The sequence below is a fragment of the Homalodisca vitripennis genome, chromosome X, assembly GCF_021130785.1.
Source record: "Homalodisca vitripennis isolate AUS2020 chromosome X, UT_GWSS_2.1, whole genome shotgun sequence".
In the NCBI taxonomy this organism is placed as follows: domain Eukaryota; kingdom Metazoa; phylum Arthropoda; class Insecta; order Hemiptera; family Cicadellidae; genus Homalodisca; species Homalodisca vitripennis.
In genome coordinates this window covers 51,514,814-52,091,529 of record NC_060215.1, presented here as the reverse complement: position 1 = coordinate 52,091,529, position 576,716 = coordinate 51,514,814, and the positions used below count along the sequence as shown (strand labels likewise).

Below are 576,716 nucleotides of genomic sequence, written 5' to 3'. Positions count from 1 at the left end.
CTGAGAGTTAATTAATATCTTAAAACTTTTTAATCTTATGCTGTACTTTATTATAATGAAATTAGTTTATATTTCTTTAATAATCTTAAATTTTCTTTCTTAAATTCTTTAATAAAATTTATATAAAATTTAAAGCAGTTTACCATGGTTGAAAACGTTATGTAAGGTTTTAAAACCTGCAGAACTTATTTCGTTATTTTTTTAAAGGAAGGTTTTAAAATTTATTCACATTTATAATATCTATTATGATCAGTGAAAGAAAATGTCAATAATATGCCTTTATCAAGTTAAACTGCCAACACAAGTTTTGAAATCGTATTGGAAATGACACGGCTGTCAGATAATGTCAACTCCAATTCCTTAATAAAGATCCAAGTCGAGCGATAAAGCATCGATACCGAGAAATGGACATTCTGTGCTCAAGTCTCATTGGATGTTACCTTTTTGTACAACAACGTACAGCAACATTTAAGGTACTACAGGTACTATATTTAAGTAGGTGTGGTAGGTATCGCTATTATCTTTGCACAATATCAACAAGAACAAAAGATAGTTTGTCTATATTTTATTATACTTTAGTTTAAAGAATTTGGTTTAAAGAACATATCCATCAATGCTGGGCAGCACTCCCGGTCGTAGGCATTAGTGTCAACCCGTTATGCAACTATAGGTACTTCCTAATCTTATTGAAATATTAATATACACTAGTTTTCTTGTTTTGAATGTATATTTCAATATTTATTATAATAGCATAGACCAATGTTTAAGTAGGGGACCAACAATAGAATTCAACTTACCTTTGGGCCATAAGTTGTTAAAAACAAATTGAATAAGTGAAAAACATTCATTGTTCAAATTACATACACATTATACTTATATAATACTATACATACATTATACATATAATATACATTATAATTGATTCCAATTAAAATGTCATCCCAAGGTAAGATTTGACTTTAACGACAGTTTTCCTGAAGATAATTTTTATTGATTCTATATTTAAAGAGGCATGTTTTTACAGAAGCAATTAAATATTGAGTTTGAGATTTTTCTCGACATAATATAATGTTTTTAACAACAAATGCAAAACCAAATTCATGTCTTAAAATAGCCTAGTTTTAAAATTCTATAAAAACATGATTTTTATAGCAAAACAATGTATGGTTTATTATATAATAATGCTTGAAAAGGTTTATAAAATATTGTGCTGAAGTTTCAAACATGTAGCACTTATTCTTTTTTAGAAAACTCATCGAAACCCGCTTAATCTAATACGGGCCGATACAATAGTTACACGTTCCGGGTTACGCAGGCAAAGGACCTACCGAATCGGGAGACGGGGTGGTAGTTCACGACTAATCCGATTAAAAGTTCCCACTCACCAAAAGCTCGCATAAAAACATCATTGATAGAGGAAGCTTTTAAATCACAGACAAGTTGTTAGCTCACGATTGTGATTGGCTAACCGGCCTAGGTACTAACTAAGGCTTAATAGTGGTGAGTGAGATTCTATGAATGGAAACTGTGCATAAGAAAGAGTACGATGTGTAATGTATACATAGAAAATGTTAGAAATGTCAAGTATTACAATACAAGAACGATATTTTTATCAATTAAAATATTTAAACATTATTACTCTATAATATTATAAAACTCATATAAAGTACCAACAATCTAAAAACATTACTTTGTTAGTTACTACTACCAAGCTCATGCAACCTCTAAGTTATGCAATAACTTAATAAACGTATTGGTTGCGTTTTCGTTCTTGAAATCTCATGAACAGCTCTACTATAAATCGTGTACACGTATAAACCTATATTCAAATGTTTTATAAGAAATTAAATTGGTAAAGGACCTGAGTTGCACGAAGTTTTAAAAGTTTACAGTAAATAAATAAAAACAATTTAACGATCGGTTTGCCGTAATATAATTTCGTGACGTAAATATAGATGAGCTGCTATCGTTATTTTCCGTAAGGTGAAAATAATTTTGCGTTTTATAATACTAATTTGTTGGGAAATTTGGTTATCCGGAAAAAGTTCCGGTCCACCAGATGATTCCAACATAACAGTTCTTGGAGATTGATCGTTTGTCTCTGATTTCTCTGTTGTGTATATAACTTAGTGTAATATTTGATATAAGGAAAGACTAAAATTAAAAATAAATCGAATAGAAATATTAGAATTATAGATGCAGAATGCAAGGTATTACGAAATACAAATTTTTCAGAATAGATCTTATAACTAACCGAATGAACGTATATCCAGTAAATGGAACCCATAAGGAACCTTGCCATGAGCTTGTGACACAGCTAAATGCAGTATGTAGAACACATATATTTAGGTATGTATATAAATGCAGGTAACATGTGTATTGTGTATAGTACATGTTAGAGGTTGCCAATAAAGTGACCAATTTTAATAATTATTAGATTTTTTTTAGAGATTCTAGCCACTATTTCGTTATTTATGGTTTTATAAGGTGAATTAATTATCAACGTAAACACACACACACACACAAACATTTATATATGTATATATATATATATATATATATAATATATTATATATAATATATTATATATTTTATATATATATATATATATATATATATATATATATATATATATATATATATATATATAGAGAGAGAGAAAAACTCCAATATAATCTTGTGTAAGAACCTTATTAGTAGCAGAAAATGGTATTTTTTTATGCTTTGACTATGAGAAAGAATTCCTATTTGCCGACCTTTTTATATTTTATTTTATTTTATTTTCCACATTCCTTTCACACGTCAATCACGCTTATCACCAGATTAATTCGCTCTTCTTTGTTCAATCATTAACGTGACCAGTCGTATTCACTTTTACTCCATTCTTTTCATCGAAAAATTTCAATAATTTACTATCTTCTGTTTTCAAAACTAATTAATAACTCATTTTAAAATATGTTATTCAAAAACAATATATTAAACATCTTCAAGACTGAAAACCATCTTATTGGACCATTTCTTCCAGACTTAGTGAATAATTTCTTTAAGACATTTTAAATTCAACAACTGCAAATTTAAAAATTGTTATTCTACAAATTAATTTATTAACAGTGTACTACATAGAACGCCAAGGACAAAGAAGTTGGTCAAGAGTTTTATCATTCGTAATCACAAAACCACAAACTGCACCCTGCTAACAAACATATATGTGTATACGACGTTACTCTGGTCTGGTTAATCCGTGCCTTCTATTTCATCACCCTACTCAGCTGACTGTTCATCGCTTTTCTTCAAGAATTATGAGCTTCAATACTTCACCTTCAAGAATAAAGACACCGCCAGATGAGTTCTTGTACAATTGAAATTAAATTTATAATTATTTATCTTATATTTACCTTTCAGAATTAATTACAAGAACTTTTTTAAAAACGATGAAAAATCCAACTTCAAAATTCAATCAGATGACAAAAATCGGCTTACAATTGGAATTCAAACGTCAATTACAATCAGAAACAAACTCTTTAGACAAAAGAAATTTGAACTTTCAAAATGTTATAAATCTAAAATCAAACATTATAGTAATATTTTAACAGAAAATTACTATAGAACTGATTGAAAAAGTCATCTGATACTAAAACAAAATGGAATATTTTAAAAAAAAAATTTTTTAACAAATTCTAAAAAAACTTGTGGATACAGTGGTGATTTAAACACAATGAACAAGTTTTTTGCAAATATTGGTTCAGAATTGGCTTCAAAGATTCCAGATCTAGAATATGAAAAACTTAATCCAAATCCGAATTTTATATATCTCTCTGAAATTACGAAATTAGAAATTGAGAACAAAATCAAACTTTTGAAAAATGACAAAGCATCTGGATCAGATAAAATTCCAATAAATCTAATTAAACACCTTGTATATGTATTAAGTGAGCCACTAGCATACATTTTTAATTTGAGTATACAAACTGGCATTTTTCCAAATAAGCTTAAAATAGCTACAATCAGTCCGATTTGTAAAAAATGAAGGAATATTATCTGATCCATCCAATTTTTGGTCAATCAGTTTATTTCCAATGATTGGCAAGATATTTGAGAAATGTTTATATGAGAGATTGTATAGTTTTTTTTTTGAAAAATACAACCTGTTATCAAGACAACAATTTGGTTTTATAATTAACAAAACTACAGAAGAAGCAATAAGATTAGTTGTAAACAGTATTGATCAAAATACACTAATTACATTTCTAGACCTTAAGAAAGTGTTTGACACTGTAGATTTTACGATATTGCTATACAGATTAGAACAATTAGGAAATTAGAGGCAAATGTTTAGACTTATTTGCTAGTTATATTGATAACAGGTTCTGTACCACAAAAATTGGCAACAAAATTTCAAATTTAGAAAAAATCACCTGTTGAGTTCCTCAAGGAAGTTGTCTTGGTCATCTTTTGTTTTTAATATATATATATCTATAGTCTTACAAATCTAAATTTACATGGTGAACTAGTACTATTTGCAGATGATACGGCAATAATAGTTAAAGCTAATGAATTATATAAAAAAACAAACGAGGACCTGACAAAATTAATAATTGGCTACAACAAAATAAATTAACTTTAAACGTACAAAAAGCAGAATATATAGATTTTTCAAAAACTAATGACCAATTATATATTAAAAATATGAATCTTATAAATGCCTAGGCTGTATCATAGATTTAGACTTTAATTTTAATCAATACATTAACCATATAGAAAACAAACTAAAAAAGCTTACAAACCGTTATATGTATGTAAGAAAACTTTAAAAAATTAGTATTTTCAGCATTTTTCATGTCTTTTCTAAATTATGCAATAACCATTTTGGGGTAGTAAAAATATGTCAAACCTTTCTAAAATTCAAAAAAATATTCTGACTAGATTTAAGATAAAAAATGAATATCTTTAGATTCTTTATATACATATAACAGGATAATATTAGCTCGTAAAAATAAGTTAGATGTAAGTAGTTTAAGTAAACTTGAATTATGTATTTTCAATAAAAATTTAAGTAATATCAAATTTAAAGAATATTTTATTTAACATAGAATACATACCAATAAAAAAAAATTATTTCAATTTGTAATTCAAAATTATTTAGGATCAATTGAGATCACTTATCCATTACTTTACAACAGAATTGATTGTAGAAAGTATGGTTTTAAGTGGTCTCACTGCACCTCTCTTATATCATTCTTAATTATGTCATATTCAAGCAATTTTTCAGAGAAACCAACATAACAGATCGCATTTGAAACAGCATTTTGAAAACCCATATTAATAATTATATCGTTATTTGAACCAGAAATATTTGTCAAACTTTTTTGTACCAATGACTTAAAAGGGTCTATTTGCTTCACATTCTTTGGGATTGTAATAGATCTCCATACTTTTGTAGTAAACTTTCTTAAAGTCTTGATACATCTGATACATAATTCTGAAAAGACGTCCGGAAATGTTTAAATTTTGTAATTCATCTGGATAATAAGAACCATTCAATTTTAACCTGATATTTTTTACATTCAAACTATCGAATTTTGAAGGATTTTTTCTTGATTATTCTGTCTATCTGTTTGAAAACCAACAATAATGAACTTGGGATTGAAAATTTTTCATTAAATAGTTGTGATATCGAATGAATAACTTGTTCAGGAAATACCTTTTTGCTCAATACATTGCCAATCTAGAAAATTAAACATAATGTTTTTACTTTGTGTAATTTCATCAATCAACCGAATTTAACTCGTGGTTTTGTAATCAATCATCGGAACTCTAATGAAAAACTCGTTAATTGTAATTTTTCCATCAACTGGCATATCATTTCTAGTTTTTGTTTTTAATATCGCATCATCATCTTTAGCTCTTATGAAAATAATTTAAAATCCACCTTTATAGATTGGAAAATTTACCATTTTCAAAGAATCCTAAGCCGAAATGTGCTATATCACCGACCGCTTAAAATTGTCCAAATTTAAAAGTTGATTCAAAAACTATTTCAAAATACTTTCTAAATCACTTAAGATAAGGTTCCTTTAATAGTACTTACTTGACCACAATTTTCAATTTCTTCTATCAATTTATTGCGTTTTCTTACTTCGATTTTAGAGAGTAAAAATGGTATAAAATTATCAATTAATCTGACATCATTTGTTCCAAGATATGCTTGACCATCTTGTTTTGTTAAAGTTCCAGAAATACACAACTGAAATTTAGACGAGGAAAAAATGTCTCCAAAATCAATATTAAACTCAGTTCTTTTATTCGGTTCATTCAAATGTTGTTTACTACTTGGATACAAATTTTTAAACTCCGCCCTCTCAATATCGCCTAAACACTTTTTGGATTCGGTCCGCCATTTAATAAGAAAAAATTTCAAATTTCAATGTCATTTTTTCATCAATTTAATGTACGTTTTTAAAAGAAAAGATATACATTTTACTAAAATAATATGCTAAGTCATATTATTGATTGATATTAAAATAATATCAATTTCAAGAGTTATCTTTTTTTTTTCTTTTTAAATTTCTTTCGCACTGGCGTATGAATTTCTTTAGCTTCAATCTCTATCTCTTCTTTATTCTTCAATTCTTTCTTAACAAAGACTTGTTTTGGATTCTTTATAAATTTACTCTTATTTGCCTTACATTTTGAACATTTTGCAGCATTTCTATACAATCCACTTTGAGTTTGAACAATTTTAGAATCGATATTTTTAGTTTTTTTTCTTACATTTGTGACAGTAAATTAAATCATCTTCCATTTATACGTCAAAGTTTCCAAGTTTATTTAATTCATCTAACATATAAGATTTTGCTTCATTTTTTATAGCCATACGGTACTGTTTTGATCTTATTTTTTAGGATAATTCTCTTATCACCTTCCGAGCTTAGTGCTAGTTTGTTGGTTGTTATCGTATAAAATTCATGTTTGTAACTTTTTATTACAGTCATCGCACGAAATTCTTCCCAATTTTCGAACAAACATATCTTTAAATTATCGACATTTATTGATTTATTTACAACGCTTCTCTTAATTCCTTTATACCTAATTAGATTTTTGTCTAGATATTTGTACGAGTACATTTTCGATCTCAATCCACAAAATTATTTTAATATTTCACCATTTAACTCATATTTAAATTTTCCTATTACTTTCTTGTTTTTGCTAGTGAAGCATTCATGATCTTTTGGATAATCACTCGTATCAAACGCACCTATATTTTCTTTAATAATTTTATAAGGATCACGTTTCATATCTAGGAAATAACTGTCTGTATCTATATATAACACAGATTCGAATTTGGAACATATTTCTTAAGTTTGTCGTAATAAAACTCGTACATTAACAATTTTGATACGTCAAGAACAGAAAATCCTATGTAGATCGGCTTGTTAAATTTTACTTTCCGTTTGTATATATGACTCGCTATACAGTTGTCGTCAAAGATATTAAAGCATTTGAAATTTGTTTTCTTAGCTTGTTTCATTAAAAATTCTTCATTTCCAAGTTTAATATCGCATCTATTTTGTACATTTTCTATACTTTTTTCCAAAAATTGAGTTGTTCATCAGCTTGTAAAAGTCCTTCTCAAAGTGACTTGTAGCTTTAGTTCGCATATTTGTATTGAAATAAATGTATTTTTTCATAAAAGTCTTCTGATCAAATGCATTAACTATATTAACATGTTTAAACACCATTCCATGTTCTAGATAGAATTTCTAATTTCACGAATGAACAACGTATTCAGTTTTATCCACTAAAGTTGTGCACATTTTCTTGTTAAAATGTTCAGGAGAAAGTGGCAATTCTTTTCTAGTTTCATGTAAATTCGTTGGATATCCTAGATCAACTTCGAGAATATAACCATAATCTTCTTCTCCTGTAAGTTCTAAAATTGTTTCTTGCTATTGTTCCTTTGTATATGTTTTTGGATCCATCCACTTGATATCACTATATGGAAAATTCTGCGACAGAGCCCAGCCATTATTTTGTCAGGTTATTTAGCAGGTTATTTGCATCAACATAAAGTAAATAATTTTATGGCTTTGTCTTATCGAAATCTTTCAAGTATTTTTCATTTACATTCACATATCGCTTAATACATTGAGAAATGCCTCCACGAATGCCTTTTTCAATCATCAAATACACATTATAATCGTGTATTACTTGAATATCGATTTTCGTTCATTTTAGCATAGCATCCCAAGCTAAACTTGGAGCTGTTAGATAATGAGCCGGATCAAGTTTATAGCAATTTAATCAAATCTTTCTAAAATTTTTCAATATATCAGAAAGCAATAAAACATCTTGGATGTTATATAAATCAGAGTAATTTCCTAGATTTTTTTGTTTTAATTTGTTCCAACGCTCAAGTAATATTGATAATCTTTCACAGATATGCTCTCATCTGTCAAAAGTGAATATAAATCTTCAAGTTTTCAGCTTTTCTGTGTAATCAAGTTTTTCAATACTATCGATAAATTCATAAGGAAATATGCCTTTCCCAGACAATATTTTAAAACTCTCGTCATCGTCATTTGGATCTCTTTCTATAATTTCATTTAATATTCTTCCATCCTGTATAAAATGATTTGTATGTTTGAAGTCTTCTTTCTTTAGAATTTTTCAATATATGACGCCATGAATATGAACGTATCTACAAACAAAAACTTAATGAACTTTCTTAGCTTATCATTGTCAACTCATATCCATACCCAGAATTTATTGAATAATTTATGTATCGCTCGTCAGTGTTTGCGATCAAATCAACACTTCCATATTTTTTAGCCAAATATTTTATGTACAAATGAGTATCGTAATTTGACATATTGTGGCAGTAAACTGGAATATTCTGGGGGAATTTCAAATTTAGATTACAACATCTATGAGCTGCACCTCGAAATTTGCCGGTAAAATGACAATGATCTCTTACATTATTATTATAATTTTTATCTTTCCAATTATCAGGAGTAAAACCATACTGAATTTACCCAACATCATAAGCAGACCATTCACAAATATGACAAACGTTTGAATTTCGATATGACATTTTTTCTTCTTCAGTAAATTTCATAGGTTTCATATTCTTTGAATTATATTTTTTCACTTTGTATTTAGATAATTTATTGAGCTTTTCAAATAGTTTTGTCGGAACATTTGGCAAATCTTCTTCATTTTTGGCTCGATAACATATCGGTTTGTACATGCGATTAGTCACATTATACACTAAATATAGATTAAATCCATAAGGAATGTGTTTCTGAATCTTGATTGTGGTCGATTTTTGTGGATTGATCTTGCATGTCGGAATTTTCTCTAATATACTCTCAAAATCCATGTAAATAACGTACGGATGATTACACTTCTTTTGACAATTAGTAAATGATGTAGTTTGACCAGGTAACAGCATAACTGGTTTGCAAACTTCATGATTTTTACTAATTTCTAAATGATAAGCTAAATCTCCTAATTTGTATAAATGGCTTAAACATCTTCTACACAAAAATTGTTTTTCTTTATTTTTAGATAACTGAGAACTAACTAATCTATTTAAATCTGTTATCACAATATAATAAGATTTATCTTCTTGTTTTTAATACAATAAATCAATTTCTAACTCAGCGTCATATATTTTGAAATTTGTAACGGAACAGTAAGTAGTTTCTCGTCATAAGTATAGATGTTTATAGACCTTTTTGGATATTTATACTTGGAATTTTAACTTCGTGTTTCAAATAATTGTATATCTTTTAAAGACATTGGATACTCAAAACCCGAAAATGTCTCGTCATTTACAAATTTTTCATATAGCTTTGCTCTTTCACAGTCTCTTTTTGGTTTATCTATTGCGCACCTGATTGAGTATATAAAACAGAAATTATCTTTATTTTTTTATATTCACACAAGCTTTTTTACCTTTATCTCTTGTGGTAAATCGATATACGATCCAGCGTTCATCACTTCGTGTTTGTTAAGGCTTAAAATTAATTGTTTACAACTTTTAAATGTCAAACCGGAACCCCTATTTGGATGATTCGTTTGTTCCCGATGTGATAATTTATAAAATTTCTTAGTAATAAAATCGTTTACGTCAAAGATTTCGTGAGCTTTTATAGTAAAATGCATAGGACATGTTTGTGGTTCACAGTTCACTAAAGTTCTTTCATATTCGCATTCCAAAGAGTTCGCATCCTTTCATATTTTTAACATTTTCTTGAAATTTTTCGATGAAACTTTTAATTTCTTGGCGTATAATTGAAAGATAATTGTAAATTGGCATGAAATTATCATTCAAATTCGTTAAAATTTATTGTTTGAAAAGGCCATGTAAAGAGAATAAAACTTCAACATCAATAATATTTCCAGCAGGTTTTTTCGTTTAGCGTTTTATCTATTTGCTCCTTGATTTCAGACTTAGTTCTATCGTTAGTTTTAATATATAATTTTTCGGCTATTGAATGAATTTTTTCATTATTAAATAGATTTAAATCTTTCTTTTCCACTTTTAAATTGTTCTTTAATTCACGCAATCTTTCTATATTATACATCTTTTCGTGATCGGAAATTTGATTATCTTTAGCCCATTTCCTTAAATAAATTCAGTTAATTTTTGTAGAGTTGTTTGTTTTTGGCATGAATTTTAGAATTATAGTGTCAATTATAGTTTTTTTTCTTAAAGTTTACTTTTTGCAGAACGGACATGATATTTGTTTCAAGCCATTTATATGGAAAAAAAATTTAAATAGCGATTTTCTCAATTTCAATTTCATAGTGAATTTTGAAAATTTCGTTCATATTATCAAATTTTAAGCTAAAAAAAATTCGCCATAATGAGAGATAATTTGGTAGATTTTTAGGACTTTTCTAGAGAGATGTGGTGGCAGCTTAAGAATATTGACAGCAAAACGTTATGCATATACACCTAAGGAATATCTGTTTATTTTCAATGAGTCTTGAAGATGACATAATATATAGTTTTTTAATAAAATATTTAAAAATGCGTTAATAATTAGTTTTGAAAACAGAAGATAGTCAATTACTTAAAATTTTGGATAAAAAGAATGGATTAAAAGTGAATACTACTGGTCACGTTAATGATTGAACAAAGAAGAGCGAATTAATCTGGTTTTCCTCCTAGTTCAGTGCAACCAACACGTAGCACAAAAATTTACCACTCTAATATTGCCAACATAAATTCCATGGAAAATTCCACATTCTATTTCAATGCTGTATGTTGATACATTGACCTGAAAAGTTGCTTGAATACAGAATTATCATAGTTATTGATATATATATATATATATATATATATATATATATATATATATATATATATATATATATATAAAATAGAAGGAACAGAAATAAAATATTAGGCACAAATTAATATTAGACTGTCATTGGTATTTTAACTCAATATTACCGATTAAGTGTCTTTCAAAACTCTAAGCTCAGAGTTAAACAGGCTTGTGTCAACTCACGAACAACGTCTGTAACGCATATTCTGAAATAAATTTGTTATATATTTATAGAATGAAATTTGAAAAAATATCCCTTGCCGTGTCAAACTACCAGTGTGAAAATAGTCTATAGTAACTGCTTAATCAGTCTTCACCTTTAACCTATCTAGCAGAAACAAGTAGTTTCGATCAAAAATATGGGAGAGTAAAACCTTCACAGTGGTGAAACCACATAAATTTACTCAGGTTATACAGGCATTGTGGATTTAAATAAAACTTAAACATTATTTAAATGACATTTATTATCTCTGAACAGAAATTCGAAATGGTTAAATGAATCACTTTCAAGCTGAATATCATGTTATGCATTCAAGAAAAACTATATAATATAACAATTACTTTTGTATCCCTTAAGAAAACTAATAACAGTAAAATCAAAGAAAACTTTTTATGTTAACCAAGTTTTGCATTCTAACAACTTAAAAAGATCCATTGATATATAAATAACAGATTTTTCTCAAATGGTTCCTTTCAGTACTAAGCGGTAGTGGCATTTCCTTCACTGGCTATAAAAATTGCAAAACACCTGAATTAAACCATAATTATTCATTTTAGTTTGCAGTAAACAGGTACTTCAAAGAATATTTGTTTGCCAGTCAAGTGAGCAATATCAGTCAAGGAAATTCCTTGGGATTCCTGCATACATTAATTTCAACTTTTCTTTGACGTGACGCAACAAATAACTGCGCTATCTATTTTCACTGTGGAAGTTTGACATACCAAGCGAACCATTCTTTGAATATCATTCTATTTCAACCATTCTCTGAATTCATTATTTAGAGAATACGTATTGAAAACTGTTCTGAAAATGCTAGCCACTGCCTATCTTTATCTTGTACGATATCGCACTACACTTATTTAATTTACATAAGTTTTAACAAAAAATAAATTTTTGTAGCAACGTGTTTTAGTTACACCATATACTTATAAAGAATAAAAAATTTAATTTAAAATATATTTATTTTGGCCGTTTCTTTTTGTATACACTAAACGTATTTTTTTACTGAGTCGAACCTAATTTTTTAATAATCATAGAAAGCTTTTAGAACGAAACATCTAATACTTTTTATTTTGAACTTGTATTTCAGTATATATTAGTATTGCCACTGGTTCTGAGTGTAATAATTCACGTGTTTGAAAGTAAGCAATATTTAGTACAATGTAATATTATCCCTTACTCGTGGTTTTGAACGCCATTTTTTTTAATAACAGAGCCGCCATTAGCACATACTTTTTAAATAGCATCACAGAAACTTGAAGACAAGTTATAGTGACTGAAAAATATTCCTATCTTTATAATTCGAGCAGTAAAAATATATATGAAAAAGTTTATATGAAAAAAACCACAGTAAAAATATGACAATATAAACAAAACAAAGGTATGGAACAATGCAAAGCTAACTTCGTTTGCCGCTATTAAACATTATTCTTATCTTAAAATTAATTATTACTAATGGTTAAAATCAAATATCATTTGGCTCTTCATCTCGTATTAACAAGCCTATTCAGATTGGTAAAAGTAATATGACCTTTAAAGTAAATATATACCTACTTGTGCGCCACCCAGCTTGCTGTTCATATTTGTACTGTTCGTATGTGTTCTTCTAAAGTGTGGATATCTGTAAAACTGATACAGTTCGGTTTGTCCTAATATTTTTGTTTCAGTCAGAATTTATATCTATTATTATGGCTATCTATGTATTATATAGTTTGTATTATATATATATATACAAACACACAGACAAACATAAAATATAATACAGTTTATAGTATTTTAATCAGGAATGAATTTCCTATAGTTGAATGAGAAAATAATAAATAATTGCAAAATTGTTTTAATACATTATACATAAATTTATAAAGTCATTCCTCCTATCCATTTTTTTTACCTATTCAAACTTTACCTCAGGCAATACTTTTTATAGTAATTGGTTTCAGTTACTGGTTAATAGTTGCGTTTCGTGAGTAAACTTAGAATCTAAAATTATTAATGTGAAATAAATTTTGTTAAAACTTTTACAGTAATATATTAATATTTTGCATAAAGAGAGAGGCGAGGTCGAGTGGTCTAAGGCGTAGTTTTAAAAGCCTGTCAGTGGTTAGTACACTGTATATTAGTACTGTCAACCTTGTTCTGAACGATTCACCTCCTTATAATGCTTGATATAACTCTCCTACAAATCCATGAATGCGGGCAGAATAAGGTCAAAAAAGTGAATGGACAATCTTTTATTTATATTGTAAAATCAATAACTAACATTTTATAAAAGATAGAAGATATAACAAGATATAAAAACCAAAGTACTGTGTTTATCCCATATCTGCTTCTTTAACTTGGTTAAACTTACCCTCTTTTGCAAGGTATTTTGCAGATTTGGAATTTTATTTCTGGGAATAGACTACATATTCATTTTCAGCGGTGGAGTAAATTACCTATTTATTTCTTCACTTCTTTTTGGAGAAATTTTTTCATGAAGTTATATTAATGAATAGTAGCAAGTAAATTACCTATTTATTTCTTCACTTCTGTTTGGAGAAATTCTACATGCGGATATATTAATGAATAGTAGCAAGTACCTTAGTTATGAACATAGCAAGAAAAAATGTAAATAGTTTGTAATGATTGTATTTCCAAACTAACATATTTCTAATTCCAATTGTAGGGCTTGTCAGGCGATTGTTTGTCTTAGTCACCCTTACTCTGGGGTCAAATTTACGCTATAGCTATACAATTCAGCAAATACCTTGTATTAAGATTACTTATAATGCCTACTTGTCTAACACACAAAGCACAAAAGAGAAAAACTGCTGCAAATAGGCAAAAGGTGTGGATGTCCAAGTATCAAACATACCTTGATCTAAGGAACACATTCTCACGCTATTGCAGTGGTTCGTATTGGATCTTGCCAATTCTTGGGAAAACACTTTAGAGCAACTACTTTACTTTCCTTATAAAAATAATATAAATATAACAAAGCTAGATATGTATAAAATTATATCTTATTATCTAAAATTAAAACAATCAAATCACTAAAACAAATGATATGTGATCTCATGTAATTATGTATATATCATGGTGCATTTAAAATCCAATTCTAAAATGAACTATTGAAAGTTTTAATTTATCGGTCATAAGTGATGTTTGCCGTGAATGTAAATATTTCAGGAGACAAACATTTTAGTTGTAAAACATTAAAAAAAATACAGACGTATATTTTATTCATTACAAGTATTTACAACATATTAAAATTCTATAAAAGATTAAAATGTTTTTGTATTTGAGTTTTTATCTATCTTGCGTTTTTTCTAATAATAGCGCTTAAAATTTATTTACTATATTTAGCATTGAGAACGTTATTACACCAAGTATCATACCATAAACAATTAAAGAAAATTTGTGTTAAAAAAGAAATAAAACACTGAAGAACACCTTATTGCAATTATTTACACTTATGGATTAAACTTTAGGATTTAACTTCATATCATAATTATATGTATATGAAATAGTTAACAATAATTTAGTGGGTGTAGCATAATTAGTTATTAGCAAATTAACGATATTCCTGATAGTAAAATTCACTGTGATAAAATTATAATTTCACTCGAAACAAGTAAAAACTTTTGCAATGAATAAATTTCTCTCCACCGCTCTGAACTCTTGTGTACAATAAACATCAAATATATCATCCCATCCGCCAATGCATCACAACCCTTGCTGCCTGAGCACATTTTAACCTACTTACACTTAAACTTGTAACGTTCTGTTTACTAGATTAAAAACAAATAAATAGCAGATATTTCACATGTCAGTTTATTCAGAAAACCAAGGTTAGTTTTTTGAACATATACCTACTGATTGAGACTTAAATGAATTCAATGTTATTTTGTTACTTTGATTAATTGTAGTGATCAAGTAATAAACAGCGATGAAATGTGGAAATAATAGAATGTGTAAGAAGGTTGATTTTCAAGGTAGTTTCGTTAACAATGCTAGTATTGTGACAATAATGTAGTTTTGCTTGGTTCCCAATTTAATATCTACTGACATAGATTAAACAATACAATTTTGAAAACCTTCCTCCATCTACCCAATAGATACGTTTCTAACTTGATATAAAAAGTAATAATATTTATATATCGTAATTCAGTTCCAATGATATGAACTCTCGTTTTTTATGATAAAGTAACCGGATTTGAAACTGATTTTTAGTAATTTATTTCATAACAAATATTCCATTTACCTCTTCAATAAACTTTCCCTAAGTAACCCTTAACGTAAAACGGGTTTGCTCTACTTCGTGTAATACTAGTAATATACACCATATGTTGACCTCTAATCCAGGCGAGATGTTAGATGAACAAATACTGCATCAATGCTAATATATCAGATGGCGCTAAGAGTAAGGAAGGGGTGGCGTGTGATGGTCGTTATCTAGTTATGTGAGGCGTCTTTTACTTTACTGATTGCTCTGTGTATTCAATTACGCTGAGTATAAAAATAATTTTTGATTTATTTAGACGGCCATGGAATAAAATGGTTTATCTACATACCCTTACTTTCGAAAAAAAGGGTTAATATTTGTTGTAGTAGGTAAATAAATAGCTGGGGCACTATAGAGATTAACACACTAAACAGTAATTTCGAGGATCAATCGAGCTATAATAGAGTGCTGGCAAAAATATCTTAGGTTAGGCTGTCTCTATTAGGTATGTATACATATTTGCGTTACACACATATACAGATTATTTAAAAAAGTGAATGATAAACTTCTATGGCTGATAATAATTATGATTTTTTAACGTTTGTAAACAAAAGTCTAGACATGTGACGTTTATCCGCGAGGAGACGTTTTGTATTTTTATGACAACATTTGTCTCTAGATCTAGCAAAGTAACAGATACTAAGCTTTTCATAAAGCTTATGACATACAAGATAAAAACTAATAATTGTTTGATTTGCTTTGCTATTTACAAAATTGTGCCCGTTAAAAGTTTTTAATTTCGGATAAAAAACAAACAATTTAGTTGTTTAACTTTTACAGGATAGCAAATATTTTTTATTTTTATAAGAATACCAACAGCACTTTTTTTAACGACATCCGTTAACGCATATTCGAGCACAATACTTTAAAGGTACGCTTGCAACCAGAGAGCAATAAACATAGTATAGTTAAATAGTTGAGAAGCATCGGCTATCAGGCATCAGTTACATTTAGGTAGTGCGTATATATATCGTTTTATAAAACCAATTATTAAAAAAACTATTTATTTTTTTATAAACAGATGACAGAAATATTTATATATTGATTTACTAATTCGCATTTCAAATTTTTTATACTTCTTTGACAACACTTTTGTTAACAGCTTTGGATTGTGAGGAATTTAAAATCCTTGAAAACACTTTTTAAATTTATCAATATTACATTTAAAATCCTATGGAATATACAAACCTTTTTAAAAACAGCTGACGATGACGTAGGCGTTCCTCGAGGAACACGTCCATGAATGAAGCTGAAAAGAAGTTGGGAATGGGAGAAGAAGAAATTAATCATACGTTTTATTAAATCAACGATAGATTTATGACGTAGACGTTCCTCGAGGAACGCGTCCTTGAACTTGGCTGAAACTCATCAATAATGCCGCGCTAACATATGTTTTCATTCAACTCTAAACTTGTGACGTAGGCGTTTCTCCAAGAAAGCGTCCTTGAACTTGATTAAACATCGTATTTGCTTACACTCAACCTGAAATTTTCAACAAACTATCAGACTTTATAAAACTGAAAACATTTCACTAATAAAATTGAACTTCACAATAATATTGTTACTTTATAATGTCCATATATTCTTTCGTTAACTCACAGATGCACTTAAATCTTCTAAATAATAATATTTCTTGTTAAATTTGGTTATACTAGAGGAGTTTTAACGTGTGGATGCTATACGAGCCAAAGCCCAGCAAGAAAGAACATCTTTTCAGTTTAACTTACGATAATTATTATCGAAGTTTTCGATTAATAGTGAATATCGTAAGATTGCGATTATCGAAAGAATCTGGAACTTCAAAAACAAGCTAGTTCTACTTAAAATTTCATGAAAGTAACATTTTTTTTCAAAATCCACCGTAATAATTTCATATATTAAAACTATTATATTTTAATAAATATTGAGATTTTTAGATAAAATCTTTTATACATAATAAGTAAATATTACAGTATTATTTAAAATCATCACTTCCAATCCAACCCTTAAGATAATCTTGAAATGAATTTTTCTTGAATTAATCTTGATTTTGTAGATATTCTTTTAAAATTAAAAACCATTACTTTTACCAGTGTCTTTTGACATGTGTACAAAATATAAAATATATTTAACAAGTAGTTTTTAACTATTTCAAAAACGTTACTGAATTTATTGAAAAAAATTCTTAATTACATCATATGATAAAAATCTATCAGAAACAACAACATAAAAAATCGTATATGTAACGGAATTTTGATAATTACATCGTTCTTTGAACCACAAATATTTGTCGAAACACTTCTTTGTATCAATGACATAAACTGGCATATTTGCCATACATTCTTTGGGACTGTAATACATTTCCATGTTTCTTAGTAAACTTTATTAAAAATCTTGATACATAACTCTGAAAAGACATTCACAAATATTTGAATCTTGTAATTTATCTTAATCATAGGAACCATTCAATTTTACTCTAATATTGTTTACATTATAACTATCAAACTTTGAAGGATGTTTTTCTTGTTTATTCTGTCTATCTGATTGCAACCCAACAATAAGTTGAACACTGCACTTGATTACTTTACTCTAGTTATTCATGTATTCTATTTAAATATAATGTTTTTTTTTCCCTTTTCTAAGATTAAAAGTTTACATCTAAATATATAACTAAACTGTTTATTTTACGTACAAATACAGTGAGTGACAGAGAGTGTATTGCCAGTCCAATCAACAAGTACATGGCTCTACAGACCCAGGCTTCACACTAATGAGGATGTATTGGACTGTGAACACTGCACTTCATTACTTTACTCTAGTTGTTCATCTCATCTATTCAATATAAATATAATTTCTGTCCCTTCCAAAGATTTCAGTTGGTCACTATTAAGTTTTAAATATAATTAACGTTGTTTCACAGTTGATTAACAAGTTTTATTTACAAGCTATTCAGTTGCTTTGCCGTCGTTTTCAGCATATACAACATGTTCGACCGCTTGCTTGGATATTTATTTTTTGTTTGTAACTTTTATTTTCATTTGTGGGACTGATTGTGTGAGGTGAATTTTGCTTAATGTATAGTTTCATAAAAAAAAGTCTTTTCTATTATAATTGTTTTAAATAAGAGCTCGCCGTCACGCAGAGACCTCGGCCCATGGGACGGTATTTTCATAATAATAAACTTGAAATTGTAATTATTGTATATTTGAAAATAAAGAGTAATTTGATTTGATTTGATCTGTAAACAGTCAATTAAATCGTTATGATTTACAAAATAACGACTGCATTTGAATTTAAAAAACCTTTTAAAATAATGTTTTATTTTTTCTTTAAAATTAACACTCCGAGCAGCCTTTTTTCTTTCAATCATTTGTAAAAAGTTTATTCATCAAGTTCTTCTTTAAGTAACAAATTAAACACTTTTGCAGAATCAAATCACACTTGTTAAATTTTCCACGCCTCTTCACTAGAAACTTATTGATCCATCTAACATAAATATTTGCGTAGTATACTTGTAGCATTACTCATCAATTGAACATGTATGATACTATATAAGGATTATTACCTTAGAAAATCACAAAATGGTGGCTTTTGGCTTCATCATGGATCGCTGAGACTTGCACATCCTTGGAGTATATTAACAATCTGTGCCCTCTGCATTAATTCCATCTTTGACTTAAGACCCCAGGTTTTATTCTCTGTTACAATCTTGTTTTAAATAGTACCATCTTCTTCTGCTATTATCTTCCAAAAGGCATCTGCTATATATTTGAAGCATTTTGACCAATCTGTCATCATTTTCGGAATCCAACTCGCACAGACCATAACTCTGTAAATGTTTATGGAAGATGTTGCTCACTCTAACATCTATTATCCTTAAAGTTGCTACGATCTGCCTTTTCATGATAATTGTGTATTATAATGTTACGTATTAGCGTAGTTAGTAGCTAACAGTTGTATTCGTGTACTATGGGATAAAGTAGTTTGTTTATTAGATCAGTAGTTTAGTTGAACTACATGTAAGTAACCTCCATATATTGTATATTTATCTGATCATAGCCTTATAACTAGTAGCAGAGAGAATAAAAGCAAAAAAGGAAAAAACCCCTGATAAAAATATGTATTAGGCAGGCCAAAGTTTAATTTGAAATACATTGGATTTACAGTGGTAATTTCTTACTGATGGTTAAGTGTATATACAAAGGGCAATTTTAAGTGTAACGTTAAGGGTTACTTAGGGAAAGTTTATTGAAGAGGTAAATGGTATATTTGTTATGAAATAAATTACTAAAATCAGTTTCAAATCCGGTTACTTCATCATAATAACGAGAGTTCATATCATTGGTACTGAATTACGACATATAAATATTATAACTTTTTATATCAAGTTAGAAACGTATCTATTGGGTAGATGGAGGAGGGTTTTCAAAATTGTATTGTTATCTATGTCAGTAGATATTAAATTGGGAACCAAGCAAAACTACATTATAGTCACAGTACTAGCATTGTTAACGAAACTGCCTTTGAAAATCAGCCTTCATACACATTCTATTATTTCCACATTTCATCACTGTTATTACTAGATCACTGCAATTAATTAAAGGAATAAAATAACATTGAATTCATTTAAGTCTCAATCAGTAAGTGTATGTTCAAAAAATAAAGCTTGGAATTCTGAATAAACTGACATGCGAAATATCTGCTATTTATTTGTTTTTAATCTAGTAAACAGAACGTTACAAGTTTAAGTGTAAGTAGGTTAAACTGTGCTCAGGCAGCAAGGGTTGTGATGCATTGGTGGATGGGGTGATATATTTGGTGTTTATTGTACACATGAGTTCAGAGCGGTGGAGAGAAATTTATTCATTGCAAAATGTTTTAATTGTTTGGAGTGAAATTATAATTTTATCATACTGAATTTTACTATCAGAATATCGTTAATTTGCTAAAAACTAAAATTATTCTACATCCACTGAATTATTGTTACTATTTCATATACATTTAATTATGATATGAAGTTAAATCCTAAAGTTTGATCCATAACTGTAAATACTTGTAATGAATAAAATATACGTCTGTATTTTTTTTAATGTTTTACAACTAAAATGTTTGTCTCCTGAAATATTTACATTCACGGCAAACATCACTTATGACCGATAAATTAAAACTTTCAATAGTTCATTTTAGAATTGGATTTTAAATGCACCATGATATATACATAATTACATGAGATCACATATCATTTGTTTAGTGATTTGATTGTTTTAATTTTAGATAATAAGATATAAATATTTTATAAATATCTTGCTTTGTTATATTTATATTATTTTTATAAGGAAGTAAAGTAGTTGCTCTAAAGTGTTTTCCCAAGAATTGGCAAGATCCAATACGAACCACTGCAATAGCGTGAGAATGTGTTCCTTAGATCAAGGTATGTTTGATACTTGGACATCCACACCTTTTGCCTATTTGCAGCAGTTTTTTCTCTTTTGTGCTTTGTGTGTTAGAGAAGTAGGCATTATAAGTAATCTTAATACAAGGTCTTTGCTAAATTGTATAGCTATAGCGTAAATTTGACCCCAGAGTAAGGGTGACTAAGACAAACAATCGCCTGACAAGCCCTACAATTGGAATTAGAAATGTGTTAGTTTGGAAATACAATCATTACAAACTATTTAGATTTTTTCTTGCTATGTTCATAACTAAAGTACTTGCTACTATTCATTAATATAACTTCATGAAGAATTTCTCCAAACAGAAGTGAAGAAATAAATAGGTAATTTACTTGCTACTATTCATTAATATAACTTCATGAAGAATTTCTCCAAACAGAAGTGAAGAAATAAATAGGTAATTTACCTGCTACTATTCATTATAACTTCATGAAGAATTTCTCCAAACAGAAGTGAAGAAATAAATAGGTAAATTACTCCACCGCTGAAAATTTAATATGTAGTCTATTCCCAGAAATAAAATTCCAAATCTGCAAAATAACTTGCAAAAAAGGGTAAGTTTAACCAAGTTAAAGAAGCAGATATGGGATAAACACAGTACTTTGGTTTTTATATCTTATATCTTTTATAAAATGTTAGTTATTGCTTTTACAATATAAATAAAAGATTGTACATTCAATTTTTTGACCTTATTCTGCCCGCATTCATATATTTGTAGGAGAATCCTATCAAGCATTGTAAGGAGGTGAATTGTTCAGTACAAGGTTGACAGTACTAATATAAAGTGTATTAACCATTGACAGGCTTTTAAAGTACGCCTTAGACCACTCGACCTCGCCTCTCTCTTTATGCAAAATATTAATATATTATTGTAAAAGTTTTAACAAAATTTATTTCACATTCATAATTTTAGATTCTAAGTTTACTCACGAAACGCAACTATTAACCAGTAACTGAAATCAATTACTATCAAAAGTATTGCTTGAGGTAAAGTTTGAATATTTAATAAAACTGAATAGGAAGAATAACTTTATAAATTTATGTATAAGGTATTAAAACAATTTATTATTTTCTCATTCAACTTTAGGAAATTCATTCCTGACTAAAATACTATAAACTGTATTATATTTTATGTGTGTCTGTGTGTTATATATATATATATATATATATATATATATATATATATATATATATATATATATATAATACAAACTATATAATACATAGATAGCCATAATAATAGATATAAATTCTTCAATATAAAATGCTATGTCCTACTTAATTTAGTACAAATGTTTTGCAAGAGCTTAATTAGTTGTATAGCCACAGACATTCGTCTAAAAGTTGTATGAACAAGATTTGAAGTACAGATTTTCTAAATACAATAAAATATTTTGATCATTTTAATTATGCTTGTAATAAATCCAAAGTGGTTAAAAGTTTTTCTTGCTTGATACCAATCTTACATGCCTTATATATAAAGCCAATAAATTTATATTTAGGCTTTATAATTAAGATCTAAATTGTATGTACTCTTTTTACTAAGCTATTCCTGATGATTTCAATACAGAATTTAGATCTGGTAAACTAACATAAATAGCTACCAGAGGTTTTGTAAATAATTGTAAGTTATATACAATATTATTTAGAGGAAACAAAGGGGAATATTTAAGTTAGAGTGTTGGTCAAGAAAATGAAGAGGCTTAGATCACCTTAGATTATATTGAAGTAGTGCTATTATAAGCCAGACGAAAGCGTTTCTGTTTGAAACATACATTCGACCGCCTGCTGTTATAAATGAAACGTTTAAGAGTAGACAACAGAAACAGATGAGTTTGTTTGGTCTACGTTTGTTGTCTGTCAGACTATAAGATCAAGAGAAAACAATACCGCCATTGACAGGATTGGAAGTATATAATGTTAATATATTGCACTCTTTGCTGATTTTCATTAATATTTTGTGATTTAAAACGAGAATTTATATTCTTCAAGGGGTGTCACCGCATTTCCGTGCAGGATTGATTTTTTGCGTTCCAATTTTAAAATGAATTATACCTTCTGGGTTTATTATATATGTTTTTTTGTAGAAAATGTTTAAATGTAAATCCTTTACGGAAAAAGAAGTTTCTAATTGAAGTATTAGTAAATTTTATTTAGTTTGCGTTAAATAAAAGGGTTTTAATTAAAACAATTTTTATTCTTTTAATTTAAACCACACAATAAATACCGATGTTTTTTAGTTTTATTTATTGTGTTATAAATTTATGACATAATTTGCTAATTAATAAAAGTAAGTAAAAACACATTGGGTAGTAGAGTGAAACGCCGCCTACCTCATCAGAATACGACGATCCAGTCAGAAATGGCAGCGCATAATGTACTTCACAATGTGTACCTAAAACAACCCGCCATTTCTGATTGGATAAACCTTTTGAGATGCGGTTTGCGGCATTCAACTCTACTAAGTGAGCTATTTCAAATGAGGTATCACTCGACCCATGCTTCAATTTAAGATTTCCATGTTTTCCTCTGTGGGCCGTCCCCCCATGGTTGGCATGTCATGGTAATAGCAAGGAAAAATAGTTTACATAGCCATATGAAATGAAATGAAATATGCCTTTATTTAAGAGGCGGAGTTAGGGCTATTTAGCCCTCTCTACCACTCAACCTCACATAATATACAGATATATGTACTGTGAAAGGTCTTAACTAATAACAAATTTTAAATTAAAATAAATGCTTAAAAATTAACCAAAATATATACATACTATTTAATAATTAAAAATAAAATTTATCAGCTTAATATGTAGAAAAATGCAAACAAAGTTAAATTAAAACTTAAATTAACAGATTACTTTTTAAAGAATTTCTCGTTATTACTACATTCATTCTCTCAAACACACAGCCCGACCACAAGCACGCCACGAGCACCGCCACCCGTCACCCCCACAAACCGGCCAGCAACAAGTCCTTGACCTTTGCCCCAAAACGAGCTCGGCCCTCTATAATACGTATATCATCAGGAAGAGAGTTCCAGAGGCGACATGCCTGAACAGTGAACGACTTACTGAAGAAGTTCGATCGATGAACAGGAATTGACAGTAAGGTGGATCCCCTTCTCGTAGGTCGCTCACTTATATCGGAAATAAATTTGAAATGTTCGGACAGGTAAACAGGTGACTTGTTTTTTGATAACTGAATGTAGAGTTGAAAGAATGTGAAGTTGGCGAAGTTGTTGAAGTTTCAGAAGCGATAGCTGTTTGAAAAATGGAGTCACATGCTCATAACGTCTGAGATTGAAAATAAATCTGATACAATAGTTTTGAGCACGTTGAAGCCTGTCCGAAAGCTCAACAGTCATGTCACTGATCACAGCGTCACAGTAGTTGAAGTGTGGCAGTATGAGAGTTTTAACCAGCATAACCTTGACACTGAACGGTAGATATAAAGCAAAACGCTTTAAACTGTGAATGCCAGCAAATATTCTATTACACGTTACCGTAACCTGGTCACTCCACTTAAGACTTGAGCTCATAGTAAGACCAAGGTTTTTCAGTTTGTTTTGAAAATTTAGTACGTGGTTATTGAGTTTCAGTTTTGGTGCAACGTTGAAGTCCAAACGGTCGATCAGTCTTGGGTTTCCCAATACCATTGCTTGCGTTTTGTCTTCATTTAATTTCAGCCCATGTTTATTTGCCCAACAAGCAATTGATTCAATGTCGTGATTGAGCAGAACCATAAACGTGTTCAGTTCATCAGGCGAACAGTGTACGTAAATTTGTAAATCATCGGCATAAAGATGAAACTTAGAGTGCCTTATAATAGATGTGACGTCATTAATGTAAAGTGAGAACAATAGGGGCCCAAGAACAGAGCCCTGTGGAACACCCCGTGTTACGGTTTTCCATTCCGATATTGTTTCCCCTTCTTTGACACATTGCTGTCGCCCAGTAAGATACGATTTGACCCAGTTAACACACCCATCGGAGAAACCATACTTCTTCAATTTGATGAGGAGAAGGGGGTAATAAACACAGTCAAAGGCTTTGGAAAAGTCAAAAAGCAGTAAAATGGTGATTAGTCTCTTGTCCATTGCCAATCTGATATCATCAGTAATTTTAATTAGGGTTGTGGTATATGACACTGTGCAAAGTTTATAGATGTTATATCCTATGGTTTTTAAAATAATAAGCCGTACCCATACTTTTCAAACACCCTGTATAGAAAATAATGTAAAACGTATGTAATATTAAAACTGCTAAAGGATGCATGTCTTTTCGATTTAATATTAGGAAAAACATTAATTAAACTTTTTTTTCATCTATATATTGCTCTTTTGCATTGAATTAAGATAGACATCTACTTTTAGAAATCCTTACTGTTGATTAGCATTCAAATATCTTCATTTTGAGTAGCATTATAATTCTTGGTGGAATAATTATATTTGTACCCATCTTAATGTTCATGCTAAGTGTAAGGTAACTTTCAACAAAATAGTGTATAAGATATACGATTTCATGATGACTGAGATAATCTGTCAAGTTTAGCTATAAAGGTACGAGAGAACAGGTGTGTTTTGGGTCTGTTCATATATTCATGTATTACTGTCGTTGCCCTCCTCGCTCCATCCCCTTCTACCTTTATTGATATTGAGTAATTCTTTTACTGCTTACCTCAGTGTATATTAGCAGCATTCAGTTTTGATAGTGTTTAGTTGGTGTGTCACCACATCAAGGTCGTTTTACTTTTAAAATTAATTGTTAAATTATTTATCCTCTACTATTTCTTGGGTTTTAATTAGTTAACATCTTTTTTATCACAGCCTCAATAAAATCTCTTAAGAGGATGGAGTTGTAGAAATATTTGCAACTTAATCCATTGTTTATGCATAAGAATACATGCCACGATCAGTATGTTATTTATTGTATCTAAATTCAAATATAAAATAGCCCAGTTGAATATTGATTAATCTTAAATTTAATCTTGGAATTAACATTCATGTAAAATTAATTATCTAAGTACTAATCAGCAGAGTTACCTTGCAGCGAGTACCACTATAAATTTGAATTTAACGCGTAATCTATCAGTGGCCGTGAACACCATAGCCAGCTGCACTGACCTTTAGGTCATAGCTTTACTACTAGCCTCCTACTATTTTGAATCCTACTGCACTGGTTCTGGTAGGATCATTCCTGCCTAGGATAGCAAGCGGAGAGCGGAGGTTGTGTCAGAGTCGTTGTGCGGCTATCTTGTAGAGTAGGCCGGGTAGAAGTGATTTTGGATCGTCTAGGCTTAAGTGTCATAGTTTGGGAACTTTCAGAATCATATTTAAATTATTAATTTATTATAATATCAAAGCTGGAAAGGATTAGATAGGTGAAATCTAGTAGCGAATCCACGGGAGATAATTAGTCCTCTTGAAAGGAGATTTTTAATAAGTGGTAATTTTTATAAACTCTTTACTTTGTAGGTACAGTACAATCATATTGTACAATGAAACAAGTTTATTGTAGTAAATAGATAAAGATAGCATATTTCAATAACAATATTCCTGCCAATAAATATAATTTTTAGTTACGAAACATTATTTCATAACTTCAAAAATCAAAAACACGTGATAAAAACGTTTCAAGTTGAAAATGAAACGCACAGCAGAGTTTTGAAGTCTCTGAATACGTTCTACGTCCCCCGCGAGATGCTGTTACCATAGGCTGGATAGCAGTAGTAAATGACGGAAAAAAAATCATCGACTGCATAAGCTGAAGCTTTGCAAATTCCGGCAGTAGAGATCTGAATCTGTATAGACCTCTTAATCTGCCAAGTGCACGTTGTATGACATAAGAGCCGTGTTCAGAGAATGTTAGATCGCTATCAAGCATGATGCCGAGCGTTTTCACCCTGTCACACAAGGTCAAAAACTCCCCATCAAGAGCAATCCCCACACCACTGTCTGTTAAGGCCTGTATTGTGTTGTGTGGTATAGTATGAAGGACAGTGCACTTGCCTACATTCAACTTTAACCCATTGTCTACAGACCATTTACTGATGTTTCAAGATCAGACTTTATATGGGCAAAAGCCACCTGAACTGAGCTAGGGTCATAGGACAAATGCAACTGGCAGTCATCAGCATACATATGAGCCGTACAGTGTTTAATACACTTTGGGAAGTCAGAGGTGTTCAGGTTAAACAGTACAGGACCAAGACAACTTCCCTGAGGCACACCTCGCTCCTTACTTAGAGAGGCAGACGTCTCGCCCTCAACCCTTGTCACCTGGCTTCTTCCTTCAAGATAAGACTTCACCCACTCAATAGCGTTTTCTCCAAAGCTGTAATAGTGCATCTTGGCCAACAACATTTTGGGACTAATTGAGTCAAATGCCTACGAATAATCCAACATAACAATGGAGTTGTATTTTCCACTTTCTTTAGAGTCAATCAAATCTGAAAATGAGTTCATCAGAAAATAAGTCATTTAGTCCTGTCTTGTGTATGTAGACATCCATAAAACCTGTAAGCTAATTCTACTGCAAATTTATAGCCGATTTATATTGCTTATTACACTGCTTTGTACGTCCACTACATTGTTTTATTAATGAAATTATGTCATTACTCTGGTGGTTTTTTCGAATAAACTCTTTTATAATTTTATTTCTTTAACGTTTTGATCGAAAAATGTTCTACTGAGTTCATGTATTGTTTTTATTTCTTGTTCCTAAAAAGGAAATTTTGTAGTTAAGAAAAACTAAAAACCTTTGTTCCATCAGAACCATCCAGAGGGAAGCAGATCTGGTTCCGGGCACGACAATCATCCCTTTGTAACTAACATCAGGAATGTTTGGCAGTGCATTATCCTCTATATGAATTTTCCAGGTGATATTGAAATATTCAATGTAGAAGTCACGAACTCGACTCTAGATCAGCCATAAGGAAAAGAGTTAGAAGAAGAAATATTCTCATATTCATGTACCTTTAAAATAGTCATGACTACTCAGCGGTTCAAGCAAGACTAAAATATTAGCCCTTTTGACCTTCAATAATTGTAACCCTATTCAAGCAATTCAATTGTATTCAAGTAATTGTGTATGGAGCTCAGGGTTTTGTGCATAATGCTGAAGCTGCTTGGACCAAGTATTATAGTTGTAATTTTCCTACTTATACTAACGGGAGCAGAACTGTACTCCATTATCATGAAATTAGGTGCAGATAAAAAGATCTAAATTTAAATTAGAATTATTATTTGAATGTGCATAACGCCGTTTCAGTAGGAATATCATTATTCATTATTATTACAAAGAATATTAGTTGAAAGTATAACTATTTATTTTGGAAATATAAATAATTGTGTCATTATTGTATCGTATTGTAATACGTAATTCGAGCACCCTATTGGTTACAAACTTTTTAAAGTTTAGACATGTTTAGTTTCATCTCGTTTGTAAATTCAATCGAAGTTAAACTCGTGCAATTTTTTGATAATATTTGAGGTGGGAAACTTAAATAAATGTAAAAAATATGTTTTGGTGTAAGTGAGGACAGTATAAAAGGACTAACTAGTTTGGAATATACACAATTGAAAGAAATATTTACTGAAATTTATTTATGCTGTATCATATAAGAATCTAAATTAAAGACCGATATATTTGTATATATATATATATATATATATATATATATATATATATATATATATATATATATATATATATTATATGATAGATATTTGAAGTATTGCATCAACAATTTTATATTTATTCAATCAATTAATAATATTGAACTAGAATACACTATTTGTTGGGCATCAACTCAAAAAGTATTTGCGGCATGAAATAGACTTTGATGACGACAAATAGTTTCTTTTTAACTGCAACCGTTCAAGTTTAGCTGCTGGTGGACATTTATATTTAATTAATTACCTCAGTAAACGTTCATAGAAAATAAATAGAACACTAGGAAGTTGTTAAATAAATTGTTCCGATAAATTGGACTTCAAATATACGGAAAATTTATCTTTTATGTAGTCGTAACCAATTCTGTATACATAAACATCAGGATCTATATATAATATTTATGACAGTCCTAAAGAGAGAAAATAAAAAATAAGGAACGAATGAGAGTTTTATACAAACGTCCTTGAATGTAACGTGAATAAGATTAACTTTCAATCTGACCGGTAAACTCACTTACGTTTATTTTATATATATATATATATATATATATATATATACCACGGCAATACAAACATATATGTATATATATACGCCAATGGCGAAGTGTAGCGGGTACAGCGGTATTCGCAATGATCAAGCAACATCGAGCGTGGTTGCTGCTTAAATAGGTGACCGCTGAGTGATACTGTACTAGCAAGCAGCCCGCCTGCCCTGCCATTTGTTCTCAGTTTAAGTATAAGAGAGGGCTTCTTAGCTCAAAATTCGCCTGGTAAAATAAGACATCTTTACTTAATTTTCTTTACTTTGAACATATACATTATATATATATATATATATATATATATATATATATATATATATATATATATATATATGCCTAAACTGCTGCCGTTCCGTTTGTAATTAGTAATTTTAAAGCTAATTAAGTGTCTTAGCTTACTAATCTGAACCAAAAATACACTTATGTAACGCACACAAGTATGCCATGATAATGTACAGGTTTAAGGCTTTAATAGTATCGTTGAACTATTTATAAATAATGACCATCCATTTGTATTTCCATCTATTTCATTACATGTATTTCCATTTATATTACATCTAGTTTTAGAAAGGATCCAATATATAATTGTGTAAATATACATAAAATACGTAAAGTTTTGTGCTAAGTAATATTACAAGTCTTAATAGTATTTTGCTTATTACAATACTCACGAAGCGTAAGTGCATGAGCATAATTTTAATGTAGTAACAGCATTTTGATAGTTATGAAAGCTGGATGTATCGTTTCAATGAGATTTATATTTTTTTATTGCATTGGAAATATTATTGGATATATTAAAACACATATGAAGTTCTACATAGCCCACAATCCATGTACATAATCTGAGATTCAGGAGAGAAAGTAACTTAAATCCGGTCTAATCCGTGTGGATCTACTTAATGTTGCCATCAAATTCTATTCAATAAAGAGCATGCTTATCGTAAGTCTTAAACAGTTCTTTATGTATCCTTAATCGTACATTTTGCAGTGGACAAGTACATTAAAGAGACATATAAACTTCTGCAAAGCTCTGAGGCCATGTGCAAAAGCCGAGTTTCTGGAGAGAAAGTAACGTAAAGCCGGTCTAATCCGGGTGGATCTTACCCGTAATGACTTTTCAACCATGGGAAGTCCATACTTCTTAATCAATATCTTGACATATGTCTTAAATATTCCTTATATATCCGCAGTAGTGAATACCAAAGCTATTTACTTGAAAATAACCATAATCTATTAATAATAGACTCTAATACTCTTCTTATAGTTTTTTGTCCACTATATTAGGATAAAAGCAACGATTATAGTAGATTAATTTAAACAGAAGCATTGGATACTGAATGAATAGCGGATATTACACTTTTGACACACGTTATATGTGATATGTAGTAGGAAAAGAGGAAACAAACTTCAACATTATCATTGGAAAATAAATATTATTAATTATTTTACTTATAATACTACAGAGGTTATAGATTTATGCCACCTTTATATGCAAAAATCTCTAATACATTTTTACGAGACAAAAGTAACGTTCCACTTCTTCAGGTTCCCATACATGAAACAAAATTAATTATTTGTAACTAAAACTAAGTTAAGTTTACCCCAATGGTTGGTACACTCGTATTGACATAACTTCTTTTTTATACATTTACATTTACATTGAAAATAAAGAAAACTTAAAAAACTATTACATTGCCTGTGGTCTGAAATATTCTTACTTAAGGTTTAGATGTCAAACCTTACAATATAACGGCATCCGTGTGCTTTTTATAAATACTAATTCTATATCCACATTTATCATGAGACTCAAGAAATCCCTTATGTTGTACTTATAACTTTGAGAACCCTTTACTCTATTAGTTGTGCTTGAAATTCTTCATTCTCTACCCGAATTGACAGTAAAAAATTTCCGTAGTGATAAAATTAACCCTTTCCGGGCCAGGCGACAATATATTGCCGCCATAGATCGTTTCTGAAAAGTGCCAGGCGGAAATATATTGCCGTCGGTGACGTACGCGAAAAGCGCCAGGCGGCAATATATAGTCGCCTTGATATTCCTAGTTTTCAATAAATACAACGTCAAATGATTAAAGTTTTATGTTTTTTTATTCCCTGGTATATTTGTAAATAATTAATATGAATATAATTTTTATTTTGTAATAATTGTCACGCGACATTATCAGCTGACTCGATCTATTGTTGTTAATTCTTTATGCTTTAGTGTAATCGTACTATTGTATGCTGGATTCTTCTTCATTATTTTATTTTGTAGTTGTAAATATTAGTAGTGTTAGTAGTTACGTGCTTAACTATTGTGTGTAGTAGTTACAATGACTGACAGTTTGCGATATCACGGGAGTGAAATTGTAAGTAGCATATTTGTAAATAGAAAAAGTGTAAATAAATTTCAAATAAAATTGTGTGAATATTTCTTGGTAAATAGTGTTTTTAACTGTATTGAAACTGTTTATGGATCCTACAATCATCTGTTTACCGGTACATCCATAATGTGAATATTTATTTTAAGTTTCTTTGCAGTGTAAGAGTCAGTTGCTTTATCACTTGTTGCGAAGTACAATTATGCATATTTGTACAAAATGTGTCATAAAACATTTATTTTTGAGAGAAATAACACAAAATTTTGTATGGTTGTTCCTTTCTAAATGTAAAATATAATAAAATAGCTTCTCACGGTAAAATTATTTTTCATTTTTTAATTATTTACAAAAAAAATTTAAAACTAAAATTTTTTTATTTAATCTATTAAAACATTATTTTTTTTAAATTTTAAATTACTTAAAACTTCATCTATATATTTTGTTGTTGATAGTATATATCTATACGAGTAATTTTGTGCAACTCTTAGGTCATTCTCTAATTTTTATGAAAAGTTATACATTTTAATCTACAATTTTAGCCTGGCACTTTTGACTAGTCACAAGCGGATATGATATGTGAAAAAATTTTGCAACATCTCATATTTGGTCCTGGCCCTGAAAGGGTTAAAAGTGTTACATTCCGAAGAAACCTTTTCAAACAAAATTAATAATTGTATGACAACAACTGTACTCACTTTGGACATATTTCACTTAGGTGTTCTTCAGTGTTTTATTTCTTTTTTAACACAAATTTTCTTTAATTGTTTATGGTATGATACTTGGTGTAATAACGTTCTCAATGCAAAATATAGTAAATAAATTTTAAGCGCTATTATTAGAAAAAACGCAAGATAGATAAAAACTCAAATACAAAACATTTTAATCTTTTATAGCATTTTAATATGTTGTAAATACTTGTAATGAATAAAATATACGTCTGTATTTTTTTTAATGTTTTACAACTAAAATGTTTGTCTCCTGAAATATTTACATTCACGGCAAACATCACTTATGACCGATAAATTAAAACTTTCAATAGTTCATTTTAGAATTGGATTTTAAATGCACCATGATATATACATAATTACATGAGATCACATATCATTTGTTTAGTGATTTGATTGTTTTAATTTTAGATAATAAGATATAAATATTTTATAAATATCTTGCTTTGTTATATTTATATTATTTTTATAAGGAAATAAAGTAGTTGCTCTAAAGCGTTTTCCCAAGAATTGGCAAGATCCAATACGAACCACTGCAATAGCGTGAGAATGTGTTCCTTAGATCAAGGTATGTTTGATACTTGGACATCCACACCTTTTGCCTATTTGCAGCAGTTTCTCTCTTTTGTGCTTTGTGTGTTAGAGAAATAGGCATTATAAGTAATCTTAATACAAGGCATTTGCTGAATTGTATAGCTATAGCGTAAATTTGACCCCAGAGTAAGGGTGACTAAGACAAACAATCGCCTGACAAGCCCTACAATTGGAATTAGAAATATGTTAGTTTGGAAATACAATCATTACAAACTATTTACATTTTTTCTTGCTATGTTCATAACTAAGGTACTTGCTACTATTCATTAATATATCCGCATGAAGAATTTCTCCAAACAGAAGTGAAGAAATAAATAGGTAATTTACTTGCTACTATTCATTAATATAACTTCATGAAAAATTTCTCCAAAAAGAAGTGAAGAAATAAATAGGTAATTTACTCCACCGCTGAAAATGAATATGTAGTCTATTCCCAGAAATAAAATTCCAAATCTGCAAAATACCTTGCAAAAGAGGGTAAGTTTAACCAAGTTAAAGAAGCAGATATGGGATAAACACAGTACTTTGGTTTTTATATCTTGTTATATCTTCTATCTTTTATAAAATGTTAGTTATTGATTTTACAATATAAATAAAAGATTGTCCATTCACTTTTTTGACCTTATTCTGCCCGCATTCATGGATTTGTAGGAGAGTTATATCAAGCATTATAAGGAGGCGAATCGTTCAGAACAAGGTTGACAGTACTAATATACAGTGTACTAACCACTGACAGGCTTTTAAACTACGCCTTAGACCACTCGACCTCGCCTCTCTCTTTATGCAAAATATTAATATATTACTGTAAAAGTTTTAACAAAATTTATTTCACATTAATAATTTTAGATTCTAAGTTTACTCACGAAACGCAACTATTAACCAGTAACTGAAACCAATTACTATAAAAAGTATTGCCTGAGGTAAAGTTTGAATAGGTAAAAAAATGGATAGGAGGAATGACTTTATAAATTTATGTATAAGGTATTAAAACAATTTTGCAATTATTTATTATTTTCTCATTCAACTATAGGAAATTCATTCCTGATTAAAATACTATAAACTGTATTATATTTTATGTTTGTCTGTGTGTTTGTATATATATATATAATACAAACTATATAATACATAGATAGCCATAATAATAGATATAAATTCTGACTGAAACAAAAATATTAGGACAAACCGAACTGTATCAGTTTTACAGATATCCACACTTTAGAAGAACACATACGAACAGTACAAATATGAACAGCAAGCTGGGTGGCGCACAAGTAGGTATATATTTACTTTAAAGGTCATATTACTTTTACCAATCTGAACTGGCTTGTTAATACGAGATGAAGAGCCAAATGATATTTGATTTTAACCATTAGTAATAATTAATTTAAGATAAGAATAATGTTTAATAGCGGCAAACGAAGTTAGCTTTGCATTGTTCCATACCTTTGTTTTGTTTATTTGTCATATTTTTACTGCGGTTTTTTTCATATAAACTTTTGGGCCTTCATATATATTACTGCTCGAATTATAGAGATAGGAATATTTTTCAGTCACTATAACTTGTCTTCAAGTTTCTGTGATGCTATTTAAAAAGTATGTGCTAATGGCGGCTCTGTTATTAAAAAAAATGGCGTTCAAAACCACGAGTAAGGGATAATATTACATTGTACTAAAATATTGCTTACTTTCAAACACGTGAATTATTACACTCAGAACCAGTGGCAATACTAATATATACTGAAATACAAGTTCAGAATAAAAAGTATTAGATGTTTCGTTCTAAAAGCTTTCTATGATTATTAAAAAATTAGGTTCGACTCAGTAAAAAAATACGTTTAGTGTATACAAAAAGAAACGGCCAAAATAAATATATTTTAAATTAAATTTTTTATTCTTTATAAGTATATGGTGTAACTACACACGTTGCTACAAAAATTTATTTTTTAATAAAACTTATGTAAATTAAATAAGTGTAGTGCGATATCGTACAAGATAAAGATAGGCAGTGGCTAGCATTTTCAGAACAGTTTTCAATACGTATTCTCTAAATAATGAATTCAGAGAATGGTTGAAATAGAATGATATTCAAAGAATGGTTCGCTTGGTATGTCAAACTTCCACAGTGAAAATAGATAGCGCAGTTATTTGTTGCGTCACGTCAAAGAAAAGTTGAAATTAATGTATGCAGGAATCCCAAGGAATTTCCTTGACTGATATTGCTCACTTGACTGGCAAACAAATATTCTTTGAAGTACCTGTTTACTGCAAACTAAAATGAATAATTATGGTTTAATTCAGGTGTTTTGCAATTTTTATAGCCAGTGAAGGAAATGCCACTACCGCTTAGTACTGAAAGGAACCATTTGAGAAAAATCTGTTATTTATATATCAATGGATCTTTTTAAGTTGTTAGAATGCAAAACTTGGTTAACATAAAAAGTTTTCTTTGATTTTACTGTTATTAGTTTTCTTAAGGAATCCAAAGTAATTGTTATATTATATAGTTTTTCTTGAATGCATAACATGATATTCAGCTTGAGAGTGATTCATTTAACCATTTCGCATTTCTGTTCAGAGATAATAAATGTCATTTAAATAATGTTTAAGTTTTATTTAAATCCACAATGCCTGTATAACCTGAGTAAATTGTATGTGGTTTCACCACTGTGAAGGTTTTACTCTCCCATATTTTTGATCGAAACTACTTGTTTCTGCTAGATAGGTTAAAGGTGAAGACTGATTAAGCAGTTACTATAGACTATTTTCACACTGGTAGTTTGACACGGCAAGGGATATTTTTTCAAATTTCATTCTATAAATATATAACAAATTTATTTCAGAATATGCGTTACAGACGTTGTTCGTGAGTTGACACAAGCCTGTTTAACTCTGAGCTTAGAGTTTTGAAAGACACTTAATCGGTAATATTGAGTTAAAATACCAATGACAGTCTAATATTAATTTGTGCCTAATATTTTATTTCTGTTCCTTCTATATATATATATATATATATATATATATATATATATATATATATATATATATATATATATATATGTAGATAGTAATGTGGCGGTCCTAGACCACTTTTGGGACAGTCAGAAAATTAATAGAAAATACTGTTTAAAGGACAATAAACGAATCTGTAAAATCAAACAGTAACTCACGAATGAAAAATTAACCGAATCCGTTCCAAAAGCGACCCAGAATCCCCTACTGACCAAAAATGAAAAATCACGAATGAAACCGAATCTATAGCTGTTTGCTTCTACTTTCTTAAGCTGTTTTAATGTTAAATTCCCTTAGAATCAATCTATTGGAAATGTAGTAAAAATCTGCTACGAATAAACTATAAATTAAAACTTATAAACGGAAATGATGGAATTTGCTAACAATCACTCGAGAAGTCGGGGAGAATATGAGTAAAACCACATTCTTTTCACGAGGTTCATTATTTATCTTTTCCAAGTGTACTATAAAATCATCGAGGATTTCTGGCTTAAAATCGTAGACAAATTCAACATTCAAATAATGAAAAAATACAGGTAATATCTTTTCATAATAAACGTGTGTATCGATACCCACAAACCTAATGTATTCTTTGAAAAGGAAAATAATTTTTTCAATGGTTCTAAGAGATAAGTAAAAATTTTTATTCTGTTTTCTAAATTCTGTAACAAATTGTGTTTGCTTCTTGTCTCCATATTGTAATTTTTGAAGCAGATTATTCAAATGTGTTAATTTGTTTTTTCATTTTTTAGGTTTAGGTCTTTCGTACAAAATTAAATTACAATCTCTACAAACTAAATATCTTTTATCAATAATTTCTCCTCTATTGTAACACTTGTAACAGTTGGCATTATACTCTTCATTCATTTATATAGAAAAATTTTTTGTTATAAATGGAGATTATGGAACTAAGTCTGCCGAGATATAAATTTTTCAGCGCAAATGTTTATGTTTATATTTCAACTACCGAGATAAAAAGAAATGATTTTATTATTCAACTATTTAGGATATTTTGTCTATGATTACAAAGATTATTACGGAAGAAATCGAGATTTTTCATCAGCGAAAGAGTATATTTTTGAAGTTTTAGAAGGAATGAAAGAGAACAAATGAACACCATCAATTATTGTTAAAGACAAAATGAATGATTGTGTCTTTGGTGTAGTGTTGTTAGTGTGCGTGTTGGCGCTATGGGGAATCACATCACATTCAACTTCTACGTTGTCTATTGTTTAGAGACTTGGCCCTGCACTGCTACTGTCCAACCAAGTTAATGGCTAGGAGCTGTAATTCGGGTCTTAGACTCTGGATTTTTTTGTTCCCAAGTCTCAATTTTCTTTGGTAACTACTGTGGAGAAGTTGATGGAGAGATACAATAAGGGAATTTGTGTCGGGTGTTTTGTAAGTGTAATGTTGTATTAATGAACGATGTGAATGATGAATGTAATGAACGAATTAAGGAATAGAAGGAATTAAGGAAAGAAGTGGAAAGGTGAGGAAGCAAATGGCGCGCCAACCACAGTTGTCATTACTCGGCTTGTTCTATAGTCATTACACTATGGCCACTCGTGTAAAGACTTGTCCCCAACCACTGAACGACAACCATGTCTTCCTCAATAAAAAGCGCGCCTGAAGCTCTAGGATTTGAACCCAGAACCTCAGGCTTAGAAGGCAAGCGTCTTACCAACTGAGCTACGGAGAGTCTCGAAAGTTATAAGCTATATCTCTGCTATATAAGTTGTTCAATTAGGAGTGCTAGTTTACAAGTTTAATAATAATTTTATATTTCAAAAACCACTCAACCGATTTTAATGAAATTTGGTACACACATAGTAAATACTTAACTCTTTCGACTTAACTTATCCATAAGGATGAAATCATCCCCTACTTCTTAATATTCATAAAAAAATAAAAAAAAATATCAGAAAAATCTGAAACTTCAAAAACAAGCGAGTTCAACTTAAAATTTCATGAAAATAACAAAATTTTCAAAATCTACCCCAATCATCCCTTATGTTAAAACTCTTATATCTCGAGAACTTTTGGAGCTTTTTTTGATGAAATTTGGTATATACAGTAGGATCAGTAAATATTAAAGTAAATATTAAAGTAAATATTTTTTTAATCATCACTTCCGGTCCATGACCTTGGAATAGTTTTTTCCTAATATCATCCCTATTATTCAAAGTTTTTTTATGCAATTTAAAATGTACACTTTTTTCAATGTCTTTACCAATTCTGTAAAGTTTTAAAATTATCCGATGAATAATAGCGAAAATAACGCGATTTTTACTGAATTTCTCTAATATCGTTCTTAATCACATCATAGGCTAAAAATTCTCAGAAACCACAACAACATAACAAATCGCGTTTGTAACAGCATTTTGAAAATCCATAGTGATAATTATATCGTTCTTTGAACCAGAAATATTTGTCAAACTCTTTGTTGTATCAATGACATAAATAGGTCTATTCGCTAAAAAATTCTTTAGGATTGTAATACATTTCCTTATTATTACAGTAAACTTTCTTAAAATCTTGATACATCTGATACATGATTCTGAAAAGACCTCCTGAAATGTTCAAATTTTGTAATTCATTTGGATAATAAGAACCGATCAGTTTTACTCTAATATTCTTTACATTCAGACTATCAAACTTTGAAGGTTTTTTTCTTGATTATTTTGCCTATCTGTTTGAAAACCAATGATAACGAACTTGGGATTGAAAATATTTCTATAAATATTTGTAATATCGAACGAATAAGTTGTTCCAGTAATACCTTTTTGTTCAATACATTGCCAATCTAGAAAATTAAACATAACGTTTTGACTTTTTGTAATTTCATCAATCAACCTAATTTTACTCGAGGTTTTATAATCAATCATTGGAACTCTAATAAAAAAATCTGTAATTGTTATTTTTCCATCAACAGGCATAACATTTCCAGTTGTAGTCTTCAGAATCACATCATCGTCTTCTGCTCTTAAAAAACTTAGATAAAATCCTCCTTTATAGATTGGAAAATTTACATTTTCAAAGAATCCTAAGCCGAAATTTGCTAAATCACCGACCGCTTCAAATTGTTCAAATTTAAATGTTGATTCAAAACAATTTGAAAATACATCACTTTTGGAATAAGATATGGTTCCTTTAATAGTATTTAATTGGCCACAATTTTCAATTTCTTCTATCAATTTATTGTGTTTTCTTACTTTAATCTTCGAAAATAAAAACGGTATAAAATTATTGATTAATCTAACATTACCAGTTCCAAGATATGCTTGACCATCTTGTTTTGTTAAAGTTCCAGAAATATAAAACTGGAAGTTAGACGAGCAAAAATTATCTCCAAAATCAATATTAAACTCAGTTCTTTTATTCGGTTCATTCAAATGTTGTTTACTAATTGGATAGAAATTTTTAAACTCCGCCCTTTCAATATCGCCTGAATACATTTTGTAGTCCACCATTTAATAAGAGAAAATTTCAAGATTTTTTCACGAAAATTTTAAACATCATATAAAAGTCGATAGGAAAAGATATAAATTTTAGTCATTTATTAATGATCTACTTCGTCATATTCAGGATTTTCTGCTTTAAATTTTGCGATCTCGGTCACATAATTTAATTATGATTTCCCGATCTCTGGCGGGACTTTCATCAGTATGAAACTAGAGCCAGGGACAACTTTAGAGTCCATAGTCATAGACTGGCGGTATCTCAGCATTTACCGCATCAGGTTGGCGTCGGCTTAATCAACAAGCTCCCTGAAAGTGTAAAAAATGCAACTAATCAAATCCAATTCAAAACTCGTCTCAAATGCCTGTTAATGTCAAAAGCATTTTATTCGCTAGAGGAGTTTATGATGAGTCGCTGGGATATCTAAAAATATCTTAAATTACCAAAATTTAAAATCTGGATCCAAAGATAGTGTGAATTAGTGTGAATGAGTGAAATGTAAGTCTGACTGTGTGTGAGTGTGTAGAGCATTTGCTGTTTGAATATATGACGACTGCTATACAATGTTATATATTGTCTAAAAGCAATAAAGAAATGATTTGATTTGATATTTCAATAAAATCTGCACAGGATAGTTATTTTCATCCAAAAACTTTATACTCAAGTGTTGATAGAGACAAAGAACAGACATATGATCTATTAATTGATAATGTATATTTTCTTGAATGAACTCTGATGATACAGTTTGATATTTAGCAATGTTATACAATTCAATTTGTTTACGTATAATCTCATCATATCTTCGGATAATTCATATTTTTGAGAAATATCATCCCAATGTTCTTTTTTCAAATCTCTTTCGTGTTGCATTATATAAAAAGATCGAAAGCACTGAAATGTCCCGCCATCTCTATTTATTAGGAAAAAATTTCAAGTTTTTATAAATTGGCTCTTTTTAGTGTTACATTCAGCACATTTTCCATATATTCTCTTAACTCCATTGATGTTTGCATAGTATTTTATATCATTTGTTGCAGTTTTTGCCTTACACCTCACACAATATATGAGCGCCATTTATTTAGGGAAAAATTAAAATGAATCATCATAACCGCCTAGTCTAATTAAATCTGTTATCAATGTTTTCAAAAGATTTATTAACATCTTCTTTAAATTTATTAAAGTTTTCTTCTAGTTTATTTACATTATCAAGTAATTCACCAACATCGTCTACTGATCTTCTATTTCTGGCTTCTAACTTGTCATAGACTCCTCTTGTAAAATCTTTAACATGCTGTTTATGATTCTCATAATTTTGTTTTAGTTCATTAAACATTTTAATATGATCTTCGAATTGATCTTTTACGATAACATCAAACGGATAAATTCCTTTAATAACGCTGCTAATTATTTTTCCTTTAAATCTAAGGCATTTTTAACATTCGGATCATGTAAATCAACAATATCGATGTTTTCTGATAATTTTAGAGGTTTTAAAATTTGTTCTTTAACAACAACATCATGTTTGTCAATACCAAATCGAACACCGACAATTCTTTTTTTATTAGCCAAATTAACATAATTCTTTTCAACTTGGATCGCTTCAGTAATTTTATCAGCTTTTTCGATATGAGACATTAAATTGGTAAATATTTTTTTTTGCACCATCTTCAAATTCTTTTTTCAATGTTTTTATTTTATCAGCAACTTCACTAGAAATCATGAAATTTGCAAGTTTGTTATCATATTCCGCTTTAAAATCTTCAATCTCGACAGCAAACATATCTGAATCTGGAAGGTTTTGTAATACATTTTCTAACTTGTTGTCAAACTTATTTCTCAAACTATCTAAATTCAAACTATTATCTACATTTTGAATACTTTCTGTTTTAATTTGAGTTCCAAATACGTCAAAAATATTTTGTGAATCCATATTTATTAAGTAATAATTTGTTAACAACTTCTTTAAATTTATTAAAGTTTTCTTCTAGTTTATTTACATTATCAAGTAATTCACCAACATCGTCTACTGATCTTCTATTTCTGGCTTCTAACTTGTCATAGACTCCTCTTGTAAAATCTTTAACATGCTGTTTATGATTCTCATAATTTTGTTTTAGTTCATTAAACATTTTAATATGATCTTCGAATTGATCTTTTACGATAACATCAAACGGATAAATTCCTTTAATAACGCTGCTAATTATTTTTCCTTTAAATCTAAGGCATTTTTAACATTCGGATCATGTAAATCAACAATATCGATGTTTTCTGATAATTTTAGAGGTTTTAAAATTTGTTCTTTAACAACAACATCATGTTTGTCAATACCAAATCGAACACCGACAATTCTTTTTTTATTAGCCAAATTAACATAATTCTTTTCAACTTGGATCGCTTCAGTAATTTTATCAGCTTTTTCGATATGAGACATTAAATTGGTAAATATTTTTTTTTGCACCATCTTCAAATTCTTTTTTCAATGTTTTTATTTTATCAGCAACTTCACTAGAAATCATGAAATTTGCAAGTTTGTTATCATATTCCGCTTTAAAATCTTCAATCTCGACAGCAAACATATCTGAATCTGGAAGGTTTTGTAATACATTTTCTAACTTGTTGTCAAACTTATTTCTCAAACTATCAAAATTCAAACTATTATCTACATTTTGAATACTTTCTGTTTTAATTTGAGTTCCAAATACGTCAAAAATATTTTGTGAATCCATATTTATTAAGTAATAATTTGTTAACAACTTCTTTAAAATCTTTACCAGTCAATCCATTCAAAACAAAAACACATAAATGACCACAAATTTGGGGATCTCTATAATCTTAAATCTGAGAATCTTTGTAGTAGACGTTTGATTTTTTCAAATATTGGATCAATTCTATAGGTGGTTTGTCCTCAATTCTTCCATACGAATCAAAATAACATGCATTCTTATCATTTTTGTAATAACAAACCCAATGCGTTCCACTTCCCATAATCGAGTCTAAATTCACAATTCCACACTCAAATTTCTTAACTTTTTCAGGTAATGTATCTCTCATGAAGATTCCTCTAAAATGTTTAATATTTTTGCAGATTTCTTCCAACTCCCCGAATGTTAAAGGTTTGTTTCAATTTTTTTTTTAATGTTTGATTTCACGTAATTCAAAGTTTTTTCATCTAATCCAGATCCTGTAACATCTTCTAACTCTTTATCTAACCAATGTAAAATGTTTAGAACAATAGGAATCACGTCTGTTTTAACGATTGGAGCAGCTTTACGAACATAAGGAACAACATTTTTAACAACTGGAATATTTTCTCCAAAATCTAATAAATCTTTCAAAAGCCCACCATTTTTAAGTTCTTTCAACTGATTATAAGAAAATTCTATTCTGGTTCCTTTATTGTTTTTCTTATGTTTTTCGAGTTTATTGTATTGTCTATTTGTTAAAAATATCTTACCTTCACCATTTTTTAGTTGATCTATTTTAAATTGAATATTAACGGGTATTTTTTTCTTAAAAGCGGATTTTATTTTTTCTTTCTGATTTTTGCTGAAATTTACATTCACCTCCATTTATATAGTTAAAATTTCAAGTTCACTTCGATTCCCATTCTTAGTTTTCTCTTCAAAAACATTGCTCCAGCTGTTGGAAGTGCAACAAATCTTTCCCCTAAACTAGCATCTTTTGATAAAAATCTATCCATTGCTTTATCTTGCAAAATTTTATCTGCTATATGTCTGGAATTTGTGTCTCTATGTTTTGCATAAAAATATCGTGCTCCATTGCAGCTTGATCTAATTTATTCACACCAGGATCTCCTCTTTTTAGTCTTTTTTGAGTTTTGTGCCAGGCCCCAGATACTGATAAGTTGGTACGTGTAATTCAAAAGGTAAATTGTTGATACAATCATTCAATCTTATTATCACTGTATTTTCTCACACCTGATCCTTCGATTCGTTTTTCCCAAATTCCTTTAATTAAATTTATATATTTTTTACCTCTACTTGACTTAGGCTTCTTAGTGGATGGATCATTATGTTTGTAAATTGAATCAGATTTCCATAAAATTTAAGTATAATTTTGTAAATTTTCTTCAGAATATAAATCTTCTTTTGGAACACCCTTGTCTGTTATTAATCTCCATAAACCTTGAGTTCCTTCATATTTTACACTATCAATAATTATATCATTATGTTCAAAACTAAAGGGTAAATTTCCAATCATAAAACTTTTCTTTTTTATATCCCAATACAAACCAAATTTATTATCTTCTGCTCTAGGAAGGAATTTTTTACCAATTATTATATTCGTTGTTCCAGGACTTATTGGTTCAACTATACTAAAGTCTTCAATGATTCGAGGTCTAAATGGTGTTGAAGATGGTAATTTTGGCAATTCAAACTCTTCTACTTCAGATTCTGGAATTGAAATATCGGCAAATTGTCGTACAACTGGAACCAAATTCATCAAATTTTGATTATCACTTATAATGTTTTCAATTTTATCCTCAACATTTTTTATTGCAGAAGTTACAGGTTGCTTAATTTTTTGAATAAATTCTTGTTCTTTTTCATCAATTCTAATCTGTTCTTTAAATTCTTTGATTAATTTTTTTCGATTTGATCAAGTTTTTTCGCTTCTTCAGAAGTTACGTTCGCCATTTATTTAGGAAAATTTTGAAACGTGGAACGTGAAAACTTGAACGTGGAACGTGAAAACGTGAACGTGGAACGTGAAAACGTGAACGTAGAACGTAAAACGTGAACGTGGAACGTAAAAACGTGAACGTGGAACGTAAAAAACGTGAACAGATTTACCATTTTTCAGTTGTTTTCATAATGTAAATAAAAAGTAAAGATAATGTAAAAATAATTGTAACAAATATTTTATCGAGTAAATTTGTCACACCACTGAGCAGCATTTATATTAGCAAATTTATTTAAATATTTACCATTTTTAGGCTTCAAAGTTAGATTAATAGTTAAAAATCCATAGTCTGCTTTCCAAATTTTATCACATAATTCATTAAAGTGGTTAAAACTCATATCAGATCCCACATAATTGTTGTAAATTTTTCTCGAATAGTGATCATCTTGCTTAAAAACACACAACATATTCAAATTATTTCTTATAACTTGTTTATCAACCTTTGAAAAGCATTGGGAAAGATAGATGCAAGATATGTTTTTGTGACGAGACATTACGAAATATTCCTTAATAACGTCCTGATTTTCCAAAATACAATCATCAAAAACGATTAACGAATCGGGTTTACATTCGCTTAACGGAACTATGTCCTCAGAAGCATTATAAAAATGTGATATTTCTTTGCTTAAGTTCTTCTCAATATTTTTGAATCTTTGTTGTAATTTTTTGTATGCGTCTTGTTCTAAAGATTTACTAAAAACATACAAATTGGAATAAGGAATCAACCTATTGTAGATAAAATTCAATAATAAAGTTGTTTTTTCACATCCACTTGAACCAACAATTAACAATCTGATTGGTTGATCTTTCTTATTTTCTTCAAACGTTTCAAGTTTTATCTGATCTTTTTGCTTTAAAAATTTCTCCATTTAAATAGCGAAAATGAAGCTGTTCAAGTTGACTTTAGAAAGTTCTAAATTAGTTTTAAACTTAGAACATCCTATTCATTTAGAGGAAGGATCAAATTATTTTAATGGTTTAAGCGGTTTTTATTCTGACAATTTTGTAATAAATATTAGTGAAAGTTCTCCTTATTGTATAGGATTTAGTGAGAAGAACATAACAAAATACTATGGTTTAAACAAAGGATATTATACCTTCGATCAAATAAAAAATTCCTTTAAAAATTATCTGAAAACATTCAAACAATCAGATAAATCTTTAAACTTTGACGAAAACAAGTTTGAAATGCAAAAAAATTATCTCTCTAATAAAATTCAAATAAAATCACCAGTAAGAATAATGTTTTCACCAATTATAGTAGATTTATTAGTGTTTTTTCAAGAAACTATTGAGCCAAATCAGGTATATTTAGGAAATAAAACGCCAAAATTTAGACCGTTTGATGTAATTGAATTACATTGTAATCTCGTTGAACCTAGTTTTGAAAATCATACCGAACATTTACACAAAGAATCTGAAATTTTGTACAAATTTTTTCCCAAATGTTGCTTATGGATCAAAAATCAGTGAAAAACCGAATGAAATAGACTATATTCCAATTAGAAAAAATATTAAAAGAATTCAAAAAATCGTCTTAACTGTTCAAGACTCTGAAGGAAATTTATTGAAAAATGAGAGTAAAACAACAATATATTTAAGATTGTCGAAAGAATGATGAAGCAACGGACATGAATCAAGGGGGGAACGAATCGTTCTTACCTTCAAACTTTCAAAAACGCTATTTTCATTAATGAATCTGGCCTTTATTCTCGAAATAAAAATTACTAGTTAAATTTCTTTTCTATCTAAATGGAGTCAGTTGTAGACCTACTCAATAATCAACTTACATTCAATAATAAAGACATTGTAACGATTGTAGACGAAAACAATGTAATCTGGTTTAAGGCTAAAGATGTTTGTGAAATATTAGGTTATGAAAAAACAAAAAACGCAATTAAATTAAATGTTGATGATGAGGAAAAAATTCAATATTTTTACTTAAAAAACAAGGGGCTATTCGAATGGCCCCTTAACAATCTTCATCCTGACACTGTTTTTATCAGTGAATCTGGACTTTATTCTTTAATTTTGAGATCACATAAAAAAGAGGCAAAAATCTTCAAAAATTGGGTTACAAAAGAAGTTTTGCCAAGTATTCGTAAATTTGGTGAGTACAAACTTGAAAACAAGATTAAATATTTAGAGGACGAAGTTAAACACTTGCAAATTAAAGATGAAATAAAAAAGGAAATAATCGCAAAACAAAGTGTAAAAATTGACTTAATGAAACCAGACCTTGTTTGTAAAGATTTTGATAAGAAAAAAACGATGTTTTTGTGTTAATTAAAAAGAATCACATGTGGGAATATCCTTATTACGTTATCAGAGCTCAAAAGAGAGAAATACCGAAGAGATTGAAAGAACTTGAAATTGATTTCCCAGAAATGGAAATTCTATTAAGACATGGTGATCCAAATAGTATAAATCTTTATAATCAAATGAAAGAATCTTTAAATATTTTATACAACGGAAATCATTTTATCACAAATATGACAGAATCTCGAATGATTTATAAGATATCTAAATTGCACAATGAAAATGTTAATAAATTTTACTAAACATTCGAATTATGATATTTTGTTTGTAAATGTCTTTTAAGACTATAGAATTGTTGAATTTCTCTTCCGCATACGCTATGAACTGGTCTAGCAAAGATTTCTCTAATACATTCTTTACAATATGCTTGTTTTTTGTCTTTACTATAATGGTGATTATAACATTCTGAAATATTCTTAACTTTTTTACACCGTGTGCATTCTTTCTCTTCTAAAGTTAATTTTTCCATTTTATTAAATAATTCTTTTCTATATTTCTTATTACAATCCTTACAATAATAGTATAATCCATCTTTTCTAGTCTTATCTTGACAAAACTTCGATAACTCTTTAAATCCTTGACACATGGAACATTTCTTTTGGGCCTCCATTTATATAGAAAAAATTATAGCTTTGACTTTCTCAAGTCATATTCATAAAACTTTCCGGTTATTTCTTTATTATTTAAATCTTTTATACAATAAGTTACAGGATCTGTGTTATTAATTTGATAAATCACAAAGATTTCTCTTGACCAATTGTTCTTATATTTGTTCGAAAATGTAGTTTTTTTACTAACAATTCTTACATGATCATTGATTAAATTTAGTTTTCGTGTGAATTTCTGGTGGAATATACTTGAAAACGGTCTCTAATAACTCCTTTTCTGCATCCTTATCTACGTATTTGGGCTTCATTTTGATCGTGCTGTGAACTGTATCGTTATAATTTTTGACTATTTTTTGAAGAATATCGATCCATTTAAAGTTTTTATTAATCTCAAAAATTACTTTCATTCTTTCATTTTGAGTTCTGTTATATCTCTCTACAATACTTGATTTCTCTTCGTTTTCAGTATGATAAATCTTAATGTTATATTTCCTCAAAACATTATTAAATTCTTTATTCTTGAACTCTAAACCCTTATCTTTATGATGTAAATTTGGAGGTTTATGCCTGATTTTTATCGCATCTTTTACTATATCTTCGAAAGCTTTTGAAAACATCCTTGCCGTTTTTTCTTTTGATAGCTCTTGACCAAGCATATTTTGAAAAGGTATCAATAACATTTAACATATATTTGAAGCCATCATTTTGATCCGAATAGTTAGACATTATTACTAAATCTGCTGCCCATAAATCGTCAATTCCTAAAGTTATAATTTTTCTCTTTTTAAACTTTTTTCGTACTGGTGCATGAATTTCTCTAGCTTCAATCTCTATTTCCTCTTTGTTCTTCAATTCTTTCTTTACTTGTTTTTCATAAGGATTCTTTATAAATTTACTCTTATTTGTCCTGCATGTTGAACATTTTGCTGCAATTCTATACAATCCGTTTTGAGTTTGAACAATATTAAAATCTATATTTTTCGTTTTCTTTTTACATTTGTGACAGTGAATCAAAACATCTTCCATTTATATATCAAAGTTTCCAAGTTTATTTAATTCGTCTAATACATAAGATTTTGCTTCATTTTTATAGCCATACGGTACTGTATCGATCTTATTTTCTAGGACAATTATTCTCTTATCATCTTTAGCGTTCAGTGCCAGCTTGTTTATGGTAACTGTGTACAACTCATGTTTGTAGCTTTTGATTACTGTCATCTCCTTAAATTCTTCTTTATCTTCGAACAAACATTTCTTCAAGTTTTCGATATTTATTGTTTTATTTACAACGCTTCTCTTAATTCCTTTACATCTTACTGGATTTTTGTCTAGATATTTGTACGAGTACATTTTCGATCTCAATCCACAAAATTCTTCTAATACTTCACCATTTAACTCATCTTTGAATTTCCCTATTACCTTCTTATTTTTAGTAGTGAAACATTCGTGATCTTTTGGATAATCACTTGTATCAAAGTCATCTATATTTTCTTTAATAATTTTAAAAGGATCTCGTTTCAATTCTAGGAAATAACTGTCTGTATCCATGTAACACAGATTCAAATCTGGGTAAAACTTCTTTAATTTGTCGTAATAAAACTCATACATTAACAATTTTGATAGGTCAAGAACTGAAAATCCTATGTATATCGGTTTGTTAAATTTCACCTTTTGTTTGTACATGTGACTCGCTATACAGTTATCGTCAAAGATATTAAAACATTTGAAGTTCGTTTTCTTGGCCTGTTTAATTGAAAATTCTTCATTTCCTAGTTTGATATCACATCTATTTCTAACATTTTCCATAGATTTTCCAAAAACTGAGTTGTTCATCAGCTTATAAAAATCTTTCTCAAAGTCACTTGTAGCTTTGGTTCTCATGTTTGTGTTAAAATCAATGTACTTTTTCATAAAAGGCTTCTGATCGAATGCAATAACCCTATTCACATGTTTCAACACCATCCCTTGTTCGAGGTAAAATTTCAAATTTCTTGAATGAACAACGTATTCAGTTTTATCCAGTAAAGTTGTGCAAAGTTTGTTTTTATAATGTTCGGGAGCAAGAGGTAAATCCTTGTGATGTTCATGTAAATTTGTTGGATATCCTAGATCAACTTCGAGAATATAGCCATAATCTTCGTCGCCAGTGAGTTCCAAAATTGTTTCTTGCCGCTCTTCTTTTGTGTAAGTTTTAGGATTCATCCACTTAATATCACCATATAGTAATTTTTGCATAAGACCATAACCATAAAGATTATTGGCATCGACGTACAACAGATAATTTTCAGGTTTTGTCTTATCGAAATCTTTCAAATATCTGTTATTTGCTTTCACATATCGCTTAATACATTGAGAAATACCTCCACGAATACCTTTTTCAATCATTAAATACATATTATAATCACTAATCAATTGTAATTCTATTTTCGTTAATTTTAACATAGCGTCCCATGCGAGACTTGGAGCAGTTAGATAATGAGCTGGATCAAGTTTGTAACAATTTAGAAAAATGTTTCTGAAATTTTCAAATATATCAGCGAGCAATAGTACATCTTAGATATTGTACAAATCAGAGTAATTTCCAAGATTTTTCTCTTTTAATTTGTTCCAAACGCTCAAGTAGTGTTGATAATCTTTCTCAGATATGCTCACATCTGTCAAAAGTGAATAGAAATCTTGAAGTTTTCAGCTCTTCTGTGTAATCAAGTTTTTCAATACTATCGATAAATTCGTAAGGAAATATGCCTTTTCCAGATAGAATTTTAAAGATTTCTTCTTCGTCATTTGGTTGTTTTTCTAGAATTGCGTTCAATATTCGTCCATCTTGTATAAAATGATTTATATGTTTGAAGTCTTCTTTCTTGAGGTTTTTAGCTAACTTTTCAATAGACGATGCCATGAATCTAAATGTGTCTACGAAAGAAAACTTGATAAATTTTCTAGGTTTATCATTGTCAAACTCATATCCATATCCAGAATTTACTGAATAATTTATATATTTTTCATCTGTGTTTGCGATCAAATCAACATTTCCATATTGTTTAGCCAATTCTTTTATGTACAAATGAGAATCGTAGTTACTCATATTGTGACAGAAAACTGGAATATTTTGTGGAAATTTCAAATTCAGATTACAACATGAATGAGCTGCGCCTCGAAATTTACCTGTTAAATGACAATTATCTCTTACTTTTAATCTTTTTTCACAATCAAAACCTTCTGTTTCACAGATATGACAAACTTTTGAGTTTTGATAGGAAATTTCTTCTTCTTCAGTTAATTTCATAGGCTTTATGTTCCTTGAATTATATTTTTGTAGCTATGTATTTCGATAATTTATTAAGCTCTTTAAACAATTTTGCAGGAACATTAGGCAAATCGTCTTCATTTTTGGCTCGATAACATATCGGTTTATACATGCGATTGGTCACATTCGACACTAAATATAGAGTAAAACCATAAGGAATGTGCTTCTGAATCTTGGTTGTAGTCGATCTTTGTGGATTGTTCTTGCATGTCGGAATTTTTTCTTATATGCTCTCAAAGTCCATATAAATTATGTACGGATGGCTAAACTTCTTTTGATATTTAGTAAATTTTTTTGTTTGACCTGGAAACGACATAATTTGTTTACAAACTTCATGTTGCTTGCAAATTTCTAAATGATCAGCTAAAGCACTATATTTGTAGAAATGGCTTAAACATCTTCTACATAGCAATTTTTTATGTTTGTGTTTAGATAACTGAGAACTCACTAATCTATTTAAATCTGTTATCAACACATAATGAGATTTGTCTTATTGTTTAACATACAATAAATCGATTTCTAACTCGGCATTATAAACTTCGGAAATTTGCAACGGTACATTGTTGAGTTTTTTGTCATAAGTATATATATTTATAGACATTTATGGATATTTGTACTTGGAATTGTGACTTCGTTTTTCAAATAATTGTATATCTTTTAAAGACATTGGATACTCAAAGCCCGAAAATATCTCGTCATTTAAACATTTTTCATATTGTTTTGCTCTGTCAACATGAGTCTCGGGTTTTTCAATAGCACATCGGATAGAATAAATAAAGCAATAGTCATCTTTATTTTTGATATTTATACAAGCTTTTTTATCTTTGATTTTCTTTGGTAAATCGATATATGATCCTGCGTTCATTATTTCGTGTTTATTAATGCTCAAAACTAGTTGTTTGCAGCTTTTAAATGTCCATCCAGAACCTCTATTTGGATGATTTGTCTGTTCTCGATGTGTTAATTTATTAAATTCTTTTAATGATAAAATCGTTTACATCGAAGATTTCGTCTGCTTTTATAGTAAAATACATTGGACACGTTTGTGTTTCACCGTTCACTAAAGTTCTTTCATATTCACATTCCAAAGAGAGATAACCCTTCATATTTTTAACATTCTCTTGAAATTTTTCTATTAAACTTTTAATTTCTGGCCTCATAATTGATAGATATTTGTAAATTGACATGGAATTGTCGTTCAAGTTTGTTAAAATGTATTGCTTGAAAAGACCGTGTATTGAGGATAAAACTTCTACATCAATGATATTTTTAGGTTTTTCATTAAGAGTTTTGTCAATTTCTTCGATCATTTCAGACTTAGTTTTATCGTTTGTTTCAATGGACAATTTTTCAGCTATTGATTGAATTTTTTCATCATTAAATAGATTGAGATCTTTTTTATCTTCCTTAAAGCTTTTCTTTAATTCACGCAATTTTTCTATGTTATACATTTTTTCATGATCGACAATTTGATTTTCTTTAGCCCAACTCCTCAAATAATTTAGTTCTTTTTCATAAACATCTTTATTTTTCAGATGATTCTTTGAATTATAATGCCTGGTGTAATGATGTTCAAAAACATCTTTTTTGCAGTAGGGGCATGATACCTTTTTGCGGTCCATATAAGGTAAAAATTTCTTAACTAAGAATTTGAAAAAGTAATGATTTTTACTTGAATTTTACAGAAATCAGCACAATTTCTGGTGAAACAGTGATAGATTCTTCTATTTATTATAGAAAAATCTGTAAACTAAGACTTAAAATTATTGATAAAATAGTATAGTTATAGGACAAAATAGTACTTTTATTACTATATTGGTTTGTAGGAGGCAATTTAAATTCTTTATACTATTTTTAATAATTTTTTCTTTAACTTTTCTAAGATTTTTCATTAAGATTTTAATATATTTACAACAGAATTTTCGTTGATTCGAAGCAGATATGAGATCATTTCCAATAGCTTGATTCGAAGCAGATTTCACTAAGTTTCCAATAGACACCTTAAGAAAGTAGAAGCAAACAGCTATAGATTCGGTTATTTTTCATTCGTGATTTACAGATTCGTTTATGGTTCAATGAACAGTATTTTCTATTGATTTTCTGACTGTCCCAAAAGTGGTCTAGGACCGCCACATTACTATCTACTTATATATATATATATATATATATATATATATATATATATATATATATATATATATAAGTATATATGAATATGGGGTTTCTAGTGCACTTTTGGAGCCACTAATAAATCAATTTAAATAGTGTGAAAAAACAATTTTCAATACAATTCTACCAATAAATACAAGAAAATCAATTTACTATATAATTTACATAAATTTATATCAATAACTATGATAATAAATTCTGTATTCAAGCAACTTTTCAGGTCAATGTATCAACATACAGCATTGAAATAGAATGTGGAATTTTCCATGGAATTTATGTTGGCAATATTAGAATGGTAAATTTTGTGCTACGTGTTGGCTGCACTGATCTATGAGGAAAACCACATTAATTCGCTCTACTTTGTTCAATCATTAACTTGACCAGTCGTATTCACTTTTAATCCATTCTTTTTATCGAAAATTTTAAATAATTGACTATCTTCTGTTTTCAAAACTAATTAATAACGCATTTTTAAATATTTTATTCAAAAACTATATATTATGTCATATAATTTTTAGCTTAAAATTTGATAATTTGAACGAAATTTTACAAAATTCACTATTAAATTGAAATTGAGAAAATCACTATTTAAATTTTTTTCCATATAAATGGCACTTGAAAAAAAATATCATGTCCGTTCTGCAAAAAAGAAACTTTAAGAGAAACACTATAATTCTAAAATTCATGCCAAAAACAAACAACTCTAAGATAATTAACTGAATTATTTTAGGAAATGGGCGAAAAATAATCCACTTTCCGATCAAGAAAAGATGTATAATATAGAAAGATTGCGTGAATTAAAGAAAAATTTCAAAGTGGAAAAGAAAGACTTAAATCTATTTAATAATGAAAAAATTCATTTAATCGCCGAAAAAATTATCAAGTGAAACTAACGATAGAACTGTCTGAAATCAAGGAGCAAATAGTTAAAATGCTAAACGAAAAACCTGCTGAAAATATTATTGATGTTGAAGTTTTATCCTCTTTACATGGCCTTTTCAAGCAATAAATTTTAACGAATTTGAACGATAATTTCATGCCAATTTACAATTATCTTTCAATTATGCGCCCAGAAATTAAAAGTTTAATCAAAAAATTTCAAGAAAATGTTAAAAATATGAAAGGATGCGAACTCTTTGGAATACGAATATGAAAGAACTTTAGTGAACTGTGAACCACAAACATGTCTTATGCATTTTACTATAAAAGCTCACGAGATCTTTGTCGTAAACGATTTTACTACTAAGCAATTTAATAAATTATCACATCGAGGACAAACGAATCATCCAAATAGGAGTTCCGGTTTGACATTTAAAAGTTGTTAACAATTAATTTTAATCCTTAACAAACGCGAAGTGATGAATGCTGGATCATATATCGATTTACCACAAGAGATAAAGGTAAAAAAGCTTGTGTGAATATAAAAAAATAAAGATAATTTCTGTTTTATATACTCAATCAGGTGCGCAATTGATAAACCAAAAAGAGGCTGTGAAAGAGCAAAGCAATATGAAAAATTTGTAAATGACGAGATATCTTCGAGTTTTGAGTATCCAATGTCTTTAAAAGATATACAATTATTTGAAAAACGAAGCTACAATTCCAAGTATAAATATCCAAAAATATCTATAAACATCTATACATATGACGAGAAACTACATACCGTTCCGTTACAAATTTCAAAATATATGACGCTGAGTTAGAAATTGATTTATTGTATGTAAAACAAGAAGATAAATATAATTATGTTTTGATAACAGATTTAAATAGATTAGTTAGTTCTCAGTTATCTAAGAATAAAGAAAGACAATTTTTGTGTAGAAGATGTTTAAGCCATTTCTACAAATCAGGAGATTCAGCTGATCATTTAGAAATTTGTAAAAATCATGAAGTTTGCAAACCAGTTAGGCCGTTACCTGGTCAAACGATCAAACGACATCATTTATTAATTGTCAAAAGAAGTGTAATCATCCGTACGTTATTTATATGGATTTTGAGAGTATATTAGAGAAAATTCCGTTATGCAAGATCAATCCACAAAGATCGACCACAACCAAGATTCAGAAACACATTCCTTATGGATTTACTCTATATTTAGTGTAGAATGTGAGTAATCGCATGTACAAACCGATATGTTATCGAGCCAAAAATGAAGAAGATTTGCCAAATGTTCCGACAAAACTGTTTGAAAAGCTCAATAAATTATCTAAATACAAAGTGAAAAAATATAATTCAAAGAATATGAAACCTATGATATTTACTGAAGAAGAAAAAATGTCATATCGAAATTCAAACGTTTGTCTTATTTGTGAATGGTCTGCTTATGATGTTGGGTCAATTCAGTATGGTTTTACTCCTGATAATTGGAAAGATAAAAATTATAATAATAATGTAAGAGATCATTGTCATTTTACCGGCAAATTTCGAGGTGCAGCTCATAGATGTTGTAATCTAAATTTGAAATTCCCCCAGAATATTCCAGTTTACTGCCACAATATGTCAAATTACGATACTCATTTGTACATAAAAGACTTGGCTAAACAATATGGAAATGTTGATTTGATCGCAAACACTAACGAGCGATACATAAATTATTCAATAAATTCAAGGTATGGATATGAGTTTGACAATGATAAGCTAAGAAAGTTCATTAAGTTTTTGTTTGTAGATACGTTCATATTCATGGCGTCATCTATTGAAAAATTAGCTAAAAATTTAAAGAAAGAAGACTTCAAACATACAAATCATTTTATACAGGATGGAAGAATATTGAATGAAATTATAGAAAGAGAGCCAAATGACGATGACGAGAGTTTTAAAATATTGTCTGGAAAAGGTATGTTTCCTTATGAATTTATCGATAGTATTGAAAAACTTGATTACACAGAAAAGCTGAAAACTTGAAGATTTATATTCACTTTTGACGGATGAGAGCATATCTGTGAAAGATTATCAATATTACTTGAGCGTTGGAACAAATTAAAACAAAAAATCTAGGAAATTACTCTCATTTATATAACATCCAAGATGGTTTATTGCTTTCTGATATATTTGAAAATTTCAGAAAGATTTGCTTAAATTGCTATAAACTTGATCCGGCTCATTATCAAACAGTTCCAAGTTTAGCTTGGGATGCTACGCTAAAATTAACGAAAATCGATATTCAACTAATACACGATTAAAATATGTATTTGATGATTGAAAAATGCATTCGTGGAGGCATTTCTCAGTGTATTAGGCGATATGTGAATGTAAATAACAAATACTTGAAAGATTTCGATGAGACAAAGCCAGAAAATTATTTACTTTATGTTGATGCAAATAATCTGCTAAATAACCTGACCAAATAATTGCTGGGCTCTTTCGCAGAATTTTCCATATAGTGATATCAAGTAGATGAATCCAAAAACATGTACAAAGGAACAATAACAAGAAACAATATTAGAACTTACAGGAGAAGAAGATTATGGTTATATTCTCGAAGTTGATCTAGGATCTAGGATCACGTAAATTGTATCCAACGAATTTACATGAAAATAGCAAAGGTTTGCCACTTGCTCCTGAACATTTTAACAAGAAACTGTGCACAACTTTACTGGATAAAACTGAATACGTTGTTCATTCGAGAAATTTGAAATTCTATCTAGAACATGGAATGGTGTTTAAACATGTGAATTGAGTTAATGCATTTGATCAGAAGACTTTTATGAAAAAATACATTTATTTCAATACAAATATGCGAACTAAAGCTACAAGTGACTTTTAGAAGGACTTTTACAAGCTAATGAACAACTCAGTTTTTGGAAAAAGTATGGAAAATGTTAAAATAGATTCGATATTAAACTTGGAAATGAAGAATTTTTAATGAAACAAGCTATGAAAACAAATTTAAAATGCTTTATCTTTCACGACAACTGTATAGCGAGTCATATATATATATATATATATATATATATATATATATATATGTATATATATAAACGGAAATTAAAATGTAACAAGCCGATCTACATAGGATTTTCTGTTCTTGACTTATCAAAATTGTTAATGTACGAGTTTTATTACGACAAACTTAAAAACTATGATCCAGATTCGAATCTGAGTTATATGGATACAGACAGTTATTTCCTAGATATGAAACGCGATCCTTATAAAATTATTAAAGAAAATATAGATGCGTTTGATACGAGTGATTATCCAAAAGATCATGAATGCTTCACTAGCAAAAACAAGAAAGTAATAGGAAAATTTAAAGATGAGTTAAATGGTGAAATATTAAAAGAATTTTGTGGATTGAGATCGAAAATGTACTCGTACAAATATCTAGACAAAATTCCAGTTAGGTATAAAGGAATTAAGAGAAGCGTTGTAAATAAATCAATAAATGTCGATAATTTAAAGATATGTTTGTTCGAAAATTGGGAAGAATTTCGTGAGATGACTGTAATAAAAAGTTACAAACATGAATTGTATACGATAACAATAAAAAAACTAGCACTGAGCTCGAAAGATGATAAGAGAATTGTCCTAAAAAATAAGATCAAAACAGTACCGCATGGCTATAAAAATGAAGCAAAATCTGATATATTAGATGAATTAAATAAACTTGGAAACTTTAACGTATAAATGGAAGATGATTTAATTCACTGTCACAAATGTAAGGAAAAAACTAAAAATATCGATTCTAAAATTGTTCAAATTCAAAATGGATTGTATAGAATTGCTGCAAAATGTTCAAAATGTAAGACAAATAAGAATAAATTTATAAAGAATCCAAAACAAGTCATTGTTAAGAAAGAATTATTGAAGAATAAAGAAGATGGAGATAGAGATTGAAGCTTGAGTTAGGTTTTACCTTTGCCTTTGTAGGAAGCTTTTGTGTTTCGCAGTCTTGATCCCATACGCTTTGCTACATGGTTTATGCACTCTAACTTAGACACTACTAAATCAGGATAAGGATTACTATCTACAACAGCTAAATAAGCCTTGGAGTCTCCATCACTCAACATCTCCTTATACCTAACACCTCGCTTGTTGATAGAACGGTTGAAGAGTGCAACAGCAGACACAGGTTCCATCCCTACACTTGAACCTTGATAATTTTTTAAGCAATTTGGCTTGTGTGCTTCTATTTTTATTGGGTCATTGCCACTCTTGGTACAACCACTACAAAACTTAGTTAAAACTTTCACATCTAAGACTTTACCAGTGTCTACACTTGTAACAGTACAAAATCCGTTTTTTGATTTGAAACCCAGTTTCGGCCAGGTTCCATCGAACGCAATACTTATATCTATATCACCAGCATTTTCATGTACAGCTTCTTTTGTAGCATCAATCATTGATCTTTCTGATACTGTACTTACACATTCTCTCAGTATTTTAGTATACTTAGTGTAGGAAGTACTAGGCTTAGGTAAATATAGTACTCCGCAAAGGACCTTACCGCCTTCCCCTCCCTTACCGATACATCTCAACCCATAAAACATTCTCAAGTTGACTTCATATAACTTATTGTTACATTGTTTAGAGTTCCAAAATAGATTCTCCTTGTTACATACCAAACATAACAATGAAAGCTTGCATGCTAAACCATTTCTTTGCTCCTCTAGTTCGGTCAAACTAAGATTTCCCCCACATAACCTGCAAACTGTAAACTGTAAGAAAGCTTCTGATAGTAAATTCAAACTAATTATAATGTTGGTATCCTTGCCTTCAAACGTTTTGTAAGCTTCAGATTGTCCATCTAATTTAATCTTAGATGAACTAGGTGATGGAGTAGGTGTAGGCCTAATGTTTGTTACATTAGAGTTTGAAGCTAAATCTAGGTTAGTGTAATGTATGCGGGTCGACACTGTACTCTCTATGGGTCGGGAAGAATAATTAAAACTACACATTTAGAGTAACTTTGCTCTAGGACCGCTCGTAAAGGAACGGACGGGACGCGGAGGTTACATGACGGTGTCTGGTGGTGGACTCCGGTGGACTGCTGGCTGGCCAGCTTGGGACCGTTGGTTGTAGGGTAGTGGCGTGATGGACGTCACAGGAGAGCAGCCTATGAGCATTCTTTATTCTTTTAGACCACATCGTATGTTACATCGCCTGACAATACATACTGCCAAACATCACTGGTGCAGACATTTAAATATCACTATGGATACCTACCAACTTAGTACTTCTCACACTAAATACACTACAATCCTCCCCCTTAAATACATAAGTCCCCTACAATTTTAGAAATTTATCAATTACAATTTGTTTTACAATTCTCCAATTTTAAATCAATTACAATGAATAATAAAATTGACATTATACTCTTTTTATAATTTTGTAAGTATAGATTATAGAGAACAAAATACAAACTCAATATAATCATTTAACACAAATCACAAACACTTCAATCAAAACCAATAAATCAGAATATAGCAATTAATAACACATTGAATGAACACAATTAACAAATCGATAATAATAATGCTTAAACAATATTAATTATATACAAGTCACAATTGGGTTGTATTTACAAGTCCATTTTGACTAAAGGTTTACGATCCCTTAGTGGGTATCGTCTAACAGGTGTCATTTGTTTTGGGTGAAACGCTGGAAACTGTTATTGTTTACATTTGTACGTGGGCTGGGGCTTTGCCCCTGAGCGTTATCTGTTATTGTTATGGTTTTGCGGAGAGGGGGGCAAGGTCGTTGCTAAAAGTACTGGCGACCTTGCGCTCGCTCTGTCCCGCGACTGTATATCGATCGTTTCCTGCGTGTGCTCTGTTGCCACGCTTGCGTCTGGGAGTCTAGGCATTGTTGTCAACTCAGACATTTCCGGACTACACTGTAAACCTACCAACTGGTCGATATGTCGTTTCCACCTCATGCCCGTATCAGTTCAACTAAATACGTGACTGGTCCTAATCGTGAAACTACCACACCTGGTATCCACCTTATTTCTACCTCTGTAATCTCTGGCTATGATTGGTTGTCCAATAGCTAACTGTCTAGTTTTTACTACCCCTATAGTACAAATCGTTGTTTTTTCTTGATTATCTGACATTATTGCTTTAACATTTGGGCGAATTAAATCTAACCTAGACTTTAGCGATCTGCCCAACATTAATTGAGCTGGCGATAGATTGGTAGTAGAATGCACTGTATTTCTATAAGTGAACAGGAAGTTACTCAAAGCTAATTCTAAATCCTTGGAATTATGAAGAGCTGTTTTCAATTTATTTTTAATAGTTCTGACTGACCGTTCTGGCCAAACCATTGGTTTCTGGGTGGTTATGGTGGTGAAAACGTTGTGTTTGATACCATTTGACATCAAAAATTCTTTAAAACTCTTGACTGGTAAAAGGTGGTCCGTTGTCGGACACTATGTGGTCTACAATACCATACCTACTAAATAATTCCCTTAATTTCACAATCGTGTGAACAGCTGCCGTTGAAGCAAACGGGCAACACCTCTGGCCACTTAGAGTACGCATCTTTTACCACCAAAAATAACTTGGACTGAAAAGGTCCAAAAAAAATCAATATGAATTCGAGACCAAACTCGTTCCGGAACATTCCAATGATGCAGGAAAGCCTTGGGCGGTTTTGCTCGTTCCTCCAAACAGGCTGCACAGCTGTTAGCTAGTTGTTCTATGTCCCGGTCGATATTAGGCCACCATACATATGCACGGGCTAATGCCTTCATGCGAACAATACCTATGTGTGAAGTATGCAATTCGTTCAGGAATGTTTATTCTGAACCTTTTAGGTATTACCACCCTGTACCCCCACATTAGGAATTCCTTGCTCCAAGGTTAATTCCGACTGTCTAATTTCAAATGGCTTTAGATCTGGTTTCAGTTACAATAGGCCAACCTAATTCCTACATAGGATATTACCTTTTTTAATTTCACTATCTACCATTGATTCTCTTTTTTATGTCTACATAGCTTAATGGTATGTCATTTTCAGCTAAACACTGCAAATAGGTACCTATGACATTAATATTAAGGTCATCATCCGAGATTTCATCTTTAATCTCACTATTTACAGGTAATCTAGATAAACCATCGGCATTGCCATGGTTTTGGGACTTAACATACACAATCTCATATTGGAAACCACTTAAAAACAAAGCGTATCGTTGTAACCTACTGGCTGCGAAAGCAGGTAACCCTTTCTTTGGTCCAAAAATAGCCACTAAAGGCTTATGATCAGTCTTTAACAAAAACTGTGTACCATATAAATATTGACTAAAATTTCTTAACACCAAATACAATGCTTAATGCTTTCCTTATCTATTTGTGAATAGTTTTTCTCAGCGCTATTTAACACTCTACTTGCGAATGATAGAGGTCTTTCTGTACCGTCGTATTGAATCTGACTCAAAACTGATGCAATGCCATATGGACTAGCATCACTGGCTACCACTAGTGGTAATGCAGGATCATAATGCGCTAAAACTTCAGCAGAGATTAACTTTTGCTTAATCTCTTGTAGTGCCTTCTTACATGCTAAATTAAATACAAAATCGGTATCCTTTCTTAACAACTGATACATTGGGGTTAAAATAGTGGATATCCTAGGAATGAAACGTGAATAGTAATTAACAAGACCAAGGAAGGCTTTAAGCTGTGTCACATTTTGAGGTTCAGGTGCCTTGACAATTGCTTCAACCTTACTAGGTGCGGTATGCAACCCTTGTTTACTGATAACAAAACCTAAATATTCTAAACTGTCACAGAAAAAATTTACATTTGTTCTTGCTCACTGTGAACCCATTGTCTTCAAGTCTTTGACACACTAGTCTAAGTCTATGCATGTGTTCCTCATTGTTTTTACCTGTTACTAGAATGTCATCTAAAAAATACAGTTACCCCCGGGATACCTTGTAATGTTCGTTCTATTATTCTCTGGAATATTCCCGGTGCTGAACTGATACCAAAACATAGGCGATTGTAAGCATACAATCCTTTGTGTGTGCTAATTGTACAATACGTTTGACTATCTACATCTAGTTTAAGCTGCTGATAAGCTGAAGATAAATCTATTTTAGAGAATTTTTCTCCGTTTTGTAGGCTGGCAAATATTTCTTCAATTTCGGTAACGGGTGTCGGTCTACCTCCAAGGAAGGATTTACAGTTATTTTATAATCCCCACAAATTCTTATTTTCCCATTAGCCTTAATAATTGGTACAATGGAGTGTCCCCCATTCACTGGTATCTACTGGTGAAATAACGTTCTCTTGTTCTAGTCTAGTCAGCTCGGCTTCTACTTTTTCTTTAAGTGTAAAAGGTAACGTCCTAGGTTTAAAGTATTTTGGTACTACATTTTCTTTTAACTTTAATTTAAACTGGTGCACCCTTGAAACATCCCAAACTTATATCCGTAAATACATTTGGAAACTCATTGTACAGTAATTCTACTTGTTTGTTGTTGTTGACAACAGACGGATTGACAGATGTTTGTTTGTTTACCTCTACAGGTGTGTTGTGGCTTCCACTGACAGGGCTTGCATGCGTCTGCCGCGCTGCCGCCTGCAGTTGGCACAACCCCCACCATGCTCGTGCGATCGGCTGACTGTACATTGTTTACATTACTAGGCACTCTAACTGTTAAATCTAATGCTTGCATCCAATCACGCCCTAACAAGGGATTAGCCCCATTAGCTACGATGTATAAAGCTCATTGTTTCTCTTTACCTTTATGTTGTACATTGACCATAACCTTACCTAAAGGCCTGATCTTTTCATGTGTATATGAACTTAATACTAAGCTAGTTGGATACATGTTTATATTTCCTAACTTAGTCTTACAATCTTTTTCTGACATAACTGAAACACAAGCTCCACTATCGACTTCAAATACAAATTTCCTTACTTTCCACTAATAACTGTACCGTTATTGGCTCAATTTTATTAATCTTAGTTTCTATTTCTTTAACCGTAAATAGATTGGAAATGTCATACACATCGTCATTGTCTTTATGTTTCCAGTGATTAATCTGAACCGGACTCTGCTGATTCTTTACTTTCCTCTACATAGTGCTGCCTACCTTTATAAACATATTGCTTTTTATCGCTGTAAAACTGTTTCCCTTTAGCTGAAAGCTCCTTAGACCTATTTGTAAAAACATTTGGTTTGTTCTCATTAGGTTTGTTAACATAATTTTTCGATCTACAAAACTCTTTCAAGGTGTCCCTTCTTTTTACAATGATTACACGTGTACTCACGAAACCGACATTGCGATGCTGTGTGTGGATCCTCGCTTGCCGCAACAATAGCAGGTGATGTCTCCCAGCGCCTTCCCGCCGTCCGATGACCGTTCTCGCTGCGATGCTCGCCGCCTGTGTCCTTTTCGGTATCGACCCGCTGCTCTGCATCCGGTGAATACGTCCTCCTGCAGTTGTCATCTGGGCCGCCCCCCTTCTCAGCAAATTCCATTGCAGTAGCTAGTTGCACGGCTTTTTCATAAGTGAGGTTCTCCTCCCCGAGAAGTCTTTTCTGTATCTGTTGGTCTCGCAGACCCCGCGACTAATCTGTCCCTTAAGTAGTCTGGCAATTTATCACCAAATTCACAATACTTAGATAACTGTTTTTAAATGCACAATATAATCGCTAACACGTTTCATGATCCAATTGATTCCGCCTACTAAATTTAAATCTTTCCGTGATAAAAAGAAGGCTTGGGATGCAGATGATTCGCTATAGTGTCCACAATTTCCTTGTACGACTTGTCAGACGGTTTGTCTGGTGTAATTAAGTCTTTCAGTAACGTATAGGTCCTTACACCCATAACTGTCAACAAAGTGCTTAGTTTCTTTGAATTATCGATATCATTACAATCAATAAAAAACTCAAATCTCTCTATATAAGACTGCCACGATTCTTCCGCACTATCAAAATAACCCATAGACCCGATAGTTGCCATTTTGTTTTCTTGTACACTCCGTAATAAACTGTTTTAAAAATGTCCCCGGTAAAAATAATCGTCTAACGGCATTAATTGCAACGATTAAAATCAGCTTGGTGCGCTGCTTACACCAAGAATAGTTTATATCGATCGGCGTACCTTACTACTCCCGACCGTTGGAATGTCCGGAATGTCCTTGCACATTCGCGGTTATTTGCACGTGTTCATTACGCTTGTTGCCCTTCCGCACTAAATCACTGTAATTCACTGTTGCAGTTGTTTTTCCTCGTCGCCACTGTAATGTATGCGGGTCGACACTGTACTCTCTATGGGTCGGGAAGAATAATTAAACTACACATTTAGAGTAACTTTGCTCTAGGACCGCTCGTAAAGGAACGGACGGGACGCGGAGGTTACATGACGGTGTCTGGTGGTGGACTCCGGGTGGACTGCTGGCTGGCCAGCTTGGACCGTTGGTTGTAGGGTAGTGGCGTGATGGACGTCACAGGAGAGCAGCCTAATGAGCATTCTTTATTCTTTTAGACCACATCGTATGTTACATCGCCTGACCATAATATATTAGTAATAGTACTATTTGAGATACCTGTGCTTCCTTGGTTTATAACCTTTATGGTATGCCTATTACCACCAAATTTACGTTTTTTAAACACTGATTTAGATTTGGTCATTTTTCTGGATAAAAGAATACACACAAAATAAGAACTACACAAAAGTCGCAAATTCCAACAAATACACAAGTAATAATATAATAAACACTATTATGACAGCTGAGCTAATGTCAACAAATATCAACTCTGACTTAACTCTGAATAGCAGATGAACCAACACTCAGCTGCAGACAAAAAAGGTTATGGTCAAAGGCATGTAAACAAATCAGTTTGACAGCTCCAATAGTGACTACAAAATATGTGCGGCAATATATCAGAAAATGTCGTGCAAACATTTTTTCAAAAATTAAAAAAAATACTTTTAATTGTCAGAACATTATGATTGACCCATCAAAAGTTTCGTAAAGGAATTTAGAATAATAATTCACCATAAAATAAAATAAATATTTTTTTTTTGCATATTTTACCGTTTAACTCACCTTAAGAAAGAATTGAAGAATAAAGAAGAGATGGAGATTGAATCTAAAGAAATGCATGCGCCAGTGTGAAAGAAATTTAAAAAGAGAAAAATATAACTCTTGAAATTGATATTATTTTAAAATATCAATCAATAATATGACTTAGCATATTATTTTACTAAAATGTATATCTTTTCTTTTAAAAACGTACATTAAATTGTTGAAAAAATGACATTGAAATTTGAAATTTTTTCTTATTAAATGACGGACCGAATCCAAAAAGTGTTTAGGCGATATTGAGAGGGCGGAGTTTAAAAATGTGCATCCAAGTAGTAAACAACATTTGAATGAACCGAATAAAAGAACTGAGTTTAATATTGATTTTGGAGAAATTTGTTCCTCGTCTAAATTTCATTTTTATATTTCTGGAACTTTAACAAAACAAGATGGTCAGGCATATCTTGGAACAAATTATGTCAGATTAATTGATAATTTTATACCATTTTTACTCTCTAAAATTGAAGTAAGAAAACACAATAAATTGATAGAAGAAATTGAAAATTGTGGTCAATTAAGTACTATTAAAGGAACCTTATCTTAAGTGATGTATTTTGAAATAGTTTTGAATCAACTTTTAAATTTGGACAATTTTAAGCGGTCGGTGATATAGCACATTTCGGCTTAGGATTCTTTGAAAATGTAAATTTTCCAATCTATAAAGGTGGATTTTACATTAGTTTCATGAGAGCTAAAGATGATGATGCGATATTAAAAACAAAAACTAGAAATGATATGCCAGTTGATGGAAAAATTACAATTAACGAGTTTTTCATTAGAGTTCCGATGATTGATTACAAAACCACATGTAAAATTCGGTTGATTGATGAAATTACACAAAGTAAAAACATTATGTATAATTTTCTAGATTGGCAATGTATTGAGCAAAAAGGTATTTCCTGAACAAGTTATTCATTGGATATCACAAATATTTAAAGAAATATTTTCAATCCCAAGTTCATTATTGTTGGTTTTCAAACAGATAGACAGAATAATCAAGAAAAAATCCTGCAAAGTTCGATAGTTTGAATGTAAAAAATATCAGATTAAAATTGAATGGTTCTTATCATCCAGATGAATTACAAAATTTAAACATTTCCGGAGTTCTTTTCAGAATTATGTATCAAATGTATCAATACTTTAAGAAAGTTTACTACAAAAGTATGGAAATCTATTACAATCCCAAAGAATGTGAAGCAAATAGACCCTTTTAAGTCATTGGTACAAAAAAGTTTGACAAATATTTCTGGTTCAAAGAACGATATAATTATTAATATGGGTTTTCAAAATGCTGTTGCAAATGCGATTTGTTATGTTGTTTTCTTTGAAAAATTGCTTGAATATGACATAATTAAGAATGATATAAGAGAGGTGCAGTGAGACCACTTAAAACCATACTTTCCACAATCAATTCTGTTGTAAAGTAATGGATAAGTGATCTCAATTGATCCTAAATAATTTTGAATTACAAATTGAAATAATTTTTTATTTGTATGTATTCTATGTTAAATAAAATATTCTTTAAATTTGATATTACTTAATTTTTTATTGAAAATACATAATTCAAGTTTACTTAAACTACTTACATCTAACTTATTTTTACGAGCTAATATTATCTTGTTATACGTATATAAAGAATCTAAAGATATTCATTTTTTATCTTAAATCTAGTCATAATATTTTTTTGAATTTTAGAAAGGTTTGAAATATTTTTACTACCCCAAAATGGTTATTGCATAATTTAGAAGAGACATGAAAAATGCTGAAAATACTGATTTTTTTAAGCTTTCTTTACATACATATAACGGTTTGTAAGCTTTTTTAGTTTGTTTTTCAATATGGCTAATATGTTGATTAAAATTTAATTATAAATGTATGATACAGCGTAGGTATTTATAAGATTTATATTTTTTAATATATAATTGGTCATCAATTCTTGAAAAATCTATATATTCTGTTTTTTGTACGTTTAAAGTTAATTTATTTTGTTGTAGCCAATCATTAATTTTTGTTAGGTCCTCTATGTCAGATAACTATTATTGCCGTATCATCTGCTAATAGTACTAGTTCACCATGTAAATTTAGATTTGTATTACTATAGATACATATTAAAAACAAAAGAGGACCAAGACAACTTCTTTGAGGAACTCAACAGGTGATTTTTTCTTAATTTGAAATTTTGTTGCCAATTTTTGTGGTACAGAACCTTTTATCAATATAACTAGCAAATAAGTCTAAACATTTGCCTCTAATTCCTAATTGTTCTAATCTGTATAACAATATCGTAAAATCTACAGTGTCAAACGCTTTCTTAAGGTCTAGAAATGTAATTAGTGTATTTTGATAAATACTGTTTACAACTAATCTTATTGCTTCTTCTGTAGTTTTGTTAATTATAAAACCAAATTGTTGTCTTTATAACAGGTTGTATTTTTTCAAAAAAAAACTATACAATCTCTCATATAAACATTTCTCAAATATCTTGCCAGTTATTGGAAATAAACTGATTGGCCTAAAATTGGATGGATCAGATAATATTCCTTCATTTTTTTTTAAATCAGACTGATTGTAGCTATTTTAAGCTTATTTGGAAAAATGCCAGTTTGTATACTTAAATTAAAAATTGTATGCTAGTGGCTCACTTAATACATATACAAGGTGTTTAATTAGATTTATTGGAATTTTATCTAATCCAGATGCTTTGTCATTTTTCAAAAGTTTGATTTTGTTCTCAATTTCTAATTTCGTAATTTCAGAGAGATATATAAAATTCGGATTTGTATTAAGTTTTTCATATTCTAGATCTGGAATCTTTGAAGCCAATTCTGAACCAATATTTGCAAAAAACTTGTTCATTGTGTTTAAATCACCACTGTATCCACAAGTTTTTTTAGATTTGTTCAAAAATTTGTTTAAAATATTCGATTTTGTTTTAGTATCAGATGACTTTTCAATCAGTTCTTTATAGTAATTTTCTGTTAAAATATTACTATAAAGTTTGATTTTAGATTTATAACATTTTGAAAGTTCAAATTTCTTTTGTCTAAAGAGTTTATTTCTGATTTTAATTGACGTTTTAATTCCAATTGTAAGCCAATTTTTGTCATCTGATTGAATTTTGAAGTTGGATTTTTCATTGTTTTTAAAAAAGTTCTTGTAATTAATTCTGAAAGGTAAATATAAGATAAATAATTATAAATTTAATTTCAATTGTACAAGAACTCATCTGGCGGTGTCTTTATTCTTGAAGGTGAAGTATGAAGCTCATAATTCTTGAAGAAAAGCGATGAACAGTCAGCTGAGTAGGGTGATGAAATAGAAGGCACGGATTAACCAGACCAGAGTAACGTCGTAGATGTTGTAGCAGGTGCAGTTTGTGGTTTTGTGATTACGAATGATAAAACTCTTGACCAACTTCTTTGTCCTTGGCGTTCTATGTAGAAAACTGTTAATAAATTAATTTGTAGAATAACAATTTTTAAATGTGCAGTTGTTGAATTTATATATATATAATATATTATAATATATTAATATATAATATATACACATATATAAGGGTTTGCGTGTGTGTGTGTGTGTGTGTGTGTGTGTGTGTGTGTGTGTGTGTGTGTGTGTGTGTGTGTGTGTGTGTGTGTGTGTGTGTGTGTGTGTGTGTGTGTGTGTGTGTGTGTGTGTGTGTGTTTACGTTGATAATTAATTCACCTTATAAAACCATAAATAACGAAATAGTGGTAGAATCTCAACAAAAAAAAAAAACTAATAATTATTAAAATTGGTCACTTTATTGGCAACCTCTAACATGTACTAAACACAATACACATGTTACCTGCATTTATATACATACGTAAATATATGTGTTCTACATACTGCATTTAGCTGTGTCACAAGCTCATGGCAAGGTTCCTTATGGGTTCCATTTACTGGATATACGTTCATTAGATTAGTTACAAGATCTATTCTGAGAAATTTGTATTTCGTAATACCTTGCATTCTGCATCTATAATTCTAATATTTCTATACGATTTTTTTTATTTTAGTCTTTCGTTATATCAAATATTACATAAGTTATACACACAACATAGAAATTAGAGACAAACGACCAATCTCCAAGAACTGTTATGTTGGAATCATCTGGTGGACCGGAACTTTTTCCGGATAACCAAATTTCCCAACAATATAGTATTATAAAACGCAAAATTATTTTCACCTTACGGAAAATAACGATAGCAGCTCATCTATATTTACGTCACGAAATTATATTACGGCAAACCGATCGTAAATTGTTTTTATTTATTTACTGTAAACTTTTAAAACTTCGTGCAACTCAGGTCCTTTACCAGTTTAATTTCTTATAAAACATTTGAATATAGGTTTATATGTGTTCAGGATTTATAATGGAGCTGTTCATGAGATTTCAAGAACGAAAACGCAATCAATACGTTAATTAAGTTATTGCATAACTTAGAGGTTGCACGAGCTGGTAGTAACTAACAAAGTAATGTTTTTAGATTGTTGGTACTTTATATGAGTTTTATAATATTATAGAGTAATAATGTTTAAATATTTTAATTGATCAAAATAGCGTTTTTTATATTGTAATACTTGACATTTCTAACATTTGCTATGTATACATTACACATCGTACTCTTTCTTATGCACAGTTTCCATTCATAGAATCTCACTCACCACTATTAAGCCTTAGTTAGTACCTAGGCCGGTTAGCCAATCACAATCGTCAGCTAACAACTTGTCTGTGATTTAAAAGCTTCCTCCATCAATGATGTTTTTATGCGAGCTTTTGGTGAGTGGGAACTTTTAATCGGATTAGTCGTGAACTACCACCCCGTCTCCCGATTCGGTAGGTCCTTTGCCTGCGTAACCCGGAACGTGTAACTATTGTATCGGCCCGTATTAGATTAAGCGGGTTTCGATGAGTTTTCTAAAAAAGAATAAGTGCTACATGTTTGAAACTTCAGCACAGTATTTTATAAACCTTTTTAAGCATTATTATATAATAAACCATACATTGTTTTTACTATAAAAATAAGGTCTTTATAGAATTTTAAAACTAGGCTATTTTAAGACATGACTTTGGATTTGCATATGTTGATATAAACATTATATTGTGTCGGGAAAAATCTCAAACCCAATATTTAATTGCTTCTGCAAAAACATACCTCTTTAAATATAGAATCAATAAAAATTATCTTCAGGAAACTGTCGTTAAAGTCAAATCTTACCTTGGGATGACATTTTAATTGGAATCAATTATAATGTATACCAGATAATTTGAACAATGAGTGTTTTTCTCTTATTCAATTTGTTTTTAACAACTTATGGCCCAAAGCTAAGTTGGATTCTATTGTTGTTCCCCTACTTAAACATAGGTCTATGCTATTATAATAAATATTGAAATATACATTCAAAACAAGAAAACTAGTGTATATTAATATTTCAATAAGATTAGGAAATACCTATAGTTGCATAACGGGTTGACACTAATGCCTACGACCGGGAGTGCTGCCCGGCATTGATGGATATGTTCTTTAAACCAAATTCTTTAAACTAAAGTATAATAAAATATAGACAAACTATCTTTTGTTCTTGTTGATATTGTGCAAAGATAATAGCGATACCTACCACACCTACTTAAATATAGTACCTTATGTTGCTGTACGTTATTGTACAAAAAGGTAACATCCAATGAGACTTGAGCACAGAATGTCCATTTCTCAGTATCGATGCTTTATCGCTCGACTTGGATCTTTATTAAGGAATTGGAGTTGACATTATCTGACATCCGTGTCATTTCCAATACGATTTCAAAACTTGTGTTGGCAGTTTAACTTGATAAGGCATATTATTGACATTTTCTTTCACTGATCATAATAGATATTATAAATGTGAATAAATTTTAAAACCTTCCTTTAAAAAGTAACGAAATAAGTTCTGCAGGTTTTAAAACCTTACATAACGTTTTCAACTATTTGAAACTGCTTTAAATTTTATACAAATTTTTTTGTTAAAACTGATTTTTAATATCATGGAAAAAAAAAGAGTTTTAAACCATAAATAAAACCCATGATTATTAAAGAAATATAAACTAATCTCATTATAATAAAGTACAGTATAAAATTATAAACTTTTAAGATATTAATTAAGTCTCAGTAATGACAAATTTAAATATTCTAATTATTTCCTATATTATAGATTCTTAATATCTTGAAATCATATAAGATATAAAAGTTTAATGGAAATCGGTTAACCATTATGGGATTTATTGTTTTCAATCTTGTTACATTTAACATATCAATACTTATACGTTCATAAATATTATGTATATATTATGTTGCCTTTTGTAATTTTTTTTAGAATATTTTTAGAATTATAATATGTATACATATTTTGAGAAATAGGTATCGAACTAGGCCAGTAAGAGTGCGCGAGTGCGGGTTCTGTTTCAAGAGATGCATAGATTCAGTTTGCAGAGATGCAGTTTCAACGCAACAAGAGATGCATACCATGCCTGGGTTCTGTTACTGAGGTGTGATAGCCCTCACCAAGGCCTCCAACACCACCTTCACGATGTTGCTTTCCACGCAACAAGAGATGCATACCATGCCTGGGTTCTGTTAGTGAGACATGATCGCCCTCACCAAGGCCTCCAACACCACCTCCACGAAGATGTTGCTTCCCACGCATTAAGAGATGCATACTATGCCTAGAGGTCTGTCACAGGTTTGAAATCATAGAATACAATTTCTAGCAATTGGTAGGACAAATTTAATAAATTTGTAGTTGCAAAATTTAAAATAAATCTTGGAAAATTTAATCTTGGACCCTAAGGTACCTCAGTCCATAGAAGGCTGAGTGAGCGGAAAATACTTACTTTACCTATGGGATCCCTACTTTATTTAGTTTTAGTTTTGGTTTTATGTTATAATTTGTAAAAATGTTGTATATTTTTGTAAAACTGTATATATTTTTTTGCCGAAATAAATAGTTTTTTGAATTGAATTTGAATTGAATTTTTATTCCTTATGGGGTTAGATGTCTTTTGTCCCGGATTTACTGTCCCGTTGGGTGGTTGTAAAAGCTACAACTCGTTAAGTGGTGAAGGAGATCCGAATTCGTACCTGAAAACTTTTTAAAATATGCGGTGATAGGTTTGTGACTAATGCAACTGTGTTATGGCAAAGTTTGAGAAATATTTAGTTTACATACATTCCTTCGATAACCAGTTGCGCGTGGAGACCTATATGTTTACTATTTGTGATTTTTATGTTAGATATTATTTCTCTCGTATTGGTTCGATCAATATTGACTGTACGTTCTGCTACAGTGGCACAAATAGCCTAAAGAAATTAAATTTTAATTCAATAAGAAATTTAATTAAACCTTTTCGCAATTTATATATTAAAGAACGAACATTTGCCTGAAACACATGCAGTCACTTTTCCAGTAGCGTAACAGCGGTATAAACAGATAGCGATTTATGGCTTTTATAATACAATTTGTATAATATATTTCTACAGTACTGTAGAAGGTTGAGTGCTCTTTCTAATATATCTACACGAATATGGTTTCCTTCTAAGCAGTTTTGGTGACCCTAAGTTGTCTTCATTTCTAGCTATGATTGGTCTATAATTAAACCTCCATAGTCTATTTGGACCTTTAAAAAGCTTTCACCAAGCTTCTGTATCGCCTTGTATGAAATAGAAACACAAGTCTATCATCCAACGTGTTTAGAAAACAATACCTTCTAGTTTCTTTTGCACAACTTCTCCAACCAGCTCAGTTAACTCAGGCAGACCATCAATTAAGGCATAAGTTTGGTTGCTGTATCTAAATAACATCCGTCCCTATTCCAGGCACTGGTGGCGTACCCTCAAGATGGCTTTGGATCGAGCAAAACTCCACATAGCTTTCGAAATACTGCTGACGCGTTTAGAAAAGATGAGCTAGTTTACTGTAAGAATAACTAAATCTTGCACATTATACTTTTTCACGATTCTATTGCACATACCCCAAAAATAACTATCACCGACTCCGTGATGTTCGAAGGCATGTGGTTGAATCTGCTTGCTATCTAGCAGAACACTAATTCCTGTAATTTATCTTGATTGCCGTTATTTAAAATCATAAAAAAGAACAAGGGATTAATTTTAAGAAAATAAAACCGTTTGTAAAAATAACTGCCATATTTTTGTTGTTTTGATTGTGTTGACCATAATACACTTCTTGACAAACTTGGATTTCATTGCATTCGAGGTGTGCCCCTGCTGTGGATTAAAACATTTCTAAGCCATAGAACACAGACTGTCCAAATTACAAATCACCTTTCAAGTCCATTGGGTTTGAGATATGGAGTTCCCCAAGGCTCCATCCTCAGCCCAATCCTTTTTCTGGTCTATGTCAATGACATCGAGTCATCACTTCTGTACGGGAATCTCGTGCAGTATGCTGATGACACGACTCTCTGTTTTAACGAAAAATCAAAAGAAGTTTTGGAACAAAAAGCTTTTGTTGACCTTAACAACTGTGTCCAACACTTTCACAGCCTCAACCTCAAAACAAATTCCAAAAAATCTAATTTTCTGAATTTCGCCCTGCGGCCAATGGACGTTGGGTGTGGGCCTTCCATCATGCTGGGAGAGTCCACATTAGAAGAATTTTACTCCTCCAAATGCCTTGGAATATACCTTGATCGAGGTTTGACGTGGAATGTTCACATTGATTCAGTTTGTTCAAAATTAGCATCTGGCGTTTATGTTTTAAGATCTTTAGCCAAATACTGCCCAAATCAAGTGCTGATGGCGGTATTACGGCCTGATTTACACACATCTTTCCTACGGAGTGATTTTGTGGGGAGCTTGTTCAAACAATCAAATTTTGAGAGTTTTCAGGCTTCAAAAGAAAGCGATCAGAACAATCGCCAACATGAACTTCAGAGAGTCGTGCAGACCAGATTTCAAAAAATTGCAGCTGTTAACTCTGCCATGTCTCTATATCTTGGAGGCATTTTTATTCTGTAAGTCAAAATGTGCCCTGACTAGGGGCCATGATGTGCATGAATATGAAACGAGAGGCAGAGACAACTACCGTACTGGGCGACACAGAATGGTGGTTTATGAACACCTGCCCTCGCAGGCAGGTGTCCGTTTCATCAACAGTTGCGGCGAGTGCCGCTATAGATTGCCTGATTCCATGAAAAACGTACAAACGCCCAAGGCGTTAAAAACTCGTCTGAAGCGCTTTTTAGCATCTAAAGCATTCTATAGCGTCGACGAGTTTTTGAATTATAGTTGGGAGACCTCCAATCTAGAAGACTGACACTGGCGGTGGAGAGAATTGGCGAGTAAGTGGTATGGATGAATGTAACGATTGTAGGTCTGAATGTGGTATTGTGAACGAATGTAAAAATTATAGATTTATTCGGTGTGACTTTCGCCACATAATTGTATTATTATCAACGCCAATAAAAGACTTGACGTTTACTTTGTTGAGGTTTAAAAACATTTCATCCTACCCTACAGCAGAATGAGTGGGTGATTTCAGAGATAAATTTTTTGTCCCTCCGGCTTAGAAGATAAATCTTGACAGGAGTCTCGAAACACATATAAATCTTCAAGAAACCCTTAAAATTAAAGAAGAAAAATTGTACTCTATCTGCCTATTCTAAAAGGTAAAATTTAGAAAATGAAATACATCTAAGAAACACTCAGTGTTGCGACTGTAACTGGCGGAATATTACACTTATACCACAGCAGGCAACAGGCCAGTCCGGTAGGGAGAGAGTTGACACTCCAGTTGTATTGTTATGTTGGTTGTTAAAAAGAGCTTTCTATAGTCTTAAATCGGATGAAGATTAATAAATACTAACAATGAAAGTTTTCATTTATGGCTGCTGTTTTCCCAAAACGGTGTTTTATTTACTTATATTTTAGGTTTTCAGTAGGCTCTAAAAGGTTATTCACAATAAATAGTGTTACATATAAAAATGTTAGGAGTCTAATTATTCCCTTGTGCCCAGTTTTTGATAAGCTTGAATTTATGATAGTTTCATATTGTATGCATTTATATTGTATTTAATACCCTGCTTCTATTTGATTTAATAGCTATTATATTAGTAGCAAATGTAATAAATTCGTATTTATAACACTTATATTATATAGACAGCTATTTTTCATAAAATATGCTAACATTTACTCTGCAATGCTGACAATCAACATTTTATTAAAGCACAAGAGGAACGGCAGATGTAGTAGAGTAATTGCCGAGCGGGTTAATCGACCGCTTCATCAATGGTTTTATTCAACCGGGTCGTTGGGTCCACAAACAATAGTGTAGTCTTACCTCGCATTGGAATTTTGTATTTAAGCGGGTTGTTGGACCAATTGTCAGTAGTATGTTGGGTCCTATACACTAACAGTTTACAAGTTAATCATGATTACCTTGTATTCACGATAAATGCTAATAAAATACAGGATTAAGTGCATTAATACAGTTTGAAATAAAATTGAATATATTAACCAACAGGATACTACTTAACATGTCAGTGTATATGATTGGCAATATATTCACATTTGCATTGTTATTTACTTAGTTTGAATTTAAAGAATTTTTTATAGGGAGACGTAAAACTAAAGTTAATCCTAATTTAAACAATGATTTAGAAGCCAAACAATTATGAACGTATGCAAATAAACTAAAAGTCGTGCCTTTTTGTAGAAATATTATAAAACTTTACTGATGCCAATGATGCTACTATTTCAAATAACAAAAACGAATAAAAAATCTGTTTTATAATATGTATTTAGTAATAATCGATTTCTTAAACATCATAGGTTTCAAGTATTAACGGGAAGAGGTTTCTTTTCAATGTGGTCGAGGTACATATCGTTTTCTTAAATGGTAGTCACTAAGTAAAAATTTCACTCTTCGCAGGTTGTCCTCATGATTTCCTTCAACTGTTTACTAAGGTCCTTAGTGACTTGAAGGTTACTTCAAAGCATCTCTCACACCGGTCGGGCGTCTGTATTTGTCGGTTCTTAAGCAATATGTATGGAGAAACAAATTCCTCTTGGAAAAGACAGGTTTCACATATATTCTGATTATATATCTTGTAGTGTAGAGGATGAAGAACCCAACTTTCTTTCGACAATAAAGACACTTTTCTGTGATTTTGTAGACAATGTTAGAGCAAAAGAGGTTAAAAGTAGATCCTCAACCTCGGAGTTATGGTTGGCTTCAGACACTTGGTAGTCTGAATAGTCTACAATGACACTCGTAGTAGCGGTGTACACAACTAAAATGACTAACTTCGTCAGTAGCACTATTGTAAAAATTATGGTATTTTCACTTAAAAAGCCTGACCGATGTACACAGAGACCTACATAAAACTATCTTGTAGACTTAGAATGCATATCTCCATGTGACGGCGCCGGCAGCATTATCTTTCATAGTCATAGGCCCTACTGTAAAAAAATACAATACCTACTTTCAGGCATTTATTTACATATATGTGAGCTTGGTGGCCCCAATACTAATTTAAATACCTACTAGTATACTATATTATAATATACTAATATAATCCTTTTAGAAACATCACAAACTTTTACAGATTTCCTGTCTTCAAGAAAGATGTCTTAAATGTACGTGACTTAAATAAATGACTTAAACAAATTTAAACGAGATTAACTGAACTAGGCACGGATTGCACAATCTTAACCGAGAGATAACTTCCATAGAGCTTTCATAGAGCATTATGATCAGATGTAGCATTTCGAAAGATATTAATCACACTTTTTTGGCTGGGAGAAAGTCCCACTAAAGGTAAGTTTGCGGTAGTATGGAAAATTAACATTTTGTTAGTGGTCTGATTAAATTATGTGGAGGCTTCAGCTTTATACTAATTACTCGCCTTCGGCTCGGCTGGGGGCTACGCCCCCAGGCCCCCAAAGTAAAACGCTTGCAAATTCGGGGATAAGCGGAATTCGGTGACTGGTTAAGTCCGGACATTAAGTAAATGACAAGGGATTTAAAAATTGACCTTTTTCATAGATTTTTTTCCGGATTCGTAAAAACTTTTTGACTTTGAGGGCATTTTGCGGTTTTAAACCGTTAGAGATACGACAAAACGTGACTAGACCTTTCTTGTTGGAAATTTAATTTCGTCTTTCGATTGTGCCCTCAGATCTGATCTACGACCTATGGTTTAGCCAGAAATGAGCTCGGGAGGAGAAAAGTCTGCACGGGTCAGCTATCTTGAATTGTTTAGTATAAACATAATAAAAACCGACCTCAAGGCAGTATTTTAAGTCGAACAGGGGGTTTAATATCACCAGGAGACTATCTAGTCAAGGCGAGAAATTCCCTGGGTGGGTGATTAATGTAAGGAGGTTAAGACAAGAGGGGGTTTAATTTCGTCAGGATATTGTCTGGTCATATGAAACAAATTTCCCAGGGGGGGTTAACGTTACCGGGGGATAAGTCTCCAGGGGGTTATCTGGTCATACCAGGATCTTCCCAGGGGGGGGGGGGGTTTTTAAGAGATTTGGTGACTGGTTAAAATTCGGACATGAGGTAATGGCAGGAAATTCCCTGGGGGGGTTTAATGTTACCAGGGGGGTTAACACATCAGGGGGTTGAATGTAAAGGAGGTTATCAGGTCATACCAGGAAATCCCGGGGGGGGGGGGTTAATATTACCGGGGGTTAATGACACACTTGGGCCTTTTTTAGAGGGTATTGTGTCTGTGTGAACATAATAAATATTCCTCTGTCCCTATCTACTATTGACGCTTAGCTAACGCTCAGCCAACTCCCGAAGTCACTGAACCTTTTCTGTAGATCACGTGATTTCCTAAATCCCGTTTTAAAATTTGTTTTGAGTTACGACCAACCGTTTAGCCGCTATCAAGGCTGATTAATGTTAAGGAGGTTAAGACAAGAGGGGGTTTAATTTCGTCAGGGTATTGTCTGGGTCATATGAACAAATTCCCAGGGGGGGTTAACGTTACCGGGGGATAAGTCTCCAGGGGGTTATCTGGTCATACCAGGATCTTCCCAGGGGGGGGGGTTAAGAGATTTGGTGACTGGTAAAATTCGGACATGAGGTCATGGCAGGAAATTCCCTGGGGGGGTTTAATGTTACCAGGGGGGTTAACACATCAGGGGGGTTTGAATGTACAGGAGGTTATCAGGTCATACCAGGAAATCCCCGGGGGGGGTTAATATTACCGGGGGTTAATGACACACTTGGGCCTTTTTTAGAGGGTATTGTGTCTGTGAACATAATAAATATTCCTCTGTCCCTATCTACTATTGACGCTTAGCTAACGCTCAGCCAACTCCCGAAGTCACTGAACCTTTTCTGTAGATCACGTGATTTCCTAAATCCCATTTAAAATTTGTTTTGAGTTACGACCAACCGTTTTAGCCGCTATCAAGCCCGGAATGTAAATTTTTAGGCGAAAATGTCCAATATTTTCACTTAATCGCGTTTTTGCGGTCAAAATAAGGGAAATATAGTAAAAAGTCACTGGACCTTTTTTGTAGGTCATCTTATTTCCTAAATAAAACGTTAGTCTTATTTTGACCTCCGACCATGGTTTCGCCGCTATCGACCCCAAAAACAAAAGTTTCGCGTTAAAAGTTACAACAAAAATTGTACATAATCACGTTTTTCGGCCAAACCAATCGAGATAGGGCAAAAGATTACTGGACCTTTTCTGTAGATCGCGCAATTTGCTAATTTGATGAGTCAATCAGATTTGAGCTACGACCAACGGTTCGGCGCTATCGGGCTTGAAACATTATTTTTGTCGAAAAAATCTCTGGAAATTTCAAATGTTCGAGCGTTTTGTCGCTTAACCATGGAAGATAGAGCAAAAAAAGTCATTAGACCTTTTTTGTAGTAGTTCACTTCATTCCTGACCATGAATTTTCCGTCAGATCCGAGCTAGCTCCAACGGTTCGCCCGCTATCGGGCTTACAAAAAATGCCTGCAGGGGGTGAAGAATGCGCGATTTTTTGGGAATTTTTTTGAGGGGTTTGAAAATGAAAAATTCTCACTTTTCGGGATTTTCTGGTGGTTACACGTGGGAAAGCTATCTGTGTACCAAATTTCAAGTCTCTAACTCATCTGGAAGTAGGTTAGAATTAGTATACGTGAGTGAGTGAGTCAGTCAGTCAGTCAGTTACACATGCGGTTGTATATATATTAGACTTACAACTTTGAATATATTTAGGCCTCCACTGAATTGCAGTAATTGGGACAAAAACTTTAGATTTTAATGATAAGTTTTGAAAAATAGCATTTACAATATATTCACTAACTGTTTATATTCATAAAATAGTATTAACATTATACTTCAATCTTACTATAAATTTAGGCCTAACAGACTTCTATTATATTAATTTTGTGCATAATTCCCAAACAGACAGTTATACGTTTAATGTCTTTCCTCATTTCCATGTGAGAATTCACAATTAATTCTAAATCCCAAAATATTTAGAATTGAACGTTATAATTAAAATCTGTTAAAATGTAGTAAATGGATCTTTTGGCCACATGGTGTTTGTGTCCTATTATTTACCTTTATAAATATTTAAGCTTAATTTTATATAGAAGTTATTTGTTTTCGTTAATAGTTTAAGGTATTGATTTTTATTATTGTAACTAAGGGTCCTTATGGGTAACAAGCCATATAAACAAATAAAATTACAAAGGAATGATAAATTACTACGGCCACGAAATTTGAGTATACATTAATTTACTTTTGAAATAATAAAAACGTTGAACTCTTTTATCATCATCTTTTACTTTTTAAATAAATCGCATAAATGTAAAACTAATCATTAATTCAACGACCCTCCTTTGTTAAAACAATATTCGTTGTTTAGGGCATTAGACAAATGACTATCGAAGTATTCAAAATAAAACTTATCAACGAGTGGAACCAAAAGTTTAGTCTCTGCTGTTAGTGAATAAAATAATTTTAAAAACAGAATTTTTTTGTTTTTGGCTTTACTTGTAAACTCTAAATACCATGTACTTATAAATTAAGATAAATTGTAATATATTTTAACCGATTGATTGAAATAGGATAGTTTATAGAAGCTTCAGCACAACATATAATTAGACTATAAATAGTATAATGGTTAATAAACACTATTTTTAGTTTTAGTTGGGATTGCGTCAAATTGCACTTTAGGTTATAAATAGAGATCCATGTCGTAGAAAGTAATTGATATACCTTGTATCATATAGACGTGCATGAGGTACAGGGGATTGCAGAGTATCACTAATTAATTACAACACAAAGTGAGAGTCAGTGACTAGGAAGGGTCGAGTGGAGGGCTGGAAGCCTCTGGGTCTCTGATGTCATGGAGCTTAACAGATCCCAGTGTTTATCGAACCCTGTGCATGATCACTGCTATGTAAAGAGGAAATTGGAGTAAAGTTTATGAGTATATATATTTCAAACGTCAATCGGTCGAAATAAATAAATTCCACCTGTTAAAAAGAATAAATAACAAGGTGTTTGACTTCAGTTAGTACAGGAAGGAGAAACCTGAAGTGAAAAATGTTACCCAGATTGAATATTTATTAATTTCTCCACAGATTTTACCAATTCATCTAGTTGCATGAACTTGGGTAAATTATTCAAAGAGAAACGTAATTTAACTTGTGGTATTGTGAACAACTCCTGTTTTTGGTTTTACAACATTGTTCTCTTTAAAAACTAGCGCTAAAATTATTTAACGAAACGAACTTTATTGCGGTATGAACAATAGTATATGGTGGTTGTAAAGTAACCACCATAAGCATTGATAAGGAATTGTTGCAATGAAATTTACTGTGAAGAAACGAGTTTTATAAGCGCTGTAAATTTAAACGTCGTTTTACTAAAATACATAAAGTTAGGAATTTTGGTGGAAATGGACTCCCTGTTTTGAAAAATGGGTTTCGTAAATGCCCGCTTGTCCATTCTCCCACGGACTGTCCAGAGAAACACAGATTTTTCCGACTATTGTGTAATTCGTCATGCAAGTGTACATGTAAATGTATCCAAAATATTATTATCAATGACGTTTTTGGTTTAAATCATTTTTTTGCTAACACATGAGTTTCATAAAACATGGATCTAATAATTTTGACTAAATCCTTACCGTTGAAAAGCCAATAAATGGTAGAAACTACAACTTAAAAAATATTACACCTTGAGAGATCAGTCAGATTTTACGATTTGAATTAAGTTCAGTAAGATGGAGAATTGTTTTTTCATTTTACCTACGGTAAGTCTGACGACATAGCCAATATATTTCACCATTGCCTTTGACAGCAGTACAATTATGAGAAATCATTTAGTAAAGACACTGTAGGGTTATCTATGGATTAAACTATTCCCCCACATCTGAAAAAGAGGCCCAGAAATCCACTCCCGGAAAATCTTAGGTAACATGCGGTTTTAAAGCAATTTATTAACAAATTAATTAGTACAAAACATTTTGTAGTCAAATTAAAACGCGTAAATTGCTTGATAAATTATTTTCTCTCTTGTAAATGTTTTAAACTTATGAAAATTAGATATTTTTTAAAATATATTTTGAGATCTAATTTCTAATCTATTTTGATCATTTTCGTAAAAACGATTTTTGTTGTTTCTAACTACAATCACAATTAATAATAATACAAATTAATAAAGCTGTGAAAATGTCATTGCATAGAAAAGTTGTGCTACATTTTCACTAAAACATTAAGAAAACTAAATATGAGGCGTGGCTGGCATTGTAATGTAAAGAGAATATGTTAAAAAATCACAAATACAAACATTAGGTTGAAAAAGGAAAAACAATAAACACGCATATACAAGGCAGGGTGTCTTAATCTATAATTAACGATAGGATTTCTATTGTGGAATATTTATGACGCTTGACGAAATATTGCCTTTGTAGTTTTGCATTCAAGTCAATTGGTTTCTGTTTCGGTTTATGATTTTAATATGCTTCGTTCTCGCTCTAATAATTTCAATAAAAGTTACAGGTTTATCATGAGAGTTGTTTGAGGTTTAAAATTCAAAGTAAATCTCAATAACAGAGTCCAGAATCGATTCAAAAACTGAAATACGATCACATATTAAAGGACTCGGTTTCTAAAATTTCCAATAAAAATCACATTCGTATTTATGTTTGCATAAAACAAATTACTACATTACAGTTTACATCTGAACGCAATAAGTTGAAAATAATATTTTAATGTTTATTTTAGGTACAAATTTAATTATTATATCTATTTCAACTCTAAGTTATATTTATTTAAGTTATGATAATGTCCTAGTTATTACGCTTACAGTGATATAATATATAATAATATATGATTGTATAACATGTATTCAAAGACATTTTTAAAAGAAGCCAACATGTATTAAAAGTTATTTTACATCTGGATTTTCAAAATCGTAATTAGAACTGTTTTATTTTTAAAATCGAAAATTTTTAGCTTCGATATTTTGAATACAATGATGTTTAAATACAGCCAATATAAAAAAATGTAATAAAATCAGATCAGGGGAGCAAGCAGGACACTTGTGTTTTCCATTTGGTCCAATCTAGTTTAATTGCAAATGGGGTTCATATAGTTTGAAACGTTTGCCAAAAGTTATTACATTAAATAGGGTAGTACATGATAAAAATTTAATTTTTATGAAATAAATATTCGTTCCTTATTTAATATTTAAGATTAATTAATTAATTATATTACCTATGTTATTACTTTCACACTTATATAACACAATGATTTTAACTAAAACACGACTTTTAATTAAATTACAAATTTATAAAGATTCATCTTGTTTATTTAATGGGTAAGGCATTTATTATTCTTCAAAATTGCATTAAACAGGAGATTTGGTTGGTTTAGGTACCTAAATATAAGTCCTGTAAGATATGCTTTATGAAGTAGTGTCATAGAATATAAGTTTGTAAATTATTTGTACAATAATTTCTGCTGCTTCCAACAAATGTGATGAGTTCGATGTGGATTTATACAGTCCATTCGATTCAGTGTTTAATACTTAAGATTCAAGATTTATTTGAAGGTAAAGATAACCCTAGGGGAGGTAATCTGGGTTCTTGTGTTCTTAGTTAGTCTTATTCAACACATTTTCATGTGTAAATGTGAGTGTTGTGCAAAATTTCAACTCGTTTCTTTAATTCATTGTAGATTTATTGTATTAGAAAGTTATTGGTTCTTAATTCAGGAAAATCTTATATAAAAATCTCTATTATAAAAGGTCTAAAGTATTATAACCAACTAAGCCCTCAGGGATGGTCTTACTTTCGAGGCCGTACGGGTAGTGGCGACCCCGAGGTACCCTAGCTAATGCTCCGGATCCCTTCTCTTCTTGTTCTGGACGCCTATGGCTGGCACACTTTTCTATGTGTCAGCCTATCTTTCTTCTTCACTCTCTTCTATCTGAGGTAAACTTCATCAACCCTTCGATTTAGTTTTCCTTTCATTTCTCCCACTAGGGGCCAAGCCACGGTGGAAACAGCATAGGCCAGGGCTGAATGGCTGGTGGCAAACCAGTTTGTACTATGCGGACTCTGGACACCGGCGACCCTCCAGTTTAAAGCAGCTTACCCAGTCATGCGGGGCTCTGTCTGGGTCGACCTTCAATTCCCTAGCTACTCGTGGGAACAACATGATAAAAAACAAAAACAAAAACCAAAACCAACCAACCCTTGAAACAGTTCCTGAAGCTGTTTCTAACCTACCTCTTCCTGCTGAGGTAGCTCCTGAAGCTACCTCGCACACACCATCACCTGGTAACACAACTCAAGAGGTTGTTATGCCAACATCCCTACCTTCTCCTCAACAAAGTGCCCTAGGAACACAGGAGGTTCCATTGCACACTGAAGCTCCCATACATGGCAAGGCTTTATCTGAGGAAGGTAGTACAAGCGCTGAGGAAGCAAAAGCCCTTCAAGATATAGAAGATCAGCTCCTCAACAGCCCAAGCACTCCCATGTCTACAGGTACGCTGGATGATGCCACAGAGCAACTCGGCAACCTCAGAATGAAGAGGCCTAATCTCACCACTGCTCAAAGGAGAGAAGCACTAAAGGCTAAACTTCTTGAAAAGGGTGAAGCTTTTGACCCTTCCAAGTGGAGGAGGGGGAAAAAGAAGAAAAAAGAACCAGAAAGGCAGGAGGTCTCAACTCCGGGCCCAACTGCGGGTACCAAGGCGGGGGAGGGGTGGGCCAAACGCCCCAGAGGCACCTTGGTCACCCCACCCTCCGCTGAGGGGCCCGCAAAGAAGGCTAGGAGGGAAACCCAAAAGCCGGAAGCCCACGATCCCGAGGCCTCTGGTAGCACACCCAAGGCTACCTACAGAGAGGTCGCGGCGATCAAAATGGCAATAGCCCTCGAAGGCTACCCGGAGGCGAAGCTTAGTGCAGAGCAAGGAGAAGCCATCGAGGACGCAATTATGGAAGAAATCCAACCCCTGGAGGATGGTTCCGTTCCATCGTTTGCGGGCACCTACCTAGAGAAAGGTGTTTTAATTGCTTCCTGCATCAACGAGCACACCAAACGTTGGTTGGAAGAAGTTATTCAAAGAATAAAACCTCTGGGAGACGACATCTCTCTGAGAGTGGGTCTGCGTAAGGACATCTTGAGGTCCACTAGGGTGTTTTTCAGAGCTCACCCGAAGCTTCTGAAGAAGACACCTGAAAAGGTACTTGAATTGTTCAAAAAGCAGAACCCCAACCTAAATGTAAACAAGTGGAAAATCCTTCCATCCAAGCCAGATCCGAAAGGTTACGGATTCGTCTGTTTCTTGTACGAGGTCTGCTACAAGGCTGTAAAGGCTTCCAACTGTAGAGCCAACCTAGGACTCTGGCATGTCTCAATTGTCTCCTCGACAGTCAAGGACAATGCCACGAGTTCTACAAATCAACCTCCAGCACAGTAGGGCTGCTTCGGCAGCCTTCTGCCAGTTCTTCCTCCAGGAGGGATTTGATCTGGCATTGATTCAAGAACCATGGTTTCACCAAGGGAGAGTGGCGGGCCTAAATGAAACCAAAGGTAAGTTAATTTACTGTACCTCTCTAAGGAATGTCAGGACCTGCATCCTGTTGAAGAGAGGCTTGGATTTTCTAACCCTCAACGAATTCTGCTCCAGAGATCTCACTGTGGGCATACTGACCTGGAAGAATGGAGGCATAGTACAGAGCACAATTGTAGGCTCCGTATATACTTGCCATATGATGCCAGTGAACTCCCTCCATCAAGAGACCTAGAGCTCCTGGTGGAAGAAGCACAAGCCAGACATCAACAACTTCTTCTAGGTTGTGACGCCAACGCCCATCACTCTGCTGGATGGGGCAGCACCAACACTAACCCCAGAGGTGAGGCACTTTTACAATTTCTTCTAAGTAGGGACCTATTTATATGTAATAAAGGTAACCGCCCTACGTTCGCAACACGAATTAGACAAGAAGTTATTGATATCACAATCTGCACACAAGGTATACTTGGAATGGTTGATAAGTGGCACGTAAGCGAAGAGGCCTCATTATCGGATCACAGGTATATCCGCTTCAACTTGCAAGATGAGGCTGCAGAGGTCCTCTATCACAATCCCAGGAGGACTGACTGGTTGGGATATAAGTCTGACCTTCAGTCACAGTTGGGATCGGTAGGCGGAAGGGTGCGATGCTTCACAGACATAGATCAGATAGCTTCTGACCTGCAGAATGATATAATCAATAGCTTCCACGACAACTGTCCATTGCGACGGGGGAAGAGTCGAACCAATACTAAGTGGTGGACTGCGGACCTCGCTCGCAAAAGGGCTAATGTTAGGAAGCTGCACAATCAATGCAAAAGGAGCCGTATATCTGGGAGTCCTATCATAGAGCTCTAACAGAATACAGCCTAGCAATTAAAAAGGCAAAACAAAGTTCCTGGAGGCAGTTTACACGGAAGGTAAATGAATTAAGCGCGGCAGCTAGACTGCAACGTTTACTAGCCTCAGGTCCAACCGGTCACTTGGGATCTATAAGGTCCCAGGGAGATCAACACATTTCCGGGTCTAGTGATAGCCTCAAACTTCTCCTTGAGACTCACTTCCCTGATTGTAGCTTTGAGAATGACGACACCGAAACGTCTGGTAACCACGAGGCAGGCTCATGGCCAAGAGCTTATCGTGGTAGCTGGGCCATTGCCAGAAGGATTGTCACTCTCTCTAAAGACAAATGGGCAATTTCTACATTTGCCCCTTTCAAATCTGCAGGAGGGGATGGAATATTTCCGGCCCTGCTTCAACAAGGGCCGGAGAATCTCCTTACCCTTCTATGTGAACTATTCAGGGCGAGCCTAGCTTATGGGTACATACCACAAGTCTGGCGTCTCAACAGGGTGGTCTTCATCCCTAAAAAAGGGAGAGCGGACTATTCTGTCCCTAAATCTTTTCGTCCCATCAGTTTATCTTCGTTTCTACTGAAAACATTAGAAAGACTGGTGGAGATGCACCTGAGAAAGGGAGTTCTCTCAGACACTCCCCTTCATCGCAACCAACATGCATACCAGCAAGGCAAATCCTGTGAATCAGCACTGCACCAACTAGTCAGTAGGATTGAGGATAGCCTGTCCGCCAAGGAATTGGCATTGTGCACCTTCATAGATATTGAGGAGGAGCTTTTGACAATGCTAAATTCACTGCGATGGTAAGTGGAGCACAGCGACGTGGCCTCGAGCCAGCTCTGTGCCGGTGGCTTAGGGCCATGCTGTGCTCCAGACGGATCAGGGCCGATCTCAATGAAGAGTCGCTTGTGATCGCACCCACAAGGGGATGTCCTCAAGGAGGCATCCTGTCACCTCTACTGTGGAATCTAGTAGTAGATGGTCTACTTGAGGACCTTACTAACAATGGAATCTATGTCCAAGGATGTGCAGACGACAAAGTCCTTATGGTACAGGGAAAATATACAAATGTTGTTGTTGATATCATGAATACCAACCTTCAACATGTACACAACTGGTGTCATGGAGAAGGACTGAAAGTAAATCCCTCTAAGACAGTAGTTGTACCATTCACTAGGAAAAAGAACCTAGAGTCTATTTCTAGGCTGAAACTCGCATCCACACAGCTTCAGTGGTCAAAGACAGTCAAATATTTAGGACTGACTCTAGACCATACGCTTACGTGGAACGATCATCTTAACAATATCCTGCATAAAGCAAAGTGGGCGCTCATGACGTCCAGGAGACTTGCAGGAATCTCATGGGGCGTAAAACCCCATATAGCACTATGGCTTTACAAATCAGTTGTAAGGCCTCAAATCACTTATGGTTCATTAGTCTGGTGGACAAAGGTGAATCAAGTAACTGCTAAAGCCAAGCTCGAAAGCTTACAAAGGCTTGGCACAATCTTTGCAACCGGAGCATTTAGGAGCAGTCCCTCAGTGACCCTCGAGGTGGCTTTAGGACTTCTACCTCTTGATGTCCATATAAAAGCTGAAGCGCGTAAGTCAGCCTATCGGCTGATGGTTGCTGGCTTGTGGAGGAATGGCGCGTCTAACGCGCCATGGCACCATCACTGAAGCTGTAAACCCAAGCGCTATTCTCGAATTGGTCTCCGACATAATGAGAACGGAGTTCGTTTTCAATAAGCCATTCTCTGTTGACTTCTACTCCAGAGATGAGTGGAAATCGCAAAATAACATCCCAACAATAAAAAGGAGCTTTGTCTGGTACACGGATGGCTCGCTTATTAAGGGCAGAACTGGATATGGAGTGTTTAGTCAATCCCCTAGAACTGCCCTTTGCGGCAGTTTGGGACGGAACTGCTCCATATTTCAAGCCGAAATCTATGGTATCCTGGCCTGTGCCAACCTAGGCCTTACCAGAGGGTACCAAGGAAAGAACATCTGTATAATGTCAGACAGTCAGGCAGCTCTTAAAGCTCTTGACTCCAACAGCATTACATCCAAGCTTGTGTGGGAGTGCTTTAACACTCTCTGCAAACTTGGATCACGCAACTTTGTGCGTCTTGGTTGGGTACCGGGCCACACATGCATAGGTGGCAACGAATGCGCTGATAGGCTTGCCAAAAGCGGAGCAAGCATGCCATACACCGGTCCAGAACCGAGTTGTGGTATAAGCAAGTCAGCCGCTTACCAAAGTATAAACAAATGGTCCAGGAAGACACACCGCTTGCGGTGGCAGAGTCACCAAGGACAAGCACTCGGCAAAAGACTGCTTGCTGATTCTAGCTCCGGCTTCACCAGATGGCTGATGGGGCTGGGCAGGGATCGGGTTAAGCAAGTGATTGCCTTGATCACTGGACACGGCCACTTCAGGAAAACACCTTAACACTCTAGGTTTACGAAATGAGGACTCGGAGTGTAGACTCTGCAATAAGTCTGAAGAGACTGCAAAACACATAATACTGGACTGTGAGAGACTGGGAGCAAGGAGAAGGGCTCTTTTCGGTGATAAACAACCAGGCGACGAACCAGATGCTAGTATCGGGGAAAAGCTTCTTAGCCTAATTAAGGGCACAAAGATAGGCTTACCCCTCTAACATCAAAGGGGCACACAATAAGCTCAGGTTGACGTGTGAGGATCTGTGAATCCACCCCAATACCCCAACGCTAAAAAAAAAAAAAAAAAATAAAAAAAATAACCCACTAAAGCTAATATAATATGTTCTCATTGTTATACTGCAGGATATAGCATGAGGTACACAGAGGATAACATCCAAGATTTACTTGCTTCCGTATCTTTGGAATGAACAACTTGGACTTTCAACTTTTATCTGTGTAAGTAGTAAGGAAGGCGCAGATTTATTTAAATGAACTCTTTACAGGGTGACTTACGGTTTTAATGTTATAAAGAAACTGGGAATTGTGAGAGTTTGTTGAACACTCATGATTTATTGGATTTGAAGTCAATAATGGAATCCGAGTACTCAATGTTTTTGACTCCGGTACTGTACTTATCAACGTATCTTTAGAACACCATCAATGTATACCTTAAAATTTTAAGAAATATATCTGAAGGTACAGGAATGTTACGTGGAGCTGGAGAATTAAACAAAGTAACTGAGATTATCATATGGATTAGAAAGTGTCTTATTTCACCATGCGAAGTTAGAGCTAAATATCCCTCTTTGACACTTAACCGGAGGACTAAAGACAAAATGTGACTTCCGAACCACCACCAATGGCCGAGCAGGCGAGAGGCTTGCCAGGACAAGATAGCTAAGTAGCCACGCTTGACGTTACTTGGCTCGGTTATCTTGTGTCGTACCCGCTACACTGCGCTATTGGAAAATGTGCTATTATGTTGAAATAATAAATTAAATATTTGAAATAAAAATAAAAAATTGCCAACACATATTTTTTGAAGCCCAAGTAAACATTTCACAATTGAAAACAAACAGAATACTTTGCAACTTATTACAAAAAGTAAGACATTAAAGACATTACATGACAATAACGGTTTATAAATCAACTCAACCACTAGCCTATATTTTCTAAAAATTGGTTAATTCATATTCTGACTCAATAGTTAACTGTTGGAAATAATCTTAAATTAATAATTTTTCTCGAAAATAAAACATTAAATTATAGTAAAAGAATAAAGAAAAAATTAAAAATAATATGTGCATCGAAAAATAAAATCCAAAGGTGTAATAATAAACAGCAGTACTAAGTAGAAAAATATCATTGCATAACTGTCCGTCAGTAGGAGAAAAGGCAATGTGTTTACTGGTATTGGGAACTTCCCAAACACGTTTTAAATGACCTTTTAGGTTACCCCAGTTGCTTGATAAATGCAGTCGGTTACGTTATCATCGATATCCAAGTTAAAAATCACGCAAAATAGATCCGTTGTGCTGCACGAGTTGAAACTTTTATAATTCCCCATGCATTTAGATATTTTAGAAGTTAAATCATTGATTGAGTACATTTCCTAATGTTGCTCATAAAACTCGTCAGCGCCAGCAAATACCAAGTATTAAAATAATCACGAATCATTTCTGTTTCGTGTTTTTTTTACAAATACAATTTTTTTTATATTTAAGACTCCGGCAAGTGAAAAACCGATTCGGATCGATTTGGATTGCACAGAGAACTCTCACATTTTGATTTTGATACAACATGGTTATATAATCTTTGTAAAGTAGATTATCCAGTTGTGCTCTGCATTTGATTGCCAACAATATAATTATAGACGTCTTAGCTAACGGTGTAAATGAAGCTCCTCTTTGAGGAAAAAGTCAGGTTCCAAGATGAATTTGGAACCAAGTTCAAAATATAGGTGCTATTTTGATTGGTCACTTTTAAAATTGTACAATTTTTCTAACTATTAGCCAATATTTGAAGGCCAGTGGGGTGGATAAAAATTCAATATAATTGTTTTATTATTTCAATTTTTTTCACAGTGGTATTTGAATATTAACTCGCAGATCGAGTTGTCATATTTGTAGTTTGGTTAGTTTAACATTGCATTTTTCACAGTTGTGATAACGTAGATGTAACTAATGTCATTTGGGCAAGTCTGGAATACCAAAACTCTGACAAAGAAAATTAGCGCATGAAATTCATTAAAGTTTGGTTGGCGGCCTTTCTTCTTTATTATATATAAAGCAATAATATTTAAGAGAGGATAGAGTAAGCGCGGTACCAGCGCAGGGTTTAGTCTACAATTTGGATATAAATGTACCGTTTGTTTCAGGAAATACAATTAAGAATAATCTCCTAATATAGGGTTCACCCCTGAAGGAGAATCTGAATACGGGCGGAAAGCAGCAGGAGTCGGTGCCCTCGGCGGCTAACGGCTGGCTGGGGACGACTTCACTATAGAAGTTAAATGTATATTAACAATATTTTGCGTAATAACCAGCATTGTTTGTACATTGGAAAGATAGTTATGTCTCAATATGTTTCACTAGTATAAAAACAATAGCAATGAAATTTAATTTTCCGTAAGAAACTGCGATAAGTTTGAAAAACCTTAATATACTCGTACAATTAAAATACGTGAAGACCGTGTATTTTTGGGATGAAACATATGTTAAGGAATATTAAGCTAATGGTCGCGATAATGTATAAAGTATTTATTTATAGTCTGTCATAATTATTTCTTTTTTACTCCTGAAGATCGCTAGGAACGCTTCTACTAATCTGCCTAGAAGATTATAGTAGATTGGGTTCTAAGATAATGTATTAAAGCCAAGTTTTGGTAGAATTTCGGTTCATAATAATCTCAAACAAACAATTGTGGTTCCCTTACATGACTAATTTATGGCAAGGAGAATCATATTCCCGAAATAATTTTCCTTAGGAGAGAATGGTTAGTTACGAGGAGCGCGTTGTGTACATACGCTATTCAAAACATAAATAGTTCATATAGGTTATTTCCCGGATATTATCATTTGAAATGCCATTCCATTGCTACTAATAGTAATTTTATTTTGTGTTCACACTGGACCTAACTACATGTAGAAGTAGTTAGCGGTGTAACTGATAATGAATGACACGAAATAATTGGCTCCAACTGAGTTATTGTTAGAGCTACCGTTAGTCGCAATCAGCTGCGACCAGATAAGTACTCTTATGTATACTCGGGTTACCATCGTTTAATTAACTGTTACAACGTTACCCTGTCCTGTTCCCGAGTTAGCTGCCACCAGATAAGTACTCTTATGTATACTCGGGTGAATGTGTAACACTACGAGAGTAATTATACCATCGTTTAATTAACTGTTACAACGTTACCCTGTGCTCTCTCTCTCTTTCCCTGTCTCGTGGTTTACCTGTTAGCTGCCACCAGATAAGTACTCTTATGTATACGGGTGAATGTGTAACACTACGAGAGTAATTATACCGTCGTTTAATTAACTGTTACAACGACGTAGTTAGCTGCCACCAGATAAGTACTCTTATGTATACTGTGTAACACTACGAGAGTAATTATACCGTCGTTTAATTAACTGTTACAACGTTACCTTGTGCTCTCTCTCTCTTTCCCTGTCTCGTGGTTTACCTGTTCCCGAGTTAGCTGCCACCAGATAAGTACTCTTATGTATACTCGGGTGAATGTGTAACACTACGAGAGTAATTATACCGTCGTTTAATTAACTGTTACAACGTTACCTTGTGCTCTCTCTCTCTTTCCCTGTCTCGTGGTTTACCTGTTCCCGAGTTAGCTGCCACCAGATAAGTACTCTTATGTATACTCGGGTGAATGTGTAACACTACGAGAGTAATTATACCGTCGTTTAATTAACTGTTACAACGTTACCTTGTGCTCTCTCTCTCTTTCCCTGTCTCGTGGTTTACCTGTTCCCGAGTTAGCTGCCACCAGATAAGTACTCTTATGTATACTCGGGTGAATGTGTAACACTACGAGAGTAATTATACCGTCGTTTAATTAACTGTTACAACGTTACCTTGTGCTCTCTCTCTCTTTCCCTGTCTCGTGGTTTACCTGTTCCCGAGTTAGCTGCCACCAGATAAGTACTCTTATGTATACTCGGGTGAATGTGTAACACTACGAGAGTAATTATACCGTCGTTTAATTAACTGTTACAACGTTACGTTGTGCTCTCTCTCTTTTCCCTGTCTCGTGGTTTACCTGTTCCCGAGTTAGCTGCCACCAGATAAGTACTCTTATGTATACTCGGGTGAATGTGTAACACTACGAGAGTAATTATACCGTCGTTTAATTAACTGTTACAACGTTAACTTGTGCTCTCTCTCTTTCCCTGCCTCGTGGTTTACCTGTTCCCGTGTTACTGTACACATCTGTATTGCAATGTCGGTTTGCTTAGTTGCATCACACTGAACATTGTGACTTTCATCATAATGCATAATTACGGATTAAATCATTATTTCCTATTTTATAATTAAACTGGAATCTCTTGAAACGTTTCCTATTTGTTTTTCTCTTAAATTGATAATCACAAAAATTTTTTTGTGGAACCAAAGCTAATGATGCCAACTAAATTGTATATAAGGAATCCATGAAATATTAAGCTGTTCCTGTTCTAACACCGAGTATGCCCTGCGCTAAAGGTTATGGGTTCCAATGAAAGTGTTTTTAAAATATATTTAAAAACATATTTTATCAAAAATAAAAGAATTGAAGAAACCACTACTAACTATGAAGTTTTCTATGGCACTTTTGGAGAGACATGATGTCCAAGGGGAGCGATTTTGGGCACCTCATGTCAAGATACCATGGTGCAACTATCCCAGATAATGGACATTAAGCCATCTTGAAAGAAGGGCAGTCTTCCTCTGTTTCAGTCTCTACCGGCTAAAGCGGCCACTGAAAGGTCCTTCATTACGTTTTGGTTTGCTGACTGCTTTAACACGAAGAGAGCTCTACCCATTCTCTCCCACAGATCTCGAATCGTAGTGTTACTGATTTTTTGTTTCACTGAACAATGGAAAATGTCCGGAAAACCCGTTTTTCCTCCATAATCCTTCCATCAACAAAATAAATTTCAAACAAAGAGTCTTCAATGAGTAGTTACACACAGCATAATTATGTAACATGGAAATGTTTTTATTTTGAAACGTTTCTAACAATCCCCAGATCTAATTACATTTAAAAAAATCATAAAATACCTATTAGAATGAGAATCTGAAAGTATTCTTGATAATTTCGTGTTTACGTATAATATGTTATAAGGATTAAATTGAGCGGCTCATGGCCAACCATCGCAACATACCTATGGCCGCCATTGACGATAAGGATATTTACGTTGCAAGTGTAACAATAACAGTAATAAAAGTAAATTAACTTAAGAGTTGATACACGAGTTGATGAGTTGTTACATTAACTCTTCCACATTTCACTCATCTCAATCTATCAAATTTTCCCACTGCAGCATCCATTCAGTCTCCTAATTCTGCGGTCTCCTATTGATGAAATCATCTGTAATGTAAAATGCTTTTGCAATTAACGTCGTTTTCAGGCGAGTTTCAAATGCTATAAGCATTGAGAAACTTTAACTCGAATTTTGATAATACGTTCACAAATTGAAATTCTGCCTGTTCATGTTCTAACGTCACAAAGAAACTCTACCCGTTAAAGCTAAGCTGAGCCAAGGTACCGTTAAGTGGTACCAATATGATATTAAATATCTCCTCGTCACCTAAAAAACAGTTTCTACTATTAACATTAAAATAAATTATATTTCAAAGTATAACGAGATAGACAGTGAAGTCTGTGGCGTATGCACCGCAAGATATAGAGATATCAGTAATGTACCATAACTGTAACTGACGCTGACTGACCTTTGTCATCGCTAACTGTTATTTCTCATCTAGTACTTCTGTACTTAGTAACATTCAACGATGGTGAAAATATGCAATAAAAAACCATTTTAACCTCTTAAGCAATTAAGCAAATTTTAAACCAGAATTAATTAAAGAAAATAAACTAAAGCACAGTATTAAACTCCTATGGTAAGTAAATATCTAGGGATAATTTTAAAGAAACGCTGCAGTAAAATTGAGACGGAATTTTCAGTCCCCGTCACCAGTAATGACACAAACACTCCGAGTCAGAGTGTTCCCCACAACCTAATTATTCAGCAGCTCAAGTGAAAGCATTTTACCTCCATTGCAAGGATAACAAAGCTATTATCAATTTGGCTGCGTCCTGCTCACTAAAAGCTTTTACCTGTTGCCAAAGCTATTTCTTTCAACAAATACCTATTTCTTTTGATGAAATAAACAAGTACTTAATATTTTTACTTCTAACAGTGTATATGTATATTTTAATTATCATTCCATTTATAACAACAGGAAGTTATCATTTTAGTGTATATCGGTTCTTGAATGCATTTTTGTTCCTTCAGTTCTTTCTTTGAGCTCAAGTATTTTACTTTCTCTTAAATAAAAACCAAATTCAAGTTTCACCCCTTGGGAAAAGTGTTAAATTTCAAACATTTTTACTTTTATATTTTTGGTCATAGAATTTATGGGATGTGTCTCATCTTAAAGGTTTAATATGCATCCAAACAAATTTTAGTGTTTTGAATTTTGTATTTTTTTTCATAAATATCCGAAACTTTTTTTAAATCTCCGTAGTTTAAATATACAAACCGTATAAAATGTGTAACCAAAGTTTTTGGATGAATGTCAACAACATTTTTACAATGGGACTATAATTCTACGAATAAAATAAAAACGTACGTAGTTTTGAGTTTTATATTGTTCTTCTGGGCATAAAACTAAATGAGTAAGTGGGTAAATGAAATATCATTGGAAATATTTGCTATCGTTATTTATTACAAAGTGGATAAGAAATGTTATGTTTCATGAGACATTCGTAAGTGAACAAAAACATCCGTACAAATTTTGTTAAACACCGAATCCTTATTTCGAAATGTAAACCTAAAACATATCTCATTGAAGGAACGAATCTATCGTAACTTACTTTAATAATGTATGAGTATTTTATAGTTGATGCTTTGTCTGTGTTATAAATGCAATTCAGTGTATTTATTCAATTCAAAAATAAATTAATGATTGTATTTACATTCGTGTTAAAAACAGCTAAAAGAGTTTCAAGGCTCGCAGTATTATTCACGAACCATCGATGAACTTTTAAAAGCTGCTTCACCAAACTCAAATCATGTTTGCTCGTAGAGGCTATAAAGGTAAACTACAAACTAGAAACAGTGTTTCAAACATATTTTATATATTAAATTACAAAAAAGAACAAACTACATACACTATAATATACACGAAATGACAAAAATGTCATGGATATCGTTTTCATGACCTACGACCTAGGGGCACTGACCTTTTAATTTAAAAGGTTGAGTAGTAACTATATATATATATATATATATATATATATATATATATATATATATATATATATACATCATGTTACACATTGGCCTTCAAATTCATTGATTCAAATTTATATGTAGTTCTGAAGAGGAAGTGTCATCCACTTACAAAAACAAATATAACGAGCAAATATTCCACTCTTCAAAAAGATGGATAAATATATTTTCGACCTCCTTGGGTTACCGCATTCTGCATTAGCGAATAAAACTATGAAATTGTACCGTATTCTGAATTTATTACGATACACAGCAAATTTTGATTAAAGAGTATCTTATTTAATTGCAATGGACTGAATTGAAAGTTTTTTTTATTTTTTATTAACATAATTATTCTATATTCTGATTTTTTCAACTAATTTACGAAGAGATACAATGCTTCGTGTTTTGAATACAAAATTCATTTACACACAAAAACTATATAGTCTGGCATCTTCCAAAGTAAACGTTACGTTTCTGCAACAAAAAAGCAACTAAAAATTTTTTAAGAAATACTTTTCAGCCTTCTTTACAAATCTTGATCAAATTGCTATTTAATTTTACCTCAAAAAGTTGAACATAAAATTAAAATAGCTTGGAAATAAAATTTGTGAAAATTGCAACAAATATTTATTTATGTCAAAATTATATAACTTACTAAAAATCTAAAATTTAAAAAATCCCAAAGGTTACAAATAAAAAAGTTTGAAACATCCCAGAAACTTCTTTCTTTAATACATACAATTCTCCAGACTCTCAAATTACCAGGAAACTATTTTAAATTTAAGTTACAATGCAAATATTGAAATAAATCATAGAATCAGAAGGCGACTTACAATTGGTGACTATTGGGAGTTTCACTGGCCTACTAATTACTTATATAAGATACTTCAAAGATCTTTCATAAACTGAAACTAGTAGATCAGCTTGAGCAGTGAGCTAGAAGTGAGTGGTGTAGGAAGAGTTAAGTGATTTGGTCAGGCCTCCACTAATTAAACAAAATAATCAAGCCGGTCCGTGGTTCCGATCCAGTGTGGGCAGCGGAAGAATGTATGCTCCGCATCATCGGGAACACCCGGGCAATAAATGCAGTCCGGTGAACCGGTCTTTCGCATCAAGAAAAGGTAGGACTGAAAATATCCATGACCGGTGAGAAACTGGGTGAGGTAATAGTCCACCTCACCATGTCGCCGTTTCACCCAAAGCTGGACCATCGGTATCAGCCGTGCTGTCCAACGTCCTCGGGTCTCTTGATCCCACAACTCCTGCCATTGCCGGTCGGTGCGGGTGCGCTCTCTTGATGTGGCACGTTCCTTGCCGATCTCGACTTTTCGCTGGTATACTGCTTTCCTCTCCTCAGCCAGAAGTTCGACCGGGATGACTCCAGCAATCACCAGGACAGCAGGTTCATAAACTGTACGATATGCTAATGCGACTCTGAGAGCGGCTTGTCGCTGCACCCGAGCAAGCCGCATCCGATGCACCTCCTTATTTATTGCATCTGCCCACACCTCAGCTCCGTACAGGAGGACGGACTGGACTGCAGACATGAGGAGCCGTCTTCGGCTAGACCTGGGACCACCGACGTTGGCCATTAGCCTACTAAGGGATTGCACTCCCTTAGCGGCCTTGTCCGCAGTACGGAAGATTTGGTCTCTCCAGGTCAGCTTATTGTCCACCATAACCCCAAGGTACTTGGCGGCACGAGTAGATTAGATAGTCACCCCACCCACGCGAAGTGGAACGACAGTGTCAATCCTCTTCTTAGTCAAGATTACAATCTCTGTCTTAGCCAAAGCAAGAGATAGCCCGTGATCCTCCATCCAGTTGTTCACGACGCGCATGACTTGGTTCAGCTTCATCTGGGCCAGCTCAAAGTTGCGTGCGGCAATCAGTGCTGCGACGTCATCGGCGTACTCAACTAAAACTGTCTCATCCGGCATCTCGGACCTCAGAAGGCTGTCATAGGAGACATTCGAGATCCGGACCCAGGATTGAGCCCTGCGCGGCGCCGGAGGTCACATTCATTGTCCGCGTCCCTTCTTTAGTGTCGTATATAAGGAGTCGGGCCCGAAGATAGTCTTCGATGAGCCTGAGCAGGTACGCTGGCAGGTCAGGGTCACCTTTCCTCTTGCTAATTAGTACAAGCCTGGCTCTTTTCCATCGGGACGGGAACACCCCTTCAGAAAGGCAGGCATTGTACCTATTTAATAGAATCCCTGGATTGACTTGGAAAACTTGTTTAAGAGCTTCACTCGGAATCCCATCTGGACCAGGAGCCTTGTTGTTCTTCAGGGAGAGGACAGCTGTCTCCAGCTCCTCATTACTGAAAAGCGGGATGTCCTCCACCCTTTCGAATATGACTTCTTGCCTCGGCGGATGGGTTGGAAACAGGGACTGGACGACCTTCTCCATGGTGGCGCCGTCCATGACGGATGGAGGTGATCGTGCGCCAATCTTTCGGGTTACAATCTTGTACCCCAGACCCCATGGATCGGAATCGACGTCCTCCCTGAGTTTCCGCCAGCAGTCATGCTTGCTCCGGTTGATAGCCCGGCGGAGACTCTTACAGCCTTATAGGCCTCCGTCTTACGACCTCGGTCTGCGGGATTTCTAGCTCTCATGGCAACTCTTCTGGTTCTGAAACAGGCTCTGCGGAGATCCGCAATCTCGTCTGTCCACCAATAAACGGGTTGCTTGTTGCACCTTATTCTCCTGCGCGGCATGGACTTATCGCAGGCCGAGGTTATTAGTCCCATCACTGACGAAACCAATGTCTCGGTGCAAGCCCTACCGTGCACCGCAGGTTCCCGCGTTGTTGCCCGTAAGATGACATCGGTGAACTTTCCCGCGTCCAGCTTCTTAGTATTCCACTGGAGCGGTACTTCTCGAGGTGCAGAGGTTCTTCGCAGGCCGTCCGTTACATCAAACAAGATATACTGATGATCACTGGCAGTGTAATCATCAAGCACCATCCAGTGTGAGATCCGCGACAAGAGTGACTCAGACGCAAGGGTTATGACGGGGATCGTGCCTCTTTGCCCGGGGCGCTGGAAAGTAGGCGTATTGCCCTCGTTGATAACAACGAGTCCAGCCCTGGCAGCAAAGTCCAGGATGTACTTCCCTCGGGAATTGGTGAGAGACATTCCCCACTCGACAGCCCTTGCGTTGAAGTCCCCACCAACGATGACATGTCCACTGGTGCCAATCACGCACTCTTCCAAGCAGTCGATCTTATCGCGGAAGTCCTGGATGGCCTCGTTGGGGGTGAGGTAGCAACTAAAAATTGTAACGTCCCTACACCTTGCCCAGACGAATCCTCGGCCTTGTCCATGGCTCCGCATCAAAACTTCTTGTGGATTCCGCACCCAGAAAGCAGCAGTATGGAGTGTGTCAGGAAACCACACCGAAGGGTCCTTAACTCGATACTGCTCGCTCACTAAGAGCGCGTCGGCACCATGTTCTTGGGCCAGCTGGTCAAGCAGACTATCAGCTGTCCTGGATCTCTCTAGATTGCACTGGAGGAGCCGAATTACTGAGCTTTCCCCTTTGCCCGTTCAAGTGCGGCCTTAAACACACCGCACCGTCCTGAGCCCGGTATGTGCTCCAGGGCGTTACCCTTACTGCCAGCTTCTTTACAAATGAAACAGGAGTTCTGGTTACAATCCTGCCTCTTATGTCCGATCTGACCACACTGAAAACAGTGATTGGTGCGGTCAGGCCCCTTACAGGCACGAGAGGAGTGGCCGAACCCAAGGCAGCGGAAGCATCGTGGGACGACAACTCTTCGTTTAACCCGGCCACTCACCCAGCCAACTCGCAGATGTTGGAGAGCCAACAGCTTATTGGCGTGTCTCTCGCCTAATTCGGCGACCGCCATTCGCTGCTGGCTGCGGTTCGGCTTTGTGAGCCATACTTTAAATTTAGATTCTATTAATTCGGGAATAACCCGCTTTATAGCCTCTGTTACCTCGCTATCATTGGTGAGTCCGTCAAGGTCACGAATTTCAATCGATACCTTTGGGTCGAGTGACCGCACGGACCCCTTGTCTCCGAGTGTTTTTTTTAAGCTCTCAGCAAAAGCGGCTTTATCTTTCGACTTCCCCAGCTCGAGCAATACATCCCCGTTTTGGGTCCGTCGAATTGCCTTAATGACAGTCTCTGACTCCGGCTTGGCTTTCGCCCGGAGTTCCCCCAAGACTTCAGCAAACGATCGCCCCCCGGAGGGCTAGATCAATATTGCTTCCAACCTAGGCCTACTCGGTTTGGGTTTTAGCGCTGCGGGATTTTTTGACGCTGCCCTGGCCGGAGTAGACTTAGTCACTTTTGGCGTCTTCCCGTCACCTAATTTCTTTGTAGCGACCTCCGCCCGCTTCTTCTGCCTCTTCTCCCTTCTCGTCAACTTTTTCTCCCACTGCCTCTCAGGTGACAGTTGGACATCACCCTCCTCGTAAGTAGTACGCGGGCTATCAGTTGGGTGTTGCTCAGGGGGGCTTATCCTGTATTCGGTGGAATTTTTGGACACCACAGGGGAAGTCTGCGTTGCCGTCGCTATCACCACAGGTGTCGCATCGGGGCTAGAAGGTAATGAGGTTCTTACCTTCCGCTTTTTGTTAGCATTACCAGCCTTTGGAGAAGCTAAGGTATACTCTTGGGCTCTTGCCTTGTGCCTGATCTTTCGGCATTGCATTACTGTGGCCAACAAATCCTTAATCTTTGGCAGGCCATCTTTGATGGTACGGTTAACGTTAGGCTGCTGCCTAACAGCTGTCTCCATCTTCTTGATAAAAACTTCGATCTCTAAAAGGTGCTTTTCCTCCTCCTTCTCGGCATCAGCTTGTTGCTGCTGCAACAGGCCTAGCTCGAAAGTTGTAGAAAGAGTACTTAAGGTGTTATTTTTCTCAACCATTTGGGGGATTTTGGGATCTGGGTCCTTGGGTAACCCAGTAGTTTTAACTGCACCTTTCCCTGCATTTCGGGGATGTGAAAACATACCGGAGGGGGTGATGTCTTCATTCCCGTTCCAGGCACCTTCGGTGTTGCTTCGGTCTTGCCACTCACTTTCGTTGCCGAGGCTTCCGCTAATGGGACTACTGCCTTAGGCGGCGTCCTAGCTATCTTGGAGCTTCGAGTGAAAGGTTGAAGCTCTTCTCCGCTTTTGATTTCAGTTGTGTTTTTTTGTGATAAAGAGTCCATGGGTGTTCAGAACCAGCGCATCGTGCGGCAAGGGACGGCCCGGAATAGCCAGGAGCGGGTATACCCTCGGAAACAATGTCCCTACCCCAGTTCCTTGAGGCCTGGCCTCCGTTTTCCCAGCACCAGAAACAAGACGTGCTGGGGGTCGCCCGTGGCAGTGCAGAGTCCGACCTCTGCACTCATGCCGCACTCCCCGACCACGGCCCGAAGGGGCTGGCCCCTGACGCACACTGGGGATTAACCTATCGGCGGTCGAGTCACACGCAGCCCCTGCAACACAACAGTGCTACGGGATCAGCAACTCCCTGGCCTCCCAATGTGCGCCGGTCAGAAAGAAGAAGAAAGAAAAGACATCAAAGAGGGGTCGAAAAAATAAGGGTTAGGCAAGGATTGCCTGGAAAGAGGAAAGGCTGTGAGCACGAAGACGCTCACAGTTGGCTCAGGTAACCCCGGGGTCGCCAGCTCCCTCTCCAGAGAGGAAAGCCTCCCGTGTAGCAGAAAGGCTCGACTACCCCTGAGGGATTACTCACGTTGACGAGATTATATGTCGCTTCTGAGCAATTACTAATAAAGCTTCTTTTTTGATGTTGGGAGTAAGGTGTACGAAGTCGCGGGTATCAGTAAGATATCAAGTAATCGTATTGTATCTGCCCTGTTATTCATTACTCATTACTCCGATGTTCTTGGAACTAAACTCTTGGCGGAATAATAACCCAATTGGCACGCGTATTAATTTTTTCCTCTCTTGAACTTTGTAGCTGAAGACCTTGCTGCCGAGCAACTCCTCGCGCACCTTGTCCGCAAGTAAAATTTACATTTTCGTTTTATAAATGAGCCCTTTCATGCGAGACATCTATTTTGAATGTAATTTAAAGTGAATTTGTAAATAGTAAAGTGACTTACCTATGATCATGTTTTATTTCCCATATTAATACAAATATTAATTGTGGTGATATCTATCTCACAAGCCCGCGTTGTCATGATTATAAGTTATATTGATAAATAGCTAATACCGTCACAATTTTGTTTTAGGCGAGTTCTTGTTCAACTTCGAGTACTTCGAGTATTCATCTTCTAGACTTCTAGTCTTCTTTTCTCCCTTTTTATGATTACAGCTACAATGTCGAGCCAAGATGCTGACGCTGCGCTCTGTGTGTTGACATCAGCGTGAAGGGAAGTCGTTTTAACCCTTTGAGTGCCACAGCGTCGCTAATTTTGACGGTACGAAAAGTGCATAAAGTGCCAGCGTCGCCAATTTTGACGTATCGCATTTCTATAATATTTTATATAGTACAAGATTATTTTGGACAAATAATCAAACGGCTGTATTCAATAGGTTCCAAACTATCAATAAATACGAGTTTTATGTTCTTTCTCTACTATTTTATCTGCGAAACTTACGTTGTTTGGGTACTTATCAAGAAGCCACTATTTTTGGACGAGTTTTCCTTATCGGGGACAAAATAAATTACAGTATTAAAAACAACAGACTTTATTTTACCTATTTTGGAATTTACAAGTTATTACGACAATCAATTAAATTAAAACTATAAGAACAACGTTTCATTATTCGAAAATGTCAGGTCATTCGTGTGTCTATTTGGAAACGATTTGGAGATAGGAAGTATGACTCATCGAGTATTTGTCGATTCATTATGGAAGAAGGAATGTATAATGAAGTTTATTTTTATCTCTGATAGGGAAAACTCGTCCAAAAATAGTGGGCTGTGATAAGTACCTGTACGATGATTCTGTCTTCCAGTCACGCGACGTAGCGGACGAGTACCGTGTTGCGTAACGGCCTTTCTTGTTGTTTATGTGCCGATAACCAAGCATTTGAGTAAATACAAAATAAAATAGTAACTTATACAGTATTTTACTGTATTTCTTTACAAAATTAATGTATGATTTGATTTGTTTTCAAGCGAAAAAACGTGAATTTTCAGTGTAAATATTATTAGGGTTATTATTTAGTAAATGTAAACTTTTATGTAAATATTTTAGCAAGTATTTGTTTCTAAATCTACTAATCATATTTATTTGTGTTGTATTAATGTTTTATTAGATTTATTGGGAAAACTACATCATTACTAAGTAATTTCTAAACTCTGACAAATGAAGTACAGTTTATAAAATGTCGGTACCGGGTAGCATTTTGTTAATACATATAATGCCATGTTTTTAAAATTCTAGAATAAGATATTACACATGGGTTTTATTTAGAATCATATGGCCTTTATCATGGTATAAAGATAAAAAATCTTAAAAATACCGTATACACACAAATTAGGTCAAAACTTAACTTGTTATACAAAAGTAAAAAACTTTTTTTATAAATACTAAAATTTTTATAATCCAAATTTTATTTGTAACGATATGTATCATATTCTGAATTTAATAAGAAAAAGAAAACAACAACAAAATGATGGAAATCTGTTTGGTAGTTATTTTACAACAGCCTTTTTCCCAAAAGCTTACAAATATGCGAAAAACAGCGTGGTACTTTATGCATATGCCTTCGGAAAATACCCGTGGCACTCAAAGGGTTAAGGTTTTATTGAGTGATTAAGTTCGTAGGCAAAAATCCAAAGAAAATTGGATCCACCAGGCCCACCCCCAAGATATTATTTAGTTTATTACTTCTCTATTTTGGCAGCGACAAGGCTAAGTCTAATTTGGTATGTAACATCTAAAAGTAGTGCTTGTAAGTTTTATTTGGTACAATTAAACTTATAAGTAATCTTATCAATACTTATTATTAATTACTACAACCTCAGAGATCAAGTATATAATATGTATATAGTATATATATATATTTAACCAGTTAAAGCCCCCAATGTTTCCTAATTTTATTAAATTGCTTTATAATTGTAAAAAATAATGTCATAATACAAGTAAATATCTTTTTCAATAATTTTATGATGTTTCTTGATTTTATACCATGGGTCGTTAACGAACCACTGAGGTAAGGCAAAGAAATATTCTATGTAATAGACAAACTCATTTATTGACATTAAGAATGGTAAAATGGTTTACACATTACTGAAAAACACGGAGTAGTCTCCTTTTAATACAAGTAAATTTGAACAACACTATTGGCTTTCCAAACTACGACACACATATTGTTTTTTTTTATCTATGTAGCTTTCATAGGTGAAAAGTTTATTTAACACAATAATTTTCTTGTCAGAATCATTAAACCCATCAATTTGATTTGGGCGCACACCGTACCTGAACATTTAAAAATTTCTCAAGTGAAATCTTCCTTCATGAAGGAGTCTAATGTGTTCCTTCCCTAAAGAAGTAATTTGAGGCAAAATAGTATTTTCTAGACTTGTAGATTGTAAATCCCTTGTTTTCCCAAGTTTCCTTATTTTTGTTTTTGAATTTTGGACGATGTGGCAATAATTTCAAATTGATGGATATTAGTCATAGTTTTATTTTTTATTAGTAGTAGTGTCTGCTTTCTTGGCGAATTGCAGTATCTGCCGAACCTGTTCAGTGTGACATATCTTTCGTCGTTTCGGAGGGTTAGAGTTTTCATAATCTTCGTCTTGTGATGCAGAACCAGCAAAACCTTGCTGAGCAGAATCCTGTAGTTGCTCTGGAATTTCAATGCGACCACTATAATGCGGCTGGTTATTTGCATCTAAGTGGTCTCTAGACGTTATACTCAGTGATTCGTTAGGTTGGTTCGAAGCCTGTTCTATTCCTTGGTTCGATTCCCGATAATCATTCTCATAGATCATACACAAAAATTGAATTTCTTCTTCTGTCATACCTTGAACCAATCGCGCAATAAAACGTTCTGGATCTTCAGAATCGTCAGCCTCCTGTGCTTGTGGATCATCAATTTGTGGTGGAAAATTATAAGTGTCGGCTTCTCTAGATTCATTAGTCCCGTCATGATCAAAATCGATTAACATTGTTTCCGGCGGTAGAGGTTCATCATTACTGAAAAGGAAGGAAAACATTAGACCTATATTATAAGAACCATAACAGTACTACATATAAATATTGTATTACACTTTATATTTACAAAACTGTCAAATAATACAAAAAACTATATGAACAATTTTGCCAAACTGTTTTGGATTCGTCCCAATAGAACGTTAGCGACCCGCGTAAAATAATGGGAGTAGTCAATATGCGCCGATGTCAGAGCTTCTCTCCATATTACATATAATTTGCTCCGATGGTCAATTTTCAGGGACAGTCAATATGCACCAGTAGTCGCCTTTCTGTTACCCAAGACCCAAGTTCTCCGTCTCAACAGTCGATTTAGATTTTTGTTATTATGAATGAACAATTAATTTACGTACCAACATTAATAGTAGTGAAAAAGGTACAACTGTAAAACTCTAGCTACGTTTAAACACTTCAATATATGGTGTCCCTGAAAAATGATTCTGCACAGGAAAAAAATACTTGGGTAGAAATTTTGAAGAAAACTTCTTCTTTTTATGTATGTAAATCAGAATACTTTTACAAATACGAAATGTAGACATGATTTTTAGTATTATATAATAATCAAAATTGACAACAAATAGCACAACTATTTATTTAACTTTTCCCCTTTTATATGAGGTAATTAAATAAATAAAGATGTGCTTGGATTTAAACCCATTATTTTATACAATGGGTACACTTTTGAGACTGTGGAGACGTTAGTTATGAATTATAATACAAAATACAAATAAATATGTCCAACATAAATAGATATATTTTTAATACATCCAAACTACCTATACTGCCCTCCTAAGCCTGAAGGTCGTATCTAAAGTTTTTGTTGTTATTAAGATTTTGTTCCTATAGGATAGTTAAGTATCTCCCCTACCTATATTCTAAGTAAGAGAGAAGTATCTCGCATAAAAATAGTAGAGAATTACTAAAAAAATAAGTCGCGTCTCAAAAAATATGTAATACTAAGCAATTTTAACATATCTCAATTTCCTTAGTAATAAAGTCTTAGCTCAGAGATACGCTCTTTTGCTTACTTAATGCTGCAGTAAAAATCCGGCTTTTACTAAGGAACAAAGTCATAATCAAACACTATATTGTTAAGGAAATCAGCTGTTACTGTTTAGTGAGGAAGGGTATGTTTGAACTTAACTGTCGCCTTAAAATGAAGAAAAAATTACATGCTATGCCTCATCAGAGTTATATCACTACATTGTTATTATTTTTCATTCAGGAATAGCTCAGTAATAGTATCATCACCTCTTCACTTGTATTGTCCTACTAAATATTAACTTTTACAATATTTAAATTATAATTACAACAATTTGATACGTTTTTGTCCATTTTGGAGCCAACATAATCTCATTCTGAAGCCTGTTTTTTTTCTTTATACAAATATTTAAGTTAAAGTTTATGACTATGTACGTATTTACGGAAAAAAGGTAACATAAGAAAGAAAAAGAAACATGAATTGCTCCTTGAAGAACGCAAAAATATTAAGTTCAACACAGTCATTCAAAAACACAGTGTTAACAAGTGTCAAAATAAGTTTTCTTCAAAGATCTCTGAAGAAAGGTGGCTCATCATAAATGCTGAGTTTTGGAACATTCAAAATCCCAATGATAGAAAATCGTTTATGTTCCATAATGTATCAGCTATGCTAGTAAAGTAAAGGGCAGTGGCAAATGATACAGAATTTAGAAGTTATCATTCTTGTCACTGAAAGATGTAAATGGTACTTTAAAAATAGGGTATACATTTTTTTGGCTCTCTGGGATATGATAAGACCAAAACAAGAAGATTTTGCCAACAATCCTGAAAAATTGTGTAGAAAAAGTATTTGCAGAAAAAGACAAACGAGGATCAATCACATGAACCACACAAGATCGATGAAGAGCTTGTACATAATAATATAAATTTATTTAAGGCGAAAATTCTCATAATTGAAGAGAGCATGCTCCTCAAAGAATATACCTACCTACTGATTTAAAATTTACAAAAATGCACAATGGTTTTGAAACAAAAATTGAAACCTTTATTCCTACGAAAAGTATCGAACTGTTGCTCGGGTCAATGAGTGTGTCAATTTTAAAACTGGGCCATAAAGAATGCGAAAGTTGTTAAGAGTTCAATGTACACAGCAATTCTCACACAAAAGAAATATCTTGATAAATCATGTAAAGTTTGTAAAAAAAATAAAAGTTAATAATAACAAAGCAATAAAATCAAGAACAAAATATTGAGAAGATAAAGAATGGATTCAATAATTTTCTGTGCTGACGTGGAAAACATCATCATGCTGCCAATGCTAGATGTTGTCCAAAGTGCGATATTCATACACAGAATAGCTGTCAACAACGAAAGTTTGTTTTCCAATTGGCACATGGCAAAAGCCACCAAATACTTTTGCAGCCCTACGGAATGCGGGTTTATTTTGAAGATTGAAAGATGAACTTATCTGTTTTTTATACCAGTTAATTAAAAAAAGGCAAGTAAAGCCCATTACTTTATGGCTAGATAACTGCTCGGCACAAAATATACGCTGATCATTATTTAGTTTTTTCACAATTATTGTTCACTCGGGCGAAATTAATGTTTAGGATATAATATATCATTATAAAAACTATATGATCTTGAGGATTTTGTCGATGCTGTTAGAAAGACTGCACTGAAGACAGAAGTGTACTCAACGGATTTAATGGACTTTTTTATCTGGAATGACTACTATTCTCAATAAAAACTTAGCCACTTAACACCCAGACCATGCCTGCATGATATGGTGGAAGTTGTTTTTTACAAGAGACACTAAAATCTCTAAATACAAGAATGACTTAAACGATGAAAATTACACAGAGGTCAACTTTATGAAAACAGAGTTCACGAAAGCCGATGCCTTATCTACACCAAAACATCCTAAAAACCCTAGGTGGAACTATCGACAAAACAAGACAGATATTCTGGGAAAATCTTCCAGAATCTTAGGAACAATGCAGTGAAGTAAATAACAAACGTTTAATAAACAAATTGAATTAATTGAAAATTATTTAAAACATTTAATTTAATGTCAAGTGAATAAAATATTATTTTAATTTCTTAACAATTTTTTCTCCATGAAACCATTCAAAACTCTTTCTTTTCAATGTAGAAGAAAGGTATATTGTATTAAATAAACTCTTATAACTAATTTTGTACTATAGACATCATCGTAAATTAGATTATGATATAATTTTTGAGATAGGTACAAATGACACATCTCACCTAAAAAACTTGCTAAGGTAAAAGGCGTATCTCATTTAAATCATTAAAAAATTAGTAACTATTAATCAATGAACACATATATAAATACAAAGTATTACAATTTGTGTGTTTTAGTAAAAATGTACATAATATTAGATTTTTAAATTTGTGCGATAATACATTTAATAATTTCTTTCTCAAGAACATTTAGAAAATACTGAGATACGCCATTTAGGCTTAGGAGGCAGTATATTGTACATACCTTAGCTTAGCGTACATATTGTACAGGACTTAGCTGTATGCTCAAAAGCTTATCTCTTAAAACATACAGCATAGAATAATTGCCAATAATCCTAGTTGCTCAGAGCTGTATTATCAATCCTAGTGTGTCACACCGACTGTGGTCAGGTCGGGAGAAGCGAGTTCTCGACCTATTGTGTCGACAACAATAGGAACTGACTATCGGCGCACATCGCTATATCGGTTGACTCGGCCATAAAACTCATTAAAATTTTGATCGTCAGCGCAAAAGTTCCCAGCACTGAGTGCCATGTTCTCTGAGCGCCGAAGTAATAAATCCTACCTGTAAAGCAAATTGACGTGGGTTTCAGCGCAACAGTGATCAGCTAGGCTCTAGGTTCAAGTACATATATAACATGTATTCCTCATATTTTTAAGACAAATCAAGTAATAACGGTTTATTTAGAATTCTTTATTTTTCATAAGTAATCATCTTGCGCTATATTCTGAACTCCTTCAACCTAAATTGGTCTGTGAATTCACCAACACGGGTGACCGCTACGACGAGCACCGCCATCGACAATGTGAACACCAACATTCATGGCACCACGGTCTCTGTTTTAAACACTGCGATCTCTGACCACTTTGCGCAGGAGGTCCTGGTTCATGGATGCAAGCTGGAAAATCAAAACCCAAAATATAAAATTGCAAGATCTGTCAATTTTCAAAACTTTTTCCGACTGAATAAATTGCTGGAGCGCGAGTCTTGGGCATTTTTAAATGATTTTGAGAATGTTGAGAAGACAGGTTTCAAGCTTTCAGTAATGGTTTCAATTATTATTTGGATGTTGCTTGTCCGTTTAAAAAAACGAAACAAAATAAAAAAACCCCGGAAAAATGGCTGGTTGACTAAAGGAATTCTTATATCTCGAGACAAGCTTAAATTATACCACAACATTTTTATTCGAACCCAAAACGAAGATTTAAAAACTTTCTTTAGAACATACCGCAGGATCTATAGAAAAGTCATACGAGCCGCCAAAGCCTATGACATCAATAGAGCCTTAGATAATTGTGAAGATTTCTCTAAAACTGCTTGGAAAATTATTAACAACCTTTCTCGAGATATAAATTCAAAAAAGCCCAACCGATTGCAATCAAAATTGAAAACAAAATTTACGAAGATCAATTTCAAGTGGCTAACCAATTCATTAAATACTTCTCTACCATGGCTACAATGAACTCATTTAAAGAATCTCAGTCACACGGAAGAGAAGTCAGTAATCCGGTTGCATCCATGGCCTTGGCCCCTGTGTGGGAGGGGGAGGTAGCAAATGTCATACAGAGGCTGAACTCAAAAAAAAAAAAAAAAAACCAGTGACGCCAATGGGATGTCAATGTGGCTACTCAAACGTTGCTACAAGCACATTTTGAGACCGCTCACAAAATTGATCAATTTCTCATTTGAAACTGGAGATTTTCCATCTTCTTTGAAAACTGCCAAAGTCATTCCGATTTTCAAAAAAGACGATCCTTGCCTCGCAAGCAACTATCGTCCAGTCTCAATTCTTCCCGTGTTCAGCAAAGGTTTTGAAACATTATTCTATGAAAGACTGGAAAGCTTTCTAAAAAAAAAAACAAAATTCTGAATCCAGAACAATTTGGATTCCGTAAAAACAAATCCACAATTGACGCGGTGAACAGCCTTCTGGACAATGTTGACGATGGACTGGAAGGTCGTGAACATGTGCTAAGCATATTCCTCGATCTTTCCAAAGCCTTTGACTGTGTGCATCACGGGACACTGCTGCAACAGTTAGACAAATGTGGCATCCGGGGTCTCCAAAACTTATGGCTCACTTCTTATCTAAAAGATCGAGATCAGCGTGTGATGATCTCGAGCGTCGTTTACAGCAAAATCAAAATGGCTCATGGTGTCCCTCTGGGATCTATCCTTGGACCTCTCCTTTTCCTGATTTACGTCTGTAGATTGAACTCAGTAATCCAACTTGGGGCACTGGTTAAATATGCTGACGACACGACTCTCTGTTTCAAAAGCAATTCAAAACAAGACCTGGAAATCAAATCTTTTGTGGGATTGAACGCATGCATTCAATATTTCACAGAATTAAACTTGACAACAAACCAGTCAAAATCAAGTGTCATCAATTTTTGTCTTCGTCAGCATGATCATGCGATTTGACCTCCTGTCTTTGCGGATGATGTCCTTTTAGAGGATACAGATTCCACAAAGTTTCTGGGGATGTTCCTTGACAGAGGACTGACCTGGAATGATCATGTTGATAGCATCTGTGCTAGAGTTACCACAGGCATATTTGCCCTACGGCACCTAGCAAAGTTCTGTACTCTAGAAGTTCTAAAAACGGCCTAATCCATCCACATCTTGTGTATGGATTAAGACTCTGGGGAGGATGTGCCAAAAACAAAATGGAGCGGGTTTTCATTCTCCAAAAAAAGTAGTCAGAATAATTTTAAAACGTGCAGGGCATCTTTCGGGGAGCTGGGATTGATGACATTGCCCTGCCTTTACGTTTTTGAGGTGATCGTGTACTGCAGATCGAGATATGCCTTGATAAGTGGCAGGGACGTTCACCAATATGAAACTAGAGGCAGGGACAACTTGCGAACTCATCAAAGCAGACTGACATTATCGCAACACCTCCCTCAGCAGGTGGGTGTCAGACTAATCAACAAGTTCCCTGAGGATATCAAAAACTCCAATAACCTCAATCAATTCAAAACTCGTCTCAGACGCCGGTTGGTGTCTAAAGCGTTTTACTCGATTGATAAATTCATGACGAGCCGTTGGGATGATTGAAAATCATGGATCCGAAGTCTTTGTGATTGTGTCGTGAGAATGCTGAGATGTAAGTATGGCTGTGAGTGAATGTGTAGTTAGGATATATTTTATGATGCATTTCACTATTGCAATACAATGTTATATATTGTCAAACACGCAATAAAGAGATTATGATTATGATTATGATCTGAGTATGGTATTGTTTGATGTGGTTGGGGGAAGGGTGGCTTATATTTCAGGTATATAAAATCTGCTCGTCAATCAAAATTATTTAATGAGAATTGAAATGAAGAACAATAACAGATGCATTATGTTTATATAAGTATACTGCAAATGTTTGTGTAGATCAATAACTTGATACATTTATATAAATCAACCCTATGCGGTTCCTAAATCGGGAACTCATGCTAAATACGATAGTATAAGACTCCTCGAATGCTAGATTTCCGTTCTCCAGATCTCCCGGATAAACACAAAAAAACACACCTTACTATTTTATAGATTTAGTGTTAAATATTCTTTAATTAACATTAGTCATGTTAAAACTATACTTCAGATAAATATTTGGTTAAGTGATAAATAGCACAGATTTCAATGTAATTTCCTTTGAAAAATAAATGTATTTTTTTCTTTCTTAGATTTATTAATCTAACAACGTGTGAGAAATGTAATTTACTAATCATAGTATGAAAAATCAAATAAGTTTTGTTCGCTTTTGTAAGTTGTACAGTTATAACTGGACACTGGTGTGTGGAATGCTAAGTCAAGTAATGAATACATATCCTGGTTATTATTAAAACCAGGTGCAAAAGCATCCTTGGCTATTATGAGTGCGATTTATTTGCTAATTTTTCTTTCAAGAGATTTGGAATTACGTAAGAAGGCGCTGCAATATTATTTAAGCTGCTTTAAGTTAGTTTCGCCAATGTTCCACTTCTATGAGCTTATCTTCGCTTTTTCATTTTTCTAAGCAGTTTATTTTTAATAACGAGTCATGTTAAAAAAAACATTCTCAAAAGCTTGCAGCTGTGTTTTTTTTTTAATTGTAATTGTGGTGACAAACTCCAAAAGTGCAACTAATGCCTTTTGTGCAAAGCATTCAAGCTTTTATTTACGTAGAAAATAACAACACAGTCATACATAACAATTTTCACCGTTGGGATTAAAAATAATTATTAATACTAATAATTACAAAATATCATTAAAACACAATCGTAAAATATATATTACCGTCATCCTTGTGTTTTACCAATGGCAATCTCAACAGAAAAATAAAGCAACACCCTATTACCCTATTATTAAATTTATCGCAGGCACAAGCGTATGGATCTATTGACAAGTTTATTTTTTCCCAAATAGTTATCAGAAATGTACAATGCACTTATCCCTACAAATATCTGTGTTAAAAGGCAATTTGAGAATTTGATTTGATCTTGAAAGGGACACTCTTGGTCGCTTCGCGGGCTAATTTCGTTGTGTCCTCAGTCTGCAGCCTAGGTTAATAAGTGACAAAACTTAATTAAAGGAAAAGGCACAAAAAGTAAAACTGAGAAATGAAACTTCATTTGCTCTGCATGATTGAGTTTTTAGGGTGAGTTGAGTTTTGGGTCAAAATGTGATTATTCTAATATTTAAGAGAATAAGATTCACGAAAACACATCATTCGATTCGGCTGAGTAGTAAGTAACATTTCTTTTAAATAATTAAGTTTTAGCCATGAAATTTGTCAAACGTTTGGGGTAATATGAATGAAAGTTCCTGTAAGCAGATATCTTAGTTTAATATTGTACGAAAAACTTCGGAAAAGATTTTATACTATGGGACAATATATATCATATTTCCTACGAAATAAGTCTTTGGAGGGACAATGTGTTATAAAAATAATAATTGTACAGTTTTTACATTTCAAAAATGAAATGTTATTATCATTGAAAACATTAAATTACTGCACTAGTACGATTCTAGATGTGAAGTTATTAGGGAGGTGACTTTATTAACACAATAAATTTATCGTTGTCAAAGAATGATTTTGTTTATATTACTAAATACGTGGTCCAAGATAGTGTGGCCACTTGTACTCAGCTGACTCAGTACGTTGCAGTGAATAATAATTACAAGTATATACAAGCCAATTGGACATTGTGGCCAAATAATATTTCTGTATTGTACTCCTTATTTGTAACATACTTGAAACTATTTAATAAAGAACCGTTGGAACTAATTCTATAATATTCTTTATAATATCTATTTTATTGTACCTATTTTAAACTACGTAGTCGTCTTCAATTCAAGAATATTAATTTTTCCGAGTTTTTCTCTCTAGAGGGGTTCCTTCACACTTAGGGTACTAATGCTCGACTATCTAGTCGAGTCAGTCAGGGCTGTACAAAATGTCACTCTTCCCAGTAATCCCTGCGGTGCTCATAGCGCAAAAACCGGTGCAAGCGGTATACACCCAATTTAGTTTGGATTATGTAGTGGTATTACCAAACCAATAAACTAACTGTATATTTATTTTGAAACTAAATATCCTAAACTATAGTTTTTACTAGAGTTTGAACAATCACTCTAAACTAACCTGTTGTTAAAAGGCGTATCCATGACTCAGTTCTATTCACTGACTTTGGCAGAGCGTGACAGGAAGAGAAGAGGCGACAACCCAATGTCACGTTATATGAAGGTCTTTTGGTCTGTCTAGAGCAAGATCAGGATGTTAAAGTTAAAGATCAAAAATATTGTTTACCTTACAATGCTATATATAATTTGGGTCTATAATGGCTCTTTGGTCTAAAGATTTTTACATTTTAGCCTTGATTTTAATCCTTCCAAAACTAACTTTACATGGTGTAAAAGACTTTAAAGATACGATTAACATAACAATTTATTTAAAAATACAGTTAGATGTTTCATAGAGAACTAGCAATTGAACTTTCTCTATATACAATTTTATATCATGTTCGTATTTTATTTGAAAGCATACCTTCTGTGCACGATAATAGGCTGTAGGCTGTTTTTATTATTCGTTAAGATAATATAAACACAACAAACTATATTGTCAAGTTCCATCATTTTTCTACCCAGTACGCTTGTATTTAGAAGTAAAAGTGTATTATCAACATAAATAAATACGATGTAAATACAGAAATTACAAAATTTCTTTAAAAATTATAATTTCGTTAGGGTTTAAAAATAGTATTAGTCTTTTTAGTACAGCACATTGTTACTCATAAATTATGTTGTTAGTGATTGAATATAGTCCCAAATAAAGTAATCATACAATTTACATTATTAAAAACACATGCTTTTTTATTTTTTCACTGTGAAATATGGTACGATAAAATCATAAATTTTAATGTAATAAATTAAAAAATTAAAATAGTAGTTTAAATGATAACACAAATAAAATTATAGATATATTTACAACTTTATTATTCCATAGGCCAGAAGTTAGAAATTTGTACTGTAAACAACTGATCTTTCTTTATAGAATATAGTTTTTTAAAATACTGCAAAGTTTCTTATGCTTAGAGCAAAAGTACCTCTAGCTGAGATGATATTTAGTTGTCAGCAATCAAATCTAAACACTCCTTTTTTATATGTTTCCTTCAATGTTACAAACAGCAAATATACTTTTTTTTATATTCTAATCATAATACTAAATATATTTTACAGATACTTTGACAAAAATAACAACTGTAACATAAAACGGTCCTAATAGAGCTAATAGAGTTTTAAAAAGTGCTACTAATTATAAGTTTAGAACAGCTTATTGTTAATGTTAAATACGAACCTCCTATCTTCAAGACGCGCAAGATGATTATGAAATGTCAGGTATTGGCGTTAGTTCTTATATCACCTCAATCTCTATGTATTTTTTAATTAACCAGTTGTCTCCGGAGATAACACAGCTTGATTTACGAACCATTCTTCTCAGATATTACTATCTGTAACGCTACGAACTTGCATGCATAAAGTTAGTGGACCGGTAAATAATAAAATCACTAGATAATTATCTGATAAAGCAGAGAACAATCATCCTAATGTTTTACTAGCGAGGTTTCGTTTACCAGAAAAGTTGACAAGGAAAACGGTTAAGTGAAATTTATTTACAAAAACACAGTTAATCAGCATCTAGTCACACGAAAAATTAAAAGGAAAATAATAGGAAAAGTGTTTAAGTTATGCACTTTATAGTTTAAATGGTCCTGGAGAAAATGTTCCTTAAATTGGTGAAACATTCATTGCCACCGGGTGTGAGCTCTATATCAATTTATTATTTATTCTTAAACAAATCAGCTATTGTAGTTGCAATACATTTAGGATAGTTGATCTTGTTGCTTGGTCTAAGAAAGTTTGATCGCGAAGACAGTCAAACTAAATACAACACGCCAGAGACGTAACTAGTTGAACAGGGAAGGGGGGTGTTCGGGGCTCTTACCCCGGGCGCTAAATATAAAGGCCGTCAAATTGTAAAAATGAGCAAAAACTAAAATGATAATAATCAAGAAAATACAAGGCAAATGCAAAATTTCAGAATCAAAGTAACAACTGCAGTTGTAAGCTACGCAAAATGATACCTTGGAAAATATTAGATATAAAATTAGTATTCATTTATTTACAGGCGAGGGTAACTGCTACCACACCAGCCCACAGTCGTATCACAATCCTCCCTCCCACAACTCTAAAGACCATTAGTTAGTCTGACTTTGTACTTTTGTAAGAATTTCCCAATTCAAGTAGGTTCCGATAAGTCAAAAGGGAGAACAACTAACTAAATAGAAGTGTGTTTAGACTATTGGTGACCATGCAAATGCAATTAATTAATATTTGTTGCTTCATCTCGATTTGTAGTATAATGCTTATATTAGTGAAATTTTTCAATCTTAAATATTAATCTTTACTAAAATAATAAAACTATTACATTCGTATTTTAAATTAAATATTAACTAGAGCAATCACAATACGGTACAATATATGCGACGTAACAATAATGCTGAGTAATCTGGGCCGTTTGTTTCCAGAGTACTGGGAGTGTTTAGGTTAGATTGAGAACAGAGCACCTACACTATAGTGCTCCACGCATTATAATGACCACGTTGTACAAAATCAGAATAATTATAAAATTGTATGCGCCATGCCCTGAAAAACGGGCTTAAACCTTCCCGGCTCGCGGTAGTCGACAACACAACTCATCAAACTCAGCAAGCTATTACAAAACCGTTCCAACGTCGAAAATATTTTTCGGTGTAGGGACGATTTTTCATTTTCGGAGCTGGAGCATTCGGTGTATGAACATTCGAAGTAAAACAATGCGTCAAAACGTCCTAGATGATTACCATCTATCTCATTCACGAATTCTTTGCTTCACGTTGGTTGATTTAATATTTTGCCCACCGCACATCTCAACCAGTTGATCATTTTCTTCTTACTATTCTTTGGTAAAACATTTAGCTGGCCGGCTTAATTTTTTCCACTTAGCAACCAGACTTTTCTACTTTAATAAATATATTATATAAAAGAAACAAAGCTCTAAAACAGCTCTGTAACAGTTATCTCTAATATAGGAGAGGTATTAAGATTCTAGTTTCCTTAAAAGAAACACTTTATTTACGTACCAAATAAAGATTGATTTACGTATGCGAGTACTTTATATAGTTTGTCTTAACTGAACTAAATCAACAGAAATACAGGTCTTCTTACTATACAAGAAATAATTATATGAAACATTGAAGTGTAAATTTGAATTCAGTATATGCTAGTATGAACACTTTATAAGACGCGTTATATACCGTCAGTTGAATAATAGTTGTAATAGTTAATTAGCGCATTGTAAAGTACATAAATTATGAAAATATACTTGTAAAATGTGCAAGCAGTGTGTTATATAACATTAACTCATAAGCGGTGTAATGGATAGATGCATTACGAAGTATATATTATTAAAAAATATTTAACTGAGAAAATGTTAAGATTTATTTGTTGTGAAATATTTTAAGGTTCTTCGTTAGTGTTAGAGTTTTAAAGAAATCTTTTAATCATTAAAAAATTTACAAGACATTTGATATGGTATATTCCGAATTTATGAACAACTTGATAAATATTATACTGAATAAATAAATATTTATACTCAATATAAGGTAATACAGTTTTTGTACACAAGTTTAACAATGTAAGAAGAGTTTTAATATACAAAATTAAAACCAATTGTTTCAGCTATGAATATTATTTTATGTACATTTTGGTTTTATCATACTAGATTGTCCACATTGAAGTTATATCTTATATTTTAAATAATTTCCTATAGGTTCTATTTTGTTATTTAAAATTTTGTATTACAATATATTACAATATATTTGCCTAATTGAATAACACTTAAGATATAAAATGGGAGTTGAATATTTAAGTAATAAACTGAAGTGAATTCTATTTAGAAAAGAATATAATAAGTAAACCACTTCTACTCCAAGTGACGCGCAGTGACTATAATATTATGTGTGGTCACTCTCAAAGGTCAAGGCCATGTTATCGCCTCTGATATGAATTATTACATCCCTGCTCTCAAAATCCTGACCAACGATGACAATCGCCATTTCACTGCACGTGGTTGCATTGAAACTACCTCGGTTTTTGTAGTTGATGTACCAGTTCAGATGATATATCCGGGTAGATATCATAAACGATGTTCTCCTTATTTGTGTCACCAACAAAGCATACCTCAATGAATGCCGATATCATGCATAAGCCTTGAGGCTTCTTAATCTATGATATATCTATCTCAGAACACTGAAAGTTGGCAAGGGGTTGCCTTCTTTCACCCCTCTAGCTCCAAACAACGACATTGCAGTATGCATTATATTTTATGGGAACAGAACAAATTATCTTGCAATGGATTTTTATAAGTGAGGATGCTATGGATTGAAGGGTAGGTAGTTGGATTCTGCCAATACCACAACACATTCCAGAGGCCTCATAATTTCACTTTATTGCACCGAATCAGAGACCGAAAATCAAGATCAACAACCTAGTCCTTTGAATAATAAATCTGACTTTCATTTTTAAAACCTGATCAAGATTTATAAATTCGAGGTAGTGATATATTTTCCTTATAATTAGCCGTAGTTGTTTTCACTGGGGTTGTTTTCATTATTTTTAAAAAAATATTTCCTGTGTACCTGTGGGTATAATATTTATAAATAAATTTTTGATGCGCTTCAGAAAATAGTTCTAAATGTATATTTTAAATTAGCATCGCTTACTTGTTTTGTTCATTATTAAGCCTGAAAATTTCTACTTAGTGTTTATCTTTTCTCACTATAACCGGTACTGCAGAAGGAACAGGTTAATAGCGTTTAGGCTGTGATATGATATGGAAGGAATTGTTTTCAATTTCCAAAGAAACTGGGGAGGCGAGTGTATTCGTAAAGTAAAAAGTATCTCGGTTTATTACAATAAGGGCACCAACATGAAAAATTCCCGAAAGTTCCAATAAAAATGCCACATTTATATACCAGTTCATGAGGAAATATCTCTTCCGCTGCCAAATTTACCCGTAGGTGTAAGATTTTTGCCATATTTAAGATATTATATATATATATATTTGCTAAATATAATCACTTAATCATTATTATCATATATATTATTTAATCATTATAAGCATTTGCTAAATAAATGTTTTCCACTTGAACCCTTAGATTCTGATCTACAAAGTTAACGTAAATAAAAATTATGTTAACGTTATATTATTATCAAGTTCACTAAAACACTGAAAGCTGGATAATTTTAAGTACTTTAATGAATGGCGTATACATTTTGTGGAACTTATTTTGACCGGTGGGCAATTAAAAATAATTTTTTATTTCAGACCCTAACATAAATTAAAGATCCATCAAAATTGGTTTCAGATGAGTGTTATACTTGATTATATAAGTGTTATAATCTTTGTCTGCATTTTCCTGTTTCATTAAATTGGTGTTTAGTAAACGTGAAATGCGCTATTTTTGTAAGAAAACAACAATCATTTATTAGAAATAATTTACAATTGTGTGAGATTATTTTGGTAATTATAGTTTGAGATTTTATTCTTTCAATGAGTCATTGACAGAAAACTATACATATATAGAACTTCAAAAATTATAGCATGGCAGTTTTTGTAAACACTTACACAGACAATTGCGTTTTACTATTATTACCAAAATAGATAAAGTAAGAGTATTTTTACACTAATTGCAGTTTATTTTTAAAATTTCTGAAACTAAAATGTTTTCATAAAATATTACAGTGAAACTCTTAAACCTCATTTTCATTTAACATCAAAAATTGTAAAGGTATAACCATAGGGGTTTTTTAGAAAATGGTAAGTAATGGAAGAATATCAGCAAGAAACATTCACATTAAATTTTCGCCATTATTTTCGTGATAACGAAGTTTTGTTTCACTATCATGTTTTGTTATGATTCTGAATTTTATTTATAATATGAATTCAAGTGATGAATTGAATACCAAATAAATAATTAAACCAGTTTTCAATGTTTAGTAGTTGACGTCAAAATACGTATAATTATTATAAAAACCATAACATTATTAATTATTATCGATGGCATTGAAAATTAATTGCATTGCTTCCTGCAGTAAAAATTTGATAGATTTCTTATCACACTCACAATGTCCTGCTACTTGACTATAACATCGAGGAATGTGCCAGGTAAATAGTAAGAATATATTCAGAGCTTCCTTAATGGATTGTAAATTTTTGAAGCACTACAGTATACCTAACGTTAGAGTTCCAACCCAACGGAGTGTTAAACACGTATCCATAATAACTGAATTCACTGAATTTGTGGGGATACACATTTACCTACTTTCAGAAAAATTATTAGTATGACTGTAAAGGTTTATGATTTACCTTAGTTAGTTTAACGTAGTAATGAATTTCATAGTTCCTTTTTCCACTTAAAATAACCGATATTTTAGAAACAGTGTGAACTTTTAAGAGAAAACTCCATCCATTATTTAAGGATAACATCTAATCATTTTGTATTTTAATTTCTCCGAAGTTACATTTTTTTAAAATGAAATAACAGAGATAATTAGCTGAGAGCGAGTCTTCTTATACACAATTTCATAACTTGACAGGATGAATGTCGTGTCTGCCCCAGGTGTACAGGTCAGACATTATTCCTGGTTAAACTTTCACATTTGTTAAGAGAAACCGAAGCCAGTTTTCTCATTTTCATTTTATTTCTTTAATTTTCTCGCCTCTTACGATTGAACCCGTGGCCTGCAATAAATGCTTCCTGCGCCTAATTTGTTAACCGACCTTTTTATGTCTAGTACATATACAATTCAATAAAGTCCAGCAGAATTGGTTTTATAGGAAATATTCTAAATAAATTTATTGCTGTTTTATTGCCTATTAAACTCAACCAACCCTTATTGCAGTGTATGTCAGTTCGAAAGACTACTTTACTTGTATGGTAAGGGCCAATGTTCCTTTATAAACATTTACTATGATTATCAACGTCGCGATGATTGTAATAGCAGTGCAATTTTAGAAAGCAACTTTCAGCAACAGAACAAGATGAATAGCATAAATGCATATAACTGAATTTAGTGAAATTTTCCTCGTATTGATTGTGTGAAATTATTCTTAAATACAGGGACAGGCTGTTATTCTTAAATAAGAATTCTAGTAGACCGAGTTGTAGTCATTTTTGTTAACAGTCCTTATCTCCGTATTTCATCTTAAGGTATGTTTTAATACTTTGTTTACCTTTATATATTTTTACATTGAATGTATAATTATTATTGAAGCCTCATAATATAAGGAACCCCATTCAGATCGAGCTTACAGATTTTTCATATAAGCTTAGGTGAGAATTAAGATACATGCAAGAATAACAGCTTTAACATAAGTAGAATTTATCATAATATGATTTATGACTTTAAATCTTTAAAATGGAGTCATCGCTTTTTACAAGATAATTAATTGACTATGGCAAGAATATTTTAGTTCTCTCTCCTAATCATTACTGTGTTAAAACGTACTATGCGTATTTATATTATTGTTAAAAAAAGTTTATAGCCGTGACTACTATTGCTTTTTGCATAGCTTGGTAGGTCCACTAGATTGTTTTATAGATGCAAGGATGTTCTGTTGGTCTGTAGGTTTTTACAAAGAAACTTACATTTAGAAATTTTAATTCCTTAAAAATTTAGATGGAAAACACTTTATACTGAGCTAATTTATTGTGTGTTTTGTTGGCCCCCATAATGTCAGTTTGCCGAGAAGAAATTAATTATAAAATATCCTTATATTGTCGAGCGATTTTCAGATACATCCGGTTTTCAAAAGAAGTAAACATTTCTTAAGGGGGGTCGGCATGTCCTATCTTCCCTATGTAAAATACCATATATTTAGGTACACATATCTCAATAACTAATAAAGATATCCAGTTAATTCTTTTTTTGTTGTGTTCCCCACACCTTAATCTTTAATTAGAGCGATTGGTTTTTTATTTCTCAAAATGTTTTCCCAAAAAAAATCTTTTTTTTAATTAGTCATTAAATATTTGCGGATGTTATTTTGTATATTTTTTTAATGACAAATTTAAAAATAGGAATATCATAAAAACCCATCGCTTAAAAACAAAGATATAAGTGTGGGGAACACAACAAAAAAAGAATTAACTGGATATCTTTAGTAGTTTTTGATATATGTGTACCTAAATGTAAAAAAAATCTACTTTTCGGAAAACGCCAAAAAACCAACTTTATTATGAAAAAACGGAAAAAAAAACCTACCTTAGTGCATGCCTGCTCCATAGGAAGGGTTGTCAGGGTCTTCCATATCTTCATAAACATCTTCTAACCTCTTATTGGCAATGCTGAGCTGTTTACGGCACCGTTTTTCAATTTCTTGCATAGCTTTATCCGATTTTTTTTATCCGCACCTCGTCAAGCTCCTTCATGACACGGATGCAGTTTGACCCAGGATTGATTCCAAGTTTGTGTAAAATTTTACACTTTATAATATTACCACGGTTGTAAGTAGCTATTGCTTCACACACTCCTAGTTCCCAAGGTATTCTTCATTACAAAAACTGCTTTAGGAACCCGAGACCAGATGACACTGTTCAGGGATTCGCTAGGATTCTGCGTGCCCCCCCGTGCAGACACTTACGCAGCAGATGCTCTTGAGAGAGATCCCTGAAAATAGGCTTTATTTCATCCATAACAATTGGAGGCAGATGGGTGTGGTCCTTATGATTGTATTGTTTTTCCTCAGCTATAGCTTTCTTGAATTTGCACCATGTATCAGGGTCCATTGGGGCATAGTGCATGAGCAGGTTCAGCGTTAGATGAAACAAGATGAAAGTAAGTCTGCCCAGACTGCTGCTTTCATTTTCCTGCAAACTATCTGTATTCCTCATAATTGCCAGACCATAATATGTCTGTATTTTATCTATAACAGAGTTAGTTCAAGCGACCACGGCCTCCTATCTTTTTACCATCGGAAAGATCTTTTTTCCCTATTTTAGTCTTTAGAGTTCGGAGCCTGGTGCCCCATACGTTTTTCTAACATGAGCTATACACTCTAACTTTTCTGTTACATACTCTGGGCCATAAGGGGCTTCCTTTTGAATGGTTGGGAATGCAGCACTGTCGCCGTCAAACCTAAGTAATATCTGTATTTGATACCCCTAGTAGCCTCTGATTTTCCTGAACATGTCAACAACACCGGCCACCTCCATTCCACCACTTGTCCCGGCATAGTTAGCAGCACAATTACCTTCATGTTGTTGATTTAGTCTGTTTTTGCACCTAAAAAATCTGCTAAATACCCTAACATCTACTACTTTCCCGGTATTAGCGGCAATAGCAGTAATAACACCGTTGTGTGAGACATGGCCGCGGCGCTGCCAGGTTCCGTCAAAAATACCAGTTATATTCATATCGCCATCATTTTCAACCACAGCTTCTGTGGCTGCTTGTTTCATTTCTTCTTCACAAATTTCTTTTGCTGTTGCTGCAAGGGTTTTGTTGTATACCTTGAAAGAAGGAGGCTTTGGTAAGTTCATAACTGAACAAAATGTCTTCGCTGCCTGCTCCCCCTTCCCAATACAGCGAAAAGCATAAAACTGCTCGAACATTTACTTCTGATCTACGTTTCCTAATTTTTCACTGTTACTAGACGATACAGAAAATCCACACTCATTACACTTTATTTCAATTGTCACAGATAGGCCTACTCTGTTACTTGTTTGAAGTGAAAGTGAACCATTGCATTGAGAGCAAACCGCTATGTCTAAAAGCAACTTCTCAAAAACTCAGCAAGTTTACAATATCATTACTACAATTGTTACTCATACTTATGTATTGCTCATACTCATCTAAACTACTAACTAACTTTTTCCCTGATGTGCTCTGTTTATTTAGATTACAATCATCACTTGGTCCAGGAGTAGGTTGTAAGTTCAGTGACATTGGAGCTAACACTAGGCCTAGCAGAAGTATCACCACCACTTCCATTGTTTGTCTTCCAAGCTGGTACCCCACTGAATAAACTTTTACGTTTTTTAAATGTCTTACTAGGTACGCGAGGCATTTCGAATAAAAATATAAACTACAACCACTTTCAATAACTTTGGTAACTAAATTTCACCATTGAAGCATAAAACAATCACTGTCACAATATTACAAACACAAACATAACCAACAAGTCAGACAAACAATAAACAGAACATCTGACTGACACAACCAAAGTGTATCACGTGATGAAGTGTTGCCAACACAGCTATAATAACAAAAAAAATCTTTCGTAACAGTTTTAGAGTGAGTACTATATTGAAGCCCAGTCGGCGTGGTGGAGCCACGAAAAAAACTACGGTGCATACTGTAATAAAATGTCTCATAAAAAAATAAATATAATAATAATAACAGTAATTTTGGTATCAAATTAAAGCTAAAAAGTAGAGGAATTTAGATAGCTAAAAATCTAAAAAATCGATAATTTTTGACGAAAATTTCGTTCCGACCCCCCTTAAATTAACTAACTAAATTAAACAAATTAACAAAAATAACCTATTACAATAAATATTACAGCATATACACTATATATAATTTAAAATTTTTAAATGCAGTACAGGATAAGTGAACGAGATTACTGTTTATACAGAAGGAGGTATTTGTACAGTTTTGGGCCGATAAACCTAAACCCTTTTCTCCATATCTCTAATGTGCAGAACGATTGGCAAATGAGGCATCCCGCTCTGCCGGGTGAAGCGCCGAGAGACCTCCACCCGGTGTGAGAGCTTCTCATTCAGTATAAGAACCTTTTCCACTGATCCTTGCACCAAACAGCATGTCTGTATAATCATTGTTTCCTTTGGTATCATATGTATAACTTCACAGTAAGCAGAAATATGATAGAATTTCCTCTGATTAGAGACAAACCGCAATGCGACGTTTTGCATTCTTTGAATTCGGTTTGCATCCTATTTTGAGACGCGGTTGCCATATGCCGCGAAACAACCTCAATCTACCTAGAGCCCGTTGGCAAGCATATATCACAAGATCAGAAAATGACAAGTCACTGTCCAGTACCACTCCAGGAGATTTCACTGTCTCACACACGACCAGAGTCTGACCTTCAAGCTTAACTTGCACAGGACTCTCTTTCACACATATCATCACGTGATGTGCTGCTGAGTCACTGGGCATTTACAAAGATTAAGCTTGAGGACATGATTGGATACACCACTTTTATATACTGTTAATATCGGTGCTTATGTTCGAAATGGCTACTCCCACTAATTCGGTTCATACGGAAGATTGACTAACAAACCGTCAGCATATGCACGAAGAGTGCAGTGCAACAATCACTCTGACTGCTATGCAGTGTAAAAAGAAAACAACAAAGGCCCGAATTACTTTTCTTACGGGACACTTCTGGTTTTTAAAAGAGGAGGTGTACTACTGGTGCCAATTTTCGTTATCTGAAATCTCTCCCCAAGATAAGATTTGAACCAGTCCACTGCACTGTTGCCAAACCCGAAATAGTGCATACTTGCCAGCAGCATATTGTGGCTCAAGGAGTCAAAAGTCAGTGGAAAGTCAAGCATAACAAGCGTGCTGTTTCTGCCTTTGTTCCTAGCCCCAAAAAAGTCACTGAACAAGTTCAACAATGCTGTGCACCTACTACGGTTCTTTATGAACCATATAATAATATTTTTCATTAATAACCAAGAATTGTTGTTCGATCAGGACCATCCAGGGGGAATAAGGTGCTGAAAATAAAATTAAAATTTAATTTTAATTTATTACTCGAATTTAATAACGCCTTTGCATTAAGAACATCATTATTTATTTTTATTACGAGGACAATGACGTTATTTGTTAATACATTAACTATTTATTTTGGAAATGTAATTAATTGTTTTGGATTAGATCAGTAACATAACAGCATAAACAAACTACCTAGCTTTGAACATACACAATTGAAAGAATCCTTACATAACGTCAATATATAAATCGTTGATTACCTAAATTTATTCATAATGTTTCATATAAGGCGTCTAATTCAATTGTGAGAGAACGAAATTTTGTAGTTAAATGGTTTTCACGAAGAACTAATCATGATTTAAAAGTTTTCACGAATTTTTAAGTACAGACTGTACTAAAATACGTAAGTATGGGGTTCAAATCTTTAGATTTTTCGAGTGTAAACATTTATTAAGATATACATAACTACCATTTTTCATTATAAAATGGCGGCCGAAAACTTGCGATATTTAAGGCTTTATGTATTACATCAAAATTGTTGTTATATATTTTTACTCCTGGTTTTTATGTTGTGGAACATGATCATTTTCTCATAATATTTCCCTTCTACACCATACCAAAATTTAGGAAAATTCACCATCGTCATATTTCAAATTTTTCTAAATTTTAAACTTTTTTAAAGATTTAATAGTATTCTTGTTATAATAACTTGTTTTCAGCATCGTTTTCACGAGTTTTTAATTTTATAGTAAAATATTAAGGAGACTAAATTGTATAACATTAAAACGAAATAGTTCAAAATTAACACAAAAATGATTTAAAGTAAAATATATTACCCTTTTATACGGTTAAAATGTATTTCAATACATATACCCTGATTCGAGTTTATATACAATATGTTTTATCAGTACAAAAAATCAAAATAATGAAAATGTGTTGACAGACTCGTCATTATTAGAATAATACTTCTCGAATAATCACCAAGAAGCGTTTATTCTGATAATGTTAATGCAAATAATCCTATCTACACTTGCTATAGTTCTCTGTTTAGAGGCATTATGAAATGATTAAAATAGATGACAACAGGAGGGATCCTATATCAATTTTGGAATTACCAGAATTTTGGATAATCTAGATATGAGTACTGACTGTATTGCGTAAGTAATAAAAGAAAATATTGTAATGGCAAATTGTTAATTTGTTATAAAAATATAGAAGTCAAGGTCACGCTTGAATAATATTTTCTACTGATACGATCTTAAAAATTAAATTAAACATGAAAACTTATTTTGAGACGTATTCAGATAATTACCATAATACTTAAAACTATTTTCCGGAAGTGGTCAACCACGTGGTGATTCTAACACCAAACCAAAATTACATTCCCCCCAAAGGCCCGGATCGGTCATTATGCTGGGACACTCCTCTAGCCAGCATTGATTTAGAATTTGATATCAATATTCCCCCATAATTAAATCCCCCTAAAAATTAAAGCACGGAGTGACCCTCGATACCCGAACCATGCTGCCCGTATTTCCCGATCCCCACAACCCCCAAGATCCCCCGTCTAACCTGCCTAGCCCGACATAATTTATTGGCACCTAAATCGCAATAAAAATATGTATTACACTTGAGACTTAATTTAAAACTACGACCAACTCACGGATACCCGTCCAGTCTGCAACGTCGGTCGGCGTACACGTCCGCTCACTCCTCTCCCACAAGTGCGTTCTCGACCAAACCCGTTCACCGATAATCGGCCTGATTGTGCCCGTTCCGATATTCGGTCAAAGGTCGCCCGTTTAGCTCCTGCACACTGACCGACCCGATCACCGTGGCGGTTACATGCCACAACCTCCCCCTCCGGCGGGGCCGACCAAAAAAATTATTTCTATACGGATACGACGAAAGGGTGGGTAGGAAGGGATAGGAGAACCCTACTCTCAGTATAGCAAATTTCCCCATAACCCCATCCACAATCTGGACTACTCACGGAATTTTGGGTAACTCCCCCCCTATTTGAGGGAGTTGTCAGCTCCCATGGGATACGCCTATAATCCGGGAAGATCCACAGGGCAATGTATACCATGTTGGAGCTGCTGACATTAAAGCATTCGAGCTTAATTGGGGAGCCATGATATGCTGATGTAAAAAAAGTAGGAAAGAAGGATGGGTTTGGCAAATATATGTAAATATTATATTACAATTTTTCTCCACATCGCGCGACAGCATCCTCCCCCGGTGAACAAAATTTTGATATGAGGCCTCACATGAGAATGGTAGCATTAGCACTTTGCTATTATAGTATTAAGACAGCCGTGATTGTGCACTGGGTAAATTAACAAACGTCTGCATTAAGGGCCCATGGTTGTAGGTTTTATAGTTGCGCGCTTAATCAATGGGTACCCACATGGAGTCACTTCAGGAGTTCCACTTTTATGCTAATAGTGGTTTGTTATGCTGTACAAGAAAAATGTATTATTAGACACCAACTTGTGGGTGCTGTGGACTCCATAATTCATTATTTTGCTGAACCCATGAACAACCATTTAATTGATAATTCAATCCTGCAACCAAGCAAGTATGATACTGCGTGCACGATTTCGAGATTATGTTATCAAATATGGTATATGCCGTCTACCATTCTCATGTTTAAAAGTAATACTACTCTGCCAAGTAAGGAGCTATTGCGGCGCACGATGGGGAGAAGAGTTCCACTTTCATATCCGAAATCGGATATCATGCCAATAGTAAGGATGGGACATGGGGACCGGGATATCAGCAAATGCATGCAAGGGTTGTTTGAAACCATTCCACCGATCTAAAACAAAAGGAATACTTAAAACTGCCCAATTATAACAACACATAACCTAACATGCATAAAACCATATATATAAAACTGTACAAGGTTACACTTACATAGATAGGAATAGAACAGGAATTGGAGGACATTTTCGTAAGACGAAAGAAACAGCAATAATTGGCAAACCGACGCAAATCCTACACAGATCATACGCAGTCGATGTTTCGTGTCCGGTACATTAGCTTATATAACTGATTCCCTATTGTGACGGCGCCTGAGAGTTCGATTTTTGTACACGTCTATTCTATTCTATACCCACCTAAACAAACATGCGAGTATAATACCGAGTAGATCAAATCCTAACCCTTATACTAAAAATGAAATTAATAACGTACGCATGCTTATTCAAACAACTAACGTAACTAAACTACGTTTGGATAACCCAAGATCTGGCCAGACCTATACATATATACATTTCTGTGTAACTTTTAATTTTTGTGTGAGTACTTTCAGTGCAGCCAAGCCTAAATGTTGAAAGACATGACATTCCAACAAGTAGGATCCTGGGCCCTGGTTACTGTTGAGTGTCTTGCTCAAAGAGAGTAATTAAAAAATACATACAAAAAGTCACTCTCCTTGACCAAGGTTAATTAATTAGCAGTACTGCTTTCTAAAAAAAAAATCAAACTCAACCTGGTTCCCAGTGCCCGATGACCACACCGAAAAGTTTAATGTTTAGGGGCACTGCTTCCCTAAGACAACCCGTCCGTTCTAGGCGGACCTCGAAAAGCCATACCTCAGACCAAACGAACCACAATCGTCTATGGGAGCAGATGTTATCCCTGTGTTTAAGTGAAGGAGTACACATTGAAACTTAAAACTAATATCACTACAGAGAAGTGTCCCCTACCGACCGGCGCCCCAGGAGTTAATGAGTTGGTGAAAAGAATCTCTTTAAGTGGGATACGTGTGCCTTGCGCACAAATTTTCCGGTCGATGGGTTAAGTAGCTTAACAGTCACCGGTGATGTGAAACATTCTATCACGCAAGGTTTAGACCAAAGTGGTAGTAACTTCTGATTTATGCTATCCGCTGCTCTGCTCATAGGATTGCTCTTATACATGACCCAATCTCCCGGCTTAAATACAACGGGCATCCGTCTAGCATTATACAACTTCTCTCTACGTCTTCTGGCCTGTTGTAAGTTTTGTAAGGCCTGATGCCATTTTTGATCATTTGGGACTATATGCTTTTGATTAGGTACCAATGAATCCAGATTCCAAGCCAATTCCAATGAATGAGAAATTTCGTGACCCAAAAACAAACTGGCTGGTGAAGCTTTGGTGCTGTCATGCAATGCAGAATTAAATGCCGATTGAAACCAATGAATGTTTCTGTCCCATGACTTGTGATCCTGTTGATGAAATATCCTGATAGCGACCTTCAGATTTTTGTTCACCCTTTCCGCGTGCGAGGGGATTGGCATAATAGGGCGAAGTATAAATGTGTTGAATTCCATACTCTAAACACATGTCTGTAAATTTTTGGGAGCGAAATTGACTTGCATTGTCGGACACGAGATATTTAGGAAAACCGAAATACGAAAAAACATGTTTAGTGAGAAGTTTCACTGTTGAAGACGCAGTGGTATTTTTAACCGGTAAAAGAATGGTAAACTTTGAAAATGCATCCACTACAGTTAAAAGGTACCGATTTCCCTGACCTGATCTTGGTAAAGGTCCTATGTGATCAATAACATTTTTTTTCCATACTTGATCTACTATTTCTGAAGATAGATGACCTATTTTAGATGTAGGAGCTTGCTTTGATATCTGGCATAAATAACACGACCTAACTCTGTCAGCAATGAGATTGGTTAGATTGTACGCCCAAAAGTAACGAGTAATACGTGCTGATGTCTTCTTGATTCCTAAATGAGCAGAAGTTGGTGCCTCATGATAGTACCTAAAAACCAGATCTATTAATCTTTGAGGTAAAACGACTCGTGGTTTAGTTTTTCCTGGTGGCTTATATAGAAGGACACCGTGCTCTACGCTGTAGTTCTGATACTTAACCGGAGTTTTGATAATCTTTGCTAGCTCAGGATCCTCTTTTTGATGTTGTGCAATATCTTTAAACGCTTCGGGTATGGCAAATAAGGTCATAGTAACATCCTTCTGACCATCTGACACCCAACTACCCTCCGTGGAGCAGCTACTAGTTACCCTTGTGTCCTCATTAACATTGGTTTTTTTCCGTATTCCCAAAAAGTCTACACAAACAGTCTGCGACCATATTTTCCCTGCCTTTAATATGCTGGACCACGAGTTTGAAAGAATTAATTAACGATACCCATCTTGCGATCTTACCCGTTTGCTGACGAGGATGGTTCAGGAGCCATGATAGTGCTGAACAGTCTGTGTGCAACTGGAATTGAGAAATGAGAAATGAAACTTTATTTCACACAGAAAGAAATCATTAAATATATACATGTTTGTAAGTGAAATATGTTCCCAGCAAAGGCATATGCCTGTGTGCTGGGAACGAGCTCTAAAAGTCTACTAAACAAATATAGCAAACATAAAGTATAAATAAAAATATAAGATAGCTGAATTAATTCTAAGAAACAAAAAATTAACTCTTGTAATCAATTTATGACTAGGTTTTATATAACTTAAATTAGCGAATTAGAGATTAGATGAGAAAAGAAAGGTAATAGAATTCGAGACTACTTATTTTGATAAGCTAATTACAATGACCTAATTTGTAAAATTTGTAACACTATAAAATTTCGGCATCCTTTCGTCCTGCATGTGAAACTATCAAACAAATACAAGACAAATCAGCAATGTCTTCTCTCTATATATCTTTCTCACTCAGTCAATCTCCCTCACAATATCTTTTACATTCACTCACACTCTCTCCTCCCCAATTTCTCACTCATTCTCTCTCACACACACCACCCAGCCGCTCTCGTACACACACACACACACACACACACAACACACACACACACACACACACACACACACACACACACCACACACAAACACACACCCCCATACACCACACCACTCGTTAGGAATATATAGAAACCATAAACCGTTTCAAACACCTTCTCTCCCAACTTCAACTAACCATTTGTTTACTAATTTTTTTGTAACTATTTATTCTTAGGACATAGTTTAACTTTAAGGTAAGCTGGTAATTTGAATACAACATGTTAATTATGTAAAACGAACAGGTTTTGTTAATAGATTTCGATAATCTAGGAATCACAATTCCAATATTTTCCACTGAACGAGTAAGGTAGTGGTGGACTATAGGTGTGAAAAGGGATAGACTTGTTGACAAAAATATATAAAATAAGGGTTCTTACATAGAGTTGATTTATATTGAAAACTTTAAATTCATCGAAAATTAAAGTTTGTCGGGTATCTTCTGTCTTTCTGTAAGATAGATTTAATAATAGCCTTCTGTACTATTTCTAATGGATTAATTACATTTTTATTTGCTCCACCCCAGGCGATTATTCCAAACTGTAAAACCGATTGAACATAAGCATAATACACACATTTAACAACGTTCAGATTAACCACCCAGCGTAAATTAGCTAAAACAAATATGAATTTCCTAAGCTTGTTCCTTATTGTAATGATGTGAGGGGCCCAACTCATTCTCTTATCAAATGTCACTCCTAAATACTTATATTTCGTCCACACTCTCAACACACTCACACGTTGTGCAACCATTCATTGTGCCACAAGTATGTAACCTGAGTTGTAAATCCCACAGGATCAGAAGAAGATCTAAGAGAGATGGCCATGTACTTAGTTTTTTGCGAATTGACAGTAAGCTTATTTTGGTCAAACCACCCCTTAACCGTACGGAGACCCTGTTCACCATAATCATAAGCTTCAATCCAGGTCGAACCCTCGAATATAAGAGCAGTATCGTCAGCATAAAGAAATATCTTGCCATTATTCTAAACTAACCCTACCTAGATTGTTCATATATATTAAAAATAGAATTGGACCAAGGGTACTCCCTTGTATAACCCCGTAATCAATTTCTGCTAATCTACTAATAATACCCATTATCGACACCAACTGACGCCTATCACTTAAGTAGCTTTTAAACCAATCAAGTGCTAAGTCCCTTATACCAGCATTAACCACTTTTGTTAATAAAATACCACGATCAACAGAATCAAAAGCTTTCGCCAAGTCAATAAACACCATAATACATTTATTATTATTAGGGCCAATTGTTTTCATGAATTTCTTTTGTAACCATAAATAAATTATCATTAATATTTTTATCTCTTCTAAAACCAAATTGATTTGAAAACAAGAAATTGTTCCGGGTTAAATAATCAACAAGCTGTAATTTAACACACTTATCAATGAGTTTTGCCAGGACACAAGCGAGAGTAATAGGCCTATAGTTAATGATCAAATTTTTTTTGCCACTTTTATAAATTGGAATTACTTTATCAATCTTAAAAATATCTGGATATCTTCCCTGAGACAAACTAACATTAATAACATGAGTAATAGGCCATTTTTAAATTTTGAAAATTACTTTTAATAACTTTTGTATGGATCCCCATCGACGCCTGGAGCTGATCCCCCCTTTCAGTTCTAAAACACTTTTCTCTAATTGTTCAAGAGAAACTGGAGAAAAATTGGAATACGGAGTCTATCTGATAATCCTCGTCATTGACAACCACCTCCGTGACAGGAGGGATTGCATTCGCCAAATTACTACCCACATTGGCGTAGTACTCATTAAAACTGATCAGCAGCTTCTAAAATATTATCAGTTTCACTTCTAGTGTTTCCAGACAACAAATGTTCAACAGGAAACGTTCTTTGGATTTAGAAGTTCCCATAAATTCTCCCAAGTTCTTCCAAAGTTCCCTTGCGTTACCTTTTGCCAATATAATTTTATTTCTATAGTAATTTTCCTTAGCACTTTTCGCGGTGCTCAAGATACTGCTGAAACTTAGTGAATGCAAAAACTACGGCAAGGCATTCCAATTGTAAAGTAGTGTAGTTTAGTTCATGTCTATTTAGGGCCCTAGATGCAAATGCTATTGGAAGGAGAGACCCGTTGTGCTCTTGAGACAAGACCGCGCCGACCGCCGAACCCGATGCATCGGTGTGCAAGATGAATGGCTCAGAGAAATCTGGGGTTTTAAGCACTGGTCCGGATACCAAACATCCCTTAAGACTCTCTAATGCCTTTTGCTGTTCAGAACCCCAGACAAACTTCACTCCCTTTCGCTTTAACTGATTCAAAGGTTGTGAAATCTCAGCAAACGATTTAATGAAGCGAGCATAAAAAGCACACATGCCTAGAAATCGGGACAACTGTTTAACATTTTTTGGTATTGGGAATCCCTCTATTGGTTTTGCTCGATCAGAGTGGATGGAAATTGTCTGGTTGCTGAAAGTGTGACCCAAAAACTGAATGCGGTTTGAGGCAATAGTGATTTTTTCTGGGTTGACGGTAAGACCTGCCTTGTGAAGTCGTGATAATACCTCCCTCAGATGTTCTATGTGTTCTTCAAAGGTCCCCGATGAGTACACACACAAATCATCAAAAAAATTGTAAACATATCTAAACTTAATATCACCAAAAATTGTGTCGATCAGGTTAGTCAAAACCATACTTCCCGACGCCAGACCAAAAGGCAAGAAATTAAACTCATACTGTTGCCATGGAACTACAAATGCCGTATACCTCTTTGAGTCGTCCTCCAAGGGGATTTGTAAATACGCTTGATTTAAGTCTAATAAAGAGTACCAACGACTGTGACCGAGATGCTGAAAAGCAGATTCTATTGTTGGCATAGGACCTTCCTCACACTCCACCTCCACAACCTGCGGCGTCGATTTGCATTTATCAGAAAAGGGGACTGACACTCGCCGATTGAATTTGAAATAAGACTGGCCCGCCTGAAGATCCAGCACCAAACCAGTCTTTTGAATAAAATCCGCCCCAAAATACAATCCATACTCAGGTCCTGGGCCACAAGGAAGCTCCACACCCATACAAGTTGGCTCCTCCAAAGATGGAGGTTATGCGTGGTATCATCAAGGATCTCTTGGATCAAGGAGTTATTGAGCCCTCAAACTCATCGTATGCCAGTCCAGCGTTCTTGGTTCCAAAGCCTAATGGAAAAACATCGTATGGTGGTTGACCTAAGAAAACTTAATGCCAAAATTGAAATAGACTCAGTGCCTCTCCCCGATCTCCATTCTGCTTTTGATTGGTTCGGTAAGGCCAAATTTTTCACTATATTTGATTTGAACCAAGCATATCATCAGATTCCGTTGAAGAAGGAATCACGTCCTCTCACGCCTTCTGTGTTCCGTGGAATTTGTATCAGTACCGATCTGCACCTATGGGGCTAGCTGTGGGGGCCCAAACGTTAACTAGGTTGCTTGACTCCATCTTCCACGATGTGAAGTTCAAGTATGTCTTTTAATTATCTTGACGACCTTCTGGTCTACAGTGAGTCTTTCACGGAACACGTTTTAAACATCTTGAGGCGGGTCTTGGTTAGGTTGGGTAGGGCTGGCCTTACAGTCAATCCGGAGAAGGTGTCTTACGCCAAATCTGAAAATATCGTTTCCTCGGTCACCTCGTGTCGTCTAGGGGTGTATCTATAGACCCTGCCAGGACCCAAGGCATTCGGGATTTCCCTCCTCCGAAGGATGCCAAGGGTGTTGCCAGATTCATCGGCATGGTTAATTTCTACAGTAGGTTTTATTCCTGACTTTGCCGAGGTGGCCGCCCCTCTGGAACGCCTTAAGAAGGAAAGACGCAAAGTTCGTTTGGGGTGAAGATCAAGAACGTGCTTTTCAACTGCTTAGGGAGGCCATTATCCAACCTCCTGTGCTGCGAATACCGGACTTTAGTAGGCCCTTCATCTTGCAGACTGACTCCTCATCCTGTGCTGTAGGAGCTGTGCTTTCTCAAGAATTCGACGGCGCTCGGCAACCTATAGCTTTTGCATCTAGGAACTTTGGACCCTTCAGGAAAAAGAAATCTTCTATTTATGAGCTGGAGTGTCTGGCGGTCGTTTTTCGGCATGGATAAGTTTTCGGAGGTTCCTAGAGCATTCCGAATTTCTGCTGGAAACTGACAATCAGGCTCTTTCCTGGCTATTGGCCCATCCTCGACAACTCGGGAAGATTGGTCGCTGGGGTTGTCAAAATTGCGGCCTTTAAAATTCAGGGTGCAGCACATTCGCGGCACCCAAAACGTCGTCGCCGATGCTCTTTCTAGAATGTATCATCTACCCAGCGATCCTGTTGATTCTCAAGCACCGTTGTGTGGGACTGTGATGTTGGATTTCCCTGCTGCCTTTGAGAGTTTTTGGCTCTCAACCAACTTCAAGACCCCGAGTTGTCAAACATCATTGGTGAGGCTCCAGGAGGGAGAAGCCCACTCTCCTTACTTCTTGTCCAAGGGTGTCCTCTGCTGTCGTGCCCGACGCGGAGGTGGTCCCAAGATTGTTCTGCCGAGTGCCCTCATACCGATGGTCTTTTCCTACTTTCATGTTTTCTCCCGTGGGCGGTCATTTAGGTATTCACAAGACCATCGCTAAAATCAGAGATAAGTTTATCTGGAAAGAGTATGGACAGAGACATTGCTGGTAGAGTACGAGCTTGTCATCTTTGCTCGGTCAGTAAACCAGCACAAAATACCAAATTAGGACTTCTTTCCTCCGAGGTGGCGGAGCGGCCTCTTGAAAAGGTGTTCATTGACTATGTGGGACCCTTTTCCCCCGTAGCAAGTCAGGGAACACCTCCCTGCTTGTCGCTGTGGATGCTTTCTCTAAGTTTGCTGGTTGTTGATTCCTCTTAGGAGTGCCACGGCGTCGCTCACCGTCAAGGCACTCAAGTCCCGCCTTCTACAGAATTTTGGAGTGCCCGCCACCTTCGTCTCGGATAACGGCACACAATTCGTGTCGAGGGAGTTTCATCGCTTCTGTTTTTGGGCATGGAATCAAACATGTTACTACATCTCCTTACTACCCCCAGCCTTCTCATGCTGAGCGGTTCAACCGCAATCTCAGAGCCGCCGCCCTCATCGCTTATCACGCTGAGAAACAAACTACCTGGGATGAAAACCTGAGCTGGCTTCAGTTAGCCTTCAATTCTGCTCTTCACGAAAGTCATGATTCCACGCCTTTTCAGGTCATGTTTAGTCGTCCTCCATCTGATCCCTTGTCTAATCTCTGGAGTCTGGATGGTCTTCTTCCAGTGCCTGGTACTCCCAATGTGAGTGACACTTGGGAGGCAGTCAGGGTTAAGCTCCTACAGTCTAGGGAAAGGGTGAGGAGAAAATTCAATAAGGGACGTATTGCTAACCCCTTCCAGGTGGGGGATCTTGTCTTTTGTAAGGCCCATCCGGTCAGTTCGGCCGTTGATAAACGGGCCAGCCAAACTTTGCTATCGGTGGACAGGTCCTCACCGGATTCTTCGTTTTTCTCTCCCCAGTTACTGCTGAGTTGGTTGATCCCGTATCGGGGAGGAGGTTGTGGCGGAAGGCCCACGTATTCTCATCTGAAGGCCTTCCGTGGTGATACCTCTGGTCATGCTCTGGATTACTGGTGCGGCTGCGGGGGGTGTCACGGGGACTGATCACCCCTGGTTTTCCCCTGTGGTGTCGTTTTACTCTCTTTTCTGTTTTCTTCTTTCTCCAAGAGAGGCGCCTCTCAAAATTTCAGGAGCATCGTGTTTTGTCTGCCTCCTGCTCAGGACTTCGTTTCCTGTTAGGGTTCTCGACTTCCCGTTTCCTGTGCCAGAGCTTGTTGGTACTTCTTTCAGTGGGGGAGAGGTTTTGTTTGGGTTGCACCCTTTTTAGTGGGGGAGGTTGAGCCGGGGCTCAGTTTGGACAATTTATTTTTGTCTTTTATTTTGCCCGCCTCGGCCACTCTTGTCAGTCGGTGGGGGAGTCACTCCGTCAAGTATTGATTTTCTGCCTGGTTGAGGTCAGCTGGTTGACCTTGGACTAGTTTACCGACCAGCTGTTCACCGGCACCGGCACTGGCTCTGGCTAACTCGGAACAGTGCTCTCTCATCTGCTCCAACTTTGGTGGAGCATACTGATATGGACGTGCCCTGACGATCTTCGGTGAGTTGGCTCTAATAGTATATTTAAGGAGGTTGGTACGGCCTAACCTCTTAGTTATGGTGTTGGGAAACTCCGCAATAAGTTCCAAAGCCTGCTGCGTTTGAATTGGGTTGAGGTTCTCACCCAATGTCACTGGATAATCACGGCTACTCTCTACAACGGGAGACAATAACAGACACTGCGGTGTTCCGTATGGAAAGGACAACGTACGACTAGACATATTAACCATTGCTCTAGTTTTGGATAAAAAGTCCGAACCCAATATAATAGGCACTGGTAATTTATCATTAATCAGGAAAGGTATATTCCATGATAAGTTTTTAACCTTAATATGCAACTGTGCCCCACTACAAAATTCAAGGATATCCCCATTAGCCGCTAGAGCCGTCTGTCGAACACAAAATACCGATTTGACGATTCTAGGAATATTCCTAACAGTTTCAAAACACTCCCGCGACATTAGTGTGAAAGAGGACCCAGTATCAACAAGTGCTCTCTGTGCCAATTTACCAAAAGATATATTTATAAAACAAAGATTTGATTTTGCAACCGACGGAGCCATTTTTGACCCTGGTGAAGACCTTACACTTGATAACGGTGTGTAGAGTGAAATCCAGGAGGGGCGGCACAACAAATTGGAGAATCATTTGCGCCCATTAATGACCTCCCTTGGCTTTTAAATTGCTAGATGTAAAATGTATATTATTTTGGTTAGACGACCCATGGTTGCTTGATCGGTAACGAGAATTGGTGAATGAACGTTGACCACGACCCTGAAAATTTTCATGATTATGGTCAATGCCGTGATTATTTCTACTCTGATTGCCGTCTACCGAGCGGTTATGAAAGGATCGTTCATTCCTTCCTGAATATTGTGCATAATACAAGGTTGAACCAGTATCGTATTGCCGATTATAGTTCATATTCCCGTGCCGTCCCTGGTATTGATTGGGTTGTTTACTCGCGAAAGCGGTGCGACTGTTGTTTTGGCCCCTAAACCGATTGTGAACATCCTGAATATGCCGGTTGGAATATCCCGTGGGCGTGCCACCACTCGCTCCGCTGGATATAGCATATTCCCTATGAAATTGCATTTCAGTTGTCCTAATAACGTCTATTCGAGGGGAGAGTGCGTATAGATCGTCAACTGTCGTTGGCGGTGGGAAACCTGCAAGACGAGCACGCGTAGCCGGATTGAGACCGGTCAGGATAGTATCAAGCAGATCCTGCTCACCAAATTCAGCCAACAAAATATCGGCGAGTGACTGAAGATCAGTTACGAAATCAGCCAATGTCTCTTTAGGTTTTTGCACCCGGTATAGCATTTCCGATACACACTGCTGCCTCACTCGACCAGGAAGAAACGTCTCTAAGACCGAGCATAATACTTGACTCGATGAGTATTTTTCAACTATGGCTCTATTCCAAAGCGCCCTCAGCTGACCCTCGGTTTTAGGTAAAACATTTAGAATCACATTATTCGATGGGACAAGATCGAGCTTAATTACTTGCTTGAAGCTAATAAGGAAACGTACTAAACGTCTTGGATCAGTTCCTGACACCAAAGGAAAGCTATCAATCATATCAGCCAAAATCTTGGGTAAATTAAAGTTTGAGTTATCATTTCTGGAAATTGGCCCAGATCTAGCGTCCCCCAAAGCTGCTGCCACCTCCATGCCTACCGCTGCCGCAGTGGTCTTAACCAAATATGACCATTGGTCCTCCGTGGCTATATTTTTTTGTGCCTCCTTAAGATTTGGGGTAGTTCTCGCCTCATCTTCCAATTCCTGTATTTCCTCCGATTTATTGTGAATTGGGCCTAGTAACTTTTCGACCTTATGATTTATGAAATCTTTAAGAAGAGTTCTGTTGGCTTCCAAGGTGGCTGCTGGCGTGATATGCCAGGCCAGGCATTGATCTTTTGCCTGACTTGACCTTAGTTTGTCCACCCAAGAAGTTCCTTTTGGTCGCGATTCCCATTGATATGGTGGTTGTGCTTGTTCCTCTACCTCATGTTGTCCTATCGAATTCTCAGCCATGATAGCGGGACAAAATTACAATTATTCAGAAATTAAATCCCCTCTGTAGACTCAAAATAGTACACTAACCGTACACAATGTATGAAACGTATTTGAATTGTGGGGGGGGGGTGAGATGGTCACGGTAATACGGGTTCTTTTCCCTCTTTGAATAAATGTTGAACCCCTAAAAAATTATTTTGACATCTAAAACTTTTCTTTTAACAAACCAACCAGTATTTCATAACCTTTCTTATTAAGATGAATTCCATCCAAATTTTTTGACCTAGGATAAAACGTATGGAAGTATTCCTCCGAATCCAGATAACCGCTTAAAGATATAATTTTAGTCGACTGATCTCGCAGAGTTCCTAATAAAACATTAAAAGAATTTATGAGCCCGATTTGGAATTTATTGGTCGCGCATTTTGGAAACATTGGCAATTTCACAAGTAACAGAACAATCCCTGGATACCTTCTTCTAAGTAACCTTATTAAGGACAAGTATTGATCTTTTATAAAATCAAATGATTCACTACTGAAAACATTATTAGCCCCTATGAACAACACAACTGGTACTGATGGGTCTATATGGGGTGCGTGTTCTTTAATATGTCTTTTAATATCAGCTATTTTAGCTCCAGAAAAGGCAAAGTTAAATGTGCTTACCATACCCAAGGTTTGTGAGCTACTGTGTTGCAGATGGTAACCTAAACGTTTAGCAAGCGAATCGCCACATATTTGAATGCTGTGTATGTCAAAATTAATATTACCTTGTGACTCAGCCATATATACTTTATATCATTAACCCTATGGAAACAAAATATTAATAATTATGGCAAAGGTTCTCGGCAAACTAAAAAAAAATTCTATACATATACCTAAACTTTACGATTAAGTTACACGATTTAAAATACGCGTAATTAAGTGACACCTATATTTATTTTCCTTGGGAGGCTTGGGGGTGTGTTCTATTAATGGATCGATGGCTAACATGGTCATTTTGGTTATTTTAACGCTTTTATAATAATAATATAAACATTCTGCAATTAAATAAACTTTCAGATAATATTATATCTTGTTGATATTCTTGATTTTGTCGCATAAAAATTGAGTATAAAATTAACAACATAATTATAACTATGAAATATAACAAATAGCAATATAAATATATCTATGAAATATAACAAATAACAATATAAATATCTCTATGAAATTATAACAAATAACAATATAAATTTATCTATGAAATATAACATTAATAGAGGTAAAAATCTGTACAATAACAATTAATAACTATGTAAATATTACGATAACAAATAACATTTATAGGTGGAGCGCTGAATACCCAGTTATCAACTATCGCCATTATGGAGGGGTTTGACCTTACACTACGGAGACTAGCGCAAAATAAGATACGCCAACTATTCTCCTAATTTTCTTACAAGAATGTCGTAAGAAATTAATTCACTAAAGCTACTTTAGTACTGGCAACTGTGCAAAAGAGGGCATCATGTTATTGACAAATTATCGTGAGCCGTTTGAACGGGTTTGATAATTATAGTTTTTATATATATAATTTATAAATAATAATGATAAATAAAGTTAAACGCGGATTTTGATAATTTTTTTTTAATCCTAAAACCAATTAAAAATTGTGAGCAGGCTAATTTGGGAGTTTCCGGAATAGTCTTATAACGTCCGTGCCGAATATCCAACAATAATGTACTAATTCTAACTATACGCCCCTTGCCAATAAATCTACGATATAGAAAAATACATTGTTAAACATTTAGTTCTTTCCCGCCAGCTATAACTCATCAAGTACCTATTACTTTTGTGGTAAACAAACGCGGTAAATTAGTTATTATTTGGCTCAGTACCCTTTATTCAATGTTACAATTAATCCTTACAACTATTAAGTAGGTAAGAAATAAAAAATCTTAATTCTAAATCGTGTTTTCTACAATCTAAAGAAAAGTTCACTGAGAAGCGTTAGTGTTAAAAGTAGCAAGGTTTGAAATGGCGTGACAATAAGTATTAAGGTTTTGACTTTTTCGAAAATGAAGCGTTGCAAAAATTTGCGTTCCTTAACCAGAAATAAAATATTGAACTAAGTCAAATCCGTAATATTATTCGTTTCTATGAGTTGGGAAGAAGGTAATAAAATAATTCCGTGCCAGGTCAAGCTAACCCTCCTAGTGATAAGATCTTTATTTACAATCCAATTAGGTTATCGTTCAGTGGTGAGATATTAATTTAACCAAGGAATTGCGTACCACAGCTTTATATGAGTCTTTTAAACTAATGTCTCTTTTAAATAACTGTAAATAATAAGGTGAACAATTAATTTTGAATTTATTTAATTCCGTATTGTATTCTAATCGAATTGGCGAAATTATACACTAAATTGCATTGCATACCATTAAAATTACCTACTGTCTGTGGCCCGTTCAAATCAATGATGTAACTAAGACTAAAAATACCAATCGTACATACCTTACTGACCCCGTTAGGTTAGCCGGTCATCCTGAGATAAGCGCTGTCTTAATGCACTTATTTAAATAGTGTACTATTTGTGAACACAAACCATTATCTGTTACCTTGCAACCAAGAATAAGTGCAAATTTGGCTTTAAAATAGAATTGTCAAGGCCCTAATTAGACGGTTAACTGTTTGCCATAAACAAATTCTTATATGAAATAAACTTAAAATAATTGGTTAAAACTCAAGCAGTGATCTCTGAAAAGAATAGAATACATAACAGTGGTACCCCAATAATATTTATTGAATCATCCCTATATAACAAGTGTGAAAGTTGTTTTGTTTTATAGTTAATCCCCACATAAAGGCAATAAAATATGATTTAATTCTTCTTTATTGTGAATTAAGCTTTCAGGGCTCCGACAAATTATGGCTATCTTTAAAATAAAAGAAAAAACTACTCAATAATCTCTGCGAGACATTACGACGGTTTTATAATGACTGTACGATAAATTTTGAATATAGATGAAAACAAGTGAAAATTTTAAATCTGGTTATATGACTCATTAAATTATTCGGAATAATGCTGGCTAGAGGAGAAGTAATTAAGAATAGAAACTTTGCCAATATTTAATTCTTAAAATAAGCTGCTACCATTACTGAGACGTATTCAGATAATTACCATAATACTTAAAACTATTTTCCGGAAGTGGTCAACCACGTGGTGATTCTAACACCAAACCAAAATTACATTCCCCCAAAGGCCCGGATCGGTCATTATGCTGGGACACTCCTCTAGCCAGCATTGATTTAGAATTTGATATCAATATTCCCCCATAATTAAATCCCCCTAAAAATTAAAGTACGGAGTGACCCTCGATACCCGAACCATGCTGCCCGTATTTCCCGATCCCCACAACCCCCACGATCCCCCGTCTAACCTGCCTAGCCCGACATAATTTATTGGCACTTAAATCGCAATAAAAATATGTATTACACTTGAGACTTAATTTAAAACTACGACCAACTCACGGATACCCGTCCAGTCTGCAACGTCGGTCGGCGTACACGTCCGCTCACTCCTCTCCCACAAGTGCGTTCTCGACCAAACCCGTTCACCGATAATCGGCCTGATTGTGCCCGTTCCGATATTCGGTCAAAGGTCGCCCGTTTAGCTCCTGCACACTGACCGACCCGATCACCGTGGTGGTTACATGCCACAATTTTTATTTTATAATTCTGCTTATTTATTTGTCCAAGCCCGCTTATTTTCATACACCAGACCTTTTAATAACAAAGGTCTAGAAAACCAAGATTTTATAAATAATATGTTGTTCCTATAAATTTTAACTAGCGAATTCTTATGCTGCTATGAAACTTGCTTTACAGAATGCTCCAAAGCTGATAATCTTCATATTGCAATAATATATTCTATATAACTTTGAGAGTTGGAAATAGAGTTCCCAGTATAGTCATTATGTTCGATTTGTCCTTCAAATGACGACATTATGTTACTAGTCACACTAATTTATTCAATATGCCACTTAGATGACGTTTAGAAGGTTTTTTTAACGAAGTCATAATATTTTATATCCCATCTTAGGGTAATGTTCTATATTGCTAACATTGAAAAATATATCTAGACGAGCAAGAGTACTAAACATTTTATTTTCGTACTAAACAGAGATAGATTGTTATGAAGTTAGAACATTCGCCATACCTTAAAGCCTAGGGTCCTAAGGTTGGTGAGGTAGCGTTGCCCTTCTTTGTTTCGCAAACTAGCGTTGTCACTAATCAAGAGTATTCGGAATACTACCTGTTGATATAAACTGCAAACCGTATAAGCAACTACCTGTCAATCTTAACTTGCAAACCGTTAAAGTACTGAGTAAAAGATGTCTGCTTATATCGTGATACCTCATAACAAATCTGTTCTCACGTCCTATGTTGTTTTTCACGGCTACATATTAATTAATAAACTATTAAAACTAAAGTGTTAAATAAATTAATGAAAATGGGTTAATAGATAGATACCGGAATCATCGATAACAAGTGATAAATAATGTACACAGTACAGCCCATGATGATGTCAAATTGGGTACTCGGGGCGTAATTGTGGCCTCTAGTACCATCCTTGTTCACAACTTGCTCCTACATCAGTTCACCGGTTGCATAAAATGATGAACTCTGATCAAAAGATGTATAAAAATGTGGAAAAACACAAAGTAACTAAAAATACAATAACGGGAGTTGTATTAAACATTAACTCGAATATTTCTGCATTTAATTATATAAGTAAAATTATTTAATAACAATAGCTATCAGTTTTTATGTTAATAGCAATGGAAAATGTTTCGTTTTTGACGGAGCCCTGACAACACTGATTTCACCTTTCCGATTCTAGGTTTTACTTTTCATTCAACTATACAGGGTAGGACACCAGTCACAGCTCTTTTACAGTCTAGGTGTCTCTGAGATTGAAACGATGCAAAGAATTAGGTTTGAAGGTCTTCATCGCCTAAGGTTTTTGGATATCTTCAGACGGACGTAGAATCCATTTTCCAGGAGTAATTTCTGTCCCAGTATCAAAAGTTCAGACGCTGCATTGAGCGGAAAGTGAACTGGAGCTAAACTCAACATTCGCATTGAATAAACACTTCCCACCACAGCTACGTTGCGGGCAAAAAGGCAAAGAACGTCTTATTTCACCAGGTGAAGTTAGGACTAAGTGTTCGTTGACAGATTATATCCGAATCACCACGAATGGCGTAGTAGGCGGAGTGCTTGCAAGGACAGCATCGCTCGGCAGTCACCCATCAAGCAGCAGCAACGCTCGACTTGTCCGCGTTGCTTGATTTGGTTATCTCGCGATAACCGCTGTACCCGCTACACTGCACCATTTGACATTTATAGACACACTGTTCAGCTCATGGCAACGAGATAGTGGAGATTTTTACAATTTGGAATGAAACCCAATACAAGGAGTTAGGAAGACAACCTAAAAATGTATCTAAAGAGTTTGTAAATCTTGCTTAGAGAAATCGAAGTATTCAAATCAAACGTAAATGAATTAAAAAGAGAGCTAATTCTATGGATATTTCAAAATAGGACGTGGCGTTAGCTCACGTACATTATATGGTAGAACCTTTTCCAAACTTAGCATTAGTTGGATGTCTTAGTTACGGTACCACAAGCAAAGAATGAGAAGCTGAGCTGTTAATGCCTGTGTTATGCAGAATATTCAACTTCTATTGTTCCAGAATAAGTGTTATACATCGCGTATGATATACATATACCAAACCTCTGTAAGGCCTGAACTACTTACGCATATAATTGTTATGCATGTCGAAAATTAACGATAATTAAGTAAGCTCATATAGAGGTTAAATGAAACATAGCAATCACATAACTTAAAGTTAACAACGGCAAAAGTCACATTACTTCATAGGAAAGAAGTTGAAGTGTTACATTATAAGGTCCAACTTAGTTTCCAAGATGAGAGAACGGATCTCATGATCTCCATTTCTAACTTTAGTAATAAAGAGCCATGTGTTTGTCAAACTATTAACAATTTAGTTTCATCACATTTTAACATAGTAATACATACAGGTTGAATAAAGAGTTAGGACCTCCCACCCTCGATTTTGTTCTAAAGATTATATAAGGAAATGACCCTTGGGTAGTGGTATAATGTAGAAAAGGGAGTTTCTGTTAGTAATTTTGTTTTTCTGACCTCAAAAAATGCGGGGTTTAGGAGGAAACTAAAACATTTCAAATGAAAACCTCTCTCAAGTGATCCCTCATTTTGAAGAGCATAAAACACGTGGCATATAATGAGTAATATTTATTAATAATTCATTTGAATTCACATAAATATTTTCATTTGTTGTGCTATGTAAAGCATTACGCATTCCCAGATATTCATACGATAATTACGTTGAATAAGAAAACTATGAAGCACATTAATAGCGTTTCTAATGGGTTAAAATAGTTACTTTTGATTATATAATTATTAATTTGTGTTCTGAATGATAAATGTTAGTGAATGGATTAAATATTATCTTTGATTAATGGAACACATTAAACTAATACTAATATAATAAAGACAGTGTTATTATTATTATAAATTAAATAAAGCCGCATGTAGAAACAGTTCAAGATAAACGAACAATACAAATAAAATAATTAACCCCTCTTTTTTCGAGAGCTTGGACCAGTATAACTGGAGGAGGTCATCATGAAATTGCTTTTAATTTTTGCCCATATATTCCTTCTCATGCCTTGTACTCCAGTGTTATCCGACACTGCTCGTCTAATGGCTAATCCATAATATGTCTGCAACTTGTCAATATCTAGATCAGTGAGCCTATTTTTACCTCCAATCTTTTTACCGTCATCCAACATTTTTGCCTTTATAATCCCTTTTTAGCTGCCGAAGTCTCGTCCCCATTCGTTTTTGTATGTGGCCGATACACTCAAGCTTTTCTATCTTTACATCTTTACCATACGGCTGTTCAGAAACAACTGTCTGATAGCCCTTACTATCACCGTCTCCTAAATACTTTACGTATCGCACACCGTGATCAACAGAGTCGTAAAACAGCTTTACCGCACCACTAACCTCCATTGTACCACTTGAACCTTGGAAATTTTTTGTACATACATGAGCCTTAGGAACTTGCTTAGTATTTTCAGCCATAGTGCAAGTATGGCAAAACTTAGACATAACATGCATGTCAAGAACTTTGGTAGTGTCTACACTAGTAACAGACATAATTCCATTTTTAGATGTGTGGCCGCGCTTCTGCCACGACCCATCCAACGCTACTGCCAAGTCAGAATTACCACCATTTTCTGTGACTGCTTCTTCTCGTGCTAGGGCCATACTATCTTTAGCACATGCTTCTACAGCTGTATTTAGTGTTTGTGCGTATACAGAATACTTTTGAGGTGGAGATGGTAGATCAAGAAGTGAACAAAGAATATTGCCTGTGCTAAGACCCCGGCCAATAGTTCTCATACCATAAATAAATCGTAGGTTTATGTCATATTTATTGTTTTCACAGAGGTCTGAGTTCCTGAAACGAACTCCAGTGGAACATTTTGAACATTCAATGTCAACATTTACAGACAGTCCATGTCGTTCTTCCTGTGACACAGCCAATTCGACACAGTCATAGCCACCGCAATGTTTACATCGCACAAAACCTTTTATAACCTCACTTAGTTTTTCTACATTAAAAATACAGTTACCATTACCTTTGGGCTCAAACCTGTCATAAACAGAGAAGTTCAGTTTTTTTGAAGATGAACTTGGTCTTTGTGAAGTACTGAGGCCTTCAGGAGTAGTGATAGAGCTAGGCCTAGGCTCCGAGGCAACACTCGGTGTATGTGATTCCACTAATTCAACTGATTGAAATTTTGTGTACCTATTCCCTTTGAAAGTACTTTTCTTCTTATAAGATACATTTAAACGAGGCATTGTTATAAACACAACACAACACAATGACTTGAACTCACAAGGAATAAAACTCACAACGAAACAAACTCAGAAACACTAATTTTGTTTATGTTGACTAGAACAGTTGTAATATAAACAAACAATTCAGAAAAACAACAGATGTTAGCAGTAGACAGTACTGGCTGGTACTACCAACATAACAAAATCAAAACACACCAAATGTTTTGTGTAAGTAGTACTATACAAAGTGAGGCCTACTCTGGCCTACCAAGCCTACCAAAGTGAGGGCTACCATAAAGCAAAAAACTTAAAACATACTATGTTGTTATATTTAAAAAAGTATATTTAGAGTTATCGTATTTAATTTCTAAAAGCAGATACTTAAAGAAAAAGTTTTCATTCTACAAAACTGCATTAAAATAGAAAATCTAAAAAAAAATTTTCTTTTACCCTTCCCACTCCCCTTAAAGTTAAATTTAATCTAAAAACAGATGTCGTTAAGTTACTGTTAATTTCTTTCAAAGAACTTTTGCTCACTGAAAACGTATTGGATAATAATTTGAAACGGCTTATTTATAGTTAATACTTGTTCTAATTACGATAAAATACAGTTAGTTCGCATTTTGTACACGAGGAATAACATGTAATGTGTTAAAAATGCAATTTCAATAAAGTTAAATATAAATGGTTTTATTTTATATATTTTAACTGTATGTTTCGAATAAAATTTAACTTTAAAGCATTGAAAGTTATTTTGAATTTTCAATAGCATTTTGATGAACAAAAGTATGCAAATAACAGTATTCATATTTTTATTACCAAAGGGAAACATTAATAGCTCTCCCAACAAACAAACGCTTTGTCTCTACTCAGATCAAAATAGAGGTAAAACATCAATATATGCATAGAAAATCTGATTACCATCTAGTAAAATATAAGGAGTAAAGGATTACTGTCCTAAAAAATATCACATAAATTAGTTTTACGCTATCCATGTAAAACTAACACAACACCTATCGCCATAACGCCTAACTATGGCGTTTGGTTATAGCTAACATTTAAGTTACTTTGTAAAAAAACAGATGTCTAACATAGGCTTATCATTTATTTAAATTACTTCATAGACATTAAGAGTAATAACTCTTGTTAAACGAGTTCAGAATACAAAATTTAACTTTGCTTTAACTCGCACATCTTGTCTACGATAAGTCGAGCAAGTAATTTCATTTAACTTTGTAAATTAACAACTCAATCTGCAGTTAGTTAAAAGTGATCAAATGTTTTTTAGCGTTTAGAAGTCTTATTACCAACGTTCCCCTTGAGTTCCCCATTTGTAATAAACCTACAAAAACATTTGCAAAGCTAACAGTATGTTCCTAATATATATATATATATATATATATATATATATATATATATATATATATATATATAAAGTATACAATATCTTATCGTAATTTTGTGTACACCAAATGAGCGCCATTAATACCAATTGTCCAGAGCGTACGGATTTAATTCCTTCATAAATGAATCTATTGAGTTACAGAGTAAGGTGAGTCAAAACACAATATAGTTCAACTTTATGGAAGCGTACTGAATACTGAACTACAATGGCTTCTTCCGAAACTAAATTTCTGAGTTTCCGTTCGAAGATATGTCAATAAAGAAACTTAATCATTGATAACAGAATTATTATATATAAAACTATAATACATGACATTCATGAGGTAATGAAGAAGTTGCAGCAAGCAGAGGTTTCCATATTTGGAGGATTAGGACTAGTTGATAAATGTTGACATGAGTGAAAACTTTAAAAATGTATCTCCCCAACACTTTTCTTCTAGCTTTAATATACATCAGGATATTGACATCGAGATTAGATGCTTGTTGGCGGAGAACTCTGTGGAAATATATGTAATGCTAATCATAATTATTTAATTTTCTCCTTATTCTCTTTGATAAGATCCCCGCACATGTCGGTGGCTCTTGAGAAAGGGCACAGTCAGACTTAAAATGAGCTTCTTCTTGATAAATTTCACATTTAATGTTGTCATAAATATATTTGCTTTAGCATTTCTGTATTTAATGAAATAAGTGAGACAAAGGAATAATGTAGTTTTCGCCAGGAGAAAATGCCAACTAAATAACCCCGTAGATGAGTACAGCATAGACATGATTTCCTCATGAGGCGCAGGCAGTTACATGTATAAGAAGTTTTAAATTACTAAATTTGTTATTCTATTCAAATTCTAGAATGACACTTTTTCAACTCAAGCAGCTATACTAAATTTTATAAAAGTTGTTAAACTAGCGGATATTTATATAGCTATTTTACTATTAGACATTATTCACTGTTATTCTCCAAAGTTTAAAAATTATATTATTACACACATCTGATACGGATTAAATACTTCGCACCAAATAATGAAAGTCATTTTCTCTGCTGAAGTTCTAGAAACCTAGCTTTTATTCTTAAACGGCACCTCTAGTTAATGAAACATATCTAACGAAACAAAGTATTGAAATATTAATTAAGAGAAAATATTTTTTTGGGTTGGTAAATTGCTTTAAAGATTTTTACTTTGATAATTATTTAACATTTACAAAAACATAAATTCTAAAAGAGATATTATTTAGCTTTTGGACATTAGTTTAACTAAAGGCAAATGAAAATTAATGCTACATCTGTGTCACAAATCAAAGATATTTTCACCAAATCATTTCAATTGGGATTGTATTTAAAACTATAACAGATAGAATGATTTTAAATAAGAATTTCATGTTCGTTTAGTATAAACCATAGTAGTTTAAAAACATACATTCCATCCAAATAAATTAAGTCTTTTGAAACACTGATAGTATTAAAACATTATCTACCATATCTGTATTCAAATCAGAAACAAAAAACGGGGAAAGTTTGAAGTAGAGCAGATGTTAGCCTGAGGAAGTAGGGTGATTACACTCCCTGTAATGGCATGACATCACATGGCACTTTAATTGACATACGTGCCAGACATGTCACTGAATGGTTGAGTGTATTAAAAACACATAAATACACATATATTATATATAAAACACATAATATTTACATTTATATTCATACTAGTCTAATATATGAACTCCAGGAGATGTTAGATTGAAATGTTTGTGAAAGACTGTGCCAGTTTTAGATTTTAGATTCTAGACTAAACGGAGGGTGAAATGAGGTTAAACTCACAATTCGCATTGTATCGACACTTACCATCATAGTTATGTAAAGTGAAGACAAGGAAAAATATTACTCTCCTTTTTTGTATACATGACAGATGGAGGTAATTATAATAGATATGACAAATTGACCAAGTTGTCCCAAACAGTGTAACCTTAAATATATCATTATATTTTAATGATATGAAAAGGCCTGTAAGATTGGTTGTACTACACGTGATAGCAGGAGTATGTATAAAATGGTAGGTATTGCAGAGCATATATATTATGTTGTCCTGTACATAACAGCAAAGGTAAGTATAATAACGATATGATTGATTTCATATGTTGAGTTGTACCTTACGTGATAGCAGGAGTAAGTATAATTATGGTATGATAGAGCAGATAAGCTTTGATGGCGTTGGATGAAGCATTCATTAAGTTTATTTTAATGCATCTTCATTGAGGGTTGATCAAAATCTCAACTAAAACATAATAGAGCAAGAAGAGAATTTACCTTTGATGATGGTGGAGGACTTAGCTGTATACTGTATACTTAGCTTTATAGAGGCATGCAAGCATGCTTTCAGAGGAATAGAACACTATTGAATTGATCCTATTTATGTTCTAAAAATCTTCCGGAACATTGAATAAATAAAATACCAATTCGTCCGAAACAGGGGTGTGCACCAATAAAAGACTCAATGAAAGAAATATTTTCACACTAGTAGCACATAACAGTAGTATTTAATTACTTATATATCAAGTTATTGTCCGTCTAATCTATGGCCTCTTTGAAAGTAACATGACCCCAAAGATCTAAATCTCGAAGAAATCATAAGCCTTGTGTCAAGGCACTATACTTCGTTATAGGTTCAGAATGAACGTTGTAAAGAAAATTTTTTTAAATAGATAAACGTAAATATGTTTATTTATATAAAAATAAGTATATATATATAGACATAAATGCAACAGCAGCAGTTGTAATACTAGCACCAGCAACTAGAGCTGCTGTACCAGCAGAAGTAGCGGCAGAAGCAGCAGTAGAAGTGGTAGTAGCTGTAGTAGTATAAGTAGTAGTAGTAGTAGTAGTAGTAGTAGTAGTAGTAGTTTTTGTTTACGATAGGAAAATGCATTATGCACCGTCAGGGAAAGATGTTCGCCCTGGTGTGTGGGACTCTCACCCACTAAAAACCTACCGGTCCAGGCATTGGAACCCTTCTCGGGAACGCATCTCTGCAACTACTTCAAGAGCGTGCCATCGTTCGCCCAATGGGCATTACTTCATTCTAAAATCCACCGACATGAGCTATTCTGGTGCTTTCTAGCTGCTCTCTTCTTTTTTTGACTTATCACCCTCTTGCAGAACGCAGCGACAGCGCTCCACAATTCGGGACTGGACAACGTCTCTTCCATAACGGTCTCCGGCGAAACACGCCCGATAGCTGCCTCAAGCTCCATTCTCTCCGTTTCCCATCTTCTACATTTGAAGAAGGTGTGCAGGGCATCGTCCCAATACGAATCCCCGTACTGGCATTCCGGACTCGGGATCTTCCCCATTCTGTTGAGGTAGAAGCCGAAACAACCGTGCCCAGTGAGAAGCTGGGTAGGGTAGAAGTCTACCTCTCTATGCTCTCTTTCGGTCCATCCCCTCAGATCACCTATGAGCCTAAAAGACCAACGTCCTCGACTCTCCGTCTCCCATCGAGTTTGCCACTCATCCACTGTGTGCGAACGGGCAGCAGCACGGCTGACAGTGCCATTCCCATCGTAGACACGCTTCCGCTCAAGAGCTAGAAGATCTATGGGAATTACCCCCGCAATCACATGGACGGCCGGCTCCGAAACGGTACGATAGGCAGATGAAATCCGGAGAGCTCCTTTCCTCTGCACCGCCACGACCTTCCTCCTGTAGCGCTTCTGCCGCATGACATCCGCCCAGATCTCGCAACCGTAGAGGATAACCGAGTTCGTCACGGACATGAGGACTCGGCACTTACCCTCATGAGCCTACTAAGATTGGCCACAATCCTTTCAGCTTTCTCGGCCGCATAAGTGATCTGGTCCCAGAATGTCATACGGGAATCCATTCTCACTCCTAGATACTTGACGCAGCGTTTGGTATCGATGAGCTCCGTGTTGACGTTTAGCTGCACGTCATCTATCCTCCTTAGGGATCTATCCTCCTCCTGGTGAGAAGCACGATCTCTGTCTTCTCGGTGGCCAAAGGCAGTCCATGCTCACCCATCCAGCAGAGTATTCGCCTCAGAGCTAGACTTAGCAATCTCTGCGCCTCATCCAACTCTCTCGCGGTTATGACTACGGCAATGTCATCTGCATAACCAACGAGGAAGGTATCGTGCGGCATCTCCATATGACGAACCCCGTCGTACATGATGTTCCACAGGTCTGGGCCAAGAAGCGTGCCTTTGGCAGCACCTGCCGTCACTTCCCTACCACTAGGTCCGTCCAACGTTCCCAAGACCAGTTTCCGATCCCTAAGGTAGTTATTTAGCAGCCTCAAGAGATACGGTGGAATCAAAAACGTGAACTGTAGGGCACCGAGTATGTCAGCCCAACTAGCCGAGTTAAAGGCGTTCCTTACGTCCAGTGTTACCAGCAGTACCAGTTTGCGGTACCGATGGTCTCCCTGCTGTACTGACTCGAAGGCTCTGACAACCTCGCCGACAGCACCAATCGTAGATCGACCTTCGCGGAAACCGAACTGGCGGTCAGATAGTCCTTCCGCCGCTTCAACAGCCTGGTTCAGCCTAGGTTTGAGCAAACGCTCCAGGAGTTTCCCTGCTGTGACCAGCATGCAGAGGGGTCTGTATGTGGACGGGCTTGTGGGGTCTCCTTTTCCCTTGCTGACCAACACCAGGCGTTGAATCTTCCAACGAGGAGGGAACAAGCCTTCCAGCAGGCAGCGGTATACATATCATTAACAATAAATCAAATCCTTCAAAAATAGCACAGATCAAAATTGGGGATCGGCTTTTGGATGATAAAACTGAGGTGGCTAACGAGTTTAACAAGTTTTTTGCAACTGTGGCTTGTGACCAAGGCCCTCGACCATCGGCTCCTGTAGCAAACTCCACGAGAAGACAATTTCCATCAGCCTCTATGTGCTTGGCACCGGTCGACGAGAAAGAACTCGTCAGTATTATTCAGCAGCTCCCAGCCAAAAAATCGAATGATCTTAATTCAAACTCAATGTGGCTCATACAAAAATGCTCGAAGCATATTGTGAGGCCTCTGACCGCCTTGATAAATTCCTCATTTCAATTGGGAGTTTTTCCCTCACTCCTGAAGATGTCAAAAGTAACCCCTATCTTTAAAAAAGACGACCCTACACTCATGAATAACTATCGGCCTGTCTCTATTTTGCCTATTTTAAGCAAAATATTTGAAAATTTGTTTTTAGTGCGAATGCTTCAGTTTCTGAATAAACACAATCAGCTCTCAAATGACCAATTTGGCTTCAGAAAGGGCAAATCGACAATAGATGCAATTTTGGGTCTTGTCGATATGATTGTAGAGGGATTGGAAAGTCGAAATCACACTTTAAGTGTGTTTCTCGATTTATCTAAAGCTTTCGATTGTGTTGACCATATTACTCTGCTTGACAGACTGGAATCGCATGGCATTCGAGGCGTGCCTCTCACATGGCTTAGTTCATTCCTAAGTCATAGAACTCAAGTTGTCCAAATTTCTAATCATATTTCAAATTCTGTAAATATGAGTTATGGAGTTCCTCATGGATCCATTCTCAGTCCAATTCTCTTCCTGCTTTATGTTAATGACATAAAATCATCACTACCACACGGGAAAATCGTGCAGTATGCTGATGATACGACTCTTTGTTTTAACGAATCTTCGAAATCAGATTTGGAACAAAACGCATTTGTTGGAATGAACAATTGTGTCCAACATTTTCATAGCCTCAATCTAAATACAAATTCATCTAAATCTAACGTTTTAAATTTCACTTTAAACCCAGTAGACTTTGAGTATGGACCTAGCGTTATGTTAGCGGATACAATACTAGAAGAAGTCTATTCCTCAAAATTCCTTGGGATTTACCTTGATCAAGGTTTGACATGGAATGTTCACATCGATCACGTTTGCTCAAAATTAGCCTCAGGCATTTATGTTCTGAGGTCTCTAGCCAAATACTGCCCAAGTCAAGTTCTGATAACGGCGTATTATGGCTTGATTTATCCACACCTCACTTACGGATTGGTACTATGGGGTGCCTGTGCAAGGAACCAATTTTCAAGAGTGTTTAAATTACAGAAGCGAGCGATCCGCACCATTGCAAAATTAAAGTTTAGAGAGTCGTGCAGGTCAACTTTCAAAAGGTTGCAACTGTTAACTCTGCCTAGCCTCTACATTTTACAAACAACGTTGTATTGTATGTCTAAATGTGCCTTGATTACGGGCCGAGACATTCACTCGTACGGGACTAGAGGCAGAGACAATTGTACGAAACTGGGAGACACAGGACGGTGGTTTATGAACGCTTGCCTTCACAGGCAGGGGTTCATTTTATTAACAGATTGCCTAATGAATTAAGAAAAGCCTCGACGCTCAAGGCGTTAAAACTCGTTTAAAACGCTGTTTAGCGTCAAATGCATTTTACAATATAAAAGAGTTTCTGGAGTATGACTGGGAGACTGGTGATCGGAACCGGTACAATCCTCGATCACCCTCCAGTCCGTGATTCTTCCTGCGAGTCCTTCCGAAGAAAAAGTGACATCGGGGATGGTCTGTCCGTAACCTGGTCGTCTGAAAGTGGGTGCACTCCCCACATTAGAGACCACTAGACCGGTCCGGGCTGCCATCTCCAAAATAGGGAAACCCCCCACATCCGTCGCAGGCATGCCCCACTCTACAGACTTGGCGTTAAAGTCTCCAGCTAAGATTATCCTACTGTTACCTAGGGTCGAGATAATATCCTCTAGGTCATCCAGCTGATTCTGGAAATCTGCTATGTTAACATTAGGTGAGAAATAGCAGCTCACAAAGATTGCGTCGCTGGCATTCACCCATACAATTCCTCTGCTCCTACCGTGACCTTTAACCAACACGTTGGTATTCGGGACCCAGATGGCAGTGGTCCCCAGATAGTCCGAAAACCAGTTGGGTCCATCCCGGTCACGATAGTGCTCGGTTAAGATGAGCAGATCGATCTGTTTTTCCAGAATAAGCTGGGAAAAAAGATCGTTAGCTGCTCGACTACGCATAGGACACGCATAACTTTTTTTTGTTTTAGAAGCCTCAAGAGCTGTCTTAAACGTGAGCCAGGAGTTGTTGGGGGGGGGGGGGGGTGGGGGGGGGGGGGGGTGGGGGGGGGGGGGGGTGGGGGGGGGGGGGGGTGGGGGGGGGGGGGGGTGGGGGGGGGGGGGGGTGGGACATTCTACCACGTTCTCGTAACAGTATTAATGTATTAGTGGTTGATGAAGGTAATTTTTTTTTTTTCATAATTACCTGAATTGTTATTTTTAAGTAGAACTTGATATGCAAAACAATACAGCGGCTGAGATGAAAGTGTAAAAAACCAAAATTTCTTGGATGTCTTCTGCAAGCTTTGTTCAATAGAAAATACATCTATTTTATACAAGCTAGACAAGCCATTTGAAAATTCTCAAATTAGGTTAAAACAAATCAAGGTTTAGATGTAGCAAGTCTAGAAAACTATGGTTACACGAACGAAAATTTGGACTGAAGTATATTATTTTACTACCAACTTACATACTGATCTATAAAGTAATATATATTTAACTTTTTATATTAAAAGTACTTCCCAGTTAGTTGAAAAGCTTTACACTAGCTAGGTTGTTCACGTACTTAAAACAAATATCTTAACGCCGCCTACAGCATCAGAATACGACGATCCAGTCAGAAATGGCAGCGCATAATGTACTTCACAATGTGTTCCTAAAGCAACCCGCCATTTCTGATTGGATAAACCTTTTGAGATGCGGTTTGCGGCATTCAACTCTACTAAGTGAGCTCTTTCAAATGACGTATCACTCGACCCATGCTATTATTTAAGATTTCAGTGTTTTCCTCTGTGTGCCATCCCCCCATGGTGTGCATGTCATGGTAATAGCAAGGAAAAATAGTTTACATAGCCGTATGACACTGTGCAAAGTTTATAGATGTTATCTGCTATGGTTTATAAAATATTAAGCCGTACCCAGACTTTTCAAACACCTTGTATACAAAAATAATACGTGTAGTTCCTCCTAAAATACTGCTCTCATATAATTTCGATGAAAGCTGTTCTAGGGGATGAAATTTACAACCCATACCAAGATCTGCCCTCCATCAAGAAGACATCTATGTACTAACCTACATGACCTTTACATAGCCTTATTCTTTCACATTAAAAGATGATATTGACTTGCAATGCCCTCGCTATTATAATGCGATATGTATTTGTTCACATTACTGGCTAACGAGGAATGACGCTCTACTAAGGCGAACAAATAAAATTGGAATATTGATATGAATTGATTAATATGCAACTGCAAAATAAGAAGTTTTGTCCAATTATATTCCCAATTTCTTAAATTAAATTTCGTATCAAACATAGTTTTCAACATGTTGGTTCCATGCCACAACCAAGACATCGGTTATTATTTCGGGCTACCATTCCCCAATTTAATAAATAAAGTTATTCATTCAGACTCATTGAGAGACATTCCAATCACTCAATTACTCGGATTAAGAGGTGAGAAAATGCAAATTAGTAAACCTTTAAAATCTTTCATGGAACTCACAAAAGTTTGTTGGCCTCAAGCTCAAGAGGAAAATAAGGCATCTGCCTGAAAATTGTATTCTAAGAATGAAAGTAAATATTAGTGATGTAAACTCAAGATTAACAGGAATTCACCATATTTGTTGGAATTTCTGCAGGGCTCTCAACAACTTTCATCAAATTTCAAATGGTATGCACGATTTGAAGGCTGATATAAAATCCATTTAATAATTAGAGCATTGTTTTTTTTAGGTTGTTTTCGTTTGATTTTATTTCCTTCGCGTAATTAAAAAGAAACCGTATAAACGCTACCATTTTTCTGAGAATAGTCTAGGAAATAAATTTAGAAAGAAATAAAAACAACTTGTTTTATTATTTAAGAATAAAACTGAGAAAATAAAAAATATATTAAAAATTATACCAATACACAGTAATACTACACAATTTCAGAACATTAGGATTAAAAAAGAGCATCCTTTAAGAAGGCGGGAAATGGTTTATGTCGAGATTCGCTGTAAAAAATAATATAAACAAAAGATAATTTCTTTAATATCAATTTCCAAACTACAGGTAGAGTAACCTTTTTTTCACCCAGATGTGTACACGGTTATATATTTTTTTAAAGATTTTAAGATGCAGTTTTTCATATCTTAGTTCTTATATGGTAATCTCCGTTTCTATCAATGCCATTCCTTACAATGCTCATTATCTGCCCATGTGGGTAGGTGAAAAATTACTCAAGTTGAAAACACGACTAATCTTTACTGGTACATTTGTTATATTAAATTATATCCATATACAGTACTGAAATTAATGTCAGAAAGGTCCATGAATTATAGACAGTTTTATGTGGTATATCTTCATTTTTATTGTTCTTGATTGATTGTATAAGGTAATAACATAGTATAAATGCATACGCACAAATACCGAATTGATTCTCATATTCTGTAAAAAATGATATCATATAATCAAGGGAAATTTTTACTTTTAATCATTAAACAGTTTAAAAAAAAAAGTTATGTTTATAACAAGAAATAAAATAAACACTGTCAGCTAATTTAAAAAGTTACCTAAACAGTGACTACAGATAGTTGATTTTATAGTTTAATGGCTAAGGAAAGGATTTAAAGTACTTGTTTCCTTATTGCCAGCAGCCTTTACCCAAACAGTGTTACCTGAAATGAAAAAAGTTTGAACATACGGTACTGGAACTTTTAGATTGCTGTACCACCTTGTTGTCATTTGATAAAGGTACGTCAGCGGCAACGACAGCTGATGATATTGCTGACTCATAAAACCTCTTTGAATACTTGAAGTAGAATTTTTAAAACTTTAACTTACGCTTGAATATTAATTTACTTACTTTCCTTTTAAATACTATATTTATACAATATTTTCAGTAAGGTAGTATCAGACTATTAAATATAAATTATATACTATAAATATTTTTATTTGTGTACGGCTTAGGCTACAGTGCTGAAACGTGGTACAGATGGTAGGAGTATACTTAGTTATAATAATGAGTAAATACACATATATGGCCGTTTAAATAATAAATAAATAAATAAAAAAAAATAAATTATAATGGTGACAGTTTTTTCTTTAAAATCTAGAATAATTAATAAATTGTTTTAAATCTACTAGAATAATACAGTATGCTGGAAGGGACGACCCTATCTGATTACAACACTGGTTGATTTAGTTTTACTAAACCTTCTAAATGTTCTACGTAACATATTAATTACGCTTACTTAAGCAAATATAACAGTAAGTTTGTAAAGTGACTTATGAAAGGGAAGCCAGGTAACACCCAAAGGGGGAGAGGGTAGTCCGGGGGTAACGTATACGCTGTATATTTACTACTGCACACAGGAAAACACCTGCAAAATTAAGAAAAAGAAATTGGATCACGGTATCGTAAGTTTTATGTCTACATTTCACATGTCTTACTAACATCATTATGTGTTAGTTATATCCTTAGGTTTCCATCAAAAGAGTAGAAAACTGTCTGCTAATTAGTAATGATAAGTATTTTATTTACTTATAATTTCTAAATAAACTCACAATATTTCGTATAGTAGTTTTAATTTAAATAAAAGGTTTTTCTTTCGAACCCACATGTACGGATAAAACAAACAAGCGTGTTTATAAACATATGTTTTAAGATATTTGTCTTGTTATTATGTCCTCAACCAATCCTATCCCTGTATTTAAGGTTATCCATTACAGATACTCCAAATAAATTCAATATTGATAAGCAAGGTAAATTTGATTTATTTAACTGCTTAGTATTATTGACCTATTAATGGATATTAAATTGACATATTTAACACAAACAATTCTGCAATCAATGTGTATGTTTATTTATTTATTAACTGATTTGAAATAAATTATGCAAATAATATTGTACGTGTTATCCATATTTTTAAGCTAATACCATTTTAAGTGAAATCTAAAAGTAAAATATAAAAAGTGAATATATGTGTAGTCATTGATAATAAAATATGTATACATCTAAGACACGGTGTTGGGAGGACGAGTCGTGATGAAACATAATTAACTACAACACTCGAGTAACTAAAGGAATGGAGTTAAAGGTACATAAGACATACCACACCACACCTCAGCCACAAAGTAGTGTCAGATTAGAAGCCACGAGTAAGTTGCTCTGTAATCACAACAATCTAGTCTCTCGTGTTTGCTGCTAGTTTCTTGCAATTGAAGGTCTCATACGTTCTAATAATTAATAATTTGTGGTATTTTTATTGTAGGTATAAAATGAACTCCTTGAGTTAAAATATGCAGGGAATAATTGTAAAACGTACATAAATCTAAAAGGTGTTATTGTAATCATGGGTTGTATTGATACACAACTGACCACAACACACGTGTGCGTAATGAAATTTTACAAGTACATAAGAAACACCAGACCACAGCCCAGCCACCAAAGAGTGTCAGATTATAAGCCACGAGTAAGTTGCTGCTAGTTTTATTGAAATCAGAAGGTCTTGTGCTTAGTGTAGTAATATTTGGTGGAAATTTATAATGTATAAAGATATCTCCTAGAGTTAAAATGTGTAGGAAATAATTATAAAACATAAATAAAGCTAAAAGGTGGTATAGTAATGGTAGGTTGTGGTAATACACAACTGACCACAACACGCGTGTACATAATGGAATTACACGTCACACCACACCTCAGCCACCAAGTAGTGAGAGACTAGAAGCCACTGGGTGAGCCAAGTGTCTAGGTTACTGTATAAATACTAACACTAATACAAGTAGATTATTTATTGTTTATTAATGTTTGTCATCGCCCATTGTTATACAATCAGAAGGTTTCATGCTTATATATAAAAAAAGTCACAAAGTACTCTCTGGTAAATTGGAAAGTTTTTAAAATGTTCAAAGTTTTATGAAAACTCATTTCCATATTAACCTGTAAGTAATTTTATTCATTTGTTATTAGTAAAAGATGCGTACTATAACAGTTAACAGTCTGTAAGTTAAAGACACTTAATGTTGCTTTAAGCACAAATAGCTGCTTTTCCTGCGGACCAGACACAACCCAGTCTTGACTAAACATTTTCATTCCTCTACTTCCTTATTAGTGGACGCTTCTAATTAAATATTAACACAGCCAATAAGCTAAAAGCAAGTATTCTTCTAAGATCTTAATTACAATATATAAAATTGATGGCGAGTAAAATGACAATATTAGGTTTACTGGTTTAGAGAAGAGTGAAATAAGTAATTATAAAGATATTCTAATTTTTAATTAGAAATTTATTGCGATCGTTTATGTCTAACTCAATTCTTGTTATCAACCACTCGTTAAGAAAAAAATAGGACCTGACTACAGCGGTTAGTGTGACTAATATAGCATACGCCACTTACTGTAGACCCCCTTGGTATCTAAAATTAATGCCTTATTTAACAGATTTGCTGTATTATTTTATTTATTTTCCTATATCCAGTTAAATATATTTGGTCTTCATTATAAATAATGTTTTATTTGGATATTTTCTTTGTATTTGTAACTTTAATACATTTTTGTTATCATTATTTTAATAATTTTCATCCGAGAAGTTAATGTTATATGCACAGTTATGTTATAAATAATGTATTATTGACTGATCAAGTTAGATTACTTAATTAAAGGCTAGTAGTTTACACCTCATGCTAATTTTAAACTAAAAGATGAAAGTTCATATCTTAAAGTATTTACATCTACAATTAAACTTCTGATAATCTACTTCGCCACATTAATATACGAATAGAACGGTAACGGTAAGTTCAATGTCTAAGCTTTCTGAGGTTTTATTTAAACTTATTTGGTAGCAATATTACGTTTATATTTAAATAAGTTTGCAGAAAAAAACTTGTTTTTATTATAAAACTATAATTATGAATTCCAAATCCTTTACAAAAGATTGTGTCAGTACACACAATAATTCAGAAATACAGTATATTTAAAATATATAGTAAAATTCATAATTTACAATATTCAATAGAATAATTACCAGAACAAGTATTTTTTTTGCATTGCATGCTAATGAAATAAATATTTATTTGCTTCATATGCAAAACTTCAAATATACAAATAAAAGTGACACGCTATTATAGAAAAATGAGTTTAATGCATAAATAAATGTAAGAGAGATCTCCCAACCAATATTTCCCACTTAAGTATAAATAAATCCCTTTTCAAGTAACTGTTTGCTACAATTTGCTACAAAAACTACATTCTGCTTAGAGTCAACACCCATCTCTGTTATTTATTATTGCTAGGGAAAACAGCTACTACCATCCATTACTCACAAGATAATGCAAAGACAAATATGTAAACAAATAAAAGGAATATGTTAGGTTGTAAGACCTATCTAACATATTTGTTTTGCTTGAACCACACGCGTGATAATACTAGATGAAGACTGATTGTGTACATTCTGTTCCCTTAATGGTGTTCGGCGGTTACGTCACTTAAGCGGATAGTTTCCCCGTATCTTGTTTAATAATAACGCTGTCTCTGTATTCACTTTATTTATGAATTATAGTTAAATAAAAATTTTCGGAGACAAGGATGTGATAGTAATTCATTCCTTCATGGCCTCTCTGCTCCATTATATTTATTCATTGAGCAAAAATACATGTGTGAATCTCTCTCAAACTCAATATCCAGCACGTAGATGTTATGGGATGGTCTAATAAAATAAATCTGAATATAACCTATCAGCAGTTTGCATCTTTTAAGATGTAACCGAAATATATGTTTCCCAAAATTGAAATAACCATATCTGTCAGATAAAATCTCAAATATTGAAGTCTAAAGGGGCTAAATAAGCCTTTTAAAAACACATAACTATAGGAGTAGTTAAATTACTGGCCAGGAGCATTTTTGTTTTTTTTGTGTGTTCTTTTTTAAAAATATGTAATAGTCAACAACCATATTGTTTTCCTTTTTAATCATAGACAATTATGCATTCTAAAAAACATCTGATATTCTAAATATTTTATGGCATACAGATTTTACAACTTGTGATGTGACTTCTAAAACGTTATATTTTAAACTTGTTCCTTATTTTGTTAAGGCCTATAAATTTAAATTTTGTCTACAATATAACACGGGGACGGGATTCTGGTTAGAAAAATATTTTACCAATAGAATGGTGTGCCTTTAAAAAGTAAAAAAGCTATTGCAAGGTATATTAATATTGTTTTAAAGAAGCTTAATAAGCTTATACTGAACAAAGCACTAGATATTGAATGATGTGAGAATCGATACACGAATAACTCAACATAGTAGTGTTGTGGTTTTTACCCTTTAGTGATCATACAATAGCTTGAATTAGAGGGCTCATAATGCTGAGCTATCCTTGAAAAAGGATTATAAAAAGATGGAATATAACATGACATACGATTTTCAAAAATGTTTCTGTTTCAAATCTAGTTTAAATAATTGCTGCAACAGTCTGCCGGGTTGATGTTTTCCCCACGATAATGTACATGCATTTAACAGTAAACTACTGACTGGACTGCATGTATGAATAAACGTCGAGAATACTCATTTATTCAATTCGCCAGATGTTTTAAGTTACGTAATACAAAGATCATCGCGCTCCTCTGTAAATTTGATACCAAATATTTTACCAATAGAATGGTGTGCCTTTAAAAAGTAAAAAAGCTATTGCAAGGTATATTAATATTGTTTTAAAGAAGCTTAATAAGCTTATACTGAACAAAGCACTAGATATTGAATGATGTGAGAATCGATACACGAATAACTCAACATAGTAGTGTTGTGGTTTTTACCCTTTAGTGATCATACAATAGCTTGAATTAGAGGGCTCATAATGCTGAGCTATCCTTGAAAAAGGATTATAAAAAGATGGAATATAACATGACATACGATTTTCAAAAATGTTTCTGTTTCAAATCTAGTTTAAATAATTGCTGCAACAGTCTGCCGGGTTGATGTTTTCCCCCACGATAATGTACATGCATTTAACAGTAAACTACTGACTGGACTGCATGTATGAATAAACGTCGAGAATACTCATTTATTCAATTCGCCAGATGTTTTAAGTTACGTAAGACAAAGATCATCGCGCTCCTCTGTAAATTTGATACCCTATACACTGACATAGCTTTGTCAGTCTAAATACAACTGCAAGCGCTTTCAAATAACACACTGTGGGTATGTAAGTGATATTACTGTGATGCGACTGTAGCAGATTATCCAGTTTATTTGAGATGGTCCTTTCGTCGAGTCTGTACATTGGATAAATGAGATTATTACTATCCAAGTAAAGAATATATTTGAAGATGATTGAGTTTCGGTACAGGAAGGCCAGTAATAGAGGAAGGCCTGGTTAGGAATCCTCAGATGAAGTAAATTTTAATTCTATTTGTAGGGGCAAAATAGTTATTTTAAAGTATGTTATATTTTTTATTTATTTTTTTGTTTTTTTAAAGGAGAGGCCGATCCCCTTTTAAGCCTTATTCTGTCCGCCCTCATGGGCCACTGGCCTGTGCGAGGATCTTATCAAAACAGAAATAAGGGGGAGAGTCGATACAGTACAAGGTCAATGGTACTGATAAAAAGTGCAATGGTCACAGACAGGATTTGAACCTGCGTTATCTCTAACACAGACCCAAAGTCCAACGACTTAGACCGCTCGGCCATCGGCACTCCCATCGGTTATTTTAAGTAGTGTAATTTAGAATGTGACCATAGATAGTGTAAACAATGCAAACATAATAAATAAAACTTTATTTTGTAGGCCACCTACTTTTACCAACCGTTACAAATAAAAGCAGTTTCCATAACCTGTATATTAAACAGATAAATCTGAAATAAAATTAACAGGCTACTAATATTAATTAGGTATTTACATTAAATACTACTGACTGTATTTCAAAACGAAATTGGTAATGATTTACAGTTGAAAATCCTGTAATGCAATACTAAACGGTGGCTACAGCCAATAACAGTATCTACTTATTCAATAATTGTACTGACGTTTGATAGTTTTTATCTCACCACATTAATACGAGTAAATCTAAAGGCGAATTTTCTTTGTTAAATTCCAGCATTACTCTCTCATAGTCTATAGAGACAGCAACAGTGTGTGTAGTATGTGTTTTATAGCGGAAAATAAATTCATTTATTTAATTTGTTTATGTCTACTCGTTTATCAGAGTGCTTACAGTGTACGAGTATGTGATAATTACAGTTTACATGTGAAAACAAGCGTAAGTATTATGAAAAGGAAAATGAAACATTTAATCAGTGAAATGCAGTGACCTAAATTTGTATCGCTTCCGGCTCTTGGCTGATTGTATGGAAATTGAGTCTTAAAGTCTAATGATCGTAAATTAGGTATCATTTCTTGAAAAATAATTTTCTTTGTTTGAAACGTTTTATAAACACAAAACATTTATTTTTTTAACATGTTTTAGAATGAGAAATTTATAAGGAGTCAATTTATTCCTTTTAATAATTAAATAATAAATTTATACGTCAGTGTTAGTGTAAAACTTGAGACGTTTTTGTAAATCCAATTACCCATGTTGCTCTTAAATTATTCCTGAATAACGTAAACCTAATTTTGTTAAAAGGATACTATCAAATTTTACAAATACCATATTTTTCCTTGTTCCACACAATACATGGAAAGCCGCCATCTTATTATACATTCACTGTCTATACAACATTAAGTGTAATTACCTCTAATGAGGAGACAAAGGGCATTCAAGCTCGGTTTGTTACTACCTAGAAAGACGCTTTTATCAATTAAACGTGCATTACAAGCACAGAGTTTCCGATCTCAAAGGGGATTGCCAATTACCGAAACTATATAAATTCCATACTTTTATAACCCAATTTATCAACAAAAATTATTAGTTCAGAAAGTTTTGTTGTGTTTTACTTTTTAAAACATGAATATTTTTTTTTATTTTTCTGATATTTAAAATAGACTCTAATGCTGTAAATACTTGTTTATTTCATTCTTTAAAACGATTATATTTTCTCGTTCAGGTGTATTTTTGTTTTATAGATCTAATTTTTAAAATTTAAATTCAAACACTATTCTAACTGACATAAATATATGCCAGCAAAGTTTAACAAATTAATTGATAGTGCAATAATCGAAGACATTTCTACTCTTGGCACGTTTTTTGACATTCAATAATCAACATATGAGAGCTCAAAGTGTTGAGATTCCATATGGAGTTGAAAACAATGAGAAAACACCTTTATTATACGTTTGAAGGTTATTTTTGACGATGGAAGGATTGTGAAGGAAACAGGATTTTTCTGGACATTTGCCATCGTTCAGTGAAACAAGAAAACAGTAACACTACGTTTCGAGATCTGCAATCTGATCTCTTCTTCAGGCAAAGAACTAACCTAATACATAATTACAAACTAGGTTAAAATAAACAAATCTTACTAAAGCGTTGTGGCACGCCTAAGTCAGGAATCACAACCTACGTGTTGTTTGTCAACTTCACTAACTCTATAGACATGCACTTAATACAAAACTATACAAAACACTAATCATTAAAACTAAACTACGGAATACAGGTCACAATACGTCTTCACTCGTCTACTAACCACCTACGACTGACCAGAGGGACTAGCCAATGGTAATCGTGACGGCTGGCTAAAACAAGATGGCGGAAATACAAGGGAAGGGGGACAGGAATGGGCCCTTTCGTTATTATTGGTTCATGCGAGATGAACTTCTTAAAACCATATTGTGACTCCGCATTGGTTTATTACAAATATCCGATCCGTTTGATACTTTTGGTTTTCTCTTTAGTTCATTTTTTAGAATTGGCAAACCGTGTTTTGACTTCTCTTGACTCTCTCTCTCAGAGAAGTCAAAATCCCTAAAGTTGACTGAAACTGACAAACTGGTAAGTTTTGATGTCGAAAGTCTATTTACAAATGTACCAGTTCCAGAAACTCTCGGAATTATTAAATCACGTCTCAAAGAAGACCAAACATTAAAGGATAGAACTAAACTTCCCGTGCCAGTAATTAATTATGGAACTGTTAGAACTATGCACTCAATGCAATTATTTTGAGTTAGAGGGTAACATTTACCGTCAAGATGAGGGGATGGCAATGGGTTCTCCACTGTCTCCTATTTTCGCCAATATCTTTATGGAGGAATTCGAGCGAAAAGCTTTAGCTTCAGCTCAGTTCAAACCGAAGATTTGGTGGAGGTATGTGGATGATACCTTTGTTATTTTTTCTCATGGAGACATTGAATTAAATAATTTTTTGAATCACATTAATAGTATTTCTCCTTCCATCCGCCTCACAATGGAAGTGGAAGTCCAAAACAAGCTTCCCTTTTTGGATGTGTGTGTATTAAGAGATAGGGATGTCCTTAAGACAACTGTTTTTTGAAACATAACACACACAGGAAAATATTTAAATTATCAATCCAACCATCAAAAATCTGTCAAAGAAGGAGTAGCCTACTTGTTGTTTGATAGAGCAAAGAGCTTGTGCTCAGATAAAGATGGACTAAAAGAAGAATTTAAGAAAATTGAATCGGATCTCAGAAGCAATGGATACCCTCAATTAGTAATTAATAAGTGCAAACGAACCTGAAGAATCATTCCTGACTCAGAAAAACAGAATTGTGATAAATTTGCGTTTATATTAATCCCTCATGTGCCGGGATTATCGGAGAAAATTAGAAGAGTAGGTAGAAAGTACAACATTAGAACCGCGTTTAAAACACACAACACTCTTAGACAAAGTCTCGTAAAAACAAAACAAAAAAATTGCACACAGGATTCCAAAAACTGTGTTTACAGTATAAAATGTAGCTGCAATAGGGAATACATAGGCGAGACAAAAAGACCACTAAACGTAAGGATAAAAGAACACAAAGAAAACACGAGAAAGGGTCTCACAGAAAAGTCAAAAATTGCACACCATTGTTGGTCCGAAGACCATCATATGAATTGGGATGAAGCCCACATAATACATCGGGAACCACATTTCTTCAAAAGGAAATTAATTGAGGCAACATACATTAAATTGGCAGACCAACCAATCAGTCAACCATCAGTCGAGATTAGGCCGCTTTGTTTGCCAATTCTAAAAAATGAACTAAAGAGAAAACCAAAAGTATCAAACGGATCGGATATTTGTAATAAACCAATGCGGAGTCACAATATGCTTTTAAGAAATTCATCTCGCATGAACCAATAATAACGAAAGGGCCCATTCCTGTCCCCCTTCCCTTGTATTTCCGCCATCTTTTTTTAGCCAGCCGTCACGATTACCATTGGCTAGTCCCTCTGGTCAGTCGTAGGTGGTTAGTAGACGAGTGTGAAGACGTATTGTGACCTGTATTCCGTAGTTTAGTTTTAATGATTAGTGTTTTGTATAGTTTTGTATTAAGTGCATGTCTATAGAGTTAGTGAAGTTGACAAACAACACGTAGGTTGTGATTCCTGACTTAGGCGTGCCACAACGCTTTAGTAAGATTTGTTTATTTTAGCCTAGTTTGTAATTATGTATTAGGTTAGTTCTTTACCTGAAGAAGAGATCAGATTGCAGATCTCGAAACGTAGTGTTACTGTTTTCTTGTTTCACTGAACGATAGCAAATGTCCGGAAAAATCCTGTTTCCTTCATCTTTATTATAGGCGTCCATTTTAATAATCTTTCTTATTTGTTAAATTTAGCATTTTACTTTAAGATAGTTATGAATGTTAATACGAGAAAGGAGATATTCGTTTCAAAATCGTTTTCTGTCGATGAAAGTCTCTGAATAAAAAACTACGCAAACAGTAAGAAGACAATATATTATATTAATAATCGGTGTGTGTGTTGGATGTTTTAATAGGAGGAATATTCATATCGTGAAAAACAACAGTTTTCTTTCTTTACTTACTTCTAATAAGGAGGAATGATCATAAAGAAAAGGATTGACTGAGTGTGCATGATGCAATGGATATGTCACAATGTAAACAATAGTCAAGGTAGGTGATAAGATGACATTGACATTGACCGAGTCAGCTGTTAGTATGATAAGCTCGCAGACGTGCTCTGACGACCACGTACACCTTCCGCTACTCTAGTACTACATATAACATACTTATAGGAACCTTCTTTGTTATACAAATCTACTTAAAATTCATTTGTACAAAATTTTGGGAGAATTATAACAGAGGGCTTAATCTCTAAATTACTTGCTGTTAATAAAGAGTATTAAAAATTTGCACTTTAACTACTCATATTCTTATGTATTATACAGATATCACAATTTATAAAACTATTTACAAGATTTAATACAAATTTTCTATAAATTTATTATTAAATAAATAATCATTATACTTTACCATGGCTTAGGTTAAAGCAAATATTTTTACTGAAGGAGGAGTTCTTCTTATTGGTAAACAAATTATTTCATTTAAAAGAAACACACAATTCTTTAATAATTTTGAATTTCTTTCACAAGGACTTTCGACATCCAAGATGCCATCTTCAAGTGTGGAGAACCACATGCTACCTGACCAAACCAGGAATTTCAATTGATTATACAGGTAAACGGATGTTTACATAGGGATATAATTTTTTACATAGGAAAAATAATGTTTAGGAGAGGAAAAACCAGCTGACCAATAAGATGTAATGTAAAATGTGAATTGTCAAACGCATACATTTCAAACAACTACTAATTGAACTCAAATAATTTGAAGGTGATCAAAATGCAAACTTGCACTCATGATTGCGTCTCACTATACCACTGGGGTCGTTGCGTAGCGCCGAAGCCCTCACGAATGCGACCAGTACACTTTGCAGAATTCCCGGTCCATTCATTGTTCTCCATCATCCAACATCCCCCAAGGCTACATATCTTGTCTACACTTACACTCCCAGAACCAAGCTACTCTCATTTGTGGTTTATTTAATTCTGCAATATAATTGAATGCTAAGAGGGTATGCCATGCAGACAGCTATAAAGGGGGGCAAAATCACAATAAATCTGTGATTGTTTGTAATTATAATGCATTTTGAAGTTAATTTACATGCAATAATGAGCCTGAAAAACTTTATACTTTCAGTGTGTAAGATATTTTATGACTGTGGAATGTGCATGATCAGAAGACAAGGTTACTCTGTAGGGTTCTAGTAAGGGTAAGATGAAATAGCACATAATTGTCTGTAGTACATACGTTTTGCTGTACACAATGTTTTTCTTAGTTTTTGAAAAAAATGTGCTTCAATTAGACAAATGACCGACACAGAGAAGCTTGGACTTAACTCTGACTTACAAGAGAAATAAAAAGAGCAAAACTCTTTGGAATGTTAAATGTTTTTAATTATTAGCAGATTTTGGAAACAGCATAGTAAGAAGGTTTCCAAATATAATAGTTCCAAAATTTCATGAATATATGGTGACATTAAGTGCCTTAACACCAACACATTAAATAATAGTGATAACTAGTACAAAGGATAAATTAAGGAACTTTTAAATGTAAAAGTAAAGACGATGTCTACAACGACTTGAGGTTGGTGACGAGGAGGAATTACCGTGGCTTCTGGTAAATATTCAATGCCACATTCAAACAGTAAATGATTATGACAATGAATAAGATTGCTTTCAGTAAAAATATGTATTCCCATTCTGTGTTTAGAATATGCATGTATGCATGTAAACTATTTATGTAAGTTGTTTATATCAAGCCTCTTGTATTTTCACAATACCTATAACAAATGTGAAATGGTGTATACCGTATGTAAATAAATACATAAATAAATACCGATGGAAATTTGTCAGAAAAACCTGTTCTGTTAATAACAGTTTTCACTGAGTAACATTTGTGAAGCTGGGCCCCTTGTCGCGATTTGAAGTTGTAGTAGTGTCAGCATTGATTCAATAATGTCTCTAGGCTGGTTGGCAAAAGTTACGATACTGGACGCCTTAAAGCTTTCAAGATATATTTAAATCTTGTGATTTTCTATAGCAAAATTCACAGGTTCTGATTGCAGTTTATTATTCACGTATACTGGAAGAATATGTCTAATATTCGGGTAATATAATTGATTATAAACACTATACATATATTGCTTAATTGAATTACTTTCGTGAATATGTGCAATTACTTTACATCAATGTATCAAAAAATGTACTATTTAGTTTTGGGTAATAGAAATGAGATCACGAAACTTACACATTACTTGTATTCCTACTAGGATGAAAGAGTATTCAAAAGTGATGTTAAAATAATTAGTTCCTGATGGTTATCAGCCAATATAGTATTAATACTAGACAATTTAAGTATTAAACTCCTTGAAGCTATATACAATAATGCTAATTTTTATAAGTGTTCAGGTGGAATCTTGAAATGCATTCAGTTGAAACTGTTGGGGGCAAGTTGTTATGTAAAGTAATTAGTTGTAACACAATAACTTATACTACCCTACCTCTACTTGACCCTAGTTATAAACTGCAGCCTGACACTAGCACTGGAGTAGAGAGACGCTGAGAATGAAACAGATTTATCACAGACTCTCACACATTTGTCCTCGTTACTTCTGACAACCATGCCTTATGATTCATTTCATATACTTCAATAATTTACACAATAGTACGAGGCATATGATTGCAAACCTGGGATACGGCAAAAGACTGTTGTTTAATGTACGTACTTAGCCTGAGATTGTATAAACTTTGCACAGGTATAGAAGATGAGAATTTCGTGATAAAACTGGTATTAAAATGATCATTATGATCCCTTTATATCATTAAAATGATGAAGTAAAACGTCTATAATGAAATGGCATTCTCGCACCATAGATACGAAGTGGTTTACTTCTAAGATATTGGAACTGTAGAGAAGTAAGTGATTATATAAAGTAATCAGCTGTAAAAAGCAATAAGCTATACAACTACGAGTTGGCTCTAGCTCCATTCTGTAGCTTGAAAACAGCACGTGTTACATGTTAGAGTAGAGAGAAGATGGGAATGAAACAATTTGTCTTCGTTGTTTCTGACAACCACGCCTCACGATTAATTTTACATATTTCAATAATGTACATTAGAAGCATAGTGGTTTACCGTTACGATATAATAAAGCATGGACAATGTTTATACGATTATATACTTCGATTATATACTCGTATTATATACTTAAATGAGATAATACCAGTAAGTGGCGTGTTAATACAAATAACCTTGACCCTCATTTGTGATTTTAAACAATATTATACTCTGATCCACAGCAGCGAGCAGAAATACTTTCCTTGGTTGACATAATATTGTTTTAAACTTTTATTTAAACTACGGTAATTTTAGTTAGGTTGCAACACTTGACTTCCTTTTAATTATATTCATTTAAAAACTGACTAATTGAAATGAGATAAACCCATAAGCTAGCTTCAAACTTGGTATTAGTTAATACTATATGTATATTAATTGTTCTATAAGGGAGCCCCACCAACTCCATCGGTCATCCCCGCAGTAGGCTAAACCTATATATCCACCCTTTTACTCGTATATCTCGGCATAATGATGTACCGTTCCTGGATATTCATACGGTTGCCCAGATTTAATTGAAACGTTAGTCTTTTGGAGTAATAATTTATGACTAAATAGAGTCAAAATATAGGTATATGTCTTAATAACTCCTAATCATAGGCCAACTTTCTCAAACGTATCGCAGCCCTAGGCTGTATCCTACGTCTTATATCTCATATCTTCAACTGTATCACTATCTAGTTTTAGTTACGAAACTCCAGCTCTTCGATAAGTGTGGTGAGATACACGGAATCGTCGGATTAACTGGTTATTGGAATTATCTTTACGTCCATGTTCTCAATTTTTAATGTATAACTGTGATGAGACATTTTCAGTTTAATTTATTAATTAATTTATTAAATACATGTTGAGAAGAGCTTGCATTTTACTTAATATTTTATGAAAAACCTAGTTGAGATTCTTCAGAAATGAATTTAATATACGCATTTTAACAGTATGTTTTGCATTCCCCTTACTAAATGAGAATAAATTATATTTGATTTGCCTGTTTTATAGTTTGTTCCAGGCTTAACATACTAGGTTTAGCCAATAGTGTTAAATTTAACCTATTAAAGAGTTGCTTTTTTCGCAATAAATTTTTACAAAATAACAGATTATCTTTATCTGCCTATTCTTTTAGCTCCCGTTTTAATACCTGTGTATGGCCAACATGACATGCTTATAGTACTACATATTTTTTAAATCTTCATTTAATTTAAGAGTGTCTTCTTATGTTTTTAAACAATTTATAAAACATTATTTACGCTGTAAAAACGGTCAATGTGAGTCAAACTCCCCTCTTGTGTGATGTGTGATTGTTATCCTCGTACTTTTGATTTGTGTTCGGGCCTTGCATCCTGTGCTTGACAATTCCTGGACAGGACTCCATGCAGCTTTTGGGTATTTTGAACCCTTTTCTTTTCTTTCTTTACTTCTTTCTGTTCGTTAATTTAGTATATATTAATATCTCCCCTACCTGAAGAAGAGGAAAGATTTAAATCCTCGAAATGTTGTGATATACCTTTCATAACCTATAAAGATGGCAAATATCCGAAATCCTGTCATCCTATCCGAGGTAATTTGTTATGTACAACTTTAAAACATTGAGAAACACATACTGGAAATTAAGTAATCTTTCAACAACAAAGAATATAAAAGTTACTCAAAGGCACCCGAAATACATTTTTAACTGGCGTATGATTGATTATCCACCTGGCACAGATTTAGGGCCGTGAAACCCCTTATTTGCCGTATACAAAATCACACGTAATTAATTGTAAGAACCAGTTGCTGATATCGAGCGAATACATTTAGAATTTTCTGTACGTTTCTGAACTTAAGTACAACAGTTGTTCATACAGAAACGAGATTGCCTATCAACCCAAAACAGCTGGTGTGTAACTGACGGCAAAGTAATGACCTAACCAATACTAATGAATGGTCTCTAACATATGAGTCACGCAAATACATATCGATTAGCAAAAACTGTGTTTAGTAAACTAAATAATTGTGTTTATAAATGTAAGCAGCGGTGATTCAGTACTATTAGAGGTTAATATATCAAGTGTGTGTGTGTGTGTGTGTGTGTGTGTGTGTGTGTGTGTGTTGTGTGTGTGTGTGTGTGTGTGTGTGTGTGTGTGTGTGTGTGTGTGTGTGTGTGTGTGTGTGTGTGTGTGTGTGTGTGTGTGTGTGTGTGTGTGTGTGTGTGTGTGTGTGTGTGTGTGTGTGTGTGTGTGTGTGTGTGTGTGTGTGTGTGTGTGTGTGTGTGTGTGTGTGTGTGTGTGTGTGTGTGTGTGTGTGTGTGTGTGTGTGTGAATCATGTATTATAGATTTAATGCCTTATTAAGGTAGCTGGACTCTTTCCTCATAAGTACTACAAATTTTTCGTCCATCTGTATCATTTTTATAAACTTACAATGTACAATGATACGCATATACTACGTGTTTCATCCTTATTAGTATTTATATTTATGTTTAGACCTAAGTATAAATAAACTTAAATATTGAACTAATTCAGTGTATACAAGATTTTCTGAAGAGAAACTAACATAAAGCTGGTATATGGAATTTCTTGGCTATTCTATTTTATATCCTCAATCGCAAACGTACAGTAATTTATTCAAAACAAGTAAAACCAAAAATAGTTATAGACTGTGAGCACGATTTTCAGTCTTGTTTTGTTTCCAATTATTAACTGTTGTGAACAGAACACACGTTTTAGTTGTTTAAAGTTATGGTGCTTATTACGTGAAAATTTTTGTCTTCCAATTTATATTGCTAAACGTAACAAGCGTTATTACCGTGCTATGCCTGATTTTACAACTTTAACACGAGTCGAATCCTTTTTATATAGTTTATAGTTTTACTTTCCAATTTTATCAATACATAGATAGTATCTACTTTACGTTTGCTGTGTCATTATTTACCTCATCGTTTCATTTTGAAAATTTCTTCATCAGTAGGTCAATATAAAGTAAAATATTGTTAAACAGAAAATAAAGTACTCACTGAGTAAATAAAACTGAGTAAATAACAGGCTTCGCTGAGGCTGCATGCAAAATTCCGAGTCCAAGACTCATTCAGCCTACTGAGTGACAGATTTCAATAAAACTCCACCAAATTCTATGGCTTGACATGCACCATCATAGAACTAATTCTTGTCTATGAAGACATGCAGTTTCATGCGAAATTTAATGTCTACACATGAAATCTTACTAAAGATATCGTGTCACACGATACATTCACATTAGGATGAAGAGTTTTAAAAGATTGTTTAAATAGAACACACTTTTACTTTTAGTCTATGCTATGCACCAAGTTGAAAAAGACTTTGGTCTACATATTTTGCTATTTATCTGTTTGGAGACTGGTGGTTCAGGGTTTATCGCACATTTCTAGCGTGGATGGCGACATCTTGGAGAATTCACATTCCCTCCTTTACCTCTCAAGGAACACTTCTTTAGCAGTATAGGGAGTATAGTTTGTAGGAAAAGTCTCCAGGAAGCGTTCACTCACAGAAAGTTAGCGTACTTTCCGTATTAGAAGAATAACAATGTCTATAACTGAACAAAACCATTATGTGTAAAATAAACCTAGAGCTGGGTATCATTGAGTTTTGGTACACATTAATAGCTGATAATCTAGTCTTATAACCGCTGATAATAATTGCTCTGTTACTTTTGGTTTTGATTTTTGAAGGCTAAGAATGTAGCCAGGCTCGAGCGCATGATTAAAGTGATATTTATAAACATACTGAATCCATCATTTTAAATATTTATTTAATTATCTGGCCTATTAATTGTCGTCATACATGTAAGAGACTATGCAAAATTCCCTTTAATACCCATGAATACAGTTTATTTGCTACAGTTTATAAAATAACTTTAAATGTGAAAGTTATTTAGTTTTGAGATTTGAAAATGGAGCCCACTACTTTTGGAATAATCTGTATTTTTACTACTTAAATTATTAGAAATAAGTTACTTATAGTCCTTTGGAAAAGTAATTATTGTTTATTACCTGCAATTGTGTAGTGTAAATATAGGGGGACTGAACTTTTTTATTATTAAATAATATACAGGGTGTACATAAAGTCCTGCACGTGTATAATATTTTCTGAACGTTAACAGATAAATCAACAAGATTTGGTACATCAATACTACACCTAAAAATCTACTTTTTGAAGGAACTATCAGTTTTCTGTAATATCATGGGGACGTCCCGCAAGGAGTCAGAAGGGAATCTTAAATAGAAGCATAGGTCAATATGCACATCATTTTAAAGGGCTTATCTAGCAGAGTTTAATGCCGCAAACCGCACTCAAAAAGATTGATCCAGTACAAAATGGCGCCTGTTCAAAGGTTTTACTTGGTTACATTTTATTAGTAGCCATAACCCCAGTACAACTGACAAACATGATGTAGTATTTAGCTGCAGTATTCGTTTGGTTGCAGTTTTGCTTTACTGGGGTTATGGCTACTAATAAAATGTAACCAAGTCAAACCTTTGAACAGCTGCCATTTTGTACTGGATCAATCTTTTTGAGTGCGGTTTGCGGCATTAAACTCTGCTAGATAAGTCCTTTAAAATGATGTGCATATTTACCTATGCTCCTATTTAAGATTTCCTTCTGACTCCTTGCGGGACGTCCCCATGATATTACAGAAAACTGATAGTTCCTTCAAAAAGTAGATTTTTAGGTGTAGTGTTGATGTACCAAATCTTGTTGATTTATCTGTTAACGTTCAGAAAATATTATACCCGTGCAGGACTTTATATACACCCTGTATATGATCTAATTAAAGTTTTGAAGTTAAAACTGAATGTTTGCCTCGTCTCTGGACCGAGCTGTTTCTGTGAATTGCAAATTGAATTATATATTTTGGGAGCGGGGCTTGTCTAGAAAGACATGGTAGCACTAATTCCGCAGTTGGAAAACATGGGTTTAACGTTAAATAATTTACATGATGCGCGTGTGATTTAGGAGGATCATACACGCCATTCCAATTTAAACTAATTTATAAATGTTAAAAAATTGTAAGTATCCAAAACATTTTAGACAAAATAAGAATTTACTTTTCACTTCAACTTTTTAATAAAGATTGTGTAACCTCAATAAAGCATGTTAAAATCAAATTCATGTAATATTGTATTAGTTATAACAATTTTTATTTTAAACAATAAGAATTTACAGAAATGAATTTCCATTTTATTCACAGACATGTTACAGTAACATGAGTGTACAATGTTTCGATACATCATAATTGTTGTAGAATTGTGTTCAAAAATATATGTCTGTACCTAATCTATATTTGTCAGAATTTAATTGAAATTTGATGATATTTATTTTAGTTTGCTTTTTTAATTTACGTAAATCAGTATCTATATAATTATTATTCTTCGGTTTTTAATAAATTTTGAAGATACAGTACATTATTTTATTTTTATTTTATTTCTTGGATTAGGATAGAGGAAGTAACTACTTTAGAATTGTTTGTTGAGGAGTAAGTTGTTAGTTTAGCATTTTTTAACTTATTTTATGAATTGCTACCCAATGTTGAGTTGAATGGATGTTTCGTTTTTGTAATATAAATTTACTTGAAATTCTTAATTAATTAATTAAAACCTAGACCATTAAACTGACATTAGAACATTTAGTTTTAAAAACTTTCAATATTAGTGGCTTAGCAGAAGTAACATTAAATAATTCTAATAATTGAAATACTGAATCTTGAACAGCTATACACAAATCAAGGTCTTTATGATCGTTATAAATCACTAGTTCCCAAGCAACAAACGAAATAAATGCTTATATACTTCCGTTCTACAAATGCATGAATTGGTTCACAGTAAATCCACCTAAATATTGTGTTACAAGAAGTTAATACAGGTACATTATAATTCCATAACCCTAGTTTACGATGGAAAACTATTGAGTTAAAAAGTTTTTAGATACAACAATATTATATTTAAATATGCTTGTATTCGTCCTCGTCTTGCTATAACAATGTGCAGTAGTAAACAAAATTGTTTTTTTTTTACTTAAAATAAGTCTTGTGTTGTTTTTATTAAACCAATTTAATTTAATAAAAACTGTTTTTATATCATTCACGTTAAAATCACGAAGTTATATTTTAGTTTCTAAAAACAATATTCCACTGTATCTAAACTGTAGTATATTGTTATATCTATTTGATGAACCAGATAATTTTATGCTCTTTGGTGACGGAAGAAACATCTTTACAAATTCTACGAAAATTATTAATAATGTAATACACAAAAACGACTAAACAGATGGGGTTTTATACAACCCACCTCCGCCTCGATCGAAACGTCAATAAGATTAACTTTCAATCTGATCGGTAAACTCTCTCACGTGTATTTTCATCCGGGGGATCCATGTTTTTATGTATTGAATGTTTAATATCAAACTTTTAAACCGTAAAACGTTTTTGTTTACGTACCAATAACGGTATTACAGAATGAAATGTTGAGCTAGATCTTTTTTAGTTCTTTTATATCACATGAAATATATTTTGTTAAGTTTAATTTGAATTATGAATAATGAAAACTACAAATATAAGTTAACAAATGAGAGTTTTATAAAAATGATCCTGACTACAACCTAGGTTAAAGTAAACAAAAGATAACAGAGCGTTGTTACATTCATAGTAAATCAGGAACCATAACAGCCATGTTGTTTATCTATTCTATGTACTCTAACTTTACACATTTTTTATTTACAACTGAAAACCAGTTTACAAGTGATGGAAAAATTACAATCAATATGGACATTAATTATTTACTCGTACGCACAATAATATATAAGCACAATGAACCTTACGTTCAATTACAACTGCCGAAGACTAAGTGCTGAATAAAACTCAATAATAGATACGACAGTAGGCCTAATCAGTATAATTAAAATAAACTATACCACAAAATAAATTTAAAGAGACCATAGAAGAAGAGTGAAAATAAAGTATCTAATAATAAATACAGTATATTAATACTAATAGGTAACTTGCGAACAAAAACTAGTATGTCCTATATACAATCGAATAATTAACAACAATAAAAGAAAGAAAGAAAACAAAATAAAAAATTCTATAAATATAATACAATATAACTATATTACAAATATAACGGAAATAAACTATGAAATGATCAACAACCATAAACATCAATAAATAAATTACAACTCACACGCAGCAAACCACAGCAAAGACCACTAACTAGATGTTCCTTCGGAACGAATGAATTCTACATCAACAAACACTCCATTTCCTTCCTGCATTAAACGAGGAATTGTGCTGCGTTGGCCATAGTGCGATGGCAACGCAAGCTTTCAAAAACGTCTTGAGAACAAGTGAAAAAGGGTGTGCGAAACTCTAGAGAAGACAAAAGTTCACAACAGTTCATGACGCTATTCCATAGTGCGATGACAACACACGCTTTCAGAAGAGGTCTATTTACCATCTTAAACAGGAACATCAGATTGGCCACCTTTCTTCTTGTTGACAGATTTGGAAGTCCGAGAGAGGCTCGAAGATAATCCTCCGGCACGTCAAAATACTGGTAACAAAGACGTAATCCTATGTGCCTAATAAGTCATATTTGCAGCCGCTCCAGAGATGAAATGTGCCCGGTTAGATAAGGACATCAGACAACTAATGAGTAGACTGGGGAGGTACTTTCCCAGTTGATTGGTGATCAACCCGGTCAGCCCATCCCCTAGAATCCCTGAAACACTTACTGTACATGTTCACCAGCAATGTATTCTCATTATAACTATAAATATTTTATAAAAATGTTCGTTTAAGGATATTTGATAAAAGTAGGTCAATAAATGTTATATAAGGAATTACGATTTTATATAGATCATCGCTACTGTAATATTGGCAAATTAAAACTCAGTAGGCTTTAAAATAAAATAAATATTAATTTATGAAATTAAGACCTAATCTTTTAAACAATTCCATACTCAGTGAAAAAAATATGCTAGTAATGTTTAGGAGGGTTGACTTGAAATCGAATAGCCAACGTTTGTTACAGAAGAGGAACTCAAATTCTAGCTAAGATCTGAGAAGTGTATATCTGGAGTACTGACTTTGACTAACAGAAATGACTAGTCAAACCAATTCAGATTTATTGAATATATTCTAAAAATGACAAGTTCAAATTCTATAATTCTATACCTTCCCCCAAACCTTCTCAATAACTGGTATTATCACCAGTTAATGGTTGTATGCATTAGATATTTAATGTAGTAGATCGCACTCACTCTCCGTCATATGATCAGTGGGTAAATGTAGATTGCCGTACTTGATATCAAATAATAATTGAAATAAAAAATGACATGAGATGAAATATAAAGTAGATATTCTTTAATTAATTTGGTGATCATGGACAGTATAAGCAAAAATATGACCACAATTTAAACTGAATCGTGCGTTCACAAATCCTTTGTAAAAATCCTCAATTTCAGTGAATACATATAAATCCAAAATGGTACGCTTATTAACTCGTGTAAGTGGTAAGCATAATTATAATATATGTCTTCTTGGGATTAATAAGTAGATTTTTTAGTTTTAAGGTTTTTGATCCTACAATTACTTGATTTTGAGAGAAGGTTTTAATCTTGGTCTTGTAGTTTCATTTCACTAACCTCTAAAATCTAACGATATTAATTTGTGATACGAAACAGCACCAACATAAATTATGTTTATATAACCTACAATGATATCACAAACACTTAAAGTATGATATTAATATAAAACTAAGAAATGAACAGCGGCATTGATGATTTAAATGCGTTTTGTATTAAGACAATTAAGTTAATAAATACTATAGTAAATTATTCTCTGAACTGTTGGAAAATTTGATATTCCAAAATGGACAAATATATTACTGATGTGTTAATGGGGGTTTAATTAATTTTTTGAGATACTTATTCTTGCATACTTACTGTTTCAATAAGAACCACTATTAAGGTCAACCAATTATCAGTCACTACTTGTAAAGAGAGTAATAGCTTAAAATAGAGATAAATAAATAAATGTAAATCAGGACAACTGGTTTGCTTCTGTAAACGAATCTGACAGTTTATACAAGAATAATGTCTGACCTGTACACCTGGAACAGTATAACAACATTCATTCTTTAAAGGTCTTGATCGATGGAGTTAAAAATAAAATACGGAGTCATAAAAAACAAGACAATGAAATACAACTTTGTTGTCACACGAATATTGTACGGAAACGTGATGTGAATGTTTGTTGCTCATATTCTTGCTTGTTTATAGTTTTCCATTCACTACCAAGCATACGGAGATAACCAGAAATTGTTGTTATAACATTAAAATAAGTATGTAGCTTTCCCTCAAATACTTAATAACAACTTATAAATGTTTACTCAAAGACCCGTTATTATTCTCGAAAAATATACTCACAACCTTCGATGAAAATGGTATTAAAACGTGAATATTTCCAAAATTTTCAAGATGTTTATTTTTAGGGTATAAGACAGCAAATATTTCATGTTTATTGAATTGCAATAATGAAACCATACTGTGCAATGTACCGTCTAATTTTGTAGAACAAAGGATTACGTATTTTTATTTATTAGCAACTAATATTACACAGTAATTTCTAATTTTCAGTATGTGGTTGCTGTTACTGTTATATAAAAATAGAGCTAAATTAAATTATAGATAGTGACAATTCCATAAAGTGCGATCGCTGAAAAAGATTATTTAAATTATCCTTGAATTTTCTTTGTTTTAGTGTATTATGATGGTACTTATCAACAATAGTTTAAACAGATGTTTAGTATTCCGAATTATAGTCTGAAGACTATCGCAATAAACCGGAAAACCATAATAAGGTTACATTTACCCATGGCCTCGATTATGATCACAAAAAATACTGATGCAAAAATCATGATGATACCAGGTTTCATGCTTACAATCGGTGAGGATGGGGGATTGACAGCTGACCCCCCTGGAAGCAGAATTTTAACAAATAGTTACTAAATTTTCTTGTTGGAATTGAGTTGGATTTGGATTTGACGGATTTGGTCCTACGATGGCTGGAAAATAATGTGGTATACAGAGCATTTCGATGAAAAAGTGTAATAAATCAGTATGTTTAAGTTAAAAGCTAAATCTTGGTGTCAGAGATGCTATTTAACTACTCGAAATAAGAAAGTTAATTTCGTGAGTCACCAGCTCGCAGGAATTCGGTTTCTAATCTATCAAGACTCAGTAAGACCAGATGGTCTGAGAAATACAGGATTAGAAATGTTTAAGACAGCTTCCTTGAAATAGTCAATGCACTGCATCTTTAAGTCTTAGGAAACGATGTTAGAGGCAAATTTGCCTGCCAATTGCCGTCTAAAGTTACCAAATCAATTTTAGTAGGTTTAGTCATTATTTCAAAGTACTATGCAGTTTTTGAACCCGGTGTGATCTTTCTAAAAAAGTAAAAATATGAATTATATTATGGTGTAGAAATATATTAGTGAAATCTCTGTTGTGAAGTCTCTGTATTAGGAAGGATGGACAAGAAATGGAACATGTTTCCGATGAATTACTTAAAAAACAACATGATATTGCGGAGAAAGTCGGTGTTAAGTTAACAGTTCCACGAAATTGTCAAACAGAAAATACCCAGAAGTCAACTACCTTCTGACACTGTGATTATTTAAACACTGAAGACGATCCTTAACTCTTATATTTACTTATTAACTTTATCATTGAATGTTAGATTGTCGCACGAAAATGCAACTGCTTTTGTTTTATATTCTATTCTATCTTCATTCTTCAATCATTACAAAAATTACTTCAAAACATTAGGGAAAAAGTGCAAAGTCTTAATGGAGTTTTATGTGTGATATCCCTACAGAATTAGTTTTTTGGTATAGTCTATGGAAAAGAAAGATGAAGCACAAAACATTTTCAACGATATTGAAGTTGCTGCACTAGGAGGCTAATATCTTGTTTTTCCTGTAAAAATCCATGCACTCCTCATTTTAAGTGCTTTCTCATCCACTATGGCTACTTTTGAACACCCTACAAAGGATAAAGACCGGTCTGAGAAATACAAAGGGAGAGGTCAAATTGGCTGGGATATGTTTGATGAGCGTCCATCGGTAATTTTTACAATTCTTTAAAAAAATAGGGACTGAAACAAGAATGTGTGATGTTCGTGGCCGGTGGTAATAAAACTGGGTAATAAAATTACACCAATTAAGGAAAACTATTGGACTACATCTTGGTCGGGAGGACGCGGGTTTCACGGACCGTGGGTAAAACTGGACTGGGGGAGAACACTCGCTGCTGGAACGGTAAGTAACGTTGGCGGGGAGAAGTGGCGTAACCTCAGTAGCCAATAGGATCTATTTCAAAAAGTATGGTCTCATATGACGTCACATACATGTAACCGCCAACGGCCAGATTGACAATCAACATTCCTATCTCAACAAATATATTTTAGATAGCTGACTATTTATATTGGATTCAGATATGTACACCACAGAATGTTTCTACAAATCCAAGAAAAATGATACTAGTATAAGACATGTAACTAGAAAAAAATATTGTTTCAAGCAAATAATTGTAAGAAAATATTTGATATAGCACTGTTATAACTTTACATGATTGTCTTAAAATGTTAGTTTTATTCACCTTTTCCTTGCTAAAATGTTACAACATGTACAAAAATGGCTAGTCCCTCCCCCCTCCTAATTTTGATCCTGGCCCTTAGATGTTTCATAAGTGAATTATCTACATAAATATATACACACAAAACCAGGGAGTAGTTAATATACTATTCTCCACATTAACAATGCAGATGTTGGCATCTTGTATTAGCATATCCACTAGTCAATTTGCCAGTGGCGATTAGGCAAATCAACACTAGTGAGCAAGCTCTTAATTGTTTTGTCAGTGGGCCGTGGGGTCTAACTTAATTCCAGTACATGTATTTTGTTGAATGTAAGTATTTTTGGTTTCGTGTAGACAAATATAAATTAACTAAAATGTATGTATTGATTATAAAAGAGTTCTCCAATATCTGTAATAGTTTACAAATATAAGAATTTGAAATTAATTTATAAACTTTGATGTATTTATGTATAAGTGGATACATTGTTGTTTTATTCAGTAAATCACGGTTATTTTTTGACGCAATAATAAATTTCATAAAAAATGTGTATACTTAATTCGTTTTAACGTTTTTATAACTGGAGTTTTTTTAAAATATTTACTTTTTAAAATGTCTACCATTTATATTATTAGAGAAATAAGTTTTAAAGAATTTGAATTTTTTACATTAAGAGGTAAAGAGGGAATCGCATTGTGTCCAACATTGTATGGCTATTTGTAAATGAAATTTAAGAATTCAATAAGTAATTTTTCGTGGAAGAAACGGCACATAATTATCTAGGTTTAACGCATTTTATGGGGGCGTATGTTTGCAGTTAAACAATAGGTTTACAGATTACATATATTTTTGGGTTATAATATCAGTAGTACAGAACACAAAGCTTAGGTTGTTCCTATTTCTATGAAACTTTAGTTTTAGCCTAATTTTAGGTTTTTTCTGTTCACTCACGAGAAGGTGCTTAGGAAACCTCTCACTGCAATTAGTCCTAAAAGGTCCTTTGCCCTGCTGCCGGAGTGACAGAATGCTCAGGATGGGAACGGATTGGGGTCAGGAGTCGTCTTAGGAGGGATAACGAGCACTATATAGATATATATATATATATAATTTGTTTGAAGGTTATTTTTGACGATGGAAGGATTTTGAAGGAAACAGGATTTTTTCCGGACATTTTCCATCGTTCAGTGAAACAAGAAATCAGTAATACTACGTTTCTATATCTATAATCTGATCTCTTATTCAGGTAAAGAACTAACCTAATACATAATTACAAACTAGGTTAAAATAAAAAAAAACATACCAAAGCGTTGTGGCACGCCTAAGTCAGGATTCACAACCACCATGTTGTTTGTCAACTTCACTAACTCTAAAAACATGCACTTATTAAAAAAACTATACACAACACTAATCATTAAAACTGAACTACAGAATACAGGTAACAATACGTCTGAATTCGTCTACCAACAACCTACGACTGACCACAGGGCACTAGCCAATGGCAATCGTCACGGCAGACAAAAACAAGATGGCGGAAATAAAAAGGAAGGTGGACAGGAACTGGCCCTTTTGTTATTATTGGTTCATGCTAGATGAACTTCTTAAAACAATATTGTGACTCCGCATTGGTTTATTACAAATATCTGATCCGTTTGATACTTTTAGTTTTCTTTTTAGTACATTTTTTAGAATTGGCCACCAAAGCGGCCTAATCTCGACAAATGTTTGACTGATTGGTTGGTATACCAATTTAATGTATGTTGCCTCGATCTATTTCCTTTTGAAAATTGTGGTTCCCGATGTATTATGTTGGCTTCATCCCAATTCATATGATGGTCTTCGGACCAACAATGGTGTGCAATTTTTGCCTTTTATGTGAGACCCTTTCTTGTGTTTTCTTTGTGTTCTTTTATCCTTACGTTTAGTGGTCTTTTTGTCTCGCCTATGTATTCCCTATTCCAACTACATTTTATACGGTAGACACAGTTTTTGGAATCCTGTGTGCCATTTTTTGGTTTTGTCTAAGAGTATTGTGTGTTTTAAACGCGGTTCTAATGTTGTACTTTCTACCTACTCTTCAAACTTTCTCCGATAATCCCGGCACATAAGGGATTGACATAAACGCAAATTTATCACAATTCTGTTTTTCTGACTCAGCAATGATTCTTCTGGTTCGTTTACACTTATTTATTACTAATTGAGGGTATCCATTGCTTCTGAGATCCGATTCAACTTTCTTAAATTCCTCTTTTATTCCACCTTTATCTGAGCACCAGCTCTTTGCTCTATCAAACAACGAGTAGGCTACTCCTTCTTTGACAGAATTTTGATGGTTGGATTGATAATTTTAATATATTCCTGAGTGTGTTTTCTTTCGAAAAACAGTTGTCTTAAGGACATCCCTATCTCTTAATACACACACATCCAAAAAGGGAAGCTTTTTTGGACTTCCACTTCTATTTTGAGGCGGATGGAAGGAGAAATACTATTAATGTGATTCAAAAAATTATTTAATTCAATGTCTCTATGAGAAAAAATAACAAAGGTATCATCCACAATCCACATACCTCCACCAAATCTTCGGTTTGAACTGAGCTGAAGCCAAAGCTTTTCGCTCAAATTCCTCTATAAAAATATTGGCAAAAATAGGAGGCAGAGGAGAACCCATTGCCCATTGCATTGGGTACATAGTTCTAACAGTTCCATAATTACTGGCACGGGAAGTTTAGTTCCATCCTTTAATGTTTGGTCTTCTTTGAGACGTGATTTAATAATTCCGAGAGGTTCTGGAACTGGTACATTTGTAAATAGACTTTCAACGTCAAAACTTACTAGTTTGTCAGTTTCAGTCAACTTCAGGGATTCTCTACAAAATCCCTGGAATTTTTTATAAATGAGTCAGTTTTTCCTACCAATGGTATTAAGATGTCCAAAAGGACTCTAGACAATTCCCCGCAACGTGAATATATATCTTCTCATGTAACTTTGAAAGAAGAAGACCCAAAATCTCTTCTTTTACCTCCCAAAATAACAGGTTAAGAACGGTAATACCTTATGTTTAGCCTTTTAAATAATACTAAGAGAACCTCACTTTTCTTCTAAAGTCATCCTCAGGAATAAATGAGCTCGACCAGTCGATCAGTCTTTTACCCAAATACTTCGACATTTGCTATTGGTTACGTATAGGTTTTACTGCACTCAGTTTATGCTGAACTAACAAGTGTAAGCGAGCCAGAAGTGAAAACTTCTTAGAATACTTATTTAACGGGCGAATTTTAATTTCATAGGATTAGGTAGTAATTAACGAATAGCTATTCTATTTGTAAAAATGTGTAAGAAGCAAATACTTAAGTTATATGTCATAACGAGGCATTTTTGGGTATCAAGCGAAAAACTCCTCTTTTGATCTAGTGCTTTAGGAAAACAGTGTTTGGTAACGTCAAAACCTATTCTACAGGCAAGACGCCTGCCGCCCTACAACAAGCTCACTAAACCAGCTTCAAGTGTTCTACTTATTGTTTATTGTGAGAAGGTGTTACGTAGCTGTGATGGGATACATTTACATTTCCTGAGGTGTGAAAGAAACAAAACTGAAATTGTTATTCTTTCTAACCGCGAATAAGCAGTTCAAAACCTGAAGAAAACTTGACAATAAATTAATGCATAAATGATATTCACAGATAAAATTATTAGTCTGGGAAGCACTCTGTTGTTTAAATCAAATATTTTGAAGAAACGTATTTTTTTTTTCGAAGTCGACGCCTTTGGTGAAATAGTTTGAGGTGCCTGACTGACCAGTTTTAACCGTTTAATTAATAAACGGAGTATAATTAATTTCACTTCTGACGAAAGTCCAACCATATTTAAAGACCAGTATATGTATATATACGAACCTTATGTTCTCATCTACTCTTGTAAACAAAATTCTGGCTCCTAAATTTCGCTTTTCCAAGCTGATTATATAAGCTTTAAACTGCTAAGCTACAATGCCCCATTCAAATTACTTAAAAGCAAAATATTTACAAATTCAAGTTAGAGATGAACAGTTGTGATACAGAATTTTATATTTAAAAAGTCAAATTTAAACTAAAAAGAAAAAATGATTGTTTACTTATTAATTGATAACAAGCCTAAAATGTTATAAAATATTATTGTTAATGACGTTTCTCATACTCAACCTGCGACTAATATAGTTTGCATTCATGGTGTTAAAATAAAAAAAAGAACTTATAGTCCAACATGTTTGTGATATATTACAATTTACAAGTGTTGGGAAATTGAGCCGTTTCCAACAAGTTAAACACTAGTAAGGAAGGTATATTTTCCGTACTTATTGTTTAGAGTACATTCATCAACCATCCCGGCTGATGTGCGTTTAAGCGAAAATGAAATTTACTTTGATTTTTTTGACTATAAAGTAGTATTTAGACAGAGCAAGACCTTTCATCATGTCATGGTCATAGGTGAGAAGATATATTACGTTTCTCTGACTTAGTAAGTAGTCTTTATTTGGTTAATATCTGTTACAAAAACTACGACACGACGCCACAAATTTTGGTATTAGATTACGTTAATACTTGGCAATAATTCAAGGTGACGTTAGAAGCAATTCAGCTACCCTCTCTAATCAGTTTAATAACAGCTTTTAGAATATACTGCCCTCAAATCCCAATTCATTTCTCCTCACACATTAGTAAGATACATCTTTTGTGTTCGTTCATGTCATAAATGAGGATATGAAATAGTCATTAAAATGTGAGTATTAACCCCATATTCAAATGATTTCAAGAGTTGCATTAAAAGTAAACAGGCTTTATGGATAGATGATATATTTACTCTGTATTAAGTACTGTTAAAATTAAAAAGGGATTTATAGCAGATAGCAGGTAGTTAAACTATTTAAACACAAATCAAAGAAGTAATTTTTGTGTTAAAATTGTTTTGTATTTTGAACTTCTGTTCTTCTAGTATTTAGACGTGACATAGCGTTTTAAGCAAATTATGGTACAAACTAAATCAACACAGTAATTAATATCAATAAAAGTGAATTGGAGTCCGTGTGGCCATAAAATTGGGGTAAACCTCCCTTTAAATTTTACTACTGACAATTCCCAAGGCCTTCTTCTACAGAAAATTCTTTTGTTTAAAATTTAAAAAATCCCTATAAAATATGCCACATGTCACCCTAGACTCACTGTTATAAACTAAGTTTTAGTCTTTCCAAATCTAAACGTTTTTAAACGTTTCACTATCACCCTGGGTAATTTAGTGCTAGATAAACACTCAATATATCCACCCCCAGATAAAAAAACAAATTCTATACCTTTTAGTTCTTATTATTATACTTCCTCGTATTTTAACAAACTAAATTAAACTTACTAAAATTATTTTAATTCGCACAAGAAACATACTTTAACAACACAATTCTTACACTTTGAAAATAAATGTATTATTATTATCATTATTAATTTTTGAAAGAACGACTGTAACTTATTAAGTGCCTCATAGAAATTACTAGGAGGAGTATAGGAGGGAAGAACAAGGGGCATTGGCCTTCATTTGTTTAGCAGCTGACCTAATTTCTTTTGCAGAATTAATAATTTGTTCACAAACACTCTTATGCGACACCAGAATATATTTTTTCACTTTAATTAGGATGATAGATGAATACGTGAAAGCTCCACATAGATTAACAATTGTAGCGCGAGGGTTTATCTAAACTATTGTTTTATAAATTTAACCAGTAACTTAGTGAAAAGGATCTGAGGATGGTGTTGGAAATAAATTTGTTTTTACGATAATTTTAGCTCTTCTGTTTTAACGCGCAATGCAGTGTTTTCCCAGTATCATATACTGCTACCCTCAATGCGGTAAGCATTGTTTTAGATATTACTCCAACCCAAAAAGAGGGGATTTATTTGGCTTGATTAAATGATTTTTATAAGTAACTTCTTGGTATATTGCTTTGAAGATGACAATTTATATTATATATAATTTAAATACATATATAACACAATTTTCTAAGCTTTTAATTAGTTTCCATGGGCTACAGTATTCTAAGCTTTTAATTAGTTTCTATGGGCTATAAGACTATTGAATACAACCTAATTCTACCGATTAAAATGCTATTTAAGCATTGTATTTCTTATAATATTACTTCATTGAAATTTAGTTCGTGCTATAGTAATTTTAATATTTGTTTCAAATGGGCTTAACATTGTAGTTTATATTATAATATTGATTTTATATACATTTTGAGTTTGTAGAAAATGCGTTATTTTGTTAATCATAGGACATATTTATAGATGTTTTAATAATTTGAAATAGGTATCATTAATATTTTGAAAACAAGCATTTTTCCAAACATTAAACCTCATTACATGCGTAAGAAATCTCAGGATTCTGTAACATGCTATATTCATCACAATGGTAGTCTAGTATTATAATTACGTTTACATCTAAGGGTATTTCCTCTCAAATCTGAGGTAGGTGCCTTAATTCACAGAGAGGATCCTTAGAGACTTGATTGTATTTAGCTTTTACACAGGTACTTTGTTTTTTAAAAGTCAAAATGTTACCGTTTATATTACTGAAAGATCTGGACTTTTCCAACACACATTATTTCCTATAGTTTCCTATAGGACCATACTGTGTTATAAGCGCATAGATACCTAACCTGAAATGAGCTTTGAAACTTGTGAGATTATTAAGCTGGCAACCATTAATTGTTTACTATGAGCCAGAAGCAGAATTTCGACATATATGGTTAATGGTGCATCCTATAAGGAACATCTAACTTAATTATTTAAAGAAAATTAACTGGTAAGGATGGCTACTCCAATTTACTCTTGAACATTATCGTTTGAGCCCCTAAATTCGTTCAATTATACTAATAACAATCTAGACAAAGGCAGTGATCAAACAGAATTTTGGCTGATAAATAAATTTTACGAAGTTTAAAGAGTACATCAGCAAGTTACTTAGGTTTTCACAGGCTGCATGCATGGCCTATGTTCTGTTTCCCAATCCATGACAGATATCCACCCATTTTGCATACGGCATTGTACTTTGCGGCAAGTTCACAAAAAATATATTTTAATTATGGCATTTTCAACACAAATGCAAAGTCTCCCAAAATAAGTGTAATGATTCTATTAAGTGTGCAAAACAAACAATAATGCTCGAGTTCTTATCCACATAGCAGTCCGATTTCTGTATTACAAAAGCACTTTATTTTTTACACCGAATAGTAGGCTAAGGATAATGAACATTAATCAGATTCTTTAGACTAATTTATATTTATTCTACGTCGTTATGAAATTTATTGTACTAGCAAAATAAGCATTCTTCTGAATTATTCTATTCCAAAATTATCAATGAGAATTTGATTCTCACGATGATCTGCGCATACGAGACAAATTCTGCTGAATTGTAAATAATGAAATACCTAATTTTGTGTCGCAAACAACTTAAACCCAAGCCACCGTCAGGGCCGACTGTTAGTTAAAAGATAAAACTCGATTCTGGGTTTTACGATGGACTCGTCCTCGAACTGACTGAGAGTCGGGCAGTAATCTACTTCAGTTCATGATATGTCTTTCTCTACATTTTATCCTTATGACTGTCCAAGTCTCCTGGCAATATTCTAGTATTATAGAAATGTCATAGTACAAAAGGCATTTATTGCATCAACTGGTTATGAAATTACTATTTATAATCAGATCAAATAGTGGTAAGTTTGTTTTGAAATGTATACATAAGGAAGCAAAGGTATAACTAGCCTTAATCTTTCTTATTATTTGTTCAAGCTAGGGTAGCTATTGAAGAATCAAGGAAAATAAGCATTCACAGTTTCTGTTGATATTTAAAGTTTTTCAGATTATAAAACAAACTATAAAACTGCATGAAAAATGTAGAATTATTAAAAGCAGCTAAATACTAGTTTGCTTTGAATTATTGCTTTGAATTATTGGTCTATTAATGGTGCTTCAAACCTCAAGAGGATTTGGAAGTTCTAATTCTGCTAAATCCATGGTTATAATTTCAAATCCCAGATTTGTTTACAATGACTGATACCTGAATTGTATCCTACAGTCAATCAATTCAGTGGTTAAATGTGTTCCTGCGGTGACATGTTTTGAAGGCTTTCCTTTATTTTCAGACCTTAGTAGCCGTTGTAATGGCCAGCTTCATTATAATTATAAAATAACAAAGCACTACACGTACACAAATAAATGAATATACCTTGCACAAAAAGATATACAATACGATCGCGGGCAATTCCTAATTTTAGCCATATGTATATTGCTTTCATACTTAAGTGTAAATTACATTGTTAAACTGCTTTTATTTGCGAGAAGAAGTAAACCAATGTGTACATTCAACATAAATGTATAACAATAAATATACAAATACCGTACTATACCGACTGATGTAACTGTAGGTACTATTTGTTATGTATATCAACTATCGATATATGTGAACTGGTAACCGATATTACTGTAACGCTGACTCCCGGGTAAAAAATTTTACCCAGTGAACATTTTACCTTAGGGTTATATGTTTCTAAGACATAATTTGTTGTTGTATTAGCATCTTAAAGTTTCAAGACCGACTTGTAGAGTCACAGAGTAGCGATTTACGCTGCTTCATAGCCTCATACTTATTTTTTTAGTGTGCGACCAATTTAATATGTACAACGCGATTGTAAGTTATATAAAATATCTAAAAGCATGGGATAGGATATTTTAATGAATTAAATAACTGCAAAGCGCAAAAATGTTTAAGTTCATAATAATGAATTATTTGGCAGGAATAATTATTAGTTTTTTTGTTTGATCGATTACACCTATTTCCCTCTGGAAATTGATCAACCTGGACTAGGTTGTATGTTTTATAAAATTGCTATAGCTGTTAATAATAGGTTACCCATTATATTATGTTGACAACACTATGTTTTCAATTCACATATTTTGTATATTAGGACAAAATTAAATTTTAAAGTTATTTAAGTATTTACTTTCGAGTAATAATTTTTTTAAATTTTCGAAGCGTATTACATTTTAACCCTTTCTTACTATCTCGGGACGAAATACTACAAACCAGACAGAAAAGACAATTATACAGTTACGGCTTTTCACTATCGACTTACTTATGGTAGTAGTTACTAAATAAGTAAATAGACTCGTAGAACATAAAGATTAGTTGACATTTAATTCCAAATGGACATTTGTAGAATGTGGAGACAATACTGTTGCCTACTAGAGCCACATTACTTACCTAAAAACCACTTAATGGACCTAAACTGCTTGATGCGTGTCTTTTATAACGCTGGTAAGAATGCTGTAACTGTAACTGTAACATGTTTATAACTGTTCAGTAAACCCTAATTCCATAAAAAATAATTCCCCTTTTTGGAAAAAAATAATATTGGTCTAAAGCTTAAGTGCCTTAAATAATTAATTCAACTCAGCAATTTTACAAACCAAACCAATTTCTTCATAACTAATAAAGCCAAAATTTTCATACAAAATAATAAATGCTTAACATTTATTATACTTTGAAAATTCCAAATTTCGTGTATACTCACGTTTAATTTAAAAAAATTCAGAAATTCACTTTTAATACTATGCTTATGTATTCTTTTTTTTACAATATCTCTTAAAATTTTCTGTTTTATGATCATTTTGATCAGTGTGGATAAGGTAGCTAGCAACAAAATGTAACAGAAGATAATTTCTGTACATTATACATCCATAGGAAATTTATTTTCAGTTGACAATGATCAGTTGAACACACAGTGAAGGTACATATCAACACCCACTGATATGACCTTTGTTGGTGTTTATTCTTGCCATTTCATATTTCTAATCAATTAGATATTGATGTACCTTAAATAGATATTGAGTTGTTTTTGGATTGTAATATAGTTGCATTTTGATTGATAAGTTTGGTGCAATACATCCGATGGAATATAACAAAAACATACTTTTGGCACTTCGTCTCTCGAGTGAAATTGTAGAAGGAAATACCGAAAATTTTACAGTGATCTAAACCGACATCATTCCGACAATTAAACTAAACTCAGCTATTCTGGGGCACGAGCTTTGGTATAAAACAACATGCCTACGTAGCTCAGCTGTAACACGTAGTCCCCTTCCCCCTCACAACTGTTTATCTCAATTCTCCCTTTGACACCCACGATCTGCTTGATATAGCCAGATTTACGCCTCTCCACTGGCACTTACGTAAACAGCTTCAAACTTCGTAATCAATGCTTAATAACTCGGGATTACCATGAACGATATTAGATCTATATTTAGGACTCAACACTTTGACGTACTATGAGTTGAATCGTGGTGAACAAATGGTTTCGTAAATTAAATATTAATTTTATAATGATATTCTTTGTAGGATTGACAGTTCTGAACATTTTGAGGGAGGCGCTATAATTTTTATTAAAGTGTCTTAAGAAGTTAAGCAATTACAGACAAACTTATGTGTACACTCAGTAAATCCCGGAGTTCATAGTTATAGAATTTAACTTGTCTGTATTGGATGTTCACCATGCAAGGGTGTGTTGTTTAACTCCACGGCGAAAAGCCTATGGCTATTCTTTGTTTGAAGTTTATTTTTAACGATGGAAGGATTGTGAAGGAAACAGGATATTTCTGGACATTTGCCATCGTTCAGTGAAACAAAAAATCATTAGTAACACTACGTTTCGAGATCTGCAATCTGATCTCTTCTTCAGGTAAATAACTACCCTAATACATAATTATAATTACAAACTAGGTTAAATTTATTAACTAGGTTTTATTATTAAGTGCATGTTTTAGAGTTATTGAAGTTGACACACAACATGGTGGTTGTGATTCCTGACTTAGGCGTGCCACAACGCTTTGGTATGATTTGTTTATTTTAATCTAGTTTGTAATTATGTATTGGGTTAGTTATTTACCTGAATAAGAGATTAGATCTCGAACCGTAGTGTTACTGATTTTTTGTTTCACTGAACGATGGCAAATGTCCGGAAAAAATCCTTTTTCCTCCTATAGCTATTAAAGCTTTCACTTTTCTTTCCATCTTCTACAGAGTAAACAAGTTGTATTCAGTGTCGTCGTGCTCAGAGTCCGTTAATTGCTATCTAAGTTTTCGTTCTTGTCCATCTATGACAGGGTATACAGGAATTGCCATGACCTATGAGTAACTGCACCAGGTAACAGTTCACCTCCTCGAGGTCTCACTACTCCTACTCCCATAGGGCTTGAACTAACTTGGCTGCCCAGTCATAGTCATCTCTATAAACCTGCTCTATCCATAGTGCAGAAAGGGATCCCTCCTACTATTTCATCCATAGGACCATTTTGCATTAATAATTCTACGAGTTCGGTTTAATGTTCAAGTTTTGAGCTACATTTCCTGTGATCTCTTAGCGCGGTTAATAACCTGTGATAAATTTTCGATGGCTGTTATGGAGGTAACTTTAAAGCATTCTCAAGAGGTAGGGAAAGGCGTTCTTATTGTTCTTGAAGGTGATCAGTTTGTCATCTCATCTGGCTGAAAATGAAAGTCATCGCACCTCCATTCCGGCCTGATTGACCAACCGATGATTCCCAATTCCCATGTTGAATCTCTAAGAAGGTACTCACGACTTGTGCCGCTGCCGCCACTATAATTCAGTTAAATAGAAGCTCAAAATCTATATCGAATGTCAGAAATTCCGCCACCAATATTCATTGCTGCAACCTCGGTTTTGATATCCTTTTGAAAGGTTGTATGAAATGATTGTTTTTTCGAGTTAGTAGTAATATACACATATGTATAACTCAAAGTCTTATTTTTATCAATGCATATCCTTCTTTTTAATGATAGAAGCTTTCTATAAACATAGTACTATACATAATATCTTGGAACATATTAATTAATTAGGATCATTATTTTACTGCAGATTTTGCCTACGTTTTCTAGATTGTGTTTTCAAAGTTTCTTACGATTACTATGTTTGGTAATAATGTTCAGGGGATTCCTAAATAGTTTTCAAAAATATATTTAAATACCTATTTGTTTAGCTGGTTTTGTTTTGTGCAATTTCCTGAATGGTGCAGATTTTAATGTAAAATGTTTCAAGTGATTCTGTTTTAATTTAGCTCAAAATAATGTTTAACCAATATTTTAAGAGAAAAATACACACATTGCGAATAACTTGTGTATAACTTGTAACTAATTGTGTGCCGCTCAATGCCATACTCGTGAACACAATGATTTACATAGCTACGTAAATAATACAGGCTTTCACACTCAAAGGGTATTAGCATTGCAGAGTTTGCTAGCCTAACCCTTTCGTTAACCAAAAGGTTGTGGTTTTGAATTATAAAATCCATTTCTATTACGTTTTATATATGCCCTAATGTTCTGTTCTCACGTATAAGGTCATATCATTCATTTATTGTATTATTGAATTAAATTTACAATGTTAAAATGTATTAGTAAACACTTTGATCGTTTGCCAGGCACACAGGTGGCGATTAAAATGTATCCACTTGATAAATGGAATTCTACCAAAGGAGTTAATTCTATTTACTACCACAATGAAGTAGTTTAACTCAATAATAATTTTCACAATACCTTAGAGAGCGGTTTCAGACTGATAACCGCTATTGAAACATATATTTAAATATTTCATAAAAGGACATGTCACTATAAAGTTATAGTTAACTATGTAAATTATGAGTCAATAAGGAGTTTTTAAAATGGTATAAAATGAAAATACTATTAAAATAGGTGGTAACAGACTTTGGATTATAATATAAAGTTTCTAAAGTTTCTGACATTTCACATCACATTACTAAATCCAGTGTATTTTGTTTTATTTTAAATGCTTAGCACAATAATTTTCATTATTTACCATTTATAAAAATTCCTTCAGTCAAATATTAAGACAAAAAAATTTTATTATTAGCTCTGAGACGACAATTACGTAGATTTATAGATAATATAATACGTCAAAAGTGCAAAAACAGTAGATATGTTACTTTACGATTATAATACTATGTATTTATATAACTACATTTACATAACTACTCCGTAGAATAATCTTTTCGATATTTAAAAATATGCCATTTTTTGCAAGTGTTATTAATAAGTATTTGTACAGTTCACGTGACAATTTAGTAAGAAACTGAAAACTGTGTTAAAGTACAATTTCAAATTATTCAGGGTCATCAACCAGATTGAATGAGCGTTTAAAATAAATGCCATTGACGTGAAAACTGTAATCTTATGAGTTTTCATCAAAATGTATTATATATTTGAATGCTACAAAATATTTTACGCAAAAACAAATGTTTACGTATGAGATTTTCCCAAACTTTTTAAAATGTTCAAATATCCTTTAGGGATGTATAATAAGTTTACCTGAGGTTGTTTCTGATGGGTTTCAAAATAACTCCCCTCCCAAAATGGTTGGGTGTTATAACATTTTTTGTGGGACTGTCCATTGCATGATTGAAGTGTATAGATAAAAATAATGAAATAAAATAACTTATCTCTTACTCCTCTGCCAGCAATGGATACCAATTGAATGAAGGTGAAAAACTTAACCTGGACGTTATGGAGAATGGAGTCAATCCAAAGAACGGTAATTTTGACAAAATTGGTTTCTTCTTTAAGACCTTTACATTACGTTTACGTCACTATTTACAGTTTTAAATGCTTAATTTAGCTCTTAAAAACAAAATTTTTTGCAACGGGTGTATGTGACACATAATTATATAGATTTTGTTCAAAAAAGCATTTTGAATATAGTAGTCAGAAATTGGTTTGTGCAATGTCATTAGTTTTGTCTGACGAACACCTTTAATTTCAGGTATCAGCCAATGTATTAAAATTGTTTACATTTTTCACCACCTTCCCACAATTTTGAGAGAGGGATATTCTTTAATATCCACCAAACCCATCCTTATCTTATAGCTTTACGTGTCCTCAAAGGAAATGATTAAATTCTCTACCGTAGGGGATGGGTCTTTTGTAATATCCAGTATAGATGAATCCTATTATTGTTCTTATATCAGTAATTTTGCAGTATTGCTACTTTGTCATCATTATGTGAGAATGTAACGTGACGCTTGTAATCTTTATTCCAGTTTTGATATATTTTGATCAAACCTCTCATGTATTCTATTAGCTAGATTATATAATACAAACTAAAATATATCTGAAAAATGTTACTCGGAAAATATATATTCAGTTACATACAAAAATGAATGTGATCTTTTCATTGAAATAAACTTATATATAATATTTGAAATATTTAGATATATTCAATATCTATCCTCACCCATAATTTAGATAATAACGTGTTCTTTAAGAGGGAGATAATTTATTTTGTCATAGTTAAGTTTGATTAGTAACACGAAAACGACAGAGGTTGGTTTAACTACAATGATACTTTAAATCTAAATTTAATTTTAACCATTCGATAAGATCCTCTCACAGGCCAGTGATCCACAATATTGGTCAGAATAATATTGAAAAGGAGATTTGTATCTCCTAAAAATAATAAATAAAAAGACCAATTTGAACATTTTATTTGAAGTTTACAAAGGATTCACAACAGTATTCAGTGAGTATATTTCTTGCTTTTAGCAGTTGTATAGTAGTTTATAGACTAATAATTGTTCTGTAAGAAATTACATTATTGGCTGATGACACCAATCAACTTAGCCGATTTCAGTTAAAACAAAAAAAAAACAAAAATCAAAATACAGCATTTTGTATGAGCTTCAATTTGAGGTGTTACAAAGTATTAGTTGCTATTTAAAAATTTTGACTTTGGGTACGGGGGGGCATGGGGAAGAGCACCTTGATTTTTAAAGTATTGTTTTTTTGTTCCCCCAATTAGTACTATACACTCTCGTTTACAGAATTATGATACTTGGGCTAGTTGAAATAGGAAAGTCATTTAATAGTTTGAAATTTTCAAATGAACACCCTGTACATATATATTGAATTGAATTGCATTTATTCAAGAAATTATACATTTCTGAGATCCCGCTAAGTACAATACTTGTCAGCGGGAACCTATATAACTATATTTTACTACTGTTGAGATACATAATTACATTCAATTATCTTTCAGGTCCCTAACGTAGTATTTTTAATTTAATTGTCGTGAACATTGGCATATAATATACATACAACAGTGAAATTAGTAATTTGGAGTGATTTAAAAATATTGTCTGATTGTTACTATTAAATTAATACAATACATCTTTCCAATAACACTATTAAATATATAGAACATTCTGTTGACTGATTTTAGATAATCTGAAAAGTTGAAATTAGGTGAATAGGTCACTGGTATTGACCCTAGCGAATAGTCAAAAGACTCGGTCAACTAAGTAACTCATTAGTCTTATCAGTTATTACCCATTTCTATCCATTTGTGTAATAACCATTAAAGATGTTGGGTTATCGGAAGAGGTAGACAAATATTACGTATAGTTCAAACAAGTTTTCAAAAACGATTAATTTCCGTGCATTGGACAACAACCAACAGTCATGTCATGTAGTGAATTGAGAAGGTATAAATGTGGTTATTAAAATTGTTATAGCTATTCTAATTTATTTATTTTCTAGAAATTATGAATATCAAATTTAGTCATTCTTACTTAATAACGTTTCTTCGCATACACGTATTTGATCATATGCTGGCGTACTGTGTGTCAGTTATGTCTTTGTTAAATGTTGTGTAAAGTGTGATTTAAAGTATTCAACTGTGTAAGTGGAAATTTGGATATTCAATTTTTCAGGTAAATAACATTATCATGATAACTATGGTATTGCCCCTAATAACTTACATTTAATAGTACTAAATATATTATAATTATGTTGTTATATTTTAAAGCTACACTCTTAGTTATATTTACATTCAGGGCATAGAATAAACAAAAATTCAAGCAACTCTCAATATGGCAGTTCTTAGCAAATTTTCTATATTAGTCGTTTATAACAACATATAGTAATCGATTACATAAATTCATTTCTAATATTAGCTCAAATAATTAAACACAACCAGTAATTGTTATATCCTTAAGTAGACATAGTGTACCAGAAACACTACATACAGCACAATGGAAATTACTTCTAGAACCTGTTCTTATGCATTCCTTAATTCCAATTTCCATTGATAAGCACCGGTTGAGTACTTATGCTTTACTTGATGTATTATCAATGAGTTATACTGTACAGTATTAATGGAACACCAGTACAATCATCGGTTTACGTAAAGTTCAGATTACCTTATACCTAGTCAATTACTCAATATGTGGATTAAAGTGTGAAATAAGCAAAAATATATTATTTAAATTTTAAACAGAAAAAAAAACAATAATAAAAATCCATTCCTCAGGATAACAGAAGTCTAGAGAAATATACTTGATTTAATTAGTAAATAAAAAAAGATATCTTAGTAAACTGTACACATAATAATAAAAGAACGCAAAATATTTCTCTGACAGATATATAAACAATCTCTTGTAGATAAGTCTCGCCTTTTGTAGATATTATTTGTAATGAGTACAATTATATATAAATAATACTTAGTAAACATATTAAATAACAACAATGATCTAAACTAATGAACATAGAAAAACATCAATACCACTACAGGAATACATCTTTGGCATTAACAGTTCTTACGATAATAAAATAAAACAATATTATAGTGAAACGAAACAATAACAAGGTCCATAAATTATCATGAAATGTTTAGATTTACTATTAATATGTGTGAACTAACCAATTATATACAGATTTTGTAAATTTTGTAAAATTATTTTCATTGTACATGTGGTTAGGCAAGTTATTGTAAAGAGTAGGCACAATAAATCCCATCACTCTCTTCCCAAAATGCGTTCTTATGTAAGGAGCAATTAGTTTTTTTTATTTTTTCTTAAATCTGCAGATGCAGTATTGGAGTTTTCCATCATGTACTCGTCATTACCAAAGTATCTCACGTATATCGTATGTTTATAAAAATCTTGAGGGGTTAATGTATTCGCCCTTCGTAGGTTGCTAATATTTATATCATCTCATCTGGGCTGCGTGTAAACATCAGCTGTAGACTCCTGTTTTTAAGTTGGCAAATCTTATTCAAATGGAAATTCGCTGCTGACACATACTGTTGTATTATATATCTAATAATAGACTCAATTAATGCTTTATACACATATTATATTTTGAATAAAATTATATGTGTATATGAATATATTTTAAATTCAAAATTTATGGTATATATCAATCTTTAAAACGCAGCCATACATGACAACATTTTCTTTTGAATTTTTTCAGTATGTTTTTTCCAAGTAAGAACACTGTCAATTATAATTCCTAAATAACTGCAATGTTCTACCAGTTCTATTTCTTTGCAACTGCATACTATTACTATTCCATTTGTTGAGTTTCTAAAATTTGTACAGGAGCACTTGTGATATTTTATTACTGGATTTCTTGCTACATTTTTATTCCTCAAGTGAATGTGCATCATAACCATCTTCTCCGAGTTCACGATCAGTTCCATATAATGAAACCATTCACAAACCCGGCCAAAGTCGCCCTGCAACATGGTTTGAGCTGTCGGCAAGCAATGATGGCTTGCTACTAGTAGCAAATCATCAGCATAGGCCCATAATTTTACATGTTTTACAATTTTAAACACTTTATTGAGGTAAATATTAAAAAGTACTGGCCCAAGGTTGCTACCTTGAGGCACCCCACAAGTATTTGTTTTGTAAGTGCTAAATATGTTGGAAATTTTAACGGTAAACATCCGATTTTTCAAATAGGACTGGAACCATTGCAGCTGCAGACCAACCACCCCAATGCTTTTCAGTGTCTCAGCCATTTTGCAATAATCAATTGTGTCAAATGCCTTTGACAAGTCAACAAATAGGCACAGTACGTAACATCCTTTATATACTTGTTTATTAATATATGTACCAAATATATGTAAGAGATCTTCCGCTCCTTTGCCTTTTTGAAATGCAAATTGGTTTTCATTAATTAAACTGCATTCATTAAGATATTTATTTAATTTTCCGACAATAAACATCTCAGTTATTTTTTATATGCTTGAAAGAAAGGCAATCGGACGGTAAGTAATATAGGCCTCTCTGGGCCCCTTTTTGTGTATTGGTCTAACTATGGAAGTTTTTTAATTTTCTGGAAATACCCCCGTCGAAATCGATATATTTATAGCTTTGGCCAGAACAGGAGCCAAGGATGCAGATATACTTTTCAGATCTTTATACCTAATCCCGTCTATTTCTGGAGCTTTGTGCTCATTACAGTTATCAATAATACGTTTAATCTCTGTTGCGGTTGCCTTAGGTATATAGAAACTATGCTTTGCATTGTTAAACGTACCAGTAAATGATTTATTAGCACAGTGATGTTTAATTTCCATCATCCCTGTATCAAACTGGTTGGCAAATCCATTAATTATATTTTGTACAGAGTCTGATATGGAACCTATTATTTGGTTATCGGAATTTTTATCTTTCGATCTGCCCAATAGTTTATTTACTCCATTCCATAGTTTCCTAGGGTCACTTTTAGTGTTCTGAAAATAATGTTTATAGTACTCATTTTTTCTTTTTGAAATTTCACTATTTACTCTATTTCGAAAGCAAGTATAGTTCCTCCTATAAACTAGATTTGTAGGATTCGCCTTCGATTTTCTAAATAGCCTATCTCTTTCCTTTTTCAGGTCTCTCAGGTCATTAGTCATCCACTCTTTACTTTTTCTTGTCCTATTTTTAATTTTGTTGTTACTTTGGGGTTTATGTATTACCTTACATTTATCGTATAATGCTTTCAGATTGTTAAGTATATAGTTATAGGCCATATCTGAGTTCACTATAGGCATATTTAATAAATCATTGTTATCTAATTCTAATTTCAACCTAGTTTCATTTATATTATCTATTTTGGGCAGAGATGCACTACAGTTTGTGATGGACTGCACAAATTTAAGTTTTACTCCAACAGGATAGTGATCCGAAATTTTAGACCTAATAACGCCTCCAACAATTTTCTCGAAAGTGGAAACTTCTTTAATAATTATATGGTCAATGCAAGATGAGCATAATATTTCACCTCTAAATTCTTCCCTAGTATTGTCGTATACTACTCTATCCAGTCCCTTCGACAACAAAATCGTTAAATAATCTAAAGCAGAATTCTCCAGGTCACCATTAATATTAATGTTTGTGTCCCCAATCATTATTATATTCCCATTATAATAAATTTTATCCAACTTAATTGATAATTCATTTACAAAATAACTTACGCTAAAACCTGTTCTCTGAGTTGGAGGCCTATAAAGAGCTATAATCTGCAATTTGCAACTAAAATTATTTCCGTAAGTATATAATGATCCAGCAATGTTTTCAAATGATTCTGTATGAATGTTAAATTCGGTAAATTTAAGTTTTAAGGTGCTATAAAATAAGGCTAAACCTCCTCCTCTTTTATCCACCCTACATGCACTAATCCTGCAGAAGTTATCAATGTTAAATTTTTCTAGCTCAATTTCGTCACAAAATATCTCTGATAAAATCAGCACATCGAATGTGTCAGAAAAGATGTTTAATTCTAGTAACATGAGTCAATCCCAGTTTTTCTTTATGGACCTTATGTTAATGTGTACAATGGAAATTCCCGTAAAATCACTATTGCTACTATTGCAACCAGAAAACCACTCACCAAAACTGTTATAGTTTGCAAAGTTATATTACTATTTAAATCTATTTCTGAACATTGTGCGATTTGTACTAGATAGGCTAAACATATTTATTGGAAAATATATTCGTACCTTTTTACACTCCTATCTTATTAAGATCATCTAGGCGTTTAATAACCACTATGTTTTTGTCGTTTTCATGTCTTTTAACTAGGATTTTCCCGTTCTAAAACCACACGAATTTGAAGTTGCGAACTTTAGCTCGAGCTTTAGTCTCTCTCAATAGGGCCTTGTAGAAATAAATCAAATTCTCGTTAAAGAAGATCTTGTTGCCGGTATTCTTTTCCGAAAGACGAGCCCTTTTCCCTTTCTTCAGCCATATGTCGCGATCAACATTTGACACAAATTGCACAATGATAGTGGGTGGTTTACCATCTAACCTTTTCTGAAGACTATGTAGCTTATGTATTTGTTGTGAAACAAAAGGGACACCAATTTCACTCGCCAAGTCTTTTACCACTTGAGTACTATCTTCTTTTTCTAATACTCCCCCTCTTACGGGCACTCCCTGTATTTCGAGGTTAACACGGCGACCGTATTGTTCGAGATCATTAAATACCCTTTTTGTTTAGGTTAATAGTTAAAGATTCAAATCTGTCAAGTAAAAATCAAATATGGAAGGAACATACTTTTTTTAAATAAATGTATTTTACTAATCCCATATTTAAGAAGTGTCGACAATCTTCATTATTATGACAAGTTGTTAATTACATTTATTACTAAATCACTTAAATGATATAGGTATTTTTTTACTCGTGAATTAATGTGCATGAACTCCTTTTATATATTTGGCTTATTATATTATAATGTGACGGTTGGGGTAAAAGTCTGATGTTGAGTTCTATCTGTACAAATATTTACAAAAACATTATTTGCTATTTTGCACAAATTTAATGATTCAATAAAATGATAATGATTTATGTAAGTTCGGTTTGAGAGTTACCATAACATAATCGATAAATTAAGAACTACGAAACTATTGCTATTTATATCAGTTCCAAAAGTTGTGAGGCCTGGAATATTTTGTAAGGCGTCTATAATTTTTAATATATCGCGAAGATCATTAATCGTGTAATCCTGTCACTCTAATTTCTCTCATCTAAATATAATCTTAACCAACTTATACTGAGGACTTCTTATTCTAGATGAATGTTATACACTTTAAGTGTCTTACAGGATAAACTCTCTAAGAGAAGTTTTAGATCTAAAAGATGTACATTGTTTTCTTATTGATATGTAAATTGATAAATGCATGTTCTGTTGTCGGTGCAGTAATATACATAAGTAAGTCATATTTTAAATGAAAACGTATCGTATGTATGATACAACGTCATCACCAATCAACCACCTGGTCTGGCGGAGGTAAAGCATCCGATAAAACAATTCTTTAACACAAAAAATATTACTTAAAATATTTTACAAAATGAGGACGTAACATAAAAAACGTATGTTAGCTTAAAAATTGGGTGAGTTCTTAAAATTATTTTTGATAACTCATTCCTTATAGTAATTATTTTTTAAAGTACATTGTTGCTTCATTGCAAACACGTTTTGAAACTGCAGTTTAAAGAAAGTAAGTTTCTAGTCTTTATAAAAAGTATGACTTGAAGAATACAATGTTAACTATAATATACTACATTACAAGTACCCCAGTAAATCAATTTTCAAAAGTAAAATTAATTTTCGCATTTTTGAGTTAATTGTCTTTTAAACTTATAAATTGCTATAATGATAAGATTCATCGGAAAATCATTTACTTTTACAAACCCATTACAGTATACAAGCTCGTACAGCTAAGACTATAAATATGCAATTTTAAATGGCATCTTAAAATTTTTATATTTTTTTATTACTAATGCGTAAGTATGAGATTTCAACAACAATTGACCACTGTTTTAGAAACGTTAGAAAGTTTTCTTTACAAATATACAAAAATATAATTTCTTCTGGCCTCCTTTGGATTAGACCTGGGAAGACACGTAGAAAATTGACAGCACTGCGAATATTAATTCTGGTTAAATTGTTTTGTGGAAACCAAGTCAGTATATACGTTCTTTGTTTTCTCTGTGATCACGTACAAATATGAATCATTCGTTAAAAGAAATGATTCGGTTTAGAGAATTCACAAATTGTAGTAGGACTTCATACTGTGTAAACAAAAACGTTTATCAGCTCTTGACAACCTGCCAATCAGTCTTATTAAAACGAAGCAAAGAAACAATAAGCAGATTCAATTGTCTTTTTAACGCTGTGATTTTTTAAAATTGTATATTAGAAAATAAGAGATCAATATATGAACAGTTAGCTCATTAGACATATATAACCAGTTCAGATAGTCATTATGTATCTAAAGAGTTATCTCCTACTGTGAATGAACATAATTATTTGACCAATTTAGAAATCTTCAAGAAGAACAGGCTGTCTTCTTCATAGTAACATGCCCGGAAGAGTAAACAATTGACCGATGCTTTGGGAAGCGGCTTTCTTTTTTAAATTTAAACTTAAATCTACGTGTATATGTGTGCCGGTTTTGACTCTGATACAAGATGTAGAAATTCTTCACACGAAGTTTTTCTTTTTCCGGTGAATGTTTTAAGCACCGGTGAAGGCTTTCTAACTGTTATTTCAAATGGCCTTTATTTTTGGCTAAAGGTAGGCTGGTAAGATCAGGATATGACCTTTGATTCTAGGATTCTTAGTGAGGTCGACCATGGTTGTCAAGAGTCCGGTAACGAATTGGAATCGTGATTCAGGGCCTCCGTAAAATACTTAAGAAGTCATGCTTATCTACTAATCTCTGACGGTCAGTTACAGATACTGCAACTCTTCTGCAAAATGAATAGATACGTAAAATGAGGTTAAAATGGTGAGAGGTATTAGTAGACCTTCTATTGCCATATTTATGGTTGACGAGAGCTTCAAATAAATGAGATCTAATAGATTCTGGAGTGCTCATGGTACGACCAGATTCTCCTAGATGCAGTATACGGCGTTCATTGACTTTCGCCTGATTCCTTCATCTGCCTACATACGTACATACTACATACGTGATCTTCATGGAACAATAAGAGAGCATATATCTGACATAGAGTTAGTATAACTGCCTCCCCTCACAAACCTAATCATAAAATGTAGTTATGTAGTGTTTGAATATCGCAAATAACGTTTCGTCTAAGTAAACATTGTCATAGTTATACAGATGATTCATGAAAGTAAACTATGACTATTATTTCGTTCTTAGTATGACGTGTATTGTGGGATTCCGATGGCCGTGGCACGTATAATAAACTGGTTTAATTGGGTATTTACTCTGACCATTCATTACTGCCAATGATGCACATCACGACTGAGGTGGAAACCAGGAGTCCCATCGCCAAGGCGCAATAACAGAGCCGGACCCGTGCGGAGATAAGTGGTCATGATCTATCAACTCCTTCCACTTCCCTCTCAACACCTATAGCTTTACATTTATGTATTTACATTTTTATATTAGGAAATAATGTCTTCAGGATTAGAAGGGAACTAAATGAAAAGAACTAATTGTCTTATCTCCATGTTATATGAGCTATTTTGATTGCCCATAACTCTGATGGCTGGAGAACATGTTCTTCAGCATTTTTGCAGTCTGAAATATAATGAAAAACTAATTAAGGTATAGAATTTTAATGTTACATGAACCTTAATTTTCATGAATGACTCATCAAATCATACCTTGTGTATCCAAGGGGTTATCTAAATACCGGTAAAGCTTAAATTTCGTAGGATATCTCGAGAAAAGACTGCGCTATTTACTTGAAAAAACGGTATATTTTACTACCACTCAGTGAGATAGTAAAAGTTTTCTACTGACTATCTCTCTGTGTCTATCTATGCTTCTGTTTTTCGTATGATATGAGTCTTAAAAATGTTGTATGAGTCTTCAATTCTAAAAAGGCGACATGGAGTTCGATTACAGTCTATGTCCGACTATGGGACATGGATAAACGTTAGCAAAGCGTATCAGACATGGCGATATCTGGTGCATGCATTGATCTATAACCTTTGAATTTTGAATGAACCTACAGTGAAGTTTGTTACGCGACACGTGGTCTGACTAATCCTACCCAGTGTTATATAGTGCCTCTAAAAATCTTAATAATATGATATCTTTACCCATAGGCGTATCTAGGATGACCAAATGGAGGGGGGGGGTAATATCACTATAAACTTTCCGTACCTCCCAGTCAAGCTAAGATGGGGGAGCAACTTGTAAGTTTGAAAGCCGTCTGAGAACATATTGTTCTTATTTTATGCTCTAAAAACACCTTAAACAAAAATAAAAATTTACCCTTTCGGAGACCGTCCTATAACAAAAAGAAATTACAAAAACGAACTTATACTAAAGAGAGTAACAGAAGCTCGGGATAGTGACCGTATATTAAGAACTACAAAACACAACCTACACATTTTACCTATAATTTATAAATTCTAAAATGAGCTTCCAGGATACTTATATTGTAACTGAAAAATGGGATTTTTTGGTATTAACTAAATAATATTTATTTTTCATTTCAATATTTTTTCATTTAAAACCATGCCATCCCTGATAAATAATATTACGATATAAATCGCCATGCATTTTTATAGAGGATATACGATATATACTCGTATTTGCTGTCTATTCAACTGCACAAGTTTTGAGGTATGAATTATTAATTGTGTGCTTTCTAACGCTGAGCATTTGACGTCCTTCGTGCAGTGTGTACATAGACGCGGCAGGCTCTCGGCGAATAAAATGTATAGACATATAGAATATAGACTGCAAGCTAAATATTATTTACAAAGCATGATGTTTCGTTACATTGGTTGCTTAATTAATTGTTGTTATCATACAAAAAGAGTGACATAAACACGTTTTATAAATTGGTAAATAACTATCGGGGTTCGGACAGCAAATAATTGAATCTTTTGCCAATTTTGTTTTTTTAACTATTTATATTCTACGTTTCTTTCTCTTTAACTTGATATATAACACTTATAGGTTCTATGGATATTTAATTGTTAAAAAATAATTAATTAAAGTGCTGCACAACCATTTATTGACTACCTAGCATGTTTTCACTGCACAGGATGCACTTCACATAGTAATGTTCGACTCCTTCATTAGTAATGTGTCAACACAAAAACACTACAAAACATAAATGAGCTCTCATCTGAAATGGACATTGAGTGTAGAAGAATCTCCATTTCGAAAATTAAAATGAATTTAGTAGTAACTTACAGGCCACCTAATGGAAATTTTGATGTCATCTTTTGATTCTAAACGATATTTTTTCTTTCACTCATAAGACATCGTACCACACCACAATATGTGGGAACTTCAATATAAGTTTTTTAGATAAGACTTGTAAAAAAATACAAAACTTAGTTGACTTACTAGATTTAAACTATTATAACACTGTTATAAAGGAACCCACTAGAATAACTTCTCATAGTGCTACTCTAATTGACAATATAACTACCAACTTGCCAGTACAAAATATTATTAAGTCGCATGTTATAAGAACAGTTTTTCTGATCATGATGCTCAAGTTATACATTTTGTCAACTCCAGTAAAAAGTTAATACCCGAAACCGCAACAATAACTAAGCGATATTTTTCTGACAACAACTGGAAATATTTTGAAACACTTTAAAACTCAGAAACTTGGAATGATGTATATAACTGTAGTTTAACGAACGAAAAGTTTGAAATGTTTACTAATACATTTAGATATTTCTATAACTTAGCCTTTCCAGTGGTTAGTAAAAAGGTTAATCTTAGGAAAAAAACTAGCTTGAACTGGATAACTAGAGAAGTAAGAGAGGCTAATCTTAATCTTAACTATCTTAAGTCGCTTCCTAGGAATTTAGTACCTGAGAATGTTGTTGAGGATGCTAGGAGTAAGTATAATGGTCTTGTAAAGAATACAAAAGCTAAGTTCTACGATTAACAAATTATGACCTCAGACAACAAGTCTAAAGCTTTGTGGAATGTTGTTAATGACACAGTACCTATGAGATGTAAAACAAAAAATAAATTTAAATATGAAATTTTTGTAAATGGATTGAAAACAACTGATGGCAGCTTGTTAGCGAGCACTTTTAATATTTATTTTTCAGTAGTAGCCGCGGACATGGTGACCAGCATTCCACACCCATCCGAGCCTGCGGTGCTTGTACCCCCAGCCCACTTGGCAGCATGTTCATCAGTGAGGTGTCAGTCTCTGAGGTGTGGGATGTTGTGAGGTGGCTGAGGAGCACGCATTCAACTGGGATGGACGGTATCCGTGTTGGCATTATAGAAAGGTGTTTTCCGTTCATTTCTATTGTTTTCACTCATTTAGTAAACTACAGCTTAACCCATGGCATTTTTCCATCTGTATATAAAATAAGCAAACTCATACCGATATTTAAATCAGGCTCTAAATATCAAATAGAAAATTACAGACCAATCAGTATCCTATCGGCATTTTCAAAAATCATTGAAACTATTATGTGTAATAAACTTATCCAATTCTTTCAGCAACAAAATATGTTTAGTCCGCACCAACACGGTTTCCTCAAAGGTAAATCTACGTCTTCTGCAATTTCTAATTTCATTAATTCCATTATAACTTCTCTTGACCACAAGCTGTACTCGATAGTCATCTTCTGTGATCTCAGCAGGGCGTTTGACTGTGTCAGGCATGACGTTCTGCTGAGTAAACTTGAGGCATATGGCATTCGATATGTTGCGCTTCAATTATTTGCCTCTAATTTAAAAGACAGAAAACAAGTCATAGAAATATCCACAAATACAGGTATTCACCATTCAAATGAGGGAGTCATTAAGTGCGGCGTACCACAGGGCTCTATTTTGGGACCAATACTGTTTGTCATCTACATAAATGATCTTCACAAAAAACGTAAACCATAGTAAGATTATCATGTACGCCGACGACTGCACTTTACAGACATCAGAGTCTACTGCGTCAGCAGCAGTTGATGCTGCCAACAATAGCCTCGCTCAAGCTTCTGAATGGTTTTGCAAAAATGGGCTTGTTCTCAATCCAATCAAGACAGGCTTTATACGTTTCACAATACTTAAAGCACCCAACAGTCACATATTCCCAGGCAGTGGACTCACCTACAACAATAACTCATTGCAACATTTTTCTGCCACAAAATTTCTTGGGCTGCATTTGGACGCCCATCTCAACTGGGAATCTCATGTGGATGCCATCTGCAAAAGGCTCCGCCCAGTCTGCTATGCTCTCGGCCACCTTGCTCAGGTGTGCAGCATCCGAGTCCTTCTCGCTGTATACTTCTCCTATGTTGAATCAATTTTAAGGTATGGAATTAATTTTTGGGGTACGTCAAGTAACAAAAATTTTCAAAGAGTTTTCAAAATTCAAAAATGGTGCATACGAGCAATGTTTAAAATGACAAGAAGGGAATCTTGTCAGTTGGTGTTTAAAGAATTAAACATAATGACGTTGGCTGGTCTGGTGGGGTATGAGTGCTGCATGTTTGTTAAAAATAATCCCACTCTGTTTACTGCTGGCGCGGCTTGCCACTCGTATTCAACGAGGGGCGCGCAGAGACTGACAGTGCGGCAACATTCGACTACATTTTTTCAAAAAGGGCCACAGTACATATGTACTGCAGTATATAACAGGCAGCCACCAAACATAAAAAAGAGACAGGTGCTTACACTTTTAAAAGACTTTTAAGAGAGTATTTTGTAGCAAAAGGTTTTTATAAGAAGGACTTTATACAAGTCATGTAAACTGTATTTTCTTTGTTATATATTTGTTCTTACATTTATGTGTTCAATTGTATTGTAATTTGAACGAATAAAATATTATTATTATAATTTTGGTTTTGAATGCAAATAGTTATACTCTCTGTTTAGTAGTGTGAATGTTTCATACTCTATGTTTGCTAATTTTTAGGTGTTATTTAGAAATTTTGATTGACTGCAGCCAATCATATGATTGTGTTGACAAAGTTTTGTTTATGTTGTGGTTGTAATTGTGTTTGACGTCCCTCTTGTTGTGATTTTGAAGGTTATTTTGTATTTGTAAAATGCCTAGATCAACCAGTGCATTCAAAAGTAGAAAGGGAGTTGGTGGAAAGAAGAGTCACATGAAAAGTGGAAATAATTGTAACATTCCTAACCTAAATGAAAAACAACCTGAGTCTACACTAGGCCTAGATCAAAAGAGCAGTTCAAGTAAGAAACTCTCTAATAATGCTGAATAATTTGATTTATTTGAGGCAAATGGTTGTAAGTATACAATAGTAGATATATCATTACTAAACAAAATGTTGGAAGAAGTTGGAGTTTGCAAGAAGTGCTTCAGCAAAATTACTGTAAACAGAAGTAGAAACATAGGCCTAGCATATGCGTTACAGTTTTCTTGTCAGAAATGTTTAGACAAATCTGATAGGACGTTTTTTACTTCTGTAAAGGAAAAATCACAACAGATAGAAGTGGAAAACAGCTGTATGACATAAATCTGAGGTTTATTTATGGGCTTCGGGTTATTGGTAAGGGGCAAGAAGCTGACATGCTATGCGGTATCATGAATTTTCAAAATGCACCTAAAATTTCGAGGTATTTAGATGTTTTGGAAGCTGCTGTCAGCACAGTTTTGTGCTGGTACAATGAGAAGAGCTGTTGAGGAAGCTGTGGAGTCGAATGAAAGCAATGATGTTTCAATCGCACTGGACGGAACATGGCAGAAAAGAGGCCATACCTCTTTGAACGGAGTCGTCACAGCCACAAGTGTTGATTCGGGTAAAGTGGTAGATTTTGAAGTTTTATCTAAATACTGAAAATGTCCCAATAGGTTAAAAAATGGCCATTTAGATAAATGTTGAGCTAATTATTCAGGCACTAGCGGAGGAATGGAGGTTCAAGGTGTTCAACAAATTTTCCAGCGTTCACGAAATAAATCTTTACAATGTACGCTATGTCAATTACTTAGGGGACGGTGATTCAAAAGGATATATCAACCTTTCTCAATTAATAGTGTACGGAGAAGACTGCCCTATAACCAAACTTGAGTGTATAGGGCATGTACAAAAGAGGATGGGATCCCGCCTCAGGACATTCAAATTAAAATCACGAGGTGACAAGCTAAGTGATGAAAAAACAATTTCTGGCAGAGGAAGGCTTACAGATACAGCGATTGGTATCATCACCAAATACTATGGCCTAGCTATAGGAAGGAGTTGTCAGAATAATTCTACAGTAGATTACATGAAGTGTGCCATATGGGCGGAATATTTTCATATTTTATCAAGTGATGAAACTCCCCAACATGGTCTGTGTCCTGTAGGAAAGTATAATTAGTGAAAGTTCAGAAAATCTGAAGCTGAAGAAAAGCCCTAAAAACACAGTGAGCATTTTCACCTCCCTGCAGATGTAATGAGTGCAATAAAGCCAATTTTTAAGAAGTTGGCTGAGGCTGAACTCCTCAAAAAATGCCTTCATGGGAGAACCCAGAACCCGAATGAATCGGTAAACAGTATTATCTGGTCTAGATTGCCTAAGATGGTTTTTGTTGGACTGAAAACTTTGAAGTTAGGTGTCACAGAGGCAGTAGCAAATTTCAATGAAGGTGCCATAGTGAAGTACAGGGTCTTGGTGGCTCTGGGTTTGAAACCAGGGGGAAACTGCATTAATTTTATGCGAAATGTGGATCGTATTCCAATACGCCATGCTGACCGTGAGTTAGATGAACTATTGAAGAAGGCAAGAGGAAGGACTGAAGCAGCTAAAAGGACGTTGAAGGAGGCACTGGAAGCAGCCGATGAAGAAGCTGGGCCATCGTACTCAAGTGGAGCCTAATAAATAACATATGTAAGTTTTAAATGTCAGTTTCTGTAAATTAACGAAATTATACACTTATGTACCTATTTCTCAATAACTATAAGAGATATTAAGCTGAAATTTTTACCAAAGCTTCATGTATGTGCTATAAAAAAAGCTGAGTAAGTTGCAAAGGTATTGCATGTTTGCAAAAAGATAAAAATAATGTTATGTACACATTTTGAAAGAAAAACTTAATGACGTGTGGTTAAGTTTAATGAGTATGTGTGCAAAATTTCATGATCATAGCTCTTACAGGTCCTAAGAAACTGGTACATGAACATTTGAAAACTAACATGGGGAACATAGGCATGTCCGAACCCCTTTAATATCTTGTTCTGTCAGAGTTCTATTTTGTCAATAAAGAAGTTTCGAGTTAATAATTATGAACGTACAAGACTATTAATCGTCGAGAAACACTTACAAATCTAGTTTGTTTCTAGTCGATTTTAATATCATCCTACCAGTCATAACAATGACCCTAATGCTAAATTAGATATTCTTTTCGTTATAGTTATAAACAAACCATCACATGTATCAACCTGAGATCTCAAAGGATGGCATGGTATAGGCATCAATTGTGGGGTACTTTGGTATTTTCCTTATGCAACTATTTTTACCGTGTAAGTGTATTTCTTACCGAGGACTTAATTTTAATCTTAATCTTAATTTCACAATATATCTTTTTCAATTTCCCAATTTCACTTTCATACAGTAAAAGATAATTACTAAGGGTGGTCCGTACTTTAAGCCTGAGTTGAAAGTGCCAAAGTGACTTTGCAGTGCTATTATATAATAACCAAGTTTGAGAGAACAAACCTATTTTTCTCTGGTTATCTGCGTGAACTATAAATTTTTTGAGTGCTTAAAACAAATTACAGTACAGGACTTACATAACTAGTGATATCTGAAGAACCTATTTCAACTAATTAAACAGAACAATATCTACAACACCAAAGAATAGGATCACTGTCTTCACTCATCTCAAATATATCATTTAAAGTCGTGGCTTACAAAAGAATAATAGATACTGTATTGCACGCGGTCTTAAGACACCTTTCCTTTGCCAAATAACATGGAGAAAAAAGAGTATTATAATCTTATAGGTTGTATAATATATTTAATCAATTTAATAGGATATCAAATTGTTTAATCGATTAAATTGTTATGATATGGTAGGATGTTCTATTGGTGGTATTACATTAATTATACTTATATACTTGGTGTAACTCAAAAAAACAGTTAAAGGAATATGCCTTTGTAATCATTATTTATACTGCACGGATTTATTTACACAGCTATCAAGATACTTTACTGGATTTATGTTGATTCTATTGAGAAGGTCTTTCAAATTTATTTGATTTGATACCGATACTCTTTAACGTGAAAATATAAACCAAACCTCACGTTAAATTACACTGGAAGAGTGCAGAAGTTTCGTCAAAGCTGAATTTTTCGTTCGTATATGGCATTTTTCGTTTAAAACAAAGTAGCGTCGAAATTTTAGAGGGAACTTCAATTCACTTGTTTCACAAAGTAATTCGTCTAAATGAATAGAAACGTTGGAATGTTTAAGTTTAGAAATTTTATGTCAGTAAAACTATAATAATGATTAACACAGTCTAATTAAGTCCGGGTTAATAATTCTGCAATTCCCTTCGTTTAAGTAATTCTAAAAGTTATAAATTTTATAACATCTAATATATGTCTAACACTATACCTCGTTTATATTTAGGTTACTTCAGAATTTATTGACCATTTAAAAATAATTTAATACTATATGATACATTGTCGGGTATTGTAGGTATTGGGTAACGTAGTATTCAAACAAATTAAATATTGGTAGTTAAAATATATTTTAAAACGCTATTAATGAAAGAAGTGTTAGTACTTTTAAACTATCTGTTATTAAATAATTATCTAAGGGAAATAAATATATTAAAATTAAAATGACAAGTAAAATATTTTATACAATATAAATGAAAACTAATATTAAATAAAAAGTGGATTTGACTAAAAGACATGTTTCCAAGATGTAGAGGGAAGGCAATTTTTAGATTTTTGAAAGCTGGCCTGCACGACTCTCTCCATTACAGTTTTGCAATTGATCGATCTGATTTTTTTTTAAGGATGAAATTTCAGGAAAGGTTTTCGCCAATATGCCGCCACCAGTACAGTTTCCTCAAAACATAAATGCCCGAGGATAACTTTGAACAAACATGGTGCTCATGACAATCCAAACCTCGTTCTTGGTGTATTCCAAGGAAATTAATTGAATAGACTACTGTGAATTAAGTTTCATCTAACATGACTGTTTGGCTATAATCTGAATCTGTTTGTCTCAATTTAAATTGAATGAACGTCAACTTCTAGAGACTATTGTTGAGGTCGAGTTGGTTTAAATGTTAAACTGCACTGTTAAGCTCAATGAAAGTAATCTTTTTCAAATTCTTCTTGTGATTTTGAGTTAAGAAAAAGAGTTGTATTCTCAGCGTACTGGACGAGTCACCCTTGTTGTAGCGAAAAACCAACATCATTTACGTAGATCATGAAGAGTAAAGGGCTACGCATGGAGCCCTGAGGAACTCCATAACTCACACCTCCTTTCCGGATTTGACGCTTGAAATGCCTACAAATTGTGTTCGAATAATAATATATGATTTGAGTCACTTGATTGACACTCCTCACATCCAGCAATATATCAGTTTGAGAATTAGGATTTGATAGTCAACACAGTCAGACGCGATAACTCGAGGAAGATAATTAAAGTATCTCATCGACCTTTAATTCCCTCTACTATCGCATCGACTAAACTAGACTGCGTCAACGGTCGATTTATCACTGGTTTACAGACAGCAGTGTTTGTCTATAAAATTCACAGATTGAGAAAGAAAAAGCTTCTTAAAGATTGATATTAGAAAGAGCTGGGAGAGGTAATATGCAGGAAAGTTGATAACGATTGGACTTTGACCCTATGCGCATACGTAGAAATGCAGTTAGTGAATATAAGTTGTTTACCTTACGGAATATGACGGACGGCGGCGTACTACTGTCAGCAGACTACCTAACACATTTTTATTATTGACAGTTTGTTTTCATTGTTGCAAAGTATTTATTCTAAGCTACTTTTAAGTTAACGTACCAGTAAGAGGATATCCTCCACGAATTTCGCTATTGGCACAACTATATACTTGATATAAGTGTTACTGATTTCTTGTTACACTGAACGATGGCGAATTTACGCAAAAATCCTGTTTCCTTCACAATCCTTCCATCGTCAAAATAAAATTCAAACAAAGTAAATACTTTATCTATAATCACAACTGTAGTGTATTTAAAGACGTCAGTTTCGTGTAATTTAAATGTTGTGGTCTTCTTAGTATAAACGTTGTTTTATTTCTTAGAAAAATCTCCAATTGGTAACTTAAAAAATTTCATTGGTACATTGGTATTATGTATCAAAGTACCCCAATATATTGAAATTTAGGTAAATATTTTACAGGGATATAGTGCTTAATCATGCTGTAAAGAGGGAGAATTCCAAATTACAGTTTTAAAAACCTATAAAGACGTCAAGGCTCGAAATATATATTTGTGGGAAGCTCCCATTGCTATTGCTCTACCCAGGATATCAAAAGTCTTAATGCAACAAGTCAGAAGTTTAATAAAATACTGAATTATTCATTTAATAAAACGGTTTCATGTGCAATTTTGGCATGTAAATTTTAAAAAATTAAAAAATTGTATATTGTTGCGGATATGTATTTTTCGACACAAGTTTATCACATATTGTCTTTTACATATTCATGTTTATAAACAATATAACTTATTTTACCTTTCATAAATCTACTGGACTACGTTCAAACAAATTAAATTTAAGGCAAAAGAAATATATTTAATTCATTTCATAAGGTTTATAATATGGTTTTAATCCCTTACTAATATATTAATATACCCCTTTATACACAGGCAAGGCCTGATGTAATCTCCCGCTGTCAGCATTGCGATCTAGTTTAAAGATTCAAATACTCCGCAAGCCAAGGAATGTAAGGATATTGATATTTCCTGTCTCCCAATTTCTGTATTATCTTTTACTGTGCAATTTTGTGGATTGTGCGTTTACTAACTGTTATGAATATATGCTTGAATATATGCTACGGTTTATTTTATAATTTTAATGTCTATTCCAGCAAAATAGGTTAAAAAAAAGAAAATATAGTTATATTCTCCACTGTGTTATGAAATAATTAAAAAAATATAAATATAAATTTTGTAACTTTTGTTGTTAGTTTGCGTGGAAATGCAAAACATAAACAAACTATAGCGTCCTACCAAAACAAGAAGTAGGATTTGAAGTCAATCACTAGGTTTATAGCTTAATAACATTGTTTTATATAAAATAATATGTGATAAATGCACATTGTTCTATATTACAAATATAAACATTATATATGAGTTTTAAATATAGAGACCAAACATTCATTTTATAGGTTACAGAAAATTTAGATTTCCGAAGCTATAGGAAGAAAACAGGAATATCAAATGAATAGAATATAAACTGTATATGTTTGTTTCATAAAAAGTTAGATGAAGGTATGAAATATGATTAATGAATATATTTCAGAAACAATGTTCGGTTTATAGTTATGTCATGGAATAAACAAAAATGTATTGGAAAGGGTGTTTTGTCTTAGCAAAATACAGGGTACAGCGAATCTCCGATAAAATTTGTTCAAAAAATTATAATTTATGTTTTTTTTAATGAGACCCTATGATTATTATTATTCCACTGATATAACTTATTTGAAGGGAGGCTTGCTGATAATATTTGTTACTGAAATTATATCGTCATCACGTGTATCTATCATTTATTGTTAGACCGGCAACTTATATCTGCAAAATATACAGTATGAAGTGTAATCGTATCGTTTCATATTACGTGGCCAGTTAATTAATTTTGAGAGAAATGTAGAGGGACCGCACTTGTTTCCTTACTCAGTTATGAAGAAATTAATGAAGAAGGCCACATGAGCTAACAATTTACTGTGAGTATCACAACTTATTATAGTCTTATTTACGTATGGTAATTTATGGTTTCTCATTATATCTCATAATATTAAAATATTACTAATAATATTGAATTAATATAATATCATTCTCTACAAGGAAAATCTGCTAATGTAATAAATAGTGTACAAGAAAACATTGATTTCAATGTTCTTGGTTATTTGTGCATCGAGAATGAAAATACATTTTTACGAGAGTTTTTCTAATACGCTGAGATAAAGTTGTATGAAATTATTTAATATAATTGTAATTTGCATTTTATAACAGAATTAATGTAATATTAATTGATTTTGAATAATCTGAAATATATAATTTATATATATATATATATATATATATATATATATATATATATGAATATATGTCTATATATAATATAATGTTTATATATATATATATATATATATATATATATATATATATATAAACAAATATATACAAAAACGATACAAATTTCACCATTTACTGTAATTATTTAAATTTATTAATGACTTCATACATAGTTTATATGAAATAAATTTTTAGTGTTACCAGAACTATTATCCAATAACACATGCAACAAAATCACTGTTATACCCCTGTTTAGTTCTTTATAAAAAAATATAAATTTGTTTTTAAATATCATTTGATGATACATCTTCCATAATCTTCTCTTCTCTCGATGTAAGCAACATTTCAAACATTTAACTAAGCCTATTTGCTTGGCTCCATGTCTAAATATTATTATTTATAAACTATTATTATACTTGTTTTACTCAAAACAAGTAGAAGTCATTTTGTTTTGAATGTATATAATTTTTATATTAAGAGTACTATTTATGTTATTAATATTAAAATTATGGGCAAGAGCAAATATAGTGAAATAATCATTTAAAAATATATTAATACAACAAAACAAAAATATTAACATTTTGAAAAGTACAAATGTTTGAATAAAATAAAAAAAATATACTACTGTTATACTACACTGAATCTAATAATGGTTTTTAAAGAGATATCAATATTGATCATAAAAGGTTTTAAACAATTATAACATTATTTATTATCATTTAAGAATATATTCCCTTACAATACTATATGAACAAGTTTTATACTAACATCAGCATTAATGTCTTTATTGAGTTTGATTTTGCTTCTATTGAAATGACTCAAAAATATTTTAAAACGATTTAGTCTACTAAAAGTTTTTAAATTAAGGTATTAAACAATTTTTATATAAAGTTAAAGAGTGTTTTAAAATTGTCCGACGTATTATAAACAATACTATTGCAACGATTAGGAATAATTTAGAAATTATTTAAAAACATTTTAAACGTTTTTTTTAAATATATTTTTAGTACATATAGACAGTTTTAGAATGATTTAAGAACATTGTGTTAAAATATAGTGTATGTGTTAGAATTTGGTTACGGAAAATACTAAGATGGTAAACGTTTATACGAGTACAAGTCCATACGGATATATAACAATCGAGGTCGACAACATCGTAAAAATACATGGTTCAAAAGACCTTGCAATTATTACCCACTATTTCAAAAAGTTTGAGTCCAACTGATGTAACTGTTAACAATGATATCTCTGTGTTGGACTGACAGGTATACTTTTAGTGTTTCTTATAATAAAGCTTTTCCGAATAAGCGGACCAGTGTGAACTAAAATCTCAGGATTAAATTAGTTATCCTAATAACATAAGAACCATTACATACACTTTTTCAGAATAGACCCCAATATGCAATTAAACTTCACAATTCTAAATGTGTTACAATTCATAAAGCTTAAATTAATTATAAGGAATGTACTTAAACTTATACATATCTTATTTAGACAATCATGTAATTATGAATTTATTAACTAATATTTATACTTAATTGGTTTATTTGATATAAAATAGCATATTTCCTAGAGAAATTAAAGAAAACAATGTTAGTTAACTTCAATTTATTGTTCAGCCAATATTAACTATAAGACGAGATCTTTATTACTACTCGATCACTAATTACATAGATAATCAAGCGAAAGAATTCCATCTCTAATTAAGTCCGTAATACAATGAAGTCATTATATCTGTAGAATCCTGTTGAATTCAATACATCCTTCTTTACTAATGGGCCCAGGCGTATTATAAATTTTCTTTAGGTACGCCCTATCTATTTGTGTCGTAGAAACTGAGCATACTATTATCTCTGGGTCATAGATTTATTTAATAATACGAAAAATAAACGTTATGTCCTCTAAACCACGTTAATTATAAGTTTTGACCACAACAGGTTGAAAATTACAAATTTGACACAGTCTTTATTTTATGAAATGTAGAAAAAAATGACCAATTTACATATAATTAGTACATTTGAACTTGTAAAAAATTATATTAACAACAAGCTATGTCGTCACATATTTGAAAAAAAAAACATACTAGAGAAACTCCTTTTTAAAATATAACATTCTAACATTATTAGAGTATTGCCAAACAAAATCTCATAGAAAATAATGCTAAAGTGCTCCATCTTTACGGGTCCACAACTTGTAAGACGAACTAAGACACGTCCAACAGCAAAGTCGACCAGTTGGACACGTCTTATAGCGTCCTACTAAGTGACCAAACTGTGTAGTGAATAAGAAATGAGAGTAGTAAACTTTTCGTGCCGGAAATAGAATAACATTAAACACATTCAGTATTTGAATTTAAAACTATGTGGATACCTAATATTGTTTCTGTTTAAACATGAAACTAATAACTTAAACGTGAATGGCTATCATAGCTAGTTTAATATCGATATCTGTATATTGTATCAGCTATTAGCCCTATTTCTAACTCTTTTTAAAGTAGGCTATGTCTAAAACCAGAAAAATAAATGTTCGGGCTACGCTAGGTCTCGAAGATCTAGTTTCTGTGAAAAAAATCAACAGTACAATACAAAAAAGCCCATACAGGAAAATCTGAGTTGTGACATTTAAAAGTTTTTATTATTACGACACACGTTACGTTATATAATATGTTCTTTTGTGTTTAATTTCTTTATCTGTTTGATGATTAAGCAAGTTTTCATATTTTTCCTCTGTCCTCCTTAATAAATTATTATTGATTATTACACATTCTAATCATATTTCAAAAATAAATTTAAATATATTTCACTCAATATATTAAAAATGGTTTGCACTATATCTTATTGAAAATGAGTAATATATATTCTAGTTACGTTTTTCAGAATAGATGGTTAGTTATAAGACTTTTGGACATGGGTTCATGTTTTAATGTAATGTATCATATTTTGATTTCAAACAAATTATTCAGTAAACTGAAAGTTCCAAAAATGCTTTTATTATAAATAGTTTTATTAGTGTGTAGATTAAATATGATAAGCCATTATGTGCATTATTACCGTATCTGGGTTACGTGTAACGATGGATGAAATGCAATTGAAATGTCAGCGTAGTAGAATAAATGTTAATGGAGAAAACAATCATTAGTTCAAGATCAGTTCATATGAAAGTCGCTGAATCAGTGCATTATATTTTTCCTTGCTAAAAACAAAGAGTAAGGTTGATGTTATTTTCTTGTTAATCATATTATTATATATTTAATGCATGTCTATATTGAGATTCATAAACTCAAATTAAATAACTTACAAATATAAATAATGACGGATGTTACCAATGTTAGGCAAGCTATGATATTTGAAGTGAATTTTCAAACATTTATTTTTAACTTGTTGTTGCAAATAAGATAGTAAGTACATGAAACCATAAAGGAGTAGGTATTGAATATTTATTCTTTGAAAGTAAGCACTAGGAATAGCAACTTCTATCGCTGTTTTAAACTTTAATTTTCAATGGCTTCTACATAAATGTTTAGGCTGTTTAATTTTTATATAAAAAAAGAATACAGAAGTTTCAAGTATATTTCCGGTCAGCTTCGCCTAAGCTGTGATTTAAATGAGAAAGAGTTCCAATGGTACTGATCTGTAATTATGGGTAATTTCCGTATATGCGCTGCTCCTGATCTGAAGCTTCTAATTTACCAGCAAACTCACATCTTTGCTATTTCAATATTCTTCTGTCCAATATCTTTTTTTAAGGTTTACGTATGATTAATGAACACATTCCAAGTTTTTCATATATTTAATTAACTATTTCATTAACGAAAAGCTTGAATTTAAGTGGACACCTTAGTTAATAATAAACACTTAAAATTAAAATAATATCATGTATTCTCTGTTTCTAGGAATTTATGTGATTAAACTTTCTTTACGTTTAAATACTGAATTACACACCATTTCCTTTGTGAAATTTTTCTTAACAACTAAATACAGTTGAAATGAATTTCTAAATGTATCAGTTTTTTAGCTAACGAATAATGTTTACTAAGAAATGAAAGTAGAGTGTTGTAATTTAATAAGAGTAATTTGTGCTATATATTTACAAGCTCTGCTATTTAAAAACTATCATTAGTTACATTAAAACTAAATAAGTGTATAGCTAATCAGTTTTTAATAACTAACATTACAAACAGGATATGTAGTAATTGTTTAATATTTACCGGATGCGACTATTACAGCTAAGAAGAAGAAAGATCCGGAGAGATTAGCTTGGAGATACCCGAGGTATCAACAATTACTTACGAAGCTATAAAGTACCGTTGTTTCTAAAATTGTGTCTAAGATAAAACTGAAGAATAACTTACTTTTCACAGTATTGATCACAGTAGGATTATATCGGAAGATTCGTTTTAATAATACAGTTTCTTTAACTTATTTACTTACCGCAAATATTCATCAGTAAACTCTAAGTTAAGAGAATATACACAAATTCATGCAAAAATATATAGTTCCGTTATAAAAAATATTTACAGTATTGCCACAACAATTTTGCCAAACCTATCCATGAAACTCTACATAAAATTAGACTTCAAGCACTTAATTGATATGATCGACAATTATAATTAAGTTATATTAAACTCTCTACTTAGTTAGTCTATTCTGGCTCCTATCTTGCAATCATTTGCTCCAATGCAATTCAGCAATATTCTAAATTTGGTTAGGTTACAAAAAATTTATATGACACTAAATCATTTAAGGAAGTGACTTATAATTCTGCAGACAGCTTATACAATTTCCCTAACCTTGGTTACATGGCATAATCTTACTGCATGTTAAGGAAAATATGGAATAGATTGGCCTTATCTAAATAAAAATCTTTAATACGTAAAGCTAAATATATTTATACAGAGTACCATATTAATCTACAGTTGGAAAATTCATTAGAAGAAAAGTGTTGGTGCATACTCTTGTTGAAATCATTTATATGTTTCCTTAACGTTACAATTACTCATATAGTTTTTTAATTCCAAAAGTAATTGCTAATCACTATAGAATGAATATTTCCATCAATTGAACGCTTAAACCTTTCCTGAAACAGTAAATGTAGGGCACATTTCCAACTTTCGAGACATATAAACTCGATTAGCTGACACATTGAATGTCATGTTGCCATCCAACTCTAACTTAATTGAATGAACACTGGCTCTTATGGTATTCAAATTGATTTTGAAAAATTGTGTAATAAGATAAAATGTGAAGATATTTCTAAACTTAGCATTGAACAAGTTTACAGAGATCATTTCCGTTTCGGCAACAAAATGGTTTAACACGTACCGGACGCGGTCTTTGGAATAATTCAGTCGTTACACAATTAACTGAAAACTTAAATGAAACTACGAGTAAGCTTAATACAACAGTCAATACAAATAACAAGTGGTGCTGCTTTGAATCGAGACAAACAGTTTGTCCTTTGCTGGAGAGTTATTGGCACGAAAACCTGTGTCCTTCTATATCAATGCACAAAGCGGTTTATGACTCACTAATTTCATCTGCTTTTAGGAACATGAAATTTTTTATGAAATTAGATATTGGCTTACCTGGCTCTTAAGTGCGGACATTACACACTTTGAATTTTTGGACGATTACAAAGGAGTATAGTTGTACAAATTTACACATTATTGTTTACCGGGGCCAATGTGTTTACCATATTACTATGGATATTTTTACACTGAGTCAATACATGAAATATACAATTTGGTATTCTAGTAACGTTAGTGTTTGAGTAAAAATATATTACACATTTATATTTCAATACCGAACAGTGAATGGGAGCATTATCAATATTCTACTGTACTGTAATGAGCGTTGCTCAAACATAGTCCGAACTGAAATACCAAGTTCACATGCCTGGTATCTTTTAGTGCATATACAATTTATTAACATGTTTTTCTTAGATTATTGTTTAGTATTAAGTTTGAATATATTTATAAGATGCAATATTATTTGATTTCCCAATATAAAGCAATGACACCATAAGTAGGTACCTGGGGAGACTTGCTCTTCTTATCAGCCTAAGTATAACAGAACTACGAAAATATTACATATATTTTTTATAATTTGATCGATATTGATGTTAACAAAATACCTATTTAAGATACGTAATTTAAGCTTAAATTATATTTCACTAGAGCAAAAGTTTAAATCATCTTATTTCATTTCCTTTTAAAATATATGAATAGGATTTAAACGGGAATCATATATAGCTGATTAAGATTATATGTTATATTTTACTCGCAATTATTTGTTTGAACTGTTTACGCTGTTTGTTACAAATAAATATACTAACAATTAGCTGTAGGCCTAATGTGCATCATCAAATACATTATTGTTATATTTAGGGTAAACATACAAAAATCCAAGAAACTATCACGTCAAATAGTATATTATTAGTAATATTTAATAAATCATTGGTTTCGGGTCAAGTGGGGAAAATAGATAACACATTCCATTTGTGTCTCTTTATTCGTACATAGAAGGGACAAAGAAATCATAATTCAATAGTAGGTTTGAATATATCTGTGTTTGGTGGGGAGAAATGTTTGACAGTTTATCAAGAGTAAATGGTAATGGTAAATTACAATTACCCAGCGTATTTAAATTATTTTATAAAAATGTGACATAAATAAACACGAGACTGAACAAAGTTTATGATTGAAGCTTATTCTTGTGCAGTAAGTTACTCAGTCCAAATATAATAAAATACAGGAAAAGTAAAACTTATATTTGGAGTAGTAATTCTCAAAACAAAACGTCAAAAATGTTTCCCGTTCTCGCTTTATGCTGATGAACACTTTTACAGTTTACTCCCCATTTGTGAAAAGATATATTAGGTGGTGAATGAAAGTGATTATAGTAAGTAGGATGTCAGTGAATGAACGTTTTGGCGTACAAAATGATTATTGAAGTATGTATAATTTCACGTTTCATAGAGGAAAATAGAGAGGTATTAATGAAACTGTGTGAAAATTAATTGATCTTACGACAAGGTATTACCCACTCAGAATATTATGTGAAGCATGACAAAATCATGAACAGAGAGATTTTCTGGTTTTAAAATTGATGGCCTTACATCCCATGTCGCGTCGTTGTCTGTTATGAAAATAGAACGGAAACTGTCAATAACGTAGTTCCAAAAACACGAATAAATATAGAAATATACCATGTATAAACTATCCATACTTCTTGTGCTAATTTTTAGGAATTATAATTGTTTCATCATTATTAGAAACATATTTAAGAATTTCCATATTTACTAGCGAGCTATTTATGTATACTGATTCCATGTTATCTAGTACCATAAGACCGTTATCCATAAGATATCTAGTAGTTGACATCCGTCTGACCGTTCAAAGCTCACATGAACGAGATCATGGCCCTGATGGAGATTCTCAAATCCGCTAACTAATTTAATATCGGCTATTTAGATATAGCTCCCATTTGAAAGTGAGCTGGCCTCCCCTTCCTTCCAGGAGACATCTCTTCAAGAGAGCCTCACTCCAAAACCATCCTATCCTGAATATTCTGTCACTCAGGAAGCAGCGCAGAGGACCTTTTAGTACCAAAAAAAAGTGAAGAGAACAAATACCCAAAAAAACTTGTGTGTACATTTTGTGGCAGCCAAAGTTTAACGGAGACACGTTAGATAAACCATTGTAGGCTAGGCCGTTACAATAATAATTTAGGGTTGTAATTATATTGTATGTACAAGGATTGTAGGTAACGTGATTCATTTTTGTTACCAGTGAAAGCTCAACTTAAAAATCCAACTTTGATGATTATCTAAATATAAGTTTAAAACAATAGATTAATATTAGATACAATTTAGTTAATAAATAGCTTGCAATAAACTCAAGGTCGATAGAGGAAACAATATTCCATTGCCTTCCTATTCGTTTGTTGTGTCGGTGAAACTGGACTTAGTTAACCATAACTCTGCAGCCACCGATGTCCTACACCCACAGCTGACTGCCTGATCTTGCCCTATATCACTACTCACGCGTCAATGCTATACTTACAGCTACCGCCATATCTAAACAGCTTTTTGAGCAGATGTCTAAAAGCGAACCGATACAGTTTCTATCGGTTTGTCTAATATTCTGATATTTCGTGTGCCTTATGTGTTAAACTCATGTAGACATTAAACGTTTTGTTACTTCAACGGATACCGAACAACAACCACATGGAATTCGTTAGACTCTAGGCGTACACAACTGGATATTATCTTGTCTCGAGCAATTCTTCGTCTTTTGACGTGCCTTAAATACACTTAAAAAATTGCGTCCCTCTAATATTAGCTCTTAGATGTATTGCGAGGTAAAACTACCTATAAATCAAATAGGTAGTATCATTTTTCAAATACAAGTTTGCCACTATAGGTGACAATGACCAACAGCCAGTACATCGATTTGCTCTAAGAATCAACAAGAATTAAAACGACAGAAAGTCTGAATGAAAGAATATATTGCAGTGTATATATATATATATATATATATATATATATATATATATATATTATATATATATATGCACATGTTTTACATATTGAGACTCTCTTCCATTCCATAAGTATTTGTCCAGAATTTCCCCCTTTCTTGAAAATCGATTTTTTATTAGGACACTTTTTGAATTTCTCTTGTGTCAATTTGTTTATCCCGCACAATCAGATAATACATATGGATAATGGACATAGACAATACATACATAAATCTAGAAAATAATTAGTAAGATAATAACTATTATTTATTCAATTATCTAACCATAGAAAAAAACTATAACCTAACTGAAGTATCTTTTTTAGTTATGAAATAATTTTCATAAAAATCTGACAGCTATTGAAAAAATCTATAACTTTGTAAAAACATCGATATTATCTTAATCAAACTTTATTTATTTATTTGGGAAAAGTTTATTATATCTTAAGTTCCCTATAACTTTGTATTTACTAACGTATAGAAGTACTGTGTAACACATTTTTAACTGAAGATTGATAACTCAGAAGTTATTTATTTATTCATTTAAAATAACTGAAACATACACGAAGAGTAATAATTATATATTTTTATAATAATGTATGGAAAGTGAGTAAGAGTACATAAAATGAACATTGAATGCCAGTTTTGTCCAGCTATTATAAAACTTTATCTAACAAGTTAACAAAACCTCTGGGTTTGATTCATTAATCTTGTTATCACATTGAAGTTAAATTTAGAAGTTAGTTACTTTACGGTGTACAGGTAGCACGTGTGATACAAGGGCTGAACTCAAAAATAACGTGTGATGCCAGCGGGATGTCAGTGTGGCTTCTCAAACGTTGCTTCAGGCACATAGTGAGACCACTCACAAAACTGATAAACTTTTCTTTGGAAAAGGGAACTTTTCCGTCTCTCCTGAAGACGGCCAAAGTCATCCCGATCTTCAAAAAGGACGATCCTTGCCTTGCAAGCAACTATCGCCCAATCTCAATTCTGCCTGTGTTTAGCAAAATTTTTTAAAGGATTTTTTATGAAAGACTTGCAAGCTTTTTAGAAAATAACAAAATTCTGAATCCAGAACAATTTGGATTTAGGAAAAACAGATCTATAGTGGATGCTGTGAACAACCTCTTGGACAATGTTGTCGATGGAATGGAAGGACGAGAACATGTGCTTAGCATATTCCTCGACCTATCCAAAGCTTTTGACTGTGTGCATCATGAGACACTGTTGCACCAGTTGGAGAAATGCGGCGTGCGGGGTCTCTCGCACTTGTGGCTCGCTTCTTACCTCAAGGATCGAGACCAGTGCGTGGAGATCTCGAACGTTGTTTCAAACAAAATTAAAATGACCCACGGTGTCCCTCAGGGCTCCATCCTTGGGCCTCTCTTGTTTCTAGTTTACGTCTGTAGATTTAAATCAGTGATCCAGCATGGAACGCTGGTTCAGTACGCTGACGACACTACTCTCTGTCTCAAAAACAAATCAACCCAAGATCTGGAAATCAATTCTTTCATAGAATTGAATGCATGCATTCAGTATTTTGCTGAAAGAAACCTGAAAACAAATCAGTCAAAAACAAATGTCATACATTTTAGCCTTCGACAAAATGATCACACAGCGCACCCTGCTGTGTTTGTGGAGGATGTTCGTTTAGAGGAAACTGATTCCACAAAGTTTTTGGGAATGTTCCTAGATAGTGGACTGACCTGGGCTGATCATGTGGACAATGTATGTGCTAGAGTAGCCTCAGGCATATATGCCTTGCGGCGTTTAGCAAAGTTTTGTTCCCTCAGAGTTTTAAAAATGGCCTATTTCGGCTTAATCCACCCACACTTTGCGTATGGAGTGAGACTCTGGGGAGGTTGTGCCAGAAACAAAATGGAAAGAGTTTTCAAGCTCCAAAAAAAGCAATCAGAATCATTGCAAAGCTGAATTATAGAGAGTCGTGTAGGGAATCTTTCAGGGACTTGGGGTTGCTGACTCTGCCCTGCCTCTACATTCTTGAGGTGGTCACATACTGCAAATCAAAGTGTGATTTGGTTCGTGGCGGTGACGTTCACCAATATGGGACAAGAGGCAGGGACAATTTTCGAACTAGCCAATACAGATTGACGTTATCACAACACCTCCCGCAACAAGTTGGTGTCAGACTCATCAAAAAGCTCCCTGAGAGTGTAAAAAATTCCATCAATCAAAATCAATTAAAAACTCGCCTCAAATGCCTTTTGGTGTCAAAAGCGTTTTATTCTGTCGATGAATTCATGACGAGCCGCTGGGAGGTCTAAATTTTCACTGTATTTAAATAATCAGTTTGTATGTGTTTGCTCTCGATCTGGAGTCGGTATGTGTATGTTTGCTTTGGATCTGGAGTCAGATTGAATGTGTCTGAGCGAATGTATGAATTGTAAGTGTGAATGTGTATGAAGGTATAGTTAGGACTATTTATTTTTGCTTATGACGATTGCGATACAATGTTATATTGTTTTAAAAATGAAATAAAGAGATTATTATTATTATTATTAGGTTACTCTCCATTTTTAAACTTTATTGGTATTTCTCATTTCTTGTAAGTAAACAAACAAAGTGGTCATACTTTTAAGTCATTTCATACTTTGAAACCAACGATTCACAGATATATATATATATATATATATATATATATATATATATATATATGTGTGTGTGTGTGTGTGTGTGTGTGTGTGTGTGTGTGTGTGTGTGTGTGTGTGTGTGTGTGTGTGTGTGCGTGTGTGTGTAACGGCACAAAAATGAGATAACTATAGATTAGAAAAAGTACTTCAATAGGTTTTACATAAGGTTTTCTGAGCTCAACATGAATCTCCTTGCAGACGTCCAAGCGAACATTGATCTCCTCCCATACTTTGATCAGGATTTCTGGGGTAACTGTTTCAATTCGCAGTTCTTAATCGTTGCTTTAAGTGTTTAGTATACGAAAGCTATGGCATAGCATTTTCATATAAGAAAAAGGTAGCCTCAAAACAAAAAGCCATATGGTTTAGTCCATCTGTATCCAGTTTTTTTCATACAGAATAAGAACAGCAAAGTCTCTCAAATTTGTCATCAGGATTCAAAACATACAACAATTGTGGTTTTTTTTTAAAAAAAAAGGAGAGGCAGATCCCCTTTTAAGCCTTATTCTGTCCGTCCTCATGGGCCACTGGCCTGTGCGAGGATCTTATCAAACAGAATAAAGGGGAGAGTTGATACAGTACGAGGTTGATTGCACTGATAAAAAGTGCAACGGTCACAGACAGGATTTAAACCTGCGCTATCTCTAACTCAGACCCAAAGTTCAACGACTTAGACCGCTCGGCCATCGGCACTCCCAAACATGAGTTATCACCAATAAATTCTAGTTTTCTTCAAAACTTTTGTAACTGTTTACTTAGGGATAATCAACTCACGTCCACATTTTCGTAGAAGCGTTTTTGGAAATAAAACCTGTTTTGAATGTTTTCGATGGTTTCATCCCCTGTTCTTAACTTTCCTGTCCGAGTTTAGTCCAATAACAGATAAGTAATAAGGCCTATTTCCTAAAAAGTTTTTTAAAGGGATATTCATATAAAACTCGACGATATTCAGGTCAAACTTAAATCACAGAATTAAACTTTACTAGCAAAAATTACCCTGACATATTCTTTTCCAAGTTGTTACGATGCCTGTTTTCGTTAACCACATATTACTTACAAGAAAGGGTAACTCAACCAATGAAAATAAAACTTTATAAACAGCTGTTTTAATTTACTTGAGACCAATAATATGGTAGTTATAAACAATTAAAAGTGTGGTATGGCCTTATGGACACACTGTACATCCACAATTCTTAAGGTACATTTCCCATATTATAAGGCTTTAATGCCTTCTGGTAAATCATAAGAACACCTGAGTTCTACAAAATAAATTCTCAAACATTCTACCGTCTAAAAATATAAAGCTGTGTTAAAGACCTAGACGAAGAAGACACAGAGAGCATTATGGAGTAATATTATTTTCATAGTTGTTACTTCTGTGACTTATAGAGTAAGTGGTTATCGTAAAATATAGTAATATTCTGTGCTGTTCAGAAATTTCTTTTAGTATTTCCTGAAATTTATCTAAGTTTTTCGTGAAATTAAAATACATTTTACTTTATAAAAGGCCATTGAGTGGAAGCGTAAAACCGTAGTGCACAACTGTCTGTGTTTCGTAGTTGGCATTAGCTAATTGTCTGAGTGGTAGCTGCAATACTGCAGCACACTGGGACAGTACTGTGACAATTACTGGTGACCACAACTGTCTGTGTTTTGTGGATGACAGTAGCTAATTGACTGCAATACTGCAGCACACTGGGACAGTATTGTGACAATTACTGGTGACCACAACTGTCTGTGTTTTGTGGATGACAGTAGCTAATTGACTGCAATATTGCAGCACATTGGGACAGTACTGTGACAATTACTGGTGACCACAACTGTCTGTGTTTTGTGTATGACAGTAGCTAATTGACTGCAATACTGCAGCACACTGGGACAATATTGTGACAATTACTGGTGACCACAACTGTCTGTGTTTTGTGGATGACAGTAGCTAATTGACTGCAATATTGCAGCACATTGGGACAGTACTGTGACAATTACTGGTGACCACAACTGTCTGTGTTTTGTGTATGACAGTAGCTAATTGACTGCAATACTGCAGCACACGGGGACAATATTGTGACAATTACTGGTGACCACAACTGTCTGTGTTTTGTGGATGACAGTAGCTAATTGACTGCAATACTGCAGCACACTGGGACAGTATTGTGACAATTACTGGTGACCACAACTGTCTGTGTTTTGTGGATGACAGTAGCTAATTGACTGCAATACTTGCAGCACGCTGGGACAGTACTGTGACAATTACTGGTGACCACAACTGTCTGTGTTTTGTGTATGACAGTAGCTAATTGACTGCAATACTGCAGCACACTGGGAAAGTATTCTGACAATTACTGGTGACCACAACTGTCTGTGTTTTTTGGATGACAGTAGCTAATTGACTGCAATACTGCAGCACACTGGGACAGTATTGTGACAATTACTGGTGACCACAACTGTCTGTGTTTTGTGGATGACAGTAGCTAATTGACTGCAATATTGCAGCACACTGGGACAGTACTGTGACAATTACTGGTGACCACAACTGTCTGTGTTTTGTGGATGACAGTAGCTAATTGACCGCAATACTGCAGCACACTGGGACAGTACTGTGACAATTACTGGTGACCACAACTGTCTGTGTTTTGTGTATGACAGTAGCTAATTGACTGCAATACTGCAGCACACTGAGAAAATATTGTGACAATTACTGGTGACCACAATTGTCTGTGTTTTGTGTATGACAGTAGCTAATTGACTGCAATACTGCAGCACACTGAGAAAATACTGTGACAATTACTGGTGACCACAACTGTCTGTGTTTTGTGTATGACAGTAGCTAATTGACTGCAATACTGCAGCACACTGGGACAGTACTGTGACAATTACTGGTGACCACAACTGTCTGTGTTTTGTGGATGACAGTAGCTAATTGACTGCAATACTGCAGCACACTGAGAAAATATTGTGACAATTACTGGTGACCACAATTGTCTGTGTTTTGTGTATGACAGTAGCTAATTGACTGCAATACTGCAGCACACTGAGAAAATATTGTGACAATTACTGGTGACCACAACTGTCTGTGTTTTGTGTATGACAGTAGCTAATTGACTGCAATACTGCAACACACTGGGACAATATTGTGACAATTACTGGTGACCACAACTGTCTGTGTTTTGTGTATGACAGTAGCTAATTGACTGCAATACTGCAGCACACTGAGAAAATATTGTGACAATTACTGGTGACCACAATTGTCTGTGTTTTGTGTATGACAGTAGCTAATTGACTGCAATACTGCAGCACACTGAGAAAATATTGTGACAATTACTGGTGACCACAACTGTCTGTGTTTTGTGTATGACAGTAGCTAATTGACTGCAATACTGCAGCACACTGGGACAATATTGTGACAATTACTGGTGACCACAACTGTCTGTGTTTTGTGTATGACAGTAGCTAATTGACTGCAATACTGCAGCACACTGAGAAAATATTGTGTGACAATTACTGGTGACCACAATTGTCTGTGTTTTGTGTATAACAGTAGCTAATTGACTGCAATACTGCAGCACACTGAGAAAATATTGTGACAATTACTGGTGACCACAACTGTCTGTGTTTTGTGTATGACAGTAGCTAATTGACTGCAATACTGCAGCACACTGGGACAATATTGTGACAATTACTGGTGACCACAACTGTCTGTGTTTTGTGGATGACAGTAGCTAATTTACTGCAATACTGCAGCACACTGAGAAAATATTGTGACAATTACTGGTGACCACAACTGTCTGTGTTTTGTGTATGACAGTAGCTAATTGACTGCAATACTGCAGCACACTAGGACAATATTGTGACAATTACTGGTGACCACAACTGTCTGTGTTTTTTGGATGACAGTAGCTAATTGACTGCAATACTGCAGCACACTGGGACAGTATTGTGACAATTACTGGTGACCACAAATGGCTGGGTCTATTGGCCGCTACTATTGTCCTCGTCTACAATGTTGTGAATCAAGTGATCACTAAAGATAATATGATTAATTGTAGTATATTAAAACAAAATTATAATTTGAATTACTTAACTGAAAGTGTTGACAACTAGCCTTATAGCACAACTGCAGTATATGACGAACAACCATGCATAAATTTAGCTTCATAGGTATTGTCATTATTAAGACGCTCCATTTTTGTAAATCAAGAATGAATGGGATGCGAATAATGTCGCCTTAAAGGTCGTGATATTGTAATTGAAATTAAATAAGTACAAGAGTATTTGTTTAATTTAAAATTGCCATCTAATTATATTTATAATTTAAAATAACTTATTTATTTGTCTAACTTACTTTTCCAATTGTTAATCTCTGCAACAAACTTGTATTATGTATTTATTTTCAATTGTATTTTTAGAAAGGTTTATACACTTAAACAGCTATAGAGGGAAGGGTTGATGTTGTTTGAATTTTGAGTTTAATTTCATCTCACCTTCCACTTAGTGCTTCAGACAGATGGGGACACCTGGATTTGAGGAGCTGTGACAATTTTTTGACAGCCAGATTTTGTGACGCTGGACTAAGAGAAAGGTTACTGAATCTATCTCAACGTTTACATTGGCTTATTTGTGTTTGATAAACAGAATAAGAATTTTTTTTCAGTAAATTTAATTTAGTGTCATTCTAACATATTATCTTTAATTGTACTGGTAAAATATGCATCTTTTTAGTTATTATGAATTATTATTTACAAGGAGCTGCCATTTTACTCAGAACTGTTTAGTTTATACGAATTTTTAAATTATTTTTATGCGTGGGTGAGCCCATTTTAAGTATTAATTTAAAATATAAATATATGTTAAGGTTTCAAATATATTATTATTAGATTTTAAAAAGTTCTATTTTGTAACTGCATTATTTAGTATCAGATGGTTTAGGTTTAATTTTATCGGGTAAGTTTTTCTATAATAATGTTTTTAAATACCTAAAAAAATCTAAAGCATATCTTTGTTTTTCTACCTTATTCTTTAAATTTTTTACCCGCAGTTTACAGAACCTGCAAGAGATAAGTTTTCAACTACAACATGACTTGTAAGTATTTTCATCGCAAATTAAACGAAGTGAATAATTTACGTAGTGTGTGGTTAAGTTGAATTTTGTTCGAAAACATGCTTAATCAATCATACCTGAATCTTTAGTTTAGAAAAATTTCATTTTAAACCTGATCTATCTGTGTCTGTATGAAACACAACATCTTCAGAGTTCTTTAAATTTGAACTTATTTGTGATTTAAATAATAGAAATTACACCTAGTGTATAGATATTTCTTTTCGAGAGTTATATAATTTAGATTATTTACGAATTTTGTAAACTTTTGTAATTTGGCAATACTATATTGTTTTCTTAGGGTTTATATGAATTTGTAAATTTATACATAGAAAAATATATTTATTTATACGTAGTAAAATGTCGTCCAAGCCTTATAGATTTAATATTGCAAGAATATTGTCGCTACTGAAAATCAATATTTATTTCAGAAGGATATTTGTTAAAAATAGCATATTTATTAATTAGTTTAAATAAAATCAATACGTCGAAAAAAGAGATATATTGTGAATAATGGTCTTTTTTCAGTAGGTTGGTATAGCAAACATATTGTTATCATATCATATGACATTATACTGTGTGACATTTTAATAACTTTATTACAATTGCAATTTATATAAAATATTGATAGAATAATAAAGTGCAAAGCGTAATGTTACTAATAACGTATAGCAATAAAATCATATTGGCCAATATTTATCAAATATACGTTATTAACTTACTCGTGGTTTGAAATAAATTTCCTTGCAATATAAGTGTATTCAACCCTTTTTTTAAAAACATTCGATTTATTCCTCATGTAACAAAATATCGCTGGAAGATATTAAAGCCGTGCTTTGAAACTTTATATTGAAGGCGGTTGAAGGTCTAATTTTAAAACACGGCTTTAAAAGGAGTGCAAGTTTTAGTATATTTGCAAACATTTTCTAAACAACTTTTACGCGTAAAAGATTTGTAAAATTCAAAAGTCAAGGCTCACCACAAATATTTTGGTTTTAATTAAAGATGCTTGATGTTTTTCAGATCCCTGTCTTCGAAATACGAAATTCTACAGCTTTTTCATAGTGAGCATCTTACATATAAGACAAACCTGGGTTTAATATTCATGTATATCAGTTTGATGTTTATAAGAACCCTTGAAACAAGCGACACTGAAGTGCGCAGATCTATTGTTCTGAGAACATGTGTATCATCCTGTGAGAAGATAACACTGTGATGATTCACGTAATTTTAAACACCATATACAAACTATATTTTTCAGCATTTGTTGAGCTGCACCCTATACAAATACTTCATAAAGATTATAGTAAGCTATTTATGTTTTTTATTATAGATACACAAAGAATATAATATGTATAATAAATAAATAAATAACATATTTTAAATATTATTATAATTTACATGCAAACATATAAGCCATGCAAACTTTTTAAAATACATATTTCTTACTTAAAAACACTTACAGTTGACGAATTCACTCCAATTCCCTTATAGCTGTCTCCCCCATTTTCTGCGTTTGTATCAATCACTGGCTATGACAGCAATCTCTAAGATCATTATTCACTCTTAAATTAAATTCCATTACAAACCACTAAATGTCTGTGTTTCGGACACTTTTTCTGAATCATACATAAGTTAAGTAGGAAAGTGTGTCTCGATACAATTAATTGTAAGTAGCGAAATATTTTCATAGTTTAAAAATTACATTTGTATTATATTTTTTATATTCAGCCAACATCTTAAAGGAAAAATTCATTCAAAATGGTGGATTTGACACAAGTTAATGTATTTCGCTAAATGATAAACCAAGTATCTGATTTCAGCAATAGTTTTGAATAAACTAACTAATATGTTATAAGAACTAATGCGTTTTGGGACATATGTATTTTTAAATATACAATGATGATACCTGTATACCTTTTTAACATACAATAAAAATGAAAATATTTTACTGCAAAAACAAATAATCAAATATTTACAAATTTCATTTACGAGTTAAGGACAGTCTTCCAAACCCTTGTATAAGTTTTATTTATTTTCAAGGCGTATGCTCAGTTGTATGTTTATAAAAAATAGGGAAGGATATACCTAATGACACTTAAATTAGCCATGAGACATTATCAGAATTGCTTTCACAACAGATGAGATAAGAACGTGTTTATTATCTGTTGTCGGGTTGTAAACACTGTTTAAATTAAGTAAGTTACATTTCACAGCTTCAGAAATTAGCCATGAGACATTATCAGAATTGCTTTCACAACAGATGAGATAAGAACGTGTTTATTATCTGTTGTCGGGTTGTAAACACTGTTTAAATTAAGTAAGTTACATTTCACAGCTTCAGATAACACACAGACGTTAATCAATATTAATCTGACACTAAACTACAGTTAGTACTATTAAATTTATCCCTATAATGTATATAAGCCTCTAAGTGGGAAATTGTATGTGATAGAGGATCGTAAAATGTTTATAGTGTGTGCTGATGAGTAACGCTTAAAAGCCGTGGGTCATTACGTCGAACGTTTGATAAAGAGCTAACGGTATATTTCTTTTACTTTTTTCGACGATCTTCACTTGCTTGCTTGCTCAGTTAGATATAGATTTTCAGATTGTTCTAGACCAAGAGAAGTGGAAAGCATCAACGCCAGAGGTAACGCTAATAAGACACGTGGATTTTATTGTGTAATGTGAAGGCTCACAAAACCCAAAACCAAAAAAGTTTTATAGTTATAGCTTTCACTTTAATTGGGAGAGCCGATGGCTGTACGTTCTAGGAAGTCGAACTCTGAATTCGATGAGAGATGAGAGTGCGGGTTCAAATCCCGTCTGTGACCATAGCAGTTTTTATCAGTATCATCAATCTTGTACTGTATGTACTCTCCTCCTTATTTTGGTTGATAAGGTCGCCTAGGGTTAAGATCGCCCATGTGGACACGCGTGATAGTCTTAGCGGCTGTTCTATATTGAAAGACACAAACCAATATCCAAACTATTCTGCACCGAAAGGGGTCTGGTTGACTCAACGTGTTGAAAGGGGATCAGCCTTTCACTCCCCGTCCCGCCCTGTGAAGAGGTGTATTTATCTCTTCGAAATCCTAAATGTCGAGAATGTAGTTTACTTGACATGGTATTCAAGATCAAGTGAGATTTAAGAACGTGGGAGATGGATTTTTCGAATATTGAGTGGTTAACGAAGGTCCTTTACAAACCCCCGAATTGATATAACATTTACCTGTTATCGTTTATCCTCCCGCTTTTTCATTGCCTGTCTCCTGGCATTTGATAAGATTGCTTGATAACTCTGCACAAACTTCGGATTAGTAACGGGTGTTGTTACTACAGAATGTAATATGGTGATTTTTCAACTTTATTTGATGGTGGAATGGGTGTATCATTTTTGGTTAATTACGTGACCGCTAGTTGAAAAGTATGTACTTCACAGGTCGTAACGGTCCTGTTGCGAACAGTTAGATATTAGTTTTAAAATCTAATCAAGAGTTCACTCAGAGAGCCTTACAATATGAGTATGGTAATAAGAGTGGAATGATGGCTTCCTTTAGAGTCCCGGATTGCAAACCTATTTAAACGGCTGATTGTTTAATAACTTGCTTCCTTACAGTAAAACTTACTATAGTAAAATTCATATTTTGTGGTGTGATGTGCAATGAACATGAACCTGACGTGTAAAGTTTCTTAAACCATGGTTTGGAACCAGAACATAGCAAATCATTCAATCCTTAAATAATGCGATAGGGGTTGGCAGACTTTGTAAATACATCTTTAAAACTATAATTTTTGTAATTAGCAACAGTGTTTGAAATGAACAAACTGAAAGTTTTGATACTTAAATTACAAAATGCCAAAAATATCTGCCTGAACTAACAACATAACAATAAAATGATGGGTGAAGACTACCATGACGTATTGCCTGGGCACCTGGTGCAGCATTGTGACAGGTGTGACCCATCCATTTATCAATAATGTGATTTGTACTCTTGCTTGTAAAACTTTTCAATTCTAACCCATAGAAACTTGATCTTAACTAAAATTTTTGAACTAGATCTTATTATTCCTTATACTTGATTACATGTTTTGATTTAAGTATTTCCATATTGCAAACTTGATTAGAGTTTGTGAAATTATAATTAACAATTTGAGAGCGTATGGTAATAGAACTACAGTATCTAGAAAAAAAAACTGGGAGAGTTAATGTAACTTTATGCTATAAAACAACATAACCAAATTTATATCAATATATTGTTCCATTAATGTATTATTGGTTTTGATATAATATATTGAACTAGTTTTATAAATATATGCATAATACAGGAAAATGTACTCTTATAAATAAATAAAAAAAGAGGAAAATAATACTGTATCTTTACAAAATTAAAGTTTAAACGAATAAAAAAATTATAATATGAATTTTATAATATTTACACTGCATAAGAATCAAGTATAAAATTAAAATAATAGTTTTATTTTAAAAGGAACAATTTTTATTAGACGGCAAGTTATATTGATTTAACTCACTTTAAGTGTATGCTTTATATTTAGCTTCTACATAAGACAGCATTTAGCGATGCAATGTCAGTATAACCCTGTGCTCAAGTTCCCACTCACAAGCCTTAAGGAGACTTAGTGATAACGGGTTCATGATCAAAGTAGGGTATAGTTTGTAATCGTTTTGATAACATAAATAGCTATAGTGGTAAATCGCAGATTTCCAAGGTAATGTTAAGCAACAAATGAAATTTTCAGTACCTATTACATAGTTTTTAAAATATTAACTCCAAAACAGGAATAGCAATAATTGTTATATAGGGGGAAATCGATGTATTTGGAACAAACCGAATAAAAAACGTTTTTAAAGCTTTAATTAAAAAATATTGTTGTGAGATATATAATATACATATCAATATCATATGTAGAAAAAGAACTGTCTGATTATATAGTACTTTTTGGCATTTATTTACTTTTAGCTGTTTCATATAACATCATAAAATGATATTTATGAAAAGAAGAGAAAAGTTGATTTAACCCTCAATCCCCAATATTAGAGCAGTAAATTATATTTGTCCTGCAACGTATGTAATTAATTATCGAAAGCAATAATATGAACTTTGAAAAAGTAGCCAACAATCTTGCCAACAGATCAACAAACCTCAACGTAAAATTGTTCAGTGAAACCATTCAAATCAGATTTCCTGAAAGGAATTGCATGTTTAAAGACATTCATCCAGACAATACCTTTCGTAAAAGAAACTTAACACCAATCCTGGATTTCCTATAATAAACTTACCGTGCCCCAAAACATGGTTATCATAATTTTGTCAAATATAGATATGTATACTTCAATTTTTAAAATATCAAAAAAGGCATGAAGCAGAATTAAAAATCTAAATCCAAAGCGTTTTAATAGTAACTTTGTACCATATAGTTCAAGATCATATTTAAATGTTTTGATAATTTGTTTTATACTTCTTTCATCTAAAAATGTTACATTATTTATTAACGTAAAAGATAAAAAGCGTCTGAACATTTATTACTGAATAATTTCGTTTCAAATAAATTTATAAAACACTGTTATGAATAGGAGGAAATAATAACTGACATTAATTGGTGAATATTACATTATTTATGTTCATATTATTTCCAATACACAAGAATTCTACAGACCTGGTTCAAAGTTCTACGACGCTCATCAGACGTACAAAGTTACAAGGAAAGATATTTCAAGTTCACACAAGGAGTATCAATGGAGCTTCCACCACGCTATATACCACTTTAGATGTTTTATTTTTACGACGAACGTTCGTTTAGTAAACAGTTATTGCATCTTCTGTCTTATTTTTCGTATGTGTTGATTTAATTAAACATTAGTTTTTGAAACTTTTTGTTTATTTATTATTAGCCTATTTTACATTATTCTCTTCGGAACTAAATTCTCTAACAGTGTTGGTATAAAGTTATTAAGTTCAAAATTTTGCGTAAGCCAGCATGAACTTTACTATTAACATAAAAATGGCAAACTACATATTTTGCATAATAAAAATAAATTTATAGAAAACCGTAATATCGTTAAAAAAGCTGAGATATTACCTGGATATGTCTGGGGCGAAGTTGTGAGACAACGGTAAAAAAAATTGGAAAATGTCACAAATATTTTCCACAAATGGCAACTATGATGGCACGTATCTCGTGACTCTCTAGTGCGCAACAGATGCGCGCCGACACTCCCACCCGGTTCCCCGCGGCTGAGACCGCCAACACTACCACGTCCGAAACTCCGAACTCCGTTACCCCGGTGCAGGTTTCGACCCGGGACCTTCCAAGGTCGTCTCCGGATATTAACATTCCTAAATCTGAAGTGTTAACACAGAAATTCAGTGACAACGAACACTTAATCCTGAAAATGGGATATCGCAACTAAAAATAAAAATGAAACACATTCTTGACCATGCAATACTAAAAGATATGCGACTATCCCATTACAAGACTGAAGTTTTTTCTCTGCACTCGACCCCTTTACCTTGTACAAAGACATCGGAACCTGCTTCATCCTCCGTCAAACACCAAACCACCTAAACTGAGATCGTCACACTTGTAGCTGGAGGGACAACTAGAAGGAAACTATTAATATTCGACCTTACGAAATGTGCGTTATCCTCCTCCAATATGATATCGGCAATCATTTCGCATATCCATACACCTTCAGTATCAACCATAGCAAACCCTCCAGAGACACTAACTGATGAGGAGACTGTTATCAGGGAGAATATATCTGTCTCCTCTCAAGAAAAAAATTAAGAAGAATAAAATAGGAAGAAAGATAAATAAGAAAAAAACACATTTAGTGAAAAAATACGGCCGAAAAACAAGTTAAAGGACCAAATACATTTTCATTCCATAGCGTCACCATGTCGGGTGACAGCCACACCCGACAATCGCCGGTCTTGTCGGAAAGCTGACAGGTCCAGGGACCGAGTGAGTGGTGTCTGTAAACACGGAGCCGGCCTGCTGCACATCGTCTCACCATCGAACAGCCCTCTCTCTGCGAACCACTGCTATGTCCTCAAAGCGGGCACCAATGATGTTCCAGCTGGGTAAGAGGAGGTAATATACAAACACACGGAGGGAATCCTTCAACAACTTAGCTCATCCTCCAAAGTGCTAGTAGCCACCCTTCCTCATCGCCATGACCTAGCTCCGAACAGTGCAACAAACAGTACGATCGGGATAGTGAATGGCTACATAACGCAGCTCTGCAATCGGCATAATGATGACAGGGTATTGGAGTTAAACTACATCCGACGTCCCAATTTTACTACCCACGGCATGCACTTGAGAATGTGCGGCAAGAGGCTTCTGGCACGACTGATTGCGGGGAGACTGGCCGACTTTGGTTCCTGTGAGAACCATCAACAACTGAACTCGGCGGCACCTTCTCCAGCGGCAGTGCAGCCTGTGGAGCCGATGACTTTTGTGTCCACTCCCTCGATACCAGTTCCTCTGCCTGAGATGCCAGGACCAGCTCCTTCGAGATTCACGCTGGTGGCAACTCCAATATGCGCGATGACACGTCCTGGCAACAAGACCTTTGCCGAGCCCGTTACCAGATATTGGTTCCATTTATGAATATTTATTAGATAATCAAGTTTTTCAAAGAATATGTTGCTACAGCTACTGATTGAACATAGTATATTTATAAATCTACTACGTTTGATCGGTTTTTAAATTTTTATGTTCGTACTAAAGTATTCTTATAGTAGGAAATTTACTATATAATTAAGATTTTCTTGAATTATGCAGATTAGTAAATTTGTGATTCGTTGTAAGAAATGCAAAATGCCCCCACATTAATTTAAATTTACACGTGTAAAAGAATTTTTCATGCGAAAATATATCGGGTACACGTGATCTTTCACAACTCCCGTAGTGTACACGATCGGGTACATACCGCACTGTCGTAAGGCGCGTTGTGCGCCCGATGGGGTACACGTTGCTATTGATTTCCTCATTGCGTTTTTTTTTGTAATCCTGTCTTGATGGTTTGTTAAATTTGACCTCGTGGTTAAATAAATATCTCGGACTCTCGTACGCCAGGTTAAGCGTACGATTCTGAAAGTAAATGAATTTTTAAGGTACACCTTGGGGTGCACGGAGGAACATTAAAATAGCATATGGATATAATCTGTGTTGTGCAAAATTGCGAATCCTATATAATTATCTCGTCATACTTAGATGTTTAACGTAAAAACTCGATTGCGGTCTTTTGTTTTTATTGTTGAAAAATGTAACGGCAACTAAAGAAGTCTGGAAATAAGCCGTCGACGTGAACGTTTTAATTGGAAATATAAGAAGGTAATTAGCAATAAAAATAATTTGGCATTGCCATGAATATGATTGTCAAACGCAGCTTGAGAAATATAAACTACCGTGTGGTTTTAAATATGAGCTATTGAATGTCTACAATAATAAACTATAAATAACTAGTTATTTCCTAGTTTAACGATATCTAAGAGTTTACGATGTCTATCGTATGTATGATCATCATACATACGTAAATGTGGTAGATTAATATTGAACTTGGTAATGATGCAACGAGCAGGATATAATAACAGAAAACATTTTTTTATATAAAAATATCCCCAGAAATCGGTTCGTCATATGTATCTAAATTTGTGACTACAATACCACAGTGCAGGCAACGACACAATAAATTCTTAATTGTTTCCATAAAAATCTTCCCGTTTTTTTTTTTTCTTTTTATTTCTATTTATCTAATATCAGCAGTATTTGAATTGCCTTATATAACACAACAAATACTTCACAGCTTTACAGTCCAACGTCTTTGTTATGTAAGAAGTGCACTTTGAACATTTCTCCACTCAGACATCAAGGATTTGTAGTCAGTGGTGTGAGAGGGTATCACTCACTCGAGCATGTTCGTTCACCCAAATATTCCGTACTTTTTTACAGCCAACAAAAGGTATAAAATTGCCATTATAGATTCAACCGGCTGTTTTGTAAAACAATAATGTAAAAACAGTAAATAGTTACAGTCAAAACAAACAGAAGTATATTAAATTTAAAGTATACAGTTTTAAATAATTGAAACGATAGGAATGTTTTGTTTTATGTTACAAGAAATATTTTGGGTTAAATATCAAATTATAGTTTTAATCTATAATAATTGTTTAACATGTCTAAAGCCACATCTGGCGTGGATTTGGTTTTGTTGCCTACTAAATTTTATTTTGTATTCGTATAAGTAATAATCAACATTACGTTTCTAAAGTGATCACCAATTTGAGACATCTATTTTAATGTTTAAGTAAAAGTTAGGACCCAATAAACAGACTTGTAATTTATCATCTGGTTTGTAACAAATAAAGCACATTTTCTTAGGTTTTACTGATAACTTTTAATTTTTCTTAAAGATTCTTTACTAATTAACAATAAAGTAAATCAACTAAATTAGTAAGTAAGTAGTAAAAATTGACATGCAATTTTTAAATTAATAGCTATCGAAATGAAAATTTATTTTTAAATATGTAGTGTTCTAGCTTACGACTTGAGAGCATATTATTCCAAGACTCTTATTTGAACAATGGTTTTATATGTAACTAATAAAACAAAAACATTAAAAATAAGAAAATTAAGAGATTTAATACTATGTAAGTTAGTTTATGTTTGTGTGGATGAGAGAAACAATTTCTTAAAATAGTTCGAAACACCACGTGCTATTTGTCAATAGGTGTTATATGAGGCGAAAATAGTAGAAATACTAAACTCCAGATATGGGTTACAAAGTACAGTGAGACTATAAATTCATGATTCTAAATAGGAAAACTGAGAAGTTTTTGTATGAATAACCAGCGCTCTGGTGTGCTGCTGAAAGAATATTGCTATTGCTTTATTGCTTTATTGAATTGCCAGGATTTATTTGATAATCATTCAAAGAGAATATGGAGTATGGGCTCTCAATCTATTTTTACCTAGATGAGATGTGTTTTAAACCTCATTAAATGCTATATTTCCTATTTACTAAATCATTTTGATTTATTATCCAATAAATCAAAAATAATCCATCTCTTATGAGAATATAAAGTATAACATATCATTCTAATGTACCATCTTATTTACAAAAATTAATCATCAAATGTGTTGGCAAACGTTAATCTTGAGAACGTCTCGACCAATTTGGCTATTTCTCTTTTTAATATATCCGTTGAAAGATTTGACGAATAAAAATAGGAAAAGTTTCCTGGAATATATAAGAATTTGGGATGATAATTATAAAACTTACTACACGTAATGAAAGTTAACTAACACTAAAAAGCTGTTGGCACTTCAGCTGAAGTTCACTAAAGATATTGACGCATTTGTTAACATTTTAATTCTTTTTAATATTAAGGACACGGTGCTTGATCAGTAGTGGAATGCATATAACAGAGACCCTATAACTTTTATTCCAGATTTCACTAACGAATAATCAGAAACATCTAATTGGAAATATTTTGATTAAGTTTTATTTTTGGAAGTTCTATTAAAACAATGTTATAGTACCCTCCTTAATGAACAAGGCTGTGAATGTTTAACATAAGGAAATAACAATTTGTTGGCTTCCTTAACATTGTGATAAGGTAAAAAAACAGTGGAAAAAAACCAACATGCCTCGACGAGCCATCAATGTCCAGAACAATAGGTCCAAAAAACAGCAAGAATCCTATAACAGAAAACTGGTTGTATGCGATTATTTTCAAATGTTACATGAACTTAGTAGAATTTTCACCTTATATCGGGAGTATATGGTTTTTCCCGTAGTATGCTTATTCGTCCTAAGTATGAATGTATATTTTATGCATCGGAATAATAAGCCAAACTACACTAAGGCATTGGACATATCTAAGACCGGAAGAAGACGTATATTGTCTTGATTGGGACAATAAAGCAACCGTAAATACATTAGGCTGACCGTGATTTTAAACAGCCTGTAGTAGACGCTATTGACCGAAGTAGGCTTCTCAATCCTTTAACTTAACATTTATTATATTTAATCCTTTTATTGCCTTATGATTCCCAATCCTACAAAACATATCACGGGTACTAAACGACTGTTTCCTTTCTTTTCTGCTTCCATCATTTCCCAAAAATCCTATTATATATATATATATATAATATTATTTAATATTAATTTATTATTATTATTATCAATAATTTTATGTATTAAAAGACGTACAGCCCAAGTATCAAAACTCTGTAAACGGGAGTGTCTAGTACTAATTGGGGGAACAAAAGACATTATTTTCCAAATGGGGGTGCTCATCACCATGCCCCTCCGTACCCAAAGCCAAAGTTTTGAAATGGTAACTAATATCTTGTGGCACCTTAAATTGAAGTTAATAAAATCAAGACAATATATACATATGTAGGTCTCAGAAACCCTTTTCCATTAAAAAGGCTCTATTTCCCGTTCTTGCAGTCTTCTTCCAGTCTTAGATATGTCCAATGCCTTAGTGTAGTTTGGCTTATTGTTCCGATGCATAAAATATACATTCTTACTTATATATCCAGTTTTCTGTTATAGGATTCTTGCTGTTTTTCGGACTTATTGTTCTGGACATTGATGGCTCGTTGAGGTATGTTAGTTTTTCGTCCACTGTTTTATATAGCTTATTGCAAGTATTTTATCCTCAAAATGTTTGAAAAATTTCAAATCACTAATAGTCGTGTTAAAATATTCAAATACAAATGTTATGTATGTATAGAGGAAATGCAGAAACACAAATTGTGAAGTAATAAAAAAATGATTCATTCTTCCTAAGCAGCTCACATCTGCGTATATATATATATATATATATATATATATATATATATATATATATATATATATATATATAAAGCAGACGCGTGTCATTGCACAAATATAAATGTAGAAAATACAAACTCTCCGAATTATCTGGATCCCCTCTCTGTCGTAAGAACCGTTAGTCACTACCAAGTATCTGCAAACAACGCAACAAACCTGATTAAGTTGATTTCGATGAAGCATATAGAGTTATATAAACTTTCTTATAGTGAAACATAGATTAAAAATTTACGAGTTTTTTGCTGGTCCCAATTTTTGGGACCACCGAAGGAGGACACAAAAAGGACATAAAAACCGTTTTAAAATTGGGTGTTGGGTATAGCAAATACATTACGTTAAGAATGCATTTTTATATTTGTATGTTATCATCGTATACCAATATACTAAACCAATAAGAGTGTTATATGATAATTGGCCTCACCACAGAAAAACATGATTGCTGCAAGAAGCACGTACACATGCAGTCAATCGTAGTCCGTGCAGCAGACAATAGTAACTGTCCATGCTAATCAAGTTCGTTAGCTGAACTCTATTGTGTTCCTTGATGACGTAAGAATTCGTATCAGAATGTCTTATTGTTCGAGAACGTGTTTATTGAGGTATTCTGGTGAGCTATATGCGGTAATTGGTTAGTTCACAGTCAGTATATAGTCGCTTTCAAGTCTCATATTCGTGTTGAACTTGCCAGGGACCAGTCGTGGACAAGATCTCAAGATGAATTTGATAGTTTTTGGTACTATCCTCTTTCTCCTAGCTGCGACGTCTCCCTCATTACAGAGGAAACCTTGTGGATATTTAAGTTATTTAGTGAGTATTTAATTTTTTTCATAGTGTATGTGTGATTAAAACAAATCTGATTCTGACTAAACATTCTAGTGTTTAATACTGTAATTAATGATATTTTGCAAATTGAATAATTATGACAATAAAAGTATAATAGAGAATTGCACATTTTTGATAAGCATTTGCGCAATGTTCCGCAAGTTTCTAGATAAGTATTTGATCCCTTTTAATAACTGTACGTTGGAGAACGAAGCCATTATACATAGGGTGCGTATAACCTAAACATTGTAGCCTTTAATATTTACTCTCCTCAATTGATACATACTCAGCTTTCATACATTTCAGTTTCAGCTATAATTCCAGTCGAAATATCAATAGTCGTTTACGCCTTATATTATAATATGTATGCTTGGTAATTGAGTCAACTTAAAAAATAGAGTCAAAATAGAGTTAGATAAAGATGCAATATTTTAAAATTAAGTGTTCTAAAGCATTTTGGTTTCTAATTTAACCTCAACTAACCATAACATACTTAATTATGTTTGTGTTTCAGTGCGGCCCATGTCGTCCTCCTTGTTGTAGGGGGTTTCAATGCATAAGAAAAGGAGGATTCTACTTCTGCATTGACCAGTGGGGAGATCAACCACTCTGATTATGGTAAGCTCGATTCTTAAATAGTACAAAAAGAGACATGAAGAATCTTTATTAATTTTTCGAAGCATCTATATGAATTTTTGAATAACATGGCAGTACCACGGTGGAATGGACGGGTGGGAATAGCAAATCTTTACTCGACATTCATTATGGCTCCTAGAATATAAGGTATTGGTAACTCATTGCCTCCAGAAATTCCAAGCATCTGGGAACAACATCAATTTGTTCTGCAATATAAAGGAGTGCACAAAATGTTGTAGTTTAACAGTTAGTCACATTAATGAATAATACACAGAAAACACTGCAAGATTGGTTTAATACAAAACTATAGTACACGTATTGTGCTCATAAATGTGGTTGTTGTTATGGTGGATGGCTAGCATGAAGCCAATCCTCCAATGCTATGGTGTTCAATGTTATTTTTGTAATTTGGTATATTATTCATAAGCTTTTGACAATCAGTCATGACATAATATGATAATAGCTAAAACGATATAGAACGTTCCTAGAGAAAACTTTGTTAATTTGACATCGTTTATGTGAGGTTAAGATTCGACTGATCACCAGAACAGGTAGTAACTGTCAATGTCGCTTTACCCCTTTGGAGAATATTCCGCATTGTACTGAACCAACTTTGCTTAAACTGCAGCCTTCTGATTTTACCAGCTCTGTACCGTTTTGTCCTGTACGACTTGCTTGCTAATAGTTGTAAGTTATTCATGATATGTTTTGCGGAGCTCTGATTCATGGAATGTAAGCTTGTGGTCAGTGACTGCATCTTGTAGAGTTAAAAACAGCTGTTAGGTTTTTTTTTACCAAAACCTGTAAAAGACAGTTTAGCCCAAATTGAAGACTTGTGCTGGATCTTGTGTAACTTCATGACCCACAAATGGTTACCACATATTATTTGTCTTGGTGAGCCGATGAATTTTAATTGTCATGCATAGTTCATTCATTATGGATGTGTGTGAGACTTAATGTGAGTCTCAGTGAATTTTAGTGATTGGGTTTCGATTAGAACATACAACATTAAGGTTTCTAATAACATTTATTATGCTTTATTTATTATGCTTTAATTCAATAAAATATCATTATTAAACATTAGCCTTAGTAGGAAAACTCTACTGGCGTAATTTGAGTGTAAACTTTCTTCCTCGTAAATAACAGCTTAAGGGGAGTCGGACTCCCATAAGAACGCAATGTTAACTATATGTTGCATAACTTGAAAACTATTTAAGATAGCTTACTGCTTTTGGTTTTATTTTGAAGATCATGTATTTTTCTAGTGCCCTAGGAGAGGTTTTTAGTCTTTTTCTTTTAATAAATAAATTATGAATTTTTAAAATTTTTGTGTTTAAAAATTTAAAATTTTAATATATAAATATTTTTAAATCAAATTAGGATAATTATATCCCAAAAAACTTTCCTAGGGCACTAGTATTTTAGCCAAGGAATGTGTGTTAAAAATTTCATTAAGATATCTCAATTGGTGTAGGCCTAAGTGTTCCAATAATTTTACTTTAGCTAAGTGTCCACTGTTGAATGTCAAAACAGCTTCAAATACACCAAATTTCAGGGTTTCAAGATTTACATATGTTCTTTTAGGTATTTTACTCCAGATAACATTGTTCAAAGATTCATTGGGGTTTTGGGATTTACCTCTGAGACATTTTTGCAACAGTTTTGGCTTGGCAAGATCCCTGAATATAGGTTTGATCTCTTGAAGTATCACCTCAGGCAAATGGAAGTGCTTGGTGTGGTCATAGGTATCATTTTCACGGGTTGCTTTTATGAGTCTGACTATAGTAGCGGGGCTGGATCGACTTTTTGGTGTGCAAGGTTATTTTAAATAATTTTTTTTCACTTATTTAGAATTTTCTGTACAATATGTGTTGTATATCGTTAGAAAGAGGAGATTCCAAAGAAAAAAAAGTGTTATAAACTAAAAATCACACAAAAAAAATTTATTCGGTCAGACTGCCCTTAAACTTTTGAGCTTTGCACGCAGGCACAAAGTTACAAAGTGTTAAGTCCCCATTTCGGAAGTAAAGCGCGAAATGTAACAACTGTTTGGTACGAGTAATATAGAAGGATACGAAGGAGATTACAACATGGATTATCCAAGGCAGAATTAGGATATGGTGTCAGCAGAAAAAGTGGCGAGTTTCACAAGCAGGAGGAATGGTAAATTTAGAGTCAATGTTTTACAAGAAAGCCACAACTTAGAACTTTAGGTTTTTCATGAAAACTTCGTACGACAGCATGGCTTCTCCGATACTGCTCTAACAACTTTTTCACACGGTCAAAAGGGCGGTTACCTCTTTATAATGGCTAACGAGATTATTTCAGCACCATTCTCGCTTTACTTCTCAAAAGGGTAACTTGACAATTTATCCTTCTGACAACAGTTGCTAATGCTTCGGAGTATCTATATTGTGATCCCCTACTCTTCAATATTACCCGTCTCAAACTTTTAAGTTACTGTTTGTTATAGAAAAATGAGCTCCGCTCTTTATTACTTACTCGTATTCTTAGTGATTCTAGTTATATCTTCAACTTACAAATAAGTGATTACAAGAACATTTTGATCTAACTGACTTTTAATGTACTGTAACTCAGTGTTTCAGAATCGCGGCTCAAGATTTACTACAAGGATGACATAAAGACATCTTCTATAACTACATATCCAAACTATATTACATGAATATTGTATTGAGCTGCGACTAAATGTTGATATAAAAGTAAAGGTAAAAAAACATAAATGTAATTTATTTGTTTAAAACCTCAATAGAAATATATGTGTGTGTATACAGCTCTGATATTAAATAGTTGACAAATTTAGTAACAGTAAAATATACTGTGAGATCAATTGACATTTGTGTCTTCGTGTCGGATGATGAAAGACTTATTCAAAGGGTAGTTTTATTCATTAGTTGCAATAAACAAACGTGAGATGATGTTTTAGGAAATACTGTCTATCCTTTCTTCAGGTTCAAGTACACCGGCACTTTATCATAAGATTTTTCTGTTTTCTTCCTTTGTTAAAGATGGCACTTTTTAAGATATGAAAAATAAGGAAAAAGAAAAACTGAGAGACTTAGTTACTGTCGTAGATAGAAGCCTACTTTTTACCAGCTGAATAAATATTTATGTGCAAACACTAACGAGTATTAAAAGTAAAACAAATTAAACATTATATTTAAATTAAATTTTTGTAACTTTTTCATTTACACAATAATATTTAAAACAATTTTCACTATTGTTAAGTGCACTAGACGTCGTGGCCACATATCCATTCTTCAATAAAATAACTCTCTTATATAGTAGTTGAGTAATCATTGTTCCTGTTTTTAAAAACACGGACAAAATTAATACTTTGAGAAAACAAGAATTAAATCAGAATAGAGTGCAACAGTTGCAAAATGAATCAAAGTTGAATCCAGGCGATTAAAGGTATAAAAATAATTAAGGCCCACTGAACAAAAGACATATGTAAAATAATGAATAATTTTGCCAGTTTAGCTGGAGTCCCCCTTAAGCATGATACTAAGGTCATTTGCCATAGATTACAAAATCATATAAAGAAGATCATATAATTAATTTTTCTAATCATAAGTCTGTTAGAGTGTGTAAGTGTGTTGGTGATTTTGGTATTAGTGCTAAAGCGCTAATGTCCCGCCAATTTCCCTTTCGTCATGTTTAAAACTGCTGAGAGCCTAATAAAATTAAAAAGGATCTGTGCATTCGGATGCGTTATTTTTTTCACTTTTCATTACTTGAACTGATTTGTTCAATTCTCCAATATTCCGGAACTCAAATAACTTTTTTGTGTATTATATAACACGGAAATTCAAAGATTCGTTATTTGTCCTATTATTTATACTCGTGGGTGGTTGTTCTTTGGTAATGATATTTAGTAAGAAAAACATTGGTTATCATATCCGAATAATATCTATCTAGTTTTTAGTCTACCTTAAAAAAGATCAAAATTGTTTGTTAATCAAAGACCAAAGCTTGATTTCATGTAGAACAATTAATATGTAAAACAGAGTTTTAATAATGCAGTAAATTATTTCAAGAACGTCAAATTTATAAAAGGGGAAGTGAAATCTATTGCTGAACAGGATGAAAAAAAAATCCGGAAAATTATATTAGTAATTGACTTTTTGGTTCTACCACCCATTGCAATCACAAGGAAGCACTAACCTCATGGGAAAGAATTTCTTTATATATTGTAACAGCCGTCGATCTTTTTCTTTTAATCTGCTAATGGATTTTTAAGATTGTTCTTCCTTTTTCTGCTTATACTTGTTATTCTCATATTGTATGAAATAATTATCACTGGTAACTCAATACATAAATATTTATCACTGTAAGAAAACTAGAAAAAGAGGCTGATAGTCTCAAATCTATGAGTCTAACGCTAAATTAAAAATTATTTACGTGTGTGATAGTTAGTTTTAAGTGTCATGCTAAGACAAATATAATCTGAGAAATCTTAGTCTCATTCCCACAAATATAGGTTCTGGTAAGGTTTGTTACTTTCGCTGTCGTTTACTCCAATTATTGAGTGACTACATCTCGTGAAGGAAGAAAGGAAGAGTCCAACGGAAGAAAAATTGTATATTTTGGTGACCACTCTAAATATATGAAAAGGAATAAACCTCATATACAAATAATTTTGCCAAGACGAATCGGTATTTTTCTCTTTAGATTTCATTTGAAAACTAAATTAGTTTCCTTAACTTATTTGAAATCCAACAAAATAAATCCTTATAGTAATAGCATTCAAATGAAGTGAATGGCTTCGTTAAACCAAGATTACAATGACACAATACGTAAATCATGAGTTAGAACTGAACGTATTCAATGTATGTAGGCTTAGCGCACTTATAACGATGCAGAGTGCGGCAAACGTTGATTTTATAGCAAGAATTCTGAAACTTGGATACATTCAGCACATATCACAAATACAGCTGCTAATTAGACAGGCAATTTATATTGGTATAGAAATAAAACACATATTCATTAGTATATTATTTTATAAACATATGGATACCTAGTTGAATAAAATAAAATGAATAAATAAATTAGGTTCTTAGTTGTATCTAAATCCGGCACATCATATTCATTATCAGAATGCGATAAATCATATAATTTAGTTACAAATACATTTATGAAAATATAATAAGAAGGAAAGCCTATCTGTGAAAATTTATGTATTTGTTCAGTAGCCAAGCTAAAATTTCCGTGCTTGCAGAAGGGTATTTTTTATTTAGCTATGGCGACAAATTAGTTATGTGTTTATCAGATACTACATCTTGTGGAAAATAGCTTTATTATTATAAATGCAGGATGATTTTCTCCTGTGAGGAATTCGGAAGTGCTTAAAGTCCTAGTTCCTGCTCTTCTGAAATTTTTCAAATAAGCCAATAGGATAAGTTGCGGTTTCAATTATTTCTGCACAATTAAATAATATTCTATTTAATTTGGTGGGCATGTAATACATTCCTCTACGGTAGTTATCATATCTTAGTGGTTCAGAGTTTATGAAATTCTTACTTTTATTTTTACTGAAGCTTTCCCTTCTATTTATGATTTTATGAATGAGGCAACAATTTTATCACATAATACATGCTACTCTCATAGTAATACTAGGTCTCGCCCCACAAGTAGAAGCTGTATTTTTCATTACACCTTGTAGTACTCTATTTAATTGAGCTCCATTTCACTTTCCGATTAGTGGAAAGTCTGAATTCTGACGCTGTCATAGACTTGACTCCTGGAATCTGTAGTCCACGTCTATCTGAAGAAACCCAAAGATGTCTGCGTCGAAGCAGCTCACAACCAACTCTTTGCTTCATTTCGATATCAGACACCTATACTACAAAAACATGTAATCTCTTGCAGTTTAAATGTTGTTATCGTTGGCTCGTCAGGTTCTCAATTGTCTGTGGATTAGAGTTCGTGGAATGGTGAAATAGAGCAGATCTGAAGATTGCATTAAATCAACCCCTTCGTTTGAACGGGTTGATTTAATGCAATGCAATCAATATGTTGATAACTACTTTATTTATTCATTTCTGTTAAAAAGCGTTTAAAGCGGACATTAATCGCATTTAACATTTATCATCGTTATACATGGTTAAAAATATTATCAGGTAACAGTGTATTTACAGAATAAAACACTTTAAAAACTTTTTTATAATATTTAATTGTTTTAAAAATCAAACTTTATCAAGTATCAAACTAAAAAGTTATACTTCATATATTTTGTTAACAGCCCCATTTAACGTCATACTTTTGTCTTGAGGAAACCTTCATCTTATTGTAAATATTATTGAAGTTCGGCTAAGAAAGCATAGCGTTTATATAAAATACCCCTTTTTGGTTTTTTAAACTTTGGTAGTTAATGTAATTATTTGTTTAATGTATATGGATCGAATTTATGAAACATGAAAACATAGTACTATCAAATATTTGTTGTAATTAAAGCTCATTACTCTAGATGTTTGTCGTAAAAATGCGAAAGTTGCAATTATTTTATGTATTTGTACACTGAATCCATATACAGGGTGACAATTAAGTCTGGAACCCCCTTTTTAATTTTTGAACCACAATAGAAAGAAATACCAAAGTTCAAACGTGCTTACTGGTGATAGTAACGCACACATCTGCCCAATTACCGACCAGATATTCCCTTTGGGGGACGGTCCACAAGGAGTCAGACAAAATTCTTAAATAGCAGCATAGGTCAAGTTTGGTATCAAATTAAAGGTCTCACTTAGCAGAGTACAATGCCGCAAACCGGACTCCCATCGTCTGGCAATGTCCTAGGCGGTTTTAAAACCATCCACTGCATTTTGAAAGTAGTCACGAGGAATATCTTGAGCTTCTTGGACTATGAGATTTCTTAGGTGCGCCAAATCTCGAGGCTTAGTACGATAAACTTTATCTTTGAGGTATCCCCAAAGAAAAAAATCCAGCGGAGATAAAGCAGGGGAACGAGCAGGCCACTCTACTGCACCACGTCTTCCAATCCATCTGTGATGGAATATTGTATCCAAGTATTCTCTAACAAGGAGAGCAAAGTGTGGTGGCGCGCCATCTTGTTGGAAATAAATTCTTTGAAATTGTCGACCAAGAGCAGTTTGTAGTGCAGGAATTATCTCATTTTGGAGCATTGCTAGATACGAGTCACCATTTAAATTACCATTGATAAATAATGGGCCCATAATTTGATTTCCTATAATACCTGCCCAAACGTTAAGTTTCTGTGGATGCTGTGTATGACTCAATCTGCCACTTTCACATTCTAACAGTAATTGTGTTATTGGTAATAATTATTGATTCCTGGCTTTGATTACTACATTGTTAGATGATGGGAGGGGAACATTTTGAACACTTACTTTGATCACAGGTACTTAAAAATTGGTGTTTACTTGTAATACTTAATAATTTACATTGTTAAATTGTTTTAAAATTCAAATAGCTATAACTACTGAATAAATCCACCTTTTGAAGTCCGGTTTGCGGCATTGTACTCTGCTAAGTGAGACCTTTAATTTGATACCAAACTTGACCTATGCTGCTATTTAAGAATTTTGTCTGACTCCTTGTGGACCGTCCTCCAAAGGGAATATCTGGTCGGTAATTGGGCAGATGTGTGCGTTACTATCACCAGTAAGCACGTTTGAACTTTGGTATTTCTTTCTATTGTGGTTCAAAAATTAAAAAGGGGGTTCCAGACTTAATTGTCACCCTGTATATATATATATATATATATATATATTAGCCTATTAACTGTATATAATTTTTACACATACTATAATTAACAATTAATTTATTTTAAAGGTTATTGAAATATCTAAAAACTTTTAGAGATTACTGTTGGAATGTTTTATATATAATGGTAATATAATAATATAATACAATCGTGCTGCTTTAATGTAGAAGAAAAAGTCCGTAATGCGACTGTCAAAGCAGCCGTGATCATGGCAGCTGGGTCACCACCACCTCCAAGCAATTAAAAAATGTAAATTATCAGTCAAATTACTAAAGTTTACCAGCTGGATACTTGTAAACTTTTAATTTTCAATTAAATGTTTTTCTTATGAAATGGACTCTTTGTTTGTTAGATACAATCATCAAATTTTGGAATGTATTAATTTTCAAATAACATTTTCACACTATATATCTTGTTATCATTACTAATGATCGCCTAACCCAAACAAGTGTTATACATTGACAGCCAACTAATATGCAGAAGAAGAATTTATTATTAATAATATATTATATGGACAAAGAACATTTATAAGTATTATTATTTTGATTTTGGGTAGAGTTATGTACCTATTTTATAGTTTTAACCGTAATAATGGAAGCATTAGGCAGTATTTTTCAGAAAGAAACTATCAAATCGGATTCATGTTAGTAAAGAGACTTATTTGGACATGTAAATTTAAAGAAATGCCGTACAGCTAGTGAAAATCCAAACTATTGGAGGTTTTACAACACGTAAGTTTTGTGATTATCAGACTTTCGAATCTTTTTAACGTTTCTGTATTTTAAAGATTTGTAGTGTTTCTTCACTATCTAAGTGAAGCTACAGAGGTTTTAAAACTATTTCAAAAGTGTGATTTCTAGTAAAATTTAAATTTTAAAAGATTTTTTATATAGTTTTCCATTTTGATTTTTTTTTATACATAAAAAACTGGATTTGGAGTACTGTTGATCAGATTTTAGTTAATTTAGTTTAGAGAGAGAACAGGTTTTATTCGTAAGAAAGGCAATAGGTTTGTAAAAATAATGAATTTAATAGTTTTAAAAGACTGAGCTTTAGCGAAGCCTATCATTCGTGGGGCTGGATAAATCTGATTTATGTCTATCTATACGACATAGACTGACATTGTCTGTCCGCACGATATTTCGAACACTAACTGACCTATAGACTAGAAATTGTGGATGAAGCTTCAATTTGTATATGACCTACAATATATTGATGGTAGTGCATGTCACTCATTGAATTTGGCTTAGCGTTAAGCCAATAAATTTACATTGGTCTCATAGTTAACCATAGTGGTAACGAGAAAATAGTAGAATAAATAAATTTGTAAACAAACCCCATACACCCATAAGAGACTCACACTTGTGACATGTAGTACTTGTAGCATATCTATCCCAATACATAAAACATCATTTTATAGTGACTTGGTGTTTAGACTTCTATTATATAAAATCTAACGCGAATCCCACTTAAATGAAAACAATCTGAATGTATGGACAACGTAGTTTTGGAAAGATTTCATATATATGTTTTAATTTTTACATGAAACATTGTTTGTACAACCTTCAAATACGTTTTTGTATGATTGCCTTTCTGTCTATCTGTCTGCAGGACATCTCGAGAATTAAATCTGTTATATATCTGAAATTCTGCATGCAACCTTAGGGAAGCCTGGTAAGCGACACTTGGTGTGGCGTACTTGAACCTAATTATAACTATAATTTAATTACTTTAAAACCATAATTAATGTGTGTGTTCAAATACTGTACAAGTTAAAATACAGTTTTACTACATAACCAGTTCCTCATTCCTTGGCCATGAAGAAAAAATCATTGCAAGCAGTCAGTAAGCGAGTCTGCAGTAAGTGTAAAGACCTGAGGTATGGTAAACGAATGTACAGAAACATTCACGATTAGTGTGGTAATCTCAAGATGAAAATAATATTTATTTTAGTCGTAGTTGAACCTTGTGCAATATCCAATAAACTAATCTAGTAAGTATTTCAACAAGATTGAGAGGGTATGAATATAATACAAAACAGTGCAATCTGAGACTACTTATAAAAAAAAAACACGTGCTATATATAAAATATAAGGTTTAATCTGTTCTACAAAATTTGAACATGAAATCATATTAAATTGTATACCAACCCAGGCCTTGATATAATGAAGGAAAGATAATTTCTAGTAAGTAGTTCAACAAGATTGATAGAACATGAAGATAATAAATAACCAGTACAATCTGAGACTAACGTGTTATTTATTAAAGCCATGATTTAATCAGTTCTTTGAAATTCAAACGACATCATATCAAATTGTATCTCATCCTAGACCTTCATACTGATGCATACTCTCCTAGTAAGTAGTTCAACAAGATTGATAGAACATGAAGATAATAAATAACCAGTACAATCTGAGACTAACGTGTTATTTATTAAAGCCATGATTTAATCAGTTCTTTGAAATTCAAACGACATCATATCAAATTGTATCTCATCCTAGACCTTCATACTGATGCATACTTTCCTAGTAAGTAGTTCAACAAGATTGATAGAACATGAAGATAATAAATAACCAGTACAATCTGAGACTAACGTGTTATTTATTACAGCCATGGTTTAATCAGTTCTTTGAAATTCAAACATGACATCATATTAAATTGTATTTCATCCTAGACCTTCATACTGATGCATACTTTCCTAGTAAGTAGTTCAACAAGATTGATAGAACATGAAGATAATAAATAACCAGTACAATCTGAGAATAACGTGTTATTTATTACAGCCATGGTTTAATCAGTTCTTTGAAATTCAAACATGACATCATATTAAATTGTATTTCATCCTAGACCTTCATACTGATGCATACTTTCCTAGTAAATAGTTCAACAAGATTGATAGAACATGAAGATAACAAATAACCAGTATAATCTGAGACTAACGTGTTATTTATTAAAGCTGTGTTTTAAACTCGTCTTTAAAATTTGAACTTGAAATCATATTAAATTGTATCCCATTGTAAGCCTTCATACTGATGAATACTTTATAATAAGTAGTTCAGCAAAATTGATTAGAAATTAAGTAAACAAAAATAAGCTGTGCAATATGAAACTAATGTGTTGTTTATTAATGCCAGTCTACTCTTTTTTAAGGATAAAAAGATTATTGGAGTAGGTTAAACTGTATTTCACCCTAGGTCTTCATACTGATGGCCTTCCTGTTTGGTTTTATATAAACGCCCTACATACATGGAATCGTTATAATCGTTACATTTTTGTAACGTGCTCATCACATCATCTTTTGAATTCCTTTATAAGATACCATCTCACATAACTTTAATCGCAAGAACAAGCAGACCGAGCTAAATTGTCATGGCTTTTAATCAGTTCCTTATCAGCATATGCCTATATTGTATTAGGGTGTTACTAATTTAGACTATGTGAAATGCATGTATCGTAATCCGTAGAAGAGTCTTTGAAGTGGGATAATGATGCAATACGAATTAGATATTATCCCAATGAAATACAAACGAAGATGTGGACTGTACGTTCTTGATTTTGTTAACCAATCTTTAATTCAATACGATACCCTCTGAGCCAGTAGAGCTATGAAATAAAATTTATTTTAATAATATAACAAATTGCAATTATTGAAAGTACGATTGATTACCATATTTACTTGTACATGTTAAAAACGTTTAATTTAACAATGATAATTTTTATTTAGACCCAGTATACTTTTCTCCGTTACTCTGAAATTAACATATCACACAAATAAACTTAATATTAACTTAGCTTTTAGATACTTTGTTGATTATTTATTTATTTTGGAGAAATTGAGGTTCATAATAGAGCTCAAGGAAACTAATAAAATTATTTTTTTATATCACTTAAAAAATTTTTAAATAAGTATTAAGTTAAAATGTAGCATATTTAGGAAATCTGTCTCATCTGATCAGACTATATATTCTACGTCATTGCATCCATACAGAAAAAACTATATCGGCACAGAGTCCAATTATACCTTTTAAACGTGCCATTAAGCCCCTAAAATTATGAAATAGGAGTCAATATTATAAAGTAAATTGCCAATGTTTTTTAAATAAAAATAATAGAGAAAATTAATTTGTAAACCTAAAAATAAGAATTGTAAAAACGAACGACTACGATCGAGGAGAACCATAAGACCGTATGTTTGGCCAGACTATGCAACATTCCCTCAGCAAAATACTGAACGACTCAGGCATAAAATTAGCCTTTAAAACATGAAAAAGAACACGTAATATTTTAAGCAGAGGGGACAATGTAAAACGTAATACAATGGGCAGAATTGGTGGATATAAGTTAAAATGTGAGGAATGTAACATTTACACCGGGAAAACTGGTTGGATGTTTAAAACTAGATTAAGAAATATCGCTCGAATCAATGAGCAAATAAAGAAAAGTCGTCTTTCGCCCAACAGAAAATAACCTTCTTTTTGAAAATAACCACAACATGGAAGACATAGATACTAGTCTGGAGATTTTGCATGTTTGAAATAAGGGTCGGGAACTTGATACCCTGTAAGAATATGAAATTTATAGACATTTTCAAAACGAAGTCCCAAATTGTGCAATATTAAACAAAAATCTCCAATTCAGTTCCCTATATGCTTTTAACACGACCATCGGTCACAAGAATACTTTATTAAATACTGATAATAAGTCCAGTAGATAAGAACGGACTAGGAAGTAGTGTTGATGACTGGGGGGGGGGGGGGGGGGTGACATAAACTTCATCCCTCTGTTTCTGCGCTGCCGACCGGTCGGTTCTTGTCAGAGGTTATGCATGTGCGGCACGCCTACTATTTATATGTTTCTTAAAATATTTATCGTGTATTTGTTTCATTTATTAAATTGCATGTTTTATTATGTGGTTTTACGTTTTTTTTTAAATTATTTGACTTCCGCGTTTTTATACACGGAAACAATATGTAGTGAGTATCTACAAAGTGAATTTTAAACCATGGACAAGATAAAGAACCATATATTTGTTGAAAGTGTATCCAATAACTACGTAACTGCAGTTATTATTCTAAACCCAGTACATTTTAAGCTTTTAATAAATCACTTCGGGGAAACATATTAGCTACCCTGGGTCAAACTTGAAGTCTGGGACTATGGACGTCCGTGTTCCAAGTGACGCTGTCTTATAACACAAGATACAAGTTGCTTCGTGACACTCGTTATATAAAAACCATGTCAATAATGGCCATGACCATATCGCCTTCCTCTTGGTTAGACTATTTATGATGCAGATGTGAAATGGTGTATTGCCGTATATTAAATAAATAAATATACCTAATTTGCTTTTGTTTCGTATCATTAATTTATTGCTTTACGTACTTTTGAAATATTTAATGAAATTTAGGTAACAATTTTGTTTTTTCATACCAACTTATTGCATGGAACAATCAAGCATTTCCTCGCCCTTTCTCGCTGAAGTAATATAAACAGAGTCCCGTCCGCATATCGACTTATTGCATGGGAAAATCACGCACTTCCTCGCCCTCTATTGGAATGGTCATTTTTACCTCAACCAGGAAACAATAAGGTAGCTAGCTCAGAGATGGATCGGGATCGGCGGTCCTATAAAGTCTAGCACATCTAAGGGTATTGTGTTTAGGGGGTCACCTCATTTGCGACATATTCAAAAGGGGAGAATGTGGAAACTATTCTTCCCTGACGCCGAAAGAATAAGAAATGTCCTTAGGGAGTAAAGAAGTAAAGGATAATTATTCTCGTGCCTCTGGTTCGGAAGGTAAGTATGGCTTAGCCGCAATATCAACTAAGATCAGGACTAGGTAAAAATCATGGAAGTTAGCTGCAGTATAACTTATAATTAATAATAAAGTTATAATACCCAGAATACAACTGGTCCAGCTCTTCAATAGCTGTGAAAGGTTATTAATAATATCGACTGTTAATAACTACGGTGTAAGTTAACATATTAATTTCTTGTAACTGCAGAGAGGTATAATCAATGAGACACCTATTTTGATAATTAGAGCTTAATTTAATGCCAAGGCAATAAAAAGTAAAGGCATCATAATAAATACGTTAAAGAAGCTAAATTAAAGAAAATTGTTTGCTGAAGGGAAACAGAGCTATACACTAATAATGCAGCTATCAATAAATATACTTCTCAAAAGAATAGGATTTAAATATGTTAAGTAATAGGATGTAATATTTAGCTCGATAAAAATTATTCTAGCCAATAAATAGATAACTACCGGACCCTACCAAGAATATTAATGAATTAGACATATATATCTTAACACAGAATGAATAGAAAAATTAATACATGTTTAAATCATAATAAAGACTAGGGAGACAGCTAATATACTATTCATAATAGTTCATAGAAATCCACCCTTAATACTGAGTCTGCTTATGTGTCCCACACAAATAAACAAGGTGTCACCGATACGGCCAAAAGTTGGGGTTAGAGATAGACTTATCAGTTGGAGTCTGATAAGGTCCGTCCTGGGGTGATAGCGGCGTGACTAGGTCATCCAGGTGTAAAGAGAAGATGCCGGCCGACCGCGTCGTGATGCAGGGGGACCCGTCACAGCCAAACTTGTATCGTCGACCAGAACCCTTGACCATTAATTCCTCGTTACTAATCAAACTATAAAATTTAAGACAACAATTTAATCATGACAGTAGTAACATAATTTGATTCCCAGAAATAATGCAGTATTTACATTGATAAGGCTTTAAGAGTAAAGTAAAAAGGTCACTTTCTTGTGACACAGAAGATTGATAGTCAAGCAATAATTTATATGCTGTTTCCAAGCCAATTAATAGTTTCAGCCATTGAGTAGGCCACAATTACCTTGAAAAGTGAGTAAATTGAATGATAATTTTAATTCCGAACAAGAATAAATAATATTAAGCTACTCATTATCGTACCTATCAACACACACCAAGTAATGGCAGGGTTTTGTTATAAACATAATTTATAAACACCAATTAAAAATTCAATAACCATGCAGGGAAAACTTCATATGTAAATGATATGATTCTACTTTATATGAATGGTATAAACTAAAAATGTCTTGATTAAATAGTAAAATAAATTATAACAGGTATCAAGTATTGATAGGTTGCACATCAAACAAAGTGGTTAAGCGTTAATAAATTAGAAGAGGACGTTCTTACAGGATAGAAATTAAGATTATTAAATATAGTTTATATATGATAACAATGACTTGAAATCTCTATATTTGATAATACGCATGATTGAACATAAATTAATTTTCCTGTACGAGCCGGCCTTAGACCTGAATGGAATGAAGTTTGAAATCAGGTTAATATGTTAATTGCAAGTTAACTCTTGGGGCAATTGATTCCTTGGATGTAGCTGAACTTCGCATATATTCGACTGTTCCCACCTGAAAGTCCAAGAAAATCCTCAAAATCCTCCTAATACTACGAGAAGACCTAATGGTGACGAACGATGATCGTCGAACTTCAACTTTTCTTCCACAACGTGGTCCTTGCTCGTTAACGATGGTCCTTGCTTTTAATTACATCAAGACTGATAATAGCGCCATCTAGGTCAAGCTTGGCTATTGGGTCTATGGAGTTTTAGATTCGCCGGTAAATTGAAAGCGGCAATATCCGAACGTTGTTGTTTACCTTAAGCTGATTAATTCTAAACGGAGAGATCAGTCCCGTATCAGAGTGCAGATAATACATATGATTGTGAAACTTTACACAATCTACTCAGTGTCCCGTCCGCATATTGCCTTAGTGCTTGAAAGCATCACACACTCCCTCGCCTTCTCTCGGTAGAGCAATTCGCACGAAATATTTTTCAGAGTTATAATGTAGTTTAAGTACTTTTAGGTACGTGGTTTAAGTCTCGCAATAGGTTAAGGGATTGCAAATAGGTCTAAGTTGTAAATCCGCATCCCAGCTTAGTACCTGAGTAAATCACATACTTGTACGAATACCATGTGATAAGGTATACAAATTAATTAATAACGCATTAGTAAAGCATACTAATTTTAAACAAATTTTCCTTATTAGTATATTATGATTGTAAAACAATGGGAAACCTGTCGAAGTTTTCAATTATGCATGCAGGTACTATTGGACTTGGTATCGAGTTCTATCAAGAAAAGTTTAATCTAGTTGAGTTAGTACAACTCTAGAAATCTAGATGTTTGTTGCTTTTAACAATACCTAACCCAGTGTGGCCAAACAGCTCGCTTATTTTCGTAGAGGAACACGATAGTGAACAGATTAGATAGATATTAGTACATTAATACCTGTAGGAGAGTATAGAATGCTGTTCCCTGTGACAAAGTTGTGTTAAGAAAACATTGCGAATGGATTTGTGTGACTTAATGCAACAAGTTATTAGTACAAATATTCTGGGTTATTTTAAAACAACGAGATATTAAAGAATTTGTTTTAAGATCTAATGATAAATTAAAAAAATAATTTATAAACAGTAAAAAAATAAGCCATTAAACGTTGCCAAAGTTCAAATTTCAGTTATCTTTTAAACATAAAATTCCTTATAAATAATATGCAATATAATTTGAAGATTTATGATATTTAACAATTCTTTCAAAGAAGTTTATAAATTTTAAATAGAGATGGAGGAACTTTGCAACCACGGGAGCTGGACTTGTTGCTACTAGAAACGATTCTAATAAAATTCTTAAAACTATTCTAAACAAATGTAAAGAACATTATAAAACGTAGTTATAAATCTATGTCCTGAAATAACATTGATACAACACATTACAAATAGAACTTAAATATATTCAGATTACCTAATCAAATTGTCAATCAAATCTAATACTAATAATGCAAAACCTCATTCGTTCAACCATTCACACCAATCACCCACATGCATCCCACCGGTACCACCAAACCGTACACGGTCCGCAACCAGTCCCCGACCATCGCCCCGAAGCGACATGTTTTTAAAAAACACGGACAAAAATTAATACTTTGAGAAAACAAGAATTAAATCAGAATAGAGTGTAACAGTTGAATCCAGGCGATTAAAGGTATAAAAATAATTAAGGCCCACTGAACAAAAGACATATGTCAAATAATGAATAATTTTGCAAGTTTAGCTGGAGTCCCCCTTAAGCATGATACTAAGGTCATTTGCCATATATTACAAAATCATATAAAGAAGATCATATAATTAATTTTTCTAATCATAAGTCTGTTAGAGTGTGTAAGTGATTTTGGTATTAGTGCTAAAGCGCTAATGTCCCGCCAATTTCCCTTTCGTCATGTTTAAAACTGCTGAGAGCCTAATAAAATTAAAAAGGATCTGTGCACTCGGATGCGTTCATTTTTTCACTTTTCATTATTTGAACTGATTTGTTCAATTCTCTAATATTCTGGAACTCAAATAACTTTTTGTGTATTATATAACACGGAAATTCAAAGTTTCGTTATTTGACCTATTATTTATACTCGTGTGTGGTTGTTCTTTGGTAATGATATTTAGTAAGAAAAACATTGGTTATCATATCCGAATAATATCTATCTAGTTTTTTAGTCTACCTTAAAAAAAGTTCAAAATTGTTTGTTAATCAAAGACCAAAGCTTGATTTCATGTAGAACAATTAATATGTAAAACAGAGTTTTAATAATGCAGTAAATTATTTCAAGAACATCAAATTTATAAAAGGGGAAGTGAAATCTATTGCTGAACAGGATGAAAAAAAATCTGGAAAATTATATTAGTAATTGACTTTTTGGTTCTACCACCCATTGCAATCACAAGGAAGCACTAACCTCATGGGACAGAATTTCTTTATATATTGTAACAGCCGTCGATCTTTTTCTTTCAATCGGCTAATGGATTTTTAAGATTGTTCTTCCTTTTTCTGCTTATACTTGTTAAACTCATATTGTATGAAATAATTATCACTGGTAACTCAATACATAAATATTTATCACAGTTAGAAAACTAAAAAAGAGGCTGTAAGTCTCAACTTTATGAGTTTAAACGGTGAATTAAAAATTATTTACGTGTGTGATAGTTAGTTTTAAGTGTCATACTAAGACATATATAATCTGAGAAATCTTAGTCTCATTCCCACAAATATAGGTTCTGGTAAGGTTTGTTACTTTCGCTGTCGTTTACTCCAATTATTGAGTGACTACATCTCGTGAAGGAAGAAAGGAAGAGTCCAACGGAAGAAAAATAGTATATTTTGGTGACTACTCTAAATATATGAATAGGAATAAACCTCATATACAAATAATTTTGCCAAGACGAATCGGTATTTTTCTCTTTAGATTTCATTTGAAAACTAAATTAGTTTCCTTAACTTATTTGAAATCCAACAAAATAAATCCTTATAGTAATAGCATTCAAATGAAGTGAATGGCTTCCTTAAACCAAGATTACAATGACACGATACGTAAATCATGAGTTAGAACTGAACGTATTCAATGTATGTAGGCTTAACGCACTTATGACGATGCAGAGTGCGGCAAACGTTGATTTTATAGCAAGAATTCTGAAACTTGGATACATTCAGCACATATCACAAATACAGCTGCTAATTAGACAGGCAATTTATATTGGTATAGAAATAAAACACATATTCATTATATATTATTTTATAAACATATGGATACCTAGTTGAATAAAATAAAATGAATAAATAAATTAGGTTCTTAGTTGTATCTAAATCCGGCACATCATATTCACTATCATAATGCGATAAATCATATAATTTAGTTATAAACACATTTATGAAAATAAAATAAAAAGGAAAGCCTATCCGTGAAAATTAATGTATTTGTTCAGTAGCCAAGCTAAAATTTCCGTGCTTGCAGAAGGGTATTTTTTATTTAGCTATGGCGACAAATTAGTTATGTGTTTATCAGATACTACATCTTGTGGAAAATAGCTTTATTATTATAAATGCAGGATGATTTTCTCCTGTGAGGAATTCGGCTTAAAGTCCTAGTTCCTGCTCTCCTGAGATTTTTCAAATAAGCCAATAGGATAAGTTGCGGTTTCAATTATTTCTGCACAATTAAATAATATTCTATTTAATTTGGTGGGCATGTAATACATTCCTCTACGGTAGTTATCATATCTTAGTGGTTCAGAGTTTATGAAATTCTTACTTTTATTTTTACTGAAGCTTTCCCTTCTATTTATGATTTTATGAATGAGGCAACAATTTTATCACATAATACATGCTACTCTCATAGTAATACTAGGTCTCGCCCCACAAGTAGAAGCTGTATTTTTCATTACACCTTGTTGTACTCTATTTAATTGAGCTCCATTTCACTTTCCGATTAGTGGAAAGTCTGAATTCTGACGCTGTCATAGACTTGACTCCTGGAATCTGTAGTCCACGTCTATCTGAAGAAACCCCTAAGATGTCTGCGTCGAAGCAGCTCACACCCAACTCTTTGCTTCATTTCGATATCAGACACTTATACTACAAAAATATGTAATCTCTTGCAGTTTAAATGTTGTTATCGTTATCTCGTCAGGTTTTCAATTGTCTGTGGATTAGAGTTCGTGGAATGGTGAAATAGAGCAGATCTGAAGATTGCATTAAATCAACCCCTTCGTTGGAACGGGTTGATTTAATGCAATGCAATCAATATGTTGATAACTACTTTATTTATTAAATTCTCTTTAAAATCGTTTAAAGAGGTCATTAATCGCATTTAAAATTTATCATCGTTATACATGGTTATATATATTATCAGGTAACAAAGTATTTACAGAATAAAACACTTTAAAACCTTTTTTATAATATTTAATTATTTTAAAAATCAAAATTTATTTTTAAGTTATACTTCATATATTTTGGTAACAGCCCCGTTTAACGTCATACTATTGTCTTGAGGAAACCTTATCTTCTTATTGCAAATATTATTGAAGTTCGTCTAAGAAAGCATAGCGTTTATATAAAATACTCCTATTTGGTTTTTTAAACTTTGGTGGTTAATGTAATTATTTATTTAATGTATATGGATCAAATTTATGAAACATGAAAACATAGTACTATCAAATATTTGTTGTAATTAAAGCTCATTACTCTAGATGTTTGTCGTAAAAATGCGAAAGTTGCAACTATTTTATGTATTTGTATACTGAATCCATATATATATATATATATATATATATATATATATATATATATATATATATTAGCCTATTAACTGTATATAATTTTTACACATACTATAATTAACAATTAATTTATTTTAAAGGTTATTGAAATATCTAAAAACTTTTAGAGATTACTGTTGGAATGTTTTATATAAAAGGGTAATATAATAATATAATACAATCGTGCTGCTTTAATGTAGAAGAAAAAGTCCGTAATGCGACTATCAAAGCAGCCGTGATCATGGCAGCTTGGTCACCACCACCTCCAAGCAATTAAAAAATGTAAATTATCAGTCAAATTACTAAAGTTTACCAGCTGGATACTTGTAAACTTTTAATTTTCAATTAAATGTTTTTCTTATGAAATTTACTCTTTGTTTCTTAGATACAATCATCAAATTTTGAATGCATTAATTTTCAAATAACATTTTCACACTATATATCTTGTTATCATTACTAATGATCGCCTAACCCAAACAAGTGTTATACATTGACAGCCAACTAATATGCAGAAGAATAATTTATTATTAATAATATATTATATGGACAAAGAACATTTATAAGTATTATTATTTTGATTTGGGTAGAGTTATGTACCTATTTTATAGTTTTAACCGTAATAATGGAAGCATTAGGCAGTATTTTTCAGAAAGAAATTATCAAATCGGATTCATGTTAGTTAAGAGACTTATTTGGACATGTAAGTTTAAAGAAGTGCCGTACAGCTAGTGAAAATCCAAACTATTGGAGGTTTTACAACACGTAAGTTTTGTGATTATCAGACTTTCGAATCTTTTTAACGTTTCTGTATTTTAAAGATTTGCACTGCTTCACTATCTAAGTGAAGCTACAGAAGTTTTAAAACTATTTCAAAAGTGTGATTTCTAGTAAAATTTAAACTATTTTTATATAGTTTTCCAGTTTTTTTTATACGTAGAGATACTGGATTTGGAGTACTGTTGATCAGGTTTTACTTAATTTAGTTTAGAGAGAACAGGTTTTATTCGTAAGAAAGGCAATAGGTTTGTAAAAATAATGAATTTAATAGTTTTAAAAGACTGAGCTTTAGCGAAGCCTATCATTCGTGGGGCTGGATAAATCTGATTTATGTCTATCTATACGACATACACTGACATTGTCTGTATGCACGATATTTCGAACACTAACTGACCTATAGACTAGAAATTGTGGATGAAGCTTCATTTTGTATATGACCTACAATATATTGATGGTAGTGCATGTCACTCATTGAATTTGGCTTAGCGTTAACCAATAAATTTACATTGGTCTCATAGTTAACCATAGTGGTAACGAGAAAATAGTAGAATAAATAAATTTGTAAACAAACCTCATACACCCTTAAGAGACTCACACTTTTGACATGTAGTACTTGTAGCATATCTATCCGAATACATAAAACATCATTTTATAGTGACTTGGTGGCTAGACTTCTATCATATAAAATCTAACGCGAATCCCACTTAAATGAAAACAATCTGAATGTATGGACAACGTAGTTTTGGAAGGATTTCATATATATGTTTTAATTTTTACATGAAACATTGTTTGTACAACCTTCAAATACTTTTTTGTATGATTGCTTTTCTGTCTATCTGTCTGCAGGATATCTCGAGACTTAAATCTGTTATATATCTGAAATTCTGCATGCAACCTTAGTGAAGCCTGGTAAGCGACACTTGGTGTGGCGTACTTGAACCTAATTATAACTATAATTTAATTACTTTAAAACCATAATTAATGTGTGTGTTCAACTACTGTACAAGTTAAAATACAGTTTTACTACATAACCAGTTCCTCATTCATTGGCCATGAAGAAAAAATCATTGCAAGCAGTCAGTAAGCAAGTCTGCAGTAAGTGTGAAGACCTAAGGTATGGTAAACGAATGTACAGAGACATTCACGATTAGTGTGGTAATCTCAAGACGAAAATAATATTTATTTTAGTCGTAGTTGAACCTTGTGCAATATCCAATAAACTAATCTAGTAAGTATTTCAACAAGATTGAAAGGGTATGAATATAACAAAAAACAGTGCAATCTGAGACTACTTATAAAAAAAAAAATATGTGCTATATATAAAATATAAGGTTTAATCTGTTCTGTAAAATTTGAACATGAAATCATATTAAATTGTATCCCAACCCAGGCCTTGATATAATGAAGGAAAGATAATTTCTAGTAAGTATTTCAACAAGATTGGTAGGATATGAATATAATAAATAACCAGTACAATCTGAGACTAACGTGTTATTTATTAAAGCCATGGTTTAATCAGTTCTTTGAAATTCAAACAGGACATCATATTAAATTGTATTTCATCCTAGACCTTCATACTGATGCATACTTTCCTAGTAAGTAGTTCAACAAGATTGATAGAACATGAAGATAATAAATAAGCAGTACAATCTGAGACTAACGTGTTATTTATTAAAGCTATGTGTTAATCTCGTCTTTAAAATTTGAACTTGAAATCATATTAAATTGTATCCCATTGTAAGCCTTCATACTGATGAATACTTTATAATATGTAGTTCAGCAAAATTGATTAGAAATTAAGTAAACAAAAATAAGCTGTGCAATATGAAACTAATGTGTTATTTATTAATGCCAGTCTACTCTTTTTTAAGGATAAAAGGATTATTGGAGTAGGTTTAACTGTATTTCACCCTAGGTCTTCATACTGATGGCCTTCCTGTTTGGTTTTATATAAACGCCCTACATACATGGAATCGTTATAATCGTTACATTTTTGTAACGTGCTCATCACATCATCTTTTAATTCCTTTATAAGATACCATCTCACATAACTTTAATCGCAAGAACAAGCAGAACGAGCTAAATTGTCATGGCTTTTAATCAGTTCCTTATCAGCATATGCCTATATTGTATTAGGGTGTTACTAATTTAGACTATGTGAAATGCATGTATCGTAATCCGTAGAAGGGTCTTTGAAGTGGGCTAATGATGCAATACGAATTAGATATTATCCCAATGGAATACAAACGAAGATGTGGACTGGACGTTCTTGATTTTGTTAACCAATCTTAAATTACTATTTATATGTTTCTTAAAATATTTATCGTGTATTTGTTTCATTTATTAAATTGCATGTTTTATTATGTGGTTTTTGGTTTTTTTTAAATTATTTGACTTCCGCGTTTTTATACACGGAAACAATATACAGGGTGTACATAAAGTCCTGCACGGGTATAATATTTTCTGAACGATAACAGATAAAGAAACAAGATTTGGTACATCAATACTACACCTAAAAATCTACTTTTTGAAGAAACTATCAGTTTTCTGTAATATCATGGGGACGTCCCGCAAGGAGTCAGAAGGAAATCTTAAATAGGAGCATAGGTCAATATGGACATCATTTTAAAGGGCTTATCTAGCAGAGTTTAATGCCGCAAACCGCACTCAAAAAGATTGATCCAGTACAAAATGGCGGCTGTTCAAAGATTTTACTTGGTTACATTTTATTAGTAGCCATAACCCCAGTAAAGCAAAACTGCAACCAAACGAATACTGCAGCTAACTACTACATTATGCTTGTCAGTTGTACAGAAGTGAATTATGACATTAGTTATCCTCAAGGGTTACAAATTTGGTCCTAATATATTGATAACGGGGAAAACCTGATAACAGTAACAGTTAGAAATCTCAGCGAACTATGACGATCGGAAACACTTCCTGTTTTAATAAAGTGTTGAACAGTTCTCCCTACATTTGTTCTAGAAATTGGCTGCCTCTCGTGAAAGTAGTCATTAAATAAATAGCATGCTTCCTCGTGTGATCGTCTGTTATTTCCCCAACCATCATAAGAAGTGTTATACGTTCACGTTCGTCAAGCGACATAGTGTAGTTGAAGAACTACAAGCAATACGACAAACTCTTTTGTACTAAAGCGCACTGATAAAATGGATGGACAGCACTACTAAAACAAGAAAACTAGAATAGCCTACTATGAATAGACTGGCTAATAGGAAAGTCCTAACTGCGACCCAAAGATAAGAGATTTCTAATTGTTACTGTTATCAGGTTTTCCCCGTTATCAATATATTAGGACCAAATTTGTAACCCTTGAGGATAACTAATGTCATAATTCACTTCTGTACAACTGACAAGCATAATGTAGTAGTTAGCTGCAGTATTCGTTTGGTTGCAGTTTTGCTTTACTGGGGTTATGGCTACTAATAAAATGTAACCAAGTAAAATCTTTGAACAGCCGCCATTTTGTACTGGATCAATCTTTTTGAGTGCGGTTTGCGGCATTAAACTCTGCTAGATAAGCCCTTTAAAATGATGTCCATATTGACCTATGCTCCTATTTAAGATTTCCTTCTGACTCCTTGCGGGACGTCCCCATGATATTACAGAAAACTGATAGTTTCTTCAAAAAGTAGATTTTTAGGTGTAGTATTGATGTACCAAATCTTGTTTCTTTATCTGGTTTTATCGTTCAGAAAATATTATACCCGTGCAGGACTTTATGTACACCCTGTATAGTGAGTATCTACAAAGTGAATTTTAAACTGTGGACAAGATAAATTACCATATATTTGTTGAAAGTGTACCTAATAACTACGTAACTGCAGTTATTATTCTAAACCCAGTACATTTTAAGCTTTTAATAAATCACTTCGGGGAAACATATTAGCTACCCTAGGGTCAAACTTGAAGTCTGGGACTATGGACGTCCGTGTTCCAAGTGACGCTGTCTTATAACACAAGATACAAGTTGCTTCGTGACACTCGTTATATAAAAACCATGTCAATAATGGCCATGACCATATCGCCTTCCTCTTGGTTAGACTACTTATGATGCAGATGTGAAATGGTGTATTGCCGTATATTAAATAAATAAATATACCTAATTTGCTTTTGTTTCGTATCATTAATTTATTGCTTTACGTACTTTTGAAATATTTAATGAAATTTAGGTAACAATTTTGTTTTTTCATACCAACTTATTGCATGGAACAATCAAGCATTTCCTCGCCCTTTCTCGCTGAAGTAATATAAACAGAGTCCCGTCCGCATATCGACTTATTGCATGGGAAAATCACGCACTTCCTCGCCCTCTATTGGAATGGTCATTTTTACCTCAACCAGGAAACAATAAGGTAGCTAGCTCAGAGATGGATCGGGATCGGCGGTCCTATAAAGTCTAGCACATCTAAGGGCATTGTGTTTAAGGGGTCACCTCATTTGCGACATATTCAAAAGGGGAGAATGTGGAAACTATTCTTCCCTGACGCCGAAAGAATAAGAAATGTCCTTAGGGAGTAAAGAAGTAAAGGATAATTATTCTCGTGCCTCTGGTTCGGAAGGTAAGTATGGCTTAGCCGTAATATCAACTAAGATCAGGCCTAGGTAAACATCATGGAAGTTAGCTGCAGTATAACTTATAATTAATAATAAAGTTATAATACCCAGAATACTTCGGGCCCTGTACGTCCAGTTGGTTCGACCAATATTGGAATACTGTTCGCCTGTATGGTCTCCCTACCTGTTGGGTCAGGTTGAACTCGTTGAAAGAATTCAGATAAGATTCATCAGGCTGATTGGGTTGAGACTTGGATTTGCCTACGACGGGGTTCCTGATGAAGATCTGCAACGCCACTTTGGGCTCCTACCCTTGAGCACCAGACGCCAAATTGCTGACCTGATGTTCTTGAAGAAGATTTTGTCGTCGTCTTGTGATTCCCCGAGACTTTTGGAGAGGATCAATCTTCGTTGTCCTCGACCATCTTCAAGATCTGTGCAGCTTTTCGAGAGGGAATTCCTCGCTACGAACTATGCGTACAACAGTACAATACCGAGAATTCACAGGTTGGGAAATGGTCTTCCTGCGCATATTGATTTGTTCAGCATGTCCGACACATCATTCAAGAGGGAGGTCACTAAATATCTCTCTGGCCACACGTGAAACTCTGACACTGAACGTTATATTTTGCTTGCTGTTTTTTTGTTTTTTGTTAACACTTTTGTTTATATTTAATGGCATCAAACCCTGCATGTATTGTCGCATATTGTATATTTCACTAAATAGAGATGGTTTCTTGTGAATGTTATATATTGCTTGCTATTTTCTTAACACTTTTGTTCATATATTATTATAATAGCATCAAAATTTTGCATGTATTGTAGCATGTTTTATATTTTGCTAAATGGAAATGGTTTCTTGTGATTTTTTTATATATATCAATGAACATAGGCTACGCTAATCTTTATTTTTTCTTTCGTATTGTATTTGTTCATATGCATATGTATGTCTCAGTAGTATATAAGTAACTCTATATTTTATACGCTACCGGTACTTTAATTAAGTCTTTTTTACGGTTCCACCTTCATGTTGCACTTGTTTATGAACTATATTGCTGTTGTAATTTTTCTTTTTATTCACGATGTTGATGTTATTTGGCACTTGTTTTGCTTATTTTTTTGCTTCTGTTTGCTTTAGCATGTATGCATGTAAACTATTTATGTAAGTTGTTTATATCAAGCCTCTTGTATTTTCACAATACCTATAACAAATGTGAAATGGTGTATACCGTATGTAAATAAATAAATACAACTGGTCCAGCTCTTCAATAGCTGTGAAAGGTTATTAATAATATCGACTGTTAATAACTACGGTGTAAGTTAACATATTAATTTCTTGTAACTGCAGAGAGGTATAATCAATGAGACACCTATTTCGATAATTAGAGCTTAATTTAATGCCAAGGCAATAAAAAGTAAAGGCATCATAATAAATACATTAAAGAAGCTAAATTAAAGAAAATTGTTTGCAGAAGGGAAACAGAGCTATACACTAATAATGCAGCTATCAATAAATATACTTCTCAAAAGAATAGGATTTAAATATGTTAAGTAATAGGATGTAATATTTAGCTCGATAAAAATTAATCTAGTCAATAAATAGATAACTACCGGACCCTACCAAGAATATTAATGAATTAGACATATATCTCTTAACACAGAATGAATAGAAAAATTAATACATGTTTAAATCATAATAAAGACTAGGGAGACAGCTAATATACTATTCATAATAGTTCATAGAAATCCACCCTTAATACTGAGTCTGCTTATGTGTCCCACACAAATAAACAAGGTGTCACCGATACGGCCAAAAGTTGGGGTTAGAGATAGACTTACCAGTTGGAGTCTGATAAGGTCCGTCCTGGGGCGATAGCGGCGTGTCTAGGTCATCCAGGTGTAAAGAGAAGATGCCGGCCGAATGCGTCGTGATGCAGGGGGACCCGTCACAGCCAAACTTGTATCGTCGACCAGAACCCTTGACCATTAATTCCTCGTTACTAATCAAACTATAAAAGTTAAGACAACAATTTAATCATGACAGTAGTAACATAATTTGATTCCCAGAAATAATGCAGTATTTACATTGATAAGGCTTTAAGAGTAAAGTAAAAAGGTCACTTTCTTGTGACACAGAAGATTGATAGTCAAGCAATAATTTATATGCTGTTTCCAAGCCAATTAATAGTTTCAGCCATTGAGTAGGCCACAATTACCTTGAAAAGTGAGTAAATTGAATGATAATTTTAGTTCCGTACAAGAATAAATAATATTAAGCTACTCATTATCGTACCTATCAACACACACCAAGTAATGGCAGGGTTTTCAACACCAATTAAAAATTCAATAACCATGCAGGGAAAACTTCATATATAAATGATATGATTCTACTTTATATGAATGGTATAAACTAAAAATGTCTTGATTAAATAGTAAAATAAATTATAACAGGTATCAAGTATTGATAGGTTGCACATCAAACAAAGTGGTTAAGCGTTAATAAATTAGAAGAGGACGTTCTTACAGGATAGAAATTAAGATTATTAAATATAGTTTATATAATAACAATGACTTGAAATCTCTATATTTGATAATACGCAGGATTGAACATAAATTAATTTTCCTGTACGAGCCGGCCTTAGACCTGAATGGAATGAAGTTTGAAATCAGGTTAATATGTTAATTGCAAGTTAACTCTTGGGGCAATTGATTCCTTGGATGTAGCTGAACTTCGCATATATTCGACTGTTCCCACCTGAAAGTCCAAGAAAATCCTCAAAATCCTCCTAATACTATGAGAAGACCTAATGGTGACGAACGATGATCTTCGAACTTCAACTTTTCTTCCACAACGTGGTCCTTGCTCGTTAACGGTGGTCCTTGCTTTTAATTACATCAAGACTGATAATAGCGCCTCTAGGTTAAGCTTGACTATTGGGTCTATGGAGTTTTAGATTCGCCGGTAAATTGAAAGCGGCAATATCCGAAGGTTGTTGTTTACCTTAAGCCGATTAATTCTAAACGGAGAGATCAGTCCCGTATCAGAGTGCAGATAATACATATGATTGTGAAACTTTACACAATCTACTCAGTGTCCCGTCCGCATATTGCCTTAGTGCTTGAAAGCATCACACACTCCCTCGCCTTCTTCTCGGTAGAGCAATTCACACGAAATATTTTTCAGAGTTATAATGTAGTTTAAGTACTTTTAGGTACGTGGTTTAAGTCTCGCAATAGGTTAAGGGATTGCAAATAGGTCTAAGTTGTAAATCCGCATCCCAGCTTAGTACCTGAGTAAATCACATACTTGTACGAATACCATGTGATAAGGTATACAAATGAATTAATAACGCATTAGTAAAGCATACTAATTATAAACAAATTTTCATTATTAGTATATTATGATTGTAAAACAATGGGAAACCTGTCGAAGTTTTAAATTATGCATGCAGGTACTATTGGACTTGGTATCGAGTTCTATCAAGAAAATTTTAATCTAGTTGAGTTAGTACAACTCTAGAAATCTAGATGTTTGTTGCTTTTAACAATACTTAACCCAGTGTGGCCAAACAGCTCGCTTATTTTCGTAGAGGAACACGATAGTGAACAGATTAGATAGATATTAGTTCATTAATACCTGTAGGAGAGTATAGAATGCTGTTCCCTGTGACAAAGTTGTGTTAAGAAAACATTGCGAATGGATTTGTGTGACTTAATGCAACAAGTTATTAGTACAAATATTCTGGGTTATTTTAAAACAACGAGATATTAAAGAATTTGTTTTAAGATCTAATGATAAATTTAAAAAAAAATAATTTATAAACAGTAAAAAAATAAGCCATTAAACGTTGCCAAAGTTCAAATTTCAGTTATCTTTTAAACATAAATTTCCTTATAAATAATATGCAATATAATTTGAAGATTTATGATATTTAACAATTCTTTCAAAGAAGTTTATAAATTTTAAATAGAGATGGAGGAACTTTGCAACCACGGGAGCTGGACTTGTTGCTACTAGAAACGATTCTAATAAAATTCTTAAAACTATTCTAAACAAATGTAAAGAACATTATAAAACTTAGTTATAAATCTATGTCCTGAAATAACATTGATACAACACATTAAAAATAGAACTTAAATATATTCAGATTATCTAATCAAATTGTCAATCAAATCTAATACTAATAATGCAAAACCTCATTCGTTCAACCATTCACACCAATCACCCACATGCATCCCACCGGTACCACCAACCGTACACGGTCCGCAACCAGTCCCCGACCATCGCCCCGAAGCGAGCACGGCTCTCGATATTTTTGATATTGTTAGGGATTGAGTTCTATAAACGGAAATCATGAACAGTGAACGAACTGTTAAAAACTGATGAACAGTAGACATGAATAGCAAGTAGAATAGCTCCCCGACGTGAGGGTCTTCCACTTATACTAGATATGAAACTAAAATTGTTGGACAGGTAACTAAGAGACTGTAACTTGATGATCGAGGGTAAAAGAGTGAGGATATGGCACTCAAGAAGCTGTAAAAGCTTCAGGAGAAATAATAAGAAGAAACGTTATCAGAACGCCCAAGATTGAAAATATACCTTTTACGTTATTTTTGGGCTCGCTCATCATTAAACCACGTATTCTAAACCGTCAGCGAATGTTCCCTTCGTTTTTGAACAGGCAGAAATCATTGTCAATAAGATCATAGACATGGGATGTGTTTTAGTGACGTTACAAGGATCAAGGCACAGGACGACATTCGTCAAACTTTGTATTTAATCTGACCAATATAATGCATTATAATGGAAATAATCGCTTTATATTCTTTTAAACAAATATTGACGTTACAATTATTCTAGTTTCGTATTATTTAAAGTTCCTTTGCGTGTTGGTCAATGAAATTCTACAATGCAGATTTAAACTTATACACATCACACGATACGCAATACACGGAATACAACCATGGTTGTGTAACATTTTTTTCCTAAATGAGTTTGCAAGTTAGAAGTAACAAAACAAAAACTATTTATGCTTAAAGCAGACCATCCTTTTCGTAAAGTATACAAGCTCCCCATCGTAGGAAGTTATTTGAAAAAATTATTATTTTCAGAATGAACTGTAAAAGCCTTATTGGAATTTTTCCCATACCAAAAAATCTATGTAAAAACTATGTAAAATAAAAAATAAATAATAATTAGCCTAAATATGCATCGTTTTGTTACTTCTTTATTATATTTGTTTGAAAATATCAAAACATCACTTTGTTGTCAGTGTGATGAAACAGTGCACCATTGTTTTCATTTCATTTCATTTGTTTCCAACGTTATAACTATTACCACTTGAAAAACAATACAAAGTACATGAATTAAATAACTGACAGTTATGTTAAAATACCATAAATAATTTACTATACTTAGTCAATTTTTGAAAAATAATGTGAGATATATCAGGCTGTAACATACAAAATATTTTTCAAGTGACTACCGCAATAATTAGACAGATATAATGATCAAGATTATTAATACAAATATAAAAGAAAGCATTCATATGTTATTATATTATACTAGCTGTCCCGGCAAATGTTGTTTAGTCATATAAATTCTTATTAGTATATGCGGATGTGGTGTATGAGTGGAAAAAGCATGTAGCGCTGTAAACGGTGATGGAATATAAAAATTACAAAACATTAAACATACAACAAATGTTTGTTATTTTCTCATTCATTATAATTTAATCTGTATAGTTAATTATCATATATGATACATATGATAATATTAGTAACTAAAACATCAATCCCTTAACGCAATGGATTCTACAATAATTTTTGATAACCAATCTTTAGCTAACACAAACAAACTGAATGGTATGCCCAAACGAGAGCATGCTACGTATAACTGCCCGTGTAAAAAGCAACACTTCTACACGAAGGTTTGTTTATATAACCTAGGGTGCAAACCTGTAAGGAGACTTCTGGTTCGTGTGAATTGTATTTCCAACGCTAATGTTGAGTTTCCATTCTTCCCAAGATCAAGAAAAAAATGTTATAACTGGTTTATTTATGGTCATTGTAATTTACTTTTATTCATGTGTTTTTTGTTCCATTGCTGATTTTGCCTCTTTTCTGATAAATAAATAAATATATATATATATATATATATATATATATATATATATATATATATACATACACAGCTGTGATAACCCCACTTTTGTCAAAAGACAAATAATTTAGGTTTAACAACAGTGTTTAATGTAAAATAAATGTCAGCTATATTCTCTCTTATATCTGCACTTCTAGAAGTTACCCGCTACTTTGCACGCGATTTATTGGGCTTTGCACTTGTATGACCACTACTGGTTTGAGTGAATTATATTTTCGACGCCAATTTTGAGTTTGCCTTGTTGCCACATTCAAGAAAATACGTTAAAAGTTTATATTTATAGCTATTCTAATTACTTTGTTAGATAGTAACATTATCTTTTATATCTAATACTTAATATTTGATTTAAATGAACAGCTAAACGTATGTTAACAATGACACTTCGCGTTTCGCGTTTGTTTCCTTTTTAACTGAAAAACATTGTTAATATTTTAGAACATTTAGAGCTGAAATTAGTTCATTAGTTCAAAAGCACAGTCCAGCGAATTTTAATCTAGCATAGTTCTTGTCGATTGCTTCAAAGGGAGTCTTCGGTGTAAAATTATGACCATCTTATGTTTTGGGGTATTTTGTAAAATAGATAAGTACTTACCTAATCGCTGAAATCTAAAACAACGTTAGAAATATTTTCACTTACTATAAATGTAAACAAATTGAAAATAATAAACAATTATTACACAGAACAGTTGATAGCATTAGATGCTCTTTTACTTCATATTTCACAACTTTATAGACCAAGGCTGGATTATGTTGCTACTTTAAAGACCAGTGGGGCGTACCCTGGAAGGATCTTAGAAATAAGAATAGGCATATATTCAACCCAGGGACCTTAAAAATGCCCGTTCCAAATTTCAGCGCATTCGTTTGAATAGTATATAGCAAAATAAAAAAAATTTAGTTAATTTTACAGACACACAATGATTCAAGTAACGTTTAATAAGTAATTAAAATTACTTGTGATAGTAATTACTGCTCATTAAAAAAATTGAATGATGGACGATTTAAATTTGTTCGTAGGCGCATGCTTCACGTATATGTACTTTATTTTAAAGTGGTCTAAAATTCAAGCTTTAAGTTCAACCATAAATAATTTATTTTAAACACAAATATACGTCTTAACTTAGTGCCTTCAAGTAGTGTTTGGCTATATAACAAAAGTCTCTTAATTGCAGTTTCAAATATGCAGGCGCTTTGAAAATTGTGATCTAATTTAGTTGGTGAACCACCCTTATCACTTATGGGTATGAGAAATAGATAATAGCCGATTCTCAGACCTACTGATTATACCTATAAATTTTGTAAAAATCGGTAAAGCCGTTTCGGTAGTTTTAGGCAACTAACATTGTGAGACGAGAATCGTATATAAGATTTATAAATTTTATAATTTATACAATGTATAAAAATGCACATAAAGTATACATAACAGGCGAAAAATATCGAGTAATAAATCGATTTATATATAAATATAAAAGCAATAAATAAACGTCAAGCAATGATTAAGGTAATAAAATAAATAATAAACAATAATAACCTTCATGCAGTAAATAAGAAAATATGTAAATATAACAAGCAACAATATATTTTAATTAAAAAAACAATAGATAAGCTATCAAAGGTAAGGTAACATTAAAAACACAGTATCCATAATTTTGAACATGTTATAATAATAACAGCAACAAATTTTACTAACCAAACTGAATAAGCAGGCAACTTTATAGTACCGGTCCGATATGCAATACATTAACTTTAGTCAATGAAATGTTCAATTGACTAAGTGTGTAACATGTATTTTAAAGAAAACTCTCAAAACAACCCTTATTTGTTTGTACGTAAGAATTTGTGTTTGGGCGTGCCATATTATATTAAGTTCAATTTAGAGTTTTCTAGTATTAAAAAGTAAATATCCACTGATTGAACATTTTAAACTGACACAATAATATATTTTCAGTGTAGGCATGAGCGTAATAAAGCATACTTTACAGGGCTGGCTGGAATCTGTGGTATTTGACCTTAATGTGGTATAGTTATTAGTGGTCACTGTGAGGCTTACGTTCAGGTATTTAATATTTCACACAGATCCTTTGCATTTTTGGGATGACTACTTCATACATATAATCCAACCATATTAGAAATTCTTCTTTGGAGTAAATATATTATTGGTTTTATAACAATTTCCTAGATAAACTAGTCTTCTTACGTTAAACCTCGGGAAATCGAATACTTAGGCATTGTTCCACTCAAAGGTTGTTGATAAGAACGCTAACAGAACTTAACTGTACCTTACGATGAATACATTGCTCATTTTAATAAAATATTAGTTATCATAAATAAATTAGTCAGCTATTTCGCTTTATTTGAGACAGCTTAAAACGGATATAATAATGCTGTGTTAAAACAAGGGAGGAGTACGCCACACCAAGTGTCGCGTGGCAGGTTTCCACAATTTCAAATCTATAACACATTTGATCCATGGGAACATTATTCATTCTTGTTTATGTAGAAATGAAGTTTCATAAAAAAGTTTAAGTCTATAGATGAAATCTTTCTTACGATAACTGGCAACATGGAAAATTCACATTTCTATTCTATAGGTTAGGTTTCGTTGCGGTGTTATAATAATAAATGGTACGGTGAGCGAGGGAGGATACTATCTTGTCTTTGACTTTTACACCAAATTGACATTCCACTTTATAATTTTTTATATTTACTCCATGAATAACAATGTCTCACTCTAAAATCTCATATAATTCTACTCAGTTTGTGTACAAATAGTTTTATTCTGCTATTTACTTGTTGTCATAATCGCTATAATACCAATGTAAAAATATTCACTAATGCTCAGCAAAATTCCATGGAGTGACATAATCCACTATCGGACTTTTCTGTACAAAAACGAAGCTTCATGCAACCTTTTAAATCTATAGGTTTGTTCACTTTTAAGATACAATTTTGAGACAGAGATAAACTTACAGAAATTGAAATTTTCCAGCCCATTTTGCTCAAAACTATGCAGTACAAAGCATATTTGACATGCATTTATTTATTTACCAAAATCCTTGTTAGCAGCTTCAATCCAACTTTTATGACCATCCTAATATTTGAAACATTGGCACAATAAATAAAACACACAAGTTTTACATATTTAAATATCTGTTTCTAGTTCCAAGATTTTTACAGTGGCTATTGAGATTTTTAATACAATCAAAGCCTTACATAATCCTAATGTATAGTCTTATTAGCCCACTAGTGATTGTTTACTGACTGAATGTATTGGATGATATAAATGGTTCGCTTTGATGGACTTTATGTAAACGATAATCTGCCACCTATATGCTTGTATGTATATTTACTTTCAAAGAAAAAAGATATTAATTAATTACTGTAATTTTAACTGTCTAATGTTATCTTATTGAAAAATCTATTAGATTACAATTGTTCGTCATTTAAAAAAAGTTAATTTGAAAAAAGTAAAATTGTAAATTATGGTGGCTACAATTACTGTGTTATATAATAAGGATACGATTAAAATTAATATAATAAACTTTTATAGCTCCTTTGAAAATTTATCTGAAGAAAATTTCATTCATTATCTTGTATAGAAAAACCACAAATTTATACATTTTTATCTGGTTGAAACAAATAAAGAAAATATATTTTATTATTTATACGGAGCTCTTCACCTATCTTACAGATTCCTTACTATCAGTTATGCTGGTTTTAGTTACATACGTTACTAAAATGTTTTATAAATATGAAACAGTATGATTAAACATGATTTAGAACATTTCCTCTACTAAGTTAAATCTTTAGGGGGTCACATACACAAATACATGAAAAGTTTAAATGTTTTTTAAAGTGTGATTTTTTGGTAAAGATATACGACACATGTATTGGCGAGAAATCCCAGAGTTTAAGACTAAATGTAAGAGGTATCTATTTGAGGCTGGGTGAAATAAATAATTCTGTTAAATCTTTGAAACTGCTAGCAGGCTTCATCAATTTGTCAACTCATCAAAAGTGAGACTGTGTTAGGAAAACAAAACAGAAGTAGTAAAGTCGAGTGAATGAGTTACAAAGAACAGTATATATTTTGAATGGTTTGTTCTAAACAAGGAGACGCTGTGCAAATAAAACAGTTTCCGTCTGGATAACAACCGATCGGCAATACTGATATTGTTGCATTCCTTGGTTTATCAGTTAATCCTTTTGGGGAAATAATGAATACAAACACTCCAGATATTGTTACCAAATACGAGTAGTGAGTTCTAAACATACAAAATTGTTGTAAACGAACTCTTATAATTAAACCACAAAGTAAATTAAAACATTGTAATACAAATTTACGACAACAAAGGCAAGAGTATGTATTCGCACTTCGTACAAACTAACTTCTGCACTGAATTAAGTGTGGAGTTTATCTGAACTGTTGAAAATGTGGCACTCAGTATTCAAACATGACAGAACAGACGAGAATGAACCTATACACGTTGAATGCAGAGTGATTTATATTCAATCGTACTCTTTGTCATAAACAAATATTGTGTAACATACTGTAAAAATGGGGTTATATTTTTTAACAATATCCTTTCCTTTATAAAAACTTAAAGGAAATAAATACGATTTATTGCTGTGTAATAAAATTTATATTATTCACGTGTACAAAATAAATAGATTTTCACATTGTGTGACGTTGGATTTAATTTAATAATGGTTTAATATATGAATTTAAAAAAAATATTTGTTTTTTATAAGTAGCAATTGTCATGTGTAATAAACATATTACAATGTCATATTAATTTCAGTCCATGCACCTTTGAAATATATTCCCTTACCAATAAAGACGACCAAATTGTAAATGTGTAGATATTAGGTTATAATATAAACCAGAAATCAATGAAAAATCAGATTCCTTACTATCAGTTATGCTGGTTTTAGTAACATACGTTACTAAAATGTTTTATAAATATGAAACAGTATGTTTAAACATGATTTAGAACATTTCCTCTACTAAGTTAAATCTTTAGGGGGTCACATACACAAATACATGAAAAGTTTAAATGTTTTTTAAAGTGTGATTTTTTTGGTAAAGATATAAGACACATGTATTGGCGAGAAATCCCAGAGTTTAAGACTAAATTTAAGAGGTATCTATTTAAGGCTGGGTGAAATAAATAATTCTGTTAAATCTTTGAAACTGCTAGCAGGCTTCATCAATTAGTCAACTCATCAAAAGTGAGACTGTGTTAGGAAAACAAAACAGAAGTAGTAAAGTCGAGTGAATGAGTTACAAAGAACAGTATATATTTTGAATGGTTTGTTCTAAACAAGGAGACGCTGTGCAAATAAAACAGTTTCCGTCTGGATAACAACCGATCGGCAAAACTGATATTGTTGCATTCCTTGGTTTATCAGTTAATCCTGTTGGAGAAATAATGAATACAAACACTCCAGATATTGTTACCAAATACGAGTAGTGAGTTCTAAACATACAAAATTGTTGTAAACGAACTCTTATAATTAAATCACAAAGTAATTAAAATATTGTAATATAAATTTACGACAACAAAGGCAAGAGTATGTATTCGCACTTCGTACAAACTAACTTCTGCACTGAATTAAGTGTGGAGTTTATCTGAACTGTTGAAAATGTGGCACTCAATATTCAAACATGACAGAACAGACGAGAATGAACCTATACACGTTGAATGCAGAGTGATTTATATTCAATCGTACTCTTTGTCATAAACAAATATTGTGTAACATACTGTAAAAATGGGGTTATATTTTTTAACAATATCCTTTCCTTTATAAAAACTTTAAGGAAATAAATACGATTTATTGCTGTGTAATAAAATTTATATTATTCACGTGTACAAAATAAATATATTTTCACATTGTGTGACGTTGGATTTAATTTAATAATGGTTTAATATATGAATTAAAAAAATATTTGTTTTTTATAAGTAGCCATTGTCATGTGTAATAAAAATATTACAATGTCATATTAATTTCAGTCCATGCACCTTTGAAATATATTCCCTTACCCATAAAGACGAGCAAATTGTAAATGTGTAGATATTAGGTTATAATATAAACCCAGAAATCAATGAAACATTCGATGAGTACATCCAGTGATGACTCTCATATGACTTAACTATTTCAAGCTCCATTAAAGTATCAATCTTTGTTAAAACATAAAGGATTTATTATAAGGAAAAAATGCGTTAGCCTTAAACGTAATATGTTGGTTATTAACTACATTAACAAGAGGTAATAATTTATTCAATATTGATTTATAGTATTACATAAGTTATTAGAACCTTTTTCAATTACGGTCAAACGAGTGTACGGAATATATTGAATCCATACTATTAAGTACATCATTTAAGTAGTTCTTACGAAAAGCAGATAAAGAATTTAAGATAAAAATATCCAGCAAAACATGAACATACTATTTTTAAGATTAGACATATGGTATCCTGTACCGTAAAGAAACACAGTTTTTAATGTCATGGCTTTGTTTTTGCTGTATTAATAAATCAGATAATTTAGATTTTTTTCTAAACTAACATTAACATAGTTTGGATAAGGAGAAAGCTATGATCCAAGTTTGAAGTCTCTATGACCTTTGCTATCGATAATTATCACATAGAAGGTCATACAGACGAATAAGGAAGCGATTTCTAAAAACTCATTACAACATAATAGCTATAACAACAAGTATTACTAGGAGTTATACGTATACAATATTAGAGTACCTGATGGTAGAATATTATTTTTTAGGATATAAAAGTTGTTCTGTCAAATAACTGTATATGGAAGAGATAAAGTGAAATATCCGAGTAAGTACATAAAAAAGAATAATAATTAACGTTTACCCATTTAATTTTCCGACATATTGTAAACTAAGATATATATGTGACCTTTTATTGATCTAAAAACCTAGGAAATGGTAATACGATTTGGAACATGTAAAAAACAAAGTGAGCTGAGTTCGCGACGTAATTGCTTTCGGTAGATCAGAGTTGAGTAAGGGTGATTTAAGCTGTAAGGTGGTAACATGCAATTTAACGGTGTATTAAACGCTACGTTCTTGACACTAATATTGTATAATAATGTTATTTTGTAGCGAAATTACTTCGCTCCCTTACAATTTGCTTTAAGTCGATCAATTATGTCTTATTATAAAAACAGTAATACTAATCAATAATAAATGTATTATAAATTATATCATTATAAAATCTAACAGATAAAAACTTTTTCTTACCATGGGCTTTTAATGTGTGAATGCATAAACAAGTGTTCATGTTTTATTACTAAGTAATAATATTTGTTATATAATGATTCGGTGTAGATAAATTATTTTAACGTTCGGGTTTAATTGCGGCATTGCATATTTGACAAATTATAATTAATATATAATTAAAATGAATTATGGTGAGCTGGTATTTGATGTAGAAAAAGGTTTAATAGCAAAAAAGTGTAAACGTATATTTCGCCGAGGATTTATTAAAAACAACGAGTAAAAATATTCTACAATCGCTGTAGGTAGTCTGAAACTAAATTGTTGTTACAGTTGTTCTTCAATATGTTTTAATATTAACATAACAGAATATTTCGACATTAAGTGAACTGGAAAACAGACGTTAGTTATAAAACTGATCGTAGAAAGCTACAAAAATTATATACTTTCCATAAAAAACATATTTTTTAGGTTCCTTTAACTACTTAATACAGGATATAGGTGTTCTGATTGTCTGTAAGTATTATTTTGGTAAATACCAAACCTTAAACATATCACAATAATCCTTTAATATAAAAATAAAATTTATATACTTGAAGGTTTCGACTTCGATTGGTTATGTGGATAAGATCTTGGAAGTGCAAGTAAAATATTAAAAAAATCCAGTGAAATATAAATAACAGTCTTTTCATTTAAAATAAAATATGTTTAGGATAGCTCAAATCCGTATGAAATTTTCAAAACAATAGTAGTGAGCTAATTAAAGACATTACACATCTTATCATTTGCTAGAAGATGACGTAATGAGTAAAATTACAACTTTTGTGAGAAGGAAACACGATGTAAGCTGCTTCGAAGAAATCAATATAAAAACGCTACGTTAAATTAATTATAAAGCTGAGAGAAATGACCGTGAAAAGTTTTGGTATAGTAAGCATTTACAATGTCATAAAAGAGTTTACATGCATTGAAGGTGGTCGTCATAAAGATAGGTTTTTACTACTTTAAGCTATATCTTACAGGTGTGAATATATTCTAGTGCATGTTTATATTTTTCGTATACACTAAAGTATATTTTCTTTTAAGAAAAGTTTGCTATTCAGAAAAGTCTATTAGTTAAACTTCACAGTTCCAACTTTTTTCGCAACGGATTTTCGCTTATTTCTCGCCTTGCTAAATGAACATTCCTATAAACCATGAGTAAGTATTGCTTTCTTTAGAACTACATTTTTAGTAGATGCAAAACGTTGTGGTGTGAAACCAAAGTTTACTAATTTAAAGTGGTTAATCCAAAAAATGTTCTTCCACTAATCAAATAGTAATATTATAATTATGTAGTTATTTAAAAAACATCTGTATCATATTGCACCAATTATTTTACGATTAAGATCAATAGTCATTTTCTTATTTGAGTTACAGTAATCACTGAATTTCACCCACGAAGTGATAAATATGCTAAAAGTAATTTCTGTTTTTAATGCTACAAACATGTAATAAAAAGTTGATACTATCAACTAAAACAAAAGTTTTTTTGTCAACATCACTTAGTTGTCAACATAAAAACAACTCCCAAGCAAAGTTGTTTTAGCAAGCATTTAAACTTTTATCCTCAATAACCCTACTACTGAATTAAGCAGTTTTACTAGTGATGAATTCTTTTCACTTTATTATTAGATAACATATTTTTTCCTTTATATATTAGTTCTCGATTTGGCATTTATAAATCGTGTTCATATACACCTAATTATAAATACATCGCTTTCTTTCTTTGTACGGTTTTGTGGGATTAAAAGTTTAAGATTCTGCATCGTGTTTTAATACACAATATTTAGCCATTAATTTAATATTTCACGTACAAAAAGGCCTTAAACCTCAGCACGACCAATGTTGCTTCTTTTTCAACTCTATACTATTTAATTATCAAAGCACTATTGTAACATACGACACAAGGTTAAGTTAAAACAACAATGCGAGACTGAATATCTCGTATTCTGTGAGAGTTAATTGAAAACTGAAGCAGATTATTACTGTATGATTTGACGTTGGAAAACTTTAAACTATGGCTTGTCCTATATATTTCAAAAGAATATATATATTTCGAAGTTCTATTCATGAATAGACCATTGTTTAAGACTTTCATATTTAAACTTTACCCAGGTTCATAAATAAAAAATAATTTGCGTTTTAAATAAAAACAACATGTTAAAATGCAAGATATTAATAAAAAATATAATGTGTTTTACATTTCACAGTACAATGTAATGGCTTAATGGCAAAGACAGTTTTTAACATTTAAAAAGAAACGGAGAAAACCCTTTTTTGCGTTAACTTACACCGGTTTTATTCATACATTTTTATGAATTTCTGTTATTAATATTCTATATTGATAATAAGTTATCACCTATTTAACTGATTTAAATGAATTAAATTGAGGGTTTCTGACCACTTACTTAATAGCTAATAATAATGTAGTAAAGATGATTAGGTGGATAACATCTGAGTACAATGCATTACGGTTTAAAACCGTTTAGGACTGAAAGATTCCTACTAGTAATTCTCAATCATTATATCTTTGATGTAATCAACGATGTAATCAATTTGGTGGGTTGAGCTATAGTTTGTAGGAACACGAACCTATCACAGTGTATACCAATTTTCTGATACAAGGAAAGTATAACGATAATTTAAGAAAAGGCGATAATTCAATAACGTTGCTTTAATCTGAAGTATGCAATAAATTAATAAAAATCAAAGAATCTACACAAAATTAAACCATGTGTTTATCAAATTTTAGTTCAATATGACAAGCATTAATACATTTGTTATTTGGGAAACAGAAACATTTAAGCAGAAAAGTTTATTTTCCCGTGGATATTACCCTAAAACTTATTATAACAGAATTCTGGGGTCTATAAAACTTCATTTGATGTTGTATTTGTTCGTTGGTGACTATTTGAACATACTTTTAAAGATATAAAAGTAATTTTCATAGAATGAAATATTTACATAAATTGAAGATTTAATTTTTATATTAATTTTTTATATATTCAAAGGATTAAATTAAATATTTTCCTTCGATAATGTGTTCAAATTGCCCACATATTCTCAGGTTACCATGATAACAAGGGCATTCAATTTTGTTGTACATTTCTCGCCCTTTCATTCTGCAGATGGTTATGAGGCATGTTCCTTAAAAAAAACAATCTGGCTTTCACGTTAATTTATTGTTTTGGAGCAATGGTAAAACTAAGAGCGGTTTATATTTGTTCTATATTTAAATTATGGTTCTTTCACTATAGTTCCTTCTGTGCATTCATTTTCACAAATCATGGTAAAAGTATATATATTTTTAGTAAAATAATCGAACAATTTCCAAAGTTTATGTTTTGAGCTTTCAGATAAAATATGATCTATTTTTGTAACATCACTAATAATAAATTCTATTTAAAAGACGGTAATATTCCTCACCTACTTTGGAAACTAAGGAGTACAACTGTCTTTGAAATAATTAATGTTTTTCTACGTTGGAATCCATAGAAAAAGTAATTTTAAACAAATCACAAATTAAGGTAAATGGACACACATATTCTAGTTTAATAATATCCATCAAAAACAATTCGAGATCAAAATAATACCTGAAGAGGTAGGACACCATCCGTATATCTAAAGAAGTCAAAACCTGTCTGGTTGCTATGGAATTGTCTTGGAAGCCTCTTTTAAAGCTTTTTATAAATATAGGATTAATCTCGAACAATCGGTGATTTATTTTAAATTTAAGATAATTAAAATGTTATGGTACTTTATTTGTACTAGTGCTAATCATCGTCGTCAACTGCTTGTACAAGCATTTCAATCTGTTGTGAATATACTAACTTTAGTTCTTTAAATACAATAAAATAACGATTGTACTATAAATATGTTAGTATGATTGTGTGTGATTTTTATGGATGGTAGTATTAGATATATAAAAGAACAGATTGCTAACTGATTGTATTGATATAAAAATTATTACATAACAGGTCTACGAAAAAATCTCAGCAATCACTTTGTTACAATTATATGAGTATGGAATGTAATGCCCATTTTCAGAAATTATCGGTATTGTTTTTTCTTGAAATTTCTTAACAATATCGCAATGAGTAATGATACTGAAGAATTAGTAACAGGTAAAAAACACAGCAGACTGTTCTTGCTGGCGTCGAGGTTTTTCAGATCGCTTTGTTACTCTACTCTAATGGAAGGTTGCACTCCAAAGTGGTGGAAATTGGCTTTTATGTAATTTTTTGGAACGTAAAACTCTTACGAAGAAAGCCCAAAACTCGCCGGGTCGGCTTTGTGTGGTTTAGAACCAATTTCTATCATCTATATCTACATTTGTTCGAGGGACAATGAATTCCATACTTCAAATAATATACTATGTCACGTATTACTATAACTTGCAGAAATACAGTAACTTTTACTTATTTCACTAACTTTCAATATTTAACATTTACATTTCAGTTCAGTACAGTATTGTTTAACATTTCATAATCATATTATTTAGCGCCTGAGTGTCAAGTTTCTCTTATCAAAGTACTTTTTATTTTTTGTTTTTGTAACAGAGGGCCAGGTTTCCTAGGCCTGGTAGTTGCCTCTCAGCCATCCGGCTTATTGTGCAACCTCTCCCAGGTTTAAGCTGTATCAAATCCCAGGCCTTTACAAAACCATGAGATCTTCTGAACAATGCTTTCCTGTTCCAACCCCTCTTCCGTATGCATAAGAACACCTAGGGATCTTGAGCGTTTGCTCTGTAATGCCGGACATTCAAATATGACGTGCTTGGCTGTTTCGTCAGCCTCGCCACATTTCCTGCACAGTGTTTCCTGAACTGGAATACCTATTCTGTTCAGGTGGCTTCGGAATATCCAATGACCTGTAATAAAACCAGTCACCTTTCGGATCTCCGTTGTACTCATTCTAAGGGCAACTGCTGCAATCCCTTGAGCATCCGCTTTGCTTGTACATTCCCCTCAGTATTTTTCAAATGTTGTTGGTGTTTGTTAACCATCCACTTGGTAACTGATCTACGTGCTAAGTTATATGAGACACCACACGTTGGTTCAGGACCGGTAAGAGGACAGTTGGCTCCCAAGTTAGCGGAACTGTCTGCCCCTTCATTACCTGTGATTCCTCTATGACCAGGCACCCAAGTTAGAATAACTTTATTGGTTTTCGCCAGCAATTTCATGACCTTAAGGCATTCCCAGACTGTCTTCGAATTACAGTCATGGTTGGCCAAGGCCTGCAGAGCAGCTCTGCTGTCCGAGTTAATGTAGATGGTTTTGTCTTTGTAGCCCCTTTCTACATTAACTCTTGCACATTCTGCAAGGGCTGTAACTTCAGCCTGAAAGACAGTTGCCAGTTTACCTAGGCTAAAGCTTAAGTTAACCCTAGGTCTGGCTCCCCAGACCCCTGCCCCAGTACCCTTCAGAGTCTTTGACCCGTCCGTGTACCAGGTTAGAGCCTTCTTCATGTAGTCAGGCTCACCTTTTGACCATTCCTTCCTTTCAACAATCAAAGTACTTAATAAAGCATACATTCAACTTGTGCAATAGAATAATTTTGTTAAATTTGTTTTAAGTGTCAAATTTCAAATCATAACAGTAAATTATTTGCCTTTACTATTATAATTACTCTCGTAATTAAACCTTGAAGAAGATCGTATCCTTGACGGTTTTAGGGGCTTCACCTTTGCTATTGTCCTGAGATTCTACAGATAGCCATAAATCACTCAGATAACCTTCCACTGTTACACATTAATGGCATCGCCAAACCGTTTAATAAACATAGCTATGGTAAGAAAGGTTGTTTTAATACAAATGTCGTGTTAAAATTATGAATAAAAAACTCTTTTGCTTCACAGTGCTTTGGAATCACGATGGTGATTACACCTATATTACACATGATGGCAGATGGGTAGGTAACCAGACCTCCTATGCAGCCTAGAGTCTCTGATGTCAAAACTATACGAGGAGTTCGATTTGAACGTCAATATCGCCAACGTTTTTAGATCTTCAGACAGACGTGAAATCCACATTCAAGGAATCAATCTGCACCAGAGTCGGTTTTCAGACGCTGTAATAAGCGAAAGATGAAGTGGATTTAAATTCAATGTACACATATAGTCACTATTTTCGAGTATTTCGGTAACAGCGTAACGACTTAGGCACATTAACTATATGATTTTACAAAAATGCGTGTGTACGAATAATAAATATTGAATACGTATTTATATTGTATTTTATATTAAATGCTAGTAAAAGAGGAAAATAGTACAAATCAGATATACATGTATGTCAGGTATGTACGGAGTTTTTTTTAACTCTGTAACTATTTATCCATTGTGTTTTTTGTGTATCGCTTCGAAGGACACATATTTTCAAGTTACTATGTTTTTAGAAATATATTTTTAATATAAGATAGTAAAAGTTAAAATATAGATAATTAAATTAGCATGTCAACATAAGTGGCTACATCTTTTAATACGTGGAAAATTACTCTAATGATTTCCCATTGTAACCATTTACAAAGGGTGTAGCATTATATTCCTAACATATTACCATAAATACCACACGAAAAATATTTAAAAAAACAAAAAAAAACTACAGGAATTATTATCTAAATCAGTCAATAATATAACAGGAAATGTCAAAGAGCACATTAATAATACGATAATACCACATGTAGCGCACAACGCGGGACGTATTACACAACATTACTGACAGTATTGGATCTGTAATTGAGTTTTAATTTACGGTAAAATGCAAATAAACCTGCGATAAGTACCTTTGGCTTCATTGTCACGGAAATTTTTATATGTATCCACTTTTAAATAATTAATTTTAAACTATACTCAGTAAATCTAAGTTTTAATTTCAAATAAGATTTAAAGCCATAATAATTTATATGAAATTTTTACTATTAAATCCTCTTATATGATTAAACATGGTATAAACCACATCTAAATGAGACTCTTGGAAAATATAACTGAAATCTAGTGTAAAATGTAACTAGAATCGTAGGGTATAAATTACGTACAGCTGAACATTTTTAAAAGTCCTCTAGAACTGTTTTAGCGTAGGTACGATATGTCATAGGGGATATATGGCAAGAGAATTAGTTTATACTAACACTTGCTGACAATGCCTGTAGATAAAAAAAGTCTGTCCTTCATCTGATATAAAATATCAGATCTAAAATAAAATAAATCAGAGGTAGGTTCTTTCATTCTTTGCGAAGAAAAGATAGAAGAAATCCATTATTTGTATATTTTTTGTAAAAAGTAAACCCCCATATATCTACGATTATTAACACTATCCTTACAAACTAATTTATTCAATGTTGTATTTAGCATTCTATTTTAAACTTATGCGGTCCAAATCATTAAGTTAAATTCATAGATGTAGATTCGCAAACGAGACTGATGACATAATAACCTACTAAGTTGCGTAAATAAGCGTAGCTCGAACTATTGTCAACATATTGCACCTCCAATAACGATTTTTATATTTACAAGTTTGCAATGTAATTGTTTATAATACAATACAACAAATTTACACATTTTTCAAAAATATCCAGTATGTATGTTGTGAGGATTTGTACCATATTTTTGTACATGGCGTATGTTAACGCTATTAAAAAGGACTATTCGTATTAAAAATATCAAAATATTAACTTAATGTAGTTAAAATTTGTATATATTGTAATATTATTGATATCTATAGACTCTTACAGTTTATTCAATGTCCAAAACATGTTGGTGTTACTATTTACAGTGATATGTGGTATAAGTAATTATAATCAGATATTTTCCATTGTACATTGAAAATTACAGAAGTTTTGCGTTCATGAATAAAGCTCATTTAAAACTCAGTCATGTTTATACGGTATTACTTCTTTAAACCTAAGTCGAAAATGTTGGATTAAATGTTGTATAGTAACGCAAATATACCGTACAGCCTATTTGTATTTTTATATTCCACTGTCAATAGAGTGAGTTTCATGTTTATGCGTTCTGTATTTGAACAGCTGTAACGCAGCGTACTCTGAGACTCGGTCAATTGTTAATGCCGCGCTTTAAGGTTTTAAGTGCCTTAATAAGCGTTATGAACATTGTCTTATGTAATTTGTAACTGTTATTGTAAATATGTATTTCAAATCATTCGAACCCAAAATTTAATAAACTGAAAGTCATAGGTTTTGCTTTTTGCATTTTTTTCACAAGTGTGCCTAAAACTAATTTTGTGCTAAACAACGTCCAGTAAAACCTATTTTCTCATTTGTGTAAAAGAGTAGTATAGCTTTAGTCTGCATTAAAATCAAATTATAAATAATATTTACTACATTTTGGTTAGCTTTAACTTTCCTTTTACAGATTTTTCATACCATTTAGATAACCAAAATTATTGAAAAATATAGGATAAAAATTTAAACTATTCATTAAAAAAGATAGTTTAACACTATTTTGGTGTTAGGCAAACGATATTAGAAACTTAGTCTTTAGTTTGAAGTGAATACAAATACAATTTAAATACGATATTAAGTTTTTACAAATTTGTAATAAAGTTTGACCGACTGTTCCAGGGTTGACTGTTAAGTAAGTGGATATTTTTACTTTGATGGTTTGGAATAATGGCAAATTTGTGGTAATGACGAATTATTGTAAATTTCAATGATTACAATAAACACAGAAAAATAATTCAGCTTCATTTAGCTAATAATATTAAATATTTTTATTATTAATAATGGTGCTCTAAAGCAAACGCAACAAGATGATCTTTAACAGACACGTTTATTGGTAAATTAATCGAAACTTATTGACGTGTAATGTTTGACAACCTGTTTGATCTCAAGCGTTTTTTAGTGTTAACTTGAGATATTGTTAGCTTTAAACAATGCAAACTAATCAAAATAATAATACAACTATAAATTCGTACAATTAAATGTTTTTCGCAGTTACCTGCAAAATGGTCAATGTTGTATGATTCTAAGGATTCGTTTATTGTTAACGTACACATCTGTATCATAACCATTCATATCTTCGCGTGGTATTGTATGTTAAGTATCATCCGGCTAAAATAACGCTATTATAAATGTATGGGAATCAATGTTTTTCAGAAGCCTGTAAGATTAAAAATTTTGTTTGATACCAATAGTTCTTTAGTGTTAACTTGTAAGCTTGGAACCAAAGAAACCACTGAATGCAGGTCATTGTAAGTTTTATTAGACAAAAATAGCGCTATTATACATTCTCACAAATCAATGTTTTTCTAGAGTCCTGTAAAATTGAAAAAAGTTGTATGATTCTAAGGGTTTGTTTAGTGTTAAAGTTCACAGCTTTTAGATAACTACTCTGACCTCCGTATAGAATTGCATGTTAAGTAGCATCATTATAACAACGGTACACTAGTATATCACCAATCGTTGCTTTCACGACGCATGTTAAAATGCTACAAATATTAATATGGCCTGTTTTGTATATACAATGTGTTAAAATATATTGGCATAAAAGACCGTTGTAAAATAGTTACACAGTTTTCTCCTAAAGCTTCATTTGTAAATAGTTTAAATACACTTCCACAAATTTTACGTAAAGGTTATCCAAAAATACGTCAATATTTAGTCTGTTTCCCCACTTTACATACGTAAATTTATAATGTTATACATATTTCTAAATGCATTATTAATCATGAAATCAAAATAAAGCTTTTGAATTAATATGTTGTAGTGGAGATCCAAAACTTAAATATATCGCAATAATACTATATTGCATGTGCCAGTAAATATATCAAATGTCTTTTTATACAACTTTATATTTATATTTACTTACCAAGTAAATTTCACAATAAAATTATCTCTGTATTATTTTGGCTAAGATAATAATTTTCTTTCTGGATAAGACATGTTCTATTCACCAAAAAATTTTAAAACTGTAAAATAAAATACATTGTTATGATAACAAAATGCAACATGCTCATGCACATATATCTTAACAATAAACCAATTAAATTTCCAATAAGCCATAATATTCCAAAATGAATGTAAAAGTTATTAAAATTGACTGTAATTATGATCATTAAACTGTTGTATATAGCAAGATTTCTTGTATGAATAAAATATCGAACGTTTTAATGCTATAATGAAATATATGTTTATCTAACCAGATATATTTTAAAAATAATATCTTTTTATAAAATAGGATATTCACAAAATTTAAATAATTCAGATTTCTTCAAAGACTGATTATTAATTGAATTATGATTCTTTTAAATATAATGTAATGTGTAGCATTATTAAGTTCACACTTCAGAATCTAAAGAATCGAATCCCAGACTTCTAAATTATAGCTTACTCTAAGCTGAGAATTTTATCTTCGCAAGGATTAGTGTCAAGTCGTTCAGTTAAATATCCTACAATGGTCCGTTCTGTCATAATCGATATGAGATACGTTATAGATTGTGGCACTTGAATTTCCCTGTAACGAAATGGGAAAATGGAAAAAGCTCTCATTATTATAAAAATGATTACTGATTTTTATAGGCTACTTTTTAAAACTACTCTTGGGTAGTTCAATAAATTTTGTATAATAAAAAGTTCATTATTTGGTTGTGGACGCTGTATTTGTGGCGCGATCCAACTGTAAGAGAGGTAAACATGCTAAATCAACTTAGATCAACCATAAAAGAATTTAATTAACTTAAGAATATAGTACATTATTAGACCTCCCCAGATTATCCAACCTCAAGATAGCTTCAATGTCTATTTTCAGAATGTAAGAGATCCAAACTAATTGAATTAAAAATTAGTTGCTCCAGCATTTCCAATACCATAATTACGTGTAAGATCAATCTCCCGTCCGATTTATTGACTTAAGTATATATTAAAGTTATCTGGTGGAAGTGTTACCGTTAGAACAAGTAAATACATCTGCCTCCTCTTCTCGGCACCTCCACTAGGAATATACGTTGTCTTCCTGAGATTTGAAAGTTAGAGGAAATTCTCTTAATTTGCACTTACATTGTTCCAGGTATCTTTCCTATGACCAACTCCAGATATTCCGATATCGTCAACAAGGCTATTTATTTAGTCATCAAATCGTCACATACATACCGACTGGTGGTTTTAACGTGTCTGGTATCTGCGTCAACCCTTCTTCGTCTCAAGCTTAAGAAATAGTAAGTGTTGCCACCTTCTGTTCTATGGCACTGTGAAATTTCATTCCTACCTATAGAGAAGTATCACTTTACCCAATCTCCTTTAATGTCTCACAAAAGTTTTAGGAGAAATATACCTACTGTTGTCTCCAGATTCTCACCATTCACATTTTATTAGGGTAATTTACCATACCTCATCTACAGTCCCTTCAGTGTCATGTCTGGCTTTATATTTGAGAAGTCGTAATTTGCTGGCTTGTTTACAAAGTTATTGCTCATTCGTTCTTGGAACTGGTCAACTCTGCACTCAATATCATTGAGAATGTTGCCTATTCTGAGTAAATGTTCCAACACTCAAAAGATTCCCCAGTTGCTTTTCCAGAGGATTAATCAAACAGAATATCAAGGATAAAATAATGCATAACACGTTCGCTACCAGGCGGCGCATATTTGCGCCGCCCGGCTCATCGTAACAGACCAACGTTAAAAAATGTGGTTGTTCTACACAGACCGAGAATAATTGGTGTGAGACTAACCACAGACCAAGGATAAAATATTGTCGAATTGAGCTATAATTCAACAAAATAACCTAAAATGTACGTCTGTACTGTTCTTATTTGATATATTGCTGATTTGTGTAATTTTTACGGCGGCGCATATGTGGGAAGCTCGGTCTATAGCATCAAAAACTTAACATAGACCAAGCGTCCCATATATGAGCCACTATTTATTTGCTCAGTTACTGTAGGTTTTAGGGTAAGTTTCAATCAAACATGCATATCTTATTATGAGAGTATTTCAATTCTCAGGGCCATTCGATGTTGAAATAGTTAACACATTTCTTTTGTCACGCCACTTCATAACTGTAACATCTCCCTTTTGGCGACTGATAGACTCCCCTTTTCTCAACTTTGTTTGAACCACAACATCCGGATTACCAGCTCTAGTTGACCTCAAAGTACCACTCATGTTGGTCTTGTTGTTCATGAGATACTCCGCTAACTCGACGCTATTGTAAAAGTGGTCAAGAAAAAGTATGTGGCCTTTGCCAATGTGGTCCTTCATTAACTTTTTGACCACTTCAAAGGAGTGGCCTTTATCTGTATCCATCAGAGTCCTCTTTCCTTAATAAATTATAATATTTATAATGTATCCTTCTGATGTAGTCAGCTCGTAAAATTTAATCCCATATTTTGTTGCTTTATTTTTTATATATACTGCCGAAACGACAGTCTTCCTCTAAGGAGGACCATATTTTTATGCATTCTGTTGCTTGTGTTGTCTGTGTCTGAATCATAAAACCGTAAGCATCTTAAAATGCACTCAAAACGGTTACGGGACATTGTCCGCCCAAAAGTAGGATGTTCGTATAGGCTATCATTGGACCAATAGTGCTTTATTGACGGTAAGTTTACATTACCCATCAATATGCACAAACCCAAAAACTTTTTAAGTTCTTCTATATTGACATCCTCCCAAACGTTCAATGATGCATGTTTAGGAAGAGGATTTCCTCGAATGATTGATGCTCTCTTATTTGTCCAAGTGACTATTTTTTCTAGGAGAACGTTGTCAAAAATAGCACCAAAAACTTCAACGGGATCTGTTGTTTGTAAGAGTATTTCTTCTTTACCTGTAAACTCGTGAACTAGTGGAAAATTGTTTGTGTTGGTCCAACAAGCAACTGAACTAACGTAGGCATTGTGAATTTCATTTGTTACGAACTGCACGTTAGAGTCATCTGCCAAACTATTTTGAGACTGTTCAGTTTCATCAGTGACAATTTTGGAGTTATTTACAATTTCATTAGCCTCAATATCAAACAATTCATTTTGTTCTACTACACTACTATCATCACTACTATTAGAGCTCGGAACGTACTCACTCTGTCCATCCGATGAAAACAAAGAACTTGAGTCAGATTCACAGTCACTATTACTCAGCTCACGATCTATTTCACTGTCAGTACACACAAGCTTACGTTTCTTATTTCGTTCCATTTTGTTCTACAATAGTTTCTAAACACTAACAAAACATAACCTCAACCGTAGTTCAGAAGAAAGAAGCCCGTGGTGTGAGGTTTACAACAAGAACAGTGCAAGCGGCAATGAACAAGTTTACCAACTGTGCGGGACGTAATTTTTAAGATATCCAGAGACCAAGCGTTCCACATGTGAGTAAAATAGACCAGTGATCTTTCATGGCAATAATAGTGGCATGCAAACAGCGGCGCAAATATGGGACGTCAGTCTATTTGAGGTGCCCCGAGCGGCGCATATTTGGGACGCCGGTGCACGGGAAGAAACCTTGCGGCTCGTATTTGAGCCGGCTGGTCTGTGGGTATACGACTTTTCTTAACAAGTCTGTTATTAAAAGTAATAATATTTAGGATATATTTTAAATACAAATGATGACAGTCTACTACTTGGTACTGGATGTGTCTTCTGGACCTTTGGTTTGCGGTATTAATCTTGTTTTAGAAGTTCATTAATCATATTCTATATGACACATTATTAACTTAACTCTCAATTCTCTATATAGGATTTGTAGATCGTATAAATCCCGATAACCATGACTTTTATCTTATATTGATCTCTTTATGGATATTGGTTGGTAAATTTCTGCTCAAAAGCTAATAAGTGCGGTGGGACTTTTGGAAAAACTGGTATTTATAACGCATTGTGTGTGTTATATATTAATACTGTTTTGTTACCGTTATTATGGTCCTTGTTATACACTGAACGTTTACGTATCTGTTGTTTGGTTATTTCAAGTCTACTTGATCACAAATTTTTCTACGATTCTACAGCTAGTTTATCCATTGTTTTTCCCATTATAAACTTTAGTCTTTGTTAAGTATATTAATATTTTTCTTGGTATATTTAATTTTTTCCCTTGTAGTTTGCCTGTGACACCTGCAGCTTCCATTCGTTAAGTGGCCTTTGGATATATTCATTAAAAATGTATTGTATTCATTATGATAGTTAAAGTTTTTTCCGATTACCTTTAGTATATGAATACCAGATTCAATATGTGCAACAACTGAAATAGTTAACTCTGAAGAGCAGCATAGTCACTACACTCACAGAAGGGATGGGTACCTGATACCCACAAGGTTGTATATTAAGTTCTAGACAGCTGTATGTGTAGTATCTAGTATAGTGAACTCTTCACTTGATAATCAACCAGAAGGTTCACACAGGGGGTTTAGCGGGTGTGCTAGTTAGCTGCCAGCCGCACATCTGAAGTTCGGCTTTTACCAAGCGGCTGATGTTTAAAACTACAAGTAGTAACTATTCTCCAATTTTATACTCTAGAAACTTAGATTTTAGTCAACGTTGCTAATGAATTTCTTAAAAAAATGTTCTGATACAATAATTGTTTATAATTTGTATTCAGTATGTATTTTCACATAAGAAACACTATAATACATATAAATCATAAAAGACTAGTATCAATAGACAACCGTATTATTAAACACAAATACAAATGTATGCGCCAAAGAACCAAACTAACCACATGAGGCTAATCGGAGTCACACGTCATATACCGGTGAAAATTGAGTCACAACTGAAGTGGCTATACTGATCGCTGGTCGTTTGTTTTGCTGATGGAACAATCCCGTCCATTGTTCTTGAGCCGCGTTATCGTGATATTGGCGTCGTAAATAATGGTTCATTGAAGTAGGTCTTTTCAGTCTGTTCTATAGTTTCTTTTATGTTATAATATTCTGTAATAATCTTAAGTTAGATTTGATCTAAAGTACTATGTGAAACAGTGTACGTAACTCAATTCCAAATACTGATTTAAAATGTGAAATATTTCGAACTAAATTACTTTATCGCAATTATCATTACCATTTCTCTATCTAATATTTTTCAAATTTATATTTCCTACAATAGTATGGTAAATATAGCTAACAATAGATTGATCGGGAACTTCCTCTCAATAGATAACTTAGAATAATCAAACATAAGTTAGTAATACTTATGTTGAGTTCATGGTGCTGTACCGAATGACGATAACACATGGGGGTGGTGACTTCTGAGGTCGTAGTAATAAATACTCGAATTGCAAAATTTACTTATATGTTCAATTAATGAAACTTACAAGCACCACTTTTAGTTGGTAAATTAAATGTATGCCTTGCCACGTTGCTGCCAATTAGAGTACAAGAAATTATTTTTTTTTGTCTTTGGATAGCAGTTTGAATCTAACGTATTTTACTAGTGCAATTTATTTTACTGTATATACTTTGTTATTGGTGCTCAGGTGTATTTATACTATATTTATATCATCAATTGAACCAGAGTGAGTGCATCTACCTATTAGTTCTTAAATTCTATTGTTTAATCTTTGCATAATTTAATTAATTTTTCAACCCTATTTCACTTACCGTTGAGAGTGCAAACGATCTCCAGCTGTCATCATCACTCAGTAAGTCATAGACACTAAAATTCAATCAACTGAATCCCAATAGCTTGGCATGTTATTTATGCATGTGGCCTGTTTTTTTTGAATTCGCTTCGCTTCGCTTAGTATGGTTGTTTGACGAGTGTATTATCTCGTTTCTTGTTGCTCCTCGCGCTAGAACATAGTGAGTACTTAGTGTCGATAAATGTGTGTGTCAGCCTACTTACCAACTCATACTGCAATAATTATAACCCCACTGCATCAATAGTTAAATGTTGCAAACAATATCAGACCTTTCCATTTTTTTCCAGTCCAGCTGTCAATAACAAGTACCGTCTGCAGATTTATAAAGAGAAACAATCCCTGTCACTCTGAAATCCACAGCCTTTTAGATCTCAAACATCTTCGTTACTCAAAAAGATCAGCATTATAACTAATACCTGGTTTCCGGCTACTGTTGGTGGATCGAGTAGATAACGGTGGTCGGTGCAGTGTATTGGTTAAGAAGTAAGAATTTGATATGGCAAACCTTGCCGATAAATCTGTTTGCATAGTCTGCTTCAAAAAAGTGATTCACAAAGGGGTGGAATGTGATTCGGCTTGCAAACGTTGGTTTCACCCCGATTGCGTCAAGATTACTGCCGGTGAATACAAGAAGATTGCTGATGGTACTACTAAGAACTGGTCTTGTGGTCGCGTTGATTGTGTAGACTCACAGTCCGTTAGACCCGTGTCTGCTCAAATATCTGATCTGTCCTCGAAATTTGATCGTGTTATTAATAAACTGAATTTGCTTGATGGCCTGTCACAGGGAATAGAGGATATAAAATACGATTTATCCAGCATTAAAGCTTCTATTGCTGAATTGGAACCTCGAGTCTCTGCTAATGAGTCCAAGATAACTGCTTTACAGCAAGACGTCCAATCACTTAAAGATTGCCCTCAAACTGAAAATCTAGAATAAATACTGGAGGAATCTAATGACAGAGCTCGTCGTGCCAATAATGTTATTGTGTATAGCTTATCTGAAAGCAAGAGTGGCGATGTGGCTATGAGAGTGCGTCACGATTCAGATAAGGTTCAAGCCTTGATTAATGCCTTCTGTCCATCCCAAACTGATCTTACCTTCAAGTGCTACCTTATTGGTGCTGCGACTAATAAAAAGGTGCGCCCCGTAAAACTCATTCTTCCTACTCTACAGGCTGTCATTGAGTTCTTGAGGAACTTTGATGAAAACGTCCTACGTGGCATCGATTCCGACTTTGCTGATGTAAGAGTGTCAAGAGATCGCACACCCCGTGAACGTGATCATCTCAACAACTTGAGGGACCAGCTCAAAGTGCGCTCAGAGAAGGGAGAGAAGAATCTCACTATAAAGTACGTGAATGGAACGCCGAAGATAGTGAAGCAGGCTTCAAAAAACTGAGCGGCATAGTCACCAGTGTCTACTATCAGAATGTTAATGGGTTAAGAACTAAAATTCAAGATATCAAACAGTCCATCCCTGTTTCTGTATACGATATTGTAGTCTTGACTGAGACCAATCTGAGTGATGACATATCCTCAGCCGAGCTTGGCCTTTCTAATTTCAAAGTATTTCGTTCTGATAGATCTTCTGCCACAAGTTCCAAATCTAGTGGTGGTGGAGTATTGGTGGCTGTGAAAAATTCAATAATGGTTATCGAACTTAGTCCTTGTATTAGCACAACTGATTCTGTATTTCTTCAAATTAACAAGACATCGTCAAGTCCATCCATGTTTATTGCTGGACTTTACATACCACCAAATAAACCTGCTGAACCCTACTCGAACTTCTGTGACATTATTGAAGAGTTTTTGAGTATTGGCCCTGATTATGATGTGGTACTGCTGATTGGTGATTTTAATCTCCCTGATGTTAATTGGTCTGACATGTCTCCACCTTCCAGCAATAAGCTATTGCGCGACCTGATGTCCTTGCACCGACTGTATCAGATTAATAGAGTCCTTAATGCTCGAGGGGTTATGCTTGACCTTGTATTCAGCAGTGATGAGAAGTGTGTCGTGTCTCCTGCCTCTGATCCTGTCTTGCCTTCTGAAACTGCTCATCCTCCTCTTCACATCGAGGTACCCGTACAAACCTGTGGGTCGGTGTCCAATGTCACAATGAATTATAACTTTATGCGATGCAACACTCAGGAAGTTTACAACGAGCTTAGTCTTTGCTGTGGTGAGGTGTTTTATCATATACCTGATAGTCATGATTTTTTTGATAAGTTTCAAAAGACCATTCACGATATTGTTCTGAAGCATACTCCGTTGAAGAGAGGCGGTGTGTGTAGATTTCCATCATGGTTTTCTCCTGAGTTAAGGAGTGATGTCGTGTGCAAAAAGATCTTGCACAGAAAATACAAGGCTACTGGTAACTATGGGCACTATTTAGAATTCCAGAGGGCCCGACACCATTGTAAGAAGCTGAGTGACCTCTGCCATGCAACATACATGGAGCGAGTTAACAACTCTATTCCCCTAAATATCAAGGCTATCTGGAGTTTTGTCAGGAACTTGAAATCTTAGTCTACCAGAGCAAATGAATATTTCTCGGATGATCAACGTGAATCTAGTCCTGAGGGTATATGTAACCTATTTGCTGATTATTTTGCATCCGTATATAGACCTTCGGTTGACCTCATCCCTCAGTTTGACTTCACCACCCAGATCAATATGTCGTCTTGTACGTTTAGGGTTGAGGATGTGGAGACAAAACATTCTTCATTGGACACTTCCAAGGGAACTGGGCCAGACTTGATTCCTCCATCCGTCTTGCGCTTCTGTGCTCCCATTATTGCGCCTCAACTTACAGTTATCTACAATAGATTACTTGAGGATGGTATATTCCCTGATGGACTTAAGAGCTGTTTTATTGTGCCGATTCATAAGTCGTCTGATTCTTCTGATGTCCACAATTACCGACCTATTGCTATTCAGCCAGTTCTGGGGAAGATTTTCGAAAGCTTAGTTCTTGACTATGTGAGCTTCCAATTCAAAAATATCATAGCGCCGCAGCAACATGGCTTTGTCCGGGGTAGGTCAACAGTTAGCAACTTGGTTGTTTATGTTTATTTATTTATTTATTTATTTCCAATGGACATACTCCATTTCTACATTCAAGATCCATATGAACAATAAAAGATCTTCAAGGGTAAGTTACTTTACTATTTACAAATTTACTTTACGTTACATTCATTCTTATATGTTTGGCATCAAAGGGCTAATTTAATTATACGAAAATATAAATTTTACTTAAGGACATAGCGCGCGAGGTGAAATCGGTCACGTAGTTGGGCTGCTACTAAAAGTTACAATAAAATATTCATACGCGTGCCAATTAGGTAGTTAGTCCGTCGATAATTTAGTTCCGGAACATTGGATAAAAAATAATGTTAAGTTGTAATGGCTCACTAGTTTGTGAAATGTTGCATTATATAAAATGGAACTAACTAACGGTACAGTGCTCACGATGATTAACGGAATTTATCATAAAAATATCAGTTTACATAAAAAAATAAAATGATAAAACTTAATGCAAAATGTTATAGTTGTGTAAATTTGTCAGTTAAACTTCTAATTTGAAAAATAATTTAACTTTAGTATCTGTTATTTTATATTACCGTATATTAACAGTCCAATAGTTAAATTATAAATATATGGATTTAAAGGACCTTAAATACAATTAAAAGAATAAAAACTATGTGATATTGATATATATATATATATATATATATATATATATATATCTGATACCTGACACATAATCATACATGCGGTGTTTAAAACAACTACCACAGGCACAACATATCTTCACATAAGAGTCAATAAAGCAAAGATAGTTTACTTTTTTTGCAAACACTATCGGACTTATTGTAAACCCACTTTTCATGTGCTACAGCCTTAATATTGACGAATAAAACAGCCAATATTTTTACGGGGTTAATGAAAATATTGGCTGAAAACGTTTCATGCGACCAAAATAAGTACGGTATCAACTTTGATGAGTGTTAGTTATAAACACATGTCAACGGGCTTTACCCTGAACCTCACCTGTCCCATTCGTGCTTTAGAAAGTTAGGTGTTCAAAAATGAAACTTTTTCCGCTCTGTTACTACAAAGTTACAGTCCTCCCATGCAGTTGATGGACTAACGTAGTGACTATCTCTGTATTAAAACTGTGCAGTTCACCGCTCAGCACTTCTCCCACAAGTATATTGTAAATTTGTGTTTGTCACCATTGGTAGTAACTGCATTCTGAGCAAGGAACTCGTTACTATTTGAGATGATGGGGTACTGAGTTAGTGGCTTATACATCTTACCAAGTATTAACTCAGATATAGTTAAATCCAGAGAAAGGGCATCAAAACCACTTTTGAAAAAGGCAGTGTTCACAATACTCGCAAGCACATAATTTGCAACCCTTAATATTGACCTTCCGTTCCTCAAAATCAGAGCCAATATATTTGGGATTGGGTCTCTATAACACTATCCATAACAATAACATAAAGCGGTAAGTTACTTACCTACCTAACAATACGATAAATAAAAATGTTCCAAAATCTACAGCAACTTGAGTCCTACTTAACCGAATCACATCTGCCCAATTCTTCAACCACCGAAGATAGGAAAATAAAAAAAATCAGATTGGCACCAAACACAATACCTACGAATTTTGACCTTAAATTCTCATTCCTACTTTAAAATGTTAACAAAAGCTGTTTTCTGTTTATCTCTTGGTTTATTGAATGTAAACTGTGTTATTTACTGATTTATTTAAAATATATATAACAATTAAACATTGTTCCTCATCTCAAAAGAAGACTTATAAATGGAAATTGTCTACTGATGGTGTATCTATACAAACACATATGTTAGTTGACACTATTGTAGAGTATTTATTCCAAGATTGCCATACTGCTCTTAAATGCGTCAATGGGTTCGACGCATAGTACCTCCAGGAGCTAAAATAAAAGCCAACAATACGTTACGTATCGAAACCACATTAAAAATGAAGTATTTACTTTGTAGCATGCCCGTAATATTTAATTACTTTTATTTTTTTACTGTAAAATTTCAACCCTCAAACTGTAAATATGCATAATATACTTATAATGAAGTCGTTGTATTTAAATGAGTCTTTGTATGTACGTTTTAATTGATTATATTTAATGTCTATTAATAATTTGGTAAGATTAATTTTCTTTGCTAAGAGGAAGAAGCTACATGTAATAGTGTGCAATTAGACACAAATGATTATGTGTGATGTTCGATGCCCTTTGAATTATATTCATGAAATACTTAAAAAAATTTAAAACTGCGTTTTAGTATTACCCAGATTTCTTAGAATTAAGAAGACTGAAACTGGTAATTTCTCCTTTTGTTTCAGAATGGATCACTGATAGCATTAGCAAATACGGACTGTTGCTGAAGGCTAGTCGCCTGGCAAGTACGCACCCTTACGCTCACGTGCGCAAAGGGTTGGGTCTAGCCCGACACCTGCTCTTTTCCGTCTCGTGTTATTGAGTAACGTCTTAGACTCAGGAGAACCAATACTCTGTGACAGTGAAAGTGTATTATATGCTGTTTTGCATCATTTTTATTGTTATGATGTTTAATATCTATATACAAAAATCACTCTAGGATAACAGTTTTAATAACAAAATTCTGGATCTGATTAGGGGATGTGCAATAGGTGGCTAACAGGACAAAAATTCAGTCGGTCCTAATCTCCTTCACTCAGTGTGTGAAGGTCTGCGTGTTTGTGGGGGTAAAACTACCTGGTCACAGTTGCAGTCTCTATTTGCGAATGGTATAAACGTACCTGAAACTTTTAATTTTTATTTTAGCTGAATTAAATCAAAAGCTATGGAAAAATAATACACCCCTTATGGACTTGAAATTATTACGGTTTTGCCACTAGATTCTTCATATATAGGTACCAGTTTTATACAATGAATGAGAGAGTATAAATCTTCGTCTTTTAATGTCCGATACTCGGTTTTGTCCTAAAACTAACTTTATTTTTAAAATAATTATTTTATTTTCTTATAATTGATAGTTGTGTAGAAGAAACCATGTGGTTTATTTTTTAATTACAATAAAAATCAAGTCTTACTATGATTTTGAAGGGCTATTATTTTCATCTTTATTAGATCGCAATTAGTATTAGTTTCTTACTAAATTGAGTATTGTAGTGCACACTCAACCTCTAAAATAATGAATCAGGGTAGTTAATGGAAGAAAATTAAAAGTAGACTGTTTATGATAGTATAAAATAAAAAAATAGTTTAATACTGATATTTTTAATTGAAATACATAATTTAAATAGAATAGTCTTCTAGTTACTTACTGAGACAGTGATGAAAATCGCCTAGATACACGGTTTTTTAATCATGTTTGTGAAATTACTGTTAGCTTTAAAAACTAGTATCTTTAACTAAGTTTAACCGAAACTTCAAATTGTGCTAAATAGTACAATAGTTGTGTGTTTAAGCAATTCATTACTAATAACTGATACAAGGCTCACCAATATAAGATGAGAATATAACGAAAACAATTATAATAAAAATTATAACCGAGTATTATATTTTATGAGAAACTACTGCCACCCACAGCTTTTAGTGAGAACGTTTTTCTAAACCTTCGCCATAAAAATATCAAACTGTTTTTAATCACATACATGTAGATTCTGGTTGAAAAGAGATAAAATGTAGGTAAAGGTTATAAAACATTTTGCCTATATTACTTCAGTTCATTATTGTCTGTAAGTATACGCTAAACTAGTTTTTAAATAGCTTTTATGGAGTTCATTGGATCTAACTCAACTCAAAACTCAAACTCAAATATCTTTATTGCCATAAAAACATATAAATGCATAGCAAACGTCTTGAACGTCTGCGGATATAGATTTTTTAGAAAAAGTTGTGTCCTCTTTAAAATCCAACATAAACAACAGTGTGAGATATGTGTCTCCTAAATCTGAGTTAAAGTCAATTCTGACTCAGGATGTAGAGCTAATCGGAAAATCTTATTTGGCAATATACAATGCTAACAAACAAAGTGCTGGAAATTGAAGCTTTGATGACCACTGAACTGTTTTCAGTCATTTGTTTTGCAGAACACTGGCTAAATCATGACAACTGTACTCTGTATAATTTTTAAGGGATTTAAAATTAGCTTCGATTTATTTCAGGCGTCACTCGATTCATGGTGGTGCTGCTGTGTTTGTCTGTGATGCAATAAAAGACTGTGTGGTTGATGTTGAGAGTTCTGCATAGAAATGAACTTTGAGGCCTGTGCTATTAGACTATTTTACCCTAAAACAATCGTATTAGCTATATACAGACCAAGTGGAAGTAACAGTAAAATTTTCTTTGATCAATTGGAAGCTCTACTGGAATATCTGACAAAATTAAATTGTGACCTTGTAATTTTGTGCAGATTTTAACATCGAGCTCTGCGGAAATTCGAAGGAAACTACTGTGCTGCATAACATTCTTCGCTCTGCTGGTTTGTATTGCACGAAATATGAACCTACTAGAGGCCTAGCATGTATTGATAACATTGCTACCAATTTGACTCCCTCATCTTACCTGACTGAGGTTTTGGATTGGCCTATTTCTGATCATAAGTTCATGAGTATCGAACTTCTTGCACATTCAAATCTGTGTACCAATGATGTACAAAAATCAAAAGGTTTTGCCTATTAAACACCGCCCATTACCACTAGGTGCTCTTACAGATTTCAAACGCTGCCTGGATACACTCGATTGGGTAAGCATGCTATCTGATGTGGGCTCTTAAACCTCATATAATAGGTTCCATCAAACTTTTGTCTACCGGTCTGGACATTCATTTGACAGAAAAGAAAATTAAAGCCTTCAAAAAAAACCGGCTAAAAGAGCTAAGTGGTATACACCTGAACTGGACAATCTTAAAAACATAGTGATGAGCTTGTTTCGTCGTTCCCAAACAACTGGCCTGGAGAGTGATATAAACTCCTATAAAATTGCCAAGAAACACTACAAAATTGCCCTGTGTCAAGCTAAGAAGAAACTAAACGAGAACTTTATTGCAACTGCTAGCAATAAATGTAAAGCAGCGTGGCAGGTCATCAAAATGGAGTCCGGTGCCTCAATCTGCTACACACGCAGCTCCTGATGCAGACAACCTCAATAAGTTCTTCACTGCCGGTGTCGAAGAGGTGAGGAGGAGTATCCAGCCGACAAATACTTCTGCTATTGACCTCATCCAGACTCAAATTCCTGTACCAACCGAGAGTTTCCGATGGAATACAGTCAGCCCTAGTGATATTGTGAGTGTAGTGGCCAGGCTCAAGTCAACCAAAAGTTGCGACATCTACAATATGTCCGCTGTACTTATAAAAAGTGTCATACATGAAATTGCCGTTCCCTTATCCATGTGTTTAAATAATTGTCTCATGGAAAGCAATTTTCCAGCCAAACTTAAAGTATCAAAGGTTGTTCCAATATTTAAGAAAGGTAACAACAATGAATGTGGCAGGTATAGACCGATCGCCCTGGTCCCTGTCTTCTCCAAAATTTTTGAAGTAGTTATAAAAAGTCAGGTGAGTACTTTCTTTGAACAAAACAATATTTTTAGCACTAGTCAGTTTGGTTTCAGGCCGGGGAGGTCCACGATCTATGCAGTCGATGAGCTTATATCCTTCATCCATTATAACCTTGAAGTGGGATTATCCACTGGTGCCGTCTTGTGTGACCTATCAAAGGCCTTTGACTGTGTCGATCGGGACATACTCCTGAAAAAACTAGTATTGTATGGTGTGATTGACCGTCAACTAGCTCTTTTCAAGTCATACATCAGTGAAAGGTACCAAACAGTTTGTTTGTTTGTTCAAATGGAAGGTTTTCTGAATATTCTGAGGTTAAGTACGGGTTACCACAGGGGTCGGTGCTGGGTCCATTTCTATTCATAGTTATGGTAAACGACTTGGTGTCTTGTGTAAGCTCGAAATCTGTAATGTTTGCTGATGATGCAACTTTTGCCACATCACGCTTATCAACCGCTTCCTTGCAGACAGAGACGGATAGTTTACTTATACAGGCGAATAACTGGTACAGAGCCATCATGTTTCTGATGAATGTAGAGAAAACAAACAAAATTTATTTTTCTTGTAGTAACCATGGAAATAATGACAGTAGCCAAACGGTGAAAATTTTGGGAATTATACTTGATCCAAAGCTATCCTGGAATCCTCATGTTGACTATGTGTGTAAAAAGTTGCATAGAGTGATTTACCTTCTAAGACACCTTAAACAATGCATACCAAATGATAGCTTAAGAATGGTTTATTTTGCATCTATTCATAGCACGATAGCTTATGGTTTGCTTTTTTGGGGCAACTCCAGTGGCATAAACAGTGTTTTGATCACGCAGAAGAAGGCCATGCGAATTTTGGATGGGAGTGATCCCAGAGCTCACTGCAGACCTATATTTGTAAAATTAAAAATATTAACCGTGGTAAATCTTTACACTACTTTTGCATGCTTTGTTGTGTTAATATCGCTTAATCAATTACATTTAAGTGCAGCTTCACATGCTGACTGGCTTATTGAAAAACTTTTTACAAACTCGATGCATTTTACAGTTCTGACATAGCATAATAGGAGATATAATTAATAAATTTTTACCTAACACAAGATTGAGTAAGATCTTGTTACGTTCACATGTTAAGGTAAATTAATTTCTTGCACTGGGTTGGTATGTATATCGCTTTTTAATCAATTACATTTTTAAGTGCTCAGAATGTCAGTGTAAAACGATTTAAAGAACTAGTCAAGCTATGACTGGCTTATTGAAAAACCTTTTTACAAACTCGATGAATTTTACAGTTCTGACATTAGCATGTTAATGTTTGAGGAGATATAAGTTACATGTGTATTTTATAATTTTTACCTAAACTGTAGCTTATTCACCCTTGATTATTTTTTGCCTATGTTACAAATTTAAAAGTATCATTTTTCCATGTTACGGGGTTCACATGTTAACCAAGTTAAATTAATTTCTTGCACTGGGTTGTTTGCATTATGTTTGTGCCCTTTACATTGCTATTGACCTATGTCCTATTTAACTTTTTAACTCCATGCGGGACGTCCCCATTATTAAAAACCACTTTTTTAACTTATTAACTATTGCTTTTAGCTATCGCTTTGATTCAACGGTATTATTCCCGTGATTTAACTATGAATTTATACTGCATGAATGATTACCATTGTTTATATGTAATGTATAGTTATTTGAATGTAATTCTTGATCTGTTTTAACTTGCAAATTGTAATTGCATCATATTGTGACGAGATCCATTGCATGTAAATGTTTAAAGATCAATAAAGATATCTATCTATCTATCTATCTATCGAACATATTTTAAATACAATGGTATTGTGCAAACTTACCAACTAAAATGTCTTATCTTTTATAAAATCGTCAACACAACAATACTCTTTGTTTATTAAAATTTCCTTTAAAATATTTTTAAACTCATCTAGACTTGCTTCCGATTTTAGGTTTGAAGGAAGTTTATTTGGTGTGGTTATATATGGGATGCTTTTGGAAAAAGGTTGTTCTGTGAGAAGGAATGGCTAGGCAGTCATTGTTTCTAAGGGTTCTGAGAGTTGAAGGCCTAGAAAAGAGGTGTAGATTTTTTTGCAAAGACTAGTGACTCGAGTATGTATATTGAGGGGAATGTCAAAAGTTTATTTTCCATAAATACTCCTCTACAGCTTTGCCTCCTAGCTTTCTTCTTTAACATTACATTTTAAAGCCATAGTGATTGTGACTTTACCAGATACATGTCTTCTTTACTTTTATGATATGCTTATTTACAAATAATATTTGTTAAAATATTTCTTCAAACACTACTGGGGTTTAAGATGAAACATCAACCAGCTAATGTTCGGCACGGTTGGCTATTTAAAGGTAACGCAATTCTTTATGTTGTGTCTCCATCCTCCTCAATTCTTTGTTATCCATACATGTACTAATTGGCGTACATCAGCTAAAAGTCCTCCTATTCTGGGATTCTAAATAATACTGCACTGTTATTAAAAAAGATTTGGTAGTAGTCAGTAACAAAAATCAAAGTACAAGATCCATTGCAATGGTACTAAGACTCCTGAAGGAATGTTTATACCTGTATTTCACTGTATTATTTAATACTTTACTTATTTATTTTTTTTCATTACTTAATTTTGAAATACTTCAGTATATCAAGCAGCCACTGGATACTGCAGTTACCAGAAACAAACTAGCATACCTCAAAATACTATTATATTCTCCAGTAAACTTTCTTTTCCATATTAAAAAAGTTTTAATTAGATAGTAAAGTCGCTGTATAAAAAATCACAGTTGCACAGTTCAATCTAGCATGAACCAATACTAAAAAAGGGCCCATTCCTGTCCCCCTTCCTTTTTATTTCCGCCATCTTGTTTTTGTCTCCCATGACGACTGCCATTGGCTAGTGCCCTCTGGTCAGTCGTAGGTTGTTGGTAGACGAATTAAGACGTATTGTGACCTGTTTCTGTAGTTCAGTTTTAATGATTAGTGTTATGTATAGTTTTTTATTAAGTGCATGTTTTTAGAGTTAGTGAAGTTTACAAACAACATGGTGGTTGTGATTCCTGAATTAGGCGTGCCACAACGCTTTGGTATGATTTGTTTATATTAACCTAGTTTGTAGTTTATGTATTAGGTTAGTTATTACCTGAAGAAGAAATCGGATTGCAGATCTCGAAACGTAGTGTTACTGATTTATTGTTCCACTGATCGATGGCAAATGTCCGGAAAAATCCTGTTTCCTTCACAACCTTTAACTAATATGAAAACTGTAACTTTACTTGAACAAGTCTTGCAACAACTTATACGCTCTATCAAAATTGCGTTAATTGTTTAGTGTTCTTAATTTACTTTGTACCAGAATAATACAATAATCCCTGTAAAAGATATTTTTACATACATATTTGAAGTTTTAAGTTTTTACAAATCTAATAGTGAACAGTTCCATAAAAATCAAGTATTTCACCCTTGCAATACAAGGAATCAGATACTATACTATCCTGTTCATAGGTTAAAAATCTATGAGCAGGCCGTGTATTATTCTGCATTAAAACTTACAATAAATTGCCAGAATCATGAAAAAATAAATATTCAATTCAAACATTTAAAAATTCCTTAAAATGCTACCTCATAAACCGGGCATTTTACTCTGTTGAAGAGTACTTAAATACTTAATTTACCCATTTATATTTCTTATTTGCCTTAAGTAAGTTTTTATAACAAAAGTGTAATTTGTACTTTTGATTATTTCTCATTCGTTTTATTTGTGGTTTTGACTGTGACAATTCACATGTTTATTTTAGCTCTGCTAAAGAATGTAAACACGATGTGAAACTTTTATTGATTAAATGAATAAAAGAGACGTAACAACATTAGTTGACATAAAATTTCGCATTTGAAAGTCGTAATTCATCTATCAACTTTCTACTTAGCCAAAATCCCAGGCAGATAGTGTATAAGGAAAAGAAAAACCGAAACAAATCACAAATAACAACAATGAACACTCCAAAAATTCGCCGAGATTCGTGTGTCTTGGTTTTTGTAACAGACCCCTTCCCTAGCCAAAAGCTTTATTACGCTGTTTGAAACCTGATTTAGGATATAGTTTCTCCTATCCTCCAAACCCTCTTATTGATCAAGGTGTATTTAAGACTGGTAGTAATTTGTGAATAGGTTCTTGCTTTCACTACTCTAATTAAAGACTTGGGAAATAATGTGGAGGAATGGCCTGCTTTATACGTTTTACATTGCTTCCGTACCCTTTCCTTTTGCGACTTCTAAATTGAATGATAAGCAATGGGCCTAAGCATGGTTAATGTTCCTAAAAGCGTGAGCTTCAGGAAATTTGAGGACGATATCAGATTCAAATATTTTTTTTTGTTCTAAATAATGGTTTTTTGAGAAGAGCTTTAATGTATGATTAGGAATCATGATACTCCTTTTGTTACTTGAATTATACTGGTTACAATATAGAAATAATTATTTATTATTGAAACAGAAATATAAATTTATTTAAAATATAGAGGTAAAAATTAAGATTCTCTCTCGCAAATATGTATTACTTTCTCTTAGCCTGAAGCCACAGAAAACCTAAATGCCTAGATGAAGGACAAATATTCTTGTCAAATATGATTAAGAAACCGTTTTCCTTAAAGTGATTCCACAACCGAGAATAGAGAAAATGTTTCCATAGCAAGAGTTTCAAAGTTTTTTTTCTTTGCATAATAAATTAGATAAATGCTGAAGACAATATACACAGTGTAATTCCTTTATTTCAAACTGCGTACGAAAACTAAAAATTATTCATGTCAATATACATGTTATATCTGGCACTTTTATATCTCCAGTTTAAACATTGAGCTCAATTTATAACAATAATATGCGTACACATAAATGTATTATTTCTCAATATCAATTTAGTAGTAGTTTATTTGCAAAACATAAATAACAATTGAATAATAAAATTTATTTCTTTTGTTAAAAACCAAAATTTTTTGACTTCAATTGCGATAGAATGTTCATGATGAGGCTGGGGAATTTTAACAGCTTCCCAAAAAATTTTCAAGGTTAAATTTAATCATAATCAGGTTAAGATTTATTAAAGTTGCCTTCGTTTCCATCAAAACCAGACTACTAATTACTTCAGAAAGAAATGGCCATATCCCAAAAGAGAACCAAGCATACATTTCTATGAAGTTTTTAACTAAAGTAACAATCTATATATAATAATGACTATAAAACATTTATAAAATTTATATTTTTATTACAAAAGAGTACAGTAGAGGTTACTATGCCTTACTCTCATTCACTCTGAAAAATTATGAACCTACCAATAGAAAACAGCTAAATAGAGAAGAAAATGTCTTAAAATAAGTATTGTTTTATTTTCAAACTCTTTAAATTAGCAAAAACATTAAAATCGAAACACTTAAATAATTATTATATATTAATTCTATAATAAGCCCTTCTATAAAGCAGAATACAACGCTAGTTTGAAGCAATCTGCAGGGTTGTGTCATGAATATATTTGCATATGCATTAAATTGAGGTATAAAGCGAATACAATCCCATTCTATTTCAAGCAATCAACATACTTCTATCACATTATACAAGCTATCTGGACTTGTAACATGAAACAATAAAGCAGGCATCTGACTGACCATTATTTCCTGTACAGACGGTATACATTCTACTCATACTTCTTATAACTTAGTATTTTATTTATTTATACATAATTTATACATTACTGGTTCTGCAAAGTTATACGACTTCTCAGCGAGTCCAATACACAATGTAAAAAGATACACTATCTAAATAAGTGTGTATGTATTTAAATTGTTTTATTTATTGTCCCTAAGTCTTTCTTAAGGTCTAACTTCCTTAAGGTCATTCCAATAGGGCGCTTCTGAGTCTATTTATAGGGTTATATAACACAAAATTCAGGTTGATAAACCATTTTAGTACTTATAGTAAATCTTCCCTATTACTCAAAACACATTCTTTCTTAGTACTATAAATCTAAGTTCCCATTTGGATAGTGCAACATTGGTACTTAAATCACACCTACAATCTTTTAAGTTCCTTGCAGTTTATCCTCATGGTTAAAATAGTTCTAAAACAGACTAAACAAGGCAACTGTTGTATCAATATAGAAGTCGATATCCACTTGTTGTTTAATGCATCTGTTACCAAAAGAGAAGTGTAGCTCTCTAATGTCATATTTATGTTAAAGTTTGTAACGTGTCATTATGTGTTTGTTTATATATAATGGTAAAATATATTGACGTGTCTCCTATTTTTGAGCCTGCAATCAATAATAGTATTTTATTGATTCGGGTGTTGACCATTAGTTTTCCATCAACATTCGTAAAGTAAATAGTTTTAATATTTAACAAATAAGAGTACATATATACTCTGAGGACAGTTTTCAAGCAATAATCTAGACGGATTAAACACTGTGTGCCTACATGAAACCAGGTTAGTTTAGTTATTAAAAACATGTGTAATAAAAACGGTAAAATAAAATAAATATTTTATTCACAAAAGTAAGGGCTGTGTGGTTACATGCTTGCTCGGAAAAGTATATATTCGCGTTCGAGTCCCAGTAGAGAAAATGTCGTTTTTTAATTAACCTTTATTGAAATTATGTATACTTCTTCAAGTGTCTTCAAGTTTTGATACTGCCATAACATTTGAGTTAATAATAATCAATGAAAATAAACCGCTATTTTCTCTTTAAACTTTATTCACACATAGGTACTAATGTGATTTAATCATTTACTTTCACTATCATTATATTTAGATATTTTTTCAAATTCAATTCATTTGTTTTCAGAAAAGCATTGATTAACATCGCAGTACAGTTATAAGTATCTCTCACCATCTAGAGAGAAAATTTAATTAAAAAAAACGTTTTTTTGCCTATATAAACATACTTTGCATGCATACGAGTTTGTTTTATATAGATATATTAATTGTTGTTAATTTAATTAATTCAGCAATACATAATTATTATAATAATAAACAAGTAAAAATAATTGATAGATAATAAACATTTCTTCCTACAATAAAATATACGAAATTCTTTTTGTTTGAAAGTACAGAAAAAATTAGAGTCGTAGATTGAATATTATCAAGCTCGAGCCATTTGAAAGTGAGTGAATCAGTGTTTTCTTGTCTTAAAATAATGAGTGAATTTGAAGTTATTTTCATGTGAAACATATTATTATTTAAATATACAAGTCTTTATTGACAGTCAATAACTGAAATAATTGAATAGGTTAAAATGTAAGTGATTACGGATATTACCAATGGTGGTATTAGGTAAGTTATGATATTTGAAGTGCATTTTTAAACCTGTATTTTAACTTGTTGCTGGAAGTTAGATGGGAACTATATGAAACCACAACGTTGTCAATATTTAAAATTTATGTTATCTTGCAAACATAATTTCTTGGCCTCCACATATTCCATTTCGACAGTCCTACAAATCATATTAAAATGTTTATATTATGTAAATAATAATTTTATATAAGGTTAGATTACATTATTGAAATTAGATAACACAGCATCATGAAATAGTTAAAAAATGTAATAAATTGGCATGTGGCAAAATAAACACTAATGATGTCCATAAAAATATCAGTATAAAAATGTAAATATAAAGTTTATTTTTTTAAATATGAATTTAAAATGTTGTACTTTGAGTAGGCTGCTATTTAAATGTTTTAACTTTTCGAGCATTACATTAACGTTTCACTATTTATATTAGAAAAGTTAGTAAAAGTTAAGCCAATACATATCTCTTGATAGGTTATATAATAAAATCATACCAAAAATTAGGTGCGCCCATGTCTTTAAGGGGTGTAAGCAGATTTTACTGTTAAAACCTAAATTAAAGATATTTTTCCACACCCTGTACAATGCAAATCAACATAATAATGAGTTTTTGGCATCAAAACGCTCAGGGTATATAAACGTTTAAAATGAGGAATGACCTCTATTCCCATTTTAAAATGTTCAAAAACGACCCCTACCTCCCAAAAAGTGCCATTTAAGGAAATTAAGTAAAAATAATTTTAGTTCCTTTTTGGGTAAAAATAGGCGTATCTGTTGAAACGAATTTTCCTTGGCTGTTATAGATACTGCACGGGTGGTCTGAAACTTTGCGTATAATTGCTACGATCCTTACAAGGAAACGAAACGGTTTTAATTGAAAGAGGAATACAAAGTGTTGGTACATACACACTTTAATATTTATACAAATTCTGAACTGTGTTTTAACGTTACAACTGTGTTACAACTGCACGCATTACGTTTTACCCCAATAGTAAATAATAGCGTTAGTCTCCATAGAATACATATTAATTGCTGTCAGATTGAACGCTTAAACCATTCCTGCAACAGTAAATGTATGGCACAGTTCCAACTGCTGAGACCAATAACTTCAATGTAACATTGAAGTTCATGTTACCAACTTGAAGAACATTGACTCTCCTTGCTTTCTAATTGATATTTCAAAATATCCTTGCTATTGTAAATAACGAAATGAAAGTATATTTCTTTACTTGAAATTGCACAAACACACAGTGATCATTTCTGTTTCGGTAACAAAATGAGTTAACACGTACAGGAAAGGATCATTAGAACAAATAATTCGTTACACAGTTACGTTCATTAGACATGGCTTACCTTGTTATTTATTTATCAAATCAAAATTAACTACTCACTCCTTTGTGATCTGTATTTCTCCTGTTGTTGTTACTACCAGCACGCTTGTAACCTGCCCAGCCATTGGTGGTGGGTTGGAAGATAATTCTCAACTGCTGGTTTCCAAGCCCAATTGCTATATGGGGTTTCATAGAAATAATGCTACCTTGATGAATCGACCAGTAAACTGATCCGGATTCGTGGTGATTTTGGAATCTTCTCAATATAATCGTAGATATGAAATAAAAGGTAGCACTACTTTGAATACAGACTAACATTTTCCCCTTTACTGGGAGAAGAAAATGTTAAGAATGAAGAAGAATTAGTAGAAAATGTTCCGACATCGTATCGGAAACCTATGTCCTTGTGTATCAATACACAAAGTGGTTTTTGACTCACTAACTCATCTGTACTAAACCATTAAAAACGAAAAAATGCTATGGGTTTGGATATTGGCTTACACAGCCCTAAAGTGCAAGAATTATACACTTAGAACTTTGGGATGATCATAAGAGAATGCTGTTTCAGAAATTTACCACAACAACGTTTATTGGAGTTTACGTGTTTGTTGTATTATAATTCATATGTTTACTCTGAGCCAATACATAAGGTATGCAAAATTGTATGTCAGTAACTTCTGCTTTTGAGTAAAAACATATCACAGTGGTAGGATTTATATATTTCAATCCTGAAGAAGTAAATGGGAGCTTTATACTGACCTTTGTTGAAATAAACATTACTCAAACATAGATTATACTACAATACCGTTTAAGTTTACATCTCCGGCAAATTATTTGAAAACAAACCATTTTTGGACGTCTTTCTTAGTTCGTGATATATTGTTAGGATTTAAGATATTTACAATAAGTAATGCTATTAAATTTTCCATTATAAAGCATTATCCCCATAATATGCGAATATATATTATATTATATATAATATATTATATTCAAGTAACTTAGGAGGATTTAGGCTTTGTATTACCCTAAATATAATAAAATTGTGGAAAAACAATAATTATTTTTGATATTTTGACCGATGTTTATTTCAAAAACATATTTTGATAAATATTTTATCTTATGTTTTATTTCATTTTATAAACATACATAATTTTTAAGACAGGAATTGTAATAGATTATTATTATACTTTAGGTTGTAAATTTAACAATAATGTAGTAATTACTGCTTCATTATTAATTTTGAAGTTGTTGTATAATTTAAGCATTTATAAAATATATATTAGGTATGTACACAATGGCATAATAGTGAGTTTGGCGTCGTAAACTAAAAATTTATTTTCGGAGATTAAACAGGATGGATTATAGTATTGAGTTGACTAAAAGATTGACACCGATATTTATATAAACATAAAAATATAAACTTAAAACATTGTAAACATATATTAGATTCATAGACTCAGAAACATATTTTCGCACACTTTTATAAAAGTGTACACCTACCTAGTTTAACGAGTAATATGTACTATTACATTGGTTACATTGTTTTAACTAAATGTTAAAAATAAGTGTCCTAAACATAGCTTTGTTAAAACTATGGGCATAATGTATTGTCAAATACGTTGGTTGTTATTCATAGTCTAAAAATAATACAACCAAAAATACGCTCAGGTAAAATAATTATAAAAGTGGTTCGCTAATTTTTACGCACGACGTCAGTAATATTTCATATTCCACTGGTTTTGGGTAGAGTTTGGACAAGAAATAACTATCCGTTTTAACTCATAAATACATAAAGAAGTACATGGAGGGAAAGCAGAAATCATAATTCAATAGTAGCTATGAATATATACGTGTTTGTCGAACTCAAATGTTTGGCAGTTTATCACGAGTAAATGACAATAGCTTCGCTCCTCTCGTGGAAATAATTACATTTACCTAGCCTATTTAAATTACTTTATAACACCTATTATGGTGTTACGGCAAAATGTGACATAACTGAACAAGGTTTATGATTGAAGATTTTTCTTTAATAATTGTTATACTTTCAGTCCAAATATATAAAAATACCAGAAAAGAAAACTTTATATTTTGAGTTTTGATCCCGAAAAAACAAAGTTGCTATTCCTCGCCTCGCCGATGGAAACTTGTACAGTTTAGTCCCCAATAAGATGTATTATTTGGCGAATGAAACTGATTACAATCAATAGAATTTCTATTTCGGTACGTTTTGGCGTTAAAAATGTTTATTTATGTTTAAATTTTTACTTTTTATAGAAGAAATTAGAGAGGAAATTAAAAAAATGTATTTAAGTGATCTGATTACCCACTCAGAATGTAATGTGAAGCGCCACAATATCTTAAAAAGGGAGATTTTCTGGTTTTAAAATTGATGGCCTTATATCCTACGTCACTTCACGTCGCATGCAAATATATTTTAAGCTCTCAATAACGTAGCTGCAACAGCGCAAATAGATATAGCAATATACAATGTACAAGATATCCACACTTTACGGGATAATTTTCTGGAATTAGAATGTTTTTAGGACTATTAGGAGCATATATACGTATTTTAAAAATTTATTGATTGATTACGTCATCTGTCACAGGTCTTGGATATTTCATTCCTTCTCTATCAAATAATTTTTACAAACACGTATACAAATACCAGAATATGCTTTTAAAAGTAACTTTCTTCTTTTAATTTCCCTCATATGTCCTTATTATTCTTCTTGTAATATGTGTAATGACATTTTTAACGATTTACTCTGCTCATCATCTTTTTATATAAAAATACACAGGTCTGTACCTTTTTTCGTTATGGTCCCACAGACTTAACTTAGATTTAAAATGTTTATGTTATATAAAATCGTCCTGTTGGATTAACTCCATATGAATGTAAAAAGAATTGACTCGAGTTAGTACGGTATACACTGATGGTATTCGATAAGTTGTCATATAAAACAGCTATTGTATTGCAAACAACAGGTTTATTGTTAGTATTATGTTGTTTTTACAATTTAAGTTAATGAATACACAAGTTATGTTCAATGCATAATATATATTAAAATAGTATTAAATGTAATAAGCCTCCCATAAGACCAGTAAAAACTAATAATTACACTGGACAATGTCTATAACTTGTGTAATTCTCCTGCTGTTAGAAATTCCTGAAACATTATTTTAACTTTAGTTACTTGCTATGACATTTCACCCCATAATTTGCTGTCATCATTCCCTTTTAATACCTTAAAAATGAGAAGTCACTGAGTGGTTCTTAAAATTTCAAAACAGTAGTTACTAAAAAAGTTACATGTGCTTAGGTTTTAAGTAGTTTATTTTTACTTCCAAAATTCCAATGGCCGCCATGTCATACTAAGTTAAGATATACATCACGAGTTAGAATTTTTAGTTTCTTTAATGAGGACCTTTAAAATGAGGTGTCGCTCGATGGGATTTGTCGTTTGAAATTTTTAAGCTTCCCGAACAACCCCCATTTTATATTTTAGAATAAATTAAGCTCAGAGTACTTTATAACATCATCTAATGGTTTGCAGAGTTTATATTTTCTAGTGTGAGCCGTCAATTTATTACCAGGGTGTCTCCAGAAGTTTAACTAACCTTGCTATTGTACTATTGTTGATTTTTTAGGGCTCGTTTACAGTGGATGCCATGTAAATTATATTGCTCCGTATTTATAATTAATACGATGTGAAAACTTCTCCTATATATCATTCACATTAATTGGAAAATTTTCCTCTGCAAATCTCTCTACAATCGCAGTTTACACAAGACGTCTGTAACCGGATCCCAGTGAGTTCTGCACTTGTATTAATGACTCAAATTAATCTTGTCATTATAAAAACCTGATAACTAATCACTGGGTCACGTCGCCCGACAGGAAGTTTGCGCATGTGCACTACGGACCAGAACTAACAACTAATTCGCACAGGATTCCCTCACTTCTGTACTAAGCGTCAAGATGCCTGAATTTCACCAGCGACCTGACTCATCTAATACTACCCGCAACAATCGATTGTGCTGTAAATGGTAGTCAGCTGAAAAACTTGAAAATTCTCTGAATTCTCTAAATTTAAAGTCATCCAGGTGTATGATAACTAGCGACTTGATGTATAATAACACTGATTATTTAGACCAGATTGATACTCTGACCCAGCGGCTTTACGATATTCTAAATTATTCCGGGCTTATCTTTTCAGTAAATACTCTAACAAGGATGACAGCCATATTGAGAATATCCATCGACAACATCATCGGAAATATCACTTAACATCCTAGGTTCTGTGTTCAACGTGGAGAGTTCTCATCTCTGATTACTTTGATCAGGAGACCATTCTCAGTCACTTGGCACAAGAAGTGCAACCTCTCCCATCCTACATTAAATGATAAACAAGCATGCAGAAAATTACTCTTTTAAATAAATTTTTAGGTAAAGCGTCTAGGTAATTTTTTAATACGAGTTCTGTTGCTATGTCCTTTTAACATTTGTAAGGAGCGAATATAAACAAAACCACTCTATTGGATGTCTAAGGAAATAATGTATTAACTTACGAGAAAGGTTGAAATTTTATCAGTCGATTCAAGTCCGTACTTAAGAAATAACATTTCATTAAATTTTTTAGAAATTTCCAGAGCACCTATCAAGAAAGAGTAGAATTTTCAAAAACATGCGACTGAAACAACGTTACAAAATTGCAACAACTTTTCAAAAGATGCATTGGACATTAAAATGTAAAAATGCATCCCGATAGAATTTAAAACATTCAAAGCTCAAAATTCAGAACCCATCAAAACTGGCAATTTAATTCAATACATTTTCCTTGTCCGCTACGTCACCTGATCCAAATTTCAAAGGAACCGTGCAAAGTGAATGTCATCGAAGGGACCAGCCTTGTCCATGGCATTGTTTCCTGTGAGTGAAGATGAGGTGGTCCTCATGGTATAGGGACTAAAACCAAAGCAATCATGTGACATTAACATTGGCATCTCTGTGTGGCTGCTCAAACGTTGCTTTAAGCAAATTTTGACTCCAAGATGATTTAAAAACAAGATGATCCTTACCTCGCAAGCAACTATCATCCAGATTCAATAGGTTAAGTTCCCACTGAGGAATCCAAATGGACTGAGAACCCTAGTAGTCCGGACCAGTTTAAACAGGGGTGGATCTGTGTTAGATTTTGGTTTTTTCAGCTACGCCAAAGGGTTAAGAAATTCTATTAAAATCTTTGTAATTTATAAATAATGCCAAGGAACTTAAAATAATCAGTTTATGGAACTCATACAATTATATAATAATAAAACTTACCATTTTGTGCCTACATCGCAAGTCGTTTCCCGTAAAAGTGTGTAGATACATATGAAAAAGTTCCCTATTGGTGAAAGGGACAGACGGTTTCTGCTTAAATCTGTGTGCAAACATTTACACCGGTTAGTTAAATATGCTTATAAGACTAGGTGTTTTATGTAGACAGACAGACACTCACGGTTCTATTCCCTACTTCTGTCTGAGAGTATGGAATATTTAAGTGTTCCCTTTTCATTGAAAATCATATAATTAGATTTGTAGTTTCATAAATATTTAAATATATTTTGTTAGTAGTTATTATTTAAGATATAAAACCTAATTTGTGCTTTTTTGTTCTTCAAAATAGAACTTATTTCAAAGAAATGGAAATAATACAAAGTCGACTGGTGTAAAGTAAGAAAATTTCCAACAACTTCAATTCCCATTCTTTTTATACTTGGTATTTGAATCTATAAACTAATATACAGACAATAGATTAATTAAATTTAATTAATTAAATTTTACATTCTGTCCAACTCAAATGGCTGATCATCACAGAAGAATATGAACAAGAAAAGTTGGAAGAGCCAAAAATGTAACTTTTATGAAGCAGCTTTGTCAAGCGCTTAAAGTCAATATGGAAACCCTTGCTACTACATTAAGTCTGTCTTGAGCCAGTTCACATTGTTTTAACTGTGAGTTCTTGCCATTTAGAATTTAAGGAACTTATAATTAAATATTCGCCCAATCCGAAATGGCTCACTTAAGTCATAGCACTTTTAGTATTTCATACATATAGCGAGGTTCTCCATTAAACATCAATGGCAAATAAGTCATACTACCAAACTCTAGCAACTACAACTAACTGTTATTTCTTTCATATCGTCTTTCTGGTGCATGCGTTCTTTATTTTTAAGTTGTTTGTTTTGGTAGTTGGTTGTTTTGTATGCGGTGAATACAAATCAGCTGTTCAGTTTCAATGTTCACATTGAGATCACAAAAAACTAATTAAAGCGGTTACGGAACAGCAGTAGGCAACATTCTTTACCATAACGCTTAGTTATCCTGTAACTCTAGAAGATCCTGTTACAGATGTGTAACAAATACCGCCTTGTTCTGAGGCGACTACTGTCATTTTTGTGCCGCACTCAGGAATTATTTTATAGATTGTAGGTGATATACAATACAGTAGCCACAGCAGAATATCATAGGATACTACAGAGTGTCATAGACACGGTATATCTTACTGATTCGCACCATTTTATCTCTGCCTTGGAGCCTTGGAGAACTATAGCCCTGGTTTAAAAATCCAGACCAAGAAAGAGAATCCCCTCTTCTCTACACGTGGTTACATAAAACATCAGTCTGCATCAGAAGGCTTTCTATGGTAATACTCACAACTGGGCTTCCTTAGGAATACGATTAGCAGCATCTGTATTCTCCATAAAATTTTTTAAATAAAATTAACGAAAATAAAATCGTCTTTATAATACAATAAAGGCGATTTTATCGTCGCCTGAACATAATATAAAACATAGATAAGAAGAAAGAATAACATTGATTGTCAAGCAACATATTGTAAAATAAAAAGTGGAAATATTTTAAAGTTAAGTTAATAAGCCATATATAACAAAATATATTAAAACATAAACGTATTCATTGGAAAAAAGGCATTTAAAATTACAATTAATTATCATGTTATGAGTACAGGGTAAATTAGATATCCTGGGTCACTGATTGTAGCGATATAGTGAAGATAGAATGTCCTTGCATGTAAATCATTGAAAGTAAAAATATGACATCTTGAAAGCGTCATTAACTAGTGCCATAGTGATAATAATAAAATATTGCGATACTGCGTAGCGTTAACGCACTAAAACTTAGGGATACTTTAACCACAGCTGAGAGCAACATATCCAGCCATTCACTACTGTCTGAAATTTTAAATACTGTTCAACAGTTAGTAAAGTATGTTTATTATATAACACAAATTGATTATTTTTGGTATATTAATAAGTATAAATTAAAGTAAAGTTCTAATAATAAAACAAAACCCTTGTTGAATTTTACAAAGAAGCGTAGGCAGATTTATTGACAATTTAGATAGATTTTAGTTCGACATTTTATAAAAGAAAGAAAGTCTAGAAAGTGTAAAGTGAACTATATTAGCTCTCAGTAATAGTATTACTATGAAACAACAGTTTCACATAAATCAAGATTCAATAATGGCAAACCTACAGTAAGTTTCTTAAAACACTCTTAAAAAGTGAAAAGATAAAAAGTTCACCAAATTATAAAAACGTTCTTTAAAAAAGTTATTTAAATTTTACAACAGAGACATTATAAGGTATATTGAAATAATTCGTAATTGTAAATTAGTAATAGTTTTCAATTTAATATTCTAAATAATTAATAATAGAATGCCTGCTAGTATAAAGATTGTAGGTTGGCCCTGTGGAACGGGAAAGCGAAAAATGTTGTGTTATTTATTTTGTTAAAAAAAACTTTTTAGGATTTTATAACAGGTATTGTACAAAAACGGAATGTACCAATAAAAATAAAACGAAAAGACCTCAATTCGGAGTTTTAGCATTGCAGTCACAGGAGAGCTGGTAAGATGGCTATTTTCATAAAAAACATTTATGATGTAATGGTTACAACAAAAGAAAACAAAACACTGATACGGTATCTTTCTCTATTTTTCTTGAACAGGCAATAAAAGCAAAAATGTGGGGTTTAGCTTTATTTTTGAGTGGAATTTCTATAAATATCTTGAAAATATTAAATAATGTAAAACTGTGTTTTTTTAATTAGTATGGTTTCATTGTTGGTTTTAAAAACAAATTGAAATTTTACAGACTTTAGGGCATTATTAACTACGCTAAATTAATACAGTATAAACACCCTTCGCGAACTAGATGGTACTCGAATAAAAATTCGGAAAAAGAAACTCAAAGTATGACCAGAAAGGATTGGAGCACTATAAAATATTTTACTTGTAACTTCTTTTGTAAAAAGGATCTGTTTACTAAAAAACGTATATAAAAAGTACAGAACATTTTTTAACGATATAATTTTTTAACCTTTTGAGTGAAATAAGTTAAAAAATTTGAGAAATATGACGTTCATGCTCTCTTCACATATTTCTATTCATATATTCACAACATAAAATCATTATTATTAACATGATTAAGGATGCAATGATGTCCAGAATTAATAATGATAATAACCACTTTTGTTTGACTATGTATAGCAGTTGTGCCTGTTCTTTTATCAATCAGCATAAATGTTATAGTAATTGTCAAATTATCGTTACTGAAAATGAAAAAGTTGTAAAATATTTTATAGCAATTTATTTTTAACACATTTTATGTTTCCAGCACTTTGGTGTTCTTAAATGAATATGAAGCTACACGTAACAGGTTAGGTGGAGGCAATTCAGTAACGTACAATTACAGCTTCACATAATGCTCTACTGCAGTGGTTGGTGTGCACGTTTATGACACCCAATGTTGCCGCCTCAACGTTCCTGCTGGAAATCCTCCTAGAGTACACGTATTCGCAGCTCACACCTCCGTCTTTCAGTGTTTATTTATTTTTTTTGTTATTAGATAAAACAATTTTACCGTCATACAAAGTATTTTTGTATTTTTTATATCAATGCCGAAGATTTAGTGACATTTTCACTTTGAACCAACGTAATGTTTGAGAACAAAATCCTGACAATATAATTAGGTTTTGTTTCAAAATATTTACGTGTTGGTAATTTGGAGCGTCTTTGGTAATCGCGTACAATTATGTCAGTACTGGTAGTCAATTAAGAAATATTCAACTAAATTCATAACACACAGTAATTATAACAGTGTATGTTTTTTTATTTTTTAATATTTTGTGAACAATTCATTATCACTTAGTATTTAATTAGAAAATGTGTTTTATATTTGATGTTATGGCAATGGCATGTATTATTTTATTTTGTATGTTTCACGCTTTATCTTTTAATAAAAGACTCAGTAATATTATTGCACTGTGGGACTATTGTACACTAACATGATTTAACAGGTACTTCAACTTCAATCAAACTACTAATAGTGCCGCAAAGTGCTTTTGACTATAGGATATGCCACTACATGGGCTGTAACGAACACATTTACTGCCACATAAATCGGTGTTGATGGAACTATAACATGACAAATGTTGCATTATCACAAGCGTTTGTTTACTTTCAACTTAGAGAGTATTGTTATAATTATTCATCCCACTGCATGGTAGTCCATGTTGAGTTTCATCAGGCTAAACTCCTACACTATAAATTAATGCTAGATATTTCAAACGTATCTAGATGTATCATAAAACTACAAAATACAGGTATGATAGATGATTGTTTTGCCTATAAATGTTCTAAACTTAGTTTTCAAACAGTTTGGGGCTGCTTATTTTGACCACTCCCAGACAATTCACACGTAAGGTTGAAAATTTGCCCGACTTAGAAACCAGGTTACATTAGATACAATATTAAATGTGGGATAAGTGTTACCATTTGTTACCTACATGGTATTACTAAAAGTTAAACTTAATGGGGAAAACAAATAAAATTTTGGATTACATATTTTCTGATCATAAAACGATAAACTAAAAATAATTTTTCAATTACTATAATAATAATTATTATTTGAATATGTTTTAAAGCAAATATAAATCTCATAATTAATTTAATTTAGTAACTTGTTTATGTATTATTACAAAAACACACACACACCGTATTTGACAGAAAGGGTCATTTCAAGTATAAAGTAGCTTGGAACTCCTTATTTAACAGATATTTTATGTTTCGATTGTAAATGAATAAGTGTGTCACTATTTCAATGCTAAAACCTAACCCTCAAGCTTATTTCATTAAAACCTTTGACGTATGTTTTGTTTTATATCAATTTTACTTTTTATACCTTCTTCTACTAGATATTTTACAGTTGTTTGCTCTTTGTTTGAGAGGGGAGTGCTGTTTTGCTCGGACTAATATGGACAAAGAGAAGATTTAATTAAGATATTATGCTACAAATTGATGCTCAAAACCTGTTTTTTAAAGTGAAGTATAAATAATAAGATGTATCTTTAGTCACGAAACGATGACAAAAAAACCTTCGATACTATGTTGATCCTTATTTTCAGGATTATTGGATAAAACTATAAGAATGGGCAGAATGTATGACATTAAAATCTCCTTTAGAATGTAAATCACTTATAGGCAAAGTCTCGTAAACACCAAACTAAATCACTTGCACTCATGACTCCAAACATAGTGTTTACAGAATAACATGTCTTGTTATTTATACACATGCTAAAAAAAGTCTATTAAACTGTCTGTCATTACATGAAGACAATACAAGAAAGATAGTAGAAACTTTTGCTCTATATTGCTGGTCAAAGACAATTACACACTACGACTATATTTTTTTTGAAACCCAGTGGCTTCATACATAAAATTAGCAGAATATGGTATTGGTAGCTACCAATAAATTAATACTTGTCAATAAATATCTTGTTACAACACATATAACCTCCTTATGTCTGTAAATGGATTACTGTTGTGGGGATAGATACCTGTATCAAAACCAATATTTCCAAATTATTTATATAGACGAAGAAATAAATTTTGTTTTTTTTACACTTTTCTACAGCGGTACTGTAAAATTACATGGTTTTGTCTAAGATCAAATAAGGACAATATTTAATTTAAACGTTAAAAATTTCAACGCTAGGTAGTCATGAGAATTATGTACGAAAAGTTTCTAGTATTTGGTAATGCAAAGTTAAATACTTTTTTGTTATGTTGTGTTTTTGTTCTTAATACTTTTAGAACAAATAGCATGTTTCATTTTATTTTAAGTAACGAGTGCCATTTTACTTATAGTTCTATTCTTTTAAATAAAATTTTAGAATTGTATTTTTTTTCAAATATATTTTCCTTAAATATAATTTTACTCACCTTTTTCAATGAATGGCTGTACAAAATTGTTATCTAATATTGTCATTATAATACATAAAGTAATTAAATATGTAAAAGATTTCATGAATAACCCTTTTTTATGTTTATAACTTGATTGCGGGAATATATTTATTTACTATTGCAGATTAAAAATATATTAGTAACATTAATAAAGATTTATTACATTAATAAATTTATTAAAACAATCAGTTTAATATTTAAAATACTGGTAGAACAACTATGCTCCCAAACTATGCGCTTTACATATGTTCAATGACAATTCAATTTTCAGCTACAAATGGCAACCTTGCCACCCAAGAAAAATGACAATGGTATCAACAGGAAACTCCAAAATACATTATGCTTAGTGAAAGGCACAATCGCCCTCTAGACTCAGTCGTCTTTATGGCTTCGTCGTAGCGAGTTCAGTCGTGTTGTTATATCAAGGCATTTGATCGTGTACAGTATAATATAATTTTTGTTTGAACATACGTGTATTTTTGTTGGGATTTAATATATATGTGTGGCGTATAAATTATGATACGAATGATTCCCGTCCGTAAATAAAAGAAAAAATTTAATTAACATCGGGATCCGAATCTCGTCTGTGCAGACATATACAGTATATATCTGTATGTCGTGGCGGAGCAAGTACTTTTTGTGATTCAATGTTTTTCAGCTATTGCCATTGATAAAAATTTTATAAAAGTAAATAAAATTCGTTTGGCTTGGTCTTAGGATCAAATGTTAGTTTGGTTACTTAAACCTATATGTGACAGAAATAGAAAAGTACAACAAAATAGAATCCTAAAAAGTAACTCTAAAAAACTAAAAAGACTCTGGTGTAGTGGTAGCGCACCAGCAAGTGAGAGATCTACCTTCGTATTCCGGAGGAGCAGGTACTTTTTGTTATTGAATGTTTATTGAAATTATATATATATATATATATATATATATATATATATATATATATATATATATATATATATATACAGTGTGGTCAGGAGCCCTCTATTTTTTAAAGTTTATATGAGAAGATATCCTTTGGGTAGTGATGCAATGTGGAAATGAAGCTTCACCAAACAAAAATGCTTGTTTAAAAAAAATGCGCGGGATTTTGGGGACAACTCAAAAATTTGTATTGTAAATCCCTTTCGTGACCACTACTTTGTAGGGTATAAACAAACTTAAACAACAGAAACCAGAGATCGCTAACTCATTCCCATCTTAAATAATGCTCAGTGTTACCAGAACAGTATTTTGAATAACTCACAACGATGGTTAGTCAAATCAATTGAAGCCCCACCATTATTAGCCAGTGAAACGAGCGTAGAGTGAGCTTCTCTCTCACGTTTTGAAAAGTCTGAAGTGGTATTTGGTTTCAGGCTTCAACAATCTTGTTTCAATCTTCAAAGTTTTCTACTCTTGTTTTGTAAAAGTAAATGCAAAGACGTGTTGCCAACCTTTTCTTTAGGATGAGAAAGAGATAGCGATCTCTGATTTTCACCATTCTTTAAGTTCGTTTATACTGTTCAAAACAACGGGTCACATAAGAGGGATTTATATTTGAAATTTGTTAGTTGCCCCCAAAATTATGAATCTTTGGGGGATACGAAAAATACTTGAAGCCACCAAATAAAGCTTCCTTTCCACACTGAGCCACCACCCAAAATATATCGCCTTATATACAGTTCAAAACAAAGGGAAGGGAGTCCTGACTTCTTATTAACCCTGATATAATTTATATTTATTTCTAACAGGCAACTATACTTACTGTAATTGACGAATAAAACTAACTATTAAAAATACAGTATATATATATTAATTTAGTTATCGATAAAAGTTTAATTTATATTTTAATACATGTAGTTAATTTAATTATTTAATACCTATCGCCACTAATTACTACGATAGTAGCACACACAATATTGCAGCTGAAATAAATTATGACGTGTACTTTTTCTTTATAGTCTGCTATATTTCTGGCAAAGAAAGTATATAAACGAATCGAATTGTAGAAATATTTACTCGGATTAATTAGTGTATTTTAACTAAGATTGTAATTAAAGTGTAACTAACGTAAAATTTAAACATGAAACATACCAACGTTTTCTCTTAGGCTGCACTAATTACTTTGCGAAACAAGTTAAATACAGTTGCATTTAAATATTATTGCCACTTAATTAAAAAAAATACCAGAGCGAGAGACATAGTTTTGCAGAATTTTCAACGCGGTTCCTTTGAAATTCAACAATTACAAACAGTTAGGTTTAATTTATTTGTTTTATGTTAAACAGAATTACTTTCAAGAAAATTAAGTTCAAAGTCAACTTTGAACTTAATTTTCAACTTTCAAATCAATAAGAAATATTATAATATTAATTATTTAAAAATATGCTGCTTATACTATTTTATTAAATTACAATAAAATGTATGTTAAATTTAATTCTACCACCACAACGTTCATATATCCTGCCTATATACCATTCTATTAAATTATAGTCACGTGGAAAATTTACACATGTGATCATAGATGTTATTACCATCTTATTTGATAAACGAAAAGTGTCAGGACAACGTACAATAAATAGCGACTCAATGTCTTTCGACTTCAGGGACGTACAAACAAGTATTTTTTTAGCTAGTTAAAAAATAATTTAGTTTTACTTCATAGACTTATTGAAACCTTATCATCAATCCCGTTTCAGTTTTGTTTAGTTTAAAATGAATGATTTATCTAAATGAATGCATGCTATGTAAAGTGTCGAATCTCCTTCTATAAATGGTTAGCTTACATTAAGTAAACAAAACAAATGATAACATTTAAGAAGCTGCCGTATTTTGAATGTTCTAAACAGAGTTTCAAACTTTTAAGGGATCCCTCACAAGGGTAGAACATAAACTTTAATGCTAGAAAGTAAATACGATAAGATACAGGGATTTTGGAGCCACTAAACGTTATTTCTTAACGGGAAGTTCCAAATTCCAATTTTCCAAGCGCACTGAAAGAGTCTGGAAATGTATTTTACAACCGAAGGAGACTTCTTTCGGCAGTAAAACCTTGAGTAGAATTGGGTAAGAGCAGAAAGAATGTTTAAATTTTTAAAACTCAGACTCTTGTGTACGTGAAATTATGTTCGTATTCAATTTCAATCGAGAGGTCAGTTATGTAAGTTTTAGAGTTGTAAATAATATGAAAACATTAATTACTCCTTAAGAGACTAATCGGCAAAATTCACCATCACTACGAAAGGTCTACAGATAGAGTCCGATCAAAAATATTTTAATCGTGTTTATTAAAGATCTGAGACCAATAATATACTTTTTATCAAACTATATTTATGTGCTTTTATAAAATATTATTTGCATATAGAGCAGGTAGAAAAGACTAGCAGAGTAGTTCCTTTCTCGCAGCTGCTCCTTATCTTTCATTATTTCGAATGGAGACGAGCATGCTATGATGGCAATATTAAGAAACGCAAACCGTAATTATTGTACTTGTAATACGTATTACTGTTACATAAAAATCACATATTACAAACCGAAGAGGAACTGAGCGTATATTATGAGTTTTCCAAGTATTCCAGAAACACTTATCTCAGCTAATAATCTAGTTTTTCAAGCAATGAAATTGTCAATGTGATCTGGATGTATTGAAGATTTTGGAATATATTACAAACATGAATGAGATAACAATTGGCATGATAAAAATATCGATTAAGTTATTGATGAAACTGTCCCGTCATTCATTTGAAAGAAGATACTCCGTACATACTTATGTGAAATTAACTTTAACAGTTAACGTATTGCATTAGAAAAATTATACACCTGTCCAATAATTTCAAAGTCTATCCACGAAGCCTTTCCACATCGAAGATGCTATCGTCAGGTAAATAAATAATGTCTAAAGACCTCATGATTAAAATTAAATATATTGGGCAACAATGAATATTTTCCTACTGCAGTAGTTTTTCTAAATAACAATAGCTACTCTTTATAATAATGTACTGTTTGTGAGTTCCGTGTCCTAATCATATAACAAAAACTGAAACTTTACGTTTATTGACACTCGCCTTGTCAGGTGGGCGTTCAAAGGATTCAATAGCATAAAGTAGCAATATATTAAACCGTCATCTAGACAGAAATAATTTACTGATATATCATTATATTTTGTATTGTTAGCTACATTGTGTGCATAATAAGGCGCAATAATTTACGTATTTCCTACTAGTAGGTTTTGTAGGGGAACAAGGTTGTTTCTACCTAGGTTTTGGCATGCCGATGCCGTCCCAGTGACGGGGTTCTTTCTTTATTTCCCATTAAAATATAGTAACTAAATGTTTTTTGCGTGCTTTACACTTTATTTAAACTCATATTTGGCACAAGGGAAATACATTTTAACTAATCACATTTATACAGGGTGTCCAAAAAGTCCCGGGTCGGTTAAATATTTTTCAAAATATTTGAAATAGAGCTACAAAACCTTACGTAAAGTTACTGAACATAAAAATCTATTTTATCACATATTCAGTGATCCGCTACTTCCTCAGGGGGGCGGCCGCTAGGAGTCAGAAGAAAATCTTAAATGTAAGCATAGGTTGATATGCATATCAAATAAAAGGTCTTTATTAGTAGAGTACAGAGCCGCAACCCGACCTCAAACCGATAAGCGAGTCAAAAATTACAGCCGTTCAAAGATGGCAAGAGTTTAGGTCCAAACAGTTCCGGGTCGGTTAAATATTTTTCAAAATATTTGAAATAGAGCTACAAAACCTTACATAAAGTTACTGAACATAAATATCTATTTTATCACATATTTAGTGATCCGCTACTTCATCAGGGGGGCGGCCCGCTAGGAGTCAGAAGAAAATCTTAAATATAAGCATAGGTTGATATGCATATCAAATAAAAGGTCTTTATTAGTAGAGGACAGAGCTGCAAACCCGACCTCAAACGGATAACCGAGTCAAAAATTACAGCCGTTCAAAGATGGCTAGAGTTTGCAACTTATGTTAATGTAAAAAATACACTGATGAGCTTTTTGATTTTAACTTTACTAACATTAAAAAATTGACATAAGGTGTTTCTCAAATTACTGATTCAATTGTAAACAGTTTTGGGTTAGTAAAGTTAAAATCAAAAAGCTCATCAGTGTATTTTTTACAATACAAATCCAAACAATAACCAAAGAACTCCTCAGCTACTCAAGTTAGAAGCTGCTAAAATAAATGAAGTAACATTGAGTTAGGTTTAATTACGTTAGAATCTTAAACTTTTTACTTTCACTTGGTAAACTTTATTTACTTTGCCAAGAAATATGTCAGCAAGGTTATTGTAATTAATAAATCATATTACTATGATTTGTTATTGTCTCCATTATATTGTAAATTTCATATGTTTCACTTAAGCTGACCTAAATCAAAACACTAATTTTTTAAGAACTTTACTTTTAAATCTTATAAACTACACAATTTAAATGTATATAGAAATAGTTATATATACGTCTCTATTTCCGTATTTACCCAAACGTTTTGTCATAATCAAGCAATTAGCTAATTATGGTAGGCTATTATTTCAAATCTCTCAATTCGTATTGAATTTTAATCCAAATTAATTGGATCAATTTGTTCTTCTGAATTAAAATAGAATTTAAAACTCTTACATTGCCTGCAGCAAACTGAAACTGCAGGAATGCCCAAATAATAAATCAGTCTCTACTAAAATAAAATAGCAACTCTTGTATAAAAACTTCAACTAAAAATAGCACTAAAGTGACATTTATATAATACCCTTCTCAGTAACATTATTATCCTCGCTGTGAATCCGATTGACAGGCAGCTGTAGTTATCCACTTCTCTCCACGCAACAACAAAGTTTACAAATTGTAATTTCATTAACTCATTTGTATTGTTTTAAATTTTAAAACTATACCATTTGCATTTTAAAATATTCAAACTATATCTCTTATAAATAATTTATTGCAGTTTTTATGGAAATTAAATAAAAATTCTGTTATTTTTCAGCTAAATTTAGGACTACATAGTGTTCTTACATTTCACCTGAGTATAAATAAAACAATTATTAATCCTAAAAAATCTAATTAAATCAAATCAATAGCATTCAAGAATTAAAAGAATAGTTGCTATGGACTCTAAAACTAACAACAAAACATAATAAAATACACTCGCTGTTTATATTGTGTATAAACACAATATTATATTAGACAATAATATTGATGGTGAATTTTAAACAAAAGATAGTCTAAATATAAAATATAAAAACTAAAAATTTTATTTTTTAACTGTTTACTTACACTGAAGCATTTATTCTATCTGGAATAAACGAATAATAGCAATCTTTGGTTGCCATTTATCTACAGATAGACTTCTACGCAATATTTACCAAACCTTAATGTAGCGAGAAGTAAATTAATGACTTTGAAATTATACACCATTCATCCCGTAAAAACAAACAATAATATAGTATACATAATTTACAATTATAGACTTAAAATATATGACTGCCTAAGTGGCAAGAATAATTTCAATATAAGAATAATCAAGTTTTTATGCTGGTGTAAAAAATTATTGTGACAGCAATTTTACCGATCACCCAAAACTAAAGGTTAAAACGATAGTACAAATTATATATTTATCTATAACTAATTCAAAGAAGCAAAATATAAGGGTGTCTACGTGTTGTTTCATTTTATCAACCTATTTAATATGCTTTGAGCTAATTTATAAAAATATGTAACTGACCATTTGTAGCTGTATTATGAAAATAATATTTACTATATTATCATTCAAATGAATACTAAACAGCCCTTTTCACAGTCGAACAATATTGAATGATAACTACAAGCAAAATGTTTTGCCTTGAGAAGGTCAGTAGACTTAATATGTTGTAAGTGGATAGCACGTGGTACATGGAGAAGTCGTTGAATTCAGTTTTACTGCGAGTAAAATTTTGGCCCATAATATTCACAAATTATTTTAGTAAGAGGTAAGGGGCAGCAACTTTTTTAGCAAGGAATAATAATTTTAATTACCTTCTAAGTATTTGCTATATTGTATTTATTTGCTACTACGATAATTGGAGACCTTTACAAGACGAGGTTTGAAAAGCAAAAGTGTCTCATTAAGTGCTTTATAAATACCTTTTCTAGGTAGGTGTTAAAACCAACATCAATAGTATAATTTAACCGTTCTTCTTTCATTGACCAATAATTTTGTGCCATCATTATAACTTTACATTTTACAGAGGCCAATAAATTAGTACTTAGGTTTGATTAGAGTAAAGTTTGCAATTATTATAATTAATGGTGGTTTTTAACTTTCTATTAAATATGTTACATATTGTGCATGTACTGATAGATATCTGAAAGCCCTCTAAAATTTAACCTAACAATACAGATACTTTGTTACACTTACACCTGCTTTCCAGTTATAAAATATATGATATCATATGAATAACATATGATTATTTGATCTGGAAATATTACCACTGTGATTCTCGGGATTACAATTAATTTAGTTTGCAATAATTGGGTGCGATAATTAGTAAACATTTTGTAGTATTATGTTCAATGGAGAGAGAATTTTGTAATTATATCAAATTGTTAGTCAACCTGTATTAAAACATCAATAAAATCTCTGACAGCAAAAGAAAATATGTCATCATTTTAATATACTAACTCCTAACACTACTACGAACTCCTAATATCTTCCGTTCAAATACAACTATTATCATGCACTATTAATTTCATCATTCTAAGCAAATTATTTTATCCATATTTCAAGCCACGGTGTGTATATATATATATATATATATATATATATATATATATATATTCACTTCGTAAATATTAGACAACGTGGCTTGAAATATGGATTAAAAAAATGTTATATATCTATATATATATATATATATATATATATATATATATATATATATATATATATATATATATATATACATGAGTGATATCGCGGTATTCTACTTGTTCTATTGGTTATGGAAGCATGAAAAAACGCCGCCGTGAAAGTGTATACTAAATACATATCGGGCCTTAATGGAATTTGTTATGTTTAAATACTTCTCAATATGATCTCCAAAAGCTCGTCGCGTTGGTCTGCAAAAATATACATGCATATTAGCCATATGCATATATACAAGATTTTTGTAAGAAATGAAACAAAAGTATTTCAATTTCTTTTTTGAAGATTTCAACGTTGATTCGTAGCAAATACAATTCAGGTTGTTATAAGGAGTTACAAAAAAGGCTGTTAGTTTCCACAATATCATGATTGAGGTCATAAGAAACATACTTTAACTTCTTTGTACGTGCTTCTCATGGTAAAACTGGCACCTAACTAAATGTACCAGAAAAAGCACAATAACTGTACCTATAAGACGGTTTAGTCCTCTTATCCCCTGAAAAATAGAAAAATATTGCCTTAAAAGTTCACTTGTGAATCACAAACAACTCATTATACATGACCACTGTGCCTTTTTGAAGCTCCTAAACCGTATATCTCTGCTTAGAGATGTTACACATTAAAGTGGGTTCAATCATATCCAAGTAATAGGCCTCACAAAGTTCAGATCTGCGGCATATTGTCTAAAGCTTTGAAAATAATATATGGTGTACCCCAAGAATCAATCCTGGGACCTGTACTTTTCTTCTTATATGTAAAAAATGTTGCATCACCAGTCAATTCCGGAAACATCATACTATGTGCTGATGACACAAGTATTTGTTTTAAATCACATAACATGTCAAATCTTGAAATCCAAACTTTTGAAGGGCTGAATAGCTGTATACAATATTGTAATATGCACAATCTAAATACTAACTATTCTATAACCAATTATATATTTTTTGTAACTGAATACCTGGAAACGGTCATAGGCCAACAGTGAGTATGGGCGAAGAAAATCTCAATGAAGTATATAGAACTAAATTCCTTGGTGTATTCTTGGATAGAGATTTGACATGGAATGTACATGTGGACAATGTATGTAAAAAGGTCTCATCAGGAATCTGTTCTCTGAGATACCTGTCAGAATTTTGTTCAAGGCAGACCTTAACAACGGCGTAATATGGGATTGTATTTCCTTATTTGTCCTATGGTATTACATTATGGGGCAGTTGTGGGAATGGAGCTTTTCTGCGACTTTTCAGACTACAGAAAAGAGCGCTCAGAGCGATTCTGAAATTGACAATTAGGGACTCGTGCAGGAGTAAATTTAGGGAACTTAAGTTTTTGTCACTGCCCTGCTTATACATATTTGAGACAATAATATATTTTACTGTTCGAAGTGTGTGCTGACGCAGGGTAGGGTCGTTCATAACTACAATAATAGAGGCCGGGAAAATTTCATAGTTGCCCAACATAGAATAAAACCTTACGAGAGCCTACGATCTGAAGTTGGTGTATAATTTTTGAAAAATGTTCCTGATCATATAAAGAACCATACGAACCCTTTGCATTTTAAACAATTCCTCAAGTGCTATTTAATATTAAATGAGTTTTATAGCGTGAGCGAAATTATGGAATATAACATTTGATCGGGCATCTATCACTGGTTGTTGACATGTCTATTCTTATGTTGACATTGTGAATTTTAGATTAAGTATATTTAGTTTTTTTACTAGATACAACAATTGTTTAGATAAAACAATTTTAAACAATAACAGAATTTATTAGTAAGTCTGTAAGTCTACAGAGTTACACATATTTATGACGATTGCCATACAAATTCTGTATTTGTTTTCTGGCAATACAAAATTGTGATTGTGATTGTTTTAGAACAAACTCTGAAGGCAGTGTTTTTCTCCTATCAATCGTGAAGAAAATGGGATTCAAAAGTCTGAGAGAGTGTTTTGTCAAAAACTTAAATTAAAATTTGTTGACAGTTATTAAACAAAGGTTTTTGATAATGCTCGAGGAGAATTAGGCATTCAAACGCTTTGTTTGTCTTTTAAACCTATTATCTCCAGCAAGAATATTTCTCCTAAAACTTTCTAGTCTCCAAATTGTATGCAATCAGCATTTTACGAGTTTTCGAGATTACGGTTCAAATGAGCATCGGCAAGCCAAGTGATCTACACACTGCCAGGAATGTTAATTAGACCACACTTGTAACAGTTTTTTTGGGCATCAGAATAAATTGAATCACACATCTCGTCTCAAATATAGTATCACTCATCATTGCTTTAAAGGATGGTATATACTTTTCCCGGAACAATAAGTTTCCTGAATCCTCGATATCCTGGCAAGGCTTACCTTAATGCATTCTGTAAACTTTCCTTTCCATGTGTTGTAGGCTTGTACTTTGTGAATTGCTTTTTTTGTGGGTTATTTATGTTAAATATGTTATGAATAAACTTAGTGCTCAAGGAAACAGAGTAGGGTAGACCGGGGCTCGTTGTCACATTTTCTAAATTTTATTTTTTATTATTTTTAGGAATGTTTTAATTGAATCTAACGGTTTACCATATGTAACTACAATATAGTAGTGGATGTTTAATTAAAGTTTAAATTTCGTGTTAACATTAAAAAAAAAAAATGTGTTAAACTAAAAAAAAATTGTTTTTTTTTTATATAACAGTACAGTTGTGACAACGCACCCCTTGACCGGGGTTGGTTGTCACTTACCATGGGGTTGGTTGTCACGTTGTAATTTATATGAGAAAATAAACTGCCAAAAAAGAATATTTCTAATATTTTAAATTCCTTTTTAAAATAGGGCAAGTGGAAGAAAAATTGAAAGACAAAGTTAGAAAAAAACATGTATTTATAATAATTATCAGGTAATTTGGTATTTGTTTGACATATTATGAATACATTTTGTGGGCTATTTTACATTTATGTAGGCCAAACTTTGGGGTTTGATACCATACTAAAGCCATGTGGTAGTCTTTTTTTAAACTAAGCGCTTTCAAAAGAAAAAATCACTCTCACAATTTACTACACACATAAATTGCTAACCCATCAGTGCACCGAACGTGCGACCAGTGCTTGCATTCAATACATTGAACCCATTCTTCTCCAGAGCGACTGCTTTTGTAGGTAGCCAAGTATACTAAAAAAAGTATGAAGAATCGTCCTTCACTCTCATAATTTTCATTTTTCTGTTTCTTTGCTTCTTTTGGGATGTCATTCTTCTTCTTCTTCCCAGCTTCCTTTTTGCTTATGGGCCGTTTAGTTGCTTTTTTAGTTGAGCTTGGTTTTTATTTTCAATGTTAGCTTAATTAAACAGATCTTTACTAGGTTTTTTTGCCCGCACGTTTATTTTTTTCTTCCTCTAGTTTTCTATTGACCGGCGTGTCAGTCAATATTGCTGTCTCCCTTTTCTGCCTATTTTGCGCAGGCCGATTTGTGTTTTTTCGAGGTCCTGCCTTTGGAAAAGGGCAAACTTCTCTTGGACTAACATTTAAAGGAATGTTATCCCAGTTGCTGCAGCCAGGAGACACATGAGCTACGGAGACGGTGGCTAAAGAACTTGAGGCTTGCGCCGATAATCCTATAGCTTGATCTTCTGCTGCTGGAGCCGGTCTGGTCTGCCACATAGTTTGATAAAAACTCTGATTCTGGGAAGATATCTTTGTTAAAAGGATATATCCCAGTACATCTGACTCCTGATAGAATGTTAGTCGGAGTCATGGCTAACGGATAAGCCCTGGCAACTATCCCGGGAATGTCATTTATGGTCATAGTTTTTCCTGGGTTAGAAATCATCCAATCATCACAAGCTGAATTTACGTATATTTTTTTAATGGTCCATAAACAGATTTGTCAAGGGGTTGCAACTTATGAGAGCAATGTGGCGGAAAACTCAGCATAATTATACCATTGTCTTTCGCGATATTCAATCCGTTAATACTTAAGTGTGATCCGTGATTATCTAGAAAGAGCAAGCAGGGATTTTAAATAGAACTTTTTGTATGTTTATGAAAATGTTTTAGGAATAGCACAAAATCCTCTTCTTGCATCCAGCCTGATTTGTTTGAACTTCCTGCACTTCCAGGAGGCCCATAAGCATTAAAATGGTCTTTAAATTGGACTCGTGGGAACACAAAAAAAATGGTGGAATGCTATTTCCCATAGCTGAGATAGCACACGCCACAGTAACTAATGACCCCTCTCGGCGGACACTATTCCACCCACTTGTCTTGCACCTCTTCGAGCTACAACACACGATCAGGCGTCTGCACTGTTGTCACGCCAGTTTCGTCCATATTGTAAATCGAATGGCCTTCAAATTTGTGTCGCTCCATGACCGTAGACAGATTGTCAAAAAAGGAAGATAAATTAGTTTTATTAAAACTAGAAAGCCCTAGCAAGGCTGGTTGGTCTCGGTTTACGGGGATGCTTAGGTTTGGGTGTCTTTTTTTAAATTTCGTAAACCAAATCAACGCCAGCCCATTTTATTGTCTGGCCAAGACTGGGGCAAGGCTAAAGCATTCTAACATGCAACTTCGTAAGCAAAAAAGACGGATTTTTCGAGGTGATAATCCAAAGTAGATGTCTGAAGCTGCAATGATATACTCTAATAATTGTTCTTCTGAAACAGGAGTAAAAACTTGATGGTTTTTTATGTAGCCTACAGGACAGGAAGGAACGATAATATTATCGTTATTTAATTCATCATCAGTGATTTCGGCACAGAAAATTATAAATAGTCCTTATGGTATGGGTTGCTTGTCACATGTGACAACCACCCGAAGTCATCTTGAAAACAAACCCAAGCTCCACAAAATAACCTTTACGTCTAATGCAGGTTTGAAGACATAGAAATGTACTTCAGAATGCATCTTTTCATTGTATGTATACAATGCAATAAACATTAAACTAAATAACTAAGGTAAGAAATATTACTTTGTTTTTTACACAAATAATTACATGGGATAGTGGAAAATTTTCGTTTTCTTGTATAACACGAAAACTATTATACTCTGCACTCTGAAACTATACTAGTGAACTAAGAGGAACAATGGCCACCGGTGATGAGCGTTTGCAGCTCATTCTAGCGGCAAACAACCGAACTACAGCACTTGTGACAACCAGCCCCGGTCTCCCCTATGTGCCAGTATGCTTCGAAGCTGCTGATGTATCGTTCTATCTCGGTGAAAGCTGCCTGGTCTGACTCTTTTTTAACGTATTCGCAGATGTATTTTATGTACCTTACAGATTTTAAATACTCCGTATTAGTATGAAGAGGTAAGGTTCGAAATAGGACGGAATGTACTTAAATAGAACTAAACAACCACTTTCACGATCTATTCCACTGAAGTTTAGAGAGAAGCTACCATCTGATGCGCAAAGCCTACAATACTGTGGATAGCAATCCTCTGCATTTTCAGTGTCAATAAGTTGTCAGGAATATTACTTTGATCAGGTTGCATTTACCAGACAGCGCAAGTTCCCCGTGAGGTGTCCTGGACCGTGAATCATACTCGCCAATTTAATTTCTGTACCTTGGCAACTATCACTTTGTCAGTTGATTAAGGTCTTATCTTATTTTCTAGCAACAGGAAAATAAGAACATGGGAAAATCCACTTTCTACCATTCCAAAGGAAACATGTCTCACCTGGAGGGGCCCATAACTTAACCTTTAGTAAGCACCTTTACCATGTCATTAACTTTAATATTAACGTCATGAGCCCCTCAACCTTTTTTAAGATTTATGTGATTTCTGGCTATTTTGGATTGTAGTAAAATGTAATCCAAAGTTCTGATCGTCTAAAATGGTGTACCTAAGTCATAGCATATTGAGCTTTTCATGCATGTGATGCGGTCTTCTAGTAAAACTCGAGTGAAACACAATTATCTCGCCAAGGTATGTTAATAGATCTCTAACATTTCTGGTCACGTTGTCGTTCAGGTGCACTTATTCCTCAATTCTAAACTTTTTTGTTGTTGCGTGTCCACTTCAGTCTTAAAGTCCCGATTTTAAAGTGTCTATCAAACAAAAATGCATGAAATTGTTTTTAAAGCAGTAAGGATTTTTAGGAGTAAAACTTAATGGAAAATCTACATGTAAAAATTTAAATCTGTATCATCCTCCTTTTTCCATAGTGCCTAATTGATAAATGGCCCAAAATGAATATTTGAATTGTCTATATTCTTCGCCAAGTGATAAAAAAATATATTTTGTTCTTTTTTGTCTACAGGAAGAGAACTACAAAGTATTGTGACTATAACATTTAAAACAATCAACTAAACCAAAAATCGATAGCACCACTGTAGTTTCACTGTAGTAGTTACACTTTAGTGGTAGTATTGATGACCTAGCGGTCTTCAAGGCGTTGGACTTTGGATTCGAGTAATATGGGCAAGTAATATGAAATCAAACGTTTAAACCTATTCGTGGGACACTCTGTATATCTATGTTGCCAAACACGAAATATATGTTATGTGTACATTTTTACAATTTAATCTGTTTATATTTACCAAACATTAACTTGTCACTTTTTAGGCGCATCCATTTAGGGTTTACAAGCCAATTATGATGTCCTATTGTTACTTTTATTATCTTTGGAGTATAAAATTTTCTAAGATAACTCTAGCTAAATACTAAATAGTGTACATGGGGCTAGTTTTCTTTCTAAACATAAAAAGGAAAATCAGAAAATATTGAATGGCCTCACTTGACATGCTTACTTCATGCAACCTGGAAATGATTGTAAAGCTCTTTTAAAGAAATAATTTATTTTATATTACCTCCAATCCACTAACATTGTTATTCTCGTTGTGGATCTGATTGACAGGACGCCAGCCACAGTCTTTCGAACGCGACCATTTTACTCTTTTTCAACTCTTTTCAAGTGTTGTGATTGAAAGGAAGTTATTAAAAAAAGTTAGCAAATTCTTACTTTATTGACATCAAACAGAAAAACTTAAGTAGGTATTTCGTTAACTTTAGTATTTTACTATTTATTATTTATATTTAGCGTTTTATTGAATTAAAAAAATAGAACATACATATCTTATGATAATTAAAAATACATATAAATGTCCTGTTGCTTTCCGTTTGGAATTTTTAAGACATTTTGACAAAGCCAATTGATCATAATAAATAAATAAAATAAATAAATAAAAAATGCCTTTATTTACAAGCGTTTCTTCAGTACAGTTACTGTTTTTCAGAACAACTCAAGTCACTGAATGTCTTTAAAAACTAAATAAAAAAACTAAACTAAACTTAATTTAAACAGGTACAATAAAATCTAGTGGCTTAATTTTAAAATAATGCAGTGATAAAAACTGTAACATTTCTTATTCTTACATACTAATAGCTTAATTTTAGTTAATTGTCAACGATCAAAAAGTCTTTAAGTTTCCTTTGAAATGTGGAAACAACTGCATTTTTTTTTAGGCTAAGGGGGAGGTTCGTTGTACAACTTAGGGCCCAAAGTATGAGAAACTCCTTCTTCCGACTTCATATCTGACTCTACGAAAGTTTAGCAGATAGCCATGGCGGGTGCTACGTTTGCGAGACCTCCTCCCGGAACAACAACCGCTCACTCAGGTACCGTGGTTCCTTGTGTGATAGGATTTTGTGGACCCAGCATGCAGACGTCCAGAATCCTAGCAGACGGATTCCATTGGCAGAAAATTTAGCAGCATCCCGAAAAGGGGGATACGTGATCAAATCGTCCTTAAATTTTAAAATGAAAGTATAGCAGAGTTCTGAAGTCTTCTGAATGCGGACTCGCGAGATGCTGGTTACCGTAAGCAGAATGGGATAGCAGTAGTAATGAGAAAAGACCATCGACTGCATAAGCTGAAGCTTGGCGAATTCCGGCAGCAAGACTTCTGAATCTGACAGCCTCTTTACAGTCTGTACAGCTACTCTGTAATCGAGCACGTGGATGCGATGAGTGACGTGATCAGAGAAAGTTAGACCGCTTATCAAGCAAGATGCCGAGAGTTTTGACCTGGTCACACACTGCCAAAAAACTCACCATCAAGAGCGATCCCCACACCTCTATCCGTCAAGGCCCGTACCAGATTTTGTGGGATGACATGAAGGACAGTGCACTTGCCTACATTGAGCCTTAACCCATTGTCAACAGACCATTTACTTATGTTCTCAAGGTCTGAGTTTATATGGGCAAAGGCCTCAGGCACTGAAACCAGGATCATAGGCCAAGTGCAACTGGCAGTCATCGGCGTACAAATGTGCCTTACAATGTTTGATACACGTAGGGAAGTCAGAAGTGTACAGATTAAAAAAGTACAGGACCAAGGACAACTTCCCTGAGGTACACCTCGCCTTCTGACTAAAGAGCCAGATTGTCTCATTCTCAGTCTTTGTTACCTGGCTTCTTCCTCTAATATAAGACTTCACCCACTCAATAGCATTTACACCAAAACCATAAAAAGTGCATTTTAGCCAGCAACATTCCTATGACTTATTGAGTCGAAAGCCTGCGAATAATCCAGCATGACAAATGAACTATACTTTCCCGCTGTCTTTAGCATCAATCAAATCACAAAACAGATTTGTCAAGGCAGTGCAAGTGCCGTGGCTGTGTCTGAAACCAGATTGAGTTTCTGGTAAAATATTTTCATCATACATATGTTTCATCAGTTGTCGAGTTACTATTTTCTCTAAAATTTGTGACATTGCACGCAAAATTGAAATTGGTCTAAATCGGATTAACACTATGAGGTGTGGGTACCTTAGGTAGGGGGGTAAACTATACTTTCTTTTCCATCTCTGAGGAATCAACCGTTCAGTCAAAGACTCATTTATCAGATGTGTAATGGCACCTAGAGCATAAGGACTCACTGCTTTAATCATGTGTATGGATATTTCATCAATTCCTGCTGCTCTTGAATTTATTTCGTTCATTGCTGATTTTACATCATCAAGAGTGACTGCATTGAAAGTTAAAGACAGCTGTCGCATCATTCATCTTATTCACATTGAAGTAATCAATTATTCGATCGCTAGCATAACTTTCACTGCCCATTTCATTAAAATATCTATTTAACTCGTTCAAATCCAAGTTGTGCGGTATATTCTTATTAGTAGATTTTCCAACAACATTACAACTTCTTAAGGCAAGTCCAGAAATCTTTGGAGTTAATTGACGATGACAGCTTTTCTGTAAAAAATGTTTCTTTGCTTTCCACACCATTCGATTAAGTTCATTACGTGCTGGTCTTATGCAATTCCCAATCTTTGTCTATGTTTTCCAATTTATTTTTATACTCTTAGTCTTTTTTAATTATAGCATCATTTCTCCAGGGTGCCTTTTCCTTTGTCACTCTCTTGCAAACTAGAGGGGCCTGCTCATCAAACACCTTTCGAATATTCATTGTGATAAATTGCTCAATATTATCGACTCTCACTATATTCATTGCATTGTCCCAATCAATACAGCAATATCGGATACAGCACGTTCTTCATTAAACTTTGAAAAGTCTCTATAAGTAATTATTTTTAGGAGACCTTTCCATTTTCTTAGCAAATTTAACGATGCAGTAAATCAATCTATGGTCTGTTATCTTTACTCCTCTATAGTCCAATATACTTGGTGCATCGATGACGCCGATCCTCTTGACCTCAGCCGACCTGTCCACTTTTATGTGGTCTAACAAGGTGGCTGATGTTGCAGTCACTCTTGTTGGCTCATTTATAAGTTGAATTGTGCGTTTGATTCCTTCAAGAGTCGGAGTAAAAAATCTAGCTTCATTGCAAGTCTTTGACAGTAAATCAATATTTAAGTCCCCTAAACATATAACAGTGTTTACTTCCATAGCCAAGCCAACAAAGAGAGACTGTAAAAGATATGACATCGAAGTGTACCTCACGTGTGGCGGCCTGTAAACCACACATACGGCCGAACCTAACCCCCTCCACTTTGACCACAACACACAGAGTTTCAATACCAGGGTCCACATCATCTGCCAGAGTGTACTGCTGGTAGGCAGTACCCTCCTTAACATACAGGGCCACCCCTCCACCTGTGGTTTTCATTGGAACAGTCCTCCTGACCTCCACGGCGGTCACAACGAAAGCAGAGTGTACCCCGGTATCATGTAGTCAGCAGATGAAGTTTCAGGATGGAAGCCAAGTCTCAGAAAGCCCAAAGACAACATCGAAATCAAAATCGCGCACGAGAGAGCTCATCTCATCAAAACCTGTGTTAAGAGATCTCACCTTTCAGATGCGCGATCTTGAGACGCCCTTTACCCCCCAGCTCTGCTAGTTTCCCGACACCTGTGAAGTGCCACGACTCCCTCGGGGACCGAGGTTATCATCGACAATCTGCACAGGATCAGGATTCCGGCCGAGGACTAGAGACGGCTTCATCCCGAAAACTTGGGGGAGAGGTTGTTGCCGCACCGAGAAATCGCAGAGCCGCTGAGATGGCCGTCACAAATAGGGAACCTAAGCGGGCGACACCTCTTCTGTTGAAGTGAACGCCATCCCGAGCAAGGTCTCGCTTGCCCACACAAGTATTGGCCTCCACGCATTCAACACCGAAGTTGTTGCACATGAGCTCCAATTGGGTGTTGAAGTCGTGGAGAGCCTTATAAACCAATGTCTTGCCGAATCAAAACGCTGTCTAAGAAAATGTTAGAATTTGGAAACTTAGTCTTGACAGTGTATAGTAGATCCGCCATGCTAATGGAGGACCTCACGCTTTTCCATGCCCACCATTGTACCCCGGACCACCCCGATAGCCCACGTCTAAATGATTATTGCCACCTACATGAATATAAATTACTCTTAAATCTAGACCTACATAAACTTAATAGACGATACTTTATGTCTAAAATTTTCCCTCTAGGACAGCATTCAAGATGGGCTCCCCGAGAGACACATTCCTTACTTGCGTTATCTCATGTGCGAGTCACCTATCAACAGTACGTGGTTGAAATCACTGCTTCCACTGCTGTCCTGAGGGGTCAGGGGAGGAAGAGCGAGGCTTAGGCGCTGGAGAGCTGACAGCTGGGACATGGTCGTCTCGTAGCTTCACGCTGCAGGCTGCTGGCAGGTCGGGAGTTTGCTGCTCTGGTGATGGGATTGTGTCGGCCATGTCCAACTCAACCAGTAAAATATCGTCCCACGGAGACACGCCTCCGCCTCGCCAGGGTCTCAGCCCGCCTCAGCTCCGCTCGTAGACATTTCACGTCAGCCTCCAGCACCTCGACACTTGTTAACAGTTGCTGACGCTCTGCAGTTAATACAGCTATCTTTTCTCTGCATTCAAGGAGAAGCCTTTCACAATCCTCGTTCACGCTATGGGTAGGTGACACTCTAATAACCACGAAAGATGACAGAGTGTGTTTTTTAACTATTAAACAAGTGGAGTTAAATTTGAGACAAAATTGCGTATTCATGGGAGAGTTCCAACGTGTCATAGGAAATGAGGGAGGGAAAGGAAAGTAACAAAAACATCCCAGGCCCTGATGGAGAAACGATAAATATACGTGACTCTACACCGTAAACCGTCATATTGACGATTCTACTCTCAAGAATGACTCTAATACAAGTACGTGTACTTCAGCGGGTTACAGACAATACTGCCCAAATAACTGTAATAGAGAATGCAGGACACAGTTTATGACACTAAGAACATTACACTTGTAACATTAATTACGTTTCTTAATAGGGATAAATGATAAATATTATAAGGAAAGAATTTGTTCTGCTGCATTTGTATTTGAACTACATCAAACTAAATGGTTATTCTTGAAAACCTACATACTTTGTACTATACGTCATTTTGTATTTTATTAAATGAGTTAAATCTCTAGAGGGGTTCAACCGATTTAAATTTAAGTTCTGTAAGGTACTCGTATATATAAAGACCCTATTGATCCTTTTGAATGTTCTGTTTCAAAATAAAAACATGTAGCTTAATGACTTAAAACTGTATATTTACAGTATTTGTCACGTGTAAAACTTTGTAGTCTGCTTCTTTTATATTCATTTGTATATCTTCCTCACTGTCAACTCTTTTAGGCGAGGACATTCCACTTTTTACCCTTATTCTGTCCGTCCTCATGAACTATTGACCTGTGCGAGGATCATGTCTAACAGATTAAGGATGAGAATCGGTTATGTAAACGGTTGACAAAAAGATACAGATAAAAATTACAACGATCACAGTCATTATTTGAACCTGCGCTATCTCAAACCCGGTTCGACGCCTTAGACCGCTCCCTGCCCGGCTTCCTGACGATTAAGTTGATGACAGGATAGTGCTGTAAGTAATGCACTTTTCATGTACTTTTTGATGGTTTTGATTGTTATGCCAATATATAGGAATGCACTGATTCAAATTTATGATTAAGGTCAACTGTTTCAGTATGTTTCAAATAGCAGTCAGTTAATTACGCATAGGCTGATTCATTTCCAAGACTCTTCCTCATCAATGAAACTTAAAATATGAGATCTCATTATTAATTATAAATAATCAATTATAACATGTTCAGGTAAAGCACAGAGTCTGTAGTTCTTGTCTCAATACTTCCAGTGGTATCTCCTGAACCTATTCATGGCCATACCTTCTAAAATATACTCGAAAATTAGTATCTTAAGACACCATTTAACCAGAAGAATACGTTCCACGACCTTTAAATGAAGATGATGTAAAGCGATTGTGCTTAAAATCTTTTACCCTGGGAATATAAAATTTATATATGAAAAAAGGTATGTCAATTTTGAGTATAAATCTTTTTATATATCACCATTTTCACTTTCAGCATCGGTGTGCATTTTCTAATATTTTTATTCCAAGTCAATAATTTTTTAATATCTATTTCATCACAACCTGTGTAATAATATTTATTTTTAGAAGATTATTTTTGCTAGGGGTCTCAGCATAGTATATTACAAATAATTGTTTCTTCAAATTGACACTATATAACGGTGAAACGGTCTTCAGGTGCATAAATGGTATAAAATATAAAAGAACATAATACAAAAAAGTAAATAACAGTGAATAAATAATAATAAATATAGATGACATGAACAAAACATTTCTTCCATACGTTTATTTCAAGTTTAGCCGTTTTTGGCTAAGTTACCTGATGATGTGTCCATGTGGAATTTTGCTCTTTAAAACCAACTGGTGTGCTTGTTCTAGTGTTAGAATATATAATACTATATACGTATAAAAATTGTTGATTTACATATATACTTATGGAGTTTTAATGAATATCTGTTTATATTTTTATACAGTACTGTATACAAAGTATCCTTTGCCTGGATTAGGTTTATTTATTTTCCTGTTCCTTACCTTGTAAACTCTTTCACTACTTGGCTCATAAACCAGATGCATTGGTCAGTACATGTTGGGAAAAATTGTATGTATTAAATATCTTGCTACCTTTTTTGAATTAGCTTGTATGCAGTGAAAGTGGAAAATTGTAAATAAACAATTGTGTATGGTTTGAAAAAGTCGGCGCATAAATGGGCAAGTAATATAAAATCAAACGTTTAAACCTTTTTTTAGGACACTCTGTATATTAAAACTACAATAATGTTGAAGTAATAATAAAAATATATTATCATTTTTCTACCTAGAGTTCAAAACTAATAAAAGGTGAAAGTTATAATTTTAGAAATATATTAAATGTCTTATAAGCAAGACAGGTTAGGCTGTGGTCTACAAATATAAAAGGGTTATAATACTTAAAAAAATAACTAACAATAACAATACTACAATAACAGTTTAAAATTAATAAGAAAAATCATAAAAGATCCATTAGAATTTTAAATAAATAGTCGAAAAAGCATACTTAATCAGAAATACCATATTTGACACTGAAAATACTACAGTTTTTTTATTAAAACCACTTGTTCATGGGCACGTCATTAAGTAAAAGCTTTCATTAAGATTTACACTGGTTAGATCATTATCTCAAAGTTATCTAAAACCACCAAATACCGACAGAAAACTGAGCAAGTTAGGATTATACATTTGATGAGACAAAATGTTGATTTGACATAAAGAACAACCTGGTAAAATTTTGGCCAGCAATTACGGGATACCTGTATACATCAAGTAATTCAAAAGAGATAAAAACCTTTACTCTTACAGATAATTTATTCAATATTTTACAGTCTCCATGTGTAAAGTATTTTTAAGATTAGAACATCTGTTGAGGATCTAGTAGAGGCTAAATATCCAACCTACTGTCCAGAAGTATTCATAACCTGCTTAAAAACTTTTCAAGTAGTGCCATTTGAAATTCTTTGTCTTAAGGATCATTCCCTTCTCACGTACTTGAACCAATATAAAACCCCTCATCCAGCAGAGCCAACTGGGTATTAAGAAGCTACGTTTACTCAAGTTACATAATGTTTAGTTGTTGTTACATGGAGTGTTGTTATCAATTTAGTGTTAAATATTAATTGATTTTTTTCGCTAGGAAAATAAGCTAAGTAATCCTCTGCTACACTTAAAACCTAAGAGATTCCTGCACTAATTTTTGAACGACAAAATATTGAGGTTATCTAAGAGATTGGGGCAATCTTCTGGCTACATTCGACTTACATCCACTGTGAGGAAGAGTAGTGAGCTATTATACCATCTTGAAATAGGGGAGATCATGTCCAGCCTGCATATTAAATTAATTACCGATATGTAATTGTATATACGCTAAATACAATTCTATATGTTATAAAAGATTATATTAGATGAATTGCAAGGAAAAAAGCGAAAACCTTGCGAACAATAACCGCGTTACCAGTCATGTGATTGTAAATCTGCCCACAGGCTATTCTCTGTTGAGAACAATAGCTATTGTTTCTGGTACACAAAGAAACAGCAGGGCGTACGATACGTTACAATCAAAGACTTCAATTTACGGTAGATTTGATCATAACAAATTTAATGTTCTATATTATTATTAAGTGTTGATAAATATATTTGATTAAAATTGCATTATAAATTAAGATTATAATTTGAGTTATAAAACAACACATTACATTAAATGAAAGTATCAATAAAGACTTCTTTAGGTAATATCTTACATTACGTGTCTGTGATTAGTAAGTGTCAAGGATTTTGATTATGTCAAAACGGTTAATCTGCTCATGAAAGCTCACATAAATACAGTGTGTAAGCTAATTTATATGAAACTTTTAAATAACCTTATTTACAAAAGAGCATATATCACAAGAAAGAGGTTAACTTAGGATTAATGGGTACTTTACTACAGTATATCTAACCTCGACATGAGCAACACGAAGCGCTCTGCAGACGTCCAAGCGAAATAGATCTCCTCCCATACTTTGATCAGCGAAATTGATGAAATCGCAGCTCTGATTCTTTGCTTTAAATGTTCCAAATACGGAATTTATGACGATGCACACTTCTAAATAAGTGAAAGGTAGCCTCATTACTAAAACCAATGTGGTTTATACAATTTTATTCTTGGCTATTTTCATACAGAATAATAACATCATAGTCATACTGTACTTCTTTAGTTTGTAATTAGGTTTTAAACCATGCAATAGTTGAGGTCTGTAATCATTAATTTGAAGTATTTTCTTCAAAACTGTGTAATGTAGACTTAGGGGCATCCAAATCACTACCTCGAGTCCGAACAAAATTTTTTGGATTTCTTACAAAACTGTTTTGAATAGTCTTGACGGTTTCATCTTCAAATATGTAGGTTTTAGCCTACCTGTCCAATCGTTGTCCAATATGCTGCCTTTTTCCTTAAACCTATTATACAATCAATAATAAATTTTACGTCAGTCAGACGGGTTTGCAGAAAACCCTCGTCGATATTAACGTTCAAATAAAATTATAGAGGTTAACTTTGCTAGACACAAAATACACTGAAATCTTCTTTGACAAGTTGCCACGATGACTGTTTTCATATAAATGTTAGCTGCACATTACTACATGATAACAATGGATAGCTCAACCTACGAAAACTTAACTTTATTAACATATGTTTTAATTTATATCTGTTAAATAGACCTGCGATCAATAATAGGTTAACTATTAACAATTTAAAATGTGATACGACTTTGTGGACACACTGTATATTAAATAGTGCCAACATAGTGACGCTTTAAAAGAAGCCATGCAAACCAGTCAAAAACTAGGTAAGTATAGAAAAACTGTTGAATAAAATATAGATTGATCAATTATAATTAAATAATAAACTATTGAACGGTATCAACAGATTACAAAATGTTTTTCTTGCCAAGTTCAAATTACAGATAAACGCATATCTGGATGATTAGAACAACCCTCATTTATTACTAAATTTAAAACGAATGATGTCATAATATCAGTCTATTAATAATTTATACATAATGCTGTCTATCAGAAGATTTCTGAATTGTTAAACCTCTGTTAAGAGATTTTAATTCATGATAACTGATTTAGCTTTTCCACAGCCACGTATGTATCCTGTCTTGGCCGTAACACGGGAAAATTAACTCTAGCGTTGGTAATAATAAAGCTCTCCATACAAAAAGCTAAACATATATTACCATTTCAAAAATATGAAGTATCTAAAATTTCGAATAATATTGGCTTAATTAGCCAAAATTCTACCAGATTTGTTATGATTGTTGTTATTAATTTTAAACTTGTAGTATTGTTATTGTTAGTTATTTTTTCAGTGTTAAAACCCTTTAATTTTGTAGGCACAGCCTAACTTTTCTTACTTATGAGACATTTTATATATTTATAAAATTATAATTATCACCCATTATTAATTTTGAACTCTAGGTAGAAATATTGAATATATTTTTATTAATACTTCAACATTTTTCTAGAGTACTTTTTGTGGTTCAATGTTTATTGAGATAAAATTTTAATATTGCAATTGATACAAATTTAATGAATAAATAAATAAATAAATAAATATATATATATATGTGTGTGTGTGTGTGTGTGTGTGTGTGTGTGTGTGTGTGTGTGGTGGTTGCATGTCATGGTAATAGCAAGGAAAAAATAGTTTACATAGCCATATGACACTGTGCAAAGTTTATAGGTGTTATCTGCTATGGTTTGTAAAATATTAAGCCGTACCCAGACTTTTCAAACACCTTGTATATATTACTATATAAAATGCAACATCTCTTTCTTATTTTGTTTCGAGCTTGATAATGTGTCGCGTAATCCTTGTATGAATATTCCCCGTTACGATGTAACTCGATAGTTCATTAGCTTATTCCGTGCTTACGTGATTAGCGTAAAGTCTTAGGAATGGTCATTTTGGAGAAGTTGTGACCGTTTGTTGAGTATGTGCCCAGGTCATTTTGATCGTCATGATACGATGGTAAATTGAGGCTCATAGTCTTAAACGCCCTAGAAAATATACCCTGTAAATTATGGGACAGGAGTTATTAGGTCCCTGCCATGTATGACTGACTATAAACTCACCTTAATTCGATACTAAATCATTAAATTTATAAATTATTATTTAGTTACGAATAAAATATCATTTATGACTAATCAAAAATGTATGAACCACATATAAAAATGTTTAATTGAAATAAAAAAGATTTCTTCCGTCTCATTCTTAAGAAAGTTACACGTACATTTTACATATTACACGCTTTTCTAAATGCCAAATTGAAGACGCCATTATTAGTTAATACATTCAGTTTTCAAATCACTGATGTGACATTAACTCTCAATGTTGGCGTGGTAATATATTTTAAACATGTTAAACCATTTAGAAAATGTATAATCTGAGAAATAAAACCTGCAAGACTGATGTTTCACAAGCAAATAAATTTATTTATTAAAGCGAGGGCTTAATCTAGTTAAAATTAATCTGAAATTATATTTGTAGATATATTCCCTTAAATCTTTACACTAGGATAGTACTATAATTTTAAAATAACTTTATTATTAAAAATAAATATAAAAAAATGTTGCTGTAAATATCTTGAATATTTTAAAATGTTTCATTGATAAATACAAGGGTTACATTTTTATGGGTGACCTGAAAATTCCGAAACACGTTTTTATTTTGTACTGTAATGCATAATAACTGATATGAAGAGGTAATTTTCATAACCCTACAAGTACAAAATTTGTATTTAAGTTTGTGTTTGATCGTTGTTAAGAATAATAATAATAATAATAAATAAGAAACAAGAAATATTTCAATGAGATCAAACTAGCAAAACCCCATACATCCATTTTTAAAATAATCTAAAGATATTGCTTTCAAAAGCATAACTACTCATATAATCTGCACTCGATACAACAAAACCACACATCAGCTGTTCGTCCAATCGTTACGTCGTAAAGATGGTTTGACATTCAGAAAGACTTTTAAAATCTGTATTTTAAATCTGAAAACTATACCAAGACCAATTTGTTGGTAGGTTCATTACAACTAAATACGTGCAACGGCGGAGAACTCGAAAGGCTTGCTTAGGCCTAGGCCTACCTTAACCTAAATCAAAACATAAATCTACGTCGGTAACCTACCAATCTCCTCTTGCATTAGGAGACAAAAGTGTTAATGTGTGCAAAAATTTATTTTTTGGCCTTATCCAATTTAAAACTGAAAGAGAGCGAAATATTGTTTTGAAATTCAAAAAATAACAAGGAATTAGAAGACAAGAAGAGGTGGTGACAGAATTAGTTAAAGGTATTTAAATAAAATGGAAGCTGTTAGTAAGTTTATTGGCAACTTAATAGGCACAGAAAGCGACTATAATCACACAAATCCATACGAATTTGAGTAATGATTTATCAGTTGGTTTATCAGATTTTGAGTTGGTAAAGCAAAAGTTATTAAACATTAATTTCAACGACCTATTAATTATTAATGATGCCAATGAGTGTTTTAATAGTTTTCATGATAAGTTATGTGAAGTGCTGTCTAGTAGTAAAAAATTTGTTAGTCATGGTAACAAGTTAGACAAAGCAAAAATAAAAAGTCCTTGGATAAATATTTCGTTAATAAAAAAGTTTGAACGTAAAAAAAGATTGTATAAAGTATTTAAAAGGAGGCCTTATGACACAAAACTTTGCTTAATTTTATAAAAATTTTTTGTAATAATTTAAAGGAAGAAATAAATATGGTAAAAAAATACTTATTATTCTAATAAATTCCTAAGTTGTCAAGGTGACTCAGTCCAACAATGGAAGATAGTTAATGATCTAACTGGAGTATGTAAAGATAAGAATGTTGACCGAGTTGAGTTAGATAACAGAGTTTTGATAACTGATCCGATCATCGTTGCGGAGCAAATAAACAAATATCTTACTACCATACCAATCAGTTCAGGAATGCAGGGTTAATGAAGAGGGTCTGTTTCTTAACAATAGGTTGACGTCTTTTTTCGTTTCACCAACTTCAGTGACGGAAATAAAGGAAATTATCAATAGTTTAAAAAATAAAAAAGTCTTCTGGTTTAATAATATTAATACTTCACTCGTTAAACACATCTCTGAGATAATATCTCCCATTTTAGCACATATCGTAAATTTAAGTTTTGTACTGGTGTATTTCCAGATAAGTTAAAAGTAAGTACAGTGATTCCTATTTTCAAAAAGTGTCATCTTTAAAATTAGATAATCTGCGTCCAATTAGTCTGTTATCTGTATTTTTCAAAGATTTTTGAGAAGTTAATGAAAATTAAGACTTATTAAATATCTCAATAACATAAGTTTTTTCAGTACTAATCAGTACGGTTTCAGGAAAGGTAGATCCACTGAAGATGCGCTCGTGTGTTTAACTGACTTGATATATGATAGCATGAACGAAGGAAATAAATCTACTGTTTTATTTATCGATTTTAAAAAAAGCGTTTGACCTAGTAAACCACGAGACTTTGCTTCGCAAGTTGGAGGCCTCAGGTGTGAGAGGGATTGCGCTTAAATGGTTTCGTAGTTTTCTTTTGGTCGTGAGCAGCGTGTTCGTGTGGGTGAATGTCTCAGCTCAGCGTTACCGGTTTAAGCTAGGTGTTCCTCAGGGTTCTGTCATCTCAGCGACTCTTTTTTTGGTTTTTATTAACGATTTGCTGGAGTTAAACCTCAATGGAAAAAACCAAATGCTTTTTGCTGATGACATTGCACTTTTTTACTGCCATAGAAATATTGAAAACACTTTCTGAAATTCTAAATGACGATCTGCATAAATTAAGAAATTGGGTGTGAATTAAATTTAATGCAAATAAATGTTAGCAAGACAAAATATGTAAATTTTGATTTTAAAGGTTTCAATTTTTTTTCTAGTTTAAAGGTATCATATCAATCGTTCTTGTGAGATTAACTGTAATTGTGAGGACCATTAATAAAGAGAAGGAATTCAAATATCTTGGGATAGTTTTAGATGAAAAACTGAACTGGGAAAACATATAAATTCTTTACATAAAACACTTAAATCTTCGGTAAGAAAATTTTACTTTCTAAGAAATTTCTGCTCTACACATTTATTAAGAACGTTGTATTTTGCCTTAGTTGATTCCAGACTACAATATGGGGTGGTTTGTTGGGGTGGTTGCATATAAATATCTAATTCAAAAAATTGCGTGTCGTTCAAAATCACTTTTTACGAATTATATTAAGAAAAAAAAAATCCGTGACAGTTCTTTTCCTTTGTTTATGGAGTTAAACATTTTGCCCATTCAGCATACTTATATCTATAAAGTTCTTAGATTATTTTACCAGAGAAGCGGGCAATTACTGGAACTGAACTACTGATCTTTTATACTTAACGCGTAATATAAATCGGTAGAATATTTTAGAACTCCAAAAGTATATAAATCGTCGTTTAAATGTTCATTTCGTCATAGTGGCCCTACGTTTTTTAATAAGCTACCCTTGTCAATAAAAGAATCGGTAGGACTAAAAACTTTTAGCTTTAAGGTAAAAATATGGTTGTTTTCTTTGAGTAGTTTGTAATTATTTTTTAATTATTGTAATTTAGAACAATAAAATTTAAAACTTTATTATTGCTAAAATAGTTTTGATATTTTTTTTAAATTATTAATTGTATTGCTTTATTAAATATAACAGTGTAATGGTGGCTGTATAATTTTAATGTATTTGTAGTGTGATACAAAGAACAGACGTCACAGTGAGCGGCTCTGTGTCATTCAACTGAAAATCTGGACTCTAGCTTTTTTGTTGTTATTCTTTTTTGGCAATCTGGCCGCAATACTTGTAAACGTAGCCAGTTCTTATTCCGTAGAAAGAAAAGAGTTTTTGTTCTTTTTTTATATGTAAAAAAATGCTGGAATAAATCATTATTTCATTATTTCATTTCAGTTTAAAGACTTCATAGCATTTATAATGCTACCCAAGAAAAATGGTTAATTTAGAGTCATGATTTCAATGTTCACGAAATGTAGTACATAATTAAATGTAGGTTTCATATCTCCTACTTCTAATGTTTATGGGTACTGTGCAAAGCTTGGCAATAAGATAAAAATGCTACAAAGACACAGAAACAGATTTTTTGGAAAAATAAGAGACAATAGAGAAAAGGGCGAAGGGCTTTTATGACCTAATAAAAAAAAAGATCATGAAGAACAAAAAATCTGTATGGTTCGACATGCAACAGGTTCAACCCCTACCAAGAACTCCCATTCATCAAACGTTTTGTGCTTGACAGATAGGACTATATAATGTTTGTGTAAGAGATATTTCAGGGACTGAGAAACCAAATTCGTATATTTGGACACAAGAGCAGGTTGTGGTTCAACCGAAGTCGTATCTGTTTTGTTAACCTATCTCAAAAACAAAGACCTGTCAAGGGTTGCTCATCTGCGATTGTTCAATTAAGGTTGCACAGGGTAAAACAAAGCCAATTATCTTCTTGTAACCAATGTACTGTTTAGTATCACGTGAATGTTGCTTTCGTGCTGATAGGGTTTTTGGAAGGTTGGAAAAACTCGTACGGAAGAAGCCAACAATCATCAATAAAGAAGAATACTATGAGGAACTTGAAAAACTATGGCATGTAAAGGTATATGGCTTCATTGGTCTCTTAAAGATGTTAAGTTCCTTGATAATCCATTGAAGCGTTTGCCTAAAATCTGTGATATGAAAAATATGGTTATACAGATATTCAAAAATAAAGTTTTAGTTTTATGAGTTTAATAGTTTTCAACCTGATCTTTTAAAACATAGTCTGTTGAAGAAACACAAAAAAATTTTCAACAATCCTTGAAACTCCTCTTTAAGAAATTCACTAGAACACCTTATCAGTATCGCCTAAAAAGAAAAATGTCATTAACTATACTCATTGAACAAGATTGGCAAGAAAACAAAAGTCTGCAATGGTATATTTACATTATCATTAGCTCCAGCTTAGACCTAGAAGATGAAGAGATCGAGTGCGACTCCCGGGAAGAGGACTATGCGAACCACATGTAAATAATAGCTATATTTTATCAATCATTTATAATTCTTTAACTAAATTATATATTTTTTACTTTGGAGTTGAAATATAGGAACTTAGAAAATTGTGAAAATATTTCATTTGTCTTAATAAACTTTTATTTTTTTAATATTATTGCCATCCAATCAATATTATAAACCATTAATCAAAACCTTTTCTAATCTAATCTTATTAAATTTTTTAACTCAAAACCCAACATATACAAATATTTTGTTTTCAAAACATGTAACGAATAATTTTCTAATTTTGAAGGGCATATTCAAATCTTTTTATGCAACTTTCCGTTTCTTTGTTTAAGAAAATACAAAGTGAAACAAATGTTCCTATATGTGTTTAAAAGTTCAATATCAAATACCGAAATCTTAGGAACTATTCAAGCAATAGAAATAGCAGTTATGTCATTTCGTCCCATAGAAATTCCTTTTTTTAATTGACTTCTGAACCTTCATAGCCTTATATCTGAACTATCCATATTTTATTTATCAAGTTCTCAAATTCCCTCTTTCTTGGCGATTACGAAAGAGAGAATTGATTTATTGTACTGTGACTAGTATAAATTAATAAATGATACATTTATAGTATGATAAATAAAAATAATTTCACTAATGAAGTAGCCATCGTATTAACAACTGAACATTAGGGGATAGTGAAGAGAATTGTGCGTTCAATTCATGTTGTTCAATCGTACTTGCCTTGCCATATCCTTTGTGCAATAAAATATTTCTCTCCTTTTAAAATTCTAAATACACAGATTGCTGTGATTCAGCAACTCTTGCATTTGATTTAGCAGTTCAGTTTTTAAATTTGACCAGGATAGCTTACCCGAATATTCTTTTTATTTTCACTATTGAAATATATTTGTAGCACTTCCGTTTTATATTAAGGAGCTAATATCTAGTAAAAAAAATGCAGTCGTAAGCCTATATATGTATCACTAAGTTATAATCTATGCTTACATAGTTTATGCAAACATATCTGAAGAATAAATCATTTGGGTCCTTAAGATATGTTGGAGATTGTATGCTGCCGAGTTGATCCTTACCTCCCTTCATAAAACTAGTAAAATGAGATCAAATAAATTTTCCGTAACTATATGTCCTTATAATAAGTGCGTAAGCATTCCTCTTTAGTTTTCAAAATATTTAACCCGTCATCGATACAATATAAACTATACAATATATCTTTTGAAATCTTTTGACCGTTTCGTTGCAAAACTAACCACCAATAGAAACTTGCAAAGAACATGCCTCAAATTCCAACATAATATGTTGTTCTTTGAACACGTTTCTATTATTGATAATACAACTTGTCAGTATTTTAACCTGTATCTTTTTACAGTGTGAAAGCACCTCTGACTCGTCTCTTTATAACCCCATTACGCTTGGGATTGGATAGATCACTAAGTGATAGAAATTCATAGTCGATGGAAGAATACACTTATAACAGTTATAGAGAATGAGAAGAGTGGTGGACATCTAAGACTCATTGTTGAAAATTGGTGGAGGTATGAAGTATGAGGCTTTGCCGTTCAATGAACTAGACTTTGAGATCGATTATTTTGGCACAATAATGAGCAAGTCAGATAATTTAACAATTGTTAGTGTGCAATCCTTTGTCTCATAATACCTGTGCACATGTAGGAAAATTGTCATCCTAGGAATCCTTCTTGCCCAAACTGATATGTTCCATTTTAACACAAGGAGGCACGTCATGTCATTGAGGAAGTTCATTCTAGAGCCAACAGGAAGTTCAGCTTCCTTTATTACTCCCTGTAAATGCATTCAGTATACAAACTCTCACAACTCTGTATATCACCTTAATTCGGCAAATTATTTAATACTTTTGTGTCGTCTGGTTTCCTTAGTATAATGAATATATTACACTTTTGGAGAGGATACAAAGGAGATGTTTTGCGTTTGGTTGGAATGAAAATAGGTTTCCACTAACCTTGAGTACCTTTGAAGATATTGCTAATCATGTTTTACTAATTGCAATATACAATTTAGCATGCCAAATTTCTGTGAAAGCTTCTAAACCATTTTGTTGCCTCTCCTCATCTCAGTCGGATGGATTTCCGCATCCCTATTGACACTCACTCAAGAGACATCTTTGGTCATAGGCAAAATTATAGAAACTATGATTACCTTGCTCCTCTACCTTCACTCTGACGTCCTGGAAATGAACTGTGCCCTAAATTGGACTTATTTGAAGAAATGAGTGTCATAACTTTAAAGAGAATAATTTTCCTTTTTTTAAATCAACATGACTGTTTTTTATATAGACTCATCCCTCATTTTGACTGGTATTTTATTGTTATAATTATTGTAATGTCTGCCTCTTGAGCTTATTGTATTTCAAGTTATTGACGTTGTTTGTAATAAGTTTATTGCTTGTTGCGTATTATTGAAAAATGCGTACCACTGATAAATTGATGAGGAAGCAATAATGTAGAGGTGGACCTCACATTACAAGTACATACATTTCTTAGATAGTTGAGTACAACATTTGTATTGTTGTAATTAGTACTGGTCCAAGAATATTAAGTATCTAACTATAAGTATGTAAAGCATAACAGTTATCATACATTTATTGAAAACAATTTAACTTCCAAATAATTATGTAATGTCTGCCCTTTTTCATATCATTTAATCAAAATTTTTCGATATGATAGTTATAATTTTGGAAAGTAATCATACAAACTGCTTATCTAAATAATATTATAGGGGTAACGTAAGCTCATATAAAAATTTGTGGTTTTTATAATAAATATTTGCAAAATGACTGCCAAAGATGAAGAAATGTAATATTTCTTCTCTCCCGTGAACATGACATAATTTTGAATTTAATTACAGTAATTAAACAACAAAAGTATATTTCATTTCCACTTAAACGCACATCAGGCGGCATGATTGATCAAGGAACTCCAAACAATGAGCACAGGAGTATATAACTTCTTTACTATTGTTTAAATTATACAAAAATAACTTTTTTACCGTATTTTAAGTAAAGCTTTTTCTTAGATATATTGTTACATTATTTTTATTCTGTGTTAACAGAATTATCTCTGAAATACAATTAATTAATGTAATAAATCTAATACACACGATAATTTAACTTTTCATAGCAAAATAATCAATGTTTTATAAGATTGTTAGACATATAAGACACTTTTAATTGAAACTCCAATTTATATGCTAAAAGTAAATTATTATTAATTAAATCAACCAATATTGTTTTTATTTGTATTATTAAATATTCTACGTTGTACAATCACATTTTGCGATTTAACAAAAGAGTTTGAACAATATTTTATTAGCGTTTCTACACATAAGTAGAATTTTCAATAATATATACTTCTTGGTGTAAAAGCAAGACCTAATATATTCTTAGACGCAAGGTTAGTAATTAAATTCAAGCAACACATACGTCAGTGGACGGAATCAGCAGTTAAGACCAGACGTATCATGTGCCGATAAGGCAGCTGTGTAGGTGTCAGAAAACTATGAGGGGACAATTGATTTTTCTAAATTAAAATATCGAAAGGACACATATTATAATGATTAGAGATCGGCGTTGTTGATTATTATTAAAGCTGGTAGTAGAATGGGTGTGATTAAGGAGTATGGTTGCAAAATCAAATACATGTACATGGGTTATTAGCATAGTCCTGCACGATGTCTTTATCGCTACTGAATCATAAAATGTTATACTTATATACCACATACTTCAGACTATTCAAATTAATACGTATCATGCATGAAGTATCTAGACAATTGTTATATATACACACCTATAAACCTATATTCATATATTTAATTCTCTTCTAGTGCTTGACAGTGCGTTCCACTGTAATTAGGATAATTGTTCCTGAAATATTGAATGGTCTCTCTAGTCCAAACATTGTACTTCACGTTCACCTGGCGAAACTCAATGAGATAGGAACAGTCGAAAACTGACATGTAACGAGACAGCCGGATTGCTAAATACTCGTACTGCACGCAAGCGTTCACTGTTACGACAGTATCGTCTGGATAATCGAGAGATATCGAAGGTTCACACGGTGTGACACAGTCTACAGTCATGGCGGCACGCGGCGCGGTCATATGAGCGGAACTGGAGTTGTTGGCGACAAACACTTGGTCAGTGTACTGGAGAAGACGAGTACGATTCAATTGATTGGTCCAGTAAACCCGTTACTCGTCTGTTTAGATCAGCTATTTTCTCCATCAGTCACTTGTTTTCCACTGTTAAATCATCTGAAAGCGTTGGGCTAAGTGAGGAGTCATCAGGTGTTGAGGGACTGCTCGGTAGAGTGGATGGTGCAGATGAAAGCGGCGCGGGGATTGAGGTGTTGGGACCGGGCGTGGAGCACGCGGGCACAGGTGCGGGCGACGTAGTAGTATTATTATAATGAACAATATCGGCAGCTTGGGAACGCGTACTATATCTTCTCATATATTCACAAGATACTGACATCTATTATTCGTTTACTCATTTTGTTTTCAGTGCATTTTTAATAAATATATTTGTGCAGTACGCTTTAAAAATTAAATGCGGCAATTTGCTCACGCACAACCTCAAGCATAGTCTAAACTTTACAGAAAATTTAATGGTACATTTAATATATTTTTATTGACACAGTATTATTTGCAGATTATAAAAAGCAGCATATTGAGAGATAGTAAAACCAATCACATGATATTCTTAGAAAATGTCCCATTGAAATAAGACATAATATAAAGTATGCCTGAATAAATTTGTCTTCACGGGAGCCCTCACATCAAAGTGCGAAAATGCAGAAAATGCGAAATTGTGCGTGTTTGATATTGAAATAAGTTCCGTAGATATTGAGTTATTAGTAAGGTCAATGTAATTATATATGTGTCATTATTTGTTTGGGTCGCACCAAGGCACTTCATGAGGGTATTTTTTATTTAATAAATTTTTAATCTCCTACCGATACATTTAATAATTCTTAAAGAACAGAGAGTAGATTTAAATGAGCTTGTCTGATCTGCGTTTATAGAATATCAACCAAAGACATGAAGAGAAGCCGAAAGTAGTCGTTGCAATGGAGAGGGCTGGAAGTCTTTTTCATATGCATAACGTTTTTTTTGCATCAGTCATTTCTGGTTAGTATCGAAGACATGGACATATGTAACATATGTAACTTATTCTACAAGAAATATTTTTGTATAATACTATGCACTTCTATAAAGACAGTCGAGTTCACCGTAGCCTTTCTGCTTAAAATTTGCAAGCTTATTATGATTTTTAAATGTAAGCTTATTTATGCTATTTATAGTTGTTTTGTGTTTTTCTATGAACATTACTCGTAGATACAATTACCTAACTACTCGTAGATACTTTAAAGTAGTAAGAATAATAAATGTTAGTTTAGGATTTGGAAAGTTTATTTATGTTTGAAATTTACATTAACCCACTGGTTATATGGCTATATAACTATCGTATAATACATACAACAATAATATATACAGGCAATTCCTACATTATACTGCATTACATTATTGCATTATACTATAAAAGACGAATTTTATATAACAGGGTAAGGAAATCTGTGTTTTCCAGTCACCGTTAAACTAAGACGCTGTGGCAATGTTTATGTCTGACGCTCCTTTTAAATTTATTACGCTTAAGGTAATGTCCCTTATTTTGGCAAATGTATATTTCATTACTAAATAAAAAATTTCTGCAGCATTATTCGAAATAGAGCTTAGAATCTGTATATTACATATAATACAAAATTTACACCTCATATTTTGAAAACATGCGCATGATATAGTTATTTTTGAGTTACAGAAATTAAAAAAAAAAAAAAAAAAAAAAAAAAAAACGAAGAGGTTGCTGAATTAAATTTGACTCTTAGTATAGACTTTAGAATCCACTGAACTTGGAAATACGGGGTAAAAAGTTATAATATGTATAAGCTTTACTCATCGTTATGCCAAACCAGCGTGTAGTTAAACCTAAATTATTCAAATATATTTTTCATATAATAATGATAATAGCAGTTGTGGAAGGTATAGAGTCTTCTCAGTTCCAGAACTTCTCTTTTTAGATTATAGTCGACAAATCTGAATTGGTTTAACTCCTGATCTCTTTAATTCAAAGTCCATATACACTTCAAAAATGTTAAATAATTTTAGTTGTTTCTTTTCTGTCACAAAAAACTAACTACTCCATTTCAAGTCAACTCTCCTAAATATTGAGGCCATATTTTCCCTGAGTGCGGTATTGTTTAAAACATTAAGTGTTGATTTTTATAAATTATTGTTAATTTATTTTTAAAGGATGTTTTGTTTGTATTTACAAATATTACAGCAGTGATAATCTGCATGAAATCGTAATTTGTACCAAAGTATTTCTGTCGTTCTTGTATAAAATATCCTTATGAAAATACTCGTTTATCGTTTTGGTATTTGTATTGAGTGAACACTGCTGGTGAACATGTAGAGTAAGTGATTCAAACTCACGGCAGCGAGCAGGATTTACGTCTCATTAATGTTAGTTATGACATTGAAAGGGAATGGCGGAGTTTATAGTGAACTTCGCATAACATATAGTTTAACCTTTAATGCACTGATTGTATGATGTTTTCTATGGATAAGGAAATTAAACTCGGCTACTGTGAGCTTTGTTTGCGGTCAGTGCATAATAAACATATCAGGTTTGTAACACAAGTTTTAACAAATTAATTCCACTGGCCGACTAGGTAAGATCTTAATGTTTTCCACGTAATACGGTATCAATGTAATATATTTTTATCAAGCACACTCCTGTACCAGTAATGGAAAAGTTTGTTATTATTGGTTAATGTAGGTCGTCTCCTCTCATAAATCATGACGTTACTTTTATTTCATATTTTAATATAGAGAAACTTCCCCACTCTCTTAAACGTTTTAACTAACGTTATCAAACACTGCAATACGATAGTACATGTTTATGAATTATATTAGTTGTATGAAATTTAAAAACAAATATTTTAACTCCCGCATGTCATTTCAATCGAGTTTTTTTACTGCGTTTATGCGTTTTCCTAAGCGTTGGTTTTTTGCATTACATAAACACATCAAACCTTTTAAATCGCGTAGCTTGAAAGTGTCTTAACAACTAAAGTTAATAAATTCCGACCCGCCTTAATGCTAAATATAAATTAACTTCTAGAAACCTTATAAATAATGCAACTTTACGATGGCAGTTTGATTCCTTCAGGACTGACTATGAAGCAAAACGAGTACACAAGTATTTTTGGGATTTTTTCATATGCCAGGTGTGCACAATAAACCGGAACAACGCTGCTTAAGGCGGGTCCTCCCTTATACATGTAGGCATGTATAACGCAAATATAGATAAATATAAATATAAAACATCTTTCTTACACTGGAAACGTGTAACGGTAAAATATAGCAAGTACAATGAGGAGTATTGCAATACTTTATGAGTGAATTGTATGCAGTTAAAAATCCATCACATGGATTCTGCAAAACTATTTCAAATGTTCAATCACGGTTTCATACAAATTGTGGAAACACTTAAACCAATACTACAACGTAAAGAAGATTTAAAAAAGAAGACGAAGCACTATACTTATAGCTAAGGGAATAGGTAACATTCAGAATTGAATGTTTACATTTTATGATTATTTTAAGATTAAAACAGCAGTTATATAAATTACATTTTGTTCTTTGAATATATTTCAATTGTTTAGGAAAATTTCATATAACATGGGTAGGTTACTTGTGTCTATTTATTACACATAATCTGGTTTTACATTGTATTCAAATGTATTAGGAAGGTGGTGCCTACAAGTAAAATTGAACTTTGAATATTGTTAGGAGTCGGTCTTTGTAATCATTCGTTAATTTTTTCAATCATCTATATTATTTTAATTTCTTTAATATTAGTCATTATTAGTAAGTATTATAATAACACTACTTTATTATTAAGTAGTGATACTGACAAATTATACAACTAAATGGTTTTTTTATACAGTTATTATTTGACCTTGTACTACGTTATAGGTTATATATACCTACAGGACAGTGCTAGGTACCTCGAAAGAGTGTTGAGGGCGAATTTTCTTTTTGTTTACGCGGTTCAAGGATGGCGATTTTGACAGGGAGTATAAAATACGTCAAGGAAGGCCAGAAGCTTTTAAAGGTGATGAATTGGAGTACGTAGAATACTCTTGCTAAACACAAGAAGAACTTGCGGCAACTGCGGCAACATTGGGAGTAGCTCAAAAAACTATTTCAGTACGTCTAGAATCCTTGCGCATGATCCAGAAACAAGGAAATTGGATACAACACACGTTGAAACCAAGATATGTCGAAAGGCGAGTTTTCACCTGCGAACTGCTGCCCCAAAGGAATTGAAGAACAGATATTTTGCATTCCATAACCATTGGAGATGAAAAGTGGATTCATTACGACAACTCAAAAATAAAATATCAAGGGCAAGACCTGGTCACGCATACACATTGAATGCAAAGAACAACTTGCATGGATCGAAGGCGATGCTCGGTGGTATCAGGTAGAAGTTGTGTATTGCGTGTTAATGTTTGTTAGCTCAAATTTAACGTTTTTTTGATCCATTTCAAATATTTACAACGTCTTAAGGCAAAATAAAAGACAAAGTAGTAATTTTGATATAATTTGTGTAATTTTGGTAAACTAACACACATAGAAAGTTAAGATGAGATTACTTTACATTAAATACATTTACAAAAAGGTTTGAGCATTTAATATATTATTCGTTAAGGAAACTAACAAATTAAAGTATGTTCACGTATGTACTGTTATTTTAATGCATGTAAAACTAAATCTAAATAAGTCTTTTTAGTTCGGATGTGTCTCGATCTATGGAATTTAAAATACCAGCTTTTGAGTGCATTAATAGTAAAGATTATACATTTTTGTTTTTCAAAGACGTTTCACTTTAGGAAAATAAAAGAATAAATGGGATTGTTAGAAGAAATGTATATATATTTTAATGTTCTGGGGATAGTCAACAGTATGTATTATATTCGTTATAACATATAACTTTATATGCATACTTGATACAACTGTTATATGATGCCGATGCTTTTTTCTGGATATCGTGGTCTTCATCATCATATTCTTCTTGATCACCTTTTGTTGCTTTTATAAAACTCCCATTTGTAAACTTATATCTTAATCCTTAATAATTCATATAAAATGTAACATAACACGTTACCTGTGCTATAAAAGAATAACAAGAGGTCTGGCTCAACATATGATTATGTATTTCTATTGTGTGTAAACTAAAAAGGTATTTACATAGTATAATATACAGTAGGTATTTTCCATCAAAATAGAGTTTTTATTTGAATATGTTTTATTCTCATTACACCTGAGTGAGTTTACCGATCAGATTGAAAGTTAATCTTATTGACGTTTTGATCAAGTCAGAGGTAGCTTGTATAAAACTACGTACCTGTTTATTCGTTTTTGCGTGTTTTGTGATGTCGTAAAGATTTATTGTACTGCCAAATGACATCCAAATTCTGTTTCTGAACACGGATATACTAGTGTTATAAAGCAACGGAATGTAATTAGATTTTTTTAACAAACATTAGCTTTTATAGTTATGGTAAATGTTTTGTTTAGTTTTAAATTAAACTGGCGACATAAGATACTCAGGACTTAGTTAATATTAAACAAACTGTTTTAACCAAAGAATCCTGTTCCAACATGAGCTTGTATTGTTTGTAAAAGAGTGAATTTTATTACTTCTGGTTTAGCGAATTCGGGGATAAGAGGAATTAGTTATTGTTTAAATTCAGCATAAGCTACAACAGTAGCAAGTTTTAAATTTCTAACCTACCAGGAAGTGGAGAAGACTCTGTGTACTGAGTAAATCTGCCCCACAGGACCTTACGAGATAAGCTTTTTTATTAACTGAAGAGCACCTAATCCAAGTCAGTAATGTTTATCAGATTATTAAGTAGATCAGGGGGTTTAATTTACCCAGGAGTTTATTTGGTCATACCGAGAAATTCCCGGGAGGGAGAGTTAATGTTATCGGGGGTGAAATGTTATTAATACGTTCTTTCTGGGGGAAATGTATCTATCAGATAGGCTATATCGACACAGCAAACCGTATAGGAGTCACTAGTTTATATATTAATACAAGCCCAAGCTGGAACCGGATTGTATTACACAAATTGTAGTCGCATATAAAATAAAAACACCAAAAGTTGCTAATTTACGAGGAAGATTTTGCCATTCAGGGCGTGTATAAGGCTGCACTGGCCAGATTTTCAGAGTTTTTAAGAGTAATTTATATGTAGAATTTCTATGTGGAGTACTTAATCTAAGTCAGTAGTCTTTATCAGATTGTAACCTTCATTAGGGGGTTTAATTTACCCCCCCCCTGGGCATACCAGGAAATTCCGGCGGGAGGGTTAAGACACACGTGGTTCTTTCTTGGAGTGTGTAATGTCTGTGAAAATAAATAGAATTCACTCTATCCCTCTCTACTATTGATGCTTCGCTAACGCTCAGACAGTTCCCGTGGGGAAATATAGCCCGTAACTGAAGTATGTCTTGTTAACGTGAAATTAAAGTAAAATGCAAAAATTTCATACCAAGAGCTTTATATGTTCTAGAAATATCGTACTGCAGTAAACTTCACTGGCGTTCTGACAAATCCCATGGAGATACGTATACCTCATTATATCGACATGATTTCAGCGTAGTAACGATGAATCGTGCAAAACTTCAAGTTCACAGATCATTTCCTTCTCGAGATATCTATAACGACTTGGATTGTAGATATTAATATTACAGAATATTAATATTTAAATTATCAATGACACATCCAAGACGATATAAAATATTTTTTGATAAGTAAACTCCGAGTGAATATTCAGTACAATGTATTACTAAATTGTCAACTATTAAATATTATCTTGTTTGTCTAAAACAAAAGTCACAGATGTAAATAAATATAATGGATTTATTTTAAACTGGCAATGTAATAAGTTCAACGTTTCAGAATTTATATCACTCTATTTTCCACAAAGAATTAACAAACCGTTTAGTAAATTTAAAAGTTCCTTTGGCAAGAAAAATAAAATATTAATCAAATATATCAAACTAAAATCAGAGCTCTCTTCTAAAATAAATAATGAAGTTTTAAAATAAAAATCAAATACCACTTGGAAATAACTAAAATAAAAATTGTCACTTCTAAGTTCACTCAAAATTCAAAATAAAAATTTAAACTTCTATTTCCACTAGTTGAACCTTAACTTTCAAGTCTCTGCAATTCAGATTACAACTCTCTCAAACAATCATCAATGTTAAATTAATTTCCAACTAATAATTCACAATAAAACAGTTCCAATTAAATATTAATAAATTACTACCTTTCCAAATCTCAATTAAAGTTATTAACAAAGTTCAATTTTAATTCACTTGTCTTGCAAGTATGAACCAAATGTAACTTGTATGATTCTATTATGCTCTATTGTTCATCGAGAATTAATTATGCAGATTGCTCTGTAGTTTCTATGAATTTAATTTTTTCTTATAAAAAAGACAACAAAATTAATTTAATATCAGATCTGGAAGACAATTTCAATAAACGTACAATAAATTTGGTGCTTACCTCAAAATCCCTCGCGGAAAAAAATTAAGAAACACGGCGCACTGTAATCAACTTAACTCACGAAAATGACCAAAAGAAGGGCGAAAATTATGACCGGGCGCTTAATTACTTCCCTTTCCAATCAACTTTGCAGGACATCCGCGGTGTTCTCTCATTGGTCCAGCTGTATCAAACAAGGTGAACAATAGTTGTAAAAAGACCAAGTTCTAATCAATTCAAGGCAGTCAACCTGCCTTCCTAACAATTTACAACTAACAGTACTAACTTGCCAAAGGAAGACATGTTCGTTTTTACCCTGAATTTTCACAATCTAATTTAAAATTAAATCCCATTATTTCGTTCCCAAAATTTTAATTTAATTTAAGTTTTAACAAAAAAAATAAATCAATTCAGCTTTAAAAACGCTACAATATCATACAAAATACACATAGGCAGACAAACATTTACCAAGAGATGGGTTACATCGACATATCAGAAGTTATATAATTCACTGTTTTACAGAGTGATACAAGCTACAACATCTTATTCTATATCTTATTCTTAATCTTATTCCGGAACAGGATAATAGCCAAGTGTGTATTGGTTGGAAAAATGCAATATGTAATTTTGAGTCTGCCTGGATTGGAAATATACGATAGGGTTCAATAGGGTTACAAAAACTAGTTTTTTCAATATTGCATTATATTTTTAGTTACTTATGATAGTGGTATTTTACAATAACTTTTTAATCATGAGTGGTAGATAACAGCAGTACCGACAGACAATTGAGTGGTACATTACACAATATTCTTGGGAGATACGTGGAAAAGAAATAAAGAAGAATGGTCTATTTATTTTTCCAGACAAAGTTTGGATTGCATAGTTCTTTTCTACACTCAACTGAAGATGGAACACATAGGTAGTAAAAAATAAAATATGTTTGTCTCGAAATAGTATACATATATATATATATATATATATATATATATATATATATAAAACAAGCAAATCGATTTTTACATGATATAGTATAAACATTATACTATGCCTAGGTATAATATATATACTAGGTATTATAAGTATGCCTTGAGCATGGCAATTGTTTTGGTTAAATTTGATTTAAATAAATTTTTATTGATGTTTGTAAATTGATGATTTATTTAAGAAGTAATATTAAAATAATCCTAATAACGAAAATACTGAATATAGAATTTAATTGCTATACGAAAAATACAAGGTCCTTAATACTTTGTATATTTAAATCCCCAGCTGATTTAATACATTCGTATGTATTCCCGTTCTATTATTTAATACTCAATTTGCACTGAGTTCATCTTAATATTGGGAATAAAAGGTAATACAGTTTCATTCTATTTCAATAGCCTTGTTATATGATGAAACACTATTGAGGAAAGTTGTTGTACACAACAAAAATATAGTTAGGTGTGGTTGTATCCATACTTTTCTTGCAATATATATATATATATATATATATATATATATATATATATATGCAATCACAAGTGTAATTTAATTCCTTAAATGCATACTTGTATTCAAGATTAAGTAATTATATAATTCTATATACTGTAACTTGATACACATCTGTATATGAAATGAATTGGAAAATGTATTATGTATTTAATTAAAAAAAATATGAACACTTTTTGATAGGTACATTAAGTAGTTAGGATGAATTCAAACAATGATCACGGAATAATAAATCTAACTATTCCAGACTCAAAGAATGCTAAATTATGTGAAAATCTAAGAGAAAAAGTTATAATACGTGTATTAGCACAATATTACTTCCAGATAGTTAACATTATACATTTGTTTATTTTAAGTCTCTCACTGAGTAAACGTTTATAGCAAAAATTAGTCTCTGTAATTTCTTATGATTTAGTTACTATCCCAGTTATAATAAAACCTTGTTGGCTGACTAATAATTTGAACAAAACTGTTCATTAACTCTGCAAAGTTGAAGTACATCCGTTTACTTTACAGAACCTTACTAACGTACATCAGCTTTGTGTATGCTCTAAGGAAAATTCATTAAAGCAATCCTGTAAATATAATAACACTAATTTAGAAGATGTAAAACTCAGATGTCAAACTATGAACACTATTAAAGACGATAGACATTTTTGAGGCGTTTGAAACACGACATAGGAATGAACTCAGTAACTTAAGATTTTATCGAAAAATCACACGTAAATTGTGTAGATTAAGTAACAGAAGACACATGTTTTTTAACTGCAGAATAACCGTAATTCACAGACCAAGTCTTTGTAGACCAGGTCTACTCCCAAAAATACATGAGGCAATTTGCTATGCGCAGAAACAGGTCAACGGTCAGATATTAAAATAAGAGAACATGATTCTTCTTGTACCATTCTCACCCTTAATCTCACAACACATAAACAAGATTAGGTGTATAGAGAGATCTATACAGCTGAGGAAGAATGCCTAAAGTCTAAAGATGGCCTATTAGCCAGAACCGCTTAGCTTACAGAGTGACAATCAGCTCTAATTGATAACATTCAGAGTCTACAGCTCGAGCTAAAGAGAATATCGCTGCGAGATCTCGCTCGAGCCCCCAGGTGGTAAACGTGGCAGTAGGGTGCGAGCCAGAAAAAAGTTGGATATCACTATTCAGACGCACTTGTTTATTCCAAGACGTAAGCAATGCCCTGTATTAAATCATAAAATTTGTCAGGCCGAGGATTTGACTCAGAAACTGCATTTAAGTTTTGCTAAATTGAAAAAAAATATAATAATTTGCGACAATCACATGAGCGACTTCTCTATCTGTAAGGTACTGAAAGGTACAGTAAGTATTAAAATGAATAACTTTGCAACTAACTGTTATAAGTTAATACAGTTACATGGTCTAAGGCGGGTACTCTTTACTCGACACGGCCTCCACCTCAACAGGACGGAGAAGAGAATTCTCCTCAACTGGATTCTGAAAGCGATATTGTCTGGCGATGATGTGGTGTTATCCCTTACAAATAACCACACTAAAGAGCCCTCATCACACCAGAACATTCTCCATCACCGTTTCCTAATTCTGTGGTCGTCCTGCCCCACTTGTCTTTCCGTTGCTGCACCGGTGTCGGGATGTTTGTGCTGATGTCGCTGCCGAGACGGTAATCACTTCTGGAGACGATAGAAGAAACGACGTAGTGGACCAGCAGCGGGGATGTGCATCCTGTCCGGCTCTCGACATGGAGTCCTTAGTCGAGTATCCGCAATTGCCTCGAAAAAAGATGTTAATTGCTAAAAGTGACTCTGATATTCCTGTAATCGTACAACCCCGTTTTTGTTTTAGAAAAAATCGTCAAAGAAATGTGTCCCCTTTAAAATACATAAGCAATAACAACTCATATATTGGAAAATTTATGATCAAATATAATTGGAAATTTGTTGCAAGATCTTACATCTATACAGTACAATAAGGGAAAAGTTGATGCCCTTGATAAGTTGGTTTTATATGAGAAGCCCCAGGTTCTTATAATAACTGAACATGGGTTGAAAAAAACATGATGTACATTATATGAATTTTTATGGCTATGGGTCGGTTACCAGTTATTGTCGAATACACCATAAATCAGACGAATTGCTTATATACTGTAAAAGTCGAATTTAGCATAACAAAAGTCTTTGATTTACAAACCTTTGCCGAGGAAATGAATTTTAAAAATTGCAGGTGCTAAATTCTTCATTGAACGATCACTTGAAATTTACACTTTTGGTTTGTACCGCTCCCCAAGTTGCAATTGTAGAGATTCTACATGGCTAATTGCTGATTTCTTTCAGTACACTTCAATAAAGTCAACACTATTATTACTGACTATATAAATATTAATTTGTTGTCTGGTTCAACTGCCAGAGATGAGATGCAGGATCTGCTTGCTTCCTCTAACTTGAGACATCTAGTTCACTCCCCAACTCGAGTAGATCCTATTGCTGGTCTCCAGTCATTGCTGGACTGGGTCATGGCTGACATAATCGACGAAGATATAAGTGTTGGTATCTTGGGTACTGGGTTATCGGACCATTTTACTCAACTTATCTTTATATTCATGAACCTCCCTCAGGAGCCCGTACCGGTTCCGTGTAAAGGTCTCTCTAACATCCATTACGTTGACTACACTGAACTTCATATTAAGTCAAGAGTCTTGGGACGCTATCGATATTGCCGAGCCAGTAGACGAGCAGTTTAATTTTTTTATGAGTGTTATTAATTATGCTGTTGATTTTGCTTGCCATAAAAAACAAATGCGCAAATGTAGAAGAAATTATGATAAAGGATGGGTAACAACAGGTATTAAAGTTTCAAGTCAAACAAGGAAAATTGCTCAATAGTGAAGAAAATAAAGCTCATTATAAAAGTTTGCATTCATGTGAGAGGACAGTACGTCTCTTGACTGTTACCGACCAATTACAAAAATTTCAAGTCTAAGTAAAACTGATTAAAAACAATATAAATAAAAGACTTGCTGGAATGATGGATCTGACTAAGGCGTTCGATTGCGTCAGTCATGACAGACTGATGGAGGGTTTGCAACGCCTAGGTTTTGCAAATGAGATACTGAGGGCGAGAGTCGTCCTTAGGGATCGACAGCAATATGTCAAACTCAATATCCACTGCTCGGAACTGATCGAGATTAAATTTGGAGTCCCCCAGGGGTCAGTACTAGGATTAATTTTGTTGAACATTTACATAAATAATTTTGGGCTTACTATAAACCACGAAAATACTGTTATGTATACTGATGATATTGCCTTCATATATTCTAGTTACTGTAAAGAAGAAATCGACATTAACAGAAACGTAGTGTTATACCAAGCCTATCAATTTCTAAATAATCGGAATTGACATCCACATTAAAAAAAAACAAATCATCTTCAGCCTCTTTGTATTAACATAAACGAAGAAAAAATAGAACACCAATTTTCAGTAAAATATTTGGGACTTCAGGTGGACGATGACTTCACTTGGGGATCTCGCGTAACTTTTTTAACTTCTTATTTGTCTTCGCCGTTGTACCTGATGTTCCAGTTTGCAAAATATAACCAAATCAGTTATTAAGATTAATATATTTTGGTTTGGTAGAATCACGGTTGTGGTATGGACTTGTTTGGGGCTCGGCACCTCAGTACTTGCTTAAAAGGTTTTTCGCTTTACAGAAACGAATGGTGCATGTTGTGGCTGCCATATATCGCAGCAGTTAATTTAGAAATGAGTTTAAAGAGCACAGCATTTTGACTTTTCTATCTTTGTATATCTACGAGACCATCATCTATTTCAGGTGTAAATATAGACCTAGATGGAGCCGCTATACATGACCCCAACACGCGAGCCTGAGTAGACCTGCGACAAACCCAAAATCGCTCAGCTCTGACGAGTGGACTGCCTCAAAACTCAGGTGCTAGGATTTCTTTTTAAACTCCCCAGGAATAAAAAAAAATATAAAAGAAACAATAATTAAAAAAATAAAAGAATGCCTATTAGAGGTATATTTTATTCGACTGAGGAGTTTCTAGCTTAAACTCTATTGGATCTCGTATTGTTTTTTTTATTATTTAATATAAGTTTAGATTTTATTGTATTTGAAATTCATGCAAATATTGTAATTTATAATTTAGATTACAATAATATACTACTGATGTGTGTCATACATTTAATACATTTTTACGGCAGTAAAAAAATTGAAATTGAAACATCAAAACCAAGGATGATACAAACGAAAATTTTACGATTCTATAAAATCGTCTCATATGCTTTCTATGAAGTTTACTTTTAATGGGATCAAAAACAAATACTAAAATCGTATTGCATCCATGTATCCTAAATTAGTAGGTGTAGGCGCCTTTATCAGACCTTACAAACTTATACCATTAAATACCAATAATACCAATAATGTTCCATCAGGAGTACCTCAAGGCTCAAACTTAGGACTTTGTTTGTTTACGATTATGATTAATTATTTAAGTGACCGTGTGGTATCAGCCAACCCTATACTTTTTGCTGACGATTTAAAACTGTTCAAGTATATATACGATCAATCTGACGCCGATGATTTGCAGAAGGACTTAGACAGTGTATTTTTATTGTGGGGGGGGGGGGTATAGAATAGTATGCAATTATATATTTCTAAATATCATGTAATGTCATTCAGTAGATCAAAGACTACAATTAACAACAATTATTATTTAAATGGAACACTGTTATCTAGAGTTTATTCAGTGAAAGATTTGGGAATCATTGTTGATTGCAGTTTGTCTTTTAATGGCCATATTACTAATTGTATTTCTTCCGCCAGTCGGATGCTAGGGTTTATAATCAGACAAGGAGTAAATTTTAGAAACAGTGTAACATTTATTACACTATATAAGGCACTGGTCAGGTTACGACTAGAGACTGCGTGTATAGTTTGGAACCCTACGTATGCCGTCCACAAAAGATGCCATAGAAAAGTACAAAAGAGATTTTTAAGATATCTTTACTTTAAATGTTTTCATATTTATAGTTATTTAATTATTTACGAAGAGTTATTAACGTCTGTTTGAATTTGAGAGTCTGGGTCTGAGGAGAGCAGTGATGGAGCAAGCGTTTCTGCATGGCTTAGTGCAAGGGCGGGTGGACGACTTGGTCAGTATGGAAGCTCTTAGGTTTAGGGTGCACGCGTAATGGCCTCTGCTATGGTTGATGAGATCTCACAATTTAATACTTTCGGAAGGAAATAATCAAGATATATTTGCAGAATCAAAATATGTTTTTAAAAGTATTGCCTAATGATATTAAAAGATATACCTTATTTATATTGACTTTTAAATTATTAATACAATATATGCCTAATATTTTCAAACAGGTATTTAACTGTAATTTATCTTACAATAACCGTTCCATCTATTTATATTTTTGTTGTATATTGTTACTTAAATTATTTGTATTGTTGCATGTGTTATAGAATTACTTAGTTGTTGCATCTTTTTAAATATATATTTTTGTTATATTCTTAAAATGATTGTTGTAGTGTTTCTGTTATTAATTATGTTTATATATTTGTTAGGTCAAGTCTTTATATTATATATTATGTTTGTCGTTGCATGTGTTTATAAAATTACTTAGTCATTGCATTTTAGTAAAAATTTTTCCTATGTTTCTCTAATGAGTATTGTGCTGTTGCTGTCATTTATACTTATTTCTTATATAATACTTGATATCCAATGTTTGTGAGGATCTAGCGCATGGTTTCAATTTTGTGCCAGTTACTGAGGGTGAGATCAAATGCATAATGAATAACATTACGTCAGTGGCTGTGGGGACTGATGGAATATCTATCAGGCTAGTGAAAGCCATGAGCCCATATTGCTTGGGAGCTATTACGCATTTGGTTAACCTGTCCCTTGCTTCTGGGTGTTTTCCATCATGCTGGAAGCAAAGTCTTGTCACGCCCATACCCAAAATAAAGAATCCAAGTGTGATTTCCCAATTTAGGCCGATATCGATCCTTCCGGCCATGTCAAAAATCCTTGAGAAGGTAGTGGTGAATCAGTTGACAGCTTTCATTGAGGCTGAAAATATTCTTCCTGTACATCAGTCTGGTTTTAGGAAGTCTTTCAGCACTACCTCCGCCTTGATAAACATTATGGATGAGCTGCATGTAGCGAAAGATAAAGGTTTTGGAAGTATTTTAGCGACGCTTGATTTCTCTGAAGCGTTCGACTCAGTGAATTATGAACTGTTTCTTGCCAAATTAAATTTCTATAGGTTTAATGAAATCGCTATAAAATGGTTTGGCTCATATTTGAGCGGACGGAGTCAGGTGACGAAGGTAAAAGAAAAATGCTCTTCCTCGCTGTCGAAGGATACAGGGGTTCCTCAAGGGTCATGTTTAGGGCCTGTTATGTTCATTTTATATACTGCTGATCTTGAACTTGCATTGTCCTCGTGTTCACTCTACTCCTATGCGGATGACTCTCAGATGCTTCTAACATATCCCCCTCCAGGTGTCCATGAAGCGGTGCAGTGTTTCAATGCTGATCTGCGTAGGGTTAAAGAGTGGTCGGAGGGACATGGCCTAAATTTGAATGCAGATAAGTGTTCTGTGGTGCATTTTTGCTCACCGTCCATTAAAGAGACCATGAACAGGAGTCTTCTCTCTGTTTCTGTTGAGGGTATTTGTTTGGAAGATCGTGTTTTTGTTAAAGCCCTGGGAGTTATAATTGACAATCAGCTAAACTTTCTTAAACATGTTGAATTGATTTCTCAACGTGCAATGTGTAAATTGAGAGTTTTGAATAGATACAGAGCGTTAATTCCAATGCTTTCAAAGCTGCATATTGTAAATTCTCTGGTATTTCCATCAATATATTACGCCCTCCAGTGTTTGGTAGCTGCTTAACTCAAGAGGCAAATGTCATCCTTGCACGGATACAGAACAGTGCGCTGAGGTTTGTTTATAATCTAAAAAAATTTGACCACATCTCACCTTATCGCAAAAGAGCAAATTTACACTCTGTTCAAGATATTTGTAGGCTACAAACTGTGACATTGGTGCATAAGGTTTTGGTAACTGGTGAACCCTCTTACCTGAGACGGAAACTAGAGGCGCGAGCGACTCTAAGACAACGGCACACTCGACAGGACGACAAGCTGCAACTGCCGCGTGTGCGGTTGGAGGCTACAAAAAGGTCCTTCTCGTACTTTGGACCCCAGGAGTACAATGCCTTACCACCAGTTATAAAGACTTTCTCTGTTAAAACTTTCAAAAAGGAAGTTAAAACTGTATAGTTACCTTAATGATGTATTGTTGTTTAAGTATGAATTTTCTATGTAAATTACCAGCACGCAATATTTGGGTGTCACAGTTTTAAAATACAAATTGTACTGTTTTGATTAGTTTGACGTGAGTCGATTTGTAAAACAGATTGTAAACTGAAATCCGCTCAAGAATAAAGGCCTTATTTATTTATTTTATTTATTTATTTATCCAGTGATTATTCTAAGTACTGAAAATGGACCTTGCAAACCAACGAATGAACTATATTATGTACAAATTGTTAACTGCTTTAATGTAATTGGGTCTTAACCTGTATTAAATCATGAAAACTATAAATAAATAAATAAATACTACTTTCAATTGAAAATCTTATTTTATTTCTTTAAAAAAATCATTAATGATTTGTATATATAAAAAGAGTTTAATCACATTATTAATTAGGTAGTAATTAATTTATAGAAGAAATAAGTTTTGCTTTGTTACACTAAATAAATAAATGTTATCCAAGGATCATAAACGTCTAGTTCTCATATGTCAAAAATATAAAGAACCCCATAGGGTCTGTTTTTTATGTTGGCAATACTATCAAATATGAGTAATTACTTATACAGCTACCTAGTTATTAGGTGTAGAGAAGAAATTAAATAAGCAGCTAAGACCTAAAAATCACTAAGTAACAAACTCAAAAACGTTGTTAATCTTCAAAAGAAATAACAAACATCTAAAGCAACATTTAAGTAAAAAGTTAAAGTACTAATTGAAAAGATGTTTCTGGTACACGTCTAAAGTCCTTTTAGTAGTTAAATACGTATTGTTAATGTATAACTTATCTGCAAGTGGTTTAATTGCGTTAAAGTTAAACATCAAAGTAAAATAATATATTGAAAAGGAAGCTATGTTTAATTTAAAAACGACTAATTTTTACCAAAATAAATCTTGTTCAATAAATAAAAGAAAAGAGAGACAGCAAAGAACTCATGAATTGCAGACAATAAAGTAGATAGCTTATAATTGAGTTACAGGATATTTTCCTTCTCACTAGATTTTTAGTTTTCTAATGGACATTCGGTTGTATACATTATTCGTTTGACTAGTTAATAATTTAAATATTCTAAAGAAAATAAATTCCTACTAAAGAAATGGAAGTTTTATCTTCTAGCGTGTTCTTTTAATAATTGGCGGCTTTGTACGTGATTACCTGCTGCATACAAAGGACGCCGTATGAATATTCTTTTTAAATGTTACATAAAGCCTCCTGAATATAACTGGTCTTCCGGCCATTGTAATCCATTTCCGTTCAAAAGTATTTCCGGTTCCGTAGTTGCGCTTGCATCGTTGCCCCGATCAAAAATATAAGCAAGCTTTATTTAGGTCTAAAAATACTTTGGTTACAAATGTTCCACTTTGATTAAGAATAATATATTTCCGGTTTAAAGCGTTTCCCGAAGATTTTTATAACGGTGATTTACCCCTTCAGCTGTGGACATGTTCGAGCTACTGCGCATTGGAACTCGGTAACCCAGTCGTCAAGGGTCAATGATTGCTTTCTTCAAAGCCCGTCTCTTTGTACGTAGTATTCTGCGACGTTCTTGGGATATATGTGCCCTCTCCGCTGACCGCGAGTTATCCTCCACCTAAGGCTAAAGCACCTTCTACGGTGCAGTGTGACGTTCGAGCTCCAGTCCAAGACTTACTGATTTCCACCACTAAAGTTTGATGGTAAAGGCGTATCCCGGTCGTTGGAGTTTTCCCCCAATTTAAAACAATCAAACCAATCGGTGCAGCCTTATTCAGAATGTGGTGCCCTCTTGTGTCCATCGCTTATCTTCTCCATTAGACTATTTTTGATTTAAAATCACTTGTCAGTAAAATTCCCGACAGGTACCATGGCTGTTAACAAACACGCTCGTGGCCTAGGGTGTGCTGTCGCGACACCGCACGCATATTATGACAATGTCGATCTTGTGTTCCTGAACGATCTCCATGAGAGGGTATCCTTGGATGATTTAACCCTCTTACGTCAAGAGCCTGTCGAAAGATTGAACAGGCACTCCTTGCTAGGAAATTGGTTCAGTCTTTTGGGGGATACGTTCAGCCCCAGGCAGGGACAACTCTGGAATTCCGCATTACAGTCACTCCTACGAGAAATAGTATAATATTTGTAGCAGTACTAATAGTAGTAGCCACATTTATTACTGTCGAATTTTATTAGTGATGGATATTATAATTTTTAGGTGGTCCTTGCAATTTAGATTAATATTTGTATTTTCACTATTCAAGGCATGTTTATGCAGGTACCAGATATGAAAACTTTAAAATATTTCTCAGTGAAGTCTTTTCGTAAACCTACATCAGTTTAATAAGAAACTTAACTCATACATATGCAAATCCAACGATCCATTAATTTAACACTAGATTAGTAGTGAAGTAATGAATAAATGAAAACATTCCTCACTAATAGTACCAATAAAAAAATACAAACACAGACTTTACAAAACAGTTTAATTCTATTGAACTGTCTGCAATAAAATACAAACCTCGATTACGTACTGTATAGTTCAATAAATACTATTTTAACAATTTGTCAAAGATATTCGTAGTACCTAAAATAAGTACACAATAGGGTGGATAAGCACACTGAGTTGTCCGTAACAAAGTTGTTAAAGCAAGATTTGTGAACACAGGTATGATGTATTATGCCATGCAGGGTAATTAAGCTTGTTCCAACATGTAACATAGCACCAGAGGTTATATCACCAATAGTGGTAGAACAAAATGTCCTGTCCTCTCAAATTTCAGTACTCACCTTTTAAGTGGAAGGGTGCTAATAATGCGTAGGAGTGACGTCTGTATCTAGAGACCGTAATGATTGCTAACGTTGTGTTTTGCAGTCGTTATTGCAGAAGCCTGACAACTACATTTGATGATTGATGCCGCGATCAATTATAACCAAGGTGAAGTCATACTTATTGATAATTTACACTAGTGGCTATTCGTCAATCTTTTAAAATACAAGATTTCCAAATCAACTTTATCTGCGATCCGACAACATACAAGCATTTGCCTTGTTATAAAAAACTAGAGAGTGTACACATACGCTGGTCTAGCATTTATATTTTGTCAAACCGACTACTAACGGCTATTGTAATCTACTCCTCTAGAATATAAATAAGTCTTTTTTGTTAAATTTCTACTTCGGCAAGGAATTGCGAGATCCTGTATAAAGCATATCCGTAATGCCCGTATTCTTTTGAGAGTATAATACATATGTGTGTCAAATGTCACCGATTTCTGACAGCAGGAAGTTAAAAACAAAAATATAGTCCTTACAGTGGCTGCATTCCCTATGATGACTGATCTATATGAAAATGGCTTATTTCTTTCTATTTCATTCATGAGGCATATGTGTGGTAAATGTAAAATTTCTCAGACTTAGGGAAGTTATAGAATTATTGGTGAGTTAGTGAGTGAGTGAGGGTTGAGTCTTTTATGTATAAAAAACAGTGATACAACTGTAAATTTTGGCATGAAATGCAGTTCATGAAACTCGCTGTGCATACTCGTACTCGTACAGCATAGTATATTATTCACTTTATATGCATATGTCCTCGAATCAAGAGTTAATACTTTTAACTGACGAACGCGAGGTTTGAGCTCAGCATTATGAAGTGACTGTAGGTGAGAAACAAACCATTACCGAAGTCAAAGTTGTGGGTCAGTTACTGTTGATGTTAGAACGACGTGATATGGGAGAATATCTTACACACTCCGACCACCACATACACATCACTCACTGAATTACCGCCAACATCTAATTGTGTAGTGTTCACATATTTGGCGAATATGTTGAGATTCAATGTATCAAATTACGTAACATCCTTTACTCTGTTAAGTAATTTAAAACATTCTTTTGGATAACACTGCAGGTAATGGATTATAGCGTAAATATTAAACTTTTGTCAGATAGTATATATTTTATTAATCATAAGAAAAATTTCAGGCCCTTTCATAGGTAAAACTTTGAATAGCTAATACATAGCACACGACCGCCTTCTACTTTAATGGTATTTTATTGACTAAGAAGTCAGTCTGGACCTCTCAGAGGTGAAAAGTCATCCTTCAGATCCACTCGGATTGTACTGCTTTTTTGTAACTTTGTCTCCAGAAAATCTTTTATACATTGATTCAGAGTTCTTTTTAAGTAAATACTTCTCTTAGATGTATATTTTAGGACAATCACGTCTTAACTTTTACCTCAATAAACCAATGACATATTAATGAGAATTATTAATTCTACAGGCACTTTTTCATAGCGATATTTTTATATATAGGACTATTTCATTATTAAACATCATATTTTTATCTTTTTCGTGTGCTGGTAAATATTAATTTGTAACTAATATCATTTTGCAGCTGGAGTATATCTGAGTATGATCACTTTCTAAAACTTCAATAGGGAAATGAAAATTATTTGGAATATATACTTCATATTTATCTCAAAGGTCTATTACTGAACGTTTTAGGTGGTATTAATACTCCTACACTTGACTGCAGTACCTGGTGTACAATATCTGACCAGTATTAGTTAAAAATTTCTATTTCGTTATAATTTCTTCTAAATATGAACGTACCTAAATAATGAAAAATCACATTTGTTTATTGTATCTTGATTAAAGGTACATGCATATGGTTGAAAAACTTGTAATCCTTATAAAAATAGTCCTGCCACAGTATTAACCCATAATAAAAAAAACACACACGTATATATAGTTTTTCAATATCTCTAATGGTTCAGGAGCTACGTGGACTGGAAGTGTTCATAATTTTTTCCCATATGGTGGCCAACTTTAAAATCTTTTATGGAACACCCTGTATTTTATGTTGTTTTTAGATTCTACTCTACAAAATAAGACATTTTTTCTTTTTAAAGTTTTTCTATATCTCTAATAGTTCAGGAGCTACGTGGACTGGAAGTTTTCGGATTTTTTCGGACTGATGATGAAAACTTTCAGTCCACGTAGCTCCTGAACCATTAGAGACATAGAAAAACTCTGAAAAGCAAAAATGCCTTATTTTGTAGAGTAGAGTCTAAAAAACAACATAAAATACAGGGTATTCCATAAAAGATTTTAAAGTAGGCCGCCATATTGGAAAAAATTATGAAAACTTCCAGTCCACGTAGCTCCTGAACCATCAGAGATATTGAAAAACTCTCTAAAGCAAAAATGTCTTATTTTTTAGATTAGAATCTAAAAACAACATAAAATACAGGGTTGTTCCATAAAAGATTTTAAAGTTGGCTGCCATATTGGAAAATGTCGGCCATCTTCAAAACATTTGAAAGTGTATCCCTGAGTGAAACTTAAAATTGAACAAGTTCCAAATTTAAAGTGTGGTGCTAAGTCGTGCAATTAAAAAGTTAGCTATTGGATCACTTTTAAAAAACTCACCCGGTATATATATATATATATATATATATATATATATATATATATATATATATATATATGTCATAAAAATAAAGTATCATGTATGAGAACACATTGAAACCCTGTATTATAGTAATGATGTACTAATCTCTCTTCAATAATACTGAAGCACTGCTGCTTAAATATTTAATTAGTTCTATTTATTTTACTGTATATCTTCTATTTTTTTTACCTAACAAGTTTTTGGCTAAACATTATATAAGTTCGAGACTCTCATATCAGAGACCATTTATTAGTATTGAACAGGTCATTGCTCTGCCTTCAGTTTCCCGCCAGCTGTTTGGGTTTGATATGAAAATATTGTTTCATCTAAACAATTCGAACTGGTATCTTACGTAATTTCAGTTTAGGAGCGTACAGATAGTATATAGAGATATAAATGTATAGATAAATAAAGATATTTGCTCTAAACTAACTGGTCCTGGTCCAATTTATTCGGTGTGATATGGTGTATGTTAAATAATGATTTTTAACTTGTTGTCTACTGTTATCAAAATCAGCAGCATATGCTAATATGAATATTGTACAAACCAGCATTAAATCTGTTCCAGTTACATCATGGACAATCATGCATCAATAAATAATTTATATTCTTATGCCTTTGGAAGACCTTTTTCTACTTTTAACTTGAAGCGTTACCTAATTTCATGTATATGTCTCAAAACCCTCTAAAGTTTACGTGTATACCTCGGTTACCTAAAAATAAATGTAAAATAATACTAATTTTTAGTCTCCAATTATTTTTTATCTAAATTAATATAAACATAATAACGGTAGGTTTATTTCCTTGTAGATGGAAGTAATTACAGCATGCATTATTGTCTATTACGAACAATATGTAAAAGCTTACTAATTTCTGTTGTAAAATATATTTTTATTCACTTGTTCATTTTCATAAACAATAATAAATATAACAGGTAGTAATTTGATTCTTAAATCAGCCAAAATACGATACTGTAACAAGAAAAACGTTACTGGAAATATTTTAGCAATGGTAACTTTTTTACAAAAAACGGACATCTAATACTACTATTTATGTATGTTTTGAACGCTTTTTTCTTAAAAAACATTGTGTTTTTGTTTTTCGTAAAATTTTGACCATGAGGTCATTATTTTTACCTCAATATACCAATGGCTTATAATAGAAACATTAAATATATAAGCACTTTTCCATAAGAGCAATATTTTGATATATTGAACTGTTATTAAATAACTTATTTGTATCTTTTTCATGTGATGGTAAATATTTTGTTTCAACTAATATCATTTTGCAGCTGGAGTGTATTTTTGTAACTTTAACTTTCCATCAGCTACTGAGTTCTGTTTCTTAATCATAGAATTATTTTACGTTAGCATAGAGAGGTTAGAATTTGTGGAAGATGGAAATTGTCATGGCGTTATCTATTATCTTTAGTCTAGCTTATGAAAATAAAACTAATAATTTTTATGACAAAGATAAACATAGTATAGGATATTAACTCTATACATGGTCAAGAACATTAGTTACCAAACTCCATGAAGGGTTCGACTGGCAGCTAGAACACATGCTTAGAACTACCCTTTTTCTCACATCGTTTTTACATCAAAGATAATGGTTTACAACTTATTTTAAACAGAATATGACGCTCTTAAATTAAAAGATGAGATGTAACGAAAAATAAAAAAAATATATTTTACCAGAAAAAAGTCTTGAAATGGGAGCTGAAAGAACAGGTAAAGATTTTATCTGGTTGTGTAAACGTTACTTGCGGAAAGGCGACTCTTTTATACGCAGGCAGTAGCGAGAATGTAACACAATTGGCTAAACCTAATATTTAAACTCTGGAGTAAACTATAAGACAGAAAAAATACATGTAAGATACTCTCGTTTAGTCAGGGGGAATATAATAAATAGTTAAATACACATTTTAAATGCAGTTCTGCAAAATATAAACTAAGCCCATCATAAAACATGAAGTACGTAAAAAACCAATAACCTTTTCGGAACAAGTAACTAATAAATTCCTCTGCAAACGTCTCATCATAAAAAATTTGTGGATATGGACGTAAAGATTATTTCAGTAACTAATAATACGACAACTTATAGAGAATCTTACTCACTTATCGAAGAGGTGAAGTTTTTTGATCAAAGCTTAATGGTGGTACAGGTTCAGTCACGAGTACATATCATACATAATACGAGATACGAGACATGTCATACGGGAAAGGACTACGAGACATTGCAGTTGGCCTATGATTCGGGTTATAAAGACATTTAAATTCATGTTTAGTTCTAATTAGTCATTAATGCTCTAGACTTATCACACTAGAAGAATATAATAGCTAACTATGTCTCACCGTTGTTTAAATATAAGATTGAAACAATATTGTATTTTAAAGAAAATATCCTCGCTTCTTTGAATCAGACTATTAGATAGTCTTGTGATAAAAACAAATGATTTAAGGGTCAAATTTATTTTACTAATTTGTCTCACAATTCATCTCAATTAAGTATATAATATAAAATGTTTCTTGTGTTCCTATATTGTAAATGGTTCTAGAGTATATTATTGAAATATGTGAAATGATTCACGAGGTGTGGTTGTCAGAAGTAACGAAGACAAATGAGAGAGTCCGTGATAAATCTGTTTCATTCTCAACGTCTCGCTACTCCAACATGTATCACGTCCCGGTGTCAGGCTACAGTTTAGAGCTAGAGTCAATTAGATGTGTTGCTTATTGTGTTACAGATAATTACCTTATGCGAGTATAACATGATAAATCGGTTACATTCTCAGCGTCTCTATACTCTAACATATATCACGTGCTGGTGTCAGGCTACAGTTTAGAGCTAGAGTAAATTAGATGTATAGCTTATTGTGTTACAGATTATTGTGTTACCTTATGCGAGTATAACATGTTATCTCACAGTCCCAGATAGATTTATTTCAAGCTTCCACCTGTACACTTATGATACTCGTAGATAACAATAAGGAATATGGCTTCAAGGAGTTTAATACTTAAATCGTAATACACTGTCTAATAATCATCTGGAACTAATGACTCAGACAACCTTTTTAAATCATGTTTTCTCCGAGTATAAATAACAAGTAAAGTGTAAGTTTCTTATCTAATTTATAGTACCCTAACTAAATATGTTTTGTGATACATTGATAAATTAGAAAAACGAATTTCTTGCTTCCAACCAAAATATTTCAATACTCGTTTATATGTATAGTGTCTAAAAATCAATACTAATAGAATATTATACACATTATTCCACTCCACACGAATAATAAACTACATCCACATCTGTATATGCTGCTCTAGAAAATTAAAAATTTTTAAATATATACTAAAAGCCTTAAAGCGTCCAGTTTCGTTTCACCAATCAACCTGAAAACATTTTTGAAACAATACCGACTTTACTTTCAAATTCCAATTGCATCAAGGGGTCCAGCACTTTATGATCGTTATCATTTAGTTAATATATAGATGAACAGCGCAGCTTAAATACAGAAAGGGAATATATACTATTATCGCAAGGAATCGTATTTATTGTCATGTCATTTACAAATTGGTGATACTTTTTGTATTACAATCAATAAATAACAAGCTCCTGCAGTTTTCAATATCATTAACATCACCCTTTATATAAAGATAAAAAAATAATAGATATTTTTAACTATCAGACTTTAAGCCCTTTGTAAAAATACTATAAAAAATAAGAAGCATTCTATTATTGAAACTTTCAGAGGAAATCTTATAAAACTAATAGGGTGGTCTGTCGTAAACCCGATGCTTTGTTTATCCTGACCTTGCTCAATATGAATATTAATTCTTGCCTTAAAAATCCATTTCAAGAAACGTATTGCTACCACAAATCAATGCAAATGTTCCACTGGAACTTTTCAGATGGATTAGGTAAAATTTTAAATGCCTTACCTATTCCTTCAGTGGAATAATTTCTATTTTATTTTAAGATTGTCGCATAAAAACATTTTCTTATTGGCTACCACAAGATCTGAGGCAATTTGTAAAACTGAAGACAAGCTTACACAAGTGATACTGACTCAGCCTCTTTCTTGCACTTGACTATGAAGAAATATGGCCGAATTACTTGTCTTACATAAATCCTGTGAATTCTGTTATACCAACTAATACTAAAGCACTGTATTCTGGGAATTTGTTAAAACCCGAAAAGTTCGATATTTTACTAATCAACGCATGTGGGTGGGAAGGATGAATGGTGTCGTCTGTACACATGAATTCCAATCTTTTGTTTATTCAACAGAATATAACCTTCCAACGGAGTAACAACCAAACTGTTCTAAAATCATACCTTCTTTTATATAACCCTAATCAGGAAACCTCAAAAGTTATACAATCTATACAACGATATTTTAGTATTATTACTATACGTTAACTATAATTTCACAGGTAAATGTTATTTTTGTAATATTTTAAAATTATACAGATAAATTAATATCTTTTCAAACACGGCCATTTAGTAGCTGGAAGTTTAAAACTACAAAGGAGCTTTAATTTAACAAGTCCTCATCTTATATTTAGATACTTTGAACGAAAGAAAACGACCTTATATGAACGTCTCATTTCCCATTTAAACATTTATAAATATCTTAAAGCATAAATGTTAAATTTACAGTTATGAAATAATATTGTAATAGACGCCCATTATAGAGGTTTTTTACTCAAAGCTAAACTACGTAATGAATCTGAAAATTTTACCTCTTATATCTCCCTTATTAAGGGAACTACAAACAACTACCAAGAGTAGACACTTCTTGGATTATTGCATTACTAAATGATTATATTTTAAAATTAGCTGGAAATATTTAATTTAGTTATGAGAATTTGTAATTTAAATTTAAATTACAAACCTGAAACTTACAAGATCTTCAAAATAAAAATACACCTGAAAAAGTTAATACGTTTGTCAATATGTATACACAAGTCAAAAAATTACTTCCTATAGCCTGGTTTAAATTATCACCAAAAATAAAAATATACGCGTTTCGATCCTCAAAAAACCATACTATCACACTATTAATAAAACACACAAAATATTTCCTAAACTGATATCTGTTTAATAAATAAACGCACAAAAGTATAAATTTATATCATGTACGTAATTGGCAAAACTCTTTGAGATATACATCCTTTAATTTTATTTTCACTAATTTATAGCTTAAAGTTAATTTTTAATCGGTATTAATCTAATTTTATTACCATCCTTTAGCATGTCTTAAATAATACTAAGCTACTGAAATGATACTATTTAATCAGAGCTTTTTTAAAGAAACGATATATAATTTACGATAATTTGATTGTAAGGCTCACTTTTCATTTAATCAGCTGAGAGCCGAAGGTGACAAGAGTTTCAGGTCACTTCGCTTACCTGATTTAATGTTTTCTTTGCTTCACTTATTATTTACACCTGTTTTGACTTATAATCACTTTTTATCATATATACGTTAAACAATGTCATGCACGTGTAAACATATGCAAATGAAATAAATGAATTTATGTTCCGCTATAAACAAATCACATCACTATAAAACCTGTTGTAGTCAGTATAAACTATTAGAGTTTAATGGTGGAGTTTAACGCAATGAATATTCGCCTTTTGATTAACTCGTAATAATAATGTGGTGAGGAAACTATCAAGCTTCAGTACAAATAATTGTAATTAAGTAGATGCTGTAATTGACTGTAGCCATCGATTAATAATGTATAATCGGATTTATTTAAATTGTAAATCATTTCTAGATAATCACGCTTTGTATGCTACCACAACTAAGTACACAATTAATTATTATTAGCTCCCAGTTGCATTTATTTCAAAAATGTTTATGTATTTTAGAGTAAAAAAAACCGATATTGATGTATTTTTTACTGTTTTACACTATCATCACATTCCGAATTACACTATATATGAAATAACTCACTCAAAAACATCTCTTTTGTTATTAAACATCCTTACAAATAAAAGTAAAATTTACTTTTACTGAGGACGCCAAAACAAATTTTCTATTACTAGCATTCCTCTACTTAAACTAAATCACTTTCTCACAGATATTCTTTTCTATATGTATTGGAATCTCATGGCATATAATTACTATTCTGATTTGTTATACAAATTGTATATTCTTTTATTACTTTTCCAATTTCACCTAATAAAATGATTATCAGTGTTAGCTTGCTAGTAATTTGAATAGTAACAAAACGTAAATCCAGCTTCATAAACTGAATTACGTGATTTTATGTTAAAATCTAACTATTACGAATTCCATGTATGTTTTTCTAACTATCATGTAACAACATCAAAGGGTATTTATTCTTCAATATTGCAATACAGTCAGCTGTACTAAACGTGTCTATAATAATTGGAAATTTATCGCTGTTTAATCTGTCAACGTCAAGTATCGATGCTAAGAGTGCCGCCAGGATACGTCTCATCTACATGTCGATGAGGATTTTCCGTAATACAATCAACATTCTGGATGTCAAGGACTATTATTTAAATAAAAATCAAAGAAGGCGATATAATAACTCGACATGTTTGGGCTTAATCCATATGGATTCAATGCATTGGTTATAATAAAGTTTAGTGAACGAGACAAAAGTTCATTTATGCACAAAAACTAAATGACTATCTTCCAAGATAAAAATTGTTTCTTTAAATTCAGCAAACACTTTACAAGAAATAATTCTCAATCCTCTTTACAAATATTGATAAAAAACTGAACTATTGGTTAAATTTATTTAAAACAATTGAATAATAAAATTAATATTTCTTATAAATTACAACTAAATAATTATAAACATTTCAATAAGTATAAATATATATGTATACAGTATATGTATATATATATATATATATATATATATATATATATAAAACTAGAGATTAACAAACAAGTAAACATTTAAGAATTAAAAAGTCAAAAATTACCAAGAAAGTCTCCTGAAACTAAACAGTTATGTAACACACTGCCCAATATTAAACAGGAAACTTCTTTCTTTAACATCAAAAATATTCTCGACTCACAAAAAACCATCAAAATTAATGTTTAATGTTTTATTTTTTTCTCTTAGGACAAGAAGCTTAGAAAGTGCACCTAGTCTAGTCCTATAAGAATGTTTGCGCTGCTTCCGGAAGACAGGAAATTCTGGATGGGTAAGTTTGTGGTTAGGGGTCACCTCCTGGCAAGAACCGTGAGAAAGGATTTATTCCTCTAATCTTAAGTCATACCCTCTCGGAAGAAGGGGAAGCAGTCAAAGCAGGCAAGGGGGTGGCAAACTCTTTATTAGTCTAGCAAGAACCTTTGACACTTAGGGAACGAACCGCACTAACTCCCGCAGTTGACTAAACCTAACGAATTACCCCTGCACCCAGAAATCTCGACATTTACAGTTAGTGATTTGCCGCTCCTGGACATCCATAAGGTTGCCCAGATTTAAGTTATACATCCTTTTTTGCTGTACCCAATGTGGGATGAACTGTAAGGTATAAACCAGACAAAGAAATCCCTACTGGTTTTACTTCAGAATAATTAGTATTGGAAAGTAAGAGGTATTGGAATACAATTATTTAATGGTGTTAGATGCTGGTGTACAACTGATGACAATTAGACAGTCGGCCCAATAAGTCGAGCATCTATTTAGATTTACTAATAATTTACTGATGGTCTATCCTACACTGACACAGACCGTCAGTTTGTGCCACGAACGAGAAGTGTGCCTGGTGGTAGGGAGGGGTAGGTGAGATGGTCAGGTACCACTGATAAACATGGTTTAACAAAGAAAGAAGCAGGATCGGCTGCTAGGATCGGGCGCGGTTCCGACCCAGCCAATGGCATACTGACAGACACAAGAAACGAGTCGTTGCCTGATCACAAAAAAAGGAACATAATGTTAATGCAAAATATTTTAAAGACTTTTTAAATGAACATATGATGGATTCGCAGCAATCTTAGCTCGCAAAGTAAAGAGTATAAACTGTCATGTTTATATCTCCTTATGAATATTCTAATGAAATTGATTTGAGTAATTCTTAATCTTTTTGTGGGGCTTTTGCATACTGACAGACACAAGAAACGAGTCGTTGCCTGATCACAAAAAAAGGAACATAATGTTAATGCAAAATATTTTAAAGACTTTTTAAATGAACATATGATGGATTCGCAGCAATCTTAGCCTCGCAAAGTAAAGAGTATAAACTGTCATGTTTATATCTCCTTATGAATATTCTAATGAAATTGATTTGAGTAATTCTTAATCTTTTTGTGGGGCTTTTATAAGTTCCTCCCTAACAATAATTTCCGTATTGCAATCTAGAACTGACTAGTGCAAAGTGTAACATTCCTAATACCTGTACGTCACAAACACATTTTCTTAAGTAGTAAAACATTATTACACAAAACTTTAATATGCCATGCATTGAAGAAATACGAGGTTCCCAATTTAGATTTCGGCCTAAGATATCGCCTAAATACTTAATTTTGTTTTATTATATTTGTTTTATTATTTCGCACTTGAAATTTGATATTAACATTAATGATCATGATTATGGTTAAACTTTTAACCAATCTGAAATTTATATATTTGTTTTGCTAACATTAACTTTTCATTTATTACAAAAATACCTCCTTTTCAAAAGTTTTAGTTTCTTGTTTACTATTATTAATATTATTTTTAGGATAAGGAAACGCAATATCATCAGCAAAAGCACTTGGGCGGGCATGAAACTGTAATTAAATTTATAATTCTTTAATAATTTATAGTCACTAAGAATAAAGTAGCTGATCATACTGAACGATGTGGATCGCCTGCTTTTACATAAAGAGATATCTCAATTGGTTAAATATCCGTACTTTGTGCACTGTATTAATAAAAAAGAACTACAAAACCAATTCAAAGCGGTTCCTATAACTCCCGCTGCTTCTAGCTCACATAGTTAAATGTCTTGGTCAACAAAGTCTAAAGCTTTTTTAAAATATATAAAAGGTCCAAAGGTTGAGTATAATCTAAATGTTTTCAGTTACCGCCAATAAAGCGCCCTCTGTACCCATTCCTTTTCTAAATCCATACTGAGAGCAATAACAACGTTTATTCTGTCTAAATAAGCTATAAGTCTATTTGACATAAATTTTTCAAACATTTAACAGACGAATTATAACAGGCTAAATTGACTGTATGTTTTACATCTCTCTTAAAGTAGATCTTTTGAAAATCGGGACTACGTTTATAGTTTTCAATATGTTTTGGAAGACGCCGTTTTGAAAGATAATATTAACCATATGAACTATCACAGGTGAAATAACTCAGAGATTATGTAACATTTTCTACAGGTTTGTTATCAAAACCGAAAGATTTTTACTGTCAAAATTTTTATTGGTTGTTAATACCTCGTTAACGTTTGTGGGAAAAAAGGGACTGTGGTAAGTGTTGTAGGCCTACTTGCTTATTAAGTGAGGGTGGTGTTGCGCTAGAGGTAGAGTTCAGGTCCATGGGCTGACTTTGTACCGAGATATGATTGTCTTTGTGTAACCAATTATCTCATGTTTTACTTCTCAAATTTGCGCCGAATCACTGGTGCAACAATTTATTTTATTCAGTATAAAAGTTTTTTCACCCTCTAAGTACTTTTTACATTTTTAAAGTTTGAGTCAACGTATAATTTAAAAGGTTAATCGTATGGACGTTTCTTTCTTAAGGAAAACAAATTCTTACGTTTATGGATCATCTAAAAAAGACAAGAAGCATCCATGGCCTGTCATTTTGCTTTAAGTAATTTATACCCTTTTATTAACACATGTCAATCAATTTTTTTGAACATGTAGGAAAATTTTTCATTACTGATATTTACTTCATTTGAAGACAAATATTCATCCCATTTAACTACCTTTAATTTCCTATTTAATAAAAAACCAAAATCACATAGAGTGTTTTTTGCTCAAACTTTACTACCTACTTATATTTACCATTTTAATATAGATCCACAGGTAGGCTCAAGGCAAAGCTATCAGTGGTAAGTGATTCATAAGTAAAAAATAGCACTTTCAAAAGAATTTACATTAGTATTTTAACCTAAAATATGATAAAAAATCAAGAAATTAAGTAATTATTTTTGGTTTGTTAATTAGGGAAATTAAACCGTTATTATTCAATACATTGGTATAGTTTTGTACATGTTTACAGTTAGTTCAAAATAAATTTATATTTATATTTCTGATGAATATAATATGATTATTAAGATATTGAATTTGGTTCTAGAGTTCAGTATGAGAATCACTTTCGGGGTAGCTGTGCAACCAATATGAACAAAATAGTTTAAAGTAAGTCTACTCATAACATATGTTTAAAAATAACGCATACCTGTTATCTTATTTATCTCAATCTGATTAACATTAAAACTTTCACTAGTATGACACATAACACCTTCTGCTCTGTAGTTGTTATTAGGGTTTACAAAATATATTATAACCAGATAGTTTATATAAATTTAACTCATCATCATTCAATACTAAAAATGAATTCTATTATTTCATATGGCTTATAACCCAGCAGGGATCACTTCTGACTGGTGTATATCTTCTAGTTGAACCTACCACTGGGCACAGCAAAAACCGATGTATCACTTAAATCTGGGCAACTTTATGGATGTTCAGGAGCGACACATTACTAAACGCAAATTTCGTGATTCTGGGGCACAAGGATAATTCGATAGGTCTAGTCTACGGCGGGAGTTGACGGTTGGGGTTGAGGGGGTTCGTTCTCTAAGTGTCAAAGGTTCTTGCTAACCTAGACATAATGGTATGCTACCCCTGCCTGCTTTGAATGGAGAGGCTGGTTCAGAATCGGCTTCTCCTTCTTCGGAGGGGGCATGACTTGAGATTAGTGTCCTATATTCTTCCTCATGGATCTCGGCAGGAGGTAGCCTCTATCCCCAACCATAACCATCAAAATTTCCCATCACTCCAGAATCAGCGCAAAAGTCCTTATAGGACTAGGTGCAAATTATAAGCTTCTTGTCCTAATAGAACAAAAAAAGCTGGATTTCTCAGCAAGAAAGTCATAAACATTCACTCCCATACTCGTAATATTAGTGTATAATAGTGTCAATAAACTATAATTAGTTTCAGAATTATAAAAAGAAATAATGTTACATTTATATATTTGTGAATCCATACAAAAGACTACAATACGAACCTACAACATTGCATGTATGAATTTATTTCGAGAATAGGTTAGTTAATTAAACCTAAAATAAAAAAAACACAATTTCCTCTAACGTTATAAATATTATTTTGTGGAGTACAATATAGATTTATACAATGTTATCGATGTCAGTCATGGTACGAGTACTTACCTTTTGAACTTTTGAGTCAGTTAACTCCCACGGTTTTAGCCGATTTCTGTTGTTAGAATGCAAAGTTTTCTATATCTTACGTTAGCGATCACAGAAAAGTTAATAATTTAATATAGTTTGTTATGGCAACCTATATTTGATTTTTGCGGCTTTGTATTAATATTTCCCCCAATGTTTAGTGTATGTAGTCTACAATTTAATTAGACTTTACTTGTAATAAATGCGCATTGTTTTCCCCGTCCTTTGTTTTGAAAAGAAGAGCTAATTTCATTTTAGAACCATTATTTAATTGTAATGTACGACCTACACAAGGAAAATGATTTTCTTTTCAACCTCTTATTGAGGTCATGAAATGACCCTCGTTGTTTAATTGGTCAGTCTGTTTTTCAAGTCAGTATATAACTTCGATAAGAGATCTCGTCATGATATAGTTTCTTTTTCGGATTATTTACATCTTAAAAGACATAAACCGAGTTATATTTAGATCTATATTATTAGACAATCCCATAAGATCACTTCGGTTTCACATGAGTAGAGCGAATATATTTCGTCTCCCAATTCAACTTGTCTTTATTGTATTAGAAATTAATTTTTATCATATCAGGGCAATTGCTTTAGTGTTTTACTTTAATCGAAACTAAGTATGAGTGCATCTGGATAATGAGGGTTGAGAGAGATTCGAACATGTATTTTTGCTCAATAAGTAAAGATAATAGGGCAGAGAAGCCACACAGAAATGTATCACTAACAAATATTTATCTCCGTATGATTGTGATTTAATTATACTGTATACTTAACGTAAATACAGAGTAAACCTTAGTATTAAACAAGATACATGACAACTATCCGTCCAAGTGACGTACCTTCCGAACACCATTAAGAGAACAGAACCTGCACAATCAGTCTTCATCTTCAGTCAACACGCTGGTGTTATTAAGTTAGTGATTAAAGGGAAACAAATATGTGACAGAATACAATACTTAAAATAGTAAAATTATTTGAATATTGATTCGGGTTGTTGGTAATAGAAATTGTGATTTATCATTATTTTTATATTTGAGTAAGGCTTCTTCTTTCTAAACATATAAGGGTGGGTAACGCTTAAAGGTAGATAACAAATTATCAGAGCTTTTTTAATTCGTCAAAATAGTTATTACCAGTGAAGTTGGAAAACAATTATTGTAACTGTGTTATAGCAGTATTACAAAATAACACGTTCCTTTAATGGTTTGTTTGCATATATTGCTATGGGACTATCTTAACAGTAATACATGGCAGTAACGTTTCTTAGTAATAATAAATAACCAGAGCGTAAATTTGAATCAAACCAGAATTGAATCTAACCAAACAATTACTTCAAAAGGGAATGTTTACACTTAAGTGGGCAATAAAGGTTGAGAAGACCCTTTGAGATTACTTCATGCATTAAACTCAACTCTCCATAATAGACGTATCACATCTATTTTTACATTGGAAGTTCTGCATACAAACCAAAACACTCTTTGATTTCCCATCCATTACTATATAATGAAATGATTTTACAAAATATGTAGTCCACATATTATCTGAAAGAATACTTGTTCTGCAATTTATTGTATTGTGATTGATAAATTTTACTATGTTTTGTAAATTTATAGTCTGTCCATATTTTTTTGTCTATAATTGTGTGGTATTAAAAGATCTTTTTAATAATTAGGAAGTTAAAAATATAGCTGTAAAACCAAATGAAAGTTTTGATTAACACTGACTGAAATATAAATGTAATAGTTTAAATGTAAATATAATTAATAAGATAAAATACAAGTTCTAAAAGCCTGAGTACTATGCGTTCTCAAAGTATATTTCTAGAAGTTTATTAGCAGTTGTAAATACTTTAAGATATAAACTTTCAATTTTTGGTTTACAATTTATTGAAAGTGTAAACGAATAGCCTCTAAATATCTTATTCAACTTGATTAGATAATAAATAATTATTTATAACATAACATTGCACGCAATACTAACTTCTGAGATGAAAATAAAAAATGATGTAATACAAATTTATTAATTATACAAATACAATGAAGTATACCAAATAAAACATCAACGAAGACCAAAGAAAGATATTTGACTGTAATTGGAACAAGGAATAGAATTAAAAAAACAAGGGTTTTGTATGAAGCATTAATTGTAGACACCAAGGAGAACTATAGTGACAAATTATACATCTGCATCACCACTATAGCCCAATTCTGAAGTTTTTCTCAAAGAGTGCTTGACAAAAAAACTACGTTGGACAGAAACAATCTCATTAAATATTCTGATTAAGCTTTCTAATATCTTTATTTTTACTTATTACCCTTTTCTCTACACCGATAAACCTTATATTTTGCAATTTTAATCGATATGAAACGGAATATATCGTAATTCTGATCGTGAGCAAGAATCTATGCTTTCACCCCATTGACATTTGTTAAATGAAATTCAATCCAATATTTGCGAAAGCTCATCGGCAGTTCGAGTAAAAATAACTAGAGAAACCTGAAAAAAAATGATTAGAGGAAGATGTAGTAAGCCAAACCCCGGAAAGAACACTTTTTTAACTCCCTTATCTACAGCATTAATAACGGTTCCAAATGAAAATTAAATTAAGGAATTAAGGAAGTAAGTGACAAAGCCACCGCTACCCGCTTTAGCGTCAGCGTAATTTGCCTAAAATCACAAAATAATAATTATTACCTAATAAGAAGCAACATCCACCAATAAGGAAGTGGAGGAATGAAAATGTTTAGTCAAGACTGGGTTGTGTCTGGGCCGCAGGAAAAGCAGCTATTTGTGCTTAAAGCAACATTAAGTGTCATAAAATTAGAGATTTTAAATTGTTCTACTGGGCTCGTTATACTAATTATAAATAAGTAAAACTATTTTGAGATTATTTTAGTAATAAATTTTCATGTTTAAAACTTTACACTTTACACCGGATAATACTGTGTGGATTTTTATTTTAAACATTTAAGCATAAACATTCTGATTGTAAAACAATGGGTGATGGGCAAACAATACAACAATAATACATAAGAAACAATAGCTTTCTTAGGGATAGCGGTAACAGAACAACCTAGAATCTTGTCTCACTTAGTGACTTTTAATCACTAAAACACCACCTTTTAACTTTCTATATGCTTTAAAATTATTTACTACACTTTTAAACTTAAGGTTATATTTTTATACATTAAAAATGGTGACATGCTATTTCTTATTACAACAGAATCAATGAACTAAATACATGACCTTCTCATAATAAGAAGACAAGTGACAAACAAGAAGAGACTAGATTGTTGTGATTACAGAGCAACTTAAACTCGTGGCTCAGTGGCTTCTAATCTGACCCTACTTGGTGGCTGAGGTTGTGGTATTGGCTTGTCTTATACACCTGTAGCTTCGTTCCATTACGTACTCGGATGTGGGAGTGTATTTAGTGTAATCACAACAACGTCACTCCAACACCGTATTTTAGCTTTATATATGTTCTATTACTAATGACTGCACATTTTATTTAAATAACGTTCATCCATCAAAAATATCAATACATGAAACACGATTAAATATTTTTCGCAATATTTTTCATCAAAAAAGGTAATAAATAAACGTGCAAACTTGACGCATAATTATTAATGATAATATCCATTAGCTGTTCAGCAATACTAGGCACTAAAAACTTTTTCATATTTAGAAATAGTAAATCAATTCACTATTCCGTAACGGGTAAACTGCAATACGGAGATAGGATTGGTTACAATACATGATAATAAAACAAGTACCTAATGAATTTATACCGTATATATATATATATATATATATATATATATATATATATATATATATATACAAACGAACAATAATAAATAACGAAACACAATATATCTAGAAACACTCTCATTCTTTGTCCGTAATTTAAAATAATGAACAAAATATTTTTAGTTATAATTCAGAAATTATTAAAAAAGTAAAATATTTCAAATTTCAAAATGATGATATTTTTCAACTGTTCCCACACAAACAGGGATATAACTACCTGACAATTCGTTAGTAAATTTTAAGCAATATATTCACAAAATTATTGATATAAGGATAAATTTCATTTTAATTTTGCAGGTGGATTTCCATGCTCAGTAGTAAATATACAACGTACAGTTTACTCCCCGACTCACCCTCTTTGAGTGAGGGGGAGGTTATTCAGTATAGATTTAGTAAAAGTTGTTTTCTTTACAAGTTTAATATTATACTTATTTAAAATGCCTTTATATTTACGCATATAAAATTATATCTACAGATTCTTCTGAGTACAAAATAAGAAATCCAAACCATTGTCAACCGTCATTAGAATGTTTCGTTTAAAATTTAGTAGGTTCATTAAAACTGGATCAACCACTGTGGTAACCAGATTTGGTCGTCGCATTCAGCATGGTGAATTATTCTAGTAGAAAAGAATATTTTAATATTCTGGATTTAAAAAAATAAACTATGGTATTTTGAAACTGAAATGGCATTAAATGTGTTATTATAACTTTACTTAATTATTATAACAAAGTGTACCTGAACCAATATCTGGTATATGACTTATCTGTTATTGACCACGCTGTGTATTATTCTACCAATATACATTAACATGTAGTTAGTATTTTATATCATCTTACATATTGTATGATTTACACTTACTAGTATAATAGAACCGTACCGAAATTATAGTACAAAAGTATTTCAAAGTAAAATAAATAATTTAATAGTCAAGCGTAAGTTAAATTTTTAAAAACCATACTTCAAGACTTCAAAGAGGTTTTATGAGTCAGCAATATCATCAGCTGTCGTTGCCGCTGACGTACCTTTATCAAAAGACAACAAGGTGGTACAGCAATCTAAAAGTTCCAGTACCGTATGTTCAAACTTTTTTCATTTCAGGTAACACTGATTGGTTAAAGGCTGCTGGCAATAATGAAACACGTACTTTAAGTCGTTTCCTTAGCCCCTGTTGCATTTATAATTAACTATATAAATAAAATATCTGTTGACACTGTGTAGGTGACTTTTTAAATGAGCTGATAATGTTTATTTTATTTCTTATTACAAACATTACTCGTCAAAAACTCTTTGTTGTTACCAAAAAAACCCTTCTTACGCCATATTAAATAACTTTTTATTTCAAAATATCATACTATTTTATTGATATATACAACTAATTAAGTACAATATAAGTATATATCATGTTAAGTCTTCCGAAGAGTAAAGAAGAATGAAAATATACCACCATAAAGCAGTTTATAAATCGTGGACCTTAATGTAATTATGTCTGTACTGTATATGGACATACTGTATATTAGAAAAATGAACCAGATAAGATTAGTCATGTTTTAACCTGAGTAACCTTTCACCTACACCCATGGCCAGCTAATGAATATTGCATTGAATGTCTTACATTGAAATATCGATTACCTTTTCACCAGTTCTTGTTGGAAAGGTATGATGTGAATAAACTACATTTTAAAAGCTTGTACAAAATATATAACCGTGTACAAATCTAGGTAGCAAAAATATTACTTTACCTGTTTACCTTTGAGGTTTTATTTGCAGCAATTTTCAGCAATTATTTTGCATATTTGCAGCAATACGACTTTAATCTTATGTAGAGCTCGATCTTCATTGGAGTTTAATATTTTCTTCTTATTCCTCTATGGCCATCCTCCTGATTTGAATAAAAACTGATTCATAAGTGCTTACATAGTAAGGATCATGTAAATAGGATTGATAAACAAGTATTTCTTACCTTATATATGATTGTAAACAAATGTACTAAACCATTTTAAAGGTTTCCAAACAACTGTGTATATGAAAGGAGTAGCAGTAAAGACATAAAAGCAAGGTGAATCGTGAATAATAATTTAAAAGATAAATGTTATGTTCACAATATGCTGAAGTTATTCTTCCACTGAGAGCTCTGTATTTCATCACAGCAATGTGACACAATCAGACAGTGAATTGTCAATACATCATTGACCCTCCCTCAGCAATCCTACATCCTTGTTGAGGATCGCTGCTTTTTGAAGACTTACAACTTATTTTAACATATAAAGTACAACAATATCACGTAGTCAATAAAGTGTTTATAGCTTGTTTCTATAATGTTTTATGTACATTCCTTCACATAATACTGTCAGTAAAATACAAGTTGTTTGATGATAAGTAAAAAATTATATGTAACCACATGTCTATGGGAGACTTCTAATAATGAGTATAATTCCTGAAGAATTTATTCCCACCGTCTCTTTCCCTTCCGAAAGAAAAATACACTTTTATCTCAGTCTCTGTATTAACAGTATACAACTGGTAATACAGTAATATTTAAATAAATTGTATTGATGAAGTAATAAAAAAATATTGTGTATATTTTAATTTGTCTTACAAAACTGTCCAAATTACGTAAGAGATTTCTGAAGTGATTTTTAGCTTTTAGATTTCTAAAATACTCTACAAATTAAGTAAACAGAGACGAAGCCAAAGAAACACTTGCAAAGCATTAGCGTTAATTTTCAGTAACTAAAAGTTAGTAAAATGTTTTACTTTTGTGAACACTAACCAAATAAAGAACAATTAAAAAACAAGTACTTACATTGGACCATATAAATAATACTTTTAGCTAAGTTTAGATTAATATAATTTATTTATTTATTTATTTACGGTAACACCATTAGTACATGGAAAAAACAATAAGATATTCTTATATCCAACAATAAGCTAATGAAAATAATCCACATTATAAATTATTAACAATGCCAAAATAAAATTGCTAAAACATAACAATAACATATAAAATAGACTATATAGAAAATAACAATAATAGCATAGCAACAATAATAAATAGTAACAGTAATTATACAATCAATTATACATCCATCTGCACTTACACATATACTACATAGGAATAATTTATTACAATAAAAGGGGGAAAAAAAGAATCAAATGTATGCATGTAGAAAAGAGTAGAGGAAAAAATAGAAATAAATAAATATATACACATATTACTATGAGCCAGGTGTCAATGTCTACAACAAAAGAAAATGTTTTTTCAGGTGCATAACACTATCACTGAAAAAGTCATGCTGGGAGGAGACGAGGTTTCCAAGTCTGTGAAGTCTCGGGATAGTGCTGTGATGTACATAATTGGTTGAGTAGACACGACGGCAGAAAGTGTGAAGGGACCTGGTCTGATGAGGCACTCGGAAGTCGATCCGCCTGAGCAGTTCTGGACAATTCACGTCTCCGTTAATTAGTTTATGGGGAAAAACCACATCTAAAAGTTGTCTACGCTTCACAAGCGAGTTCAAACCCAAGGAAATCCCCAAATCCTCCAATGGCACAGTTCTGCATTCAAATCCACATTTGACTCCAACCACCCGCAAGAAGCGATCCTGGACACTTTGGAGCTGCTGGATATGACCAACCTGATAGGGCGACCAGGCAACGCTGCCATATTCAAGCACTGACCTCACCAGAGCAGTAAAAATAAAATTCATAGCTGCAACACTCAGTCCGCTTCTTGAAGTTCTGATCAGAAATCCCAGATTACGAGAGGCTTTAGTGGTGATGGCATCAATGTGGGATTCAGGGCCAAGACTGTGGGAGATTACGATTCCAAGATCTCTAATAGAAGTTTTACGAATGAGAGTAGAGTTATTGTGTATGTAATGAAACAGTATAGGAGCGGAGGAACGGTGAAAGGTGATGACTGCGCATTTAGCAATGTTCAACTTAAGATTGTTCTGCACACACCAATCATCCAATCCAAGAAGGCAACGTTGAAGTTTTAAGCAATCCTGCAGGGTTGAAACGGATGTGAATACTAATAATTTATTATTTATTACTAATATTATTATTTAATATTATTTTTATTATTATTATATAATTATTTAATACTTCATATAATATTACTTAAAGTCAATAATGCCTCACTTTTCCAACGGCCAACCATTATGTCTGTTTTATTATTCACACATGCGCCTTTGTTTTTAATGTGCCTTTTAGGTCTGTCATTTCACTCTTCTACTTTTTATTCATAACGTTCTTTTCTCCCTCAAGTGTGGACGTGTCATAGATCAGTTAAATTGTCGTTTAATAGTTACTGTGTTATTTTAATACTATTTTTAATATCCCACTCCTTATTTTCTTAGTCTTGGATTATTTTTTACAGTTATAAATCTAGTCAGTTGTAAAATTGAAACGAGGTTAAACAAATAATTCCTTTTTTGGTATTTTAATGTAGTACGTTTTTTTATATTTTTAAACATTAAACATGAGGCAGATAATTACCACTATTTGTTAAAGGGCCAATGGCACAACATGGATGGCAGAATAAGTCTTAACAGGGGATAAGCCACTCCTTTTCTTTTTGAGACAAGCATTTGGCCTAAAGTTAAAATAGAACATTAATTTTGTATTGAACTGGTTTTAAAACACTGGTTTAAATACTATGTTGTTCGATACTAACAATTCAGACTGAACGTTTAAATTTTTCCCTGTACAATTTACCAATATGTTAGAACATACTCTTGTTTATCAGAAGGATAGCTTCAAAGTTTCAACATGAAATACGCCCCTTTGATTATATTACCTTGCAATAAAGAATGGGTAATCTTAATGGTAAGGTGAGTCAACCGAGCTGCCAAGTTGCTTTAGCTGTTTATTCGTTGAAGTGTAAATATCCTCGTTGATGCTTTGATATATTCAACTGTTTACGCAGGGTCGTAGTGTTGCAGGAGGCGAAAGGGTGGTGGGTGCACGCCTGTCACCCATTCTATTTTGGTACCATTTACTTATCCCCGGATTAATACCGTTGTTATATTTACGTTCCAAATTATTTTGATATGTATTTCAGAGAAAACGTAATCAATATACATTGTATACAAATTTTCATACGCAATAATTGTACTTTTTCTTTACTATAACCCCCATGGACAGTTTCTCTCTTCGTTAATTAAAATGAATATGTGTAAGAATGTTTGGCATAACACTGGATCCTTCGAGAGACTAAAGAATAAAATAAAGAGTTAAAGTACGCTCGGTGGCCGATGGATACTATTTAAACTAATCAATAATATTATTTTCTCTTTAAATAAAAACAAAGACTCCTATAAATTGGACAGACATTATTGGCACGGGGAAGAGTAGATTGACAGAAAAAAGGGATGAATAAAGGAATGATACCACGAAGTCGTCTTCACAGTTCACACGCACAGCACGGCACGGCTGATATGTAACATCCTCCTAAAAGGCTCCCACAGGGTTGAAACATTATCCATCAGGACACTGGCAGGTGAAATCACAGATAGAGTGCACAACCCAAACAAGAGTAAATGTCACTGGGGGGACAAGTAGTTATACGGGAATCCACATCTGTCCAGGGCAAAACTCCATGAAATTTAATAGGGGTCAATGGGGATCTTCAGGATACTCTCTCCTTGTGAGAGTGAAATTACACAGTTGCATCACAATTACAAATAATTTAGAGACATGTGCCAGGTAAAAACGAGCAACGAGTTGCATTCCACTCGGATTCACATTTTGGACTGAGTGCTGGCCCTGGCAGCGAACAAGGGACACCGGGGCGATCGCGTGATGCCAGGTGATGTACCAGAGGTTATTTTAATTGTCCAGGCCAATAGGGAGCAATCACCTGATTCTACGTCATTGTCTATCTGTTGACAGTATAGACATTATACTGTTATAATGGATCCAGCGTATTGATGATTAGATAGAGAATAAAAATACAAACCAAATTAATCTTACCGTTGAAATTATATTTCTTACCAAAGGAACAGAGCTGTGTACTATAAAAAGATATGTTCATGTTTTAAACATTTTAATGGGTTGTTTCTTGTTATTACTTAAATTTCTGACTGTTAATATGAAGCTGTCAATACAAGTACCCTGTTCAGTGCAAAATAAAATAGTGTTAAATCATCGGAATAAATTTTGTACTTGTTAAATGCTTAATTAATGGGTATATTATATTTTAAACGATAAATCAGTCCTAACAAATTATATGTTGCAGTTTCGTATTTTCCAATAATTGAACATCCAAGGTACGAAGTAGTTTCATTACAATAATTCAATAATATTGAAATCAGTGAACTAAAAAACATTCTCACTAAAAACCTTTGGAAATAAACTAAAAAACTGCGCTGTTTCGAAAAAATACAAAAAATACAAAATATTGAAATAACATTTTAAAAATAACAAATTAATGTTTTATTTTGTTTTTACCCTTGCAGTTTCTAAAATGGAGAACAAAAACATTCAGACCCAAAGAGAGGACATAGCATTATAGCAAAATTAAAGGTAACTCTTCAAAAATTCAAACTCATACGTTACTACAACACGAGGAACAAATGTCCAAAAGATATAGCAGGATGGGAAATAAAGTTAACTTTATACGGATGTATTTGTTACCATACGAGCTGTTCACTACAGGATGGTGACTAAATAATAAATAAATAAGATAACATAACATAAATGACTCGTGTTGTCTTTACGGCCAGACGAACAGACAGTACAGGATAGTGGACGCCACAAGATAAAGATAACTGCTCATGGTTTACTCGAAAATTCAGTTTGGTGAAATCTTTATATGAATACTTGTATTTAATTGAATACGCCAGTAGTTATGGTTAACAAGGAATAAATGACCAACTACTGTGAACTAATACATGTAGTATTCACGGTCCAATGCATCTTCATTAGTGTGAAGGTTGGGTCTGTAGTCACACATACTTACCAATTACACCAGGAATATGCATTCCATCACACACAGTTTATTCTCAAATATATAGTTTAGTTATATCTTTATACGAATTTTTTTATTTCATGGAAAACAAAAGGAATAATGATTAAAATAAAATGGCTGACCAACATGAACGAAATAATCAAGTGCAGTGTTCAGAGTCGAATGCATCCTCATTAGTGAAAATGCTCCGTCTGTAGAGCCATGTCCGTTTTGATTGCACATTCAATACGATATTCCCCAATAATTTCTTATGTTCGTAAATAAATAGTTTGGTTATATGAATACTTTTATTTCATGGAAAACGAAAGGAGTTATAATAAAAATAAAATGGCTGACCAACATGAACGAAATAATCAAGTGCAGTGTTCAGAGTCGAATGCATCCTCATTAGTGAAAATGCTCCGTCTGTAGAGCCATGTCCGTTTTGATTGCACATTCAATACGATATTCCCCAATTATTTCTTATGTTCGTAAATAAATAGTTTGGTTATATGAATACTTTTATTTCATGGAAAACGAAAGGAGTTATAATAAAAATAAAATGTATGACCATCATCAGGGAAATGATCAAGTGCAGTGTTCAACGTCGAATAGATGCTCATTACTCAGAATTCTCCGTCTATAGAGCCATGTCCGATTTAATTCTACCTTCAATACGCTCCATCTAACTCGCTTCTTATGTTTGTAAATGAATAGTTTGATTACATGAATCCTTTTATTTCATGAAAATATACAGAAAGTATGGTTACAAATGAATTGATGACCACATTATGATGAATCAAGTGCAGTGTACACAGTCGAATTCATTCTCATTAGAGTGAAGGTAGGTGTCTATTGTCATGTATGCATTGATAATGCCTGGAAAACGTCCTCTATTACTGACTTTGTTTATCGTAAATAAGTACAATTAGTAAGTAAGTACAAACTGTAGTTTAACTATATCATGCCATGAATACTTTTATTTAATGGGGAACAAAAGACATTGTGTACATAACTGAATGGATGGCGACATCACTGAAATATTTAAGTTCAACATTCACAACCCAATACGCTCTCACTAGTTTGAAGAATGGGTCTGTAGAGCTATGTACGTGTTGCTTACGCCTGAAATCCTCTCTCTATAAAAGAAGCTTATCGATCTGGCCTTTATCCGAATATCGTAACATTTGCCGCTCCTGGAACATCAATAGGGTTACTCAGGTTTTAGTAACACTTTGTTTTTTTCTTATTTAAAAATTATAGTTTCTACTGGTAAATTTAAACTAACAAAAGATTATCTCCCCTTTATTGTAGATTTTGTGAAAGTCAAGCAGTCACTTCCGACATACCACGAAAAATGTACACTATTGTATTATTACCGCAAAAAAAAATCAAAGAACAAACTCTCAGTATTTAATGTAACCCATTCTATGAGTTATTATATTATTTCATATAAAATTTCTTGTTGTAATTAATCATAAGCTTGAGCTAGTGAAAATCATAAGCAAATAATACCTTGATTCATATACCTTTAGTAATTAGTACCGTCAGACCACCTGCACTCTTATACTGTAAATGTTACACTGTAAATAAATCGTCGCTCTCGCATAAATCATCGTTAATGTGAAGCCTGGGACTGCATAGCCATGTACGTGCTGATTGCACCAGCAATGCGCTCTCTCACACTCACTCTGCAAATAACTAGTTACCTTAAATCGTTAAGTGAGTAATTTTATGTGATTCAAAATATCAGAAATTATGTTTAAAACTGAATGGGAACTCTGTTCTTATTTTGCTGTAATTTTTTTCCACCCGCTTGCAGTATCTGTACCATAGCTTTTGCTAACTTGAGTTCCCTTAACCACTCTGTCGCCTATACGTCGTGGCTACTGATCGCTTTTGGACCGTTAAATCTTGAAACAATATACTGTTTATCTTGCCTTTTTTATTATTGTTGTAGACTTGCAGACTGTTGCCATAACCCGGATTTTTGGTCCCATCTTGTAGGCTGCAATAATTTTTGCCGTAATTATTGTTTTTTATATGGCCAGTTGAAAAGACATCTGGAGCTATCTTTGCTTATATTAAAAAACTGATTTTATTCTAAGTTTTGTTTTACTTCTTCTAGTTAAAGTTTAATCTCTAAATAACATAAATACATAACTTTTGTTATGTTCTTATGTTTTCTTAAATGTTGTCTATAGATCTAGGTTTGAAAACAAGGTATGGTCTTATACAAGTCTAAGTTTGCTTGGATTAAATAATAACTTATAAATAGTTTGATTCGTCTAGTAGAGAAGCTGATAATTTTTACGACTTCAGTTTAAACTAGCACTTATATTATTAATTTATTATCAGAAACGGACTGTGACGTTTGATGTATGTTTACATGCTGACAAGGAGTAAACCCAAAAGGAAATAATTCTTATCACGATAGTTATTTATATTTATTTTATTTTTGTTTCGTTTTATCTTTATCTTAAATCTTGCGGAAATAGCTGATTTGTTACTTTGTTTTCTTTTCACTGCATGATATTACAAATACGCAAGTATTCAATTTTTACACTTATTCTCTGTGTTAATTCACAATCATAATGTGTTTATATCGAACAAATATTAAAGAAAGCAAGCTAAAATAATTTAATTTTACCAAAGCAATTTAAACATTTATGCACTATCTAGTCCCGTGTTGTCTCTGCACTTCTGGTGCTCCGCTTAGTACATTTACCTGGCTGCCTTGAACTTTTACTATTATAGAATACAATTAGATCTAACAGGCGATTGGTGATGTATTAAATTAAATTGCAAATATAATAAATATTAGTTTTGGCCAAAATGAAAAATATATTTTTTCCCTCAAAAGGGGAAAATATAGCCCTGAAATGAAGAGAAATTTGATAAAAATAAATGCAATGTTTTTTCAATTTACAAAACTGACAAGCAGATTATTGTAGTTTGAATCTTAAGTTGAAGAATATTGAATCTGCTAATCAGTAACCCTATCACCATATTATATAGTATTGTATAGTATGCTATGTACCATATATATTGAAGATGCAGGAAATAATAAAAGAATCGTTGGACCACAATGTAACAAGTAACCGTGCGTTCGTATATTTCATCTAGCTCACAAGTAAAAAGCGTTTCATAAAGTATTTTGTTTAAATAAATTCAGTGGTACACTTTCTGACCTTTCTTGTCGTTCAGGATGTCCATGTGCATAAGTCAAACATTTATATAAGGACTCCAAATTTTTTATATGACGGAATGAATACAATGTTAAAAACAAAACAATAACACACTTAACAACTTAGTAAAATGATAAGTACGTTTAGTAAACTTAGTTTGATAATTTACAACAGTAAAGCTATCATGTCATTTTTTCTTTCATCAAATGAGCTTTTTGAATAAGACTTTTGACAAATTATTAGGAACAGTAGTTTTGAAATATATATTAAAATTTCAGAAGCAATAAAATACGTTATATTAACAAAGATTTCGAAGGAATCTTTCCATTAATAGGTATTATGTATTATTTTTTACGATAGTTACAAACTAGGCTGCACTGACAGTGCCCTTAAGAACGCAAGTGTCTTTGAGCCTCTGATCTGAAGAATTATTAATACAGTAATTTGTTTAACAAAGCCATGAGGAATGTAACAGATGAATCACAGCATACTTGTTGTTCCGTATTATTGAAATCAAATAACGTTCTATTTAATTATCTGTGACCAACTATTCAAAGAATTTGAGAAAGTGAAACATTCACATAATGTAAATTTGTCATGGTGTTAAATAAAAAACAGCTTTATGTTTAGATTTGAGATTTAACCTGAACCTTTAATCTAACCATATTTTGGTTTGTGCTTGGATAATCCTATTTTTAATTATTTTTTTTAACTCGGAGAAGAATATATATTACAATACTTGGAATGTAATATTTTACCCGTGTCAAATATCTATGTAAATATGGTTAACGTTTTATTTATGATATTTTATCACAGGCACCATGGCAATGGACGCTTAAATTTATATTTTAGTTAGGAAGTAAATTATGCGAGAATAAATAAAGTGAACATTATACCATCACGGGATATGAGTGGACGCAAAGTTCATATGTGCCGTTGAGAAAATCACATTTCATCTCTACAAAGAACAATATATAACTATTGTTAAATGGTCATCCGTCTTTATCCAATAACTAAAGTTCACGTGGATGGATTAGGCACTACAGGAGTTGTATTTTCTTCAATCACACAGAGGTTAAGCCTTCCACGTTAAGTGATGGTGCTTATGGAGACTATGGTACTTTAGGCCTCGAAATAGTATTAGTAACAGAGCTAACCTAAACTAACCTTAGTTTAACCTTTTACTGTTGTTTTTAGAAATAAATACTATACTAATTCCTCAAAACTAAACATTTGTAATTACCTTTGAAATGCCAATAACTCACAGTTCTCACCTTCTTTACAAACCATTTACTTCTTGCTTAGTCCTTTTTTTGGAATGAATCAACTTTAACAGTACCACAGTTCAGAAAGTATCTGATATAGCCGAATTTCGTTATACCCGATACACTGCAACTAAGGTCGGGTTGTTAAGCTAACCACGTAAGGTTTGTATTCTTGATTGAATGAAAATTCTTTTGAAATGAAATAAAAATTCTCTGTATTTTTTATTCGAAGTTAGGACAACATAGCCCTTTTATACAATTAACCTGACGTACAAGTATAAATACAAACCATCCGCTATAAAAATGAAACTTAACAGCTGTGATTTATAGAAAACAACCGTTCTGTGGTGAATAATTTGCAACATCAACGAGCCAGTACAGGTGTATCTCACGCCTTGTTCAATAACAACGAGCTTAAAATCGTTTTTTATAAATCAGGTTTGTAGGATGCAAAAAAGTAAAATTAGGATTCGGAAAGCCCTTAGGTTGTGAAATTTAACGCTGACATATGTACATAGTAATGCAAGATATGCTCATCACGCTTTAAGTTATACAAAGAAAATGAAACAATAACGTCTGAAAACCAAGGACTCAATTGAAGATCTATGCGGTTTTGAACTTGAAGACTCGTCAACAAGGAGTGTAAGTAATGAATTGCAAGTAAATATAATACTATGTGCGGAAATTCATCAAAATCTTCCGCAAACTGATATTTCACAGTCTGGACATAACAAAAATGGAAAAAGTTAGGTGAAAAGGAAGCTTTCAGTGAAATTATGTTATGTTGAGCTTCCAAATACAGAAAAGGTCAAAAGAGACTTGCTTATTTACTCTCCAACAACTGGACAGGTATCTTGTATATTTTCCATTATCTTTCAACCAGAGGAAAAATCCACATCATTTATAAAAGGGTTTATAGGAAAAATTCGATGCGTTAGCTGAAAAACATGAAAATATGACGACCACAGGCTAATATTTTAAAACTTATTATGAGGAACAAGGCTTCATCTAATATCAACAAACTAATTCAAAGGCAATACCCGGAAGAAGTAAAGTATGCGTGTGAAATATTGACTAGATCTTTGTGTGTTGTAAAGCTTTTATCGAGTAGAGGTCTCCCATTTAGAGATAATAATCAAAAACTTGGCTCTGCATCAAACACTTCTTCTAGGCCGTCTTTAGCTAATAGGTGAATTTGATCCATTTCTTGCTCAACACATAAAAAAATATGGTAACAAAGGCAAGCTGACCGTTATTTTTCTCTGAGACTCCATACCAGACGCGTAGAATACAGACCAACTTACTAGCTGTAGTTTTTTTCGGTATGTTTCACTGACCAACGCCAACGCACGCCTGCTACAACTCTTACCCAGTGTATGCCACAAATATATAAATAAGTTTGGAAGATGCAACCCACAGTTTACTTGAGAAACTTGAGCTGAATTTTGATAACTGTCGTTGGCAAAGTTACGACAATGCATCAAACATGTTGGCAAATACACTCAGGTCTTCAGACAATGATTAAATCTTACTGAGTATGCACAGTGTGAAGCTCACTAACTAAACCTAGCAGGCTGTTTTGCTGCCGAGAAGCATGTCTACAACAACATTTTTCAATCCTACCATGCCTATATACTTTTTTTCTGAAAATTCATGTTGAAAAAGGGTAATTAATGAAAATAAAAAAGATCAGAGACAGCAATAATTGATGAAACCACTGAGTGACAAAATATGGTCTTCTAGGGCAGACACACTTCAAGCTCTGATAATAAGTCAACATGAACTGAAAGACACTCTTGAAGAGCTAAATACAGACGATACTCAAACACCATCGACATGAGGTACAGCCGCCTTGTTTTCGGAAACACTTGTAAATTTCAAAACCACGTTACTTACTGTGATCTGGGATGAAATTCTTGAAATAGTGGACAAAACAAGTCAGACCGAAATCAAGACCTAGATATTTTCGGTGCTATAAAGGAACTTATAACACTATCCACGTTTCAGAATGAAAATAGTGACTCGTTTGATGATTAAGAGTCAAACGCATTGAAACTTGCAAATAAAGAAGAGGAAAATTATTTCTTGGTGAAAACAAGGACACTAGCATGGAACAAACGTCTCCTCGAGAGAGATTCCGCACTGGAGTATTTGTTGCCATCGGTACCTTACAGTACAATTAGACAAGAGAAGATAGGCTTATAAAAATCTTGACACAAAGTTTAACATCTTCAAGAATTTGCAAGACAAAAATTCAAAATAGGTATCTTGTGAAGTTAAACTGTTGGGCGAAATATACCAGAATTATATTGATGGAAAAGACTTTGCGTAGGAATGTAACTATTTTAAACAATACATGATTTTGGACAACACAACAAAGATCAAAGAAATGTACACGTACATAAAAGTAAATCGATTATAGAGCACTTTCCTCAATTTGGAAGCCATTCTTAGGATATATCTAACAATACCGGTGACGAACTGCACAGCAGAACGAAGCTTTTCAGCTTTGAAAAGAATCAAGTCAGAAATTAGATTGCGGATGGTTGATGAAAACAAAATTATTTATTGTTGTTGTGCACACAAAACGACACTACGTTGAAATTATATCACAAAAAATGTTATTGACATCTTTGGAACACGAACAACCAGGAAACAATATTGTATGAGTCTTTAGTCTAATGGCAAACCAGTTGCAACAAACAAAAAATAATCCAAAGAAAATTAGATTAGACAAATGACAAGGAGGGAGGGTTAGTAGTTCGTGATGCCGTGAAGTACGTCACCCATATTTCCGCCGGATAGAGGCCAGCTAGATACCTCACAAGATTAGACAAATGACAAGGAGGGCGGGTTAGTAGTTCGTGATGCCGTGAAGTACGTCACCCATATTTCCGCCGGATAGAGGCCAGCTAGATACCTCACAGCTATTGGTTGTCATTTCGGGACAAGGCAGGTCCATAGGTGGTTGATAATGGAAAGGCTCTCGAAAGAATATTAAGGAGAAATCGTGTAGGAGAGCTAAGGTATATTACGTCCCTCCCAAACCAAAAATAGCATTTCAGGCTACACTTATGCATTAGGTGGTTGGTTATAGGGGTGGGGGAATTAATCGGCTGACAGTGGTGTGAAAGGGGGTGCCACTATCAGTTGTGCCTAGGGCGCTGGCAGGGTCAGAAACGGGACTGAATAGAGTATGATTAAAATTATCGAATTATTAGAATAGTCAAACTGTACTGCAACAGTGCACTGCCTTTTATTCTTTAATAATTCTTTTATTATTAAAGCAGTTTTATTTCTGTGATACTGCTGAAATCCAGACTAAAATGTTAAGAATATTTGAGACCGTAAAAAGTGAGTAATTTTACAATGCACTATTCGATTGCCATTTATATAAAGCAGGCAAGATGCAATAAGGCCTGTGATATTGCGGAAGGTCGGGTTAAGGGATCTTGTTTAGTGGACGGATTTGGGAAATGTTCCACATATCAGGAAAAATACCAGTTCTTTTATTACAAACTAAATTAAGAGATGGAAGTATGGCGAACGAGACGTTTCACAAGCCGAATCGATATATCATCAGCACCAGTAACATTGGAATTGATTCTGTTCATTACATGCAGGACATCCAACTGCATTACTGGCTTAAATTCAAACATAGGATATGCATTCTCTTTGGCAGACTTTGCAGTTTGTAGATATATTTTTGCAGAGCAACATTATTGTTGGGTCGAGAAAATAATAATTTGAATAATTCAAGCGAAATTGGACTGGTACTGGAGAGAATTCTGCTTGCTAAAGCCCAAATCTTTCAATACGCCAGATGACCGATGAAGTCTGTTTCTTGTTGTAAAATGACGTTTTGATGTATCTCAATCTAGAATTACGAAGTCTCTGTCTGCTTAACTCTGTTTCGGAGCTGGCGCTACTGATCCATGGCCACTGCATCGCCAGTCCTCCTGGCTTTGCGGTACTCTGTCTCGTTTAGCCATGAAATTAAATGTTTCTTGAGTCAGTCAAGGCACTGGGCTCCTTTTCTTCACTTGCGTTGTAAAAATTAGAATATGCTTGTTAAAAATTGACAGAATCAGTGAATTAAATTTATTAACCTTTTCAATAACGGTTGACTGAGATTCTACAGAGTATCATGGTGTTCGAAGTACATCTTCTAAGAAGACATCCTCATTCAAACGGTTAAAATCCCTACATTTATAAAACCCCTATATAAAAAGCACACAGAAAATAGGATCGTTTTGTAAACTGTAGGGATTGGAAGTTGCCCTTTGTGAACAATGTCATTAAGATTGCTAACTGTAATTATATCTAAAAGGGTGTGGGATCAGCTTCCAGAGGTACAGTAGACATAGTTTTCAGTTACCTGCTGTCATTGTTCTGTGTTTTCATGAGTAAATCAGTGTTCATATCACCTATGATCTGGACACGACTGCCGCTCGCAATAAGGCGGAAGAGAACATTCTCAAAGTCGGTCAAATGTCGGTCCTGCCCAATCTTAGGAGGGCGGTAACAAACTTCCAGAATTAGGGCAAATGAACCAGACAATCCAATTTCTAGGAACAGATATTTTGTTCCAGCCGAATACTCCCGAAGTGATGAATCTACTAATTTAAAGCTTAGATTTTGTTTTACGTATACCGCGACATCTCCAACTACTTTATTAAGCTTCCATTTCTGTGGAGGACGTATTGACTTATTGATACTTCCTCATATATTTAAATACTAAACAAAAATTCCATGTTCGATAAGAAGAAACGAAATACAAACATACACATGGTACTAAAATGTGTAGCAATCTAGGTAACTACATAAAATATAAAGAAAATCGTAAAATGATTGGAAAGAACCTACCTGGGCCAGGACCTGCGTAGGTTCTGTTTGTAAGAATATTCGGACTCAATGTTTATATTATGAACAAATGTTATAGTTACAGTAAAAAATAGTAGATTTGTATTTATAGAGATTTAAAATCAATTTATAGAATTTATTTTGCACTAACTGAATGGCATCGACGATGCTAACTGCACAAGCTATCAATTAGTCTCATTGATAAAAATACATAAGCAAATATATTGTTGCACCATATTTCCTTTACATTATTTTAACATGGTGATTTAGAGTGAAATATAGAAAAAATAACAAGAATAGGTGAGGAAGAGTTAGAGGTTCAGCAATAGCAATGGGCAATAAGTATATCTACTTCCTCGTCATCTTACTATAGTAACCAATCCTTCGCTCGTTTCTTAAACAAGTTAATATTAGGTCATTGAAACGCATTAGAGAAGTTATGACCAAAAAAAAAAAAACGTTACGGTACAAAACTGGGATTTATAATATGAATTGGTAATGTGAATGTTTTTATTTGAAAAGTGTAATTCCGACGTTTTGCGAGTATCATGTGTAATGAATATATATTCTCGATGCAAAATGAGTATTAAAATGAGTTTGTGGGTAAATAAGAATTGTTTATATAAACCGTTGTCTTATGGTTAATGTTATCTGGAAGGAATGTGTTTTAAAAGAATATTTTCTTAGTCTTAATTAAAGAATATTATTTTAAAAATAGTTTTCTGTAAAATATTTAATGGCTGGAGAATAGTTTTTAAATCAAAACCATAGACCATAATACCAAATGAAAGTTAGGATTGTATGAAAGCAAACTAAGATATTTTGATTCCCGTTTCTGTGAAAAAATGGACTTGCGGATTTTATTTTTCCAAAGACTTTTTGATCAAGTAAATTCCTAGTAGAAAGTCCGAAGTATTTAAAGTACAAGGCGTAGTCTTTGTTATATAATCGAGGCACAGATAAATGTCCTCATATATTGTATTCGACCACTATATAGTCGTAAACTCCCGAAAAAGCACTAATTATTGGAAATGAATGTATCTCCTCACTATATGTTGAAGCTTTAATTATATTGGTCTTCTTAACTTTGCTATTATATTTAACATAAAAGACCCTTAACTTACATAAATTGAAAGTATCCCCGAACCATGGTGGGAGATTTTATAACTTTGAATGAAACTCATAAAATTAAATCTTATCGTAGCATTCCACCAACACAAATGGTCTAATAGTATTAATGTTGGTATTTTAAAGTAATTGTGTTTCTAGTATTTATTCAAAATGTTATTTTCAAAGTAGAACACGAGCTGCAAAACACTAAAGCTGATGAATTTAAAGTGCAATCACCTTACGGATTTTATTTTTTCAAAAACTGTGTATTTTCAGCGCTTATTTGGAAAAACCTTTAATCGTTATAAAAACTGACATTTTACAAAAGTTTAGACTCGCGATGTGTAAGTTCTCTAATAAATTATCATTAAAAACAAACGAAGCTTAGAGGTAAAAGTTCTGGAAAACTGTTAGACAAAAAACTTTTGGACTAAAATATAATTTAAAGTATTGATACATTAAATGCTGAACTGCAAAGTGCAATATGTTTAATTTTTTAATTTTGAGTAATGCACAGACAAATGAAAATATTTAAACTAGCTAGATTCTGTACTTATTAATCCAGTATGAATATAAAAATCTTTAGTCACTATTAAGTTGAGTGGTTATGTTAATCACGTGTACGGACAGCTACCATTTATTCATGGGTTTCGTAGATAGATTGAGTATCAAAAGTATCTATTTACCAAAGTACAAGTGAAATTTCATGGAAATCCAAAGCCATAATCAAGGGTTTATATAATCACCGTAATTGAAATACATAGAGTGGTGAGTTAAGGTGAGCTACGACAACACATTATTAGATAACGGCCATCACACGTCATTCCTTACTTTTAGCGCCATGAGATATCTCAACAGTGAGTGAATCAACTAATACACTTACCCTTCTAACGTCCTGGTCCATACAATATTTTGCCTGGAATAAAGATCACCACACGATGGAAATATTTAAAAAAGAAAATGATACAAATCTTATGGAAAAAACTAATAAAATCGGTAAAAAAACCTGACAATATTTCAATAACAACCTAACAATACAAAAGTAATCTATTTAAAGATATTCACCTCTCTTCAAATAATAATCTCAATATGTTATATAGCAAATAATAAAATATATTCAGTGTATACCTTTTTATTATTTTTGATTAATACTATTATTGAAGGTTAATCTTTCTGGTGAAGTAGTTTTCCTTTGTGATTTAATGTCTTGACTTAATACTAATTAGTTTTGTGTTGTATTAGGCGGAGTACTCATAGTAATTTTCATGGTCAAAGAGGATCAAGAGGATGTCAAGGAGTTTGGGTCGTCATCTATTCATGGTTCAAACCATTTTCAGATCGTCTTTATTCTTGGAACGATGATAAACAGTAATCTTCCATTTAAAGGAGAGCAATTTTTATTGGACAAAAAAATATTGAGGAATTTTGCGATGTCAGAAAGAAATTATTAGGGATTAGGACTATAAAGGTTTTTATAAGGATATGTGTCAGTTATATACGTTCTTGCAAGTGTCAGTATTCTTGCGAGATATCAGAGTTAGTCAGTATTAGATTATATAATAAACTATTAGTATCAGATCTGAAAGGCCAAGATTTATTTATTAGTTTAGGCCCCTTGTACATTGGTATAGAATATATATTTATCATAATAGGTCAATTATTTATTTAATATATTTTCTTTTATTTTTATACTTTATTAACAACACTTTACATGATGATGTATGGTTAGATAGTTGTTATTTACTAAAACACGGTTGAATAAAAATTTAATATTTCTTACTATAAGTTACCAATCAAAAACTACCATTAAATTATTACTTAAGGAATCAAGGCCAGGACACAAATGGACAGCTGTATTTGTTATATAAGACGAGGTCCACTTTATGTGTTTGCCATCGATGAATAAAACTAATAAATTTAATGTAATCGATGAACAGTACAAGTACATATTAAATAATGGATGAAGGCAGAAGGTGCACACAGAGTAAACAGATAACCTGGAAAATTGTAAGATTTGATGAATGAAGTAACTAAGTGCTCCCACGTACCACTTTCAACCATCCAATTTTTTTCCAGAAATTTGCACTTACCCTTAAAGGATAAACCCTCAGCACTTGGAAACTTAGCAACGGAAGTAGACCACAACGGTTATCCGTGTACAAAACTATTTTTTTACAAAAATGTTATATGCCACCTACTCCCATCCCTTCATAACCTATCCTTTAAACTATTTACACTTTTTAAATTTAATTACATTTAAAACACATAAACTAATACTTATAACTTTTATTTTTGTGAGACCTTTCGATAGCAAGGCTATCTTTTTCAGATAGCTTCGTGTCAGTTGACGTGTTTTAATTGCAATTACGTTAATAGTGGCCAATACAAGATCCATGTTCAACATTTCAACAATATTTTAACCTTGGTTAAGAAACAACTTAACACCTTATTAATCGTGTATTCATTCAGATACAACATTCTGGGTGATTCTATATTCATTGGTATGAGACACTTACTATATACTGCCTTTGTATAGTTATTAATTTATTTTTATTGGAAATTAAAAAATAATGAAATATATATTTTTTTTCAATAATTTATATAAAATAATCATATCTTTTAGAAATACCTCACTGAATAGTCACTGATCTTTGAAGGAAAGAGAAGCATCACACTGGACGATAGTCGACCACTAGCCGGCTTTTCATAACCATAAGCCGGCAACATAAGAGTTGTAAAAATTTGCTCTGCAATATTCAAACTCAATACTGATACCGTAGTTGTTTTTAACTCCACTGGAGTTAAAAACACCAAAGAAGTAAAAAAATAATGTTTATACTCCTTTACACTGCGCCGCATTTACAGGGAAGGATGATAGTTTTTGATCCGAGTTATTGTAATGTACAACAATAAAGGGTTTCAATGTAACTTTTGGGTTTTCCCTGTTTCGTTCTCTTGTGAAACTACTTCTTCATAATCTGGTATATATGTATTATTCTAATCTGGCTATAAAGTATTATAAGACACCATCATATTACATCATAAGTACTTCATACAAGTAGTCTAATTACTTCGAATTTCAAATTACATGTAAAGCCGCTGGTAATAGCTAGTTACTAATAATAGTTTGTATTCAACTGGCTCATAAACAATAAAAATTAGCCCAGTGGTTATCACTTTGTAATGTCCTGTTCAGACACACGATTCTTTAATGTTTGTTATTGCTTTCTTTATCTTAATAATAAATGCTATTTGCCTTAGTTTAGAACCCAATCACTTGAATATGAGTGGTACTTTTTTTATATTTGTGAATTTTTCTCGGTGTACTGAAAATGCTCACAGTGAGCTGTTATAATAGACAATTAAGCTTACAGTTTTATATTAAGTGGAAAATCTATTTATACATGATCATTTACTGTACTAACTATAAACCCTCCGACAACTTTCTATTCTTCATGATTTTAACTCCAATTTGGAACTTCTTTTTCAGGGTCAATATGAAATTCCCAGAATGTCAGAGATACAAATAAATTTTTTAGCCACAAAGCACATAATTTTCTTCCTTTCTTATGTTTTCATCCAGAGTATGCCATACAACTTTATCTAAAGTTTCTTGCCGGATATACTTCCCTTTTAGTTGCTCTCCACCAAGGGTGCACATCAAATCCATTTAGTCATTTTTTGAAAAACGTAAAACCCAGTCACTTTATTAATACCAAACCTTGTGCGCAAATTTCCAGTCTACTATTGATTAAACTTTACCTAATTGCATTTAAAAATTCTCCGAAAACATATTAGGGACGAAAAATCCAATTCTATGTTTACAAATACTTAATTATAGATTTATAGTTACTCCCTAATTATGTTTAGCAACCACTAAAAGTTTCTGAAATATTTTCACTACTTAATCCTGATTGCTTAAAAATGAAAAGTATCCCCTGTATTCCCTTGTCTTGCAGTATCGTGTATAATACGACATGAGCGTAAGGTAAGAGCTATTTAACATACACAATGTCTTAAAATTAAATTTATTAAGTTATAAACAGCGAATAGAAATACAGCAAAAAACCGGAATGACTTTCGATTACTTTAAATAAACACAAAAGCTTAAAGTTTACTCTATATCTTATACTATAATTTTTTAATATTAAAATTAACAATACAGAAAGGAGAACGCGCAAGATTTGAAATTTAGCTAAAGAACATCCAGTCTTAATTTGGCAAAAATTATTACATTTTTATTTAATACCTTGTTATTGGCAGACACCTTACATCCTGGAGAGACTCACTTACTTGGTGGTCTGATGATGTGCGTTGTTGTTGCCAGGACCAGAATGATTGTACAATTAGCAGTTACTCGTATCAAGTTTTGTGTCCGGACTCACAGTGCCTTGCTCAGGCAAGTATTGGTCAGTTTATACGTAACGATTTCTAATTGTACGTTATCACTCTACCTACTTCCTTAAGGAAACCTCCAAGATCTTATTCCTTTAGAAACTTTTATCAATATAATGGTTGTCCTTTTTTATACGCAATAAACTAAAAACAAGAAGTAATGAAGATTAATAAAGAAATGCTGTGAAAGGTTTCCATTAATTAATATAAGAGAACTAATCAAGGCTACATTAAGTTCATCCAATATTTTAAATTGCAATCTCTTCTGCGAGCTTGAACTAATAATTAAAAACCAAGAAATCTTTCTTAGCCAAGTCTACATGTAAAAATCACTTTCAAGACATTTGAAAATTCATTTCCATTTTCTTTAAAATTACAGTTAATTTTCGTTAAAACCAGATTAATTCATGGTGATTTTGTCTATGAATAATACTAACATTTGAGGTATCCAAAAACCTTATAATATCAAACCATAACAATTTCATCGTTTAATTTAAAGTTGCAGTTTATTATTCCAGAACAGATTATGAATAGTGTACCAAACTAAATCGAAAACAAAATATACTTAAAGTTTTTGTAAAGTTTAGTGATTTTGAGTTTAATAAAGTGGTTTACTCATAGAAAGATACCATATTTTTCCATATGTGCAACATACGCGCCCAATGTCACATTATCAAAACTGAAATAAAGTACAAAATAGTATAGTTATTTAATCTTACTCACATAAATCTTTTAGATGAAGGTTTCACCTAAAACATTTTTTCATTCTTATAATATTGAACATAATTAATTAATACATATGAGACTAAGTAATTTACAACACATTGTAAGTACAACTCTTCAAAAGATACAAAAAATGCTTCAATCACAAGAGCTGGCACTGTCTGAATATTAACTATGACATCAGCAGGGCAATAAGTGATCTACTAGCATGATAATACATCCTTTAAGTGTACAGAAGTTGTGACGTAGAATACATTAGAAATATCTTCTATGTTATCTTATTTAGCCAATCAGGTAGTTTTAAGACAAATTCACTTTAATTTTTACATTGCTAAGAATGTGTTCATAATAATTAATTTCAAATACAAACTACGTATTTTTTTGTAAGGTATTTTTTCAAGAATTATTTTCATATCTCCATTTTGTTTTAAATACAGTAAGCGATTGTGTGTATACGGAGTTTGTAACGATACGGAAGTATAAGAGAGTAATATATGTAATTTGTTATTGTTTAAATAATCCTGTAGTAAAAAAAAACTATTTTATTAAGTAGGAAATACTCAGACATTCTAGTTGAAGCAATGCTAACAATTCACAAAATAGTACTTTACTTAAGGTGGATTAAGCCGATAAGATAATGGCCGCAGATCTGATTTTTAGGCGAGAATAAGTAGCTTATCAGCTGAATAATTCAAGAGCTCAACAAGTAGAGTACTAATAACTAACATTGGTAAAATTTTGTCTTGTATTTACGATTTTACTTTTTGGTATCTTGATTTTAGTGTTGTATTATTTAACACAGCAAAAAATAAAATCTGTTTAAAACGTTTTGTTTATATTAATCGATATCAGTTACTTTAATATCTTGGCAGAGGAGGAGATTTTCATTTTCTCAACAAAAGTAACACATTTGAAGTTTTATTACATAATTGGGTATTGTGATAATGCTCATAGTAGTGCGGTGACCTATTTCAACCCAAACCATTCATAAAATTCCATTAATAATCATATATCGGCATTTATCTTTAAATTTGAACTGAGTAATACTTGGTCAATCATGATGTGAGTTGGAGAACACCAGAGTTTTATATTAGAAAATTGTACGTTTTTTTCTAATACTGGTGCCTATTGCGCATGTCATAAGGCCAACAAGTAGATGAGTCTCTCCCAGATTTAACCGTTATTAGGTGTTAGTAGTTAACCACTTTCCTGATGTAAATGTGGCACTTTTTTGAAACTATGATGAACTAAATATTCAATACGTTGGTCCTAAATACTTATGAAGGTTAACTAATTGGAGAAGTTTGTGCAGTGATGGACATGGATTATCAAGTTTTCAACACCTCGTTGAAGAAAGATTGTTTAATTTTTTTTCAAAGGAAAACCTGTATTTAAAAAAGTGTATATTTATAAAAAAAAAACAACTAATAGGTGTATTAGGAATAGTATAATTTGTACAGTAGTTTAGTAGATTTTGTAATGTAATTAAAATGCAACGGCGGCTTAAGGAAAAACGAAAATGTATGCTTTACTTGAGACTTAGGAGCCTTTACCCAAGCGATTTGACCTGGAGTTAAAACATTTTTTACCTTTGTCTTTTGACAAAGGCAAGTCAGAGGCCACATCAGCTGGTGTTACTGAAAGAACAAGTGTCACTGACAAACAGACAGTACGATTAAGAATAAAAATAATACAAAATTTACTCAAACACACGAGCAACTAACGTAATGTTACAGGTACGTGGCACACCACAACTCAGCTACCAAATAGTGTCAGATTAGAAGCCACTGAGGCACGAGTAAGTTGCTCTGTAATCACAACAACCTTAGTATCTTCTTGTTTGTCGCTTGTTTTCTTGTAATCAGTAGGTATTCTACTTGTAGCAATTGTATTATTTGTACCACAAAAACAGTTTCTTAGTAATTGTGCAAAGGAAAAATTTGTGGAGCAATTTTAAATACTAAATTATACTTATTTGTCAGGTTAATACCAATGGATTTGTGATTGATTTATTCATGCATTTAAATATGCCTATGTACACGTAATATTCGGTGGAAATTGTAAACAAATTCTGTCTTTTATCAGTCGGTCCTGTTTATACATTGGAGAGAATTAACAAAGAAGTGTTATCAAAACCAAGGTTTGCATCCAAATACTTCCTTCAGAGTCACCCTATCTGATCCACTTCTGTATTTAATATAGAAATGGATTAGCCTAAATAGCGAAACGGTGGAAAGACTTGTTCCTACTTATAGCTTTTGCGAATATTAGCGAATAAAATAACAAACATTATTTATTGATGATTGGGTAATATGCGATTGCTATATATGAAAACAATTGAACTCATAAGAGAAGAGAAAACCCTATTTTTACCGTCAATTCATGTGGTGACAGTCCAGAAGGGTTCAGTGAATTCAAAAATTCGTGTTGAATAATGGACTGTGTGTTCGATATTAGTGGTGTCGATGGATTTGTAGTGTTTTATTTGACCGGGATCTTTAGAATAATTATATTGTTTATTACTTACAGTATCATTTAACAAACGATACATGATAATTACATTGGAAAAGGGCCTTATTTTCCCATAAAGAGGCTGTATTTTGGTAGTTTTGTAAAAATTCTAGGATTTAGAAATAAAACTTGATGTCTGTAATACACTTTCTACAACCATAGATTGAAATTAAAAAATCTTTATTTATTCAGGCAAAGTGAGAGTCGCATGGCCCTTTCTAACACTTACCTGCGACAACGTAAAACTTTAAATATTAATTCAATATTACCTAAAGAATAAAACAATAGAGACACGTTTAAACAATGTAGAAATGTGAAATTAATATTATATTAATAGAATGATCTTTATAGAATGTGAGATTGCTAGTGCGTACTCTTACCAATGACATTATGTTACACAAACAAAATGATCATCATTAAATTAAGCTATGTAAACGTATAATCAGATATAAATATATAAAGTTAGTGGAATTACGTTAAAATGTACTATCGTTAGAGATAGCGTTGGTGGGACTGACAGCATATAATTCAACCACAATATTATTAAAGAGTTTCAGAATACATCACAGTGAAATTATTGAGTAATAAAAATATTCACTGCTGTTATCCATACAGTGATGAATAAATTGATGTTTATTGAATCATTTGATGTAAGTTATTTTTATATTTGTTATATTACATTCAATGTTCATAGCTTTAGTCCTTAGTATCCACTGACCATGTAACCGTTTACATAATTATTTCGCTGATTGAAATTAAATTTGTAACAAGATATGTAACACACGTGACACAACGAAAATTCAATATTTCATCAAGCTAGTTTCCTCTTTAAGACGCAAGTACTGTAGTACGTTAAGTAACAGTATTGGAAGTTTGTAGAGGTTCAGCCAGAAAACACGTCTATATTATTACCAAAAAAAATAATTATTATTATTCGAAGCAACCATACAATAATAATATTTTTTCATTCAAATATCATAGTCAAAATAATTAGCTGCTACCTGTTTCTTTGCACGCAAAGTTTAAATCGAAGTTTTATTGTACATAGGAAAAGCACTTACAGTTCACTTTTCATATACTTCCTGTGTAATATTTTTCCAGTATCCTAGTAGAGTTTGCCTCGTTATCCTGACGAAGAAATACCAGATAAATGCGTAGGACTCAGACGCCAACTTCGGTTGAAATGTACTTACTTCCGGCCGTTTAAAATAACCTAAGGTGAGACGATTTATGGGCCTTATTTCCCCGATCAAATAACTATGTCACTCTATCAAGAAACTATATCACGAAACCACTAAACTTTCAATCCGTAAAATCTTCAGAAAACAATCCTCACCTATATTTATAACAAATTTTCAACAACTTCATATTCTTATAATACTCGATATGCACGGAACATTGAAGTTGTTCCAATGCAGTTAGTAAATCCACATCATAAACTAACTCCTTCTACATATCCTATCTTCTACTTAGAAATATTTGTCGGTATTTTCCTGATCACCAAATTTTCGATTCACCATCTGTGAGTACCCTACGTGTAAGAAACGCTCAAATGAATGGTTGTCTTTTATCAGTATTGACGAGGCTGAATCAATTATTACGGCTGAATACGGACGGACTACATTGGCCCTCCCCTCCTTATCTGACCTGTTACTCCACTATCGACAATTATGAATGGTTTTATAGTATATATGAATAAAACATACACAAATACTTAGAACTGAGTAGGCTAATACGTCCTATAGGGAAATCCTACCTACTTTCAGCATAAGGGAGAAATCCTCATTAGCTTCAATCGACATTTAAAAATAAATGTGTATAAGATTTTTCGTTAAAGAATTCTTTCTGTTCTAGGAAATGATCTTCAATAACGTTAGTGTTCATTTCTGTGTTCAATTTTTCCATAAGCCTCTATTAAATACCATATCATCACATTATCAAGGAAGCCCACCAGTTTAGAGTAACTTATACGAAAACATTCACTCATTTAATCATTAAGGTTGGTTTTATACAGAAAATAAAATAACAACACAATATGTATCTAATTAATTCTATGAATAACAATGGAAATCCTCAGATGCAAATTTAAAAAATATAAGTTTGCTAAAAAAGTACAGATTGATTATGAGAGCATTAAAATTCTTCTTTTCAGAGGATTTGGTTTTACATTAATTGCTCAATATTTGAATATAGTTTAGAGTATAGTAAAAGTCATATAAACATTTCTATCTACTAGTCGTAACTCAGCCTACTTTTACTAAAAATATTCTAATTACGTATCACTTTATTTATTATAAAAAGTATAGTTTTCTTTATTGGCAATAAGTTTGGTTTATTTAAAAACGTATTTTAGCAATTAAATACCATTTTCGATTACATTGGGTAAACATTTTTTTGCATGAGTTCTGAAAGCTGTTTTTATCTATATTAGGTGAGTTGATACCAAACCTGAAATTAGTTTTTCTAAAAGCTCTAGGTATTTTTAGATTTCTTAACTTTTTAGTTCTATGATGTAATAAACCGATAAAGTAATGAACTGTAAAAGTAAATACAAATCCATTCCTTATTTTCATATCTTCGAATGTGTACGGTCTAGCTTACACCTGACTGTAAAGGATATAAATCATGTATTTCCAAACTCAAATCAGTGTTTTAAAAGTGTTGTGCAAAACAATAAGTTTAAAAGTAAAAGCTGTATTAATCTTCCTTATGTATTATACAAAAATTAAAGGAAATCCAACAACTATAACTGGATTTTTGAGAAGGTGCGGTAAATATTTTGGTATTACGCCTAGTCGCCAGGACAAATCATGGGCTCCTCATTTTTTTCGCAATACGTGTACTGAAAATTTAGGTCAGTGTTTTAAAGGAAAAAGAGGGAATTTGAAGTTTAGTGCTCCAATGGTTTGGAGAGAACCCCATACACCACTTTAATTATCACTTATTTGTGTTATCAGCAGTGTTATAAACGGTAATAACCGTAGTAAATGGACGTATCGTGATTGGGACCCTGCCAAATAATCACCAAAGCCTCAATGATTCAACCAACGAGAGCTCAGTGATCTAGTTCGAGATGTTAACCTATCAAAGGAAGCTATTGAACGTTTAGCTGCAAGATTAAATGGACAGAATCTCTTTTGAAAAAAGAAAAAAATAACCTTTTATCATAAGAGGGAAAAAAATTAATTACCAACTTTTCTGTATAAAACGATTTTGCGTTCTGTAACGATGTGATAGGACTTCTCCTGATATTCCTGAAGATTGGAGCCTATTTGCTGATAGTTGAAAATGAAGTTTGGGATGTTTTATTCTGTACAATGGTAATAAATCTGGATCCATCCCTAATTCTCATTCCATTAAACTAAAATAAGACTATAGCAAAAAACACCGGTTATTGAAAAGTTTTTATATAAAGTACACGAGTGTGTTATACGAGTGGACCTAAAGATGGTGAACTTTATTCTTGGACCGCAGGGTGGCTACACAAAATATCCTCTTTTTTGTGCCTTTGGGTCAGTAGGGACAAAGAAAACCATAGGACAAGAATTCAGTGACCTAATAGGGAGCAGCTGGTTGTTAATGATAAAACATTGCACGTGAGCCTTAAGTTGAAAGAAACAGAATTATCTTACCACCTTTGCATGGATTTGGGTCTGATGAAACAGTTCGTGAAACCACTCGATTAAAATATCTCCTGATTTATGTGTATATATGTGAGAGGATGCTTGTTCTTAGTACTGAGAAACTTAAAGTTGAAATTTGTTATGGTTCCCGAACTAGACAACTAGTGAACGACTCTCTTTTGAACTAATGAAATAGAAAACATGTGCATGGTAATCATTTTCTCTCTTTGTGAAAGGTTTTCTGGGAAACCACAAAGCTGGAAATGATGTACATCTTGTTCACAATATGCTTAACAATATCAACCACTTAGGATGCAATATGAGCAGTAACCTACATTACATTCATAGAGATTTGGACCGTTACCCTGAAAACCTATGTAATTTCAGTGAGAAGTAGGGAGAAGTATTCCATCAAGATAAAGAAACGATGGAAGAGCAGTACCAAGCAAGAAGGATTCCCGTATGATGGCAGATTATTGTTGGAACTTGCCATTGCAACAAGTAAATAAAAAGTTTCTCTTCATAAAAAAAAAACTAAAAAAAATTAGGTTTTTTTTGCCCAATCGAATTTTATTTAAGAACGTCGAAGAGAAGGGGCTTATATAGTTATAATTAGGGACTTTTGTAGTAGTTTTTTTATTATAGTACAAAATGTTTAGGGAATAAATGAGTCTGTAATACTACAGATAAGCTATGTGAACTATGTGACAGACATAAATATAAATTTGAAAATATACTCTGATTTCACTTTATCACCATATAAATTAAAGTTGGCAAAGTCAATAATCGCAAACAAACAATAATATATCTATTAAAAACTGATAAAAACATAAGTAATTCCTCCCCTTAATTTCATTGGGTAAACTGTTTATATTAAATATGAGTTTCTTGAAATTTATTTTTAATTTGAATTTTATTTTATTTTAATAAATTGTAATTTATTTCTTTTTCCATATTTCAATTACTAAACTGTAATAGCGCGCCACCAAACAGCCAAACACCTCCGTGGTTTATTAATTTCTTTTCTTCAAATCGATTATTTTGAATAAAATCAGTGATAAATATGTTATATTGCTTATTCATAAACATACTAAACACACACACACACACACACACACACACACACACACACACACACACACACACACACACACACACACACACACCACACACACACACACACACACACACACACACACACACACACACACACACACACACACACACACCACACACACACACACACACACACACACACACACACACACACACACACACACACACAAACACAAACATATATATATATATATATATATATATTTATATATATATATATATATATATATATATATATATATATTAATTTTACAAAATCAACGTTGCGAAATTAAAATTAAATTAGTTCAAACAAAGCATTATTCAGGTTATTACAACTAAAATGCACTCCAAGGAAAACAAGGCTCTTTCTTAATCAGTTCGTTTATAGTCAAAATGTACACTAAAAGAGACTTTATTAACTAATTAATTTATTTACTAGGCCTTTCATTTCTTCCTTTACAGTTATTTAATTCACCAAATAAACTTATATATTAATTAGTGATACGCATTAACTCTCTCATCACGTAGCCTTAGTGTTCTCTGAATTGCTTGACATGTTTATTCTGTGACTATTGTCCTTACTTTTATAACTCACGTAATGCCGTAGAGAAATTTCTGATGATTTCTCATTCAGTAATATAGATTTTATACAGTAATACTGTATTTAATACTAGCTATAGAATTAAACGTATATCAACGACATTTAAACACAACAACATGCATTAAACTTTCCATCAAAAAACTTAATTTTATTGGATAATTATTCATATGATACCACGAAGTCGTCTTCACAGTTCACACGCACAGCACGGCACGGCTGATATGTCACATCCTCCTAAAAGGCTCCCACAGGGTTGAAACATTATCCATCATGACACTGGCGGGTAAAATCACAGATAGAGTGCACAACCCAAACAAGAGTCAATGTCACTGGGGGACAAGTAGTTATACGGGAATCCACATCTGTCCAGGGCAAAACTCCATGAAATTTAATAGGGGTCAATGGGGATCTTCAGGATACTCTCTCCTTGTGAGAGTGAAATTACACAGTTGCATCACAATTACAAATAGTTTAGAGACTTGTGCCAGGTAAAAACGAGCAACGAGTTGCATTCCACTCGGATTCACATTTTGGACTGAGTGCTGGCCCTGGCAGCGAACAAGGGACACCGGGGCGATCAAGTGATGCCAGGTGATGTACCAGAGGTTATTTTAATTGTCCAGGCCAATAGGGAGCAATCACCTGATTCTACGTCATTGTCTATCTGTTGACAGTATAGACATTATACTGTTATAATGGATCCAGCGTATTGATTATTAGATAGAGAATAAAAATACAAACCAAATTAATCTTACCATTGAAATTATATTTCATACCAAAGGAACAGAGCTGTGTACTATAAAAAGAAATGTTGCAGTTTCGTATTTTCCAATAATTGAACATCCAAGGTACGAAGTAGTTTCATTATAATAATTCAATAATATTGAAATCAGTGAACTAAAAAACATTCTCACTAAAAACCTTTGGAAATAAACTAAAAAACTGCGCTGTTTCCAAAAAATACAAAAAATACAAAATATTGAAATAACATTTTAAAAATAACAAATTAATGTTTTATTTTGTTTTTACACTTGCAGTTTCTAAAATGGAGAACAAAAACATTCAGACCCAAAGAGAGGACATAGCATTATAGCAAAATTAAAGGTAACTCTTCAAAAATTCAAACTCATACGTTACTACAACACGAGGAACAAATGTCCAAAAGATATAGCAGGATGGGCAATAAAGTTAACTTTATACGGATGTATTTGTTACCATACGAGCTGTTCACTACAGGATGGTGACTAAATAATAAATAAATAAGATAACATAACATAAATGACTCGTGTTGTCTTTACGGCCAGACGAACAGACAGTACAGGATAGTGGACGCCACAAGATAAAGATAACTAACTGCTCATGGTTTACTCGAAAATGCAGTTTGGTGAAATCTTTATATGAATACTTGTATTTAATTGAATACGCCAGTAGTTATGGTTAACAAGGAATAAATGACCAACTACTGTGAACTAATACATGTAGTATTCACGGTCCAATGCATCTTCATTAGTGTGAAGGTTGGGTCTGTAGTCACATATACTTACCAATTACACCAGGAATATGCATTCCATCACACAGAGTTTATTCTCAAATATATACTTTAGTTATATCTTTATACGAATTTTTTTATTTCATGGAAAACGAAAGGAATAATGATTAAAATAAAATGGCTGCCCAACATGAACGAAATAATCAAGTGCAGTGTTCAGAGTCGAATGCATCCTCATTAGTGAAAATGCTCCGTCTGTAGAGCCATGTCCGTTTTGATTGCACATTCAATACGATATTCCCCAATAATTTCTTATGTTCGTAAATAAATAGTTTGGTTATATGAATACTTTTATTTCATGGAAAACGAAAGGAGTTATAATAAAAATAAAATGTATGACCATCATCAGGGAAATGATCAGGTGCAGTGTTCAAAGTCGAATAGATGCTCATTAGTCAGAATTCTCCGTCTTTAGAGCCATGTCCGATTTAATTCTACCTTCAATACGCTCCATCTAACTCGCTTCCTATGTTTGTAAATGAATAGTTTGATTACATGAATCCTTTTATTTCATGAAAATATACAGAAAGTATGGTTACAAATGAATTGATGACCACATTATGATGAATCAAGTGCAGTGTACACAGTCGAATTCATTCTCATTAGAGTGAAGGTAGGTGTCTATTGTCATGTATGCATTGATAATGCCTGGAAAACGTCCTCTATTACTGACTTTGTTTATCGTAAATAAGTACAACTAGTAAGTAAGTACAAACTGTAGTTTAACTATATCATGCCATGAATACTTTTATTTAATGGGAAAAAAAGAAATTGTGTACATAACTGAATGGATGGCGACATCACTGAAATATTTAAGTTCAGCATTCACAACCCAATACGCTCTCACTAGTTTGAAGAATGGGTCTGTAGAGCTATGTACGTGTTGCTTACGCCTGAAATCCTCTCTCTATAAAAGAAGCTTATCGATCTGGCCTTTATCCGAATATCGTAACATTTGCCGCTCCTGGAACATCAATAGGGTTACTCAGGTTTTAGTAACACTTTGTTTTTTTCTTATTTAAAAATTATAGTTTCTACTGGTAAATTTAAACTAACAAAAGATTATCTCCCCTTTACTGTAGATTTTGTGAAAGTCAAGCAGTCACTTCCGACATACCACGAAAAATGTACACTATTGTATTATTACCGCAAAAAAAAATCAAAGAACAAACTCTCAGTATTTAATGTAACCATTCTATGAGTTAATATATTATTTCATATAAAATGTCTTGTTGTAATTAATCATAAGCTTGAGCTAGTGAAAATCATAAGCAAATAATACCTTGATTCATATACCTTTAGTAATTAGTACCGTCAGACCACCTGCACTCTTATACTGTAAATGTTACACTGTAAATAAATCGTCGCTCTCGCATAAATCATCGTTAATGTGAAGCCTGGGACTGCATAGCCATGTACTTGCTGATTGCACCAGCAATGCGCTCTCTCACACTCACTCTGCAAATAACTAGTTACCTTAAATCGTTAAGTGAGTAATTTTATGTGATTCAAAATATCAGAAATTATGTTTAAAACTGAATGGGAACTCTGTTCTTATTTTGCTGTAATTTTTTCCACCCGCTTGCAGTATCTGTACCATAGCTTTTGCTAACTTGAGTTCCCTTAACCACTCTGTCGCCTATACGTCGTGGCTACTGATCGCTTTTGGACCGTTAAATCTTGAAACAATATACTGTCTGTCTGCCTGATTATTTATTGTTGTGGACTTGCAGACTGTTGCCATAATCCGGATTTTGGTCCCATCTTGTAGGCTGTAATAATTTTTGCCATAATTATAGTTTTTTATATGGCCAGTTGAAAAGACATCTGGAGCTATCTTTGCTTATATTAAAAAACTGATTTTATTCTAAGCTTTGTTTTCCTTCTTCTAGTTAAAGTTTAATCTCTAAATAACATAAATACATAACTTTTGTTATGTTCTTATGTTTTCTTAAATGTTGTCTATAGATCTAGGTTTGAAAACAAGGTATGGTCTTATACAAGTCTAAGTTTGCTTGGATTAAATAATAACTTATAAATAGTTTGATTCGTCTAGTAGAGAAGCTGATAATTTTTACGACTTCAGTTTAAACTAGCACTTATATTATTAATTTATTATCAGAAACGGACTGTGACGTTTGATGTATGTTTACATGCTGACAAGGATTAAACCCAAAAGGAAATAATTCTTATCACGATAGTTATTTATATTTATTTTATTTTTGTTTCGTTTTATCTTTATCTTAAATCTTGCGGAAATAGCTGATTTGTTACTTTGTTTTCTTTTCACTGCATGATATTACAAATACGCAAGTATTCAATTTTTACACTTATTCTCTGTGTTAATTCACAATCATAATGTGTTTATATCGAACAAATATTGAAGAAAGCAAGCTAAAATAATTTAATTTTACCAAAGCAATTTAAACATTTATGCACTATCTAGTCCCGTGTTGTCTCTGCACTTCTGGTGCTCCGCTTAGTACATTTACCTGGCTGCCTTGAACTTTTACTATTATAGAATACAATTAGATCGAACAGGCGATTGGTGATGTATTAAATTAAAATGCAAATATAATAAATATTAGTTTTGGCCAAAATGAAAAATATATTTTTTCCCTCAAAAGGGGAAAATATAGCCCTGAAATGAAGAGACATTTGATAAAAATAAATGCAATGTTTTTTCAATTTACAAAACTGACAAGCAGATTATTGTAGTTTGAATCTTAAGTTGAAGAATAATGAATCTGCTTAAATATAGTAACCCTATCACCATATTATATAGTATTGTATAGTATGCTATGTACCATATATATTGAAGATGCAGGAAATAATAAAAGAATCGTTGGACCACAATGTAACAAGTAACCGTGCGTTCGTATATTTCATCTAGCTCACAAGTAAAAAGCGTTTCATAAAGTATTTTGTTTAAATAAATTCAGTGGTACACTTTCTGACCTTCCTTGTCGTTCAGGATGTCCATGTGCATAAGTCAAACGTTTATAGAAGGACTCCAAATTTTTTATATGACGGAATGAATACAATGTTAAAAACAAAACAATAACACACTTAACAACTTAGTAAAATTATAAGTACGTTTAGTGAACTTAGTTTGATAATTTACAACGGTAAAGCTAATTGTTTCTGTCATAAAATGAGCTTTTGAAAAATTATTAGGAACAATAGTTTTGAAATATATAATAAAATTTCAGAAGCAATAAAATAAGTTATATTAACAAAGATTTCGAAGGAAACTTTCCATTAATAGGCATTATGTATTATTTTTTACGATAGTTACAAACTAGTTACAAACTGACAGTGCCCTTAAGAAAGCAAGTGTCTTTGAGCCTCTAATCTGAAGAATTATGAATTTGTTTAAGAAAGCCATGAGGAATGTAACAGATGAATCACAGCATACTTGTTGTTCCGTATTATTGAAATCAAATAACGTTCTATTTAATTATCTGTGACCAACTATTCAAAGAATTTGAGAAAGTGAAACATTCACATAATGTAAATTTGTCATGGTGTTAAATAAAAAACAGCTTTATGTTTAGATTTGAGATTTAACCTGAACCTTTAATCTAACCATGTGTTGGTTTGTGCTTGGATAATCCTATTTTTAATTTTTTTTTAACTCGGAGAAGAATATATATTACAATACTTGGAATGTAATATTTTACCCGTGTCAAATATCTATGTAAATATGGTTAACGTTTTATTTATGATATTTTATCACAGGCACCATGGCAATGGACGCTTAAATTGATATTTTAGTTAGGAAGTAAATTATGCGAGAATAAATAAAGTGAACATTATACCATCACGGGATATGAGTGGACGCAAAGTTCATATGTGCCGTTGAGAAAATCACATTTCATCTCTACAATGAACAATATATAACTATTGTTAAATGGTCATCCGTCTTTATCCAATAACTAAAGTTCACGTGGATGGATTGGGCACTACAGTAGTTGTATTTTCTTCATTCACACAGAGGTTAAGCCTTCCACGTTAAGGGGACTGTTACCGCCTATCTTAGTCCATATAAACTTAATGCAGGTTTCTAAAATAATGAGTCATGATAGAGCTTTGATTTTTTTTGTCTTTAAAAGCACACCTTTTTATAGTTCGTGACCAACCAAAATTACAATTTATCATCTTTTAGTATTAAAAAAATAATTTTAAAAAGTTCACCTTTTTAAAACTAAAAAAATCACAAAATATATTTTATTTCTAAGATAATACTTTTTATTTTGTAAAACCCTTTGGTCAGGACCTAGATTATAGTACAAAGTACAAGTGGTAAAAATTTGAGAGGTCTGAGTTCATAAATGGCTGAGAAAACTTGCATCTAAATAGAAAAAAACCAACTTACGGGAATCGAAGAAAATGTCTTAACTACAATAGCCTAGTAGTTTCCTGAGCTGTAGGATGGATTATCTGGGTCTTCACTTTGTGTAAACATGTCTTCAAGGCGTTTTCTTTTCAAAGCTCTCTTGTTCCTTATTTTCTTTTCTAGTTCTTGAACTTTCTTGTCCGCTTCCTTCACTCGCACTATTTCTAGGCGTTTCATCGCTTTTACAAAATTTTTCCCTGGACATAGGTTTAATGCTTCCAAAACTTGTAATTTACTAGAAAAGCCGTCACTAAAGCTACAAACTGCAGAGTAAACACCAAATTTAAGGGTAGGCAGAGTTACAAAAGTTCTTTTTGGTATTAGGGACCAAATAACACTATTCAATGACTCATTTTGGTTTTGAGTTTTCCCTTTCAAACATCGCTCCAACAGTTTGGTTTCTGAAAGGTCTTTGAATATGGATTTTATAAGACTTATAACACACTCAGGGATGTGAAAATGTTTATCATGGTCATACATTTCATTGGTCAGTAAACTCAGGTTATATTTACACCATGTCTCATTGTCTTTAGGGCATAGCTGATGAGTAGGTTTATCATTTGATGACATCGTGTGAAAGTACACCGCCCATATTGCCTTTCTCATCTCTTCAACACTCTGCACATTTCGCCTTATAGCCAGGCCATAATAGGTCTGCAGTTTTTGAATATTAGGCTCACTTAGCCTACCCTGCCCACCTAATCCCTTACCATCCTCAAGTTTTACTTTACCCGAGACAGATTTTAATTTTAAAAGCCGCTTTCCCATCCTCTTTTGACAGTAGTAACAATAATAGTAACCTGAAATAAAGATGCTAGACAGTATAGCCAACATAAAAAGTTAAATACAGCAAAACAATGAAATATATGAAAGTGTTAGCTAGTGGAACATGACTGATGTTCAGTTAGTGTCGAAAAATGACATGCAAGGGTTTCAATAATATATTTTTTTACCAACTTATAGTAATCATAGTAAAAAACTAATTACTGCAATGAAATCAGTACATTCCAAAGAAAAATAAGGAAAAATAAAAAAAAATTATTATTTTATTAATTTTTTGGGTAACAGTCCCCTTAAGTTTTGGTGCTTATGGAGACTATGGTACTTTAGGCCTCGAAATAGTATTAGTAACAGAGCTAACCTAAACTAACCTTAGTTTAACCTTTTACTGTTGTTTTTAGAAATAAATACTATACAAATTCCTCAAAACTAAACATTTGTAATTACCTTTGAAATGTCAATAACTCACAGTTCTCACCTTCTTTACAAACCATTTACTTCTTGCTTAGTCCTTTTTTTGGAATGAATCAACTTTAACAGTACCACAGTTCAGAAAGTATCTGATATAGCCGAATTTCGTTATACCCGATACACTGCAACTAAGGTCGGGTTGTTAAGCTAACCACGTAAGGTTTGTATTCTTGATTGAATGAAAATTCTTTTCAAATGAAATAAAAATTCTCTGTATTTTTTATTCGAAGTTAGGACAACATAGCCCTTTTATACAATTAACCTGACGTACAAGTATAAATACAAACCATCCGCTATAAAAATGAAACTTAACAGCTGTGATTTATAGAAAACAACCGTTCTGTGGTGAATAATTTGCAACATCAACGAGCCAGTACAGGTGTATCTCACGCCTTGTTCAATAACAACGAGCTTAAAATCGTTTTTTATAAATCAGGTTTGTAGGATGCAAAAAAGTAAAATTAGGATTCGGAAAGCCCTTAGGTTGTGAAATTTAACGCTGACATATGTACATAGTAATGCAAGATATGCTCATCACGCTTTAATTTATACAAAGAAAATGAAACAATAACGACTGAAAACCAAGGACTCAATTGAAGATCTATGCGGTTTTGAACTTGAAGACTCGTCAACAAGGAGTGTAAGTAATGAATTACAAGTAAATATCATACTATGTGCTGAAATTCATCAAAATCTTCCGCAAACTGATATTTCACAGTCTGGACATAACAAAAATGGAAAAAGTTAGGTGAAAAGGAAGCTTTCAGTCAAATTATGTTATGTTGAGCTTCCAAACACAGAAAAGATCAAAAGAGACTTGCTTATTTACTCTCCAACAACTGGACAGGTTTCTTATATATTTTCCATTATCTTTCAACCAGAGGAAAAATTCACATCATTTATAAAAGGCTTTAGGAAAAATTCGATGCGTTAGCTGAAAAACATGAAAATCTGACGACCACAGGCTAATATTTTAAAACTTATTATGAGGAACAAGGCTTCATCTAATATCAACAAACTAATTCAAAGCCAATACCCGGAAGAAGTGAAGTGTTCGTGTGAAATATTGACTAGATCTTTGTGTGTTGTAAAGCTTTTATCGAGTAGAGGTCTCCCATTTAGAGATAATAATAAAAAACTTGGCTCTGCATCAAACAATTTTTCTAGGCCGTCTTTAGCTAATAGGTAAATTTGATCCATTTCTTGCTCAACACATAAAAAATATGGTAACAAAGGCAAGCTGACCGTTATTTTTCTCTGAGACTCCATACCAGACGCGTAGAATACAGAACAACTTACTAGCTGTAGTTTTTTTCGGTATGTTTCACTGACCAACGCCAACGCACGCCTGCTACAACTCTTACCCAGTGTATGCCACAAATATATAAATAAGTTTGAAAGATGCAACCTACAGTTTACTTGAGAAACTTGAGCTGAATTTTGATAACTGTCGTTGGCAAAGTTACGACAATGCATCAAACATGTTGGCAATACACTCAGGTCTTCAGACAATGATTAAATCTTACTGAGTATGCACAGTGTGAAGCTCACTAACTAAACCTAGCAGGCTGTTTTGCTGCCGATAAGCATGTCTAGAAGCAACCACATTTTTCAATCCTACCATGCCTGTATGCTTTTTTTCTGAAAATTAATGTTGAAAAAGGGGTAATTAATGAAAATAAAAAAGATCAGAGACAGCAATAATTGATGAAACCACTGAGTGACAAAATATGGTCGTCTAGGGCAGACACACTTCGAGCTCTGATAATAAGTTAATATGAACTGAAAGACACTCTTGAAGAGCTAAATACAGACGATACTCAAACACCATCGACATGAGTCACAGCCGCCTTGTTTTCGGAAACACTTGTAAATTTTAAAACCACGTTACTTACTGTGATCTGGGATGAAATTCTTGAAAGAGTGGACAAAACAAGTCAGACCGAAATCAAAACCTACATATTTTCGGTGCTATAAAGGAACTTATAACACTATCCACGTTTCAGAATGAAAATAGTGACTCGTTTGATGATTAAGAGTCAAACGCATTGAAACTTGCAGATAAAGAAGAGGAAAATTATTTCTTGGTGAAAACAAGGACACTAGCATGGAACAAACGTCTCCTCGAGAGAGATTCCGCACTGGAGTATTTGTTGCCATCGGTACCTTACAGTACAATTAGACAAGAAAAGATAGGCTTATACAAATCTTGACACAAAGTTTAACATCTTCAAGAATTTGCAAGACAAAAATTCAAAATAGGTAGCTTGTGAAGGTAAACTGTTGGGCGAAATATACCAGAATTATATTGATGGAAAAGACTTTGCCTAGGAATGTAACTATTTTAAACTATACATGATTTTGGACAACACAACAAAGATCAAAGAAATGTACACGTACATAAAATTAAATCGATTATAGAGCACTTTCCTCAATTTGGAAGCCATTCTTAGGATATATCTAACAATACCGGTGACGAATTGCACAGCAGAACGAAGCTTTTCAACTTTGAAAAGAATCAAGTCAGAAATTAGATTGCCAACAAAATTGTTTATTGTTGTTGTGCACACAAAACGACACTACGTTGAAATTATATCACAAAAAATATTATTGACATCTTTGGAACACGAACAACCAGGAAACAATATTGTATGAGTCTTTAGTCTAATGGCAAACCAGTTGCAACAAACAAAAAATAATCCAAAGAAAATTAGATTAGACAAATGACAAGGAGGGAGGGATAGTGGTTTGTGATGCCGTGAAGTACGTCACCCATATTTCCGCCGGATAGAGGCCAGGTAGATACCTCACAGCTATTGGTTGTCATTTCGGGACAAGGCAGGTCCATAGGTGGTGGATAATGGAAAGGCTCTCGAAAGAATATTAAGGAGAAATCGTGTAGGAGAGCTAAGGTATATTACGTCCATCCCAAACCAAAAATAGCATTTCAGGCTACACTTATGCATTAGGTGGTTGGTTATAGGGGTGGGGGAATTAATCGGCTGACAGTGGTGTGAAAGGGGGTGCCACTATCAGATGTGCCTAGGGCGCTGGCAGGGTCAGAAACGGGCATGAATAGAGTATGATTAAAATTATCGAATTATTAGAATAGTTAAACTGCACTACAGCAGTGCACTGCCTTTTATTCTTTAATAATTCTTTTATTATTAAAGCAGTTTCATTTCTGTGATACTGCTGAAATCCAGACTAAAATGTTAAGAACATTTGAGACCGTAAAAATTGAGTAATTTGACAATGCACTATTTGCTTGCCATTTAGATAAAGCAGGCAAGATGCAATAAGGCCTGTAATATTGCGGAAGGACAGGTTAAGGGATCTTGTTTAGTGGACGGATTTGGGAAATGTTCCACATATCAGGGAAAATACCAGTTCTTTTATTACAAACTAAATTAAGAGATGGAAGTATGGCGAACGAGACGTTTCACAAGCCGAATCGATATGTCATCAGCACCAGTAACATTGGAACTGATTCTGTTGATTACATGCAGGACACCCAACTGCATTACTGGCTTAAATTCAAACATAGGATATGCATTCTCTTTGGCAGACTTTGCAGTTTGTAGATATATTTTTGCAGAGCAACATTATTTTTGGGTCGAGAAAATAATAATTTGAATAATTCAAGCGAAATTGGACTGGTACTGGAGAGAATTCTGCTTGCTAAAGCCCAAATTTTTCAATACGCCAGATGACCGATGAAGTCTGTTTCTTGTTGTAAAATAACGTGTTGATGTATCTCAATCTAGAATTACGAAGTCTCTGTCTGCTTAACTCTGTTTCGGAGCTGGCGCTACTGATCCATGGCCACTGCATCGCCAGTCCTCCTGGCTTTGCGGTACTCTTTCTCGTTTAGCCATGAAATTAAATGTTTCTTGAGTCAGTCAAGGCACTGGGCTCCTTTTCTTCACTTGCGTTGTAAAAATTAGAATATGCTTGTTAAAAATTGACAGAATCAGTGAATTAAATTTATTAAACCTTTTCAATAACGGTTGACTGAGATTCTACAGAGTATCATGGTGTTCGAAGTACATCTTCTAAGAAGACATCCTCATTCAAACGGTTAAAATCCCTACATTTATAAAACCCCTATATAAAAAGCACACAGAAAATAGGATCGTTTTGTAAACTGTAGGGATTGGAAGTTGCCCTTTGTGAACAATGTCATTAAGATTGCTAACTGTAATTATTTCTAAAAGGGTGTGGGATCAGCTTCCAGAGGTACAGTATACATAGTTTTTAGTTACCTGCTGTCATTGTTCTGTGTTTTCATGAGTAAATCAGTGTTCATATCACCCATGATCTGGACACGACTGCCGCTCGCATTAAGGCGGAAGAGAACATTCTCAAAGTCGGTAAAATGTCGGTCCTGCCTAATCTTAGGAGGGCGGTAACAAACTTCCAGATTTAGGGCAAATGAACCAGACAATCCAATTGCTAGGAACAAATATTCTGTTCCAGCCGAATACTCCCGAAGTGATGAATCTACTAATTTAAAGCTTAGATTTTGTTTTACGTATTCTCCAACTACTTTATTAAGCTTTCCATTTCTGTGGAGGTCGTATTCACTTATTGATACTTCCTCATATATTTAAATACTAAACAAAAATTCTATGTTCGATAAGAAGAAACGAAATACAAACATACACATGGTACTAAAATGTGTAGCAATCTAGGTAACTACATAAAATATAAAGAAAATTGTAAAATGATTGGGAAGAACTTACCTGGGCCAGGACCTGCGTAGGTTCTGTTCGTAAGAATATTCGGACTCAATGTTTATAATATGAACAAATGTTAAAAATAAGTAAAAAATAGTAGATTTGTATTTATAGAGATTTAAAATCAATTTATAGAATTTATTTTGCACTAACTGAATGGCATCGACAATGCTAACTGCACAAAGCTATCGATTAGTCTCATTGATAAAAATACATAAGCAAATATATTGTTGCACCATATTTCCTTTACAGTATTTGAACATGGTGATTTAGAGTGAAATATAGAAAAAATAACAAGAATAGGTGAGGAAGGGTTAGAGGTTCAGCAATAGCAATGGGCAATAAGTATATCTACTTCCTCGTCATCTTACTATAGTAAACAATCCTTCGCTCGTTTCTTAAACAAGTTAATATTAGGTCATTGAAACGCATTAGAGAAGTTATGACAAAAAAAAAACGTTACGGTACAAAACTGGGATTTATAATATGAATTGGTAATGTGAATGTTTTTATTTGAAAAGTGTAATTCCGACGTTTTGCGAGTATCATGTGTAAAGAATATATATTCTCGATGCAAAATTAGTATTAAAATGAGTTTGTGAGTAAATAAGAATTGTTTATATAAACAGTTGTCTTATGGTTAATGTTATCTGGAAGGAATGTGTTTTAAAAGAATATTTTCTTAGTCTTAATTAAAGAATATTATTTTAAAAATTGTTTTCTGTAAAATATTTAATGGCTGGAGAATAGTTTTTAAATCAAAACCATAGACCATAATACCAAATGAAAGTTAGGATTGGATTAAAGCAAAATAAGATATTTTGATTCCCGTATCTGTGAAAAAATGGACTTGCGGATTTTATTTTTCCAAAAACTGTTTGACCAAGTAAATTCCTAGTAGAAAGTCCAAAATATTTAAAGTAAAAGGCGTAGTCTTTGTTATATAATCGAGGCACAGATAAATGTCCTCATATATTGTATTCGACCACTATATAGTCTTAAACTCCCGAAAAAGCACTAATTATTGGAATTATTATCTCCTCACTATATGTTGAAGCTTTAATTATATTGGTCTTTTTAATTTTGCTATTATATTTAACATACAAGACCCTTAACTTACATAAATTGAAAGTCTCCCCGAACCATGGTGGAAGATTTTATAACTTTAAATGAAACTCATAAAATTAAATCTTATCGTAGCAGTCCACCAACACAAATGGTCTAATAGTATTAATGTTGGTATTTTAAAGTAATTTTGTTTCTAGTATTTATTCAAAATGTTATTTTCAAAGCAGAACACGAGCTGCAAAACACTAAAGCAGATGAATAGTGCAATCACCTTACGGATTTTATTTTTCCAAAAGCTGTGTATTTTCAGCGCTTATTTTCCAACCTTTAATCTATATAGAAACTGAAATTTTACAACAGTTTAGAGTCGCGATTTGTAAGTTCTCTAATAAATTATCATTAAAACAAAACGAAGCTTAGAGGTAACAGTTCAGGAACACTGGTTAGACAAAAAACTTTTGGACTAAAATATAATTTAAAGAATTGATACATTAAATGCTGAACTGCAAAGTAAAATATGTTTAATTTTGAGTAATGCACAGTCAAATGAAAATATTTAAACTAGCTAGATTCTTTACTTATTAATCCAGTAAATAATATAAAAATCTTTGGTCACTATTAAGTTGAGTGGTTATGTTAATCACGTGTACGGATACCTACCATTTATTCAAGGGTTTCGTAGATAGATTGAGTACCAAAAGTATCTATTTACCAAAGTACAAGCGACAAATCCAAAGCCATAATCAAGGGTTTATATAATCACCGTAATTGAAATACATAGAGTAGTGAGTTAAGATTAGTTACGACAACACATTATTAGATAACGGCCATCACACGTCATTCCTTACTTTTAGCGCCATGAGATATCTCAACAGTGAGTCAATCAACTAATACACTTACCCTTCTAACGTCCTGTGTCAATACAATAAAGATCGCCACACGATGGAAATATTTTAAAAAGAATATGATACAAATCTCATGGAAAAAAATTAATAAAATCAGTAAAAAACCTGACAATATTTCAATAAAAACCTAACAATACAAAATTAATCTATTTAAAGATATTCACCTCTCTTCAAATAATAATCTCAATATGTTATATAGCAAATAATAAAATATATTCAGTGTATACGTTTTTATTATTTATGATTAACACTATTATTGAAGGTTAATCTTTCTGGTGAAGTCGTTTTCCTTTGTGATTTAATGTCTTGACTTAATACTAATTAGTTTTGGGTTGTATTAGGCGGAGTACTCATAGTAATTTTCATGGTCAAAGAGGATCAAGAGGATGTCAAGGAGTTTGGGTCGTCATCTATGCATGGTTCAAACCATTTTCAGATCGTCTTTATTCTTGGAACGATGATAAACAGTAATCTTCCATTTAAAGGAGAGCAATTTTTATTGGACAAAATAAATATTGAGGAATTTTGCGATGTCAGAAAGAAATTATTAGGGATTAGGACTATAAAGGTTTTTATAAGGATATGTGTCAGTTATATACGTTCTTGCAAGTGTCAGTATTCTTGCGAGATATCAGAGTTGGTCAGTATTAGATTATATAATAAACTATTAGTATCAGATCTGAAAGGCCAAGATTTATTTATTAGTTTAGGCCCCCTTGTACATTGGTATAGAATATATATTTATCATAATAGGTCAATTGTTTATTTAATATATTTTCTTTTATTTTTATACTTTATTAACAACACTTTACATGATGATGTATGGTTAGATAGTTATTATTTACTAAAACACGGTTGAATAAAAATTTAATATTTATTACTATAAGTTACCAACCACAAACTACCATTAAATTATTACTTAAGGAATCAAGGCTAGGACACAAATGGACAGCTGTATTTGTTATATAAGACGAGGTCCACTTTATGTGTTTGCCATCGATGAATAAAACTAATAAATTTAATGTAATCGATGAACAGTACAAGTACATATTAAATAATGGATGAAGGCAGAAGGTGCACACAGAGTAAACAGATAACCTGGAAAATTGTAAGATTTGATGAATGAAGTAAGTAAGTGCTCCCACGTACCACTTTCAACCATCCAATTTTTTCCAGATATTTGCACTTACCCTTAAAGGACAAAATCTCAGCACTTGGGAACTTAGCAACGCAAGTAGAGCACAACGGTTATCCGTGCACAAAACTATTTTTTTACAAAAATGTTATATGCCACCTACTCCCATCCCTTCATAACATATCCTTTCAACTATTTGTACTTTTTAAATTTAGTTACATTTAAAACACATAAACTAATACTTATAACTTTTATTTTTGTGAGACCTTTCGATAGCAAGGCGCTCTTTTTCAGATATTTTCGTTTCAGTTGACGTGTTTTAATTGTAATTACGTTAATAGTGGCCAATACAAGATCCATGTTCAACATTTCAACAATATTTTTACCTTGGTTAAGAAAGAACTTAACACCTTATTAATCGTGTATTCATTCAGATACAACATTCTGGTTGATCCTATATTCATTAGTATCACACACTTACTATATACTGACTATGTATAGTTATTAATTTATTTTTATTGGAAATTCAAAAATAATGAAATACATATTCTTTTCAATAATTTATATAAAATAATCATATCTTTTAGAAATACCTCACTGAATAGTCACTGTTCTTTGAAGGAAAGAGGACTTTTTCGAACATTTGTGTTATTCACTTCAGAAAGAAATCATCCTGTAAATCTCGAAACCTAGTGTTATTTATTATTTTTATAACTGAATAACTGCAACTGTCCGGAAAAATCCCCTTTCCTTTGCAATACTTTCTACGACAAACACAATATTTAAACAAAGAACTGTTATTAAATGATAAGAGGTTATTTTGGTGTGTTGGTGTCACGTATGGGGTCAATTAAATAAGTTGGAACAGTAACATTACTCTATAAAGTAAATTCTTCGCTTATGCTAATCAAACCCTGTAATATATTTATCCCAGCATTGAATATACTTGTGGTTATTAAAAATATTAACTCAGTAATGTTGTGTAACAACTGACATAAAACATTTTTATAGTAAACATTTATATCTCAAATTAAAATACAATTGGTAAAATAAAGCTTAATAAAACTATGCAATTAATGCACTATTACGTATATCAATCGAACAGTTAACCCATTAGTTTCCAAGTAAACTTAAAATATTTTTACCTTAGCACCGAAAATCTCTAATAATATAAAGGAAATCGTTGTGTGCTTGCATAGGTTCAAATAAACTTAATTAACTCATATAAAACATTTTAAAATTATATTTTATTATTTTAAGCTTACTCACACATTTTAATTTATTTACAACAATATGTGTATTTGATTGAATGTCAATTAGTAGTTGTTGTGTGGTAAGAACACATTATTTGAGAAGCAAAGAAACCATACATATTTAGATCGTAATCTACGTCTCTGATCGTATTTCAAGAGTTTTGAACATTTTACAGCCTATGGAAGGCCTCTCTAATAAAATGGCCCCAGTTTCTATTCTGTAATCTCAGAGAAGCATCACACTGGACGATGGTCGACCACTAGCCGGCTTTTCATAACCATAAGCCGGAAACATAAGAGTTGTAAAAATTTGCTCTGCAATATTCAAAGTCAATATTGCTACCGTAGTTGTTTTTAACTCCACTGGAGTTAAAAAACACCAAAGAAGTAAAAAAATAATGTTTATACTCCTTTACACTGCGCCGCATTTACAGGGAAGGATGATAATTTTTCATCCGAGTTTTGTACTGTACAACAATAAAGGGTTTCAATGTAACTTTTAGGTTTTTCCTGCTTCGTTCTCTTGTGAAACTACTTCTTCAAAATCTGCTATATATGTATTATTATAATCTGGTTATAAAGTATTATAAGACACCATCATATTACATCATAAGTGCTTCATACAAGTAGTCTAATTACTTCGAATTTCAAATTACATGTAAAGCCGCTGGTAATAGCTAGTTACTAATAATAGTTTGTATTCAACTGGCTCATAAACAATAAAAGTTAGCCCAGTGGTTATCACTCTGCAATGTCCTGTTCAGACACACGATTCTTTAATTTTTGTTATTGCTTTCTTTATCTTACTAATAAATGCTATTTGCCTTAGTTTATAACCCAATCACTTGAATATGAGTGGTACTTTTTTATATTTGTGAATTTTTCTCGGTGTACTGAAAATGCTCACAGTGAGCTGTTATAATAGACAATTAAGCTTACAGTTTTATATTAAGTGCAAAATCTATTTATACCTGACCATTTACTGTACTAACTATAAACCCTCCGACAACTTTCTATTTTTCATGACTTCAACTTCAATTTGGAACTTCTTTTTCAGGGTCAATATGAAATTCCCAGAATGTCAACAAATAAATTTTTCAGCCACAAAGCACATAATGTTCTTCCTTTCTTATGTTTTCATCCAGAGTATGCCATACAACTTTATCTAAAGTTTCTTGCCGGATATACTTCCCTTTTAGTTGCTCTCCACCAAGGGTGCACATCAAATCCATTTAGTCATTTTTTGAAAGACGTGAAACCCAGTCACTTTATTAATACCAAACCTTGAGCGCAAATTTCCAGTCTACTATTGATTAAACTTTACCTAATTGCATTTAAAAATTCTCCGGAAACATATTAGGGACGAAAAATCCAATTCTGTGTTTACAAATACTTAATTATAGAGTTATAGTTACTCCCTAATTATGTTTAGCAACCACTAAAAGTTTCCCCTGTATTCCCTTGTCGTGCAGTATCGTGTATAATACGACATGAGCGTAAGGTAAGAGCTATTTAACAGACACAATGTCTTAAAATTAAATTTATTAAGTTATAAACAGCGAATAGAAATACAGAAAAAAACCGGAATAACTTTCGATTACTTTAAATAAACACAAAAGCTTAAAGTTTACTCTATATCTTATACTATAATTATGTACTGTTAATAAGGTCAAAATTAACAATACAGAAAGGAGAACTCGCAAGATTTGAAATTTAGCTAAAGAACATCCAGTCTTAATTTGGCAAAAACTATTACATTTTTATTTAATACCTTGTTATTGGCAGACACCTTACATCCTGGAGAGACTCACTTACTTGGTGGTCTGATGATGTGCGTTGTTGTTGCCAGGACCAGAATGATTGTACAATTAGCAGTTACTCGTATCAAGTTCTGTGTCCGGACTCGCAGTGCCCTGCTCAGGCAAGTATTGGTCAGTTTATACGTAACGATTTCTAATTGTGCGTTATCACTCTACCTACTTCCTTAAGGAAACCTCCAAGATCTTATTCCTTTAGAAACTTTTATCAATATAATGGTTGTCCTTTTTTATACGTAATAAACTAAAAACAAGAAGTAATGAAGATTAATAAAGAAATGCTGTGAAAGGTTTCCATTAATTAATATAAGAGAACTAATCAATGCTAGATTAAGTTCATCCAATATTTTAAATTGCAATCTATTCTGCCAGCTTGAACTAAAAATTATAAACCAAGAAATCTTTCTTAACCAAGTCTACATGTAAAAATCACTTTCAAGACATTTGAAAATTCATTTCCATTTTCTTTAAGATAACAGTTTAATGTAGCAGGAAAATTCAAGTTATACTTCTGAACAAGATTAATTCATGGTGATTTTGTCTATGAATAATACTAATATTTGAGGTATCAAAAAACCTTATAATATTAAACTATAACAATTTCATCGTTTAATTTAAAGTTGCAGCTTATTATTCCAGAACAGATTATGAATAGTGTACCAAACTAAATCGAAAACAAAATATAGTTAAAGTTTTGTAAAGTTTAGTGATTTTGAGTTTAATAAAGTGGTTTACTCATAGAAAGATACCATATTTTTCCATATGTGCAACATACGCGCCCAATGTGACATTATCAAAACTGAAATAAAGTACAAAATAGTATAGTTATTTAATCTTACTCACATAAATCTTTTAGATGAAGGTTTCACCTAAAACATTTTTTCATTCTTATAATATTGAACATAATTAATTAATACATATTAGACTAAGTAATTTACAACACATTGTAGGTACAACTCCTCAAAAGGTACAAAAAATGCTTCAAACACAAGAGCTGGCACTGTCTGAATATTAACTATGACATCAGCAGGGCAATAAGTGATACTAGCATGATAATACATCCTTTAAGTGTACAGAAGTTGTGACGTAGAAGAAATTAGAAATATCTTCTATGTTATCTTATTAGGCAATCAGGTAGTTTTAAGACAAATCCACTTTAATTTTTATATTGCTAAGATTGTGTTTGATAATAAATAATTTCAAGTAGAAACTACGGATATTTTTTGCAAGGTATGTTTTCAAGTATTATTTTCATATCTCCATTTTGTTTCAAATACAGTAAGCGATTGTGTGTATACGGAGTTTGTAACGATACGGAAATATATGAGAGTAATATATGTAATTTGTTATTATTAAAATAATCCAGTAGTATAACAAATATTTTATTAATTAGACATTCTAGTTGAAGCAATGCTAACAATTCACAAAATAGTACTTTACTTAAGGTGGATTGTGCCAATAAGATAAGGGCCGCAGATCTGATTTTTAGGCGAGAAGAAGTAGCTTATCAGCTGAATACTTCAAGAGCTAAATTTGTAAAGTACTAATAATTGACATTGGTAAAATTTTGTCTTGTATTTAAGATTTTACTTTTTGGTGTCTTGATTTTAGTGTTGTATTATTTAACACAGCAAAAATTAAAATCTGTTTAAAACGTTTTGTTTATATTAATCGATATCAGTTACTTTAATATCTTGTCAGAGTAGGAGCTTTTCATTTTCTCAACAAAAGTAACACATATGAAGTTTCATTACATAATTGGGTATTGTGATAATGCTCATAGTAGTGTGGTGACCTATTTGAACCCAAACCATTAATAAAATTCCATTAATAATCATATACCGGCATTTATCCTTAGATTTGAACTGAGTAATACTTGGTCAATCATGATGTGAGTTGGAGAACACTAGAGTTTTATAATAGAAAATTGTACGTTTTTTTCAAATACTGTTGCCTATTGCGCATGTCATAAGGCCAACAAGTAAATGAGTCTCTCCCAGATTTAACTGTTATTAGGTGTTAGTAATTAACCACTTTCCTGATGTAAATGTGGCACTTTTTTGAAACTATGATGAACTAAATATTCAATATGTTGGTCCTAAATACTTATGAAGGTTAACTAATTGGAGAAGTTTGTGCAGTGATGGACATGGATTATCAAGTTTTCAACACCTCGTTGAAGAAAGATTGTTTAATTTTTTTTTTTTAAAGGAAAATCTGTATTTAAAAAAGTTTATATTTATAAAAAAAAACAACTAATAGGTGTATTAGGAATAGTATAATTTGTACATTGTAATAGTTTAGTAGATTTTGTAATGTAATTAAAATGCAACGGCGGCTTAAGGAAAAACTAAAATGCATGCTTTACTTGACTTAGGAGCCTTTACCCAAGCGATTTGACCTGGAGTTAAAACAGTTTTTACCTTTGTCTTTTGACAAAGGCAAGTCAGAGGCCACATCAGCTGGTGTTACTGAAAGAACAAGTGTCACTGACAAACAGACAGTACGATTAAGAATAAAAATAATACAAAATTTACTCAAACACACGAGCAACTAATGTAATGTTACAGGTACGTGGCACACCACAACTCAGCTACCAAATAGTGTCAGATTAGAAGCCACTGAGGCACGAGTTTAAGTTGCTCTGTAATCACAACAACGTAGTCTCTTCTTGTTTGTCGCTTGTTTTCTTGTAATCAGTAGGTATTGTACTTGTAGCAATTGTATTATTTGTACCACAAAAACAGTTTCTTAGTAATTGTGCAAAGGAAATATTTGTGGAGCAATTTTAAATACTAAATTATACTTATAACCTCATTTGTCAGGTTAATACCAATGGATTTGTGATTGATTGTTAATACAGACATCTCCAATATTTGCTTTCAGATCAGAATGCACTTAGTCATGCATTTAAATATGCCTATGTACACATGATAGTCGGTGGAAATTGTAAACAAATTCTGTCTTTTATCAGTCGGTCCTGTTTATACATTGGAGAGAATTAACAAAGAAGTGTTATCAAAACCAAGGTTTGCATCCAAATACTTCCTTCAGAGTCACCCTGTCTGATCCACTTCTGTATTTAATATAGAAATGGATTAGCCTAAATAGCGAAACGGTGGAAAGACTTGTAGCTTTTGCGAATAATAGCGAATAAAATAACAAACATTATTTATTGATGATTGGGTAATATCCGATTGCTCCATATGAAAACAATTGAACTCATAATCATCGTCTTATTAAAGATTCCTAGATTTATTTATTCATATTTACATATACACATATTGTATGTACTACACCTGTATGTTATTGGATACATTCCTAGTTATAGCTTGGCACATCCTAATTCATATATGTATATATACAAATGATAATAAATTATATAATGTTTATGTCAATGCCTGTATAATATACATTATTAACGTGTTCTTTAACTCATTCATTACATGCCTCGTCCTATTGCACCTGATCGGAACGTAAGTTTCTCAAAAGCATGGTAGAAACCCTTATTTTTACCGTAAATTCATGTGATGACAGTCCAGAAGGGTTCAGTGAATTCAAAAATTATCGTTATTGGGAACCTGCCAAACAATCAACAAATCCTCAATGTTTCAACCAACAAGAGCTGAGTGATCTAGTTCGCGATCTTAACCAATCAAAGGAAGCTATTGAACTTTTAGCTTCAAGATTAAATCGACAGAATCTCTTTTGAAAAAAGAACAAAAATAACCTTTTATCGTAAGAGGGAAAAAGAATTAATTACGTACTTTCTGTATAAAACGATCTTGCGTTCAGTAACGATGTGATAGGACTTCTCATAAAAATAAGTCTTCCTTTGTATTTTCCTGAAAACTGGCGCCTATTTACTGATAGATGCAAACGAAGTTTGAGATGTGTTCTTCTGCACAATGGTAATAAATGTAGATCCATCCCTAATACTCATTCTATTAAACTAAAATAAGACTATAGAAAAAAAAACACCGGTTATTGGAAACATTTTATATAAAGTACACGAATGTGTTTATACTAGTGGACCTAAAGATGGTGGACTTTATTCTTAGACCACAGGGTGGCTACACGAAATATTCTCTTTTCTTGTGCCTTTGGGTCAGTAGGGACAAAGAAAACCATTGGACAAGAATGCAGTGGCCTAATAGGGAGCAGCTGGTTGTTAATGATAAAACATTGCACGTGTGCCTTAAGTTAAAAGGAACAGAATTATCTTACCACCTTTGCATGGATTTGGGTCTGATGAAACAGTTCGTGAAACCACTCAATTAAAATATCTCCTGATTTATGTGTATATATGTGAGAGGATGCTTGTTCTTAGTACTGAGAAACTTAAAGTTGAAATTTGTTATGGTTCCCGAACTAGACAACTAGTGAACGACTCTCTTTTGAACTAATGAAATAGAAAAAATGTGCATGGTAATCATTTTCTCTCTTTGTGAAAGGTTTTCTGGGAAACCACAAAGCTGGAAATGATGTACATCTTGTTCACAATATGCTTAACAATATCAACCACTTAGGATGCAATATGAGCAGTAAGCTACATTACATTCATAGAGATTAGGACCGTTACCCTGAAAACCTATGTAATTTCAGTGAGAAGTAGGGAGAAATATTCCATCAAGATAAAGAAACGATGGAAGAGCAGTACCAAGCAAGAAGGATTCCCGTATGATGGCAGATTATTGTTGGAACTTGCCATTGCAACAAGTAAGTTAATAATTTCTCTTTATCTAAAAAATTAGGTTTTTTTGCCCAATCGAATTTTATTTAAGAACGTCGAAGAGAAGGGGCTTACATAGTTATAATTAGGGACTTTTGTAGTAGTTTTTTTTATTATAGTACAAAATTTTTAGGGAATAAATGAGACTGTAATACTACAGATAACCTATGTGAACTATGTGACAGACATAAATATAAATTTGAAAATATACTCTGATTTCACTTTATCACCATATAAATTAAAGTTGGCAAAGTCAATAATCGCAACTAAACAATAATATATCTATTAAAAACTGATAAAAACATAAGTAATTCCTCCCCTTAATTTCATTGGGTAAACTGTTTATATTAAATATGAGTTTCTTGAAATTTATTTTTAATTTGAATTTTATTTTATTTTAATAAATTGTAATTTATTTCTTTTTCCATATTTCAATTACTAAACTGTAATAGCGTGCCACCAAACAGCCAAACACCCACTTGGTTTATTAACTTCTTTTCTTCAAATCGATTATTTTGAATAAAATCAGTGATAAATATTTTATATTGCTTATTCATAAACATATAAAACACACACACACACACACACGTATATATACGAGTGTATATATATATATATATATGTATATATATATATATATATATATATATATATGTGTGTATACATAGACTCCATTCGTATATGTATAATATAATATAATATAAATAAAATTTAAATTTTTACTAACAAAAGAACGTAAAAATACTTTAATATTATTTTTAATTTTACAAAATCAACGTTGCGAAATTAAAATTAAATTAGTTCAAACAAAACATTATTCAGGTTATTACAACTAAAATGCACTCCAAGGAAAACAAGGCTCTTTCTTAATCAGTTCATTTATAGTCAAAATGTACTCCAAAAGAGACTTTATTAACTAATTAATTTATTTACTAGGCCTTTCATTTCTTCCTTTACAGTTATTTAATTCACCAAATAAACTTATATATTAATTGGTGATACACATTAACTCTCTCGTCACGTAGCCTCAGTGTTCTCTGAAATGTTTATTCTGTGACTATTGTCCTTTGTCACGTAATACCGTCGAGAAATTTCTGATGATTTCTCATTCAGTAATATAGATTTTATACAGTAATACTCTATTTAATACTAGCTATAAAATTAAACGTATTTCAACGGCATTTAAACACAACAATGTGCATTGAACTTTCCATCAAAAAACTTATTAATTTTATTGGAGAATGATAGGTTATTTCCTCACTTCTTTCTGCAAGTATTAATGTTTAATGCAGCCGTGTGAATTAGTTTTTCATAATGGGTTTTCTATCATTCTACTGATAATAATTTTCTCTGGTCGCTATTATTGTTTCTACATAAAATATTTCACCATTAAAAAACTTCAAGAAGTCATTTATAACACTAATATGGGCATTAAGTACTGTCAGATTAAAGTTAAACATATTAAGATTACCAAACCTGCTATTAGGCGCATGGAACCATATTTTACCTAGTGGTTGTATTAGTTTCACTATAATATTAGGAATTTTCCGAAATTTTTATATACTAGTATATAAAAAATAATAACATATATCTTAAAACGTGATAACTAACAAATAATAATTTCTTCAGCCAAATACTGTTTCATGCAATTTATTATAACAAAATAACGTACGCGCGCGTACTCGTACGTGTACGAGTTATATATCAGATGTCTGAAGAATATGTAGTTCAAGCTATGAAAAATGTACAGATGCTGACGTTTCCTCAGATGTAAGTGAAGAAGAATCTTTATAAGGAAGTCTTTATTTTGAGAGAATCAGGAGGAGACGTTAAAGCATTCGGCAATAGCTTAGCAGCAAACGGGTTGCAATCTTCTCGCAGTTTTATTGCCATTGCTTGAGTCGCTTTTTCAATGATTGTCACTCTATATACATATATATGTTTTGATTTTCTTCAAAATTATTGTGTAATCAATGGAATTCTCTTATTCTTACGCATTTTGTTTTACAACATTATTGTAATTGCAGTTCACTTACAAAAAGAAGATATACAGGAATTGTACAACTTCAATAACTCCTTCAGTGTTCTGAAAATATTGAATAGACTATCTGGTTGGTACTTAATATACTTATCAGGCCCAAACTAAAATTTTTGAAGATCAAGATTCGAATTTTGTACTGTATGGATATGAACAGTGATTTTTAGGAATGGCCGGTTTGTTTACAGAACTTAGTTTGTCTTTATAGTATCGCATTTAATTTACAATTTTCTTCAATTTCATTCAGTTACCAAATTGTATTTCCCTAAGTCAACATGTCACCCTTTAATTAATTGCACTACATTTTAAAAAAATAGTGTAAACTAATTCTGTACACACGAAAGACTGAAAAGAGAGGACATTGAAATACAGACGACAAAGGACCAGCAAATATTCACAGCTTACCACTACATATAAATACATAACAGGGTTTAACGTCATTTTATACAACCAACAAAAACCCACACCGTTCTTCCAGTACAGCGAAAGAGACTATTCACATAACATCGATGCTGGGCGTTTAAAGGATAAAAAGTATTATAAACATGTTTATGGTAACTTTTCCAAAGTAAGTGGATAAGAACTTGAGCGGGGAGGCACCCGAGAGATCTTTATTTGTCCAGGGGTAAAGACTGAAGTGTCTTGGCTTCTATTTGAATTTAAATAACCGTAAAGCCTCAACAAAAGAACCATATTGGTACCAAAACTTTATCGAATAACAATAACTATGAAATGTAATACATGGTACACATGTTACATTGGTTTGCAAATGGCAAAATTCCCTGAAACGAAATATTTGCGTTATTAATCTTTTTATAAATATAAATATATATATTCTGCTCATGACTTTGTTTAAAACATCCATACAGTTACATGCCTGATGTTTCCGTCAATTAATGGATTGTACAGTGAAACTTATTAAATTCATTAGGTAGTAATTATCCCTAACAACTATAGCCATAGTCTTAAATTTTCTCTACTCAGAACTTTCAAAATTTTTATTCCAATCAAAACAAAACGTAAATCTTTTACACATAACCTCAACATAGCGCGTAGATACCTAATGCCTCAAAGAGATTTTATTACCGTCATGGTATTTACTAACAATAGTTTATTTCACGGGAGATTGTACCGTACGTTTTAACTATTAGTTACTTTGAATAATTTATGAGAAATACTTATTTAAAATACCACCTTTAAATACAACCTTAGAGTATTTTATTATATTAAACACGAAAGATTACTCATATTAAGAAGTTCTATATTTGGAATATTCTGTTTTAAAATTATTTTACAAAACTATTTAATTAATATATTGAATTTATGAATGTTATTCTAGTACTAAGTTCTAATGTTCTAATTTTATCATATTTACAAAGCTTAATGAGGCATGGAGCAAAAATATGTATTACGTCAAAATTCTTTACTGGCCTCTTCGTCACTGAACATAGAAGGTTTTAATTTGCCTTTTTTTAATTGAGGTAGTATATCAAACATGTAGTAGAACTCAAAGTATCAGATCACATTCTATCGATTATAGATGTGATACCAAAGCAGAATATTAAAAGTAATTTGGATTTCATTGCTTTACAATCGCATAATTGGTACTATGAATTGCTAATGTAAGAAACTGTACTATGAAAGATAATTGCTTAAAACTTTTAAACCAGTTTTAAGTTTCAGATTTATTACTAAGTCGTTGGATTGGATCAAACAAATTTTGAAACATTTAAAAAGACTTGTTAAAAATGCAAAACAATCTGTGACAGTGTGACCTTTCATGCCACGGTGTAATAAAAATGTTTTCTAGTCAGCTAATCAATTATTCCAGAAAGAAATATAAATATTGTCATTAGAAATGAGCTTGCAAAAACAAAATTTACACGAACCATTCACCAAATTTGCCATTCAGCAGTTTAATATTTTCATTGGCATAAGTTAATATACTTCACCTACTATCAATGGGAAAATTGTATTTTGTTAACTGTAAAGGATTTTTCTAATAGATATTCAAATATTAATCTGTAGTATTGAATAACAATTGATTCCATTTGTGAGCGAAATTGGCCACGTTTTTATATTTCAGTAACTCGTATTTATAAGCTTGATGTGATACAATATATGTTTTATGTATAACATAGAAACGTATTGCCATGTAAATGTTTTATTTATTATTTAACATAGGAAAACGAAGTAAAAATTATACATACATTTTCTCCTAAAAATCGTTAGCAAACCTCTGCAAATATTTTATATCACAACAAGGTGTAAAATCACAAACATTTTGTATTTAAATAAAATTTAATATTATTGTTTATCTATGATCTATTTATCAACAATGATAAATTGAATTCTCCAACAAAAACATATTTAGTGATTACAATAAAATAAAAACTAACTGTATGTAACTGAGTTTTACATTCCGTGAGTGACTGGAAGCCTGTGGACTCCTCAAAGTATGGGACTACCATTTAACTTTACTGCCAGATAGTTACTGCCAGTAAGAACCGTTTGCAGAAAACAGAAAAGACGAGGAAAATACATAACGATATACTATATATTATATCTCGGCAGAGTAGAAATATATTCAGAGACCAGCAAACAATAAGTCGAGCAGAAAAACCTAAATCAAGTGAAATTGGTATTTCTGTTTCCATTTAGATAACTTTTTATCAAACTTCCAATGATTTTAAATTGTAAGTGTTCAATTAGTGATTGATGAAAACATTGGAAATATTCTTGTTAAAAATGTTCATGTTTTTTGGGCGTATGTATTTTTTACTAGTCAATTATCTTTAATCTAATAGATTGAACAATAATTTTTATGATACTGTATTAAAATTCAATCAATATTTACTAATATACGCACTATTACTAGTGAATGTCATTCAACACCTTGGGGTACAGGACAGCTTTCAAGTGAAGACTCAACATCACCTGCAATAAATTATGGTTCTGATTTTAATAAACATTGCCTCATTAGTTTGGCCTGCAGCTCGTTATCTCGTTCCCGATTTGCTTTGAACTTTTTCTAAAACAAAACCCAATGACCACTGTTTAAAGATATAATGAACCCTTATGGAATATAATTTTGCAAATGTTAAACCAACATAAAACATAAAACTGCTAGTGTATTTTTAAAACTTAATATTCTATTTCTTTAATGTAAAGGTGCATTAAAAGTAATGTTCCATATTTTTCCTACAGATAAAATGATACAAAAACAAAAGCAGCTAAGGACAAATATAAAAAAATACTTGAAAATAAGATATATCAGTATAGCTCTGTGATATAAACATCTGCTTCTCGGGAGTTTTAAAATTTCAGCTGAGTTGTATGTGACAGGAGGAATAATACAATATGATTGTTGCAAGAGACTTTGAGTTAGTTTATTACGTTCCGATTTATATTTATCCATTGTTGTTAACATTCAGGTCATAGCTAACTTACGAACTTTCTTCTTCTTTCTATTTTGTATTAACAAAGTAAAAAAAAAAAAAAAACACACCGTTATATTTGGAACACGATATTTTTAACACCACAATAACACTATGTGGAGGATTTTATTGAAATTCCAGTTGTACTAGTTTCAACGGAATCCGTCAAGACATAAGCGAGCACGACCACTTTAATGGTATTTAAAAAATTCATCATCAAGTTTTATAACAAGCCACCGTTTAAATTTTTTTTACTCAAAGTCGTATTTTTTTTTAATTGACGATCTATTATGAAATTAGCACATGTTAAAACTTTTAGTTTTCTACCTTTAATGGTTGCTTAGAAAAACATACGTAAAAAACACAAATAGATGGACAGAAGGTAAACGATGCATTTCATTATATACATTTATAGGGATTTTGTGGTTTGTTAAACCCAGAAACAACTTCCTGAAGTTTGTCGGGGTATTTCAGCTACGTAGAGAACTAAGTAGAAGAGGTGAAATATTTGTAGGAGTGTTTGCGAAAGGGTTGAGTTCACGAAGTTTAGGAAAGATTGGTAATTGAAGGAGTTACCTTGCTAGGCTAAGCAATGGGGTGAGCTCTGGGGAGAAGCGGTGTTGGATTCAGTAATTAGGAGGAAATTGATGTCAGCACAGAGGACCATCTTTCTGGCCGTGTTATTTGCAGGATAGGTTAAGTCCCGTTTTAGACTGTAGCTTTGATTGACTGATGAATATGAATGGATGAATAGCTAATATAGGTACGGTTGCAGGAAGAAGAGTTATAGCCATAGCTTTCATGGATCCAAGGGTTATGGATAGTACTTAGGAAGAGTGCTATAGGGACAGGGACATGGTTAGGTAAAGAGAGCCGATGCGCCTTTCTATTTGAATGGGAGCGTCGAGCGACAGAAGGTGGAAACATGTAGGAGATAGCAAAATACTTAAGCAAAAATGATACGACCTATAGTACAGCGATGGGACTAAACTTTTAAATATGTTCTTAGCCATTAATAAATTATAACTATATTACATTTTGGTATATTCCAATAAATTTATATGAATGTCTCCAATATACAACTGAAAAATAATTTTATTTATAAAGGCTAAGTTTGGGTTTATCAGTTCTCTCTCTTCTTAATTTCTTATATCTTTTAATAATTAAGTAAATTGTAACTGCTATCTAAATAGCAGTAAAAACACTTAACTCATGAATTCAATCTCGGCTTTTAAAACATCAGGTGTTATCAAATTTATGGGAGAACTAAAAATAAGCTTGTTCTTATTATATATATAAATCTTAACACCACCACCTCTATAATTAGCATTATGCTGTGGTTTAGCATTATAGTGTTTAGTAAAGTAAAACCGAGTTTAATTGCTTCTGATACAAAAATCCGTTAAAATTTGAAAACCGGAAGCTTCCCCCATAGGTGTCCGTGCAAATAAAACCTTACACTACGAATAATTTAATATGCAATTTTAAAACTCATTAACTCTTTTCCTTGTTGTTTATATTATATATAACTACTAGACACAAGAAGAAGATTAATAAAACTAAAACAAAAACCTTCTATAACTTACAACAATTTAACGTTTCACATAGACTTGTACTAAAATACATATGTAAAAAACTAAATTCTTTTATAGTTAAATACTATCATGATTGATTCTTACAATATTTTGATATCTCGGCGAAGAAATCTCTTTGCGATGCGCACCCAGAGATACATAAAGAATTTTTTTATTCCTAGCCTTCTTGACCTTAACGAACAGCTCCCTCCTGGACGGTAATGCTTTAGTTGATGAATATGGGCTTATCTATGGTCAAGTTCATGTGGCATGTTGACAAGTTGCTCATAACGTGCCTCTTCCAGAGCAATTTCTCTTTCTTTAGGCACCTCACAAACCTGACGATAATGGCCGGTGGCTGGTCACTGGGCCTTGATCTCCTTTCCAATCGGTGACAAGCGTCGTTCATACAGTCAACTACAGGCATGTCTAACGCCTTGTTGAATTGTTTCCCTGCACCCACCACCTCTTCTGCCATCTCTTATGGAATGCCGTGGATCTTGGCACAAAGAAGCAGTTTTCATTAATTAAAAATTTTTCCAGTCTTTGAATTATTTATACTTTCTGTTGTTTTCAACAAGTATACGCAAGTTCTCATCAATATTCTCATTGAGAGATTCCAATGCCTACTTGACCTGAGAGTTGCCCATCTCCTGCAACTTCCCCATCTTTATCACCGCTGTAATGAGATCCTCCAAAGTGATGCCCGCTGTATTGGACTGGACATCAAGTCTCATACCTTTTCTCCTGGTTGCTGTACACGAAGTACATCTCCTCGGCGGTATTTCGGCGACACCGCACTGGATATGAGTTTTGCTTATTACTAAACAAGAGCCATAAAAATTCTACTTTGCGGACACTACACGTTTGTCCTGAGTTATATTACATCGCCGACACCACACTTAGACGTGGTGAAAATTAATAATAAGAAGTAATTAAAAAGATAATTGAGACTTAAGTATGAAATAGTTAAACAAAACAATAAAAAGCCATGGATAGAAACTTTACTGAAAAAACACAGATTTAAACTTTTCAATAAAATTACGGGAATATTAAACTTTGACAATTCACACTGGTACCTGAGCAACTCATAAGCGGTCTGACCTATCCGAGCGCTGACTCATTACTCAGCGTATATAATATGAGTTGTTAGATTGACGGGAGATTCAGTATTGGTATATATTATTTACAAATATGCCTTAAAAATTTATTTTACTATTTTAGTTTTGATACTGGTTTAAAACTTACTTAAAACCATTGTTTGATATAAGCTAATAGTGTTCTTAGCAAGTTAACCTAATTTTTATTAATTTCTAAACAAACACGGCCAGTGTTAATACGAAAGTTAGTCTTCTGGTTCACCTCCCGTCGAAGCATTACTTACTCAATTAACTTATTTAAATATTTCGGCCGTTAGAGATCCACATTCAGTAAACAGATATTAGCTCGAAGTTGCCAATAATATGAAGTCGTCTATATAGGCGAATTAAGGGCGAGGAGCTTTATCGTAATTGGTTGAAGCTTAACCAACTGGACAACTTGAAAAATTAATTGTGCTATGTTCAGTAATGGGTTAAACATTTGAGTTGTATACACCTATGAAAAACTGGAATGCAACAACTGACCGATGGTTGGTTATTTCTCATACAATCACAATACGGCTATAGCTTGATTTGTGTTTAAAACGATATGTATACGTTATAACATACACAAAATATTTAAATGTATTTAGTTGCTTACTAGCATATTTAATTTATTTTCTTTTTCAATAGTTTTGAGAAACATGCCATCAGAGTGGATGGTAAGGAACTGTACCCACGGGGGCTTAAAACAGGATAAAGCTTTCTGTGGAATTGAAGAATTGTTTTAGTTTAGCCATGCTATCCTATCAAGTACTCTGTTCACTCTCGTCATTTATATAGGTGACGTGGTTTGTCTTTAAGTAATGCGGTTTTTGTTAAAAAAAAGTACTATAAAATAAAACACTTTCAGAGGCAGCACTCCTTAACTGGTAGAGACTTGTATTCTAATGGAAAACCATTTGTAAGGTACATAAATTTAAAATTACTTGTTTGAAATAAGAAAAAATGGGATTTTCAGAGTCAATCTTTCGGTAAATACTTTTAAAAGCTTTTAAAATTAATGGATCAGAGAAGGCAACCTCGTATTTAGTATGAGAGGTAAGCTTGTTTTTAAGCTGTAAAGAGACTTTGGATTCTAATAAACCCTTGACACGTATATGCTTTGTTTGAAATTAATAACTATATATATATATATATATATATATATATATAAGTAGATAGTAATGTGGCGGTTCTGGCTCACTTTTGGGACAGACCGAAAAATCGATATAATTTAGTGTAATTTACCATACAATTCTAAATAAACTATGATGATCTGTATTCAATTAACCTTTCAAGGACAATGTGTGGAGTTTTCCATGGAATTTAATTTGGCAATACTCGAGTAAAAATACAAAAATAATTAGTTAAATTAAGGTGAAAAAAATCAACATTTTACTTATAAAATACACAAAAACCAGGGGTTTGACCCAAAATCACGGCTCTTAAGGTGCATTCCCATTAGAATTTTTTGAAGAATCCTGAAAAATCTACTGAATTATCTATAGTTATTGCAAATTTTTAGCTTAAATTTGATGATTTGAATGAAATTTCTCAAAAATTCATTAGAAAATTTAAATTAGGAAAATCTTGAATTAATTTTTTTTCTTCTTTGAATGGAGAGAAAAAAAATATCATGCCCGTTTTGTAAAAAAGAAGTTTTTGAACATCATTATACCCGACATTATAATTCTAAAATCCATCTAAAAAACAAAGACATTTATGAGAAAGAACTAAACTATTTACGACAATGGGCTAAAGAAAATCAAATTGCTGATCACGAAAAGATGTATAATATAGAAGAATTAAGGGAATTAAAGAAAAATTTTAAAGTTGAAAAGAAAAATTTTGATATATTTAATGATGAAAAAATTCATTCAATCGCTGAAAAATGGTCCATTGAAACAAACGATAAAACTAAGTCTGAAATTATTGATCAAATAGATAAAACTTTTAACGACAATCCCACCGAAAATGTCATTAATGTTGAAGTTGTATCCTCTATCCATGGTCTTTTCAAGCAATACATTTTAACGAATTTAAACGAAAATTTCATGTCGATTTACAAGTATCTTTCTATTATGCGGCCAGAAATTAAAAGTTTAATCAAAAAATTTCAAGACACTGTGAAAAATAGTAAAGGTTTTCTATCTTTAGAATGCGAATACGAACGAACTTTAGTGAACGGTGAACCACAGACTTGTCCAATGTATTTTACTATAAAATCAGACGAAATCTTTAACGTAAATGACTTTATTACTAAGCAATTTAATAAATTAACGCATCGCCAACAGACAAATCATCGAAATAAAGGTTCTGGATGGACATTTAAAAGTTGTAAAAAATTAGTTTTAAACCTTAACAAACACGAAATACTGAATGCGGTATCATATATCAATTTACCACAAGAAATAATGGTAAAAAAGCATGTGTGAATATCAAAAACAAAGATGATTTCTGTTTTATTTACTCAATTAGATGTGCTATTGGAAAACATGAAAAGAATGCTGAAAGAGCAAAACAATACGAAAAATTCGTTAATGACGAAATATTTTCAGGTTTCGAGTATCCAATGTCTTTAAAAGATATACAATTATTTGAAAAACGAAGTTACAATTCTAAGTACAAGTATCCGAAAATGTCTATAAATGTGTATAGTTATGATGAAAAATTACACATAGTTCCGTTACAAATTTCAGAAGTTTATGATGCCGAGTTAGAAATCGATTTATTGTATGTTAAACAAGATGAAAAATCTCATTATGTGTTGATAACAGATTTAAATCGATTAGTGAGTTCTCAGTTATCTAAACACGATCATAAAAAACTGCTATGTAGAAGATGTTTAAGTCATTTCTACAAATATAGTGCTTTAGCTGATCATTTAGAAATTTGCAAGCAACATGAAGTTTGTAAACCAATTATGCCATTTCCAGGTCAAACAACATCATTTACTAATTATCAAAAGAAGTTTAACCATCCGTACGTTATTTATATGGATTTTGAAAGCATATTAGAAAAAATTACAACATGTAAGAATAATCCACAAAAATCTACTACAACCATGATTCAGAAGCATATTCCTTACGGTTTTCCTCCATATTTAGTATCGAATGTAACCAATCGCATGTATAAACCTATATGCTACCGAGCCAATAATGAAGATGATTTGCCTAATGTTCCTGCAAAATTGTTTGAAGAGCTTAATAAATTATCTAAATACATAGCTACAAAATATAATTCAAGGAACATGAAGGCTATTAAACTAACTGAAGAAGAAGAAATTTCATATCAAAATTCAAATCTTTGTCGTATCTGTGAATGGTCTGCTTATGATGTTGGTTCAATTCAGTATGGTTTTACTCCTGATAGTTGGAAAGATAATAGTTATAATAAAGTGAGAGATCATTGTCATTTAACCGGCAAATGTCGAGGCGCAGCTCATTCATGTTGCAATCTGAATTTGAAATTTCCAAAAATATTCCAGTTTTCAGACATAATATGTCAAATTACGATACTCATTTGTACATATAAGAATTGGCTAAACAATATGGAAATGTTGATTTGATCGCAAACACAGATGAAAAATATATAAATTATTCAGTAAATTCTGGATATGGCTATGAGTTTGACAATGATAAGCCTAGAAAGTTTGTTAAGTTTTCTTTCGTAGACACATTTAGATTCATGGCATCGTCTATTGAAAAATTAGCTAAAAACCTCAAGAAAGGTGACTTCAAGCATACATATCATTTTATACAAGATGGAAGAATATTGAATGAAATTATAGAAAGACAGCCAAATGACGATGACGAGATTTTAAAAATATTGTCTGGAAAAGGCATATTTCCTTATGAATTTATCGATAGTATTGAAAAACTTGATTACACAGAAGAGCTGAAAATTCAAGATTTCTATTCACTCTTGACAGATGATAGCATATCTGAGAAAGATTTTCAACACTACTTAATGGTCTGGAACAAATTAAAAAAGAAAAATTTAGGAAATTACTCTGATTTGTACAATATCCAAGATGTTCTATTGCTTGCTGATATATTTGAAAACTTCAGAAACATTTGCCTAAATTGTTATAAACTTGATTCAGCTCATTATCTAACAGCTCCAAGCCTCGCATGGGATGCTATGTTAAAATTAACGAAAAAAGAATTACAATTGATTAGTGATTATAATATGTATTTAATGATTGAAAAAGGTATTCGTGGAGGCATTTCTCAATGTATTAAACGATATGTGAAAGCAAACAATAAAAATTTGAAAGATTTCGATAAGACAAAACCTGAAAATTATCTGTTGTACGTCGATGCAAACAACCTTTATGGTTGGGCTTTATCACAAAATTTTCCATATGGCGATATTAAGTGGATGGATCCGAAAACATATACAAAATACTAATGGCAAGATACAATTTTAGAACTCACTGGCGACGAAGATTATGGATATATTCAACGAATTTACATGAAAATCTCTTGCTCCAGAACATTATAAAAACAAGTTGTGTAAAACTCTATTAAGCAAAACTGAATATGTCGATCATTCAAGAAATTTGAAATTTGACCTCGAACAAGGGATGGTGTTGAAACATGTGAATAGTGTTATAGCATTTGATCAGAAGCCTTTTATGAAAGAATGTATTGATTTTAATACCAATATGAGAACAAAAGCTACAAGTGACTTCGAAAAGCACTTTTATAAGCTGATGAACAACTCTGCTTTTGGAAAATCTATGGAAAATGTGCAAGATGCGATATAAAACTAGGAAATGAAGAATTTTCAATGAAACAGGCCAAGAAAACGAACTTCAAATGTTTCAATATCTTTGACGACAACTGTATAGCAAGTCATATGTACAAGCAGAAAGTTAAATTTAACAAACCAATATACATAGGTTTTTCAGTTCTTGACCTTTCAAAATTGTTAATGTACGAGTTTTATTACGATAAACTTAAGAAGTATGATCCCGATTTGAATCTATGTTACATAGATACTGATAGTTATTTTCTTGAAATGAAACGTGATCCTTATAAAATTATTAAAGAAAATATAGATGAGTTTCATACGAGCGATTATCCAAAAGATCATGAATGTTTCACTAATAAAAATAAAAAAGTAATAGGAAAATTCAAAGACGAACTTAATGGCGAGATATTAGAAGAATTTTGTGGATTGCGATCAAAGATGTACTCATACAAATATCTAGATAAAAATCAAGTAAGGTGTAAAGGAATTAAAAGCAGTGTTGTAAACAAAAAAATAAATATCGATAATTTAAAGAGATGTTTGTTTGAAGATAAAAATGAATTTAGGGAAATGACTGTAATAAAAAGCTATAAACATGAACTATATACGATAACAATCAACAAACTAGCATTGTGCTCCAAGGATGATAAGAGAATTGTCTTAGAAAATAAGATCGAAACTGTTCCATATGGGTATAAAAATGAAGCGAAATCTGATATATTAGATGAATTAAATAAACTTGGAAACTTTGATATATAAATGGAAGATGATTTAATACATTGTCACAAGTGTAAGAAAAAAAAAACTAAAAAATTTCTATGAATATGAATTGAGAAAGTCAAAGCTGTAATTTTTTCTATATAAATTGAGGCTCAAAAGAAGTGTACGATTTGTCAAGAATATAAATATTTTGAAGAATTTCATAAAAATAAGACTGAAAAAGGAGGAATAGGGTCTATGTGTAAAGATTGTCGTAGTAAATATGAGAGAGAATTATACGATAAAATAGAAAAATTAACGTTAGAAGAGAAAAAATGTTGCTTTTGTAAAGAAATTAAGGATATTTCCAAATTTTAACGATTGGCATTATAGTAAAGATAAAAAACATGCATATTGTAAAGATTGTGCTAAAAGAATTATTCAAAACAGTCAAAAGAAACCGACTCTTTGCGAGTGTGGACGAATAATTCAATGGTTACCTTATCTTCAAAAATATTTACAGACAAAATATCATAATTCGAGAGTTTTATAGTTTAATTAGTAACTTGTAATCTTAAATAAATTGTTGTTTTACTCTCATTATTCAATAAATTTCCTTCAGAGTCTTGTATAGTCAGAACGATTTTTTGAATTCTTTTAATATTTTTTCTAATTGGAATATAATCGATTTCATTCGGTTTTCACTGATTTTTGATCCATAAGCAACATTTGGGAAAAAAGTGTATACAATTTCAGATTCTTTGTGTAGATGTTTGGGATGATTTTCGAAACTAGGTTCAACGAGATTACAATGTACTTCAATTACATCGAACGGTCTAAATTTTGGCGTTTTATTTCTTAAATATACCTGATTTGGCTCAATAGTTTCTTGAACAAACCCTAATAAATCTACTATAATTGCTGAAAATATTATTCTTACTGGTGATGTTATGTGAATTTTGTTAAAGAGATAATTTTTTTGCATTTCAAACTTGTTTTCGTCAAAGTTTAAAGATTTATCTGATTGTTTGAATGTTTTCAGATAATTTTTTAAGGAAGTTTTTATTTGATCGAAGGTATAATATCCTTTGTTTAAACCATAGTATTTTGTTACGTTCAATGTTATAGTAAAAGTAATACAAATTTTTTACAGTATCCTCTACATATTAAGCTATGTTTTTGACCAAGAATATTTAAATAAATCAAATCAGTGTTATTAAAAAAAATAAACAAAAACGTTGACTCAGGTCCCTTTTAACACTCAATAAGATTTATGCAGTATATTTTTATTTTTAGGGTTTGTGAATTAGTCAATAATAAATACATTTCTAATGTAAAATTATTCATTTATTATATTTTAAATATTAGAACTATATTGGAAGGAAACACTTGTGGATTAAAACACTTTTTTTGTTAAAACTTAAAGTTTACACTGTATCGGTGCTAGGCCACTGAATAATTTCTCTGAAAAAGTCCTTGTGATCATCTGGAATGAATGGCATAGCTTTTATGATATCTTCTATTTTTGGTTTCTTGATTGAGATTTTCCCTTCAGGATAAGCGTCCTCTTCTGGCAACTTAACATGGTTCACTTTTTGAAGCAAAAATGTCTCCAAGGTTGTAAAACCCCCCGACCTTATAAACTCACTTGCTTTCACAACTCCCTTTCCTAAGGCAGAATATTCAAAATAGTGGTACTTAGAGATGCTAAAACGGGATTTTTGATTTTTAGGAAGATGACGTGTTTCAAAGGAAACAGATGTTTTCTTATAAGTAGTTGGCCACCAAGATGAATAACCAACAATCATGTTTGTATCTACAGGAGTAATAGTTCCTGGGTGTTTTTTTCCAGCATTAGCTATTAGTTCACATACCTCCCTTGGTGTGTAAATGCTGTCACATTTTCTTATAGGCCTTTTAATAACGCTGAACTTTCTGTCACAAGGATTGTAAGAGTGTCCTCGCAACGGGAAGAATTGTTTAATAGTTTGGAACCTACCAGTATCGGTTAGGGCAAGGCAGACTTTTGACAAAGTGTGATTCTTATTTTGTCCTGGGCAATTATCTGCAAATAGATGAAGTTCAGTCCCTGACTCTGGTAAAAAATTAGCAATGTAGTGCATCAAGAATGATGTTACCTCATCAGGGCCTTTGTGAGCTTGGCCTTCATGGTAGAAATAGTAGTGAGCCAAGTCGGGTTTTGTGTTAAAAACACAAAATACATTCACTGTTAGTTGTCTTAGGTAGAACATTTCCTGTACAGGAATTTTCGTCAGACTGATATTTTGCATATATTCATAAAACTAGCCCTATAGTGTTTTCATTGTCCTTCGATAATTTTGTTGTTTCATGAAGAGCTGATGTGAACTTTTTCGCTCGCCTAACATGCACCATTAATTCAGCAGCAGCTACCTTTTTTGCAGAATCATTCAAGTGAGGACTTTTTATCCGTAACTTTTTTTCTTCACAAAAACAACAGGTATCAATTTGCGGCCTTCCAAACTTCAGGTTAAAATTATCATTGAACAAATTTAGATAAAACTCGTACTTGGTACACGTTCCTGGATACTTTATCTTATACAGGTCATGCATTTTTCTCACAGACAATTCAGGTGAAATATACTTAAACTCTCCAGTGCCATAGTGGGAAGTTTTTACAGGGAAAGAGCTTATATGCGTGTGTATGTTTAGAAGTTCATCTGGACCCACTTTGTTTACACATGGGTGTTTTCCACGTTTGTCACGAGGTGACTCTCCGATAAGAAGCAATTTTCGTAACCACTTTATTCTTTTATCAGTCACGTCATACAATCTGAAGAAGGCAGACCTCTACTTTCAAATCTCTTAGAAGGACATGGTACTTAAAACCTTTTACCTTCAAAACAGCAGTACCTTCATTTTTTCTGGGTCGGTGTTGTTTGACATCAATCACACCTATCATTCTCTGCAAGAGGAGGTCCTGTTCATCTTTTGAGTGTAGGTTTGAGTACAGAGAATCATGTATGTCTCTACATCGTCAAACTTGTTGAAGCATTTCTTCTGACATCTGTAAACAATAAAAAGTTCTAGCAATTTTTGTATTATAAAATGTAAAATTGCCTGAAAATTGAAACGGATTCGACAACAATTTAGCTTAACTCAAGTAAATTAGCCTAGCCTTAGTAAAACTCAGAGCGAGCTATTCAGAAAAAAATTACTTAAAATGTTCTAGTAAAACATGGTAATGTAACATTTTATAAATACAAGGCTGTAATTTATTTACATGTTAGTGTATTTAAGAATATTACTAACCTGCATGGTGATCGAGATGATCTATGTCGATGCAGTTTACCACCATGGCCTTTATATTCTTTCCCCTCCAGCTTCAATCTTTTAATAACATTCCTCTTGTAGGTTTCTGGTTGACTTCTTCTTTTTCTTGTTTTTTCTGGTGTTTGATGTACATCAGATTCACTCATTTTAAAAGTTAAAAGTATGCTTTACAAGGCAACACAGCATTACATTACCAACTATATCAATTAAGACATAACCTCAATAATACTAATGGAGGGAATCAGTTGTTTAGCAGGTGATTGCCAAACAGCTGATGGCAGTGGTGCCAAGTGTTGAGTGTTAAAAGGTACTTCAGTCAGTGACTCAGGTACCTTTTTACACTCTAACAGGAATTTATCAAACCAGAAAGAATATTTAGAAAGCTAGTTCAGGGTCCCTTTTTACACTCAAATGTAGGTAGACCTCCAAACATATGAAAACCTCACTTAACCTGACAACCTCACTTAAACTGACAAAAAAGTGACTTAGGTCCTTTTTAAAAATCAGCGATTCATTTAGAGAATACGTATTCAAAACTGTTCTGAAAATGCTAACCACTGCCTATCAATATCTTGTACGATATCGCACTACACTTATTGTAGTTAATTTACATAAGTTTTAACAAAAAATAACTTTTTGTAGCAATGTGTGTAATTACACCATATACTTATAAAGAATGAAAAATTTAATTTTAAATATATTTATTTTGGCCGTTTCTTCTTGTGTACACTAAACGTATTTTTTTTACTGAGTCGAACCAAATTTTTTAATAATCATAGAAAGCTTTTAAAACGAAACATCTAATACTTTTTATTCTGAACTTGTATTTCAGTATATATTAGTATTGACACTGGTTCAAGAGTGTAATAATTCTCGTGTTTGAAAGTAAGCAATATTTTAATACACTGTAATATTATCCCTTACTCGTGGTTTTAAACGCCATTTTTTTAATAACAGAGCCGTCATTAGCACATACTTTTTAAAAAGCATCCCAGAAACTTAAAAGTTATAGTGACTGAAAAATATTCCTATCTCTATAATTCGAGCAGTAATTTGGGTCTTGAATGCCCCAAAGTTTATATGAAAAAAACCGCAGTAAAAATATGACAATATAAACAAAACAAAGGCATGGAACAATGCAAAGCTAACTTCGTTTCCCGCTATTAAACATTATTCTTATCTTAAATTAATTATTACTAATGGTTAAAATAAAATAGCATTTGGCTCTTCATCTCGTATTAACAAGCCTATTCAGATAGGTAAAAGTAAATATATACCTACTTGTGCGCCACCCAGCTTGCTGTTTATATTTGTACTGTTCGTATGTGTTCTTCTAAAGTGTGGATATCTGTAAAACTGATACAGTTCGGTTTGTCCTAATATTTTTGTTTCAGTCAGAATTTATATCTATTATTATGGCTATCTATGTATTATATAGTTTGTATTTTATATATATATATATATATATATATATATATATATATACATTAAATTGTATAAATGGCAATAGCCTTATTTAATTTCAATAAACATTGAATCGCAAAAAGTACTTGCTCCGCCGGGAGTCGAACCCGGATCTCTCACTTGCCGGGTGAATGTGCTACCATTACACCACAGAGCGCTTACTTTTTCCGATTCAATTATTTTGTATTTGGCCGTATCTGTCACATATGCGTTTAAATAAGCAAACTAACATATGATCGGAAGACCAAATACCTGTCAAACCAAATAATATATATATACAAACACACAGACACACATAAAATATAATACAGTTTATAGTATTTTTATCAGGAATGAATTTCCTATAGTTGAATGAGAAAATAATAAATAATTGCAAATTTGTTTTAATACCTTATACATAAATTTATAAAGTCATTCCTCCTATCCAGTTTTGTTACCTATTCAAACTTTACCTCAAGCAACACTTTTTATAGTAATTGGTTTCAGTTACTGGTTAATAGTTGCGTTTCGTGAGTAAACCTAGAATATAAAATTATTAATGTGAAATAAATTTTGTTAAAACTTTTACAATATTATATTAATATTTTGCATAAAGAGAGAGGCGAGGTCGAGTGGTCTAAGGCGTAGTTTAAAAGCCTGTCAGTAGTTAATACACTGTATATTAGTACTGTCAACCTTGTTCTGAACGATTCACCTCCTTATAATGCTTGATAGGATTCTCCTACAAATCCATGAATGCGGGCAGAATAAGGTCAAAAAAGTGAATGGACAATCTTTTATTTATATTGCAAAATTAATAACTAACATTTTATAAAAGATATAAGATATAACAAGATATAAAAAACAAAGTACTGTGTTTATCCCATATCTGCTTCTTTAACTTGGTTAAACTTACCCTTTTTTAAAGGTATTTTGCAGATTTGGAATTTTATTTCTGGGAGTAGACTACATATTCATTTTCAGCGGTGGAGTAAATTACCTATTTATTTCTTCACTTCTTTTTGGAGAAATTCTTCATGAAGTTATATTAATGAATAGTAGCAAGTAAATTACCTATTTATTTCTTCACTTCTGTTTGGAGAAATTCTTCATGAAGATGTATTAATGAATAGTAGCAAGTACCTTAGTTATGAACATAGCAAGAAAAAATCGAAATAGTTTGTAATGATTGTATTTCCAAACTAACACATTTCTAATTCCAATTGTAGGGCTTGTCAGGCGATTGTTTGTCTTAGTCACCCTTACTCTGGGGTCAAATTTTCGCTATAGTTATGCAATTCAGCAAAGACCTTGTATTAAGATTACTTATAATGCCTATTTCTCTAACACACAAAGCACAAAAGAGAGAAACTGCTGCAAATAGGCAAAAGGTGTGGATGTCCAAGTATCAAACATACCTTGATCTAAGGAACACATTCTCACGCTATTGCAGTGGTTCGTATTGGATCTTGCCAATTCTTGGGAAAACACTTTAGAGCAACTACTTTACTTCCTTATAAAAATAATATAAATATAACAAAGCAAGATATGTATAAAATATTTATATCTTATTATCTAAAATTAAAACTATCAAATCACTAAACTAATGATATGTGATCTCATGTAATTATGTATATATCATGGTGCATTTAAAATCCAATTATGAAATGAAGTATTGAAAGTTTTAATCTATCGGTCACAAGTGATGTTTGCCGTGAATATAAATATTTCAGGAGACAAACATTTTAGTTGTAAAACATTAAAAAAAATACAGACGTATATTTCATTCATTGCAATTATTTACACTTATGGATCAAACTTTAGGATTTAACTTCATATCATAATTATATGTATATGAAATAGTAACAATAATTCAGTGGGTGTACAATAATGTTAGTTTTTAGCAAATTAACGATATTCTGATAGTAAAATTCACTGTGATAAAATTATAATTTCACTCGAAACAAGTAAAACATTTTGCAATGAATAAATTTCTCTCCACCGCTCTGAACTCTTGTGTACAATAAACATCAAATATATCATCCCATCCGCCAATGCATCACAACCCTACCTGCCTGAGCACAGTTTAACCTACTTACACTTAAACTTGTAACGTTCCGTTTACTAGATTAAAAACAAATAAATATCAGATATTTCACATGTCAGTTTATTCAGAAAACCAAGGTTAATTTTTTGAACATATACCTATTGATTGAGACTTAAATGAATTTAATGTTATTTTGTTCCTTTGATTAATTGTAGTGATCTAGTAATAACAGTGATGAAATGTGGAAATAATAGAATGTGTAAGAAGGTTGATTTTCAAAGGCAGTTTCGTTAACAATGCTAGTACTGTGACAATAAAGTAGTTTTGCTTGGTTCCCAATTTAATATCTACTGACATAGATTAAACAATACAATTTTGAAAACCTTCCTCCATCTAACCAATAGATACGTTTGTAACTTGATTTAAAATTAATAATATTTATATGTCGTAATTCAGTTCCAATGATATGAACTCTAGTTATTATGATGAAGTAACCGGATTTGAAACTGATTTTAGTAATTTATTTCATAACAAATATACCATTTACCCCTTCAATAAACTTTCCCTAAGTAACCCTTAACGTAAAACGGGTTGCTCTACTTCGTGTAATACCAGTAATAGACACCATATGGTGACCTATATTCCATGCGAGATGTTAGATGGACATATACTACATCAATGCTAAGTGCACTAGTAGCCTCATATTTGAGATATCAGATGGCGCTAAGAGTAAGGAAGGAGTGGCGTGTGATGGTCGTTATCTAGTTATGTGAGGCGTCTTTACTTTACTGATTGCTCTGTGTATTTCAATTACGCTGAGAAGAAAATAATTTTTTTGGGTTCTTTAGACGGCCATGGAATAGAATGGTTTATCTACATACCCTTATTTTCTAGATAAAGGGTTAATATTTGTTTGTAGCAGGGAAAAAAATAGCTATGGCACAACAGAGATTAACACACTAAACAGTAATTTCGAGGATCAATCCAGCTATAATAGAGTGCTGGCAAAAATGTGTTAGGTTAGGCTGTCTCTATTAGGTATGTATACATATTTGTGTTACACACACATATATCGAGTATTTTAAAAAGTGAATGATAAACTTCTATGGCTGATAATAATTATGATTTTTAACGTCTGTAAACAAAGGTCTAGACATGTGACGTTTAGCCGCGAGGCGACGTTTTGTATTTTTATTACAAAATTTTTCTCTAGATCTAGCAAAGTAACAGATACTAAGCTTTTCACAAAGCTTATGACATATAAGGTAAAAACTAATAATTATTTGATTTGGTTTGCTATTTACAAAATGGTCGATGGTTAAAAGTTTTTAAAATCGAATAAAAAACAAACAGTTTAGTTGTTTAACTTTTGCAGGATAGCAAATATTTTTAATTCTTATAAGAATTCCAACAGCACTTTTTATTAAAAAAAATCCGTTATCATGAAATTATTTCCTTATGCAGTTTATACAATATTGGAATTTCCCTTTGTATATACACTTAACCATCAGTAAGAAATTACCACTGTAAATCCAATGTATTTCAAATTAAACTTTGGTCTGCCTAATACATATATTCATCAAGTGTTTTTTTTTCTTTTTTGCATTTATTCACTCTGCTACTAATTATAAGGCTATGATTAGATAAATATACAATATATGGAGATTACTTACATGTAGTTCAACTAAAATACTAATCTAATAAACAAACGACTTTATTCCATAGTACACGAATACAACTGTTAGCTACTAACTACGCTAATACGTAATATTATAATACACAATTATCATGAAAAGGCAGATCGCAGCAACTTTAAGGATAATAGATGATAGAGTGAGCAACATCTTCCATAAACATTTACAGAGTTATGGTCTGTGCGAGTTGGATTCCGAAAATGATGACAGATTTGTCAAACTGCTTCAAATATATAGCAGATGCCTTTTGGAAGATAATAGCAGAAGAAGATGGTACTATTTAAAACAAGATTGTAACAGAGAATAAAACCTGGAGTCTTAAGTCAAAGATGGAATTAATGTAGAGGGCACAGATTGTTAATATACTCCAAGGATGTGCAAGTCTCAGCGATCAGTGATGAAGCCAAAAGCCACCATTTTGTGATTTTCTAGGGTAATAATCCTTATATAGTATCATACATGTTCAATTGATGAGTAATGCTACAAGTATACTACGCAAATATTTATGTTAGATGGATCAATAAGTTCTAGTGAAGAGGCGTGGAAAATTTAACAAGTGTGATTTGATTGTGCAAAAGTGTTTAATTTGTTATTGAAAGAAGAACTTGACGAATAAAATTTTTACAAATGATTGAAAGAAAAAAGGCTGCTCGGAGTGTTAGTTTTACAGAAAAAATAAACATTATTTTAGAAGGTTGTTTAAATTAAAATGCAGTCGTTATTTTGTTAATTATAACGACTTAATTGACTGTTTACAAATCAAATCAAATCAAGTTACTCTTTATTTTCAAATATACAATAATTACAATTTCAAGATTATTATTATGAAAATACCGTCCTATGGGCCGAGGTCTGTGCGTGACGGCAAACTCTTATTTAAAACAATTATAATAGAACAGACTTTTTTATAAATCCATACATTAAGCAAAATTCACCTCACACAATCAGTCCCACAAATGAAAATAAAAGTTACGAACAAAAAATAAATATCCAAGCAAGCGGTCGAACATGTTGTATATGATGACACGACGGCAAAGCAACTGAAAGTAGTTACAATAATCCCCATCGAATATATTTAGCTGAAATAAATTATACTGATACAATAGAATAGTTTGTAAATAAAACCTGTTAATCAACGGTGAAACAACGTTAATTATATTTAAAACTTAATAGTGACCAACTGAAATCTTAGGAAGGGACAGAAATTATATTTATATTGAATAGATGAGATGAACAACTAGAGTAAAGTAATGAAGTGCAGTGTTCACAGTCCAATACATCCTCATTAGTGAGAAGCCTGGGTCTGTAGAGCCATGTACTTGTTGATTGGACTGGCAATACACTCTCTGTCACTCACTGTATTTGTACGTAAAGTAAACAGTTTAGTTATATATTTAGATGTATACTTTTAATCTTAGAAAAGGGAAAAAACATTATATTTAAATAGAATACATAAATAACTAGAGTAAAGTAATCAAGTGCAGTGTTCACGTTTCGTTATTGTTGGGTTGCAATCAGATAGACAGAATAACCAAGAAAAAATCCTTCAAAGTTTGATAGTTTTAATGTAAACAATATTAAAGTAAAATTGAATGGTTCTTACGATTAAGATAAATTACAAGATTTAAAGATTTGTGCATGTCTTTTCAGAGTTATGTATCAAGATTTTTAATAAAGTTTACTAAGAAACATGGAAATGTATTAAAGTCCCAAAGAATTTATGGCAAATAGGCCAGTTTATGTCATTGATACAACGAAGTGTTCGACAAATATTTGTGGTTCAAAGAACGATGTAATTATCAAAATTCCGTTACATATGCTATTTTTTATGTTGTTGTTTCTGATAGATTTTTATCATATGATGTAATTAAGAATTTTTTTCAATAAATTCAGTAACGTTTTTGAAATAGTTAAAAACTACTTGTTAAATATATTTTATATTTTGTACAAATGTCAAAAGACACTGGTAAAAGTACTGGTTTTTTATTTTAAAAGAATATCTACAAAAACAGGATTAATTCAAGAAAAATTAATTTCAAGATTATCTTCAAGGTTGGATTGGAAGTGATGATTTTAAATAATACTGTAATATTTACTTATTATGTATACAAGATTTTATCTAAAAATCTCAATATTTATTAAAATATAAGAGTTTTAAGATATGAAATTATTACGGTACATTTTGAAAATTGAAAAAAAATGTTAATTTCATGAACTTTTAAGTAGAACTAGCTTGTTTTTGAAGTTTCAGATTCTTTCGATAATCGCAATATTACGATATTCACTATCAATGGAAGACTTTGATAATAATTGTCGTAAGTTACACTGAAAAGATGTTTTTTCTTGCTGGGCTTTGGCTCGTATAGCATCCACACGTTAAAACTTCTCTAGTATAACCAAATTTAACAATAAATATTATTATTTAGAAGATTTAAATGCATCTGTGAGTTAACTAAAGAATATATGGACATTATAAAGTAACAATATCGTTGGGAAGTTCAACTTTATTAGTGAAATGTTTTCAGTTTTATAAAGTCTGATAGTTTGGTGAAAATTTCAGGTTGAGTGTCAGCAAATACGATGTTTAATCAAGTTCAAGGACGCTTTCTTCGAGAAACGCCTACGTCACAAGTTTAGAGTTGAATGAAAACATATGTTAGCGCGGCTTTATTGATGAGTTTCAGCCAAGTTCAAGGACGCGTTCCTCGAGGAACGTCTACGTCATAAATCTAGCGTTGATTTAATAAAACGTATGATTACTTTCTTCTTCTCCCATTCCCAACTTCTTTTCAGCTTCATTCATGGACCTGTTCCTCGAGGAACGCCTACGTCATCATCAGCTGTTTTTAAAAAGGTTTGTATATTCCATAGGATTTTAAATGTAATATTGATAAATTTAAAAAGTGTTTTCAAGGACTTTAAATTCCTCACAATCCAAATCAGTTAAAAAATGTTTTGTCAAAGTAGTGTACCCAAATATAAAATATGTGAAATGCGAATTAGTATATCAATAGATAAATATTTATGTCATCTGTTTGTGACAAAATGAATAGTTTTTTAAATAATTGGTTTTATTAAATGATGCACGTTTTTGAAGGAGTTGAACGATGTTAGAGAGTTTTGATTTAAAGAATATTAAAAAAGATGCCAATTTAAAAGAAACAGGGAAATACAAAATTGTGAATCTGGAGAAAATGAAAGACAAGTTTGGGTTTACAATAATTGTGGAGTTAGAAGACTAAAATGTAGACTTTCCCCTAAGATTTGTTTATGTTTTTGATGAAAGAAGATTAATTAAATAAATAAAATAGATTTACATCTAGTTATCACTGGAAAAAAGACAGTACAAGATAAGGAATGTGTTACTATCAATTTTGTACAATAAAGATGTTTCATTGGTTTTAGGAGAACTTTCGTTGATTTTGAGCAGATTTTACATAGACTTGTCAAGTATTTTTCATAACAAATTTAAGAAACACATAGCTTTGGACAAGAGATTTTCCATTGTATTATTTATGGTTCAATGGACATTATTTTACATTCATTTACTAGTGGCCCGGAAAGTGAGCTAGAACTGACATATACATATATACTCACGTGTATATATAGTCCATGTATGTATGTGAGTATGTATATATATGTGTGTGTGTGTGTGTGTGTGTGTGTGTGTGTGTGTGTGTGTGTGTGTGTGTGTGTGTGTGTGTGTGTGTGTGTGTGTTTGGGTTTATCTATGGATGAGAAACATAACTGGAGTTATGATATATTTTTTTTGTCTAAGAGTTATTTTTCAAGTTCTCTTATCCCGGTACTTTGGCAAACCTGTTATGTATTTTTATATTATTAACTGCATTTGCTGCATCGTATTGAGGGTAACTTATACTAGTTATATTAAATATTTAATTGCCGTATAGTTAAATTATGAGGTGACGGCACGCCACGTCAGGTCATGTCGTGTATTAGGGAGTGTTTATTGAGTATGTGGAAGTCACGGCAGCACCGTTCGGGAGAATCCACAGTAGATAACTACATTCAGCATGTAAAAATGGGGATTTAAACAATGTAAAATTCTGAAATATAATAGGACCATTTTTATGAGTAAATGTCTCAGTCTAAAGTGTCCCGGCGGTTATCGTAAGGTAATCAAGTCCAGCAACGTCGAGTGTCGCTACTCCTCGAGTGAGTGACTGAGCGATCCTGCCAGAAGTAATTTATGTGCAAACTGGATGAAAAATTTAACTTGATGGGTGAATTATACAGTCAAAAATATTAAAATAATAGGCGATAATAATGATTTTATTTCATTAAAACAAATTAAATTGTATTAAAAAAATTTCAAAACTAATACGTATCCAATGAATACAAGACTACGTATAAACAGCTTCATTGCTATTGAAAATCATATTCCCAGCAGCACGACATAAACTCGGCTTCACAATTGGACAGTTGACACTTTGAGAAACTCATAAAGCCCATTAATCAGACTTATCTCAGAACGTGTCAAAACGTCAACGACACAGTTCCGCGTTGTTGCATGTTACACTGCCTCTAATGCTGAAATCGTAAGTTGAAATGTATTATTCATTATATATATATATATATATATATATATATATATATATATATATATATATATATATATATATATAAAATACCTAGTAAGGTTTCACAGTCTCTTCAATTATTATTGAAATCCAGAAACTCACTCTGATATTTTGACGTCATATCATGTCACATGATAAAATTAATGTTCATCGGTCCATGCTCGGTTCGACGCAAGAGATATATGTTACTGATATGCATTAATTCAATACAGTCCGAGTTCTATGAAGTTAAAAACTCAGTCTCCCCACAAAACTCTAACCACCGATCATATGCTTTAACACGAACCTCCATTCGATTATGTCAACTTCTTAGCTGCATTAGTTTACCTGCGAGATACGTAACAAAGTGAAACGATCTGTTTCATTGTCAGCAGAAATGGTAGACAGAATTTCTTGACATAATTTAACACGATAGCTTTTCTATCTTCTACCCATTGCCAGGCACAATAATTACAAATACTCTAGTACAAAAATATAAGGCCTTAGACATAGTATAATATAAACTATCATATCGCTTAAGAATCACAATCAATTATATCCAGGTATTATATATGAATAATAATATTCTATAATAAAGGACTTAATCTTATAATCAATATAAATTTTTTTAAGTTAAAGACCACGTGTATCCGTGAACATAATTAATAGTAAATGTCGTTAACTCATAAATTATTTTCCGTATTTCTAAAACTAGATAAAAAAGAAACACAAACTAATGAAAAATATATTTGCTCTAAAATGCAGTAATAATTTAATTAAAATTTAGTTTCGAAATAATTTTCTGTTTTCTTGATTCAGGTATGTCAATTACACAAGTTCTCATATATTTACACGATAAAGACATAACCAAAAAATACACATGCACGCTGTCAGTAGGTTCCTTTCACTATCGTGCGTAATCAAGATCCTTTCAAACGCAGCGCTCAATGAACTAATTGCAACATACTTTATGGAATATTTATCATTAAAAATTTAGGTGAATATCTTATTTGCTGAGCCTATATTACGTTGCACAGAATTTCATCTTTCACCTATAGCAAAGACTATGTTCATCATACGCTAATGTGTGCGTCAATGCTTTCTTCAAAATCTGATCCCAAAGATTATGCACTTTGTATTTAGAGAACAAAGAATACATGATATAAGGTGTAGTGTTATTTGACTATAGACAACATATGTATTTGTATGAATTTAATTCAACAGATGAAACATGTTGTATAAGTGCTTGTCAAAAAATACAGTTGTATAACATTTTGCCAATTTCCAATAAGGACTACACCAAGAGAAAACTTAAATTTTGGCACCAGATGTTTTATTTCTAGTCGAGGAATGAAACTCGTAAACTTTGGAGCAAAGAAGAACGATCGCTAAAGATTCTCTCATTAGATTACTATTGATAACAAATATGTGATTCGAAATTAAATATATATATATATATATATATATATATATATATATATATATATATATATATATATATATATATACTATATGTGTGTGTGTGTGTGTGTGTTTATTTTTTAGATTTAGTCAATAAAACAATCATTTCTTATTTTCAATCTGGCCACAATTTTAGCAATATATAAATAATATAATTAGTTATATCGCTTATTTTATTTTCAGGTACAATTGAGAAGAATAAAATCATAACTAGAGATATCAAATATGAACAGATAAATAAACTGAATAATGTTGAAAAAGGGTAACATTTTTTTGAAACTGGGTATATAAATCTAATGTATATAAACTGATATACATATAAGTAAAAGGTTATCTGATTATAATATATGCATAATTTAATCATTATGATTATAATTATTAAATTATGTTCTTTCAAATACGAATGCAAAGTAATTAACTAATTACCTGTTCCAAAAATATATAAATATTCTAAATATAAAGTGTCCGTACCCGAGATACAATAATGTAATTGCCTAGTACGAAGTTGCAGGCGGTACTTCAAGATTAGACGGTGCTGTAGAGCATTTGGCGTATTTGGTAGAACCCAACGATCTCGGTCCGCAACTTTTCTCAGTAGTCAGACGTTTCGATGGTTAACCTACTAACCTTTTGGTATCAGTTTTCAACAATATAATTAATACATAAACAGAAGATATATATATATATATATATATATATATATAATATAATAAAATTTAGAAAACATTCAATTACGAAATCGGACAAAATGAATATTTTAAATTATATTGATAAGCAATATAAATTATGTTAGTTTCGAAATGATATTTAAAATGTTGACCATTAGTCCTAACACTTATTTCATGAATTAAAATTTTATTATAGTGTTTATTGTATCTAGATTTATTGGTATAACATTTAGATTAAAAGCGTTCCGCTACAATACTCAGCTGTCCACGGTTGCACGGACAGTATTCAAGAGTTGATTAAATACGTCCAAACACACATATTGATTTCGAAATGTATTAGAAAGACTGTAAAGATTTTTGATACAAATATAGCAATAAGAATTTTCCCTCAATATTTGACATGAATCGAGCCGGTTTTTCCTATACAATGGTTTGAATGGTTATACAATGACTGAAACTACAACTGAAACCATTCAATCTCTTTCTCTCTCTCTCCTCTCTCTCTCTCTCTCTCTCTCTCTCTCGTTTATGATAATTTTGTTTTAATTGGAGATTGTAATACCGACATTAGTGATAATAGGATTTTCGCTGATATGACCCAGTTTTTGAATCTTGTAAACAGTTTGAATTTATGTATACTGCCGATTCTTTGTTGGATTTAATTATTGTTAATAGCAGGGATAGAGTAAGAGAATTTGGTCAAACTTCTGTTTCAGGGTTATCCTATCATGATTTGATATATGTAGAGTTAAATCTGAAAACCAAACATGCTAGAGATAATGGAAAAATACTGATACGGGACTTTAAAAACATGGATAAAGATAGAATAAAAACCGAATGTGCAAATATATGTTGGAACGATATTTTTATAAGTAATTGTGTTAATAACAAGGTTGAAATATTAAATAATAAACTAAGACAATTATTTGATAAGTATATACCTGAGAGAAAAATATCCAAGAAAAAACGTTTGTCCTTGGATTAATGATGAAAATTAAAAACATGATGAAGGAAAGAGATAGAGTTTATAAGCAGTATGTAAGAACTAAGAATAATGTTGTATGGGAAAACTACAGAGTTTTACGCAATAGGATAAAAAGAATAGTTAGAGATAGTAGGAATCAACATTTTGCACATGTTTTTCGAAATGAACAATCAAATAAAGATCTTTGGAAAATCTTAAAAAGTCAGGGAGTTGGCAAAGTGTCAAAAAAGTTGATTGATCCTGTAATGTCTTTAGATAATTTAAATGCATATTTTTGTGGTGTTAATAATAGAATAAACCCAGACCTTATTGAACATTATAAAAACTTATGTGATCCAAATAGTGTAAATAATAGTTTTCAATTTAATGGTATTGATTCTGATATTGTGTATAAGGCTTTGATGGATGTTTCGTCAAATGCTATCGGCAATGATGGAATTCCAATAAAATTCTTACGAATAATCTATGAGGAGATAAAACATGTGCTATGTCACATTTATAATTTTTCTTTGGCGAATAGTGTGTATCCAGATAAATGGAAGGAGGTTTTAATTCTTCCCCTACCAAAAGTGTCCGATCCTTCGGAGTGCAAGCATTATCGATCAATAAATATTTTGTGTGTACTAGGTAAGATGTTAGATAAGATTGTGTTTCAGCAGATGTATAAATATATTAATGATAATAACATTTTGTTCAAGTATCAGTCTGGATTTAGATCATCATACAGTACACAGACTGCACTGATAAGAATTACAGATGATATTAGATTGGCTATAGATAATAAGAAAATTACTGTATTAATGTTACTAGACTTTACATTTACGTTTTAATATAAACGTTGATTTGGGCAAACTTTACAAATGGTGTACTGATCATGGCTTGAATCTTAATATATCAAAATGTAAACCAATAATTATCGGTAATCCTAGGTTAATTTCAAATATTGATATTGATAATGTGTTTCCAGTTGTGATAAATAATCAGATTTAAAATATGAGCAATCTGTTGTGAATTTAGGATTAAGAATGAACCAACATCTTTCGTGGGTCGAACAAGTAAATTATATTCATAACAAAGTTTTTCAGTCCATATATAAATTTAAAAGATTGTGTTTTAATCCTCCAGTGTTTATTAAGAAAATGTTAGTTTTGACTTTGGTTATACCATACTTTGATTACGCTAATTTAGCATTTTGTGATTTGAATGATACCTTAACTAGTAAATTACAAAGGGCCCAAAATGCGTGTATTAGGCACATTTTTTATTTGAGGTTGGATGATCATGTAACTAGATACTATTCTAGGTTGGGATGGCTTAAAATAAAGGAAAGAAGGGAATATAATATTCTTTGTATAATGTATAAACTTTTTCAGACAAGGACACCTGACTATTTGTACGAAAAATATTCAAGATTGTTTGATGTTTCATTTGAGAGAAACACGTTTTTGGTAATAGTACACTTCAGTTTCCCATTCATAGAGCTGTATCGTATGGGAGATCTTTCCATGTAATGTCCATTAGGCTTGTGAATATGTTATGTAATGATATTAAGAATAGTGTTAGTTATGATATATTTCGTAAAAAACTCAGAGAGGAATTATTAAGGAAGTACTTATAGATATTAGTTGAATTAATAACATTTGTATGATTTAATGAATTAAATTAAAATATTTTATGAGATAAAGTTGAAGTGTAAAAATTTAGAAGATACCAAGTGTAAGTGTGAAAATTTGTAGTTTAAATGTAGTAAAACGAGATGTAATAGTTATTATTTTTAAGTTAACTATAATGCCACAACTCAATTATTGTAAAATTCTGTATCTGTTGTGAATTTAGGATTAAGAATGAACCAACATCTTTCGTGGGTCGAACAAGTAAATTATATTCATAACAAAGTTTTTCAGTCCATATATAAATTTAAAAGATTGTGTTTTAATCCTCCAGTGTTTATTAAGAAAATGTTAGTTTTGACTTTGGTTATACCATACTTTGATTACGTTAATTTAGCATTTTGTGATTTGAATGATACCTTAACTAGTAAATTACAAAGGGCCCAAAATGCGTGTATTAGGCACATTTTTTATTTGAGGTTGGATGATCATGTAACTAGATACTATTCTAGGTTGGGATGGCTTAAAATAAAGGAAAGAAGGGAATATAATATTCTTTGTATAATGTATAAACTTTTTCAGACAAGGACACCTGACTATTTGTACGAAAAATATTCAAGATTGTTTGATGTTCATTTGAGAGAAACACGTTTTGGTAATATAGTACACTTCAGTTTCCCATTCATAGAGCTGTATCGTATGGGAGATCTTTCCATGTAATGTCCATTAGGCTTGTGAATATGTTATGTAATGATATTAAGAATAGTGTTAGTTATGATATATTTCGTAAAAAACTCAGAGAGGAATTATTAATGAAGTACTTATAGATATTAGTTGAATTAATAACATTTGTATGATTTAATGAATTAAATTAAAATATTTTTATGAGATAAAGTTGAAGTGTAAAAATTTAGAAGATACCAAGTGTAAGTGTGAAAATTTGTAGTTTAAATGTAGTAAAACGAGATGTAATAGTTATTATTTTTAAGTTAACTATAATGCCACAACTCAATTATTGTAAAATTCTGTATTTGTGAAAGTTTGAAGCCTGTCTTGGTGGAGGAGTGGACCGTCGGTCCAAACCAAGGCAGGGTAAATAAACGAATTGTCAATTGAATCGCTGAGTGGAAAAAGGAACATATTCCTAAAGAAGAAATTTTTACAGGAGGCAAAAAGACCTTTTTAAGCCCAAACTAGTGTCCTAATTAAAAAAGTTACTATAGATTGTTTATAGGTCTTGTTGTTTTATTTTCATATATATCATATAATATTGGTATATTATTGTTAATATATGACTTACGTCGACTTCTATCTTATGGAATATGTTCCTTTTTCTATTCAACAAGTATTGTTTTGAGTGGATGGTGAAAAAAAACACTTGAAAATTACTACAAATGTTGTGCTTTACTAGAAATTAGTTTATAAATTCAATTTACATAGTTCTGTATGGTTATAAAATTTATTCATGTTCATTGGCGTCATCATGAACCGCTTCAGTAGGCCAAGTTCTGCGCTCTTCATAAAATGTTAAGAAATCATGTGGTATGTACTGGATTAGTTTTCCCAATTCCAAATCCCACATTCCATTAAAAATGTATCCTGCTCATTTTAGGTTTCCCATCATAGAGCATTGCAATAATACTCATTTGGTCGTTTTCAGTAATAGATTCCATGCATTTTTTTTCTACAGCCACATTCTGGTCCAGTTACTTTTGGCCTCAAAAAACACACCTTTAGAGGTTTCAAATTCATTACCATGTCGCCTCGCATGTTTTTCCTTTTCCTTTATGTGTTTGTCTTTATTCACTCTTCCTTTCTTCCTTCTAGGTTCTCCATTCTCTGAGTTTCCACTCTCTGATTCAGACATCACTACACTTAATACTATCACTAAAACCTTAGTAATTACTGTTTTAAACAGTTTACAAAATCCTTGAATTCAACTAATGAAATAACCAATAAAATCCAAAGGAAACAGATTGTAAAACAAACAGTGCAGAAGTCAGCTGTTTAGTTCAAGAAAAGATCCACAGAGAAATAAAGTGTTCATTTTAGTGGAAAAAGGAACATATTCCAGGAATATGTCCCTTCTTCCACTCAATGTCTCAGTGTGCTGTTCTAATGCCCATTACAGACTATAGGAATATGTTCCTTTTTGCATTCAACAGATGAATCTCTCTTTAAATGACAAAATGGCTATCTCAACTCATTTCATGATTAATATGGAATATATTCCTTTTTCCACTCAGCGATTCAATTGTCCCTCTCTCTCTCTCTCTCTCCCTCTCTCTCTCTCTCCCTCTCTCTCTCTCTCTCCCTCTCTCTCCTCTCTCTCTCTCTCTCTCTCTCTCTCTCTTTTTCTCTCTCTCTCTCTCTTTTCCTCTCTCTCATACCTCACCCCCACACCTGTTTACTAGATCGCATTTCATACAGTTTTATATTCTCAATAATTGTGCTGTAATTAACATGGTGTTTTGTTCAATACACGAGTTGATTGATTTGGAATAAATCAAAAGTTTAGCGAATGCTACCGTTGATTATGAAAATACTCAAGTCACTAAAGGAAAACATGGGAAACACAACACCTCGCAAACCTACACAACATTGTTTGATTGGCTACCATGTATGTGTAAATTTGAAGCTCGACGGTCATGGTAGTCTATCTGTGAATTTCGATCATCTAGCAGATCCGCAAAAAATAACTCACAGATCACGTTTATTGTTCAAGGTTCACTTAAAGACTTAAATATTAGTTTCTCATAATTTACTCTTTTGTAACCTAACAAAAAAACTTTTAATGCTAGAAATGTTTAAATAAGGAAGAAAACAACTGATAATAAACCCAATACGATTGAAACATAATATGTTTAAAACTGCTTCCAACAGTTTATGCTGTGCGTACACTCCAGAGGGTAAAGAGTCATTCATGATACGCAACAAAATTGTTTTCATATATTGAAGAGTACAAGTTTTCGCTTCTTTTACAATCCAACCGTTACGAGTTAACGTTATCGAGTGTTCCACCCACGCTCATTAGCTGAAAATTGTCACCGAGAAGTCTGTACGGGTGGCTCTGCTGGCTATATTGAACCTTCCTGGACGTCTTTGAATGGAATTCATATTTCATAGGTGTATGTTATAAGTCTATATAGTGTAAGCCTCCCAATATCGGCTTCCTTGTTAACTATAAACACACATTTACCAACCACAACCAAACATACTTGACTACAATGTTTCAATCTTGTAACCTTACTTTACTTACTCTTCAACTAACGCACTATACCACTACATCCGACAACTGGCTGGACATCATTTCTGTGCATCGTTTGATGCACCACGAGCAACTTCCTGTCCTCGGACTTTCCAGAGGTGATCTCATCTGTTTGTGCCTATAAACTGAAAACTCCAAAATGTACGTCAAAAACAACGCTTATCGAAAATACAGGTACATAGATTATGCTGCTCGTCTATACAGAGCTAATTTAAATGCTCTGCCCTGGAATGAACACTGGTTTATTTGTTTTATTTTAACTTTAACTACTTTTATATATATATATATATATATATATATATATATATATATATATATATATCTTCAATAAGAATAGAAAAAATAGAAGAAAAGAACACACAAATTCTCTCTATTTGGTCTTAAGACATTTTCAAGAGATATAGGTAATAAGTAAATATATCAACAAAAAAATAATAAACAAAAGAAACATCATATGTTAATAAAACTAATTTTGAATTCCGTACAAAGAGTAAATAATTCTGCTTAATACAAGGAATATAAAGTTATAAATTAAATTTGTAGTTAAATGTGTAATGTTATAAATAAAAATTGTAAAGTGTAATTAAATATATATATATGTGTGTGTGTGTGTGTGTGTGTGTGTGTGTGTGTGTGTGTGGTGTGTGTGTGTGTGTGTGTGTGTGTGTGTGTGTGTGTGTGTGTGTGTGTGTGTGTGTGTGTGTGTGTGTGTGTGCGTGTGTGGTGTGTGTGTGTGTGTGTGTGTGTGTGTGTGTGTGTGTGTGTGTGTGTGTGTGTGTGTGTGTGTAAAACGACTAATACAGTGGTATCGACATACAGTGTCAAATTAGGTGTGAATGAATAACAATACTATTTGTTTTAAGGTTTTATCGAATATGTGTTTGAAATATTTAAAATCTTTTCCGTGCGATCTTTGTTGTGTAAATATATAATTTGTAGTAAAGAAAGGGGGTTTCTAAATATAAGTGTATCAAAACAAACTTTTGTTATAATAACATTTTTATTTAAAACTTTATTTTAATATATATATATACAGGGTCTCAATTAAGTCTGGAACCTCTTTTTTAATTTTTGAACCACAATTGAAAGAAATACCAAAGTTCACACGTGCTTACTGGTGATAGTAACGCACACATCTGCCCAAAAAATCACCGACCGGATAATCCCTTTGGGGGACGGTCCACAAGGAGTCAGACAAAATTATTAAATATCAGCATAGGTCAACTATGGTATCAAATTAAAGGTCTTATTTAGCAGAGTACAATGGCACAAACCGGACTTAAAAAGGTGGATTCATTCAGTAGTTATAGCTATTTGAATTTTTAAACAATTGAACAATGTAAATTATTATGTATTACAAGTAAACACCAATTTTTAAGTACCTTTGATCAAAGTAAGTGTTCAAAATGTTCCCCTCCCATCGTCTGGCAATGTCCTAGGCGGTGCAGCAAAGCTCAACAGTAGACTTTTTTATGCTAACGGGAAATGTGCATGACGTTGAATAAAATTATCCCTTTGAGCCAAGAAGGTAGAGCTCAAATATCATTATCATTTTACTTACAGCGGCGAAGTATGTTTTAATATGCATTTAATTGCAACAAAATTTGGTAAGTAGGATTAATAAAAACGTAACCGAATGTATTTTAAAATGCAAATAAATAAGGCAAACTATAGTATCTAGACTACAAGAACGTTTCATAAGAATGTATGGCGTTTGAAAACAAACTGGTCCTGATTTGTTTTGGCATTCGTTGTTTTTGTAAAGTTTAAATAAGAGTTCCAGAAGATATTTCACTTAATATATCAAATTTAAAATACAGAAAAATATAAATACGCCATCATATAATGAAAGTAAATAAATATTAATATGTATTTAGGTATTTATTGGTACTTTATATTTATAGGTACTTCATTGACACCCTGGGATCCATTGGAAATCTCACAGGTAAATCAATATAACTCTTCTATGTTCACTGTTATAATTCTAAATCTTACTGCAGCTTATAAATACTGTATTATTTGTATATGGGATACTGTGAGAATCTTGCTCGACAAAATTTATCCCAATGCATACTAATTATTGTATCTACAGAATTCAAATATTGAAGAACTGGAGTTTATGTACAGTAATTTAAAGCACATTGGTGCCTTGTTTCCCTATTTGCTCAGCTCGATGCGTTCCTTAAATTGGCCTTTTAAAAACAACTGTTACAAAATTAATTAATTCTATCTACTACTACTATGTAGATAGTATATGGCTAAAAATCCCCTACCACTATACCAGAAGGTAGAAACCTCCACCCACCCTCTAGATTATCGTTAGAATTGTTTTAGTTTATAACCCGTATCTACTTAAAATATTCAAAGGAGATCTACGATCTTTTTATTATTTATTCCACTTATAATTAAATCGTCCAAATATAAGGGTGTGTTGTGTTATACAGTTTTTCTAACCTTGTTATTTTTATGGACATTCACAAGTTTGACACTTATGGTGAATGGAAGTTTTTATAAAATTTTTGCTGTTTATCATTTATTTTTTGTACGATTTTCTAAAAACTTTACTTATCAGTCGCAGCACAGTTACGAAGAATCAATCATTAGAAACGGTTTTGCAGTAAATATGAAAAGTAACACTTTTTCGCCTCACACGTACAGTCACTATTCTGCTTACTAATGGGAAGAAGCTTTAAACTGATCAAAAATTTTAAAATACTGGTTTGTATCATTATAGGAAGATTTTTCAGAGTAAATAACTTGCTACATATTATATTCCAAAAATAATAAAATAAATGGAATCTGACATTCAAAAATTAAAATCCTACCTTCCACTGGTGTTGCCGATATTATGGAATCCATACAATTCGGTTCGTTCTCACAAATGCTTTTGAAAGAGATTTAAATTACGTTTAACATCTCAAAACTTGTGAGTCGACCTACTTACATACAAATTGTGAAATACCATGTGTTTATTTATATATTAAAATGTTAATTATTTTGTGTTGAAATCGCCTATTAACACTGGTATAAGCGTAGAATAATACTGTATACTCCGGAAATCCGTTTCAATTCACATAGATGAATTACTATTAATAACTATTCCATAATAAACACTTTTACGAAACACCCTCATATATATATATTGTTGTTAAGACGCTATTTTCTATATTAACATGCAACTGAGCCAAACCTGTTATATTCCAGAAGTGATTGGAGGCTGTTAATTGTTAACGGAGGATCATGGGCTTTAACTTAATCCTGTTAATTACTTTGTCCAATTAAAGCAATATTCCTTCATGTAAGCAAATATATACGGAAAATAAAATTGTTCAGTCTGCTTCATAATGCGTTGCCTAACTCAGTAAAAGTAAAAAGCTATTAGAAGTGAATTTAGATTCCAAATATAGTTATTAATTTCAAACAAAGCATATATATGTCAAGGGTTTATTAGAATCCAAAGTCTCTTTACAGCTTAAAAACAAGCTTACCTCTCATACTAAATACGAGGTTGCCTTCTCTGATCCATTAATTTTAAAAAGCTTTTAAAAGTATTTACCGACAGATTGACTCTGAAAATACCATTTTTTCTTATTTCAAACAAGTAATTTTTAATTTATGTACCTTACAAATGGATTTCCATTAGAATAACAAGTCTCTACCAGTTTAAGGAGTGCTGCCTCTGAAAGTGTTTTATTTTATAGTACTTTTTTTTAACAAAAACCGCATTACTTAAAGACAAACCACGTCACCTATATAAATGACGAGAGTGAACAGAGTACTTGATAGGATAGCATGGCTAAACTAAAACAATTCTTCAATTCCACAGAAAGCTTTATCCTGTTTTAAGCCCCCGTGGGTACAGTTTCCTTACCATCCACTCTGATGGCATGTTTCTCAAAACTATTGAAAAAGAAAATAAATTAAATGTACTAGTAAGCAACTAAATACGTTTAAAATATTTTGTGTATGTTATAACGTATACATATCTTTTTTAAAACAAATCAAGTTATAGCCGTATTGTGATTGTGTGAGAAATAACCAACCATCGGTCAGTTGTTGCATTCCAGTTTTTTCATAGGTGTATACAACTCAAATGTTTAACCCATTACTGAACATAGCACAATTAATTGTTCAAGTTGTCCAGTATAAACTGAAAACTCCAAAATGTACGTCAAAAACAACGCTTATCGAAAATACAGGTACATAGATTATGCTGCTCGTCTATACAGAGCTAATGTAAATGCTCTGCCCTGGAATGAACACTGGTTTATTTGTTTTATTTTAACTTTAACTACTTTTATATATATATATATATATATATATATATATATATATATATATCTTCAATAAGAATAGAAAAAATAGAAGAAAAGAACACACAAATTCTCTCTATTTGGTCTTAAGAAGACATTTTCAAGAGATATAGGTAATAAGTAAATATATCAACAAAAAATAATAAACAAAAGAAACATCATATGTTAATAAAACTAATTTTGAATTCCCTACAAAGAGTAAATAATTTTGCTTAATACAAGGAATATAAAGTTATAAATTAAATTTGTAGTTAAAATGTGTAATGTTATAAATAAAAATTGTAAAGTGTAATTAAATATATATATATATGTGTGTGTGTGTGTGTGTGTGTGTGTGTGTGTGTGTGTGTGTGTGTGTGTGTGTGTGTGTGTGTGTGTGTGTGTGTGTGTGTGTGTGTGTGTGTGTGTGTGTGTGTGTGTGTGTGTGTGTGTGTGTGTAACGACTAATACAGTGGTATCGACATACAGTGTCAAATTAGGTGTGGAATGAATAACAATACTATTTGTTTTAAGGTTTTATCGAATAATGTGTTTGAAATATTTAAAATCTTTTCCGTGCGATCTTTGTTGTGTAAATATATAATTTGTAGTAAAGAAAGGGGGTTTCTAAATATAAGTGTATCAAAACAAACTTTTGTTATAATAACATTTTTATTTAAACTTTATTTTAATATATATATATACAGGGTCTCAATTAAGTCTGGAACCTCTTTTTTAATTTTTGAACCACAATTGAAAGAAATACCAAAGTTCACACACGTGCTTACTGGTGATAGTAACGCACACATCTGCCCAATCACCGACCGGATAATCCCTTTGGGGGACGGTCCACAAGGAGTCAGACAAAAATTATTAAATATCAGCATAGGTCAACTACACTTTGCAGACACTACACGCTAATGTAGGTTTGTCCTGAGTTTATATTACACTCGCCGACACCACACTTAAATGACATGGTGAAAATTAATGATAAGAAGTAAATAAAAAGGTAATTGAGACTTAAGTATGAAATTGTTAAAGAAAACAATAAAAACCCGTGGACAGAAACTTTACCAAAAACATCACAGATTTAAACTTTTCAATAGCATTACGGGAATATTAAACTCTGACAATTCACACTGGTACCTGAACAACTCATATGCGGTCTGCCCTATCCGAGCGCTGACTCATCACTCAGAGTATATAATATGAGTTGTTAGATTGGCGGGAAATTCAGTATTATAATATATATATATATATATATACAGGGTGATTCATGAAGTTCTCCCCCCACTTCTACAGCACATTGTACTAGTAAAAATAATGAAAAAATGTTATATAAACATAGGTCCGAAAACGCTTTGTTAGCGAGTTACAGCTAGCGAAAGATTTCGCCTGAATTCCTGGGTAAAGAGTAAAATAAAGCCATACTGAACTTTTGGAAAGGTTAATTAAGTAAGAAATATCGTGGATTCTTATGTATTTTTACTTGATAAACCTAATAAAATAGGTTTCAGAAACTGTACCTGTAGTAATTTTTGAGGGATTCAGGGTTAAATGCAAAAAATTGGGGCACGAAACAATGTTTTTTTAAGTTTGATGTACAATAACTTTGTTAAATTGGTAATAAATACATAACATTAACAAACATTAATTGTAGAGAATTTAATTCTGAGAAAATTGATATAATCAAAGTCTAAAAATAAAACAGAAATAAGAACCAAAAAATCGATTTTATTCAGTATAATACATTACTAGTTTTTAAGCAAAATTAATCAGGTTGGGCTAACCGTACGCAACCTTTTTATAATAGATGTTCGAAAATGAGGCCATCATTATCAATACATTTTGCAGCACGTTTGTGGTATTGCTTTTGTTGCGTTTTCTTAATTTTTCAGGACTTCCCTGTATCTGCACAGCCGAATCCATAATACGGGCAAATAATTCATCACGAGAATTCACTTTTATCTTGTCTTTCATCCATACCCAGATGCAATAATCCAATGGAGATAGATCTGGTGATTTTGGTGGCCAAGGGTGAGGCCCTCCATGACCAATCCATTGTCCAGGAAATTGATGATTTAAGTAAGCCAAAACGGCACGTGAAAAATTGGGAGGTGCTCCGTCATGCTGGAAGTACAAATTTTGTCTGAGATGTAAAGGAACATTCTCTAACAGCTGCGGCAACTCTTCTTGAAGGAAATGCAAATAGAACTCAGCATTTAGGCGTCCAGGTAATATGAAAGGTCCAATCAGCCGATTGTGCAAAAGGCCACACCAGACATTGACGCTAAATCGGTGTTGAAAGTTCTGTTCCACTACCTCATGTGGATTTTCTTCTGCCATGAGTGTTCATTGTGCAAGTTATTGACACCATCCCGAGTGAACTGTGCCTCATCCGTAAACAAAATACGCTTGTAGAGTTGATTATTAATATTCAAAAAGTTGCAAAACTCCAAGCGAAAGCGGACCATCCCCTAGCTGTAGATGTTGAACCTTTTGTTTATGAAACGGATATAAAATTTGTTTCGATTAAGTGACCTCCCACACCGTTGACTGCGAAACTCCTATCCGCCTAGAAATACGTCCGTGTACTTACACCTGGACTGCGATGAACAGCATTAATAACAATATCATCATCAAGTTGGACAGTTCGTTTCATAATTGGTTCTAGTACTTGGTAGTGATCCTGTTTCCCGAATGAGTACGAAAAGTTCCTGAAATTGTTTTTGGTATCTGGAATCCTCCTATTAGGGTAAAACGTAGTTCATATTCTTCTATCAGCAGCTGTAGCATTACCATTACAGTAACCCAAAATAAAAACCATATCAGCGTATTCCTCTGATGTAAATAAGTAAGGTATTTTTTTGCTGAATAAACAATCGAATTATAACTCACAGAAAAATTGCATTTAATAACACGATTCATAGAACCCGATCTCCTGCTGTAGCTTGCAAAACACCACTGAATACACAGTTCTAACGTAACAGTACAGAATACCATTGTTGATCAGCTGTTATTCGTGCGTTACCAAATTAGAAATTTAATAAAACAAAAAAACTGCATTTCGATGATCAGTAAACAATAATGGGAAAATGTTTGCTTCATTTATTTTCGAACATTTGATGTAAATTTTTATTAAAAAAATAAATACAACGTAATAACACATGATATTTTTATTTAAAAACAAATTTATTTAACAGTTAATATTGTTTTCTCAATTTATCTCATCATTAAGGAACAAACATTTTGTTTTTGTTTTACTTTAACTAAATACCGTACGGTATTTCTTTACAGCTAGTAATGTAATATACTAAATAAAATCGATTTTTTGGTACTTATTTCTGTTTTATTTTAGACTTTGATTATATCAATTTTCTCAGAATTAAATTCTCTACAATTAATGTCTGTTGATTTTATGTATTTATTACCAATTTAACAAAGTTATTGTACATCAAACTTAAAAAAACATAGTTTTCGTGCCCCAATTTTTTTGCATTTAACCCTGAATCCCTCAAAAATTACTACAGGTACAGTTCTGAAACCTATTTTATTAGGTTTTATCAAGTAAAAATACATAAGAATCCACGATATTTCTTACTTAATTAACCTTTCCAAAAGTTCAGTATGGCTTTATTTTACTCTTTACCCAGGAATTCAGGCGAAATCTTTCGCTTAGCTGTAAACTCGCTAATCGAAAGCGTTTTCGTGACCTTAAGTTTATATAACATTTTTTCATTACTTTTTTTACTAGTACTAATGTGCTGTCAGAAGTGGGGGGAGAACCTTCATGTAATCAACCCTGTATATATATATAATATTATATAGTATATATATATATAAACTATATATTATTTACAAATATGCCTTGACAGTTTCTATTAACTTTTTAAATTTTGATACCTGGTTTTACCAACTTTACTTAAAAAAGCATTGTTTTGATATAAGCATTTAAATATTGGTTCCTTAGCAAAGGTTTAACCTAATTGTTCATTAATTTCTAAATCTAACACGGCCAGCAGGGGTTAAATACGAAAGTTAGTCTTCTGGTTCACCATCCCGTCGAAAGCATTACTTACTCCAATTTATAACTTAATTTAAATATTTCGGGGCCGTTAGAGATCCACATTCAGTAAAATAGATAATTAGCTCGAATGTGTGCCCAATAATATGAAGTCGGTCTATATAGGCGAATTAAGGGGCGAGGAGCTTTATCGTAATTGGCTGAAGCTCTTAACCAACTGGACAACCTTGAACAAATTAATTGTGCTACATGTGTCAGAGTAATGGGTATTAAACCATTTGGAGTTTGTATTACAACCTGATGAAAAACTGGAATGCAAAACAACTGGACCGATGGTTGCGTTATTTCTCACATGAACAATCACAATACTGGCTATATACTTGATTTGTTTTTTAAAAAGATATGTATACGTTTATAACTATACGACAAAATATTTGAAACGTTATTTAGTTGCTTACTAGTTACATTTAATTTATTTTTCTTTTTCAATAGTTTTTGAGAGAACATGGCCATGTCAGAGTGGATGGTAAGGAACTGTACGCCACGGGGGGCTTAAAACAGGATTAAAGCTTTCTGTGGAATTGAAAGGAATTGGTTTTTTAGTTTTAAGCGCATGCTATCTCTATCCAAGGTACTCTGTTCACTCCTCGTCATTTATATAGGTGGACGTGGTTTTGTTCTTTAAGTAAAATGCGTGTTTTTGTTACAAGAAAAAAGTCACTACTATAAAATACACAACAGCCTTTCCAGGACGGCACAGTTCACTCCTTAACTGGTAGAGGACTTTGTATTCTAATGGAAATTCCATTTGTAATGGTAACATAAATTAAAAAATTAACTTGTTTTATGAAAATAAGAAAAAATGGTATTATATTTCAGCAGTCAATCTGTCGGTAAATACTTTTAAAAGCTTTTAAAATTAATGGATCAAGAGAAGGCAACCTCGTAATTTGAAGTTATGAGAGGTAAGCTTGTTTTTAAGCTGTAAAGAGGACTATTGGATTTCTAATAAACCTTGAACAATATATATGCCTTTGTTTTGAAATTAGTATAACCTATATTGTGGAATCTAAAATTCACTTCTAATAGCTTTTTTACTTTTACTGAGTTAGGCAACGCATTATGAAGCAGACATGGAACAATTTTATTTTCCGTTTCTATAATATTTGCTTACCATGAAGGAATATTGCCTTTAATTGGACAAAGTAAATTAACAGGGACTTGAAGTTAAAGCCCAATGGATCCCTCCGTTAACAAATTAACAGCCCTCCAATCACTTCCTGGAATATAACAGGTTTGGCTCAGTTTGCATGTTAATATAGAAAAAATAGCGTCTTAACAACAATATATATATGAGGGTGTTTCGTAAAAGTGTTTATTAATGGAATAGTTATTAATAGTAATTCATCTATGTGAATTGAAACGGATTCCGGAGTATACAGTATTATTCTACGCTTATACCAGTGTTAATAGGCGATTTCAACACAAAATAATTAACATTTTAATATATAAATAAACATCATGGTATTTCACAATTTGTATGTAAGTAGGTCGACTCACAAGTTTTGAGATGTTAAACGTAATTTAAATCTCTTTCAAAAGCATTTGTGAGAACGAACCGAATTGTATGGATTCCATAATATCGGCAACACCAGTGGAAGGTAGGATTTTAATTTTTGAATGTCAGATCCATTTATTTTATTATTTTGGAATATAATATGTAGCAAGTTATTTACTCTGAAAAATCTTCCTATAATGATACAAACCAGTATTTTAAAATTTTTGATCAGTTTTAAAGCTTCTTCCCATTAGTAAGCAGAATAGTGACTTGTACGTGTGAGGCGAAAAAGTGTTACTTTTCATATTTACTGCAAAACCGTTTCTAATTGATTGATTCTTCGTAACTGTGCTGCGACTGATAAGTAAAGTTTTTAGAAAATCGTACAAAAATAAATGATAAACAGCAAAAATTTTATAAAAACTTCCATTCACCATAAGTGTCAAACTTGTGAATGTCCATAAAAAATAACAAGGTTAGAAAAAACTGTATAACACACCCTTATATTTGGACGATTTAATTATAAGTGGAAATAAATAATAAAAAGATCGTAGATCTCCTTTGAATATTTAAGTAGATACGGGTTATAAACTAAAACAATTCTAACGATAATCTAGAGGGTGGGTGGAGGTTTTCTACCTTCTGGTATAGTGGTAGGGGATTTTAGCCATATACTATCTACATAGTAGTAGTAGATAGAATAATTAATTTTGTAACAGTTGTTTTAAAGGCCAATTTAAGGAACGCATCGACTGGAGCAATAGGGAAACAAAGGCACCAATGTGCTTTAAATTACTGTACATAAACTCCAGTTCTTCAATATTTGAATTCTGTAGATACAATAATTAGTATGCATTGGGATAAATTTTGTCGAGCAAGATTCTCACAGTATCCCATATACAAAATAATACAGTATTTATAAGCTGCAGTAAGATTTAGAATTATAACAGTGAACATAGAAGAGTTATATTGATTTACCTGTGAGATTTCCAATGGATCCAGGGTGTCAATGAAGTACCTATAAATATAAAGTACCAATAAATACCTAAATACATATTAATATTTATTTACTTTCATTATATGATGGCGTATTTATATTTTTCTGTATTTAAAATTTGATATATTAAGTGAAATATCTTCTGGAACTCTTATTTAAACTTTACAAAAACAAACGAATGCCAAAACAAATCAGGACCAGTTTGTTTTCAAACGCCATACATTCTTATGAAACGTTCTTGTAGTCTAGATACTATAGTTTGCCTTATTTATTTGCATTTTAAAAATACATTCGGTTTACGTTTTTATTAATCCTACTTACCAAATTTTGTTGCAATTAAATGCATATTAAAACATACTTCGCCGCTGTAAGTAAAAATGATAATGATATTTGAGCTCTACCTTCTTGGCTCAAAGGGATAATTTTATTCAACGTCATGCACATTTCCCGTTAGCATAAAAAAGTCTACTGTTGAGCTTTGCTGCACCGCCTAGGACATTGCCATACGATGGAGGGGAACATTTGAACACTTACTTTGATCAAAGGTACTTAAAAATTGGTGTTTACTTGTAATACATAATAATTACATTGTTCAATTGTTTAAAAAATTCAAATAGCTATAACTACTGAATGAATCCACCTTTTTAAGTCCGGTTTGTGCCATTGTACTCTGCTAAATAAGACCTTTAATTTGATACCATAGTTGACCTATGCTGATATTTAATAATTTTGTCTGACTCCTTGTGGACCGTTCCCCCAAAGGGATTATCCGGTCGGTGATTGGGCAGATGTGTGCGTTACTATCACCAGTAAGCACGTGTGAACTTTGGTATTTCTTTCAATTGTGGTTCAAAAATTAAAAAAGAGGTTCCAGACTTAATTGAGACCCTGTAATATATATATATTAAAATAAAGTTTAAATAAAAATGTTATTATAAAACAAAAGTTTGTTTTGATACACTTATATTTAGAAACCCCCTTTCTTTACTACAAATTATATATTTACACAACAAAGATCGCACGGAAAAGATTTTAAATATTTCAAACACATATTCGATAAAAACCTTAAACAAATTAGTATTGTTATTCATTCACACCTAATTTGACACTGTATGTCGATACCACTGTATTAGTCGTTACACACACACACACACACACACACACACACACACACACACACACACACAACACACACACACACACACACACACACACACAACACACACACACACACCACACACACACACACACACACACAACACACACACACACACACACACACACAACACACACATATATATATATATATTTAATTACACTTTACAATTTTTATTTATAACATTACCACATTTAACTACAAATCTAATATACTATACAGCCGCATGTGAAACTGACTGACTCACTCACTCACTGACAGATCATACTAATTCTAACATAGTTCTAGAAGTGCTAGAAACTTGAAATTTTGCACGCAGGTACCTATTACCGTGAAACCACCGGGAAAAGTCTGAAAACCGTACATTTTTACTTTTAAACCCCTCAAAAAAATTCGAGAAAATTTGCACATTTTTCACCCTTGCAGGCATTTCTTGTAAGCCCGATAGCGGGCGAACCGTTTGAGCTATCTCGGATCTGACGAAAAATTCATGGTCAGGAATGAAGTGAACTACAAAAAAGGTCTAGTGACTTTTTTTCCTATCTCTTGTGGTTAAGCGACAAAACGCGAGAATATTTTACATTCCAGAGATTTTTTTCGCTTACAATAATGTTTCGAACCCGATAGCGTCAGAACCGTTGGTCGTAGCTCAAATCTGATTGACCCATCAAATTAGCAAATTGCGGCCATCTAACAGATAAAGGTTCCAAGTGACTTTTTGCCCTATCGCTCCATTGGTTTGGCCGAAAAACGTGTATTATGTGCAATTTTCTTTGTAACTTTTACGTGAAAAAATTTTGTTTAAAATGCGGTCGATAGAGTGAGGCGGAAAACCATTGGGTCGGTAGGTCCAAAATTAAAAACAAAGGTTAGATTTAGAAAATAATTATTGATCTACAAAAAAAGGTTCAGTGTCTTTTTAGCGTATATCTCCATTAGTTTTGACCGCCAAAACGCGATTAAAAGTGAAAAATATTTTGAAATTTTTTCGCCTACAAATTTACATTCCGGGCTTGATTAGCGGCTCCCTAAACGGTTGGTCGTTAGCTCACAAAAATGCAACCTTTAATTAAGTTTTAGTAAAACGACGTGTTCTAACAAAAAAAGTCTAGTAACTTTTTGCTGGTAATTGTACTTTAATAAGCCTGAAAGAAAAACCGCCGATAAATAGCAAAATATTTGTGTCTGTGAACTTGGAAATTTTTGGAGTTTTTAAATATATATTAGGCCTATATGTGACTCATATTTTGTGTAATTCAATTCAATCAGGATTCAGGCTTCTTGCTAGGTTAATCGAGTGAATACAATCCCCACATAATAAAGTTGGGTCCTGAGGCTGAGCGTTAGCTTATGCGTCCAATAGTGAGATAGGGGAACAGAATAAAATTTTTTATTTTGTTCACTAGGACACAACACCGTCTAAAGATAGGGACAGGTGTGTCATTAGCCCGCCGGTAACATTAACCCCCCCTCCGAGGGAGGATTTCCTGGTTATGACCAGATAACCTCCTGAGTACGTAATTAAACCCCCTGATGTGGTTTAAACCCCCCCAGTCCAGTAACATTAATAACCAACCCCCCCCCCAGGGAAAGTTTCCTGGCTTGACTGAGATAATCTCCTGATGATATTAAACCAACTGTTCAACTTAAAATACTGCCTTAAGGTCGGTTTATTATTATGTTGTGTAGACTAAAACAATTCACGATAGCTGACCTAGTGCAGGAACTTTTCGAAGCGTCACCGAAGCTCATTCCTTCCTCGGCTAAACCAAAGGTCGCAGCTAAAATCTGACGACGCCGAATGGAATTTGAAAACATAAAATTAAATTTCCGAACAAGAAAGGGTCCAGTAAACTTTGTTCACTTAGTCTTTTTCTTAACGGTTTAAGCCGCTACAAAAAACGCCCCTTCCAAAGTCAACAAAGATTTTTGGGGTAAATCCGGAAAATTCAAACTATGGTATACATACGTCCTCATGACTTGGTTAAAAACCAAATTATCCTTGTCTCCAAATTTCGCGAAACACATAAACTTAACCTCTTCTACCCACCATCAATTGATTAATATCATACACCACACATCCTTTTTGGATGAGCTCGTTAGCGAAGCATTACGACCCGTAAGATTCCTCGAGAACGGATACATAAAAATTTGGGAAACTTCACGTCTGAATTTAAACCAATCAACCGAACTACGCTTATCCCCGAATTTAGCCAACACCCAAATGGGGGCCCCTGGGGGCGTGAGCCCCCAGCCGAAGCCCGAAGGCGAGTTTAAATTTATACACCTTTATATTCCTCTGTATTAAGCAGAATTATTTACTCTTTGTACGGGAATTCGCAAAATTAAAGTTTTTTATTAACATATGAATGTTTTCCTTTTGTTTATTATTTTTTGTTGATATATTTACCTTATTACCTATATTCTCTTTGAAAATGTCTCTAAGACCAAATAGAGAGAATTTGTGGTGAGTTTTCTTTTCTTCTATTATTTTTCTATTCTTTATTGAAGATATATATATATGATATATATATATATATATTATATTATAATATATCTATTACTATATATATTATCTATATAAAAAGTAGTTAAAGTTATACTAAATAACAACAGAATAAAACCAGTGGTTCATTCCAGGGCAGAGCATCTTTAAATTAGTTTATAAACTCTGTATAGACGAGCAGCATATATCTAATGTACCTGTATTTTCAGGATAAGCGTTCGTTTTTTGACGTTTACATTTTGGAGTTTTCAGTTTATAGGACACAACAGATGAGATCACCCTCTGGAAAGTCCGAGGGACAGGAAAGTTGCTCGTGGTGCATCAAAACGATGCACAGAAAATGATTGTCCAGCCAGTTGTCCGGATTGTTAGTGGTATAGTGGCGTTAAGTTGAAGATGTAAGTAAAGTTAAGGGTTTACCAAGATTGGAAACATTGTAGTCAAGTATGTTTGGTTAGTTGGTTGGTAAAAATGGTGGTGTTTATAGTTAACAAGGAAGCCGATATTCTGGGAGGCTTACATCTATATTATACGATCTTTTTTTTATAACATACACCTATGAAAATATGGGAATTCCCATTCAACGGACGTTCCAGGAAGGTTCAATATAGCACAAGGCAGAAAAAGCCACCCGTACTGACTTTCTCGGTGACAATTTTCATGCTAGATGAGCGTGGAAAAACACTCGTATAACGTTTAAAACTCGGTAACGGTTGGATTGTAAAAAGCAAGCGCTGAAAACTTGTACTCTTCAATATATGATAAAACAATTTTGTTGCGTATCATCGAATGACTCTTTACCCTCTGGAGTGTTACGCACAAGCATAAACTGGTTGGAAGCAGTTTTCAAAACAATATTATGTTTCAATCGTATTGGGTTTATTATCAGTAGTATTTCTTCCCTTATTTTAAAACATTTCTAGCATTTAAAAAGATTTTTTTGTTAGGTCTACAAAAGAGTAAATTCTGAGAAAACTAATATTTAAGTCTTTAAGTGGAACCTTGAACAATTAACCGTGATCTGTGAGTTTTAATTTTTATTGCGGTAATCCTGCCTAGATGATACGAAATCTCACCAGATAAGACTTACCATGACCGTCGAGCTTTCATAATTTTACACATACATGGTAAAGCCCACATCAAACAATGTTTGGTGTAGCGTTTGCGAGGTGTTGTGTTTCCCATGTTTTCCTTTAGGTGACTTGTAGTATTTTCATAGATCAAACAAGGGTAGCATTCGCTAAAACTTTTGATTTATTCCAAAATCAATCATAAACTGCGTGTTAATTGAATCAAAACACACATGTTAATTACAGCGAACACATTATTTGAGAATATAAAACTGTATGAAAATGCCCGAGTCTAGTAAACAGGTGTCGGGTGGGGGTGAGGTATGCAGGAGAGAGGGAAAAGAGAGAGAGAGAGAGAGAAAGGAAAGAGGAGAGAGAAGAGAGAGAGAAGAGAGAGAGAGGAGAGGGGGTAGAGAGAGAGATGGGTGACACGAGAGACGAGAGAGAGAGGGAGAAGGAGCGAGAGAAGAGAGAGTAGAGAGATGAGAGAGAGATGAGATGCGAGGATGGGAGAGAGAGAGAGAGAGGAGACTAGAGAGAGAGACGAGAGAAGAGAGAGAGGGAGGAGAGAGATGGAGAGAGAAGAGGAGAGGAGGCGAGACTGAGAAGAGAAGGGAGAGGGCGAGAGAGGAGAGAGATGAGCGAAGAGAGAGAGAGAGGAGAGAGTAGACGAGGAGCGATTGTGAGAGGAGAGAGAGATGAGAAGGAGAGAGGACGTGTGTTGAGAGAGAGGGAGATGAGAGAGAAGGAGGGGATCCACATTCCACAATTCGTTTATTTACCCTATGCCTTGGTTTGGACCGACGGTCGCACTCCTCCACCAAGACAGGCTTCCAAACTTTTCCACAAATACAGAATTTTACAATAATTGAGTTGTGGCATTATAGTTAACTTAAAAATAATAACTATTACATCTCGTTTTACTACATTTAAACTACAAAATTTTCACACTTACACTTGGTATCTTCTAAATTTTTAACACTTCAAACTTTATCTCATAAAATATTTTAATTTAATTCATTAAAATCATACAAATGTTATTAATTCAAACTAATATCTATAAGTACTTCCTTAATAATTCCTCTCTGAGTTTTTTACGAAATATATCATAACTAACACTATTCTTAATATCATTACATAACATATTCACAAGCCTAATGGACATTACATGGAAAGATTCTCCCATACGAATACAGCTCTATGAATGGGAAACTGAAGTGTTACTATTACCAAAACGTGTTTCTCTCAAATGAACATCAAACAAATCTTGAATATTTTTCGTACAAATAGTCAGGTGTCCTTGTCTGAAAAAGTTTATTACATTATACAAAGAATATTATATTTCCCTTCTTTCCTTTTATTTTAAGCCATCCCAACCTAGAATAGTATCTAGTTACATGATCATCCAACCTCAAATAAAAAATGTGCCTAATACACGCATTTTGGGCCCCTTTGTAATTTACTAGTTAAAGGTATCATTCAAATCACAAAATGCTAAATTAGCGTAATCAAAAGTATGGTATAACCAAAGTCCAAAACTAACATTTTCTTAATAAACACTGGAGGATTAAAACACAATCTTTTAAATTTATATATGGACTGAAAAACTTTGTTATGGAATATAATTTACTTGTTCGACCCACGAAAGATGTTGGTTCATTCTTAATCCTAAATTCACAAACAGATTGCTCCATATTTTTAAAAATCTGATTATTTATCACAACTGGAAAACACATTATCAATATCAATATTTGAAATTAAACCTAGGATTACCGATAATTATTGGTTTACATTTTGATATATTAAGATTCAAGCCATGATCAGTACACCATTTGTAAAGTTTGCCCAAATCAACGTTTATATTAAAAACGTAAATGTAAAAGTCTAGTAACATTAATACAGTAATTTCTTATTATCTATAGCCAATCTAATATCATCTGTAATTCTTATCAGTGCAGTCTGTGTACTGTATGATGATCTAAATCCAGATGATACTTGAACCAAAAATTGTTATTATCATTAATATATTTATACATCTGCTGAAACACAATCTTATCTAACATCTTACCTAGTACACACAAAATATTTATTGATCGATAATGCTTGCACTCCGAAGGATCGGGACACTTTTGGTAGGGGAAGAATTAATAAAAAAACCTCCTTCCATTTATCTGGATACACACTATTCGCCAAAGAAAAATTATAAATGTGACATAGCACATGTTTTATCTCCTCATAGATTATTCGTAAGAATTTTATTGGAATTCCATCATTGCCGATAGCATTTGACGAAACATCCATCAAAGCCTTATACACAATATCAGAATCCAATACCATTAAATTTGAAAACTATTATTTACACTATTTGGATCACATAAGTTTTTATAATGTTCAATAAGGTCTGGGTTTTATTCTATTATTAAACACCACAAAGAATATGCATTTAAATTATCTAAAGACATTACTCAGGAGTTCAATCAACTTTTTTGTGACACTTTGCCAACTCCCTGAACCTTTTTAAAGATTTTCCAAAAGATCTTTAATTTGATGTTGTTCATTTCGAAAAAAACAGACTGTGCAAAATGTTGATTCCTACATATCGCTAACTATTCTTTTATTATCCTATTGCGTAAAAACTCTGTAGTTTTCCCATACAACATTATTCTTAGTTCTTACATTACTGCTTATAAACTTCTATCTCTTTCTTCATCATGTTTTTAATTTCATCCATTACATCCAAGGACAAACGTTTTTCTTGGATATTTTTCTCTCAGCGTATATTACTTATCAAAATAATTGTCTTAGTTTATTAATTTAATATTTTCAAACCTTGTTATTAACACAATTAACTTATAAAAATATCGTTCCAACATATATTTGCACATTTCGGTTTTTATTCTATCTTTATCCTATGTTTTTAAAGCTACCCGTATCTGTATTTTTCCATTATCTCTAGTCATGTTTGGTTTTCAGACTTTAACTCTATATATATCAAATCATGATAGGATTAACCCTGAAACAGAAGTTTGACCAATTCTCTTACCTCTATCCTTCTATTAAACAATCAATTAAATTCCAACAAAGAATCGGCAGTATACATAAAAAATTCAAAACTGTTTACAAGATTTCAAAAATGGGTCCATATCAGCGAAAATCCTACTTATCCACATATGTCGGTATTACAATCTCCCAATTAAAAACAAAAATTAATCATAAAACGAGAGAGAGAGAGGAGATGAGATGAAGAGGAGAGAGAGAGATGAGAGAGACGAGAGAAAGGAGATTGAATGGTTTCAGTTGTAGTTTCAGTCATTGTATAACCATTTTCAAACCATTCATGTATAGGAAAAACCGGCTCTGATTCATGGTCAAATATTGAGGGAAAATTCTTGATTGCTATATTTGTATCCCAAAAATCTTTACAGTCTTTCTAATACATTTCGGAAATCAATATGTGTGTTTGGATCGTATTTAATCAAACTCTTGAATACTGGTTCCGTGACAACCGTAGGACAAGACTGGAGTATTGTAGCGGAACGCTTTTTAATCTAAATGTTATACCAAAAAACTCCTAGATACAATTAAAACACTATAATAAAATTTTAATTCAGTGAAAAAAGTGTTAGGACTAATGGTTCAACATTTTTAAATATCATTTCGAAACTAACATAATTTATATTGCTTTATCAATATAATTTTAAAATATTCATTTTGTCGATTTCGTAATTGAAAGTTTTCTAAATTTTATTATTATAGTATATATATTATATATTAGTATATATTTATATATCTTCTGTTTACTCGTATTAATTATATTGTTGAAATACTGATTACCAAAAGGTTAGTAGTTTAACCATCGAAAACGTGCTGAATACTGAGAAAAGTTGCGGACGTTCGAGGATCGTTGGGGTTTGCTACCAAATACGCCAAATGCTCTACAGCACCGTTTAATCTTGAAAGTACCCGCCTGCAACTTCGTACTAGGCAATTACATTATTGGTATCTGGAGTTACGGACACTTTATATTTAGAATTTTATATATTTTTGGAACAGGTAATTAGTTAATTATCTTTGCATTCGTATTTGAAGAAACAGTAATTTAATAAATTTCATATTCCATAATGATTAAATTAATGCAATATATTATAATCAGATTAACCTTTACTTATATGGTATATCAGTTTATCCTACATTTGATTTATAATACCCAGTTTCAAAAAAAATGTTACCCTTTTTCAACATTCATTCCAGTTTATTTATCTGTTCATATTTTGATATCTCTAGTTTGATTTTTATTCTTCTCAACTGTACCTGAAAATAACATTAAGCGATATAACTAGATTATATTATTTATATATTGCGAAAAATTGTGGCCAGATTGAAAATAGAAAATGATTGTTTTAATTGACTTAAATATCTAAAAAAATAAACACACTCACCACACACCCAAAACTTTAGTATATATATATACTAATATATATATATATTATATATATATATATATATTATATATATATATTTAATTTTCGAACTACATATTTGTTATCAATTGTAAATTAATGAGAGAATCTTTAGCGATTCGTTCTTCTTTGCTCCAAAGTTTACGAGTTTCCATTTCCTCGACTACGAAATAAAACATCTGGGTGCCAAAATTATAAGTTCAGTTTTTCATGGTTGTGAGTCCTTATTGGATAAAAATTGGCCCAAAATGTTATACAACTGTATTTTTTGAACAAGCACTGTATACAACATGTTTCATTATGTGAATTTAAATTCCATACAAACTACAATATGTTGGTCTATAGTCAAATAACACTCCACCTTATATCATGTCTTCTCTTGTTCTTTAAATAACAAAGTGCATAATCTTTGGGAAGCAGATTTTGAAGGAAAGCATTGAAGCACACAATTAGCGTATTGAACATAAGTCTTTGCTATAGGTGAAAGATGAAATTCTGGTGCAATCGTAATATAGGCTCAGCAAAATAAGGATATTCACCTAAATTTTTTAATGATAAATATTCCCATAAAGTTATGTTTGCAATTAGTTCATTGAGCGCTTGCGTTTGAAAGGATCTTGATTACGCACGGATAGTGAAAGGAAACCTCTGACAGCGTGCCATGTTGTATTTTTTGGTTCATGTCTTTATCGTGTAAATATTATGACGAAACTTGTGTAATTGACATTACCTGAATCAAGGAAAACAGAAACATTATTTCGATAACATAAATTTTAATTAAAATTTATTACTGCATTTTAGAGCAAATATATTTTTCATTGAGTTTGTGTTTCTTTTTTATCTGAGTTTTAGAATACTACGGAAAAATAATTTTATGAGTTAACGACATTTACTATTAATTATGTTCACGGAATACACGTGGTTTCTTTAATCTTAAAAAAATTTATATTTGATTATAAGATTAAGTCCTCTTTATTATAGAATCTTTATGTATATCATATATAATACCTGGATATATTTGATTGGGACTCTTAAAGCGATATTGATTAGTTTGATATTATACCTATGTCTAAGGGCCTCTATTATTTTTGTTACTAGAGTATTTGTAATTATTGTGCCATTGGCAATGGGTAGAAGATAGAAAAGCTTATCGTGTTAAATTATGTCAAGAAATCTCTGTCTACCATTTTTCTTGCTGACAATGTAAAACAGCTCGTTTCACATTGTTACGTATCTCGCAGGTAAACTAATGCAGCTAAGTGAAGTAGACATAATCGAATGGAGGTTCGTGTTAAAAGCATATGATCGGTGGTTTGAGTTTTGTGGGGGAGGACTGAGTTTTTAACGTTCATAAGAACATCGGACTGTATTGAATTTTAATGCATATCAGTTAACAATTATAATCTTTGCGTCGAACCGAAAGCTTGGGTCCGATGAACATTAATTTTTCATCAATTGTGGACATGATATGGGACTGTCCAAAATATCAGGAGTGGAGTTCCTGGAATTTCAATAATAATTGAAGAGACTGTGATACCCTTATCGAGTAATTTTATATAATTATCTATATATATTATATATATATATATATTTTATATACTATTATATAGTATATATAATGAATAATAACATTTCAACTTACGATTTCAGCATTAGAGCGCAGTTGGAACATGCAAACAAACGCGGGAACTGTGTCGATGTACGTTTTGGACACGTTCTGAGATAAGTCTGATTAAATGGGGTTTATGAGGTTTCTCAAAGTGTCAACTGTCCAATTGTGGAAGCCGAGTTTATGTCGTGCTGTGGGGAATAATGATTTTCAATAGCAATGAAAGCTGTTTATACGTAGTCTTGTATTCATTGGAAACGTGATTAGTTTTGAAAATTTGAAATTTTTTAATACAATTTAATTGTTTTTAATGAAATAAAAACATTATTATCGCCTATGTATTTTAATATTTTTGACTGTGTATAATTCCCATCAAGTTAAAATTTTCATCCTGTTTTGCACATAAATTACTTCTGGCAGGATCGCTCAGACACTCACTCGAGGAAGTAAGCGGACACTCGACCGTTGCTGGACTTGATTACCTTACGATAAAACCGACCGGGACCACTTTAGGACTGAGACATTTATATCATAAAAATGGTCTATTATATTTCGCAATTTTACATTGTTTAAATCCCAATTTTTTCAATGCTGAATGTAGTTATCTACTGTGGAATTCTCCCGAACTCGGTGCTGCCGTGAACTTCCACCATACTCAATAAAACCACTCCTAATACACGACATGACCTGACGTGGCGTGCCGTCACCTCATAAATTTAAACTATACGGGCAATTAAATATTTTAATATAAACAAGTATAAGTTACCCTCAATCCGATGCAGCAAATGCAGTTAATAATATTAAAAAATACATAACAGGTTTGCCAAAATTACCGGGATAAGCAGAACTTGAAAAACTAACTCTTAGACAAAAAAAATCTATCATAACTCCAGTTTATGTTTCTCATCCCATAGCATAAACCCACAACACACACAACCACACACACACACACACACACACACCCCCACACACACACACACACACACACACCACACACAAACACACACATATATACCAGACTCATAATACAATACATGGACTATATATATACACCGTGAGTATATCATGTATATGTCAGTTCTAGCTCTGGGTGGGGGGGGGGGGGGGTGGGGGGGGGGGGGGGTGGGGGGGGGGGGGGGTGGGGGGGGGGGGGGGTGGGGGGGGGGGGGGGTGGGGGGGGGGGGGGGAGTATGTGTAAAAATTATTACAGTTATAGGCTAATATATATATATATATATATTTTATACAGGGTGACAATTAAGTCTGGAACCCCCTTTTTAATTTTTGAACCACAATAGAAAGAAATACCAAAGTTCAAACGTGCTTACTGGTGATTAGTAACGCAACATTCTGCCCAATTACCGACCAGATATTCCCTTTGGAGGACGGTCACAAGGAGTCAGACAAAATTCTTAAAGCAGCATAGGTCAAGTTTGGTATCAAATTAAAAAAGGGCTCACTTAGCAGAGTACAATGCCGCAAAACCGGACTTCAAAAGGTGGATTTATTCAGTAGTTATAGCTATTTGAATTTTTAAAAACAATTTAACAATGTAAATTATTAAGTATTACAAGTAAAACACCAATTTTTAGTAACCCGTGAAACAAAGTAAGTGTTCAAAATGTTCCCCTCCCATCAAACTAACAATGTAGTAAACAAAGCCCGGGGGAAACAATAAAAATTTTTACCAAAAAAAACAAAATTTCGTTGAATGTGAAAGTGGGCAGATTGAGTATACACAGGGATCCCCCAGAACTTAACCCTTTGGGCCAGGTATTTTTTGGAAATCAAATTATGGGCCCCTTATTTATCAAAGGGAATTTAAATGGGACTCGTATCTAGCCCAAAGCTCCCCAAAAGAGGGAAAATTTCCCGCACTACAAAAATGACTCTTGGTCGGGCAATTTCAAGGGAAAATTTTTTTCCAACAAAATGGGGGCCCCCACCACACTTTGCTCTCCTTGTTTGAGAATACTTGGTACAATATTTCCCTCACAGAGGGGTTGGAAAAAAAAGTGGTGGGGTAGAGTGGCCCGCTCGTTCCCCCCGCTTTATCTCCGCTGGTTTTTTCTTTGGGGAAAAACCCCCAAAGATAAAAAAATTTTTCGTACTAAGCCTCGGGAATTTTTGGGGCCCTAAGAAAACCCTAGTCCAAAAAGCTCAAAAATTTTTCGTGATCCCTTTCCCAAAAAGCCCCCCGTGGATGGGTTTTAAAAAACCCCTTGGGCATTGCCCGAAAGAGGGAGCCGGTTTGCGGCATTTTCCCCTTTCTAAGTGGGGGACCTTTTTTAAATTTGAAACCAAAATTGACCCTTTCTGTTTTTTAAATTTTTTCGAACCCCTTTGGGGCCGTTTTCCCCCAAAAAGGGGAATATTGGTCGGTAATTGGGGCAGATGTTTGGTTTCGTTACAAAACACCAAGGGAAGCACGTTTGAACTTTTTGGGATTTCTTTTATTGTGGTTCAAAAATTAAAAAAAAGGGGGGTTTCCCGGGCTTAATTTTCCCCCCCTGTATATGGTTTTGTTTTACAAATACATAAAATAATTGCAACTTTCGCATTTTTAGACAAAACATTTTAGGTAATGGGGCTTTTAAAAACAAAAAATATTTGATAGTAATATGTTTTCAGTTTCATAAATTCGATCCATATCCCAAAAAACAAAAAATTTTCATTAACTACCCAAAATTTAAAAAACCAAAAAAGGGGGTTTTTTTTTTAAAACTTTTTTTTTTTTTTAAAAAAAGGATATTAAAAAAAATACCAAATTTAACTAAATAACTTAAAAATTTTTGATTTTTTTTATAAAAATATAATTAAATGATTTTTAATTTAAAATTTATAAAATTTAAATTTTTTTTTTTTTGGAAAATAAAAAAATTAAAAATAAAAAAAAGAAATTTTTTAAAAGGAAAAAAAAAAATTTTTTTAAAAAAAAAGGGAAAATTTTTCTTTTTAATTATCAAATAAAAAAATTTTTTAAAAATTAAAAAAAAATATTTTTCAGAAAAAATTTTTTTAACCCAAAATTTTTTTTTTTCCCTATTTTTAAAAAAAATTATTTCTCAGATTTGAACCCCTATTTGGGTTTAATTTTATATTTTTAATAAACCTTTTAAAAAGGGGTTTTAATTTTTTTAAAAATTTTTTTTAACAAAATAAACAAATTTATTTAAAACCTTGTTTTTCTTTTTAATTTTTTTTTTATTTTTCCCCTTTTAAAAGATTTGAATAAAGTTTAATTTTAAAGGTAATATTAAAAATAAATTTCCATTTCATCATTTTTTTAAAAGCATTGAAATTTTGACCACACAAAATTAAAAAATTTTTTTTTTTATTAATTTTTAAAAATAAAAAAAAAAAAAAAAAAGTTTTATTTGTTCCCAGAATTTGTTTTTAATTGGGCCTAATTTTCAAACATTAAATACAGTTAAAATTTGGGTTTTTTAAAACGAATGAAAAACTTATAATAAAAAAAAAATTTAGTTTTTTTGGTTTTTTTTTCGAAATACAAAAAAAATTATAGGAAAAAAAACCCCCCCCCAAAAAATTTTTTTAAAAAGAAACAATTAAATTTAAAATAAATTTATATTTAACCCAAAATTTTTCTTGTAAAAAAAAAAACACCCCACTTTCAATTTTTAAAAATATTAAATTTTAATAAAACCTTTTTTTTGCTATTTAAATTTTTTACAAATTTTAAAAACCCGTTTCGGGAAAGAATTTTATCCTTTTTTTTAAAAATAGGTTTTTTAAAAGAATCTGATAAACCCCCTTTTCCCCCCATCCCAAAAAACCTTTTTTTGGGTGGAGAAATTTCAAATTTTCACAAAAAAATTTCTAAATTAAATTTTTTTTTTAATAAAATTAAATATTTGAAAAAAAATTTTATAAAAAAAAAAAACGGGAAATTTTTATGAAAAATTAAAATTTTTTGTTCTTGTTATTTATAAATAAAAATTTTTTTAAATTAAAAAATTTTCGGGGTTTTTTTTTAAAAAAAATTTTTCTGTTTTATAACCCCTTCTTGCTTTTAAATTTTTTTTTTCACCCTTTTCGTTTAAAGGTAAAACCCTCTTAAAATTTCGTTAACTAAAAAAGTTTTTTTTTTTAAATTTAAAAACATTAATATTATATTTAAAAATATTTTTTTTTAAAAAAAAGGGGTTTTGGAAATTTTTTTTCCCCAAATTTTTTTTTTTAAAAAATTTTTTAAAACCCTTAAAATTATAGGTTATTCCATTTTATTTGCCAATTTTTAAAAAAAAAACCAAAAAACCCCTCGGTTTTTAAAACCCAAAATTTTGGAATAAGAAAAAGTTTTTTTCCCCAAACAATTTTTTTTTTTAAAAAAAATTTCCCCGTTAAAAGGAACCTTAAAAAACTTTTTACCAGAAAAAACCCCAACCCCAAAAAATGAGTTTTTTTAAATTTCCCTAAAATTTTAAAAAATAAAAAGATTAAAAAAAAAAAAAAAATACAAGTTACCCCGGGAGATTTTTAAAACATCAAAAAAGATCGGGTACATAAAAAAACCCTTTCCCCGGGGGAACCTTTCAAAAAAAAAAAAAATTTTTTAAAAAATTTTTTTAAAAATTTTAAAAATTTGGGGTTTTCATTCTTAAAAAAAAAATTTTATAACCCTGAAAATTAAAAAATCTTTTAAAATTTAAAAAATTTTCTAAAAAATATTTGAAAAATTAACAAAAAAATTTTTTAAAAAAGTAAACAAAAAAAAATTTATTAACGTATGTCCCAAATTTCTTTAAAACCTTAAAAAAAAATTTTTAAAATGAACAAAAAAGGGATAAAGGTTTTTTTCCAACGTTCCCTTTGGGGTTGAAAAATTTAAATTGGGGGAAAATTTGGGGCCCCAAAACGTTTTTAAATTTTCCCCCAAGTCCGGAAAATTCCCCTTGGGGGCCCCCCCTTTCCAAAAACAAAAATTTTCCGGAAAAATTTTTCCCCCTTTTTTCCCTCCCCAAGGAAAACCCCCTTTTAAGGGGAAAAAAAAAAAATTTTTTTAAAAATTTTTTTTTTAAAAAAAAATTTTTTTAATACCTTACTTTAAAAATATTTTAAACATTAAGGGGGAAAAAAAACCCAAAAAATTTTGGGGTTAACCAAAAAATAAAAGAGAAATAAAATTTTTGGGGTTTAAACTTCAGGCAACCCCCGGGGAAATTTTTAAAATTAGTGGAAATATAAAAAATTTAAAAAAAATTTATTTGCCCCAACCCCCTTTTTTTGTTAAATTTTTTTGGTAAATTTGTTTTATCATTAAAATTTCTAAGGGAAAAAAAATTTTTAAATTTTTTTTTAAAATAAAATTTTTTTTAAAAAAAAACACAAAAATCTTTTGAATTAATAAAAATTCGAAACAAAAAAAAAAAATTAAAATTTCAAACAAACTCTGAAAAAAATTTTTGGGGTTAAAAATTGGAAATTTTTGGCCCAAACAGCAAATTTTAATTTTTTTTTAAAAGGGGAAAAAACCCCCCAAAAAAAACTATTACCCCCTTTACAAAAAAACCCCTGGATCCCCCCATTCCCCCCCCAAACCCCATAACCCAAATTTGCCCCCCGCCCCTTACAGTCCGATTTTTTGGTTTTTAAAAAGCCTTAACTCCTTTATGGAAAAACCCCTTCCCAGAACCAAACCCATCCCTTAACCCCGGGGAAAAATTATTGGGAAAATAATTTTAAAAAAAGAAGAAATAAAGTCACTGAAAAAGAAAAAAATTTTAGCCTTCCAAACCGGGGTTATTTAAAATTAAACCGAATTTTTTAAAATAAATTTAAAACCCCAAAACCCCAAAAAATTTCCCCAAAGGGAAAATCCTTTTACTTCAAAAGTACAAATTTAAAAAAACCTACATAATTTAAAGAAAAAAAACCCCCTACTTACAAGTTTAAAATTGTAAATTTTTTGACAAGAAAAAAAAAAAAAGGTTTTAAATTTGCTTTTAAAAAAAAATTTAAAACCCCCCCAAAAACAAAAACCCAAATTTCCCCCAACGGGGGTTTCCTTCCCCCCCTTTTTCCTTCCTCTTTCAACCTTTGCTTCCAAAAAGCCGTTTTTCGGTTTTTTCCCCCCTTCTTAAAAAAAAAGGAAAAACCCCCCCAAAAACCCCCCTCCTCGTTCTCCTTCGTTTCTTTTTTTGCATCCCCCTCCCATTTCAAACCATCCCTCGCTAATTCCCTTTTCCCCCTTTCTTTTTTCTAAATGCCCCTTCCCCCCCCCCCCTTCCCCCTTGGGGGCTTTCCTTCCTACATTTTCCCCTATTTTCCCCTCCCTCGCCACTCCTCTTCTCCCCTTTTCCCCTTTCCCCCCCCCCCCTTTAACCCGCCTTTTTAATCTTTACCCCGCCGCCCGCCGGGGAACAGCATTTGACACACCCCAAAAAAACCAAACCATTTTAACCCCGGGGGCCCACTAATACCGAAAAACTTTTTCCTTCCCCTTTTCAAAGGCTTAATTTCCCCCCCCCTCAAACCCCCCTTTAAGTGAAATATGGGGAAGAAAAAAAATTTCCTCCTACCCCCACACCCGGGTAAAAAAAAAACCCCTATAAAACCCCATTGGGGGGATTGGAAAACCTTATTTCAACAACAACCTAAAACACTGAAAAACCTTTTTTGGGGCCCACCTCCCAAAATAAAATTAAATGAAAAAAGGAAAAAAAAAAATAAAAAAATTAATTAAAAAATTGGTAAAGTAAAAATTTTTGGGGAAAAAAGGGGGGGGGGAAAAAACCAATTTTTTTAAAACCCGAACAGGTTTTTTAAAAAATACCCTTTTTAAAAATTAAAATTATAAGGCTTTTTTTTCCCAAAACCCCAAAGGGGGGGGGGCTTTTTTGGGGAATTTTTTCTTCCCCCCCCAAAAATTTCAGGAAAACGAAAAAACCTTAAAAAAAAGGGGAAAGTAAAAAAAAAAACCCCCCAGAAATTTGGTAACAGGAAAGGGAATAAGAATTTTTTTTTAAAAATTTGAAAAAACTACAACGTAACAAAAAAAAAAAATTTTTTTTCGGGGGACTTCAATAAACATTTTAAGGGAAGTTAAAAAAACTTGGATTCTTCTTTGCCCCCTGGAAATGAGGAAGAAAAAAGCCATCCAAACACAGAAACATTCCCCAAAACTAACTATGGGGGGTTTTGAAAAAACAGTCTGGCCATTGGGGAAACCGAAATAAAAAAAATTTCCATTCAAAAAAAAAAAAAAAGACCCAAAAAATCCCCTTAATTCTGACCCAAAGAATTAAATTTCAAAAATTTTATGACCCCGTAAAAGTTTTTTTAACTTTCGGAAAGGGAAATTTTAAAAATTGGGGCCCCCCTTAAAAATAAAAAAAACAAACCCCCGGGAATTTAAAGGTTTACCAAAAATTTATTCCAAAAAAATTTTAAATGTTTCCTCTTTTTAAAACCCAAACCCAGAAAAATTTTTTTCAAAAAACAAACAATTTAAAAAGTTATAAAGTGAAAAAATAGAAAAAAAATTTTTTCCCCCAAAAATTTTTAAAAAAATTGGGGCCTTTAAAAAAAAAAAATTTGGGACAAACAAAAAAAATACAATTAAAAACGTACACTAGGGTTTTAGATTTAACAAATATTTTGCTTGGTTGATAAAGGAGGTAAAAAAAGTCCCCCCCATTATTTAAGGGACCCCTGTCCAGGGTTTTTCTCCGGGTTAAAGGGGAAATTCCGGGAAAAAAATTTTTCCACCAAAAAAAAAAAATTTTTTTTTTTTTTTTTTAAAACATCTAATTTTTTAACCTTAAAATTTTTATATCTTTTCGTTGGTTTTTTTTCCCCCCTTAAAAAAAAAAATCACCCCCAAAACCCAAAAAAAAGGGAAAAAAAAGGGGGGTTTTAAAAAAAATTAAAAACCGGGCCCCGGGGGGGGTTTTTTGGGGGGGGGGGGGGGGGGAAACCCCCTTTGCCGGGGTCTTTAGGGGAAAAAAAAATTTTGGGGAAAAGGGGGGGTTTTTTTTATTTTTAAAGGACTTTTTTTTTGGGGGAAAAAAGAAAGGGTTTTTAAAAAACAACTTTGCTTTACAAAATAAAACATTTCGGAAATTTTTTCCGAAAAAGAAAAAAAAAATTTTTAAAAACATTAAAAAAAAACCCCCCAGTTTCCGTGCGGTCCAAAAGTTGGAAAACCCTTTTTAAAAAAATTTTAAAAAAAGGAAAAATTTTTTAAAAAAAAAAAAATTTTAAAGAAAAAAAAAACCAAAAAACCCTTAAAAAATTTTTTTTTTCCCAAAGGGGAAAAAATTTTTTTTTAAAATTTTAAAAAAAAAAAAAAAGGGGGCCCTTTTTTTTTGCCTTTTGCGGGGTTTTGATCCCTTAAAAAACCCCTTTCGAAAAAAATTTTTGGGGGGGAAAAAAAAATTAAAAGGGTTTTAACGGGAAAAATTTTTTTTGTTTTTTTTCGCGAGGGCTAAACCCCTTTAATTTCCCTTTTTAAATTTATTAGAAAAATTTTTCGTTTTCAAAAAAAAATTTTTAAAATTTTTTTTTCAAACAAATTTGGGTTTGGGGGGAGGGGCCTGATTTGTTTGGGGGAGGGTCCCTAAGGGGGGTTTTTTTTTAAATTAAATTTTTTGGGGGTCCGGTTTTCTTAAAATTTGGTTGTCCCAAGAAATTTTTCTTTTGTTTAAAAAATTTAAGGGCAAATTTCCCCTTTAAGAAAATTTTAAAAAATTTCCCAAAAAATCTTGTTTCAGTCAAAACATTTTCAAACCCGGAAAATTTTTTGGGCTTTTCCCGACAAAAGTTTTAACAAATAAAAACCAAAAAGAACCTTTTTAAAAGGGGGGGGGGGTTTAAAATTTTTCCCAAAACAAAAAAACCCCATAAAGGGGTAACTTTTTTTCCCATTCAAATTTTGGGTTTTTTTGCGAAATAAACCGGGGGAAACTAAAATTTTGGGAAAAAATCCAAAAATAAAATTTTTTTAAATGAAACCTTTTAAAAAAAAAAATTTCGAACCCGTAACTTCCCCCAAACTTTAAAAATTTTTTCCCGGGGAAAAAATTAAAAAAAAAATTTTTTTTTTTTTAAAAGATAGAGGGTTTTTAAACAATAAAAATTCCCCTCAGGGTTTGGGGGAAAAAAAAAGGGTGTTTTCCGGGGGGTTTTCCAAAAAGGTTTCCCTTCCAAAGGGCATTTTTTTTGGGGTTTTCCCATGAGCCCGGTTTTCAAATTTTTAAATGCCCCCCAATTTTCAGGGTTTTTTTTATTTTTTTAAATCCCGAAAAAAAAAATTTGCAAAAATTTTAATAAAAAAATTCCCCCATTTTTAAAAGGAAATTTTTTTTTTAAAAATTTTTGAAAAAATTTTAAAAAATTTTTTCCCCTTTGAGAAAAAAAAAAATTAGGGTTTTTCAAAAAAATTTCAAGGGACTTTGGGAAGGAAATTTTTTTCAAAAATTTTTTAAAACTTTTTACCCTTGGGCTTTACTGCTTTAAAAAATTTTAACAAAATTTTTTTAAAAATAAAAAAATTAAAAAATTTAAAAAAATTTATACGCATTTTTTTTTAAATAGAAACAGGGGAATAAAAAAATTTTACGGGGGAAAAAAAAGGGGGTTTTGGGGAAACATTGTTTTCGCCACCCAGGTTTTAAAATTTTCGAAAAAATTTTAACCCCAAAAAGAAAAAAACCCCAAATTTGTAAGGAAAAAACATTTTTAAAAAAAAAAGGGGGTTTTTTAAAAATTTTTTTTTTTTCCCCGGGGTTTTAGGAAAAACATGGGGGGAAAAACCTTTTTTTTTTAAAAAGGGGAAAAATTTTGGAAAATTTAAAGAAATTTTTTAAAAAAGAAAAATTAAAATTGGGAAATAGAATTATAAAGGGATTTTAGTTTTAAAATTAAAAACTTGGATAATTTTAGGGTTTTTAATAAAAAAAATTTAAAAAAAATTTTTTTCCCCCCCAAAAAAGGGGGCAGAAGCCCTCTTTGGGCCGCAACTCCAAGGCTCCCTTTGGGAGTAAAAATGGTCTTTGAAGTTTAACTCCATACCCTGTAAATTTTTAAATTAAAAGGGGGTTTGGGGAAACACACCCCGCGTATTTTTGGGGTTTTAAAATTTGGGGACAAAAAAGGGGAGGAAAAGGGTGGGCTGGGGCACTTTTAAAAAGGGGAAAGTTTTTAAGGGAGGGGGCCCCCCGGGGGTTTTTTTTGTTTTTTAAATTTTTTTTTTTTTCCCCTTTAACCCCAAAATCATTTTGGGGCCCGTTTTGAGGACATAATTTCCAAAAGGGGGGTTTTATGGGGGGGGGGGAGAGTTTTTTTCCGGGGGGCGGGGGCTCGGGGGTTTTTTGGGGCCCTCCCCAATTGGGTTTTGGGGGACCCCTGCCCCCGCTTTTCGGGAAAGGGACCGGGGGGGGGGAAGGGCGGGGGAGGCTCCCTCGCTGGGGGGCGCAGGGTTTTTAAAAGTTTTGGGTCCAAACTTTTTTCCCCATTTTTTCCAAAATTGGGTTTTTTCTTTTTTATTTTTTTTTTTCTTTTTTCCTTTTAATTTTTTTTTCCTTTAAGGGAGACGTTATTCCCCCTGAAAGGGGGTCCCGCGGGGGTTTTGGGGGGCTTTTTTTTTAAAAAATTTGGGGTTTCGGGGGGGGGAAGGGGGGGGGGTTTTTGGGGGGGGGGGCCCTTGGGGGGGGAAATTTTACTTTTGAAGGGGGGGGGAAATGGGGGATTAGGGGGGGGGGCAAAAATATTTTTCCCCCAAAAAAAAATTTTAAAAAAAAAATTGGGGGGTAAAGGGGAAGGTAATTTAAAATTTCCTTTTCCCTTAGGGGTTTAAGAAGGGGATTAGGGGGGTTTTTTTAAAGGGAGAAAAGGGGAAAGGTGGGGGGGAAAAAAGGGAAAGGGGGATGGGGAATTTTTAGTTTTGGGGGAAAAGGGGGGGTTTTTTAAAAGGGGGGTTTTTTTTTTTCCCAAATTTTTAGGATTTGTTTCTTCATAAAAAAACGGAAAAAACCGAATTTGGGAAAACCGGGGAAAATTTGCCCGGGTAAAAAGGGGGGGAAACGGATTGGAGGCCCGGGGTTACTCCCCGGGGCCGGGGGACCGTTTTGGGTTCGGGGGGCCCGGGGCCCCACTAGAGGGGGGGGTTGCCATCTTTCCATTTGTGGAAAATATTTGTGACATTTTTCCCAATTTTTTTTTAACCGTTGTCTATCACTACTTTTCGCGCCCCAGACATATCCCAGGTAATATCTCCGCCCTTTTTATTAACGATATATACGGTTTTCTATAAATTTTAATTTTTTATTCATCCAAGATTGTTGGCTACTTTTTCAAAGTTCATATTATTTGCTTTTAGATAATTAATTATATGACGTTTGCTGAGAAATTATAATTTACCTGCTCTAATATTGGGGGAATTGTAGGTTTTAAAAATCAACTTTTCTCTCTTTTTCATAAATTTTTTCTATCATTTGTAATGATGTTATATGGTAACAGTCTCAAAGTAAATAAATGCCAAAAAAGTACATATATAATCAGACGGTCCTTTTCTTAACACTATGAATATTTGGATATCAATATTAATTATTATTTTAATCTGGCAATTGTTCCTTCCTAGGAAATAAAGCTAGTTTTTGATACATAATTTTTGGGATGACATAAAGTTAGGCTAATCATTGGCCTGTGGGAGATCCGATAGGTTTAGTAGTGTACACACAGACTCCACATCTCACGCACACCGAGCCGAACAACAATATTTTTTTGATTAAAGCTTTTAAAACACGTTTTTTTATTCCGGTTTGTTCCCAAATACATCGATTTACCCCCCATATAACAATTATTGTTTATTCCGGTTTTGGAGTTAATATTTTTAATAAACTATGTAATAGGTACTTGAAAATTTTCATTTGTTTGCTTAACAGCACCTTGGAAATCTGCGATTTTACCACTATAGCTATTTATGTTAATCAAAAACGATTACAAAACTATAACCTACATTTAATCATGAACCCGTTATCACTAAGTCCCTCCTTAAGGCTTGTGAGTGGTTAAACAATTGAGCCACAGGCTTATACCGGACATTGCATCGCTAAATGCTGTCTTATGTAGAAGCTAAGATATAAAGCATCACACGTTAAAGTAAATTAAATCAATATAACTTGCCAGTCTAATAAAAACTTTTCCTTTTAAAAATAAAAGACTATTTATTTTAATTTTATACTTGATTCTTATGCATGTGTAAATATTATAAAATTCAATTAAATTATAATTTTTTATATCGTTTTAAAACTTTAATTTTGTAAAGATACAGTATTATTTACCACTTTTTTTTATTTATTTTATAATAGTAAATTTTCCTGTATTATGCATATATTTATCAAAACTAGTTCAATTATATTATAATCAACACCAATAATACATTAATGGAACAATATATTGATATAAATTTTGGTTATGTTTGTTTTATAGCATAAAGTTACATTAACGTCTAACCTCAGTTTTTTTTTTTTCTAGAATAATAGTAGCTTCTACTTACCATACCTACGCCTCTCAAATTGTTAATTATATAATTTTCACAAACTCTAATCAATTTTGCAATTATGTAAATAACTTTACATCAAATTATGTAATGAAGTATACATGGAATAAACAGATCCTAGTTCAAAAATTTTAGTTTTAAGATTCAAGTTCTATGGGTTAGAAATTGAAAAGTTTTACAAAAGCAAGAGTACAAAGCACATTATAGAAAAAGTGGAATGGGTCGCACACTGTCACAATGCTGCACCAGGTGCCCAGGCAATACGTCATGGTAAGCTTCACCCATCATTTTAAATGTTTATGTTGTATAGTTCAGGCAGATATTTTTGGCATTTTGTAATTTAAGTTATCAAAACTTTAAGTTTGTTCAGATTTCAAACACTGTTGATAATAATCAAAAATTATAGTTTTTTAAAGAGTGTATTTAACAAAGTCTGTGCGAAACAACGCCCTATCGCAATTATTTAAGGATTGAAATGATTTGCTAATGTTTCTGGTTTCCAAACCATGGTTTTAAGAAACCTTTACGACGTCAGGTTCATGCTCATTTGCACATCACACCACAAAATATGAATTTTACTATAGTAAGTTTTTACTGTAAGGAAGCAAGCTATTTAAACAAATCAGCTCGTTTTTAAATAGGTTTGCAATCCGGGAAACTCTAAATGAAGCCAATCATTTCCACTCTTTATTATCATAACTCATATTGGTGAAGGCTCTCTGAAGTGAACTCTTGATTAGATTTTAAACTAATATCTAACAGTTCGCAACAGGACCGTTACGACCTGTGAAGTACATACTGTTTCAACTAGCGGTTCACGTAATTAACCAAAAAATGATACCCACCCATTCCACTCATCAAACAAAGTTTGAAAAAATCACCCATAATTACATTCTGTATTAACAACACCCGTTTACTAATTCCGAAGTTTTGTGCAGAATTATCAAGCAATCTTATCAAATGCCAGGAGACAGGCAAATGATAAAGCGGGAGGATATAAAAGATAACAGATAAATGTTTTATATCATTTCGGTGGTTTTGTAAAGGACCTTTTGTTATCCTCTCAATATTCGAAAAAATCCCTTCATCCCCACGTTTCTGAACATCTCACTTGATCTTGGAATACCATGCTAAAGTAATTTGAAATTCTCGACATTTAGGATTTCTAAGAGATAAATAACACCATTCTCACCAGTTTTTTTTTGTGGGCGTGACGGGGGTTGAAAGAATCCCCTTATCACACACGTTTGAGTCAACCCAGACCCCCTTTCCGGTGCAGAAATAAGGTTTGGATATTGGTTTGAGTCTTTTCAATATAAGAACAGCCGCTTAAAACTATCACGCGTGTCCACATGAGCGAATCTTGAGCCCTAGGCGTACCTTATCAACCCAAAACAAGGAGGAGAGTACATACAGTACCAAGATCGGATGATACTTGATAAAAACCAGCTATGGTCCACATACGGGATTTGAACCCTCTCCTCTCATACTCTCATCGAATTTCAAGAGTTTCGAACTTTCCTAGAACGTACAGCCATCAAGCGCTCCCAATTAAAGTGAAAGCTATAACTAATAAAACTTTTCTGGTTTTGGGGTTTTTGTGAGCCTTCACATTAACACAATAAAATCCACGAGTCCCTTATTAGGGTTACCATCTGGCCGTTGATTGCTTATCCACTTCTCTTGGTCTAGAAACTATCCTGAAAATGCTGTATCTAACTGAGCAAAGCAAGCAAGTGACAGATTCGTCGAAAAAAGTAAAAGAAATAATACCGTTAGCACTTTATCAAACGTTCGAACGTAATGACCCACGGCTTTTTAAGCAGTTACTCATCAGCACACCCCCAATCTTGCAGATACCCCTATAAACCTTTTGACGATCCTCTATCACATAAAAATTTCCCCCGTAGAGGCTTATATAACATTATAATAGGGACACATTTAATAGTACTAACTGTAGTTTTGTAGTGTCAAGATTTAATAGTGATAAACCGTCCTATTGTGTTTATCTGAAGCTGTGAAATGTAACCTTCCTTAAATTTTAAACAGTGTTTTACAACCCCGGACAAACAGATAATAAAACAGCACGTTGCCTTATCTCATCATCTGTTGTGAGAAAGGCAATTCTGATACTGTCTCCCATGGCTAATTTTCTGAAGCTGTGAAATGTAACTCACTTAAATTTAAACAGGGTTTTTTACAACCCGACAAACACAAGATAATAAACACGTTCCTTATCGTCATTCTGTTTGTGATGCAATTCTGATAATGTCTCATGTGCTAATTTAAGTTTCATTAGGTATACATCCTTCCCTATTTTTTTACTAAACATACAATTGAGTATACGCCTTGAAAATAAATAAAAACTTATACAAGGTTTGGAAGCTGTCCTTAACTCGTCAAATGAAATTTGTAAATAATTGATTATTTTTGTTTATTGCAGTAAAATATTTTTCTCATTTTTATTGGTAGGTTAAAAAGGCATACAGGTATCATCATTGTATACTTTAGAATAAAATAACATATGTTCCCCAAAACGCATTAGTTTTTATAACATATTAGTTAGTTTATTCAAAACTATTGTGCTGAAAATCAGATACTTGGTTTTATCATTTTCAGCCGAAATACATTTAACTTTAGCGAAATGAATTTTTCCTTTAAGATGTTGGCTTGAATATAAAAAATAATAATTACAAATGACATTTTTTTTAAACTATGAAAATTATTTCGCATACTTTACATTTAATTGTACCGAAGACACACTTTTCTACTAAACTTATGTATGATTCAGAAAAATTGTCCGAAAACAACAGACATTTCAGTGTTGTGTAATGAAATTTTTAATTTATAGAGTGGAATAATGATCCTTAGAGATTGCTGTCATAGGCCAGTGATTGATACGAAACCCAGAAAAATGGGGGAGACAGCTATAAGGGGAAATCAGGAGCTGAATTCGTCAACTGTAAGTGTTTTTAAGTAAGAAATATGTATTTTAAAAAAGTTGGCATGGCTTATATGTTTGCAATCTAAAATTATAATAGATTATTTAAAAACGTGTTATTTATTTATTTATTTATTATACCAATATATTCTTTTGTGTATATATAAAACAAAAAACATAAAATATTTTACTATAGATACCTTTATCATGTAATTTGTTATAGGGTACAGCTCAACAAATGCTGAAAAATATAGATTGTATAAATGGTGTTTAAATTACAATAAATCATCACAGTGTTTATCTTCTCACAGGATGGAATACAGCATGGTTCTCAGAACAATAGATCTGCGCAACTTCAGTGTACTGCTGAGTTTCAAGGGTTCCTATAAACATCAAAACTGATATAACATGAATATTAAACCCACAGGTTTGTCTTATATGTAGTAGATGCCTCACTATGAAAAAAAGACTGTAGAATTTCGTATTTCGAAGACAGGGATCGTAAAAAAACATCAATCAAAACCAAAATATTTGTGGTTGAACCTTGACTTTTGGAATTTTTCAAAGGTCTATCTTTTACGCATAAAAGTTGTTAGAAAATGTATTGCAAATATACTAAAACTTTGCACGCCTTTGAAAGCCGTGGTGTTTTAAAAATTAGAGACCTTCAACCTCGCCTTCAATAATAAAGTTTCAAAGCACGGCTTTTAATATCTTTCCAGGCGATATTTTGTGTGACATGAGGGAAATAAATCGAGATGTATTTTTAAAAAAGGGTTGTATTACACTTTATGATTGCAAAGAAATTATATTTCAAACCACCGAGTAAGTTTAATAACGTATATTTGATAAAATATTGGCCAATATGATTTTAATTGCTATAACGTTTATTAGTTAACATTACGCTTTTGCACATTTGTAATCCTAGTAAATATTTTATATAAAATTCCAATTTGTAAATAAAGTTATTAAAATGTCACACAGTATAATGTCATGTATAGCGTATATGATAACAATTTGTTTTGCTATACCAACCTACTGAAAAAAGACCATAATTTCACAATATATCTCTTTTGCTCACCCACAGCATAAATATAAATTTCTACAATTCCGTATAAACTAAACAGTTCTAAGTAAAAATGGCAAGCTCCTTGTAAATTAATAATTCATAATACCTAAAAAAGATGCATATTTTTTACCAGGTACAATTAAAGATAATATGTTGAGAATGACACTAAATTAAATTACTGAAAAAAACATTCTTATTCTGTTTACAAGCACACAAATAAAGCCAATGTAAACGTTGAGATAGATTCAGTAACCTTTCTCTTAGTCCAGCGTCCACAAAAATCCGAATACTGTTCAAAAAATTTTCCACAGCTCCTCAAATCCAGGTGTCCCCCATCTGTCTGAAGCAACTAAGTGGGAAAGTGTGAGATGGAGTTAAACGTCAAAATTCAAAACAACAACAACCCTTTCCCTCTATACGCTGTGTTTAAGTGTATACAACCTTTCTAAAAATACAATTGAAAATAAATACATAATACAAGTTTGTGTTGCAGAGAATTATCAATTGGAAAAAGTAAGTTAGAGCAAATAAATAAGTGTTATTTTTAAATTATAAATATAATTAAGATGGCAATTTTTAAATTAAAACAAATACTCTTGTACTTATTTTAATTTCAATTACAATATAACGATCTTTAAAAGGTGGTGCGACATTATTCGCATCCCATTCATGTCTTGATTTTACAAAAAATGGGAGCGTCCCCTTAATAATGACAAAACCTATGAAAAGCTAAATTTATTGCATGGTTTGTTCGTTCACATACTGCAGTTGTGCTATAAGGCTAGTTGTCAACGACTATTCAGTTTAAGTAATTTCAAAATTAATAATTTTTGTTTATAAATATACTACAAACTAGATCATCAATTATTCCTTTAGTTGGATCACTTACAACATTTGTAGACGAGGACAATAGTAGCGGCCAATAAGACCCAGCTCATTTGTTGGATCCACCATAAATTGTCACAATATTGTCCCAGCAGTGTGCTGCAGTATTGCAGTCAATTAGATACAGTCATCCCACACAAACACAGACAGTTGGGGTCACCAGTAATTGTTCCACAGATGTTGTCCACCAGTGTGCTGCAGTATTGCAGGTCCAATTAGCTACTGTCATCCTACAAAACACAGACAGTTGTGGTCACCAGTAATTGTCACAATATTGGTCCCCTGTGCTGCAGTATTGGCAGTCAATTAGCTACTGTCCATCCAACAAAACAACAGACATTGTGGTGGTCACCAGTAATTGGTCACAGTTTCTGTCCCAGTGTGCTGCAATATTTGCAGTCAATTTAGCTACTGTCCATCCACAAAACACAGACAGTTGTGGTCAGCCAGTAATTGTCACAATACTGTCTCAGTGTGCTGCAGTATTTGGCAGTCAATTAGCTACTGTCATACACAAAACACAGGGCAACCGACAGTTGTGGGCACCAGTAAATTCTGTACACAATCATGTCCCAGTGTGCTGCAGTATTGCAGTCAATAAAATACACTGCGTGTCATCACAAAATACAGACAAGTTTTGTGGTCAACAGTAATTTGTCCACATACTTGCCCTAGTGTGCTGCAGTATTGCAGCTACCAACTCAGACAATTTGCTAATGCACACCAACTACGAAACACAGCCAGTTGTGCACGCTAACGGTTTTATATACGGCTCCGCTCCAATGCCTTTTATAAATACAGTAAAATGTATTGTAATTTCACGAAAAACTTTAGGAATAAATTGTTCAGGGAAAACTAAAGATAAATTATCTGACCATGCCACAGAATATTTACTATATTTTACGATAACCACTTCCACTAATAAGAGTCACAGAAGTAACAACTATAGAAAAAATAATATTACTCCATAATGCTCTCTAGTGTCCAACTTCGTCTGCGACTAAGTCTTTAACACAGCTTTATATTTTATTAGACGGTAGAATGGTTTGAGAGATTTATTTTGTTAAAACTCTGTGCTCTTATAATATTTAACAAAGAAGGCATTAAACCGTTATAATATGGGAAATGTTACCTATAGAGACTAATTGTGGATGTACAGTGTGTCCATAAGGCACCATACCGACGTCTATTTAATTGTTTATAACTACCATAATTTTTGGTCTCCAGTAAAATAAAAACAGCTGTTACTATAAAGTTTTTAATTATCATTGGTTGAGTTTACCCTTTCTTGTAAAGTAAATATGTGGTTTAAGAAAACAGGCAACGTAAACAACTTTGCAAAGAATATATCAGGGTATTTTTTGCTAGTAAAATTTTAATTCTCGCGATTTAAGTTTGACCTGAATAACATCCGAGTTTTTATAAGAATATACTCCCTTTTTAAAAAACTTTTTAAGTGAAATAGGCCTTATAACTTATTCGTTATTGGACTAAACTCGGACATGAAAGTTAAGAACAGTGTTTGAACCATCGAAAACATTCAAAACAGTTTTTAAATTTTCAAAAAAGCAGCTTCCTACGAAAATGTGGACGTGAGCTTGAATATTTCCCTAAGTAAAAAACAGTTTTCAAAAGTTTTTGAAAGAAGACTAGAAATTATATTGGTGATAACTCATGTTTTGGGAGTGCCGATGGCCGAGCGGTCTAAGTCCCGTTGGATTTGTGGGTCTGAGTTTAGAGATAGCGCAGGTTCAAAGTCCTGTCCTGTGACCGTTGCACTTTTTATCAGTCGCAATCAACCTCGTACTGTATTGACTCTCCCCATTATTCTGTTTGATAAGATCCTCGCACAGGCCAGTGGCCAATGAGGACGGTACAAGAATATAGGCTTAAAAGGGTGATCGGCCCCTTTTAAAAAAAAAAAACCACAATTGTTGTATGTTTTGAATCCTGATGACAAATTTGAGAGAACATTATGCTGTTTCTTATTCTGTATGAAAAAAACTGGATACAGATGGGACTAAACCATATTGCTTTTTGGTTTGAGGCTCCCAGTTCTTCTCTTGATATGAAAATGTTATGCCATAAGCTTTCGTATACTAAACACTTAAAGCAACGGTTTAAGAACTGCGAATTGAAAAACAGTTACCCCAGAAATCCTGAATCAAAGTATGGGAGGAGATCAATGTTCGCTTGGACGTCTGCAAGGAGATTCCATGTTGAGCTCGTAAAACCTTATGTAAAAACCTTTTGAGAAGTACTTTTTCTAATCTATAGTTATCTGCATTTTTGTGCTGATTACACCACACACATCCATCTGTGAATTGTTGGTTTCAAAGTATGACATGACTTAAAAGTATGACTTCACTTTGTTTGTTTACTTACAAGAAAATGAGAAAAACCATTAAAGTTTAAAAATTGAGAGTAACCTGTTACACCGTAAAGGTAACTAAATTCTCCTCAATTTAACTTCAATGTTGATAACAAGATTAATTGAATCAAAAACCCAGAAGTTTTGTGAACTTGTTAGAGAAAGTTTTATAATAGCTGGACAAAACTGGCATTCAATGTTCATTTTATGTACTCTTACTCACTTTCCATACATTATTATAAAAAAATACTCCTTCGTGTATGTTTCAGTTATTTTTAAAAATGAATAAATAAATAACTTCTGAGTTATCAATCTACAGTTAAAAATGTGTTACACAGTACTTCTATAAGCGTTAGTAAATACAGAAGTATAGGAACTTAAGATATAATAAACTTTTCTCAAATAAATAAATAAAGTTTGATTAAGATAATATCGATTGTTTTACAAAGTTATACATTTTTTCAATAGCTTTCAGATTTTTATGAAAATAGTTTTTTCATTACTAAAAAAGATACTTCAGTTAGTTTATATAGTTTTTTCTATGGTTAGATTAATTGAAAATAAATAATAGTTATTATCTTACTAATTATTTTTCTAGATTTATTGTATGTATTGTCCATGTCCATTATCTATATGTATTATCTGATTGTGGGGGAATAAACAAATTGACACAAGAGAAATTCAAAACGTTTCCTAATCAAAAATCGATTTTCGAAGAAAGGGGGAACTTCCTGGACAATAATACCACATGGAATGGAACAGAGTCTCAATATGTAAAAATTGTGCATATATATATAATATATAATATATATATATATATTAAATATATATATATATATACTGCAATATATTCCTTTCATTCAGACATTTTTCTGTCGTTTTCAATTCTTGTTGATTCTTAGAGCAAATCGATGTACTGGCTGTTGGTCATTGTCACCTATAGTGGCAAACTTGTATTTGAAAAATGATACTACCTATTTGATTTATAGGTAGTTTTACATCTCAATACATCTAAGATGCTAATATTAGAGGGACGCAATTTTTTAAGTGTATTTAAGGCACGTCAAAAGACGAAGAATTTGCTCGAGACAAGATAATATCCAGTTGTGTACCTAGAGTCTAACGAATTCCATGTGGTTGTTTTTCGGTATCCGTTGAAGTAACAAAAAACGTTTAATGTCTACATGAGTTTAACACATAAGGCACACGAAATATCAGAATATTAGACAAACTGATAGAAACTGTATCGGTTCGCTTTTAGACTTCTGCTCAAAAAGCTGTTTAGATATGGCGGTCGCTGTTACAGTATAGCATTGACGCGTGAGTAGGTAATATAGGGCAAGGTCCATGCAGTCAGCTGAGTGGGTGTAGACATCGGTGGCTGCAGAGTTATGGTTAAAACTAAGTCCAGTTTCACCGACGCAACAAACAGAATAGGAAGGCAATGGAATATTGTTTCCTCTATCGACCTTGAGTTTATTGCAAGCTATTTTAGTAACTAAATTGTATCTAATATTATATCTATTTGTTTTAAACTTATATTTAGATAATCATCAAAGTTGGATTTTTAAGTTGAGCTTTCACTGGTAACCAAAAATGATGCGCGTTACCTACAATCCTTGTATATACAATATAATTACAACCCTAAATTAATTATTGTAACGGCCTAGCCTACAATGGTTTATCTAACGTGTCTCCGTTAAACTTTTTGGCTGCCACAAAATTTACATCCAAGATTTTTTTGGGTTTTTTGTCTCCTCACTTTTTTTGGTACTAAAAGGTCCTCTGCGCTGCTTCCTGAGTGACAGAATATTCAGGATAGGATGGTTTTGGAGTGAGGCCTATCTCTTGAAGAGATGTCTCCTGGGAAGGAAGGGGAGGCCAGCTCACTTTCAAAGTGGGAGCTATATCTAAATAGCCGATATTAAATTAGTTAGCGGATTTGAGAATCTCCATCAGGGCCATGATCTCGTTCATGTGAACTTTGAACGGTCAGACGGATGTCAACTACTAGATATCTTTTATGGATAACGGTCTGAATGATATTAGATAACATGGAATCAGTATACATAAACAGCTCGCTAGTAAATATGGAAATTCTTAAATATGTTTTCTAATAATGATGAAACAATTATAATTCCTAAAAATTAGCACAAGAAGTATGGATAGTTTATACATGGTATATTTCTATATTTATTCGTGTTTTTTGGAACTACGTTATTGACAGTTTTCCGTTCTATTTTCATAACAGACAACGACGCGACATGGGATGTAAGCCCATCGATTTTAAAACCAGAAAATCTCACTGTTCATGATTTTGTCCATGCTTCACATAATATTCTGAGTGGGTAATACCTTGTCGTAAGATCAATTAATTTTCACACAGTTTCATTAATACCTCTCTATTTTCCTCTATGAAACGTGAAATTATACATACTTCAATAATCCATTTTGTACGCCAAAACGTTCATTCACTGACATCCTACTTACTATAAATCACTTTCATTCACCACCTAATATATAATTTTCACAAATGAGGAGTAAACTGTAAAAGTGTTCATCAGCATAAAGCGAGAACGGGAAACATTTCATAATACTTTGTTTTCAGAATTGCTACTCAAAATATAAGTTTTACTTTTCCTGTATTTTATTATATTTGGACTGAATAACTTACTGCACAAGAATAAGCCTCAATCATAAAATTTGTTCAGTCTCGTGTTTATTTATGTCACATTTTTTCCGCAATAGGTTTTATAAAGTAATTTAAATACGCTGGGTAATTGTAATTTACCATTACCATTTACTCTTGATAAACTGCCAAACATTTCTCCCCACCAAACACAGATATAATATTTAAACCTACTATTGAATTTTGATTTCTTTGTCCCTTCTATGTACGAATAAAGAGACACAAATGAAATGTGTTATCTATTTTCCCCACTTGACCCGAAACCAATGATTTATTAAATATTACTAATAATATACTATTTGACGTGATAGTTTCTTTGGATTTTTTATATGTTTACCGTAAATATAACAATAATGTATTTGATGAATGCACATTAGGCCTACAGCTAATTGTTAGGATATTTATTTGTAACAAACAACGTAAACCAGTTCAAACAAATAAGTGCGAGTAAAATATAACATATAATCTTAATCAGCCTATTATATGATTCCCGTTTAAATCCTATTCATATATTTTAAAAGGAAATGAAATAAGATAATTTAAACTTTTGCTCTAGTGAAATATAAATTTAAGCTTAAATTACGTATCCTTAAATAGCATTATTTTTTTAACATCAATATCGATCAAAATTATAAAAAAAATATATAATATTTTCGTAGTTCTGTTATACTTAGGCTGATAAGGAGAGCACGTCTCCCAGGTACTTACTTATGGTGTCCACTGCTTTATATTGGTAAATAAAATAATATTGCATCTTATAAATATATTCAAACTTAATACTAAACAATAATCTAAGAAAAACATGTTAATAAATTTATATGCACTAAAAGATACCAGGCATGTGAACTTGGTATTTCAGTTCGGACTATGTTTTGAGCAACGCTCATTACAGTACAGTAGAATATTGATAATGCTCCCATTCACTGTTCGGTATTGAAATATTAATGTGTAATATATTTTTACTCAAACACTAACGTTACTAAAATACCAAATTTTATATTTCATGTATTGACCAGTGTAAAAATATCCATAATAATATGGTAAACACATTGGCCCCGTAAACAATAATGTGTAAATTTGTACAACTATACTCCTTTGTAATAGTCCAAAAATTCAAAGTGTGTAATGTTCCGCACTTTAGAGCCAGGTAAGCCAATATCTAATTTCATAGAAAATTTCATGTTCCTAAAAGGCAGATGAATTAGTGAGTCATAAACCGCTTTGTGCATTGATATAGAAGGACACACAGGTTTTCGTGCCGATGACTCTCCAGCAAAGGACAAACTGTTTGTCTCGATTCAAAAGCAGCACCACTTGTTATTTGTATTGACTGTTGTATTAAGCTTACTCGTAGTTTCATTTAAGTTTTCAGTTAATTGTGTAACGACTGAATTATTCCAAAGGACCGCGTCCGGTACGTGTTAAACCATTTTGTTGCCGAAACGGAAATGATCTCTGTAAACTTGTTCAATGCTAAGTTTACAAATATCTTCACATTTTATCTTATTACACAATTTTGCAAAATCAATTTGAACACCAAGATAAGAGTCAGTGTTCATTCAATTAAGTTAGAGTTGGATGGCAACATGAATTTCAATGTGTCAGATAATCGAGTTTATATGTCTCGAAAGTTGGAAATGTGCCCTACATTTTACTGTTTCAGGAAAAGGTTTAAGCGTTGAATTGATGGAAATATTAATTCTATAGAGATTAGCAATTACTTTTGGAATTAAAAACTATATGAGTAATTGTAGCATTAAGGAAACATATAAATGATTTCAACAAGAGTATGCACCAACACTTTTCTTCTAATGAATTTTCCAACTGTAGATTAATATGGTACCGTGTTATAAATATATTAGCTTTACATATTAAAAGATTTTTATTTAGATAAGGCCAATCTATTCCATATTTTCCCTATCATGCAGTAAGATTATGCCATGTAAACCAAGGTTAGGGAAATTGTATAAGCTGTCTGCAGAATTATAAGTCACTTCCGTAAATGATTTAGTGTCATATATATTTTTTGTAACCTAACCAAATTTAGAATATTGCTGAATTGCATTGGAGCAAATGATTGCAAGATAGGAGCCAGAATAGACTAACTAAGTAGAGAGTTTAATATAACTTAATTATAATTGTCGATCATATCAATTAAGTGCTTGAAGTCTAATTTTATATAGAGTTTCATGGATAGGTTTGGCAAAATTGTTGTGGCAATACTGTAAATATTTTTTAAAACGGAACTATATATTTTTGCATGAATTTGTGTATATTCTCTTAACTTAGAGTTTACTGATGAATATTTGCGGTAAGTAAATAAGTTAACGAAACTGTATTATTAAAACGAATCTTCCGATATAATCCTACTGTGATCAATACTGTGAAAAGTAAAGTTATTCTTCAGTTTTCTCTTAGGCACAATTTTAGAAACAAGGATACTTTATAGCTTCGTAAGTAATTGTTGATACCTCGGGTATCTCCAAGCTAACTCTCCGGATCTTTCTTCTTCTTAGATAACAGCTGTAATAGTCCGCATCCGGTAAATATTAAACAATTACTACATATCCTCTTTGTAATGTTAGTTATTAAAAACTGATTAGCTATACACTTATTTAGTTTTAATGTAACTAATGATAGTTTTTTAAATATCATAGCTTGTAAACATATAGCACAAATTACTCTTATTGAATTACAACACTCTACTTTCATTACTTAATAAACATTAATCGTTAGCTATGAAACTGATTACATTTAGATTAAAAATTCCGTTCAACTGTATTTAGTTGTTAAGAAAAATTTCACAAGGGAAATGGTGTGTAATTCAGTATTAAAACGTAAAGAAAGTTTAATCACATACATTCCTAGAAACAGAGAATACATGATATTATTTTTAATCTTAAGTGTTTATTATTAAACTAAGGTGTCCACTTAAATTCAAGCTTTTCGTTAATGAAATAGTTAATTAAATATATGAAAAACTTGGAATGTGTTCATTAATCATACGTAAACCTTATAAAAAGATATTGGACAGAAGAATAGTGAAATAGCAAAGATGTGAGTTTGTTGGTAAATTAGAAGCTTCAGATCAGGAGCAGCGCATATACGGAAATTACCCATAATTACAGATCAGTACCATTGGAACTCTTGCTCATTTAAATCACAGCTTAGGCGAAGCTGACCGGAAATATACTTGAAACTTCTGTATTCTTTTTTTATATATAAAAATTAAACAGCCTAAACATTTATGTAGAAGCCAATGAAAATTAAAGTTTAAACAGCGATAGAAGTTGCTATTCCTAGTGCTTACTTTCAAAGCATAAATATTCAATACTTACTCCTTTATGGTTTAATGTACTTACTATCTTATTTGCAACAACAAGTTAAAAATAAATGTTTGAAAATTCACTTCAAATATCATAGCTTGCCTAACATTGGTATCATCCGTCATTATTTATAATTGTAAGTTATTTAATTTGAGTTTATGAATCTCAATATAGACATGCATTAAATATATAATAATATGATTAACAAGAAAATAACATCAACCTTACTCATTGTTTTTAGTAAGGGAAAAAGATAATGCACTGATTCAGCGACTTTCATATGAACTGATCTTGAACTAATGATTGTTTTTTTCTCCATTAAAATTTTATTCTACTACGCTGACATTTCAATTGTATTTCATCCATCGTTACACGTAACCCAGATACGGTAATAATGCACATAATGGCTTATCATATTTAATCCACACACTAATAAAACTATTTATAATAAAAGCATTTTTGGAACTTTCAGTTAACTGAATAATTTGTTTGAAATCAGAATATATACATTACATTAAAACATGAACCCATGTCCAAAAGTCTTATAACTAACCATCTATTCTGTAAAACGTAACTAGAATATATATATTACTCATTTTCAATAAGATTTAGTGCTTAAAACCAATTTTAATATTTTGAGTGAAATATATTTAAATTTATTTTTTGAAATATCATTAGAATGTGTAATAATCATTAATAATTTATTAAGGAGGACAGAGGAAAAATATGAAAACTTGCTTAATCATCAAACAGATAAAGAAATTAAACACAAAGAACATATTATATAACGTAACGTGTGTCGTAATAATAAAAACTTTTAAATGTCACAACTCAGATTTTCCTGTATGGGCTTTTTTGTATTGTACTGTTGATTTTTTTCACAGAAACTAGATCTTCGAGACCTAGCGTAGCTCGAACCTTTATTTTTCTGGTTTTAGACATAGCCTACTATAAAAGAGTTAGAAATAGGGCTAATAGCTGATCCAATATACAGATATCGATATTAAACTAGCTATGATAGCCATTCACGTTTAAGTTATTACTTTCCTGTTTAAACAGAAACAATATCAGGTATCCACATAGTTTTTAAATTCAAATACTGAATGTGTTTAATGTTATTCTATTTCCGGCACGAAAAGTTTACTACTCTCATTTCTTATTCACAACACAGTTTGATCACTTAGTAGGACGCTATAAGACGTGTCCAACTGGTCGACATTGGTGTTGGACGTGTCTTAGTTCGTCTTACAAGTTGTGGACCCGTAAAGATGGAGCACTTTAGCGTTATTTTCTATGAGATTTTGTTTGGCAATACTCTAATAATGTTAGAATGTTATATTTTAAAAAGGAGTTTCTCTAGTATGTTTTTTTTTAAATATGTGATGAAATAGCTTGATGTGAATATAATTTTTTGCAAGTTCAAATGTACTAATTATATGTAAGCTGGTAATTTTTCTACATTTCATAAAATGAAGACTGTGTCAAATTTGTAATTTTCAACCTGTTATGGTCAAAACTTATAATTAACGTGGTTTTAGAGGACATAACGTTTATTTTTCGTATTATTAAATAAATCTATGACCCAGAGATAATAGTATGCTCAGTTTCTACGACACAAATAGATAGGGCGTACCTAAAGAAAATTTATAATACGCCTGGGCCCATTAGTAAAGAAGTATGTATTGAATTCAACTGGATTCTACAGATATAATGACTTCATTGTATTACGGACTTAATTAGATATGGAATTCTTTCGCTTGATTATCTATGTAATTAGTGATCTAGTAGTAATAATGATCTCGTCTTATAGTTAATATTGGCTGATCAATAAATTGAAGTTTACTAACATTGTTTTCTTGAATTTCTCTAGGAAATATGCTATTTTATATCAAATAAACCAATTAAGTATAAATATTAGTTAATAAATTCATAATTACATGATTGTCTAAATAAGACATGTATAAGTTTAAGTACATTCCTTATAATTAATTTAAGCTTTATAAATTGTAATACATTTAGAATTGTGAAGTTTAATTGACTATTGTGGGTATTCTGAAATAGTGAACCCAAGTGTATGCAATGGTTCTTATGTTATTAGGATAATTAATTTAATCCTGAGATTTTCGATCACACTGGTCCGCTTATTCAGAAAAGCTTTATTATAAGGAACACTAAAAGTAAACCTTTCAGTCCAACACAGAGATATTATTGTTAAAAATTACATCAGTTGAACTCAAACTTGTTGAAATAGTTGGTAATAATTTGCAAGGTCTTTAGAACCATGCATTTTTACAATGTTGTCAACCTCGATTGTTATATAGCCGTATGGACTTGTACATATAAACGTTTACCATCTTAGTATTTTCTGTAACAAAATTCTAACACATACACTATATTTTAACTCAATGTTCTTAAATCATTCTAAAACTGTCTATATATACTAAAAAATATATTTTAAAAAAACATTTTAAATGTTTTTAAATTATTCCTAATCATTGCAATAGTATTGTTTATAATACGTCGGAAAATTTTAAAACACTCTTTAACTTTATTTACAAATTGTTTATACCTTAATTTAAAAAACTTTTAGTAGACTAAATCGTTTTAAAATATTTTTGAGTCATTTCAATAGAAGCAAAATCAAACTCAATAAAGACATTAATGCTGATGTTAGTATAAAAACTTGTTCATATAGTATTGTAAGGGAATATATTCTTAAATGATAATAAATAATGTTATAATTGTTTAAAATCTTTTATGATCAATATTGATATCTCTTTTAAAACCATTATTTGATTCAGTGTAGTATAACAGTAGTATATTTTTTTATTTTATTCAAACATTTGTACTTTTCAAAATGTTAATATTTTTGTTTTGTTGTATTAACATATTTTAAAATGATTATTTCACTATATTTGCTCTTGCCTATAATTTTATTATTAATAACATAAATAGTATTGTTAATATAAAAATTATATAAATTCAAAACAAAATGACTTCTACTTGTTTTGAGTAAAACAAGTATAATAATAGTTTATAAATAATAATATTTAGACATGGAGCCAAGTAAATAGGCTTAGTTAAATGTTTGAAATGTTGCTTACATCGAGAGAAGAGAAGATTATGGAAGATGTATCATCAAATGATATTTAAAAACAAATTTATATTTTTTTATAAAGAACTAAACAGGGGGTATAACAGTGATTTTGTTGCATGTGTTATTGGATAATAGTTCTGGTAACACTAAAAATTAATTTCATATAAACTATGTATGAAGTCATTAATAAATTTAAATAATTGCAGTAAATGGTGAAATTTGCATCGTTTTTGTATATTTATAAACATATATTCATATATATGAGTTTTCTATTTCAGATTATTCAAAATAATTAATGTTACATTAATTCTGTTATAAAATGCAAATTCCAATTATATTAAATCATTTCATACATTTCTATCTTGTCGTAGTAGAAAAACGTAAAAAAATTCATTGTTACTATCAATGCACAGATAACCAACAGCATTGAAATCAAAGTTTTCTTGTACACTATTTATTACATCAGCATTACTTTTAGAGAAAGATATTATATGAATTCAGTATTATTGTTAATATTTTAATATTATGAGATATAATGAGAAACCATATATTACCATACGGAAATAAGACTACAATAAGTTTTGATACTCGTATTAAACTGTTTGCTTATGTGGCCTTCTTCATTAATTTCATCATAACTAAGTAAGGAAACAAGTGCGGTCCCTCTACGTTTTCTCTCAAAATTAATTAACTGGCCACATAATATGAAACGATACGATTACATTTCATACTGTATATTTTGCAGATATAAGTTGCCGGCCTAACAATAAATTATAGATACACGTGATGACGATATAATTTCAGTAACAAATATTATCAGCAAGCCTCTCTTCAAATAAGTTATTTATCAGTGGAATAATAATAATCATAGGGTCTCATTAAAGAAAACGTAAATTATAATATCTTGAACAATTTTATCGGAGATTCGATGTACCCTGTATTTTGCTAAGACAAAATCCATTCCAATACATTTTTGTTTATTCCATGACACAACTACAAACCGAACATTGTTTTCTGAAATATATTCATTAATTATATTTTAACGTTCATCTAAACTTTTATGAAACAAAAATATACAGTTTATATTCTATTCATTTTATATTCCTGTTTTCTTCCTGTAACTTCAAAAATCTAAATTTTCATTAACCCATAAAATGAATGTTTGGTCTCTATACTTAGAACTCCTATATAATGTTTATATTTTTAATGTAGAACAATGTGCATTTATCACATATTATTTTATATAAAACATTGTTGTTAAGCTATATACCTAGTGATTGACTTCAAATCCTACTTCTTGGTTTGGTAGGACGCTATAGTTTGTTTGAGTTTTGCATTTCCACCCAAAACTAACAACAAAAGTTAAAAAATTTAGATTTTTTTGCAATTATTTCAAAACACAGTGGAGAATATAACTATATTTTCTTCTTTTTAACCTATTTTTCTAAATTAGTAGAATGGCAACAAACAACAAAGCAACAAACAAGATATGTTATATTAAACTATATACATGCAGTGTATTGTAGGTTGGTTTTTTAACATAATTCAACTTTAGTTTGACTGTATACTTAGGCTTTATTCATGCATACTTTATTACTGAACCATTTATCAGAATAATAGAGAACGCATTACAAGAGGAATTCCGGCAAGTCACAGAGCTTTGTTTACTTAACCCTCCTTATTAGTCTTTAAGGGGTGTTACGTAATGAGAGTTGAAATTTAAAAGCCGGTGCCTGTGCTTCCCTGTTCGTTCATCAAAGCTCTCTTTATCTGTTAGCCTTGGCATGGATAAGATAAATAAAAAACTAGAAGTACCCTCCCAGGAGATTTGAAATCCTTCATTAGTCATGCTAAGTAATTTATGTTCTCTATCAAATTCACCGCACCTGTTCCTTTCTTAAACTCTGTACTTCTTACATGATACTTTAAAAATTTGAATGCTGAAACTACCCGAGAGCTTTAAAAAAATAAGCTTGAGTATTACCGTTGAAAATTAAAAACGATTGGGCTGAATACAAATATTTGGTCATATGCAGGTGTTATCTCTTGAGAAATTACTCATTATTATAACTTGATATGCATATTACGGAATGTAATGTGCTCAATTATATTAGTTAATCTTATTTTGAAGGATAAGAGCGTTTTAGGACAATGATGCATTAGAGGGTACGTTGATATAATTGTTTGTAAGTGAGAGGCAATGAATGTAGAGTGACTAGAGATCAGTATCGGCACCTTCACATCATATGTTACAGCTAAATCATATATGCAAGTTTAAAACATACTATTAACCTAAATTCATTTTGCGAACTTTATAGTAACGGATGTTTTGAAAATTAGAATCCAGCCAATCAGACAAAGATGACAACAAACTCGATTTGAAGCAAAACCCGTGTGAAAATCAATAATTACACCACTGTTGTCTAAGAAACGTAATTTGACAATATTAAAAACTTTACTTTATGCCAGTTTGCCTTATACATAATAATAACCTTTAACGATAGTTTCAAAAGTTTGGGTTATATATACCACTGAAATTTTTGCCATAATACGTAAAAATTTTATCATTAAATGTCCTATTTACTCATCCTGTAAATAGCTTGTAACTATTGAATCAATAGTTTACTCAATGATTTCAAGCCATGGAATAAGTGTTCCCTTCTTAAATTATATTTTGAATTTTAATTTTACCAAGCAAATAACATGATAATACATATTTGCCATATTTTGTAAATTTCCAGATATTGGAACTTAATACACCTAATCTAATGTACTCCAAGCACATTATAAAAAATTGTGCACAGGACATCGGGTTCACTAATGGTGTTTTTTAACTAATTTTTATTACTTATTCACTAAATTATACAGCACACAATGTCTCCTAATTATTCTAATTTGAAAGTTTTTAATATATATTAAATATTAGGCTAAATTATTTTACTTTAGAATTGGTCTAATCATCACTTATAACTTAAATAACTTAAACCTTACCATTATGTATTATAACAATTTTTATAAAACATTCTTAATTTTAATTTAAAAATTTATAATTTTTACGTTTAAATTTAGTCAGAATTTGACAATTTGTTCTTTTCTTGATTAAGCGTTTTAATAAATATTAATAATCGTTGTATTATTGGTATATCAAGTATAGTTACTATCAATATTTTTAATTATATATTTTAGTCGTAGTATTAAACATTTGGTATTTAATATTAGAATTTTATTTAAACTTTGAAAAATTAACAAGGGTCTAGCCCTTTTGCCCTTTATATTTGTAACACGAGGTTGTACAGTATGGTAAATTATTCACGCTGCCGGTATGGCGACCCTGGCATTCCATCTCTTTTATTTAAATTTTTAAAAATTAACAAGGGTCTAACCCTTTTGCCCTTTATGTTTGTAACACGAGATTGTACAGTATGGTAAATTATTCACGCTGCCGGTATGGCGACCCTGGCATTCCATCTCTTTTATTTAAATTTTTAAAAATTAACAAGGGTCTAGCCCTTTTGCCCTTTATGTTTGTAACACGAGATTGTACAGTATGGTAAATTATTCACGCTGCCGGTATGGCGACCCTGGCATTCCATCTCTTTTATTTAAATTTTTAAAAATTAACAAGGGTCTAGCCCTTTTGCCCTTTATGTTTGTAACACGAGATTGTACAGTATGGTAAATTATTCACGCTGCCGGTATGGCGACCCTGGCATTCCATCTCTTTTCCACTTACTTCGGCTTTGGAACAACAGCTCTGGTGTTATATTGTTTGAAGTAAGAGATCACAGCAAATAATTCGCTTTGTGGACAAGAATAATTTTTTGTGGAGTATTTGCGTAACAGTTGTAGATTTACACGCATTAGTAAAAAATTAGGACACATTTATATTTAAATTGAATATTATAAATTATAAAGTTGCGGCGTAAGCAATGTATTGCATGATATAACTTATAAGCAAAAATACGTTTACTGCAGGTGTGTTTTAACTAGTATTATAGGGTAAATGAAACCAGATTCAATGTGAAAACACTTATCCTCGAAATAATTGAGTTAATTTATAATTTGTTGTATGGTTTTATTGTATTGCAATGTTAAGTCTTCAGTGCAGTGTAGGCAACATATCGTTTCCTACAATTTATATTTTGGAGCATATTTGCTCTAAATTAATTTTTTTTTTTTTTTTTTGTGGAATCATTGACATATAAGGCATATGGTTCCATCATGAAAAAATAAATATTTAGAGTTAGACAGGTCAAAAACTAATATTGTCAAAAACATAAAAGCAGTCCAAATCTGGTGAGCATTAGATCCTGCGTCCTAAATCGTGATCCTACGTAACATTGGGATTTGAGATAATGATCAACATGCAGAGAAGCGATGATAACTCTGAGTCTTACAAAAGTATGTAGCAACTGAATGTTATTCCTGACTCGTGTTTCATGAACTTAATCAGTATTGTCAACTTTGCATGGCCAAAAAATACCACGCAGGTCTAAACCAAACTCAAATATCCTCAGTCTTTATCGAGCAAAGGATATTATCACCTCGACTGATTTAGCAGGTGTTTAAGGGTTTTACTAGCACTACCCAGGAACTCCAAAATGTAAAATATAAAAAGTAACATGGAATCCTTTGCATCACCATAAAATTTTAAATTTACGAATGTAGTATTATTAAATTAGTACATGTTATCTGTAAACTACATTTAAACTCGTTGTTCATAAGCATCATGTGCTATTTTTTATTTAGAAAATCACTTAGATCAGTGTTTTACTCTTAATGGAATGTACGAGTAAAATTATATGTACGTGACATATAATACAATAACAATTATAATACAAAACTTCAATTCTAAATTAATATAACGACAATAAGTATATAATTTATAACTCATATTGGGGAATAAATCAGTAATAATAAGTTTATATGTAAAACTCATATAAAATTTAAGTGAGAAACTATAGGCTTACATTATAATACCAAAACTTCCATTGATAATACATGACCACAAGAATTATTCAGTATCTGTGTTTAAATCAACTACATACACAGGAAACAAAATGTTTAAATCCAAGAAGATTTTTAATCCTTCCGCGGGCTATGTCATCAGTATTTTCACATGATGTAATCTGTAACTGGAGAACATCAAGCGTAAATCCAATCAATAAATCAGTTTATATATTTGCTTTTAACAAACAAGAGATTAATTACACATTAATAATTTGTGTTAAGCATTAATTTTAGTATAACACTTTTCTAATAAAGAAATGTTGGAGCGCACTATAATATCGCCGTGTCTGTGTTAACCTTCCTTACACCTAATATAATACTTGCTGCCTTCTTCACGCATTCTTGCTTGCCTCTCAGTTTAAACTATCTTACAACTGAACTACTGCATTCTAATGGTCGTGTATAAAATTTATTTAGTTATATTATAAGCAAAAATTAAATATATTCATATTTTAATGTGTTTCATTTATACATATAGTATATGCATACATATATATTCTTATATTGTAAGTATGCAAAAACTAGCATAACAGTTTCAAGAAAATTCTGTTTTTTAGTTTTCCTTATACATTTATGATACTAGTTTCTTTGCAATGCTTATAAATTCTTTTAAACATATTCTCCACTCATTCCTCAGTCTATTATAAATACACAGGTGAGTGCAGAACTGTTTACCTCTATACTCTTTTGTTTCCTTGACTGCTTGTAAAATTTAAGCTTAACATACAACTTCATTTTACCACCCTAAATAATTTACTTAACAAATTGTATACGTTCCACAATTTTCCAGAATTGCAAGGTGAAAATCAAAGATATTTTTTCGTATATTTGTTTTAATATCTTTATTGTGAAGCTCGTACATTTATAAATCGTTTAAAGTTTTTTTTTAATTTATATGACTACTAAGATACATTTTCTAAAGTCAAAAAATATAAATAAACCTATTTTATCACTCTACGAGGAACCGTAGGTCCTAAAAGAGATATTTAATAGTGTCTTATACTCAGGAACTATAAAAGGTCTAAATACGATAATATGAGTTTTTTCAATATAGTTTCTGTAATCAATTGTTGTATTTAAAACCAGGCACTTTTTCTTTTTACTGATAATTTCATTTTCTGAAATCATAATAAAAAACCTTAGAATAATTAATAATAGTTCATGTATATATTGGACAAAATTTACGCTTTTAGCTTTAACCGTATTTCTATTGTGTTGGATCCTTATATGCATACTCGCTTTCGCTCGCCGGGGGGCTCCGCCCCCCAGGCCCCCTTAGGGGTGTTACTTTAAGTTCGGGTTCGAGATCAATTTAGGTATTAGCTAATTTTCTATTAGTACAGTTTTGAAATCAGCAATTTTTTGAGAGTGGGTAATTTTATCAGACTCAATTGTATTTGGGGTAGATAGTAGTTGTTCAATATTCAGGTAGGGAGAAAAAGATAGGATTTCAGTGAAAAAAAGGTGAAGAGGCTGATTTATGAGCTTGATATCAAGGGATATTATAAACTATTGCATTTGATCATTTGAAGGTAATAGAGATGGTGGTTTTAAATGAAGAAAATGCTTTTGATGGAATAAATGGGTGGTTGGAATTTCAGTACAAAAATATGTATGAATTTTGAAATGAGTAAAAGTAAGTTGGCTGTTTGTCGGTTAACCTACGCTCAGGCATTGAGGTTAGCGTATTCAGTCTCGCCACAGGGATGCACAAAACGCAGAGACCATGTATATGTACACATTTATAACAACAAGTAGCTTATTAAATCAGCTTTGGTTTTATGTGCAATAGTTAGTTATGTTTATGGCATAACTTATGGTTGAATGCAATGGTTTAGAACAGGTTGTTAAAATTGTTAAAGTATTGATTAAATATGTCAGATGGTTGATGGCATGAAACACGATGACTTAGACAATGTTAATGAATGGTGAATTGACTTTGAGGTAAAAGAATTGGGTTTATTTTTTAGGATGAAAAGAATATTGCTGTTTAATTAATTTGTCATTATTCGTTTTAAGCAAAGAGATGGTTGATTTTGTGTGTGTTGAATATGAATAGTGGTTTAAAAATATAGAATAAAATGTGTTTGGAATTTTGAAAAGAACAGAAAATCAGTTGTTTGCCCGTACGGTTTACCAACGCTCAGATATTGAGGTTGGCGTATCCAGTCTCGCCACGGGGAGGCCGGCAAACTTAGAGACCAAATCTATTTACATATTTACACAAAACGGGGGAGTTTTATTCTGGCAGATCCCCTTGCCTACTGCCTAATAAAGTCATCAGGGAGTTTTGGTAAAGCAGTTCCCTTTTGCCTACTGCTAATTGAAAATCATCAGGGAGTTTTGGTTAAAGCAGTTCCCTTTGCCTACTGCTTAAATGAAATCATCAGGGAGTTTTGGTAAAGCAGTTCCCTTTGCCTACTGCTAATGAAATCATCAGGGAATTTTGGTGAAGCAGAGTCCCCTTTGCCTACTGCTAATGAAATCATCAGGGAGTTTTGGTAAAGCAGTTCCCTTTGCCTACTGCTAGGTCAAATCACGACGGGGAGTTTTTTTTAAGTGGCAGATCCCCCTAGCCTACTGCCGAAGACTTAATCAGTGTTTTAGAAGGAGCTCGTCATATACAATATTCTTTGCATAGGCGGACTCCTTCTACTATTCTGTCGTCTGGTACAAGAACGACGATGTCATCTGGACGTCTCACTCTGCTCAACAGGACGTAGAGCTGGCCATGAGTGAAGCAGTCCGTTCTCAGGTCGACTCCGACGTACTCAATTGTCTGGCCTTGGCTCTTGTGACCAGTCATGCAGTACGCCAACATGAGGGGGAACTGACGGCGACAAAACCCGGAGCGGCGCGATCCTTCGGCAAACGCGAACCTGAACGTAATCCGGGAATTCCCGATAGGTTGCGTGTTGCCGATAAGTCTGACGGTGATCAGTCAAAATTGCACACTAAAGGATAATACAGAAATTGGGAGACAGGAAATATCAATATCCTTACATTCCTTGGCTTGCGGAGTATCTGAATCTTTAAACTAGATCGCAATGCTAACAGCGGGAGATTACATCAGGCCTTGCCTGTGTATAAAGGGGTATATTAATATATTAGTAAGGGATTAAAACCATATTATAAACCTTATGAAATAAATTAAATATATTTCTTTTGCCTTAAATTTAATTTGTTTGAACGTAGTCCGGTAGATTTATGAAAGGTATTGTATTGTAATCTTGTTTATAAACATGAATATGTAAAAGACAATATGTGATAAACTTGTGTCGAAAAAGACATATCCCCAACAATATACAATTTTTTTAATTTTTTACAATTTACATCCCAAAATTGACCATGAAACCGTTTTATTAAATGAAAAATTCAGTATTTTATTAAACTTCTGACTTGTTGCATTAAGACTTTTGATATCCTGGGTAGAGCAATAGCAATGGGAGCTTCCCACAAATATATATTTCGAGCCTTGACGTCTTTATAGGTTTTTAAAACTGTAATTTGGAATTCTCCCTCTTTACAGCATGATTAAGCACTATATCCCTGTAAAATATTTACCTAAATTTCAATATATTGGGGTACTTTGATACATAATACCAATGTACCAATGAAATTTTTTAAGTTACCAATTGGAGATTTTTCTAAGAAATAAAATAACGTTTATACTAAGAAGACCACAACATTTAAATTACACTAAACTGACGTCTTTAAATACACTACAGTTGTGATTATAGACAAAGTATATACTTTGTTTGAATTTTATATTGACGATGGAAGGATTGTGAAGGAAACAGGGTTTTTTGCGTACATTCGCCATCGTTCAGTGTAACAAGAAATCAGTAACACTTATATCAAGTATATAGTTGTGCCAATAGCGAACTTCGTGGAGGATATCCTCTTACTGGTACGTTAACTTAAAAGTAGCTTAGAATAAATACTTTGCAACAATGAAAACAAACTGTCAATAATAAAAATGTGTTAGGTAGTCTGCTGACAGTAGTACGCCGCCATCCGTCATATTCCGTAAGGTAAACAACTTATATTCACTAACTGCATTTCCACGTATGCGCATAGGGTCAAAGTCCAATCGTTATCAACTTATCTGCATATTACAGAGGTAATATATGCAGGAGGTATATATGGGCTGGGAGAGCCTAGCTCTTTCTAATATCAATCTTTGAGAAGCTTTTTTCTTTCTCAATCTGTGAATTTTATAGACAAACACTGCTGTCTGTAAACCAGTGATAAATCGACCGTTGACGCAGTCTAGTGTAGTCGATGCGATAGTAGAGGGAATTAAAGGTCGATGAGATACTTTAATTATCTTCCTCGAGTTATCAAAAGCGTCTGACTGTGTTGACTATCAAATCCTAATTCTCAAACTGATATTTTGCTGGATGTGAGGAGTGTCAATCAAGTGACTCAAATCATATCTTATTATTCGAACACAATTTGTAGGCATTTCAAGCGTCAAATCGGGAGAGGAGGTGTGAGTTATGGAGTTCCTCAGGGCTCCATGCGTAGCCCTTTACTCTTCATGATCTACGTAAATGATGTTGGTTCTTCGCTACAACAAGGGTGACTCGTCCAGTACGCTGAGAACACGACTCTCTTTCTTAACTCAAAATCACAAGAAGAATTTGAAAAAGATTACTTTCATTGAGCTTAACAGTGCAGTTTAACATTAAACCAGCTCGACCTCAACAATAGTCTCTAGAAATTGACGTTCATTCAATTTAAATTGCGACAAACAGATTCAGATTATAGCCCAACAGTCATGTTAGATGAAACTTAATTCACAGTAGTCTATTCAATTAATTTCCTTGGAATACACCTAGAACGAGGTTTGGATTTTCATGAGGACCATGTTTGTTCAAAGTTATCCTCGGGCATTTATGTTTTGAGGAAACTGTACTGGTGGCGGCATATTGGTAAAAACCTTTCCTGAAATTTCATCCTTAAAAAAAAATCAGATCGATCAATTGCAAAACTGTAATGGAGAGAGTCGTGCAGGCCAGCTTTAAAAAATCTAAAAATTACCTTGCCTCTACATCTTGGAAACATGTCTTTTAGTCAAATCCAAATACAAACACATAAGAGGAAGTGATCTAAACACTTATGCAACTAAAGGGAGACATAGCTCACGAGCGTTTGCCTTCTGAGGCAGGGGTTTGATTTGTCAACAAATTGCCGAACTCGATCAAACGGGTCTCTATGCTGAAGGCATTTACAACTCGACTAAAAACATTGTCCACAAACGCTTTCTACAGTATAGACGAGTTTATGGCACACGATTGGGAGACTTCAACTGGTTGACTGATCGGGGAAGTGGCGGAAAAATTCGAATGAATGAGAGAGAGAGAGAGAGTGAGTGAAAGAGAGAGAGTGAATTCAGAAATTGTGTTTTTCAAAGGGACAATGAATCTTACAATGAATGGAAACATTTAGATAAATGACTTTGAAGATTGCTATAACATTATTTCTCAGGTTTTACGCAATAAATTATTTATTTAATACTTTATCTTATTTTGATTTAAAATCCACTTTTTATTTAATATTAGTTTTCATTTTTATTGTATAAAATATTTTACTTGTTATTTTAATTTTAATATATTTATTTCCCTTAGATAATTATTTAATAATAGATAGTTTAAAAGTACAAACACTTCTTTCATTTATAGCGTTTTAAAATATATTTTAACTACCAATATTTAATTTGTCTGAATACTACGTTACCCAATACCTACAATACCCGACAATGTATCATATAGTATTAAATTATTTTTAAATGGTCAATAAATTCTGAAGTAACCTAAATATAAACGAGGTAAAGTTTTATACATATATTAGATGTTATAAAATTTATAACTTTTAGAATTACTTAAACGAAGGGAATTGCAGAATTATTAACCCGGACTTAATTAGACTGTGTTAATCATTATTATAGTTTTACTGACATAAAATTTCTAAACTTAAACATTCCAACGTTTCTATTCATCTAGACGAATTACTTTGTGAAACAAGTGAAGTGAAGTTCCCTCTAAAATTTTGACGCTACTTTGTTTTAAACGAAAAAAATGCCATATACGAACGAAAAATTCAGCTTTGACGAAACTTCTGCACTCTTCCAGTGTAATGTAACGATTACAGACGGTGAGGTTTGGTTTATATTTTCACGTTAAAGAGTATCGGTATCAAATCAAATAAATTTGAAAGACCTTCTCAATAGAATCAACATAAATCCAGTAAAGTATCTTGATAGCTGTGTAAATAAATCCGTGTAGTATACATAATGATTACAAAGGCATATTTCTTTAACTGTTTTATTGAGTTACACCCAGTATATAATATATATAAATTAATATAATACCACCAATAGAAACATCCTACCATATCATAATAATTTAATCGATTAAATAATTTGATATAGAATAGAATAGAATAGAATAGAAACATTTTTTATTTCCCAAAAAACATATATACATAGATATTACATTTATTTACATTTTAAAGTATAGTATTTGGATAATATTATTTATATAATTTAAGTATTTATTACATATTAATATATATTCTAAATGGAAATTAGCCTACATGGGCAAGCAGCCTGTGCGTAGGCTAGAGTTGTACTAAAAAGTGTATGTTATCTAGATGTCGAAAAAAAGTATTAACTATTACGTGTCGGGTGTGTTTTAAGGCATAAAATGTAGAAATGTAGTTGTGTGATGAAGGAAATAAGAGATAATATTGTATTAGACAAAAAGAATTAAGACCACATACGATATGACGAGCGCCGGGGGATGAGGAGGGGTCAAGGTCAGTTTGGTCCCCAGTCTGAGTGAATGAAAGTCTCGGATCCTTGGACTCCAATTTGTAAAAATAGTTCTGTGACATTATATTTTAAATTTTGTAATACTACCTGATTCAAATAAATTTAAATGCTGAAATTTGTTACATATGTTTCTAAATAGAATATGTGAAATATAGTAAGAATTGGTTTTTGAAAAGGATTTATCTAATCTAATTACATTAATACCAACATGTTCTGAATATCTTGTTTTTGTAAGAGTGCACAATTTCTGGTAATATTGTATTAGCATTTTTGTAGATGTGAATTAGTACATTTTTTATATATAACTGTCGTAGTGAAAGTAGGGGAGGATTCCTGAAAGAGAGACTCAGTTGGATAACGCATATTTTTCCTCAACCCTGCCTTTAGTATACTCTTTTTGCGTAATGAAAAGAGGTTCGAGAAGCGTTTTACACGCACCGCCCCACGCAATGTTACCGAAGGAAAGAAGTGACTGAAACGTAAGCATAATACGCTAATTTTATCTCGTTTCCGTCTAAAATTTCACTTAGTTTCCTAAATGCATAAATATACTTTCTAATTTTGTTAAGGACATAATCAACCATTTTAAGCGAGAGTCAAAAACAACTCCTAGGTATTTATAGCGTTTTACGAGCTCTATCTCTTTGCACCCACATGTCGAATTGAGTAACTACCGCACTGATGAATTATTAGATCTGTCAAATTATATTCTGTACTAGAATGCAAAGAAATAGGCATAAATTTTGTTTGGAAATATTCAATGAAAGAATATTTTGGTCAAAAACCATTTTTTTAACGTTTTTAAGTCACTCATTGCATTTAATTTAACATCTCGCCAGTTTTTTCCTGAAATGAAAATCAAACTGTCGTCGGCAAACAAATAAAGCTTCCCAAATAATTAATTCTGGAAATATTATTGATATAAATCAAAATAAAACTGTTCCTAACGTACTGCCCTGGATTACCCCGTAATCGACAGTTTGTTCGTCACTATTATGTCCACAGATTGAAACCACTTGACGCCTTTCTTTGAAATAACTACTAAACCAAGCCAAAGCAGTGCCGCGGACGCCTATAGCTACTAATTTTGTCCAATAAAATACTGCGATCAATTGAGTCGAACGCCTTTTTCAGGTCTAAGAATATGAGCATGCATCTATTGTTTTTAGATAAATTGGTATTTAAATCTTTATTTATGTCAAATAAAGCATCATTTATACATTTGTCCCCGCCTAAATCCATACTGATTTTCACTTAAAATGCTATTGTTTTCCAAGTAAGATACTAGCTGACTTTTAACTATTCGTTCCAGTATTTTAGAGAACACGCTAAGCAAAGAGATTGTTGCTTTTATCTGTAAAGTCGTTAGATTTGTATATGGGAATTATTTTGCCAATTTAAATTTATCAGGGAAAATTCCTGTTGAAATACTGGTATTAATTAAATGTGTCAAAGGTTTTAAGATAAAGTGAATATTATTTGTAAGAAGGTTAGCCGATACCCCATCAAGTCCCGGGGCAGACCCTTTCCTAAGTGCAGTCACCTGTCGTAGTACATCTTGTTCCGAAACAGTACACAGTGTGAAGTGCGTGTCCAGTGTGTAGTCAGAGTCCCTCACTACTAGCTCCCCTCCTGTGTCTATCTCTGTTTGCCAGGTTACTTCCAACAGCGGAAAAAAATTATTAAAATCATTGGAAAACTTTTTTTAAGAGCATTGGATTCATGATGGCTCCTGGAAGATGCTTTGTAATGGGAAACGAGCCCTTTGGTGTTGACTCTTCCAGCTAACTCATTTATAATACCCCCAAAATAATTTTGGATCCCTTTTTGTCTCATTTAATTTTGTTCTATAATATTCTCGCTTTGCAAATTTTACAGAGTTGGTTAAGTGTTGTCCTAAGATCAATGTATTGTTTTTTCAATTCACGGTTAAATGGTTGCCTTTTCAAAATTTTGCTCATTTTATCCCGTTTACGTATCAGGTTTATTAAATCAGTAGAAATCCAGGGCTTAAGCTTTTCTTTCGGGTGGTCACGTTTTTTTATTTCTTTTTTTGCTTGTGAAATTTGAATTATTTATAATAGCATAAAAATTAGTAGAGCACTCATTGACATCAAAACTGTCCAGGACGGTTTCCCAGTTTGAGTTAGAGAGCATGTTAGTGAGCAATGTTTGGTCAATGTATGTGATAGGTGGTAGTGGAGTAACAGTAGACCTACTGACAGCCGTGTTGAGTGTTATGTTGAGTCCTGTACTGTAGTGGTCTGTGACTGTATCTGTAACACGGCTGAACGGACCCTACTCATGTCGTCGTAACTCACAAAGATGTGTCGATGCAAGTCATGCTATGTTCCGTCACACGTGTGGGTTTGTCCACACACTGTACAAGTCCGTAACCGTTAAGACAGTTTAAGTATCTTTTTGTAATGTCGTCATTACATGTAAGCAAGTCTATGTTGGCGTCTCCCAGAAAAATGCACCTTTTTCCTTCGTTTCCATGTTATTGTAATAATTGTCTAGAGCGTCAATAAAAATTATTTATATTACTATCAAATGTTCTGTAAAAAGCTAGTACGTTAAAATGTTTCTTTGAGTGAGTAAATGTCTAGTGAAATTCCCGTAAACGTCCCCCAATGTGGTTTGTGTTGCAGTTACGGATAACCGCTTGTTAACCAAGATAACCACGCCGTCATTCTGGTTCCTAGTCTTATCAGTGCGTACAAGGTCAAATTCGTCAATGTTCAACTCACCCTCACCCGCTCTCAGCCAACACTCGGTCAGAACAATTATATCCTAAACATTCCACCATAGAATTCAAGTAAACAAGCGACTCGTCTATATTTTTTGTAATGCTCTTAATATTAGTATGGAATAAATTGATATGGTCTAATTCGCTATTTAAAGAAAAACTATAGAATTCTTTATATTCTTCCAAGCTATTTATTTCTAAGCAGTGATTCGCATAAAAGCCTTCATCAATTTCAAAAAGCATTTTATTTACTGGCTGCTTGCCCCGCCCAGTACAAATTATAATATTGCAGTAATAATGTGTTCGTAAGAATAACTGACTATTTTATAGATCGAAAGTTTAAAAACTTTAATAACTAAATGCACCTTATCATTTCTTTCATTGGTACAACTTAGTTGGTCGAATATTTAACTACCCAAAGGATTACAAATTGAATTTTTATAAATTATAATCTTACATTGCCAATTAAAACTTTATAAACGTTATGTAAAACAATGGTAACAAGTTAAATTAAAATAATTTATTATTTAAACGTCGCTCCGAATATATGCTAAAGAAACAAAGTTTGTTATTTCTGATAACTTTATACTAGCTTAAAAACATAACACTTATATATGCCAATGATTCAATACCTAAAAATTAATCAGAATTTGATTTACAATTATAGCTTAAATATCACTAAAACGTACTCTTCTTTAATGTATGGAAGAGATAATTATGATATAATGTTAGAACAAAAGAAAGAAAACATCTGAGAAATGATTTTTTAGCTAAGAGTCGTTCATAATAAATTAAATTAAATTATTTAAATTAATAAACGTAATCTACAACATTTTTAAATTATTTTTTAAACAACTACATTAAAAAGCTTGTTAATGGTTTGGTGAAGTAAAGCGTGCGCATGTTATTATTCCTATAAAACTTACATAGTATGGCACTCATACATAATAATACAACAATAGATCTGTGTAGTTATAAAAATAAAATTTAAATTCTTGAACGAAAATAGTTATTAATATTTATGTAACGTTATATTGAAATTGTATGTTAAATAATCAAATTTAAAATTGTATAACAGTAAAAAGTAACACAAACGAACTGTAGATTGACTCACATAGTTTATCCAGTGTTTACTTGCCGTGTCCTGGGCTCTGCTCACGATCTATCTCCTCGACGCTGCGGTAGACTCGGATGGCGCGAGATTTCTCGGTGTGGCGTACAAAACACTTTGCCGTCCTTACACCATGCGTAAGCCAGGGAGCCGTCCTTTTACCTTAGTCTTGCAGCGCCACAACAGGTCCTTGTGTGTAGGGTTAGGTGCTCGTTCACGAACACAAGTCCTGGGCTGAAGGTTTTCATGAAGATCCGTCGTCTGGAAACGTGTATTCTTAGCTGCAGCGAGCCACTCTCCCCTCACGGAGCGCCGCCGGGCGAACTGGACCACGATGGCTGGATGGAAGCGGCGATTTCTGGGTGCCGGGAGGCGATGAGCGATGGAAATGTCACGTTCATCAAAATGTTAACTTTAGAGCTTTCGCTACTGATTCCAAAACTGCGTACACGTCCTCTTTTTTCCGTTTGCGGGACACCACGGAATATCCTATTAAATTGATTAAATACATTATACAACCTATAAGATTATAATACTCTTTTTTCTCCATTTTATTTGGCAAAGGAAAGGTATCTTAAGACCGCGTACAATACACTATCCATTGTTCTTTTGTAAGCCACGACTTTAAATGATGTATTTGATATGAGTGAAGACAGTGATCCTATTCTTTGGTGTTGTAGATATTGTTCTGTTTAATTAGTTGAAATAGGTTCTTCAGATATCACTAGTTATGTAAGTCCTGTACTGTAATTTGTTTTAAGCACTCAAAATATTTATATAGTTATATAGTATTTAAATAGTTATAGTTCACGCGCAGATAACCAGAGATAAATAGGTTTGTTCTCTGAAACTTGGTTATTATATAATAGCACTGCAAAGCCACTTTGGCACTTTCAACTCAGGCTTAAAGTACGGACCACCCTTAGTAATTTTCATTTACTGGATGAAAGTGAAATTGGGAAATTGAAAAGGATATATTGTGAAATTAAGATTACTTGATTACTATATTCATTTGTTGATTCGGAGATGGCTGAGACTATCTATGACTATCTTACACAAGGAGTTACCCAATCATGGGTGACGGTGGACTAACGTCCCCTCTATAATTTTAATGATCTCTTTCTAACTTGTTTGTAAAGTTCCATAACTTAAAAAAGTTCAAACATATTACCGGTCGCATTCTAAGTGCTTCCTTCAGAGCTTGTCATTGTATGAATGATTTCCAAAAGAATATTTCTTATATGCATAAAGCAAATTCCATGAAGCGATGGAGAACAGCTCTTAAATCACCCAGTGTCGAGGTATAGTGGTTCGTTCTATTAAAACTCTCTGTAATATCTTACAATTTAATTTCGATTACTGATGTCCCAATATGCTAGTATTGCAATATGTCCATTTATTTACTCATGGAAAATAAATACAGAAACTAAATTTAATTTTCATGCTACATGACATATAATTAACTACAAACAATACAAACGTCTTCAAGACCTACTCCTAATCAACCATAGTAGTTTTAACCAAACAGCGGTGGGCGGGTTGCTATTCCTTAACGATGGGCGGGAAACTTTATAGTTTAATATCATTAGAGTCTGCCTATTATCTTTTCACAAACATGTTTATTTACTTTCTTTCTACTACCATATAAACAGGACTTCTAATTAGTAAAGATTTCTATCATAAACCACTTTAGCGAAGATATAATAAGATTCTAAAATGTTCTTTGTAAAGAATACCGATTACCCGACATTTATGCGGTTTTGAACTTCCAAACAAGTCTTTGAGACATATACGTTTATCTCTGGTTACAAATTTGTTATTTCATTCGTCTTAGAATCGCTCAGTTGTGTATCAAATAAAGTTCATATTATTCGACCAGTATTTTGGAATTGATATAATGTTAAATATTGTAATTTTTTAAATTTTATTTATGGATATTTTATATTCATGGATTTTTTGATAAAAGAAATTGCCCCTTAACAACAATAAGAGCAAGCTTTCCAGCAACAACACCGCGCTACAACTTCCAAAAGCAAGCGCGCTGGAGCTTGTTAGCGTTTCCAGCTTCCGACATCGTCAAAAGCCATAATTAAATTTAAAAAACTGTGCTCTTTAGACTCAACGGAAGTAACAACTTACTCCTTTGAACAAGTAACTAAACGTGGAAATTGTAGAGAGATTATGATGAAACCCAGATTTAGATGAACATATTATATTATTGGTTTCAAGAATGTTTTACAGTACAGTAATGAATCTAAGTAACGTAATGTAGTATAGTAATGAATAGTAGGTGTTACGTTATAAAGAAATTTACCGTTTTCCCAAATATGTACAAAGGGTTTGATTAATCGGTATTGGCATCAATGTATCAACGTTAAAATTTTAATTTTGTAGGATGAGGATAGCTTTAATAACCTTCAAATCAGTTTTGAAAACGCCATGAATGTGTACTAATTTGAGGAAAACTGTCAAGTAAGGAAGACTAAATCAGTTGAAATATTCTAAAGAGAGTCGAATGCACCCAGACATTCAAGTAACTGAATTTTGAGGATAGGGAAAAAGTGGTCTCCTTTTTGCTGACTTTGCTTAATTTTAGAAAGCAGAAAGCAAGAAACTATCGTCACAATGTACACGTCATTATCTCAGTAAGTCAAATAAAATCTGTTTTTGTAATAATGTAGTTTCTTAAGTCCTCGGTAAGAAATACATTTACATGGTAAAAATAGTTGCATAAGGAAAATACCAAAGTACAACCAAAATTGATGCCTATAACATGCCACCCTTTGAGATCTCAGGTTGATACCTGTAATGGTTTTTCTATAACTATAACGAAAAGAATATCTAATTTAGCATTAGGGTCATTGTTATGACTGGTAGGAAGATATTAAAATCGACTAGAAACAAACTAGATTTGTAAGTATTTTTCGACGATTTATATTCTTGTACGCTCATAATTATTGACTCGAAACTTCTTTATTGAAAAAATAGAACTCTGACAGAACAAGATATTAAAGGGGTTCGGACATTCCTATGTTCCCCATGTTAGTTTTCAAATGTTCATGTACCTGTTTCTTAGGAACTGTAAGAGCTATGATCATGAAATTTTGCACACATACTCATTAACTTATGTAGAACTCACTTAGTATAAATATATAAAAAAAATAATTAGAAAGGAAAATAAGATTTTTTTACTTTTAAAGTTTTTGTTTCAAAATTTATGCATAATATTATTTTTATTTTTTTTTTTCAAACATGCAATACCCTTGTAACTTACTCAGCTTTTTTATAGCACACACATGAAGCTTTGGTAAAAATTTCAGCTTGATATCTCTTAGAGTTATTGAGAAATAGGTATACAAGTGTAGAATTTCGTTAATTTACTGAATCAGATATTTAAAACTTACATATGTTATTTATTAGGCTCCACTTGAGTATGATGGCCCATCTTCTTCATCAGCTGCTTCCAGTGCCTTCTTCAACGTCCTTTTAGCTGCTTCAGTCCTTCCTCTTGCCTTCTTCAATAGTTCATCTAACTCACGGTCAGCACGGCGTATTCGGACTAAGATCCACATTTCGCATAAAATTAATGCAGTTTCCCCCTGGTTTCAAACCCAGAGCCACCAAGACCCTGCACTTCACTGTGGCACCTTCATTGAAACTTGCTACTGCCTCTGTGACACCTAACTTCAAAGTTTTCAGTCCAACAAAAACCGTCTTAGGCAATCTAGACCAGATAATACTGTTTACCAATTCATTCGGGTTCTGGGTTTTCCGAAGAAGGCATTTTTTGAGGATTTCAGGCTCAGCCAAGTCCTTACAAATTGGCTTTATTGCACTCATTACATCCACAGGGAGGTGAAAATGCTCACTGTGTTTGTAGGGCTTTTCTTCAGCTTCAGCTTTTCTGAACTTGCACTAACTATACTTTCCTACAGGACACAGACCATGTTGAGTAGTTTCATCACTTGATAAAATATGAAAATATTCCGCCCATATGGCACGCTTCATGTCATCTACTGTAGAATTATTCTGACAACTCCTTCCTACAGCTAGGCCATAGTATTTGGTGATGATACCAATCGCTGTATCTTTAAGCCTTCCTCTGCCAGAAATTGTTTTTCCATCACTTAGCTTGTCACCTCGTGATTTTAATTTGAATGTCCTGAGGCGGGATCAAATCCTCTTTTGGACATGCCCTATACACTCAAGTTTGGTTATAGGGCAGTCCTCCGTACACTATTAATTGAGAAAGGTTGATATATCCTTTTGAATCACCGTCTCCTAAGTAATTGACATAGCGTACATTGTAAAGATTTATTTAGTGAACGCTGGAAAATTTTTTGAACACCTTGAACCTCCATTCCTCCGCTAGTGCCTGAATAATTAGCTGAAAATGTATCTAAATGGCAATTTTTTAACCTATTGGGACATTTGCAGTATTTAGATAAAACTTCAAAATCTATCACTTTACCCGAATCAACACTTGTGGCTGTGACGACTCCGTTCAAAGAGGTATGACCTCTTTCTGCCATGTTCCGTCCAGTGCGATTGAAATATCATTGCTTCCATTCGACTTCACAGCTTCCTTAACAGCTCTTCTCATTGTACCAGCAAAAAACTGTGCTAACAGCAGCTTCCAAAACATCTAAATACCTCGAAATTTTAGGTGCATTTTGAAAATTCATGATTCCGCATAGCATGTCAGCAGCTTCTTGCCCCTCACCAATAACCCGAAGCCCATAAATAAACTTCAGATTTATGTCATACAGCTTCCTGCTGTTTTCCACTTCTATCTGTTGTAGGTTTGCCTGTAGGTAGAAGTAAAAAACCGTCCTATCAGATTTGTCTAAACATTTCTGACAAGAAAACTGTAACGCATATGCTAGGCTTATGTTTCTACTTCTGTTTACAGTAATTTTGCTGAAACACTTCTTGCAAACTCCAACTTCTTCCAACCTTTTGTTTGGTAATGATATATCTACTATTGTATACTCACAACCATTTGCCTCAAATAAATCAAATTATTCAGCATTATTAGAGAGTTTCTTACTTGAATTGCTCTTTTGATCTAGGCCTAGTGTAGACTCAGGTTGTTTTTCATTTAGGTTAGGAATGTTACAATTATTTACACTTTTCATGTGACTCTTCTTTCCACCAACTCCCTTTCTACTTTTGAATGCACTGGTTAATCTAGGCATTTTACAAATACAAAATAACCTTCGAAATCACAAGAAGAAGGACTTCAAACACAATGACAACCACAACATAAACAAAACTTTATCAACACAATCATATGAATGGCTGCAGTCAATCAAAATGTCTAAATAACACCTAAAAATTAGCAAAAATAGAGTATTAAACATTCACACTACTAAACAGAGAGTATAACTATTTACATTCAAAACCAAAAACATTACTATGTGAAGTGCATCCTGTTCAGTGAAAATCTGCTAGGTAGTCAATAATAGTTGTGCAGCACTTTAATTATTTTTTTTAACGATGAAATATCCATAGAAATTATAAGTGTTATATATAAAATTAAATAGAAATAAACGTAGAATATAAATAGTTACAAAAATGGCAAAAAATGCTGTCCGAACCCCGATAGTTATTTACCGATTTATAAAACGTGTTTATGTCACTATTTTTGTATGATAACAACAATTAATTAAGTAACTAATGTAACGAAACATCATGCTTTGTAAATAATATTTAGCTTGCAGTCTATATTCTATATGTCTATACATTTTGTTCGCCGAGTGCCTGCCGCGTCTATGTACACACTGCACGAAGGACGTCAACTGCTCAGCGTTAGAAAGCACACAATTAATAATTCATACCTCAAAACTTGTGCAGTTGAATAGACATCAAATACGAGTATATATTGTATATCCTCTATAAAAATGCATGGCGATTTATATCGTAATATTATTTATCTGGGATGGCATGGTTTGAAATGAAAAAATATTGAAATGAGAATAAATATTATTTAGTTAATACCAAAAAATCCCATTTTTCAGGTACAATATAAGTATCCTGGAAGCTCATTTTAGAATTTATGAATTGTAGGTAAAATGTATAATTTGTGTCTTGTAGTTCTTAATATACGATCACTATCCTGAGCTTCTGTTATCCTTTTTAGTATAAGTTCGTTTTTGTAATTTCGTTTTGTTATAGGACGGTGTCCGAAAGGGTAAATTTTATTTTTGTTTAAGGTGTTTTTAGAGCATAAAATTATAACAATATGTACTTAGACGGCTTTCAAATTTACAAGTTGCTTCCCCACCTTAGCTTGACTGGGAGGTACGGAAAGTTTATAGTGATATCACCCCCCCCCCCCCATTTGGTCATCCTAGATACGCCTATGGGTAAAGATATCATATTATTAAGATTTTTAGAGGCACTATATAACACTGGGTAGGATTAGTCGGATCACACGTCGCGTAACAAACTTCACTGTAGGTTCATTCAAAGTTCAAAGGTTATAGATCAATGCATGCACCAGATATCGCCATGTCTGATACGCTTTGCTAACGTTTATCCATGTCCCATAGTCGGACATAGACTGTAATCGAACTCCATGTCGCCTTTTTAGAATTGAAGACTCATACAAAATTTTAAAGTCACAACTCATTTTGTTATCGAGATATCATACGAAAAACAGGAACATAGATAGAGAGAGAGAGAGAGAGAGAGAGAGAGAGAGAGAGAGAGAGAGAGAGTCAGTAAAACATTTTTACTAGCTCACTGAGTGGTAGTAAAATATACCGTTTTTCAAGTAAATAGCGCAGTCTTTTCTCGAGATATCCCACGGAATTTAAGCTTTACCGGTACTTAGCCAACCCCTTGGATACACAAGGGTGATTTGATGAGGCATTCATGAAAATGAAGGTTCATGTAACATTAAAATTCTATACCTTAATTAGTTTTTCATTATATTGCAGACTGAAAAAATAGCTCAAGAACATTTTTTCCAGCCATCAGAGTAATGGGCAATCAAAATAGCTCATATAACGTGGAGATAAGACAATTCGTTCTTTTCATTTAGTTCCCTTCTAATCATGAAGATATTATTTCCTAATATAAAAATGTAAATACATAAATGTAAAGCTATAGGTGTTGAGAGGGAAGTGGAAGGAGTTGATAGATCATGACCACTTATCTCCGCACGGGTCCGGCTCTGTTATTGCGCCTTGGCGATGGGACTCCTGGTTTCCACCTCAGTCGTGATGTGCATCATTGGCAGTAATGAATGGTCAGAGTAAATACCCAATTAAACCAGTTTATTATACGTGCCACGGCCATCGGAATCCCACAATACACGTCATCCTAAGAACGAAATAATAGTCATAGTTTACTTTCATGAATCATCTGTATAACTATGACAATGTTTACTTGACGAAACGTTATTTGCGGTGTTCAAATACTACATAACTACATTTTACGATTATGTTTGTGAGGGGAGGCAGTTATACAAACTCTTTGTCAGATATATGCACTCTTATTGTTCCATGAAGATTACGAATGTAGTATGTACGTATGTAGGCAGATGAAGGAATCAGGCGAAAGTCCATCAACGCCGTATACTGCATCTAGGAGAATCGGGTCATACCATGAGCACTCCAAAATCTATTAGATCTCATTTATCTGAAGCTCTCGTTAACCATAAATATGGCAATAGAATTTCTACTAATACCTCTCACCATGTTAACCTCATAAGAGTTGCAGTATCTGTAACTGACCGTCAGAGATTAGTAGATAAGCATGACTTCTTACGTATTTTACGGAGGCCCTGAATCACGATTCCAATTCGTTACCGGACTCTTGACAACCATGGTCGTCCTCACCAGGAATCCTAGAATCAAAGGTCATATCCTGATCTTACCAGCCTACATTTAGCCAAAAATAAAGGCCATTTGAAATAACAGTTACAAAGCCTTCACCGGTGCTTAAAACATTCACCGGAAAAAGAAAAACTTCGCCTGAAGAATTTCTACATCTTGTATCAAAGTCAAAACCGGCACACATATACACGTAGATTTAAGTTTAAATTTAAAAAAACCGCTTCCCAAAGCATCGGTCAATTGTTTACTCTTCCGGGCATGTTACTATGAAGAAGACAGCCTGTTCTTCTTGAAGATTTGTAAATTGGTCAAATAATTATGTTCATTCACAGTAGGAGATAACTCTTTAGATACACAATGACTATCTGTACTGGTTATATATGTCTAATGAGCCAACTGTTCATATATTGATCTCTTATTTTCTAATATATAATTTTAAAAAATAACAGCGTTAACAAGACAATTGAATCTGCTTATTGTTTCTTTGCTTCGTTTTAATAAGACTGATTGGCAGGTTGTCAAGAGCTGATAAACGTTTTTGTTTACACAGTATGAAGTCTTACTCCAATTTGCGAATTCTCTAAACCGAATCATTTCTTTTAACGAATGACTCATATTTGTACGTGATAACAGAGAAAACAAAGAACGTATATACTTACTTGGTTTCCACAAAACAATTTCACCAGAATTAATATTCGCAGTGCTGTCAATTTTCTACGTGTCTTCCCAGGTCTAATCCAAAGGAGGCCAGAAGAAATTATATTTTTGCATATTTGTAAAGAAAACGTTCTAACGTTTCTATAAACAGTGTTCAATTGTTGTTGAAATCTCATACTTACGCATTAGTAATCAAAAAAAATAAAAATTTTAAGATGCCATTTAAAATTGTATATTTATAGTCTTAGCTGTACGAGCTTGTATACTGTAGTGGGTTTGTAAAAGTAAATGATTTTCCGAGGAATCTTATCACTATAACAATTTATAATTTTAAAAGACAATTAACTCAAAAAGACGAAAATTAATTTGACTTTTGAAAATTTATTTACTGGGGCACGTGTAATCTAGTATATTATAGTTAACATTGTATTCTTCAAGTCATACTTTTTATAAAGACTAGAAACTTACTTTCTTTAAACTGCAGTTTCAAAACGTGTTTGTAATGAAGCAACAATGTACTTTAAAAAAATAATTACTATAAGGAATGAGTTATCAAAAATAATTTTAAGAACCCACCCAATTGTTAAGCTAACATAATTTTGTTTAATTTACGTCCACATTTTGTAAAATATTTTAAGTAATATTTTTTATGTTAAAGAATTGTTTTAAGTTATAGCCGGATTACCTCCACCAGACCAGGTGGTTGTTTGGTGATGGCATTGTATCATACATACGATACGTTTTCATTTAAAATATGACTTACGTATGTATATTACTGCACTGACAACAGAACATGCATTTAACACGTCACATATCAATAAGAAAACAATGTACATCTTTTAGATCAAAAAATTCTCTTAGAGAGTTAATCCTGTAAGACACCATAAAGTGTATAACATTCATCTAGAATAAGAAGTCCTCAGAATAAGTTGGTTAAGATTATATTTAGATGAGTCAAATTATAATATAATAAGCCAAACATATAAAAGGAGTTCATGCACATTAATTCGCGAGTAAAAATACCTATACCATTGAAGTGATTTTGTAATAAATATAATTAACAACTTGTCATAATAATGAAGAATGTCGCCACTTCTTAAATATGTGATTATTAAAATACATTTATTTAAAAAAAAGTATGTTCCTTCCATATTTGATTTTGACTTGACAGATTTGAATCTTTAACTATTGACCTAAACAAAAAGGGTAATTAATGCTGTATGTAAGTGAAGAATACCGTTTATTTGATTTTGTTCAAACCATATATATATATATAAATTCTAAGGAAACGGATTTATTTCTGATATGTAAAATGGTTTCATATATGTGCATTTTTGAAATGGGAAACTGTCGAACGTATAAAAAATAAAATTAAAAATGAAATTGCTTTATACATTATCTCTGATTCGATGATTTAATATTTAAAAGAGGATATGGGTGAAGAATAGATGTCCTGTAAGTGTTTTTGTTACATAAACTTCAGTTTAATGTATGCTACATGTCATGATGTTTCTCTAAGTGCTCAGGACTCCATTTTCAGAGCTACCTAATCTCTGGAAGTCCACTACTAACATATAAACATATATATGTACAGGGTGTTCATTTGGAAATTTCAAACTATTAAATGACTTGCCTATTTCAACTAGCCCAAGTATCATAATTTTGTAAACGGGAGTGTATAGTACTAATTAGGGGAACAAAAACATAATACTTTCAAAATCAAGGTGCTACAATTTTAAAACCCCCTTATTGACTCATAATTTACATAGTTAACTATAACTTTATAGTGACATGTCCTTTTATGAAATATTTAAATATATGTTTCAATAGCGGTTATCAGTCTGAAACCGCTCTCTAAGGTATTGTGAAAATTATTATTGAGTTAAACTACTTCATTGTGGTAGTAAATAGAATTAACTCCTTTGGGAGGATTCCATTTATCGAGTGGATACATTTTAATCGCCACCTGTGTGCCTGGCAAACGATCTGAGTGTTTACTAATACATTTTAACATTGTAAATTTAATTCAATAATACAATAAATGAATGATATGACCTTATACGTGAGAACAGAACATTAGGGCATATATAAAACGTAATAGAAATGGATTTTACAATTCAAAACCACAACCTTTTGGTTAACGAAAGGGTTAGGATAGCAAACAATGCTAATACCCTTTGAGTGTGAAAGCCTGTATTATTTACGTTGCTATGTAAATCATTGTGTTCACGAGTATGGCATTGCGCGGCACACAATTAGTTACAAGTTATTCGCAATGTGTGTATTTTTCTTAAAATATTGGTTGAACATTGTTTTGAGCTAAATTAAAATAGAATCACTTGAAACATTTTACATTAAAATCTGCACCATTGAGGAAATTGCACGAAACAGAACCACCTAAACAAATAGGTATTTAAATAAATTTTTCAAAACTATTTAGGAATCCCCTGAACATGATTACCAAACATAGTAATCGTAAGAAACTTTGAAAACACAATCTAGAAAAAGTAGGTAAAATTTTCAGTAAAATAATGATCATAATTAATATGTTCCAAGATATTATGTATAGTATTATGTTTATAGAAATCTTCTATCATTAAAAAAAGGATATGCATTGATAAAAATAAGACTTTGAGTTATACATATGTGTATATTACTACTAACTCGAAAAAACAATCATTGCATAAAACCGTTAAAAAGGATATCAAAGCCGAGGTTGCAGCAATGAATATTGGTGGCGGAAGTTCTGACAGTCAATATGGATTTTGAGCTTCTATTTAACTGAATTATAGTGGCGGCAGCGGCACAAGTCGTGAGTACCTTCTTAGAGATTCAGCATGGGAATCATCGGTTGGTCAAACAGGCCGGAATGGAGGTGCGATGACTTTCATTTTCAGCCAGATGAGATGACAAACTGATCACCTTCAAGAACAATAAGAACGCCTTTCCCTACCTCTTGAGAATGCTTCAAAGTTACTTCCATAACAGCCATCGAAAATTTATCACAGGTTTTTAACCGCGCAAAGAGATCACAGGAAATGTAGCTCATAGCTTTAACATTAAACCGAACTCGTAGAATTATTAATGCAAAATGGTCCTATGGATGAAATAGTAGGAGGGATCCCTTTCTGCACTATGGATAGAGCAGGTTTATAGAGATGACTATGACTGGGCAGCCAAGTTAGTTCAAGCCCTATGGGAGTAGGAGTAGTGAGACCTCGAGGAGGTGAACTGTTACATGGTGCAGTTACTCATAGGTCATGGCAATTCCTGTATACCCTGTCATAGATGGACAAGAACGAAAACTTAGATAGCAATTAACGGACTCTGAGCACGACGACACTGAATACAACTTGTTTACTCTGTAGAAGATGGAAAGAAAAGTGAAAGCTTTAATAGCTATAGGAGGAAAAAGGATTTTTTCCGGACATTTGCCATCGTTCAGTGAAACAAAAAATCAATAACACTACGGTTCCAGATCTAATCTCTTCTTCAGGTAAATAACTAACCTAATACAAACTAGATTAAAATAAACAAATCATACCAAAGCGTTGTGGCACGCCTAAGTCAGGAATCACAACCACCATGCTGTGTGTCAACTTCAATAACTCTAAAACATGCACTTAATAATAAAACCTAGTTAATAAATTTAACCTAGTTTGTAATTATGTATTAGGGTAGTTATTTACCTGAAGAAGAGATCAGATTGCAGATCTCGAAACGTAGTGTTACAAATGATTTTTTGTTTCACTGAACGATGCCTAATGTCCAGAAATATCCTGTTTCCTGCACAATCCTTCCATCGGTAAAAATAATCTTCAAACAAAGAATAGCCATTGGCTTTTCGCCGTGGAGTTAAACAACACACCCTTGCATGGTGAACATCCAATACAGACAAGTTAAATTCGGTATTTACTATATTAATATAACTATGAACTCCGGGATTTACTGAGTGTACACATAAGTATGTCTGTAATTGCTTAACTTCTTAAGAGACTTTAATAAAAATTATAGCGCCTCCCTCAAAATGTTCAGAACTGTCAATCCTACTAAGAATATCATTATAAAATTAATATTTAATTTAAGAAACCATTTGTTCACCACGATTCAACTCATAATACGTCAAAGTGTTGAGTCCTAAATATAGATCTAATATCGTTCATGGTAATCTCGAGTTATTAAGCATTGATTACGAAGTTTGAAGCTGTTTACGTAAGTGCCAGTTGAGAGGCGTAAATCTGACTATATCAAGCAGATCGTGGGTGTCAAAGGGAGAACTGAGATAAACAGTTGTGAGAGGGAAGTGGACTACGTTGTTGCAGCTGATCTATGTAGGCACGTTGCTCTATACCAAAGCTCGTGCCCCAGAATAGCTGGGTTTAGTGTAATTGTCGGAATGATGTCGGTTTAGATGACTGTAAAACTTTCGGTAATTCCTTATACAATTTCACTCGAGAGACGAAGTGCCAAAAGTATGTTTTTCTTATATTCCATTGGATGTATTGCACCAAACTTATCAATCAAAATGCAACTATATTACAATCCAAAAACAACTCAATATCTATTTATCAATATCTAATTGATTAGAAATATTAAATGGCAAGAATATGATATGTGTAGTTATGTGTACCTTCAATGTGTGTTCAATTGTCATTGTCAACTGAAAATAAATTAGCTATGGATATATAATGTACAGAAATTATCTTCTGTTACATTTTTTTTGCTAGCTACCTTATCCACACTGATCAAAATGATCATAAAACAGAAACTTTTAAGAGATATTGTAAAAAAAGATACATAAGCATAGTATTAAATGTGAATTTCTTAATTTTTTCAATTAAACGTGAGTATCCACTGAATTTGGAATTTTCAAAGTATAAAAAATGTTAAGCATTTATTATTTTGTATGGAAATTTTGGCTATATCAGTAAAAAGAAATTGGTTTGGTTTGTAAAATTGCTGAGTTGAATTAATTATTTGAGCCACTTAAGCTTCAGAGCATATTATTTTCTTCCGAAGAGGGGAATTATTTTTTATGGAATTAGGGTTTACTGAACAGTTATAAACATGTTACAGTTACAGTTACATCATTCTTACCAGCGTTATAAAAGACACGCATCAAGCAGTTTCGGTCCATTAAGTGGTTTTTAGGTAAGTAATGTGGCTCTAGTAGGCAACAGTATTGTCTCCACATTCTACAAATGTCCATTTGGAATTAAATGTCAACTAATCTTCATGTTCTACGAGTCTATTTACTTATTTAGTAACTACTAACGTAAGTAAGTCGATAGTGAAAAGCCGTAACTGTATAATTGTCTTTTCTGTCTGGTTTGTAGTATTTCGTCCCGAGATCGTAAGAAAGAGTTAAAAAGTAATACGCTTCGTAAATTTAAAAAAGTTATTACTCGAAAGCAAATACTTAAATAACTTTAAATTTTAATTTTTTCCTAATATACAAATTATGTGAATTGAAAACATAATGTTGTCAACATAAAATAATGGCTAACCTATTATTAACAGCTATAGCAGTTTTATAAAACATACAAAATAGTCCAGGTTAATCAATTTCCAGAGGGAAAGAGGTGTAATCGATCAAACAAAAAAACAAGTAATTATTCCTGCCAAATTATTCATTATTGTGAACTTAAACTTTTTTGAGCTTTGCAGTTATTTATTTCATTAAAATATCCTATCCTATGCTTTTAGATATTTTACATAACTTACAATTGCGTTGTACATATTAAAATGGTCGCACACTAAAAAAATATGTATAAGGCTATGAAGCAGCGTAAATAGCTACTCTGTGACTCTACAAGTTGGTCTTGAAACTTTAAGATGCTAATACAACAACAAATTATGTCTTAGAAATATATAACCCTAAGGTAAAATGTTCACTGGGTAAAATCTATACCCGGGAGTCAGCGTTACAGTAATATCGGTTACCAGTTCACATATATCGATAGTTGATATACATAATAAATAGTACCTACATCAGTTACATCAGTCGGTATAGTACGGTATTTGTATATTTATTGTTATACATTTATGTTGAATGTACACAATAGTTTATTTCTTCTCGCAAATAAAAGCAGTTTAACAATGTAATTTACACTTAAGTATGAAACCAATATACATATGGATAAAATTAGGAATTGCCCGCGATCGTATTGTATATTTTTTTGAGCAAGGTATATTCATTTATTTGTGTACGTGTAGTGCTTAGTTATTTTATAATTATAATGAAGCTAGCCATTACAACGGCTACTAAGGTCTGACAATGAAGGAAAGCCTTCGAAACATGTCACCGCAGGGACACATTTAAGCACTGAATTGATTGACTGTAGGATACTATTCAGGTATCAGTCATTATAAACAATTCTGGGCTTTGAAATTATAACCATGGATTTAGCAGAATTTCAACTTCCAAATCCTCTTGAGATTTGAAGCACCATTAATAGACCAATAATTCAAAGCAATAATTCAAAGCAAACTAGTATTTAGCTGTTTTAATAATTCTACATTTTCCATGCAGTTTTATAGTATGTTTTATAATCTGAAAAACTCTAAATATCAACAGAAACTGTGAATGCTTATTTTCATTGATTCTTCAATGGCTACCCTAGCTTGAACAAATAATAAGAGATATTAAGGCTAGTTATACCTTCGCTTCCTTCTGTATACATTTCAAAACAAATACCACTATTCATCTGATTATAAATAATAATTTCATAACCAGTTGATGCAGTAAATGCCTTTTGTACTATGACATTTCTATAATATTAGAATATTACCAAGAGACTTGGACAGTCATAAGGATAAAATGTAGAGAAAGACATATCTTAAACTGAAGTAGATTACAGTCTGACTCTCAGTCACTTTGAGGGCGAGTCCATCGTAAAACCCAGAATCGAGTTTTATCTTTTAACTAACAGTCGGCCCTGACGGTGGCTTGGGTTTTAAGTTGTTTGCGACACAAAATTAGGTATTTCATTATTTACAATTCAGCAGAATTTGTCTCGTATGCGCAGATCATCGTGAGAATCAAATTCTCATTGATAATTTTGGAATAGAATAATTTAGAAGAATGCTTATTTTGCTAGTACAATAAATTTCATAACGACGTAGAATAATAATATAAATTAGTCTAAAGAATCTGATTAATGTTCATTATCCTTAGCCTACTATTCGGTGTAAAAAATAAAGTGCTTTTCTGATACAGAAATCGGACTGCTATGTGGATAAGAACTCGAGCACTATTGTTTGTTTTGCACACTTAATAGAATCATTGCACTTATTTTGGGTGACTTTGCATTTGTGTTGAAAATGCCATGATTAAAATATATTTTTTGTGAACTTGCCGCAAGGTAAAATGCCGTATGCAAAATGGGTGGATATCTGTCATGGATTGGGAAACAGAACATAGGCCATGCAGCCTGTGAAAACTTAAGTAACTTCCTGATGTACTCTTTAAACTTCGTAAAATTTATTTATCAGCCAAAATTCTGTTTGATCACTGCCTTTGTCTAGATTTTTATCAGTATAATTGAACGAATTTAGGGGCTCAAACGATAATGTTCAACAGTAATTGGAGTAGCCATCCTTACCAGTTAATTTTCTTTAAATAATTAAGTTAGATGTCCTTTATAGGATGCACCATTAACCATATATGTCGAAATTCTGCTTCTGACTCACAGTAAACATTTAATGGTTGCCAGCTTAATAATCTCACAAGTTTCAAAGCTCATTTCAGGTTAGGTATCTATGCGCTTATAACACAGTATGGTCTTATAGGAAACTATAGGAAATAATTTGTGTTGGAAAAGTCCAGATCTTTCAGCAATAAACGGTAACATTTTAACTTTTAAAAAACAAAGTACCTGTGTAAAAGCTAAATACAATCAAGTCTCTAAGGATCCTCTCTGTGAATTAAGGCACCTACCTCAGATTTGAGAGGCAATACCCTTAGATGTAAACGTAATTATAATACTAGACTACCATTGTGATGAATATAGCATGTTACAGAATCCTGAGATTTCTTACGCATGTAATGAGGTTTGATGTTTGGAAAAATGCTTGTTTTCAAAATATTAATGATACCTATTTCAAATTATTAAAACATCTATAAATATGTCCTATGATTAACAAAATAACGCATTTTCTACAAACTCAAAATGTATATAACAGCAATATTATAATATAAACTAATTAAATACCTCCTAGTCATTTCTATGAGGCACTTAATAAGTTACAGTCGTTCCTTCAAAAAGTAATAATGATAATAATAATACATTTATTTTCAAAGTGTAAGAATTGTGTTGTTAAAGTATGTTTCTTGTGCGATTTAAAATTATGTTAGTAAATTTAATTTAGTTTGTTAAAATACGAGTAAGTATAATAATAAGAACTAAAAGGTATAGAATTTGTTTTTTATCTGGGGGTGGATATATTGAGTGTTTATCTAGCACTAAATTACCCAGGGTGATAGTGAAACGTTTAAAAAGAAATTTTAAAACTTGCAACAGGAGGATTAGATTTGGAAAGACTAAAACTTAGGGTATAACAGTGAGTCTAGGGTGACATGTGGCATATTTTATAGGGATTTTTATTTAAAAAAATGTTATACAAATGACTTTTCTGTAGAAGAAGGCCTTGGGAATTGTCAGTAGTAAAATTTAAAGGTAGGTTTACTCCAATTTTATGGCTACACGGGCTCCAATTCACTTTCATTGATATTAATTACTGTGTTGATTTAGTTTGTACCAAATTTTTTTTAAACGCTATGTCACGTCTAAATACTAGAAGAACAGAAGTTCAAAATACAAAAAAATATTAACACAAAAATTACTTATTTGATTTGTGTTTAAATAGTTTAACTACCTGCTATCTGCTATAAATCCCTTTTTAATTTTAACAGTACTTAATACAGAGTAAATATATCATCTATCCATAAAGCCTGTTTACTTTTAATGCAACTCTTGAAATCATTTGAATATGGGGTTAATACTCACATTTTAATGACTATTACATATCCTCATTTATGACATGAACGAACACAAAAGATGTATCTTACTAATGTGTGAGGTGAAATGAATTGTGATTTGAGGGCAGTATATTCTAAAAGCTGTTATTAAACTGACTAGATATGGGTAGCTGAATTGCTTCTAACGTCACCTTGAATTATTGCCAAGTATTAACGTAATCTAATACCAAAATTTGTGGCGTCGTGTCGTAGTTTTTGTAACAGATATTAACCAAATAAAGACTACTTACTAAGTCGGAGAAACGTAATATATCTTCTCACCTATGACCATGACATGATGAAAGGTCTTGCTCTGTCTAAATACTACTTTATAGTCAAAACAATCAAATTAAATTTCATTTTCGCTTAAACGGGATGATTGATGAATGTACTCTAAACAATAAGTACGGAAAATATACCTTCCTTACTAGTGTTTAGCTTGTTGGAAACGGCTCAATTTCCCAACACTTGTAAATTGTAATATATCACAAGCATGTTGGAATATAAGTTCATTTTTTTTTTATTTTAACATCATGAATGCCTACTATCTTAGTCGCAGGTTGTGTATGAGAAACGTCATTAACAATAATATTTTATAACATTTTAGGCTTTATATACTTGTTATCAATTAATAAGTAAACAATCTTTTTTTTAGTTTAAATTTGACAATTTTAAATATAAAATTATGTATCAGAACTGTTCATCTCTAACTTGAATTTGTAAATATTTTGCTTTTAAGTAATTTGAATGGGGCATTGTAGCTTAGCAGTTTTAAAGCTTATATAATCAGCTTGGAAAAGCGAAATTTAGGTGCCAGAATTTTATTTACAAGAATAGATGAGAACATAAGGGTGGTATATATATATATATATATATATATATATATATATATATATATATATATACATATACTGGTCTTTAAATATGGTTGGATTTTCGTCAGAAGTGAAATTAAATATACTCCGTTTATTATTAATTAAACAGTTAAAACTGGTCAGTCATGCACCTCGAAATATTTCACCAAAGGCGTCAACTTCGAATAAAACACATTTCTTCAAAATATTTGATTTAAACAACAGAGTGCTTCCCAGACTAATAATTTTATCTGTGAATATCATTTATGCATTAATTTATTGTCGAGTTTTAGTCAGGTTTTTAACTGCTTATTCGCGGTTAGAAAGAATAACAATTTCAGTTTTGTTTGTTTCACACCTCAGGAAATGTAAATGTCTCCCATCACAGCTACGTAACACCTTCTCACAATGAACAAGATCGTGCCGTTGTTGATCCTGAGTAGAACACTTGAAGCTGGTTTAAGGTTTTGGTTGTAGGGCGGCAGGCGTCTTGCCTGTAGAATAGGTTTTGACGTTACCAAACACTTTTTTCCTGAAGCACTAGATCAAAAGAGGAGTTTTTCGCTTGATACCCAAAAATGCCTCGTTCTGACATATAACTTAAGTATTTGCTCCTTACACATTTTTACAAATTGAATAGGTATTCGTTAATTACTACCTAATCGTATGAAATTGAAATTCGCCCGTTAAATAAGTATTCTAAGAAGTTTTCACTTCTGACTCGCTTACACTTGTTAGTTGAGCGTAAACTGAGTACGGTAAAACCTATACGTAACCAATAGCAAATGTCGAAGTATTTGGAAAAAAGACTGATCGACTGGTCGAGCTTATTTACTGCTGAGGATGACTTTAGAAAAAAAGTAGGGTTCTCTTAGCATTATTTAAAAACCTAAACATAAGGTATTACCTTCCGTAACCTGTTGTTTGGGAGGTACTGGAAGAGATTTAGGGTCTTCTTCTTCCAAAGTTACATGAGAAGGTTTTTATATATATATATATATATATAATATATATATATATATATATATATATATATATATATATATATATATTCACCTTGCAAATAATTGTCTAAAGTTCTCTTGGACTTCTTAATGCCATTGGTAGGAAAAACTGACTCTTTTATCAAAAATTCCAGGGATTTTGTTGAGAAGTCAAAATCCCAGACGTTGACTGAAACTGACAAACTAGTAAGTTTTGACGTTGAAAGTCTATTTACAAATGTTCAGAAAGTTCCAGAAACTCTCGGAATTATTAAATCACGTCTCAAAGAAGACCAAACATTACAGGATAGAACTAAACTTCCCGTGCCAGTAATTATGGAACTGTTAGAACTATGCACTCAATGCAATGGGCAATGGGTTCTCCACTGTCTCCTATTTTCGCCAATATCTTTTTTTATAGAGGAATTTGAGCGAAAAGCTTTGGCTTCAGCTCAGTTCAAAACGAAGATTTGGTGGAGGTATGTGGATTGTGGATTATACCTTTGTTATTTTTTCTCATGGAGACATTGAATTAAATAATTTTTTTTAATCACATTAATAGTATTTCTCCTTCCATCCGCCTCACAATAGAAGTGGAAGTCCAAAACAAGCTTCCCTTTTTGGATGTGTGTGTATTAAGAGATAGG

The 576,716-nt window shown here is 32.5% G+C and overlaps 1 long non-coding RNA gene across 1 annotated transcript; it reads left to right on the top strand.

The window, feature by feature from the left end:
* Positions 1-247,303: 247,303 nt before the first annotated feature.
* Positions 247,304-250,907, top strand: LOC124368514. The gene is made up of 3 exons (XR_006922956.1): positions 247,304-247,515; positions 248,045-248,148; positions 250,765-250,907. It is a non-coding gene; the product is annotated as an uncharacterized LOC124368514 (long non-coding RNA).
* Positions 250,908-576,716: the final 325,809 nt, after the last annotated feature.